Source organism: Mus musculus, chromosome 8 (genome assembly GCF_000001635.26).
Source record: "Mus musculus strain C57BL/6J chromosome 8, GRCm38.p6 C57BL/6J".
Lineage (NCBI taxonomy): Eukaryota > Metazoa > Chordata > Mammalia > Rodentia > Muridae > Mus > Mus musculus.
Window position 1 is genome coordinate 126,126,967 of NC_000074.6, and position 576,716 is coordinate 126,703,682.

Genomic DNA, 576,716 nt, shown 5'->3' on the forward strand with positions numbered 1-576,716 from the left:
CAATCCTCCAGGTGCTCCCACTGAGATCATCCTAGACATGAGCAAACCGCCAGGTGCTCCCAGTGTGATCATCCCAGACATGAGCAATCCACCAGGTGCTCCCAGTGTGATCATCCCAAACATGAGCAATCTGCCAGGTGCTCCCTCCACCTTGCCTTTCCGTTCATAACAGACTGCACCCACACTTCATGAGCTCAGATAAATGTTCCTTCCTTACATTTTTCCAGTTATTTGGTCAGAGCAATGGAAAAATAAACACCACATACACATGTAGACATACGTGTCACACATGTGCATTGACCAGGACACACATATGCACACATATACACATGACCTATATCATGCATGCCTTCAGTAGACCAGAGCTGCAGAGGGATAAAGCACAGGCAGAAGGTGCCAGAATAACACTCATCCCAGTGGACAAGAGGCAGCAAGACCCCAGGCAGGCGCCTGAGGCTCCATCCCAGTCCTCTCAGATGGGGCACTGGATCTTTCTGTGAGGGTATGAATAACTGTCAAATAATGTGGAAAATGTGTCCAAGTGCTGCCTAGAGTATACCTGCTTCCCCTTCCACCAACAACCGGGAATGTCTAGACCAACACTCCAAAGAGAGACAAAGAGCCTTGTCACGGGGAACTGTGTCAGACGTGGGAACAGGAATAGATAGGGCTTGGTGTGCCGTTTGCCTCAGTTCACCCAGCACTGGAGAATCTAAACTTATGACAATTGCCCCAAACTTCCTCAGAGTTTCTGTAACTATAATTAGTGATGATATGTGAGGGAGTAGGGAGTGGGAGGGTTGAGTAAGGGAGGCAGGCTGGTGGGACACTGTCTCTGTCTCTCTGTCTCTCTCTCTCTTTCTCTGTGTCTCTGTCTGTATCTCTCTCTGTCTCTGTCTCTGTCTGTCTCTCTGTCTGTCTCTCTCTCTCTGTGTATGTGTGTGTCTCTCTCTCTCTCTCTGTGTGTCTCTGTCTGTATCTCTCTCTGTCTCTGTCTGTATCTCTCTCTGTCTCTGTCTGTATCTCTCTCTGTCTCTGTCTCTGTCTGTCTCTCTGTCTGTCTCTCTGTCTCTGTCTCTGTCTCTCTCTCTCTCCCTCTCTCTTTCTCTGCAAGAGCCTCCCACCATGCCTGCAGGATACACAGCAGCTGCACCAGCCTGCTTGGCTTTCTAGCAGTTAATGGATTGAGGAAAGACACCATCTCCTACTCATTTGCCCCTACAGTGATGTGACATCTCCAGAGAAAGCAGGAAAACATCCCCGAATGACTCTTATGTACCAAGAGACTTTGAGGAGAGAAGTGGAAAACTGTATAAAGTCATGGAAGAAGAATCAGAGTTGATCTTAGAGACTGGCTGTCACAACCATCTCTTAAGAGGACAGAGAAGGGGTTGGAGTTGATGGACAGTTGAGTGAGTCACCACCAGTACCTCCAGGTTTACTGTCCCTGTGTGGAGAATGCACACCATGATGACACAACACTTGCCATGCACAGCAATGGTCATAGAGACCAACAGGTCACAATAGAGTCTCTCATCTTGGCTTACTATCAGGGACCTCAGGCAACAGACTATCCTGTTCACAATAAATCTATTTTCTTTCCAGGAAGTAAGCTCACAGGTGAGGCTCTGTTTGATGAATAGTTGAAGTCATGGCTGAATGGAGTCCATGCTTGAGAAATTTCTGGAATTTAACTGGATTAAAAATAGGTTTGCAGTGAGGGTCTCAGGTGTGATGGTCAGTTTTCAGTTGCTGTGGGGAAAGCACTCAAGGTCATCAACTTGTAAGAAAAGATTTACTTTGTCTCACGGTTGGTCGGTCTCTGGTTCTAGTCCATGGTCACTTGGTCTTGCTGCCTTGGGGCTTTGGTAACCCTGCACTGTCAAAGCTGGAAATTTGGGACAGTGAAGCTGTGTTGGGGTAGCCAGGAAGGAGGGAGGGAAAGAAAATGGTGATGATGAAGAGAAGAGGGGACAGGAGGAGGAAGGAGAGGTGCCAGGGCCCCAGACCCCATTCAATGACACTCTCTTAGGAACCTTCCTTCCTTCCTTCCTCTCTTCCTCCATTCCTTTCCTCACTCTCTCTTCTTCCTCCCTTCCTCCCACCCTTCTCTCCTTGCTAGTTTCCTCCCTCCCTCTACACCTCCCTCCCTTTCCCCTCTCTCCTTCCCCCTCTATCCCTCCTTTCTTCCACTATGCTTCATCTCCTAAAGAGTAAACCCTTCCAACAGCACTGCAGACAGGCAACCAAGCCTTTAACACTTACACTTGGGGGAAGACATACAATCCAAACTGTGGGATTATGGAGATGGATCAGCCAATAAAGCATTAGCCATGCACACATGAGGACATGGGTTTCCATCCCTGGCCCAAACCTAAAAGCTAGGTGTGGCAGTACACACCTTAACCTCAGGGGTGGGGAGGCAGAGGAAGGGGACTCCCCAGGGTTTGCTGGCCTGCAAGTCTAGCCTAACCCAGGCTGAATGAGAAACCTGTCTCAAAAATGAGGGGGTGGGGCAGGATTGAGGAAGACACTTGATGTTGGCCTGTGGCCCCCCATGTGTCCTCTAGTTCCTGTGGGCACATGCACACAGACAAACATAAAAACAATTTCCTCAACTGGGATGGAGAGATGGCTTAGGAGTTAAGAACAGATACTGATTTTAGATGAGCTAAGCTCAGCTCCCAGCACTAATGACAAGAGACACAGAACTGCCAAATCTGATGTCCTCTTTTGGCCTCTGAAGACACCACACTCATGTGTACATACCACACCAGTACTGGGGTTACAGGTCTGTGAGTGACCACACCTGGTATTTGTGTGGATGCTAGGGATTTGAACTTGGGTCCTCATGGTTAGACAACAACTCCTTTAATCTATTGAGCCATTTCTCTAGCCAAGAACTTGTATTTTTAAACCAGAATCATGGTTCTTTTATTTGTATTTAACTTGCAGCACAGGTGCACACAAACACGTAATTAAAAAATAAAATAACTTTAAAAATATTTCAAACCATAACTCTCACAGGCCTCTGATGTCCACAGTGTTCAAAGTCATATTGGTGTGTTTGTGCTCTCACACATGCCAGCTCCCATTGCTAGACATTTCTGTTCCTACCAGCAGCATTTCAGAAGAGTTAAGGGGAAGGTTGTGATCCATCAGACCCACCAACATCCCCTGCAGCCAGTGGGTCCTGAAGAACACACAGCCTGAGCAGGCAGGGCCTGGAAATACTCCACTCCCAAAGCTCACAGGACCTGACCTCAGAGAGTGAAACTGTTCAAACAGCCCATGATGGAGGAGGTTGTTGCTCCCCAGAACTTGCCAGATTAAAAACAAAAGACCAAGCATAAATCCCCAGCAGGCCCTGGGGTAGAAGGCAGGGGTGGGATATTCAACTGTCCCTTAGAGGCTGTGGAACAGCTTAGCTTCCACTTTCGTTCCTGCTGATTCTCCGCTGCACACTGTAACATTCTCCCTCGATGAATCGGTGGGAGAAGCATTGGAAGGAAGAAACAAAGGTTCAGGAGGAAAGGGATTTGCCTGCCTTGAGGGAGACACAGAGAGCTGCAGTTTTGAATCATCCATCAACAGCAAAGGCTTCTGGGAGACAATCACTCCCAGACCCTCTTGGCTATTTAAACAGTTTTCTCAGAGAGTTTACTGTAGAGGCTGCTCACCAGAGAAGGCAGGGCTGACTGGCTGATGATGCAAATCTATGTGGAAAAAAATTGAATTTAATTTTTAGGAATTTTAAATGGGCTCCTAGGCACGCAGAAGGTGAAGAGGTTAGGTGCAAAGACAGCCTGCAGTGGCTGATGGGTTTTGTGTTTGAAATTGGTTTCTTACCTCCAGCTGACTGCTTCAGGGGAAAACTGACATTGATTGACAAGAGTCAGCAATTTTGATATATTCTGGGTGGCAGTCGGAGACCCCCTGGGATGGATGGGCAGTTGGAAGTGGAAAATTCGCAAGTCAGACACAGTGCATGCTTGGGTAGTATGGCAGGAAGGTCAGGTGTGTGCCGTGGGTGTGAGCACACGTGTGGAAGGGGGTACTCGCATTTCTGGTCTGTGGAAGCTAGAGAAGCCCATCAGCTCCTCTCACTTTCCTCCTTATTCTCTTGAGATAGAGTCTCTTCTGGACACTAAGCTGGAAGCCAGTAAGCACCAACAATCCTCCTGTCTCTGTCTCCCTCACCCTCACCCCTCCACCCCAGTGCTGGGGTTACAGGTCTGTGAGTGGCCATACCTGGTATTTGTGTGGATGCTGGGGATTTGAACTTGGGTCTTCATGGTAGCATAGCAACTCTTCTAATCTACTGAGCCATCTCTCAAGGCAAGGACCAGGACCATGGCTTTTATTTGTATTTAATTTGCATTTTCTTTTAATCTTTTATTGATGTATTGTCTTAGTTAGGGTTTTACTGCTCTGAACAGACACCATGACCAAGGCAACTCTTATAAAGACAACCTTTCGTTGGGGCTGGCTTACAGGTTCAGTCCATTACCATCAAGGTGGGAACATGGCAGTATCCAGACAGACTTGGGGCTGGAGGAACTGAGAGTTCTACATCTTCATCCAAAGGCAGACAGGAGAAGACTGGCTTCCAGGAAGCTAGGCTGAGGGTCTTAAAGCCCATATCTAAAGTGACACACTTCCTCCAACAAAGCCACACCTCCAAATAATGCCACTCCCTGGCCCAACCATACTCAAACCATTACATGTATATTCATATACATAAAGTTGAGTTTTGTAAAGGCAATTTTTTCGAGTATATCGTGTGGTTAGACTGTGCTCATTAACCTCCCTCTTGAAATCAATTGGCCTTACTATTAAGGGGATCCAGAAATGCAGTGTTTATGCCTAGGTTAGGGCATACAAGAAAGATTTGATAGCTTTTGACAAATAGGTCTGTGACATCCCTGCTGCCTAGTGAAGAAACACATTTTATCACCAGAATATGCTGGCCTCTTCCTCGAAGCAAAAAAGCTCCAAGTCCAGACTCTCCCAGGGACTTGTCAGTTTTCAGCGTTCTGATCTCTTAAATTCAGACGTGACTGCCTAGAGCAATCTTCAGCAGAAAGGACAGGTTACCTAGTTCCTCACACACACTCAAACTGCAACATTACAGTTGCATTGGGGGCCAAATCACAGCAACAGATTAGCCAGTAATAAGCAGACATTGCTGGTCCCCAGCAGTGCTGAAAGCCTGTGGGGTTGCCTTTGGAATGGTTCACTATTCTTTAGCCAAGTTCCGACTTCACTCTACAGGGAGAAACTGTTGTTCAGGGTTCCCTAGGGCCCTTGGCGCTGTCCTTTGCAAGGTCAACCTTTTCCACTGCCCTCCTTGGCTATGGATGGGGTCACTGTTGCAGGCTCCCCAAGGCCTATAAAACGTCTCCAGCTGCTTCCTGCTCTCAAACAAGCTCCAGCGGTGTCTTGCCAAGAGATTTCTTAGTTAGGCTCTTTTGGATATGTCTCTTTTGGAACTTCATCAGATGGCTGCCAGTGGGTTCTATGTGCCATTAACTATGCAGCAAAATCTTTCATAGGTGTGACTTCATGTCTTCCCCAACTCCTTGTTTGTTTCCTTGTCCACAAATCCCCCCCTCACCATTTAAAGGCAGCTGCTGTGAGGCTGGTGGAGCCAAAGGCCCATGTCCAGAGAAAGCTGGCTGTTTGTTTTCTTGCCATTCCATCCCTTAGTCTTTAGATCTAGGAGCAATCCCACAAGATGTAGGCTGCATCAATTTCTTGTTTTTGATCTTCTTTTGGGTTCATTCTGTGCTTATAATAGGATAAAGTCATATAATAAAGTATTATGTATTTCCTTCTTTTTCTCCATTTGTGTGTGTATTTGCATGTGCGTGTGTGTGCATGTGTGTGTATGTGTGTGTATGTGTGTGTATGTGTGTGTATGTGTGCATGTGTGTATATGTGCGTGCATGCATGTGTGTGTGCATGTGTGTATATGTGTGTGCATGCATGTATGTGTGAGTGTGTGTGCATGTATGTGTATATGTGTGTATATGTGCATGCATGCATGTGTGTATGCATGTGTGTGTATGTGTGTATATGTGTGTGCATGCATGTATGTGTGAGTGTGTGTTCATGTGTATGTGTGTGTGTATGTGTGTGTGCGTGTATGTGTGCATGTGTGTATATGTGCGTGCATGCATTTGTGTATGCATCTGTGTGTATGCATGTGTGTGTGTATGTGTGTGTATGTGTGCATGTGTGTATATGTGCGTGCATGCATGTGTGTATGCATGTGTGTGTATGTGTGTGTATGTGTGTGTGCATGTGTGTATATGTGCGTGCATGCATGTGTATATGTGTGTGTATGTGTGTGTATGTGTGTGTATGTGTGTATGTGTGTGTGCATGTGTGTATATGTGCGTGCATGCATGTGTATATGTGTGTGTGTATGTGTGTGCATGCATGTATGTGTGAGTGTGTGTGCATGTGTATGTGTGTGCGTGTGTGTTGTGCATGCCCATAGACCAGAGAACAACATCCTCAAGCATCTTTCCTAACATGCCTCCACTGTCTTTTTCAGGCAGGATCTCTCTCCATCCTGCAGCTTGTCAAGGAAGCTGGACTGGCTGACTGTTATATACCTGGGATCTATCTGTCTCCACTTTCCCAGGGCTGGGCTTACACTCATGAACCACCATGTCTAGCTTTTCTTTCTTTTTAAATGGGTTCTGTTCATTGAACTCAGGGCAAATGTTTTTAGAGACTGGGATGCTGCTCCAGCCACCATGTGGCATTCCTGTTGCTAGAGTCATGGTCTGATCACAGCTGAAGATACTGGTTGCAACTGGTCTAACCAAATACTGGCACAGTCTGAATAAGTCCTTCTTCCCCAGTGCACATTGTTCAGTGTTAGAAACTCACAGAATTCTCCAGGATTACTGGTTAATCCACCAACACAGCACCCTAGTGCTTGAGTGCTACATGAATTAGTTGAAAAGGAAACAAAAGACCTGGTCCCTGAAGGACGCTATCACTCAGTGGAAGAGGAACAGAATGCATTACATGTGAGCATTCATCCATCCTTCCATCCACCCCTCTGCCATCCACCTACACATCCAGCTGTATCAATTTGTCAACCATCAGCCCATTCAACGATCCATTAAACCCACAGAACTCCCTTCAGGGTATCAGAGACACATCACACCAGGGGTGCTTTTGCTTCAGAATTGAAACGCAGTATCTGACATTGAGGGTGTCCTTTTTGGGAACAATAGAAAACAACATTTGAGGTCATGACTGATGGAGGAACATAGGGAGTGCATAAACAGAGGAAGGCTGAAGTGAAAGTCCCCCAATGAGATGAGCTGCCAGGAAGTTAGAAGTCTGTCCCTGCCAACTTTTAAAGGTGAATCCAGTGTGAGCCTAGAAATGGGAATGAATAGGAACAACAACAACAACAACAACAACAAGAAGTCTAACTGGTTCTGTAGGACGAGTCCCTTCCACCTCCCACAGCTCTTTGTTCAAATGGGTTCATTCTCTTTGTTTTTCCCTTTTCTCATTTATTGAAGAAATGTTTTTTTCTGAACAGTGCCTACACAGGCATTATGATAGATATGAGGGTCATGAAGAAGGCAAAGCAATCTTGGCCTCTTAGAATTTTTAGCTGAGCGGAGGAGACGGACATTAATCAAATAAGCCTGTAAATTAACATGTCATAAAACCCCAACAAGGGATGTAAAGGCCACTGTAGAGTATTAAAGCATTGTGTTGGAAGGAACTAGTCCACTCTATCAGGGTCAGAAAAAGCTTCTGGGAGGGAGAGACAGAGGGAGGGAGGGATGGGGGGAGAGAGAGAGAGAAAGAGAGAGAGAGAGAGAGAGAGAGAGAGAGAGAGAGAGAGAGAGAGAGAGAGAGAGAATAAGGATCAGAGTAGGTGTGAGGTGGGTGAGGGTAACACAGGCCATAAAGGTCAGCTGTGCACAGGCTTTCCAGGCAAAGATGGCAGGGCATCGCGCATTCTGTTCTGGAGGCTGTGGACTCTGAAAGGCAGGGGTGATGGAGGAGGGATGGGGACAGCTACAGCATGCGAGGTGGAGGGCAGGTGTGTGAGACAAGAAGGAGGTAAGAGGAGACCTGCAAGGACTCTTAGAAGTGAGGATGTTGGCTGAGTCACCTCCGCCTCTGCCGCGTTCCACTGTAACTCCAAACCCTCATACTTTGTTCACTTTCCAGCTGTTGTGAGAAAATACTCTGACAAAGTCAACTTAAGAAGAACTGGCTCGTGTTCAAGTGTGTAAGCCCACTGGTGGATGCAAGGTCGAGGAGGCAGGGTTTTGAAGCATCTGGTCACGTGACATCCAGCCTCCGGAAGCAGAGTGCAATGAACTGACGTTGTTTAGCTTCTGGTCTCCATCTCTGCAGCTCAGAGTCCCAGCTAGAGGATATCGTCACTCTCGGGCAGGTCTAATCCAGACAACCCCCCACCCCACACACACACACAGGCATGTCTAGGGTGACTGGATTTTGTGAAGTTGACAATGAACTCTCTAAACACGTTCCTGGTCACACTTTTCAACCGCTGCTCTTTCTTCTCTAATGACTGCCACACTGCCCCCCTCTGCCTCCTCCTCCATGGCTCGCCCCCACCCTCCACATTCTCTCTGTATGCCCTAAATTCCTAGTTTTCAACATTAGTTTGGTTCCTAACCTAAGAAGCATCTCTGACACCCTTTGATGCTGGGCTCCTTGCCTTCCCAGGCAAGGGTGATTGTGGAGGTGTGGTCTGTTGCTATGTACTGTAGCGCTAAACTCTGTATCCCAGGGTCTAGTGGCCTCAAGAAGAGCAAACTCTCACACATGCCAGCTTCTGTTGTGTAAACATTGCTCCTTAATTTAGAACTATTGGTTGAATAAAGGAACCTACCAGCCTGTAGCTGGGCAAAAAAGAGGTAGGCAAGGCTTTGGTTCCCAGGCATAGGGTCTGAGGAGAGACTACGGGAGAGAAAGAGGAAGAAGGAAGAAGTCACCATGGGGTAGGTGGATCATGAGCACACATCCATGAGGGCTGGCCTGTTGGAGTAGGAGTGGCCTGGAGAGACATGGCAAGTGATATCTCTGGGTTATTGATAGGGAAGTAAACAAAATAGCACAGAGAACTGATATCTGCCCAGCTCTAGTGCTTTAAGGCTTATGATAAAGATAAAGGCTTTGCGTCTTTTATTTGGAAACCAAAGGGTCTAAGGTGGGGTAGAAACCCCCAAGTATTATTTACTGTAACAGGTAGTGACTTGGAAACAACTGCTGGGCTTCTAGAGACTCTGTGCCAGGATCAAGGCAGTGCAAGGGTCATTGGTCAGTGACAAGCCTTCAGTGGTCATTGGTCAGTGACAAGCCTTCAGTGGTCATTGGTCAGTGACAAGCCTTCACTTACATGTTTATTGTTCAGCAGGCTTAGCAAGGAGAGAAAACATTTGCTTCATTAGTGTTTCTGGTCTCCTTCCCAGAGCCCATCACAGGCCCTGCCCTCAGTAAATGTTTACTTAGTTCAATTTTAAAATGGACATGTATCTAAATATTCTGAACATTTCAGGGGCACCTGGACATTTCCAGAAAAAAAATAGTCATTCTCATGCTGAAAAAGATCATATCCCAATAAAGTCATGTTTTAAAGCTTATGAGTTAAAGTTCTATTAACTGGTATGAAGAATAGCTATAGAGTATTAAAGTGATGGCTTCAATGGCCAGTGGTTTGCTGCTCTTATGGATGGCCTGGGTTATATACCCAGGGCCCACATGGCAACTGACAAGTGTCTGTCACTCCAACCACAAAGGATCTGAGGCCTTCTTCTGACATCCATGGGCCCTGCATGCATGTTGTGCATTTACACGCATGTAGGCAAACACACATATAAAATTACAATAAATAATCTTTGTTTTTAAAAGGCTGTAGAAATCTATAATATATGCAGATTATCTTCCCTGTTAGGCAATGGCATTGATTAGTCTGACTCACAAAACTGTGTTCACGCAGATGAGTGTAATCATTGAGATTTATTATGAATAGAAAATGTTAAACTCCTGACCTCCTTCAGGTAATGACTATAATTGTTTCTGACACCGGATGCTCCTGGAATGTCTGGCTGTCACTGTCTTGGTCCCAACCCTGAAGTCACTAAAAGATGAACAAAGTGCCAAGGAACCCAGATGGAGCTGCCACCTGGTCCTTTCCATCACTGACCCAGAAACCCAAGGCAGAGTCTTGAGACAAGAATATGTATACATTGAGGTTCAAAGATACCTTGGTTACTAACAATGCGTTCAATTTGAATTTCATTTCTTTCACTTGATTTTGTAATTAGCCACACTTTTAGGATCCTGTAAACAGTACTGTGTTTTTGTTTTTGTTTCAAATTCCAGTTGTCCATTGTAGACAGATAGGAAAGTGGTTAAGTTTTGTACATTATCCTTGAATCTTTCAGCCTTTTAAAACACCAGTTATTGTGTTACTTCATGTAACTATGGCAAAATACGAGACAAAAGCAACTCAAGGAAGAAGGATTTATTTTGGATCACAGTTTAAAAATACACTCAGTCCATTGTGGTAAAAAAAAAAAAAAAAAAAAAAAAAAAAAAAAAAAAAAAGACCTGGTGGAGGGAGCCTGAGGCAGCTGGTCACGAGGTAGCCACAGGGCATCGGGCACATAGTGTCAACAGACAGAAGCAGCTGGTCACATGGTATCCACAGACAAAAGCAGCTGGTCACGAGGTATCCACAGACAGGAAGCAGAGAAAGATGAACACAAATGCTCAGCTCATTTTCTCCTTTTTAATCAGGCCAGGACCCAGCCCATGGAATGATGCTGCCCATATCTGAAAACTCCCTCATAGACATGCCCAAAGGTTTGTTTCCATGGTAATTCTAACATCAAATCGACAGACAATCAAGATTGACATCACAGTTATTAATTCCGAAGTTTTTTTGTTTTTTGTTTTGGTCAGCTCTGAGACTTTCCAGATCTGCTTGGCTGTCATCTAGGAAGACAACTTCATTTTTTCTTTCACTTCTTCCTATGTAGCAGCCATCGTCTTCCCTTTCTTGTGTAATTTAATTGTCTAGGACTGCCGGTAAGATGTTGTAGAGGCACAGCAAAGGTAGGAAGCCCTAGGTTGTCTCCCAGCAGGAAAACTGGAGTTTCTTACCTGTTTGCAGCAGGTTTCAGCAAGTTCAGCAAGTTGAGGAAGTGAGTTCTATTCTATTCCCAGTTCTCGGAGGAACAATATATCTTTTCCTAAAGTAATACATAAAGTAGCGCAGGCGGTTTGATCTCTTGGGGGAAATGTATCTCACACTCAGAAAAATGTTGGAATAGAATCTAGCTATAATTCATAGTAACCTTTCGGGACGTGATAAGGCTATTTTTCTTCTCTTATATATCTGCGTATTTTCTGACTTTGCGCTCAGTGCAGAAGAGCAGTATGGAGGGTGATTTGGAGGTCTAGAATGGCTTAGGAACAAGACACAAAAACTGATCGGAAGCTAGGTAGGACGACAGTCTCTGTAGAGGGCACTGAAGCAGTTAGTGCCCTTTTCCTTGAGCTGTGTGAGCTGAGGACTGGGCTTGATCCAGCAAATCAATTGCCACCTATTCTAAATAAGCCACTTAGTGTGCACTGTGAAATGCCAGGTTAGTTTGCTGTTTGCTTTCGTAGTAGCAGCGCTCTTTGGGGTGGCGCGCGCGCGTTTGTGTTTGGGGTGGGTGTTGGGGGGAAAGACCGAGAGACTCACGTGTCGAAACCAGAACGCCAGGACCGTGACAGGTCCCGCGCCCTAAGGTTGCAGAGCTTGCGGAGCCTGGCACACTCCGGGCTGCGAGGATCTGAACGCGCGTCCCCGCCAGGTCCACGCGCGCCGAGGCCGCCACAGCCTCGCGTCCCGGTGGCTCCGGAGCGCACTACCGGGCGCGCTCTCCGGAGCCTGGGCGTCCGTGACCGCGAGTACTAGGGCGCCGGCGGTGGCAGGCAAGGGGCGCGGCGCTGTTCTGCCACCGGCTCCGGGCAGCGGGCGCGGGCGACCTACGGGCGTCCAGACCTTTGTGGCGGCTGCCGGGAGCTCCGGCCGCGGCTCCCCTCGGCTCCAGCCTGGGCGCCCCGGGCCACTCGCTGCCGCCGCCCATGGGGATCCGAGAGTTTCCCGGCGGCGCTTCCAGGACCAAGAGCATTGCTGTGTGAGTAGAGCTGCAGGCGCGGGAGGGCAGCAGGCAGGTAGCCCCCGGGCATCCGCGACCCTGCCTAACCCGCACTGCTGCTCTCCTGGTGGGAGGGAGGGACAGAGGGACGGTCGTGTGTGGCGGAGCTTGGGAAGTTTCAGCAGCATCTCCGGGCCACTCGCCCTAGCTCACGTTGCCAGAGGCGCCCAGAGTAGGGCGCGGGACCCGACGCCGAGGTTCCTGGGAGCAGGGCACATGGCAAGCAACGCGAGGGGAGTAGCCGTGGGTCCTCACCAGTCCTCACTGACATCTCCTCCTCTCTGCCCTTGACTCATCCCGCCTTCCCGCGGCCTCAGTGGCATGAGGAGGTCACCGGACGTCAGCCCGCGGAGACTGTCCGACATCAGTCCTCAGCTCCGGCAGCTCAAGTACTTGGTGGTGGATGAGGCGATCAAGGAGGATCTGAAATGGTCTCGCTCTGTGGAGGATCTCACCAGTGGACCGGTGGGACTCACATCCATCGAGGAGCGGATCCTGCGCATCACAGGCTACTATGGCTACCAGCCCTGGGCGACCAGCTACAAAAGTAAGACCCCCCCTCCCCCGTAATTCCCTTGCCCACTAGTGGTCTCCCTGCCAGAGACACAGCTACCAGGGAAGCGCACAGGGATGGTTCACTGAACCCTCTCTTCTACATGCAGATAGGCAACTTTGATGAAGAGGCCTGGAGGCGTTTCTCAAGTCCTGAAAGCAGAGGTGGAGGTGGGAGGGAGAGAGGGGGAGGGGGCTTTGTGTTACATTTTCTCTGACACCTCCCTGACCTGTGTCCACTTCTGAGTGATTCTGAGGGTAAGCCTGTTGTGTCTATCAGTGAGAGCTGCTTCAGAGAACTGGTCTGTGTGGGTTTCTCATTGGATCCTGGTGCAGTTAGCTCAGGAGAACTCAGCCCTTGGGCCTGGAATTTAATTAATCTCTCAGGAGAAGTGATAAAGATTCATTGGATCTAGCTCCGTCTCTTTGGTTTAGGATTGTATGGGTCCTAAGCGAGAGGATTTTGTTCAGATCTTTCTAGGTATTTGAGTTTCCGGAAGATGAGTTCTTGGGGCCAGGTTGGGGTACCTCAGACTTCACCCTGAGCCTCAGCTGATGACCTTGGCTGCAATGGTGAGGCATGAAGAAACTACCTGTGCAGGCAGGACTGACTTGCTGACATCTATTTTGTTTTCTTTGGAAGGTAGAGATTTGCCAATACAAACTCAAGATATTGTTTGAGATATTACCAGGGTCCCGAGTTATGCCTCTGTAGTTAGACACTGGGAAAAGATTGCAGCTCACTCCTTCGGTGGGTCTGAGAAGGAAGCATGACTCATTCATTTGTAAGAAAGTCTAGACCAACAGCTTGATAATTCTGAAAGATATTTTTTAACCTTTTGTTGCTTGGAATTACAACACAATGTATTGGTTTTCCCTTAAGGGGAAACACTAGACATTTGTTTTATAATTTGATGATATTTACCAGTAAGAGCTTGTCTTTACATGAATTATTCTTAACACCTTCAAGTCCAAGCAGTTGGCTTTGGTCTTGTGTTGCTATTTGTAATAAAGGGCATGGTATTTGAGTGTTTGATTTCAATGGCCCGATTTGAGATTAAAGGTCTGTGGTGATTGTATGTAACCTAGTACAAAGCTTTCTGATATGCCCATATCCCCCCTGAACACCCCGCATCTTTGATTCTGCCACACGGTTTGACTTTTCATTGCAAAAGGAAGCTGTCTGTCACTGAAAGCCACTGAGCAAAGGGTAGCAAGAATCGGAACCTTTCAGAACCTAGCTTTCCTGAGGGTGTGGAGGGGATCCCCCAGATTTCCTGCTTTGCAAACTTCAGTTAGAAAATAAATATTCTGTGATCTGTGTCTCAGTTCTCTGCATTTATAATGAAGACGACGCTGTAAATTACAGGCTTCGGGAAGTCATCTCTCGGCTCCGAAGTCAGGATAAGGTTTATTTTTATGATTCCCTTCGTGGCTGGCTCTGTGCTCTTGTGCTGAGGCTTGTGATTTGTGGGGGAGCTGGTGAGCAGCTTTTGGGCAAGGAGACTCTATTATAAAGACTCCAACATACTTTGTAGTAAGACCTAGGAAGGGCCACATGGAACACAAGTCACTTGTGACACCAGCAATATTATAAACACCATCTTTCAGAGGCTTCTCTGAAGGAATAACTAGGAGAAACCAAGGCTCCAGTGTTTGCTGCCCTGTGAACAAAATCCTCACTCCATTTATCCTCTCCTTGTGAGGATTCTTTCTTCTTCCAAGGTATTTCCTCGCTACTAAAATGCTTTAGGTGACAAGTGACATTCTGATGAATTAATTGGCTTTAAGTTTAAATTTAGAGGCTCTGATGTTTTATTCATGCAGCAGGAGAGGGGTTAGGCCAGAGCGCTGATGTTTGCCATTTCTACCCAGATCCAAAAATAATAACAGAGGTATATCCATCTGGGCCACCAGGCCATTGCTTAGTTTGTTGCCTAATTCATGAACTCAACCAACTAGACGAGACAGTGATTACAAGGTAAAGTGTGTGTGTGTGTGTGTGTGTGTGTGTGTGTGTGTGTGCATGCATGTGTGTGTATGTGCGTGTGTGTGTGTGTGTGTGTATATACCTGTGTGCACAGGCCAGAGGGCAACCTTGAGTGTCATTCTTCAAGTCACACAAACCTGGAATTTGCTGAGTCGTCTGGGCCGACTAGCCAGCAAGTCTCCGCCAAGCCCCTGTTTCCACCTCTCCAGTGCTGGGATTTCAGACAGGTGACATCACACCCTGCTTTTTTATGCAGGTTCTGGGGATTGGACTCAGGCTTCAGTGCTTCCAAGAGAAACACTTCACCAGAGGAGCTCCAGAACTCTGGATGCCGAGCTTTCCTTTAACCCTAAACCGTTGGATCTTGGCACTGTTGATGTTTTTCTAGGTCGTTCTTTGTTGTGTGGGGTCTGCGCAGCATTGAGCAGTATCCCTGGCCTCTGCTCATTGGATGGCAGTAGATTGCCACTCCTCCCCCAGTTGACAACCAGAACATTTTTAGGCACCGCCAGATGTCCTCTGCAGGGCGAGCCTTTGGTTCTGAAGTACTTAGTTACTCAAGCCCTAAGGTTTGCACACCAAGCAGGCCATGATCAAGGAGTACCTATGCCTTCTGAGTTCCCTTCTCCTCCCCTGTCCTCTAGGACCATCCTTTGGGGTTTTGTGTTGGGTCACATCATAATAATCAGTCTTCTAAAGTCTCCATGGAGCAGATGCTCCTGCTGTACTCATGATTCATCTACTTGCCCTAAGTTGATGATAGTTTGTAGCGAGTACTTCGCCTCTTAACAACATCCTTGCCTCCCTTCCTCAGGCCAGAGCTGAGGAAGATGAGGAACTGGCACGCCTTCACCCAGTTCACTTTGCTTCCTTCCCTGAGGTAGACATGGATTGGGAGAGAGTTTAGATAGGAAGAAGGGACCCACAGGTTGGAAGTCCCCATGTGTATGTGGACAGACGGCTTGCAGCACAGCATGGTTGCAAACCAGTGGCCTCTCTGCCCAGGGAAACAGCACATCTTGAGATATTTCCTGGTGCTTCTTCACTTAGTAGGTACTTTGGGGAGACTCGTCCCATGACAGAACACAGAGCCAGGCAGTGGGAGATGGAGCTCCAGCGTGGGTGGCCCTTTATCCAAAGCAGCAACGACATGGCCTGCCTTACAGCAGCTACAGTCAGGCCAGTGCAGGCCAGTGCAGGAGGAGCTAAGAGCTAGCACTTACTCTGAGCAGGAACGTTCCACTTTGTCATGGGTTCCCCTAATGGCTTCTGAATGGCTTGTGCACTCTCAAACACTTTCCTAATAGAAACACTTTTTAGGAATAGCTTTGTGCAGAATGAGCTCATGCCTCACTGTGCAGAAGTCTCTTCTGGGTCTCCTCACAAAGTGCCTGCTCTGAAACGCTCCAAAGAGGGTTGATCTCGCTTTTATATACATTCATTAATACTGCACGGTGCTTGCATGTTGAGATAAAAATGATTTAATTTTAGAATATGCTGATGGGTTTAGTTTTGAGTCATTCACAGGGTGGAAGGCAAACTAGTCCCCAGAGGCTACCCTTCTCTAGCTTGCTCCCTCCAGCCATGAGCAGTGTGAACATAGACCAGGAGCATAGAAGGGAAGAGGGTAGAGATTTTCTGTTTGAGCCTCATGATATGTAGGGCATCTGATTAAAAGGACACTGTTGTTTCTGGGTTCTTTAGGCTCAAGCATTGTGGTGGCTTTGTATGTGAGTAGAGGGCATATGGGAAGAAGGTCTTTTTGATTGCTCTCATGCTATTTCTGGTAAAACATAAATGTTTATTCACCCCAGATATGGAGCCAGTGACAGGCTAAAGTAGCCATATTGCCGAAGCCCAACTTGGCAAACCAGTAGCTTTATTGACATTTCTCAAAGGAGTGTGGCAAGGGGAAACTTCCTGGACCAAGGGTAACTCAAAGCCGCTCTAGTGTGCTGATGACCTGTGGAAGCTGCATCTCTAGAGCTCTCTGCAGGATTTGCAGGAAGGTCAACAAGTCAGAGAGTCTTTTCCATGCCCTGGGTCAGCCCAAGTCTCCCCAGCCGCCCCCCTCTATTTCTATAAGCTTGGGGAAGACAGGCTTTGTGTATCTGCTCAATTTGAGGGACTTCCTGAGACCTATGAGTTTCTTATTTCTTGGGTCTTAAGAAACTTCCTTCCAGGTTTCCTGCATTCTGTAAGCTTCCTTTCAGAACTTCTCTAGTCTTCAAGGAACTTCCCTCCAGGATGGAATACTTCAGGTCAAGAAGTAGCTACTTGATACCATTGCAGACTGATGTGTGTGTACAGGCTGCTGGCAGAGCTCCCTGCAGAATGAGGTATACAGTGTGGTTGAGGTCACAAGAGCACAGCTTCTGTGTAACCTAATCCTTTAGAATACCACCAATCGGATCGGCAACTCAAAACTGACACACTCTGAGAGACCGATGGTTGGCTTATCACATTTATTCTAGAACAGAACTGATAATGTGGGATAGAGAGATGGAAGTCCTACAGTTGGTGGCAAGTCCGGGATTGTTAGAAGACAGAATTTTCTGTTAGGACAGTGTCTTGGTCAGTGTTCTATTGCTGGGAAGAGACAACTCTTATAAAGGAAAGCATTGAACTGGGGCTTGCTCACAGGTTTATAGGTTTAGTCCATTATCATCATGGCAGGAAGCATGGTGGTGCACAGGCAGACATGGTGTTGGAGAAGGAGCTGAGAGTTCTACATCCAGATCCACAGGCAGCAGGAAGAGAACACTGTGCCTGACAGGATCATTTGAAACCCCAAAGTCCACCCCCTAGTGACACTCTTCCTCCAACAGTGCCCCCTGTCAAGTAGCACCCACCAGTCCCTAATGACCAAGCAGTCAAATCTGTGAGCCTCTGTGGGCCTCTCTTGTCAAACCACCAGAGTCAGGGAGTAAATTTGGTTCTCTAATGTGAACACGTGCTAACAACCATTTGCTGAGGTGTTCTGAGTTTTGAAAATTAAAACATAGAACCGGAGGCTAGGAAGATGACTCAGGCAGCTCAGTGCTTGGCCGAGCAAGCATGAGGGCCTCACTTGTATCTCCAGCACCCATGTAAAAAGCCAGTCATGACAGCACATGTCTGTAATCTCAGCATTGATGAGGCAGAGTCAGGAGGATCTCTGGGGTGCACTGGCCACTTACTCCAGATCAGTGAGAGGCTTTGTCTCTAAAAATAAGGTAGAGGGTGTGTATTAGTCAGAATTCTCTAGAAGAACAGAACTTACAGTATGAATTTACATATCTAGAGAAAGGGGACTTATCAGAATGGCTTATAGGCTGTGGTCCAGCTAGTCCAACAGTGGCTGCCTACCAAGGGAAGGTCTAAGAATCCTGTAGTTGTTCAGTCTATGAGGCTGGATATCTCAGCTGGTCTTCAGTATATGCCAGAATCCTGAAACAATAAACTCTAGTACCAGCGGAGGAATGGATTTGCCATCCAGAGCAAGCAGGCAGAGAGAGCAAGCTTCCTTCCTCCATACCCTTCATATAGGCTGCCAGCAGAAAGCATGATCCACATGAAAGGTGTATCATTCCCATGTCAAGTATCCAGACTGAAGTGGGTCTTCCCACTTCAAATGATTTAATTAAGAAAAAAAATTCCCTCATAGGTGTACCCAGCCGGTTGGGTTTTAGTTAATTCTAGACAGATGACAACCAAGAATAGGCATCACAGGATGATTACAGAAGACAGCCAAGTGAAGCACTGGCCTCCACCCATGTATGCATGTGGGCACGGGTGGACAGACAGACACACACACACATGCACACACATGATTCTTTCCAGTAAGTTCCATGCTTCCCAGATCCTTCAGTTGGTAGGCAACCAGACATCACCAAGTCTTCCAATGTGGTGAGGGGCTGGCTTACTCTCATCTCTAGGGACATAACATTCCCCCAGCTTTCCCACGGTCTCCCTTTTTGGAAATCTCTCCCAGGGTCTCATACAAAGCATGGGTTGATCCTTTCTCTGTGCTGCTGGAAACATCCAGGATGAGTTTTATTAAAAAAATATATCTATCTGTGTACAAGTCATTGAACTTGGCTGAGTCCTATCTTTGGTATATAATGATGCCCTGCAGCAGAGGGGACACCTATAGGTCCTTCAGCATGATTAGAGAGGAGCAAGAGAGTTGAGAGCCCAGCTGTGAGCCTTTGTAGATATATACAAGTCACTCGCTCTCTACTCTAACTCTCTGGTGTTTCATCTCTAAAGTGGGACAGGGAAACAAGCTTACGTCTGACTTCATGAGGACCGCCAGACCAGTTGTTCTTGAAGATCTTGCCAGCTCACAAAAAGACTTAACTGCCCCTCGCCATGTCTGCATACTAGACAGGCAGATTAGCAGAGTCAACTTTGGCCCCACTTCAACCATGCCTCTCTCCTTGAATTTGAGATTGAAGTTAAAAGTTATATTGTTAGGCTTGGCGGCCCTCCTATAGTCCCAGATACTTGGGAGCCCGGCATAGGATTATTACTAGAACCCAATAGTTTGAGGCCAGCCTGGACACCATAGAGAAGAACCATTAAGATAATAAGCCAGGCAGTAGTCAAGTCTGGAGTGTTTTCAGGAATGAAGGAGATGTCTGTCTGTGTGAGTGGGTAGCAGAGGAGTCTGGACCACACATAGAGATATCAGCAGATATGTGGAGCTGCAAGAGAACCATGCTGCTTTCCAGGTCTGTCTCATTTTTTCTTTCTCTCCATTGTTAACAGCCCTCCCTTCTTGTTCCCATGATCTGTGAGCAAAAAGCAGATTTTACTTTGTACGGTTGCAGGCTTCTCTCTGGAGAAGATGCCTGAGCTGGTCTCCCCGCAGGTCCATGTAGGAGCAGACTGATTGTACTAGTTATGTTGGATTCACTGCTGCGGTGTGGAAAAAAAACAAAACAAAACAAAACAAAACAAAACAAAAAAAACAAAACAAAACAAAACAAAACAAAACAAAAAAAACAAAACAAAACAAAACAAAACAAAACAAAACAAACCAAGGATGGGGTATATTTCAGATCTTGGACTTGGAAGCCTCACTCCATCATGGCAGAGTGTTTGGCAGAGCAAAGCAGCTCACATCACGGTCCAGGAAGCAGAGAGAGTGGGGTGTCGGCACTGTGCTGGTCGACACAGATCCCCATGGGATGGTTCTCCCTTACCTTCAGTACCCTCTCCTTATTCTTCTCTGGAAATGTTCTTCCTCAGTCTTTTGGGTAATTCCTAAGATAAGCTGACAGTGACAATCGGGATCACATGTACCAAAGAGTGTTTAACTGGAAGGAAGAAGTTACTGCTGGCTGCTGAAGTAACTTAGACATGGAGCCCCGGGCACTATTGGTGACACTTGGACATCACAGGTGCATTAAGTATTTGCTTGTCCCGTGTCAAGGCATAAATAGATTGTGTGTGTGTGTGTGTGTGTGTGTGTGTGTGTGTGTGTGTGTATACATGTGCACATGTGGGCACTTGCATGTGGAGGCCAGAGGTTAATCTCAAGTGTCATTCCTCAGGTACTGTCCCCCCTTTGTTTTTGAGGCGGTGCTTCTTACTGGCCTAGAACTCATCAAGTAGGTTAGGTTGACTGAGCAGTGAGGCCCAGAGATCCATCCTCCTGTCTCTGTGTATGTCCTCAGCGCTGGGATTGCAAGCAAACTTCAATACACCCTGCTTATTTACAAGGTCATGGGGATGGAAGGCAGATCTTTGTGCTTGGCACGGCAAACTCTTCAATGACTTATATGTACTTTACTGACTTTCCAGAATCATATGTATTTTTTTCCCACGATGCTTTGGTCCACTTCAACGGTCAGTCTGCATCCATCTGTAGAATAAGGGAGTGACTTCAGAACACAAAAGGACCCTGGTACATTGGAATTCACGTGGATGGTGGTGCAAAACCCTGAACAGTGCCAGGGCGTGGCCACACTCCTTTCTTATTTGCAGTGTGAGGCAGCTTTGATGTTCGGTGTTTGAAACTGTATGGGGTGCGGAGCTTCTCTCAGATAGTTCGTAGCCCAGAAGGCGCAGGCTGTATGGGACTCCTGGGATGCTGAACTATTTATTCAGTGTAACTTCTCAGATCGTTTTCCTGTGACATTCAAATTTTCTCCTAGTCAGTGCGCTATGCGTCGTCTCTGACGCTGGACTAGATAGGAATCTGTTAGGAAATTATTTTTTTATCTGCCTCGCTATCTACTGGCAATAATGGAGTCTATAAAAATCTGGTATGTCCTAAACGTTTTATTCAAGTCGGGGAGGAAAATGCTTCCTGGTGTCTGCCGGCTTCGGTTTCATGTTTTAGAGACTGAGCTAGCTCATTTTTAATGAATATATAAAATGGCATCTTCTTTCAAATAGTGGACATAGTTAAATTTGTAGATTTAAGTGAATTGTGTTTGGGCAGTATTCTGCCCATGTGCAGATGTAGGAGCTTAGTAAACATTTTTCACCATGGGTGTGCATTGTGTTGGTATTCAATACCAAGGAATGACTCCTCCGTTTCTTTCCTCTCTTCCTTCCTCTCTCTGTCATTCTCAAAATTCCCCTAAGAGGGTTGGGGAGAAGGCTCAGTTGATAAACTGTTGCACACACATGAAGAAACATCCAATGTCAACATGAGTGCATACAAGCACACACACATACATGCACGCACACGGAGGTAGGGTCACACATGTACATGTGGGCCTACATACACATCCCCCACACATAATTGCCTAAAGAGTGTTTTGAAGGTTGTGCAAATACTGTAACCCAGAACAGCACACTTCAAGAGCTTATCCAAACTGTTTCACTCTGTCAGCAGCTTATCAAATATTGAATAGGAAATATTTCAGATGTTATCTGATTTTATGCAGTAGATATGTTTTCAAAGTCAGTAGTTGGGTGCATATAAAATATTCACATCATTGGAGTTAATTCTTTTTTATGATTTATTTTATGTGTGTGGATGTTTTGTTTTAATGTATTTCTGTGCACCATGTATGCATGTAGTATCCTCAGAGGCCAGGAACAGGAATTATAGATGGTTAAGAGCTGCAGTTTGGGTGCTGGGAACCACACCCAGGTCCTCTGCAAGAGCAACAAGTGCTCTTAATCACTGAGCCACCTCTCCAGGACCTATAATTCATCCTTCACACCCAGGGAAAGATGGTGCTGTGGATGGATAAATACCTTTGTCCTAGACAATGTTTTATCTGGTGCTTATCAGAAGACATTTGCAGAGTTTCAGTGTGGCACCAAGAAGTAGAAGCAAGGGGCATTTTCTGCTGTGCTAGGTCTAAAATGTCCCCTCAAAGTCTCGTGTGTTCAAAACTTGTTCCTCAGCTCAAGGGGCCTTTAGAAAGCTCTGATGCAGTCGGTGGTTGGACTAGTCTACGAATAGATTTATGATTTGATGGCGCCATTGGCAGGTGCAGGAGGCCAGGAGGTAGAGCCTGATTGGAGGAAGGGAAAAGGGAGAACTGCCCTGGAAGGTCAAGTTCTAACTGAGGACCCTTCCTTCTCTCTTCCTCCTGCCTGTCGGGAAGAGAGAAACCTCTCTCCTTGCCTCTCTGCAATGGCGTTTCTGCCTTACCAGCAGTCTAAGGACAATGGGGCCAGCCACGCATGGACCTCAGACCTGCCAAACTGTGAGCCAGGGTAAACCTTTCCTCCCTTAAAACACTCTTTTCTGGGGTGCTTGTTACTGCAGCAGAAAGCTAACACGCACACTTCCTGCCCAGCCCCAGCATCACCATTTCCTGGTGAGCCGTGCAGAACACTGACTGCATGGAATTCCAGATTCATCTCCTGGGGTGGCTCTTCTGTGAGTCCCCTCAAAGCAGGTGATATAATAATGGCATATACGCATCCTTCACTTGCAAATGCGCATCCATTTACTCACAGATCTACTCACCATTTATCATTGTTCGTTTCTTCGGTCATTAGAACACCCGACACACACCGCTTCAACAGGATAATAATTACACCCATTCCTAAAGTCGAGGTGTGCTGTATGTGAGGTACAGTCACTCTTCTCAATCTACAAATCTGATTGGCTCCTGTGCCTTCTCCTCTTGCCTTGAGTCACCTCACAACTGTACTACATGCCTATTGGTATGTTTTAAAAAAATATTTCCCTAAGTATCTTGGGGTTAATTTAGATCAACAATGACAAACCACAGACTAATCTCTATAGCCTATAAGTAATACTACGTGATGCTCTCTTATAGGGTCCATCGTAACTAGTTAGAGCCAGTATGAAAAAAGGGTTAGAGGGACATAGGTAGGTAGGGGTTCTGTGAGATGGCAACTTCTTGTTCACAGAAAACATTGTAAGGACAGATGACGGAAAGGCATGGGTGTGAGTATCTGTCTTAGTCAGGGTTTCTTTTCTTTTCTTTTCTTTTCTTTTCTTTTCTTTTCTTTTCTTTTCTTTTCTTTTTTCTTTTTTGTTTTTTGTTTTTTTCGAGACAGGGTTTCTCTGTATAGCCCTGGCTGTCCTGGAACTCACTTTGTAGACCAGGCTGGCTTCAAACTCAGAAATCCACCTGCCTCTGCCTCCCAAGTGTTCGGAATAATCCACCCACCCGGCTCTTAGTCAGGGTTTCTAATCCTGCACAAAACATCATGACCAAGAAACAAGTTTGGAAGGAAAGGGTTTAGTTCACTTACACTTCCATGTTGCTGTTCATCACCAATGGAAGTCAGGATAGGAACTCACACAGGCAAGAGCTTGGAGGCAGGAGCTGATGCAGAGGCCATGCAGAGGTGCTGCTTACTGGCTTGCTTCCCCTGGCTTGCTCAGCCTGCTTTCTTATAGAACCCAGGACTAGCAGCCCAGGGATGGCACCACCCACAGTGGTTCCTCCCATCCTTGATCACTAATTGAGAAAATGCCTTACAGCTGGATCTCATGGAGGCATTTCCTCAAGGGAGGCTCCTTTCTCTGTGATAACTCCAGCTTGTGTCAAGTTGACACACAGAACCAGCCAGTGCAGTGTCTAACAGACAAACAGGGGAAGGAGAGAGCCAGAGGCTCTATATAATGAACCCAAGCCAGGGTCCAGTTAGCAGACTTCCAGATTTAGGGCCCTTCCCATCACTTCCTTCTGCTTAGTCTTTCTCTAAGGTTCAGTTCTCCATCCATCCCATGGATCAAGCTCTAGGGTCCCATAGCCCGGCCAGCACTCCAATTACAAATGGAGGTTTATACGTCAGTGAACACTCTTTCTTTCTTCTTATGTAAACTTTTCTTATGCTGGGACCAGAATTCTCATCTGTTAAAGGAGCCAAAAAATCAGGCATATTTCTCTTTCTCGTGAAATTATGTAACAATGAAGACAGCCAAAAGACTGGGTCAATGGGATTCAGCTCCACTTTTCTTCCTGGCATTTTATGTTGCAAGCATTCTAGCCTTTTGGCAAAGCCTGAGAAAGCTAACCTGAGACCTGTTAACAAGAACACCAACAATAACTCAAGCAGGTTGAGATGCACTCTCGGAATCGCTGCTCTGGGCTGGGCACCTGAGCATCCTCTCTTTGTGCTTTCTGCAGTTCCTTTAGGTGAAACCTCCAAGTCCACAGTTGTGACCATCTGAAGGGATTCTCAATGTTGAGCCTAAGAACGGCAGCACTTCTCCAATTCCTGAGACTTGATAGGAGTAATGTTTCTAGTGCATGTCTGTGTTCATTTGTCTTTGAAACCCAAGCATCTTGGATCAGCAGCTCCTTTCTTTGGCTAATCTTGGAATCACTTCTCCACAGGTGCGAGTGTCTGGGACCAACAGACTTAGCTGTGCTGGCCAGCACAGGATGCAATTGGGCTTCTCGAGTTGCCCATTATTGGGCTTCCATCTTCCTGATTGCTTACCTCTTTTTCTTTTCTTTATCCTGAGCACATGGAAATCTAGCTGGTCACAGGGCATCCACAGGCAGGAAGCAGCTAGTCACAGGGCAACCACAGGCAGGAAGTAGCTGGTCACAGGGCAACCACAGGCAGGAAGCAGAGAGATGAAGGCTGGTGCTCAGCTCCCCATCTCATCTCTATTCAGTCCAGGATCCCAGCTCATGAATGGTGCTGCCCACATTCAGGCATGCTTTCCCCTCCTGACCTAGAGGTGCGTCTTCTAGGCTCTTATAAATCTCATCAACCTGTCGGTGAAGATGAATACAACCGTGCCTACAGAACCCCCTGCCTCTACTCCCTCTAGACCCTGACAAGTCACTGTCCCTTAAACAGTTCAGAGACACATGCAGATTGCCTTGTTCTTTTAGTGGAGGAAATCTACTTTTCTGGCAATTTAGACTTCTAGCCCATCTCACCAGCTGGTTTAGCTTTTCGTGCCCTGAAACACAAGAGCATGTCCAGACAGGACCTCACACCAGTCCCCACTGCCCGATCACACTCTCCTTCACCCCGTGTCTGTCTGTCCTTCCCCTGAATAGCTCCCTTTGCTTCCGTGTCACACACACATTGTGTTGCCTTTTCTTTTTCTTTTTCTTTTTTTCAGGATTTGTTGATTTTTATGTGCACTGGTGTTCTGTCTTTGTGTCTGTGAGAGGGTGCCAGAGTCTCTGAAACTGAAGTTAGTTACAGACAGTTTAGCTGCCATGTGGTTGCTGAGAATTGAACTCCGGTCCTCTGGAAGAGCAGCCAGTGCTCCTAACTGCTGAGCCTCCTCTCTAGCCCTGAAATTCCTTTCTTGGTCTCTCCCTTTAGATCTCTCCCTCTGCTTTCACAGTGTGATTTCTGCTGTCATGCTCTACCCCCCCCCCACACACACACACTAGGTCTTCTGCTATCATGCCGCACCCCCACCCTCACCCCAACCCCCACATACTAGGTCTGGCTTATTTCATCTAACACAATGGTCTCCAGCTCCACCCATTTCCCTGCAAATGACAGAATTTTATTCTCCTGAATAAAACTCCACCAGTTGTACGCAGATGTGTACACTGAACGTGTACTGCATTTTTTTTTTATGCATTCATCTAACCTGGCTCCATTTCTAGGCTGCTGTGACTAGAGAATCAGTAAGCAAACGTGTGTTTATTTCTGTGTTAACTTGTGGGTTTGTCTTGAGTTTTATCTGTGAGATAGTTTCTTAGACGTGTAATTCGTGAGTCGGAGGATAGGCAAGTTCATGTTACCAGTGTGCAACTCGGACTTTACAGTTCACACTACCCCAGCCCCTCATCCACTGGGCACAAATCGATCTTCATTCCTTCTCTCCTCCAGCTTCTACCACCAGGAACACCAGCCTGCCATGCTTCCATTTAGCGTAGGCAGCTGAAAGAGTCAGGGAGGCAAATTGTTCTCTTTCCACACACCTTATATGGAGGTAACTAAGGCACAGAGTCCCTGAGAGATTGCCTCTCCCCAGTTTCTGTAACTATGGTATTTCTGCCCCTCAGTGACTGTGGGCTGATATTGTCATCGTGCTTCGAGGTACATTAGGACCCTTTGCAAGAAACCTGCTTCACCAGGGTTGGTGTCGTCTCACGCTAACTTAGCTGCTGGTTCAAGCACGCAGGCTTGTAATCACAACTGTGGCTAAATAAATAATCACCAATTTCACGAGAGGCCATTCCGCTACAGCAAGATAAGTTAGGGAACACTCCAGAAAGACTGGCTCGCCTTGGAGTGCCTCTGGCATCTAGAACAGCGGCTGATGGGTTTGTGGAAACAGTCAGTTACATTTTTATGAGACTTTAAAAAAAATCAGTTAGTGTTTGAGTTGAATTTTTAATCACGGTCAAAAATTCACAGTTTTAGCCCAGGATCGATCCTGATAAAGCCAGCTCTGCCTCGTTCCCGACACTGTTAAAATGCCTGTTGGGGAATCACCTTTACACACTACCCCAAGAGAATACTTTCATCTACCATTATCTTTGAAGCTGCTGGTAGGTGACCTGTGGGGCTAATTGCTTCTTGTTTCTTATGCAAAGGTGTTGAAATGCATGTAGCCTAGTCTGTCCTCACATTCAGAGTGCTCCTAAAACTGCATTTTAAAAAAATTATTTCATTGAATCATAGAAAACCCAGCACTCTGTTAATACATGCAATTGGGTGAATTTGAGCAGGCACATCTGTGGGACTGTTACCACCCTGAAAAAAAGAAACAATGTCCAATCCCTCCGATTGTTTCCATCTCCCGTGGGTGTCCTGTAAACTCTTTTAACAAGAATTCTATCCTCTCTGGGCTCGTTTGGTTTGGTTTTGCATTTTTGAGCTATTCTGTAGCCCAGGCTGGCCTGGAACTTGAAACAGTCTTCCTGCAAAAGATTCTCCCTGTGGTAAAAGACTGAATTGTGCAGAGTGGCAGAGGAGAGGTCAAAGTCTATATGCATATGTGAAGTGCCTCTCATTCCAGAAGCAAATACAAATTATGTCAGGGGCAGGAAGCTCATAGAAACAGCTGTCTGGTTAATGGTGAACCACACTGTTAGCACTGTGCTAGGGTTAGATGTTGCTACTGGAACATGCCTCTATCTGTGGCAATGGAAGATTAATGACTGCCCATTCTACGTCCTACAAGGCATTTGGCTTTGTGCTTGGAGATTATAAAATATGTAATAGGCAAAAGATGGTATGTTGGCTATTCTTATGTCAGCTCGACACAACCTAAAGTTACCTGAAAGGACGGAAGCTTAATTAAGAAACTGCCTCCATAAGATCTGGCTGAAAGACATTTTCTTAGTTAGTTATTGATAGGGGATGGTCACTGTGGGTGGTACCATGCCTGGCCTGGTGGTCCTAGGTTTCATAGGCAAGCAGGATGAACAAGCCACTTGTGCTCACCCTGCAGTGCCAGCCGCTCAAGCCGCTCTCTTCCAAAGCAGAGTCTCTTGGTCAGATTCCTTTTGTTGCTCCACAAAAAAACAGGGTCTGTGCTCACTTTAAGCTCGGGGAATTCTGACTGAATCAGAAGACATCAACGACTGACTTTCCTAATGGCCTAAATCTTTGTTTGACCTTTTTAATAGAGTATGTTTTAAATTGATTTTAATTAATTTTAATTGATTTTTTTGTGCATTTTACATCATGCACTTGAATCCCACTCACCCCCCCTTCCTCCATATCCACCCTCCACCCCTGCTGCCTCCCCTGCCCACACAAAGAAAACAAAACCCAAAAAGAACAAAACAAACACAAAAATCTCACCGTGGAAACCGCAGTGTGGCACACAGTATATACCCTTTTGTCCAAACAGTTTTACTTTTGGACGCAAATAATCATTACGACGAGTCTGTTTGAGGCCCTGGCTTCTGCTACACTATCATTCCTGGGTCCTCACTGGGACTCCTCTCAGATATTCTGATGTTGCCCTATGTCACGGAGATTCTGCATCTTTGGTTCTGCAGGGCTGGGCCCTCCACAAGCTCCAGTTCATACATGGGGTAGATGCTGGGGTGGGCCGACTTATGGCCCTGGATCTAGGCCTGGGTGGCATCTGAGTTGGTCAGTTCTGCAGCTCTCTGTGACAGTGCCACCAGGGCCAGCTCTCCTACTTTGCCCAGGCAAGGGGTGGGGCCAACTCTCCAGAGTGCTACATCCAGCAGAGTTCAGACCCTTGGGGCCCGTGGTGTCTGCACCCATGCCACCAGGGCCAGCTCTCCAGCCCTGCCCCAGCTGTCTCATCCACTCCCCTACCACTGCATGGCTGATGAGGGGCAGGGCTGGCTCTCCCTCTCTCATGCCTTCAGCCACTTCAGAGCAGCCCCTGCCACCAGAGCCAGCTCCACTGGCTGTTCAGGCAAGGTGCAGAGCCCACTCTCCCAAGTGCTGCCCCTGGCATGTGGTGAGGGCACTATAGAGCATAAGCTTTATAAAAATTAAATATATTATCTGAGAGTAGGCTGGAATTCATGGAGAAACCTTGTTAGGAAGGAAGGAAGGAAGGAAGGAAGGAAGGAAGGAAGGAAGGGAGGGAGGGAGGGAGGGAGGGAGGGAGGGAGGGAGGGGAGAAAAACACGGGAGGAGAAAATGCCATGTTTAGTGAAACTTAAGGGTTAGAAACCCCAAATTCTCAAACAAGTGGACAGAGCCTGAGCCACCAGTGTAAATAAACATTGTCCCTTTGAGAAGGGTAGGAGGCCCAAGGAGGACCACACAGCTACTCGAGCATGCCAGAGTCAAGTGTAAATCTTGATCCCTCTTCACACCAACAAGGGCTCAGCAGCCAGAGTTGGCATAAGGGTTCACCCCAGAGATCCTCTTTCCCCCCTCTCTTTTCCATTCTCTTTCCCTTCTTCACTCTTCCTCCATCCCTAACTCCCCTTCCCTCCCTCCCTCTCCCTTCCTTCTTTTCCTCCCTCTCTCCTGCCCCTTCCCTTCCTCTTCTTCCCTCCCTCCCTTCCTTCTTCCCTTCCTTTTTGCTCCTTTTGGTCCAAGGGAAGGGAAGGCAATTGGCTTTATGCAGCCATCTTGAAAATTGAAGAGTTGGACTCAAATGGAAGACTTTGTCCTTTAGACTGTAAATGATATGTTGTCACCAAAATGTCTTCAATGCTGGGGTAATATGAAGAATCTCAGAGTTAGTACTATGAAGGTCTTGTGAAAAGCAAGATAAAAACTAGAGTGTGATCAGAGCCTGAAAGATAAGCTAGGAACCCAGGGAGAAAAGTGGACATGATGACTGACCCAAACTAAGGCGCCGGTTGTGGGCCTGCAGAGGCTAGAGCAGCCGTGCTTCTCACGAGGAAGGTAACAGCATCACCGTTTGACTCCATGTGGATCTGATGAGGGGAAGAAGAGGGAGGGATTGCTTAACGAGTAAAGGGGAGTTAGGTAAGGAATAGGCAGGGCAGAGGGACAGGAGCTGCGAGCTTACAGGGTCTCAGAACTGGGAAAAAAATAACCCTGCTGAGAGAGAACCCAAGAGGGTGAGTGACAGGCTGGAGAGACAAGGCTTTTCTCTGACTTTAACTCACACTAGGGCATCTCAGTGTGACGATCTAGCCATAGCTCTGATTGCTCGCCCACCCCTGGGGGGAGAGGAGAGCATCGTGCTGCCCTGACTGAGAGTATCTGACAGACAGCTGACTCCAAGGGGATGAGATGGAGGAGGGAGGCCCCCTGCACCATGCGGGGGGGGGGGGGGGCAGGCATTTGAATCTTCAGGTGACAAAAAGCAGTGAGAGATGTCAGAGACCGAGAGTTAGTCCTTGAAGAGTGGTGAAATTGCAGAGCAGAAGAAGAAAGATCAGGTTAGAGCCAAGCCCAAGAGGAAGTTCTGGGGAGGCACCCCAAGAAGAAACGTGTGTGTCCTGTGTTCATGTGTGTTTAGGTGCCTGCATGCCTGTGTTTGCACAGGCATGTGGAGGTCAGAGGACAACCTCAGGTGTTGGTTCTCAGGAACCCTCTACTTTTATTTGTGATAAGATCTCGCACTGGCTGGGAACTTCACCAGGTAGGCTAAGCCAGTTGGCCAGTGAGCTCCAGGGATCCACGTGTCTCTGCCTTTTGTCTTGATTCCATGCGTGGGCCACCACATCCAGCTTCTAATATAGATTCTAGGAATCCAACGCAGGTCCTTGTACTTTCAAGGCAAGCACTTTACTGACTGTTGTGCTTTATAAAAATAAAGAGAAACCAGGGATATGTTTGGTGGAAGGGGCGGTGTGGTGTGGGGGAAGGAGGTGCCTCTGCGGGCCCATGCTGAGGCATCCCTTCCCCTGTGGTATAATATAGAATAGAGTTTATTCAGGGCATGGGGAGGGGAGTTGAGAGAAAGGCAGAGGGGGCGGGGAGGAGAAGGGGGGAGAGGCTGGCCATAAGCACATGGAGAGAAAGGGGGAGGGGAATGGAAGAGAAGGGGAGCAGGAGCAAGGGCAAGCTAGCAAGAGAGAGGAGGGGAGAGCAGCCCCTTCTATAGTGAGTCTGACACACCAGGCTGTTGCCAGGTAACTGTGGGGCGGAGCCTAGACGAAATGCCAACACGGACTGAGCCAACTCCCCAGTTCAGAAAAGATAACTTTGAAAGTGTAGTTCAACAGCAAAATGTAGCCCAGGCTGAAAAGTCTACTTCAATTCAGTCCACAAGGTCACACCCAATCCCTGTGCAGGGATGACTCTGAGCGCACAAAACTCACAGAGACGTTGACATTTCAACCAAATGGGACTGGGTAAGAGCAAGACCAAGATGGCCAGACATGCTCAGTGTCCTGCAGGGGAGGAACATAGCCAGCAGGGGGCGCTATGTAGAGTCTCAAGAAAAGGAAGGACCTTTGTGGCTGACCCGATTTCCTGTGACTCCACTACTGGAAAGCAATCTCCAAGTATTCTTTCTGGCAGGGATCACCACATGGCCTGATTCCAGACAATGAGAACCATGTGTCAGGAGGACCTTTCTAGAGACACAAATGGAGCTCTGCCCCAAAGAGAAAGGGCAGTGTTTTCTGTGCCAGCTTCCTCCCAGCTGAGACCCTGACTGTGCAGCACTTCCCATCCCCTATCTGAAAAAGAAGCCCCTACCCCCCAAGGGGTAGCAGACCTGGAAGGCAGAAGCATGCAGTGCCCTTGCTGACATCCCTAAACAACCTTGCTAACCCAGGACCTGCATCGGTGTGCATTTCGGCTAGGTTGAGAAGGGCTGTCTACAACGGAATTTATTTTGATTTGAGTCAGCCTCAGTATTCAGAGTAGTGGGAAGGAAGATTAAAATCCCTTCACAGCCTTTCTCATGATTCCAGTTTAGTCATAGACCAGACTCCTGTTACTGTCTCTGAACCTTCTCTCCCTCCCTGCCACTCCTCCCCAGGGCTGGGGATGTGGCTCCCTTAGTAGAATTCTTGCCTGGTATGCAGGCAGCCCTGGGTTCAGTCTCCAGCACCACAAACAGGCTGTGATCCCAGTACTGAGGAAGCGCTGGTGACAGGATTAGTTTCAGGTCATCCTGGATACATAATAGGTTTGAGAACAGCATGGGATATTGGTGACAGGGAAGGGAATGGGGGAGGAGAAAGGAGGAAGATTCAACCCCTCCAAGTGCCTGGTCACTTAGGCCAGAGGAGGGGGAGCAGGAAACACCTACTGCCCACCATCAGCCACTACCAAGTTTTACAAGGGTGTTTGTGGAATCCACTCCCTTAGGTTCATCTAAGTGATACTTGATGTCCATTCCAACGTCAAGACCTGAAGAAACTTGATAAAGAGAGAGGAGTGTCCAGGAAGAGTATGCTCCTGTGCTGTGATGGTCTGACGGTCATGAGAAAGTATTATAGTTTAACTCTGTAATTACTTCACGGGCTCATGCTTTGAACACAGGGTCTCCAGCTGGTAGATGTGCTTTTGGGGGTTGTGAACTTGTAGAGTAGAAGATAGAGCTAACAGAGAGGTAGCTGGGAGCAGGCCTTAGAGGGAGATAGCCCAACCCCACTTCTGGCATGTACAGTCTGCTTCCTGTTTTAGTAAGATATGAGGAGTCCCCAGCACATGTTTCCATGGCTGTGAGCCCCTTCACTATTGAATGTACCCTCCCAGACTGTGAGCCAAGGTAGATGCTTTCTTCCTTAAGTTGCTCCCGTCGGGCATCCGTCACAGGGATTGACTAACACAGAATGTAGTTTTTACAATTATGTATTATCAAGGTCCAGGGAGATGGGTTGGTGAGTAAGAGCATTGGTTGTAGTAGCCTGAGAAACTTGACTTGGACCCTGGACTCTGAAGTTGAAGGAGAGAACCAACTACCAAAAGTTGTCCTTTGAACTCCACACATGCACCATAGCAAGTGTGTGCTCACACTCACACATACGTGCACACATGCACCATAGCAAGTTTGAGATCATACTCTCACACACACACACATGTGCATGCACACATGCACGCATGTACCATAGCAAGTATGTGCTCACACTCACACACACATGATACATACTCACACACACACATGCGCGCACACACCATAGCAAGTATGAGATCATACTCTCTCTCACACACACATGTACACACATACATGCACACTCACAAACACATGCACACATGTCCATAGCAAGTATGTGATCACACTCAAACACACATGTACCATAGCAAGTATGTGCTCATACTCACACACATACATTCACACACACACACACACACACACACACATGTACACATGCACCAGCAAGTATGTGATCACATTCAACAGCCACAGATATCCTTTTCTCTCTCCCTTCCTCTGACATACACAAACCAATAATAACTAGTGATATCTTAAGATAATATAAAATGTGGCTAAACTATCCTTTGCCACATAGCACTCACTGGCTACATCACATGACCTGGATGATGTCCAGGTGTGTGTGTGTGTATGTGTGTGTGTGATCACATACTTGCTGTGGTGCATGTGAGCATGTGTTTGTGAGTGTGCATGTATGTGTGCACATGTGTGTGTGTTTGAGAGAGTATCTTTTCCTACAGCTCTCTTAGGCTGTAGGAAAAGTTCAAGGCTTATTCTAAGTCACAGAGGACGAAATAAGGAAAGCAGGACCGAGTTCCTCTGACCTTGCTGAAGCTGTGCGTGACCTTTGAGTACTAAACAAACTGCTGCCTCCAAACTTACCCTCTTTTCCATGGTCAAAATTACAAAAACATTTCAAACTACTATTTATACTATTATTATGATTTGCCTTTTGAACTGTGGAAAGGATCATGAAAGGAAGAAATATGAAAAAGCTCTCCCTGTTGGGGAGAAGGGCTGACTTTCCATTCCATGCGCCTGTTGTCTCCAGGGTCTATCCGGAGACAAAAGACACATTTCCATGGCGTTTGCATATGTGTCTAACTTGATGGCACACTCTTATATTCTAGTCACTTAGCTTACCCACAGATACTGAGCTGTGCCTGGTCATTGCACATTGAAGCCACTTATCATTGACTCTGGTATCTCTCTTTTTTCCTTTTTTAAAGGCGGTAGCTTAGTCTTATCTGAAGTTCCAGAAACGAATACTTTGACAGCCAGATAGTTCAAAATACTTAATGACTTTTTACCCTGAGCCACAGCTGCTACAGAAATGGGGGAGGGGAGTAATAAGTATGCAAAATGGAAATCTCTCCCAATGGCCTTTTCATTTCCTCCAAGCCCAGGGGATGAAGGAGTGGGGAGGGTTGGCAGCCCACAGCATTCAAGAGGGAGAGGAGAAATGTTACAGTTTTAAATAACAGGTCACACCAAGACGCTGATGGGATTCTGTGTTTGCATCCACGTTCAGCAATGCGGACATCAGTCAGAGTTACCGACTGAATGGGCAGAAAGAAGTGAGAACAAGTTTCGAAGCTTCAGGAACTATAGAACAGTTGTGGAGGATGGGGGTAGCCTTGGCACCGTACGGGTATCACATGGAGTCACTTTGTTTCCCAGGAGATTGAGGGACCTGACCAAGATTGCTTAGCTAGGGTGATGGCTTGGTCACTAAAGTGCTTGCCCTCTGTCTTAGTCAGGGTTTCTATTTCTGCACAAACATCATGACTAAGAAGCAAGTTGGGGAGGAAAGGGTTTATTCAGCTTACACTTCCATACTGCTGTTCATCACCAAAGGAAGTCAGGACAGGAACTCAAGCCGGTCAGAAAGCAGGAGCTGATGCAGAAGTCATGGAGGGATGTTCCTTACTGGCTCGCTTCCCCTGGCTTGCTCAGCCTGCTCTCTTATAGAACCCAAGATTACCAGCCCAGAGATGGTCCCACCCACAAGGGGCCTTTCCCCCTTGATCACTAATTGAGGAAATGCCTTACAGCTGGATCTCGTGGAAGCATTTCCTCAACTGAAGCTCCTTTCTCTGTGATAACTCCAGCTGTGTCAAGTTGACACCCAAAACCAGCCAGTACACCCTCCAAGCAGGAAGACCCAAGTTTGAGTGCCAGAGCCCACAGGAGAAAGGCAGCATGGTGGCAACCATGTGTAATCACAGCACTAGGGAGGCAGAGACAGAACAAGGATCCTGGGGATCAGTAACCAGCAAGCCTGCCCTACTGAGTGATCCCAAAGATAGCTAAAGACCGTGCCACCAAAACAAGGTGGCTCATGCCTGAGGAGTGGCACCTGAAGTTGATCTTTGGCCTCTACATGCACACATACACACACACACACACACACACACACACACACTCACACACTCACACAGTCAAACACACACTCACACATACATACACACACGCATATTCTCATACACACATGCATTTACACACATGCATGCACAGTCAAACACACTCTCAAATGCATGCACACATGCACTCTCACAGCCAAACACACACTCACATATGCATACACACACACACTCACACACACTCTCACAGCCAAATACACACTCTAAATGCATGCATACACATACATCCACATACTCACACATGCACACACCCACATACACAGCCAAACACACACACATACAAGCACACACACAGTCAAACACATACATGCACATACATACTCATACATGCACACATTCACACATACACACACACATAGTCAAACACACACTCACGCATGCACACACACTCACACATGCACACACACTCACAGCCAAACACATACTCATACACACACACTCACAGCTAAACACATACTCATACACACACACTCACACATGCACACACACACACACACTCACAGCCAAACACACAGACTCTTTCTCTCTCTGTCTCTGTCTCTCTCATACACACACACACACACACACACACACACTCACAGCCAAACACACAGACTCTTTCTCTCTCTGTCTCTGTCTCTGTCTCTCTCATACACACACACACACACACACACACACACACACACACACACACACACATGACTGCTTAGTTGTTGGCATAGCTGAGACTAGTTCCTTGTTCTTTCTCAACTCTGGATATTATCTGGGAGTCATCAGGGAATTTTAAAAGTAATGACCTACTCTGCCCTGAATCTTCTGAGTTTACTGGTCAGCTGAGACCTGGATTGATGTTCCCGTCCTGCTGTGTGCTGTGTCCCATTTTCTGAGTAGCGTCTTACTGGGGACAGAATCCAGTCTGTCTCCTCTGTGTGTTTCCATATTCTTCCTCCTGAAGAGTCATCTCTGGGGCTGATGACTGAACAGACTCATCCAGTTCCAGGTTGTAGCTGTGACCCTCAGTGCTGACACCCTTCCAGACAGGGCTGCAGTTTTGTCTGTATGCAATTCACACGTGGCCCACACAGCCTCCTTGTCCCAGTGCCCTCAGCCCTCTTCCCTTCATAAATGAACAGCTGCACTGTGTCTGCCTCCCGAAGGAGCAAATGAGTCGCTGCTCCACCACCTTGCCAGGAGATGACAGAAGGAGACAGCTCCCTGTGGCCCTCAGGTGAGGCAATTAGATTGCTGTCTCTGTTGTCTGCGTTTCCATCACACCCACCCCACCCATGCCGCAGCTAACTCCCGTGTTGCTTTCAAGAGTTCACACTTGGAAAAGACCTCACCAATCATCTGTTCCCGTGTCCCGCTGGGCAGACATCCTCTGAAGCTCGCTGGCAGATGGCTCTCTGCTCTGCCAGAGCTGGCAGAGGAGCTCTTTTCATCCCACCGTGTTTGCTGTGCAGAGATGCTGGCTTTCAGCCTTTCGTGCTAGATTAGATCTTCCTTACTTCCCCCTTTACAAACCCCACCACTGAGGACTCAGAAAGGCTGTTCCCTCAGGGAGGCCAGATTGATTCGGAGGTCAGTGACTTGGGTTTGAACCTATGACCTCCAGCTAATGGCACTGTTGGTGGAGGCTGTGGAGCCTTTGGGAGGCAGGGCCTAGATGGAGGAAGTAGTTCTCTAAAGGCTGGGCCTTGAAGCTTGTATGTAGCCCAGGCCTGCTTCCTTTCCCACTTTGAATCCTGACCCACTAGCTTATGAATCAGTAACCACATATTTCTGCTACCACATATTTCTGCACACACAGTCATGAGTGACTCCACTGTCATCGTGTGGGAAATTATCTACTTACCCCAGATAGGGCACCAAGAACAGGCCAATGAGACAATTCCATCAAGTGTAGCTTGGTGGACCAGTGAGGTCCACCAAGTGGCAAGTTACTAAGTCATGGCTGCAGGAGTCAGTGATGGGGGCTTGGATGTCAATTGCATCCCTGAAGGCCTGCCCCATCATGATGCCTCAGGAAAGCTGCATCCCTGGACCTATCCCCCACCCCCACCCCCAGTGCACAGCACTAAACAGCTTAAACATCTAGAGAGTCTCCGCCACCTAACACCATCACTTCCTCTGCAACCCCAGGGAGCAGACCTGGGGACTTGTAACTTCCTCAAGTCCCCAAGCCCTTGGAGAGTCCCGAGCTTCCTCTCCCCTGCTGAAGGGAGTGTTCCAATTAGGAGAACGTGGTCACACAACTCTACCTTCCAGACCATAATGAATTCCACCCTCAAACTCTGAACCCGAAATAAATCCTTCCTCTTTTAAGTAGCTTCCTGTCATGTATTCTGTCACAGCAGTAAGAAAAGTAACAAAGCCAGACCAGTGAAGAGCCTCACTCAGTGTCCCTCAGGAGAAGTGGCAAATGATGTGCCTCTGAGGCAGGCTGTGCCGCGCATTCTAAGCATCACCTTCTGTTTCCAAGCAAGGATCCCTTGACTAGAGAGACCACCAAGTCTCTCTGTCACCAACCAGGTAGATGTGTGCGCTGAGCCCGGTAAAGCTTAAGGAGGTGAGTGAGCCTGCTGGTCCACAGTGGTGCTGGGTCTGACAGGGGATTCAAAATTTAGCTTTCTGAAAACCATCGGCTCCCCAGTGCTGCTTCTGAAGTGAAGATGCTGCCTAGACCTCCAGAGGCTGCCTTCAAGGTGTCTGATGCCGCCTCAGCTCTGGGTGAGGCTGCAGAGAGAAAACGAAGGCTGCCCACAGGGACCCCTCAAATGCTTGCACGAGTGTGAGAACGTGAGGGAAAGAGCGCTCGGCTCCTCAAACCCTTTCCTTCCATTTGCCAGACTCCACACTGGGCTGGATGGTGGGCGGCTGCCATACTGATGGACTTTGTTCTCGAGCCCTTTACACTAGAGTTTCCCCATATCCACATCATTCTGAGATCCAGCATCCTGGACGTCGCTGGGAAGACTGTATCTCTCACTGAGACCTACCACACATCAGTCCTCATCCTAACAGACTCTCAGGGAACTCTGTCAAAGGTGCCTCTGAAGATGCTACAAAGCCCTGCCCCAACACATCCCACATCAGATTGCCCTGTCCCGTCTCTGTGTGACAGAACTGTGTGACAGTTTCTCCATCTTGCTGTGCATTGTGGGATTATATCGCTGAGTTACAGAACATAGTCCAGTGAGCAAAACAGCATCCCTCTACCAGCTTGTAAGCATCCGCCATGGTGGGACTTGGTGACTGTCGATGCTCTCGCAAAGAAGAAGTAATGTGGAGGGTTACTGGACCCTCCCTTGAGAGTCCAGCTACAAGTGGCCTCAGGGACCTAAGGAAGGTGCTAAACCACATAGGCAGAGAAGGTTAATGGTGGGGGGGGGGGGGGCTCCATCTATGTGGCCAAGGGGGAGCCATCATTTGTGCTGGGTGTAGACCTTCCAAGGCAAAGGCTTTAAGGCCAACTATCCTCCAGTCAGAGCTCCTTCTCTCTCTCTCTCTCTCCCTCTCTCTCTCTCTCTCTCTCTCTCTCTCTCTCTCAAAAAGCCAAATAAACTCACTCATTCCCCAAGGTGAATTGCAGTGGAATTGAACCTCAGATTGTCATTTAGGCCTTCTAAGGAAAGATAAACAGGAAACGTAGTGCATTTATCTGTAGATCAACTCCTTTAAGTAATACCGTGATGAACATTAGTGTCTGTGAACATCTGTGTACAGACTTCCTGTGTCTTGAGCTCATCTGCTAGGCTGCAACATTCATTCTGATGAAACCATGGTGAGGGGCTCCCGTGCAGAGAGATCATGGTGGATCTTCTACAGAAGCTCAGAACTGGTGTCTTGGCATCTTGCCCTGTGCATTTCCCTGTGTATTTTCTACCACCCAAGTCATGACTGCCTTCATGACACCGATCTCAATTGCTACCGATGAGACTGATGGCGTTGGTCTGTGAGCACGAGGGTCCGCCACCTCAGAACACAAACAGTGTGGTTTTAAAATGTGTCCTACCCTCTCTAGAGCATCATTCTCATATCTGAGCCTTGTGCCAAACAGGACCATAAAAGGAACATTGCCTCTGGGCACAGCACTGATAAATTAATCCCTGCTCCTTGCACAGGGCTCATAGCAAAGCAGCTGTGACTTATGTGGCAGCATAATGGCTTAGCATTTTGGGAGAGCCACAGTAGATTTTGTGCCTGGCTGAAATCTCTCCTATGCTGATGGGGATATGGTACAAGATGCTCAGACTCGGAGCCTTGCCTGAGTACTGAGGTGAATGTCTACTAAGAGTCTCCCTCTGGCCAGAGCCTGCCTGCCTGACTCTGCCTGTCTGTCTGTTTCTCTTTGTGTGTGTGTGTGTGTGTGTGTGTGTGTGTGTGTGTGTGTGTGTGGTGTCTTTGTCTCTCTCTCTCTCTCTCTCTCTCTCTCTCTCTTTCAGCTGAAGCAAGACTTTTATTAGGGGTAAGGAAGCACACACACATACAACAGGCATACAAGCAAAAAGACCATCTGCAAAGCTGACAGGGGACTTGGAGCAGAAGCCTCATCTCTTTCTCTTATAGCACATTACTGACACCACCAAGAATGACTCCGTGTCTTAAGTGGTGTGTCACCCCTTGATGGCGAGGACTGCTGTCCACACACTCAAATCCCTCTGCGCTGTAGAGAACGTCAGGGAAGGGAGGGGCTCTCAGCAGACCATTTTCTAGGAGAGAAAGCCAGGAGCAGAAGAGCACTCCAGAGTTGAACACAGGAGCTTTTGAGTTATTCAGCCAGTCGGCAGGCTGGGCAGAGAAGGCCATGGTTTACTCCATGCTGAGGAGCAGCGACAGCTGGTCAGCAGACCTCAGCATAGCCTAGCTCTGCCAGAGGGCCAGGGGGATGGTTTTGCTAGGAAATTCTTGGTGATGGTGCCACTGAAGAACCCTAAAGAAGGGAAGTACCAAGACAGTGACGGAGGAGAAAGCAAGGAGGGATGGAGATGGCCAAGGCTTTCCTTAAGAAAACGTGGATCCCCAGCTCTGCCTTAGGACTTACGTGCTGTTAACAGTAGCTAGGGAATAGGAGCTCATGAAGCCTACCCCTCCCTCTGGGTCTATAGGTAGTTTATGGTGGCTGGCAGAGTCATTTTCTTCATGTGTTTGTGAATAACCCTGATGAAATTCATTGGGTAACCAGAGAAGGCATGGGAGTAGAAGAAGGCAGAGGTGGGAAGAGGAAGTAGGAAGAGGAAGAAGGAAGAGGAAGTGGGAAGAGGAAGTAGAAAAGCAGGAATAGGTGATGCATGGGAGGTAAAGGTCAAAGTACATTACCTATATGCCCAAAGATATCACAGTAAAACTCATCGGTACATATGATGTCTATGCACTAATAAACAATCTTTAATAAAAGGAAGAGACACATCTCTTGGCCAATCTGTATAAAGTCCCTAAGCAGACCCAAGAGAGACCAGGGGCAGTCACCCACTGCCATTGCCTAGCCACTAACTATTCTCAAGTGCGCTTTCCCCAAGAATGTCTAAGCATTGTTTTAAAAAGTCTAATCAGGAGAGTGGTGTCTGTGTCCTATAGAAGAGAAGCCACTGGCAGCCACTCAAGAGCATCCCACGTCACACACAACCTTCCCTTCCTAGGAACTCACCTCCTGGAGCATTGACCAGAGTTAGATGGGAGTCTGAGTCTTTTGTCCTATGGCTATAATAAAATACCCTGGTAAAGGAACTTAAAGGAAAAATGAGTTGTTTAGGCTCCCAGTCCAAGTGAGTCCATCCTGGTGGAAAAGCCCCAGTGGTGGGAGCCTGAAGCAGCTGGCCACATGTGGCCCCCAGTCAGGAAGAGAGAGCTATGGATGCTCACGAATGCTCAGCTCCCCTCCTCCATGGTGTATCCCAGCATCCAATCCAGGCAAGGGAACCCGCACACAGTGGGCAAGTCTTCCCACCTCCATTGACATAACCAAGAAAACCCCCACCCACATACTCAGAGATTCACTTCCTAAGTGATTCTAGGTTTCACCTAATTGACAATATCAACCATCAAGTGGAATTATAAACAACTTGCCTCAGCACGCTGACAAGTTCTCCCTGGGGAGAAGGCATCAGACCGGTCCCCAAGAGCATCAAAGCCACCTCCCCGTTCCAGGTGAAGTCTGAGGATGTCAGTTTCTTCCCTGTGTCTGTGAAGCTTCTGGCAGCACGGCTTGGCTTCCCGCCTGTGCATTTTCATTCAGTTACTTTAAAGGAAGTATCTCACACAGCCCAGCCTGGCCTCAAATTCATTCCCTACATAGCTGAGGCTGGCTTTGAACTCCTGATCTGCCTGCCTTTATTCTCTAAATGCTGGGATAACAGGTATGCACTGCTGTGGCTTCAGCCACTGCTGCTTTTGCAGAAGGGCTGTGTGTTAAATGTTTTAGACCAACAGTGAACAATGTCTTAGTATAATTGCATGCCAAATATTTATTGTTGACCCAAAAATCACCATTTTTTTGCATTTTTCCTTTTTATTAAAAATAGATTTTTTTCTCATGAAATATATCCTAATTATAGTCTCCCTTCCCTCCCAGCTCTTCCCCACCCCACTCCCTTCTGGATCCACTCTCTTTCTGTCTCTCATTACAAAAGAAGGCTTCTAAGAAGAGATTTTAAAAAACCAAAATATAATATCATAAGATAAAACAGAAATTATCACACTGAAATTAGATAAAGTAAACCAACAGAAGGAAAAGGGTCCTGAGCGAAGGCACAAGAGTCAGAGACCCACTTGTTCACACACTTAGGAGTTCCTCTAAGATACCAAACTGAAAGCTATTAGATAATACTCAGAAGACACATGTAGGCCCTGTGCTTGCAAGATGGAACTCATATCCAAAAAAACCCGAGACTAGATAGTCCACAGGCCCATGGTAAAACAAACACAATGGCCCCCAGTGATATTCTGCTATATTCATAGATGAGTACCTTGCTCAGCCTTTATTTGAGAAGCTTCCTTCTTCAGCTGATGGGAACAAACACAGAGACCACAGCCAGAAAGTGCAGAGAGTAAGAAACCTTGGAACACTCACCCCTAAGTGGAATGTCTCCATCAAATCCCCCAGCTCAGAGCTCAGGAAGCCCATGGAAGAGGAGGTGTGAAGAGTGTAGGAGGCAGGGAGGACGGGGGACACCAGGAGAACAAGGCCCTCTGAATCAACTATGCAAGGTGCCTGTGAGCTCAGAGGCTGAAGCAAAAGTCGTATCTTATTAGGGACCCTAATAACTCACAGACTCATCTGTCTTGGCATGTCTCCGTGGAAAATTGAGTACCTAACCTGGACATGTATTTTTCTCTTTGGATGATGGGTCAGCTTATAAAGTCCTTGTCACAAACATGGGGATCTGAGGTTGACTCCCAGAACCTAAGTATAAAAGTCAGATGTACTGATGTGAATGTGCAATCCCAATGCCTGGAAGGTGGAGACAGCAGATTCTTGGGACTCACTGGACATCTAGCCTATCCTACTGGGTGACCTCCAGGCCAGTGAGAGACCCTGTCTCAAAAGCAAAGTAGAGAGATGGCCCAGAAATTCAAAGCTCAAGTTGTTCTTTCAGAGGGCCAGCGTTCAATTCTCAGCATGTGCATCAGGCAACTCACGACTGCCTGTAACTCCAACTCCTCTTCTGACCATGGGCACCAACACGTGTACAAATATGCACCCATACAGAGTCACAAACTGGTACACACAAGCACAAAACAACAAAACACAAGGTGGAGAGCATCTGAGAAATGTCACCCAAGGTTGACCTCTGGCCTTCACGTGTAGGTACACACACACACACATACACACACACACACACACACACACACACACACACACATGAGCACTCATGCACACATACAGTTGTCTTCAAAAGACAATTCAGAATCAGTGGTAAGGAGTCTGCGTGTGCTTTTGTAATGTTTGTCTTACTTCATTGGAAAGAGATTAATAATTGTAGGCTTTTGGACTCCACCAGCCCCAACTACCATTTCAGGGATGTACCCCTTTCTTATTAAGCTGTCACTATTTCTAAAAAATAAAAATAATTTTTTTAGATATTTGTAAATCAATTAACTGATCAAAGAACTATCAAGAATATAAAGCTAGGGCCTCGTGAGTCATTGTGTAGTGAGAAGGATATAACCTTTAACATTGAGAGTCTGTGTTTCATGCTGCCTTCTCCTGAAGATGCCTATGGGAGTTGGTTAGCCTAGCAATGTATGGCTTGAGACAGAGACAGAACCCCAGAGAAGACATGTGATACTGTACGCACCGGCTTCTCATGTGTAGACTCTCTTATAAGCAGGTTTAATTTATTCTGAGAAACAGCAATCCTTGTAAGTTTTCCTCCTCCTCAGGGAGGAGAGTTACATGTTTATTCAGGGGCCTAAGTCAAATTTAATTGCTTTGGGCGGGGGGAACCCACAAGCTCCTTCATGTTTTCATTATAAATTGTATTTTCATTTTTGGCCCGAAAGAAGGTAAGATACATTTAGATGCAAATTGTAGTTTTACCACTGAGTGGGACATTTTAGGGATATAAAATATACTACTAAGGCTTCTGTAAACAAAATTTTATAAACTGACTATATTAGAATGATACATTTATGTCATACATACATGAGGAAGGGGAAAACCTAAGGTCAGGTTGTCATGGGGCTGGTTCCTCTGTGACTGTGAAAACATGCTAAAGTTTGATTCTAGAGTGTTCTCCCACAGGCTCAGGGTCTGAGCACTTGCTCCCCGGTTGGTGGTACTATTTTGATGCCTTTAAATGAGGCATGGCTGGCAGAAGTGGGCCAATCACTAGGTGTGCACTTTTGAAAGTGACACCCAGCCCTTGTTCAGGCCTGTGTTTTCTGGTTCTTGGTTAGCCATGATATGACCATTCCACCTTACGGAGCCATTTTCTGCCACCGTGATGGGAGGGGGAAGTATCCCTGGAGCCTTGAGCTTTGAAATAATCCTTCCCTTTCTTAAATAGCATCTGTCCGGCATTTTGTCACAACAGTGAGAAAGTGAGCTGATATGGGGTAGGGGTTGTCCCAAGCCTCAGTTTTGATGACCGTTTTGGACAGGCTCATGACCATCCTTGACCACCCACCTTGCAGGTTTGTGTTCTAGTTCACATCTCATTCCCCAGTCTCTGTTAATGGGCACATTCGATGGCTCCCTACTTTAGTGCAACCTTGTCTTAGTTACACCTACACCAACCTTATTGCTGGAGATTACAGCATTTGGGTACCAAAAGTTAGGATGTCAGAGTATTTTTGGATGCAATGGATTTAATCAGAAAGGGATACATCCCTATGCAACTTGATCCAGATCATAAAGTGTACATGTTGCAGCTAAATGCAATATACAGTGTTGTTTCTTTCCTCTTGCGTTCCTCTACTGGTTTTCAGATGACCAGTGTGTGTGGCTCCCAAGGGCTGTGGAATGTTTACTCTTTCATGAATTGTTTGCAGATGGGCTGAGGGAATGACTGGCTCAGTGGGTCTCTGTCACACACAAGGGCAGAGGGTTCCACACAGTGGCCGCATATACTGTCATAGCACCATCTGGAGCAAGTGGCTCCTGGGTCTGCCAGCCAGGGTGCCTCTGAATCCTAGTGCCAGTTTACTGCTTGGCCTTTTGGTTTCCTGTCTTCTCCCCAGGCCCTTCCTGCCTGCCCTTGGCCACCTTCTGCCTCTTCCTAGGTACCCTGTAGCCATTTGACAGCAAAAGGAAGATTATCTGCTTGAAGTCTTTCTGAGTAACTCCTGACTCTTCAAAGAGAACCAGACACTTAAAGGCCACCAGTAATTAATCAGTGGATATAGATAGACTGCATACAATATAGACTGCACACATATAGACTCCACACAATATACACTGCACACAATGTAGATTACACACAATACAGAATGCACACAATACAGACTGCACACAATATAGATTGCACACAATACAGACTGCATGCACACAGTATACACTGTATACAATATACACTGCACAAAGTATGCACTGCACGCAATACAGGCTGCATACAATATACACTGCATACCATACAGACTACACACAATATTCACTGCACAAAATATGCAGTGCACAAAATACAGAATGCACACAATATACACTGCACACAATACAGACTGAATACAATAGAAACTACACACAATATACACTGCACATAATATATACTGGGCACAATATACACTTCACACAAAGGAATTAAGCAGTGGATTATGTAGAATGCATGCAAAGGATTCTGGCTGTCCTCACCAGCTCTAACACAAGCCTGGAAAAGCAATATCAAAGGACACATAAATCTATTTCTCCCTTACTTAAAGTGTTGCTCAGGTATGGGCAGTTTAGGGTGGGGAAGTAAGATGCCATACCTATTGGAGGCAGGCTACTTCCTTCTATGTCTCAAGACCAGATGCCCACTCTAATACCTGCTCATACACATCCCTTCTTGTGAGAACTGTCACGCTATGTCATTTTCAAATCCACATGTGGAGAGTCCTGACACGTGGTGGTGCAGATGAGCTGGTCAAGGCGGGCTCCATTGAGTCCAGTTGGAAAGGATTTGGATACAGAAGCAGGGAGAGGATGGGATGAAAGCTGGGTTAGAGGGCTGAACCTTAGATCATGGGGAGGAGCCAGGGTCTCTGATTCTGCTTCGGAAAAAGGTACAGATTTGGACAGTGTTAGCATCCTAAGCACACAGCATCAGCCTGCCTCAGCTTGCTTGATGGCTGTTCATATTCTCTCTCTCTCTGACTCTCTGTCTCTGTGTCTGTCTGTCTGTCCGTCTGTTTGTCTGTCTCTGTCTCTCTCTGAAGATGAGTCTTCAGGACTCCATGAGTCACATGGAGGCTGAAGATCAGTCACAAATCTCCTTCCTTGGACAGCATGCACCACCTGGAGTTTTGAGAAAAGCTCTTACAGGCCTGCAGCTCACTGGCTAGGCTAGGCTGGCTGGCCAATGAACCCCAGGGATTCACCTATCTCTACCTCCCCAGTCCTGGGATTTCAAGTGTATATCACCACATCAGGCTTGTGTGTGTGTGTGTGTGTGTGTGTGTGTGTGTGTGTGTGTGTGTCCTGGGGATTGAACTCAGATCCTCATGCTAGCAAGGCAAGCACTTTCCTGACTTAGCCATCTCCCCAGGCCTGCTCTGGATTTATCTTATGCATGCATAGCCTCTTCGTCACATGTGGATGCTGTTCCAGGGGCAGGATGCTATTAGCCAGTGCCCAGTCCTGACACCGGGGAGTTTGACATGGACTGGAGACTGGAGTAACACCATTTCCTCACGCAGTCTCAAGTTCAGTCTCACCAGCTGGGTGAAGGAAGGGAAGGACATCTCGAGAGAGGCAGTACCCTCCCCCAAAGTTCCTAGAGTAAATCTGGATAGCTTTACAGAAGAAAACAAGAACCAGCCTGGTGGCGGACAGGAGGCCCCTGGCGATGTATAAGGAGGTTCAATAAGTGGGGAGAAGCATCCACCATCCACCGTCACACAGCGCAAAGCCTGTAATAATGAAAGCAGGTGTCGAAAGCTATCCAGCTTGTTCTGTCAGCCCACTGCAAACAGGATCAAGCTTGCTCAGTGTGGCAATGGCAGTCACCAGGCCAATAGATGGACTGGATATCCACCTACCTCTGATGGCCCAGCTGCTCCAGCCCTAGAGAAAGAGACTCTGCCACTGACTGAGAACTTGCCCTTGGGCCTCAGGAATACTCACGTGTCCCTCTCTGCCAGTCACAGGCATGTGGCAGTGCCCTTCAGGATAACGGGTCCCTGCTGCTAGCCACACTATCTCTGCACCCCCAGCTCTGAGACCTCATAAAGCTTATAAAGAAACTAGTTGGCGATAGCCCAGTGTGGAGTTCAGAATGTGACTCCTGCCAGCAATGGAGACCGCACAGTGGAGAACTAGCTTGTGAGTGACTGTGCTATGGTGCCATGCTACAAATCCTACCTCAGTCTCCCCCAGGGTCTAAGTGGGTTATAGAAAGGTTTAGGTCAATAATATTTGATCATTAAGCAGTGTGATAATAAAGCTTGTTATCGACTGGAGACAGAGGATCAGCAGGGAGAGTTTGGTAGTGTTTCCCGGTGGGGGTGGGAGGAAAGATTTGCTGCAGGGGTGTGGTCAGGACTGAGTCCCAGGTGTCCCCGCACACAGCTCGGACACCCTCCTCCTGTGTTTCCATTCCTCTCTGTCCATCTCCCCTGAAGATACAGACAAAGCTGGAAACAACCTTGTTGTGATCCTTTGGAGGAGCAAATGGGCCGAGCCCTGCACAGCCTTTAGGGCAGAGCCTGGCACACGTGAAGCCCATCGAGGGTGGTTATTATCATTATCATAATTACAACAGGCTCACCAGAGAGGTCAGCATAGACAACAGAGGCGTTTTTCCTGCTTCTCCATTTGAACATATTACTGGGGTGAGTGGCTGACTGAAGGAGGCCTTGTGGTGAATATACATATTACATAAGTCTACTGTCAGTCAAACCTGCTGGCTGGTTGTGACTGCCTTACTTTAGAGAGGATGAAAGTAAGATCTGGGCAGCAGGGATACTGAGCCGTGTTTCCCTGTGACAGAGCTGCCATGGCCTGTGGATGAGCCCTGAGTGAAAGTCACCAGAGTCAATAGCTCCTGGCTCCCTCCCCTGTCACCCTGGTCCTCCTTAGACTACAGGATGACCAGGACAGCTGTGTCTCTGTGCCCTCACCCTGTCACCTTTCATTGTCCCTAGCAATCAGTGCTCCTCAAGACAAGGAGATGCCGCTGATGGTAACTCAGAGGGCCACATCCGCAGCCACATTAGTCATCAGAGGCAGGCGACTCCCGTGCCTCCTGCAGAGCCTAGAGCAATCTGGCTTGGTTGTGTAATTTATAGTCCCTGAGAGTCATGGCTTATAAATCAGAGCCTGGGACTTGAGGTTACACTGAGATCTCTTGTTAAGGACAGACGCCGTGGAGAAACGAGGGATGAGAAGGAGGGGAGGTAGCAAGCCACCTGGGAGGTTCAGAGCCAGCGTCCCTAGAAGATGAGGCCTGTGCCTGTAAGCCGAGTTGTCCTGAGCTTTGCTGCATCAAGCCTGTGTTCCAGCAAGGAATCTGTCAACATTCTCCCTGAAGACACCCAAGCATTTACGTTTCCTCAAATGGCTTTAATCTCCTTTTGGGACAGGGTCTCGTATATTCCAGGCCAGCCATGAACTTGCTTTGTAACTAAGATGAACTAGAACCTCTGACCTTCCTGTCTCTAGGATTGCAGTCACGTGTTACCACTCCCAGTTTTATTTGGGGCTGGGATGGAACTGAAGGCTTTGTGACAGCTGGGCATATGCTTGCACGCTTCCAACTGGGCTGCATCCTGAGCCTCCAACATCAGCATTAGTATATATTAAATAGTCCACCAAACCATCTGAGTTTTCTCAGAGGTCATGCTTCCATTCGTCCTGAGCCAGATAAATTTACAACATGGATTCAGGTGCTTATTTTGTACAAGATTTTACCTTTGTTATTCTGAGATTATCATGCCAGATGGAGACATACCATACAAAGATGTATTAGGTATATATAAAGTAAGGTATTCTTACTTTACATAGCAAGGCTCGAAGCCCAGAAAGCCTAGAGAACCAAAAATACCATGGAAGGCTAGAGTGGTTGAGAAGGCTGGTTGCCTACAAGGTGAGCCAAGCCTCAACGCGGCTTACAGTACAGGCCTCTATGTGTGTGCGGAGAGTAGGAGGCATGTGGCTGTCCAGGCCCATTCCCAGAGAGTCAGCACCGTGAAGTTGGGAATAGCCCGGTGAATTTGCATCTAACCCCGTGCCTTGACTGTAGGGGTGTCTTGAAACCTAATGGCTGTGAAGGAACCTAGAGTGTCCACATAGGTGTCTTAGAGGTCTTTTGTTGTCCCAGACACCTAGCAGTGGCTGGAGGCAGCTGTCCTTGCCATTTCGAAGTTAGCAGCACTATGTCCCTAGGTTTCTATGCCTGCACTGTGATGTATTAGGTATGGATTGGTCACATTGCTGTGACCAAATACATGACAAGAAATGACTTAAGGAAAGAAAGAGGGTTTTGGCTCACAGTTGGAGGGAACGGTCTATCATGGAGTGGGGAAGGAAGGACAGTAGGGGCTTTCGGCATCTGGTCACATGACATCCACAATCAGGAAAGATGAGCAGTGGTGCTCAGGGTGCTTTCTTCATTGTATTCAGACCAGGAGTCCATTCCATGGCTGAACTTAGGGTGAGTCTTCCCTCCGCCATTCACACAATCCGGAAACGCCCTCACAGACGTTTTCCGAGGTTGTTAGGTGAGTCTAGAACCTATCACATGGGTAATAAATATTAACCATCACATGACCATCATGTGAACTAGTTTTAGCGAGTAACCACGGTGGCATATTTGTCTCTGAGAAGCCGAAGTCACAGTTGCCATCTGGAATATCAGCACTTGGCAGGCAGAGAGGCAGGGGGATAACCAGTCTGAAGGCAGCCTGGGCTGTACAGTGAGACCGCCATGTCGGAACACTGACTAAGCATTTGGTCCTCCTGAAATGTGGCCTGCTGTGCATCTATTTTTATCCCCACTTACTTCAGTGTACTTGGAAACACCCTCCAGAATGCTCAGTGCTGTTGTAAAAGAGACGTTATCACCCAGATGTGAAAAGCTGGCATTTTGGCAGTGGATCTGACACAGGTCTATAGCCAACACAGTCGCCAGCATCAGGAGACCTTTCTGGAGGCATCCTTGTCAAGGGTAAAGAGGCAGAAGTGTTTCGTGTCACTGGGCGAGAGGAACCCTGGCATGTTTCTCCGGTCTGTCCCACACTGTCCAGGCCACCTGCCTGCAGGGACCCAGAAAGGTGGAATGCTGCTTAGCATCCTGGTAATTTTCCTCTCTAGGTTTGTGCTCTGCAGCACACATGCCATGATGTCAAGGACTCATTTTGCTTCTTACAAGTAACTCCGTTGAAGGGTTGAGCCAGTTCCCCACCGCCATGTGACTGTGGGGTTACCATGTAGAGCTTTGTTCTTGGAGAGGAAGAGCCACGGGGGAAGGTTGGCTTTGACTGTCTCAGCTTGCTAGCTGGCCCAACTTCCAGAGCTCGAGCACATGCTCTGGCCTCAGCTGGTAGAGGAGGGGTGGGAATCTCTGCTGCTGATTCTTTTTTTCCAAGTCTGCAGTAGGGAAATGCCCGAGGTCCTACTGTATACAGAGAGCTACACTAAACATGTATTCCAAGTGCTATTGTACTCTGAGACCTGACGCAAGTTTTCTTAGCATCCTGTTGCTTCATTTCCTTGTCAGTTTGGTTGGGTATAGAATCACCGTGGATCGTCTCTGGGTGTGTCTAATGTTTCCAGAAAGGTTTAACTGAAGAGGGAAGATTCCAAACGTGGAAGGTGCCATGCCATAGGTTGGCATCCTAAACCAAATACAAAGGACAAAGCAAGCTTAATACCAGTTTATCTCTCTCTTTCCTGACTGGAGATGTGATGTTAGCAGAAGCTCAAGCTGCGGACCCCATGCCTTATCTGCCAGGACAGCCTGCACCTCCTGAAGTGAGACGAAAGAAACCCTCTTTGTTAAGTCATTTCTTGTCAGATATTTGGGCCACAGCAACTAGGACAGGTTTTGATACAGCTTCCATGAAACGCTTGACTGCTCTTGGTATAGGTCCAGCCTGAAGTCTGTCCTGGGACCGCAGCCCTCCACAGTGGGTCAGCTCCCCGCTGTTAAATCACCCACTGCTTTGAAGGCTCTGATGAGGTCGTATGTAGATACAGGTTTTTTGAAACTGAAAACCAAGAGTTCTGAGGGAAAAGTGCAAATGTCAAGCCAGGGTGATTGAGATGGGTCCATGGACAAGTTTTATCTGACATTGGTAGCCTAAAACAGGAAGTTGGCAAGCGGAACCTTCCACGGTTGCTGGCTACTATCCATCAGTGTGCTTTCTGTTCAATAGAAGTCAACAGAAACTCTGCCTTTCGGGATTGGTGCACTGATTGCTGATGCTTTAAGGATGAGCTTTTGTAGCGGTTTCTTAGGTCATCGTCTGAAGGGATTCTGTAGCCAGCGGAGTTGTCTCTCAGAGAACTCAGTTGTTTCCTAATGCTGATTCAGGAGTTGAGGCAACACACAGATGTTGACTATGTAAACAACAGCTTCCTAGACCTCTATGGTGCCTCGGCTGCAGCTGTCTGGGGCGCCTGTCGGGAGCAAACTTCATGGGTACCTTTGCGTCACAGAGCTTAGCCCTATGGACTTGCCCCTGCGTCACTCAGGGTGTTTATCAACTGTCATTTCTGTTTGCTTTGTCCAGGAAGTAGGAAAAGACTGTTTTGTATGGCTATAAAGAAACAAATGGGGGGAGGGGCGCGTATAATCAGGGTAAAGAGTATGGAAAATGGTCTCTAGAAATTTAATGTCAATCTTGTCTGGCCTTCTGTGTTCTTCCACCAAATTCCTAGCCTCTCAGACTCAGATTCCCCACCTACAGAAGAGAATCAATTCTGGCTGGGGAGAGAGAGGGAGGGAGGAGAGAGAGAGAGAGAGAGAGAGAGAGAGAGAGAGAGAGAGAGAGAGAGAGAGAGAGAGAGAGAGGATGAAGAAGAAGAAGAAGAAGAAGAAGAAGATGATGATGATGATGATGATGATGATGATGATATGACCTACCATGTGTAGGTCAGAGGACAACCTTCAGATACCCATCCTTGTCATTCTGCTTTGTCTGAGACAGGATGTCTTTGAAAATGCATAAGCCAGTGTGTCTGTCCCTCCAGCTTCCTGTGACTCTGTCTCTGCCTCCCATTCCTCCATAGGGATCTTCTGGGATTCCAGATGCTTGTCATGGGTTCTGGGGACCCAAATTCAGTTCCTCAGATTTGCAAAACATTTCCTTTACCCTCAAAGTCACCTCCACAGCCCAACATTTGCAAACCTTTAATGACCACTGCGAAGGCCAGTAGTCTTGGTTGTCAACTTGACCAGGTTCTTCCAGCATCCAACATGAACTAGAGACCAGAAGCTTTCTGTGAATCCTCCAGGCTTTCAGTACAGACTGAAACTGCTCCAGCCTTGGGGACTGAAGGACCACCAGATCCTTAGTCTTCCACTGTGAGACAACCATTGCCAAACTACCCAGAACACATCCTGTCAGCCAGTGTAGTAATTCCCTTTTAATGTATATGTTCATTTTACTGGTCATGTCCCTGTAAAAAACCCTGACTAATATATCTCACCATCGTACATGATTCTTAAAAAGCAATTTTGAGTTTCAAAGCCCACAAGAATGGTAAAAAGCAAGCCCAGCGTGATTTATTCAGACCATACAGTCCTGTAGGGCAGGACAAGCTGAAGCTAAAGGACACTTCATCCTCACAGTTGGCAGCCTTTCTTGGTTTCTTGACCTAGACAAAGGACAGCAGAGCAATGACAGAGCCTCCCTGTTCATCTTGTGGAGACGTGACCAAGGTGGACAGATGTTACACAGCTGTACTCCTGGACGTCCTGCTGTGGGGAGTGGATAGTGATAGAGTTTAATAATTTCATCCATCTGATATGGAGAGATGAGGTGTAACCATGGCGCTGTCTCTTATACAATGGTGGCCTGATCTAGTGTGTGGCAGGCGAGGGGTCTGGGGATTTTCTGATCACCATGAACTTCAGGTGATCTGTTGAGGCAGAGGTGATTCTGGGCTGTGATCATCCTGGCTGCAGGAATGGTGGGACTGGTGTGTTTGAGCTCTGGCTACATTTCATCACACAGGAAGACGGGAGCAAACTGGGAGTGGGTGGAGGCTATAAGTCCTCAAAGTCCTTTACTGCTGCCATGCTTTCTCCAGGGATGCTCAGCATCCTATAACTTCCCCAGCCTTCACAAACAGCTCCACAAACTGAAGGTCAGGTGTTCAAATACCCGAGTCTATGGAGCACATTTCTTATTCATCAGGATATAAATACTTCTCCACTGGAAATACTTAAAGTATCAATAGTTTGAAATTTCATGACATGCAAAGAGATATTCTAAAGTTAAAATTATGTTTTGTGCACTTGAAACTTTTACAAGCACGTCCCTTAAAATTTTCAAAATGGCTAATAGTTCTTGCTAACAGAGTGCCCTTGGTTTGGAGTGTATTCCTTCCTGAGTTTTGCTGTGAATTTGTGAGTGTCTTGCTGTTGTAGGTGGTAGCAGGTGCTTTGGATGAATGGCATGGAAATGGAATAATGGGGAACATGTATGGATCCCCAACATTTTGGAGAACTTTGGTTTGTGAAACTAAACCCATAGGTCTTGAGCACCCAGACCAGGAGATGGAGCCAAGAATTCAGCAACTGACCTAGTTTCACTTCAGTTCCTGTGATCAAATACCCCAATACAAATTAATTTAGGGAAGAAAAGCCTAATTTTAGCCCATAATTCCAGAGTATAGTCCATTATAGCTGGTAGGTCAAGGCAGCAGGAAGTTAAAACATCTAGTCACATCACATCCCAGTCAAAAGCAGAAATTAATGTATGCACAGCTGTGCTCAGGGCCCCCTCTCCACACTTACATAGCTCAGGACCCTTTCCTAGGGAATGGTGTTGCCCACAGTGGGCTGCCTCTTCCCATATTAATTAATGCCGGCTCCTTGCTGGCAGGTCCAGGCAAGAGGAGAGAGGACCTGGTCCTGCCAGGGTCTCTTCATGGCTGACGGATGGTGAGTGTCGACAGTCCAAAAGAAACACGTCCAGGCTGGGAGTCTCTCAAAGTAGGAACTCGATTTGATGGCATCAGCCTCTTGCTTATATAAGTTCATAACATGGGGAGGGGGTTTTTTGGTGGGGTAAGATGAAATAGGAGGTAGGGAGGGTGTGGAGTGACTGATAGGGCCAATGGCAAAGCTCTACATCAGCAACAACGAGGCAAAGGCAGGGCCAAACAGTTCTTGCTGAGTCACCCCAATACAGAAGTGACTGAGACAGGTCTCAAAACTCCAGCCAGGCTTGGGTTTGTTCTCAAGGCCCAAACTAGGGCCAAAATGGGGCACAACAAATTAATGTCAAGACAACCCTTCACAGACATGCTCACTGGACACCTTGAGTTAGTCATGCTCTCATGGAGACTCTCTTCAAATGATTCTAAGTTGTGTTCAGTGAACCATTATAATCAACTGCCATATTAGCCAGAATAGAAATTAATGCCAGTTCTTGCTATACAGGTAGGCAAACCATATAAAGATGACACAAATGTGAAATTAGTCAATATGGCATCACTGCCCCTATGAGGAACTCAGGTTAGGTCCTTGAGAACATCTGTGGCAGCATTCTTGGAAATCCATCATTATGTAACCTTGTTTTATGTCAACCTCTGTTCAAAGGCCTTATATCATAGACATTGCTGACTGACACATTGAAGTCCACACGAATCCACTTGTCCTCAGTGTTTTAAAAGCTGGTATGTTCAGGTGGCTGGGTGAGCAGAATTGCTCTGTTCTCTAGAAGAGATTCCCAGGCGTGTGCCACTGAGTCTCACACAATAAGTGTATGTTTAGTTTTATGAGTTGGTTAGTCAACCATTCAGCATGCTGCTAGGGCTCCTCACACACCAGGCAAGCACTCAATCACCAAGCAATGTCACCTGATCAATATTTTTTTAACAGTGCCCCTGCCCTTCAGTTCTACTTTCAAATGTGAAATATTAGTCAGTGTACCACAGCTGTGACCCAATACCTTGATAAACAACCCAGGAAGAGGGAAGGTTTATGCGGGCTCATAGTTCCATGGTTTCAGTTCATAGTCACTTGATCCTGTGATGGTGAGCCTGCAGGAACACAGTGGATCACAGACCTGCTCACTTCACAACCGTTAGGAGAGGTGGGGGGGAAGAGCCAACAGGACAGTATCCCACTCAAGGCACACCCAATAACCTGACACCCTGTCACTGGGCTTGTGTTAGGGTTCTCCAGAGAAAGTGGACCAATGGGGTGAATACATATTATCAAGGGGATTTGTTAGAATGGCTTACACATTACAGTGTGGACAGTTCAATAATGGCTCAAAAATAATAGCCACCAGAGAGGCTGAAAACACAATAAATACTCAGTCCACGAAGCTAGACCAATCTGGTGCTAAAGGCCTGGAGAATCCCTGGAGAAGCAACGCTCTTCAGTCATGTATGTGCTGTAAATCGAACCTTGATCCTCTGCAATAGCAGCCAATGCTTTTCACCATTGAGCCATCTCTAGACCTCTGGTCTTTAGCTTTTATTTTTACCTTTACTGACAAGGTTCTTCTGATGGCCCTTTCTTATCTGAATCTTCATTTACATGATGATCACGGGTGTCTTACACGCCTTGCTAGCAGAAGCAGTCATAGATTCCTCTAGAAGCTGCTTTGTCTGCACTGGGCTTGTAGTAGAAAGAATGCTAGTCTAACATTTATGAAGCTCTGGATCCTGTCTCCAACACAACACACCTGTCCCCCAACACACCTGTCCCCAGCACACCTGTCCCCAGCACACCTAGTAGTAAGGGGGCGTTAGGAGGAGGACTTACAGCTCAAGGTCACCTTCTACTACATAGCAAGTTCAAAGCTGACCAGGGGATACACAAGATCCTGTAAAATACACACACACACACACACACACACACACACACACACACATTCACACATGCACACATGCATATACATACACAAACACACCCACACTCATGCACACATGCATGTACTCACTCAGCCACAATTTAAATATGGATTCCTCATACAGGTCAAAACAAGAAGAAATGATGCCATGTCCTCAGACATGGCGCCTCACTCTCTGAAGAAACGATTCTGACTAAACCTTCACAGGAGAATTTAAGGAGAGGCCACCACACTGTAGGAGGCTCAAGTGGCTCTGGGTGGATCCTTTTGTAGTCTTGAGTTAAATGTTACATAAACTGTATACTCATTTCTGCCTCCTCTTTGTCTTGCTTCCCTTGGCTGTGAATTTAGAGATACAGAGGAAAGGATCAAATCTTCATTCTTTTAAATATGTAGTATAGGGATGTAGTGCATTTATAGCCGTTGAACGTAATCCATCTTTGGGTCTGGGACCCTTGTGAGTCCATTCATTTTTTTCCTCCCTCCTGTTCTGATTACTGCCCCTGATACAACATAGCAGCTAACAGGAGAACTCTTCCAGGGCTGCAGTCAGCAAGCAGCCTCCTTCAGATATTCCAGGGGTGCATTATTGAGACTAATGCCCATGTTGGATGAGTCAGTCATTAGGCTAAAATTATGTATCAAGGCAGAGAACACTGGGGCCCAGCTGCCTTCCCACCCAGTGGGATTCAGGCTCAGAGCTGCTCCCTGGGGAAGTCCTGTACTCGCCTTCAGAAGGACACAGGGGTCGCACCATCATACTCAAGGCTTTAGTAGAACAGAGAGGTTGAGACCAAAGGCTCTGGAGGCAGGGGGTGGTGAGGTCTCTGTGCTGGCTTCCCACAGCCACCTTAGGCAGCTCACAGAAGTCTAAAGGCCGGGGACAACGAAGGCACTGCCTTCGCAGGATTATTAGAGGTGAAAACGATCTAATACTCCAAAGTGCCTCAAATAATGTAACTCTTGCTCTTTCATCTTGCTCTTAATAAAATGGTTTTCTCTTTATCACAATAATACATGGGTCTTTAAACATACTCATAGTGTTCTTTTCTCCCCTCCCTCTCAGCCACTCTCTCCCTCCCTTCCTCTCCCTGTCTCTCTGTCATCCTCCCTCCCTCTCTCTGTCCTTTTCTGCCTCTGTCTCTCTGTCTCACCTTCTCTCTCTCTGTCTCTCTGTCATCCTCCCTCCCTCCCTCCCTCTGTCTCTCCTTCTCTCTCCCTGTCTCTCTGTCATCCTCCCTCCCTCTCTCTGTCTCTTTCTGTCTCTGTCTCTCTTTCTCTCTCTCTCTGTCTTGCCCCCCCAACACACACATACACTGTCCACCTTCCTTTCTCTCATAAAGATTTAATCTGAATATTTTCCAGTATTTGAAACGTTTTAATCTGTTCTTTGGAAGTTTTATACGTGTATACAGCGTGCTTTGGTCATATTTGCTCCCCCCTGGACTCCCCTCACAGTTTTTCCTCCCAAATTCACGTCCACATTTTTATAACCTGTGAAGTCCCAATTTGTAATGCTCATATATTAATGGGTGTTGGACCATTCATCCACTGGATCCCGAGGCGGCAGAAGAGAAGTAAATGCTGAGAGATGACCTCTGACCTGCAGGTGTGTGCCATATCATGTGTGCCTACATACAAATAGATAGAAGATAGATAGATAGATAGATAGATAGATAGATAGATAGATAGATAGATAGATAATAGATAGATCTCGGTGTCACACACATAGATGATAGATGATAGGTGATAATAGATAGATAGATCCAAATCTATACCTATACCTATAGATACCTAGATTACTAGTCAATTAACTAAATAAATAAATTATCTCCTTTGGGCTGGCAATATGGCTCAGAGGATAAGGATGATGGCTGCCAAGACTGTGGTCCTGAGTTCTAATCCAAACCTACATGGTGGAAGAGAAGTAACTCCCACCAATTGCCTTCTGACTTCCCCATGATTGCTGTGGAACATGCATGTGCATCTGTACACACCCCACACACACAATAAAGAGGCAGATAAATAAACATCATTTCTAAAATTACAAAAGAGCAAACAAAACACCCACCACTTTTGACCACTCTTCATCTGAATCGGAACAAAACAGAGCCTCGCCAGCTCATTCGTCACAGAAACCTTCTGCTGACTGGGGGTGTGGGGGCAAAACCAAAAAGTGAATTTCATTATTTATTAGGAGTGAAGATGCGCTGCCTGCCCACCTGTGTGTATAATACAACACGGGGCTGGGTCACAGCTAACGTGACCTTCTACCAGGTGACAGCAAGCGTGACCTACAGCCAGGTCTGTGTATCACGTCTCAGTTGAACAAACCAAGAAATGATGATGGTGGCGATGCTTTGCTCTAACATCAGTGACAGCAAAAGATCGTAGCAGTGTAAAAGGACAGTCTGTGGATGTGATGATGACATTTCACACAGCTATATACTTATGCAGAAAATGTATGGGTTCATTAACTTGTATAGACTTCGGGGCTGGTTAGTATTGCGTGTGTGATCTTTTTACTTATTTGCAAGTCTTTATAATCAAGTTTATAAAAAACAAATTTTAAAAGTAAATTGAAAAAGTAAGTACTGCTTGTTCTTTATGTAACTCTTGTTCTTTAAAATACTTGTGGCTTGACAGTTTTGGAATGGGCACGATATCCCTTCATCACATAAGAGACCCACCGGCGTGTGTACTCAAATTTTACCTTTACTGTTAGAGGTTGTGAATTTAGAAGACAACAACAGCAACGCCCGTGGATTTAAAACCAAGGATTTGATCTAACTTCTCACCTGTGTGCAAATCTAGGCTGTATTCCTTCTGGAGATAGAACATGGAAACATTGACATTTTGGGTTGTGGGGCAGGGTCTCTTACGTAGTCTAGGTTGGCTAGTAATTTCCAATCCTCTTGCCTCCACCTCCCAGGCACTGGAATCATGGATGTATGACACCACACCTTACTCTGCATTGCATTTCCTGTTTGCTTAACCTGTTCCATCTAAATCAAACTCCGGAGCTGGCATAATGTGGAGACACTGGTCAAGGATCCAAACTTGAATTATAAGATGAGCAAGTTTGGGATTATCATAGTCCATAGTCAGTGACAATGTGCTGCACACCACACGTGCACACACACATACAAATGTACACAAACACACACACATGTACACTCATGAATACCATACACACAAGTATACTCACGCACCACACATGCACACACACACACACACACGTATACTACATACACACACAAATATACACTCACACATACCACACACACATACTACATACACTACATATACTACACACACCACACACATGTGCATACATAGATGCACACATGCACACACTCAAATGTATACTCACACATACCATATACACACTAGTACACATATACTCACACCACATACACATATACTACATACACACATACACGAATATACACTCACACATACCATACACACTACACACACACGAACAAATGTATAATCACACATACCACACACATACACACTCATGCCACACAAGCATACATACACATACATACTACACACATAACACACACATGTATGCATGCACACACACACACCCCATAAGCAACTATGACAGGTGGCAGATGTTCTGATGAGTGGGGTTGGAGTTCTTTGTGTATATGCACCAAAACATTGTGTTGTGCACCTTCCATACACACAATTTGTGGTAATTACGCTCCAGCAAAGCTGAAATAAGAAACTATACAGTCACCAAAAAATACTCACAAAATATGAACTGGATTTAATCAAACGCCTGGAGGAACAGCAACTGTTTAATTACAGCATCCATGACTAAGTGTGGAGGATGGGAAGGAGAGGAAACTGGAGGTAGAGATTAGTGTGGGGGTGGGGACACGGATGGGAGAGGGGATAAGGGTAGGGACAGGAATGGGGGATAGGGATGAAGGTGGGAGTGGGAAAAGGAATGGGGGTAGAGATGAGGGGGGTGGGGACAGGAATGGGGGTGGGGATGAGGAGGTGGGTGGGGACAGGAATGGGGGTGGGGTGAGGGTGAAGGAGAGTGGGGATGAAGATGGGGATGACGATGGAGATTGGGAGACAGGTTGGTCATGGATATGAAGGTGGAGAGGGGATGGGGCTGGAAACAGGGATGGCAGCCTCTCCCTAGTGATGTCTATTCTAGTGGTTTGCAAAACAAGATTCTAGAATGTTCCAGTGCCCTCCTTCTTCCACAGCTTCTGATGGACCTTCCGAGACAGCTGCCTGACTTGGGTGATGAGTCTTTACTGGCTCAGTCAGCAAAAGGTCCCTTCTATCTGAAGAACGGAAGTGGAGGGCACACCTGTGATCCAGATCTTGAGGCTAGAAGACACAGGCTTCTGATCCGAATCTTGAGGAACAGTAGCCGTGAAAAGCTTAGGCCCAGGCAAGGTGACCTGTGACAAATGCCTTTAATCCAAGGAGACAGAGGCAAGCAGATCTCCAAGTTCAAGGCCAGCCTGGTACAGAGCAAGTGCTAGGAAAAGAGAAGCTTAGGTTCAGATGCAGTGGTACACACATTTAATCTGGGCCATATCTTCTGCTGGAGGCCCAGATAAGGACAATGGAAAAAGGAAGGCTTTGATTTTTCTTCTCCTGCTTGCCCTTACTTGTCAGCATATCTGTTGGGACCTACTTCTTCAGAATTGCATCTTATACAGAAGACCAGCTGAAACAGCCCTGTGGGACTGAACAACTGCTAGATTCTTGGACTTCCCATTCATAGCTGCCCATTGTTGGGTTAGTTGGACTGCAGACTGTAAGTCATTCCAATAAATTCTCTTAATATAGAAACACCCCGTGACTCTGTGGCTCTCAACAACCCTGACTAATACACCATTTATCAGTCTGTACATGCCACAGTTCCCACAGGCCTTCATCTCTCTGGGTGCTGTAGCAGGTGTGCGATTCAGAGATGTCTTGGAAGCAGAGCCCATGGAGTGGTACCTGGGAGACAAGACAGGAGTTCGAGGGCTCAGTCCAGCTCCTGAGAATCACCTGACACACTTTGCCCTACAGCTCACCAACACGCTGTTGTTTTCTTGTATTCTCTTGACTAGCCTGGAGCTTGCCTGATGTTTCATTCACTGTTCATCCCAAGAGCTCATACTTCTCGAAGCCTGCACCCAGCTTCAAATGAGAGAAGAGACCGTCCAAAGGTAGTAGCTGTTCATGTCACTAAGCTCACCACAGAGACTGAGAATCAATATGGAAACCAACTACTGGGCAGTAAATCTCTAACCCAAATAAACCCAGGGCAAAGACAACACAACTCAATTGACATGAACACAAGCTGCAAGCCTAGATTGGGCAGATCTACCACTACACTACCATCTTCCCCATCTATGAGACCTCTTAGAACTTGAGGTTTCTCCGGGCTATGTGCTGCTGCTCTGCTTTCCTTCCACCTCCTCCTTCGTCATCCTCTCTTCTTCTCCCTCCTCCTTCTCTCCACCTTCCCTTCTCCTGCCCAATCACCAGCTCTAGCCTTTATTTTACAAATTAAGGTGGGGGAGAAGGTTCACAGGCAGTCACCTGAGTGACTTCCTAGAGGGATTTGTAGATTCTCTTTTAAGGCCCATCTTGAAAGAGAGCATCACTATTTGTTCCATGGACTGGGGTCCTGGACTGAAGAGTAGAGCGGAGTATCAGCGTTCATCTCTCTGACTGTGGGTGCAACATGACCAGATGCCTAAGACTCCTGCCTCCGTGCCTTCCCGCAATAATGGGCCGTACCCCAAAACTATGAGCAGAGACAAATCCTGCCTGCCTTAAGTTACTTATGTCAGGTATTGGTCACCGCAACACAAAAAATAACCAAGACAGTCACTGAATGCAGCACGGACAACCAGCAAGCCCAGCTCAGTCCATTTTCCGACTCGGTGGCTTACTTCACTCCCCCTTGGAAGATGAGCAGCAAGTTACAACCAACCCTCTTCCCTCCTTAACTTTGCGAGAAGCTTGCTTGGAAGGTTTGATGCCCTCATTAGGAACCGCAGATCTCCTCATAAAAAATAAATCAAAATTCTCTTTAAAATCTGAAAGAGATCATGCAATGAGTCTTCCTGTGGCCAGCACAGGAAAACCTTCTTAGGTTGCCACGGAGGGTTTTTTTTGAGTGGCTCTCACCACTCCCGTCCTCATTTTACACACGAGGAACCCGTGGGGAACTGAGTCAGTCAGTGATGCATCAAAGAGATGCACAGTCATGGGGCAGAATGACGGACCATCCTCTGGCAGTGCACAGCCGTCTCTGTCCTCAGCCCCAGAAACTTTAAAAGTTTGAGACTGTACATCTGTTCCCAACTCAGTCGATACCTGGGGGATGGTTAATGTTCTAGAAGCCATGGCTCCTAATTGTCCCTCTCAGGAAGTGCCTATGAGTCAGCCCTCGACCTGCGTGCATGCAGAAATGAATCAGAGTTAGGCATTAGGAGTGTTTTCATTGTATGAAAAGGCTGTCAGTTGCTTGGTTACCAGAGTGGAAAAAATATAAAGTAATTGTACTTCTGCATGGCCGTAAAGGAAGGGGACTTAATTGTCCCCAGGAAGTCTGAGAAGTGGGGTCAAGGGCCAAGTTCCTGACAGATGTCTTGCTCTATTAGTGGCACCTGTGTACACACTAGAGAGACAGGACAGTGAGAAAGACTGCAGCCATAGAATTAGACTTCTGATGAGCCTTTGCTACAGACTAGGCCTGCTGTGAAATGCATGATCTTTGAAACCCAACAGGAACCCTTTGGAGTATACATAAGATTGTGTGTGTGTGTGTGTGTGTGTGTGTGTGTGTGTACATGTTCATGCCAGTGCTTGTGGGAGTGTGCAGGCATGTGTGTGTGCCTGTGTGGAGTGTGTGTGTGCATGCTAGTGTATGCGAGTGTGCATACATCCCTGTGCATGCTTGTGTTTGTGTGCTTGTGCCAGTGCTTGTCCGAGTGTGTGGGCATGTGTGTGTGCCTGTGGGTGAGTGTATGTGTGTATGTATACACATACATGTGGAAGCCAGAGGTTGACCTCAGATGTTTTCCTCTTTGCTTTACACTTTATTGTCTAAGACAGGGTCTCCCACTGAGCCTGGAAATGAGAGGTCAAGCAAGGCTGAGTGGTCAGGAATTTTTCTGTCTCTCCCTCCCCTGAACTGAGATTTCAGGTGTGTACCACACCCAGCCTCTTACCTGGGAGCTAGGGATCCTCACGCTTGTGTGGCAAGCACTTTGCTGACTGAGCGAATTCCTCAGCCCCAGAGATGGAGCTCTTTACAGAAGTCATTGAGGCTGAGAAAAAAATACCCAAGGTAACAGCGGCTACAAGGGAGCCCAGAGTGAGGATTTATGCAGAGCTGGGAGAACAACGGAGTGCAAGCTGTGAACATGCCCCTGTCAGCTTCTCCCCCATGTATGTCTGTGTCACTGCAGCCTCTTGTACACACAGTAGTCGGTGTTCCAAATGCCAGGGCACCGGTGGTGGTCCAGCATGATGTGTTGTGTACTTTCTCATGACAAGCCACTGTCCTGGTGAGGGATAGAGCTCCCTTGCCTTTGTCCTGTGTCCACAGCACAGTCAATACCCTGCCTGGGGAACCTGTTTGTTTGTTTGTTTGTTTGTTTGTTTGTTGTTTGTTTGTCTGATTGTTTAGAAACAAGAACACTATTGCTCAGGCTGGTCTTGAATGCCTGATCCTCCTCCAAAGTTCTGGGCTTACAGGTTTATGCCACCACCACATCACGCTGGTGTAAATAAAGTGGTATTTAATGGAAATTGAGCAAATGAGTCCATGGCAAAAGGGAAGAGTAAGGTGATTTCGTGCCTCAGTCCCCTCACCTTGAGACGGAAAGGCTTTAGTTTTGGTGGTGGTTGTAGGTGGTCAGATGCAGCCCCCCCCCCCCGCCCCGTGGTCCCTTGTTTGTGCCAGGCATGTGCTTGTCCCTGAGCCACACCCATGTAAATGGAAGGTTTGCTTTACGAGCTTACACAACCAGTGTGCATGCATTCTCCACGAACAGTGCAGGGTCATACAGTAGGTAATGACTCCGACTGTGTCCATCTGTATCCTTCCCCCGTCCCCGTTTCATCCCCCCATGGCTTTCTACGTTCCTCTTTCCAAGCATTGAAAAAAAAAGTCACTGGAAAAAGAAAAGCCTTTCAGAATTTAAAATTTCAGTTTAACCTAATACGTTGAAAACAGACTTCATAGACAGCCTCCTTGGTTTGGGTCCCCACTTCCTGTGTATATTTCAACGAGTTAATCTCTATGGACTTCAGTGTCCTGTGTGTGGAGGCAGGAAGATTTGCCTCTAGAGTCTAGTGTATGTGAGTGACAATACCACACAAGCTCACAGCTCGTTACAACTGGTACTGTCATCCCACTAACAGCTGTCATCATTGTTAATGGGAGACAGGGGTAAGAACATTCTAGAACAATGAATACAGACGGTGAGTGCCGCAGATCTTCTAGGTCCCTGGTCTGTGAGGAACGGGATTTCTTAGGCAGATGGGCAAAGGAGTCGGATGAAAATGACAATCAGCCACACACAAGAGAGGTGTTGAATCTGAATGTAATGTTCCAGTCGAGCATCAGACTTTTATAATACAGAATAAATTGCAGAACAAGGCACATTAAATTTTTCCAGGTGTAAAAGGAGTGACTTCAAAAGGAACTAGATAAATGTATAACACTAGAGATTAGCACAGATGCAAGGGGAGTGACTACAAAGGGAATTTGTAGGGACCAGATAAATGTTTACATTAGAGATTAGCACTTTCTGCCAGGCAAGAGTTTTACACTTAGAGTTAATAGCCCCAGGGTAGTTAACTCTTGACACGCCTCAAGAATAATGTAGTGTCACTGACCCCAAAATTCTCTAGGCCTCGTTAATTCTTATCTATATCTGAAGACTATCCATTTTCAGTATAATATACAAATTTGCTCTTGGCATGGAATGTAGTCTATAATACAAATTTCTATCTCAGTGAGAATTTTAGTCTCTTTCTGTAAACAGCTGAGTAAAATGGCAAGTGCTTTATTAGTTACTGAATGGATTAAGCTCCTTGCTACTATCTAGAGTCTAAGAACACTGGGAAAAGGCTTTAGCTATGTTAGAATACAATCTTAAAAGGCATTTACTATAAGGTAAAGCTATATAGAGTGCACGTGGATCCATACACTAGACTAATGTGGATTTGGAAAATTAATTTTATGGGTTAGGGAAATAGCCAAAGATCCGGGAGTAAGTTTCCTTGAAACTCTTTCCTCATGAGAAAGCTTTCAGACTTTCTTTCATCTGTCAAGGTGACTCCACCGGAGTCCCTGGCAGGTGAGGTAGCTCACTCTTGTGATCTTAGAACTCGGATCAGATGTTCAGGCTATCCTCTGCTACCTTGTGAGACTGAGGCTAGCCTGGGATACCTGAGACTGACTGAACATTACACAGACAGACAGACAAACAGACAGCAGACAGACACCCCCCCCCCAAATGCTAGCACATGTATTTTCCCCTGGGACACACAGTAGAACTCAGACACCTGGAGACTCCTGGAAGGTTTACTTCCATGTTTCTGACAGACAGAGGAGAATGGCCAGGCGTTTGGCAAGAGCTGAGACCTTCTGACAGAGTGATGATCTAGCTGAGGAAGACCCCATGGAGAATGGGATCCTGTGAGTGGAGGCACAAATACCTGCACAGAAGGAGAGAGCCTGTTGTTTTAAAATGAATTGCAGAGCTTGACAACCCCAAGATTGATAAGCTAATTGTCATCTTTGATAGGAGAACTGTGATGAGCCCAGAGGTCAAGATGTCACCATCTGAGCCACCTTTAGTCACCTTTGGTACTTTCTCATGCAGACAGAACTGGGGCTTTTCTTGAACAAACCTCCAAGTTCCAATGACAAAAGGAAAGAGGAATGTGAATGTCTCTGCTCATCCCAGCAGGCCCCCCTCTGCTCATCACCGGTCCAGGGGTCTCAGAACATCCCTGGACACATACAACATCCTCCCCAGCAAGGAGGCATGGCCATGTGGACCCATAAGACACCTGCTGACTCCCAGTACACCTCCATCCCAGTTCATTGCCTTGTATTGGTCTCTGGCGCTCCAGGGATTGCCCAGCCTGGGCAACGAGGAAAAAGAGGAGAGCTAGTCAAGTTATTCCTACCTGCATTCTCTTCTGAATGCCTGGCAGTTATCAGTGGCACTTAATGAAACTGTCCTGACCTGACCCGAGGGCATGCTAGGGTCACCTTTGACCAGATATCTCATAAGTGAGTATGCCTATGTATGTGTATGTCTACATAGATGCATGTACACTCAGATAGATAGATAGATAGATAGATAGATAGATAGATAGATAGATAGATAGATGGATATAGATGTGTGTATGTGTGTGTGAGAGAGAGAAAGACAGAGAGAGAGAGAGACAGTGAGGGAGGGAGATTCATAGTTCCTAACTCTAGCCCAGTGAATAAACTTTTATAAATTCAAATCAGAAAGACTGAGCTGGGAGATATACTCAGAGGCCAAAGAACATGGGGGGAAAACTGTGGGCCCAGGTAGCCCCTGCTGGAGGGGAGAGCTGTTGTCTGCAGTGGGCCACCAAGAGTGGTTTTATTTTTTCCATTTTCCTTTGCAGCACTAGAGGAAATGCACAGCCCCACTCATGCAGGAAAGCGTTTTACCACTGCTCTGCGTCTCCAGCTCTATTTTCCTTTTTCCTTTGAGACAGGGTCTCCAAAAGTAGCCCAAGCTGTCCTGGAACTCACTCTGTAACCCAGGCAGGCCTTGGACTTGCCATCCTCCTGCCTCAGCTTCCTGAGTAACTGGGATGACAGGCCTGGGCCACCGCATATCATATCCTGTAACTCGGCACGTGTGCACACACACACACACTGTTCGTGGTTCCTTTGTTCTTGGTTAAGCCCTCTCAGCCCAGACGATGCTAGACGAATGCAGGGTTGATCCCAACAGCAGCTAACTTCACTCAGTGTTTACTGAAGCGCCTGACTGCAGACCTGCAGAGGAGGGAAAACAGTGACAGAGATGAAGAGAGCCCTGACATCTCACGTCTCGAGCCGTGGCTGATCGCCTGGCCAGCTGGACAACACTGAGCTGACTGACTCTGCCTTCTTCCCGTGCAATTGGCTGCCTTGAGAGATGACGAAGATCTTTAGGGTGTTTGTACTGGCTAGTTTTGTGTCAACTTGACACAGCTGGAGTTATCACAGAGAAAGGAGCTTCAGTTGAGGAAATGCCTCCATGAGATCCAACTGTAAGGCATTTTCTCAATTAGTGATCAAGGGGAAAAGGCCCCTGTGGGTGAGACCATCTCTGGGCTGGTAGTCTTGGCTCTTAAGAGAGCAAGCTGAGCAAGCCAGTAAAGAACATCCCTCCATGGCTTCTGCATCAGCTCCTGCTTTCTGACCTGCTTGAGTTCCAATCCTGACTTCCTTGGTGATGAACAGCAGTATGGAAGTGTAAGCTGAATAAACCCTTTCCTCCGCAACTTGCTTCTTGGTCATGATGGTTGTGCAGGAATAGAAACCCTGACTAAGACAGTGTTCTTCATCTGTCTTCCCCGATTTACAGCTCTCTGAATGAAAAAGCCATTTTAAAACGCCAGTGCCTGGCTTTGTTCATTAGGTTGTCAGTGAGCTGCGATAGCACGTTGTGTTCTGTCCTGATTACTGAGGTGGAGACCTCCTCACTAACCAGCTGCCCAGTTCTATGTTTTCTTGAACTCGGCGTTTATTCAGATCCAACTTCCTGCCTGACTTGATTCTCATACCCTCACCATGAACCAAGTTGGCCCCGTTTACTTTTGTGTCATAACCTGGCCCCTTCATCTCTCCCCCACACCCTCTGTGCTTCATTTCCTTCTTTGATTTTAAGAAACAGAATTCTCTGAACGGTGATGGGAAACCGCTAACGTGTTCATGTTTGCTTCTGGCGTGCTTTACTTACAGCCTCATGCATAGGTAGCCATGGCCACTAATACCCTTGCTTTTATTTTTTACAGGTCCACAGCTTCTACCACAAACACTTGCAGAAGTTATTTTGTACCTTGGTACTTTGATTTCCTCTCTGAGTCACACAGTTTTGCACTCACTGCGTAGCGTATAGCCCTGCTTCAGCATTCCTGTAGACAGTCCGTATTCATTCACTGCTCAGACCGTTCTCCATGCCTGTGTATTTGAGGGCACAGTGCTCCCTCACATATGCTACAGATAAAATACCACCTAATTACAGCTACTGTATCCTCTTCCTCTTCTGTGGAGAGAAGTCACGCTTGACTTTCTCCTGGGATTTGACACTTAATGAGTGACAGGCCTGACACACAGATCAGACACATGACAGTCATTTGTTGAGGTGGGTGTGGCTGACTCTTCTGAAGCTCTGCCTGACCAGGGCAGTGATTTTCTACTTAGGAAAGGATAGTCCCAAGACAATCAATCAGACCTGACTGTAGGGCAGCCAGGTCAGAAGGACTTTGTGTGTTGGTGACACTGTCAGTCTGCGCAGGGCTAGCTTGGTGGACGTCGCCTGCTTGCTTGTTGCTTAAGCCTGGCTCGGTTTACAAGGTTACAAATTACACATTATATTTCATTTTAACAAATTTAAAGAGCCCATGTGTGGCCTGGGGCTGGCAGGCAGTTGCAGAGAAAAAATTCGCATCTGATGTCTAGAGATGGTGGGAGGTGGTGATGCGTCCATATTAAATAAGGGATTTCAGTGTGATAGTTTCACACATGTGAGCTGTAGACTTTATTCAGATTTACTCTAAATTTTCCTCCCTTGCCTCACTCTTGGCTCTTTTTTGCTCCTTCCTACTTTCATGTCTTTTCCTTTTTTTTTTTTTCTTTAAAAAGAAATAACAAGAGATTCTACCTAGAGAGAAAAATCATAGTGTTTGTCTTTCATTGTCTGGCTTTATGTCTCTTAACACGGTGCTCTCTAGTTCATTCTATCTGCCTGCACATGGTGTTATCCCATTCTTTGAGGCTAGATAGAGTGCCATTGTGAGTACATATCACATTTCCTTTATCAATCAGTCTGAGAGGCATAATCAGGCTGACTCCACTGTCGAAGTGTCTTGCCATTTTGATCCCCACGAATGGTGTTGGAGTCACCCAGCAGGTGACTCAGGCACAGAAAGGACAATGGGCATGCCTTCACAACTCTGTCCTTGAGTTAGACTGGGTGACATCACAGCTTCTGCTCTCATTCCTGTCCATCAGATGGCTGAAAGTGAGCCCCAAATGACAGCTGCCTGTGACAGCGAGTCCCAAATGACAGCTGTCCATGACAGGCATTCTAGCTGACAGTGAGCCCCAGGATGTCAGCAGTTTGTGGCAGGCATTCTGAGCTTGCTTACAGACCAGTTCCCTATGTCCAGATCCTATGTCCTCTTACCTGCCCCTCTGGCCAGAGAGCAGACAAGACTAGTTTCTACAAAGCATAGCAAAATGGTGTTCCTCTGTGGCCCTGCACCTTCTATGGCATGTGTGTGTGTGTGTGTGTGTGTGTGTGTGTGTGTGTGTGTGTGTGTGTGTGTTCATGCTTTGTGTGTCTTGTATGAGTGTTTGTTTATTTGCATACATGCCCGTGACCATGTATGGACTAATCATCTACTTAGTTTATTCAGAAAAGTGTCTCCCCCACCTGGGCCTCACCAGTTCAGCAGCCAGCAAGTGGCAGGGGTCTACCTGTCCCCATTTCCCCAGCACTGAATTATAAGCACATATCAGGGTGCCTGTTCTTTTTTTCATAGATGCTGGGTGTCAGGCTCACACTGTTGTACTTATGTAGCAAACACTGCACCCACTGAGCCATCTCCTCAAGGCGAGTATCTCAGAAGTCAAAGCCTCACTTTACCTCACTCCTGTCTTCCGTAAGGTGTCTCCAGGTTTGCCCTTTCTCTCCCCCAGGGATCTTCTTCTCTGGTTCTCTCTGCTCCCTCATCAGCATGCCCTCAGCTCCCTTGCCCTGCCTCCTGTTTGCCACACCTCTACTTCTGGCTGTGGAAGCCACCTCTCCCATCTCTCCTGCCTTCAGAGTCCACCCAACCCATAGAAGGCTGCTCTGCCGTGCAAGTGGCTGAGCTCCTGTGCTCCTGACTGTGTGAGAATCTGCCTTCACTGTTTCATTCTGACCTCACAGAAGCAACTTAAAGGAGGAAGAGTTCCTTTCAGCTCATGGTTCTGGGGATACAGCTCATCATGATAGGAAGGCACAGAAGAGGGGACTGGAGGGTAGCCAGGACTCATGATCGGGATGGACAGAACAGAACAGAACAGAGCTGGAAGCCCAAGGTCTTCCCTCTGGTAACCCACTTCCTCCAGTTGGCCCCACCTCCTGGAGGCTCCACAAAACAGCGCCACCTGCTGGAGATCATGTGTTCAAATACATGAGCCTGTGAAGGACATTTTATATTCAAACCATGGTGCTATCCATATCTATCTGTGTGGACTCTTAGTTTTGTTTTGTTTTTGTAGGCAATCCCCATCTACACCTTAAAGCCTAAGAAGTCAATGATAGGTTCTTCCCATGCCTGCTTTCACCAAAACAAACACCAGAGATTTGAAAGATTTGCCAAATCAAGTGAAGATATTCACCAAAACATTTCAACACCAGGGATATGAGCTTCATTTTAGAGCAGATGAGCCCCCTTTAGAGAAAAGGGGGCCCCCTTTAGAGCAGCTATGAGCCTCTGTTAGAGTGGATGTGAACCCTCCTTCAATAGAATGAGCCCCCTCTCAGAGCAGAGTGCTTTCCTAATGAAAATGATCCATAAACTCTCACAAAGCCTCAATTTTCCCAGCGAAGCCCTGTGTCTCTAATGATACTAAATGCTCCAGCATAATCACACGCACTGTATATTTAAATATTTGCCAGTGACAGGCTCAAGGTGAGCCCTGGGGGTTCTGCTCAGGTAACTCGGAGAGTGTTTGCTGGCTGTTGGAGACAGTGGCTCCCTTTCACACTCGTGGTGAAGAGCAGTTTACTGTTCCTAGTTCAGTATCCTCAGTTTGCTGGGGTTGTGCCCAGTGCAGAAGCTAAGGGTGATATCTGACATCGTCATTTACTTGGATGTTGCTTTAGATTTGGGTAGTGTTGATGCGGCTGGAAAACTGATTTTTTTGTTTGTTTGTTTGTTTGTTTGCTCACTATTGTTCTTTTGCATTTGTTGTTTTTAAGACAGTTTCACTAAGTGGTTGAAGTCAAAACTCATTGTGCATTATAGACTAGCCTCAAACTTCCAGTGATCCCCTGCCTCTCAGGTGCTAGGACTGAAGACCTGTTAGTTCCCAAATGTAGAACAATGACAAGAGGTGGTTTGCCTATCCACACAAGCTCTCTAAAGTGTGTGCGTGTGTGTGTGTACATGTATGTACATGGGTGTGTACTTTTGTGTGTGTTTACCTGTGTATGTGGATGTGTCATTGTGTATATGTGTACATGTGTATGTAGGTGTGTAGTTGTGTGTGTGTGTATATATATGTGTGTGTGTGTGTGTGTGTGTGTGTGTGTGTGTGTGCCTGTGTGCATACTTGTGTATGTGGATGTGTACTTTTGTATGTGTATGCATGTGTATATGGCTGTGTGGTTATGTGTGTATACATATGTGTGTGTGTGCCTGTGTGTGTACATGTGTATATGGGTGTGTAGTTTTGTGTGTGTACATGTGTATGTGTGTGTGTAGTTGTGTCTGTATACATGTGAATGTGGGTGTGTACTTTTATGTGTTTGTACATGTGTATATGTGTTTATAGTTGTGTGTGTATACCTGTGTATGTGGGTGTATACTTTTGTGTGTATACATGTGTATATGGGTATGTACTTTTGTGTGTATGTGGGTGTGTAGTTCAGTGTGTACATGTGTGGGTATATACTTTTGTGTGTGTACATGCATTTGAGGATGTTTACTTTTGTGTGTATACATGTGTATGTGTGTGTACTTTTGTATGTGTATATGGGTGTGCAGTTGTGTGTGTGAATATGTGTATGTGGTTGTGTAGTTGTGTGTGCACAAATAGGTACTTGTGCATGGAGGCCAGAGGTGAACCTCAGGTGTCTTCTTAGGACTCTGTCCACCTAGTTTTTGGAGACAGTCTCTTACTCTTATGCAGAGCACACTGATCCAGCTAGGCTGGACATCAGGATAGCTCCAGTGGCACATCTGTCCCCACCTTCTGGGTGGTAGGATGACAAGTATGGATGATCATGGCCAGACTTCTGTCTTGGTTCTAGAGCTCCGTTCCAGGTCCTTGTGTGCACAGCAAGTGCTTTGCTGACTGAGCCATGTCTTTATTGGACATGCTGATGAGTGTGCCCTGTGGCAGGTGACACAGAATTATTGGGAAAAGCATGCTGACATCCCTGGCATCTGTGCCATCACTGTCTAAGCCATCACTGTGAGCTATTGATTTCTGGATTAAAGTACAAAAGCAACTGTGGAGTGTGACCAAAGATGGTAATGGAACAGAAGGCAAGCAAGATCTGACTTTGCTGCAAACGCAAATGTTAAAACCCAGCTGCTTTGGGTTTTTCTAGTGGAAACGTGAGTTAGCACATTATCAAGCTTGTTAGGCTGGGATGTTTGACCTTTGCCAGAGCTCCTGGGGACAGGCCTGTGTGGGTGTGGTGTTGTCAAGCTAATAGCATTAGTCATACAATTTCTGATTTCTTTGGCTACTGTTGCCTTAATGGTGTCAAGGAGCCATGGCTTCTATACTTGACTGAGACGGTGACATTCCCATGGAGAGTCAGACTTTAATTTATGAAGTATAAGGGCTGAGGAAGATACTCGATCAGAAGGACCTGATTTCAGTCCCCAGTACCCACATAAAAAGACTGGTGTGGTACACACACTGGTCATCCCAGCTCTGGAGACACTGAGACAGGAGGATGCTTGGGACTCACTGGCCAATCAAAAGATCGTACTTGGCCTGTCCTAGATCCAGTGAGAGAGCCTGCCTCAAAATATAGCTGTCTCTTGTGAGGCTAGGCCCCAGCATATGCCAGGGCCTAGCAAACACAGAAATGAATGCTCACAGTCAACTATTGGATGGATCACAGGGCCCCCAATGGAGGAGCTAGAGAAAGTACCCAAGGAGCTAAAGGGATCTGCAACCCTATAGGGGGAACAACAATATGAACTAAGCAGTACCCGCCGGAGCTCGTGTCTCTAACTGCATATGTATCAGAAGATGGCCTAGTCAGCCATCAGTGGAAATAGAGGCCCATTGGTCGTGCAAACTTTATATGCCTCAGTACAGGAGTAGGCCAGGGCGAAGAAGTGGGAGTGAGTGGGTAGGGGAGTTGGGGGGAGGGTATGGGGGACTTTTGGCATAGCATTGGAAATGTAAATGAAGAAAATACCTAATAAAAAAAGAAAAGATGGCTCATTCATGAGGAAGTGCACACAAGGGTGGACACCCATGCACACAAGTGTTAGGGTTTAGATCAGAGCTTTTCCTCAGAAGGTCCTGTGGGGAAGGCTTGGTCGAGCAGGTGACATGACCCGGAGGCAGTGGAAACATTTGGAGATGGCATCTAGGTGTAGTAGATCAATGAGATGTGCCCTTGAACTATTGGAATGCCACAGCTTCATCTCTCTGCCCCCCTCCGCCTTCTCCCCTTCCTGTCACGATGTGAGCAGCTGTCCTTTAGTAAAGCCTTTTCACCACAACGTTCTGCCTTACGTGGGCTTCAAAACCAAGTGATCCAAGCAACTGTAGGCTGAATACTGTGACCCAAATCAAACCCATTAAGTTGCTCGCATCAAGCCTTTTATCACAGTAACAGGAAGTGACTAACACAGAAAGAGATCCTAGACCAAAGGTGTGAGATCTGTGATCTCTGTGGTTACGTGACAAGCCTTGCAACTCTTCTGATGGGCAGTAACTGCAAGGAGAGTGTGAAAAGCCCTAACATATTCAGTGACTTTGTCATGCCTTGTGACATGTGAAGGCCTTAAGTTAGAGCATGAGCATTCCTCTTGATCTTGTACGGACAACTAGTAATGCACGGTGTCCTTCTCTGTAAGATACCAAACAAGCAGTATGTACTGACCACACTCTGGAGCATGTGACTATGGTGTAGTGTTTGCTGTTCATCTGCTCCTGTGACAAATACTGTGGTTGGGTTTTCAGTGTTGAGCAGGTGATACTATGAATGACCATCATAACTGGCCAGGCACGGAGATGATAATTTTCATTTGTTCTGCAATCTGCAAGACACTACATGCTTTGCCTCAGTTTCTCTCTGGACATCAATACAACCCTGCTGGGTAGATGGAGGGTTGCTGGAAGTGCTGTTCTCATTTCTCAACTGAAAAAAAAAAAAAAGAAAGCTACTTCTAGATGTTCTCAGGGGTGTTACCAATATTTCTGCTGTTGGGATCACGCTGTTGCTGTGTCCTCATGCTTGGGAATTCTTTCCCATCCAATGGAAAAGAGTTTTAAAAGAAAGAAGAAGTGCACAGTGATTGTATACTCTACATACTGTTATGTGCCCTTCAGCTCTCCAGAGCTGGCCTCCTGGTCCACCATCTTAGGAGTAGTAAGTGGCCTCATCACCAAACTATCCTTTCCGAAGGCTTGGTGGCAGTGTTGAAGGACTTGTCAACTTAAATAACCAACATGTTTACACTCACTAAATCTCCCTGGGGCTGAGCTGTGTTCCTGGCTTATAGGACTTGCAGCCTGGCACGTGGTGATAGATAGTGTCCTTATTCCCTTTCTGTTGTTCAGATAAAACACTGACCAGCCAGGCAGTGGTGGCACATGCCTTTAATCCCAGCACTTGGGAGGCAGAGGCAGGTGGATTTCTGAGTTCGAGGCCAGCCTGGTCTACAGAGTGAGTTCCAGGACAACCAGGGCTACACAGAGAAACCCTGTCTCAAAAACAAAAACAAACAAACAAACAAACAAACACTGACCAAAAGCAAGTCAATGGGTCGGGGGGGGGGGGGAGTTACTTCAGCTCATACTTCCAGGTCATTAAGGGAAGTCAGGGCAGAAACGAGGAAGGAACCTAAAGTCAAGAACCATGGAGGGATGCTGCTTGCTGGCTTGCTCATTGGCTCACTTCCAGGCTCACTCTTAGCTAACTTCCTTACACAGCCCAGGACCACCTCCCCAGAGAAGGTGCCACCCACAGTGGGCTGATCACCCTTCATCGATCAATCAAGACAACCCCTACAACTCCACTCACAGGCCAACCTGATCTAAGTAATTTTTCCACTGAAATTCTCTTCTTGGATTACTTCTGGTGTGTCAAGTTGACAATTATAGCTAAACACTGCTAAATACAACGAAATCAAAAGCTGCCATTTCTTTAAGGCAAGTGGTAACATGAGATAAGCCCAATGCTAGGAGGATGTACAGATAATGCTTAGATAATAATTAAAAGACCATTATAAGAATGAAAAATAAAAAGAGAGATGTTGACTTAGTTAGGGTTTTACTGCTGTGAACAGACACCATGACCAAGGCAAGTCTTATAAAGGACAACATTCAATTGAGGCTGGCTTACAGCTTCAGAGGTTCAATCCATTATCATCAAGGCAGGAAGCATGGCAGCATCCAGGCAGACATGGTGCAGGAAGAGCTGAGAGTTTTATATCTTCATCTGAAGGCTGCTAGCAGAATACTGGCTTCCAGACAGCTAGGACTAGGGTATTAAAGCCCACGCCCACAGTGACACACCTACATCAACAAGGCCATGCTTCCAAATAGTACCACTCCCTGGGCTGAGCATATACAAACATATTCCTCATAGGTGAGGGCACTGAAGGATTGAAGTGACAGGGTTTGGGGGACCGTGTCAGAAGACAGAGCCTGAGAACACAGGGGTAGCACTTGCCCTGTGGCTTTGCTTCTGAAGTCTGTCAACAGGCAGTTGAAGATTCACATGGCCACGACAAGCAGGAGTTTTCTGTGACAGCAAAGACACAGAGACAACTGAATCCCATCGTGGAAAGACAAACAAGAAAGAAGTGAAGGATGCTCGTGGTGAACGACTAAGCCGCCCTCCAAGGGAACTGGCAAAATCTGTTCCTTAACTGTTTTCTGTCTGCCTTACAAAACAAACACATCACAAAAATGCTTCCATTAAAAATCCTCCCTTTACAGTCTGTTAGTGGCTGGTCTGTAGTAGGAAATAGTAAAAAAGATTATTCACTACCTACCCTTAACACCACCTTCAAGTAATGTGATAATACCATTTCTTTGTGTGCTTTGAAAAAAAGTGTCAGCTCGCTGTCTCCTTTAGTGTTATGAAAGGTATTATTAAAAACATTGTTTGCAAAAATACAGGAAGAAGATGGATGTCCACATTAATTTGGGATTCTTTGTGAACTTTAATCCAAGTTATTGGCTCATTCCAACAAAAATTGGATTGTTGAAGCACCTTGCTTAGGAATTTTTAAATATTCATGTCTGCAACACTTGTCTCAAAATAGTAAACTGTGCAATTCTTGTCAAAAACAAAAATAATAGAAAACAAAGACAGATCTGAACTCTCCCTAATGTGACTTGTTAGTTTCTGTATTTCCTGCCAGTGTAAATGTGAAAAGCTTTGCTTGCATTGCATTTTAGAAATGCGTTTCGCACACTCAGCTTGGCTGAAGCTCTGTGAAAAGGTTAGGTTTAAGTAGATGAAATAAAGCTAAGCACATGTTTTGAAAGTTTAAAAAAAATCAAGTTGTGAGAGCTGGAGAGATGGAACAGTGGACAAAAATGGTTGCTGCATTCAAGTGAGGACCTGTGTTTTCGTCTCTAGCTCCCACCTGAGAAGCCAGGGAGATTCACGCACCTATAACTACAGGGCTGTGGGAAGTGGAGACAGGAGGAATACTAGGATCTGCTGGCTGCCAGCCTGGCTTCATGTTTAGGAGGAGACCTTGTCTTGGGGGAACCAAGAGGGTGGGTGATACAGCAGGCATCCTCCTCTGGCCTCAAATCACTTACATACATACATACATACATACATACATACATACATACATACACGGGTCACGTATACCACACACTCCATACAAATAAAATAAATCAAGTTTTACAGTGAGACTCAATACTATGGATTGCTATTGTGTGTGTAAAACACCCAAGGCAGTGCAACACGTGCCATGTGCTTCCTCATATGTATATAAGGTTATGTGTTCGAGGTGGGGAAGAACAGCCAAGTCCTCATCATGTAATTAAGGATGACAGATGGCAGAAGAGTTGCAAATGTAGAAGGACATACATTGTGATGCTCTAAACTTTGATAATGATACGCTCTGATTTTCATGACTGTGGTACCTGAACTTGTCCAGTTGATCCCTCTGAGGAGGAAACCTCAAAGGAGGAATTCCCTCCATTCGATTGACCCGTGGTTCTATCACTGAGGCATTTTCTTGATTACTAATTGCTATGGGGGTGCCCAGCCCACCATGAGCAGTGCTGAGCAAGCCATGGGGAGTGCACTGGCTGGTTTTGTGTATCAACTTGACACAAGCTGGAGTTATCACAGAGAAAGGAGCTGCCTGCCTTGAGGAAATGCGTCTATGAGATTCAGCTGTAAGGCATTTTCTCAACTAGTGATGGGAGGGTGGAAGAGCCAATTGTGGGTGGTGCCATCCCTGGGCTGGTAGTCCTGGGTTCTATTGGGCCGGGCGGTGGTGGCGCAGGCCTTTAATCCCAGCACTTGGGAGGCAGAGGCAGGAGGATTTCTGAGTTCGAGGCCAGCCTGGTCTACAGAGTGAGTTCCAGGTCAGCCAGGGCTATACAGAGAAACCCTGTCTTGAAAAACAAAAACAAGAAAGAGAGGAAGAAAGAGAGAGAGAGAGAAAGAGAGAGAGAGAAAGAGAGAGAGAGAAAGAGAGAGAGAGAAAGAGAGAGAGAGAAAGAGAGAGAGAGAAAGAGAGAGAGAGAAAGAGAGAGAGAGAAAGAGAGAGAGAGAGAGAGAGAGAGAAAGAGAGAGAGAGAGAGAAAGAGAGAGAGAGAGAGAAAGAGAGAGAGAGAAAGAGAGAGAGAGAGAAAGAGAGAGAGAGAGAGAGAGAGAGAGAGAGAGAGAGAGAGAGAAAGAAAGAGAGAGAAAGAGAGAGGGAGAAAGAGAGAGGGAGAGAAAGCAAGCTGAGCAAGCCAGGGGAAACAAGCCAGTAAGTAACATCCCTCCATGGCCTCTGCATTAGTTCCTGCTTCCTGACCTGCTTGAGTTCCAGTCCTGACTTCCTTTGGTGATGAACAGCAGTGTGTAAGTGTAAGCTGAATAAACCCTTTCCTTCCCGACTGGCATCTTGGTCATGATGTTTGTGCAGGAATAGAAATCCTGATTAGGACAGGGAGCAAGCTAGTAAGTAGCATTTCTCTGTGGTCTCTGCTTCAACTCTTGTCTCCAAATGCTTTGAGTTCCCTCAGTGATAGATTGTGGCCCTTAAGATGTAAGACAAGAAAAAAAAAAACAAAAAACAAAAACAAAAAACAAAAAACAGAAACAAAGAACCCCCCCCCAAAAAAAACCAAAAAAAAAAAAAAAACCAAAACAACAAAAACAAACACCCCTTTCCTCCCCAAGTTTCTTTTCTCAAGAGAGAGGAAAACTAGGACCATGGCAAAACAAAAATTATTTTTGAAATTAAAAAGAAATCTAGAGGAATCACAGCAAAGTAAAAGGAGAGGGAGAGAAGGACATCTTCATAAATAAGGTAAAATGCCTTCCTAAGCACTTTTGCCAAAATTCCAAGAGCTTCCATTTCTTGGTTCAAAGGGCGGGGCTTCTCAGAAGCTGGCACTGCTCTGGGAAGCTCACGTTTCCTGCCCTGGCTCATGAGTCAGTCATGAGAAGTCAAGATAACTCCATCTCCTGCCTATTTTCAAATGGCTTTTCTCCCCCCTAAAGTTCCCGAGGCACCCTTTCTCAGCAAATTCACAGCCTCTTCAGCACACATCAGGATGGAAATTCATTAATCATAGTAGCAATAATCCTTAGATTAAAAGGACTATTTAAGAGCACTCCAAGGGAAAAGTCCTAAGCAAGAAATTAAGTATTTTCTTAGCTTCGATTCAAAGAATTGAAGGAGAAAAGTGAAACAAAACAAAACAAAAAAACCCTCCAAGGTCTTTAAACAACATTTTTTTTTTTAATGATGGGGTCTTTTTTTTTTCTTTTTATTGGATATTTTCCTTATTTGCATTTCAAATGTTATCCCCTTTCCTGGTTTCCCTCCCTCCCGGAAACACCCTATCACATCCTCCCTCCCCCTGCTTCTATGAGGGTGCTCCCCCACCCACTCCCACCTCCCCTTTAAACAACGTTTTAAAGATCACTTTATGCTACCTGTTGATTCCTTGACACAACTAACCTCTTGGTCTCCCAGGAACCAGGTCAGTGATGGAGCATTTGCCTGGCTAAATCTCTAGCACTTAGAAATTTCATTCAGTGTCTGTTTTTCCTTCTGTAATACACGTTCCTTGGTGGGGTGCACAGATTGCACCCAGCCCTCTCTAGATAGGAGTCCACCACCACTTGTTTTGGTTAGGCTTGAAGCCTGGGGAGATGGCTCAGTGGGCAAAGTGTTTACCACATAGGTATGAAGGGTGCCATTTCCCCAGAACTCACAGGAAAAGCCACCTATGACAGCTTGTGCTTTGAGTCCTGGGCAGAGCCAGCCAACCAGCCTACTCTGTGAGCTCCAGGCCAATGAGAAACCTGTCTCAAAAATCAAGATAAACAGTTGGCTTTTGGGTAATGATTCCCAAGGTTAATGTACGCAAACATACACACACCTATATGCATATGTATACCCACAGAAACACCCACATACAGCTAGAGAAAGAAATAACAGCTTAACGTTTGAACATTTTTCAGAGGGTAAAACTACCTTTTGTCTATCTTACTATCCCAACCTGATCACCCACCTGTACACATCCTTGATGGATCAAGCTCTACCTAGCCCAGAGAACACTCGAGTCTGCCAGAACCAAATCCATAAGCAAAAGATCTACTGCAGCCAGGTCTAATAGAAACCTTTCTGGCAGGAGAGCCCCTGCTGTCTTTGAGGGTGCTTAGCTCCTAGCTTACTACCCTGTACTGTCTCCTATGCCTTCAGATCATGAGATGAAGCTCGTCCACATTAAAGAGGACAGTCTGCTTCACTCCGGTGTGAATCACATCTACAGCCTCTGAACTGTCTGAGCAAGTGCTTGGGCCCCAGAGCCCAGCCAGGTCATCAGACAAAATCGACCATCCCAATCCCTCCCTCCCCTCCCCAGACAGTTTCAGACCCAGAATCTATGGTGGTCAGCATGTAATTAGAAAACGAAATGAGGCTGGAGAATGGCTTACTCGGGAAAGTGTTTGCCTTGTAAAAACAAATACCTGATTTCAATTCTTAGAACTCTTGTTAAAAAGCCAGGTATGGTGGCATGGACATAGAAGCCCATCACTAGGGAGGCAGAAGCAGGAGGACCCTTGCGGTTTGCTGGCCCACAGACTGCTCTACTTGGCCAAGCTGTCGAGAGACAAATGATGTTTGAGAAACACCTGAGGCCTAGGGTTATCCTCTGTCTTCTACACCCATGGACATACATATACACACACCTCTTCACACACATGTACCCCGACCCACCCATAGACACACTCACTCAAAAGTCAAGCCTCAGAAAATGTGTGTTCCCTATATGCTCAGCATCGAGTCACCTGTGGGCTGACTGTTCCCCTCCAGAGCCTGTGGACTTATCACATAGTCCACAGTTTATTGCCCCCAAAATGTCCAGCCGTAATTTACACACTCAGTATGACAATCCTGAGCCAGGACTCCAGGGCTGAGGACACAATGTAGCAGTGGCCACCATGAAGCCACACACAAACACTCTTATGCATCATCTTACCTGTGTGGTCCCCCAGTTCAGGAGGTGCCCCCATCCTCATCACCTCAGGGATTTCAAACTCTGCTGGAGTTGTGGTCGTGGCTCACTCCTAGTGTTTTGGCTTCTCCTTTGTCATCTGTTGACCTCCAGAGATTTCTTGTTCCTCTGAGGTTCTTACACATTGATCCTTGGGTGGCTTCCCTAGCAGGCCGTGTTCCTATCTCCAGCGTAACAGAACGGCTGTCCATATTGAGAAATCTAACTCAGCTGCGGTGCAGGCTGGCAATTGTAAAGTCCTAATGCTTCTTGAAAGCAAAGCTGAATGAGAGACGGCTCAGCAGCTAAGAGTACCTTGTGCTCTTGCTGAGGACTGGGGTTTGGAGTTCAGTCCCTAGCACCCATACCAGGAGGCGCACAACTGCTTATAACTCCAACTCCAGGGGATCAGATGCCCTCTTCTGGCTTCCTTAGACAGTGCACATGCATGCTCACACAGACATAACACGGGGATAAAAATAGAAATAAAATAGTCTCAAGTATGGATTCTCAACTGAGAGAGAATGCTGCCTTCCTTTCTTTCCCTCTCCTCTCCTCTCCTCTCCTCTCCTCTCCTCTCCTCTCCTCTCCTCTCCTCTCCTCTCCTCTCCTCTCCTCTCCTCTCCTCTCCCCTCCCCTCCCCTCCCCTCCCCTCCCCTCCCCTCCCCTCCCCTCCCCTCCCCTCCCCTCCCCTCCCCTCCTCTCCTCTCTTTCCCTCTCCTCTCCTTTCCTGTCCATTGCTGCTATCTTTTCACCCTTCTTTGTCTTATCCTCCTCTCCCTCCTTGTCCTTCCTTTCTCCCCGGGGAGCTAAGATCTCCCGGTTTCTAACTGGGTTAGCAAGAGCCTGCCTGTGTTCTTTTTCCATCACTCTCAGGCACTCGGTGGAGAAGATCATAATTAGCAGCAATTCTCTCCATGCTGTAGAACTTTCTTGTGAATTGTTCTCCTGCTTCTAACAAGAATCAGAGCCCAGGATCGCAGGCTGAGAAATGGCTTCAGAAACTGAACGTGGGTCCCCAGCAGTCCTTGCTCGGCAGCTGTCAAACTCAACCTCCCTGCACTGATCCTTGGCTTGCCCTTGCACTGAACAAAGGCATTTCAACCTTCATTCTTTAAAGATCCATTTCATTCTTTAAAGAGCCCTGAACAGTTGCCGAAGGATCCCAGAGACTAGAGACTGATATGGCGAAATGAGTTCTCTGGAGGCATGCGGAGGCGTAACCATGGAGACATTGGATTTTGGAAAGAACTTCCGTCCAGTGTCTTTTTGCAGGAAGCTGATTGAGAACAGGTGTCCTTCTCTGCAAGTGTGTCCTGAAAGGCAGAATGTTCTTACAAATAGGGTTCCAACAAGGAGACAGAGCTGATGACCTTAGGAGACATTGCTCCACGCAGAGCACATCAGAACAGACTTAATGAAGTCCTCACTGATGCTGGAAATCACAAGAGCTTGTGACATCCAAAGGATGGGTATATGAGCAGGGAGGTTCAGAAGGAGGCTGACAGCTGGGGCAAAGGAAGATTCAGCTGTTGGAGTTTGAACAGAGTCCTTAGCCTCCAGATACACGCACCCAGTTTTGCTGGCACTGGCTGGTTCCACATTCACCTTCTGCAAGACAAAATTATGCAAGAGTTTTCCCAAGGCCTGATCAACTGGCTTTCTTAAGTGGCTAGTGACTACTAACCTTATATTTTCCATTCATCAAAGACAGGCACCGTGTATATAACCATTAATCATGGCAATCACCAGCCAGGCCACCAGGAGGAATACTCGCCACCCAGTCAATATAGGTATGGGAGGTTGGCTTTAGCTTCTGGCATCCACAAGGTTATTGAAATTATGGTGCAACACTGTAGGGCTTTATGACAGGAGGAATCTCCATGAGGTTGTCCTTCCACATATCCTATGTAAACTTTTTATGCTTAATTAAAGCTGTACCACCTTGAGATTACTTACAATCTTCATTTTTGTAAGCTTTCCATTTACCGAGGGAAAGAATCATTTTGAAGACGGGATCTAGTGGTATGTACTGTGATATCCTTGCGTTCATACAATCCTCCGAGTATACAGTGCTCAGTTTCCTCTGCGCAGATCACTGGTGGCTGCAGGCTGTTTTGGTCAGCTTCCATGGCTGACAAAATGCCTGGTGTACACATCAAAGTGGGGAGGGGTACCTATCTCACAATTGGGATGGTTTTGCTGGATAGCAGGTAGAGACAGTGGGATTCGGGTTCATCCATTTGTGCATGACAAGGCATTTGGCTACTTTAGGAGGGCCATAGTTATTTCTGCCATTTACCCAAGCTTCATTGAATTTCTACACTTTGATGTTCATAGCACTGGGCAGAAATCACATCCTGCCAACACACTCAGCAGACCTTCATGATACTCTGTTTTAATTAAACAGTCAGTTTCCACTGGTCAGCACAAGTTCTAAGATGGCTGCTAGGTAAGGCACCATGCAGAAAACCATGGCCTGGGGACCAGATCTGGTAGGGGAAGACCAGTGTGGACCCAGACATACCCTGTTGCCCACATAATGGCAGAGAAGAGAGTGGGGTTGTATAGGAAGGGGTGATGCCTTCCCATGCACCCTCTGATCCCCCACCCACCCATGCCTGCCACCAGAGTACACACCCTCCTTTGTAGGAGTCGGGGACGGTGGACTCTGTACGCAGAGAGGAGTGTGACAGGGCAGAAACAGAGGAGGTGGAGGTGGTGAGGGCTTCCTCCTTTCCATCCTCCCCACAGCCTGTTGGCTGCTGTGCCCGCAGTCAGGGCAGGTCCTCTCTTCCCGTGAGTCTGCCCTAGAAGCACCTCACAAACACGTCAATGGGGGAACTTTATCTTCTTGCTGCTTGCGGTCTCTCAAGCTGAGGATCAGAACCAGCCACGGCGGTGGTTTTTTGTCAGAAAAAATATGCCCCACCCCATGCCTGCCTCAGAGCCCAGGCTCCTGCACTCAGCCCAAGTGTAGAAGAGGCTAGGACCAGGGAGAAAAAATAGAATTTGAGCTCATACTAAAATCTCTGTCTCAACCCTGGCTGTCTGCTTCTCGCTCAGACAACTTCTATCTTCTTATCATTTATTATATCTGTCAGCTATTTACAGATAATTTATATGAATATTTATCTATGCATAAATATTTATTATTTCTTCACATACCTTAGTTTGTTTCTAGTTCTGTGATAAAGACCATGACCAACTTGATGCTTTATTTGGCTTACATATCCTGATCACAGTTCATCACGGAGGGGAACCAAGGCAGAACCTAGAGGCAGGAACTGAGGCAGAGGCCGTGGGGGAACGCTCCTTACTGTCTTGCCTCTCCGTGGCTTGCTCAGCCTGCTTTCTTATGCAACACAGGACCACCAGCCCCAGGGACTGCGGTGCCCACAGTAGACTGGGACTTCCAACATCAATCGTTAATCAAGAAAACACCTCCACAGACATGCCTATCGGCCAATTGGATGGAGGCGTTTTCTCAGTTGAGGTCCCTGATGACTCTAGCTTGTATCAAGTTGACAAAACACTAGCCAGCTCAGAATTCATCCATATGATCAGATTGTAAAGAGAATGGCATGGCTATTTATAATCTATATTTACAAATGCTGTATTTACAATTACACGTGCAAATACTCCCCTAACCCCAAGTCTGTTTGGGTTTTTTTTTGTTTTGTTTTGTTTTGTTTTGTTTTGTTTAATAAAACTCTTCGTTTTCAGATGGAAGCTGTGTTGTTGCAGCTCACTTGGGAAAAGATTATGATAATGTCTGCTGTTCTAGATGAGTCCTGTGAATCTCAGGTCCTGCTCTGTGTGTGTGTGTGTGTGTGTGTGTGTGTGTGTGTGTGTGCGCGCGCGCACTGTTCTAGATAATGCCTATGAGCCTCAGGTCTCATTGTGTGTATAATATACAGACACAGTGTGAATACCCATGGGATTTCTGTCAGTTGTAGCAATGGGTGCATCCTTAGGTAGATGGATCACAAGTGGACAGGCTTAAAAGGAAGACAAATGAACAGTGTTCTCTGAGGCCACTGCTCTTGCTGTAGGGCCCCTCAGAAGACCTGTCTTTAACACAATCCCTTCCTGACTTGCAGTTAGACTTGGAGAACAGGAGCCTAGTGTGACTTATTTTACCTTGGCCTTCATAGTGAGATGATCATGTGTTCCCAAGTTCTTATTCACCTTGAACTATAGGATGTGTCTTCATGGATCCCACTCATTAAAGACTTGGAGTGAATTATCCCAGGTTAAGGTTACACCCCAGATCCAATGGTGAGTGTCTGTGTAAGAAGAGAGAAGGGCACAAGGAGATTAAGAAGATCTGTAAGACAATGGTACAAACCAAAGGGTTGCCAGCTCAAGCCAGGGACACTAGGGGCTGTCCACAAAAGCAGAACCTAGAAGGGGTATGGGGCAGATCCCCACCCCCAGCCTCTGGTAGAATCTTCTTTGCAGATACTTAGGTTGCCTCTTGAACCAAGAAAAATAAATGCCTGTTGCCCTAAGCAGAGCAGCTGTGGTTGTTTGTCTTAGCAGCCACAGGAGGGTCATGCTACCCATGATGGCTTGCTGGAATGCTCCTTCTCCACATTGCCACTCAGTCCCTCCCTACATTTGATTCCCAACTTCCCCACATCCACCGCACAGCAATACCATTCAAGTTTTATCCAAACAGAGCCACAGACTTCTGGGAAACTACCGGCTGGTATCATTTCCTGGAAGCCATTCCTGACAGGATTCACACCAAAACAAAGCAAATCAGAAACTGTCTGGAAGCATCCTTGTCTCCTCACAACCCAGGAGAGGGAGACCAACCAACATTCTGATGGGCGACCTGGGCGACTCTGGCTGTGGCTGCCACAGAACTGGGTCAGCTGCACCATGAAGTGACTTCTTGCTTCCTGGACTCCTGGGTTCATGTTCCTCTAAACAAAGAGCTGTCACCGATGATCTGAGGCAACAAACTATAAATTGTCAGTGTATCATTGTTGAATCTTTTGACTCAATTAGTATTTGATTTAGAGAGTTTGCCAGAGAATCTCAGGAGAAACTTTGGCATGGTTCCACAGTCTGGCAGTACGTGGTACCCATTTCATAGGAATCAGTGAGGTTCACTGGGTCTCGAAAGACAAACTTTATGTTTACAAGATTTTAAAAGGATCTGTTTCCAATCATAGTGGCCAGCATACAAAAGATTGGCACTTGCCAACATTAAAAAAAAAAACAAAAAACAAAAAACAAAAAACAACAACAACAAAAAACAAACAAAAAACAAAAACCTCTACTGCTTACAACTCTAAACAATGTCTTCTCCTGAGAAAAAGAATAATTATGTCTTTTTGATTCATTACTAATTAAGAAATAATTTTGTTTTATAACCATACAAACCCAGTACTGAATGCTTGAAAATGAACCCTCTAAACACAATCGCTTTTAAATTTTACATTCTTCCAGACTTCACCCTCATTTGTGAGCTTTGTATAGCTTGTGGGGTTTTTTTTCTCTCTCCTTTTGCTGTTTACTTTCCTTAAAGACTATTTCTGTGAAAGCGTGGTGGGTGTGCCTAGTAACAGATGAAACGGTGCCGACTAACTGGCTATGAAGAGCCATCACCATCCATGCTGTCTCGCCCACCTCTTGTCTCCTGGCTATTTTGGTTGACAGTGTTTCTTGTAATTACTTCCTTAACTCTAAACAGCATACTTATAGCTATTTATTTTTATTACAATTTATTGTTAACACACCAAAATTACAAAACTACACTGTAGCAACCACAAAGTCCTATCATTCACTAATATTCTGCTGTGCTGTGCGTGCACATGTACGTGTGTGTGCAAGCGTGTGTGTGTGTGTGTGTGTGTGTGTGTGTGTGTGTTGATGCACACAAACTCACCTGTGCATGTGCAGCTGGGAAGGTCAGAGGTCAACTTCATATATCTTCCTCCATCAGTTTAAAATGTATTTTTGGAGACACGGTCTCTCATTGAACCCAGAGCTTGTTGCTTTGACTAGACTGGCTTGCCAGAGACTCTCCATGATCCATCTGTCTCTGCCCCTCAGCACTGGAATTACAGGCAGTGTGTCTTCCACCACACCCAGATTTTGTTGAGGGTGCTAGGAATCTAAACTCAGGTCTTCACTTTACCCACTGAGTCATCTTCCCAGCTCTCTCTTACTTTAGTAATGTTGCTGTCCCTTTTGAGGTCCCAAGCCCCTCCCCCACCCAGGGACCTCACACTCATATTTGTCTTCCTGTGGGTGCACTTGGAAAAGCAGTTCACAAACATTTCTTGTCTAAGAACCCTTTTTGTTTCCTTAAAAAATATTGAGGACCTCAAAATCATCACACGTATATTTTGGCTATCAATATTTACAGTACAGACTGGGATACTTTGGATGGTTGTCAGCATGCTTTCCACAGTAAAAGAAGGTCAGCATTGTGTAACATGTGGGAAATGTCTCCCATCTCTGTCTTGCTTGAAGACAGCTGGGTTCTCTTCTCTGTGTGTCTCTCCTGCAGTTGTGATGTTACCTGTCATATAGCCATTTCATACCATCATGGGAAAGAGAAAGAAACAAAGAAACAAAGACAGAAACAAAGTAACAAAGACAGAAACAAAGAAACAAAGAAAGGAAAAGAGAGAAACCCTTGGTACTACTACTATAGCAGTTACTTTTCCATTTCAGGAACGCCTTAGGGGAAAAGAAAGGTGAGATCTAGAGAAAGCTATGATAGAGAACCCCAGTTTTCATAAGTGGGATCATAGGGCAGAGGGTGTTCAAAAGGTCCAGCAAGAAACACTCAGTGAGGCTAGCACCAGGCTAGCTAGCACCAGGTCAGGGGGAGAACCTTCAGTCTCATCCTTTAAGGACCCACCTCTTCCATCTAGGCCCCCAGTGTTTGAAAATAGTGCCACCAGCCAGGGAACAAGCACTCAAAACAGGACCCTGTGTGGGAGGTTTCACATTCAAACCATTCCATTATAAAAATCCCTCTGGCCTCACAAAACATTCAAAAAGTCTCAGGGGAGTATTAGTTACTGTCTTGTTGCTACAACAAAACACCTGACAAGAAGGAAGAAGGTTTTATTGTGGCTCACAGTTTGGGGGCACGATCAGTCAGTCCATCATGGTGGGGAGGGCATGGTGGCAGGAGGGTGAGGCAGCTGGCTGCATCACACTCACTGTCAGGAAGCAGGGAGAGATGAATCCTGCTCACCTCAGTTTCTCCTTTCTATTCAGTCCAGGACCCCAGCCCATGGGATGGTGCTGCCTGCATTCTTGGTGACTCTTCCCATCTCAGTTAACTCAGTAGGAAACCCTCATAGACATGCTCGGAAAGTTGTTTCCATGGTGACACTAAAGCCTGTCAAGTTGACAATCACAATTAACCATCACTGAGACCCACTGAGATTTATGTGCCTACTAATGCAAGCAATTCTTCAGTACACAGGCACAATTTTAAGTGATTTTAAATTAGCTTACTGGTTTTCAAAGCACATTATGTAGCTGAGTTATTCTGTGCATGTCACCAAGATTATCTTCTCAGGGTTGTTTTTATTTCTTGTGAACTTTTAACATTTCAGGTTATTTTTACTCTTATCCACCAGTTAATTATACGACTACACCATGACTTTCCTAATCTTCTTAAATAAATATTTAGATTTTTGTTTAGGTTTTTTTACTCTTCCTAAGAAAATTGGAAAGAATAATTTTCTTCTTGTGAGGTTCTATTGTGAGAGTGAGTAGGATACTGGCCTTTGAGAGGAATGGCCCAGCTTTAACTGTCCGCACAATGGACAATCACCTAGAGTCTCAAAGAAGGATTGTCTAGATCAGATTTCTCTAGATATGAAACAGAGAACAACTAGAGGCCTCTGTTAGAGTCTAGACAAGAAAAAGGGAGGAGAGTGAGAGGTAAAGACAATATTAAAGGGTCATAATAGGAAGGTTGAGAACCACTGGCCTAGACTAACAACAGAGAAGACCAAAGCAAGGCTCAGCAAACACAGGAACAGCTCCCAAAGCGGCACCAAACCCTGCATGCCATGTCACCTCAAACTCTAAAGAGTTAGGGCAGCATGGACAAGGCAAGGGACCCCTAATTCCAGAGACAATCGCTATGGCAAAGTGAGTGTCCTTTCCACCTAGGTCTTCATTTTCTACTACGTATCTGTTGTTCAGTGATGCCACAGTTGATGTCTCACAGTCCACACAAGAGCCACAAAAATTACACCAACAGTAACATTCTGCTCAATAGAAAGTATTCTTCATAACATTGATCCATAGATATGCTGGTGGGTGTGTTTGTAGGTTTGTTATTTCTTTATTTGAGGCAGGGCTTAGGCTGTCCTGGAACTCACTGTGTAGCCCAGGCTGGCCTCAAACCCCAAGGCTTACACCCATAAGCTACCATACCCTGAAGTTCTTATTATACATACATTTGTAACTGCTCAGTGGTATTCTTCTCTGGGATGGTTTAAATAGGTATGGACCCCATAGACTCATGTGTCTGAATGGTTGGCCCATAGGGAACGACACTATTAGGAGGTGTTGTCGTGTTGGAGTGGATGTGGCATTGTTGGAGGAAGTATGTCACTGTGGGGGCAGGCCTTGAGGTTTCCTACATGTTCAAGCTACATCCAGTGGCACAGTCTCCTTATGCTGCCTTTGGGTCAGGATGTAGAACTCTTGGCTCCTTGAGCACAATGTCTGCCTGGACACTGCCATGCTTCCTGCCATGATAATAATGGACTGAACCTCTGAACCTGTAAGTGAGTCCCAAATTAATTGTTGTCCTTATAAGAGTTGTTGTGGTCATGGTGCCTCATCACAGCAGTAAAATCCTAAGGAAGACACGTTCCACTGCAGATGAAGTAGATGACTTTGTGGATCATTTTTATATTGATGGACATTTAGTTTATTTCCAGCCTTTGACTACTTTAAAGTTTCCTGCTAGAAACTTTTTTGGTAGTTCTCATGCTTGGTTAACCATTTGCTTAGGATATACAGGGCAAGGCAGAGTTACAAGCAGATTTGGGGCTGAAGAGAGATTGCAGATGGCACACCAACGCATACAAATCAAATTTATGCTAAAAATATGAGTAGTATGTAAAAGATCCTAGATCCCTAACAGCTGGTATTGGGAACATTAAATATGTTTTCCAGACTGATGCTTGGAAATAGATGTCATCTTCTATGGCTTTAATGGGCAATCTCCCTGCTCGCTAGGGAGGGAGGCCATGTTTCCATATGCTTATTGGTCTCTCAACTGAGCTCTGCTCCTCTGCTCGGCGAGCTGATGAGCACCCTGCTTGCCTCCTTTCCAGCTGGATGTTCACTGGAGGTTGATCCTCAGATGTCACCTTCCCGTTACTCCAACAAATGCCTGAGATGATTCAACTTAGGTTCATTTAGAGGTTACGGTGCATGCTTCATTGAATCCTTTCCTTTTGGGGCTGCAACAAAAGCCCATGATAGATCACACACTCACCACACACACACACACACACACACACACACACACAAAAGACAGAAGAGAGGAGGGGAGAGGAGGGTCCTGTTATCTCTTTCAAGGGTATAGTCCCCAATAACCAGAAGACTTCTTCCCACTAGAACCCACCACTTTAAGGCCCCACCACCTCCACATGATACAAAGCTGTGGATGAGCCTTTGCCATACATCAAAAAGGCGTCCCAGCCTAGCAAACACATAAGTGGATGCTCACAGTCAGCTTTTGGATGGATCACAGGGCCCCCAATGGAGGAGCTAGAGAAAGTACCCAAGGAGCTAAAGGGATCTGCAACCCTATAGGTGGAACAACATTATGAACTAACCAGTACCCCGGAGCTCTTGACTCTAGCTGCATATGTATCAAAAGATGGCCTAGTCGGCCATCACTGGAAAAAGAGGCCCATTGGACACGCAAACTTTATATGCCCCAGTACAGGGGAATGCCAGGGCCAAAAAGTGGGAGTGGGTGGGTAGGGAAGTGGGGGGGGGGAGGGTATGGGGGACTTTTGGGATAGCATTGGAAATGTAAATGAGGAAAATACCTAATTAAAAAAAAATATATATATGTATATATGAAGGTGTCCCAGGTCTAACTGTTGCACTCCAATGCCATTCATCACAACGTATTTAACTTTTTTTTTTAATGTGGCACGGTAGTCTTCAGGAAATGACTCTCGTATCTCATCTAATGTAGTCTGTCTTAGTTAGGATTACTATTGCTGTGATCAAACACCATGACATAAAGCAACTTGAAGAAGAGTCACAGTCCACAGAAGGAAGCCAAGGCAGAAACTCAAGCAGGGCAGGAACCTAGAGGCAGCAACTGATGCAGAGGCCATGGAAGGGTGGGTTTTGTTTACTGGCTTGCCCATCATGGCTTGCTCAACCTGCCTTCTTACAGAACCTGGGACCACCAGCTCAGGGATGATCTCACCCACAATGGGCTAAGCCCTCCCCCCATCATCATTGATTAAGAAAATGCCCCACAGACTTGCCTACAGCTGAATCTTGTGGAAGCATTTTTCTCAATTGAGACTCCCTTCTTTCTAATGAGTCTAGCTTGCATCAACCTGTCATAGAACTACTTAGGAAACACTCCAAAATATTTTGTTGCAGGGGGGAGGATTTCACACCAATTGTAAATAGTTTGTTTTCTTTCTTTCTCCTTCCTGTCCTTATTCTTCTCTACCTTCTTCTTCTACTTCCTCTTCCACTTCTCTTCCTTCTTTATATTTTTCAATCAGGGGTGTTACTATTTAACCTCAGCTAGTCTGGCACCCGTTATATGATCCATGCAGGCCTTGGATTCTAAAGCAATCCCCTGCCTCTGCTTCTGCTCCCTGAGTTCTGGAACTGCATACTACCAGCATGGCTAGCTATAGGCATCTTTTCCACTTTTAATTACATGCATCTGTGTGCTGTGTGTGCACATGTCATAGTGTGCATGAGGAGACCAGAGGACAATGTTCACAAGGGGATTCCCATCTCCTGCCATGTGGGTCTCGGAGAAGGAACTCCGACCAGGGTGGTGGGTGGTACCTTTACCCGCTGAGCTATTTTGCTGCCCCTAGAACTGTTTGCTAAACTTCATTTTCAGATGGTTCCTTGCAAGTATATAGAAATGCATGTTATATAAATAAATGTATGGACAAGCATTTATACATACATATTATAGATAACATACACACACAGAGAGACACAGACACACATACACACACACATGTGGGCTTCAAACTTGATAAACTCAATTGTTAGTTCTAATAGCTTTTAATGGACTGCCTGGGATTTTGCACACACAAGGTCATGTGCCTGTACATGCAGGTCCATTCACTTCATCTAATCTGCCTGCCTCGCCGCCCTTCAGTGCTTCAAACCCGTCCAACAGTGACAGCAAAAACGGGCACCTGTTCTTCCACCCGGCCCAGGTGGACAGTCCACTAAACATGACGCTTGTGTGGGCTTCTGGGAATGCTTTTTAGGGCAGTGAAATCCGAATCCCTTCCTAGTTTGTTGAGTGCTTGGTGCTAAAAGTCTGATGAATGTTTTGTTTTGTTTTGTTTTATGCATCTATGGAGGTGATTCTAGGATCTTCATCTTTTTATACACCCTTGTACTCTAGTCACTTAATGTTTGAGGTTAAACCAACCTGCGTCCCTAGAGTGAATACACCTGACGACGTTATAGAGTTACTTGCACATGCGTTCCTAGATTCGGTTTGCTAGTGTTTTATTGAAGAAATCTCAATTCATTTTTTCAAAAGAAGGTTTAAGTCTGTGGTGTCCTAAGGATATCCTTGTCTAGTTTGGGTTTTAGGATAAATGTCCGTTTAATACAATGGGTGAGGAAGCGTTCTTCCATTTGGGAGGAAGGTTTGCATAAAGCAGTTAATTCTTTCAATGGTTGCTAGACTCAATAGTGAAGGCATCTGGGCCTGGGTTGACTAGGTGAGCAAGATGTGGATAGATAGATAGATAGATAGATAGATAGATAGATAGATAGATAGATTTGCTTTAATTACTAAATCTTTTAGTCCATATAGATCTATATAAAAGGTCCATTTCTTCTTGAGTGGTCGGTTGCCAGGAGCTTGTGCCTTTTGAGCTGGGATGCAAACAGTGGTATGCCTTTGTCTGAGCTCCATGTCCACTTTCATATTCAAGCATTAGGTAAAGAGGAGGGACGATGGCTGTGTGTGGTTTTGTGTTATCTTCTTGGCACAGAACTTTACTGCCTGTAGGTCAGGGAAAGGACAGTCAGGACTAGTATTTTCAAGATGGCCATGCCATGCCCAAAGTAGAATTCCACCCAACACTGGAGGTTGGACAGAAGACAGTCTCTGGTCCCAGGACAGGCAGAATTGAGTATGTCACGAGCAGGTGACTTTGAGCAGCATAAGAACCCATTGTGTCAGTTTCTTTTACTGTGAAGACAAAATGCCAGAGAGAGGGCACTGTCCCATGGTGGAGGTCACAGCTGCAGATACACACAGCTGAGAGCTTGGGCCGGAGCTGGAGTCAGGTTTAATACATAAGGACTTACCTCAATTCTACCTCACAGCACACTCTTCACCCCAGATAGAAAGCCCATCGCAGATCCAATTATGGATACCAGGAGAGTGCAACTTGGTGAGCCAATGAGTTTTATTGAGGTTACTTACAGGAGCAGAAATGACTCACAGACCGCTGTATCACCGAAGCCCACCCCAGCATAGGTGACAGCTCAGAGAAGCTGGGAACCTGTAGCACACTGCACGGTCTGCAGGCAGCTAAGAAGGATGGAAGTGTCCTTTCTAAGTTCTGTTAGTTTCTTTAAAGCCCACTGCCTGCATTGGGCAGAAGATCTATTGAGAAGTTTTTGTTAAGTTACCATTGTATGTGAGTAAAACTGGGCCCTTGGATGATTAAACGTTCGTGCAATAATTCTTGCTAAAGCACATGCTTTCCTGCTCAGAGGTCTCACTCCAATCTGTTGTCCTTCCTTGTGATAGTGTTTGCTCTGCCACCCTTTAAAAAGGGCATGAGGTCTCTGCAGGGTCCACTGTGCTTCCACTGCCTATGGGCCCAACAGATATGGGCCTTCGGGTCTTTGAAACTCTTTATAAATGCCTCGTGTTTTCCTGGCTCTGCAGCCATCTCCCGGCTGCCACCGCTACACATATACATCCCCTGATAACAGTTGCAGCTTGCTATCACACACTATACCCCCATGGACTCAAAAGTCAAATGAAACTTTATTTTTTGGTTGAGATGAGGGTCTCATGTATAGCCTAAGCTGCCTTCTGGCTCTCTATGTGGCCAACGATAACCCTGAACTGCTGATTCTCTTGCCCCTACCTCCAAAGTGCTGGAATTACCAACATGCAGCACCAGTTCTAGTTTTTGTGATTCCGGGCATTCAAGAAGGGATTTAAAGCACTTTATCCACCGAGCTACATCCCCAGCACAAGTACAGCTTTCACTGGAACTCTGTAAACACTGGCCAGTACTCTCTGACCAGTGGTCTGGTGTACTCTTGGAACATGGCCTCTACTGATCCCATTTCTCTTTATGTACCCTAAGGATTCTTTCTCATCATGCCTTTGGACATGTTCAGAAGTCTTGCTTAAACTGATACACTAGAAGTGACTTGGGGCAAGATTTGAACCAAGACTTCAGAGAGTTCCTGCTCTCCCTCTCACAGCCCCTAAAACCTTGAGCAGAATCTTGGGGCATCTTTCTGAGGGGTGAGAGATCTTGTGGGGGAGAGAAGTAAGCTAACAGCCAGCACTCAATTACCACATAGTGATGGAGAAGGGCTTGTATTAGGCACGCCCAACTAGTGTGCCTCGTGTAGCCCAGGATAGCTGTGAATGAGGCCCAACACAAAATAGCAAACCTACTTAAACATTTTGACTTTTTGGTAACTTCATCGTGTGATTCTTGGGACATGAACTTGGAGGATTGTCTAAGCGTCATACATAATAAACACATGTATGCTTTGTTTGAGTCGCTGGGCAAAGGATAAACATCTCTGCTTTAGGACATCCTGTCCCTGAGCTTCTGGACAGCTAGAGCAACATGTGCCTACCCAGGTGAGACCTTCAGAGGAACCACCCAACAGAGTCCTGCCCATATTGCTCCCCATTAGGTGATGGGCCACAAAGCATTGCATCTCAGTCTGTAACCCTGACGGGGTCATTACCCATCAACCATGCTGTATCATCTCTGTATTGCATATGGACTATACAACCACCACAACCCTATGAGAGCAACTCACAGGAGAGAAGATTTGCTTTGGCTCATGGTTTCAGAGGGTTTGGTCCAGGGCTGATTGGACAGAATATTGTGGTGGTGGGAGGGTGTGGTGGAGGAAATCCTTTATGTTGTGGAGCAAGGATAGAGGAAGGGGCTGGGACCAGGCATGACCTTCATTCACCAGCAGAGGGCTCCAGAGAACTACTCCCCCTATCAAGGCCTCCTTTCAGCATTCCCGAAACCCCCCAAACATCAACACCAGCTGGATAGGCAAGAGTTTAACACATGAGTTTATGAGGAAGTTTTTATTTTCAAAGCATAAGAGAGGCCTATAATGAAGCCTCAACAACCTGGCACAAAGGAGCCTGCAGTAACTTTGAAATGTCTCTGTGGCAGTACATTTTGTTTATTCCCCCCAATCCTTGGTTTTGTTCTGGGTCACTGAGAGGATTCTAATTAAGTGACAGTTACTCTCATTACCAAATCTTCGGGCTCTCCTAGAGAAGCCACATACTTAAGGATAATTAACAACCTAGGAGCCTGGTAGGGAGGCTGATGAGTTACCCATTGTCAGGAGACTCTGCCTGCTGAGAATTTCCAGAATTGGCAGGGGATCCCTGAATGCACAAGGGGATCCCTGCAAAGAGAGGACCCAGCATGGCACACTACAAAAACACAGAACATCCAGAAGCCACGAACATCCTCCTGTCTATGCCTATACTACAGAGCTGCCTCCTGAAACCTGGGTACCAAAATAATTCAAAAGCCTCAAGGAGCAGATGCAGCCCAAGATGTGGAAAGTATAAGTTTGGCTGGAGTAGCCGCACTCCTCCTCATGCCTGGTCTGCCAAAGCAAAGGCTATCTTTAGCCTTAATAGAAGCCCCATTACAGTCATGACAGCTCTCTTAATATCAAAGTGTGCACAAGCAGGAATCTCAAGGAACTGGGGTTAAAGTGCTGTAGAAACACACGGTCCAGCAGTCTGCTCCCCTGGAAGGTCAGTGGAGGATCCCAGGCTGCCTTTCATTCACTGTACTCCTGCTTTTCACTCTCTAAACTGCAGCTTCAGCAGCTCTGATGACAAGGTCTCTTCGTGGCCAAGACAGTGTCAAGCTGGATTCTTGGTAGTCAAGGAGAGTACCAGAGGAGGCACCAACTCCCCAGCCCAGTTCACACAGCCAGGCTGGAATGAGCATAGTCTAGAGATTTCCCCAGACCAAAGAGGTGAGGTGATACCTCAGAGGTGAAGGCTAGGGCAGGAAAATTTCAGAGAGGAGACTGCATGGACCTTGCAAGGTTCTTGAATCCTTGGTTCATACTGAGATGGAAATAAAGACAGGTCAACCAGAGCTGTGGCAGGCAGCCTGTGGTATTCAGAATAATCTCTGCCCCATCCTGAGCCAGCATTCTGGACCAAGCAGACAGAATTAAAAATAGGATCTTGCCAACAGGCTTCCAGTGGCCAAGTTACCCCCCAAGATAAGTCTCAACACCTCTCAGGCATGCCCCTAGTCCCCACTAGCACTGGGAGCACAGTCTCTAGCACTGGGAGCACGGCCTCATCTTTCCCTTCAGTTTCTGCCTCTCTTGCTCAGGGTGGAGGATCAGCCCCACCATTTCCAATGACTCCTTGACTCTTGACTCAGACTTCCTTGACTCTTTGCAGAGCAGTCCAGGGCTGCCAGGCAATGCTGCATCCTGACTGTGGGCCCTGCACCCTGAGAGGACACCTGCCTTCTCAATCCCATAAGATAGAGGCCACACTGCCTCATTCTTAGACCTTCCAGACCCAGCTTTTCCTCTGTCACCTTTAGTAGGACCAGGCTCAGGTGCTGGAAGACCATATGGAGCACACCACTTGGGAGCACCACCCAGCTGTTAGACTCAAGTCTTCCTGTAGTCTGACATTGACTGTTCATCCTTGGATGCTGAGCCAAGGTTGGTGGCATCCTAAGGACAAGGTGGCTTCTTCATCTCTCAAAAGGCTCTTTATGCAACTGTACTATGGCCCCATTGGCCCCGTGGGCTGCCTGCCAGTGACTCTAGCAATGGAAGTAGGAAGCATCCTATTTATGACTTTATTTATAAATAAAGTCTTGGTGTGATTCATGTTTTTTTTTAATTTATTTTTATTAGGTATTTTCCTCATTTACATTTTCAATGCTATCCCAAAAGTCCCCCATACCCACCCCCCTAATCCCCTACTCACCCACTCCCCCTTTTTGGCCCTGGGGTTCCCCTGTACTGGGGCATATAAAGTTTGCAAGTCCAATGGGCCTCTCTTTCCATGGATGGCAGACTAGGCCATCTTTTGAAACATATGCAGCTAGAGACAAGAGCTCCGGGGTACTGGTTAGTTCATATTGTTGTTCCACCTATAGGGTTGCAGTTCCCTTTAGCTCCTTGGGTAATTTCTCTAGGTCCTCCATTGGGGGCCGTGTGATCCATTCAATAGCTGACTGTGATCATCCACTTCTGTGTTTGCTAGGCCCCGGCATAGTCTCACAAAAGACAGCTATATATGGGTCCTTTCAGCAAAATCTTGCTAGTGTATGCAATGGTGTCAGCGTTTGGAAGCTGATTATGGGATAGATCCCTGCATATGGCAATCACTAGATGGTCCATCCTTTCGTCACAGCTCCAAATTTTGTCTCTGTAACTCCTCCCATGGGTGTTTTGTTCCCATTTCTAAGAAGGGGCAAAGTGTCCACACTTTGGTCTTCGTTCTTCTTGAATTTCATGCGTTTAGCAAATTGTATCTTATATCTTGGGTATCCTAAGTTTCTGGGCTAATATCCACTTATCAGTGAGTACATATTGTGTGAGTTCCTTTGTGATTGGGTTACCTCACTAAGAATGATGCCCTCCAGGTCCATCCATTTGCCTAGAAATTTCATAAATTCATTTTTTTAATAGCTGAGTAGTACTCCATTGTGTAAATGTACCACATTTTCTGTATCCATTCCTCTGTTGAGGGGCATCTGGGTTCTTTCCAGCTTCTGGCTATTATAAATAAGGCTGCTATGAACATAGTGGAGCATGTGTCCTTCTTACCGGTTGGGGCATCTTCTGGATATATGCCCAGGAGAGGTATTGCTGGATCCTCCGGTAGTACTATGTACAATTTTCTGAGGAACCGCCAGACGGATTTCCAGAGTGGTTGTACAAGCTTGCAATCCCACCAACAATGGAGGAGTGTTCCTCTTTCTCCACATCCTCGCCAGCATCTGCTGTCACCTGAATTTTTGATCTTGCCATTCTGACTGGAGTGAAGTGGAATCTCAGGGTTGTTTTGATTTGCATTTCCCTGTTGATTAAGGATGTTGAACATTTTTTCAGGTGCTTCTCAGCCATTCGGTATTCCTCAGGTGAGAATTCTTTGCTCAGCTCTGAGCCCCATTTTTTAATGGGGTTATTTGATTTTCTAAAGTCCACCTTCTTGAGTTCTTTATATATATTGGATATTAGTCCCCTATCCGATTTGGGATAGGTAAAGATCCTTTCCCAATCTGTTGGAGGCCTTTTTGTCTTATTGATGGTGTCCTTTGCCTTGCAGAAACTTTGCAGAAGCTTTGCAATTTTATGAGGTCCCATTTATCGATTCTCTATCTTACAGCACAAGCCATTGCTGTTCTATTCAGGAATTTTTCCCCTGTACCCATATCTTCGAGGCTTTTCCCTACTTTTTCCTCTATAAGTTTCAGTGTCTCTGGTTTTATGTGGAGTTCCTTAATCCACTTAGATTTGACCTTAGTACAAGGAGATAGAAATGGATCAATTCGCATTTTTCTACATGATAACTGCCAGTTGTGCCAGCACCAATTGTTGAAAATGCTGTCTTTTTTCCACTGGATGGTTTTAGCTCCCTTGTCAAAGATCAAGTGACCATAGGTGTGTGGGTTCATCTCTGGGTCTTCAATTCTGTTCCATTGGTCTACTTGTCTGTCACTATACCAGTACCATGCAGTTTTTAATCACAATTGCTCTGTAGTACAGCTTTAGGTCAGGCATGGTGATTCCACCAGAGGTTCTTTTATCCTTGAGAAGAGTTTTTGCTATCCTAGGTTTTTTTGTTATTCCAGATGAATCTGCTGATTGCCCTTTCTAATTCGTTGAAGAATTGAGTTGGAATTTTGATGGGGATTGCATTGAATCTGTAGATTGCTTTTGGCAAGATAGCCATTTTTACAATGTTGATCCTGCCAATCCATGAGCATGGGAGATCTTTCCATCTTCTGAGATCTTCTTTAATTTCTTTCTTCAGAGACTTGAAGTTCTTATCATACAGATCTTTCACTTCCTTAGTTAGAGTCACGCCAAGGTATTTTATATTATTTGTGACTATTGAGAAGGGTGTTGTTTCCCTAATTTCTTTCTCAGCCTGTTTATCCTTTGTGTACAGAAAGGCCATTGACTTGTTTGAGTTAATTTTATATCCAGCTACTTCATTGAAGCTGTTTATCAGGCTTAGGAGTTCTCTGGTGGAATTTTTAGGGTCACTTATATATACTATCATATCATCTGCAAAAAGTGATATTTTGACTTCTTCCTTTCCAATTTGTATCCCCTTGATCTCCTTTTGTTGTCTAATTGCTCTGGCTAGGACTTCAAGTACAATGTTGAATAGGTAGGGCGAGAGTGGACAGCCTTGTCTAGTCCCTGATTTTAGTGGGATTGCTTCCAGCTTCTCACCATTTACTTTGATGTTGGCTACTGGTTTGCTGTAGATTGCTTTTATCATGTTTAGGTATGGGCCTTGAATTCCTCATCTTTCCAAGACTTTTATCATGAATGGGTGTTGGATTTTGTCAAATGCTTTCTCAGCATCTAACGAGATGATCATGTGGTTTTTGTCTGAGTTTGTTTATGTACTGGATTACATTGATGGATTTCCGTATATTAAACCATCCCTGCATCCCTGGGATGAAACCTACTTGGTCAGGATGGATGATTGTTTTGATGTGTTCTTGGATTCGGTTAGCAAGAACTTTATTGAGGATTTTTGCATCGATATTCATAAGGGAAATTGGTCTGAAGTTCTCTATCTTTGTGGGGTCTTTTTGTGGTTTAGGTATCAGAGTAATTGTGGCTTCATAGAATGAGTTGGGTAGAGTACCTTCCGTTTCTATTTTGTGGAATAGTTTGTGAAGAATTGGAATTAGGTCATCTTTGAAGGTCTGATAGAACTCTGCACTAAACCCATCTGGTCCTGGGCTTTTTTTTGGTTGGGAGACGATTAATGACTCCTTCTATTTCTTTAGGGGATATAGGACTGTTTAGATCATTAACCTGATCTTGATTTAGCTTTGGTACCTGGTATCTGTCTAGAAACTTGTCCATTTCATCCAGGTTTTCCAGTTTTGTTGAGTATAGCCTTTTGTAGAAGGATCTGATGGTGTTTTGGATTTCTTCAGGATCTGTTGTTATGTTTCCCTTTTCATTTCTGATTTTGTTAATTAGGATGCTTTCCCTGTGCCCTCTAGTGAGTCTGGCTAAGGGTTTATCTATCTTGTTGATTTGCCCAAAGAACCAGCTCCTTGATTGGTTGATTCTTTGAATAGTTCTTCTTGTTTCCACTTGGTTGATTTCACCCCTGAGTTTGATTATTTCCTGCCTTCTACTCCTCTTGGGTGAATTTGCTTCCTTTTGTTCTAGAGCTTTTAGGTGTGTTGTCAAACTGCTAATGTGTGCTCTCTCTAGTTTCTTTTTGGAGGCACTCAGAGCTATGAGTTTTCTTCTTAGGAATGCTTTCAATGTGTCCCATAAGTTTGGGTATGTTGTGGCTTCATTTTCATTAAACTCCAAAAAGTCCTTAATTTCTTTCTTTATTCCTTCCTTGACCAAGTTATCATTGAGAAGAGTGTTGTTCAGTTTCCACGTGAATGTTGGCTTTCTATTAGTTATTTTGTTATTGAAGATCAGCCTTAGTCCATGGTGATCTGATAGGATGCATGGGACAATTTCAATATTTTTGTATATGTTGAGGCTTGTTTTGTGGCCAATTATGTGGTCAATTTTGGAGAAGGTACCATGGGGTGCTGAGAAGAAGGTATGTCCTTTTGTTTTAGGATAAAATGTTCTGTAGATATCTGTTAAGTCCATTTGTTTCATCACTTCTGTTAGTTTCACTGTGTCCCTGTTTAGTTTCTGTTTCCATGATCTGTCCATTGGTGAAAGTGGTGTGTTGAAGTCTCCCACTATTATTGTGTGAGGTGCAATGTGTGCTTTGAGCTTTACTAAAGTTTCTTTAATGAATGTGGCTGCCCTTGTATTTGGAGCATATATATTCAGAATTGAGAGTTCCTCTTGGAGGATTTTACCTTTGATGAGTATGAAGGGCCCCTCCTTGTCTTTTTTGATTATTTTGGGTTGGAAGTCGATTTTGTTTGATATTTGAATGGCTACTCCAGCTTGTTTCTTCAGACCATTTGCTTGGAAAATTGTTTTCCAGCCTTTCATTCTGAGGTAGTGTCTATCTTTTTCTTTGAGATGAGTTTCCTGTAAGCAGCAAAATGTTGGGTCTTGTTTGTGTAGCCAGTTTGTTAGTCTATGTCTTTTTATTGGGGAGTTGAGTCCATTGATATTAAGAGATATTAAGGAAAAGTAATTGTTGCTTCCTGTTATTTTTGTTGTTAAAGTTGGCATTCTGTTCTTGTGGCTGTCTTCTTTTAGGTTTGTTGAGGGATTACCTTCTTGTTTTTTCTAGGACGTGGTTCCCGTCCTTGTATTTTTTTTTTGTTATTATCCTTTGAAGGGCTGGATTCGTGGAGAGATAATGGGTGAATTTGGTTTTGTCGTGGAATACTTTGGTTTCTCCATCTATGGTAATTGAGAGTTTGGCTGGGTATAGTAGTCTGGGCTGGAATTTGTGTTCTCTTAGTGTCTGTATAACATCTGTCCAGGCTCTTCTGGCTTTCATAGTCTCTGGTGAAAAATCTGGTGTAATTCTGATAGGCTTGCCTTTATATGTTACTTGACCTTTTTCCCTTACTGCTTTTAGTATTCTATTCTATTTAGTGCATTTGTTGTTCTGATTATTATGTGTCGGGAGGAATTTCTTTTCTGGTCCAGTCTATTTGGAGTTCTGTAGGCTTCTTGTATGTTCATGGGCATCTCTTTCTTTAGATTTGGGAAGTTTTCTTCAATAATTTTGTTGAAGATGTTTGCTGGTCCTTTGAGTTGAAAATCTTCATTCTCATCCACTCCTATTATCCGTAGGTTTGGTCTTCTCATTGTGTCCTGGATTTCCTGGATGTTTTGAGTTAGGATCTTTTTGCATTTTCCATTTTCTTTGATTGTTGTGTCGATGTTCTCTATGGAATCTTCTGCACCTGAGATTCTCTCTTCCATCTCTTGTATTCTGTTGCTGATGCTCGAATCTATGGTTCCAGATTTCTTTCCTAGGGTTTCTATCTCCAGTGTTGCCTCACTTTGGGTTTTCTTTATTGTGTCTACTTCCCATTTTAGGTCTTGGATGGTTTTATTCAATTCCATCACCTTTTTGGTTGTGTTTTCCTGCAATTCTTTAAGGGATTTTTGTGTTTCCTCTTTAATGTCTTCTACTTGTTTAGCAGTGTTCTCCTGTATTTCTTTAAGTGAGTTATTTAAGTCCTTCTTGATGTCCTCTACCATCATCATGAGATATGCTTTTAAATCCAGGTCTAGCTTTTCAGGTGTGTTGGGGTGCCCTGGACTGGGCAAAGTGGGAGTGCTGGGTTCTGATGATGGTGAGTGGTCCTGGTTTCTGTTAGTAAGATTCTTATGTTTACCTTTCGCCATCTGGTAATCTCTGGAGTTAGTTGTTATAGTTGTCTCTTTAGAGATTGTTCCTCTGGTGACTTTGTTACCCTCTATCAGCAGACCTGGGAGACTAGATCTCTCCTCTGAGTTTCAGTGGTCAGAGCAGTCTCTGCAGGCAAGGTCTCCTCTTTCAGGGAAGGTGCACAGTTATCTGGTGTTTGGACCTCCTCCTGGCCGAAGATGAAGGCCCAAAACAGGATTTTTCCCAGAAGCTGTGTTGCATTGGCCTGTCACAGAAGACGTTGTTTCAGTAGTCCACACTCTCACCTGCCGACTGCCCTCCGCGGAGTCCCAGAACCAAGCTGGCTCCCACGGAACCTGAGGCAGAAGCCTCTTGGGCCGGGTGGACCCCTGTGCTCTCACCAGGAAGGTGGCCAGTTGTCTGGAGCAGAAAATGGCGCCGCCTCAGAGGCTCTGTGGCTCTCGCCTGTCCCAGAAACTGCTGGCCTCTGTGTTCCACACTCTCATCTGCAGACTGCCCTCCTCGGAGTCCCAGAACCAAGCTGGCTCCCGCAGAACCTGAGGCAGAAGCCTCTCGGGCCGGGCGGACACCTGTGCTCTGACCAGGAAGGTGACCGGTTGTCTGGAGCCGAAAATGGCGCCGCCTCAGAGGCTCTGTGGCTCTCGCCTGTCCCAGAGACTGCTGGCCTGATTCCTGTTTTCTATTCCCTGAGACATTCGTGTGTGTGTGTGTGTGTGTGTGTGTGTGTGTGTGTGTGTGTGTGTTATCCACATAGTGAGTATTCTAGTTTGTAGTTGTGTGACGTTTCCTGGGGAAATGTATAGAAATATCAACTCACCCCAGGCAGGAAAAGCACAGGTAGACCTCTGAAAGGATTTTATCTAGGTCCAGCTTGATGAAGCAATGACCTTATCTATCTGTCTGCCTATCTCGATGTCTTAGTTAGGGTTTTACTGCTGTAAACAGACACCATGACCAAGGCAACTCTTAGAAGGACAACATTTAATTGGCACTGGCTTACAGGTTCAGAGGTTCAGTCCATTACCATCAAGGCAGGAACATGGCAAAGTTGAGGTAGATATGGGGCTGGAGGAGCTGTGAGTTCCACCTCTTGTTCCAAAGGCAGCTAGGGGCAGCTAGAAAAAGAGTCTCAAAGTCCAAGCCTACAGTGATACACCTCAACAAGGCCAAACCTCCAAAGAGTTCCACTCCCTGGGCCAACCATACTCAAACCTATCTATCTGTCTGTCTGTCTGTCTGTGGTGTGTGTGTGTGTGTTTATGTATGTGTTTTGTGTTTGTGCATGTGCAGGTATGTATGTGTGTGCATGCAGAGACCGGAAGTCAATACCAGGTGTCTTTCCTTGCCACCCACCTTGTTTAATGAGACAGGATTTCACACTGGCCCATGAGCTCCATATATCTGCTTGTCTCTGCCTCCTTAGCACCAGGAGTCCAAGTATGATCCATTACACGTAATTTTTTTTTAAAGACATGGATTCTGGGGAGAAAATTCATGTCCTTATCATTCTTGCAAGGCAAATACTTTACCAACTGTGGTGGTTTGAATAGGAATGGCTCTCATAGACTTGGGTGTTTGAATGCTTGGCCCATAGAGTGGCACTATTAGGAGTTTAGGCATTGTAGGGGTAGGTGTGGTCTTTAGGAGGAAGTATGTCACTGTGGGGCAGGCTTTGATGTATGTCTCCATCATGGGCAAATATAACTGAATGCTGGGAGTGTCCTCAATGGTTTTTCCATTTACTTTCTAAATCATTTCCATTTGGTCAGCCTCATCTTTAGCATTATCCAGCCCATAGAATTATTCCAAAGATTGATGTTTATAAGCATCTATCTCTGCCTCTCATGTGTATAGAACATATCTGTTTTCATGTGGAAACAGGCACATGTACATGCATGCATACATATCCACACACAGAGGCATATGTGCATGCATGCATATACACAGGCACACGTGCATGCGTGCATGCATACACATAGGTGCATACATGCATATACACACAGGCACATATGCATGCATGCTCACACAAGCACATATGCATGCATGCATACACAACACACACACACAAACAAACAGGCACATGTCCATAAATGCATACACAAACACACAGGCACATGTGCATGCATGCATACAAGCAGACACATGTGCATGCATGCGCACACACACACAAACACATGGGCACATGTGCATGCATGCACACGCACACACACTCACACATGTTTCTTTTTTTTTCCTATGTTGCTGTGCAATCCATTGGTTCACTTCTGTAACTTCATGTCATGGCTCCCTAAAATGAATGAATTAGCATTTCTCTCAGAGTCTAGATTGGTGTGGTTACCCTGGAGACCCCAAGGGTTAGAGTACCCTAGAGCATCCCACTCCATATCTTGCTTGTGAGGATATGAAGCAGGTGCAATGGAGTTTCTGGCTTCAGAGACCTGGCAGATTCTTGTGACCACAGAATGAGAGTTAGACACTAAGGGATTCTCAGAACAATTGTTACACCCAACCCTGCATTGGACAGCACCTGATGAGTCACCGTCTGTCCCTGCTGCTTCAGCCCCTGAGTGCAGGTGCTCTGTCCTTTTGTAGAGTGACCTGGAACTTGCAGTTCTCTGTCCTCCACATCCTCTGTTCTGAGTTGCATGTGTGCACCAACTAACTGTCTTTCCTCCATTAAATCCAGACCCTTCCCTGCCTTGCCAACTCTGTTGCCATTAATGGGATAGAGTGGGCCAGTTTGCCAGGTTCCCACCCTGGGGGTGGCAATAGATAGTATTTGGGAACTACTTAATTAACATTTTGCATTATATAATTCTATTAGCACAGTCTTTGACTGAATAGGTGAAGTTTTGAGAGTGGGTGGTAGAATTCTTTAAACCAGGGAAGTCTAACCAGAATGGTTGCTGTAGCCTGGCCCAGCTCAAATGGAAGGGTAGTTACAGTATGGCCAGACACTAAATCATAAATGACTTAAAACGATATTTTTGAAATTTTTAAAACTTTATTGCACAGCTGATGGACTCTTTATAAAATACATCCATTGCTTCTCCTGAACTCTGCCCGTCCTGCTGCTAATCTGAGCAGTAGCTGTGGACCACTTCAAAAGTTATTAGCTAGCTCCTAAGTTATGGGAGTCAGAGGGCCCATCCATAATCTATAAAATGTTATTCCATTTCACAGGACACAATTTATAGTCCTGGACTACAAGCAAACAAATTGCACGAGGGCACAGCCATTTAAATCTCAGTGAAAGCGTTTGCTCCCTGGAGGGACTGACCTTAGGGTCAGATTTACGCACAGGATGGTAACAGAAGCTCAGCCGCAGTGGATCAGCACAGCCAGCTGCTTCATGGGTTGTCAGTATTCTACCGGTCTCTAGACAAATCCGATTGTCTTAATAGCAATCAATTATTTTGAATTTTTCCTGTGTGGTGCCTGCATTTATCACTGAAGAAGGTCGCCATTAATAGAAGGATTTTGCTGTGGCTGCATGCCGCCTTCTTTCTTCAGAGACAAGCCATGACTCTGCTGGTATTGCAGTGCTGAAGTCACTCAAGAAACATTTTCTGACCACCCACCAGACACAGTTGTTATTAGGAGGGTGAGGGGCAGCCAGCAAGCACGTGAGGAACGAGGAACATACAGTATGCTAGGCAACACTGGGTAAGACAGAGAAAGGGGAGCTAGGCTACATTGTGGCTAAACAGCACAAGACTGGATACTTTATAAAGAGCAGGTTATTTGTTTACCTGAATGTTTTTGAGATAGGAGATAGAGAAGGAAAGAAAAAGAGGGAAAAGAAAGGGAGAAGAGAAACGGAGGAGAGAGGTGGGAGGAGGAAAGGGAGGAGGAGGAGGAGGAGAAGGGGGGGGAGGAGGAGGAGGAGGAGGAAGGAGTTAGGAGTTTCAGATCTCAGACAGGAGCCAGTGAAACTGGAAGGACAGTGGTGGACAAGTGTGTGGAGCTTGCCTAATCATGTGGTCCTGGTCCAGCTGCCACTCCTTGATTGGTTGCCTGGGTAAGGTACTGCAAGGTGGTTCAAAACCGATATTACTATAGGCACCTTTCAGGTCTCATCTTCTCAAAGGGAAGAATTCAGTGAGAAACACAGACAATTTAAACAGACATTTATTTAGAAAAACAAACAAACAAAATGTTCAAAGAGAGATTAGAGTCATGGCCCCAGAGGCAAGGAGCAGCCCAGTGGATTCTACGCTGTGAACTTAAAAAAAAAAAAAAAAAGTACAAATATTTGTGAAGTATGTGGTATATTCATGGGTTAAGGATAACCTTCCTTCCCTCACAATCATGGTGGTACAGAAATTCTCTTGAAGGTATTTCTTCTCATGATCCTTTAGAAAAATCCCACATGAGGTAGGGAACAGAACAAAGCAAGCAACATTCCAGTGACATCAGGGCTTCAAGGACACGGATACTGTTAGTGCACGTATGTGGGCAAGTCCCTTCCTGGTGCCTTGGTTTCTGGTCTAATGGGAATCACCAAACTGCAGCACAGAAGATGCAAATCTGCCTGCAGAAGACACGGAACCCAGATGCATCTGCAGGGTTCCTCCCTCACCTCCCACTCTTTCACTGCCTGCTATCATTATTATTTGAGGGAAGAATCTGATTTCAAACTTAATTACCCTTACTGGGGGACGGAGAAAATTGGCAGCTCGCTGTGGCTTTGTTCCCCACAGCCAGACCATTTTGTAAATCTTCTCCATTTTGGTTGAAGTTGTAACAATTACCAAAATTAGAGTAATGCTAGACAACACTGGGTAACACAGAAAAAGGGGAGCTAGGCTACATTGTAGCTAAACAGCACACGACTGGATACTTTATCAAGAGCAGGTTGTTTGTTTACCTGAATATTTTTGAGGTAGGCGAAACTAAAGTGGTTTCTCTAGATTCTCTAGATTCCTGCTCAGCTCATCCCACTGACCCCCAGTAACAGCCAATCCACTAGAGGTGTTTGTCCATCACTCACCTCAGCATTCCAAGGTCACTCCTACAAGCAGCCCATTCCCTAAAGGGAGCTGTTCAGCCCCTCCCCTTGTAACCATCTTGGCCTGTAAGGAGCCAGGGCTCTCTGAGATCTCCCTTCTGCACATTTTCCCCTGACTTGTGCTTTCCCCAAACCTGTGCTATTTGTCAAAGAGCTCATGTCCTCAGCTGTCCTTTCTTCTCACAAACCTTGCAGTAAAAATGTCTGCCCCAATAGTCCTCTTGTCCTTGGGACCCAAGGCTCGTGCAGGTTCCTGATGACTGGGAACCAGCTTGGTGTCCTGATTTTAGTCACCTTGTGGTCCCAACTGAGAAGAGTCAGTGCCTTCTTGACAAAGGTGACTTTTAAGCACCCACTTGGCCCTGTTAGTCCAAAGCTGCTCTCACAAGTACCACAGAGACGGCTCCCTTGATAAGATGGACACACAATGAATGGTCTTCGTCTCCTTTGTCCTCAGGTTCGCTCACCCACTGAACTTCCCTCTGCTCTGCTGCAGCTGATCCACTGGCTTCTCACCCTCATGCTTCCCTCATTTCTGCTCACCTTAACAACGCTGTCTCCCACCCCTGAAGAGTCCAACCCTTGGGAGGGAAAGGATTTAAGAACTCCTCCATTATTCAGCTGTTAGGTGAGAGAAGAAACAGCTATGGAGATCCACACTCCTCTTCCTCCTCCTCCTCCTCCTCCTCCTCCTCCTCCTCCTCCTCCTCCTCCTCCTTTCATCCTAGGTGAACACAGGCAGGTGATATCAGGCTGAGACACACACACTGTCATCTCTGAGGTACCCATGCTTGCTGTTCATTGGAGCTCTGGCTTAAGCAAAATAAGACTGCCCATTCCCAGAGTCCTTTTTGCAGGGAGGCTCAGACTGTAGAGTCTCCTATGATTTTCTTATTTAGGTTTTGAGGTCATATCAGTCATTTTTCTCAGAACTGTGGCAAAAATGTCTGGCAAGAGCAATTGGAGGAAGGAAAAGTTTGTGTTGGCTCACAATTCTAAAGGATAGAGTCCACTACGGAGGCAGGAGCATGAGGCGGCTGATCACATTGCATGTGTAGCCGGGAAGCAAAGAAAGATGGGTGTGATACGCAGCTTGTTCGAGATCCCAGCCCACAGAGTGGCTGCCCGCACTTAGTGCACACTGGACACTGCACAGACCCCAACACAGAGCTACACGCACAGGGTTCCAACAGCATCCACATGCCTTCTGCGACCTCACTGTCTCTGCTCCCAACTGCTTCTGAGATTGCCAGTCATTTCTTGTGAATGGATGAATAAGCTCTGGACTTCTTCCTAGAAGTTTTTGTTTGCGTTCGAGCTTGTTCTGAGCCCTGTGTTCTTGCAATTGTGAGCTGCCTGTAGATCGACCAGCTTGAGTGGGAACAGCACCACGAGGCAATGAGAGGTTAAGTAGCTTCCGGGTACAAACAACTTTGAAAATAAATGATGGTTACTCTATTGAGGCTTTTTCTATAACTGTTGATCATAGGTGGCAATGAAGAACAGATTTTTAAAAAACATGTGGGAGGTAGAGAGAACAGGCGGTTCACAAATAGCTTCTGTCTTGGTGACATTTTATGGACCTATGTGGGAGGGCTGACTACTGCATCCCATTCAAATGTTTGTGAGTTGCAAAATAAATAAGAGGCATAAAATACCATCCATAATCAATGTTTCCCAAGGCAGCCCCCACTCTACAAAGCAACATATTTCCCACGCTAGAATCTAACCAATGCTTTCAGCCTACGGTATAAGTTCTACCCAGAGTATTTAATGCCTAGGCTTTATTTAGTGTGCACCTCCTTTAGAGATCTGCTCTTCTTTCAAGGACATAAAAGTCATAAACCTTAAACCCCTGTCAAAGGCATCTCATGCACTTGGGAAAGTCTGTGGTTTATGTTATTAAGAAGTGTCATGTTGGTGGTAACAGAACATCTTGGTCCTGAAAGAGAGAGTACATGTGATGTTTACCCTTGATTGTCAACTTGATGGGATTCAAGATCACTGTGGAAAATAGTCAATGGCCGTGTCATGGTGGATTTTCTAGATTAGGTTAATTGATGTGTAATGCTCTACACTGAATGTAGATGGTACTATTCTATGTGCTAGTATCCTGGACTGCATAAAACAAAGCAAGCAAGCTGAGCACAAGTAACTCTCTCGTTCATTGCTCTCTGCTTCCTGACAGTGGATACAAAGTGACCAGCTGCCGCTTGCTCCTGTCATCCTGTGTTCCCTGCTATGGCGAACTATATCCCCTCAAACTGTAAGCCAAATAAACCCTTCCTTTAGTTGCTTTTCTCAGTCATTTTGTAACAGCAATGAGATAATAACTAACACAGTGTACATATGTGCTGTGGGGCTCCTGTAGGTTCAATTTGCTTCTCGATATTGCTCTGAGGAATTTAGAACATTGTGTAATTCTGAGCAAGGATGAGCACAAATTCTGCTCCTCAACTGAGTAGTTATTTGGGTGTTATTGGCATTTGACATAGCTATTAAGGCTGCCAAATTGGAACAATAGATTCATCAATCCCAAATAGTTACTCATTCACAATTCTGGGTATCCTCACCAAAAACAGTATAGACCCTTGTGGTCAGGAGGTATTTGTTTTGTTTTTAATCATTCTTCCATCTCACCACTCTCACACAGCACTTGATAGAGTTATTGGGGAAATCGATGGATGGATAGATGACTGGATGGATGGATGGATGGATGGATGGATGGATGGAATGATGGATGATGGATGGATGATGGATAGATGGATGATGGATGGATGATGGTGTATGGATGGAGGGATAATGAATAGATGGATGGTGGATGGATGGATGAATTATGGATGAATGGATTATGAATGGGTGACTGGATGGATGGATGGATGGATGGATGGGTGGGAGATTGATGGATGATGCATGATAGGTTATGGATGATTTATGGATGGATGGACATGCTTCTTGCAAGTAGACCGTGCATGTGTAATTCAGGACTTGGTTCCCTCCCCTGCCATCCATGTCTTCTTAATGTCAGGTGCTGACCTAGCATTTCTGGTTATAGTTTGGCTATGAAGGGCCCCTTGCACTAGACTCATGCTGAAGACTTTGTCTCTGGCTGATGATGCCATTGAGAGGGGAGTGAACCATGAGGGCTGTGTCTTCATCCATAGATTGGTCTGTTAGAAAGCTGAATGAGCCCTGAGAGTGGGAACTGGTGGGAGGGGACAGTAAGTTGCTGAGGATGGAACTCATAGGGGTTTATCTTTATCTTCAAACTCCTCCTTTCTCTTTCTTTCATTTTTCCCCTCCCTTCCTCTTTTTATCTGCCTGCCTTTCTTTCTCTTTCTTTCTTTCTTTCTTTCTTTCTTTCTTTCTTTCTTTCTTTCTCTCTCTCTCTCTCTCTCTCTCTCTCTCTCTCTTTCTTTCTTTCTTTCTTTCTTTCTTATTCCTCCCCCTTTCCCTTCCTCCCTTTCCTTCCTTTTTACCTTCTCTTCTTCTCCCCCAACCCTTTCCTGGCTGCCCTGAGGTCAGCTGTTGCCTACCAAAGGCACCCCACTGATGTTCAGCTTCGCCATAACCTAAAAGTGATGGAACCAAGTGCCCACGGGCTAGAACCTCTAAACTAGGAACTGACACAGACTTTTCCTGCCTGTCCATAAGTGATTTTCCCAGACACTTCATCACAATGGCAAACGGTAACTAACCCAACTACAGGTGCACCATGCTCTGAAAGCAGCAAGCTTTCCTTTTCGTTTGAACACATGGTGCTTCCTGACAACTGGGGACAAACAAAAGGCTGCATGTGTGAGTCAGCAGTCAGGGCTTCGAGTGTCAATCCTGGGCATCGGGGTCTTACTCCACAGCCAGCTAGGGGTTCGTGGTGGGTTATAAAGCAGACACTCAGCTCTGCTTGGATTAGTTCAGCATGGCTGGATCCTAGAAAACACAACTGCATTTATTCCTCCCTCAAATGACAGAATGCTAACATTAAAGAGAGGTGTGTTTACCGCAAGGAAACAGGTAATTATGTGCACTCAGTCCTACAGAATCATCCAGGTATCACAGTGGAAGCTTGATTGCCATGATTAGTAATTGCAGATGGTTGTGATGTATCTACCGATAATAAGAAATCCATGCCGCTGCAGATGCCTTTCCCAGATGAAGCGTGGTTTGTGGTCACTACTGCAGAGCCTCCATATGTGCTGTGACAGCCAGAGTTAGGAAAAGTCCACACAGACTCACTAGAGAATAAAAGGGCTGTATAGAGGGCATGGAGGAGCTATGCCAAGGCCAGGTGCTGCCGGCTCAGCAGCCTTCACCTGGCAGCAAGAGTGTCTGATATATTGTCACTGTCAGACTAGGAAACAGATGCCCGGATGCTGCTGTCACTCATATCTCCCCAGGTGTAATGACTTGCCTGTCACTTGGCTCATTCCATGCCCTGGCAGAGTCCTCTTCGAGGCTGGCCTGTGAACCTGCCATGATACATTTGAACTTCTGACAGGTAGTTGACATGGGCATAAACAGAAAGAACATTCTCTCCTTTTCTGTGTGCCTTTCTGGTCACCAGCTTCACCCTAAGATACCATTCTCATTACTTCTTCCCAGTGTGGATGTGTCATGCCCATCCAAGTTGGAAGGAGGAGATCCCCCTCCCAGCCGTCAGAGCTTCCAGGAGTCCATCCTATCGTGTCCCAGCCCAGCCCTCTGTGAATAAGGACCGAGAGTCTTCTCCAGCTGGTGGTGTGTTTGTGAGTTGCAAGTTGTAACTTGCTCCATGTCCCAATTCTATATTCTGTAGTGGGTGCCTGGCAGGCAGTGATTCGGGGGGTCCTTCTTAGGACTCCCTCGTATCAAGTGCTTCCAACCCACGACTCTGAGCTTGTAGAGATATCCCTGAGACCCCTGAACTTTACCCCTGAACTTAGTCCATGGGCCTTCCATGCTTTCATTCCCATGATTCCATGGAAAACAGTTTGGAGATCCTTTCAAAGTATTAATGAACTCATACAACTTCTCTTTCAGAGACCTGTAATGGTTTCCCAGTTGTCTGCAAGGTTCCACATACCTGCTCTTTTTCTTCTGTTCTCTCCCACCCAGCCCCACAGTCCAGGACTTCCTTGGTGATGGAACGCAGAGTCCTTCCTGTCACTAGGCCTTTGCATGCATGTCTTTCTGCACAGATGTGACAGGCATATGGATCTGCCTCCTCTGGAAGAAGGAAGTCTATAGGGAATGTGAGAAGATTGGATCTCTGTGGCAGAAGATAATTAAGTGGAACTTCCTGACTATGGGAAAAAGAGACCCCCTGCTAGGAACAGCAGCATAGAACACACCTGTGTGATAGGCAGGGTCATGTTGGCCTGCCCAGCAGCTGGACAGTGGACAATAAATGCTGATGGTAAAGGGGATAAAGAGAGGCCCTTGTTGGCTGTGCAGCCCTCTGGTGGTTTCAGGAGGCAGTGGCCATAGTAGCATGTTAAGGTCTCTCTGGCATGGGCAGGAAGGGAACAGGGAGGGAGGGAGGGAGGGCAGGGTATGGTCTGGGGTAGTCAAATCTTGTTGAAAGGACATAAGAGGAGCAACAGAAAGCATATCTAGTAGCAGGAAAGATATCATTTGTCACTTGACAAGGTGGCCTGAGTCTCTGAGCCCCCCAGAAATCAATATATGTGTATCCCTGCCACCCCCATAGCAGACAGGAGGTGGTGAAACACAGTATGATGGGAAGGGAAGGAGAGGGGATGCATTGTTTCGCCGGAAGTGTGTCAGTCTGACCTTCACACTCAGGTCCCCGAAACCAGGAGCGACTCCTAAAGACAGTCTTCCTTTGAAGATGGTATGCATTTTTAAGTACAAGGAAAGGCAGAGAGTGCTATGAAGTCTGGCTCAAGGAGCCTGGGCACAAAGCAGCTGATGTATTATAGAGAAGACTCAGGCTGCCAGAGTGGCTGTGTGCTTCCAGTCACAGAAGGACTGCTGAGGCTATGGCCTCTGAACACCCAATCCCCTGTGTGACAGAGCATGTCAGCACTCCTTCATGTCAGGCACCCATACAATGTCAGCATCACTGCCAAGCCCTGTGCCCTGTGCTGGAGACAAGGGACAAGTCAGCTGATGCATGCCCACTACTCTGTCATGGCTCAGTGGAGGCCCGAGTTGTGTATGCACCCACTCTGGAAAAGAGGCCTGCAGTGATGGTGCTGTAGAGGGTGGACACACGTTGCGGAAGTATTAAAAAATGAACCCACCAACTCTCTGCCGGGCCAGGCTACACTCATGTGCTCTTGCCATCATCACCAACTCTCTGGAGCTAGCCCCTCCCACCACCACCACCACCACCACCACCACCACCACCACCACCCCACCCCCCCGCAGCATCTGGCTCGCTTGTCCCACGAGCCACTAGTTCCCTCTCTGCTATAATCTCCTGTAACTGGTGGTCTCACACTCTAGTAACTAAATAGATCTGCCATCCTCCAGGTTTGATAGTACAATACCCAGTAACCAGTAAAATCAAGACTTTTAAGCTTATAGTTAACCAATTAGATTTATGTATCAATAAAATCACAATTTTCAAGATACCAATACAATAATTTCAGAGCCAATTGTTAATGATAAAAGCTTTATCCCAATATTTCTAACCTTGTGAAATCATAGCTACTTGTGGCTGGTAATCGCCACACGGGTTCATGTCCACACCCATGATTCTTCTTCCCCTACTCTGAGACTCTGACTCTCTCTGACTCTCTCTCTCTCTCTCTCTCTCTCTCTCTCTCTCTCTTTCTTTCTGCAACGCTAGCCCCGCCTTCCTTCTCCCTGACCAATCACAGGCCTCTCACTGCCCTAATGTGATTGGACAGGGAAAATCCTGCAAAAGGCACATGGTGCTGTTAAATCACCCAAAGGAGATTCGCTACAAATGTTTCTGACTACACTGAATCCTAAGGTCAGATGTAGTACCAACCTCTCCTTGGCTTTGTTTATTTCTATTGTTTTTATTTTTGCAGTATCCAGGGCAGAATTCAAGGCCTTAGGTGTGCTGGACAAGCACTCTACTGCTGAACTACAATGCATTCCCGTTTCATCTTGTTTCATAATTGCATAAGTACTATAAGATGTGTTTACATAAGAAACGTATCAAGGGAGGGGGAGGGGGTTTTCAGAGGGGAAACCTGGAAAGGGGATAACATTTGAAATGTAAATAAAGAAAATATCTAATAATAAAAAAGAAAGAAAAGTATCAAATACAGGCAATGTATCTATATGCAAATGTCCCCTTCGAATCCATTGCCCAAAACATGAATCTTTCTAAAAAGAATGAGTCCTATTGGCTAACCTTTACAGCCCACACCTTTCAACTCCGCTACTCAAGAGACAGAGGCAGGAGAGTTATGGGGGCTAGTCTTATATCAACTTGAACCAAGCCAGAGCTATCTGAAAAGAGAGATCTTTAGCTGAGAAAATGTCTCCATAAGATCTGGCTATATGGCATTTTCTTAATTAGTGATTGATGGGGGAGGGTCTAGCCCATTATGGGTGGTGCCATCCCTGGGCTGGTGGTCCTGGGTTCTATGAGAAAGCAGGCTGAGCAAACCATGGGAAGCAAGCCAGTAAGCAGAACTCCTCTACAGCCTCTGCATCAGCTCCTGCCTCCAGGTTTCTGCCCTGCTTGACTTCCTGTTCTGACTTTCTTCAGAAATGAAGAGCAACATGGAAGTGTCAGCTGGATAAACCCTTTCGCTCCCAACTGGCCTTTGGTCATGAGGTTTCATCTCAGGAATTATAACCCTGATTAAGACAAGGATCAAACCTTCAAGGGCTTCCTGGGGCATAAAGCAAGTTCAAGGTTAGCCTGGATGACTTAACAAAGCCCTGCCTCAAACTAAGAAGGTAATGTGGGTATGAGACACAGCTCAGTGGAAGAGCACTTGCTTAGTGAGCCTGATACCCTGGGCTCAGCCCCTCGTGCTGCACAAAGACAAAGCAAAACAAACACACTGCTCTGTTAACACCTTGGCTAATGGTTTCCCGAACCCTTTCTCAATACATTTACTACACACTGGTGTGTCCAAAACTATGTGCATTTTTTTGGTGTTTAACATTTCAGTGAGATTCTGAATTGTAATCATACTCCCTTATTTCACCCCTGTCTGGGGTGCCTCCGTCTATCTGAAGCTGGTATCTACATGCCATGGGCTGACAGGTCATGTGCTCTTAAGGCTGCTTCCATAGCTGTTGCTTAATTGCATTTCCCAGACAATAGAAATCTCCATCTTGACCTTCACAGGGACAAAGTCTGCACTGAGCTTGCCCCAGGGTAGAGCATCCTTCTATTCCTGATAAAAATGAGACCCCTGCCCCAGGAATGCCAAGCACAGCTCTCATACCAGCTCCCAGTACCTTCCCTGCTGGGCTGAGGACAGGAACTCACACAGGACAGAAACCTGGAGGCAGGAGCTGGTGTAGAGAGAGGCTACAGAGGGGTGCCAGCTCAAACCTGGGCCAGACAAAACCTGGTGCTCTCTGATCCTTGTTCTGACATGGTAATGGCAGACATGGTAATGGAATACGGCTATGGAGAATTAAAAAGTATGTCCCAAGCATCCCCATGTCTTAATTATGTAAGCATTATGTGAACATATTTACATCATAACAAACTCAGGTTTACACCTCTCAGGAGTATGGAGGTGATAGAGAAGTGCTGAGAAGTTTAACACCTACCTCAGGCTAAAGAGATGCAACCAGTGGGGTGCTCCTGGAGACTTCTATTCTAGAATAGTCTCTTAGCGCCCAGAATTGCCCTCCTGTGAGCCCTTCTTACCTTGTCTCATTGCCATTTCCTTTGCAGAAATGTTAGCATAAAGAGGAGGAAATGGAAAGTTACGTTATGCACATTCACATGCACACAAACACACTGGAACACTTGCACATGTGTGCACACATGCTCATTCACACACACATGTGGAGACAGAGAGACAGAGAGACAGAGACAGACAGAGACACAGAGAGAAAGAGAACAAGAAGGAAACGCTGTCCCCTTACCCCGTGTAGTGGCTATTCCTGGTTGTCAACTTGACTATATTTGGAATGAACTACAATCCAGAATTGGAAGGCTCACCAGTGATCCTAATCTGGAGGCTGGGGGATTGAAGTTTCTGATCTGGATCTTGGTATAGAGATCTTGAGGCATAGTGGCTATGGATTCCAGAAGATTAAGACAGGGAGATCTCTGAGTTCAAGGTCATCTGGGATTAAAGGTGTGGTGGAACACACCTTTAATCTGGGCTACACCTTCTGCTAGAGACCATATAAGGACACTGGAAGAAGGGAGTCTTGTTCTTGCTCCCTTGCCTGCTTGCCATGTGGGACTGAGTAACTGCTAGATCCTTGGACTTCCATTCACAGCTACTACTGAACCATTGTTGGGAATTGGACTGCAGACTGTAAGTCATCAATAAATTTCTTTACTATATAGAGACTATCCATAAGTTCTGTGACTCTAGAGAACCCCAATACACCTAGTGTGAACAGAAGCAGAAGCAGAGATGGGTCATCCAACATCTTGCTGTGTCCCCTGTGCACATGGTGACAGATTGATCAAAATGGACTAGGACATGCAAGAGACACTACAACTGTGCCTGAGAGGGCTTCTGCAGCTGTTGGATTATATTTGGGGGGAGGCAGATGTAGAGATGCTGGCCAAGAACAGACTACCCAGTAAGCCAGCTGGCCAGCAGAGCTTCTGGAAGCTACCAGGTACAATCGCTGTGCACACAGGTGTCAGATTGACTTCCTGAAGACCCAGCACAAACCACTCTCCCTAGGATCTAACTTCATGGAAGAGAGAATTCACCTTCACACTCCAGGGCAGTGGGCTACTGCCCAGATCTCTACCCTGCCTGTCTTTACTGTGACTTCGATTTGGAGAGACACTCAGAATCTTGTCATTCTGGGGAGCTGTGTGGCTCTTCTCTGCCCCAGGACTGGAGGGAGACCAGCTAATGACAGTCAGCTTCCCAGCCAGCCCAGCTGCAAACGGAAGAAACATTTGCTTTTCAAATCCCCTGGCTTTCTGAACTGGCAAGGGACCGAGGTGGGGCTTCAGCTGTGGAGCTCACTCTGTGCTGGCTGATGTTCCTCTGACAGATCTGTGTGGGTAGAGCCAGACATTATCAGAGAGGCCATCTTGGGGGCTACAGGCAATTCCACTTGTTTCTATAAATGTTTTAGTTAGTGGTTTCCAAGGAAACGGTGTGTGATTGATGGTTCATTCCCTGATTGGAGGGTTATCTGTCAGTGGAAAAATGAGCTGACCCTGAGCCTCAGGTCGGAAGGCCTTCATTTCCAAACCCCCATCATTTGTTAGAACTGTGAGTGGTGCAGAGAGCAGCCAGGAGAGATGGTCTTCAAAGAGGAAGGGCCAGAATATTCTGTCTTTCATTGCTGTGACCAGTTACCTGCCAAGAGGCAACTTAAGAGAGAAGGGCTTATTTTGACTGAGTCACAAGGGGCTCCAGCCCATAATGACAGAAAAGCCATGGCGGCGGGAGCCCGAAGCTGCTGGTCACGTTGCACACGCAGTCAGAAAGCATAGAAATGGGTGCTGGAGCTCAGCTCCTTTTCTCCTTTGTTGCTCCTCTCTCAGCATCTTCTGTAGGCCCCAGAGTGGTCCATGGCTGCTTTCCTTCAGCCTTGCCCACAGTCCCTCGCATGATGTATATATAGCTCCCTTCCTCTCCCTCAGCATTCTTCCACAGCTCTGGTCAGATGATGCAGGCACGTTGTCTGCTTCCCTCATCCCCACAGTCACCGCTGCCAACCCTCACTGACCTCCCTGGACACCTCTCTGCCTGCAGAGGAAGGGCCAGCTGTGAAGCTCTGCTCTGGAAGGGATGAGGCTAGAAAGTTGCAGTTGCTCACTATGGCTGCTTCATTGATGACGTCTCAACACTTGCTCTCATTAATCGCATAGTCTGTCTTCATGTAACCAGACTTTGTGTGTGTGTTTGTGTAGCTAGAGATTTACTTATATATCTGTCTTTCAAACAAAGAAAGGGTGCTCTGTATGGCTAGTCAATGGTCAGGAAAAAGAGTTCATGGGTTAGTGAGAGCCAAGTCTGTGCTCTGAAAACAGGCATCGGAAAAACTCTTTTGCACAGAGGCAAGGTCGATGATGAAAGTTCATGTAATTACAAACGGCGGCAGGCTGACCAACCACAAAGCTGCCGTAGTGATTCAACAGTGCCGTGATAGACAGAGGGTCTCCTGTTTGTAGAGCATCTCGTCTGCACATAGCATTTTTATGCACAATTTTATCTCAGTGAATCTTAACCACCAAGAGCCCTGGCTACCACTGAACCCCGTCTTTTGAAGAAGCACATGGGCTCTGGGAAGTTAGAGGACTGGAGAGCATTAGAGCTGGGGTTTACACTAAAGCTTGTACATCATACCTTTGTCCCCTTGCAAAGCAAGACTGGCTACAGTGAGCCTCCCTGATCTGAAAGAGAAGCTATGGGATCTGCAGGAAGATCACCCCTGTAGGAATGGAGATGAGTTGGAATACGTCACAGAGTCTGCCCATGGGACTGAGGAGCACTGATGTATTTAGCAGCTACAGTCTACCAGGGAGACACATGTCTGGTGGATGTGATCACTTTGTATCATTTAAAGATACAAAGAGACTAGTCGGTGTCTTGTATATCCAAAGCTCTTTTCAAGAGAAATAGTAGCAATAGTAATTTTTTTTTTTTGAGACAGGGTTTCTCTGTATAGCCCTGGCTATCCTGGAACTCACTCTGTAGCAGTAGTGATTTGAAGACATGTTGGAGTGTCAGTGGGGTAATAGCAGGAGCAATGGAGAAGTCATGGCATGGTGATGGAGGCGGTGGTGGTCAGAGTGAGGTTGGAGTGATGCTGAAGGTGGGGATGGGAAATTATGGAGGTGGGGTTGTGATGCTGGTAGTGGTAGAGGTAGTGATGAAGGTGGTCATCATGATAAAGTCATGGGCTGGTTGCCATGGTAGTAAGATAGTTGATATCAGTGGTGATGGAGGTTGATAATGTAGGTAGCTTTTCATGATAGAGGTGTTGATGGTGGCAGAGGTCATGATAGAGATGGATGTCAGCTACATAGCAACAGCAATGGTCATAGAAGTAAGTTACTGCTACAGTACAGCCCTTCACCTATGCCACATTTGCTGAAAGACGAGAAAGTCATTTTGATGTGGAGGGCAGAAGTCATATCACACCCTCAATGGTTGAGTCTGAGCCTGTGGTTAGCATGCAGACAGAGTCCACCCAGGATGGATAGTATCCCAGGGTTCTGAGTAGCAACAAGAATCTGGCAAAGTCATATTCAGGCTGGCTCTCCTCTTTGAAAAAGAATGCCTGGAGGGAAATCTCACTAAAATATGTGGTGCCTTCATCAGAGCACAGAGTTGGATTGTTCTTCACAATCGTCCTTAACCCCAAGTATGGACAGAACTAATGTCCAATAGCTACTGGACAACCGAACGAACAAGCAAGGAATGGGGACTATTCTATATGGCCATAGAAAGTATAACAGAAACACTATAGCCCTTCATGCTGATGTAAATCTGTCCCTGCTAGCTGGCTTCAGACACTCTTGCTTTGATCCCAGCAGAGAGTATAATGTTAACAGTAGCAGAGAGAGCTTGGAGCATCGACAAGCTTAAATAACAGTAACTCCAGGTTAACAACACCAGATATATTCTTAATAAGTGCCAGGCCCCCAATCCCCCAATGGAGGAGCTAGAGAAAGCACCCAAGGAGCTGAAGGGGTCTGCAGCTCTATAGGTGGAACAACAATATGAACTAACCAGTACCCCCCCCCCCGAGCTCGTGTCTCTAGCTGCATATGTAGCAGAAGATGGCCTAGTCGGCCATCATTGGCCCCTTGCTCTTGCACACTTTATATGCTCCAGTACAGGGGAACGCCAGGGCCAAGAACTGGGAGTGGGTAGGTAGGGGAGCAGGGCGGGGAGAGGGTATTGGGAACTTTCGGGATAGCATTTGAAATGTAAATAAAGAAAACACCTAATAAAAAATTGGAAAAAATAAGTGCCAGAAACCTTAACTTCTTTCTGTAAACTTACATTTTGTTATGTGGGGATGGGGCATGGCACTGCACACATGCAGATGTCTGAAGACAACATCCGGAAGTTGGCTCTCTACTTCTCTACTTTCCACTGAGGCAGAATCTCTCATTTCCGCTGCCGTCTGCACTCCTGGGTAGCTAGTTCACATGCTTCCAGAGACCCCCATCTCTACTTTGAATCTGACTGCAGGAGTTCTGGGATTGCAGATAATGAGCCACTACACATCTGTCTTTCTGTTCCAGGGACTGAGCTTGGATTGTCAGGCTTATGTGGATAGTTCTTCTGCTGGCTGAGCTATCTCACTGGCCTCAAATGCTTAATTCACGGCGTTTTTAACATTGTAGCAAAATCAACAACTCTAGAGGTGAGAAAGAAAGACAATGAAGCAACAAGTCCGCTGACCTATGCTTTCCTTAAACAGCTGTCCTGGGTAGAATGGAACCTTCATGCAAGGAATCGAACCTTATTGGTCTTTTGATTTCTTTCTCCAGCATCTCCAGGAAAATGACTGGGACTCTGCTATCTTCTCTATAATCACAGTGCTTGTGAGAACAAAGGTGTGTCCCACCTGTGAAGCCTCTCAGTGTCTGACTTTTATTCTTCAGGTAGCATCTTTGTGCAAAACTCACTGTAAAAGAGCTGAGGGGTAGCAGCAAGAAGGCTTCTCTTGTGGACATGCAGTCAAGCGAGTTTGAGCTGGACCTGCAGTGCAGCTGTTGTAGTGCTTCCTACTGTGCACAAAGCCCTGGCTTTGACTCCCAGCACTGCATAAAATGGGCACGATGGCACGCACTTGTAATCCTAGCTCTTGAGTAACCCGGGCAAAGGTCATCCTCTTCTACATAGTGAGTTCCAGACCAGCCTGGTCTACATGGGATACTGTCTCAAAAAGCAAAATAAAATCAGAAGAGTTTAGCAAGTGGCATCCTATAGAATCCCACAGAGACTTGGGTCAATTCTTCTGTTTTCAGAGGGGATGTACAGAATTGCCCCTAAACCTGTTTGTTGTTATTATGGCTCTAAACAATCCCAAAAAGGCTTAGCCATCTACGTTTGGAATAAACAGATTCAAAGAGTGCACACAGATGCCCATGTGTTGTGGATTGCCCTGGTGCTGTTTGTATTTTGATGCTGATTCTGCATCCTCAAGAGAGGCTGCCTGGATGAGGAGTGGATCACGTACTCAGGTGATTCCATGTGAACCTTCTCCCCATTTTAACTGGTCAATTAGGATGGTAGAAGCCAAAGGACAAAGTGGGATTTCTAGGTCCCAAGAGGAAGAGGAGGAGAGGGGGAGGGATGTGGACCAGGCGGTGGAGTGGAGAGGAAGTAGCAGACATGTAGGTCTTGGGGAGCGATGGTTTGTAGCTTCTGCAGGCAACAGAGGCTAAGGAGGATGGGACAAGAAATTCTATGCCCAGCAGTTGTGTTATCTGGCTGGTTTTAAAATATTAAGGATGTCCTGTGTTTTCTATCCGAGGTGACTCAGGTGGGCAGGAGAAAGGGCACAGCCGCGGGGCAGTTGTTAGAGGTTTGGCGAAGCTAGCTAACGGAGCTGGGTGAGACTGCGCTGTTGCCGGCGCCAGGCAAGGAACAAGCGTGCTTTTAAAATTACACCCAACACCCATGGCTATTCAGAGGGAGGTGGACAGAGAGGAAGAGGGAGCAGTAGGGTGCCCTTGAATCCATACCTAAGCCAGTGAGTGAGTTCACATCCGACCTCTCCTGGGAGCCAAGCACCAGTCACCTGCACAGGGCTTGGAATGTACCTGCCTTTCTTACAGAACATAAAACTTATGGCCCTGACATGATGAAGCAGGCAGCCCAACAAAGCCACTGTGTGGCCTGTGACTTTCTGTGGTCATCTCCTTGGTGTTCTCTAAAGCTGTGCTGAGATGGCCTGCATCTCCTCAGACCACTTGATCACATACGTCATCATGCAGGTCTCCCAGTCTCTGGAGCACCAGCTCCTTCGCCTTCCCGCCATGCCCCTTGCCCTTGCCTTTTAAAGCAGGCCAGTTCCTGTGGGGGTCTCAGCACTCACTGTAATGCTCACCACTAAGGAGGTGGATTTGCCTTCCATTAGGTCTCATGAAAGCAGTGTGAGAGCTTCCCTCCCCTCCTCGCCTCTAGGCACACATCCTCTTACTCAATGAGTCTGTATTATTGAGTAAATGTATATCAAGGAAATCCAAAAGAATCAAAAGAATCCAAACCTGGTGGTATAGGCTTCTCATCTCCACTACTTAGACAGCTGCCAAAGGAAGATTGTGAGTTCAAGAGCAGCCTGGGACAAGATAGTGAGACCCTGGCTCAGAACAAAAAGTAAAAAAATATAAAAATAAAAAATAAAAAAGGAGGGGGAACTGGAGGGCCTGAAGAGATGGCTCAGCAGTTAAGAGCACTTGCTGTTCTTCCCCAGTTCAGTGGGTTCAATGCCCAGTGACCTCATGGCAGCTTACAGCCATCCTTGACGCCAGAGGGTAAAATGACTTCTTCTTCAGGACTCTGTGCATACCAGTCATGTGTACCATGCACTGATGTACATGCAGCCAAAGCACTCATATACAAAGAGTAAAAATTAAATATTTTTTTAGAGAAAGAAGCACGCATTTTTAGTCATTGCTCTGAGTTCATACAACTTGTATCTGATTGGGTAGGTATGGACTTACACTGGATCTCGGTACAGAGCAAGGGCTCCTTCGAGAGCTGAGTATTTCCTGAGCTCAGGAAGGCACTCGCCTCTGTTGGGTCTTTCCATAAACAAAAGTTCTTGCACATCAAAGCTTGGGTTGAAAACAGTGTAAAACCTTACAAGACTGAGTCTTAGCACATCATCTGCCCACATCATTGGAACAGAAAGTGCCAGGGGGTTCACAGGCCAATCAGGAGCTAGGAGGGAAATTGATGCTTCAAGAATTCACCAGCCATGGGTAAGACATTTGATTCTTGCTGTATCGATATACAGATAAACTTGAAATGAGCCATGTCGGTTTTCTGCCTCAGATTCAATAGCCTGCAGCTGATGGGAGAGGACTTATTCTGCATCACTGGGAGGAAAGACGTTGAGCCGTGTGTCCTTAGCAGAAACAGATGGTGGCTGCTACACCCTTGGCAACCCTGTGGGAGATCCTGGAGGCAGAAGGTGGCATTATCAGTGGTCACATAGGACAAATTTATTCTCCACCTGTCTGTGTGGGAGGAAAGGCAGAACCTTCCATTCAAGTCCCTGGGAGCTCTTCAGGAAATAGATATTTTGCCTTGATGAATGCTGTATTCAGAGACTGACAGTTTTATAGTTGCTACTGGGTAACTCTGACCCCAGTCAGATTTGGTTGGAAGGAAGTCTACAGTATGCATGTGCATGAGTGTGTGTGTGTGTGTGTGTGTGTGTGTGTGTGTGAGTGAGTGTGTACATGAGTTTATGTGCATGATTGAAAATGTGTGTGTATACATGAGTTTTTGTGCATGAGTGTATACATGAATGTTTGTGTAAGTATGTGTATGCATTTGTATGTGCATGAGTATGTGTGTGTGTCCATGACTGTGTGAATGTGTATGTGTGCATGAGTATATATGAGAGATTGTGTATGTGAGAGATAGTGTATTATGTGTGCATGAGCATATGTGTGTGTGTGTGTGTGCATTTGTGTGTTCATGAGTGTGTATGAGTATGTGTACATGAGTGTATTGCATGAGTTTGTGTGAATGAGTGTGTATCCATGAGTGTATGTGAGTGTGTAAGTGTGTGCATGAGTGTGTGTGAGATTGTGTATGTGAGAGTTTGTGTACTCTGTGTGCATGAGTGTGTGCATGAGTGTATGTGTGTGCATTTGTGTTTCCGTGAGTATACATGAGTGTGAGAGTGTATGTGTAAAAGAGTATGTGTGTATGCATTTGGGTATCCATTTTGTTCATATATGGATGGGAGTATGTGTGTATGTCTTTGTGTGTGTTTTGTGTTTGTGTACATGAATGTGTATGAGATGTGTGTGAATTTTTGTGTGCATGTGTGTTTGTGTGTTGCATGACCTTTGGTTTGAAAACAACAGATAAACAAGATGAGGGAACACTCACTGAAACATCTAGATAAGGAAGGAGATGGAAAGAAGTTTTCTCAAAAGCCCAGCCTTGTGCAAGTCCCAGGCCAGCAATTTCTGCATGGCTTGGTCTATAAACTGTGGACATTGTTTCCTCCCCAAATCAGGCGCTGAGTGGGCAGACTTGAGGTGAGACTCTAGCTGCAATGAAAACCATATTTCCACGTGTCACCCAAGCCGTGCCTGCTGCCTACCACGTCACCCTTTCAGCCTCTCAGTACACCCTCTTTGTCCTTCTACAGGGACAGACCCTGATCCAGCACCAGTCCAGCTGTCAAACAGCTGTGGGCACTCCACAGGGAGATGCCAAACCACACACAGCAGCCCAGGTTAGAACCTCAAAAAATGCATTTGGCCCCAAACTCACACAGATGGCCAGACAAGTTTATGTCTGCACTTGTAGCTGAAACAGAAGCCAAGTAAGCTAGCAGGGTAAACGTGAGCCAGAAGAGCACGTGAAAGCATTCTGGCGTCAGCTTTATCTACTCGACCATCATAGAAACATTATGTGAAGTTCAGTGTCGCTGTGCACAGACAGACAAGTGCCTTAGGGGAAAAGCCATAAAGTACACATACAAGAATCAACTCACTATAAAAAGATGGAAGTTGGTGGGGATGGTAAACATTTTGGATAAAGAGCCATGGGAAAGCGTGGATGGCAGCCTTTCAGTCAACACGTGAAGGAAAGAGAGGTGTGTGTCAGGATCAGACCCTGTTCCTAGAGAGGTGACTAACAAAGGTATACACTTTGTCACTGGCCGAGCCCCATCCCAGCTTCCTCCGATGCCTCCCTGATGTTATCTTGTCTTTAGCATTCATCAGAAAAATCGGAACATCTGCCTCCAATCCTAGCTACACTTGGTTCCTGTGCTATACTCTGAGGCTCAGGGTCCCAAAGTGGACCCTGGTCTGTAGACATGAACAAGAGTCGTCAAGGTCTAGGCTGGGAAGATGGCTCAGTTAGTAATGTCCTTGTCGTACAAGCCCTAGGGACTCCAGTCTGATTCCCCAGGGCCCACGTGTATTGGTTATTTAACATGGTGCCTGATCAGATTCTTGATCAATGCATCCCAAGGATGGCAGCTCATAGTCCAAGGGTACTGTCCATCATGGTGAGGAAATCCTGGTGGCAAGATCACAAGGCAGCTGGTTAGACTGCGTGTGTGGTCAGGAAGCATAGACCAACGATGCTTGCAAATGCCCAGCTCCCGTTCTCTAGGATCTGAGCCAGGGAATGGCACTGCCCACAGTGGGCAGGTTTTCCCACTTCAATTAATGTAATCAAGATAACCCTCACAGGCATGCTCATCTTCCAGGTGATTTGAGATTCTGTCACGTTGACCATAAACAGTAACCATTACATGGTGGTGCCCTTATTAACCAATCGCTTGCTGGCCAGCCAGTCTAGTCATTTGACAAGCTCTGGGCCAGTGAGAGACCTGCCTTAAAAAGAAAACAAAGTAGTTGCCTCCTAAGGGATGACACTCAGGATGTCCTCTGCCCTACCTCCTCCCAATACACACACACACACACACACACACACACACACACACACAGAGAGAGAGAGAGAGAGAGAGAGAGAGAGAGAGAGAGAGAGAGAGAGAGGGAGGCCCTCCTGGAAGGTGGGGATCCTACAAAACAGCAGCATCAGTCTGGACAGGGCCACAGATGGGTGTGACAAGGACAAGACAAATGTCACCTCACATCATATTTAGGGATTCCAAAATAGTCCCACAATAACTCAAACCCAGGATGTGATATGAGCCTCAGACCTCTAAGAAAGATGCTCTTTCCCTGACAGCCCTCCGGGTTGTCTGTGGACAGACACACCCTGCCCAAGGGAGGTGGCAGGATCCTTTCTGAGTAACCTTGTCTGTTTCAGAAAGGAGTTTCAGAAAAGAGACCTCCTGTCTCATTGACTTCACCTTGGCTGGTGTGTTTGGGAAATCTGTCTTACATATTTGAGTACCTGCCTGGAAAGACCATTTGCTGCCATTCCTTCTGGATTGGAATGACTGAGGTGACAAGCATAAACTGTCCAAGGACAAGGACAATTAAAGGCTAGTGTTTGGTGAAACGAGCTACTAAAAAGTACGCAGTTTTTAATGCTTAGTTTAAAACAGAGATGCCAGAGCTGGAGAGATGGTCCAGTCAGTGAAATCCTGAGTTTGGATCCCCAGCAACTGCACAAAAGCTGGGTACTGCAGCTTGCTCTGTGATGCCACTATGAAGGAGGCAAGGACAAAAGAACCCTGGGGCTCACAGGCCAGCCAGCCTAGCCAATCACTGAGAGCCCTGTCTGAAAATAAGCTAGGGAGCTATTAAGGAAGACGTTTGATGTCAACCCCTGGCCAGGAATCGAACTCAAGTTGTCAGCCTTGGCAGCAGACACTTTTACCCATACAGCCAGCCCTTCATTGATTTTTTTTTTTTTTTTTTGTAAGCTAATGAGGTTCCTGGAGGTTCTTGTAATGGCCTTGTTTGATTTCTCTAAATCTGTCTTCCCCAGCCCAGGCATAAATCTCTACAAGAAATTTCTGACATGGTTCCTGACTGTGGAGACACAATCATTCTGATCATTAACGGTTGGTACTACAGGTGGCAGGGGGGCTGGCAGAGCCTCTTACCCAAAATTGGCCTGGAGTGCCTATTAGAATCCTCAGAAGTAATAGTCTACCTGTGAAAGCCATTCTACACTGGCTGCCCTACTGGGAAGCCTCCCTTCCCCTCTGACCCCGCATCCCTCACCACGGCAAGGCCACATGCCTGGCAGAGGGGGCTGTTGGGAACAATTCTCCTCCTGCAAACACAATTAGTTTTGAGATTGAGCCAAAACTCTCACTGGGGCCCAGCTCAAAGACTTCCTTCATTACCTTAGGCTGGTGAAGACTGTAAGGAGGGCTCATTTCCAAGTCTTATGCTAGGAGCAGAGTAAAGAGGTTCGTGTAGCAGGTTTGCTTTTGAACCCTGAAGCCAGCTATCATTTCTAGGAGGTCATTGCCAACAATTGCTTTAAAAAACAAAACAAATCAAAACAACAGCCACAAAGTACGAACATCCTTCCACCTACTGTCTAAGTGGCCAGTGGGGTGGCCTCAGGGACCCCTGGAAGTTCAAACACAGTCTCCTCTCTGTTTTATTCTCCATTTCTCCCTGCAGCTGCTATACTTCTTACAGATAGACTTCTCAAAGGGGCTGCCGGTACTTGTTTGTGAGCCTCATCTTTTGCCCTTCTGCAAGATTTGGGGAGAGGCTATTATGTGCTAGAATGGTTTTAAGCAGCAGGGTGGAAGCTGAGAGCCCTAGGATGAGTGGTTTGCTCTGGATGCTCTGTAGGTCAGTCAGGGGATGCCGCCTGGGCCCGGAGGTTGGGAGCATCTGCTACACAAGACCAGGAATCGCCTCTCAGAAGGAGGTGTTTAAGCTGGTCAGTGAGGATGAACCCAGGGACTTCAGGGAGGCTGGGGACAGAAATGCTGACAGACAAGTATACTGGTAGGAAAGTGTGGCACCCATTCAAAAGAACATCTAGCTAAGTGAGCAGCCAGGTAGCTTGCCTTGACCATGAAAGACGTAAACTAAAATAGGAGATGGCTACGGAGCTTGAAGCCTTGGAGCACAGTGTTGTGACAAAGTGGAGAGGAAAGACCAGTTTTCCAAAGGGAAGATAGATTGCTCCCAAATCCAGAAGTGGGTAATTAGTAGGACAATCCCTTGGATCTCATAACCCAACTGATAGGGAATGGGAGAGACATATAGGAACACTTTCATATTCTGTATTTTAAATACACACTTGTTCTCCATATTGGCATAAAGAACCAGTTCACACACATTATTCCTAGCTCAGCACTCACACGCTACTAATGATGTTAGTTTCCAGTTAACCCCTTCCACCCCAAGTGCCCCTGGAGGACCTGCTGCAAGTGTCCACAGCAGAAACTGGTGAGTCAGCCTTTAAAGAAGTCACTGAGCCCAGACAGCTGCAGAGCAGAGAGTGAGAGAGATAGTAAGGACATCACAAGGCAGGGATGGTGGCGTTTTGGTTTCAGCAGAATGTCACGCACACAGGGCTGCAGACTTTAAAGTCAGGGTTTGCCCTAGCAAGCCAGGCTCAGCCACCTGCCTTGAATAAGCCAATTTTAAAAGCTAAATTAGTAAAGTGAAGCAGAAAAGATTTAGTCAATGTGATCACACTGGAAGTAGCATCAGTCCTGCTTAAGGTGTGGCCCCCAACATTGTTGCCTGGGCTCTAGTTCTTCCTGTAAGACAGTCTGTTGTCTATCTCTTTCCAGGTCCCCGTGGTACTTTAACAGTCCAGACAGCCAGAGTCAAGGACACGAGTCTCTTCAGAACATGCTCTTTCCTCCCAAGCAAGCCAGCTACAATAACAGGATGCCCAGTGAACATTTACTATTGTTAAGAATTGGATGAGTTTGCCTTTTAAAGACAAATAAATCGATGGCAACAGAAAATGAATGGTAACATTCTTTTATACCTTCCTTAGGATCAAAATGCCGGACAAAATTTGTGACCCTTGGTCTCACCCCCAGCTGACAGAACTGTGACCCAGAAGTGCCTTTCACCACATATGCCTAATACCCCAGACGCAATACTCTGCTTCTAGCTACTTGGCCTGAGCACAAAATACTAACAAGATCTAGAATCTCAGCACAAAGTTGAGCCACCTTATAGAATGTTCCTCTGGTCCACTGTAGTCAGTTCCTATAACAGAGCAGCACAGCTCCTTAACGTGGGAAGGCTCTTGAATTACGTGGAGAATTTAGTTTAAGCTCACTTATATAATAGGTAGGGTTAGCCCTGTGGGTGATGGTGGTGGGGTTTCAGAACACTCACTGGCAACCTACACAGAAAGCTTAAAGGCATAGATGATCTACTGTTGTGTGTTATTAACAGAGAAAAGAAAAAAAAAATCCTGGATTTTTTTCCAGAGGCAGGGCTAGATGTGACTTTGGGAATTTAGCTCTCGTTTGGTGTTTATGTGGACTTGTTTGTGCACAATAGAAAGGGTCTTTTGCACCTGGATATAATAGCCAGGGATGCAGAGGTACCAACATGAGCCCTGTGCGCCCTTTGCTGGTTTTACAAAGTAATGACAAGCCAACCCTCGGGAGACCAGGATTTAAAAGCTGCGAGCAGGAACTGATAGGAATAGCTTCTCCAGGACTCTTATTTTGCTAACTGAAGAAATGCATAATGGGGTTTGTCACCCGTGACAACTGTAGGGCATGTAGGAAGAGGCTGACAACGCCCCTCCTTTTAAGCCCCTGTAGAGATCAATGTGTATGGGGAGGGGATTTGGGGGTGAGGAGCTTGGAGTGGCAAGGCCGCATTTTCATAGCACTTAAGACCATTCAAGGTCCTTGCCATGGCTTTTGTGGATTAATCTGTGTCTAGTGCTATGTGTCTTTGTAATAAGAAACAAGACCCAAGCATGCTCCTTTCTCTCCCATGTTAATCAAGTCAGAATTCATCCTTAAGCCAGAGAATCCCAAAGGAACCTCAAACCCAGTTCCCCTCGATTACACTTGAGGGTTGCAGCCAATGTTTAACTATGACTGAGGAGTTTATAATTGGCATTCTGTGGCTGTCTGTATGGTGCTCCCAGTCCCTCAGAGGTCCCATGAACTTAGGATAATTACCATGTGTAAACCCCTCAGCCCAATGACAGAACGGTGACCCCATCATCAAACTAAAGCTCTTGCATTGGGGCTGGGACGTGGAGGGATTGGATAGAGCCGGTCCATCTGGAGAGGCGGCCTGCCTGCCTGCCTTTCCAGGAAATTTCCTCTGTGGGCGAAGCTCTGCAGACACTCCCAGCTGGCAGCGAGGAGCCCAAGGTCTGTGAGGTATTTTAAGAACCTTGGAAAGTGTCACCAAGGGACACGGGGTTTCTTTTGTGCATTGTCCTCTCATGGAAAAAGAATTTTAAGAACTGATACAGAAGGGAACTCGAGGACAGCAATTTTGAACGGGGGAAAAAAAAGAGAACACAGGTGGAGGCTGGGAGGAGGGAGGGGGGAAGTTACACTTTCTGAGTTCCAGCTCCTGAACGTGGCAGGTTCAGAACAGGGCATCTGTGCTGAGAGTCTCTAGGGCAGGCGAGGTTCACTCACGAAGGGAGCCGAGAGGGGCAGATGAGGTGCACTCGGGAAGGGGGCATTGCTCCGCCTGCTTCCGGTCCTGTTTCTCATCACCTCTCAGCCCTAGGTTGGTCTTGTCAGGTGTCTTAGTTTGCTTGCTGAGAAAAGACCCAATAAGAGCAAGTTAAGGAAGGAGGGTTTCTCTAGGCTCACTCTTGGAGGGATACCATCCATTGTGACAGAAGGATGTGGCAGCAGAGGTGACAGACAGCAGTCAGGAAGCAGAGAGACATGAAGGCCTCCGCTCAGCTCACCTCCTCCTCCCAGACCCTCCGCCCATGGAATGGCACCCCGACATCTAAAGGCAGTAGAGTAGCCTCTCCTCAGATTCGTGCACGTTCATCCCTGGAGGTGATGTCCTATGCAGAGAGAGCTACTGCTATTTTCAGAAGCAAAACCGAACTACCAGTGCGGAACAAGAGACTTAACTAAGGTTTGGGTCTGAGTGTGGAGTTGGCAAGAGGAAGTTTCATCACTCCTGTTCACAGGCACCAGGTGGCGCTGACTGCACGTCTTCGCAGCCCGGCTTCCTCGGGTTGCTAAGCAGCGGTCGGGAGGGGCGTGGTCCTTTGGAGCCCCCGACGCGCATTTGGGGCTTTTGTTTGTTGCTGTTTATAAAGGGAAACTTTAAAGGGCAATCCTGTCATGTTGGTATAAAAGCGGAGCTGAGATGTGAGTGGCTAAAGTGCCCCACAAGGATGAGGACGTGAGCTCCAATCCCCAATTCCCTCAACTCAAGTAGTAGTGTCTGCAATACCTGGCCTTGCCTCTTCCTTGAATCATGAACCAGAATAAATCTTTCTTCCCTTAAGCTCCTTGTCATATACTGGGTCACAGAGATAAGAAAAGTAGCTGATAGAACAGTCATAATGATATTATCATTGGTAAATGGGAGTTGGGATCCATTGTGCATGATATAAAAGTAAGGTTTAACCTCTGCTCATAAAGTCTTCAAAGTCAGGGGGGTGTGCTACCAGGAAGCCATGGCTGTTCATGTCCTTCTGGGAATAACAGTAACAAGTCAGCTGCCATGTGTAGGGCATCTGCTGAGACCTAGGAATGTGTATGATATGTTTGCCCAGAACTTTGTGCGTGGTGCACATGCACTGTGCCCCTCCCTTGCCAAGGACCACGGCACACTTACATTCCAGAAGATGAAAAGCTGTGCTCAGAGCAGTCAGGTCATCCTGCACAGCTGCAGCCACATTCACGAAGCAGTGCAAGAGACCACACCTGGCTAGGCAGGTGTCCTGGGTCTCAGTTTGCCAATGCAGGAGGAGCTTGAAGCCTGGTCCCCCGGCCCCCCCACCCCACCCCACCCCCGTCTCCTTCCCCTCTGCCAGAGTCACGGCTGTGTGTGAGTGAACCCCACACCCAGCTGTAAACTCAGTCTTGCTTACATTCTCTACATTGATCCTCCTTAAGATCCATAATCAGGAATCGGTTACTTAAGCATTTACTTGGAGCTTACTAAATCCAATCAGTTTGCATATCTGAAAATCTTGTTTTTACATTGCTTAAGGTAGTCTCAAGCAACTTCCTGGGATTCTTTCTACCTGCCAAGCAGGAAATGCTGAATTTTTAAAAAAACATTAATTATTTAAACTTTTTTAGTTAATTTCTATGATTTTGAGACAGAATCTCACTCTGTAGCCTGAGCTGGCCTTGAACTCATAGCAAAACCTCCTGTGTTAGCCTTCCAAGCACTGGGATTGCAATGAGTCTCCGTGCCAGGCTAAAGATGGAAACTACTGAGTTTGGACCATTATTCCTTAGTGGGGGGAAAATAATTTTTTATCTTGATATCCCCATCAAGTGTGAGGATTTAAGACGACTTTCTTGGTGAAGGACAAGTGACAGTATATTGCTGGAGAGATCCGAATCTACCAGCTGCTTAGTAGAGCTTAGCGATGATGAGACATATTAACTATGGGAGCCTAATGCGACTTTCCTCCAAAAGTAATTAGCCTGGTGCATGTTGACTAAAGCATTCTTGTGTTCCAGTGGCTACCCAGGGACCTGTGCATACACGAGATGTCCTCTTTGTCCTCCATAAGCCTGCATGTCCCATGTCATGCTCAGTAGAATGAAGATAGTCTTAGATATTAAGATAAATGGCTGTGTCAATAATAAAGTAATAACTTGGAGATTTTGGCTTTGGTACCATCGATCCTGCTGGAAGGACTGGATCTTTGCTGTGTCATGGACCCTATGTTTCATTTCCGGCTTCTCTACTCAGCTTGCACCGCCCTAGTCAAGACCTCCTCCTCCCACCCATTCTCCTCTGGCTCCACCCACACCAGGGGTAGGGGTAGAGGTAGGGGTGGGGGTGGAGGTAGGTAGGAATAGGGGTAGGGAGGGGTAGGGTTGGGTAGGGTAGGGATAGGGTTCTACATGTGGTGGGTTAGGGTTAGGAAGCTCATCTTCACCTGAAGTCCTACTCACAGCTAGATGGGAAGCATGCATCTAATCCCATCATTCAGGAGGCTGAGGATCAGAAGTTCAAGGTCATCCTGGCCTGTATAGGGGGAATCTTGCAGAACCATAGTCTGATGTCACAACTAAGACAGAGCATGGAACATATCACCCAGGTCTACTTGTCTCTTGTGTGTGTGTGTGTGTGTGTGTGTGTGTGTGTGTGTGTATGCCTGTGTATGTATTGTGTGTGTGCCTGTGTGTGTATGTGTGTGTGTGCCTGTGTGTGTATATGTGTGTGTATGTGTGCATGCTTATATGGTGTGCCTGTGTGTGTGTGTCTGTGTGTGTGTGTGTGTGTATATGTGTGTGCCTCTGTGTGTGTGTGTGCGTGCATGCCTGTGCTTATACGGTATGTGTGTGCATGCTTATATGGTATATGTGTGCCTGTGTGCCTCTGTGTGTGTGTGTGTGCGCGCATGCCTGTGCTTATACAGTATGTGTGTACATGCGTGCCTGTGCTTCCTGTATGTGTATGTGTTTGGCTCTATATAGTTTCACCACATGTAGGATGGCCACCACCACAGGCAGATGCAGAAGCAGTCCCTGGCCTTTCTAAAAGTACAGCTACCTCCCGCTACCACTCCAGCCTTTCCTTATCCCTGGTAACCTCTACTCCAGTCTTTATTTCTATAATTTTATCATTTCAAAACTGTCACTTAAATGAGAAATTACAGTGTGCAGCTTCCGGGACTGGCCTTTGTCACTCTGCACGCTCCCCAGAGCCTCATTCTGCCTGTGTGCATTAACTATTACTTTCAGTGCTGCCTACCATCTTTGTGAAGTGTCTCTAACACCTGCTCAGATGCCCCAGCTGTAATGAATCTCATTTTCTGTGCTCACCTATGAATCTTTAATTACTCTCTACTTGTTGAATAGACGGGTTTGCATTGCTCTTGGGGGCTTTACAAGACAACTTTGCATATATTACTTCATCTAATATCATGTAAATGCCCCTCTCTTGTCTTTGCACATCCTGATTAAAGGGACAGGTGTGCCTGTCTTGTTTCTGAAACCTTGCTTCTCTCCCAGTGCGCGCCAGTAGCTGTGGAAGACGTGATATCCTTGCAGACACATTTTGTGAAGAAAGGGAAGGCTAGGCAACCGAATGAGGCAAAGCTATACATTGCATGCTGTAGTTCAAGGGGCAGAATATCTGACTCTCCTGAAGAACAATAAGACTGTGTGTATACGTGTGTGTGTGTGTGTGTGTGTGTGTGTGCTCCCTTGTTTGCATGCACTATGCAGGTGCATGTCTGTGCATGTGTAGAGATTTTCTCATGTAAGCGACATTTTAAAAATGATAAAATTATAGAAGTGAAAACCGGATTAGAGGTTACCAGGGGTAAGGAAAGGGTAGAGGGGTAGACAGGAGTAGTGGGAGGCAGCCGTACTTTTGAAAAGCCACTCACTGCTTCTGCCTCTGCCTGTGGTGGTGGCCATCCTACATGTGGTGAAATTTTATAGACCCAAATGCATACGCATATGGGAAGTATAAACTGCATTTCTTTTTTTTTTCTTTTTTCTTTTCTTTTTTCAAGACAGGGTTTCTCTGTATAGCCCTGGCTGTCCTGAAACTCACTTTGTAGACCAGGCTGGACTCGAACTCAGAAATCCGCCTGCCTCTGCCTCCCGAGTGCTGGGATCAAAGGCGTGCGCCACCACACCCGGCTTCAATTGCATTTCTACCTTATTACTTTACACAGGGTCTCTCACTGAGCCTGAAGCTCACAGACTTGACTACATTAAATGTCATCGTCCCCTGGGATAACAGGCATACACCCCCATTTGGGGGTGGGGGTGGTGTTTCTAGAACCCTGGGAGACTTCTTTTAGGCCTCCTTTGGGGATAATAACCAGGGTATTATGAGAACTAAGGTTTGACATGATAAAAATCAATATGTTAAAAATACAATGCCTTAGATTTTCATGGAAAAGGAATGACTTGAACTGAGGTTTGCATCCAAACCGAAACATACGCACAGACACTGTTCCGTTTTAGCATGACTCTGGAAGGCTCTGTATTGCCTAGGAATGCAATAGAAATAAAGCAAATACTCTTTGAATGCTGCCATGGATGCTGCCTGTGCCCCGGACTACTTCATACCTGACCCTACCTGCCCTGGGGGGTTAGAGGTGAGGGAGGTGGCGCAGAGTCAATGACACAGACTCCAAGGGCAAGTGAGAAACACCGCAGCAAGCTCATCTGAACACTGCTGCAAGCTCCTTTGATACCCTCCCCCATTGGTCCCAAGAAAGCATCTCCTCTAAACAGCAGTTCCCAATTGGCTGGCATTGTCTGCACCAGCAATCCTTGGTCTCTCAGACAGTCCTCAATTAGGTCCTCCTGTAGGAGATGTTTTTACAGCTGCACAGCCCCCAGCATTTACATAAAGGCAGCCCTGCCATTCCTATCATACTCAAACACACAGGAACACAACACACACACACACACCTCTACCTGATAGCCAAAATCATGACAGGAATCGGCCATGCTCAACCATCTTCAATATGTATTCAAGATCACCCATCCATTACTCCCTTCGTGGGCCTGACTTCGGGCTGGGATATTAGGACAACTCAGGGAAAAGATGATTCCCAGGAGAGATGTGCAAGAGGTGTTGGACATCTGAGTCTTCAAACTGCCTAAATCTCAAGTGTCTGTAAAACAGAGATGTCCCTTTATGTCCCTTTCACCCAATCACTCTGGGCACTCAGCACACATTGAAGAAGGTGGAAGCTGGTCTGGTCAAAGCTGCTCCTGAAAACGTGTTTAAAATGTTAGCAGTGAACAGACACCCTGTCTTTCAGCCAGCCACATGGGACTTGCTATCCTCTGGCATTTCAGGGGACTCCAGTCTCTGTAGGTAAGCATGGATGGCAGGCAGTCTTATGTTTGTGTGTATGCCCATGGGCATACCTTCAAGAGAGAGAAGCCAGGCTAAGCATGCACTATAATCACGGCACTGGGGCAACTGTGGAGGATCACAAGTTCAAGGCCAGCCAGGGCTACAGAGCAAGACTCTGTCTCAAATATATATATATATATATATATATATATATATATATATATATATATATATATATATCTCCCAACAATCACTACTAGGGACGGTCACAGTTCAACCCCTTCCGGCTTGCTCACAACCACCCAAACTAATTGGTAAGTTAGGCCTGAAAGAGACCCTGACTCAGAGAACATAAATATGTGAAGGTCCCCTAGAGTCCACCAACTATGAACTGACAGTGCCATGCTGGTGTTATTCTAGATAAGTATGTGCCCCAAGGTGGGGGGGGGGGAGACTTCATGACTACCTTAGCACCCAGTCACTGGATTTCTGCTAAGTGCTGAGACAATGTCACATGATCCTGAAGTCACTATATAATGAGTCAGGGAAGAACCTTGACCATCACTGTATGCAGAGGTATGTCCTAGATGGGCCTGGAACAACCTGGAGAAATCTCACAAATGATAATGTTCTATACAAGTTCATGATTGTGAAAAATCAAACCAAAAAAAAAAAAAAAGAAGGTAGTTTATGGTGTTAGAAGCAGGATTCGTTTAACTGGAAAGTGGGGTGAAGGGGTTCACGTCTAGGTCTTCACCATATCCTGCATCTGTTATTTCTTGATCTGCAATATTATGCTGGAATTAACAGTTTACTACATCACACTGGCACTTTCTTCTTAAGAAAAGCTGGGCAGTTGTGGTGCACGCCTTTAATCCCAGCACTCGGGAGGCAGAGGCAGGTGGATTTCTGAGTTCAAGGCCAGCCTGGTCTACAGAGTGAGTTCCAGGACAGCCAAGGCTATACAGAGAAACCCTGTCTCGGGAAAAAAAAAAAGAAAAGAAAAAAAGAAATGTTTAAGGTTTCTGAGCTGTCGAGATGGCTTAGCAGGTGCAGACGCCCACTGCCAAATGTGAAAACTTGAGTTCAGTTCCTGGGACTGACTCCTGCAAATTGTCCTCTGATGCCCTCGCACACACTGTACCAAATGTGCACTGACACACCCACATGCCTGTATGTATACTAAATAAATAAATAAAAGCATAATATTGTTAGATGCTTACATTTTTACACAAGGTAAAAACAACTAGATAGTTGTATGTTTCTGGCTCTGTACCTTGAAAGGAACTTGACCTTGAACTTACAAGACTAGAGGTCATGGCAAAGTTGTGGAAGCTCTCTTCTGAAACCCCAACACTGTCTGGCAATAGTTGACCTCTTGCCTGACACATTCACAGAACATATGCACAGAACCAGTGTACAATGCATAGCCAAGGTCAAAGGTAGACCAGTAGGCTGGGGAGGTAGCTCAGTTGGCAGAGAGCTTGTAAGAATCCTTAGGTTTGATCCCCAGTACTGTGTGAACTGAGAGTGGTGATTCTTGCTTGTAATTGAAGCTCTAGGGAGGTAAAGGCAGGGGGATCAGGAGTTCAAGGTCATCTTCCGCTTTTATACATAGCTTGAAGCCAATTGGGGCTCTTTCTGTCAAAAATAAAGCCATACAAACAAAACATACACACACACACACACACATTACACAACAGTAGATCAGACAGGCAAGGAGAATTAAAGTCAAGGTCAATGCTAAGCTATGGGAAGGTGGAAGGTGAAGACAGTGCATGAGATGACCCAGTGTCTGGGTCTAAGCCCAGAGTGGTAGAGAAGATAAGACTGCATACCCTTTAGTATCAATGTCAGGGCAGCTCAGACACCAGCCAGAACTGAGCAAGTTCAGTGGTCTCTTCACCCAATATCATCTTTGTCTTGACTGAGGTGAGAAGACTGGAGGGGGCAGCTTTGAATAGACCCCCAAACCAGAAAGCTGTTGACAGACTCCATGTTCTCAGATTCCAGGCATCTAGCAAGGCAGTCCAAGTTAGGCTAAATCACCAGTTCCATTCTATAAAGCAAATCGAGGATGAGAATACAGTTCCCTGGTGCAAACATGGCTTCTGTGTAGTCTAGACTATGTATAAACTGGAGGGGTTGGGTGGAGGGCAGCCTGAGTCTTCCTTTCCCCCAGAAGCAGCTGAGATGGGAGGCAGCAAAGATCTGCCTTAAACACTGAGAACAGGAGGGAGTGAGAGCTGTTGAGTGGGCTGTGGAGGTGCCTCTTCTAGCAAGGCAGAAGTTGCCTGCCCCCTTTCCCCCCCTCCTCTTTCTCCTCCCCTCCCCTTTCATCTTGTTCTTCACCTCCTTCCCCTCTTGCCTCATTTCTCTTTTCCCTTTCTCCCCTCTCTCTCCTCCACACCCCCTTCCTCTGTCTAACTATCTGCTTATCAAAATGAATTGCTGATGAAGGGAATTTGAATGAGATGCATAAGCAGAATGAAAACTCTCTCTCTCTCTCTCTCTCTCTCTCTCTCTCTCTCTCTCTCTCTCTTCAGAGAAAGATATTATTTTTACAAGATTCCTTTTTGTAAAAGCTGCTTATCGCATCTTTCTTATAATTGGCTTCTTTGCTGAAAAAGATGCTTTCGACTTTTTCCTCTCTTATATCCATACCTGGAGAGGGGGTGGGGGGAGGAGGAGGAAGAGGAGGAGAAGAGAGGGGGAAACAGAGACAGAGAAAGGAGGAGAAGGAGGAGGAAGTCCCAGAAGAGAGCTCCTTCTCCCAGGGCTCTGGGGAAGTCTTCAGTAGCACACAACTTATGCTTGCTTCAGTGAAAGCCCTGGTACCAACCCATGCCACACACAAGCTTCATACCACCAGTAGGCCCAGTTAGTCCTCACCCCAGGCTTTTGGCTTTTATTAGCAAGCAAAACCACCCTCTTGTGTAGTCCTTTGCTCACCAACCTTAATATTTGAGAGTTCAGAGGAATCTGATTTACCTCAAAGGGGCAGATGTCTGCCTTCAAATGCTGCTCAAACATGAGACAGAGTATCTGTACTTCTACCATCAGGGCGTGGTCTCATGTAAACACACTATACCAAAGCAACTGTCAGCTCACCCATGAGAGTAACGATGGCAAAGTCCCCAGCTCTGTGGCACTCCCCTATAAAAATTACAGGAGTTTAGAGGAGACAGCAAGTCCTCCCAACCAGTAGAGGAAAGGAGAATGATTGACAGGGAAATAAAAGTCAACTGTTGTCAAGTATTTGATAACCGTTCAACAAGAATATGAATGGCCTTTATAATCTACCCAAATGCAGGAAATATCACCCAGGGATTTCACATCAAAATAGAAAAGACACAAATCACATAATCCTCATGGGAAAGCATGGTGGTGAGAGAGGTGGGGTAAGTGCTTCCATGAGCCTTCCCAAAGAACCTTCTAGAAAATAAGCTTCAGGCAAACAAATGACCAGAAGGACACTGACACTGCTGTTGAGGATCATGGTGGCTTGAAGGGAAGACTTTGCAACCCTTTTCCCTAACAGCGCTAACACAATCCCACTACCTCACCCCAGTCAAAACTGCGATGGTCAAGCAAGCAAAACCAACAGTTGCTAGAAAGGGTGCATGGAAGGAGACCCCCATACCTCCTTGTGGGATATAAACTAATCCAGTCACCAAGGAAAGCTCTAAAAACCCTGGAATAGAATTACAAGATCCAGTCAAGTCATTCCTGGGGCTATATCTATCTCCAAAGGCATCAAAGCTGGCGGACCACAGAGATTTCTGCATACTCACATTTATTACAGTGACGTTTACCATATTGAAGTCATGGAATCAGCCTAGATACCCATCAATGGTAGGAGGGATAAAGAATGAGGTGCACGCACACACATAATATACATAATGGAATACTATTACGTCATAAAGATCAAAATCTTGTTTCCCAGAAAATAGATGGTACTGGAGATCATCCTATTAAATTAAACAGACATGTGGGGTTTGATGGGGGTGGTAAAGGGCTCCAAACAGGACTGTTGGGGCTGAGAGTGCAGAGGCGGCTAGGAAAAGACAATGGGTCTTGATCAAGGTTAAAGTTAAGAGAATACAGCATGATGCCTGACTATTTCCCAGAATCCTAATCGCCAGGATTAAATGACGGAGGAAATCCACTAGGGGGCGAAATAAGCAAGCGGCCACCAAAGCGTGGACTCAAGGTTTCCCAGTTTCCTCTGTTTCACTTGTGGCAGCCTTATCTGACCGAGAAAAGACTTTCTGCTTATTCTATGATTAAGGGTCTTCTCTAGACACATCTTTCTCTAAATGTTCCCGTCCTTCTAAGTAAGAAGTAGCACTCAACACCTGCAACCACAGCGCTTCCGTGGAGGCTGAGTCAGGACAACGAGTGTAAGGCCAGTCTGAGCTTCTAATGAAAACTTGTCTCAAAACCGAAACAAAATAAACAGTAGCAAACAGTATCTATCTTCATTTTGTATCTTAAGTAAGTGTTCCTGGGGCTGGCGGGATGGTCCAGTGGGTGAAAACATGTACTGCCGAGCCTGGAACCTGAGTTCCTTTATACGCACACTTTGTAAGAAGAGAACACCCGAAAGCTGTCCTCTAACTGCTAAGTGTGCCTCCATGTGTACACACACGTAAATAAAGAAGTGTAGTTTTTAAAAAATTAGGTTTATTAAACATCAGTTTCCTTTCTTCTCATTGCTGGGGACCTGGGATGCCAAACCCACAAGATAGCCCAGATGCTCACTCCAGGAGCTTATGATGAAGCAGCTTGAACAGTATCAGGTGGGCAAGGTCTCTTTGCCAGATGCTCAGAGACCTAGCCTGACCCTGATAACATGGAGCCAAACTGTGAAAGAAAAAAGAAAGACATACATACACGTTGTAAGTGATAGTCCAGCCAGTCACACCCAGATCTATTAAAAGCACAATGTACAGAGGATCATGAATCTAGGTGCACAGGGGTTGTTTGCTATTAGCAAATCTGTTCACCCGTTAACAAACCCACAGCTCTCCTGGTTATCTTAGATAGGCTGAGGGGCAGAGGCTTTGCCTGGTGTGCTCCAGGCCCTGGGTTTGAGCCACTGCTCCCAATCATTACAAGATCAAAACTTTACTGACATGCTGGAGATATATCTGTTTTGGTTAGTGTTTTACTGCTGTGAACAGACACCATGACCAAGGTAAGTCTTATAAAAAACAACATTTAATTGGGGCTGGCTTACAGGTTCAGAGGTTCAGTCCATTATCATCAAGGTGGGAGCATGGCAGTATCCAGGCAGGCATGGCACAGGAGGAGCTGAGAGTTCTATGTCTTCATCCAAAGGCTGCTAGTGGAAGATTGACTTCCAGGCAACTAGGGTGAGGATCTTATACCCACACCCACAGTAACACACCCATTCCAACCAGGTCACACCTATTCCAACAAGGCCACACCTTCAGATGGTGCCACTCCCTGGTCCAAGGATATACAAACCATCACAGTATCTCAGGGAGAGTGCCTGCTTCCAATGTGCAGTGACCTGATCCAATATCCACACTACCAAAAATAAGTAAATGAAATGCTTTCAGCCTGGCATGGTGGGACATACCTATAATCCAGCACTCAGAGAGTTGGCCTGGGGTATATAGCAAGATCCTATTCTAAAAAACAATTAAAAAGAAGGAGGAGGAGGAGGAGAAGGAAAAGAAGGGGAAGAAGGAGAAGGAGAAATAAGGAGAAGGAGGAGGAGGGGGGAGAAGAAGGAGGAGGAGGAGGAAGAAGAAGAGGAGAAGGAGGAGAGAAGGAGGAGGAGGAGGAGAGAAGGAGAAGGAGAAGGAGAAGGAGAAGAAGAAGAAGAAGAAGAAGAAGAAGAAGAAGAAGAAGAAGAAGAAGAAGAAGAGAAGAAGAAGAGAAGAAGAAGAAGAAGAAGAAGAAGAAGAAGAAGAAGAAGAAGAAGAAGAAGAAGAAGAAGAAGAAGAAGAAGAAGAAAAGAAGAGGAAGAGGAAGAGGAAGAGGAAGAGGAAGAGGAAGAGGAGGAAGAAGAAGAGAAGAAGAGAAGAAGAGGGCATGCCCCAGCAGATACATCACTGGGCCTCTACATGACCTTGGCATTAAACCCATCATCTGGATTCAGTGAGAGCCACCCAAGCTCTTCAGAGCCATGTGCTATCCATGCTGGGCTGAAACCTTTGGAAGATGGTGCCTAGCTACTAGAAATGAATCTCAGTGGGAAGGGGCCTTGAAGTTTATAGTCCCTTCTTCCTGTCCCCTCCATGCTTCCTGATCCACTGAGACATGGGCAAGCAGCTGCTCTATGCTCCCCTGCCATGGACCCACACTACCTTCTCCTAAGGGCTCCTCTGCTGCCTCAGTCTCTAGCAATCTTTTTCTTTTCTCTGCTCAGTGCCCTGGGGCAGGGGAGGAGGAGGCAGGGGGAGGGGTGGGGGCAGAGTGGAGTTGGGGTGGGAATGGGGTGGGGGTTGGAGTGGGGATTTCGGGGGTGTGTGATTACTGAGAAGCTATGCCAGCTTTCTCCTCCCCCCCCCCCCATTACAAGAGTAGAAGCAAATATGTCTCGTAAAACCGTGTACTAATGCAAGCATAGTAGGGGCTGCAGAGGATCTGCACGCCACAGACATTTATAGGAGTCTTTCCTGTTCTGCCTCCTCCCCTTGTTCTAAGAAGCAGCTGAAAAGGACCCGCTCTTCCTTGTAGCTTTTCTGAGCTTAGTAACCACAGTGGTGGCCTCTCTGCCCACGGGTTTTAAGTGATACTTTGAAACGTTACATTTCAAGGCTTCTTGGTTGCTGTTGAACAGCTGGCAGGATGAACTATGATCCCCTCGTCTGAATAAGCTCTGGATAGGGAGGTTTGTGTAGAAGCAAGCATCACAGGAGTGTGACTGATGCTTTTCTCAAGGGCAGCTCTCTTTAGCCTTCATGGAGAAACTAAGAAAAATATCTTCCTGGCACTCAGCAAATAGATGCTATGACTTGGGGGCAAGGGGGGGGGGCTGCTATTCTGTTTTGCAATAATAAATAAAAAGTAATGATGTATTTCTGAAAAGTATCCTGATAAATAAAAACAATGAAAAGTTCCACATCCACCACGTCACCTGTAAACACAAATTTCCAAGCTCCTAACCAATGTGCCAAGCATCACAGTGGTGGTGTCGTAGCGCAAAACTCAGGCTTTCTCCATCACAGTGTGAGTGTGAGTTTCTGCTCAGCTTATCTCTGTGATCCCCCCCCATCAGCTGTTATGATTTGGGTATAAATGACCCCTACATATTCATCCCCAGATGGTGTTGTGCCATTGGGGAGTTGTAGAACCTTTAGGACATGAGGCCCAGTGAGATAAGAGCTGGAAAGATGGCTCAGTCAGTAAAGTTCTTACGTGGCAATAATGAGGATCTGAGTTTGATCACCAGAGACCACATTTAAAAGTATATATACATATATATGTCTGTATGTCTGTATATATGTGTGTGTATATGCATACATGTATATATTTATAAATATACACTTATAAACATGTTTATATTTATATGATTTATATATACTATATAAAATTTATGCATATAAATATGTTATATTATATATTCTATATTATTTTATATATTATATATAATTTATATGAGTATACTTTACATATGTGTATATGTGTACTCATATACATACATATATGTGTACATATGGCAGCTGGTCAATGGTGGCCCACACCTTTAATCCCAGCATTCAAGAAGCAGAGGCAGGCAGATCTTTGTGATCGAGGCCAGCCTAGTCTATAGAGTGAGTTCCAGGGTAGTCAGAGCTATGCAGAGAAACCCTGCCTCAAAAAAAACAAAAAAACAAAAAAACAAAACAAAGCAAAACAAAAGCACAGCTGGGTGTCCTGCGTGCATTCTAATCCCAGCACTGAGGATGCAGAGGCAGACAGTCCCTACAAGGGTTGTCACTGGCCAGCAAGACTAAACTACTTAGTGAGTCCCAGAACCAGTGAGAGACCCTGTCTCAAAACAAACAAACAAACAAACAAACAAACAAGGTAGGCAGAGCCTGAAGAATGATAGCTAGGGCTGTCCTCTGAGTCTATGGGCATGCACACATGCGCTTGCATACTGGTATGCATTCACACAACAGACACACACATGCACACACAGACACACGTAAAACAGTTACAGAATAGCCACCTTTGTAGTATACAGGGAAGCCATCTCAAGTCCTACCCCAGCAAGAAGAAGGTTTAATATGAAAAGGTCAGGCATATGAAAAAGTTGTTACTTCCTGCCCACTGCAGTTTGAGAAGGACACACGGACACTGTCACACAGATGGAAAAGCTGAGGCATGATGAAGATGATCTGCGTACGGTTCTCCAAAGTGGCTGTCCTGCTGTCCAGCCCAAGTCTGCCTCTTCTTCATCTGAGCATCTGGCATAGATAGGACTCTGTCCATTGGACCCAACAGAGGCTAGGCTTGGTCTAGATCATTGCTTGCCAGCTCTTTCTCTGGACTTTGCTTCTTGGAGGTCAAGAGCCTCTGAAGTGTCTTGCTGTGCTCCCCCATAGCAGTATGATGTCATGGTGCTGGGATGCTCTCTGAATTTAGGATCAGAGTGTGACCTTTAGACAACCTCCAAAGGTCTATGATGGTCTGGGATGCTCCCCCAAAGGTTCATGTCCCTGGAAGCATCTAGATCCCTGCTGAACAGTTATGTCACCCACCAGAGTCCTGCAGCTGCAGTTCCCTCTTGACCACAGAGCTGTTCTTCTTCGGCATCAATAATGATCAGGAGGAAGAGGAGGTGCAGAGCCGTGTTCAGATCACCCGCCACGTGACCTTGCCACTCTGGCATCACACGGCAGCAAACCTCTCTGAGGAGCCATCCCAAGCTGGGAAGGACAAGATGGCTTGCCAGAGAGTCACCATTATTTACAACAGTGACCATTAATGGGTCTTGGCATAAAGACCTCAGTGTCTGTGACTCTGCTGACCATCTGCCAGAAAACTGAAGGCTCTGTTCACCATACCCTACCGTCCCAGTGGCAGGAGGGACTCCAGTCTAGGAAGAGGCATGTGGGTCTCAAGAGATAACCATGAAGCATGAAGTCACCCCCAGGGTATCTCTGAAGCTAGAGAGAAAGGTGACTGAGACTCTTAGCTCTGCATGCTGCAGTGACTTGAGAAACTAACTTTCTTCTCCTCTAAGCCAATGGGCTTGTCACACATGAGAAGTATGTCTCTCACCTCCCTTGTGGCTCAGGAGGAAGGGTTTGTGGATAGCACATGTGGTATCCAGGACCTGATATCTGATACCCTGAGTACATGGAATTGTACTGTGAAGACATTGGGACTTGCATGGAATCTGTTCATGGAATTTTTAGCAACCAGTCCAGGGAGAAAAGAGGCAGGGCCAGGGACTGTAGACAGCCAACAGCATGAGCTAAGACTCCTCCACAGAGCTGGCACCAAAGACCTAGACTCTGCACCTCATCTCTGGGCTCCAGATCTGAGCATCTGGCAGCAGTCTGGCTAGGGTGGGAAAGATGTCTGTTCCAGACTGTCCTCCTCAGCTAGAACTGGTGTAGACTAAGGACCGATCCCTGGGTGGGAAGCCTCCTCTATCAAGCAAGGCTGAGCCATGTAGTTCCTTACCATGTCTATAGCTTAGAGCGCACTAGTCAGGGGTCTGCAGAGAGACATGCCCAATAGGCTGTTTTGAGGAATGCGTGGTGGGACTGCTTTATGTGATGACAGAGGCCAAGAGCTCCCCACCTCTGCTGTCTGTTAGCAGGGGAACCAGGAAAGCTAACTGTGTAGTTTCTAGTCCAAGTCCAAAGACACCAGAACCAGGAGAAGATTGGTGTCACAACTTAGAGTAACTTCCCCCTCCTCTACCTGTCCTGTCCAGGGTCCTTAAAATCTGAATGGTCACCATCCACACTGGACTGTGTTCAGCTTTAAATGCTGATCTTTCCAGAAACACCCTCACAGACACACTGGAAAACGAGGTGTCACCAGCAATCTGTGTGACCCTGAGCTCGGGTAAGCTTATGCAAATCAACCTCCACAGTGTGGGAGCTACAGTGGCAAAGTCAGAAATGTGTGTCTTCATTCCAGGGACTCCTTCTGGTCTGGAACAATGTGAGTTGGCGGAGAGCCCTAACAGCCTGGTATAGACAGTGATCCAACTGTGACCTCAGCTTCTATGCCACAGCCCCTGGGCTCTTGTATGCGATGTATCACAGCAAGGGACATTGCTGTCTGCCTAGGAACTTTTCTGTGTCTCTGGGGTTCTTGTCTGTGGCTCCCTAGATGAATGTTCTGCTGAGGAACGCCTTGCCTGTCATAGGGGCATCCTGAACCACATGACACACAGCCCTGTGCCCATCCCATGGGGAGCTGAGACTCAACAGCTGATGAATTTTCCCTGGGTGGATGGATACCAAAAAGGGGAATTATGTTGTTCCCAGCTGGACACATTAAACCTTTGTAGATCTATTCCAGTCCCACTCCCCAAGCTTCCTACCCCATGGCAGATGGAAAGACCTTAAAGGACAGTCATCCAAGGAGCCACTTGCACTAGGTACATTCTGGGGGTCTTATGTGAGTTACTATTCATTTAATCTTTGTTGTAGACTTAGGACAAAGCATGTGGCCTGTCCCCATCACAGAGGGACTGCTGGGTACCTGAGAGACTCAGCCAGCCACTTGCTAATAGGGTGAGGAACCTGGCCCTGAGCTTAATAGAGAAGATGCCCAAAGCAAAGTTGCTCTACTGCACCTTATAACCTCCAGTAAGTAGCTGGCGCAAAGGAGGGATTCCCTGACCTCAATACATGCTTTGCCTTATGTTCTTAGAGGCTACTTGGTGGCCATGCTACCTGCTGACAGAGGCAGCCTGAGAGATGGCGTGCCACTCCAACCTAAGACAAATTCCCAGGATTCACTGCTTCTAGACACAGAAATGCATTCTCTCTCTCCCTCCCCCTCTCTCTCCCCCTCCCCTTTCTTTCTTTGTGTGTGTGTGTGTGTGTGTGTGTGTGTCCTCCTCCTGCTATACACTGCAACTCTGACCTTGTCCTAGCTCCTAATTTCCCCCAAATTCAAATTCATAGGTTCAAGATCTGTAGCTGCTTGTGGTGTTAATAATGACAATCAACCTCACAGGATCTAGAATCACCTAAGAGGCAAACTTCTGGGCATGCCTGTGAGAACATTTCCAGATTAGGCTAGCAGAGATAGGAAGACCTACCTGAATGTGTGTGTGTGTGGGGGGGGGGTGCCATTTTGTGGACTGAGGTTCCAAACTGAATAAATAACAGAGGGTGAGCTGAGCACCAGAATCCATCTCTCTCTGCTTCCTGATGGAGGATGCCATGTGACCAGCTGCCTCCCACTCCTGTCACCATGTCTTCCTGCCACAATGAACTCAACACTTAAACCATGAGCCCAAATCAGCCCTTTCTCCCCTAAGTTGCTTTCATTGTGCATTCTCTCTCTCTCTCTCTCTCTCTCTCTCTCTCTCCCTCACACACACACACACACACACACACACACACACACACACACAAAGAGAAGCAGGCAGGCAGGAAGACACACACACACAGAGGCAGATACCATACACACACACACACAAGCAGATAACATACACACACACATACACACAGAGGCAGATACCATACACACACACACAAGCAGATAACATACACACACACATACACACACTCACTCACACATGGGCAGACATGTACATATATGGAGTGAGAAACACTTCACTCTCGAAACAATGGAAGAGAGGACCAAGCCACCTAACCCAGCCTTCAGGCATGGTCACAGACAGCGCACACACATATAGCCCAGTGAGAAAATGGCTCTCCTCCTGAGTCACCCTGGCACAGTCCTCCTGTGGGCAGTCAGCCTCTCAGGACCTTGGCAAGCCAAGTGGCCTTGCTGGGGGAAGCCAAGAGTACAATTAAGAAATTTAATTTGCAAACTCAGTTAGCTCACTTAGAAGATTCTGCACATCTTGTAACAAACAAACCTGAGACTGGGCCCCTCACTCCACCTTTCTTTCCAGTCGACCTTAGCCAAGAGTCTCAAGAGCCTGGAGAAGTCCCTGAGAGGTGTTTCTGGACGTAGTCAGACCATGCTGCAACAGAGGTAATAGTGTGAACTGGGTCAGCCCTTCAGGGAACCCAAAGGACATTCTAGAGGCACAAGGCTCCAGCACTGGCTTCTTTCCTCTGAGAAGAGCCTAGACCAGAGAGGTTTTCTCAGCTGCCTTGGGGACTCCAGAAGGAAGGCGTTTTGAGAATTATATGAAGACAAGACATGTGTTACGATATGTTGATCTGAGAGGAGGCTACCCATCTTTAATGTATGTGTGTGAGTGTGTGTGTGTGTATGGTGTATGTGTCTGCCCTTGTGTATATGTGTATGTGTTATATGTGTATGTCTGCCCCCATGTGTGTGTGTGTGTGTATGGTGTATGTATGTGTCTGCCTGTGTGTGAGTATGTGTGTGTGTGTGTGTGTGTGTGTGTGTGTGTGTGGTATATGTGTATGTCTGCTGTATGTGAGTGTGTGTGTATGTGTGTGTATGTATGGTGTATTGTATGTCTGCCTCTGTGTGTATGTGTGTGTATGGTATATGTGTATGTCTGTGCATGTGTGAATGTGTGTGTGTGTATGGTGTATGTGTGTGTCTGCCTCCTTGTGTATGTGTGTGTCTGTGTGTGTGTGTGTGTGTGTGTGTGTGTGTATGGTGAGGAGAGGTTCTGTGTAATTTGATTGCACAGTTCTCAACTGTGAACTTGGCAGATGGCAGTGTCTATTGCAATGTTGAAAGGTTAGACGTGTTTGGGTGAGGATTACGGCCTCTGCTTTGTCCTAACATGCTGGAGGACACAATGCTTTGCAGCCACCAAGGTCTTGGGTGCCAAGAACACGGGCATTTAGCAATCTGTGTCTTTAATATCACAACCCAGTATCTCATGAGATTGGCTGCTCTTCTCCAAACACCAAGCCAGAGGGCAGTTAGTAAACCTGAGTGTTGGTATCTATGGAAGCTGGGTTCAGCCCCCTTCGACACTCCTCTCAGATGGCAGCATGCATATATGTCACCTTCAGAGTCCACCATGAATGGACATTTCAGGGCTAGACCTTCAGGGATGCTGGCTGGCAGCAGGGCTGGCCGAGAAAGCTGAGCTTTGATTACACTCTGATTTGTTTTCTGGACGGGGTAAAGTAGCTGGTGCATCAAACTCACCGTGAGAAACCAAACCTGACGTCAGAGGGGTCATCAACACTGAGATCAAGCCCACTTTTATTCATAGAATGCACAGCATGGATGTTTCTGTTTCCCAGGGGCACAGGAACCAATTGCTATTCACCGCATTGCTTAAAACAATACAAGCCGTGGCTGGCGAGCTGGCTCAGCGGGTAAAGGTGTTTGCTGATAGAACTGACTACCTGAGTTCACTCCTGGGACCCACATGGTATAAAGAACCAACTCCCACAAGTTGTCCTCAGACCTCCACACATGCAGCACAGTACGATGTATATAACAAGGTGGTGGCTGTAACTAAAATTCCCCATGAGAGGGGCCTCTTGCTTCTTCCTGCTTCCCGTGACTCCTAGTTTTCCTTGGCATGACACAGCATGAAACCCAGGAAGATAGCACCTAAGTAAAAGCCTTGCCTGCTTCCGCCTGAGGCCAAGCTTTTGTCCAATGGAGGGATGAATGAAAGAATGCACACAGGCTCTGAAAAGACTCACATGGTTTTCCTCTTGCAAATCCTACAGTGGCTAACATCATGAATGGCAGATTCCTGCTGCCTCTAGCTGCTGTGTTCCTGTTGGGTTTGTTTGTTTATTGTTGTTGTTGTTTTTTAAAGCTTCCCTGCAGTGTTCAGTGTAGACCACAGCAAAGATCCCAGCCCTGCCCTAGACACTTGTTCTCAGGGGGATTTGGAGGCCAGTGTGTGCTGCCCTTCCTTGCCCCAGCCTTGACATCACTCAAGGGTATCCTGGAAGGTCTAGGCAGGGTCCTTGCAAATGGGCCAGCTTCTCTTCTCTGTCTTACTCCATCACTAAGATGTTAGATCTCCACTGAATGAAAGCTCTGCATAGATAATGACCAAAGAGTGTGCTCCATGGTCTGTTCAAGCTGCCTTGTGAAGAGTTTTCTCTGAAAGGCCTTGAGATTGGGCAACCTTGTTGGAGAACAGACAACAGGGCTACACATCTAGGGGGCAATGGCTCTCCTGCATCAGAACCTGCTAGAAGGTACATGGTGGCACAGACTGCTGTGTGTGCCGCTCTCCCAGAGGACCTCTGTGAATACCAGGTAGGTCCTAAAGTTGTCATTCTGCTGAATTCCTACTGTCTGGAAAAGTGTTACTCTCCGTCCCTGTTCCCCAGCTCTCTGTAGCATTGGGAACCACCTGGATAGCACAGGCCCTGCTTCCCAACAACTCAAACATTCACAGAAGGATGCTTACTGTTTTCATAGGTATCTCAGACAGGTGATACAGTGATAATCACAGTCAGAGAGTTGGGACATGGCTCTCCAACAGAGATGGGGAAACAGCCACTCCAGGGGACATTTAAGGACAATATTTAAGGACAATTTTGGTTGTCAGAACTTAGCAGAAAATGTGACTGGAGGCCATTGTATGTTTGCATGGATGGATGCATATGCATGTGCACATGTGTATATGCATGTACATGTATGTATGCAATATGTGAGAATGTGTGTATATATGTCTGTATTTATGCATATGTGTGTATGTAGGTGTGTTTGTGTGTGTGTGCATGTGTGTGTATGAACACATGGAAGGAACACCCTCTATAAAGCAGAAGAATGTGTGCATATGTTTGTGTTTGTGCATGTGTTATATATGTAGGTGTGTGTATGTATGTATGTGTCTGTCTGTGTGCATGAACACATAAAGGGAACACCCTCTATGAAACAGAAGAATGTGGATATATACATATATATATACATATATATCTGTGTTTATGTATATGTGTATATATGTAGATGTGTGTGTGTCTGTGTGTATGAACACATGAAGGGAACATCCTTTATGAAGCAAAAGAATGTTTGCATGTATGTCTGTGTTTATGCATGTATGTAGGTGTGTATGTATGAACACATGGAGAGAACACCCTGTATAAAGCAGAAGAATGTGTGCATATATATCTGTGTTTATGGGTGTGTGTGAGTGTGTGTGTGCGTATGTGTACGAGTGTGTGTGTGTTTATGGACACAGGGAGGGAACACCCTCTATGAAGCAGAGATCTGTGACAGCAGAACTCTGGCTTGGGTATCTCCTGCCTGGCACCACTAAAGATGCTGTTGAGGAAAGAGGGAAGAGGGCTGAGACCCACATCCCACCAAGAGTCCAAAACTGATGAACACCATCCAGAGATTGGTCAGCACATAGTATCTGAGACAGCAGAGCCATGGTGGGTCCATGTACCCACCCTCCATGAAGTCCTACATTTCCATAAACCCCAGTGGGACTGTCACCATGGTTACCTGCTTAATAACTTTCTCATCTGAACTCTCTCACTCAACACAACATCGTATCCCCATCTCCAGCTAATCAAGGGTATGTTCATAGAACCCACTTCAGTAATGTTCTCTTTGTGTGATCAAAGGCAGAGGCAGGTGGATCTGTTTAAAGTCAACCTGTTCTACATAGTGAGGTACAGGTCACTCAGGGATATATAGAGAGTTCCTGACTCAAAGAAAAAAAAAGGTAAATGTGATAGTTTGTATATGTTCATCCCAGGGAGTGGCACTATTAGAAGGTGTGGCCCTTTTGGAGTAGGTGTGTCACTGTGGGAGTGGGCTTTAAGACCCTCATCATAGATGCCTGGAAGTCAGTATTTTGCTAGCAGCCTTCAGATGATGATGTAGAACTCTCAGCTCCTCCTGCACCATGCCAGCCTGGATGCTGCCACACTCCCACCTTAATAATAATGGACTAAACCTCTGAACCTATAAGCTAGCTCCAATTAAATATTGTCTACCAGTTGCCTTGGTCATGATGTCTGTTTACAGCAGCAACCCTAACTAAGACAAGCAAGGTACACAAACATAAGGAGCAAGCCAATAAGGAGCATCCCTCGATGACCTCTGCATCAGCTCCTGCCTCCCACTTCTTGCCCTTCTTGAGTTCCTGCCTTGGCTTCCCTCAATAGCCTGGGACTCAGGGTATGTAAGTCAAGAAACCCTTTCCTCCCTAAGTTGCTTTTGGTCATGGTGTTTCATCACAGCAATAGTAACCATAACTAAGACAACATTGGTCTATTAATAATTCTATAAAATACAGAAGCTTCTAAAATAGAGTGTGTCCCTAGTATACACAGACTCTAAGACAAAATGTGAGGGTGTTTCATTCTATCTTATTGATGTCTTTTGATAAAAGAGGCACACACGTGAGGTGGCTCCAGGAATTCCTTCAGTGAAGTTATAAGCTGATCAAGTGAACCTAGAGGTTTAGCACACATCCTGTCCCTGTACTGTTTTTTCTGGTGAGATTCCTAGAAAATTGCTGGTTCGTGCTGTGAAGAAACAAATGCCCAGAGCGGCAGTAACTGTGTTGGAATTCTTGCTTCAGTGCTGGCAAAGGCTTCAACAGGGTAAGGGTTCTCCTTTCTCTCCTCTTCTCCCCCCACCCCACACTCCTGTGGCCTTTCCATTCTGTCTCACAATGACTATAGCATTTATTGCTGGTGGAGGAAATGCAGAGAAACAATTTCCTACCAAGCAGGAGATTTGATCTCTCCAGCCTATAAGGCCTAGTTAGCGCTGTCTCCACATTATCCCACAGTACCTGCTGCCACCAGTGTAGCTCTCTGATGCCACCAAAAGCTAGAGCAGATGAGGCCTGGGAACCTGAGGACACCCTGGTTCTGGAGCTAATCCGATGCCAGGGTACAACGTCCAAAGCCTGTGACCGTTTGTTTCTTGGAAGGGGCAGAGCATTGCAGCCTTGCAAGCCACTCTGAAGAATAAGCACAGCCACATATGATGAAGGACTTACTGAAGTTGTTCGGATCAGAGCCTGGACTAGTAGGCGAGGCTTGGCCACCCTTCATTGATAAGCCATTGGGAAGAGGAATAGAGGTCCAGAGACTCTCTACAACATCTTTGGGAATCTACCAGGAGGTTCACATTTAAATAGAGGGCAAGTGGTGTGTGTAGCTAAGCAGTCTGGCCATGATGTGGTCCTGCCTATCACTAATCTGTCATTGTCTCCAGTCTGTCCTGAAAGACAGTCTAACACAGTGTCAGCACTGGGCGAATTCTCTCCCAAGTAGGTAAGTGTCCCCTCTGGCTGATAGCAAGCTCTAACCTTTCCTTAAGACTCCTGGGAAAATCCAATACCTTTGTACACTCCTTAGGGTTTCTGTTGCTGTGACAAACATCATGGTCAAGGCAGCTTGAGGAGAAAAAGGTTTATTTCGTTGTTACAACATCCCGGTCACTGTACATCACTGAGGGAAGTCAGAGCAGGAACCTGGAAACAGGAGTTGAAGCAGAAGCCATGGAGGAGTGTGCTTACTGGCTTGCTCTTCATGGCTTGCTTGGCCAGTTTTCTTATATCATCCAAGATCACCTGCTCCGGAATGGCACCACCCACAGTGGGCTTGATCCTCTATTGATGGCTATTCTTGGTTGTCAACTTCAGTACATCTGAAATTAACTAAAACTCAAATGACTGGGCACACTTATGAGGGATTATTTTTTCCTTGATTAAATTGTTTGAAGTAGGATCCACTTCTAATCTAGATCTTTGAAGTGGGAAGATCCACCTTTAATCTGGGCTGTGAGCAGCTTATATAAAGAACACAGAAGAAGGAAGCTCTCTCTCTCTCTCTCTCTCTCTCTCTCTCTCCCTCTCTCTCTCTCTCTCTGCCTGTTTGCTCTTACCCTTGCAAGCAAGTCCATTCCTTCATTGGCCTTAGAGTCTATTTTTAAGGACTCGACGGCACACTGAAGACCAGCTGAACCATCCAGCCTCATGGACTTGAATGATGACTGGATTCTTGGAGTTTCCATTCATAGGTAGCCATTGTTGGATTAGCTGAACCATAGCCCATAAGTCACTCTGATAAATCCCCGTGTGTGTGTGTGTGTGTGTGTGTGTGTGTGTGTGTGTGTGTAAGAGAGAGAGAGAGAGAGAGATTCATTCTCCAAGTTGATACTCTAGAGAACCTTGACTAATACAATACTAATACAACCCATCACACATTATCAATCACTAATGAAGAAAATGTCCTACATGCCAATCTAACGGAGGCATTCCCTCAGTTGGGGGGTTCCCTCTTTCCAGATGACTCTAGCTTATGATAAGCTGAGAATAACTTAACCAGCACACTTTGGTGAGATTGCTCAGTGATCTCATATCCAAAGGAGAAGGTATGCAAGCTTCTCTTCAGCATACCTTCACTCCTGCCAGGGTGATTTACATACCTTCTCACTGAGAATTCGCCATGTTCAAGGTGCTGCCTTGAACATCGACCCCTTTCACTCCACGTGGTCCTCTGACAGCTTTAACACTGCCTAAGAACTTGGAAGAAATGCAGTTCCAGGCATGTCACACACACACCAAGAACCTGGTGCTGCTCCCACACAGCGACAGGATGCTGTAGAAACACAACAGGACCCCTATTGGCCATGATAGAAGCAACCCTACAGGAGGCAGGCTGCAGGATCATGTTTAATCTTGACTGTGCACCAGGGAGGGACAGGAAGCCCACGAGAGTGGCAGTGTGTGGAGCTCTGCAGGCACAGAGGGTTTTCTGGTGGTCCTGGAAAGCTGGAGGTGTCTTCTAACTGGAGGGCACATTAGAGCATCTCAAGAGGCCAAACCCTTGCCAGAGGTAAGAAGGAAAGCCTAGGGGTATCACATGGCTGTGAGTTGGCAATGTATCCTCAAGCTCTTTGCTCAGAGTGGACTGCAGCACCTCTGCTGAGCAGTATTTGGGGCTGGTAGAACATCACATCCTGTAGACTGAATTTAGAACATCCTGAGACTTTGCATGAGTCCAGGCATGTATGGCTTCCATTGATCCTGGAGCATTCAACCCTCCTGACTCTTGACCAGGACCCACCCCAGGGACACACATCGCAATGGCTTTTGTCCTAGGGGCTGAGTACTTCTCCCCTGGGACTACCCTTTTAGATTCAGCGAATGGAGCCATTGAGACGAGGCCACCTCCTCAGTATGCTAACTAAAGAAATTAGTCCTAGTGAAAAGCAAAGAAAGTCTCTTTCTCTAGACCCAGGAGGCTACACCAGTAGGATCTAGAGAGCACCTCGGAAGCAAGAGAGGGTCAAAGAATCAATCCTGGAGTTCACAGAGCCTGGGTAGAGCCACAGGGACAGGCTTTGTTTTGGGAAGAGTGGCCTTACCCCACATGTGCAGAACTGGTGAACATTTTGAAGGGAAAGAAGAGTTGACCTGAGTTGTATCCCCAGAGCACACATGGGGAAGGAAATCTGAACAGGATGGCATTCAATTCCAGTCCCAGGACTGGGAAGACAGAGACAGAGGACCCTGGGGATTGCTGGCCAACCAGCCTAGCCTACTAAGCTTGGGGAGGTTCAGGCCAGTGAGAGATGAGGTGGATGGCACCCAAGGAAATACACCTGAGGCTGTCTTGCGCCCACCTGTGTATGCACACAGTCAGCCCACACAAAGGTACCTAGGCACTGATAGGTATCTATCAGAGTCCTGCACCACACAGAGGCTGGGAGGCAGATATCCAACTTCAGTGTGGGTTTGTTCCTGCTGCAAACATTCAGGAGCCAGGTCACCCTGAGCTGAGAAACACTGCTGGTGTTTGCTCATGACTTTGTACGTTGAAGATGAGGCCCAGTAGAAACCAGGGCTCCCAAGGGCTCACCCAGGGCTTACTCAGCCTCCAGCTCAGCACCTGACCAAGAGTGAACACTTCTGAAGGAAGCTCTCAGCAGAGCAGGGAGCACTGGTAAAAGGAGAGTGAAGTCCCCTGTAGCCACCAGGCCTGGTGTGGGGGCTTCAGGGACAGGGGTGGGGTGGGGGTGGTGAGGATGGAGGCGTTGAGGCTGAAGGTGCAACAAGGAAGGGGGGGGGCTCTCACAGTCAGAAAGTCCTGGATGGACTGGCCTGCTGGCATAAGCTTGCCATCACAGCTCCTTAGAGGGATGAGGCAAAAGGGTTGAAAGTTCAAGTCCTTTGTGGACTACAGAGTATGTTTAAGGCCAGCATAGTGAGACCTGTCTCAGAAAGAAAGACAGAAAGAAAATAAGAAAGAAAGAAAGAAAGAAAGAAAGAAAGAAAGAAAGAAAGAAAAGTAGGGAGGGAGGGAGAGAGAGGGTTGTGCTATAACTGATAGAATTTATATAAATGATAGACACATGCCAGCTCTCGGCATGTGTGAGGCTTGGGTTCAGAATGTAGTCACACACACACACACACACACATAGGCACTCATACACTCACATACACTCACACAATCATACACACACTCGAATGTACTCAAACACACTCATATTCACACTCATGAGCTCACAATCACACACAAGTATGCACACTCACACACACTCAAACACACTCACATGATCATACATGCATTCACACACATGCACATACACACTTATATACACATACATATACCTGACACGTTCACACAATCATACACTCACATGCACTCAAACACACTCATATACACTCACGTACACATTCACACAATCACACAATCATAAATACAACACACAGTGCCCAAGCCAAGTGTGGCAGCTCAGAGATCCACACCCAGTTGCCCCAGCCACCACAGTCCTGAACAGCGGAGCGCCCCACAGTTGCTCAGACCCTCCTCTGACCTTGATTTGTAATCACTGACCTGAGGGGTGCAGAACTTTCCAAAGCAACAGCCTCAGCCACAGTCCATTGTTTGCAGCAATAACACATCTGCACTGTTGTGAGACCAGCCGGGCAAACAAGCAGCTGGAGACACCCACACATTTTATTCCCCAGGAGAGATCAAATGGCTCGCTCCTCTCACAGACACACACCCTGTGGTCCTGATGGAACTTGATCACTAGTATCCCCCAGGGCCCCCCTCACCTGCTGTAAATATAAACACAAGAAGATGTTTCACCTACAGGCTCACAGCCCCAACAACTAAGAAATGGCAGGAGGAAGAAGGGAAGATCTAGAACAGCCGTCCGCAGGGGTCAACACAAGCTGTCCTGACACCTGGGTGAGCACCTGTGGCTCTAGGGAGAAATGATCCCTGCAAAGCCTTTGGGTCTTGACATGTGAGTTACCTGCTTAGGAGTTTCTTGTAACAGCTGAGAATATGTCTGGGAGCTCGATGGATAGAAGAACAAAACACGAATGGCAGCTGCTATGCTGCATAGCCGTGAGCTAACTTTCACTTTTCCCTTCCAGAGCTTTTTTAAGTGCTGGAATCACACATGCTAGGTGAATGCTGCACACACACACACACACACACACACACACACATACACACATACACACACACACATACACACACATACACACACACACACATACACACTTACCCATGCACACACACACACACATACACACTTACCCATGCACACACACACACATACACACTTACCCATGCACACACACACACACACACACACACGTGCGCACTCGCGCACACATACATACACACTTATCCATGCACACACACTCACCCATACAACTCACCTATGCACACACACCCCATGCATACACATACATTTACACACCCATACCCATGCACACACACTCGCACACTCATGCATGCACACACACCTGCACACACAAAATGAGTCACTGTCTCCCAAAAGAAAATATAAAATACATATGAAAAAGGTGATATATAATGTTCAAAGAAATGCAAACTAAGATCCCAAGAGCTACAAGCCCATGCCGACTGGAATTGTTACTCTGAGCAACGGGGACGGATGCTAACACATGGAGAGGGTGTGGAGAAAAGGAAACCCTGTGTGGCTACTTTGGAAACTGAGGCACTTCCCCAAAAGTCCCAAGAGTCACCATGTTATCAGTTCTGCTTCTGGATACCACCAAGGCATATTTGCAATCTTGATTGCTAACTCAACACATTTTTAGAATTTCCTCCATCAGATTGGCCTGTATGTAGGTCTGTGGGGTATATCGCCGCCACCATCATCCTCATCAATTGACATAGGAGGGCTCTGTAGATGGAGTTTCCTCTGAGCAGGTGATCTTGTGTTGTATAAGAAAGCGAGGTGAGCATGAGCCACAAAGAGCACCTGGCTGCTTTAGGTCATGGCGTTTATCACAGCAACAGAGAGCAAGCTAGAATAGTCTGTCTGTGTGTTGGTACCCTCTGCACCCCATGTTCATCCTTGGTTTGATTGGCGTTAGCACCCTGGTAGCTTATGAAGTGGTGTTTATCACAAATCTTTTGGCCTTTGGTGTGCCTACTTTTGAAAATGGTGTTTTGAGCTTGTTTGTCCATTTCTCTGTTGGATTACCATCTGATTGGTTTGTAAGTACTCTTTACGTATTTTAAAGACAGATTCCTTACAACACACATGGTTTGTTTATGTGTTCCTCTTCCTAGGATGGCTTCTTGCTTTGGTGATAAGATGCCTAGCTTGCATAGGTCTTCTGTCCACCTTTCTAGGGAACTACTTCAGAACTACCCCAGCACCACCCTTGAACACTGGTTCCAAATCTTTGGAAAGCTCCCATTCTGCTCTAAGAGGAGCTTGGTGCAGTTGTTTCTTTGTTTGGCGTTTTGGTTTTGAGACAGTCTTTCTCTGTGTACTGGAGGCTAGACTCAAACTCAGGATCTTCCTGACTCAGCTTTGAGAATCAGCTTTTACTTGCTTTCTGCTTGTCCTTTTCTTGAGAGTTTTCCTGTTCAGCCCTAGCTGTCTTACAACTCTCTACGTAGACCATGCTGGCCTAAAATTTAGTGATCTTCCTGCTTCTGCCTCCTGGGTGTTGGGATTAGAGTTATGTGTCACTACACCCAGCCTCTCTGAATTCTTAAGACCAAGTAATTTTATTTTTCCTAGAGAGGGGATTTCCAGTTTTGAAAATACATCACTTGAAAGACATGAATGTCCTGGCTGGATCTTGCCCAAAGTTTAAACTGAATGCTAAGGAGATGCCTCTTTCATTCACCCCCAGAAGATGCTTAAGATGCAGCAGGCCCTGACTCCATCGATCTGTGCTGCTCTGGGTCTGGGGTGGCTGCAGCTGCGAAGCGGCCCAGCCATTCAGGCTGCTCCTGCGCTTGCTTCTGGGGGTATATTTAGGCTGTTCCTATTTAGCGCTCCCAGAATAGCCACCGTTTTTTGTTTCTCAATCGTCCTCTAAGTTTTTGCTCCTTCCTGCTTCAAACTGAGAGTGACATATGACATAATTGATGATTTCCAAACCCTCCCCCATTCCAGGAGTCTGCCCTTTCAAATGGCATCTAAGCCCTCGGGGATGTGATTCTCAGTGGTGTCCCAGACCTCCTCTGGGTAGAGGGTGCCATGGCTAAGAGAGAGTGGGAGTCCCAGCATCCACCCCCAGCATGCTTTGATCACCTCTGCTGCTTAAGTTCAGAATGAAGTTTGCTGTGAATGACAATATCCTGGGATGAGAACCGACCGGCATTGTTTCTGGGGATTCAGATGTCTTTGTAATCCAAGTGCTTCCTGACCCAAGGATGCTCACAGTGTAGGTTTCATCTATTTCTGGGTGCCAACCAGCCCCAGGGATAGTTGAATTGAGTCCCTTCGGCCCACTTTGTCCGCTCCCTGTGTGAAACACATAGAGCTTTGAAGCTCCTGGGTGAGCTGGGTCTGCAAGTCTTTCCAGCGGTGGCTTCTGACCTCCTTGCTTTACATACAGCTAATCCCAAATTAGACTCCTGCCGTCAGTAGAGTATCTGATATCTGCTCCCTCTAAATAAGAGATCAAGGTTAAACCAAAACTCTTCTGTGTGGCACTGAAGTTAAATTGAGCACAGCACAGGAGCCCCCAAGGTCAGTTCTCAGCCTTAAGAGGGACCTGGAGACCTGAGTGGTGGGTGCCCTGGCTTGCTTTCTATTGCTGTGTAAAACACTGACCCAAAGCAACTTATAGAGAGAAGGGGTTCATTTGCCTTGCACTTCCAAGGTCACAGTCCACCTCCCAAGGAAATCATAGCAGGAAGCTGGAGGCAGAGACTCAAGAGTCCTGCTTCCCAGCTTGTTTCCCCTCTGGACCACCCCTCTGTGTGCTAACCCTGAGGAAATACTTCCCAAAAGATTTCACCTCAGTGATGCTGGTGTGGTGTCTTACCGACCACAGCTGGTCTGTCCCAGGTAGCCAGCACCGGGTCTCCCAGCAAAACAAAGGTTTCACTTGAGTGAAATAAGGGGCTTTTTCATTAGCAACAGCCGGTTCTACAGCCCCAGCACCAGAAACATCAAGACAGTGGGTGCATGCTGGTTTCTTTACCAGTTGGAAGCTTTAGGAAGGAAAAGTTGTGAATGCAGAGAGCTGTGCTTTCAATGCTGGCAAAAAACAAACAAACAAACAAACAAACAAATGGTTGAAGGGAAGGGTGGTGATGTACAGTTCTTTGCTTGTTTGGTGTACAGTTGTTTTCCTACCTCCATAGTCAAGTAGAGAGGGTCAGAAAAGTAGAGAGGGTATTCAGCTCGCTTTCTCCTTTTTATGCAGCTAGAAGCTTCAGTCCCTGGAATGGTGCTGCCCAGAGCTAGAGGGAATCCTTCACTTCAGTTTAACATAATCTAGAAACTCCCTCAAAGACATAGCCAGAGGCTTGCCTGTCAAGGTGACAGTATTAACTACCACAGTTGAGGACTGAGCTACACCGCACTGGTGGTGATGCCCGTTTGGGCTTTTATATATCAAGCCAAATAAATCCATTCCGGTAAGTGTTGATAAATGAATAGCTTAAAGGGTTCACAAAAAACCTACGTGTGCGAGGGTTCTCTAAAAGTGTTTCTAGCAGTGTAGTGAAGCCGAGGCTACGGTGTGATATGCGGAAAGGAACAAAATGGTGTGGCTAGGGCTGAGCCCTCCCTGGCCCACTGTGCTCCCCACAGTCCTGAAGCCATACTGGACATATAGGTGTCAAGTTCTCTACTAACCTGAGAAGCCAGGGCACATGAACTCAGGACATAGAACACAGTCCACTCCTGTTTAAGGGGCCAGGGCACCTGTGCTCAGGACACAGGACACGGCCCACATGCCTGTCAGAAGCTGCCACAGTGGTTTGTTTGCTCATACACAAACATTCCAAGGCCAAATCCAAATGACAGCTCAGCAGGAATGAGAAGACAGGAAAGAGAAGAGAAAGACAGCAGTGAGGCAGAGACAGGAGAAGCTTCTAGAAGGCCAGGCTATTTCTCTGTGCAAACCCTGGTAGAAAGTGGTGCTATCCTAGTGGCCATAATAACAGCCTTCCGGAGAAAGCCCTCCATGCAGAGCTCTGGGTGGAAGCTCCTTCATTCTGCAGGAGGCAGCCAGCTCTCAGCAGCACCTTGTCCGTTATCCTGTTTTGTTACTGACATGCTCTGAAATGCCTGCACCAAGAACCGGGGCCTGGAAAGATGGCTTAGTCAGTAGCGTGCTTGCCTCACAAGGATGAGGACCCAAGTTCGAATCCCCGGCACCCACATAAAAAGCCAGCTGTAACAGCATATCCCTGACATCCTAGCATTAGGGAGGCAGAGATAGGAGAATCCCTGGGACTTGCTGGTCAGCCAGTCTTGACGCATCAGCTAGCTCTGGGCTTAGAGAGAGACTCTGTCTCAGAAAAATAAGGTGGAGAGCAATTAAAAGCACTCAAAGTCAACCTCCGCCTCCACGCACAGGAGCACACCTGCATGTGCACCTGCACATGTGTATGCGCATGTGGGCGTGCTTGCACACACACACGCACACACAATAAATGTGGAAAACAAGAATAGACACTGACTGTCGGTGTAATAAACATATATTTCTAAGGAGACGGGAGGGCAACGTCTTTAAAAGCCTAACCTGAAAAGGTTTTATATAACGATAGAAATCATCTCCTTTAAAAAAGGAAAGCCGTCCCAGGCTTGCTTCATACTCCCTCCCAAGGACGCCGCTAACTCTTGTTAGCCTTACATCGTTCGTAAAGAGCAGGGTTTTAGAACTTTTACGCTGTCATGAGCAGAAAGACTGCCACCACCCATTCCAGGGAACTGAACTTCTAAACGGAGATGACCTTCCCATGCATCTTGCTCCCAAGGAGAAAGCGGGTGAATCACTCACGTCTCTGCTTGTGGTAGTCAGAAAACTCAACAGTTAGTTAGAAGGTACAAATGGTCGCTGCCTTGGATTTTTCTGGTTGAACGAGATAAATAGACAAAGACAGTATTTAGCATATACATGTTGAATGATGCCAATGCCATGTGATCTACGCATGGTGGGCTCTGCGTTGAATATGAAACGCGTTCTGTTTTCCCTCTGTTATCCTTGAATGTTAGCTAATTCATCTCACCATTGGCATCCCATTCTTGCCTATGAATCCTCCTCTCATTCTTTCCCGTTTCCCTGTCGGCCGACATTCCCACCTCACTGATACAAAAAGAACCTGAGTATGCATCTTTGCCAATTATCTTTATGTCAGATTGTTTGTTGGTTCATATTTTTTTCAAGATGGTATAATGGTCAACGTACTTTTAGATTTATCCTAGGATTTATTTGTATTGTGCAGGTCTCCCTCTCCCTCTCTCCTCTTTCCCTCTCCCCATTCACTCTCCCCTCTCTCCCTTTCCCCTTCCCCTCTCCTCTCTCCCCCTCTCCCCCTCTCCCCCTCTCCTTTCTCCCTTCTCCCCTCTCCCTCTCCTCCCCCTCCCATGCTGGTGTCTAAAGAATCTAGAAGAGGGCACTGGGTACCCTGGAGCTGGAGTTACAGGCAGTCGTTAACTGCTAGACATAGGTGCTGGGAACCTAGCTCAGGTCCTCTGGAAGCACAGTAAGAGCCTAACCGCACAGCCATTCCTTAAGGCCTGTGATAGTTAAAGGTCAACTTGACACAACCTTGGATCAAACGGAAGAGAGTCTCAATGAGGGACTGTCCACATGGAGTTGGCCTGTGGACATGTCTGAGAGAGGCTGCCTTGATTGCCCTAGTAGAATGGGCAGTATCATTCCTTCCTCTGGGGCCTTGGACTGTATAAGAGACCAAGTTGAGCACAAGCAAGCATACAAGCAAGCATCTATACATTCATTTCTCTCTGCTCCTGGCTGTGGATATGATGTGACTAGCTGTTTGCACTTCCTATCACCTTGACTTTCCCATGTGAATTGTGAGCTAAAACAAAAATGTTCAATGGGATGGGAGGGGGTGGAATACCACACCCACATGAATGAAGGGTCTCCGGTTATTTAGAGCAGGGGGGTGGGCTTGTATTTTGTCTCTGCTCTCTCCCTCTTGCTTGCTCTATCTCCTCTCCTTTCTCTCCCCTCTCTCCTCTTTACCCACCTCCTCTCTTTCTTTTCTCTCCCCTCTGCTCTCTCTCTCTCCCCCCCCTCCTCTCTCCTCTCCCATATATCCTCCCTCCTCTCTCTCCCCTCTTTCTTCTCTCTCTCCTCTCTGAGGGCTCTGCCACGGATGGGAAACAGTGCCCAATGCCCGTGATCCTAAAGTCATCTGTGTAGTATGATTTATTTTGTGTCCCTGGCCCTTTAAAGGACCCTATGTCCTTCAGTGTCAGTTGCCTCTTGGAGTTCTGGGATCAGGAGAGGATATAAAAAGCCAGCAGAGGCTGAGAACTAGGAGTAGGATTCAGGTGTAGGATTTGAGGAGGTTCCAGGAGACAGAATAATGTCAGAGGGTAGGGTTAGAGGAGACAGGTGGTGACAGCTGAAATTCAGAGAAGCTGAGCTGAGCCAGGGGAGATACTGTTAGGAGCCAGGAGAAGAATCCGTGAAGAACCACAAACAGCATCGCAGAAAGAAAGAAAGAAAGAAAGAAAGAAAGAAAGAAAGAAAGAAAGAAAGAAAGAAAGAAAGAAGGAAGGAAGGAAGGAAGGAAGGAAGGAAGGAAGGAAAGAAAGAAAGAAAGAAAGAAAGAAAGAAAGAAAGAAAGAAAGAAAGAAAGAAAGAAAGAAAGACGGAGGGAGGGAGGGAGGGAGGGAGGGAGGGAGGGAGGGAGGGAGGGAAAGATGAAAGAAAGGGTACATTTGGAGCTCATCTGCCATTCCTAGGATAACTAGTGTGGCAGAGCTGGCTCGAGCATTAAGTGGGTTTGGTCCTTTCCTTGGCTTACTAACCTAAGCACAGAGTCATGGAGGGAGCCATGACCCAAGGCTGGAAAGAACACAACTGGGCTGTGAGTGACCACGTACAGAGCGTGGTGACCACTTCACTTAAACTAACTGGGCTCCTAGTCTGCAGAGCTCCAGGAAAACATCCTGGGTTTCTCTAGGGGCCGTCTGGAGTGTTCGGTTAACCCTCACTGCGCATGTCTCTGCAGATGCGCCGTACACAGCCCCTCTTGAGTTGTGCTTTCACCTTCCTGGGACGCTGCACGGACTTCTCTGTTCTAAGATGGTTGTTCCTTGGTTGGAGTGAGGTTCCCACTTTAGACTGACAGCCCAGAGGTAGCTGAGCAAGTACACAGGGAGCTCAGGAAGGCGGCGTCAGCCTTTAGAGGGTCGACATCAGTGGCGGGCCTCAGAGACACTATGTGTCTGACATTGAGCCCCCAGAGTCCTTGTGGAAGGCGACACTACTAGAAGGTTCTACCCAGCTCCTCACTTGAGAAACACAGATGCAGCAGAAGCGCTGTCTTTGCGGGTCCAGATCTCTTCCTCCTGCTTAAGCTGAGGCAAATCCAAGTTTGGTCCCCTTGACTCGCCCTTGGAAGCAAACAATGGCGGAGGGGTGGGCTCTGGGTGGCCAAGGATCGGATGTAGGTCAGTAGTCTACAGCCTGCACAGAGGCGGCAGCCGAGGAATCTGAGTACAGGCCAGCTGTGGTCGATGAGTCACCCGGACACTGGCATCAGCTATTTCTGAACTAAACAGCCTCATCTCTCCCTCCTCACCTTGAGGGGGCCTTGGTCTTCAAACACACTTCCCAAAGATCAAGGAGGAAAGAGGCTAAGACTAAAGTGGAAGAAAGTCCTCCTGTGAGCTTCCTCTACCGTGCACCATGGAGGCAGGAAAGAGACGATCAAAAAGAAGAGCAGATGATTCCAGAAAATTCTGGAATTTAGAGTTGTAAGGATACCATCCATTGCTCCCTCTCTTCCTCTCTCCTTCCCTCCCTTCCTCCCTCTTTCTCTCCCTTTGTCTGCCTTCTCTCCTTCTTTCCCCTCCGTCTTCCTCCTCTTCCCCCCTCCCCTCCCCCTCCCTCCCTAACTTTCTGTTTCTGCAGGATATGTGCTCTAGAAACCACATATGCCCGTCCCCACCCCCATACCTGGGGCGCCCAACAGGGAAAGAATGAAAACAAATGCCCTCCGGTGCTGGGTCTGACTGTTGTGTGTGGGCTATATCCATGACCAAGCCCCTGTAATTTCTCAGCTGCACCGGAAGGGTTTTCTTAAAGATGAGAGGGTTAAGCACAGAGCAGGGGTTTGGGCCCAAGATTCTGATAAGAATATATTTTTAAAAAGATTTATTTATTTATTTTGTGTATATGAGTACACTATAGCTGTACAGATGGTTGTGAGCCTTCATGTGGTTGTTGGGAATTGAATTTAGGACCACTGCTCACTCCGGTCAACCCTGCTGGTTCTGGCCCAAAGATTTATTTATTATTATAAATAAGTACACTGTTACATTGTAGCTGTCTTCAGATGCACCATAAGAGGACGTCAGATATCATTATGGGTGGTTGTGAGCCACCATGTGGTTGCTGGGATTTGAACTCAGGACCTTCAGAAGAGCAGCCACTTACCCACTGAGCCATCTCTCCAGCCCTGATAAGAGTACTCTTTTCTGAGCTGAAGCCCACTGCTGGAAGGACTTTGTGGAACATCGTGTTTCATATCTCCAGGACCTGCTGTATATAAGCTAATGTGTCAGTCTGTACATCCACTCCTCATGATGGCCACCAGCTAGATTTCTCACCGGTTCTGGGGGAGGTAGTCCTGTCCCAGGGAACAGCATCTCCTTGTGAGAAGCATTGTTGGTCAGCGCTGAGGACTGACTCTGGAAGTCCCTGCAGGCTAAGCAAGTGCTCCCCCACTCTTCTGTGCCTTACATCTCTGACACTATCACTCTCAGCCGAGCCCGAGTCTTTGGTCATCACTCTATCCTCCTGAGGAGCAGAGAGTTACAGACCTGTGTGTGCCCCAGGCCAGGCTTCCAGGCGGCCCCCTCTGCTCACCTGGCTCTGCCCCCTAGAAGGCACCACCTGGAGTCACCCCTGCGCATGTGAAACTGGGTCCTGACAAGCAAGCAGACACCCTTGCTCCAACCTTTCTCTGCTTATGTTCAGTGTGGCCCCAGCTCAAGGCTTTAGCTCAACACTAGGGTGAGGTGTTATCTCTTCACTGTTGGGTGGTGGGTGGTTTGGGAGACAGAGGGACATAGATGGATGTCCGGCTGTGACATCCAGTGATCGAGCTCTACGTACCCTCAGCCTGGAGAGAGGAGAGTCAGTTTGTTGGTCCTGAGAGAGGAAAGGATGTGGGGTAATGGGGAGGGTCATTGAGCACCCACCTGGCTCTTTTTCTTGTCCTTGACCAGACTGGAAGGGACATCCTCACCCCTGGACATCCTTGCCTGCTGGTACTGCCCCAAGTTTCTCAGCCAGACTCAGGGCCCCTTTCTTACTGGGGGATGATACAGGCTCCACTCTGAACCCTCCCGGGCTCTGTCCGCCGGTTCATCTGCTTCCTGGCGCCTCTTTAAGTGATTCTTTTTAAGTACCAGTAACCACAAAAATAATTTGTTATTCTTAACTATTTAATTCTGTGAAGGACAGTGTTGCTATTTCACAGTGAATTAATTGAAATAGTCTGCCTACCTTCCCACTCCTGAAAACCCTCCTGCATTTATTTTTTTTTTTTTAAATTTCTAGCACACTAAGTAAAAGGCTTCACAGCACCTACCATGGGCAATAAGTAGGCAACAAGAAAGACAAACTCACAATGGGAGGGTGGCTCAATGGGTAAAGCATTTGCTGTGCAAGGATGAGGAACTGAGTTCAAACCCCCAGAAGTCGCATAAAAGCTTGAATGCCTGAAGTCCCGGCCCTACTACAGGGAGATGGGTGGCAGAGTCAGGAGAACACTGGGAAGCTCTCTGGCCAGCTAGCCTGATATACAGAGCCGGAAAACAACAGAGAGACAGTGCCCCAGCCAGGTGAGATGTGAAGGTTGGTACTGAAAACAGTCCTTAGAATGTCAGCACACAAACACCATGACATGTGTGTGCAGTGTTCACACATACACACTCACACACACACACATACACACACACACACACTGCATATACACACAAAACAAAATAAAGATAATTGCTCGTAATCAGCATTCATTTTTGTAAAGGGCAGACAGAAGAGAAGAGAGTGGTCATCCTATGGCAGAACATTCCCGTGTTGTAACGATAATACTTTAAGTAATACAGCATTTATGCACACATATACATACTGTATATACACCTAGGTGTGCATCTCTGTGCACCTCATTTACATGCACACAGGTGATGATATCTAAGATATCTCCCCAATTTTCAGTATAATGTCTGGCTCACAGAGATCCAAAGTCATCCTTTTTAGTATATAATTATTTTCTGTGGTGTGGGCGTTGAACCCAGAGTCTCAAACATGCTAGGCAGGTACCCTATCCCTGGGCGTTGTCCACTGCTCTCCTTTTAGTTTCATTTGGGGACAGAGTCTCACCAAGTTGCCCAAGCTGACCTTGACATCCCTCTGTCACTCAGGCAGGACTTGATCTTGTGGTTATCCTGCCTTGATTTCTGTCTGCCGCCATGCCTGGATAGAATAGTTTCATTTGGTTTTATCTTTATGTGTATGGGTGTTTTGCACACACATATGTCTGTGCCCAATTGTATGTCTAGGGCCTTCAAAAGCTAGAAGAGGGAGTCTGATTCCCTGGAACTGGAGTTACAGATGGTGGTGAGCCACCATGTCGATGTTGGGAATAAAACCTGGGTCCTCTGCAAGAGCAGCTGGTGCTGTTCATCGCTGGGCCGTCTCGCCAGCCCCTAGTGTAGGTTTTTGCTAGGTGCAAAATTCAGTTTTGTCTATGAAAAAACAAAAACAGTGAAACAGCTCCTAGGAGTAAGAGTCTGCTCTCAGCCGGGCATGGTGGCACATGCCTTTAATCCCAGCACTTGGGAGGCAAGAGGCAGGCGAATTTCTGAGTTCGAGGCCAGCCTGGTCTATAGAGTGAGTTCCAGGACAACCAGGGCTACACAGAGAAACCATGTCTCAAAACAAACAAACAAACAAACAAACAAAACCCAAAACAAAAACAAAAACAGAAATTCTGCTCTCACTGGACATACAGCAAAAAGCAGCATTCTGAGATATGGGGAGGCTGTGACAATTCCTACCTAGAGAGGTGATTCCATACAACCCAAATTTTAGCAGAGATTATCACGTTTATAGTTTTAGAAACTTTCTTTCAGCTCTGCTACCTTTTAATAAGGAGGCAGAGGCAGGCAGATTTCTGAGTTTGAGGCCAGCCTGGTCTACAAAGTGAGTTCCAGGACAGCCAGGGCTACACAGAGAAACCCTGTCTCGAAACAAACAAACAAACAAAACAACAACAACAACAAAAACAACAAAAGAGTTTGTTTTAGCTGGGCAGTGGTGGCACATGCCTTTAATCCCAGCACTCAGGAGGCAGAGGCAGGTGGATTTTCTGAGTTCGAGGCTAGCCTGGTCTACAAAGTGAGTTCCAGGACAGCCAAGGCTACACAGAGAAACCCTGTCTCGAAACAAAACAAAACAAAACAGCCAGAGTTGCTGCCAGGACAGGTCAGCAGTAGAATGCTTGCTTAGCACACACACGACCCTATTCCCACCCAGAACCGGGAAACCTGGGTTGATCTTCAGAGAGGACGCATTACAGTTGAGATTATAGAGATGACGCAGTCTATAAAGTACTCGATTTGCAAGCCCAATGACCAGAGTTTAATCCCTAGAACCCACATTTTAGAAGTTGGAAGTGCTGACCTGTGTGGGGCCAGCCTACCCTACTAGTCCGGTTCCAGGCCAGTGGGAGACCTGTCTCAAACAAACATGATAGGCAGCCTTTGGGGGCCAACAGGTGAGTCTTCTAACCTTAGTCTCAATTGTGTGCACACACATGCAAAAAACCTGCGCATACAGACAAGCGGGGGAGGGGTGGAACCTTGCGATAGAGTCTGAGCTGCTTGTTCTCCGGGTAGAACCTGCACTGAGGTGACTGACTGGGGGGCTCCAGGTGACCACTTCCATCGGCAAAGCTGCAACTCAGGAGATTGGCTCTCTTTAAGACGTGTCCCCATGCTTTGGTAGTCTTTAGGAAGTCTAAGCCTCACTTCAGCCCTATGGATGGACTATGACAGGGGGGACTTAAAACACATGCCTGTAACTGCATTTAATCAAGATTAGACCTCAGTTCTGAGGCTCTCAGAACTGTAACTTTGTGCTGAAGATTCCCCCCACAAAGATCCTTCAGACAACATGGGCCTGAGGATCACTGAGCAGAGCCTAGGTTAAGGACATGTTTGGCCTTCACCTCATACGGTGCATCTTGATGGATATCATGACTGTATAACCTAGCCATACTGGCTGCTTTTGTGTATCAACTTGACACAAGCTGGAGTTATCACACAGAAAGGAGCCTCCCTTGAGGAAATGCCTCCATGAGATCCATCTGTAAGACATTTTCTCAATTAGTGATCAAAGGTGGGAGAGCCCATTGTGGGTGGTGCCATTCCGGGGCTGGTAGTCCTGGGTTCTATAAGAAAGCAGGCTGAGCAAGCCAGGGGAAGCAAGCCAGTAAGTAACATCCCTCCATGGTCTCTACATCAGCTCCTGCTTCCTGACCTGCTTGAGTTCCAATCCTGACTTCCTTTGATTATGAACAGCAATGTGGAAGTGTAAGCTGAATAAGTCCTTTCCTTCCCAACTTGCTTCTTGGTCATGATGTTTGTCCAAAAATACAAACCCTAAGACACTAGCACATTTAATTTAACCTCTAAGCTTGTATCTAAAGAAGGGAATGGCTTTATACCATCATCAGTAGTGAGTGGTCTTGGGTGAGACAAGTTCCCAGGAAGAGTAATTCAGAGACTGCCACTAGAGGGCTCTGCAGTGACCTGGGAACCTCTTCCCTGCAGAGATGGGAGAGCAACCTTGAGGAGCCCTGGCCCTGTGTAGATTGTATCCCTGTGTTTATCTTTGCCATTCAGGAAGATGAATCAAGAGTAGCTACTTCTAGGAGCTTCCTCTGGAGACCTGGGCATATGCAAGTGGACAGCACCAGAAACAGCTGGTTGGAACTGCACTCAGGGAATTTTGTCATGGTGGTACCTTTCTCCACCTGTGTCTGAGCACCTGCTGCCCTTATGGAGATTATAATGATGTCATACAGTGCAATAGCGATTCTGAGACAGACTCTGAAACTCCCTGTAGTCTTTAGGGGTGGGCACAGTGATACCAGTGTAGTAGTTTCTAGAACTTTCTTTTTGTCCCCCCAGGAGTTTGGCCTCTCAAGTCTTTTTTTAATTTATGTATATATGTATTGCCTGGCTGTACGTGCACAGTGTGTGTGTGCAGGTGCCGGCTGAGGCCAGAGGAGGGCGTCAGGTCCCCTGAAACTGGAGTTACAGGGGGTTGTGAGCCATCCTCTATGAAGGTGAGGGGTGGGAACCGAACCCAAATCTTCTGTACCAGCAGCAAGTGTTCCTCTCAGCTAGCTGGTCACTCTAGCTCTTAAGCCTTTGTTTTCTTCTAAGGACTTTGTATTTTCTTCCCCGAATGGGGCTGTCCTGGGGGATAGGGTGGGGTAGCGGGGGTGGGGGGGTGGGGGGGGTGGGCAAAGAAAATAATCTTCTAGCCCTCCAGAAGGGAATGCAAGTTGTGGGGGTCTCCATCCCACCTCCACCTTCACTCTCTGTAAAACAATTCAGGGCCCCGGCAGAGCCAACCACCTGCGTAGATAAACTGGTGCAACACTGTCTTTACTGCCAAGGGTCTCGCTAAGATTCGCTGGCCTCATGGAAGGGCTCATGGAGAAGGAGGGGGCCTGGGGCCGCAGTCAGGACGCGCCTGGGAGCTAGGGCGCGACCGTGGGCTGCAGGGCGGGCGTCCCGGGCGGGGGCGGAGCAGGTGAGCCGGCCGGGTGGGCGTGGGGAGTGCACTTGTACGTGACGTTGGAGTTTGCAGCGAGCCGGGAGTAGGAGGCTGTGCGCGCGTGTGTGGAGCGCTGCGCGGCCAGGAGGATGTGCGCGGCGGGGCGGCCACCGCAGTGAGTCGCGGCGACAGGAGCGGGCTGCAGCCCGGGGGGGAGCCTGAGGCGAGGGCCAGCAGGAGGCCGCGGGCCCGGAGAGGCGCGCTGCCCGGCCCCAGGATGTAGGCGATCGGCGGCGGCGCTCCTGCTGGCGGCCGGCTCACCATGAAGAAGCACTCGGCCAGGGTGGCCCCGCTCAGCGCCTGCAACAGTCCGGTCCTGACCCTCACCAAAGTGGAAGGTAAACGGGCGGCCGCATGGTGTTGGGGTGCCCGGGCCTGAGGCGTCTGTCCCTGACCCAGAGGGACACCTGGCTGCTAGCGGGGCGGGGGCGGCAGCTTCGGGACGCTGTCCGCAGTGCAGCCTCGCTGCTGGTGGGGACCTGGAGGCTCCAGCCGCTTGGAGCTCCTGCCGGGGTGGGGTGACGCGCCATCTGCACCCAGGGCACATACAGTGTGATGCACCTGGTAGTTCTGCACCCCTGGGTGCCTTTTCTCACTGTCCTCAGGCTTGTGCCCGCAGGGCAGAAGAAAGCCAAGTGCTAACCATTGAGCCTCTCTCTCTCTCTCTCTCTCTCTCTCTCTCTCTCTCTCTCTCTCTCACACACACACACACACACACACACACACGCATGCACACACAGAGGAGTGGGTGGCCTGGGTTAGGAGAATATCTCTGGCACCCCACCCCAGGAGCCCAGAGGTGAGGCCCATCTCTACTGGAAGGTAGAGGAGACCAGTCTGGCTGATTGCAGGTGGAGAAAGATTGGCAGGTGAGGGGAATCCCGGCACCAGTCTGTAAACACGGTCTTACTCAGGCCTGATAGGCAAGAGAGGGGCTCCGAGAGGCCCACCAGAAAGTGTTCCTGCACTGCCAGTCCTTTCTTCAGCACAGAACCGCCCCCAGTCGGGGGATGTGAGAGAGAAGGGGCCACGGAGGAGGGTTGTGAGTTACTCAGACACAGCTGTCATTCTGCTGGCCTGAAAGAGGACCTTGCTTTCCAAGGGAAAGGGTCCTCTTAGCTCTCAGCTCCTCCTGCAGGAGGCAGCTGCAGAAGGAGGAACTCTCCTCTCTGTAGCTAACCGAGCTGGCCAGGGGTAGAAAGGAGTACCTGTCTAGGGGGTCCAAGAGCCTCCATCCAAGTCTTTGCTGACTGGAGGAGGCATGACTCCAAAGACTCTGGTTTATGCCCACGACCTGAGTCGGGCCCTCTATGGGTCTGTGAGGTCCCTGTACCCACTTGTGTGTGTTCCATGTTGGAATAAGCCCGAGGACCAATTGCTATTAGACCAGTGGTTCTCAGCTTGTGGGTTGTGAACCTTTTGGGGGGTCACATATAAGATGTCCTCATATCAGATACTTACATTATGATTCACAACAATAGGGAAATTAGAGTTATGAAGTAGCAATGACATAATCTCATGGTTGGGGGCACAACACGAAGAACTGTATTAAAGGGTCACAGCATTAGGAAGGCTGAGAACTACTACACTAGACAAGAGGTTGGTAGGTGTGTGTCCCCAGCTCCACGCTGGATCCATCCTGCTACCTGCAGATGAGGACCAGGAGCCCAGAAGGGTGGTAGACTGGTGCAAAGCCTACAGCTGCTGTGTGGTGACACAAGAAGTCATAAGCTGTGGGACCTCAAAGTCATACCTTTTTATCAGAATGGCATCTTGCAGTAGCATGCAGATACCCATTTCTCTTTACTTTTTTTTTTCCCTCTGTGATTGTCTCCACCCTCAGCATCCTATTCTCAAGAAAGGCTTGGGGCTGATTAGCAGCATCAGAAATTAGCAAAAGAACTTGCTCTCCTAGGGACGGTAGTGCTATGAGCCTCCTTCTGTACACATGTGAGTGAAGAGGGGACCCGGAGCTGGAGTATCCACTCGGAAGCATCTCCACGGAAGCTAAGCACTTCCATCTGCTAGATAGGCAGGTTGAGGTTGGTTCTCTGAGGCAGCAACAGAGAATAGGCTCCCCCTAGCCAGCTTCAGGGAGGCATGCCTGAGCTGACCCTCAGTGGTGAGGCCTTTCTGTTATGATTTATAACAGTAGCAGAATTACAGTTATGAAGTAGCAATGAAATAATTTTATGGCTGCGGGTGGGTACAACATGAGGAGCTGTATTAAAGGGACACAGCATTAGGAAGGTTGAGAACCACTGCCCTAGACAAAGGTTGGTAGGGATGTGTGTGTGTGTGTGTGTGTGTGTGTGTGTGTGTGTGTGTGTGAGAGAGAGAGAGAGAGAGAGAGACTCAGAAATGCATTCAAAAAACACAGCAGACATGGGGGAGGGTCCTGGAGGTCGCCTGGTGGGAGAGGAGGAAACTGACAGCCCTCCCCCATTACCTTAGTGAACACAAGTCTTCCTTTCACACTCCCATGGCATCTACTTTATCATGGTCATTTCCATATGCATGTCTGTGGCTCATGGCAAAGGTGGAGAATTAAGATCTGGATGGATGGAGGACTGAGTCTGCCCCTTGTAGAGTATGGCTTCAGTGTATCACAAACCCTGAGCCTCAGCTTTCTCAACTGTAAAGGAGGTGAGGTACAGCCTGCCTCAACAGATCTCGAAGCCAGGAATTACAATAAAGGCAATACCTAACATGTGCCCATCACACACAGTAGGTGCTTTGTGTGTGTCTGTATCTGTGTGTGTGTGTGCGCGCGCGCGCGCATGTGAGCACGCATGTGTATGGTTAGTTCTCCAGTCGCAGGTCCTCTCGTTCCACAAACATCTTACCTCTCTGCATGTACAAGACAAGTCAACAAGCCAGCAGGCCAGCTGACAGGCCTACTCCTTGTTTGTAGGTTCACACACAATACTTTCCCTCTACCTGACTGTTTTCCCTTAACACTTTTGCTCAGTCTGACTTGGGGGCATATTTTCTAAACGATTTACATATCGTGTGTCTCTTTGGAGTTGTTGAACTATTTTGTTTTGCCTTGAATGCACAGGACAGGGTGGTCTCCATTCTGGAGCTGTTTGTGTGTGAGTGGTTGATTAGGCTACAGGGGTGGAATGCAGCGAGCGAGCGAGCGAGGGATATTTATTAGCTTGTGCAGTGTGTCATCTGAGGGAAGGCAAGAAGGCACCAGCATGTGGTACACATAAAACCAAAATAGAAAATGCAATGCTTGGTTGAGCTCAGAGGCAGGAAGACGGACAGAGTGACTTCAACCTTTACTTCAGCTCTCTGTACTTTGCGCCCTGTAGCTGCTGAGCAGGACCCTGAAAATGAAAAAACTGAACAATGTCAGCTTCATTAGCTTGAAGGAGGTAGAGGAGTAGATAAAATATCAGAAACAAGGTAAAAAAAAATCTAGCACAGAAGTCAAAACAAAAACAGAAAAGCTGGAAATTGAAGAGGTGTCCCTGGGGAGGAAGCCTTCTGAGGAGGAGATCTTTCTGGAAGGAAGAGCTTCTATGGGGCAGACTTCTGAGATCAGGCTTGTCTGAGAAGTCCTGATGAGAAGGCCTGGCTGAGAGGAAGCCTTCCTGATGAGATGTTCTTCTGAGGAGGAGGCTGAGGAGGAGGTAGCTTTCTCTGAGGAGAGGGCATAGAGAAGAGGCCTTTCTGACGAGGTCTTCTGAGGAGGAGGTGGCCTTTCTAAGGAGGGGGTGACCTTCTCGAGGAGAAGTCCTAAGGAGGTGGCTTCTCTGAGGGGAAGGCAGGGGGAGGCAGGCTTTTTTTAAAAAAAGACCCTCTAAGGAGGCCTTTCGTGTGAGATGCTTCTGTAAGAGGAGGCCTTCTTGAAGAAACTTCTTTCTTTAGAGGCTTTTCCAAGGAGGAAGGTTTCCTGAGGAGAACAGCCTTCTGAAGGGAGGCTTTCTGACAAACAACCTTCCTAGTGGAGGCCTTTCTGAAGATGTAGCCTTCCTGAAGAGGAAGTCCTGTAAGGTAGAAGTATTATCACGGAGACGGGGGTGGGGGGTATGAGAAACTCTGTTAGGCACAGAGGGAATGAGAAGCTACTTCAGGCAGAGGAAACAGTGTGTAGACTTGGCCTGGCTGGGAAGAATGAAGAGAGGTGGGGCTAGCTCTCTGGTTGAGAGTGGGGTGGAGGTTTAAAAATGTTTTCTGTCCAGGTGAAGGCTCTCTTCAGGTCTCTCAGGGTACCTGGTGTTCATACTCCGTTTCCTGACTTTCCTGACAGGAGAAGATGCTGAGTATTGATGAACAGCATGTTTCTAGTAGAGCAGCAATTACTTCAATCATCTATATACACAATCAGCTAATTCATGGTCAATAGAATTACATTTAATGGGAATTAATAGTTGAGAACAATACAGTGAAGTCCCCTAGGAGGACCAACTGTCAGCACTGCAGACACAGGAAAGGCTTTGATGTAGGATGGATGGAGTTTGAGGCCCAACAGTCTCAGCTGAATGAGTCAAGCTCTTGGGAATAATTTCTCTTGTGTAAATTGGGGTGATATGTTTCCCTTAATATTGACAATAATAGCTTTATGCTGTGGTGGTGAGATTTTCAGTTTGGTTTTGGTATTTTTGCTGTTTAACTGTTTGAGTTTGAGTTTTTTGTTTTGTTGGTTGTAGTTTTTATGTGTAGTAGTTTCATGTGGGGGTCAGCATGTTAGGGTAGGTTCATGGGCATGTGTGAGTGAGCATGTGTGAGAGAGTATGTGGGTGTGGGTATGTGTGTGTGTGTGTATACATGTGTGTGCATGAGTGTATGTGTGTGACTGTGAGTGTATGTGTGTCACACATGTATGTACACATGTGTCCGTGTATGTGAGCACATGTGTATGTGCATACATGTGTACACACGTGTGTGCATGAGTGTGTATGCATGTGTAAATGTGTGTAGGTGTGAGTGTATGTATGTATGTGCATGTCACAAATGCATGCATACATGTGTGTGTTGTATGGGTGCATGTGTGAATGTGTAAGCATGTGTGTGCATGTATGTGCATGAGTGTGTATATGTATGAATGTGTATGTGTGTGCACATGTGTATAAATGTGTGCATTGTGTGCATGAGTGTGTGTGAATGTATATGTGTATGCCTTGTGTGTGTGTGTGTGTGTGTAGAACACGAAGGCCAACCTTAAGCTTATTTCCTCAGGTGCTCCTTGTTTGCTGTGTTTGTGCCCCTTGTTTTTTGTTTTTGTTTTTGTTTTTGTTTTGAGTCAGAGTCTCTCATTTGCCTGGATCTCACTGATTGGCTAATCTGGCTGGCCAGAGGACCCTAGGATCTCACTGATTGGCTGGTCTGACTGGCCAGAGGCCCCCAGGATCCTCCCCATCTGAGATTACAGATGAGTCACCACTGTGCTCAGATTTGTTGTTTATTTTAACCTGGGTTCTGGACAATTGGATTCAGTCCTCAAGCTTTCATGGTGAGCTCTTTGCTTTCTGGGCTTCTCCCAGCTGAGTGGTTGTTTTTGTTTTGTTTTGTTTGTTTGGATTTGGTTTTGAGATACAGTCCTGCTGTGTAGCTCAGGCTGGCCTGGAATTCCTAACCATCCTGTCTCAGCTTAGTGCTGAGATTGTAGACACCCACTGCTATCTCAGGCTAACAGTGATGAATGGCGGCTCACCATATTACAGACTGTGGCCTATGGAAGCTTGTGCTATTAGCCCAGCTCCTCCTATAAAAGCCCTGTAACACCATTCTACAAACAAGGAGTCTGAGGCTCCCAGGACCATTAGAAGCAAGAAGGCTTGGATACAGATGTCAAAGACTTGAAATATCTGAGTTCCGTTTAAGGAGCAAGAATTGCATGAGCTTGAGGCACTTGGTAGGTGCTCAGTGAATTGCATGCCCTGAGGCTCCCACTGTGGTGTGTGTGACTCAGTGATCTAGATCCCCATCCAGGCTCTGGGGATTGATGCCTACTGCTGATGACACTATTGGTGCCTCTGCCCCAGGGGTGTGAGACCATCTTAGCTGCCCCTCACAGCAGGTAGAAAGCAGAGATGGAGTCAGGGTGTAACAAGAGATAAAATGCTCCCAGGTCCACCCCACAAAGATCTGCTTCTTCCATTGAGGTCCTACCTTCCAGAGTTCCCAGAAGCTTCCAAAATAATGCTACCAGCTGGGGGCAGGGTTAAGCTTTCAAAAATGGACCTGTGTGGATGCTTCCTATTCTAATCATAATCCTGAACAACAAACAAACAAATACTCGTACTAAAGTACTCAATGATACCTCTGCAGGGCCAATGTTTCTGAGTCAGGATGAGTAGGTTCTTGGCAAAAAGTCTCTGAAGCCAAAGATCATCATCTGCTTGGTCAGGCCTAGGCTGGAAATATACAGGATAAGGACAGTTATATGCTAATTAAATCTATCATCTATAAAGCCATAGAGTTTCTGAACAAATGGGAAATGTCAGGTTTGTACATGTGTGAATAGATTATCTGTTGCCGGGCTGGGAGATGGCTCAGAAAGACTGCTTGTCATTTAAACACAGCGATGTGAGTTCAAACCCCCAGAACCCATGTAAAACACCATGCGTGCATGTTTGCATGCCTGTACCCCCAGAGCTTCATGGAGCAATGGCAGGGGGACTCTTGGGGCCTTTGGCCTTGCTCCTAACTCAATGAGAGACCCTGTGTCCAGGGATAATGTAGCAAGTGTCAGAGCTGGACATCCAGCATCTTCCTCTGATCTCTGCATTCACACCTGCATGAACTCATGAGCAGCTACCACCACACCTACACTGCATAACAGACAGACACATAAACAAGTAAATATTACCCACTGACATCTTTGTGGTTTCCATGGGAGAAGTGTAAAACAAACGGACATTTCAGTGAGTGTGAGCTCACTTCTGCCCGAGACTGACGTGGCCCAGGGTTCACTCCTGACAATATTCCCTCTTCTTTGGGAAAAAGACATAAGCCAACAGGTCCATTTCCTACAAAACCCAAGCCTGACCTCCAAATCCTGCTTAGGATTCGTCTTCTCAGCAGGCTTAGAATGGTGGGTAATCACGCATTCACTTGCCTCTCCCGGGAGTATGGTTGGGGTGATGTGGACAGGGATGCGGCCTTTGTTCCTGGCTGCCACCAGGGTACATAATAAGATAGCGTGGCTGACGGAGGGAACCTCAAAGACCAGGAGAAAAGGGGTTGGTGGCCAGTGCTTAGGTTTACTAAAGAGTCAAGAGAGGGAGCAGAGAGGACAAGGCAGACACAGGTACACTGGGCTCCATGGGAAGACAGTATTGGAGCAGGAGTCAGGGATGCAGAAAGGGACAGTGTGAGGGTTTGGAAAAATAAGACAGAGATGCTCAGCCTGCATCCCAAACCTGTATCATCCGCCACACCACAGTGAGTGATTCTTAAGAGAGAGTTAGGGCAGACTGTCTGTGTGTGTGCCTGTATATTTGTGTAATTGTATGATTGTGTTTTGATCTGTGTGTGTGTCTCTTTGTGTGTCTGTGTGCCTCTGTCTGTGTCTGTCTGTGTGTGTTCGTGTGTGTGTTTGTGTATTTGTGTGTTTGTGTGTCTGTGTGTGTGAGACTGTGTTTGTCTGTGTGTGTGTGTGACTGTATGTGTGCCTGTGTATTTGTGTGTGAGAGAGACTGTGTGTCTGTGTGTGTGTGTGTCTGTGTATGTGTCTATGTGTGTGTGTCTGTGGGTATGTGTGTGTCAGTGTGTGTGTGTCTGTGTGTGTGTGTCTGTGTGTGTGTGCGCGTGTGCACATGTGCGTGCGTGCAGATGATTGAAGCTATGGTGGGGAAGCTTTGAGAGCTCCTGATGGATGAGCTTGGAAAATGACTTACTTGGTCAACTGGTCATCACCAAGCATGAGGAACTGAGTTTGTCCATGTAGAAAGTGGGGCATGGAGGTATGTACCTACATTTCCAGATCCAGAGAGGTGCGAACGAGCAGATTCTGGGGCTCACCAGCCCTCAAGTAGTAAACCTGTGAACTCCAGGTTCAGTGGAAAATGAATCTCAAGTAACAACAACAACAACACAGAGAGTGGTTAAAGTAAACGCCCGACCTTGACCTATGGCCTCTACATGTACCATACACACACATGCATGCACGCACACCCCTTACACACATATACACAATCAAAAGAGAATGCCCACTGGAGAGGAGCTAGTAGAGATGAGGATACACTGAGAAGCTGCTGTGTGAGTGAGTGTGTGTGTGTGTGTGTGTGTGTGTGTGCTAGCAAGTGAGAGAGAAACAATGTATGGTGCATTAAGTGACATACTGAGACTGTTGCCATGTACATCCACATCCTAACCACTGTACCCTCATAGCAGTATGAGGACAGGACAGAGGACCAATCAACAAATCAAGGTGCCTGAGCTGAGCAGAGCGATAGGAAATATCGCTCCAAAATGTCAGGAAATAGGCACCAAAGAAGCCAGGAAGACTGGGCCTGAATGCATCAGAGGATGGAAAGACTTCTGGCAATAAGAGCAAATAAAGGAGGGGGTCACCTTTCTTTGAGACCAAGAAAGGGGTCGAGTTTGAGCAACTTTGGGATCTCGGCAGTGCCTACAGGGGCAGCTGGTGGGAGAGAGGTGGCAAGGTTAGAGGGAGAATCAGGTCTCAGGTAATAAACGGGCAAGGGCACAGTTCTGACAGGCACCTTATGTACGCAGTACTGCGGAGAGAAGAGAGCTAAATAGTCGCACCGAGGACTGGAGAATGGGGCAGCATGGAGTCCGTAGGAAGAGAGCCAAGGGAAAGGGCCAGGGTGAGTGATACATCAGCCACAGCCGAGAGAGGGTGTTTTGCAGAAACAGTCTTAAGTGGGTGCTGGTCTACCAGCCAGATGGTGAGGGGTGAGTCTCCTGGCTTAGAATGGGGAAGCGGCTGCCAACTGGGCTTTGTAAGAGCCTTAGCCTGAGCAATTTGGGGAGTTGTAATGTCTTGAAGGTAAGAATAGAGCTGATTCCTTAGTAGGTGCTCAGGACACGGAGGAGGAGAAGAGCCACAGTAGGAAATCACAGGTAGAGAGGAAGTGGGGCTGTGAGCCCCTGAGAGGGAGCTGGGAAGAGATGGTGGGCCAAGAGGCAGCACAATGCAGAGGTGGGAAGCCTCAAGACCCACTCCCGGTACTTTGATCTTTGCAACATAGGAAGTGGAGTTTTCATCTGCCTCAGATGATGGATACAGACCAAAAGCTCCAAGAGGTGGGAACAGGTTCAGAATAGCTCTGCAGAGAGAGAGCCAAAGAGGGATTTAATTCTTAAAAGCCTTTCTGGCGAGTGAGGCTTTCTCACTGGGTAAGACATCTTGTACCTTGGGGGAAGGGTCTCAAAGGAAGACCGCCAAATGAGGTGTCAGAACACCAACCTTCTTTTTCTACCCCTGCTGCACTCACTAATTAATATCTCAGACATGTCACCTTGGCCTCTGGGGACTGGCTGTCTCTTTCCTCAGGACTAGATCTTCCATCAGTTCTTTGAGCAGGAACATTCCATGAATCCAGCAAGTGTCTGACTCATTAAGAGATTGGTGTATCAGATTAAAGCTCTTTGCCAACATAACCCGAGGTAAAGAGTAGAGCTCTGGGTGACCCAGACGGGACAAACAGGGACTGGAGTGTGTGGGCATGGGCAAGCATGTGCCCGTGTGAACTTGCCGATTTACACTTTGGGGGGCAATTTTGATCAGTGGGGGTTGTAAGGCTTGCTCTGTAGTCAGCATCAGGAAGTTAAGAGATGGAACTCTAGATAGTAGGGTTACAAAAAGTGAATTACAAACAAACCCAAAGAGAAGCTGAAGCTGGGCAATGGGAGAGATGTTATGGCTACCCAGGCCACAGGGGTGTGTGTGTGTGTGTGTGTGTGTGTGTGTGTATGTGTATGTGTATGTATCTGTGTGTCTATCAGTGTATGTTTGTGTGCCTATGTCTCCATGTGCCTTTCTGTGTGTCTGTGCCTGTATGAGTGTATCTGTGCCTATCTCTCTGCATGTGTCTGTGTTTCTTGTGTGTCTCTGTGTGGTTCTTTGCATGTGTGTGTGTATGTGTGTTCCCGTGTGTGTGTGTATCTGTGTGTGTCTGTGTATGTGTGTCTGCATATCTGTGTGTGTCTATGTGTGTGTGTCTGTGTGTGTGTCTGTGTCTGTGTGTGTGTCTGTGTCTGTGTGTGTGTGTATGTGTATCTGCATTAACTGTGTGTATCTGTGTGTGTGTATATGTGTCTGTATATGTGTGTCTGTGTCTGTATGTCTTTATGTGTGTTTGTGTCTATGTGTGTGTGTCTGTGTGTGTGTATATGTGTCTGTATGTCTGTGTCTATGTGTTTGTGGGTGGGTGTGTGTGTTTGTGTGTGTGTGTTTGTGTGTGTGTGTAACCTCCAAGCTCTGGGTCCTATGCCACTTCCAAGGTGTACAAGGCCCATCCTGAGCAGAAAGGCCATGTTCAGTATCCTAAGGCCAGCCCCTGCATCCCTCACCAACAAGTTTACTCTTGCCTCCTTGATACCACTGCTGCTTTTCTGTGAACACAGGAAGCTCAGAAAACAGTTTTCAATTCAAGATAAAATGCTCAGTGGCCTGTGCCTTCAGCTGTAAGTCTGCTCTGTCCTTTTGTTTGTTTCCATCAGAAAGTCCAGCCAATCAAAACTAGAGGACTAGAGGAGTCACCCGACCTGGCAAGTAGCCCACAGTCATGTGGAGTAAAGTTGGCCAGATGCCCCTTCCTGAAGGGTCCAAAGGCTTTGAGGGGAAAGCTGCTTCCTAGGGGGCAGTCCTGCATATAATCCACCTACTTGTTAACTCACATTTGCCCTGAGAGGTCCTAGAGCCTGAAGTCTCAGGTTCTAGACACATCATCTTCAACAGGGAAAAAAACACCAGAAACTAAAAGGAGTGAGTTCATCTGGGTGCATGTGAAGGTCGGAGGCCACTGGGGCCTCAGCAGCTCTGAGGTGCCTGTTGCACGTGTTCAGAGACTCAGGAGCACCCTGAGTTTGCTGGACAGGCTGTGACTAGCAGGGCACGAGGATTAAGACTGATCCGAGGGAACTCACATTGTTTGGGGCAAGAACAGATACGCACTCCTCCTCAGAGCAGATACACACTCCTCCTCAGAGCAGATACACACTCCTCCTCAGAGCAGATACGCACTCCTCCTCAGAGCAGATACGCACTCCTCCTCAGAGCAGATACGCACTCCTCCTCAGAGCAGATACACACTCCTCCTCAGAACAGATACGCACTCCTCCTCAGAGCAGATACGCACTCCTCCTCAGAGCAGATACGCACTCCTCCTCAGAGCAGATACGCACTCCTCCTCAGAGCAGATACACACTCCTCCTCAGAACAGATACCAAGGCTTCTTCCAAGGCACGTACAGTCTGACTTGGAGCTGTTGCTGGCCAGCCAACTCCTTGCGGGACAGAACTGGCCACGGGCTATGTGATTGCAGGCCTATCTTAAGTCTGTGAGGCAATGCCGTGGAGCCGTGTGGGAATTTTCTGGAGATGTACGAGGAAAGGAGGGGGAGGGGGTACTCCAACAAGGGCTCTGCTCCCTGGGTGGTGGTCTTGTTATCTTTCCGGTTGTTGGCAACTCGGAGTAGGAAGGATTTATTTCAGTTCACGATTCTGGAGGTTTCGGTGCATAGTCTTTGGCCTCCCTGATGCTGGGCCTGAGTGAAGCAGAGCATCATGGGAGTGGAGCAATATGGAGAAGACACTGTTCAGCGCCTGGTAGACAGGAAACAGGAGATGCAAGCATAGATAAAACCCCAGGGCGTGTCCCAATTTTCTACTTCCTCCAACCAAACCCTGCCTTCCACAGCTCCACACCCTCCCAAGAGATAATCCACTCAAAAGTTGAATCTCTCAGCGAATCATGCTGCTGACTGGTCAGAGTCCTCATGTTGTTATCATCTCTAGAAACGCCCTCACAGGAACACCCAGAAGTGTCCTGGGTGTCTCTCAATCCCTTCACATTGACAATCGAAATTAACCGTCACAGGATTATGACAGGGATGTGGGCTAGAAGAACGGGACTGAACCCAGCTCTCAGCTGACTCAGGCAGCCCTTCAGAGACACCTATGTCATCTCCTCTCTGCCCTTTCCCCCACCTCACACCCCAGAGTCACCTCCTGTGATAGTTTGAGTATGGCCCCCATAGGTTCATATATTTGAATACTTGGTGTCTTAGTCAGGGTTTCTATTCCTGCACAAAACATCACAACCAAGAAGCAAGTTGGGAAGGAAAACTTATTCAGCTTACACTTCCACATTGCTGCTTATCACCAAAGGAAGTAAGGACTGGGACTCAAGCAAGTCAGAAAGCAGGAGCTGATGCAGAGGCCGTGGAGGGATGTTACTGGCTTGCTTCCTCTGCCTTGTTCAGCTTGCTTTCTTATAGAACCCAAGACTACCAAGCCAGGGATGACACCACCCACAATGGGCCCTCCCACCTTGGTCACCAGTTGAGAAAATGCCTTACAGCTGGATCTCATGGAGGCATTTCCTCAAGGGAGGCTCCTTTCTGTGTGATAACTCCAGCTTGTGTCAGGTTGACACACAAAACCAGCCAGTACACTTGGTCACCAGTTTAGTGGAACTGTTTGGGAAGAATTAGAGGGTGTGGCCTTGTTGGAGAAGGTGTGTCACTGGGGGAAGGCTTTGAGGTTTCAGAAGCCCACACTAGTCCCAGTCTCTGCCTGTTTCCTGCAGGTCAGGGTGAATTCTCAGCTATGGCTCCAACACCACCCCTGCCTGCTGCCATGCTCCCTACCATGATGGTCATGGACTTACCCTCTGACACTGTAAGCAAGCCCCCAGTTAAATGCTTTCTTTTCAATGTTACCCCAGTCATGGTGTCTTCTCATAGCAATTGAGCAGTAACTAAGATACTTCCACAAGTCTTTATATTGACCGTAAAGATCAGTTCCTAACATAAAACACCAATTCCATTTATATAAAGATGTCTTCCCAGAGCCCATAGTTTCTCCCATCTCTATGCATTGCCTCCACTGGGGATTTCACTTCACAGCTAAAGTTGAAGTAATTCCCAAAGGGAAGAGCTGTTGAGGGGAACACACTCCTTTTGACCCTGTGTGGTTCCCTCTCCTCCTAGAAGGGTACCAAAATAAAGCCTCTGCCACCTATGCTGGTCATCAAGTCCTGCAGAGTGACAGATCTGGGTCCTCATGAGCACAGCATGCACATGTATCCCACACACCATAGACTACAGAGCAAATTGCCTTTGTCCCCTCACACTTCTCAAGGAGAGAAGGTGTTGGCATGCTGACCTGTGATGGGGCTCTCCTCCCAGCTTGCAGCTGGCTGTCTTCTTGTTGGGTTCTCACCTGGCCTTTTTCTATATATGTGCAGGCGAAGTGAAGAGCTCTCTGGTAAGAAGAGAAATACCTGGGACTGGGAAGATGGCTTAGCTGGTCAATGGCTTGCCTTGCAAGCATGGGGACCTAGGTTCCATTACATAAAAAGCCAGGTGTGCAGATGTGCCTGCACACAGTTATGATCTCAGCACTGGGGAAGTAGAGACAGATGGGCCATTGGAGCTGGCTAGCCAAGCCAGCCTAGCTGATTGGATGCACTCTAGTTACCTTGGAGACCCGGTCTCAAAGGCAAGATCAATGATTCTACCCGTAGCTGGTCACCCAAGTCCTGCCAAGTGGCAGGTCTAGGTCTGTGCCAGGTCCTCGTGAGCACAGCATACATTCTGCCTTGTGCCCCTGGGATTAGTGATCCCAGCATGGACAAACTGCAGAATCCAGGCACATCTTTTGTCCTCACACTTATGGAGGTCTGAAGGTCACTAGGAATGACACCCCAGGTTAACCTCTGACCTCTACATATATGTGCCCACATACAAAAAAGAACACTCATCGCATCAAGCTAGAGCCTCATTCCAACTTCACTTACCTCCCTTAATCTCTTCTTCCCCAAGGTCCTCCCTCCTAGCACAGCCACAACTTCAACCTATGATTCTTAAAAGCATGTCATCTCCCTAGCACACCGAAATCCCTAAATATCAAATCCTAGCCCAGAACCCCACAGACTGTCAGGTTCTTCTGTCCTTACGGAGACCTAAAGTGTCCAACGTCACAGCTGTTGCCATGTTCTCTGTGGTCACAGACGCTATGATGTTGGACGTGTGTCTAGAGGGACTGAATCTCAGCTCCTCGTTGACCCATGTTGTTGAGACAGTGGCTCTCACAGCCTTCTTGGTCCTGGCTATAAAAGAGAACACTTATGGTCACAATTATAATGGAGAAAGGAAGACAAGGGCATGTCCGGCAGAGTCTGGTGTAGACGCGGGGTTGTCCCACCATCTTTTCTCTTACTTCCTCTTCTTCACTGCCCAGGGTCAGCATCTAACTTCAGTGGTCCCTGGTTCCCATTTTCTTCCTGAAGTCAGAAGCATGGCGGAGTCTCTGTCATGGAGGAACAGCTGGAGTTTGCTCTGATGTAGAGTCCAGAAATTCACACGGGGGGTGTTGCTATGTGGTGTGATACTAAATTCTATACCTGAAGGTCTAGGCCTATGGGCAACTTCTAGTGTTTACAAGTTTTTGGTGTGCAAACTTCCTCAGTTTAAAACTGTTGGTTAAATAAAATTGGCAACTGTCAATTAGTAGAGGGATTAGAGGTAGGCAAATTAGGAGTGGCCTGGTTGGAGAAGGGACTGAGGGAAAGAGAAAGAAGGTGAGGGAGGAGAAAGCTACCATGGAATAGAAGAAAAATGTGCAGGAGAAGAGAAAGAAGAGCCACCAAGGGTTAGCTGAGCCATAGAAACGTGGTCATGTGAGCTGGCCAATTGGAGTTTAGAGCAGCACAAATGAAACAGTAATAATTTGAGTTATTGATAGGAAGGTAGATTCTAACAGCATTGAGGGTAGGCAGCTGCCCAGTTGTTGTGCTGCCTATGGCATAGTGTAAATATAAAGACTGTGAGTGCCATTCATCCAGGACATGAATGGTCTAAGGGGGTTGGGGGGAAGAAGCCCTGCGCCTATGAGACAGTTCGTTGGAAACCTGATCCAAGCTGTGTCTCTATCAGGGAGATTCATCTTCAGATTCTGTCTTTCCCTGGGAAGTCTGAGAGGAAAGTAAAAGCTGGCCTGGATCCCTGAACAGCTTCCCATTGTGTCCTGGTTGAACAGAATGAGAGAAACTTTAGCCTTTAAGATACAGACTCAGTAAATACTGCCCACATGCATGAAGCCTATGCTCTTTCCTGGTGATGTGTCTGCCTTATTATACCTCAAGGTTGATGGCCAGTAAAGGTTCATAGATGTGCAGCCCCACGCTTAAGTTACCTGAGAGAAATACCAAGACATATGCACACAAGGCTAGATGTGAATTTCACAACAGTGTTATCCATGGCAGAGCCAAACTAGAAGCCATCCCTGTGTTTATCAATAGATTAATTGATAAGCAGGATTCGACGTGTTCATACAATAAAATACTATTCAGCCATAAAACCTGCTGGCCTACAGAAACCATGAAGGAACCCCCACACTGATTCAAATCTGTAAACCTATATGTTTACATTATATGTCCAAAGTGGGCAGATTGTGGAGACAGAAAACAGATTCATGGTTACCTAGGACTGAGGGTGAGGACAGCGATGTGATTGCAAATGGGGTTTAGGACTAGATTGGACATAGCGATTACGGATACTTTAAATCTGAGAGGTCATGATGGTGTCTTAATTTTATAAACCCCTTAAAAGTGACTAGTGTGCACCTCAGGATGTACCTGTGGTGATGAAGCAGTGGCGTGAAGGGAAGGCAAGGAGGAGACTTGTGGATCAGGCCCAGGCCCTGTATGTCCCAATTTATGCTATGGAATTAGACTTCCACAAACCTGAGAAGCTAAGTGCACAGCCTACATAGCCAGAGCTGAGAGCCATTGCTTCTTATCTGGTGTGGCGGCATCTTGCGCAAGCCTGACTGGCCAGCAGTAACGACGCTGCAACAGGATCCTTCTGCACACGTTTATTGGGAGAGCTTGATTGCAGAGGCGAAGAGACCCTGAGCCCAGAACTGGTGCTGCTTATATAGGCCTAGGAGAGGCGTGTCTCACACCCGGATTGGTTATGCACTAAGCCTCATTTGCATGTTCCTCATCTGATTGGCTACTCTCTCACTCTGTACCTCACAGAGCCTCATTATCATACCTCATTTGCATGTCTCACATCTGATTGGTTATACTCCCAAAGCCTCATTATCATGCCCGGGCCAGGCAGTGTCTTTGCAAAAAACTTTACTGCATATGTACACATTGGTTGTTTGTCCAAACTTATGCGTGGTGGCCAGCAGTAGTCAGTGCCACTCTGCAACGGCACATGTGGCTTCCCACAGCGGCATCTGTTTTCTTTGTAGCAGACAGGAACCACGCCAGCCCTGAGCATCTATGACTTGAGCCTTGACTCCCTTCCCCTCAGGGCTGGGCCCTATCTGGAGAGTTTGCCAGAGAAGTATCTGTGTTCTCGGACATTCACAGAGATTCATCTGATGAGAACGTTTAGAAGACACCAAATGACTTTCCCATCTCACTTGCTCATCCTAGAAGTGATTTCCACTGGAGAGACACAAACATCACCCGACTCATCATCTTGTCCAGGGAAAGTCACAGATATCTCCCAACATGAAAGGTCTTCCTTGGTACCCAAGTGGGCTGGTGGCTGAGACAAACCCTCAACTCATCCCTCATGGCCCAGGCTCCAGGTATTGCCTCCAGAATGATTACAATGAGGGATTCCTCAGAAGAGACAGCACAGGACGTATGTGTGTGGGAGGAGCCCTCAGCCACTGTCAGCTTACGGTGACTCTTGAGTACAGGTGTGATTATCCCTGTCATGCATGGAGAGAGAAGGGCACACTCCCTTGTACAAACACACACACACACACACACCATACACACATACCACACATACTACATACACACACCATACATACATACTACATCCACATACTATACACACACACAATACACACATACAACACATATCACATACACATACCACACATATCACACACATACACACACACACACACACACACACACACACACACACACCATACACACTGACACCGAAATGGGGGAAGGGTGCAGATGCTAACCACGTTCACACTCTGCTCTGCACTCAGTCTTCAGCTAAGTTGGTTCCTTTTCCTGCTCTTCCATTGTTAAACGGGGTCGTCTGACATTATCCCACTGCATGACAGAACATCATCACAAGCTATAAGTGACAGTGGATTTCAGAGTTCATCATCTTGCCCATTGTCCTGGGGCAAAACACAGTTATCCTTGATCTCCTATAGTCTTCCATGTTGCCAATCTTGTGTGAGGCTTCAGGTTCCCTACCGTACCCTGCTGTGTTACTTCAGAAGTGCCATTTTGCACATACATGTTATTAATCCATTGTGCACATGTGTGTTTTGCAATCCATTGTGCACATGTGTATCCTGCAATCCATTGTGCACATGTGTGTTCTATAATCCATTGTGCACATGTATGTTCTGTAATCCATTGTGCACATGTGTGTTCTGCAATCCATTGTGCACATGTGTATCCTGCAATCCATTGTGCACATGTGTGTTCTATAATCCATTGTGCACATGTGTGTTCTATAATCTATTGTGCACATGTGTGTTCTGTAATCCACTGTACACATGTGTGTTCTGTAATCCATTGTGCACATGTGTGTTCTGTAATTGTCACTCTGAGTTCCTTGGATACAGGGATGGTGCTTTGTACCTGGTCACAGACCCCCCAGTGCTCTGGACTGAGCCTCAGTGCTTCTCACTGGCTCCCTGATGATTGATTGACCTGCTCATAGGGATGTGAGACATAACCCTGTGAACAGGGAGAAAGTCCATGCTGTGGTATGTTTGCTTAAGTACAGGATAGAAACATGATGCAGTCTCATGTCTGCCTGTGGATGTGTCCGTGGGCAGTAGAGGCACAGGCCTCAAGAGACCCCAGTGTACTGCTCAGACAAAGTCTGCAGGAAATGCAGCCATGTGTGGGCAGTGGCAGTTCTGGTGCTGTGGTGACCACAGATTGCTTTCCCTTCCACTTCTTGGCATTTTGACACATAATAATAGACAATTTATTTTTTATTCACTGTGGTAGAAAGTGTTAGGAGTAAGTTGTGTAGGAGCTGGGAAGACATATCAGTTGGCAAGGCACTTGTCACACAAGCATGAGGACCTGAGTTTAATCCCTGTGTTTAAAAAAGTGGGGCCTGGGGAGATGGTTCAGTGGGTGAAGTACTTGCCATGCAAATATATGGACCAGAGTTTAGATCCCCAGGACCCACATAAAAGTTGGGTGGGTATGGCATTCCCTTAACAGGAAACAGAGACAGGAAATTGTCAGAGCAAGCTGGCTAGACAGACCAGCAGAATGAGTGAGCTCCAGGCTCAGTGAGAGATCCCACCCAATATACCAGGTGGAGTACAGTCAAGAAAGACACACAGAGCCATTGTTGAGCCTCTGCACACATGCTCACATGCTCACATGCACACATACATACACACACACAAAACTCTCATACACACATGTGCACAGAGCATGCACACATACACACATATACATACAAACATACATATACACATGCACATACACAGGAGAACTCTCATATACACATGTGCACATAGCACACTCAAATATGTATGTAAAAAACTAAAATGAGAATAAGTAAATAGGCATGATAACACACACTTGTAATGCCAACAGTCAGAGTCACGCAGATCCCTGGGCCTCACTGACCAGTCAGCCTAACATAATTGGTGAGCTCCAGGCCACTGAGAGACTCTGTCTCAGAAACAAGATAAGTCACGTCTGAGAAATGTCACTCAAAGTTGACTTCCAGCCTCAATACACAGGAGCACACAGGCACACACACACAGAACTCTCATACACACATGTGCACATAGCATACACACATACACACATACACATGCAAAGTGAGGGAATTAACATAATCAGGATATCAAGGCTCAAGCCAATGAGATGAGGTGCTACCTTGTCTATCGCTCTTTATGGGTGTAGGTCTGTATTGCCCAAAGTGTATTCCAGGGCACCCTGGTCCTCAACACAATTGTCACATCTCTGACCAGCATGGTGACTCACATTGCCCATGAACCTTGAATATCCCCACAACGTGTCTCTTCAGCATCCTCTAGACTTGCTCAGCGGCAGAGCCATTTAGCTAGCATGCCGATGCCTATGTTACCTTTGGGAGAACACATTCCTAACTTAGTGTTATTGTTTTTAGAGTATTTCGCACTAGGTTGTTGTTGAGTGTCTTCATTTCATTTGTTATTGGTAATGCTCCCTTGGTGAGCAGGATTTGGAGAGATTGCAGAGCTAGAGAATAGTTCCGTCCAGAGTTAGCAGCATAGAACATGGGGGGTGGCACCAGGTGGAAGGATGAGGAGCTAAAACAAAGGCAGACACAGTCTCCTATACCTGCCAGCCCAGTGTTGAAGAGACAGAGACAGGAGGATTCCTAGGCCTTGCATGTCAGCCAGCCTCACTGAGTCAGTGAGCTCCAAGTTCAGTAAGAGACTCGGTCTGAAAACTAAGGTGGAGAATAATTGAGGAAGATACTGATGTCAACCTCTGGCTTCTGCACACATGTTCACACACATACACACAGGTATGCGCACACACACACACATACCATATGCACTCATATACACATATGCACTCACACACACATGCTCACACACACACATGTACACACACACACATACACATATGCATACACGTACACATACACATATGCGTTCACACACATGCACATCCACAGTGCTCACACATGTGCATATGCACATGTACACACATGCTCACACACACACACACAAAGTCGTGTGATTTGGTGTCATTCTGTCTGTTCACAGAGCTTCTCAGTGTCACTGTCTAGTCCCCTTGGCAAGCTCACCATACCATATTGACTACCTTTCTCATTGTTGCTGGACACTGTCAGGAAGCAACTTAAGGAAGGAGGATCTATTTTAGCTCTCAGTTTGGGGACACAGGCCACCACAGTAGGAAAGGTATGGTGGCAGAGGTATGACACAGCTTGCAACCAGCTTTCCTTTGTTACCTCTTTCACTCAGCCCAAGACCCTAACCTATGAAGCGGTGCCACCCACTCAGGGTGGGTTTCCTTCTTCACTTAACCCTCCATGAAAACTTCCTCACAGAGGACACCCATGGTGTGCCTCTGCTGTGCCCTGGGTTTATCCGGATCCAATCAAACATGACCTCTGCACTTTCATTAATAAAAAAACCCTAGCTGAAGAAGGACCCTAGGATCCTCAGTGAATCCCCAGAGTCTCACCGTGAACCTGTGTTTTATTCCTAAACAGGTGTTGTTTTTATTTCTATTACTTTTTAAAATATGAGCTCATAGCAGAGATAGAGATACTCTGAGCACCCAGACAGCGCAGGGCTGCAGAGGCTGGGCAAGTCTGACAGGTAGGTAGCCGGTGGAAATTAAATCTGTCACACTCCTGCTGGAAGTGAATTCACTCTGAGTTTTGAAAATTCACTGTAATTCAAGTCAGGAAACACTGGTAGGAGGGCCTAAAGCAAGAAGCCAGGCCTGTTCTTCTTGTCTCTCTCTAGACCCTAGAGCACTTGCAGGGCCACATGGAAGCTTGACTAGGGAGTCATGGCTGTGGTTTCCCGGGGGTCTTCTCACTTGGAAATGGACATGTCAGAAACCTGAGGATATATATCCATTCCGGATTGGTTTCAGATTCACTGTGCAGCCAAGAATGAGCTTCTGCTCCTCCTGCCTCCCAAGTGCTCCCAAGTGCTCCCAAGTGCTCCCAAGTGCCCCCAAGTGCTGGTATCAGAGGTGTGCGCCACCACGGTTCAGTTTATGCAGTGTTGAAGATGGTACCCAGAGCCTTGTGCATGCCTGTATTCCAACTGAGCTGCATCCCAGTCCAAGCTGTGTATCATTACAACACAAGAGAGATTGGCTTTGGCTAGCCATGGTCTCACTTAGTTACCACCTTGAGTTGGGATTTGCCCCATAGAAGTATGTTTCAGGAAGCATGCAAACTTTCATTCAGTTTAAACTGTTTAAATGACTGTTCGGGGTTTATCAAAATACAGAGAGTATGTTAAGCCCAGTATGTTTGGTGCCCATATCCTGCATCCCTGTTGTGACAAGGGCCTCCAGGCAAATATGTTTCTCCATTCAGCCAAGTACTGGGGAGACACTATGAAAGGAAAGCTCTACATGTCGCTCACACAGGACAGCAGCTCTCTTGCCTTCTCAGGGTCTTGGAGGACATGGGCTGGTGCTGCCCAGTTGTGGGCTACAGCCTGACATCTTCAAGTGACATGGCTTGCTGTGTCTATGGCCTCTGACACAGTAGCTGTCCAGAGCTTGGGGCTTTGAGGGAAAGCTTGAAGGTGAGGCTGGAGGCCATCTGCAGGAAGCTGGGTAGAGGGGATGGAAGGAGAAAGAATGGCTCTTTGGGTGTGATATGCAGATAAGAGGAGAATCATCTGCTTTTCAGAGCCAGGCAGAAAGGAACATCCAACAAGGACCATCTAGACATCAAAGTTCTTTACCCCCTCCATGATGAATCCCTAGGCCCTATAGTAACCCAGTAACATATAAACACATGTGAGCTGACAAAGGTGAAGTGAAAAGCCAGACCTGGTGGTTGGCACATGTTATCCTAATACTGAGAAAGCTGAGGCAGGAGGATCTTGAGGTCAAGACCAGCCTGAGCTATGGTAAATCCATGGCCAGCCTGGATAAGTTAGTGAGAGGCTGCTTCAACATTCAAAGTGGTGGCAAGTGCTGGGGTTATGGCTAAGGATTAGGAACTTGCCTAGCATTACAAGGCCTTGGGTTTGCATTCCTGACACCACAAATAAATATGTCAGGCTGGGGATGTAGCTCAGTTAGTGAGCACTTGCCTAGCATGCGTGAAGCCCTGGGTTCTACCCCTGCTATTTCATAAACTGGATGTGGTGGCACACAGCTGTCATCCTAGACCCAGGGAGGAACAAGTAGAGACATCAGAAGTTCAAGGTCATCTTCAACTTCATAGCAAGTTTGGTGGCATCCTGGGACATATGAGACCTGTTGTTTCTGCTTCTCCATCTGTTATGGAAATATGTTCCTCAAACTCTCCATGCGGATCAGGTGCAGTCCAAGGATCTGAATCTGGAGCCCAAAAGTTTGCCATTCATAAAGTTCCCCAGGGCAGTGTTAAAGGATACAGACAGAGCCTGACCTGGAGAATCACTCCTTGTGGTCCAGTGGCCTTCGGTTAGGAAACCTAGCACACATCTTCCAGCTGTAGTCCAGAGCATTACCCAGCATCCCACCTGCCTGCCCCCGAATGGTTGCCAGGGATCCAACTGTGGAAGACCCAGCTAACACCCCTTCTCTTCTTCAGGGGAGGAGCGCCCCCGGGAGCCCCCGGGCCCTGCAGAGGCCCAGGCGCCAGCTGGGACAGAGGCTGGTGGGAGGACAAGCCGGCACAACTGGACATGTTCTCAGGAGCGGCTCAAGAAGGTCTTCTGGGGTGTGGCTGTCGTGTTCTGCGTGTGCGCCTCCTGGGCCGGCTCCACGCAGCTCGCCAGGCTGACTTTCAAGACCTTCGACGCACCGTTCACCCTGACGTGGTTTGCCACCAACTGGAACTTTCTGTTCTTCCCATTGTACTACGCAGGACATGTGTGCAAATCCACAGAGAAGCAGTCTATGAAACAGAGATACAGGTAGGGACTCCTAGACCGCCGATCACTCACCTGGGGGCCGTTCCCCAAGTGCCAGGCAGCTGAGTTGACCCTGGAGGTCAGCGCTGGTGGGCTGTGGGAGGGATCAAGGGTGAGACACCACAATATGCACAAAAATGCACCTGCTCTGTCCTGAAGTCAAGGTCAGAATTCTCTCTGCCTTTGATGATAAAGCCTCCAGTCTTCACCTCCACCCCTCCCCACAGCAGCCCATTTCTATGCAATAGGGAACAGGCAACATCTTCTAGAAATGGCCACTGTAGGTCTCAGAGGCATAGAAATGGAAGCAGAACCCTCACTCTGGCAAGGGGAGTGGAGTCATGCTGAGGTCAAGGGCAGAAGTGCTGGGAACCAGGTGTTCACGGTGTCCTCCCTTGTGTGAATGACAGAATGACAACAAGGCAGGGTGCATACTTAATGAATCATATCATCTCCCACGAAATGATGACCCAAACCTCACCGTGCAGCACCTTCCCTGAGACCTTCCCGAGAGCCACTGGTGTGACCCACAGGGTTTCATAATATCACGTCCTTAGTTGCTCTGTGTCCAACATAGGCTGTGTCCAAGGACCGAGTTAATCTGTCTTGCCTGAAACACCCAAGAAAGACTGTTGGCTGGGATGACACCATTGACCACAGAAAACTGCTTGTCATCAGTCCCTGAGGTTGAACAAAAGCTACACGTCATAGCTATTCCTTTGCGTTCTCACCACCTTCCTCCAACCATACCCACCCATCCATTACACATCCCCCTTAAGGTTGTTGTCCTAGGTGGTGCCTCTGTTGCTGTGATAAAACACTGACCGAAAACAACCTAGCGAGAGAAAGGAAACAATGTATTTGTCTTAAGTGTCTTTAGCACACTCCGTTCTTGCTAAAATCCGGGCAGAAGCTCAAGGCAGGAACCTGGAGGCAGGAGCTGTTGCAGAGGCCATGGAGGGTGCTGCTTACTGGCTTGCTCTTCATGGCTTGCTCAGCTTGCTTTCTTACAGCACCCAGGACCACCAGCCCATGGGATAGCACAGCCTACTGTCTGAAGTTGCCACAGATAAAGAACATCACTGGGACCAGGGAGAAAAGAAGTTGGACAATGATGGCAGCCTTACAGGAACCAGATTTTATCTGAGGAATATGCCTTTGTGTCCTCACACAGTTAGAGCTGGGATCCTTTAAAAATCTACCTGTAACACAGGACACAAATTTGAGAGGAGGGGGATCTGATGGTATTTGCACAGAGCTCCATGGCCAGCCTCCTGTAGGGACAAGAACCCAGAGGCCATAGAGTCTTCTTCCATGCTGACTTAAGGCAACAGCTCCTGAGCCAGCCAGAAATGGCTGGGGAGATACTTAATGCAGCAAGTACTTCTGAACAGCAGCCAAGACAGGAAGCAAATAGATTTAGGAACTGTGAGTGGGGCCCAAGAAATCCCCACAGGCAAGAAGGAAATAATGTCCTGAGTCATGGAGAAAAGCAGACACCCAGGAAAGGATGCATTTGATAGTTAAGTGGTCCTGAGTGTATCAGCCTGTAATTAGGAGACAAGACAAATGTTCCCTCCGGTTCCCATCAACCATGCACACACACAGAGAGTCCCTGAGCCTCAAAGGTAGCACAGCACTGTCCTAAACACAGGCAGTGGGGACAGTCCACCTGGGGACAAGGATGACTGCTGACAGGGACAGCCTAGCACACCTTAAACTGTTGGGCTGAAAAACACACACGTGGTGTCCAACTTAAGGTGGTGGCAAGGTCAGAGTAAGCAAGATGAAAGACTACATGGAAAGATTAGTCATATAGAGAAAAGCACCAATGCCTGGGTTCCAGTCTACTGGCTTCCTGTACAAACATCCAGGGAAGGTCTAGAAGGGCTGGAGAGATGGCTCAGCAGGCAAAGGCATTTATTTGCCCTAAGCCTGACAACCAGAGTTCTATTTCCAGGACTCATGTGGTGGAGAGAGGCACTGACCCCCTAGGAGTTGTCCTCTGATCTCCACCTGTATGGCATGATATGCACGCACAAGCCCCACCTCACCCTATGCGGCCTTCACACACAATAAAGAAAATGGAGACATGGGTGTCTTTGTTAGGGTTTTACTGCTGTGAACAGACACCATGACCAAAGCAAGTCTTATAAAGGACAACATTTAATTGGGACTGGCTTACAGGTTCAGAGGTTCAGTCCATTATCATCAGGTGGGAGCATGGCAGCATCCAGGCAGGCATGGTGCAGGAGGAGCTGAGAGTTCTATGCCTTCATTTGAAGGCTGCTAGCAGAATACTGCCTTCCAGGCAGCTAGGGGTAGGGTCACAGTGACAGGCCTACTCCAACAAGGCCATACCCCCTAATAGTGCCACTCCCTGGGCCAATCATATGCAAACCACCACAGTGGGTAAGTGGCTAAAGGTGCTTGCTGCTCTTACAGAGGACTGGAGTTTGGTTCCCAGCCCCTGCTCTGGGCAGCTCACAACTGCCTGTAACTTCAGATCCAGTGAATGCAGAGAGTCCTCTTTTGACCTCTGTGGGTACCAGCACACACATGTGCACACAAACACACACACATAGATACAAACATATATATATATATATATATATATATAACTTAAAAGTTATTTAAAAAAAAAAGAATTCAGCTCACTGCCAAGTTGTCTGAGAACAATGGGGAAGAGGGGGAGACTGGAAGACAAAGCCAATTTATGCCTTGCCCAATTTCTAGTTTGAAGATTATCCCTACTTCTAAATGTGGTCTTTTCTTAGCATGGGTTGTAGAAGTTCTGTGGCTAGATGGAGATGCTCAAGGCATCCAGAGAAGCATGAACGCACTGCAGGGGTGAAGAAGGGCTCTCCCTCCATAGCCAGAAGAGTCTGAGGAAGTCACCGCTGTCACGCACAGATGGGGGAGGATTTTAAACAGTCTAGGATGCACAAAGTGGAAAAGAACTAAAGTCACATCTTTCATCTTTGTGCTTTAATCAAAATTGATGCTAGAGGAAGCTTTAGCTGACACCGAGATGGGTGTCTTGGCAGAGAGCATTAGCAGAGAACCAAGGGAACAGTAGCCAAGCAGAGACCTGTGGCCTCGAGAAAAAAGCTGGATAGTGAAGCAGCTCCTCTGGGGATTCCAGGGAACACAAAACTGCTCACTCCTGAGCAAAAGCTGGGGGGATGGGGAGCCACTAAAGAGAAGCAGGTATGTAGCACCTAGCGTTGAGCAGAGAGCTAAGTCACTGGGTCCTTGTGACAGTGGGTCTGGGTGGACTGAAAGTTGCTGTCCTAAGCCGTGTTTAGGAAGCCATCTGCTGCTAGCCTGTGGCTGCATGGTGAGTGTCAAAGCCCTGGGGTTGCCTAGTCTCAGCTTCCAGCTTTCTAAAATGCTCCTGATCCAGGGCTGGGAGGTGGCTCAGCCGGTAACTGGGCCCATGTAAAAGCAAGGTAGCTATGGAAACCCACATGCAACCCCAGTATTCTAGAGGCAGACATGGGGAATCCCTAGAGCAAGTTGGCAAGCACGGGCCTCAGTGAGAGACCATGCCTGAGCATGTGAAATTATAAGACAGAGGAAGACACCCCAGTGTTTACCTCTGGTTTCCATATACACACTCAGACTCATGTATACCCCCATGTAAATGCTACTGGGCCTGACTTAAATAGAGGGTTCAGGAGTTACTTGGCCACATGGAACAGATGAGTACTTCAATATCTGAGCTCTGATTCTGCTCCACGTGCAAGGGAAGGCTCCCTGGATGTGTTACACTCTCAGAGCTTGGCTGTTAATAAACGGATGCTTACACATGCCAGAGCCCTGCTGTCTGCAGCTCAGTGCATGGACTTAAGGAAAGAGATTCTACTGAGGGCTCCAGCAAATGAGGTAGCCTGTGCCTTGTGTACTATGGGAGAGCAGGACACCATAGCACCATGAGGGTGTTCATTTTGGAGAAATGAGTTCCCAGCCCTAGAGGTTTCAGACATTATTATGCTAGAGCATTGGCCAGGTATCTCACACTCAGCGATAGGCATCAGGAAATAGAAGTGGGCAAGTCTCAGCCCCACTGACTTGGGATTTCTGCTCTTGCCTTGGGTTTCCCAGTGAACCCTCTCTATCCCCAGGTGACATGTGCTCCAGCTGAGGGTTCTCTGCTTCTCACTGACAGCTGGGATGTCCCAACAGATAGTCACAGGCTGCATGGAGGAAGCAGCATGGCCAGAACTCAGGGAAGACTTTGTAGCCATACCCAATTAAATACTCAGATTGATCCTGGCACTGGCAGTGTTTCTTGCTACCCATGCCCCCAGTGTTCTGGGTTCCTAAATGAAACACACACACACACAGGGGCAGGAGACTTTATATTTTGACGTGCCTAAAATAGCTCAATGATTGGGCCACTTCCTAACCTCCACCTGGCTAATCCACCTCTCTCCAATATCCCTGAGTTATTACTTATTAAATTCTATATATCATCATTGCTGCCCTGAACCTGGTCAGGCAGCCCTCTTCAGGACCACTCTCTGTCCTAAATGGTGGCTCTCCTCTCCTCCCAGCATGGCGGATCTTTGTCCTCTCCTTTCTCTCTGTCCCCAGCCCAGGAATCCTAAAAGTCCTGGCTCTGTCTGCCCTGCCCAGCCGTTGGCTGTGGGCATCTTAATTTGCCAATCAGAGCCAACTGGGGGCAGGGTCTCTCAATGTTGTAAAACATGCAGACATGCAAACAGTTTTGGGGTCCCAAATTACCATAATATAAGCAGCATTAGACCAAACCCACTACAAGTCTTCAGTCAATGGGCAACTGAAAGGTGCTGGTGACCACAATCCCAGGCAGCTGTGCCCTGGGTAGGTGCCACTGTGGGATGGAAGGCTGAGACATTGCTGAGGGGAATGTGAGGAGATGCCCTACCAGCCCCTCTGACCCTGGAACAGGAAGATGGTATCTCAGACCCAGGAGTATCAGCAGAATCCAAAATGGAACAGATGGAGCCTTTGCAGCCCTGTCAGGGGGTGTTCCAGAAACTCCTAGCCATAGTGACCTGCTTTCAAAAGCAAACACAGCCAAGGCCTCCTTATGGGGAAAGAGGGAAGAGATAGAGAGGTGGTAGCAGCTCCCCTTAGCTTTTGTAGTCCTGGATTTCCAAATGCTGACTGTTTGTCTTCCTCGGGCATAGAACAGCACTCAGAGACAAGGGCCATCTCAGATCCTGTGTCTTCAACCTGCAAGGGCTGAGATTCACCTCCCTACACAGATTGTTGTAGGAGTGTTGTCAAACTTGCAGAGGCAAATTTCCGGTCTGCAACTAGATATTAGGTGGTCCAGTCTGGAAATGGTTCTTGTGTATCAAGGAGAGACACTGAGAAGCTGTGATCAGAGAGACTCTCTTCTCAGAGCTCAAAGTCTATGGAGGGAGCAAGAGAGGAGGTGCATGGGGGTGGGGAGCAGGAAGAAGAGGCTCAGGGGTGCATGGCCCGGCGCACAGGGGAGAAGCCAAGAGGCAGTGAGGCTGGACAGATGGTTTCTGGATGCTGAGGGAGGTATGGAACGTTGTAAACAGATGGAGAGCCCGGATCCTGGGAAGCAGAGGTGTGTGGGTGAGAGCAGATCCCAGGGAGCCCCTGCTCTGTGCAGAAGAGGTTCAGAGCTGGCGTGACTCCCAGAGCTACCGCAGTGACAACCAGGTTGCAGGTTTTAAAACCACTCCTGGAGAGTGTGATGGAGGCGGGCTGCAGGCCAGGTTAGCTCAGCAAACACCTCCTTAATGTCTGCCTCTCCGGGACATGTGGGCAGATGTGGATGAAACAGATGTTTCCCTCCCTCTAAAGACCTCATAGAGGGGGAACAAAGCCCACAGAGAACCAGAATGGAGCATGAGGGGGGTGGGGGCAGATGTCACCTGAGGCAGACAAGGGCTTGTATTGTGGCTGCTAGGACAGGCAGAGTGGGTCTTAGAGCAAGGGCAGACTGGGGCTCTGTCCTTTGCATGTATGCATGAGCGTGTCTGTGTGTGTGAGGGTGCATGTGGACACATGTGTGGAGGCTAGAGGTCAACCTCAGGCCTCAGGCCTCAGATGCATCAACTTTGCCTTTGCGCTTTGGGATGGAGTTCTTCATGGGCCTGGGACTCATTGATTAGGTTAGGCTGCTATCCAGAAGCCCCAGGGAATCTGTCTGTCTCTACTATCATTCTTGTGGGTTCTTGTAGGTCCCCATGCTTAAGCACTTACTTATTTGTTTTATATATACAAACACACTGTTGCTGTCTTCAGACACACCAGAAGAGCACATCAAATCCCATTACAGGTGGTTGTGAGCCACCATGTGATTGTTGGGAATTGAACTCAGGACCTCTGGAAGAGCAGTCAGTGCTCTTAACCACTGAGCCATCTCCCCAGCACACTCCCCCACCCCCACCCCCACCTCACACCCTGCCCCAGGGCTTAAGTCTTCAGAACAGGAACTTCAAGGTTTTGAGAAGAAGACTGATAGCATCGGAGCCATTGTTGGAAGGAGGATTCCTGGAGCCACTTATGTAACCATTAGCTGCATATGCTGGAGTTTCACACTGGAGGTGGGATGAGTGTCCGGTGTCTCTCTGGTGGGGGAGGGGCGTGTGCTCAATTCCTGAATGACAGCAAATGAGAGGGATGTAAACCTAGAGCCAGGGCTCCTGCTGGGAATGTTGGAATGCTCAGCTTCCTTTTCAGACTCAGAAGGAAAAAAAAAAATCCCTTGTGTTGGTGAAAATCATTTCTATATCCGGGTTTGCTGATGCTGAGCTGCAGCGTGGTGAAGATAAGTGTTCTTCCCAGGTAGTCTCAGAGCAGGGTTTCCAGGCACTGTGGTGAATACTAAGGTGTAGCAGGACAGCAGGAGTCAGCACTGCCCTTCACCTCCTGTGTCCTGTGCTGTACCCATGCTGAGCGATGGCTTCCCTCCCCTCCCCTTGCTCACTCTGAGCCCCAGGCCCACACAGTCCATCATTCCCAAAAGCAGTTCATTATCAACTGCTCCTAGAAACAGAGGAGCAAGGCACTCCATACCAGGAGGATCTGCAAGCTCCCAGTCTGAGGGGAGCACACACCTGAGGGGAGCTCCCACCTCCTCCTGGCTCCATCTTTCTCTGTAGCACTAGGCGCCAAGTGAGGGAGTGAGAGAGTGCTTCCCTTACTCTTTTGTTGTAGAAATTACTTAAAGCCAGGCCTGAGGTTTCTACCCCACCTTAGCTATTTAAGTTCCCAGATGAAAGACACACACAACCTTTATATTTATAATAAGCCTTAAACAGTACAAAAGCTAGTCAGCTACCGACCCTCTATGCTGTTAGAATCTACTTCTTATTGATAACCCCGAGCTATTACTTACTGTGTTTTAACTGTGCTGCTCTTAACTCCAATCGAGCAAACCTCAGGGCCATGTTCTCTTGACTCCCAACCCATGGAGGCGTCTCCTTCCCCCTCTCCTCACCTTCTTCCTCTTCATGGTTCCTCTCCAACCCACCCTACCTATGTCCCTTCTGCCTAGCTATTGGCTGTTGGCATCTTTATTTACCAATCAGAAATAACTTGGGGGCAGGGTCACTTAGCATGCTACATGTGGACTCTGTCTGTGAGATAACCAGATAACACACTTAGCATTACAATAGATAGCAATAGACCAAATCTCAATGCTCATTTATTTCCTTCAGGAAGGCAAACTCCACGAGAGTGTAAGGGTTGAAAATTGCTGAAGGAAACCCCAGACTCAGATATCATGCCAAAACAAACAGTATTTATTCTGCAGAAACATATAGCATGCTAAGGTCACCATCTTTTCAGAATGGCAATGAAGACAAAGACATTCGAGCCCCTTTGTAACAGAACTACTTAATTGCTTCTGAGATAGCAAAAGACTTCTAAAACTTAGGGCGCATTCCAAGAGGTTACAAAAACCATTAACCAAAGGTCATAACCACAGGTGCAAAAACAGGAGATAGATATTGACTGGGTTTATCTATAAAAAACTTCAAGAAGAGGTCTTTAACTTTCCATGAACCTGTAAGCTAGTAACAAATGATGAATGTTTAACCAGATAATTACTCCTAGTGGATATGCATGTAGACGCTCTCTGTGATAAAACTCTTATTCAATGTATAACCTGAATTTAGGTGCAAACTCATAGTGAGCTTTTTACCCTGTGAATACACACTCTGAAAGTGCTGGGAACAAAGGGCAGAGGCAGGCTTCCCTCCCCTTTTCCTCCCCAAGACTTTAACCCAGAGCCACACAAATCTTGCAGAAGCAGAACAAAAGACTTCTTTACCTCGACTCCTACTGTTCTCACCATAAGGTGCTAAACCAGAGAATGCAGCCTCCTGCTCCAGAGCAACTCAGCAGCAGATCAGCTGCAGAAGCAGAGTACTTTATACCAGGATAGATAGCAAACAGTCAATGGCCTAGTACCTGAGTGGAGACAAAATGAACTCTTCAAGGTTTGGTGAATCAAGTCACAAACTTCAGTGTGTTGGTGTTGCTTGTTTTCATAACTGGTTTGGACACGATTTGGAAACCGCAATTTGTGATCTGGGTCCTTTCTGTAGCCTTGTAGTTGACAATGAAAATTACAAAGGAGCATTCTCAAATCCAGAGACCATTTTAACCGAAGCAAAATGCCACTCCTATTAATGTATACACACATGTGCACATAGCCAACTGAGGATCAGTGGCTCTGTGTCTGGAAACAAAGCTGTGCAGCGGGTTCCCTGTGTCAGAAAAGAAGGAAGTGACCCAGAGTGGCTGCATGGGTATCTGTTTTAGGGTGGTGCTTAAACTGTTCAAGGATTTATTTTATAAAAACAAGACAGAAGGACTGGAGAGATGGCTCAGAGGTCAAGAACACTGATTTTCCAGAAGACCTGGGTCCAGTTCCAAGCACCCTCATGTCAGCTAACAACTATCTGTAACTCTTGTTTCAAGGAATCCAATGCCCTCTTCTGGCCTCTGTGGACACTCCACACACCTAGTATGCAGACATAAATATAAGAAGGACACTTACACACATAAAATAAAAATAGAAAACCTTCAAAACAAAAGGTGAGAGATGGTCCACATGCCCTGTCAACCCCCAGGCAGATACAACATCACACTACTGTTTTAGCACCCTGAGTGCCGTCCAGCATCTGCCCCCATCCACACCTCTCTGTAAACAGCTCTGAGTTCACACTGCAATATGGCATAGGGAAGTACTCCAGACAGTTTCTGGCTGTGAGTTCCTGAAGCATTTCTTAGCTTCACTGGGACAAATCAGAGCTGAGGAACCAGCTCCTGGTCTCTCCTGCTCTCCCTCAACCAGCTGATCTGTTTTCTAGCATCTCAGTTAATCCTTGAACAGGTAACAGGGATTGGCTTATACTTCAACAGTTTTTAACATTGTGCTTTCAAATCCTATATGTATTGTCCACTGAGCTGTTGCCTCAGTTGCTTGAGTTTTGTCAAAAGGTCAGCCCCAGGTCAGCCCTAGAACCTCTGTCTGTGTGAAGGTGTGTGCTTGGAAGAATGAAAGTGTTTATGTGACTGCTATGCTGCACTAGAGGAGTTACATCTGGAGGCAGGGAGTATGCCAAGATATCCCTGGCTAAAGTAGAGCCTTATTAATGTTTTAGCATAAGTATTAAGATCTCTGAACATTTTCAAGGTCAGTCTAGCAGGTTTGAAGCAAGGAAAACTAGCTTTGGGGGATGGGAGTAAAATCCCCAGCATGCATGTAGAAAGCTGAGTGTTGTGGGCACTCTCAATCCCAGTGCTGGGAAGGCAGAGACAGGCAGCAGGTACCTGGGGCACTAACCAGCCAGCCTAGCTTTCCTGTTGAGTTGGTCCAGGTCAGTGAGGAAGTCTGTCACAGAACAAAACACACCACAGGCACACGTACACACTCTCACTCTCTCTCTCTCTCTCTCTCTCTCACACACACACACACACACACACACACACACACATATATATATATATATGTATATATATATATATATATATATATATGTCACAAACATACATACACACACCATACTTACACACATGGGCACATACACACACATATATACACCATAAGCGCACATACACACACACACCACAAATGTACATACACACACAGCACACCACACACCTACATGTACACACACACAGCTAGGTCCCAAGAGGAGGGAACCCTTACTCCCATGGGTTTTGATGACTTATCAGCACCATATACCAAATAATGAGGAAGATTCCTGTGTATGGCATATAAAAGATACAAAGACTCATAGTCCATAACCGAGAGGCCGAGGTCCTGCCCAACGTTACCTGCTAATGTTGAAGAATTTTTCAACATTCTGTTATGTTTAGTCAAGATGGTGAACCAACTGATAGGCAAACTGAAACTTAAAGTCTCAATTTAGCATAAAAGAGTCTACCCAGAGACTTAGAACAATCAGAAAGGGACTTGCAGAAACCTCTGATCCAGTTTGTTCCTGTTATCAAAAATATCATCAATGTGTTCAAAGAGAAAGTGCCAGGGCCCCTTGTTCCCCAACAGCCCTAGTCTTCTCCATAAATACATCTAAGAAAGAGGTGGTCAAAAGCAGTCTTTCCTCATAGGCAGGAACCTGGGGACAGTGCCTGGGCAGTGCAGAACAACACACATGGGGCATGTTCTGAACACTGTGTATTAAGGAGCAAGAACATAGGCTTGCCATAGGATAGGTCAGAATGGAAATCAGCTGCTTTCATTTGCTATGGAAGCACAGTTGTGATGGTTTGTATGTGCTTGGCCCAGGGAGTGGCTCTATTAGGAGGTGTGGCCTTGTCGAAGTAGGTGTGTCACTGTGGGCATGAGCTTTTATACCCTCATCCTAGCTGACTGGAAGTCAGTCTTCTCTCCTGCCTGCCTTCAGAACAAGAAGTAGAACTCTCAGTTCCTCCATGCCTAGATGCTACCATGCTCCCATCTTGATGATAAAAGACTGAACCTCAGACCCTGTAAGTCAGCCCCAATTAAATGTTGTCCTTATAAGAGTTGCCTTGGTCATCATGTCTGTTCACAACAGTAAAACCCTAAGACAACAGTCAAATCAACTCTGAGACAAATGCTTAGTCCAGTAGCTTCAGCTTGTTCCCTGACTAGCTCATAATTTAATTACCACTTATTTTACTCTGTGTCCTGACATGTGGCTGGTTACCTCTCCTCAGCTTTATATTACTGTCTGCTCCAGAGTGCATGCGAATCTCTCCATTTATTCTATGAGTTCCACATGGCTGGTTACCTTCTTCTCAGGTTCATGGGTCCATCTCCTCCAGCGTTCAGGACAAATCTCCCATGTGCCTGACTCTTTCCCAGAATTCCTTGCCCTCCCCCAACCCACTGTAGGAACTCCCACCTCCTACTTCCTGCCTCAGCTGATTGGCCATAGGCTGTTTTATTGACAGGTGAATGCTTTTACACGGTGCACAAGAGAGTCTCTCTACACTCCACACCTCAACTCTTTCCTGAAATACAGAGCCTCTTACTGCCCACTATGAAGGGTTGCTCTTGGCATTGCCTGCTCCCTAGGTGCCACAGTTCTTGTGCACCACGTGCTAGAACTGAAAAGTATACATGTGTAAAACCTGAACTGTGCTTGATCTAGGGGTTTCTTACTCCTCTCCAGGACATGATATATCAATCCCAAAAGTCAAGCAAATTAATCCTTGTTCTTTCCAGGTAGTAAAATGATGGTGATGGTGGAGATGATGATGGTGGTAGTGTTGATGTTTATGTGAAACTCAGTCATTCGGTTCAGAAAAGCCATGCTACTGGTGTGTAGTACATGGCAGGGTCCATGCTGCTGGCGTGGAGCACCCGGCAGGAAGACCCATATTGTATGGTGTCATTTCATACTACTATCATGGGAAAGCATTCGTAACAGAAATGAGCTTTGGGATGGACAAGCTCTGATGTGGAAGAAGCATTGTGTCCATCCCCTGTCAAGTCATCCAAGAACATCACTGAGAGACAGATGAAAGCGTGAGGTGATCCATTTGTCTAGAAAACAAGGTCCTGTCAAGCTCTTGACATGCCTAAAACAGTCAAGACAAAATGGGCTGTTGCCGCGCATAGTGCCAGAGTGGATATGACCCTCGTCATATTGTCCTTCAGTATGGCCACTGCCTCAGCCTGCCTTTATGCTATGCAGCCCTGGCTAGGCTGGTGGCATTGGCTAACCTAGGCCTCTTGGGAGAAGACATTACAGGGGTGTCACACGAGGTGTCCCTCTTGCTACCTCACTCAGCATTTGAGCATTACCTGTGACTCACCTGCCCCTTGGATACAGAAGGTCATGGAGGTCTTGCTTGGAAAGAAGTGACCACAAGCATGGCACAAGACTGGTTCAGGTTTTCAGCCTGCAACTCACGTATTGTGTATGGGTAGGATGGCCGTGAGCATTCCTGAAACTGAATGAGCACATATCAAAAATGGCATGAATGCAGATTCCAGGTTTAGGGTGTGAATCACCTCCCCGAGAGCCTGAGCTTTGATGGTGGCTACTGTTGCTGGACAGTGGGTCCTTTGGTGGGGGATATAATCAGTGCCAGTATTGCACGTTAAGGTGTGTGTGTGTGTGGGTGTGTGGGTGTGTGTGTGTACGCGTGTGCGCGCATGCGTGTTTGAATGCATGTGTGAATGTATGAGTGTGTATGCATGTGCACACGTGTGCACATGGGAGTGTAGGAGTGTTTATGCATGTGTGCATGTGAGTGTGTGTGTGCACATGTGCTTGAATGCATGTGTGAATATGTATGTATGTGCATGCATGTGTGTACACACATGCTTGAATGTATGTGTGCTTGTGTGTATACATGTGCATTGTGTGCATGTGCAAGTATGTGTGTGTGTGTGTGTGTGTGTGTGTGTGTGTGTGTGTGTCAATGGAGGCTAGAGATTGGCATCAGGTATTTCTTCAGTTGCTCTCCACACTATGTTTTGTATCAGGGTCTCTCACCACTGTAGCACTTGTAAAGCAGACTGAGTGGCCCCTGAGACACAGGGATTCATGTGTCTGTGCCTCGCAGCACTGGGTTAAAGCTTATGTCACATGACTAGGTTTTGTTCTGTTTTCTTGGCACGGTTCTGCAGAATCTAACTAAGGCTCCCATGCTTGCAAGCTTTACTGTGTGAGCCATCACCTCTGCCCACATGGTGTATTTACTTGGGTTATTGAGCCACAGGGCAAGAGCACTTGTCTCTTTTTGCTGGCTGCTTTATTATATCACTTTCCATATAGCAAAGGAACTGGGAGTCTATGGAAAAGACTCCTTGAATTACTACAAATTACTATGCCTGCCTGATCTTCTAAGCAAAATCAAAGCAATTCCCTCTATGTAGACTGTGCCTTGGCTAGGTACTCAGTAATTGACCTCTTGACCAAAACACATTGTAAATATATTGTATCTTCCTCGAGCATCACCCAGAGCAGGTGAGGCACATGTGTCTTGACTAGGTACTCAGTGATTGACCCCTTGCCCCAAACACATTGTATCTTCCTCAAGCATGAGCCACAGCAGGCTAGGCACATGCCTAGCTCTCTTGAGATAGCCCTCTTTCGAGCTGCTTTCCCACCTAGTCCTAAAGGGAGGGGTATGAGCCTCCTGCTCTCTCTATATCCTTCTTATCATAAAGCATTTCCCGTTGTGTTCTACGAGACCCTCTCTGAACAGTTCCCAAGTCAGAGCTGCGCACCCTTCTGGTGCACATTGCCTTTGTGGCCCTGCCCCCACACTGTCTAGTTGAATCGTCATGGAACGTAAGCACTGTGACCAGCCAGTGCAGACTGCCTTTGCTGATGCCTGTGTACAATCTATTCTTGGGCTTCCTGGACCTTTTAAAATAGACTTTCAGTAATTACATTTACCTCCTCAGCTGCTTCCTACTGAACCCTGAGACAGCAAAGGCAACTTATGGGCTTAATGCAACATTGTGGAGCGGGGTTGTTAGTTTTGTGTATTTCTTTCCTGCCTGATTTTATGATGCTTACATTTAATGAGTTACTCTCGATCGTGCATGCATTATTAATTTATAACATAAAGGAAATTAAAAGAACTAGAAAAAGTAAAGATCCCTTGTTTCAGGGATGTATTGTTAGACCCTTTATGTACCAGCCTTTCTTTCACCACTCATTTCTCCAGGGGAGGACAGAAGAAGAGAATTTTTAAAATGGTTTAAGTATTTCACCAACAAAATGGAAATTCTGGATGAGCACAAGAGGTCTGTCAAATGCTGGCTAACTGTTCTGACCAGTGTGTGTGTGTGTGTGTGTGTGTGTGTGTGTGTGTGTGTGTGTGTGTGTGTATAGCTACACACATGCTCATGCCTCAGTCTGCCAGAGGTTGACACTGGATGTCTTCTTGGGTTGCTTTCCATATTACTTATTGAGGCAGGATCCCTCACTGAACCTAGGGCTTATGGAGTAAGTTGGGCCATCTGGCTGTTGAACTTCAGAGACTCCCCTCGTGTGTGGGATTATAGGCACACGTGGCCATGCCTGACTTTTTCTGTCTGGAATTTGGAACCAAATCTTCATGCCTGGGAAGCCAGAGCTTTACCCATTGAGCCATCTCCCCAGACTGACCAGACATTGTTTAGGCATTTAGGCACTGTAGGTGTTTAAATCACTGTAGGACTGTGATGTGGTGAATGTGTTTCCTGGAACATGGAATGTTTAACTCCACTTTCGGGCTATGTGTTGTGGTGAGTGTTTCCTGGCATGTCTTGAGCAAAGGGAATTGTTGAGGTAAACTGAAGAAGCCATACCCACATGCATCATAAACACTCCTTTTTGGTGGTGTGCAGTGCATGATAATATTACCTTCCCTAATGAGGAGAAAGGGCTAGCCCCATCTAGGTTTCCTGGTCAAACCCTGGGAATCCTAAGCAAGATAGCACTGTCATTTGAAGCAAACCCTCCTGAGGTTGGGGGATGGAGTGGATTAGGAGAGTCAGCTGCCAAGATCCCTGAGCCCCAGCTATCCCGAGAGCTTGCTCCAGGGAGGGGTTGCATAGCTATCCCGAGAGCTTGCTCCAGGGAGGGGTTGCATAGCTATCCCGAGAGCTTGCTCCAGGGAGGGGTTGCATAGCTATCCCGAGAGCTTGCTCCAGGGAGGGGTTGCATACCCTGGGACTCCATCCTTCCTCTGGATCTAACTTAGACCAAGCAATTCTTCCCAGGATGACTTGTGTCAAAGGCCATAGTTTGAATGTTAAATCCCATTGGCTATTGTGTTGGACACTTGGTCTCCAGGTGGTGACGCTGTTCTTGACATCTGTGGATCCTTTGGGAGAGTGGGACCTGGCTGGAGGAAGGGGATCACTAAGGTTGTGGGCTTGTAGATTATACAGGTTTCAGGTTCTTTTCTGAGTACCATGCTCCCTGAACTCTAAAGATGTGTGAGCCTCTGCATGGTAAACTTCTCCCTGATAGACCAAAGTCCTTCTGAAACCACAACCCTATCGATCTTCTCTGTTAAGTTGTATCTGTCAGTGATGAGAAAGTTGCCGATCCCCCCCAGCAGGGTAGATAAGAAGTATCCCCACTGCACCAGCTGCTCACTCAGGATCTGGGGCTTCCAGGAGCAGTGACAGAAGAATTGGCAGAGTTATAATGTATCTGTTGATCGGCAGCCTGAGTCAGAAGTAAAGTTCTGAATGAGGGAATCTGACAGGCAGCCAGCATCACACTCGGGAACATGATCTCTGTGCCTGGAACTGAAGTCAACCTGGAAACCCTCACCCTCAAGTATGCAGTCAGACATCCTTGAGATCCTGGGTAGGGATAAAATGGTTTGCCTTGTAATGGTGCGGGCCTGAGGAGTTCACATCCTCAGAACTTATGTAAAAAATGGGGCACAGTGGTGAGCACCTGTGATCCCAGCCGTGTGAGTTGGGAAGTAGAGACATGTGACCCTGGAAGCTGCTGGCCTGGCCTTGTTGGTGAAGTTCCAGGCCAGTAAGAGACTGACTCCATCTCAAACAAAAGATGGAAGGATGACACCTGGCCTCCATGTGCACTGTTTGTTCACACATACACACAAGCACATATGCACATACACTCATGCACACATACATGCACACACATACACTCATGCACACACACACATACACTGTGCTACAGCTGCCATAAGGCCTTATTCTGAATACATATAATATTTTAAGAGCATCTCGACAGAAAATGGCTACCTTTAAGTATCATGAAGCTAGGGACATGGCATTTCTCACCCTCCCTTGCACCTAGCACCACGCTCAGCCTGTGGGCTAGACAGTTTTGCAGTTGCCACACCACAGTTGGAGAGGACACACTTAGAGTGTGCTGATGGGCACTCTCCAGGGCAGTGTGCAGCAAGCTTGTGTCCTTTGTAGTCCAGCAGGGTTCAGTTCGGTCCACTGAGGCAACACCTACAGCTCCTCCAGGATAAAGCGGTTTAGATGTTTTTGATTGCTACATACCTTTTAGGAATTTGTGTGGTCTGAAATTAGTAGAGTCCAGGACAGAAACGTCCCTCTGTGCCCTGTGAGAACTAGGATCAGTCATTAGAAAGTTTCATTTCCATAACACCATGTTCAGAGCATGACATAGCCATTGCAAATATTGATCGCACAGGATCAAACTTATCAGCATCCTGTCAGGACGAGAGACCTGTAGGTAAATGGTATGGAGGAGGGGCTCACACAGCTGCAGCCCTTCCTAAGCATTTGTAGGCAAGTGGGGTTGCTGAAAAGGGAGGGACTTTTACTCCCCAGTGATTGTAACTATGGGTAAGAAGCCCATGCTTCCAAAAGCAACCCTAATGAGAGAGAAAGAGAGAGGCAGAGGCAGAGGCAGAGAGGCAGAGAGGCAGAGAGGCAGAGAGGCAGAGAGGCAGAGAGGCAGAGAGGCAGAGAGGCAGAGAGGCAGAGAGGCAGAGAGGCAGAGAGGCAGAGAGGCAGAGAGGCAGAGAGGCAGAGAGGCAGAGAGGCAGAGAGGCAGAGAGGCAGAGAGGCAGAGGCAGAGGCGACAGAATGGAGGGAGAAAGGAAGGGAGAGGGAAGGAAAGACCAACTAAGCCAGAAGAGGAACATCAGGTGCAGGACAGGGTGGTGGGATGAATGAGATAAAAATGTATGTAAATACAAAACACTACAATCAAACCCATTACTAAGAATATTTAACATATGTTAATGAAATAAATCTTAAAAAAGGAAAGTTTCAACTTTACATTTACAGCAGCTAGATTTTCATGGTTTCTCAAACTACACCTTCACAAAGACCAGTGTGTGTGTGCTGAGGTTTTTGTCCATTTGTGGTCTTAAAATCTTGCTCAAATTTCCACCTGCTGTGAGGTCTGAGACCGAATACTGGCTTGTGTCACTATTGCTGTTTAACAAGCTACCTGGAACCCCACAGAATACATAGCCCTTTTGACTGTGTGGGGAGTGAGTGGGTAATGGCTCTAGTCTGGCTCGGGCTGGCAGGTTAGGATGACGGACAGACAGGGACGAGAGTCTGTCATCAGGGGATGCTCTTTCAGTGTCTGCCTCTCTGCCTCTCTCTCTCTCTCTCTCTCTCTCTCTCTCTCTCTCTCTCTCTCTCTCTCTCCCTCCCTCCCTCCCTCCCTCCCCCCGCCCCTCTCTCTGAACTATCCACTGAATACTTGCATATGACTGGCCTAGCGGCATACTTCTGCTCTGTGTGGTGGCCCAGCCAGTCAGACTATGACCATGGTTCACTACACACATGGGTCCCAGTGGGGTCAGCAAAGGCTCTGTTACTGCTTGAGGTCATTTCTCCCCTGCTCTGTGTCAGGACAGACAGGAGTTTGCCTGGATTGAAAGAGAAGACATGAATCTCACCTATCACTGGAAGGACAGCGTGAGGAGCTGTGGAGTGAGGACATTGTTGCTGTTGTCTTGGAACAAGCCATCTATTGTGGTTTGCATAAGTTTGGTGTAAGAAGTGACACTATTAGGAGGTGTTGCCTTGTTAGAGTCAGTGTGGCCTTGTTGGAGGAAGCCTGTCACCGTGGACGTGGGCTTGGAGACCTTCCTCTTAGCCACTTGGGAGCCAGTCTTCTGTTTGCCTCTCAGCTCCTTCTGCACTCTGCCTGCCTGGATGCTGCCATGCTCCTGCCTTGATAATGGACTGAACCTCTGAACCTGTAAGCCAGACCCAGTTAAATATTATCCTTTATAAGAGTAGCCTTGGGCATGATGTCTGTTCACAGCAGTAAACCCAAACTAAAACACCAGCTGCCATGATATATCTGGAGCATGCCTGAGTGTGGGCAGGGTGGGCCTACCTCTGTCAGAATTGCTGCAAGGTAGACTCTACTGGGGAGGCATGGTTCCCCCGGGGATCTTCTTAGAGGCTGACCAGCTTGGAGTTATCATACACATACTCATGCATGTGCATGCATTCATGCATGCAATGCACACACACACTTCTTGGAGGCCAGCAGATAAAAGGGTTGATAAATTATTATTCAGAGGATGGAGACACATTACAACTGGTGGATGACAGACAGGAGAGAGCAGGTGTGCTTGCCCCATGCTGATTTGCCCCCCCACCCCCCCACCCCCGCTTCCAGGTGACTCCTTATGTATGCAGTGCATGAGAACCACAGGATTAAAGGCCACTGAGCTGCAGCCCGTTATAACCTGACTCAGGCCAAATGCACACTGAGCTGCCAGGCCACCAGGCATTGATAAAATGTTCACGGAAGACACAACAGCCCGCAGATGAACGTCAGAATGAACAGGAAGTCACTACAGGTGGCAAGACTCATAGAGCACAGCACTCTGGGCTCCATGGGTGACTGGGGGCCTCTGCCTGGAGGTTCAGAGCCACGTGAAGGCCAGGCTGCAGCTCGAGCATAGGTCACAAAGGAGACCACATCCATCATAGCAGCTAAAATACAGCCAGGGCCTGACCTACTGAGGTCCCAGGGCTGGAAGTCCAGGTATGAAACAACAGGGCTACTGGCAATAGCTTCTATAAAGGTTCAGGGCAAGAGGAAATAGGTAGACTGTGTACTAAAGGCATAAAACAAAGCAGGAAAGAAAGAACAAAAGGGGGATTAGAGAGGGGAAGGGAGGGGAAGAAAAGGGAGGAAAAAGAGAGCAAAACTTGTATAACAGGTAAATGGGTGCCAGGTTTTCTCCACCCTCTGCCACTTCTCTTCAGAAGGTCTCACTTCACCTTGCTCCGACTGTCTTGGGTCCATCGCCACCACCCAATGACCCATGCCCCTCCTCCCGATGCGCCTACCTTTTTCTTGGTTCTTCCTCTCTCCCATTGTCACTCTTTCACATGAGAAGTGGAAGTCCCTTCATCCCTCACTCTGTAGAGACCCCAGTGCGAGCGAGCGTGAGCCCACAGTGCTGGAGAGAGCTGCAACAGCTTGCCGATTGCTTGCTGAACGCCTCGGCCCACTAAGCTTTGGCTCTGCGATAAATCTCTGACCTTCTTGAGGATGGTTTCACTGTTCTCAGATGAATGGAGCGATGAGAAGTGATGTTGTTTGGATGAGGAAAACTGTGACTGGGTCCGACGTGACAAATGTGGAGGCCGGAAGCACGTGGCAGGAAGTGCATGGTCAGCGGACTTGGAAGACTTTAAGGCACTCACTGTGTTCATTATTTTCTTTTATTTGGCTTGTGGTCTCAGGAAACACTGTCCACCACTGCAGGGAAGGTTCACTCACATCTGGATGGTTCAGACAAGCAGAGACTAGCGAGGAAGCCAGGCTGGTTTATTGCCTTCAGACCTCCCAAACCCTGCACAGAGACCCACTTCCTTTGATTAGAAGCCACCTCCCAGAATTTACACATCTTCCCCAAACTTACCACTGGCCAGGAACACGGTGTTCCAGCACTAATAGAGACATGTCAGTCAGATCCTTCCTGGGGCCCTCTGGCATCTGTAGATGAGACTGGGGCCCCAGAGAGGTGGGAAATATGTGTGGGAGAAAGAACACATTTATAAGCTCAAGGAAACACTTTAAATCCCCATGCAAGCATGGTCCAAGTTTATAGAACTGTCTGAAAGAAAGCTGTAAAGCTCCTAAGATTTAGCTATGTAAAAGCATGACTCCTCCCTGGGTTCACTTATAAATGTAACTCTGTCCAAATTAAAATACCAAAAGGTCTGTTTTGAGACACAGGCAGCAACAGGAAAATACCAGAGGGAAAAGTTAATGTTAGCCATACCTCCTGCCTAGGGAAGCCTAGAAAAATTCCAAGTAGAATGTAAATGTTATACCTGAATACTAGAGAAAAATATGAGAGTGATTATGTCATTACCTTCCTATGTGGAACAAACCTAGACATCCTCATAGAAAAGGCTAGATGGAAATTAGAGTCTGTGTGAAGTCTCTATGGGTAAAGTGCTCGGGAGGGAAACCAGTTCCCGAAAATTGTCTGACCTCCGCCACAGACATGATATAGTACACATGTGCCCAAACTCACATAGACACAGACATACACTCACATAGACACACACACTCACACTGATATACTCACAGACACACACTCAGACACACACACTCACACTGAAAAACCCACAGACACACATAGACATATATACTCACATAGACACACATAGAAATACACACACACATAGATACACACAGAAACAGGCACACAGACACATAGACATACACACTCACATAGACATACATACACACTCATGTAGACATACACACTCAAACACATAGACACACATATAATATTAACTAAAATTAATTGATTTTTAAAAATAAATTAGAGTTAAATTTTTTATACTTCTTTAAGTAGGCTGCAGAAATGGCTCAGTGGTTAAGCACACTGCCGATGTGGAGGGAAGCATGCAGCTCTGCCGACGCAGAGGGCAGCATCCATCCTTCACCACTGAGCTTGTCCTTTGACTCCGCCCTGTCCCCTTCCATGAGTAACTTAGACGCGCAGACAGCGTATCCTAGAATGTCATTACTAATTTAAAAACGTCTGCTCCGTGGAAGACCTGGGGAAGAGAATGAAAACCAATCTCAGAAAATAGGATAGATGTCTGACATTCAGAATGCACAAAGAATACATAAAGGTCAAGTTCAAGCAAGCCTGATGTATGGGGGTGAGGGATCTGAAAAGTGGCCTCCCCGTAGAGGTGACATGGCCACTGAGAGGATACATACCATCCAGCGGCGTCAGGGAGATGTAAGTTAAAGGGCAAAAAGCCAACAAAAAGTCAAAGCACAAACATGCTGTGAAGATGCTAAGTAGTGTCTCCTTCATTGCCATGGAAGACAAGGGCATAGACACTAATGGAGGAGAGATGATGCAAGCACTCCTAACCACTTGCTAAATACAGAGGACCCCAGCACCCATATCAGCCTGCTTACAGAGGCTGGTAACTCCAGCTCCAGGGTCCCTGAACCCCCTTCTGGTCTCCAAGGGTACCTTCACTCACATGCACATACCCACACATGGATACACATACATATGCGTAAAAAATAAACCTTTTAAAACTTGGGGTAACTTGTGGTTGTAAGAGGTTATAACTATGGGGTGGTGTCACGTTGATACCAAGATTATGCTTTCCATACTTCATTATCTTTCATTCCATATTTAATGTCTACTTCATGATCACAAAGAAAAATTACAAGTTGTATTAGTCAGGATTCTCCAAAGGAACAGAACTTACAGGATATACACATGGAGACTTTACAGTGGCTCACAGGTTCTGGTCCAAGAAGACAGTCCTTTGGCTGTCTCCCAAAGGAAAGGACAAGGATCCAGTAGTTTCTCAGGCTGCAAGACTGGACATCTCCGCAGCCCCAGCCTGGCTCCTGGAGTCCCAGAGATGTCTTAGAGAGCCGCAAGCTGTCAGTTTACATTGGAATCATGAAGAAGTGGGTTTCTGTACCAGTGAAGGAGAATTTATCAGGATAGATGAGCTTTCCAGTGAGGGTGGGGGCAAGCCAGCAGAAAGCACAGGCTTCATGCTTCCATGTTATTTTATGTGGGGTGCCAGTAGAAGCTAGGACCTAGTTTTAGGGTTGGTATTTCCCACCTCAAATGATCCAATTAAGAAAATCACATATCTGCCCAGCTACTTGGGTTTTAGTTAATTATAGATATAGTCATGTTGACAACCAAGATTAGCCAAGTTTTTTTTTTTAACATCCAAAGAATTCCCTTCAATACAAATTTTAAGACTTACTTTTATTATTTTTAGTTGTGGATATATATGGGGAGGGTATGTGCATGTGAGTGCAGTAACCACAGTGGCCAGAAGGGGGCGTGAGAGCCTGTGGAGATGTGGTTGTAAGAGGTTATAAGCTGCCCTATGTGGGCGCTTGAAACTGACCTGTCTTCCGCAAGAGTAGTAAGCTCTCTTAACCACTGAGCCATGTCTCTAACTACCGAGGATGCATTTTAAAGGTAAAAACTGTTAGGCTGGTCACGGTGAGGTAACTCAGCAGATAAAGGTGCTTGCTGCCAAGTCTTACAACCTGGGTTCAATTCCCATACTTCACATGTTGGAAGGAGAGAACCATTTCCCACCAGCTGAACTCTTGCCCTCCATATGTGAGCTGTGGCATGCACACATAAGCAATACATAAATAAATGTAAATTGTAGAGGAAGCCAACGGGTGCTGATAGTAAAGATTTTAAAAGGCTTTCTTCAAAAGGTCTGTATTAGGGGAGGAAGCTTTAGCAAGCCTTTCGTTCACAGGCTATTGGGCAGAACTGGCATATGCAGTGTCTGCTTAAGCTTACAGTGTCAGTCATTGATGCACAGGGCAGCTTAGCCTCTGGCTCATCTTTGGGGCAGAGAGAAGCCTGGGACTTAGTAGGTGTCTGGATCAAGATGAGGGAGCCAAATTATCCAGCCGGCTAAGACAGGGGAGTGACTGTTGACTGGATTAATTAAGGGACACCGTACTGATCAGTGAAACCTGTTCCACCTTGCTGGATTGTGTGGAATAAGAGGCCCTGTCAGAACTCTCACTGGGTTAACCATGTGTCCAGAGGAAGGTGTGTGGAACAGTCAGGGAGACAGAGAGTCAAAGCTACTATGTAGCCTGTGTGTTGACAATGGTATGAAGCCTTGGAGCTGTCAGTCACGGTGGAAGCAAGACTCCAGAAGAGCAGGCAATGTGGCTCAGTTATAAGCTTGACTGCCTAGCACACAGGAGATCCTGGGTTCAGTCCCCCAGGACTGAGCATTGAGGTATGGTGTTGTGCAGCTGTAATTAAGCACCAATGAGGCAGATAGACAAGAAGAAGGACAGGAGGGTCAGTTCAAAGTTGTCCTTGACTACATAGTAAGTTCAAAGCCAGCCCAGGCTACATGAGACCTCGTCTTACAATATAACAAAGCAAAGAAGATTCTAAAGAAGCTTGTATTGCTGCTTTTCCTGTAACTGACTAAACCTCTGACAAGGAACAACTGAGAGAGGAGGGACTTATTTCTGCTCACATTCAGAGAATGCATTGTGGCAGGGGTAGGGGCGGCTGCAGTTGCCTGGGTGTTTGCTCACATCTCAGAGCAGGAAAGAGAGAATTCAGAGTGCTGGTCCTCACCTTTCTCTTTCTAGAGCAAGACCCTCTCCCACATTCAGGAAGGTCTTCCCCCTCATTTAATCGCCTCTGAAAATGCCCTCAACCCCTCACCCAAAAGGTGTGGCTTCCTAATGCCCCGGATGTTCTTAAACCAGACAAGTCTGACACCCGCTTTTCAAGTCTTCAACTCCAAAAGGGAAATTCTAACTTTTCCTACTAGACAAGATGACCTTCTAAGTGCCCTTCCCCTGAAGACTTCACTTCCTGTTCTGTTAAATCTCCACTTCAAAAGGCATTCGAGACAGAGCTTTCTGCTTCTACTGAGATAGATACCTCCTGAGACTTCAACAAAGCCTACTGCTGACTTTCAGCCCGCAGTGTAATGGCTTCCCACATCCCATTAGTTAATTGAAACCCACAATAAGAAGTAAGAGTGAAGCTGGCTTTTATGCAATCCAATCTGTAACATAGTAACTGAGCTACAGAGCGATCCAGGAAACCCCTGCGGGTGTGGGCTGGCCAAGCTGGGGGTCTGGGAGCTACACAGTGAAGTAGCTGGGATGCCATTGTCTAGGACAGGCTGGGAACTCATCCCTGTTAGAGTGTTATAGTAGTTAATCTCTTTGTTTGGATACTGACGAGTCTAAAGACAGAGTCACAGATCTGGTACCGCAGCATCCGCTTTGTTCAGGCTTCTTGTGTTCAGAGTTGGTTTTTGACATTGATTTGCAGTTTCCCTGAGCTACTCCTGAAGGAAACAGTGACTAAAGAAATGGATAGTGTGCTTCTTCTTCTTCGGGAAAACACCAAATGGCAGATAACGCCGGTGCAGCGGGAGGACCCGGAAGACCCCGGGGGTCCAGGATTAGGAGGCCTTGGCGGCTTCCGCTGAGGATTCGGCAGCGGTCTTAGGGGCCGAGGGGCTCATGGAAGTAAAGCTGAAGACAAGGAGTGGTTCCCTGTCACCAAGCTGGGACGCCTGGTTAAGGACATGAAGATCAAGTCCTTGGAGGAGATCTACCTGTTCTCCCTGCCCATTAAGGAGTCTGAGATCATTGACTTCTTCCTGGGTGCGTCCCTAAAAGATGAGGTTCTGAAAATCATGCCAGTGCAGAAGCAGACCAGCTGGCCAGCGGACCAGGTTCAAGGCTTTTGTCGCTATTGGGGACTACAATGGTCACGTTGGTCTTGGTGTTAAGTGCTCCAAGGAGGTTGCCACTGCCATCCGAGGGGCCATCATCTTGGCCAAGCTTTCCATCGTCCCTGTGCGGAGAGGCTACTGGGGGAACAAGACTGGCAAGCCCCACACTGTTCCATGCAAGGTGACAGGCCGCTGTGGCTCTGTGCTGGTGCGTCTCATCCCTGCCCCCAGAGGCACTGGCATTGTCTCTGCTCCTGTGCCCAAGAAACTCCTGATGATGGCCGGTATAGATGGCTGCTACACTTCAGCCAGAGGCTGCACTGCCACCCTGGGCAACTTTGCTAAGGCCACCTTTGATGCGATCTCCAAGACTTACAACTACCTGACCCCCGACCTCTGGAAAGAGACTGTCTTCACCAAGTCTCCTTATCAGGAATTCACTGATCATTTTGTGAAAACCCACACCAGAGTCTCTGTTCAGAGAACCCAGGCTCCAGCTGTGGCTACTACATAAGGATTTTGTACAAGAAAAATAAAAGAATTAAGTCTTCTAAAAAAAGAAAAAAGAAAAGAAAGAAACAGTGTGAGAAAGGTTTGTAGTGGGTGTTTAACTTCTATTTAAAAAAAAAAAAGTTCAAATCATTTGGAAGCATTCACCCAGCAGAAATTAGTTGGTATTTTAATAGAACATTGTTTTCTAACAACCGCTGGGGTCCTTAGCACAGGTTCTGGGGATCAGAACAACTCTTAGAGTTGAATGTGGGGTGACTCCTCTACAGACCTGGCTGAAGCCTGATTCCAAGGCTCCATCTGCCCCTAAAGCTTGATTCCTTCTGCCCTGGGGTAGCCTTGATTCCTCTACACTTAGATTTCCTGCTCCATGGGCATTCCGACACTGTGAAATACTACAGTGAATTGAGAAAGGAACCCATTAGGTCTCACTGAGGGAAAATAAAGAGTGTAGACTAAAGAGGTGGGATTTTACACTGAAGTTCAAGAAAGAATTTTGTTGTAGCCCAAAGGTACTCAGAGCAATTGTGACTTACCCTGTATGCGGATTCCAGAGCCTGCCTGCTGGGAAGAGGTTAAACCCTCTCCTGTCCTGCTCAGCTTTAGTGTCATTTTAACAAAGTAGTCTTTAAAGAGAAGTCCATTGAGGAATTACTTAGATCAGGTTGCCTATCTTCATGAATTGATGTGCAAGGTCTTTGTCCACTATGGGCAGCACAATTCCCTCTGCAGGCAATACTTGGATGTATGAGAGAGCTAGTCAACCTTATGGCCTCTGAGCAAGCCATCAGGCAGCTTTCTCATAGTTGTGAGGATACTTTCTCAGCTGTGAGTGAGTTCCTTCATTAAAGAGGCAGCCTTGCTTCCAAATTCCTAACTGAGTTCCTGCTTGACTCCCCTCTGCCAGATCCAAAGGAAAACACATACTCTCAAACCATAGCAGTTGGGCAAAAGCCAGCATTCCTCAGGAGCCTGTGATGCTGGCTTCCTTCTTTAAAAGGAGCCATGCCCTTTATCACTGGCAGAAGGGACACACATCGATCCATGGTGCCTTTCAGGATATCAGAGCATGTGCTGGCTCCTCAGCATCACAGTACCTGTTGCACACATTTCAGAGCCTATGCTGACATCCTGGCTATTCCTCCAGCTCAGGAGTCCCCTCCCTGGCTTCCTTATAATTCTGCTATTCCTGTAGTCTTCCTTTTTGCTCTTTCTGGGTCTTCTCTTTTGCTCACATTTTGTCTTCATCTCTCGCTCTCCCTTGCCCCTCTTCCCTTCTCTCTTTCTACTCTGCTCTTGCTTGTCTCTTGTCCAGGTCCAGTCTGCTCTGAGTCCTTCCCTGCTCTGGACTCTTCCAGGTACCTCTGGCTGCTCTCCCCCTCATATCTACAACAAAACCCTTCCCCTTAACCAGACCGTCGAACAGACATGTCTCCAGTTTATTCACCCTTGAGGTAGATGGTGACCTGTACAAGTGAATAGCGTTTCCTTTGGTTTAATTGACTTTAACGAGAGAGCTTTGTCACAGCAACAGACATTAGACTAGAGTACCAGCGTTCCCCATTTATTGAGTTTTGGAAGATTAGACTAAACTCTAGCTGAGGGATAAGGTGTCCAAGTATGGGAGCTGAGAATCAAGAGTGATTTGCTTGAATTTTTAGAGCTTCATTCTTTTCACTCTATGACAGAAGTCTTCTCAAAAAAAAAATATTTTTAAGCTGCAGAGAGAGGGGCATAGCTCAGTCAGTAAAGTGCTTGTCGTATACACTTCAGAACCCTCCCACTCCTGCTCAGTCCCTAAAACCCTCCTTAAAAAGTCAGGCATGGTGATACACACATATAACCCCAGTGCTGGGGAGGAGACAGGTTCCCTGGACAGACAGCTTCACGGAGTCTGAGGGCTAGAGACCGGTGAGAAGCCCTGTCTCAAGAAAACAAAATGGCGGTCAAGAACACTGTGGCGTCTGCTCACCCTTCATAAAGATGGCTGACAGGTCTGCCTCTGGCCTAACTCAGCTTCCATCAGTGGGTAAGAGCACACCTTGTCCTGCCTAGTTTTCTCCAGAAACTTTCAGATAGAAACAAAAGAGGAAAGTTGAAAGGTCGGTTGATGTAGGAGTTTGCCCCCCAAATCTACCTGCCTTGCTCAGCACTGGCAATCAGAACCCATTTCCTTTCTCCAGTGTGAGGACATCCAGTTTCCCAGCATCATTTATTGAAGAGGTTGTCCTTTCTCCATTGGGCATTCTTGGAACCGTTGTTGTTGTTGTTTTCAAGACAGGATTTCTCTGTGTAGCTCTGGCTGGCCTGGAACTCACTCTGCAGACCAGTCTGGCCTCGAACTCAGAAATCTGCCTGCCTCTGCCTCCCAAGTGCTGGGATTAAAGGCATGTACCACCACCACCCGGCTGTTGTTGGTGGTGGTTTTTTTTTTTTAAACCTTCAGGTGGCTGTAAATGCGTGTGGTTCCTTTCCAATCTCTCCGCTCTGTTGGCTTGAATGTCTGTTTTTAAGCCAGAAATATGAGGTTTTAGCTGCTATACGGCTTTATAATGATTACAAACTCAAGTACTGCGGTGCCTCCAGCTTGGCTCATGTGCTCAAGGTTGCTTTGGCTACTGAGCATCTGCTGTGGTTCCATATAAATATTAAAAGAGTTTTTTTCCTCCAGTTCTGTAAAGATTTACAAATAAGCAGTATAGAAACTAGACTAGCCATTTTGTGAGTGAGCACATAGCTCACTGGGGAAGCCAGGCTTGAGTCCCCAGTGCCTCTGGAACAATACTCGGGCTTTCCACTCTGGCTTTCCTCACTCCTATCCTTCAAATCCACACAACAAGATGCATGCTTGAGGGGAATGGTTGAAAATAGAGCATCAGTATGGGTGCTCTAGGATCCCTCCTGTAAGATACCCTGACAAAAGCCAGCTTAGGTGACAAAAGAGCTTATTTGCCTTAAATGTCACCTTGCACTGTTGAGAGAAGTCAGGGCAGGAACTTCAAGGCAGCATTACCTCTAACCTTGAAAGCCCCTCACAGCCAAGGGCAGGCCTGGGGAAAAGATGCGTAATGATCATCTAGCTTTCTTCTACAGCCCAGGACCACCTGCTCACGAAATGTTGCCACCCACAGTGGTCTGGATGCTCCTACATCAATTAACAATCAAGACAATCCACCAGAGATGTGTCCACAGGCCACCCTGATCTGGGTTCAACTGAGATTCCCTTCTCAGGCAACTCTAGCCTGTGTTGAGCCAACAGAGCTAACCAGCACAATTTTTTTTAACTGAAATTATCTAGCCTTAAAACTAAAAATTATTTTAAGTACCATCTTAGCTAACACAGTTCCAAAGGGTATCTACTGCCATCAAGCTCTGCAGGTCACTTGCTTGGTGCTCTTCTGAGCCAGGGAAAGGGACGTGGCCAGTCTTGGCATTCTGGTAGTGATCCTGCCTCACCAAGCAGCTAGAAATGGGAGTTTGGCTAGCTGCTTCATTCTCATGTATGTGGGCATCCAGTTTTCCCAGCATCTGAGGAAGATAGGATATGTGAGGTGCCCTCACATCCCTGTGTATTAGCATAGATAAGGACACTGGAAAGAACAAAGGGACTTAACCAGTGTCAGGTGGCCATGGGCAAGGACTTAAGCCTGTGTTTCAGACAAGAAACCTCTTCCTATCCATCTGTCTGCACAAGATTGGCATCTCTGAAGCCTCTGTGGTTCGACCAAGACTGCTACCCAGCTGGGTAAAGAGAAGGCTTTCGGTGTTCGTTTCGATCAATATTGACTTTGCACTTCCTGTCTGTCAAGCTCCTGGTTAAATGGTGGCAATGCATGCGGTCCATTTCCAAGGCATTCATTCCGTCATGGCCTGGAACAGGTGAAGGTTGTTTAGAAACAAGAGGGGTAAGAGGGTGAGGGAGGACGAGGGAGAGAGAACTATATCATGAGAGGTGTGGTTGTGGGATAGGAAAGGCTAGTCCTGTTGGACACTGATTTGCTGGCTCTGCACCTGGGCAAGACGTTGAGCCATCTGGCCTCTGGTTTTCTCACCCATTAACAAATTGCCCTTGCAGGTTTGTTTGACAGGAGTATAAGAAACGTTGGGAATAAATGCATAAATAAAGAAAAAGTGTAAAAGTTCCAGCCAGTTCCTGGCACATGTTGGCACATGGGATGGCTGTCCTGGAAGAGTTGGTTGCACTGAATCCTCAGGCAAGGCCTGGTCCTTCTAGAAAGAAAAGACAATCTGTCATTATTCTGCCTCTTCACCCTTGGGAGGGCCTTGGCCTTTGATTTTGATGAAAGTCACACCTAAATGTGCAGTGAGGTCTCTCTGTGCCTCACCCATCAGTCCTTGCCACAGCTTTCAGTGTGGCCTCCAGAAGCCATTTCTGTTATGACCTCTTGGTATGTCTGCACTGCTGAGCTACCAGCCCCTCCTCCTTAAGTTCCCCATCTCACTCCCCAGCCCTAAGGTGGGAGGTTGGAACTTCCTCTGCAGTAAGGAGCCAGGGACAGTGTCTCCTAACAGGCAGCTGGGTTTGTAGTGAGCTAACAACCCTTTACCTAAGGACTTTTGCCTTGAGGCAGGAACTTACTCTGAACTAGCCTAGGCTGCCATAGTTCTGAACCACACTGTATACAGAGCAAGTGCAGCAGGAATCGTGAAGCTTTGCATTTGAGTAGTACACATGCATGCACATGAACACACATGCATGCACACATTTACACACATGCACACATATACATGCATGCACACAAATGCATGCATGCACACATGCACACAAACACACACATTCATGCACACATACACACGCATGCACATGAACACATGAATGCACACATATACATGCATGCACACATATACACACATTCACACAAACACACACATGCACGCACACACAATGATTTCTGTCCAAGAGAGAATTCTGTATGGCCTCCAACCAGGAAAATCAGTGGTCCCTGAGGCTCCTGGGTGCTGACTGGGTCTCTGATCACAGGAGAAGGAGCTTGGATCTAGACGTTCAACAAATTAATGTTTTGCTGAAGATGGGGAATGTAAAAAGAGCAGAATTTCAGGCTGGACAGAGAGCTCCGCCTGTGAAGTGTTTTCTGAGCAAGCGTGAGGACTTCACTGAAGTCCCCCAGAGTCCACATAAAAAGTTCATCATGGTAGAAAATGCTTATAATCACAGCACTGGTAAGAGAAGACAGGAAGAGCTGACTGAGCTCCAGGCCAGTGAGAATCCCTGTCTCAAAAGACAAGGTGGGTAAAGACTGAGGCAGGACACCTGAGGTTGACCTTTGGCCTCTATAAACAAAGCCCCCCCACCTCCAACACACACACACACACACACACACACACACACAATTTCAAAAAGAAAAAAAAGTTTTTCAGAGAGAAATGAAAGAACTCTAAAGGACAAAAATGTCTAATGAACCTTTTAAGTCTTTTTAAAATTGTTGTCTAGTGCAGAGTGACCTTAACATCAACTGGTCCCATTCTCTAGGAGATCAAGGATAAGGCAGGATTCTGGACTCCGAGCAACAGTGAGGTGAATGGAGCTGCGGCTTCTTCCTCAGAGGAGGCACATCACGATTCACAGTGCACAGGACTGAATCCATAGTGAGGGCACTTGCCAGCTATCGCTAACATTTGGGAACTTGAGGTGGGGTGAGTAAGACTGGAGAATCCAGGTGGATCCAGCTTAATTATCTTTAAAATAGAAGGAGGTAGTCAAGGAAAGATCCAGAAGAGAAAAAAGCAGAGAAGGATGGCAGGAGAGACCACCCGTGAGAAAGGGTGCACTTTCTCAAGCGTCTGTAAGGCAGAGAGGATGGAGAAAGGAACACATTCAAGGGTGCATACCATCTTTGAAATCTGGGAGCAGACCCAGGAAGAATGTGGGGACCTCAGTCCTACAAACACCAAAGATTTGCGTTCTGCCAAGAGCCTGAATGAGTGGAAAATACATTGCTCCTCAGAGCATCCTCAAACGGGAGGAGCCTGCCCACATCCTGATGATGGTGCACACGGATCTGTGTGGGACTCCAGAACCAACCACAGAACCAAAGAAGAAATGTGTGCCGATTTCCAGGCAGCACTGATGCTCAGATGTTACAGCAGCAACAGACAACTAACAAGATATCTAAAGAGACAGACTTGGACTGGTACCAACCAAACCTATAAATGGAAATTACAATGATTGACACCTAAGATCCACTGAGCACATTCATATGTAAATTTAGTATTAAAAAAAAAACTGTACTTACCTGGAAAGAAAGTTCATAAATTCTAGGGGATGCTGAAAGATTTGCCTAAATGCAGCTCAGAAAGGCAGTATGAAACAAGACACATTGAGCAAACAAACTGGCCAAGATCCTTCATTGCGGAAGAATGAACAAGAGGGTCAGATCTGGTTCAGCAGATAAAGACACTTGCCACCAAGCCTGATAACCTGGGTTCAGTCCCTGAGATCCACAGCGTTGAAGGACAGAATCAAGTCCCCCGAGGTGTCCTCTGACTTTGTTGTGCACACCTACACACAGGTCCATGTGAACATGTATGTACATGTATGTATATAAAAATAAATAGTGGAAGGTTGTCTTAGTTCCTGTTCTATTGCTGTGAGGAAACATCATGACTAATGCAACTTTTAAAAGAAAACATGTAATCAGGGGCTTGCTTACAGTTTCAGAGTGTTACTCCATAGCCACCATGACAGAGAGTGTGGCAGGCAGACAGGTAGGCATGGCCTAGAGCTGAAGCTAAAGAACTCACTTCTGATCAGTAAGTTGTAGCTAGAAAGGGGTGGGGGCTGGGGCTGGCAAGGGCTTATGAAACCTCAAAGGCTACCCCCAGTGACACACCTCCTCCAACAAGGCCACACCTCCTCCCACTAGGCCACACCTCCTCCCACTAGGCCACACCTCCTCCCACTAGGCCACACCTCCTCCAACAAGGCCATAACCTCTTCAAAAAAGGCAACAGTCTAACGGTACCCACCACCCAATGCCTTCCAAACAGTTCCACTAACTGGCCACCAAAAATTCAAATATGTGAGTCTGTAAGGGCCATTCTCATTCACACCACCACAGGGGTGGGAAATACAGTGGAACCAATGTGAAGAGTTTACCCAAAAGCCAAAAGTTGAGATTTCAGGGGAAAATTAAATGCTCTGTTTTTGTTTTGCTGTTCTAAAGTAAGTCATAGGATCTGGAGAAATGCTTAGTGTTTTAAGAGTGTGTCCTACTAAGAACCTGAATTAATCAGCCCCCGGATCCAGGCAGCACAATTCCAACCAATTCCAACTCCACGTCTACCTCTTCTGGCCTTTGCAGACATTGCACTCATGTAGGCATATGCACACATCCTCATGATTAGAAATAAAAATCTTTTTAAAAAGATAAAGAGTGTGACTATCCCACTTGGGATCCATCCCATATACAGTTACCAAACTCAGACACTATTGTGGATGCCAACAAGAGCTTGCTGACCGGAGCCTGATATAGCTGTCTCCTGAGAGGCTCTGCCAATGCCTGACAAATACAGAAGTGGATGCTCACAGCCATCCATTGGACTGAGCACAGGGACCCCAATGGAGGAGCTGGAGAAAGGATCCAAGGAGCTGAAGGGGTTTGCAGCCCCATAGGAGGAACAACAATATGAACAACCAGTACTCCCAGCATTCCCAGGGATTAAACCACCAACCAAAGAGTACACATGGAGGGACTCATGGCTCCAGCTGCATATGTAGCAGAGGATGGCCTTATGGGACATCAATGAGAGGAGAGGCCCTTGGTCCTCTGAAGGATGGATGCCCCAGTGTAGGGGAATGCCAGGACAGGGAAGCAGGAGTAGGTGGGTTAATGAGCAAGGGGAGGAGGGATGGGATAGGGAGGTTTTCGGGGGGTAAATGAGGAAAGGGGATAACATTTGAAATGTAAATAAAGAAAATATCTAATAAATTAATTAATTAAAAAAAGATAAAGAGTATAAGTCAGCAGTACCAGTCAGATCTAGGCTTAAGAAAAACATAAGGAAAAAATTGTTTAAATGTTAAAGATAGCTGCTTTAAAAAAATATAAATACATAAAGGAAGGCAGCCAGTCCGTAAAAGTGTAGACACAGAGACAGAAGGACCATCAGAGCATATTAAAGTCACAAAGTCAGACAGAAGCCTGATGCAGCTACAACAAATGACAACATGTTCTGTTAAATCTGTCTGTCAGACACAGACACTTAAATGCTCTTATTTTAATTGTCACATGCTGTTTTCAAAAGTCAAGTAAGATACTAAGGATTTGTAGAAACTATAATCCTATAGGCCTAGAGTCTCTCGGCTAAAAGCTACGATCCAGCAAGCCATTTACAAGGTAGGTATGCTACAAGTTATAGGTACAGTGGGGCAAAGAAAGGACTAGTGTGTGACAAGTGGTCTGCTCCACTGGGGTTCTATGTGGCAGCATGATACACTCTAGACAGAGCGACTGCTGTCCAGTTTCCCCTTTACACCCCTCTTCTGGGTGCTTACAGAAGCCATTGCTTGCCCATATGGCTCATGGCCCACTCAGGACCCCCGTGCTGGCCAGCCCCGCCCATCTAGATTCTGAGCAAAGGTCAAATGGCTTCTGAAGGATAGCAAAGGAGAAGTAACCCTCTGTCTCACCCTTGGAGAGCGTTCCACGTGGTACCTCTCCATTCCAAGTGGAGACGATGCTCGCCTGCTGGAACTTTTGAGGTGGGAGTCAGGTGTCACACAGCCCATGAAAACAGGACTGAGACACTGACCTAACGCAGAACTCAGCTGACTGGTGCCAGGTCCCTGTGGCACGTGACTTCTCCCATAGGAAGAAGAGACACCTCAGCCACATAGTCCCTGAGCACAAGAGTTCCTGTGGCAACAGCCTGAGCCAGCCAGCCTTGGAATTTTGTTGCAGACTTAAAAATTGGATGGAGTTCAAATTATAGACTTCCTAAAATAGTTGCTGGCGGCTAGCTGTAAATTTCAAGGTGTGGGGAGAACAGAGTTCCCTTAGGACATCCAGTGGCCCCTCCTGTGGGGGGACTCTCTGTGGAAGCCATGTCTGCTCTGAGGAAGGGTGTCTTGTCAGATGCAGGAAGCAAAAGGAGAGGCTGTCAGCATGTCAGCATTTCTTCAGACCCATGGGCCCTTATTATTTGCAGATAGTTAGAATGTCTCTAAAGTACTTTTTACTGAGATCCTGAAGAGGATGCTAATAATTCAGTCATGGTTGCATTGGAGGTGACATTAGTGAACATCTGATCTTCTGCAGCTCAAGCTTGCTTCGTTTTGCAAAATAAATGGAAGGGTTTCCCTGGGTGTCTGCTAGTATTGAGGTGTCTTCTTCTCTACCTGTGTATGTCTGTGCTGTGCATGAGTGTGTTTATGTGTACCCGTGTGTGATGACACGCGTGTAACCAATTGTGCATGGGTGTGGAGGCCTAAACTTGACATTAACTTCAGGATCCTTCCCTGACCACTCTTCCATCTTAATCTTTGAAGCAGCGTCTTCCATTCAAACTCAGAGCTCCCCCAACAAAGCTAGCTTGCTCTGGAGACTCTCCAGATTCTCAAGTCTCTACCTTCTGAGGCCAGAAATACAGGGAAGTGGTCACACCCACCAACCAACATTCACAGGGGTCCCCGGGATCTACACTGAACGATGTCCTCTTGCTTCCAAAGGAAGCTCCGTTGTCCAGCTATTCGGAGACCCATAATGGAAATAGAAAATGTGATGTACATTGAAAGTGATCCTGACCATGGTCATATTTAACAATAAAAAAAAGCTACGCTAAACCCAATGCCTCATTCATCCAGGATGTAGGCCTCAGGTTCCATAAGTATCTGACTCTATAACCAAGGCAACCCATACCAAAAAAAAAAAAAAAAAAAAAAAAAAGCATTTAATTGGAGGCTCGCTTACAGTTTCAGAAGGTTAGCCTGTTATCATCATGGTGGAAGCATGAAGCAAGGCACTGTCACAGTGTCACAGTAGCTGAGAGCTTTACATCCTGACCCAAAGTCAGCAGGCAGAGAGACACTGGGTCTGGTGTAGATTTCTGGAACCTCATTGTCCACTCCCAATAACATCCCTCCTCCATCAAGGCCACACTTTGTAAACCTTCCAAACAGTGCTTCAGCTGGGGAGCCAACCATGCAAGTCTGTGAGCCAACGGGGAGGCAGCATTCTCCTTCAAACCACCACAGTGTTATTAAAAACTTACACACACACACACACACACACACACACACACACACAAATCTAAAATATTGTCCCTGTATCAACCCATTACCGTATTCCAGTGAGTAGTGAGAATTCCTTGACTTTTAAATAACCCAGTGATGCACCCATTAATTAATGTAGGTAGGGATGGGTGGTGGAGATCAGGAGCCAGCCCAGTGGGTAAAGTGCCTGCTGAACAAGCATGAAGGCCCAAGTTCAATTCCCAGAGTCCACATAAAAAGCCAGGTATGGTGGCTTGCACTAGTAATCCCAGATCCAGAGAAGCAGAGACAGGTGGATCCCTGGATCTTGGGAACATCTATGCTTGCCAATCAGTGAGCTTCAAGTTCAGAGCAAACCTCATCCCCCCAAAATAAATAAGACTGAGGAAGGCACCCAGCATTGACCTCTGGCCTCCACACACACGTTTACCCCATACCTGAATGTGTGAATATATTTTTTAAAATGTGTGGAGGTAGCACATAGAAGTTGATTGAAAAAAATCTGTTCATGTTTAAAATTTATTGGCTGTTCATCCTAATAGAATATTCTAGAGTTGTATGTACTGCCAGAATACAAAGGGAAAAAAAAGCAAAAGTGAGTTTACCTCTGTGATGGTTTGTATATGCTTGGGCCAGCGAGTGGCACTATTAGGTTTAGTCTTGTTGCAATAGGTGTGTCATTGTGGGTGTGGACTTTAAGACCCTCATCCTAACTGCCTGGAAGTCAGTCTTCCACTAGCAGCCTTCAGATGAAGAGGTAGAACTCACAGCTCCTCCTGCGTCATGCCTGCCTGGATATTGCCGTGTTCCCACCTTGATGATAAGAGACTGAACCTCTGAACCTATAAACCAGCCCTGATTAAATGTTGTCCTTCGAAGAGTTGTGTTGGTCATGGTATCTGCTCACAGCAGTAAATCCTCCAATGAAGCTTTATACTGAAGGGGGGGGAAACAGAAAGAACACAAGGACTCCTGTATCCTAGAGTGGAGAGACTTCAACCGCTATAGTCAGATAGGCTGAGAAGCTTCTAGAACATCTTTGAAGGCTCAACAGGAGTCAGAGAAGCCGGTGGGGAACAGGATGGGCACTGTGCGGTTTCCTAACACCAACATCCTTTGATGTTAACTCATCTGTCAGGTGAGAATCCTGTTTGCAGTATCCCAGCAGAATACTTGTCAGCACCTACCTGTGATGGGAGGGACAAGGCAGGGCTAGACTCCAGCATTCCATTCCTAAGTCTGCTTCACTCATCACTAAAGGAGTCTCCTCCTGCTGCCCTCTCTGGCTTCAGCCACAGAAGGGCCCATTAAGGTGCTGTTCTCAGCCTACAGGTTTTCTCCAAGTCAGGAAGCACATTAGCAAAACAAAGGAAGCTCAGAGACTGGGGTGGCTGGTGGTTTAGCCGTCCTACTGGGAATCCCTCCCTGAATATGGCTTTGGCGGTCTATTGGAGAGCAAGGAAGAGAGACTAGCAGGGTTACCCTGGTGAGCTGCTGGAGGCTACCGGTATTAACTGAGCTCTACAGCTTTCTGAGGGGTGCATGGAGTAAGATGGTCAGATCGAGGCTGTTCACAGGGAAGTCATTTTGATCTGTTGGTTGTGATCTATTGTCTCTGCTCTCCCACAACTCCAGAATTGATTCCTCTCAATTCTATTTTTAAATTATTTAAAAATTAATGTATTTATCGTGTGTGTGTGTGTATGTGAGTATGTACGGGCATATGTGTAACACACACACTACAGCACATATGTAGAGGACAGAAAACAACATTTAGGAGCTGGTTTTGGGGTTCCACTCTGGGTTCCAAGGATAGAACTTGGATCATCAGACTTGTTCAGCAAGGATTTTAACTGACCAGGACAACTGGGATATTACTCCTATGTGTCTAGTGGGATACTCCATTGGAAGGCAGGGATTTAGGGAGGTGCTGATATTGAGTTCATAAAGTAGTGGGAGCTAAGTAGATTTCTCAGTAAAGTGTTTTCTATACAGGAACAAGGACCTGAGTATAATTTCCAGCTGCTCAGATCTGTACTCCCAGTAGTGGGGAAGTATAGACATGCAGATTGCTGCCCTTCACTGGTCAACAAGCCTAGCCAATTGGTTAGCTCCAAGTTCAATGAGAGACCATACCTCAAAGATAAGGTGGAGACTGAGCAAGAAAAACAGCCAGCATCAATTCTGGCCTCTACACACACACACACACGCACGCACGCACGCATATATGCACACACATGCATACACACAAACATACTCATGCACACAGGCTCACACACATTCCTGTACACACCACGCACATGCACACACGCACACACTCATGCACACACTTGCTCATACACACACTTGCTCATACACACACTCGCTCATGCACACACATGAGTGCTCACACACATATACAGAGTCTCTCTCTCTCTCTCACACACACACACACACACACACACACACAGACCACATGAAGTTTAAGAAGCACTAGGACAGTTGCTGGCCCTGTAAGACATCTATACACCTGCGTTATGGGATGTGCACATTCAAAGTCAGCCACTCAGGCTTTTCTCTTGAACTGGGATGCAGTCCAAGTGGCAAATATCTCAGGACAATGGGGATGACCTTCAGACAGACAGTGCCACTTGCTGGGAAAGAGCCTATGTTGTCAGATCCCATGAATCAACCCTGTGGAGCTTTGGGTGTGAAGACGCCTGTGGACTTTGTCTCAGGATTACAGTGCATTGTGCAGAACCAGCCAACCCCTGGCTCATCTGCCATGCATCAGAGCTCCAGCCCCAGCCAGGGTGCGGGAAGCGGGCCTTGACAGTGCCGCTGAAGCTCAGCCTTTGCTTACTGTTGTTTTTATTATTCCCAAAGCCCACGGAGTAGGATCTGCTTCACAGCCCTGTGGAGCAGGCTGCCTGGCAGAGTAAAGGCTTTGGGGTACCCCTTGGATGCCCTGGTGCCCAGATGCACATTCTCCTATCAGTCGCTGTGCATCAGAGGAAGAGCCCTGCGTGTTTCCCCAGACAACTCTTCCCGTGCTGTGAGGAAGAGCATCAGGAAAAATTCCTCCAAGCCAGCAGATGGAGAACAGTCTCAGCCACTGCCTCAGCCTCTGCTGCTTCCGCCACCGCTGCTGCCAGAAAATAACCTATCCCTGTGGTCTCCCACTCTGCCCTTGACCTCTACCACTTCAAACTGTGGATGCATCTCACAGCACAGAGCAGGGATGGCCATTCCATCTGCTTCCCAGCCTGCTTTTCCAGAGCCCAAATGTTCACCCACACGCCTTGGTGGGCAGGGCCCTCTGTACACAGGGATCTCCTAGAACCTTGCGTGTCTCCTGCAACCAGCTCTGGAGGAAATGAGAGTGGGCAGATTTAATTCCAAAATTGAGCTACTTGAATCATTTACAAACCTTTGTGACTCTGGAAGTCCCATTCGCGCCTTTGGCCTGGTGCACGCTGTCCTCCTTGGGCCTGAGTAGCTTGGGCTGTCTTCGGTTTAAACCATGTAAATCATTATCTACTGTCATTTCTAATGCACAGCCTCAATGCTGAAAACCAGATGTGGGGGAGGGGAGCTCTGAGGGACGGTTCTACAGACCACGTGGAAGGTTCTTTGGAGCACTGCTCAATGCAGAGACAGAAAGAGATTTGTGACTTCCTGGGCAAATCGTGGCGCCGGGAGTAAAACTCAGCGTCTCACACATTTGGGGTAAACACTACCACAGAGCTACCTCCCCAGCCCTCTTTTGACTTTTCATTTTGAGACAAGGTCTCACTAAGCTGCCCAGGCTGGCCTTGAACTCTTTCTTTAGCTCAGAAAGGCCCTGAGCTTGCAATCTCCTCTCTCGGTCTCTTCCAAATCCTGTTGCTCTTTTGTTAATATAAAAGGGATTCCTGCTGCCTAGATTGGGACTTTGAATGTTCATGGGGCCGTTAGCCTGTGAATGCCAAAAATACCCCACCTCAGTCAGCAGATGAGGACAGCTCGACTGTGTCCCTCTAGGGCACTTAGGGATAAACAGTTCTGTGACCAGTAGCCTCAGGCTGGATTGAGACAGAGCATGGGTTGGAACGGGAGCCACACTCTTGATTTTGCAAGAACTGTGGATATTCACTCCCCTTAAGCAAACACTCTCAATACAAAATAGATCTATACTTCATGTTGCTGCTCTACAAATTACATAGCATTGTGTAAGCCACTGCTGACTAAGAGCTGTGGGTTTAAGTGGTCTTGATGCTCTGTGGAAGGTGCTGTGTATGAGTGCAAATAGCGCCACAAAACTAAAGAGCACTGGGCGGGATTTCTCATTTCAGTGAGATGTGTGGATTCTGCAATGTTGGTGCTACCCATGAAAGACAGCTGACTTCCAGAGACCTATAAAGGACAAAAAAGAAAAAAAAAAACTTTTTAAAAAAGCAGGTTCAAGCCTGCTTAAGACTGCAGGCCTGGGTGCCCAGGCCTCAAAGCTGCTGTTCACAGCTGGCTTGAGTTAGGTGTTCTGCAATAGAAAATGCTGTCTGTGATAAACACTGTGATGGCTGGGTCTGCCTCAGCACCAAGGACTTCTTCATAGCTATCAAAGCAGGATTTGTAGTCTCAGCAGCTACAAATCCTGCTTTGAGCTAATTCACTGCATATCAGGAACCTTGGTAATGATGTCTAAGTGAACACTGAGGATAGTGTGTGGTGTATGCGTAGATGTGTATGTGTGTGCAAACACAGAGGCCAAAGAGGACATTAATGCCCTATTTGATCACTCTCTGCCTTACTCTCTTAAGACAAGTCTCTCTCACTAAACCTGAAACAAAGCTGATAGTCAGCAAGGCAGCTATACCCCTGTCTCCACTCTTCCCTCTTAGGGCTGGGCTTATAGCTGTGTAGCCATGATCAATGTTTTACCTGGGTGCTGAGATCGAAACTCAGGTTCTCATGCTAGCAGTGAACTCTTACTCCCCTGCCGTCTCCTCAACCACAATAATAACTTTTTAAAGTAGTTTTAGGATTTCTGTTTTAAAGATGACAAAATGGAGGTCCATACAAGAAAATTCATTTTCCCAAGATCACACAATTAGGAAATGAGAAGCGGAGAATTCACACACACACACACACACACACACACACACACACACACACATATATACACACATACAAACACACACATTCCAGCACACATGCACACACACACACACACACACATGCACAGTTCAGAACACACACACAGTCCAGCACACACACAGAGTGAGTGAGAGAGAGTCCAGCACACGTGCATACACACACTTACACACACATACATAGTCCAGCACACACACAGAGTCCAGCACATATACCACATATGCACAGTCCAGCACACACATACACACACACCCCCAAAGGCCTTGCATTTGAGTCTACGCACAAGAGCACACAGTCTGTTGCAGAGAACAGCTAGGGCTCATCTGCCTCAGGCACACCCTGCTCATCCTCTCAGACTCTTCCTTCTCCATGGGAGCCTTAGTCGGATATCAGCAGAAGCCAGTGGATTTCTCATCGTGTGCCCAGTTTTGTTTCCCTGGCTTAAAGAAGGTTGGAAGATCCCAGAAAGATGGCAGAATGTGTTTTATTGTCATTCATCTCCAATGAAAATTTGAAAGAAGGGGGAGAACTCAGGGCCATAAATTCTAGCCAGGAAAGCTCGCCCTGAAGCAGGATCCATAGCATGTGCATCCCTTCCTTGTTTGTTCGTTCTTCTCTTCCCTTCCTCTTTTCAAGTGCAGCAGAGCAATCAATCCCAGGGCCCCGTGCGTGCTTGGCAAGCTCTCTACCTCTGAGGGATATCTACAACCCTTTGTCTCTTTGAGGAATCACTCTTGGTAGCCCAAGCTGGCCTTAAACTCTCTTCCTCCCTCTGCCTTCTGAGTGCTGGGGTTCCAACCTACAGCACAGGGGCTGCAGAGACAGCTCAGTGGGTAAAGCATTTGCCATGCAAGCATGAGGACTTGAATTCAGATCCCTGGAACTCATGTAGAGCCAGATACAAGAGCCTGTGTTTGGAATTTCATTATTCCAATATGACAGAGAGGAAAATTACCAGAGGGTCACTGGCTGGCTATTGTGTTTCACTCAACAAAGAACAAGTGGTCCTGTGTCAAACTAGGTGGAAGAAAGGGTAGACACTACAGCACACACACAGGCACACAGTAACAACACACAGACAAGGTAGACACTGTTGCACACACACAGAGGCACAGCACAAAGAGGAGGTAGACACTGTTGCACACACACAGAGGCACAACACCCAGAGGAGGTGGACACTGTTACACACACACAGGCACAATACACAGAGGAGATGGACACTGTTACACACACACACACACAGAGGCACAGCACACACAGGAGGTGGACACTGTTGCACACACACAGAGGCACAGCACACACAGGAGGTAGACACTGTTGCACACACACAGGCACACAATCACAGCATATAAAAAGATGGACACTATTGCACACAGAGGCATAGCACACAGAAGAGGTGGGCACTGTTTTACACATACACACACAGAAGTAGACACTGTCGCACACATATACAGTCACAGCACACAGAGAAAAGTGGGCACTGTGGCACACACATACATGTGCGCACACAGGTACACAGTCAAAGCACACAGATGCACATCTGTCTTTCAGGGTCGACCTTGGAGAGTTACAGTTCAACCACTTCTATTCCAAAGGTCACTTCATAGGACCTTCCATTCCATAGGCACTTCTCTCCTTGAGGACGGCAGTATTTCCTTCAGATGCTACAAACTCTCTCTGGGGGACTGGTGAGATGGATCTGTATGCCTCTAACCCTCAAGCCCAGAGAGAAGCTTCCTGGCCTCTGTAGTCCACAGGGCTCTTCAATAACACTTTACTACATAGCAGAGGAGCCTACTGCTAACTATCTCAAAGATCCTGGGCAGAGCATGACTATTGTGAGCCTGATCTTTTCTGCAGCCAGATCAGTGGTTCTCAGCCTGGGGGGTCACATATCAGATATTCTGCATATTATATATTTACACTGCAATTCATAAAAGTAGCAAAATGACAGTCATGAGGTGGCAACGATAATTATTTTATGGTTGGGGGGGGCACCACAACATGGGGAACATTTATTGAAGGGTCACAGCTTTAGGAAGGTTGAGAACTACTAATCCAGGAAATGAAACCAGATCTTCAACGTCCCTGTCTACACCAGTGTTCCAGTTTAGGATATGTGTGTACAAACCTTTACACCAATGCCAGCGCTCCCAGCAGAGTAAAACCAGCCTCACATCAGCCCTGGGCTCGGCTCCTCCACTTGGTTCCGTTTACTAGTCTTGCACGTGCTCAACTGGCCAGGAAGAATGACGCTGCAACAGGATCCTTCTGCACACGTTTATTGGGAGAGCATTGATTGCGAAAGAAGAACAACGAACAAGGAAAATGATGCTGCTTATATACCCCTCCATGTGACATGTCAGCTCCTGATTAGCTGCTCACTCATCACCCCACTACTACGCCCCGGGATGGGTAGTGACTTGGCACGAATTTACTCTTGCACCTGCGCACATTACTTGTTTACCAGTTAGGCACAGCGGAGGCTCATGATGGCAATTGCTCACAGCTCCCCACATACTAGAGACCTGAGTCAAGTGCTTTCCTGGATGCTCGGTGGGCCAGGATATAAGACCCTGCTTCTAAGAAAGATTAGATCATTAGGAAGGGGTAACCACGTAAATCACTATCAAGCTTCAGGGAGGTGTGGGGAATTAGGCACGGGATGTTAAAAATTAAGGGAGAGCAGCATCAGTCGGTCCAGGAGGCTGACCGCAGTCCCCTTCAGAAGATACAGTGTATCGGGAGAAAGAGTCTGAAGGCCTTGATGGGGCCTCGGGTGGGAGGGTGGGTATTAGATGGAAACAATACAATAAATACTTGGCGACCTAAAGATACCAAGGTGTCAGAAGGAGGAGCTTCCACTTAGAATATGGAGATGGACTTTGTTAAGAGTCAGAATATGAGGGTGTAGGAGAGATTGCCAACATGAGAGGGATGGTACAGGGAGACGAGGAGCCTCTTCTAAGAGCTCCCTTCAGGGAACACCCCCCCCCCATCCCCCATCCCCAAGCAAAATGCCCTGAGGGACATCCTCTGGGCCAATCTCTACAAGGAAGATTGTAAGTTTGGGGGAGAGGAACAGTAGTGGAAAGTTTTGATGCTGTGATTTGGTTCAGTACAGCATCTGTGTGACAAAGAACATGGGAGAGAGAGCTGAGTTATGAATTGAGAGCTGTCAAGCACAACACAGACTGCTCCTTAACTTGTCCCTGAAGGAGCCTCAGGAAGATGCAGCTGCTTGGGATTGTGGGATGTGGCCCTTGTTCTGTCAGAGTGCCAAAGGGAAAATCTACAAGTGCTTGGGAGCAGCCTGGGTCTATGAGCCCTGCAGGAGACAGCTGGCAGCTTCATGAAGTGGGCAGGAAAGGAAGGTTGCCCCTTCACCCCTGATGCCCACAGATGCACAGCTTCAGCAAACTGGGCTCAGTGCTGAGAAACACCTCGACTCCTAATGAGACAGGGTGCCCTTTTCCATGTCTTACTGTCCCAGCCGGCCCCAGCACTGTCATACTGGGCTCCTGTAGCCGGTCGTAACAGACAGATCACAAGGACAAGATATTGCACAGGCTCCACTGAGAAAAGCCAGACAGCAAGAAATAGTCACCTGAGTAACAAAATAATTAAAGTCAGACTAAGCCTGGGGGACTTGTCTTAGTTACTTCTGTCACTGTGATGAAATACTCTGCCGAAAGCAGCTTAAGGGAGAAAGGGCTTGTCTTGGCTCACAGTTCAAGGCTATAGTCCTTCATGATGGGAAAGCCACAGTGGCGGGAGCTTGAGTTACATCCATGGCCTAGAAGAAGAAGGAGGAGGAGGAGGACGAGGAGGAGGAGGAAAAGGAGAAAGAAAGAGAGAGAGAGAGAGAGAGAGAGAGTGTGTGTGTGTGTGTGTGTGTGTGTGTGTGTGTGTGTGTAAGTGAGTAAGTGAAGTGTTTGCCTGGCCTACTTTGCTTTCTCCTGTTCATACAGCCCAGGGAATGGTGCCACTCACCTAAGTTAACTGATTCAATACAATTCCCACGAGCAAACCCCTCCCAGGTGTGCTGGGACACCTGTCTTTTAAGCTTTTCTAGATCTTGTCAAGCTGACAATGACACTAACCATCAGAGAACTCATAATGGGTAAGTCCAGCGCGCCGCTGCTCAGTTCATCAGTGGCTGTGGGGAGGATCCATGACACCTCATTGGGCAAAGCTCCCCTTTGAGCCCTGGGCTTTAGAGAATGCCACAGCCTTCCACTGAGACACATCCAGTGAGTGCACTGCCCAGGTCTCCCTCAAGCATCAGCCTACCCATTGCTAGGAGACAAGCTGCTGGGGGGGAGGGGAATCTCACACAGCTTCTTCAGTGCTCTCCTGCTGGTATTATCCCTGGTGTCTGAAAAGTAGCCTTGGGAAAAGGACACACTCAGCTTTGAAATCAAAGATAGCCTCCAGTTGCAGAATTATCGGGAAAGCATTTTCTCTAATGAGCTAAATGAACTCTGGTCCTAGTCTGCTTCCTGTTGCTGTGATAAACACAATGACCCAAAACAGCTTGGGGAAGAAAGTGTTTATTTGGTTTATACTTTCAGCTCAGAGTCCATCATACAAGGAAGACTGGGCAGGTATTCAAGCAAGAAGGAGCGAACTGAAGCTAAAGCCATAGAGGAATGCTGCTTACTGGCTTGTTCCCCATGGCTTGCTCAGCTGGCTTATCTTGTACAACCTAGGACCACCTGACCACGTGTGGCACCACACACAGTGGCCTGGACATTCACACATCAATTGTTAATCAATAAAATACTCCATAAATGCACCTGCAAGCCAGTCTGATGTAGGCATGTTCTCAATATTGGGATCCTTTTCCCAGATGACCCTGGCTTGTGTCAGGTCAACAGAATCTAAGCAGCACAGCCTCTTTCTGCCACAGTCTCCTAGCTTGTTCTCTGCTGCTCTGATAAACACTACAGCCAAAAGCAACTTGGGTAGGAAAGGGCTTAATTAGATCTCACACATTCAGGGCGATCTCCAAGGAAGCCAAGACAAGAACACAAAGCAGGACCCTAAGACAGAAACTGGGAAGGAAATCTTACCGGCTTGTTTAGCTTGCTCTTTATATAGCCTGAGCCCACCTATCTGGGGATGGCTCTGCCCATAGTGAACTGAGCCCTTTTTTTACCAAGTAGCAATTAAGAAAATGTCTTGCCGGACTGCTGTGACACACCTCCCCACACACTATTTGCAGATGACCAGTGTCCTATGCTGTTCTTACAAATAAACTCAGGCAAGATCTGTTAAAAAAAAAAAAAAAAAGAAAATGTCTTGCAGATAGCTCTAGCCACAGGCCAATGTGCTGAAGGAAGTTCTTCAGCTGTGGTTTTCTCCTCCCAGGTGACTCTAGGTTTGTATTGAGAGCTGGAGGTAACTATGACACACAGCAAAGCTTTCCCGTAACACTCCCGTGAATAAATTTCTACGCACACCACACAGGGCTGTGTTGGCAGACCGAAGTAGCAGATTTAGTGGACTGACTTACACAGTGAGAATGAGAGGGTTACAGGTGCGTGAGAGACCCCAAAATGCCGTGCCCCCACCACATTGTGGATTGTGCATGGCAATCTCATGGAAGCTGCATTATAAAACCTCCTTCTTAATCTTCCACTGCCTGGTGTCTCCCAAGGGCTTTTGCAGTTGGTGGGGGGCAAGGTAGAGTAAGTGTTGGATGCCCAGATGAGGGTAACAGGTCTGTCGCCATTACTACAACCTGGCCAACATGACCTCTACTCTGACCTCTGGATGAAGTAAACATTTAATACACAATGGAGAAGATGCCATTTGAACTACAGCAAAAGCTATAAACAGCCACCTGCCAATGAACATAGGTGGCGACCAAGCAGGAGCGTCCGACTTCTGCATACCACAGTAGATCCTGGCTCACCTGTTATTGCACTTAGGGGCCACTGCCTATGCCCCAAGTCAAGTCTGGCCGCCCATCCTCAACGAGCCAGTAAGAATGAGCCAAATTAATAATGGAAAGCAGAAAATAGTTTGATTCAACACGGCCACATTGAGAAGACAACAGAGAGCCAGCAGACCCAAGTCTGTCTTTGGAGTTCTGAAGTGAGATCAAGGTTTAAATAGAGAGCCAAGGACCTGCACATCTAAGCAGTGTCAGTTGAGGTTGGCCCCGCCCACCATTGACCTACTTCGTAGGCTTCAATCTCCTCCTGGGAGGTGGTCTGACAAGTTGCTAGACCTGTGTGAAATGTATTTCTTGAGAGATAAGTTTCCTTCTGGCTGGCACTGTTTCTTTCTTCAGCATGATATCCCTGGGGAAATTCTCATGTCTTCGGGTCTGTTGCTTCAAGAGTCTCTTCAGAATATCTTCATCTCTGCCAGTCTAGTTACAAGCCCACTATTCCTATGAAGTCCAAGCTCCAACATCTTCCAGAGGAGCCAAGTCTGGGATGAAGATGCTGTGGCTGGTGTGCTATGAGACTGCATCAGCCCTTGCCAGCTCCAGAGACTACAGTGAATTCAGAGGTGGAAAAGGCAGCAAAATACAGTGACAACCCAGTGGCTCCCATCCCGTGCGATCGAGACTAGGGTGAGTGTCACTCTGTGTGGCAGAGATGGGCTTTGTGAAAGCAGATGGGGACGCTCTCCCAAGCCACCTGTTTTGTATCAGAACTAACAGCTGTCACTACGGCTCACCGCCAGCCTCAGCAGGAGACAAAACCCGCCTTGCAGGAAAGGCTCTGATGGTCTTTCTGATTTATAAGGGCCCCTGTGCCTGATATCACTGGATCAGAGGGGCTATCACAGGCAAGGCTCCTTGGAAGGAGTCTATCCCAGATGCTGGTATTGGTCCCCAGAATGGACAAAGTGACACCAGGCATGGAGAGGCTGGTTCTCCACCATAGCGCAGCTCCTTCTGGTCAGGCTCTGAAGGTTTGGCTGCCAGAAATCATGTGCAGGTTCAATTAGTTCATGGGAAAGGAAGCCAAGAGCAATCACCCTTCAGAAAGGAGCTTTAATGGAAGCTAGCTAGCTACTGCCTTGCAGCTGTGGGAATCCATGACTCGGCCTTGATGTAAGAGAACGCTGTGGGGGATGGAATGAATGTCATCATGTCAGAGACACAGTGGGGCATGAAATGATAGACCTCCTGTTAAAGTCGGCGGTGGGGGGGGATTCAAGTGAAAGAATAAGAGAGATCAATTCCAGATGCAATAAGGTGCGGAGCCTGAAGTGGGGAGGGGACAAGCATACATGTCAGCTAGAGGGTCTGTGGTCTAACACTGCATGTGGACCCCTTCAGATACCACATGGGTGACCATATTTATGCAAATGGAAGTTTTATGGGCAACTTTTATATTTGATGCATTAGTCTTCTCTCCTGATGTAGAACATCATTCCACCTAGACCTAGAAAAATAACCTAAAGCCTGTGCCAATGATGCTCAAGAGCAGGGCATCCCCGGGCCCTCCCAGACTCTCTTGCTGTCTGGTTGAGTCTCCCACCGTTCATCTCAACAGCCTTAGAGTTAAGGCTAGAACAACCTCAGTTTTATTAGAATGGACTCCTTGTGGGCTGCAAATGTCCTGAGCTTGTGCCTTTATTTGTTAAAGTGTTTGCTTGCTTGTGTTTCAGTGGGCTAGCAGACTATAAACAGAATGTATTTGGAAGGAACTTGAACAGACCTTCTTTAAAGAAAACATACAGAAAATCAGTAGATCCATGAAAGGGTTTCCACTTGTGATAGCTTCTCTCCTCCACCTTTTTTCCATGCTTGTGGGTGTGTACTTTGTGTGTGTGTGTGTGTGTGTGTGTGTGTTCACGTATATGTGGGTACACCAGTATGTTCATGCACGTGGAGGTCCTGGGTTGATGTTAGTAATGGGTCTTCCACCTTATTCACTGAGGCAGGGTCTTTCAATCAAGTCCAGGGCTCACGCATATGGCTAGTCTTGCTAGCCAGCTCTCTCTGGGGAATCCTCTGTCCCCACAGGTGGGCAACAATATACACCTGACATTTCACATGAGCACTGGGGATTTGAACATGTGCTTTAACCACTGAGCTACCTTCCCAGCCACAGTTGCTCTTGACTGACAACCTGACAGGATCTGGGATCAACTAAGAGGAATGCCTCTGGACTAGACTGCAGGGTCCTAGAAGGATTAACTGGAGAGAGGCCCCTTGCAGAGTGAGTGATGGCTCCAGGTGTGTGAGGTGAAAAGCAGGTGTTTCTCTTGCCTGTCAGCATTTGCCCCTGTGAGAGCATCTGTCCTGTTGCTGTGGCCTCCTTTGCTGGCATTGGAACCCAGTTCTCCCATCTTTCAGCATGGTTGGAAGACCTATAGCTCTCTGGGAACCCACTGGGTCTCAAGTTCCAAATCTGAGTTTTGAGGCATCCAGCCTTGTGTGTTGAGCCATACCAGTTTCTTAGCCTTCAGCATGAGACAGCCGTTGTTGAACTCCTAGCCTATATCATGCAAGCCAGTCTATTAAATCCCTTTGTAATATACCCTCACCCTATCTATCAGCTCTGCTCCACTACCGAACCTTAACTGGGGCAAGATATGACTAATCATCACAGAGTTACAAACTAAAACCACAAAGAGGGGATTGGCAGGATGGCTCAGAGTTAAGAGCACTTGTTGCTCTTGCAGAGGACCTGGGATCCGTTCCCAGCACTCGGCAGCTCACAACCACCTGTAACTCCCATGCCAGATCCAATGCCTTCTTCTGACCTCCAAGGGCACTGTGAGCACATGGTGCACAGACATACAGGCATATGAACACGAACACACATAAAATAAAATGTTTAAGTAGCTTATGCTAGGGGTAGTGTTGCACACTTTAATCCCAGGGGATCTCTGTGAGTTTGGAGCCTGTTCTACAAAGTGAGTTCCAGGCCAGCCAGGGCTACACAGGGAGACCCTGTAAAGAAATAAACAAACGAAAAATCAAAAAATAAAACAAAACAAAACAAAAAACCAGCAATAACAAGGATCTATAATTTTATACCCATCAGGACAGCTATTGAAAGAAAGCACAAGACAATAAACGTTGGTGTTAGTTCACATTGTTGGTGGGTATACAAATTCATACAGCCACTGTGGAAAGCAGTAAGGAGGTTTCTCAAAGACATAAAAATAGAAACCACTCTATGGTCCAGCAACCCCACTCCTGAGGGTAGGAATTGAATTGAAATCCATATGTTGAAGATGCAGCTGCATTCCTGTGTTCCTGCAATGTTCTCCTCACCGGGCCAGAAACAGAAGCAGCTCATATCCTAGAAGGGCATTGTGCTCAGTGAAATAAGCTCACCCCAGGAGGACACATACTACACAGTCCTAATTATATAGAGACACTAAAATGGACAAATACACGCAAACTATAGGAATGGTGGTTTGCAAGAACTGGCAGTTGTGGGAGCTAAGGACAGAAGGAGAAAAGTTAGTCAAAAAGTACAAGGCCTCTAGTCCATCCAATGCACAGTACAGTATAGTCTGCAGTACTGTTTTGTTAAGAAATTACATCCTCTTATGTTGTGTGTATACTAGATAGCTACATGGGAATATGTCTATCTACATATGTATCTACATGAGAGTGTGTATATATGTGTGTATTCTAGGTAGGAACCCACACTCTTCCTACTATTCCAACTGTAAGTTTTCTCCTACCCAGACTATGCCACTACCTCCTCAGAATCCTGAAATATTAGCTGCTTAAACAGAAGGGGCAGGTCTGTGGCAGTCAAATGAACACCCCTCTGAGAAGAATTACATACATTGGAAAGCAAATGTTTACACGAAAGTTATTTTAGGGCACCAGAGAAAAAAATCCAACAGGGACTTGAACACCAAGACCCCAGAGTGGAGGGAAGCACGGAGCGGGTCTCACATCTGCCGCTGCTCTTTCCTCTTGCAGACTTTCCCTGTTCACAGAGTGGATCTGCTGAGCCAAACAGAACGCATTAGCCAAGACCATGTGACACACATTGAGACCAGAAGACAAATCCAGAAACTTATTGATGTCCGCATGACCGTGGGTCCAGACCCATTAAAGATCCCAGCAGGAAAGAGCCCACCTGAACCCAGCTTCTTCTTGAAGTTACCCCACAGGCAGTCACTGCCTAATGCCTGAGTCACGGAGAGCTGGGGTCAGACCAAGCAGAAAGGCTCTGCCAAGTCTTTACTTTGGTAGTTTCATGCTCCTGGGGAAAAAACTGGACTTCAGACCCATCCAGCAGGAGAGATATTGGTAAGAAACTGTTGCTTTCAGTAGCAACTGTTCACTGATAGAGCTGTGAGCTAAGAGTAAAATATATCAGAAAGGAAGAGATGCACATAAGCTAGCTGAAGTGGCACCTTCATGCCAAAATAATAAATAAAGGAATCAGTCAATCTGAAATCTAAGAAAGTAACATCAGCTACATACAGCTGTATGATTTTCATAATTAGCTTTCATCAGGTTTTTTTTAGGCATAAATCTTGAAACACTGGACCTGATGATCAAATAATAAGCCAAGATAAAATAGGACTTAGAAGCAGAGCCAGAGATGCCTTCAGTTTTGGAGTTGTTACATGAAGACTGGGGAGTGACTTTAACTAATTTACTCATGTGAACACACACAAACATGAAGACTTTCACCAGAGAACTGGCACCTTTGGAAAGTGTTAAGCGCTAGAAATGAAAAAGCACAATGACACAGATTTAAGGTCTGTAGGTGGGCTTAACAGCAGGTTAGACACAGCAAAACTGACGATTCATAAGCTGGAAAGTCATTAGAAGTATTCAGGCTGAGCCATAGATGAGGGTGGAAATGCTAAAGAGAAGCAGACACCAGAATCCCAGGAGTAACGAGGAGAGAGAATATGCTGGCTGAGAAGTGCCCAGAGCTGATGGAAGACACCAGACCTTGGGTTCACAGATCCCCACTGGGCGGGTAAAGAGCATATTGTAGCAATGTACCAAAGCAAAGGACATACAAAATGTTAACGATAAGCCAAGGAAAACACAACACAGTCATCAAAAAGGGCAACAAATGAGAATTTGTAACAGACTTTCAACAGTGAGACTGGAAACTAGAAGAAGATACAATGTTAAGTCTGAAGGGCAAGAAAGCATATGTGAGCCTGGAATTCTATGTGAATTCCCAGTGGAGTTGGCCTTTAAGAAAAGAAGACAAGATGGAGAGATGGCTCAGTGATCAAGAGCACTTGCTGCTCTTCCAGGGCCAGAGTTGAGTTCCCAGCACCCATGTCTGTAGCTCCAGAGGATTCAACACCCTCTTTTGGCCTCCACAGGCACCTGTATTTACATGCACACACAAACACACAAACTAAAAAATAAATAAAATAAAATAAATGTTCAAATAAGGAGAAGACAAAACAATGATGCTTTCAGGAAGATTGGTCCACACTAGTTAGGGTTTTATTGCTGTTAGCAGACACCATGACCAAGGCAACTCTTATAAGGACAACATTTAATTGGGGCTGGCATACAGGTTCAGAGAGGGAGCATGGCAGCATCCAGGCAGGCATGGTGTAGGAGGAGCTAAGAGTTTTACATCTTCATCTGAAGGCTACTTACTAGTGGGAGGCTGACTTCCAGGCAGTTAGAATGGGGCTCTTAAAGCCCACACCCACAACGACACACCCACTCCAGTAGGGCCACACCTTCTAATAGTGCCACTCCCTGGGCTGAGCATATTCAAACCATAACAAGGAGGGATGCTTAAAGAGACTCTCCTGGAAGAAAGTATGGTCCCAGATAATGTGTCAATATCTCAGGAACACATGGCTAAATGTAGATATTGGTACTGATACCAATGATGGTGTGTCTCAAGCTTAAGAATGTATAGAATAAACATCTGTACCGTGAATGGACCAAAATTTAAAAAGGAAGCATCCGATGGAGTAGGGGTGCTATGAGGTGCTTAGTTGCCCAAGTGATAAAATCATCATATAAGATGTTCTACAGCAGACTACAGCTCAGCTTTAAAAAGCAGGGACATTCCAGCACTGTCTGTTGCTTGGCTGAACCTTGAAGATGTATGTGACAAACGTGTTCCATTTCTATAAGGTCCTAAGGTTGTTGAATTCAGGTATAGCACAGCAGCCTCTTGGCAAGGAGAGAGAGCAAGAACATTCTTGTTTCACGAGTTCAGAGTTCAGGGCCACAAATGAAAAGGTTCTATGAGTCAGTTACACGGCCATATGAACACACTTGACACTATTAAGCTATATCATACAGGATTGAGTCAGAGGGTAAAATTCACACTATATTATACCAAAATAAAAAATTTTTAAGAAAGGAGGGGAGAGAGGTAGAGAGTCCATCTGATTACAAACATATGAGAACTGCATAGAAAAACTAAATATCCTACAGTTGTATACACGTTTAGTAAGTTGAATAACCTACTGTTGTATATTTACAGTTTCATACACATTTAGTAAATTGGATATCCTATAGTTGTACACACGTTTAATAACTGTGACTCATATTTCATATTTTGGATAAAGTTTCCAATGATCTTACTCTTCAGGATCTCAAAAGTTAAGTAGAATCACTTTATAGGTCCTGGGACTGATGAGTGCCAGGTGGTGCCTGATAGGTTGTTTCTCTGCCAGTGAAATGAGCCAATTCAGGACAGATTAGATTATATTAAAGAGAGGTTTATTGGGAAGCTGCTCTCTGGCCCAAAGGATGAGGCCAGGAGAGTTACCATGGAGGGGAGGGGGCAGGGGGAAGAGAGAAAAAGGGGCTCAGAGGAAAGAGGAAGAGGAGGAGGAGAAGGAGGAGGAGGAGGAGGAGGAGGAGGAGGAGGAGGAGGAGGTGGTGGTGGTGAACGAGAGCACCATGTCTGGATTATATAGAGAGGAACCTCTAGAGGAGGACCTGTGCTGGAAAGTTCAAGGTTTGGTTGTGCTAGGTAGGGACAGAGGGATCCTGAGAGGAGCCGGAAGCCAGGTCTGCTTTGATAGGTAAAATATGCACCTCAGTCCCTTGCCCCAGGTCTGAAACCAAACAGTGCCATTCACTTGTGGTGGTAACAGAGACACAGTGCTGCTGTTAGAAACCAGTCATGTTTCCTTGTAAATCACACTGTGGGAATCCTGTCCCTCTCAGACCTGGTGATGTGCCTGGAATTTTTGCAGAAAGTGATGGAACCCTCAATCTGTTTTGAAGTACTTTAGTCTGTCTGGACTGCAGGGTGCTTGGTTGCAGATGGTAGACTAGATTAGGCTCCGGTGGTGGCCCAAGTGAGAAGGACAGTGGTGTGGACCCAAACCGTGGCCTCGGGCATAAATTATTTAAGGACAATAGTCATCAGGACTTAGTGATAACTTTGATGTGAGGAAGGAAAAGGAGGAGCTAAGAGAGAATCCAAGGTCAGAACATGATCCATGCTTCCACCATCTAAGCGAGGCTTGTGGGAGGGAGTGTTGGGCTCTCCAGAAAGCTGGATTTAAGGTACTGGGGTATCCAAACACTCCAAACTGGCTGAAGAAACCAGCTGGACTCTGGCCCCTACAGAATAAGCAAAACTGTACTGTTTATTCAGAGAGTAAACTGAGGCTATAGAGAGAAGCCTGGAGAAATACTTCCAGGTGGAGGGACATAGGAGGCCATGTAGATGACGGAATACATGAAGCTAGAACTGGAAATGCAGGGGGAGTCTTGGGAAGTGAGCTGAGTTGGAAGCCAGCAGGGCACCCTGGGAGGAACAGCCCACGGTATCAGAGGCTTCCAACTGCCCCCTTGGAATAGGCAATGTGGAGGTTAGGAGTGGATGCTTTCAAGGTCTGGTGAGAAGAGGGGGATGTGCTTGGTCAGGGCTGCCAGAGAATGACAGAGGAGAGATCGGATGCATGAGTAGAGAGGGGAGAGCAGACTAAAGCTGATGGCTCCTTTTCTGTGGGTGTCCGAGGTAGAGATGTGGATGCACTGAGGTGGGAAAGCTAAGAAGGAGAGGATGAAGGGAAATCACTGAAGGGCAGCACAGGCTGTGGGGCTCCACATTCCATATCTCTTACATCAGAACAGGTCCTTCATTCTCCCTGGGTCACAGTATCCGATCAGGCTCTCCCTCTCTTCCTCCCTCCCTCCCCGCTGCCCCCCTGACTTCAACCATACTCCTTAGAGCTACCTAAGAGTACTCTGTCAGCTTCTACCACAGAGACCTGACCACCCCCCTTATGTGGTTTTAAATAATTTTTATTTTCAATGAGCACACTGACATATTTTATAAACTGAAAGAGTGGTGAAGGAGGTGCTTAAGTAGACAGGACCTCCTGCCTGGTGCCTCTCCCTGCTTCAGAGGCCTAACCCTAACTCTCCCCTGGTGCTTGGTTAAATTAGCTCAATGAAGTTCTTCTTTGAGCCTTCCTTAAATATTCTGGCTTCTGTGCTGCCACACCCTGCTTCCCCCAATTCCATTCCCTCCAAAATAATGATATCCCAAGATGGGGTTGAAGGTGTCTTCATTATCTTGAGCATGCTGAGGTTGTCTGCTGACTGCTTCCGTTCACAGACAACCCCGCATTTCTCCTGCAGAAATGTTTGTCTTTTTAAAAAAAAATTGTAATTTGTCTTGCTATTTTTCCAACAGCATCTCAGAAACATATGGTTATTTCCCCATCTCGATTAGCAAGACTGCCCTGAGCTCTGCCCTTGAAGCAGAGTCTCCCCAGACACAAGCTAGCCACTCTTCTGTCTGCATTGCTGGCCCTGCTTGCTGCTGCTGCTGCTACCCCTGCCTAATGCTGCTGCTGCCTCTGCCTGATACTGATGCCCCTGCCTGATGCTGATGCCCCTGCCTGATGCTGCCCCAGCCTGATGCTGCCCCTGCCTGATGCTTCTGCTGCTGCCCCTACCAGATACTGCCCCTGCCTGATGCTGATGCCCCTGCCTGATGCTGATGCCCCTGCCTGATGCTGATGCCCCTGCCTGATGCTGATGCCCCTGCCTGATGCTGATGCCCCTGTCTGATGCTGATGCCCCTGCCTGATGCTGATGCCCCTGCCTAATGCTGATGCCCCAGCCTGCTGCTGCTGCTGCTGCTGCCCCTGCCTGCTGCTTCTGCTGCTGCCCCTGCCAGATACTGCTCCTGCCTGATGCTGATGCTGCTATCCCTGCCTGATACTGCTTTTCCTGCCTCTGCCTGATGCTGATGCTGCCCCTACCTGATGCTGCTGCACCTGACTGCTGCTGATGTTGCCCCTGCCTGATGCTGCTACCCCTGCCTGATGCTGTACCTGCCTGCCCTGTTGCTGCACCTGCCTACTGCTGCCCCTGCCTGCTGCTGCAATGTCTCCTCAATGTTGAAGGCATCCGTGGCTGTCTAGCTTCTGTTTTTGTTGTTAAGATGCCTGGTCCTATTATGGTTTCCTATCCCATGATGTATTTTGTTCCTTTCCTTTGTTTTCTTGGGGTGGGTTCTCACTTTGTAGCCCACACAGACCTCACATTTATGGCCCTCCAGTGCTATCACCCAGGTGTGCCCTGCCATGTCTAACTTCCCCTTATAGGCTTAAAAATCACATCTTTATGATTTCAGAAATGTGTATCTTGTGTAGTTCTCCATTGTTGCTCCATGCCCTGAGGGCCACCATGCTGTGGAGCTCTGTCTCCTCCAGTTCTTGGGGCTCTCACCCCACTTCCTTGTTATTTCCTTTACTTCATTTCACTGTTTCTTCTTCTAGCTGCATCTCTGGCTTAACACCGGGCTTCCTGCTTTATGTCCCGATTTTCATTCCTTTCTCTCATTTTGTGGAAGATCATTTATATTCCAGTTCTGTTGGTTTTTAAATGTGTTTGTCTCACACTTGGTTTCCAAGACTACTTTCTCTTTCACAACCCCTTCTTCGTGTTTCATAAATACAGTGTATTTCCTTATCTGCTCACCTACCTGGGTGAACCATTCAAGTTTCAGTTAAGAATCTGCATCTTTTGTGGCACCTCTACCCTGGGCATGATTCCCATGGCATCTTTATATTCTGTTCATGGGCTGTCTGAGATGTCACATGTAGACTTGTTCTGCTTCCCGATAGAGGGATCAGTCTTACCCTCCCAACTGTACTATACGAGGGATCTGGGACTACTCTTGAAAATTAAATATGCAATAACACATTTTAAATCTTTGATAGAAAAGTTGGAACTCAAGATAATCGCTCATAAAATAAAACCAAGATGAAGAGGAAAAGGACAGAAGACAAAACAGATCAAGTAGCTCCAATCTGTAATCCCAGTGTTAAATTAAAAGGAGCCCCTGAAAGTGGCAGGGGAACTAAGAAGGAAAAAAATTATAAAAGAAATGAAGAGAGTGTTTTCTTAATTTAAAACAAATGTTTGTTTAATTTGAGGGGTTTTACTTTGGGGGCTGGTGGGGGAGGGGGTTGGAGAGATGGGGCAATGATTAGAAGCACTTGCTGCTCTTGCACAGGGCCTGAGTTCAGCTCCCACTACCCACATGAGGTGTCTCCAGCTCTAGAGGATCCAATGCCTTCTTCTGACCTCTGTGTGCATCCACCTGTGCACACACACACACACACACACACACACACACACACACACACACACACACACACACTTCTTGTATTGCTTATATTTCATTGACTCATGAGACATTGAACTGAATTCAGTAGTTGACATACCCAGAACAGTTGGCCACAGCCAGAGCCATAAACAAACACATCTTGCCGTTGGCCATCCTCTGACTTGGATGGTAGGATCTGAAGGGACCTGGGTGCACTGGAGAGTCACCCTTCCGCCTGTCTCTGGTCCGGAGCATCAATGAGAGATGGGATGAAGGATGTTCTACACAGTTATGTGGATGGCCATCAGGAGAGCACTCAGTATGAACCAAGAGGAGTCTGTGACTGAAGTGGATCTCTGCCCCCTCCCCCAGCTCATCTGGGTCCCCCTGCAGTCAGAGGCATACACAGGTGAGCATGCCAGCGGGCATGGATTAGTGCTCAGTTCTTGCTCTTAAACCAGCACAAGGCTCGCTAGCCATCTCGGTCTCATTAGAACCAAGGTCAGCCAAGCTGAACTGTCCCTTTCTGGACATGAATCCTGAGTCCATGATGACTCTGCCAGGACCACGGATCCATAACCCTTGTATTTCTACTTCCTGTCAGGGGCCCACTCAGCTCCACCTTTTTAGCAGCTTGGGAAGTCAGTCTATGTCTCCCCTTCCTCCACTTTTCCACCACTGTCAGGATTTGGAGAAGTCAAATAGATTTGCAGAGAGGATGTAAGCTGTCTAGCTGCCTTTGGATGGCCATGACACAGCACAAATCGTGCTTTATAACACAAACACAAACACACACACACACACACACACACACACACACCGATCTTGACCAGTGGGTTGTGGACTTCTAGCACTCTGTCCTAGTTACTTTCACATGTTGTGTTTAGCACAGTCTCTGATAGGCACAGCTCAGTTCACTGTTGCAGAAGGCTTCAATACATCATGGTGGAGCAGGCATGGCAGAACCTGAGCTTAAGGTGATTCATGTCTTGATGGATCAGGAAGCAGAGAATGTGTGGCAGGAACAACCTAGGGGCTGGGTATGGCTTTCAGGGCCCACCCTTGTGACCTGTTCACACCAGCCAGTCCTACCTCCTCAAGGTTTCTCAGCCTCCCAAATAGTACCACTGGCTAAGGAACGAAGAGTGAGGACCTTCGAGGGACCTTTGAGATTTGCCATAACAGATGGTGATCCCTTATGAAGTACAGAAAGTGAGTTTGTATTCACACCAGGACAGAACCTGTGACCCTGCTGGTGTAGTCATGGAAGTGTGTAACAGCTATCAAGACATGAAGGAAGTTGTTCTCCTTCCTGCAGGGACCCACAGGGGCTTGAGCAACACCACAGAGCGTGAAGTGGGAACACTATAACATCTCACAGCAGACACCAGCCTTTGAGGAAGGAGGAACTAGAATAGCAGCAACACCACCAATCAGTTCGTAGCCTGTTTAGGAACCGGGACATTCTACTCAGTACTGGCTTGTTGAGAAGCCACACGGGACTCCTAGGATCAGCATAGGTGGCAAAACGCTGTCATGTTCTTTGAACCGGAAATGCAATTCTACCTGTTCCCTCCTCACAGGACTTCAGGTCCCTCCCAAATAATTTTTCTGTTTCTTCCATGCCTACATCATAGTTTACCAGTAAACAACACAACCTGCATTTTAGATTGCTTATTAGAAAAATTAAATTAAATTCAAAGTACTATCAAATCTCCTTTGGCTCCTGATTTTAATTTTCTTCCATTGCTGGATTTTAATATTATGTGACTCTAAGAAGACTACTCCCCACTCTAGTGTACTTGGTATTTGGCTAGTGATGTCTTTTCTTAAACTCTGTAAGGATTAGTAAGGCCTGAATCCACTTCTAAGTCACAGGCCAGCTGCTTTCCTTTCTGGACAGCTGCCATGGAGCTACACCATGTCTGTGAGTCTGGACCAGGGACCTCTGGGGACAGCACTTGCCGAGTCTGGATCCTCCTCACCAGGGTCTTCATTCCCAGAAAGCCATGGCTCAGCACCTCTCTCCACGGGCTCTCCATGTTTATCATCCCTTAGGCCTCCCCTGCTCTGCCTCTTTCACTGACTGTGAAAGAAAGGCAGGCTTTGCTTTGCTTAAACATTTTTAAAATACCAGTGAACTCTCCTTGGAAAATCTGGAATTGTCTGAAAGGTTTCTTCTGAAGTGTGTTCTGCCTGGTGCCATCTTGTAAGAACCTGATCTCCTGGATGCACTAGCTGCTTCTCTTCTGGGCAGGCTTAGGGAAGGGGAGACATGAATGTTCACATGATAGTGTAAAGAAGGGAGAGTGAGGCGGTGATGGCGCACACCTTTAATCCCAGCACTTGGGAGGCAGAGGCAGGCAGATTGCTGAGTTCAAGGCCAACCTGGTCTACAAAGTGAGTTCCAGGAGAGCCAGGGCTACACAGAGAAACCCTGTCTTGAAAAAAAACAAACAAATGAAGGGAGAAGATTTGCAGGTAGTTCAAACTATTTGTATTATAGCCAGAATGTATTCGTGTGCTCAAAAACTGCTCATCCAATGGCTGGAAAGATGGCTCTGTAGTCATAAACATTTGCTGCATTTGCAAAAGACCCATGCTCAGTTCCCAGCATCCATATAAAGCAGCTTGCAACTGCCTATAATTCTAGCTTCTGGGGAATCTGACACCCTTTTCTGGCCTCCATGGGCACTTGCACAAAATCCACACAGGCATGCATAAGCACGCGCACATGCACACACAGAGTCAAATAAGTCTTTCTACAGTGCTTATCTCTGCCTAACCACGAAGGAAAACTACCCATTCTTATTCACCACCTTCCCCATCAGAAAAGACAAATAAAAAATGCTCTAGCCCACACAGGGGTGCTCCAGCCTCTACACATTGTGACTTGATATCCTCACCCACAATGCTCGCCTTTGAAAACCACACCGTCAAGCTGCAGGATGGATCTCAGTGTCAAAGTAAGTTTACAACCCTCTTGTTGAGCCTTCGACCCATGAGTCATGGGTCAGATGCTCCAGCCAGTGACTTTCATCTTCCACTTGAAAGTTACTGAACCCCACAGTCAGCTCCTATGGACTTGAGTCTTCCGGTCAGATAATCCTGGCACACCTGCCATGAAAGCTGCCACTCCATGGAGTAAGCAGAAGGAACAACAGCCGGTGACATCATGCCACAGTGTGGGGCTGCTCACCGTCACCTCTCACTGCAGCTCCTGGGGACCAACCATCCCCTCTGGCCTCTGCGGGCCCAATAACACAAATATGCATCGATAGATAATAAAAATAATAGCAACTAAGAGACCTAGTCCTTTTTTGTTTTGTTTCCCCCACTTTGAGGCAGGAGCTCACGTATACCAAGTTGGCTTCAAACTTGCTGTATGTTAAGGATGATTTTGAATCTCCAATCCCTCCCTCCACCTCCCAAATGCTGGAATTACAGGGTTGTGCCTGCAGGGCTGGGGATGGAAACGAGGACTTCTTGCATGCTAGGCAAAAACGTTCCACCAAATGAACCACATTCCCCTCCCTGTTAATTTTTCTTTTGCTTATTAGCTGAGTAGAAGGTAAGTCATGGTTTGTATGAACCCAAGATGATAACTAACTAACTCTCTCTCTCTCTCTCTCTCTCCCCTCCCCTCTGCTCCCCTCCCCCTCCCCCTCCCCTCCCCTCATTTTAGGGAATGCTGTCGGTTCTTTGGAGACAATGGCTTGACTCTGAAAGTGTTCTTTACCAAGGCAGCACCTTTTGGTGTTCTTTGGACTCTCACAAACTACCTGTACTTACACGCAATAAAGAAGATAAACGCCACAGACGTCTCCGTCCTGTTCTGCTGCAACAAATCATTTGTTTTCTTGCTGTCGTGGATTGTTCTCAGGGACAGATTCATGGGAGTGAGGGTAAGTTCTCCATTAACTGTCTTGCCCCTCTCTGTCGTGCCCAAACCCCGCCCTGCAAGCAGCAGCTGCTGACCGAGGTCCTGATCCTCAGAAGGGTGCGGTTCTTGCTATGGCTTTCAGGCCTCCTTGCTTGCTACCCACGCTAGAGAAGCATTTGTGAGAGCAACTTTCATCCCCGACATTTCCACGAGCATCCCCTAAAGCTCGTACCAAGCAGGGAATCAACCTGGTTTATGTGTCTGGGAGAGGCTCGGGGCCTTGCCTGAACCATGTAGCCAGAAATGCCAGTGCTAAATTAGAGCTGAGAGCTGGGGCAGGGCAGTGGGGTGGGGATTTCACTTCAAACTGTTGATCAAGGGCAAATGCGATGGCATTCCATGAATGGCCAGAATTTTGCCAGAGAAAATTGCATAGTTGATTGAGAGCTAGCCAGATTTCATGACAGCTGTGTGCAGCATGGTAAGTGCAATGCAAAGTCCCAGCAGGAACATGGAAATGCCTAACCCAAGGAGAGGAAATGGGTGCCATTGGTCAAGGACAGAATCTTGGTGGCTCTCTACCTGCTCCCTCTGGTGGTGAGGGGCTGCCTCTGCTGTTCTTCTCCTTGCCACAGAGTAGGCCAGAACACTGGTCACTTAGAGCACAGCTGATCATCTCCTCCTTCCTTCCTGAAGCTCAGGGCCCGGTGCTGGGTAGCCTCACTCGAGCTAACCTTGCTGGCAACCATCAAGAGGCAGACTCCGGGTCCTCTGCTTCTGTCCTTGCTTCACTGTCCTGAGACGAATGACATCACCTTTAGGGTGGGCTTACGCCCACCTGAGTTATACAAACAGCAGTGGGGACGTGAGTCAACTGCTGGTTCATATTTTTAGCTTACAGCAGGGGGAGAGTTTGTTTTGAGGCTCAGTGTTAATTTTGGAATAAAAACTCACGCCCCAGGCTGCCACCCAGAAAAGCCTTCAGTAAATCAATGATCTAATATGTGTCTGGAGGGGCTGCAGGTGCTTCACACAGACTCAGAGCTAAAGACTTGGGTGTGCCGGGGTCACTAATCCATGGTTATGCCTTTGCAGGCTTTACTTAGGGGTCAAAGAATCAAGAGACTCCATAGAGCTTTGGGGCATGATGCAGATGTCCCGAGCAATTTTTTTTGTTATGGGAAAGAGATGCTTCAAGGTCAATGGCACAGAAACAGAAAGAGATGTGGGTGAGAGTAAACTTGAGCTATTCAGCCGACTTGCAGAACACAGTGTGGTTGAGATCTGTGCTCGTTTGTTGTTTGTGGGTAGGAGACTTTCCTATACCCTTCTACTGGGATATAGCCTGGCAATGCTAGCCTCTGTTTAACGTGCTCTCTACTGACCCCTGCACACTACAGGTTTGTGTTAGGCTTTCGGTACTCAGTGGGTGCTGTAGGGAGAAGCTACAGGGCCGCATGGATGACAGGATGTTGTAATATGCATACACTGTGCAGGCAGGCATGCTCTCCTTTTAGAAGTGCATGGCCGGTCACTGAAGAACTTCCCACTGTAGGCTACAGGATCAATACAAAGCTCAGAAAGCTCATGGAATCCATGAGGCAAAATGAGAGACAGCTGGCGGCCACTCAAGTCCTTGTCAGGGATGGGCAGTTCCTGCTTCTAGGGAATTATCAAAGTCTTACTAGTTACTGTAGCTTCCAGCCTGGGGGTTGGGTGATCAATGCCAGCTTCATAGACGTGAAGGATAGGACCAAGGCTCCTCCTTGTGGAGGAGAAGACTTGCAAGAAGCGGGGTTATGGGGCAGCAGGGGCAGCAAATAAGACTTGTGTGGTTAAAATAATTGCTTCAGTCACCCAGTTACAGCTTATTGAAGATGGGAAGGGGCATCCGCAGTTCTAGTGACCTAGGTGGTGGACAGGTCCAAAATGTAAGGAAACATATCTTCTAATACTCTGGAGACCCTGGTCACTTCTGGTGTCACCAGGTGGTTGCTGCTGAGGTGTCTGTTTAAACATAGCTCTGCCGGTCCCCAACTCTGCTTACAATTAATTCTGTGAGTCCTGGGACAAAGGTTCTCACATGGTAGCCAAATGCTCAGACTGGGAGCCAGTGACAAGGCTGTGCATCCATGAGCAGAACCAATGTTGGAACTGTAGCTTGCCTAGACTTTAAAGTGGCCAGAGAAGAGAGGCTATCATCTGGTGCCCTGGATTGGGACGTTGTATCAAGAACCTGTGAATCCACAGGACAAACTTGACAGATGTGAGGAGAATCCAGTGTCGCACAGAAAATAGGCAGGGGATGCTTTCACACGGAATCCAGAACCCTCCAGTGTCTCAGTGTATGGAACATAAAGCCAGCGGATATCTTCCATACCACACTTGGCCTCCTTGAACTCTCAGGCTAGATGAGGACCCGGGCTCTGATCTTCTGACTGAAGGATCTTGAAAGCAAGATGGGAAAGCATCCACACACTTTGGAAGGCAACCTCACCTTCCAAAGGGCCTCCTACTAAAGCCTCAGAGAGCAGGGATCACACAGATCCACAGACCTCAAGACCAGTGCTAGGACCCCAGGAAGTCACTGTCTCTGGTACTTCCTGCCTGAGTGAACACACAGGGCTGAGCTGTCTGTCTCCACAGCTGAGGGCAGCCTCGCCTGCTCTTGTCTGGCTCCTCTAGTCTATCCCTGAATCTCTGCACAGCCCAGTTGAGATGGAAGCTCTTAACTGTTGATTGTTAACTGGTAATGAAGAACATGGGAGAGGCTGGAATCTGCCTTGCAAGTCTTCAGGAAAAAATAACCCAGTCTCCTTTGTTACTTCAGATGTCAGTCCACATACTTTCAGAATTATCATAAATCTGTCTCTTCTTCTCTTCTCTTCTCTTCTCTTCTCTTCTCTTCTCTTCTCTTCTCTTCTCTTCTCTTCTCTCCTCTCCTCTCCTCTCCTCTCCTCTCCTCTCCTCTCCTCTCCTCTCCTCTCCTCTCCTCTCCTCTCCTCTCCTCTCCTCTCCTCTCTCTCTCTCTCTCTCTCTTCTCTCCCTCTCCCTTTCTCCCTCCCTCCCTCTCCATTTCTCCCTCTCCATCCCTCTCCCTCCCTCTCTTTCTCCCTCTCTCTCCCTCTCCCCCCCCACCTTCCTTCTCTCCCTTCCTCTGGGTTTCCTTCATACCAGGATGCCATCAAATTCACAGGGTAACCCAGGATGACCCAGACATACCTCTATCCACACCTAAGAGCACGGCAGGCCCTAGATCACTCTGTGTTTTAGTTGCTTCTCTTGTTGCTGACAAAGGCAGTTTAAGGAAGGGAGAGTTGGCTGTGGTTCTCAGAGGGTTGGAGGGACACAGTACATCATGGTAGTGGAAGACAGAATGACAAGGCAGCTGTCCACACTACACCTGTAGTCAGGAAGCTGGTGCTCAGCTCACCTTCTCCTCACTCCATGGGGTGGTGCCACCCACTCACCTTACCTTCACTAACCCTGTACAAAGTCCCTCACAGACAGGTCTAGTGTTCCCAGGGTGAGAGTCTAAATCCCCTCAAGCTGGCAATGATGATTAGCCACACACCCTGGTGATGTTACCCATCTAAATGTTAAACCAGATTTGCTATCCAATAGCCTCTGTTTAGACTCTTCCGCCTCCAGCTGTGGGCCCTGGGGCAGATTCCTTAACCTCTCTGGGTCTTGCTTCTATAAAAGAGGGTGAGTGTCACTAACCCCCTGGTTTGAGCTTAAGCATAGGACATGCTCAATGTTGGCTCCTGAAGCTTAGTCGTCAGATGCTGCCACTAAGGTCAATATTGAAGGGTCTCCCCCTCTCCTAGCTCCCTGGGGGCTCTGTGAGCACTGCAGCTGCCTCTGCTTGGACTCTGCATGTGTTCTGGATGCCAGAACTCTTTCCCTTAGAGATTGCACCCCACAACCTGCAAGTGCTAAGAACAGCATAGAGGAGAGACCCAGGGAAGAAATGGCTAAGGAGAAGGGAGAGGGACCACACTTCTGGGTCAAGGTGTGATCTACAGTCCTCAAAGGACAGTGGTGTTGCCAGCCCCTAGGGCTAGTGTGTCAAAGTGAGGACAACTTCTGCTCCCACCACCGTGTGATCCCTGTTGTGAATTAAAAACACCAAGTCTGGGCCCTGTAAGGTACCTGTGGAAGATGGGAAGAGAACTCAGTAGTTCCCAGGTGCTGACTAGGTACTTAACCTCAGGCCTTGTCATGACTGAAGAACCTGTCCTCAGAATATAATCACCAACCTGTCAAGGCTCAGTGGCCAGCCCTGGATGCAGCCTGAGACAAAGCCAAACCACCACCCTGGCTACCCGTGCCTCAGCAGTTTGGTTCTGCTCGGATAGGTGTCCTGTAAGCTCCAGCCCTTCTCGCTCCATGAGTCTATCTGGAAGAACCCATGAATGGAACATTCTACCTCTTAAAGCACTTACACCTCCTTCCAAGTCCTTATAATGTCTCCTCCCTCCATGACCTGACAATGTTTTTCTCCCTCTCATAGATCGTGGCCGCCATCCTTGCCATCGCTGGCATTGTCATGATGACCTATGCCGATGGCTTCCACAGTCACTCAGTCATTGGCATAGCCCTGGTGGTGGGCTCTGCTTCCATGTCAGCCCTTTACAAGGTAGGCACAATGAATGCACCTTCCCCGCAGGTTTGGGCATAGCAGAGCTCTGGGACTCACAGCCTGTCACTTCAGACATTCAGGATGGTGTGTGAGCTTCTAAAAAGAGTATATATTTCCAGTATGCATGAAGAGACAGACAGCACCAGAGCAGGGTCCAAGCAGGCAGCTGAGAAAGACGGGACCCCTGGACCCATCCATGCTTGTGCCTGATGGGACATGGAGACTGGATTATGTGTATGTCTTTGTCATATAACTCCGTGGCTGTGTGATTTGGGGAGCACCAAGCACTATGAGTCCATGACGGTTCAAACACTACTTGTGAAATAAACACGCAAAAGTATCTTTGGCAAGCGCTCGGCAGAGTGGCTTATGTCTTCCATGCCATCACTCACGGAGGCAGGAGCATTGCCACAAGCTTGTCTTGAGCCTTTGCCTCAGAAAAGAAAAAACAAAGTTTTGACAAATATTAGACGTCGTTGGAAAGTACTCCCTAAGTGCCAGTCTAAAGACAACAAATGACTGTTGCATAGCAGGGTGCCCTGCCCTTACACCAATTCTGTCAGGCTCCATGCCATCATTTCCTAGCTACTGTCTCTCCCTCTCCTCTCTTTTCCTCTTCTCTAGGTCCTCTCTCTCCTCCTTAGATAGAGAATAGAAGATGGAGACATTTCCAGGGCTACAAAATGTCCACACACACACACACACACACACACACACACACACACACACACACACAGCCAATGATCACTTCCTCTAGCTAGGCTCCACCCACCCCCAGGGATCACTTCCTCTAACTAGGCTCCACCCCTGGGTAGCACTTCCTCCAGCTAGGCCCCACCCATTCCCAGGGATCTCTGCCTCTAACTAGGCTCCTCCTCGTAAAGCTTCCAGCTGGGGACCACAAGTTTAAACACACAAGCCTGCGGGGGACACGTCACCTTTAAACCACAGCACCTGTCTAGAGGGACTACCTAGACAGTCATTTTCCCGATTGCCTGCATATATGTGGGGAGCATACCAGGCAAAGGAACCAGGAAGACTAGACGGACAGCCACTTGACTGGGCTCCTTATTCACAAAACAAGTTGGATAGGGCCCACTGTGATGCCTGAGTCCAGCTTCTGGCCACACAGTCACATCTGTCCTCTGTCTCCAGCCCTTTGAATATCAAAAATGATGTGCAAACAAGACTACTGCAGGAGGATTGAGTCTAGTGCAGTTCATTAAGGCCTGTGCCATTTCTACAAAGGGAGGTAAGATGGAGCAGAGACTAGCAAAGTCCCTCAATTTTGTTTCAGAGAAAACATCTTTGCAGATAAAGGCCTCTTTTTTTTTTTTGGGTGGGGGGAGGAGGGGATGGCTGTTTGATGTGCTGCTCACAGGTAAAACTGCTTGCCCTGCAAGCATGGGGTCCGGAGTTCAGAATCCCAGTCCTCTTTAAGTGCTAACTGGGCATAGCAACCCATCTATGATCCCAGTACATGGAAGACAGCGATGAGAGACCCTACAAAGAAGCTGTCTAACTAAACCACCCAGATAGACAAGCTCTGGGTTCAAATAGAGACCCTGTCCCAATATATAAATCCAGGAAATTAATCCAGGAAGACACCAGAGGTCAATCTCTAAGCCTCAGACCCTCAGGGACACACACACACACACACACACACACACACACACACACAGAGAGAGAGAGAGAGAGAGAGAGAGAGAGAGAGAGAGAGAGAGTGAGAGAGTGTAAGAGTATTGTCCTGGGTCAGGATCCATTTGGAGGCTCCAGAGAGGCTGTGCAATTGTGGCTGGCAGACAGTTCTCTGCATTCTAAGCATGGTGCGCATAACATATAACAGCCGCGTGCAGTATGCAGGTCTATGACTCCTGAAGACAAGGTTTGTGAGGACAGACATAGTTCAGCCTGAACTGCTGCTACATAGCATGTGGACTGTGAAACTCCATCAAGCCTCATCAGGCTTCACTGACAGACGAGGCAGGTAAAACCCGGTGGAACGATGGTGCCCACCGTGCTGGCAGCCCCCAGATTTCCACATAGATGGATCTGGGTTTATCCTCACGGCCTTCTCTCTCTCTCTCTCTCTCTCTCTCTCTCTCTCTCTCTCTCTCTCTCTCAGGTTCTGTTCAAGCTGCTGCTGGGCAGCGCCAAGTTCGGAGAAGCGGCCTTATTCCTGTCCATCTTGGGTGTGTTCAACATCCTCTTCATCACCTGCATCCCCGTCATCCTCTATTTCACCAGGGTGGAGTACTGGAACTCCTTCGACGACATTCCATGGGGAAACCTCTGTGGGTTTTCCATTCTCTTATTGAGTAAGTAGCAGCTTCCTGGGCAGAAGCCCCAGCAGATAACAACAGACACAGAAGGAAAAGCCTGTGCTCCCTTGCTGTCCTGCAGTTCTCCCTCTTTTTCAAAGTCCTTGCGACTTCTTAAAAGAACAATATTTAAGGGGTTTTTTAAATATATATTTTCTTGGGGGGTGGCCTTAGAAGGTAGGGCATGTAAAAAGATGTATGCATTTCATTGTAAGCGTGTGAGTGTATACTTACACTTACGAGTTTTGCCTGCATGGATGCGCACCATGTGATGCCTGTGGAGGTCTGAAGAAAGATCTCAGATCCCCTAGGACTGGAGTGACAGATGGTTGTGAGCCACAGTGTGGGTGCTGGAAACCAGACCTGGTGTCCTCTGTGAGAACAGCAAGTGCTCTTAAGCCCCGAGCCATCTCTCTATCCCTTATTTTTATTTTTGTTTACATGTGCATGTGGGTGAGGGAGTGAGTACACGCAGGTGTCCACAGAGGCCAGAACAGGGTGTCTGTCAGATGTCCTGGAGCTGGAGTTACTAAGCAGACTGTGAGCTGTCTGATGTAGGTGCTGGGAATTGAACCCTGGTCCTCTGAGAGAACAACTGGTACTCTTAACTGCTGAGCCATCTCCTTGGACTTTAGGAGGGGCTTTGCAGAACTGTGGTCATTGTCGTGGCAGTTGTCATATCAGCTGTCACTGCTGCTCTGAATAGCATAGTGGCAGCTGGGGATAGGTAATGTCTCTGTTCTTCCACAGTAATTAATTACCATTCTCATTAGCATTTCACTGCTAGGTAAAGGCTGCTGCTGGGGAGAAAAGTGACAGAGACCCTCAGGAGTTCATTCTAGTTTCATTTTGCTGCTGTGACAGACGGCCGGACAGACGGCCGTGGCAGCCAAAAGCACCTTAGAGGAGGAAAGGGATTCATCTGGCTACACTTCCAGGTCACAGTCTAACACTAAGGGGAATCAGAGCAGAAACTCACACAGGAGCTTGAAGCAGAAACCGTGGAGGAACACAGCTTGCTGGCTTTATAGCTCAGTCGCTGGGTCACACTTAGCTAGCTTCTGAAGCCCAGGACCACCTGCTTAAGGATTGATGCCACCCACAGTGGACTGAGTCTTCTTAACATCAACTAACAGTCGAAACAACCCCCCAGACCCCCACTGACACGTCCACGGGTCACTCTGATCTTGGCAATTCTTTAACTGAGACCTGAGAATAGGCTGTCAGGTTGACAATTAAAGCTAAGGACACCTCACGTCCCTTATTCAGCCACCCAGGAACAGAACCAACAATGAAGAACAGCAGAAGCTCTTTGGTTACTTTTTTTCAGACCCATTCCCTCAGGTTCTGAAACTTGTTTTCTCGGTTTTTTTTTTAAGGTTTATTTTTATTTTCTTATTTATTTATTTTATGTATGCGAGTACACTGTAGCTGTCTTCAGACAAACCAGAAGAGGGCATCTGATCCCATTACAGATGGTTGTGAGCCACCATGTGGTTGCTGGGAATTGAACTCAGAACCTCTGGAAGAGCAATCAGTGCTCTTAAGCGTTGAGCCATTTCCCTAGCCCCCTGAGACTTGATAAAATGCTCCTCCTAATTCCAGTCCTGCGCCTTCAAGAAAAAAGCTCAAGTTCATGGAATGACAGGACTCCTTGTAATGCCTACCTCCTGACTGTCTGAGAACTGAGGCCAAATGAGCCAGCCCAGAAGTCAAGGATAGGACAGTTATGGGTAACTCCAGTCTTCAAAATTCTCTATTTCAGCATTCAATATTGTATTAAATTTTGGAATTGCTGTCACGTATCCCACGCTGATGTCTCTTGGAATTGTCCTCAGTGTACCTGTAAATGCAGGTAAGCATTGTTTCATGGATCTCTGCCTCTCTGTGTGTCATACACACACCATCTCTTTGGCTTACACACACGTACACGCACACACACACACTTTCACATAGCCACTTATATCTGTTATTACTGTGGCTGCTGCATAATGCATGTTCAACCTCTGCAAAGAAAGAAGATGCACTTAGCATACTTAGTATATAGCCCTTTGTTGCATACACAGTCTTTTTCCATGCCAGGTTTGTGCTGTTGTTGTGCTAGCTATCTTGCTGTACTTGGGATGGAACTAAGAGCCTCATGCATACTAGGCAGGCTCCCTACCACTGAACTATTTTCAACATTCTATTTTGAGACAGGGTATGGCTAGCTTTGAACTCACTTCATAGCCCAGACAGTCTTTGAATCTGCAGTCCTCCTGCCCAGTCTCTAGGATTACAGTGTGTGCCATCAGGCCTGATTCAGCAGAGAAACTTCAATGCCCAGTTGAGCCCAGCAGGTCCAAGGCTTTCTCCATCCTAACAAAGAACAAGCCTAGGGCAGCCTAGAGCAGGAAATGAGTGAATTTTTGCAAGTGACTTTCATGAGGAGAACTTGCCACATCGGGCAGTCATGTGGAAACAGGTTGGCACTCCAGTGAGACAGGAATGTTATTTCCTTCTGCCTCCTGGACGAGAGCCAGAACCCTTTGGGTATGGAAACCCACTTTGTCCTGGGGCCTTGTGGTTGGCTCCTCTCCCTGGCTGCTTTATGCTGGCTTGAGCTTGCAATTTCCTCCCCAGAATCCTCTGCCTCATACCCTGGCTCCTTGTAACATTGCCTCTGGACCCCTGACTCCATTAGAGAACTGGCTTCCATGGACCCAGCCCCATATCCTATCCACAGTAGAGTTTTCGGAAACAAAGCCACTCTTGATTTTAGAGACTCTCCTGAAGTATGGCTCCCCTCCCCGATTCCCCATCCTGTCCCACAGTTCTTTATGCCTTACCTTGATCAGACTCTCCCAGGTGCCTCGTGGCCACAGTGTGAAGAGACCTCAGAACACTAGGCACAGGCCAGCACTGCCCACCCCATCCTAGATGTCTGAGGTCCCCATTCACCAGCCCTTTGGTCAATGTATCTCCTCACAATTGAAGGCTGTGCCTGCCCCTTTAGCTTCCTATTCAGAAGGAGAGAAAACAATCCATAAGACGGTACTTCAGAGCAAGGGGGATGGCTGGCATGGTGGCACACCCCTGTAATAGTATTGTAATAGCAATACTGAGGAAACACAGACAGGAGACTCCCTGAGCTCATGAACCAGCTAGCCTACTTAATGGGCTCTAAACAAGAGAGAAACCCTATTTAAAAAAAAAGAAAAGAGATGGTACCCAAGAAACAGTAGCTGAAGTGGCCCCTCATCTTTGTAAACAGCACACATGTACACATATGCATGATTACACACACACACACACACACACACACACACAGAGAGAGAGAGAGAGAGAGAGAGAGAGAGAGAGAGAGAGAGAGAGAGAGACTGACTACGAGGTGCAGAAGGCACCTGAGCTCCTACACAGCTGTCAAAAAGCAGTCTAAACATGATAGGCTCCTGGAAGGCACTTCTCACACAGCACCCTTACAGCCTTGTCTTTTTAATTTGGTGTTACATGGGGATATGGTAAAAGGCATGTCCCACACTAGTTTGGCACTGAGAGTTACTTTGGCCACATCCTGCAGCCGAAGATTAGTAAGGAACATTATGCATGGCTTAACTGCAGAACAGAGGGTTAATCCCATGTCAAAGGCAGGAATCCAATTCCCACCAAGAGGAAGAAGGTGAGGACCAGTGTTCTGGAACTTGGCAGAGCAGAGCAGTCACCAGCCTGCAGGGCTCATCCTGGTGTCTGCTCAGAGGACCCTGGGTGAACCATCCCCAGCCAATGAATAAACAGTTGCCAGTGTCAAACACTGAAATGTTTCTGAGAGTCCACAGGAAGACTCTGGGAGAAACTGGTTTGGGGGTGCACTGTTACCCTCTCATTCCTTCTCTGCCTCCCTGCTAGACAAAGTGGGGAGTTGGGGAGAGAATTAGGAGGAGGCAGGAAGTTAGGGGAAAAACAGAGCCTAGCCATGACAGAGAGGAAGAGCAACCCCCACCAGGGTGAGCGGTGGGCAGTTGCAGGGTTAGTCAGTAGTTTGCAACCTCCAATAGAAGAGAGAAGAGACCCATCTCCCCACCCCTGACCCCCTACAGCAATACTGTCTCCTGAGTCAGGCAGGCTTCAAATGAGCTCAGTCTGGCTTAGCCAAGGAGAGAAGGGAGGTGTCCCCAAATAGAAAAGAAGGTGCCTTCAACAGTGGGGTTGCTCCGAGAACCGTTGTGGCTGTTAGAAGGATTAGATTTTTACAGATGGATCTCAATCCATCTCCCAGTTACTCCTGTGACCTGACTGACTGTTCATCAGGACAGGTCAAGTGTCTTTAGTGAAGCCCTTGGGAAAGGGGCATCACCTGAGGCTTAGAGCCTCACCGCAATCGATGGGCATGGATAACAAGAACTCTCCATTACAGCTGAGTATGCTGGCACACACGGGTAACCTCAGCTCTTGGGAGGCAATGGCTTCAAAGCCATCCGCAGCTACTTAGTGAGTTCAAGGATAGCCAGGGCTACGCTACGTGAGACTCAAGAAGCAAAAACAAAGTGGGGGGAGAGATGGCTGGGTAAAGACTCTTGCCACCATGCCTGGTAACCCAGGTTAAATTACTGGGATCTGCAAGGTGGAAGGAGAGAAATGACTCCCAAAAGTTGTCCTTTGACCACACTGTGCCCCTGATACTCACAAGATCATATGCATACACGCTAAGCAAGCAAACAAACAAATTAAAATACATAAACGAAGCTTTTAAAAAGAAAACTCACAAATAGTATCCTAAAAGAACTGGGTCAGGTTTGTTTATCAAAACACATACACATGTAGTGAGATTAAATTATAAAATAAATGTCATGTATGACATCACAGATACTGTGAAAAGTACCTAAAATATAAATAAAAATAGTATTTTCTTCATCCTGAAGCCCAAATCACCCAGAATTAAACCCCCACCATGTCTAATTTTATGTGTGTGCTCCCAGTTACCCTTGATTTATTTTTCTCACACTCAAGTCACCAACTTACTTAGTGCTGGATTAGATTCAGATGGCGACACCCAAGCCCAAGGCCTCAGAGGAGACAGGTGTTGAGAGGTTCAGGTGGCCCTGGCCTGCCCTGTCGGATGCTCAGACGTATCTCCACGTCCACAGACTGAGTAACCGGTGCTCTGTCTCCCACAGTGGTCGATCACTACACCAGTCAGATAGTCTTCAACGGGGTCCGGGTCATCGCCATCATCATTATCGGCCTGGGCTTCCTCCTCCTGCTCCTTCCAGAAGAGTGGGATGTCTGGTTGATCAAGTTGCTCACCCGCCTCAAAGTGAGGAAGAAGGAGGAGACAGCAGAGAGCAGCGGGGACTTGGGCACGGGTCCCCAGAGCAGGAGCAGAAGAGCCCGCCCATCCTTCGCTCGCTGAGAAAACTCCTCTAGAACTCTGGGATGCACCCATGGTAATGTTTTTGAGGTCTATTCCTGATGGAGGAACCTCAGTTGGGTGAGGTGTACATACATGTACAGTTTTGGTAACTGCAGTAAGTTCTACGGTATTTATTGGCATGTCCAATTTGCTTGCACTTTTCCACGTCAGACCTTCCACTAAGGGTACCGATTCAAAACAGATGAGAAAAGAACCTCTCAGCGCTTCTTAAATGAATGTAAAGCGAGGTAAAATGAGCCTTGTGTCGGTCTCTTCAGAGGACAGGCAAGCTGGACAAGCCAGGGCAAAGGCTCTGCCTCTTAGCAATTGAAAGTGACATTGTGCACTGTGATTATTTTTCAGCTATAGTAGGTCATATTTTGTTTTATACCAGAACTGTATACTTAATTTTAAGGAATCTCAATGAACCAAAAGATAATTGTCAGTTAATTTGGATGGGTAGATGGATAGATGGATAAATGGATGGATGGGTGGGTGGATGGATGGATGGATGGATGGATGGATCGATCGATGGATAGATAAACATATAGGTGGATAGACGGTTGATGGACAGATGGGTGGATGGGAAAGGAAAGGAAGAGAGGCAAAGCAGAAAAGGATAATGACATGAAGATAAACGGAGGACAGGCCTGTGCTGGGTCACATGATAGAAAACAGAACTCCGACCTAGCTGGTCTGGTCTCACAAGACCATGAGGAGAACTCAGTGCCTTCTACAGCATCTCTGTCCTATGTGAAGCGAGGTGACATTATATGTCACTGGCGCCGTCTTATAATTTAGATGTAGAAATCTTTAAAAAAAAAAAACAAACACAAACTATATGTGTATATGTGTGTTTAAACGTGACAAAGCCAGTGGCCAGTGTATTTGGAGGGTGGTTGGCGGTGTGTGACATGCACAGCAGGTGCACTGTGTGGGAGGGACGGCTGGTGGCTTTCACTTCCAGACCAAGACTGAAACATTATTTACTGAGTCTGTAAGCCTTTTAAAGAAACTTTTAAGCGCCGGGCTGTTTACTTACACAATTTAGGTCTGCCGGAGACTTCTATCTGTGATAGATCTGTACAGAGGGACTGGGCTTAGAGTTTACTATTTTTGAAGTTTACATTGTTACATATAAATGGGAACCTGATTTTGAAATGGTATCATATCCTAAAGGTGCATTCTGGAACCATGGAGTCTTTCGTTTCCTGGGGGGAAGGGGTACTCATGACCTGAACTTTTTAGCCAATTATTCTCAGTTTCCATAACTTGTTTGGCCAAACAGATTAATAAAACATTTGAAACAAACAAAAAAAAAAGCATTGAGTGTACTTTTGGTGCCTCCCGGTGACCTCCCACTAAGGGTCCTTGTGCAGCCTGCCTAGCTGCCAGAGGGAAGATGGTTGTTGCTATGGCAACAGACATAGAAACTAAGTCTGTGGGGCTGAAGGGATGGTGCAGCAGGAGATGAGTCAGTGGTAAAACACCTGCTGTACAAGCATCTGCACTCGTGTAAACAGCTGAGCATGGCTAAATGCACACGCGTGCACATACACACACACACACACCCCTGTAACAGTAAGGGGAAGAGGCAGGAGGGTCGTGAAGCTGTGTCTAGGCAGCTGTGGCCACAAGCTGTAAGACCCAAGTGTCTTGGGCAGAGCTTTGGAAGGCAGGGTTCCTAAAGATGGGGTCACATCACCCATGTCTCTGTTCCAGAAAGTCCAAAAGGCAACACAGGTGGCAAGGTTGTGTCCTGCCACCTCCACCACTGAATACTTCATAAAACTCAGCCCGGCAAACATTTCCCTCTATAAAGTTAGCCCTATACCTGCCCTATAGCAAATGTATCTTGTCCTATCAGCTCACTGATTTAAAACAACAACAACAACAAAAACCAAACAACAACAACTAGAGAGAGAGGTGGCTCAGCTGTGAGAGCACTGGCTGTTCGTTCAAAGAACTCAAGTTTGGTTCCCAGCATCCACAGGACAGCCCACGACTGTCTGTAACTCCAGTTCCAGGGGATCTGATGCCCTTTTCTGGCTTCCACAGTTACCAAGCACTTGAGGTACACATATATGCATACAGACAAGATAGCCACAAACACATTTTTTTAAAAAAGATAACAAAAGATTGGGAGCTCTTTCCTCCTGACCCTCTCAGACCTCCCTTCTAGCCCAGGGATCTCCAGTGGCCACCCCAGGCCACCATCAGAGAAGCTTCTTTGTGCAGTAGAGGGGAACTGACATAGACCTACATCTGGCCGATGCAGAGGAGAGACGCTGGAGCACTCTGTCCTAAATCAAAGCCTTCCCCTCATGACTCAAGGATCTGTAAGGGAGACGAAAAGATTCTAAGAGCCAGGAATGATGGATGTCTCCAAAGAAACTGGACTGACAGACATGTGAACCCAGAGACCTGCAGCGTGTACAAGGCCTGCCCAAGTTAAAGTCAGACCGGGTCCTAGTGTTGAGAGGGGAACATAGACAAAGGCTCTCAACCCCACTAAGATGCTATCTGATACCCTTGAGCCTCAGGGCAGGCACCATGCTCACCAGTAACTGGCCAACACAAAGACCGTGGTAATTTTGTAAACTTTTTGTCTCATTTTGCTTTTGTTTAGAAACCTTTTTTTGTCTAGTTGATCAGTCTTCATTTTGTGTGTGTGTGTTTTCCTGGGGTGTTTTATTTTGTGTTCTTCTGGGGGTGGAGGGGTTGATTGCTTTTTTTTAAAGAGTCAGAGGACATGAAGTTGGGTGAGGAGAGGATCTGGAAGCAGTTGGGGAGGGGGAAAGCATAACCAAAATATATTGTATGAAAAAATTTTCAATTACAAAAAAAAAAAAAAAAAAGAGTTGGAAGCAAACACCCCACAAGGTGTCTGCACACCTATACTCAGAGCATCATTATTCATGATAACCAAAGGGTAGAAGGGAACGGGTGGGTGGCTCACAGGCAGAAGTTTGAATGAGTGGATTTAGGTATGTATGCATAAACAAAATCCAGTGTGCTCATACTGTGGCGGAGAACTATTCAGCCTTAGAACTCCATAAGGAAGCGCTCACGCCTGCTGCAATACCTCTGTAGCGGGAGGCATTTGAGTGGTATGAAGCAAACCCGACACAAACAGACAGGTGCCATGTGACTCTACTTTTGAGATCCTCGGGATGGCCAGATTCAACCAGAACGGAAGCAGGTGTGTGGCTCACCTATAATCCCAAATGTTAGGAGGCAGAGGCAGGAGGATCACTGCAAATTGGAGGCCAGCCTGCTCTATGTAGTGAGCTCTGGGCCAGCTAGAGTATCTTAGAGACACTCTCAAAAAACAAAGCAGTAGCCCCCCCGCCCCCCCCCCCCCCCGCCCCGTGATGGTTTCAATATGCTTGGCTGTCCTGAAACTTGCTCTTTAGATCGGCCAGAGGTCTGCATGGCTCTGTCTTCTGCCAGAAAGTGGAAAGAAGAGTGTCTGCTAAGGACTGGGGAGGACTGGCGGTTGATGGTGCAGGGCTTCACTTTGAAGGTGAAAAGGTTCTGGAGGCAGATGGTGGTGACAGCTTCGAGGCTTAACACTCGTGACTTCACGCATTAGGATGGTTATATAGATATATGTTCTGAATTTTTAAAGACGACTACAAAATACAGGAGGTATGGCGTGAAGAGGTTAAAACTCTGCTCTTTTTGGAATACCGGAGTCCTGAGCTGAAGTGTGAGGGTAGGGTGGGAGATTTAATTTTGGAAAGGAGATAACCACATGGTTTTAGCCACTGGGGATACTGGGGAAAGACTATAATAGAAAAATAGTATACCTGGAAAATATTTAAGGAAGCTGATGGTACAGAGGCCACCCCACTGGGGAAGGGCCTGCCCTCTATAGGCTAGCAGAGGTAGTACCAGCAGACCAGCTCTGTTTTGGCTTCATGTGGGTCTTTGGTGTCCTCCATCATTCTGATCTTGTATATTTGAAACAGGGTCTTTCGCTGGCTGGGCCTCACTGATTAGACTGCCTGGCGAGCTCCAGTTCTTGCAGGAATCCCTACCTACCTGTAAGAATGGAATATTAGAATCTAGCTTTTCTGCAGGAACCTCCTCCTCCTTTCACACATGGGGCAAGCACCTTACAAAGACAAAGGCTATGAGTGAGACTAGGGCGAAGAGATAATCCCTGGGCCGGGATCTGTTGCCTGGGGAATGAGTTAGTAACAAAGAGGGTGTTGGCATTGATTTAGTGTTTCTATTGCTGGGCTGAAACACCATGACCAAAGCAACTTAAGGAGAAAGTGACTTGTTTTAAGCTTACAACTCAGAGAGAATCACAAGGCAGGAGCTTGGAGAGAGGATGATTAAGGATAGAATAATTTCATAGATAAATGATTGATAGGTGGACAGATAATTATTGATTGTTAAATAACTGACACAGTCAATAGATAAATGATCATGAGGGATGAGAGATAATGGACAGATTGACAAACAAACAGATATGAGCACTGTACCACAGAGCCATGTCCCTGGCCCAATTTCTTTCTCGTTTTTGATTTGCTATTCCAAAACAAATCCCTAGCATTGCTGTGGGATCAAGCTTTGCTTGCTAACTTACCCCTTTGGGAAAACCCTGTTTGTACTGGCTAGTTTTGTGTCAACTTGACACAGCTGGAGTTATCACAGAGAAAGGAGCTTCAGTTGAGGAAATGCCTCCATGAGATGCAATTGTAAGGCATTTTCTCAATTAGTGATCAAGGGGGAAAGGCCCCTTGTGGGTGGGACCATCTCAGGGCTGGTAGTCTTGGTTCTATAAGAAAGCAGGCTGAGCAAGCCAGGTGAGGCAAGCCAGTAAAGAACATCCCTCCATGGCCTCTGCATCAGCTCCTGCTTCCTGACCTGCTTGAGTTCCAGTCCTGCATCCTTTGGTGATCAACAGCAGTATGGAAATGTAAGCCGAATAAACCCTTTCTTCCCCAACTTGCTTCTTGGTCATGATGTTTGTGCAGGAATAGAAACCCTGACTAAGACAAATTGGTACCAGCAGAGTGGGGTATTCCTGTGACAACCTGACCATGTTTTGGGGAGGACTGTGGAAGGACTTTGGAACTTAGGCTTGAAGATCCATCCATTGTTAAGAGCTCTGTTGGAGGTTGTGCAGGAGCTTGGAAGATAATGTTGAGAACACTGTAGAAGATGGAGGTCTGGTTTGTGAAATTTCAGAGGGAAAATTAAAGACTCTTTTCAGGGCCATTGCTGTTTTGATTGTGAAGATTCTGTAGTTCTGGTTAGCTGGGGCTGAAGAATCAGCTGTGATTAACAAGATACCAGAACTACTAAAGCAAAAACTTTGCATTACTGGGACTATTGATGCTGGTTAGCTGGAGCTAAGAAATTAGCGGTGATTAAGAAGAGACCAGCATCATTGAGGTGACATCTTCTGGGAAGTGTTTTCTGAAAGCACAAAGAGGCTGTGTTCCAGAGATAGCCAAGGTTGCACTCCTGCTGCAGCGGGACTTGGTAATATGTAAGGGTCACCCAGGTGGTACTGGTTTTGAAGGCATGAAGGAGTTGAGCAGAGCAGCTGAGGCTTGGCACTGTGAGAGGCCATGGAAGGCCATTGGTGAAAGTCCAGCCTCATTTGCAATTGATGGCCCAGGACTGAAGGGGTCATGCAGTGTTTTGGAGATGCCAGTACCATGAGATGACCACCAAGAACAGCAGCAGCAGTGGAGTACAGGCATCTGGAGCCTAGAGGATGACGCGTGTGCTACAAAGGGCCTGGCTGGAGAAGTGACCCAAGCCCTTGGAGGAGCCCAGAAGATTGTGAGTTGGATCCCAGACATTGGACAGTTGGAGATTGACTTTTGCTTTTGATTGTGACTGTGCCCTGATATTTTCCCTCTTGAAGGAAGAAACTGTTTTAGTGGAGCCCACAGTTAAGAGACTTTTAATTGTAAAAAGACTTTGAATTTTAAAAGAGATGGATATTTTAAAGAGATTGAAAATTTAAGAATATGTAAAGACTGTGGGACTTTTAAAGTTATTTAGAATGGGGATGAATAAGATTGTAAGGGTTGAGGCTTACTAGTGATGTTTTTGTGTGTCAAGTTGACAAGGGGTCAATTGTACTGGCTAGTTTTGTGTCAACTTGACACAGCTGGAGTTATCACAGAGAAAGGAGCTTCAGTTGAGGAAATGCCTCCATGAGATGCAATTGTAAGGCATTTTCTCAATTAGTGATCAAGGGGGAAAGGCCCCTTGTGGGTGGGACCATCTCAGGGCTGGTAGTCTTGGTTCTATAAGAAAGCAGGCTGAGCAAGCCAGGTGAGGCAAGCCAGTAAAGAACATCCCTCCATGGCCTCTGCATCAGCTCCTGCTTCCTGACCTGCTTGAGTTCCAGTCCTGCATCCTTTGGTGATCAACAGCAGTATGGAAATGTAAGCCGAATAAACCCTTTCTTCCCCAACTTGCTTCTTGGTCATGATGTTTGTGCAGGAATAGAAACCCTGACTAAGACACTGTTAGAGTCATCCGTTTGAGGCAACCTCTAGAAAGCCCTTCTTGGCATTCAAATTTGGTATCAGGGAAGGGCCATGTATCAAGCTAGTCTAACTCATCAATGCACTGAACCAGAGCTAGACTAAATAACTGCCATCTAGTCAGCTCCAGAAAGATGGGATGCAGGCAATTAGGCTTATTCTTGTAGTCATTTGCCTTGAACAGTCCAGGCTATTAGGGAAAACAGCTATGTGCAGCACCTTACAAATAACAGTCTCAAATAGCCTGGGCTTCAGAGGATTTGTAGCAGTGGAGAACTCTGAAGTCCTAAATCTCCCATTCCCATCTCCCGAATGTTGGAATTATAGGTGCCTGCAACCTTGCTAGTTTAGTTTATATAATGCTGGAAATTGAACCCAGGGCTTCATACACACCAGGCAAGCACTCTACCAACTGGGCCACGTATGAAGCTCCCAACACATTTTATTTTAAAGGCCGTTTTGGTGGAGTGGAGATTCTCAGGGGCACATCTTAAGCTTTTACCTCTTCTAAATTCCCGAGTCACATATTAAATGCCCTAGCATCCCCAATAAGTGTATCACACTAATATGTGCAACGTTGTTCTCGATTTCCTTCAAATCTCTTATCCCTGTATCTTCCACGTCTTAGAGAACATAAATCTATCTTTCCAGCCCAAAAGCTTTAACAGTAGTAAAAATATTTTCAGAAATTTTAGTTTCTTGAAAATCAAGGTAGTGAGCATGGCCAGACATTCCTGGGCACAACCTGAGTGAGGCAGGCAGGCTTCCCTCTTAATGGAGACTTCTTAATGAAGAAGAGGAGGCTGGAGGAGGGAAGGATTGCGGCAGAGAATTCGCACTTGGACCAGGTAGAGGCAAGTCGAAATGGAAAAGGAACCACAGACACACAGGCATCCTTCAGTGTGCCACAGCCTTTGGCATGGATGGGAAGTGGATGGGCAGAAAAATGCTGGGTCCAGACTGGTCTCCTCAAACCCTGGTTCAGGACCCTGATACTACCATGTGAACCCTTCCTTACGGGGTTCCTGTTGGGGACACAGGACAAGAAGCATGCTTCATAGGGAGAATGAAACTAACAAACCATCTAAACCTCAGGCAATTAAGCTTGTATTTCTGGAACTTTTATCAATTAAGCCAGGTCCTAAGTGCCTGCATAGCCGTTAAGTAGGAGTTCTGACTGCATGTCCCAACTTCATTTTGGAAATGGTCATATGACCTAGTCTTCCATGTCCTTTTTGTCTCAGGCCTGAGCAGAGATGAGAACATTTTTCTACAGGACTAGATTAGCAAAAAAATGTCTAATGCCTGGGCAACATACCCTGTTAGTAAGCCACTATGTAATAATAGCACTTAGGGACCAGGCAGAGGAGGAGGATGCTTGTGGTCTATTCAGACTCTATGGATACTTTGTTTCCAGTTTCCAGAGAACATTTCCCCTCAGCTGACCATATTAGTCCATACTACAGTCTTGCAGGACACTAGCTTCATTCTGGCTGCTTCATTCTGGCTTTAAAGACAGGTTCCAGAGAGATTGATCCGTGACTCAAAGTCACCAGAATGGAACCCAACAGAGCCAAGAGGCAAAGTATGGTGGACTGGCTCTCAACATGTTCCCCACAAATGGGGATGTCTGACCAGGTCGCTTTAGTTAAAGGAAGCCCAGTGTCATCCTTCTTCACTTGAAGCAAATCAGGAAAGTCCTTACTGGTAAGCAGCTCTGGATGCTTTCTGGAACTTGAGAATGGAGAGGAGTGGAGGGTGCCCAGTGAACAGGGAATCCTAGCTCCCACCATCAGGGGAAGCAGGGCCCGAGGATGAATTGGAAACACGGCAGAAAAGGCTGCTCTGGGGAGCGGGTTTACTGGGAAGCAAAGGGATTGCGAAGCCCCAGGAACACAAGGTCACTGGCCTCACTGAGTCTTCACAGCAGGAGATGGGATTGCCGAGAGAAAGGAGCTTCTGGGTTGTTTTTTTAATTTGTATTTTGAAATTAGTTTAAGTATTAGGTTTCCATGGGCTTTTTCACACTTTGGTAACCACCCACTAATCCCTTCCTTGCCACACCCTGCACCCATCCCTGCTTAACCCTTTCGTCCTCGGTATCCCCTCTTCTTTCTGTTCACAGATCTTACATTCCCTTGCTTATTTTTAAGGTTTGTTTATTTTATATGTGTGCGTGTGTTTTGCCTGTGTGTATATATGTGTAGCACCTGCACGCCTGGTGCCCATGGAGGTAGAGATAGTTATGAACTATAACTATAGTTCATAGTTATAGTGCTGGGAACTGAGCTTAGGTCCTCTGTAAGAACAGCAAGTATTCTTAACTGCTGAGCCAACCCTCCAGCCCTTCCACTTTGTCATTGTTGTTGTTGTTGTTGTTGTTGTTGTTGTTGTGAGTCAGCATGAAAAGCTTCTCAGACCCCTTTCCTTTGAATTAGCTCTCTCCTTTAACCCAATCGCTCCCATACCAGATGAAGGGACTCTGGGCAGCCTGAATGTGGCAAGCATGGCTCTGGTCGGCTTTGCCATTCTCCCTTATTCCCTCTGCCTTGCTAAAAACTATTAGATTATATTCCTAAAGCTAGTTACCAATAGGTATTCCCTATTTGGCCACCTCCTCATCTGGAGGCTGACTGCCAAAATCTTGCTATCAAAGTATTGAAGTCCAGCAATCAAAAGCCCCCTTTGGATCACATAATTAACATGCCCAATTACAATTAAACACCTCATCCTAACACAGGGTTTCCCCTTTACCTTTATAAACTGCCATTTGTCAGTGGGTCAAGTCTGTCTCCTCTCTTTCCAAAGGCAGTCCTTTGTGTCCTACCCTCTACAGGACAAATGTCCCTTTCCCCGTCCAAGACAAATGCTCCTTTTCTCTCATCTTCTATCTTCTGTCTTTGTCTTTTATTCTCTGTCCTTTGTCCCTCTGGGGCAAATCAATCAATTTCCTTTGTGCTGAGAACTTGGCTTTGGGTGTCCTGAGCTGACACTGATCACTTCAAAGGTTATTGATCACTTATGAGTGTCAAATGAGTTATGTAGGACCATAGATGAAGCTTTGGGCTGGAGATACGGTCGGGGAAGATGGTGGAATTCCATCCACCAGGTGATGCTGAGTCCCACACCCTTCCCAGCACATACTGTTCTATCCTCATTCAGATTCCACCACTGCAGGCTGTGCTGTCCCTCTAAACAGAAGACACTGTCCCTGATACCTGTTCTTTTAGCTCCTCTGAGATTCATCACAAAGATTTCTCCCATCTACAAAATGGCATTCTCTATCACTCTCCACAAACCCATCCTACGTAATTCTTTAATTAGTACCATGCGGTTTAAATTATGTGAACTTCATTAGTTAGGATGCAGTGTGTGTGTGTGTGTGTGTGTGTGTGTGTGTGTGTGTGTGTGTGTGTGTGTGTGTGTGTGAGAGAGAGAGGGAGAGAGAGAGAGAGAGAGAGAGAGAGAGAGAGAGAGAGATGCTTCCCACAAAAGAATCTAAGGTTCAGCACCTTGGACAGCACTGGGCAGGCCATTGTCCATGGGTTTGAAATGAGTTAAAGTGTGAATTCACTTGAAGGAGCTGGACCTAGGATATTGACTTGTTGCCTTAGTCAAAGACTGGATGGTACCAAGTGGGGTTCCATGAACATCTGCCTGTCTGCTTCCTGCTTTCCCCCATCCCATTCTTCAGCTCTGGGTCTATGAAGCTAGCATCAGTCACATATCCCCTCCCTGCTTCTGTGTCTCAGGCAAGATAGTGGAAGATGATGATGCAGAGAATCTTGGGCCTTGGAAGAAGATGTACACTAACATGTGGGACCCCCTTAAAAACTAGCTGCCCTTTGGTTGCTGCACAGTAAAAGTTAACTAGGAAATATGCATCTTTCATTCACAGCTATGAGCTTGATGACCAGGGGAGACTAAGCAGCCCGCAGTGAGTTTAGGTAATTCTTAGATGAAGCTCATTCCTACCATTAAAAATCAAGGTATTTCTTTGATACAAACTCATGTGTTTCCATGGAAACCTGTTCTATTGCCTAGGCGACTAAGGGCCCATGCTGGCACGCTTAGATGATTATTTTAAAATTTCCAGAACACTCAGGTCTGCTTAGACAAAAAAATTCATACTTCTTAGACACATTGAAACGGTTTCATTATTTCCCTATGCCACATTAGAAACTTTTTATTTTTACTCCAATAAATTAAAGCAAACACATCTCTGATCTTGTAAATTTTCCAGGTCTTATAGCAACAGCAGTGCCACTAAAAGGGTTACATTTATCCATGTCAATGCAAAAAGAAAAAGAGAGAGAGAGAGAGAGCAAGGGAGCTCTTGCCTCAAAGGAGATAAGAGATACTTTATTCTGGAGCCAATTATGAGTGACCATGGCCCAGGAACAGGGATTCAATTTATCCTAAATTCCATGTTCCAGTGTATTAATATTTTCATGAAGTTTTGATCATAACAGAATAAAGAAAGCCATAAATCAAGACACTTTTCAAAGCCACTGGTGGGACCATCAAGTAGGTCACTTGCATCAGGGAAACTGCAGCTATTTGCCTCAGATTCTACCTGATGACGGTCTTTCTGGTTGCTGGAATCTGGGGATCTGTCTGTACTTTCCAAAGGACTTACAGAACATTCATAAGAATGTTAGGTCAGACACAGAGGTGGGCAGTAAGTAGCTATCAAGGAGTCTAAAGATAGCCCTAGATGAATTTTGGTTAGGCTCTGGATTTGTAACATTCCAACCTCTCTGGCACCCTTGGAGCCTGGGTGCAGATTCAGTAATGTGTGGGGGGAGAAATACAGCTTCGGAGGGCATGGCCTAAGCAGTCACTCATCTGAGTTCTAACATTTGAGCTTTGAGAACTGTGAAATAAATTATATTTATAAGCTGTCATTTATGGTAGTTTTATTATTGCAGTCCAAGAAGACTAAATGCCACTGTTGCATTGATTTAAAAAAAAAAAAAGGTATTATAAAGCATTACTGTTACAGCTTCATTAGACAACTTGGCATATGCCTAGAAAAGGTAACTGCACTGAAGAGCTGCTCAGATCGTCACATCTGTGGGCAATTTGATTGCTAGTTGACATAGGAGGGCTCAGGTCACTGTGGGCAGTGTCCTCTAGCTAGGTGGACTGGAGATACTAAGAAATGTAGCTGAGCAAACCAGAGACAACCAGCCCTCCCCGGCTTCCCTCTGTGGTATCTGCTTCAGTCCCCACCCCCACCCCCCCCCCCGTCCCTGCCCCCGCCCCCTTGAGCTCCCTCCTGAACTTCCCTCAACAATGGATGGTGTTTACCACAGCAGCAGAAAGCTGACAAGAACAGTTAGTTAAGGCACTTTTGTGCAAGTGCAAAGTATCTTTGAGCCTATCTCCACCCTGCCTCCCCTCAGCCCCTTTGCCCCCTGATTTCACATCTACTTGCATGCTATCCATCAGTACATATGATTTTATGTCTCTGTCAAGTCTAGAGCACAAATGAGGGCATGTGAAGAATGGACCTTCCTGAGACTGATGCGATTCACTTAGTAGGACTGTCTCCAGTTTCATCCATTCACCTACAAACCGTGTAACCTCCTTCTCCGTGGATAAAAGTGATTCTGTCGTGTGCACACACTGTCCTTATCCATTCCTGGGTGGTTGGATACATGGGTTGGCCCATACTTGGCTCTTGTGAGTAGTGTAAATAGTGTTCAGTGAACACGGATGTGCAAGATCTCTATGGTATGTTGACTTGAGAGTCTTGGGGTGAATACTGGGTAGATTTGGTCATCCGAAAGCTCCATTTTTAGCTTCTTTAAGTCCTGCCATACTGGTTTCCGTTGTGTCTGCAAAAGCTCCCTCCAGTCTGCATCCTCACCAGCACGTTATTTTTCTGATTATTGCTATTCTGATCAGGATGAGATGGGAATCTCCTTTTTACCTCAACTGCTTTGTCTTTTGTCTTTTCTGAAAACTCTATTCATCTTCTAAGGCTCAACACAAACGCTATTATTATTTTTTTTTCATAAAATAGTTACCGATCTCTCAAGTCTATCTGGCTGAACTGTCTGTGATGGTTTGCATATGCTTGGCCCAGGGAGTGGCAGGATTAGAAGGTGTGGCCTTGTTAGAGTGGGTGTGTCACTGTGGGCATGGGCTTAAGACCCTCACCATAGCTGCCTGGAAGCCACTCTTCCACTAGCAGCCTTCAGATGAAGATGTAGAACTCTCAGCTTCTCCTGTACCTGGATGCTGCCCTGCTTCTACCTGGATGATAATGGACTGAATCTTTGAACCTGTAAACCAGCCCCAACTAAATGTTATTTTTTATAAGACTTGCTTTGGTCATGGTGTCTGTTCACAGCAGTAAAACCCTAACTAAGACAGAAGTTGGTACCAGGGACTGGGGTATTGCTGTGATAGGCCTGACCATGTTTTTGTTTGGAAGAATGTAGATTTGGGGAGTTTGGACTTAGAAAGCAGTTGAATGCTTTAAATGGGTCTTGATGGGCTATCCTAGTAGGAATATGGAAGACTTCTTTACTCAGAGTGATTTGAATTGTGCAGACCTGGCCCAAGAGGTTTCAGTGGAGAATTTCAGTATGTGGCTTAGAGACTGTTTTTGTAATATTTTGGTGAAGAATGTGGCTACTTTTTGTCCTTGTCCGAAGAGTCTGCCTGAGGCTAAGGTAAAGAGTCTCAGATTAATTGTCAATGCCCATCATAGACTTTGTTCTCTGGTTAAGTCTTATGAAGAACATTTTAAACAAGCATAGCAAGATAAAAAGGGAAAAATATAAAATATATGGTATTAAAGGGGCACCACGGAGTAAAATGGAGCCCAAACCTGTGTTCTAGGAGATAGCAGATTAAGGGAGTGGGACTTTGAGGCAAGATCCTACCCAGCTAAATTTAGATCCAGGCATGGTGGTATTCACCTTTAATCCCACGAGACATGCTGATCTCCAAGTTCAAAGTCAGTCTACAGAGCAAGTTCCAGAACAGCCAAGCTTAGGCAGTGAGGGAGTTGGAACAGGAAGCTAGTGATAATGTAATAGAAAAAGGGAGCCAAGTTCCAGCTCCTGCTAGCAGTAGAACTTAGCAGCTTTGGTCATTTGGCTCTGGCTTTAGAATCCAGAATAAAAGGAACTACTGGGACCGCTGATGCTAGTTAGATGGAGCTAAGAAATTAGTGGTGATTAAAAAAGACCAGCGTCTCTGGGGTGAAACCTGGGAAGTGTTTTCTGAGAGCACAGAGAAACTGTGTTTCAGAGATAGCCAAGGTTGTACCTCCTGCTACAGCTGTACTTGGTAATGTGTGAATCACCCAGGTGGTACTGGTTTTGAAGGCATGAAGGAGTCACGAAGAGCAGCTGAGGCTTGGCACTGTGAGAGGCCATGGAAGGCCATTGGTGAAGGTGCAGTCTCAGTTGTAGTTGATGACCCAGGACTGAAGGGGTCATGCAAAGGAGTTGAGGCTTGGCACCATCAAGAGAGCCTATGAGAGGCTAATGGTGAAGCCTAGTTGCAACGGAAGACCCCAGTGTATTGGATATACCAAGTGCCAGGGATGATCACCAAGAACAACAGCAGTGGAGTGAATCAACCTGAGCTGAGAGTGCTACAGAGGACAGAGCTGGAGAAGTGATGCCAGCCCTTTGAAGGATCCCAGACATTGGAACAAGAAACTGTAACATTGAAGTTGCCTTGGAGACCCCAAGATATTCGAGATGCCAGAACTATGGGCTATCTGCTAAGGAAAGCTGCTAACAGGGAGTAGAACCAGCCCAGGAGAAAGAAGTTTGTTGCAATCAACAAAGATGAAAAAGGAGTTGGAGATCTGAAGACCACTTTGAATCAGCCTTGGAGATGCAGAGTTTGGAGTTTGCCCACATGGTTTCCTGTCTTACTTTGAGAATTACAGGTAAGTGACTTGGTGAATCTCAGAAGATACTTTGAACTTTGGACTTTTAACATTGTTGAGACTGCTATAAACTATAGGGACTTTGGAAGTGGGACTAAATGTATTTTTTCATTTTGCTATGCTTAGGTATGGTCCCCACAGACACATGTTTGAACAAGCCTATGGGGGCCAGGGAGTGAAATGTGATGGTTTGTATATGCTTGGCCCAGGGAGTGGCAGGATTAGAAGGTGTGGCTTTGTTGGAGTAGGTGTGTCACTGTGGGCATGGGCTTAAGACCTTCACCATAGCTGCCTGCAAGCCAGTCTTCCACTAGCAGCCTTCAGGTGAAGATGTAGAACTCTCAGCTTCTCCTGCACCATGCCTGCCTGGATGCTGCCCTGCTTCTACCTTGATGATAATGGACTGAATCTTTGAACCTGTGAGCCAGTCCCAACTAAATGTTGTTTTTATAGGAGTTGCCTTGGTCATGGTGTTTGTTCACAGCAGTAAAACCTAACTAAGACACTGTCTTTGTTGCCTGTGTTCGTGATCTTGGCACCTTGGCCCTGTAGTGCCAGGGAAATGTTAGTGATCCCCAAGAAAACAGACAGGAGCTGATCTGATGCAACTCACAGCAGGGTCTTTATTCTGTTCGAGCTAGCTCAGCAACCCCCACCCCCAAATGCACAGCTGTCATGCAGGACAGTTTTGGTGGTTGTGGTTGGGGGGAGCCCTGAATTTCTATCAGGGCAAGGCTTTATAGTAAGCAGCAAGCAGGGAGTACCTGTGTAAGCATCTAATTGGAAAGCTACTGTGGCCTTTCACAAAATTGGCTGGTGCTGGGAATTATATCATAAACTTCAATTCTGCTCCCCTCTGCTTTAGTGGTCATTAAGCAGGGTGTGGGCTTATAACCTGGAGACACACTGGTCTTGTTGAAGGTGTAACCTGGAAACACTGGTTTTGTTGGGGATTAGCTTAGAGACCAGGGCTAGGTTTGGGTTTTGTTGGGGGGCAACTTAGAAACTAATGCTAGGTACCAGTCTGTGGTTTACCTGAGTTCAAACTTAGGTCAGGTTCTCTAAAATGGAGTCTGAACTTAAAAGATTTGGCATCTCAGGTGTACTTTGATTAACTTCCAAATGTAAGGCAGGCGCTATTTCAATTAGTCAGTTTCTTGAAGCAGTTATAGATCAAATAAATAAATACTTAAATCCTCTCTGTCCAAAACAATTTGAGAAAAATGAAATGGGATGAAAACTCCAAGTCTTGGGTTTGTGGTTGACTAAAAATAGAATAAGCACAAATACAATGAGCGTCTAGAGCTGACTGGACGTGGGCTTCACCACCCAAAAAGGACAGTGCTCTAGCTTCTAGCCATGAGGCCACTGCTAAGGGAGTTTCTCTAATGTGGGCTGACAGGACCGGGGCTTCACATGTACTGTTTTAATTGTCATTCACTGTCCTCATTTTGGAACCAAGTAATTGCCACACATGTGAAGAAGCTCACATTAACTGTGTGTTTTGTGGCTAGAAAGGAGTCAGGTGGACGATAAAGGAATGGGCCCATTTTATTTACAGTTGGAAGAAATAGCATGCTGGGTACTGGAGGCAGAGAGGTAGTGGCAAGCATGGAGCCACAGTGGGGAGACCCTGAGAGAAGGGGCGGAGTGGGCAGCCTGAGCCTGTGGAGGGTCGCTGGCTGGTTCACCTGTTCACCATGTTCAGCCCTAATGCTGGGCAGCTGTGTTTCCTGTCACCATCCCTACGGTGTTTTGGAAAGAGATTAACTGGAGATGACAGCCTAAGTACTTATTTTCTCTCCCACCTAAGGTTCTGAAATTCCAAAGGTCAGAAATGCTGAAGGGTTCCAGAGGGTGGAAAAGAAATGGAAGAGATAGAAACTACAGGGTTAAGTGTCTACTAAGTGAGTGTGGGCAAGATTGGCATCATACCCTGCGTGACTCCAGACAAACTTGATGCTCTAGAACAGAACAGTGCTGAGGCTGTGGACTCCCTCCTGACAGAGCTGTTCTGCTCAGAGCTGGGGCAATGGAAGGACAGCAGCCAGGGCCTGTGTCCCAGGTTTAAACCCTAGGGGGTTTGCAATGCAAACAGGTTAACCTGGGAGGAGCCATGTCTGTTTAAGATGAAGGCAAAACAGGGCAGATGTGAGCTAGCATTCCCAGCCAGGAATCTGCAGGTCTGTGGTACTGTGATGTCCACAACAGGTGCCCTGGGAGGGAGGCACTGCAAGAGCAAACACATCATAACATTTTATAAAAATATCTAATATTTAACTAAATTTCATAAAATTCTACATAAAACTCTATTATTCTCTCCCATTTCATAAACTGATTTTATTGTCCACTTTGCCTTTTATGTTTTGATGATTTGTTTGAATATTTTATCACTATAGTGTAAAAACATGTATCAAACTTTAGCTTTTTCAGTTTACATATACTTCAATTTATATTTCTCTGAATGTATGAGTTTTAAATACTTTGAACACATTATTTTATTATTGGATATATTATTATTTTAGATTTGTGTGAAACTTTCTTTTAGCGATATGAATTTTTTTCTAAAATGAAGGAAAACATATTTTGAAGAATAAACATGTCTCTCTAGATAAATTATCACATTATTAAATATTGGTGACCCAATGACAAGACTCTTAGATATGGCAATATTAATTTAACTCAGATAAACAATTTTGATATTTGGCAATTTTTAGTTATTAAACACTAATGCTTTTACACGTTTTTAATGTTGCCCTGTGAACATCCATTTGTCAAAACAGAAGACAGAACACACTGTCTCAGCATGACTCCCAACTTCCTTTTTTTCATTTATTTATTTTTAATTAGATATTTTCTTTATATACATTTCAAATGCTATCCTGAAAGTTCCCTATACCCTCCCTCCACCCTGCTCCCCTACCCACCCACTCTCGCTTCTTGGCCCTGGCATTCCCCTGTATTGGGGCATATAAAGTTTGCACGACCAAGGGGCCTCTCTTCCCAGTGATGTCCAACTAGGCCATCTTCTGCTACATATGCAGCTAGAGATACAAGCTCTGGGGGTACTGGTCAGTTCATATTGTTGTTCTACCTATAGGGTTGCAGAGCCCTTCAGCTCCTTGGGTGCTTTCGCTAGCTTCTCCATTGGGGGCTCTGTGTTCCATCTTATAGATGACTGTGAGCATCTGCTTCTGTACTTGTCAGGCACTGGCATAGCCTTATATGAGACAGCTATAACAGGGTCCCTTCAGCAAAATCTTGCTTGCATATGCAATAGTGTCTGGGTTTGGTGGCTGATTATGGGATGGATCCCCGGGTGGGGTAGTCTCTGGATAGTCCATCCTTACGTCTTAGCTCCAAACTTTGTCTCTGTAACTCCTTTCGTGGGTATTTTGTTCCCCATTCTAAGGAGGACTCCCAACTTCTACATACAGGCTGTAAGCAACATGAACCCTTCAAACTCCTGCCTGAAACCTACCAAAACCCAGCTAAATGCTGGGATAATTCCAAACATTTCCAGAGTCAGTGAAGATGAGATAGGTTACGGTCACCACCAAGAGCAGAGACCCAGGCTGAATGTGGTACACAGGCACGTCTGTGATCCCCACACTTAGAAGGTGGAGGCAGGAGAATCAGGAGTTCAAGGCCAGCCTGCTCCACAGGCCAGTATGGGCTGTACACAGATTCTGTCAAAAAATAAGAAAAAACAAAAACAGTCAGGGACCCTCACATAAGAGTTTCAAAGGCACTGAACTCTATGTTTAAGAGCTAAAACTAAAACCAAGTGACACAAAATGAGGAAAATCAAGGACTGGGGAGAAAGGCAGCAAGGAAACACTCCAGAAGGTGGGTGTGTGGATGCCAAGAGCTGCCAAGTTAGTGAAATTCAAGCCCAGGAATACTAATGAAGAAGGAAGCTACACGTTGAAAATCAACACTGTTTATATGCCCAAAGAGCCAGCTGTGAGCTGTTAGGACTGCACCTGTCTATTTTCCATTGTTGTAACAAAATACAATGTAATTCATAAAGAAAGTCTTTTATTTAGCTGACAGTATGGGAGAATGAAAGTCCTGTGTGTGAGATGTGTGCTCTGCACCATGGCAGATAGAATGGAAAGATCACAGGTGAGAGATGGTGCCAGGACAGGGAGGGGTGGGTCTGTCTCTCTCTCTTACAATAGTTCACATGTGAGAACTGCCCAGGGACTCACGAGAGCTACCTTCATCCCTCAAGAGGACAGTGTACCTATCAAGTGGCCTGATGGCATTCTGCTGTGTCCATCAAGGATCCAGGGAGTTGGACCTGACTGGGCAGTAAGGGAATGAAGAAATGACAGACAGCTTCACATACACACAGACAGGGTGCTGGACTGGGTTCTCAGATGGAGAAAACTCGGTGTGTTTATTATTGTAGCTTACAGACAGGCAGGGTCATTGCTCAGATCAACTGGGAGGAAAGCATACAGCTGGATCAAAGGGACAGGTTTAGAGAGAAGAGTCTCTGTAGGGTCGCAGTCTTTCAAGCTGTAAATACCTGGGTTGTTGGGAGCCGCCCCCACATTCGCCGTTACAAGATGGCGCTGACATCCTGTGTTCTAAGTGGTAAACAAATAATCTGCGCATGTGCCAAGGGTATCTTATGACTACTTGTGCTCTGCCTTCCCCGTGACGTCAACTCGGCCGATGGGCTGCAGCCAATCAAGGAGGGACACGTCCGAGGCGAAGGAGAATGCTCCTTAAGAGGGACGGGGTTTTCGTTTTCTCTCTCTCTTGCTTCTTGCTCTCTTTTCCTGAAGATGTAAGAATAAAGCTTTGCCGCAGAAGATTCTGGTCTGTGGTGTTCTTCCTGGCCGGTCGTGAGAACGCGTCTAATAACAATTGGTGCCGAATTCCGGGACGAGAAAAAAACTCGGGACTGGCGCAAGGAGGATCCCTCATTCCGGAACCAGAACTGCGGATCACGTTTATAAAGGTTCCCGTAAAGCAGACTGTTGAGAAGGATTCAACTGCCGAATTCAGAACTCATCAGCTGGGGAACGACGGTGATAAAGGTTCCCGTAAAGCAGACTGTTGAGAAGGATTCAACTGCCGAATTCAGAACTCATCAGCTGGGGAACGGAAGTGAGAAATGGCTTTACCAGGTATGTTTGGCCTTGAACTTTTTCTAGTGTTAGGAGCCCTTTTGTTCCTTTTCACATGTTATATAGTGGTTAAGGCAGGGCTGAAAATTCTGGATGAAATTCAGGGCAGTCTATCAGAAGTAAAGCGGGGAGAGAGAGTAGGAGCAAGGAGAAACGGTAAGTATACAGGCCTTTCCAAGGGTCTTGAACCCGAGGAAAAGTTAAGGTTAGGTAGGAATACCTGGAGAGAGATTAGAAGAAAAAGAGGAAAAAGGGAGAAGAAAAAAGATCGATTAGCGGAGGTCTCTAGGAGATACTCGTCACTAGATGAGCTCAGGAAGCCAGCTCTTAGTAGCTCTGAAGCAAGTGAAGAATCCTCCTCTGAGGAAACAGACTGGGAGGAAGAAGCAGCCCATTACCAGCCAGCTAATCGGTCAAGAAAAAAGCCAAAAGCGGCTGGCGAAGGCCAGTTTGCTAATTGGCCTCAGGGCAATCGGCTACCAGGTGCACTCCCGCCCTATGCGGAGTCCCCGCCCTGCGTAGTGCGTCAGCCCGTAGTGCGTCAGCAATGCGCAGAGAGGCAGTGCGCAGAAAGGCAGTGCGCAGACTCATTCATTCCCCGAGAGGAACAAAGGAAAATACAACAGGCATTTCCAGTCTTTGAAGGAGCCGAGGGTGGGCGTGTCCACGCTCCGGTAGAATATGTGCAGATTAAATATGGAATCAATGCTAATTTTACCTTGGTGCAGTTAGACAGGCTTGCCAGCATGGCACTAACTCCTGCCGACTGGCAAATGATTGCAAAAGCCGCTCTCCCTAGTATGGCCAAATATGTGGAATGGCGAGCTCTGTGGCAGGAGGCGGCACAGGCGCAGGCCCGAGCAAACGCTGCTGCTTTAACTCCAGAGCAGAGAGATTGGACTTTTGACTTGTTAACGGGTCAGAGAGCTTATTCTGCTAAACCTGATAAGAGGTATCAATGGAAGGTCTTACCACAGGGGATGTCCAATAGTCCTACAATGTGCCAGCTTTATATACAAAAAGCTCTTTTGCCAGTGAGGGAACAATTCCCCTCTTTAATTTTGCTCCTTTACATGGATGACATCCTCCTGTGCCATAAAGACCTTACCATGCTACAAAAGGCATATCCTTTTCTACTTAAAACTTTAAGTCAGTGGGGTTTACAGATAGCCACAGAAAAGGTCCAAATTTCTGATACAGGACAATTCTTGGGCTCTGTGGTGTCCCCAGATAAGATTGTGCCCCAAAAGGTAGAGATAAGAAGAGATCACCTCCATACCTTAAATGATTTTCAAAAGCTGTTGGGAGATATTAATTGGCTCAGACCCTTTTTAAAGATTCCTTCTGCTGAATTAAGGCCTTTGTTTAGTATTTTAGAAGGAGATCCTCATATCTCCTCCCCTAGGACTCTTACTCTAGCTGCTAACCAGGCCTTACAAAAAGTGGAAAAGGCCTTACAGAATGCACAATTACAACGTATTGAGGATTCGCAGCCTTTCAGTTTGTGTGTCTTTAAGACAGCACAATTGCCAACTGCAGTTTTGTGGCAAAATGGGCCATTGTTGTGGATCCATCCAAACGTATCCCCAGCTAAAATAATAGATTGGTATCCTGATGCAATTGCACAGCTTGCCCTTAAAGGCCTAAAAGCAGCAATCACCCACTTTGGGCAAAGTCCATATCTTTTAATTGTACCTTATACCGCTGCACAGGTTCAAACCTTGGCAGCCGCATCTAATGATTGGGCAGTTTTAGTTACCTCCTTTTCAGGAAAAATAGATAACCATTATCCAAAACATCCAATCTTACAGTTTGCCCAAAATCAATCTGTTGTGTTTCCACAAATAACAGTAAGAAACCCACTTAAAAATGGGATTGTGGTATATACTGATGGATCAAAAACTGGCATAGGTGCCTATGTGGCTAATGGTAAAGTGGTATCCAAACAATATAATGAAAATTCACCTCAAGTGGTAGAATGTTTAGTGGTCTTAGAAGTTTTAAAAACCTTTTTAGAACCCCTTAATATTGTGTCAGATTCCTGTTATGTGGTAAATGCAGTAAATCTTTTAGAAGTGGCTGGAGTGATTAAGCCTTCCAGTAGAGTTGCCAATATTTTTCAGCAGATACAATTAGTTTTGTTATCTAGAAGATCTCCTGTTTATATTACTCATGTTAGAGCCCATTCAGGCCTACCTGGCCCCATGGCTCTGGGAAATGATTTGGCAGATAAGGCCACTAAAGTGATGGCTGCTGCCCTATCATCCCCGGTAGAGGCTGCAAGAAATTTTCATAACAATTTTCATGTGACGGCTGAAACATTACGCAGTCGTTTCTCCTTGACAAGAAAAGAAGCCCGTGACATTGTTACTCAATGTCAAAGCTGCTGTGAGTTCTTGCCAGTTCCTCATGTGGGAATTAACCCACGCGGTATTCGACCTCTACAGGTCTGGCAAATGGATGTTACACATGTTTCTTCCTTTGGAAAACTTCAATATCTCCATGTGTCCATTGACACATGTTCTGGCATCATGTTTGCTTCTCCGTTAACTGGAGAAAAAGCCTCACATGTGATTCAACATTGTCTTGAGGCATGGAGTGCTTGGGGGAAACCCAGACTCCTTAAGACTGATAATGGACCAGCTTATACGTCTCAAAAATTCCAACAGTTCTGCCGTCAGATGGACGTAACCCACCTGACTGGACTTCCATACAACCCTCAAGGACAGGGTATTGTTGAGCGTGCGCATCGCACCCTCAAAGCCTATCTTATAAAACAGAAGAGGGGAACTTTTGAGGAGACTGTACCCCGAGCACCAAGAGTGTCGGTGTCTTTGGCACTCTTTACACTCAATTTTTTAAATATTGATGCTCATGGCCATACTGCGGCTGAACGTCATTGTTCAGAGCCAGATAGGCCCAATGAGATGGTTAAATGGAAAAATGTCCTTGATAATAAATGGTATGGCCCGGATCCTATCTTGATAAGATCCAGGGGAGCTATCTGTGTTTTCCCACAGAATGAAGACAACCCATTTTGGGTACCAGAAAGACTCACCCGAAAAATCCAGACTGACCAAGGGAATACTAATGTCCCTCGTCTTGGTGATGTCCAGGGCGTCAATAATAAAGAGAGAGCAGCGTTGGGGGATAATGTCGACATTTCCACTCCCAATGACGGTGATGTATAATGCTCAAGTATTCTCCTGCTTTTTTACCACTAACTAGGAACTGGGTTTGGCCTTAATTCAGACAGCCTTGGCTCTGTCTGGACAGGTCCAGATGACTGACACCATTAACACTTTGTCAGCCTCAGTGACTACAGTCATAGATGAACAGGCCTCAGCTAATGTCAAGATACAGAGAGGTCTCATGCTGGTTAATCAACTCATAGATCTTGTCCAGATACAACTAGATGTATTATGACAAATAACTCAGCAGGGATGTGAACAAAAGTTTCCGGGATTGTGTGTTATTTCCATTCAGTATGTTAAATTTACTAGGGCAGCTAATTTGTCAAAAAGTCTTTTTCAGTATATGTTACAGAATTGGATGGCTGAATTTGAACAGACCCTTCGAGGCTTGCCATCATTCAGGTCAACTCCACGCGCTTGGACCTGTCCCTGACCAAAAGATTACCCAATTGGATCTCCTCAGCATTTTCTTTCTTTAAAAAATGGGTGGGATTAATATTATTTGGAGATACACTTTGCTGTGGATTAGTGTTGCTTCTTTGATTGGTCTGTAAGCTTAAGGCCTAAACTAGGAGAGACAAGGTGGTTATTGCCCAGGCGCTTGCAGGACTAGAACATGGAGCTCCCCCTGATATATGGTTATCTATGCTTAGGCAATAGGTCGCTGGCCACTCAGCTCTTATATCCCATGAGGCTAGACTCATTGCACGGGGTAGAGTGAGTGTGCTTCAGCAGCCCGAGAGAGTTGCAAGGCTAAGCACTGCAATGGAAAGGCTCTGCGGCATATATGAGCCTATTCTAGGGAGACATGTCATCTTTCATGAAGGTTCAGTGTCCTAGTTCCCTTCCCCCAGGCAAAACGACACGGGAGCAGGTCAGGGTTGCTCTGGGTAAAAGCCTGTAAGCCTAAGAGCTAATCCTGTACATGGCTCCTTTACCTACACACTGGGGATTTGACCTCTATCTCCACTCTCATTAATATGGGTGGCCTATTTGCTCTTATTAAAAGAAAAAGGGGGAGATGTTGGGAGCCGCCCCCACATTCGCCGTTACAAGATGGCGCTGACATCCTGTGTTCTAAGTGGTAAACAAATAATCTGCGCATGTGCCAAGGGTATCTTATGACTACTTGTGCTCTGCCTTCCCCGTGACGTCAACTCGGCCGATGGGCTGCAGCCAATCAAGGAGGGACACGTCCGAGGCGAAGGAGAATGCTCCTTAAGAGGGACGGGGTTTTCGTTTTCTCTCTCTCTTGCTTCTTGCTCTCTTTTCCTGAAGATGTAAGAATAAAGCTTTGCCGCAGAAGATTCTGGTCTGTGGTGTTCTTCCTGGCCGGTCGTGAGAACGCGTCTAATAACACTGGGTGTGGAGCTATGGTGGACATTTCTTGCACACACTGTCCACACTCGCACATAGATCAGGAGGGAACACACTTTGACATTCCTTCATGGGTGGGAGGCTCTGTGGTCCTTGACTTGGCCACACCCCCAACAGCATTCCACCAGGCCCCACATCTTAAATATCACACCACTTCTTAACACCACTGTACAAGAGATCGATCATTCAATACATGAACCTAAGCCCTCTAAGCACATTCACACCATATCCAAACCATAGCAACAAGTGCTAGAAATAAATCAGAAAAGTAGTAGTAGAGCCCACAGTCAGGTGGTATGCTGTAATCGGCTGCTTTCAGTAGCAACAGATAATGTCAGGCTGGCAACATCTGTGAATTTGAGTAAACAGCACAAGGCAAGCTATGCATATGACTGGATGAATGAATGGGTAAAAACATACACATAATAAAATGTACATGCTTGCATAATTAATAGCCGGCTAGATACACAGAGACAAAAGTAGAAACAGAGCAACAACAGATGCTAGATACGCACAAATAATAGGGATAGAGAGAGTCAATGGATGATTTAATAATAGGGGGTAAATGATAGATGAAAGACAGGAGATGAATAGACAGACCCAGTGCAGACGTTTCAAAAACAAATTAGTGGAGCTGTCCACTGGGGACCTGAAAAAGGAATATTTATTTTAAGGCCCAAACCTGGTCTTGCTTTTCTGACAGAAATAGTAACTGAAGCTGTGAGGTTAGATCAACTCGACAAGGAAAATAAGGGCTGGGGGGGGGGGGGGGAGGAAACAAAGAGAAGGAGGGGAGGAGAGGGGAGGATAGAGGAGGAGAGGGGAGGGGAGGCGAAACCTTGCAGCACATCTCTAGTTAACAGGAGGAGAACACCAGGACAGATGGACCTGGTGTTCAGAAGGGTGTGTAGCAACACTGAAGTCAAAGGAATCGGCCCCATTTGTGTTCCTGAGTAGGTGTCTCTGATAACTGCTTTGAAAAGCAGAGTATAAATAAAAGTCTGTGGGCAGCAACAGAAAAACAACACCCTACAACGGAGTCTGTCCTGCCCTGCCACCAGGAGTTTGGGGATCCACTCGGTTCAGACTGGGTGACTCGCACAATTTCTTGTGGCTGGAGCTGCCAGCACCGCCTGCCTTCCACCCTTGTCCCTGACCTCTCTTCACTGGCTCTCCATTTTACACCCGGGCTGGGCGACCGCACACCTGCCACCTTCTTGTGGCACTTACATTCTTTTACTGGCCCTGTTGTCTGCAATATTTTGATAATGTGCACGTGGACTTTGCTGTTGTCCATTCAAACCTCTAGATTCCTTTTTGGTGGTTGAATCTCCTGAGGGGATAAGTCAGGAACCCGACTACAGTACACTCATTTTGGCAGTATGTCTCCTCTCTGCCTCAGTCTCATCACAGACAAGGAAGAACTGTGGCTGCATGAGTGGTATATAGCACTAAACACTGCCCAAGAACAGATATAGTAAACACATTAAAGTCAATAATCATATTTTATATGGTGGTCATAATTATCTTCTTGTAGATCAGCCCCAACAATGATAACCCTTCTTGGGCCTATACTTTTGGCCAGGACTCTCCTGGGCTGACTTTTGGCCAGAAAGAACATATAAGATGGTAAACACATTAAAATTTAGTAATCAAGCTCTCTATAATGGCTGCTATTATCTTTCTGTAGATCAATTACAACAATGATCAACTCTCTTGGGCCAATTACTTATTCTATTAAAACCTGGGCACACACATTCATGCAGAAAAACATAAACAAAACATGTGCATGGCTAAAAAAGTGCTTAGAAAGCAAACGCCCAGGTCTAGGAGCAGAACCCAAAGGCTTCACATTCAGTCTCTGTGTGCCCTTCCTGATCAAATCTCTCCTAGCCCTAGAGACAGTTGTGATAATCTTTGCTGCCCTTTATGGTTTTACTATTTATGTATTTATCCTTAATACTGTAGTGGATATGAGTATCTGCATTTATTGCTGTGGTTACCAGTGAGAATATCGTGAGTATCTGCATATATTGCTGTGGTTACCAGTGAAGATGTCTGTCAATATCTGCATATATTACTGTGGTTACCAGTGAGAATATCAGTATCTGCATATATTGCTATGATTACCAATGAGGAAGTCAGCATCTGCATATATTGCTGTGGTTACCAGTGAGGATGTCTGTCAGTATCTCCATAGATTGCTGTGCTAACCAATGAGGACGTCAGTATTTGCATATACTGCTGTGGTAACCAATGAGGATTCAGTATCTGCATAGACTGCTCATTTTCTCAGCAGTGTTGCATCTGTCTTGTGCACCTTTAGAGAAGGAAAGGGTTTCTATGTCTTACGGTTTGTAGGTATAGTGAATGCCTGCACTGCAACTTGTCTTTTCTGTCCATTTCATGATGCTGTTTGGGTTTGTGTAGATGAGTGGGGCTAAAAAAAAACCTTTTCAAGGCTGCATGCATGTAGTACCCCCATGCATACAAAATAATAAATTTTTAAAAATTAATTTTCAACCCCTAAATCATATTTTCTCATACAGGTCCACCAGAGTTTTGAATAGGACTTTTTTTTTTTTTTAATATATTGGCAAGACACTGGGGAACATACAATGCATAATGTCTAACACCTTCAACAAAGTCTTGGATGGCTCCCATAATCATGTACATTAATCCTTCTACAGCAAACCCTCTTAGTTAAGTGAGACATATAAAGCATTATCACACCATTTTATCCCTCTCCCTCCTCTTCCTCTCTCTTATAAATCAATGAGTTCCAAGGAGTTTGTTATTTCAGAGTTGGGGAGGTTCTGTAACTAGTACAAGTTAACAGTAGCAAGAATACAGGTAGAATTTAATTAGTAAAAGTCGAGAGGAACCTCCTGGAGGAACTATCTGGAATTTGTCTGTAGAAGGATTTTCAGTGCAAATTTAAATTTCTACTAGCACCATCTCTCTAGAAACTGTACACTTTGCTAAACTTCATTTGTTTATAAGAGCCTCACTTTCTTGTCATCTACAGAGCTAAACTTCACTACTGAAATTGCTACTGTTATTTCAGTTTCCAATGAATTCTTGATTATGACGGTCGGGAAGAGATATACAGACAGCTGTGGCTGGCTGCGAACATCACTGCTTTTATTTCCCATTTCATTCATGTCTGCTCTTGATGTACCATTATGCACAGTCATAATTGCAGCCATATCGATAAAATGAGATAAATATACGAGACAGGGTTTCTCTGTGTAGCCCTGGCTGTCCTGGAACTCACTTTGTAGACCAGGCTGGCCTCGAACTCAGAAATCTGCCTGCCTCTGCCCCGCAAGTGCTGGGATTAAAGGCGTGTGCCACCACGCCCGGATACCTTTTTATAACCTGACATTGATAAAAGGCACAGGGAACCTCTAGCATGGCCAACCTCAGCTTCACCCTCACCCAGAGTCGGCGCTCTCCGGCGAGCTATCCCCTTCTCACCACACTCTGAGAACGGAGCTTGGTGCCGGCTCGGCCGCCTCCGCCAATTCCGGGTCCCTCTTCAGCCAATCAGGGCAGCCGCAGCTACAGAGGGCGGTACCAATCAGATATTAGTTTCCGCCCATAGGCCACGCCCCTGGTGCCGGAAATTATCCGCCGGAGAAACGGACTCGGCCGGAAGTCCCGCCCTTCTATTTGCAAACGGAGGCCGGGGCAGGTCAATCGGCGGCGGGTACTTTCGCAGTGAGTTTCCCTGTGCAGTCGGTGGACCTGCGGGGCGACACCGCCGTGCGGGAACCACAGTCCACACCGCTCTCCCACGTAGGCTGAGCCCCGGTCGCATGTTGCGTGGCTTCCCGCGTGACCACTGCAGGCAGGAATGGCAGCCCCTTCCATGAAGGAAAGGCAGGCATGCTGGGGTGCGCGCGACCTGTACTGGCGCTGCCTGGACGACAACGCGGAGGACGCGGCCCGGTGCCAGAAGCTGAGGAGCTCGTTCGAGGCCAGCTGCCCCCAGCAGTGGGTAAGTCCCGCGGGGTGCAACACATCCCTGCGCGCACCCTCACCTTAGGGTGGGTTTTGAGGAGCAAGGTCACGCGTTGGAAGTCACCAGTTAGTTGGTATTACTGGAGAAAATGACAGCGCTACCAGACTCTGGAGAAGGGACCTGGTGGTACAGCGCTGTGACTTCTGCAGGCGTCCATAGCCTTTCTCACAGCTCCTCCCCTAGAGCCTGGTCATATTAAGCAGTCTGGCTCACTCAGTATTAGTTCTTCCCTCTCTTCGCCTTGTCCCAGCCTCTGTCGACTCCTATAAAGACTGAGAGGTGTGTCCAAAGACACTCGTGCATGAGAGGGTGGGGAGGAGATGGAGGATCATGGGAATGTGTTCTGAGAGAGACACTTGGATTCATTCGCTGGGATTTTAAATTCAGCCTTGGGAGGTCTTGCATCCAGATTTATGCCGCGGGAGTCATGCATCAGAGGAGAAACATTTCTCCAGGATGAAGCAGCCTCTGTAGTGGAGGATTCGAACTAAGATCCTGAAGTGTACGTGTACTCTGCTCTACAGCGGTCCTATGAGAAAGATGTGGGCATGTGCTATGCAGGGACAAGAGAACCACAGCTCAGGGTGGCTGGTGCACCCACAGGTTCGGGAGGAGAAACACCCTAAGAGGTGCTGAGTTCTGGACAAGCTGTTGTCAACACCAAAATACTGCTCTCGCTTCAAGGGCTAGTCTGTTTTGTAGCCAAATATGAGTGACTGGCTCAGGAACAGAGTATGAGGTTTTCCCCAGATACCATTTGGCAGAAGTTTTATGCAGTCTTATGGAACAGAACAAACGGTGGAAACAAAAGGTAAGTTTGTTACAGCAAAGGAAGCCTTCTGGTTGGTGGAAGCCAGTGGTCTGTTAAAACATTACAGAAGGTTTCACCTGTCACCAGGGTGTTATGTCAGTCACAGAAGAGGGCAAGGGATTAAGAGAGCTTAAGAGTAGAGAGAGCTAAAGACAGACCTGGCAGCAATCAAACCTCTCCGTAGTCACTCCCGTTCTGATCAATCAGTCCTGTAGAAGGTATGGCTTGTCCCACCCCATTTAAGTTGGGATGGAATGCCTAAATTACCTTTAAATGTAATTGTCTCTTGGGGCATTGATCCTGACAGATGTTACAATAATTTGCCACAAAATGTGAGGGATATCATATGCTTTTTAATCTTATATCCTTTATGCAACACCCATTCTAGTGCAGTTAGTTCAAGATTGACAGACAGACTGAACAGATTTATGAATACCATGTCAAATACAACAGAGGGACAGAGGCCATCAAACCAAAGGGACTTAAGGGGAGGGATGAGGCTTCAGAGGAAGCAGTGTTGTGACAGGCTTAGTGGAGCTGTATACAAACAGTTCCTTACCCACTCTGAACTGGGGTCCTGTTTCCCATGAAGTTAAAGATTGAACATCGTGTTCAGAAACTGTTTGAAACCTACACCTGGGTTGGCAGTCAGGGCTACCTTTGATACTCTGGGCCAGAGGGTGCGCCATTCAAATCTGCCTGTTATGCAAGAGAACACGATTTCTCAGTGAACAAGGCGGGGGGGGGGGGGGGTCCATTAGGGCATACACTGAAGGCTTTTAACAAGAGCAGCATTTTCTAGTCTCACAGTGCACATGTTGGGGGGGAGGGGGTGTCCTGCATTTGTCCTGTCTACAGGTGCTGGGTCAGTATCACACCCCATGAAGAGAGAGGAAGCTGTGAATAAAAACCCCAAATCTTCATAATGTGACTAGTTAGTCATTTGTCTGCCTCCCCAGATGTGTGTGCTTCTAGATAAAACAGAGTTGAGAAAAATGCCAGGGGCAATAACTTATTCGACACACTGAACCTATAGCCAGCAATCATCTGTAAAACTGAAAGTTTCCTGACCTACTAGGCCCCAGTGTGCATAAAACTGTTTCATAAGTTCCCAGGTCGTTTGGACACTAAACAGAAACACTAGTCATGAAGGATAGACTCCTGGTTCTTCAGGCTTCTTAGAAGCTGACTAGACTCCTGACTCAGGATTCCAGAATACAAACTACCATCCTGCTTCAGTATCATTGATAATGAGTAACATGCTACGTTTAAATCTGTGCTTTTGATTCCCTAAGCTGTGTAACTTGCTCTAATGTCAGGCCTTTTTATCTCCATAGATAAAATATTTTGACAAAAGAAGAGACTACTTAAAATTCAAGGAAAAATTTGAAGCAGGAGGATTCCAGTCTTCACAGTCGACTGAAAATTCCTAGGCTCTTTCTGGACTTTCACACAAGTGGAATTTACTCCTCTGGACTTGCAGAAATGATTCCAGGACAAAAGCAGCTTGAGTCACAGTGTGTATCAGCACTTGTTCTCTGTAAACAAGAGTTACTAAATTGTTGGAATAGCAAAAGATCTCATCATCCAAACTATGAAGGACTGCCTTAATTAAAGTGAGGGATCTATTCTAAGAAAAAGCATAAAATCATTATATAAAAAGTTTATTATAAAAATACATTGTTTATTTTCCTTTCCCCCTTTGGAATAAGAGCTGCATATTAGGCAAATATAGTTGCACATAAAATAAATAAAAACTAAGATAGGTTATTCTGCGTGCTTCTGGCAGTTAGCACTTTAATACAAAAACTACACAATGAAGTTGGATGAAGTTAACTAATCAATGGGTTAACATTTGTTCAAATGTCCTCAGTGATCAGACAATACCTGGGTTGCTACCTACTTCAGTAAGACAAAGAAGAAATAACTATGTAGATTGGGAAGGGAAAACTGGGTCTATTCAAAGATGATTAAGAAAATGCCTAAGGATGCGCTCACAAATATGGAGATAATACTCACAAGTCACATATTTCTTTAAGAACTTGAATCCAGAATTAAAAAACAAAAAAATACCTCATGATTCTTGATAAGATAACTGATCCCATTTAAAAAGTGGGCAAAAGGAGCCTCCTTATCATTAAATATTAGAATAATGGAAATTAATGCCATACTGCTGTGTCACTAGATACCAGTTAGAATGGCTTCGATTAAAGTCTGACAATACCAAGTGATGACAGGGATGCAGAACAAGACACTCTTGGTGATACTGTAAACTAGGAAAGCCCTCTACAGAGGTTTTCAGTCAAACATGCTGACCTTTAAACCCACAAGCCCCACTCCTAGCTACCTCAGCAAATGAACTGAAAGCAAAGCCTGCAGCATCACTCAAGTCATTTAAAACCAGATGCCTATGGCAGGAGGAGTACTCTATCCCATTGATGGATGGAATACCAACAACACAAGCAAAGACCTGGATGAGCTGGGAATGCACTCGGCTACCTGAAAGAAGCCAGACTGATAATGTAGGTTATGTCAGACCACAGGAGTGGCATCTGGAGGAAGTGGGGGTGTGGAGATGTGGTGGTCTATGTTTGAAACACTGTTGCAGATCAAAACTTCGGGAGATATTTAAGTATTACTCAAAGGATTCCAGGGTTAGCAAGTTCCTTGCTGGACAATGATAATGATTACCATTGAATAATGCACTTATCTGAACAGAAAGCATTGATGGATTTTGTTCTTGCTTTCAGTAGGGATTCACGGGAGTGGCTCAGCGGCACAGGGGTGATGATGTGAGGACACAACCATGTAAAGAAAATCTCATTGAACCCTAGCTCAAACAACCAGGGCTCAATCCTTGGCTTTGGAAATGAAGCTCAGGACCTGAGGATAAAGAACATCATTGGCGCTGACTCACGTCTTGTCACATGTGCTCCCTCTCTCAGCAGGAATACACAGGTGCATAGCAGCAGGGAGAGGAGGCAGCCTCTCAAAACAGAAGGGCACAGGTGCCCATAAATAACAACTTTAGTTCTGCCAGTCTGACAATACCGGTTTCTAGGAAGACCATAACTTAAAAATTCCTTTTTAAAAATCCCATAAATGCTTAAAATATTTAAAAAGGTTAGCTAAAAAGGGGACAATATATATAATGATATATACTTTAAGGCACATGAAAAGGTTTTGGCATTGAGGTGCAAGGTTAGAGACACGAAGAAAATCCCAGGACATCTCAGAATATTTCGTTAGTCCAGAAGGTTATAAGTCACCATAGCACCATGAGAGATCGCAGGTGAGGCCCAGCCTTCAGGATGGTGGCTCCGCACACCCGAGCAGCTGCTGTCTGGTGTACTCCCAAATCAGCAGAGCCCCGCTCACATGCACATTTAGTGAGCGGATGATGCCCTGCTGAGGAATCTCCACACACACATCCAGCTGCTGGATCAGGTTGGCTGGGATTCCTTCCCGCTCGTTTCTGCAGAAGAAAATTGAACAAGACATGTTAGTTTCCCTGTATTACAGGAAGAACCTTTTACTGTTATGTTCTTTAGGAGCTCTGAATGTTACTATTGGAGAAGGATAAATTAAGTCAACCTGGGTTCCAGTAAGTAAGGGCATTACAAGAACAGCCAGGTGAGAAAAGGAAAACCAGCAGGTCCCCTTAAAAGCTATAAGCTCATAGGAAATTGTGTGGCAGGAACCTGGGTAAATCATAAAACATCCTAGAGAAGTGACATGGACCAGAGAATCAGCTCACCCCAACAGCAGCAGCGACTTCTCAGGGAAGCGGTACTGGGCCAGATCTGAGCTTTGCGCTGTCTGCTCCACGCCAATGACAGTGTAGCCTTCTGCCTTTTTCTGCTGCAGATAATTCATCAGCTGGGATGGTCTCACCTTAGTGGCAATGAGCCGACAAAGCATTAAAACTCAATGGGGCTTTAAAGCGAATGCAGAACACCAGACAGCATCAGGAAGGTTCCCTCCACATCACAGCCTGCTGAGTGGTGGCTAAGGGGACTGCCACACGACCGCAGGTCACAGACTAAACCTGGAACTCAGTACTGAAGGATTACACTGAGAAACTGGCACAAAGACACTACATGCCAAAACACCTTCACAAATACAGAATGCAATAAGCGACTTCACACTCACCTCCACCAGAGGAAGCCACTGCTCTGCAGACACACTGAGGTGCTGGAACTGTCTATCGCTGACACACTGAAGGCTGCCGACAACAAGTACTGCAGCCCCGAACACCTCACAGGTCCTGCACAGCCCTGTACAGAATGGCCCATTACCAAGACTGTCTCCAGCATGTCACAAGGTTCACACCACCCCGGCCTTTCCTCTGAAGCCTGCCTAGAGGACTGTGTATGGAACAGACAGCCACAAAGGGTAGATGACTTTACCTCCCAGGTTGGTCGGCTTGTCGATGAGTGAGGCCACAACGATCAGTCTGCTAATGGACTTTCCGAGCTTGGCAGCCCGATCCTGAAACTCGAGCTCCAGGTCTGATTCCAGAGCGCTTTGTCCCCATGGGATGATTTTTTTCTGGACATCAGCCCATTCTGACTGGCTGTCTGCTTCACCCAAAGTAGAACCTGAGAAGAAATAATAGTGCCTACATGTAACTTAGCCAGAGTCAATCCTCTTTGCATCTTCAGATGTACTTTTTAAATATCCTTTCTTCTTGTTAACACTTGTATACAGCCCAATTGTATGTATATGTAACACATACATGCAGGTGCCCACAGGGGGTCAAACTGAGGGAAGAGCCAGCAGAATGAGGCTGCCCTGGACACACTGAGCCACTGGCTTTACAGGGAAGCCTGATTGTCACTGGAAGAGGGAAGGCTGTGGGGAAAGTGCAGAATGCTTGCCTAACCAGACCCAGAAGGACCAGGATCCAGAGATCTGCTCTGTTGTAAGCAGACAATAACCTGACATCATGTTTAGCCTTATGGAAAGCTTACCTTTCTAAAACAAACCACAGACAATGAATTCTACTTAAAAAGGAAGCCACCATCGTTATATAAAGATGAGCTCTCTGGAAAGCGAGCATTCAGCTGAAAGTCCTGGTCAGAGCCAAGCCACACGTGTGCCTGACTTCTCTAAGTAGAGGCAGAGACCCAGGTCAGTGAAACAAAGTCATCAAGACCTGCTCTAGAGCAGCAGCCAGGAGCCAATGAACCAGGGTGAAAGGAAGCTCCCTTACCTTGGTCCTGCTGGGACCAGTCTCCTGGACTCAGCTCACCGAGTGCAGTCCCAGACAGGTACCACTGGGACCCTGCATTGGAAGGGATGTCTGTGAAGTTGGCAAATTTATCCAAGGCGATCCACTCCTCTCCAGTGACACCCGAGAGCCGTGGGAGCGTGTAAAATATGGTCTGAAAAGAGAGTTGTAAAATCTATTATTTTCCTTAAAAAATAGAGGGGGAAAAACAAAGAAGACAAAACAAACAAAAAAACCCAGGTTTTATTAATGCTAGTGCTTCTCTCAAGCCATCCTCAACTTGCAGGCTCTCAGGCCTGTGTACCTCTGTAGTTATGCTTCACTCTGCCCTGGGACATTCAGAGATTCACTTAGAGACCCCCAAGGGCATGTAGGGCCTCTCCAGCACTAACGACATGTGACTACTATGTTCTTATCAAGAGCACACCATGCTTCAAAGGGTGTTGTAACTAAAGAGAAGCATATACCTAAAGGCAGTGTCCTGGCCACCAGACACTCATCCCATGCCCAGTTACACTGCAGACATCCCAAACCTGTAACTCACTGTGTGACATGGAGTGAGCTGTGAAGGCTTTGTCAGCTTTGGTTCATCATGTGTATGAAGGTGGGTAAAATGGAGCCTATAAAGCCACCTTCTGTTCCTCCCTCTTGAAGAACTCTCAACCATGGAAAGGCATGTGAGAGAAAAAACCCCAAGTAACAGGCAACTTAAAAGCAAAATGACACCCACTGCACATGCAAGGGTGGTTTTAAGGCAGATATGGTTTGTTTCATGCTAGCCATATTTGTGCAAATTTAAACTGGTGTCATGATGAACAGTAATGGTTATCAGCTGGGCCTCCTAAGTCCAGCTGCAAACACTAAGGCTTGGTGACAGAGTCTGATGGCCCATGAGCTCCCGGCCTGGCAGTCTACACACATAGCTCCCACTGCTGCTCGCCCACTCTGCCTGGTATTGCTGAGGACAAGAACAGCAGAAAGCAAGGCTGGCAGTGGGGAGAGGAAGAAGAAAGGACTCAGAGCTTGGGGTCAGCCTTGGAAAAGGTGGATGGGGTGCTAGAGAGCCCTTAGGAAGGTAGCAGCAGAGTGGGCTGTGGAGCCGAGGAGCACCGACAAAGTGTTCGATGGTGAAAAATCCTACTAGGTCTCATCTTGAGAAGAATGATATTGGTAGTGTGACAGAAAGCACTTGTTCACGTGTGTGTGTGTATGTATTTGTATGTGTGTATATATGTCTATGTGTGTAAATGTGTGTATATATGTGTGTTTGTGTGTGTATGTAGCTAGGCTCCCAATATAAACCCCCACAGAGGAAAAGTCACTCGGGTCAGGTACTCTCCCTTCAGATCTAGGTAGGCAGCACAGTGCTGTAACTGGAGCTGAAAAGGGTTTAAGAATGCCTGGTGTTCTAAATTTTAGGAATTTACATTCTGATGTCATGTATTTTAACTGCAATGTGTATGTTGGCAATTTTTAAAAATTTTTAAAATTACATAAGCACTCTGCTACTTTCAGCAAAGCGAAGCACCATTTGCCATACATTTCATTACCCATAACCTAAAAGGATCAACTGCCATTAACAAGAGATCTTTTGTTCTTGCATTGGTAACGGGCTTCAGTACAAAAGAGCCTCACCTGCACACATGTTCTCTCACTCACTTCCTTTCAGAAATCTGTTCTGATTTTTGCTTAGAGTTAAATATTCCCTTCCAAGGTTTACAAGCCAGACACTGCCAGAGAGACAGAAAGTGAGAAATGACTAGCCAGTTGTCACTGCTGAGGGATGAACCGCAAGCACGTTCACAACGTCACAGGGTCAAGGGGACAGAGGATGAACCTCATCGTAGCGTTCAACAGCTGGGGCAGGAAAGAGCATCAGGACTGCAGACAGCAGACAGACTACATGCTGCGCTCTCAGCTTACCTCCAGACAGTAGTCCTTAAGGGGGTGGAAGGTGGAGAAGAAGAAATGGTCCTGGATGCGCTGCCAGTTCTTCCTGGCATTCCTGAGGGGGAGGACAGGGAGGAAACAGCTCTGGAGGGGAAGTCTGTACAGTACCTTAGAGAATTCTCTATCCCGGACTCATAGTCCATACTCTCCAACATTAAGGTATGTATGTTCTAGTTCTGCCTCTGCCTGCCTGCCTCTGAGGTTGTGGTTTAATGAGAAACGTCCCCACAGGTTATATATTTGAACCCCTGGTCCTCAGTAGGTGGCGTTTGGGGAAGTTTAGGTTTATGGCCTCGCTGGAGGAAGAACGTCACTGAGGGCAGGCTTTGAGAGTTCACAACTCCACCCTATTTCCAGTTCTGTTCCCTGTTGGGATCTCTCAGCTTCCTCCTCCTGCTGCTTGCTGTCAGGCGTCCTCAGCATGGTGAACACATCACCCTAGAACCATAAGCCAAGACAAACTCTTCCTTCTGTAACTTGCATATGGCTGTTTATCAGTCACTAACAAGGGGCTACTGGGGATTAATCCCTGGGGCCTCGTGTATGCCAGGTGAACACATTGCCCCTGAGCTCTGTCCCCAGCATGCAATGTGTATTTTAAACTGCCACATAGATAAACTGCCACATAGAAATGTTCTCACGTTGGTTGTGGTTTTTGAGATAGAGTCTCAGGTTCATGAGGATAGCCTTGAACTCAGATATCTGAAGACAATCTTGAATGTCTCTACCTCCAAGTGCTGGGATTACAAATACATTCGACCGTGTCCAGTTTTTTTGTTTGTTTGCTTCTCCTCCTCCTCCCTTTAAACTAGGCACTGTGGTGCTCACCCACAATTCCAACACTCAGTAAACAGGCAAGAGGATTGCCAGGAGAATAAAACCAGCCTCAACTACATAGCCAAGACACTGTATCAAAAATCAAAGAACAAAACACAGTTTTGCTTTGTTGTTCTTTGCAGAACTGGGGCTTGAACCCCGGCCTCATGCCCTTCAGAATGTGTTCTACCACTCAGCTACCCACAGAGTTTTATATTTTGAAATGGAACTCAAGGATGAACAGAGAAACTACGTAATGCTTTCAAAATCATACAAAAACAAACCCAAAAACCAAACAACAAAACAACGAAAGGAATAAAACCCAGGTCTCTGAGGGTCAAACGCAGGCATTGTTCATGAACATGAAGGAGGAGGAGAACACACTCCCACTGTGTAGCCCAGGCTAGCCTCAAACTCAATCACATAGCACAGACTCAAAACAACCATCACCTCTGGGGTTGGGGTCCCTGCGTTTCTGGCAGTGGACCCTTCTCTCCTAGAATCTGATGTAGGCTGTGGTTTTCACTCTGAAGACAGCACAGCTAAACAGTATCCACCCACAAAATCTAAATGCACCAGCTATGAGCAAGGCAAACCCAGCCACCAGGTGTGAAAGGCAAAAGTCACGTGACAGGACAAGCCATTTAGAGCTGGGACCACCAGCAGGAACTGGGCAGCACTTTCAGGCTACGAGACTTCCTATACTTTGCCCTTTAAAGAATTTTCTACATAAGTTCCTTGTACCTCACCTTCCTCACTGCCCATGTTTTCGAAAAAATGAATGACAAGAAGTACTTTAAACATTCCAAGCATCTAAACACAAACATAATAAACCCCAGACAACCACCTGCAGAGAGGTCACAGGTGTCTGCCACTTGTGTGCTATACCCATTGCTGTCCAGGTTCCATTCCCATCCACACTGCTGTACTCAGTGCATTGCTCTGCAAGTTCCATCCCTGCTCATACTGCTGGTGCAGTCCCCAGCTGTGTTGTTACACTGAGCCTGTCTTCTCTCACACTCTCCTCGCTCCTGTCCATTTATCCCCTCACCAGCATCAGGTCTGAGTGAGCAGCTTTCCTCTCACTATGCAGGCTACCCTGGACATGCTCCTCACCCAAAGCCAAGGCCTACAGGTACTGGTCACTGTCATCCTAACTCTTTTCAGTTCTCTGAATACCTAGATACTTGCCCCATGTCCCCAGAACTGGCCAGGGACCCACCTGCTACCAATCTCTAATTCCTAAAGCTGCTTCTCTTACCCAGAAATCTCTTTTCACTCACCAATTCCTGCTTTTTTGGAAGTCACAGATGATGTTGGTAAAAGGACTTCTCTAAGCCACATGTATTCACCATGGTGCCCTCTGTTCTTATCACCTACTGAAAGGCACTGGGATGACTACTTGACAGTCCTCTTTACCTGACTGAGCCACATAAAGACAGGACCTCTGTCTACCTGGCCTGCTGAGGTATGTGCCTGCCACAGAGGTCTCAAAGAGGGGTGTGCACTTAGAGAACAGAGAAAGCATAAAGCTCAGAATGCCTGATTCTCACTGACTGTGTCCCTATTTGGGACCAGGAGTTTTATTAATAATAATAATAATAATAATAATAATAATAATAATAATAATAATATATGAGATCGGAGCCAAATATTTTTAGGGACCAGGGACATTAATCTAGGATCCACAGGCAGAGAAAACAGCTCAGTGCTCACCAGGCAGCCATGACCTCACCACAGAAAGCAATGCTCAACTGGAAGTGGGCAGCAGAGGGGTGAGGGGCCACTCTGAAGTCAGTCTGGCTTCCTCCAGGCTGCCTGCCTGCTATGCAGGAGCCATGAGTATAAATCCCCAATCTGGCCAAGTGTTGGTGGCTCATATCTTTAATTCCAGCACTTGGGAGACAGAGGCAGGCATATTGAAGCCAGCCTGATCTACAGAACAAATTTCAGGACAGCCAAGACTACACAGAGAAACCCTGTCTCAGAAAACAAAACAACAGCAACAGCAGAAACCCAAAACCCCCGATCTGGACTCATCAATCTATCTATCTTAGCATCATCTGTTGCATGGGACTGACCCAAGCCCTCTGTGCTCTATCACAGTGGGACAGTGACAGAGAAAAGGGTAACAAGGCTCCTCTAAGGCTCTGCTGGAAAGAACAACCATGAAGCGTCCTTACCCTGCTCCGTGCATGCTTTCTGCTTGGCTGAGGCTGCACTCGATGACTGCGGTCCAGGCGCCACACTCCTCAAACTGCAGTGTTTTACACAGATGCCAGGCCTTCTTGAGGGCTACCAGAGCATAGAGCCGAACACTGAAATTGTGACTCAGACACCACTGGAGGGCAACGGTGAGAGCTTGCTTCAGAACCAGCTTCTGCAAAGATAGAAGAAGCAGCTTGAGGGGGAGGTGTGACAGCATGAGGAAGGCTGTAAAGAATGGAGGACTGACAGCTCTTGCCAGCCTTTCACTAGCCTGGCTGTGGGGTTGTTTCTTCCTCCCAGGCAAATGAGCTCAGAAGCACTCACAACTGTCTCAAGGAAAACAGCATTAAGTGTCCCCATTCTTCTAATGGCTACAATATGTCCCCCACTCTTACAACCTAAGTTGACATCAATCTTCATGCTGGTGTGACAGGGTCATTATGTTCTAGAAATGTGACCCCCACCTTATTACTTGACCTAGGCTGAAAGGTAAGGAAGTGTCCTATAGGAGTCCCACTCCCGGAGAACCTGAGGTACCCACCTTCCTCCATCAAGTGCTGAGCTCTTAACTCCCTAGCAGCCACCTCGAGCCACTCAGAGACAGAATTAAGAAGCAGGCATGGGATACTTGGGAAGTGGCAGCAGGACAACCAGAAGTTCAGGGTTAGCCTGGGCTAAACCCATAAGGACACTTGACAGGTTAAGGTCAGTTAGAGAAGAGGGTGGTTTGGGAAGATTGGGGGAGGGGTGGATATGATCAAATGGCATTGTAAGAAATTCTTTAATATCTAATAAAATAAGGAAGGAACACATCCTAAAGACAACTAACCGTGAAACAAACAACAACAAAACTGTACAAACACATTCTTTTTTATATTAGAATGCCAAGTTCATGAATTCTTCTCCCAAACAATTCAAAACTTACCTTTTCTGGAATATTCTGAACAATGATGTCCAAATGTGATAAAACAGATAAAAATGTACAAATGCTTGCCTTAATTTTTTCTTCACCCTGACAGAAGATGAGATAGAAAAATCGTTATTTGGGGCTTAACTGTGAGCAGAGGCTCCTGGATGCTGGACCGGCAGAGGTAGGAGGCAGCCTCTGCTCTCTTCTTCCCTGAAGCAGCTTGAGTTCGCCTTGTGTCGGGGCCACTCCCTGCAGCCCAAGGTAATGCAGGCAACGCTGAGAGAACAGTCAAGACAGCACTGAATGGCCTCACTGTACCAAGCCCCTGGGCCAGGCCTACCGGACAGGAGTGGGGACTGGGGTGAGGACATAGAGGAAGCTGGTAAAAAGAACAAGATAAATAAAGACACAGGGCAGCGGAGGTGAGAGTCACACTGACCCTTGGGACTGTGTCCTGCTGTTGCATACACGGTGACAGCCATGGGGAAGAAATGCCATCTGGAGCCCTAGCCCTTGCAGACACATATGGCTATCAAGACTCTCAGGACGTAGAACCACCAAGAACAGATGCTGTGTACATGACTAGGTAGGTGTTGAGTATCCTAGCAACCCAAACCTGGGTGACCTGGGTGTTTATGCTCAATCATAGTAACTGGGATGGGGTCCAGGAGGGCAAAGAGCCTACTACGGCCACCAACACTCATATCAAATGTGATTTTCACACAGCATGAGAACAAGGTGAGGTTAGCTGTTTAGACCTAGAGTCACAGAAGGGACAAGACTTCGGGCACACAGGTGAGGAATGATCTAGGTTAGGTTAACTGAGTTGGGGGAGAAAATGAACTGAGCATCACCATTCATCCCTTCCTGCTTCCTGACTACAGATGTAACGTGACCTCACACTCCTGCCGCCATGCCTTACCCGCCATGACGGTCTGCACCCTCAAACTGTGAGCCAGAGTGAACCCCTTTTTCCTCAGGTTGCTTTGGTCAGGAATTTTATCAGAGCTATAAGGAGTGATGTGGGGAGGGGTGAGGTGAGAGTTGGTGCCAGCTCACATGAGACAGAACAGTCATGAGCTGATGGTTGGCCTTGGCTAGGTGTCAAGTGTTTCCTTCTGTACCCTCTGTGGTGATTGGAATATGCTTGGCCCAGAGAGTGGCACTACCCGGAGGTGTGGCCTTTTTGGTGTCACTATGGGTATGAGCTTTAAGACCCTTGTCCTATCTGCCAGGAAGTCAGTCTTCTCCTAGCGGCCTTCAGATTAAGATTAGAACACTCAGCTTATCCTGCACCATGCCTACCTGGAAACTGCCATGTTTCTGCCTTGGTAATTGACTGAACCTCTGAACCTGTAAGCCAGTCCCCATTTTGTCCTTGGTCATGGTGTCTGTTCATAGCAGTAAAACCCTCAGAGACCCTCTATTTTGGTTGTTTGAAGTTTCCCTTCTACAGCTCTTTTCAAAGGGAAAGAAGCAATTCATTCCTCACCTTCCTTATTTCTAGCATCAAGCCAGGACATGGCTTGGTATTACACAGCGTCCATTTGCCTTGCTTCTTTGTTTTGTCTCAGACAGTGCCTCACTGCACAGCCCAGGCTGGTCTGGAAATTCTGATGTCCATGCCTCAGACTCCCGAGTGCTGGGGTAACAGGTGTGCAACACCATACCCAGCCTCCCTTACATCTTAATAGCAAAAGCCTTTCCCACCTTTATTTTGTCAAAATTAGAACAAATCCCAACACACTCAAGACAGACTTGGGGAATTTCTGTTGCCCAGTTGCACTCAGGATGCACATTTAGAAACTACAGTGTCAACATGACGGTCGCTGAGGGACAGAAACAGGCACTGAAGTGAGGTGCACCTCCACAGCCACAACCTTTCCTAGTTCAGAACAGCGCAAGAAAATCTTTACTTACGTAAGAAAAACACGCCCAGAACTTTGGAAGAAACTCAGGGAATTTATGAAGAATCAATATAATAAGCCACTCAATAAAATATTTTATGGACGCTTGATTGTTGGTGAAGCCAGCGTGAAAGACCTTATCAATAATTCCATGTAAGAAGTTCTAAAGGAGAAAGCATACATTAAATTGTTAACACACTATTAACTTTTCAATTAAAAAAAAAAAAAAAAAAAAAAAAAAACCTCCTCAGCTGAGGCCGGAGAGATGGCTCAGCAGTTAAAAGGCTGAAGACCTGGGTGCACTCCCAGAGCGCAGACTTGTCACGCCAGTTCCAGGAGATCTGACACCTCTCCTGTGGACACTGTACACAGACAGTACACAGACACATGCCAAAAAACCACTCACTCACATAAAATAGAAGACTGACTTCGTGCTAGAGCATTTCTAGTGAACACCTCAATTCTATGATGAAGGCTTTGATCATCTAGGTTTTGACAGAGATAGATACAGAAGTCTAATAATTTTCCTAAGTTATATAACTCACCTCATTTCTGTGGGTGGTGCATTGTATGTAAATGTTCACATGTGCATGGACTCGTGTGCAGGTGTGAGTATGGACACATACATATGGAAGGAGGCCAGAGGTCATCAGTGTCAGGTGTTTTCCTCAGTCACTCTCCACCTTATTTTCTGTGGCAGAGTCTCTCCAATTTGGATAGACTGGCTGATCAGCAAGAGGTAGGGCTTCTCCCATCTCCACTTCCTAAGCAATGGGATGACAGTGTGCTACCAAGCTTGGATCTTCATGTGGGTAGTGGGGAGTGACCTCAAGTCCTCCCACTGAGCCATCATCACCCCAGGGCTCAGCCTTGTGTTTAAGTGGCAGCACTCATGTGCAGCTTATTTCACGCTTGGACCCAGCAGCTCAGAAACACCCGGATAAGGAGCAAAGCTCCAGCCAGTGAATGCATCCATCAACCTGTGCTCTGGTCTCTCAGCTCCATGTCCACCCCCACCCCAACTCCCAGTTGTTCTTTGGACTAGACCTTGAGCTCCAACTTCACCTCTCCCTCACCTGTCCTCTTCACATGATGCACATGTAAACATTGGGAGAAAGCACTTATTTGCATAAATACTTTATATAACATTTAATAGGCTTACTTAAAAATAATGCCTGTTATACTTTTTTATCTTTTTTTTTTTTTCTTTTTTGGGGGGTTTTTCGAGACAGGGTTTCTCTGTATAGCCCTGGCTGTCCTGGAACTCACTTTGTAGACCAGGCTGTCCTTGAACTCAAAAATCCACCTGCCTCTGCCTCCCAAGTGCTGGGATTAAAGGTGTGCACCACCAAGCCCGGCTATATTTTTTTATCTTAAAGAAGATTTTTGTAGAGTCTTTTAGTAAGAATTTTTTTTGGGTAAATTTGGTAAGAAAATTTTGGTAGAAAAATGTCAAAAATAAGATTTTTAAACTACATTTAGTTAGTGAGTGTGTGTATGTGTATGGGTGAATGGGTGTGTGTGTACATATGGAGAGGTCAGGACAACTTTTGGGACTCAGTTCTCTTCTTCCATGATGTAGGCCCCAAGGACTGAACTCAGACTGTCTGTCAGGCTCTCCATGTGTCTGTCTCTTTCTCACATTCCCCTTCATTCTCCCTCTCTCTTTGTCTCTGCCTCACTCATACACAGATTTTTTTTTTTAAATGAAAGGGATTTTACATCTTGACACAAGCTAGAGTCATAAGAGAGAAAGGAGCCTCAGTTGAGGAAATGCCTCCATGAGATCCAGCTGTAAGCCATTTTCTTAATTAGTGATCAATAGGGGAGGGCCCAGCCCACTGTGGGCAGTGCCATCCCTAGGCTGGTGGTCCTGGCTCTTTAAGAAACCAGGCTGAGCAAAACAGGGGAAGCAAGCCAGTAAGCAGCACTCATCTATGACCTCTGCCTCAGCTCCTTCCTCCTGGTCTGCTGTGTTTGAGCTTCTGTCCTGACTTCCTTTGGTGACAAACAGTCCAATAAACCCTTTCCTTCCCAACTTGCTTTTGGTCATGGTATTTCTTTGCAGCAGCAGAAACACTAACTAAGACACAGAACATGAGAACTATCACACCTGATCAAATGCAGGGAAGAGGACAAGCAGAGTCTGCCACACACGGTTCTTCACCCGGTGCTGGAGGGAGTTCTCATGGTATCGAGTTCTGGACCTGGATGCTGACTCATCCTGAAGAGACAGGGTGGGAATCGGTCAGGGTAAGCCTCCTACCACATCTGTGACTAAGAACAGTATCAGAGACAACTGCAAACCTGAAAAGTGTTACAAAGCAGCATTCTATACACCTCTGTTTCTGCCCCTTTATCCTATTTGGGTTTGAATCTGCAGTTCAATTCCAATGTCACTAAGGGGGCAATCATTCAATGCCACCTCTAGGCACAGGGTGGCAGCACCGTGTCCTCCTGCATCCCAGAGCTTTTCTTTCTGGCTTTCAACAAAATCAGCCAAGCAGCCCACCTTCCCAGGGTCTGAACCCAGGGGCTCCTTTTCTACTACCAAGCTACAGCTTCAGCTCCTCGAGGGAGACCTTTGTCACCAAGTCACTGCTGACCCAAGAAGCCACTGAAGAATGTTATACATATTGTCCCTTTCCTTTAAGATGAAAAGCCAGTCAAGCATCTCTGGGGCCATTTTCATCAAAGGTGGGTATGTCTTCACTTCTCAGAGACCTTTCTAGATAATGTTCAGCTCCTCTACTTTCAGGTCTAACCAGCTTCGAGGTAGCCAATGAAACACTGCTTCCTCCGAGAGAGCCCCCACATCCAGCTCCCACAAGGAAGGACAGGACATTTTTGTTCTCCATGAAAAATCCTTCCTAGGTTTTCTATACCAAAGCTGGCCTTCTCCATTCAGAAAACAAAGTTTGTGAACAGTCCTGTTTTAAGTAAGACCCGTGACTAAGGTTCTATATTAGCTCAAGCACCCACGAGGTCAGACAGCAGGATAGAACTCTGTCCACTTGAGGAATAAAAGAACCAGGACACAGCTCTTTGGTAGAGCAATCGCCTGGTACATACAAGGCCCCAGGTTCCACTTTCATACTGACTACACTCAATGCCATCCTTTCTGATTTCTCCCAGATTTCTGGAACCCATCCTTCAGAACCTGTAAGGGTCATAGGTGACTTGGCAGATGATCTGGCAGACACAGAAAAGCTGGTCATTTTTACCTCCATGAGTAAGAAATTTTCATCAATTCCACAGAAACATCAGGAACCTGATCTGAGCCTGACAGCGATGAGTCTTAAGACAGGTAACTGTGTTGGTTAACACTGTACAGCAATGAGTCTTAAGACAGGTAACTGTGTTAGTTAACACTGCAGCTGGACACCATGTAGAGTCACTGAAGAGAGAAGATGCTGAGTACGTCTGTGAGAGAGGCTTTAGGTTAGGTTGAGGTGGGAAGACCCACTCTAAATGTGGGCTGTGTGATTTGATGAGCTGGGTCCTAGACTAACCAGAGGAGGCAGTGAGCTGAACACAGACGTTCACCTCTCTCTGCTTCCTTGATCATGGGCTCATAGTGGCTACCTCAGCCTTCCTGGTCATGGTGGACTGCACTTTGCAAAACAGTAGCCAACATAAACCCATCCTTCCTTAAGGTGTGTTTGTCCTGTCTTTTTTCATGACAAAAAAAAAGTAATGAACACAGCAGTGTTTGAGGGATTCTCAGATCCCCTCAGGTTGCCCCTTCCTGGATGTCTACATAATCTCATACATAGTGTGTGCATGTAACATGGGAAATGCAACATGTCTGGAATGGCAACCAAAGATACACAGGTGAAGGCTACCGGGGCAAGGGAACCAAACCTGGGAGGCTTAGGTAGATAGGTACTAACTAACGAAGCCTTAATCAAAACCACAGAGCATCACCATCAGGCTTTCTGTGGTAAAAGGTGTTTAGAAATACTCCATGTCTCCACATGTTCGGGTCAAATAAAGGGCAAGTTCTAGACCATGGCCTGCTGAGAGCAGAATTAATTCGAAGCAGGATAAAGGCTCCTCCTTACCTTATCCAAGAGCTTGATGGCAAGAGCTTCTAAGAACAACTTGTGGGACACATCGGAGCCATCTAGCAGACACAAGAATTTGATGGCACAGATTCTCACGTAATAATCTTCTCTCTTAGCACTTAAAATACAAAGTGATAAACTATGTTAATATGTTTTAGAAGTAAAAAAATGTGTCCACATTTTGTACCAAAAGCCATTGCAAGTACCAAGCCCTCCTCTGAAACACGTTGAGATTACATAGGTCGAGATTTAATGAACGTCTTATTGAATTGGGAGACAGCAGACAACAACAGAGTACTCCACAGAAAAAGCACAGAATGGGCACAGATCCACCTAGACCTCAAGGATCTACGCGTGCACACACACACAGACACAGACACACACACACAGACACACACACACACCTATCCCCAGACCCTAGTGTGAGAAAGAGGAACAAAAACAAGAGTATGGGCTCACAACTCCATGGCCTGTCTCTGCCTCCCACTATACGGTATTTCTCATGTGCTCTGAATGTCTGCCCATCTGCATCAAAGTGAAACTGTTGGCATTTTCCATACCTCAGGTGAACTCTTCCAATGTTAATAGATATCACTTTAATGTAACAATAAGCACTTAGCAAGACCCACTTGAAAGTGACGCTCTACTATGTTAAACCAGCCGAGCAAATGAAAAAATGAAAAACCTTAACTGGGCTGGAGAGATGTACTAGCTGCCTGCAGGACCTGAGTTCAGTTTCCAGCACCCACATCAAGACGCTCACAACCTCCTGGAACTCCAACTCCAGGGATCTAACACCCTCACACCCTCCTCTGGGTTCTGTAGGTGTCTGTACGCACATGCACATGTACAAATGCACATAGAGACACATAAGTAAAAGTCTTTGAAGCAATTATAACTGCTCACATTTAGGGAAGCATGGCAGATGATTTAAAGTACAGCTAGCCCTGGAGTGAACACTTGCTATAAACACTCACATCAATCACCTGTTGGCTTTAACTCTAAAATCACAATAAAATGATTTCATAATCTTTTCATATTTCAAACAGACATGTGGGTTTATGAGAGAAGATGAGAAAATAAGACTTGAATAAAAAGTCTTTTGAATAAGCTCCAAAAAATTCAATTTAGGGCTGGTAAGATGGCTCATGGGAAGAATGCTTTTGACAAGCAAGCCTGGCTACCCAAAGTTCCACACTCAAAACCCACATAGAGGTGGAGGGACAGAACTGTACAGAGTCGTCCTCTGACATCTATAAATGTGCCATGGCACAAGCCCCACCCCCCCAACACATAATAATAAATGTATTTAAGCTCAATTAGATAAGAACCATCTTTCTAGAAATACACCCTCATGGCTATCCCACGCTCACCAGCTACACACACTGACTAGGTATGAACTTTTCTATGTTAATTATTCAATGAAAAGGCTTCAAAACAACCCAAAACAAAGAAACTCAGGGCCTTTCATTTACTCTATTTTTCTATATAACATTTACTTGTTAAAATGGTAACACTGAATTCTATAAATTTTACAACCCACTAAAGGTTTAAAGAATAAAGTATACATGTTGTTCCACCTCTCCTCCCAAAGCCCAACCCCTAAGGAGGAGGAGGGGCCTATATTATTTGAAGGCATGTCTTTACATGAACTAGGCTACATTACATCTTTGAAAGCGTAGCAACTTAGCAAATAGTGAAACTATAAATAAAATATATGAGCAAGAGGCTGGAAAGATGGCTGGGGCTAGAGAGATGACTCAGAGGTTAAGAGCACTGGCTGTTCTTCCAAAGGTCCTGAGTTCTATTCCTAGCAACCACATGGTGGCTCACAACCATCTGTAATGGAATTTGATGCCCTCTTCTCTTGTGTCTGACGAGAGTAACAGCATACTCATATACACTAATAATATATTTTTTAAAATATATGAACAAAGGATATTATTTTTAACTCATTTTTAATTTTTATTTCATGTGCATTGTTATTTTTGCCTGCATTTAGGTCTGTGTGAGGGTGTTGGTTCCTCTGGAACTAGAGTTACAGATAGTTGTGAGCTGCTATGTGGGTGCTGGGAATTTAAACCTGAGTCCTCTGGAAGAATGACCAGTGCTCTTAACCACTGAGCCATCTCTCCAGCACCAAAATTTTATTTTATATTTTAAATTTTTATTTATTTTCTGTATAAAAGTACTCTATCTGCATGTATAGCTGGATGCCAGAAAAGGGCATCAGATCCCATTGTGGATGGTTGTGAGCTACCAACTGAACTCAGGACCTCTGGAAGAGCTGCCAGTGCTATTAACTGCGGAGCCATCTCTCTAGCATCCTTTAAACACAGTTTTGAAGGTCTGTGCTATGGTTTGGATGGGAAATTCCCTCTCAGGTTCATATGTTGAAGCTATGTTTGCAAGGGGTGGCTCCATTATGGAGTTCATGGAACCTTGGGAGGTGGGGTCTAGCTGAAGGAAGTGAGTCACTGGGGGAGGGCCTTAAGGTCCTGCTTCCCTTCCCATTTCTGTTTGCTATCCAGCTCTGGATGCCACAGCCATAAGCCAATCCTGAAGTCACTATGGGCTGTATTTCCCCAGACTTCTCTTAAGTTGCTTGTCAAACAGTTAGTCGTAGTAGTAGTAGTAGCAATAGTAGTAATACAGATAATTCATTAAGCTAGATATAATGAGAAAACTTTCATTTATGAATAACAGAGCTAGAATGATAGATAGCTCAGCAGTTAAGAGAACTAGCTACACTTTCAGAGGACCCAGGTTCAATTCCCAGGACCCACATGGTGGGCCACAACCTTCTTTAACTCCATTTCCAGGGAATCCTGACGCTCACTTCCAAGCTCTAAGGGCATCAGGTAAACATGCACTGATATCCATGTAGGCAAAAAACTCACACACATAAAATAAAAATAAAAATAAATGAATCTTTTTTTTTCCATTTTTTATTAGGTATTTAGCTCATTTACATTTCCAATGCTATACCAAAAGTCCCCCATACCCACCCACCCCCACTCCCCTACCCACCCACTCCCCCTTTTTGGCCCTGGCGTTCCCCTGTACTGGGGCATATGAATCTTTTAAAAATGTTATGAATCAAGACCGTCACAGAGGTTAAATCAAGTGGAATGTCTCACCTGCATCAAGACACAAAAACAGGCTGCACTTACTTCTCAATGATGACGTTTGCTGCACAGCCTTGTCCAAGGTTTTCTATGAAGGTTTGGACATCCTGAATAAGTCTTTAAAATGTGAGGAGAAAAAGAAAACAGGCTCAACAAATTAAATCCCCAAAGTTAATGCTACAGCCTGGTTGAATGCTCAACACACATGTAACCTCACCCATGCATGGCAAGCAGACTGTGGCATTTTTACCTCTGATCGCGCCTAAACACTGTTCCAAACACGCAAGCCTCCAGGACAAGTTCACTGTAATCCTTAGCACTGGAGAATGACCCCTGGGACACGCCGGAAGCAGCCACTAGCCATGACTGGCAGCAGTGACGTATCAGAATATTGAAGACACCTGATTTTATGGAGGACATTTCAATCATCTTGCACATAATCTGAAACGAGACACAACACTCAGGTTAACCTTTGACCAGGTCAGTTATAAAGAACTTAACAGCATAATGATAATTAAAATCAGCAGTAAATGACTAAAATTAGTGCCAGGCAGTGGTGGCGCACACCTTTAATCCCAGCACTTGGGAGGCAGAGGCAGGCAGATTTATGAGTTTGAGGCCAGCCTGGTCTACAAAGTGAGTTCCAGGACAGCCAGGGCTACACAGAGAAACCCTGTCTCGAAAAACAAAACAAAACAAACAAACAAACAAACAAAAAGACTAAAATTAACAGCATAATAGTTTTGCTACAAAGTAGCGCTTTCAGATGATGGATCCTGGATCCTAAAGATTCCCAGCCTGGGATGATTGATCTTGACAGATTTTTGAATCAATGAGGAGACAGGTGTCTCTAAGTGCCTACGGGGGTGTTTCCAGATATCCATTCTGAATGTGATGGCGCATTCTGCAGCCTGGGGCCTGCACTGAATAGAAAGAAGACAGTGAGCTGAGCACCAGCATCCATCTTCGTTTCCTGACTGTAGATGCACTGTGACAGATGCCCCGTGCTCCTGCTGCCCCCGATAGACTGTGTCCCCAAACCAAAAACCCTCTCCTTCCTTCTCATAGGACTGAGAGGAGTAACTCACAGCCTGCCCCCAAACCCTGTGCATCAAATGCAAAATACATCAGCTCTCCATGTCAGTCTACAAAAGGTCCAGCATTCCTGGCTGATTCATTCATCCAGAACTCTCCAGGAGAGACATCTGCCAGAGACTCAGGAGGAGGAGGCAGCCCCTCCCTGCAAAACTAGGACTTCAGTGCTCCAGGAGTGGACAGAAGGGCGGGAGGGGCATCAAGGACCACAAACAGGAACCAGAAGCAAGCAGAAACTCCAGCAGGACAGAATTCCATTGGGGCATCCTCCCTTCTGAAGGAATGGCTACAAATATAAGTTCAGCATCTCTCATAGCCCTGGGGACCCTGGGGACATCTCTAGAATGTCCCTGGAGAGCAAAATCTACAGAGGCTTCAAGCCCTGTTCATATAAAACAACGTAGAGCCTCCACGTAGGAACATCATAGCTACTTTAGATAAGACTGCAACCCAGGCTCATGGCTGCAGCTGACCTAGGACAGCTACCCATATCTCAACATGTCTACAGACAATGATGTCATGTTGTAGTAACCAAAGGCTGTCAGTCTGCTCCTAGTAATTTCTGGATTGCTGACAACATCTAATACAGTAGAAATAGTTGTTATATTTTTATAAATAGCAAAAAGTCTGTATTTGTTCAGTACTGATGCAAATTTTTTTTCAAATATTCTTTTTTAAAATGTTATCTAAAAAATCCTCACATCCATTTATTTTGGGAGGAGCATACAAACGGCACAGCGCACATATGGGGAGCAGAGGATAACATTTGGGAGCTGCTCTCGACTTTGACCACAGGAGGGGAATCCAACTCTGGTTTTTACGCTCAGTGGCAACTGTCTTTACACACTCAGCCATCTCTCTGGCCATCTGGCCTTCAAATATCCCTAATTATTGGCTGAATCTGTAAATGGTAAAGTGTGAAGCCTCAAATTCAGTGGGCTGTCCATACGCCCAGAAAAGAGTTTAAAATCCTATATTTCTCTACATAAGAATTTTAAAAATGATAGTTCAAGGATAAAAGGTGCCAGCCATGTGCCTGCTGTCTCTGTCAGTGTCAAAGCATTCCCTCAGCTCAGCACCAAGCTCATGCCACCCTGCAGGAGGGACAGTGTTTCCAGGCCACCCAATTCTTAGAGATGGAGAGCTAGGCCTCCTGAGTCCCACCCCACACCCCTTTTTAAAGATTTATTTGTTATATCTAAGTACACCGTAGCTGTCTTCAGACACACCAGAAGAGGGTGTCAGATCTTATTATGGGTGGTTGTGAGCCACAATGTGGTGGCTGGGATTTGAACTCAGGACCTTTGGGAGAACAGTCAGTGCTCTTAACCGCTGAGCCATCTCTCTAGTCCCCAAGTTCCCAAACAACTCGCCAAATGAGTCGGGTTTTTTTGTTGTTGTTGTTGTTTTGTTTTGTTTTGTTGTTTATTGTTTTGAGATGAGGTCTCACTATGTGTAGCTCTGGCCTAGAACTCACTATGTAGAAGACAAGACTGGCCTGGAACTCAGAGATCCACAGCCTCTGCCTCCTGAGTGTTAAAATTAAAGGCATGTGCCTCCACACCTGTTTGTGACTAAAGATCTTAAATACTGTTTGAAAATGATGGAAAGCCGAGATCTGGGTGTTCAGTGTCCCCACAGCTCAGATGTTCTGACTCCTTTGCCCATCTGGTGGTGATATTTTGAGAGGTGGCACCTCTGACGAGTACAAAGTGGTCCTGCTTTGGTCTGCTCTCTTCCTCCTGATGCACCAGCGTGTCAGGAGCCACTGCTTCCCTCTCCGTCCACTACAGATGGGGCAGCCACACTGCTTCCCTGTCATGATAGACTCTAAACTCTAAAACTGTGAGCCAAAGCCAATCTCTACTCTGGTCCTATTGGCCTTCTTGTCACAGCAGCAGGGGAGGTGGCCCCATCTGAGCCTCCTGTCCCTATCACCAGAGTTCCTCACCTCATGCAAACACACGTCTGGGAACAAAGGCAGCAGCCCTAGTACTTGGTTACAGACGCACTTCTTCTTTTGTCCTACTGACCACACAAACCTCAAAGAGAAAAGTTACCTCTTTTATTTTGAAGTACACCTGGCCCTTGAGTTTTGCAGCAATGGTAAGAATCTCATGGTCGAAAACAAAGTGAACAAAAGCCTTTAAATTAGGCCAGAACGTCAGCTGTGTGTTGCTCAAGGAAGATATAATTTTCCAAGCCACGTCAAAGGACTCTATGCAGAGGGTCTCCTCGGAGGTCAGGAGCTGGTAGCAGGGGGTAGAAACACAGTGTCAATCTCCACCGCAACACTGTTGCCTTATCGTTGCCCATCTCACCCTTCCTTCCTCCATCTCACCTTGGGAACTAGCACCTCCATGCAGCGGAACACAGGCAAGATGCGGCCAGCAGGGAGGACGGTGAGGACGTCCAGCGCTGCCTGCAGGGCCTGCACAGGTGTCTCAGCAGTAGGGAGAAAGCCCTCCAGCACGTCACTTTCCGTGCTTGGAATGAGGTGGTGGTGCTTTCTCAGCAGGAAGGAGAGGCAGACCCACTGATCATGTAGATACTGTGCAACTACTTTCCCCCATCCTTTGGAAGACAATGATTCTTCAAAGACACTGAAAAGATCAAAACACAAGATACTAAGGCTCAGTTTCCCAACTTGACTTCACTTCTTTGGCATATGGGGCTGGTTCTTTATGAGCAAATGGACGGGTGGTTTGAAAGAGGTCAGGCTCTTGCAAATCCACGGACAGAGGCTGGGAGGTGGGCGGGGGGTGGGGGGGTCTTCCAGCTTTTCAGTCAGGAGTAAAGCACCGCAGAGCCTCTCCAGGACCAGGGTAGATGCTGGTACCACATTCATCAGCTTTTCAGTCTCCAAAACCGTTAAGTGTCTCTTTATAAGCTGCTTGGCCTCAGATAAACTGTTACAACAGAGAACTGATTGAGACAAGGCATACACCCATCACCATCAAGCGGCGCAGCCACTAAATTCTGAAGCAATCCCACAGAATTAATTTTTGCAAGGTAGTTCCACAACCTTGAGAGACTGGCTGAAAATTAAGTCAGAAAGGTCGGCAGGTTTCTGACAAGGGAGACGGACAGCCTTAATGGTGCCCTTTCCTCCAAAACGGGGCCTCATCTCCCCACCTCCACTGCACCACAAGCACCATCAGGCATCTCCAACAACCACGATGCAGCAAACACTGGATTGTTGTTAACCCTTAACAAAGACATTCCTCATTCACCTGCCATTCTCCAGGGGACACACACCGATGCTCTGCTCCTCTGATCGGGGCTTCTGCAGCACGTGATTGAGTGGAAGAGCTGACAGGAACCTGTCCACAGGCTCAGCATTGGGGGAGTCAGGCTGCAGCACTGGGTACTGGTCCACAGCCTCACACAGAGCTGCCAGGGCGGCCATGCTGACCACTCTCTGTACCTGATGACTCAAGGTCGGCTCCTGCAGAGGACAAAATGACCCTGAACCAAGGCAATCTAGTCTCAGTCTGAGGTGACCAAGGCTGCAAGGCTATGACACCTCAGCGACACCCCACGTCCTGCCTCCCTTCCCGTTGCAGCCGAACATCAGTGGGATAAAAGAAGTTCAAGTGTGTGCTCTCTGCGGAGTTTAAAATGACAGCAGGTACTCAGCACGTAAGAGGAAACTTTGACCTCTACAGTGAGAGCTGCCTAGACTTTCTTATAGGACAGATCAGCCACTTGTGAATAACAATGTCCCGGCTTTGTCAAAATGCAGGGACCAGCCTCTAAAGTTGGGCTTTTAACTACTCTGCTTTTCTGCTATGTTTAAGAAATGCCTACAGGTGAAAATCCAGTGCAGACATATCTGCATAAACAACTCCATAAACAATAAAGAAGGAAATAAACACCACTATGTAGGCACAAGAGGCAGTAGGGAAATGAAGGAGGGAGAAGGACCCTGATCCAACAGAGTCTGCTGCCATTCACTCTCCTGGAAGGGCCAGGTCAGAATCACCCAGGCACATATGAGCACAAGTCGCCAGCTGGTTGTACTGTTTGGGGGGTTGTGGAATCCTAGTGAACAGGTCACTAGCGGGTAGACCGTGAAGGGAGTTCTGGTATGAGCTCTTCCTGGTTTGCTGCGATGTCAAGCGCTCCACTCATACCCCAGTGACACCGAGGCACGGCACCACTCCCTCACCATAACACTGGTCCCTCTTACACCCTAAGCAAGAGGTGACTTCCCTTAAGTCATCTCTGCCAGGTAAGTAAAGAGCACATGCTCCTGACAGAGAAGCTCAAGGAGGTTACCTGGGCCAGCTGCAGCACAGGACACAATGGGAACAGAGGGGAAGAGTGGACCAACTAGCCTGGAAGTCAAGGCAGGAAGCCAACCATGGAGCTGTGATTTAAGGCAGATGAAAGGGTTCTATACTGGGCCAGGGTGAGCAAAAGACCTAGGTGTCTCCCATATCCGCACCAGGGTGATTTTGAGACTGAAGAATTGCTGGGTACAAAGTCACAGGGCTATAAATCCAGCTGCTCAGGAGGCCCAAGAAAGGATCGTGAGTTCAAGGTCAGCCTAGGTAAACTAGGAAGAATCTATCTCCTAGTTTAAGTAGGATGAGGTGGGAGCCCTGATGCAGTTCGGTGATAAAGCACCGGCTGAGCACAAAAGCACTCTAAACTACAGGTCGGGACCCAACGAGTGTTAGATAACTAAAGGTGGGATCATGAAAAAAAATCTGACCACAGTCAGGTTTTTAATACACGGTGACCCCAAATTACCTGAAAAACCAAACATGTGATGAGTCTAAGGTGTTGTGGCTCTGTTTGTCCACATTCATTGCGGGACTTCATGGTGGCCTTGGTTCTGAACATAAACACTGTCACTTTGACTTCACACCACAGAGAGCCACCGAACGTACCAGACACGCCTGGACGCAGGCTGAGACTACTGCATCTTATAGGCAGTGTTATGTGTACAGTTCAGCTTTTACGGAAATATAGGCTCAAATACAGAAAACAGATACTTTAGTGTGTCCCTACAATGGCTCCTCAACATGTGAGCACAAATTAGTATATCTTTGGAATATACTGTTAGACAATCATATTGACCTCATTAGTGTATACAATTTGCTTTCTTCTTTAAAAAGAACTAAACTATATGCATACCAAAAAACTGTTTTAAAATAAATTTCTTTATGACTTATTATCTGTGAATGCTTAATTTGTGTTCCCATTTTTATAGGCCTATATACCCAAGTTTATGAAAAATTTTCAGTGAAAAGGGGTCATGAGTGAAAAAACATTTAGACCTGGCTTAGGGTGAGTGAGGTCCTGGGTTCAATCCCCAGGAGAAGGGAAGAAAGGAAGGGAAGGGAGGGAGGGAAGGAAGGAGGGAGGAAAGAAAGAGGGAAGCAAAGGAGAGGGGAGGAGTAGGGAAGGGGAGAGGGAGAGATGGAAGTAAGGAGAGGAAGGGGAGAAGGAGGGAGGGAGGGGAGGGGAGAGGAAGAAAAGATCAGCTAGCTGCCCATCACACATTCAAAGCTCGGATGTGTCCCAGCTATACTCTCACACACAGTATTAGCACATACAGGCAGAATCTCAACAATCAGATTTAGGAAATCCTTATAATTACAAAATATTACGGAGCAATCAAATAGGTATTCCTTCCTGGACATAACTGCACACCTCCAGCCCAGGAGGATTACCTGTCTGTCCTCAGCCTCCTGCAGATGGCGAACACATGCGTTTTTCAAAGGAGAAAGGACCCGGCTGATGGGGTTGCCTGCTTTCCAGCCCAGCTTAACCTGGAGACTCATGAGCTCAGACAACACCGTCAGGTAGAGCTGACATCGGTCCAGATCCGCCACCTACAACAAATATCAGGACACGGTAAGGACGTTGGGATCTGTGATTTCTCACAAGCAGAATTCAGGCAGGAAGCAATCCCTGTACTAAGGGGACACTGAAGAGAAAAAGCCATCCCATCATGCAGTGCCCAGGATGTCTGTGTGTAAGCCAAGATGCCCTTCTTTACAGTCTCCCAGCATGACACTTTCACAGCACAGCATCTGAAACTACATCGATGAGGAAGCCTTGGGAAGCAGACACTATTCAGTGAATTCTTTTTTTAAAGTAAGTATCAATATACGTTTCAATGGGTATCTTTGTATTTTCATTCCTCTGTAATGCATTTTGTGTAGTGACCGGAATCTCCCTTTCCAGTCTTCTGGCTACTCCCAATGGCCCTCCTCTTTCCAATGACCTCTCCTTCTCAAGGTCTCAAGAGCATGGCTGATGGATTGCTTATGGGGAACAGGCACCTTCCCAGCGGCTATTCCCCTGAAGGAAATATCTCCGTCTCCCAGCAACTGCTGAGCACAGAGAAATCCCCAGGAAAAGGGTGGGACCATGAGAGCCCTTCCTGCCTCCGTAGCAGGCAGGGTCCAAGCTGGCAAAGGTCTTATGCCAATACCCAGTTTCTCCAGCTCTTTCAGCCTGGTCCTTCAGAAACAATAACAGCAGTTCAGCCTATGAGCGCGCGCATGCACGCACACACACACACACACACACACACACACAGCCCTGATCCTACCCTTAATCTGACATTCAGAATACCTGGGTCCAGGTCCCAGTCAAGGACCTCAAATCCATGGTAGTCAAACTTTCTGAACACGGTAAGTGGACAGACATATCATCTGGGGAAACTGAGGCCTGCTCAGGTCACAGTCACTAACACAGATGGAATGGAAACTAGGCGCAGTGGTTTGAGAAGGGAACACTTTGGGAGGCTCCTGAGTTTAAACACTTGTCTCCAGGTGGTGGCGCTGTTTGGGGGCTGTGAGACCTTGGGAGTTGCCACCTGACTGGGAGACGTGGATTGCTGGGGGGGGGGGGGGGCCTTAGGGTTGGAATCTAACTGCTTCCTGTTTACCACAGGATGTAGCCAGTTACCCCTCTCTCCTGCTATCCTCATTGCAGCTCACTCCCACCCATTCCCATCAACCATCTCTTCCTGCCATGACAGATCCAAGTCTATCAAACTGTGAGCCAAAATAAACCATCCTCCCTTAAGCTACTGCTGCTTCTGGGCATTTTACCACACGACACTGGGCTGTTAGGAAGTTTATGGTCGCTCTGCTTTCCTGAGTGGCTTCTGGAGAAACCGTCACACCAAAGAAATGTCCCTTTCCTGGCTGATCTGGTGAGTGTGGACAAGGGAAAGCCACAGCTGTGACGGGCTGCAGGAGAAGTTCCTGAAGCCCGAAGTTACTCACATCCTGCAGCTCGTTCATGGTGAGTCTCCTGAGCACAAACTGAGACACGCTCTCTGAAGCAGACATGATGGAGCCCTGGAGGGCAGTGGATACCTCATCTGTGGGAGAAAAGGTGCTTTATTAACACAATAGTGGTGTTATCACAAAACATACCAGGAGCTCTTGAACAACTGTTCGAAAGATAATCACTAGAGTCCAGAACTCCATACCACAGGCCCAGCATGGAACGCGCCCCTGGATGGATGTTACATGGAAAAGACACACAGACTTCTCACAGACACCATTTCTGTGGAGCCCCCAAACAAGAAAACATCATGTTTCGAGGCCCATGTCCTCAGCCAACTAATCTTCAACCACTGTGCCAAGACAATGTGGGCAAAAGTGAGTCTTCCCTAGATGGAAGCCAGGGGTTCCTGCAGAATGAACAGGAGCCTTTAAAAATAACAATAACAATAATAATAATAATAATACCAACAAAGTTGCTTAAACTTAAGTCCTCTCACTCTGAACACCAGCAACACCCCCAGCAAGTGATTGCAGAGCCCACTCGTCCTCACCATCCTGGGCACCGGGACGTCTTGGCACACAAGAATGCAGCAACCTCACCAGCAGCTGGAGGCACCGGTCAGTCCTCAGCAAGGGCATGTAGGCATTGGTGCCGAGCTTCCCTAGGGCATCCAGCAAGGGGTCTAGGAAGATCCTCAACACGTTCTGAGTCCTCTGCTTTTCCCTAGATGGTAAAAGGACACCCACATCAGCCATCTCAAAAGCATGGTGATGCCCCACCTAGCACTTATGGAGCAAGTCAGCTCGGGGATCATACAGGTTACTTCATGCACAGGGCACACGCCCAGAACCTGTCTGGGCCTTGCAACCCTCACAGGGTTGGGACACAAAGCCTGGGCCCACTGAGCTCTATGATAAACTGCTGAGGTCCTGACCAATGGTTTTGCAGCAAAGCAAACAAGAAGAGAAGAGAAGGAAATGGGATGAAAACAACCCAAATCCGTGCTCACATATGACTGTCAATGAATAAATTTAAAAAAGAAAAGGATAAACTAGTAAAAGATGTGTCACGTCAACTGTTTTTAAAAATGCAAAATGAAAAACGCTACAAAGGATGCCTTTGGCACTACAACTGTCTAGAAGGGATGTGGTTTGTCAAGGTCGAGGTACACAAGGCCAAAGTCCCACTTAACCCTGGCACTTCTGCCCTGTACCCAGAGGCTAGCCCATCCTAACTGCCACTTTTACTGCCATCAGGGCACTTTACAGTTTACACTGGGATCTTATCATCTATTTTTCTGGTGCCAGTATAAAACGATACATTGTTTAACATTTAATTGTAAATCTGACATTCAGTTTACCAACCTGCAAGCACTGACCGACCCTACACCCATTAATGGGCTGGTAAATTAAACATTTCTTTAGTGTGTGGCTAGTGTCCTGGTTCTGGCCTGTCAGTGACTCCACCAATCTCTGAAAAGTCTAAATGCCCCTGAAAAACCTAACTAGCCTCTTTCTCCCCCATGCACCCACCACTCCTAGCACTGAAGAAACCCTGACCTGAACTTGGTCTTCAGTCCTTCCACGTCCACAGCCAGCAGGACCATCAGCGCTGTCAGCCTGGCGTCCAGCCAGTCTGGCATGAAGCTGCTTTCTTCTGTAAGACAACAAAAGGTAGGGCTTAAGATGTGTTCTCAGGGCCTGAGAAATGGTTCAAAGGATAAAGGTGCTTGCAATTAAGCCTGATGACCTAGTTTGATCCTCAGAATCTACATAGTAGAGAAAAAGGGACTTACTCCCATAAGTTGTCTTCTAACCTTCTGGCACATACACACACACACATACACACACACACACGATTTTTAACTTTTCTTTCAAAAAAGCATTAACTCCTTCAAAAATGATGCATTGAAACGAAAACAGCTCCATAATTATTCCTGATCCATGTTCCATCAGTAGAGAAACATTATGTCCCACGTTTAAAGACAATAAAGTCAAATCCTTATCCCTGCTTCATGCAGCAAGCCTGCTTGGACGTTACAGTTACAGGGTTCCTTGGACCACAGAAGGCGGTCAGTCAAGAATACCAGAAGCGCAGTTACAGGGAGGACCACACTGGAGTATACACTGGGGGAAGTTCCTTGATGGGGGGAACAACTGAGCTGACAGGGACAGCTGAGAAGACCTGGGAGAAGGGAGACAAGAACCTTCTACATACAAGAATATGTGGGCTGTCCAAGTAAGACAGGGATAACACTAGTCAACAGAAGATGCACACACAGGAGAGAGAGAGAATGGCAGGAAATGAGGTGACCAACCCAACCACTTGGCAGAACATTCAGGGAGTTTTGCTTTGTCCTAGCGGCAACTGGAAGCCTCTGAGGATAGATGCACATGGGGAGAGGGAGTTCCAAATGGAAACTGTCTGGAAGGAGGAGGAGGAACAAAGGAAACAGGCAGAATAAGCCCCCCTGGGCAGAGACTTCCAGAAGACACCTGACCCTGCACTGGAGGGGTGAGGCACCAAGGCTGGGCCAGACCCACGGGAGCCACTGAACCTGATGTTGTAGCAGCAATGGAGGCTCTACTTTTGCCGCAGGCCTAACCCAAGAAGCTCTGAAGCAACAGCACAGAGAGAGACACTCAGGAAAGGATGCTGACATAGTTGAACTCTACAACCGACAATTACCTGGTCAGTTAAGACTTACTCCTGGGTCAGAAAACAGATGAAACATGGTGAACCGAGACAAAGGCAGGGAGTCTCAGGTGTGTCAGATTCAAAGGCACATACCCTGCCCCCACGCACAAATTATTATTGCTAATGTCCTTAATGAAGAGGAAGCATTAGAAGCGTAAAAGGGATCCTGATGACGGAGTCTCTATGCATTCTTCCCTCCAGCAGGCTGACACGGTTCTTGCAAGTCTTCGCCTAGTCTCGGCCAGGAGTGGGACTCGGTGAGAGAGCATATCCCAAGCTTGCCCACGGCCGGGGCTTTAAATCTCAGAACCACAGAAAGAGCAAAAGGATAAAGGAAAGGAGAAGAAAGGTCTTTACAAGTGAGTGATGGAAATAATAAGTACGCTATCTAAAACTGGTTGGTGGAGACTGGAAAGATGGCTCAGGCGTTTAAGCCCCAGCTGTAAAAGGATGAGGAGTTTGAAGTTCAGATTCCCAACAGCTGTGTAAAAGCTGGCAGAGGTGGTGGTCCACCTGCAATCTCAGTGCTTGCAGGCAGACAGGAGATCAGATCAACTGCATATCCCCAGGAGAAACCTGCCAGCTAGACTAGCCAACCAGACCCCGCCTCAGCCACACTAGCCAACCAATCAGACCCTGCCTCAAGCTGCTAGCCTAGCCAGCCAATCAGAGCCAGCCTCAAAAAAAAAAAAAAAAAAAAAAAAAAAGAGGGCAAATGACAAGCCCCAGCCTCCGCATGCACCAGTGCTCAGCCAGACATATGCAAACATATACATGCACACTCGTACGCACGTATCAAGCGGATAAACATGTTCATCAGTTCACAATTAACGTGGTGCTTCTAAATCATGAAAATAAACCTATTGGCATTATTTGCACTCAGCACGAGTTTCCATACTAGAAACCCACACACACCTGCCCTGTGGGTCCTCTTCCCGCTCCAGCCCCTGACACCTACACTGACACCGGTTCAACAAATCCCCAAGTCTCCCAACCCACAGGGCCAGGAGAGAGCGGCTCTGATCCTGTGGCTGAGGTTCAGACTCACACAGCACAATGGCTTATGCCTACACGTCAATCTGCACGTGACTTCAGAGCACATTCTGTCTTTCCCTGAAGAGTTCACACTTACTTTCCCAACCAGGAGACTTCACGAACTCCTGAACTAGGTTCTTCACGTAAGCATTTAATGACGCCTCCTGTCCATCAGAGCCACCAAGTGAGGATTGCTTAAAGTATCTTTCATTGACACGTAGCCAGTCACAGAGCTACACAGGAAAACCATGGCAAGGTTATTTTATTCTTAAAATGTAACAGAACAAAGCATTTCTAATTTCCCCGATCCAATCTTCTGACTTCCACATAAACTGAATTTAAATCAGAGCTTGATACAATCTCATGGGGCCGCCATTCATTGAAGTATGAGGGGCACTGAGGAATATAATTTTGAAAGCAACTGTTGCATTTCATAGTGGTTAGTGATAGCTCCATGGGAAGAGGGGGCTTTTATAGAGCTTTCAAACCGCTGCTTGCAGCTTACCTCTGTCCACAGCACCGTCCCACGTCCGAGGGACTCCTCTTGTCTCAGAGACAAGAGAAAAGCTGAGATGTCAGAAAGAGATACTTTCTCCTAGGTAGAAAAAGCTTAGTTTAAACTTTTGAAGTCACATCATAGCTCTGTTGAAACATCAAGTCAACTAAAGCAGGATGTCTTCAGTTAAGATACAAGAAGTTACATTGTTTCAAAAGAAGTACAGGAGCTGGGAAGACCCGTTCAGTGTACACATATGTATTTCTTTACTCTTTTTGGTGGGGGTGGGAGGGTGTTTGAAACAGAGTCTCACTTTGTAGTCTTGACTGACTGGGCTGAATAATCTATCCCCAGGTTGTATCAAACTCAGGGCAATCCTTCTGCCTATAGAGTGGGTAACATTTTTTTAAACGCACATTTTCTTTTAAATTGGCTATTATCTTTGAGGAAAAAAATGAGAATCTTTTAAAAAAACATACTGTCGATAAAAATTAATTACTACTAATAAAAAAAAAACCCCGATTCTCTGGAAGCAACAAAAAGAACCTCCAACTGAAGAAAAAGCTGTGCTTCTTAGCCCAAAGATCACAGATTCTGAAATAAGACCCTGCACCTGGCACACACACAGCCCTGGGGTGTAGGGTGGGGTGGGGTTTAAGTGAAGTCTATTTGCAACATGGCATGTGCATTTGTACCATCTGATGTGATGAGACTGCTCTAACAAAGCATCCCAAGGTTAAACAGGGGCCACATTAGCCTGTAAAGACGCCCCATGTTCACCGCTCTGTCCTATGCAGCCATGTGCTGACTCTGGCTCCAGACCTTAGGTCCCAGACCCTCTACCAGGCTGTGAGATTGTTTGTGAAAGACTCCAGAAAACTAGACTAGGGCCCTGAGGCCAGGTTTGTCCTGGCACCTGGTTCTCCATCAGCCCAGGCCTCACAAATGCTGGCATTCCCAAGCCCCAGACAGCAAACCACTGTTCAACACAACCCAACCATGTCACAAGTACCAACACAACCTGCACACACCACACCACTTCAGCCACCTGGGGTGGTGCCAGTCATCCCCAAGTCCAAGTTCCATCTGGACACCAAGGGCCAACACGGTCAGGAGGCCTTTTGACAAGCACCGCCACAGGCTGGATGACTCGTGTGCACAGGCAGCTGTAAGTCTGTACACACAGGCACACTCACCACGTCCACCAGACGCATGGCTGTCTGAAGAAGGTAGCACTGAGCTGCTCCTCTCAGGAGGACCTGGTGTGTGATCATGGTGCGCTGGAGAACATCCCTGGTTCAAAACAAGGACACCAGTAGGTGCCGGGAGAAGTCTGATCACTCACTACCACTGACTTACACAGCCTGCAACTTACTACACACAAAGTGACCATCACCAGGAGTGGCCGTCATCAGAAGTGGCTAGCACCAAGTGGCTGTCACCAGGAGTTGCTATCACCAGGAGTAGCAGTCAACAGGAAACACCAGGAGTGGAAGACACCAAGGAGTGGCTGTCACCAGGAGTGACCTCACTAGGGGTGGCCAACACCAGGAGTGGTCAGCACCAGAAGAGCTGCAGAGCCAGTTACCCACCGTGGTCTTATGCAGAACACAACTTTTGTTTTTCTTTTTAACTTGAGACAAAATCTCACTATGTGAGACAGACCGATCCTAACTTCTAGATCAGACCCGCCCCAGGCTTGTGTTTCCTCTCCATTATTTTCTTAAATCCTGGATTACAAGTGTTACCCACCACACCCAGATACTATTCAATTCTAATATGAACTTTCTTTTAAAAATAAGGATAGAGTGGATATGATACCTCATGCCTGTAATCTCTCAGCACATGTGAAAGTGAGACTGGAGAATTTGTGTGAATCAAAAGCCAGCCTGGGCTACACAGTGAGAATCTCAGCCTGGGCTACACAGTAAGAATATGTCTCAAAGGAAGGAAGGAAGGAAGGAAGGAAGGAAGGAAGGAAGGAAGGGAGGGAGGGAGGGAGGGAGGGAGGGAGGGAGGGAGGGAGGGAGGAAGGGAGGGGAGGGAGGAAGGGGAAGGGGGGGATCAACCAAACCAAACAAACAAAAGAACATAAAGTAAAGTACTTACTTTAAAATGTTTTTAAAGTAAAAATTTCATGTATATTTAAATACTTTAGCCAGGCGTGGTGGCGCACACCTTTAATCCCAGTACTTGGGAGGCAGAGGCAGGCAGATTTCTGAGTTCAAGGCCAGCCTGGTCTACAAAGTGAGTTCCAGGATAGCCAGGGCTACACAGAGAAACCCTGTCCCGAAAAAGCAAACAAACAAAAAAACAAAAACAAAAAAAATCCACTTTCTAATCAATATCATGATTTGATATTTGCCCTTAAATTTAAAACAAGAAACAAACAAACAACAACAACAACAAACCCTAGCCTTAAGTTGTCAAAACCTAAGTCCATATGTTATGGAATATATTTAAATGAGAAATTCCTCAAACAAATACATTCAATTAAACAAATAAAAAGTATCAACTTTTCTCACACACACTACATAGCAAACAAATGGACACACCAGGAGGAAATTACCTGAGGGCAAGAAGACCTTCTCCACCCAGGGCCTTACAGCTGGGTATGCTTGCCAAAGCCCTGGACAGGAACAAAACCGGCACTGCACACCAGTGTCTGTCCGCCATTCTCTGAATGAGCTTTAACAGGAAACAACCTGGAAGAAACGGTTTGGAACCGTTATCGTCGCCATAAGCACACAGAAGACGTCCTTGGCTTCCTTAGTCAATAAGGAAACAAAGAAACCTCAGACCCACCAGGATGGCTAAAAAAGAATATCGACATGTTGGGAGGATCTGGGAAAAGTGAACTCCTCACACTACTGGTGGGGATGTGGATGGGTGCAGCAGGGTGAGGAGGGACTGTGACCCTGAAAGTCCCCTTCTAGCTGTGTGACTGGGAGGACTCAACACAGGTTCCTGCACTGAGAACACAGATGCCTGCTGAGCAATGGATTTAAAATCAAACAAACAAAAACACACACACACACACACACAAAACAGGAAGAGGTCACCATGAGGTGAGGATGGAGTTTGATTCAGCCACAGAAACAAAGCTCGATGAAGAGGCCAGCAAGTGCTCAGTTCCCTGCACGAGACCACGGCACGCATACAGCAGGGAGACAGACACACCGCAGGGAGACAGACATGCAGCAGAGGCTGTGAGAAAGCTGGTGTGTGAGGACCAGCTCAGGGCATGGGGTCCCCTCTGGCAATGAGGGAAGTATTTTGGAAACAGACAGTGGGTTAAGTTGTCTAATTTTAAATATAACAAACACCAATGATCTGCCTGGATCTCCCTTGTACTGGGATTGCAGGCATGAACAACCACGAGATAAAGCTTTAGCTTATGGGAACCACTTTTCTGAGCTGCTCAAGACAAGGCCAAAACCACTGCCAGGGCAGCCCCCAGCTCCTGGGCACACTGGAAGGCCATTCCATGCCTCTCTTGGGTCTCATTCCATGGCTGACGTCCTTTTTTGAGACACAAGGGGTTGGTGCTTTCTCCGTCTCCTCTGGCATCTGTTCATTGCACTGTTTTCTCTCATTAAGAAATCCTAGAAGCAGCCAGACATGGTGAAGTACACCTTTGATCCCTGCTTTCAGGAGGAGGCAGAGGCAGGTGGATTGGAGTTGGAGGACAGCCTGGTCTATATAGGAGTTCCAGGACAGCCGGAGCTACTTAGTTACATCGTCTTGGGAGGGTGGGGGATGATTCCAGAGGCTTCTTGAAACATAATCTGTCTTGTTTCTTCCAAAGCAAGCAGCATAAAGTTAGACATGATATTCTCTAGGAAGTGGTGAGTGGAGGAGCCACAAGGAACTGTGGGTAAGCATTCTGTTTTCTTCTGGCTGCACTAATCAGACCCAATAAACCCTGTCTCAGGCTTTCCTTCACACTGACCCCACACACTTCCTGGCCCCTACCACCAACACCAGGCAGGCAGCCACCAGAGGGCGCCCTGCTGGGCATGCCATTCATACTGCCAATATGCAGACCCAGGAGGCTGGAACCCAGGTACCCAAAGCTGGCAATTCCACTGTCCTCTCGAGAGACTACTTTATAAAGAGTCATTGACATGATCCACTTTGGGGCTGGAGAGATAGCACAGCGGTTAAGAGCACCCACTACTCTTCTGAAGGTCCTGAGTTCAAATCCCAGCGACCACACGGTGGCTCACAACCATCCGTAATGAGATCTGACGCCCTCTTCTGAGTGTCTGAAGACAGCAACAATGTACTTAGATATAATAAATAAAAAAAAGACGATCCACCTTAATGTCATGATACTGCAGACTATATTTACCTCATTTGCATAGATGACACCACTGGTCATCTTGTGAAGCAATTTGTAGAGTAAATATAAGAGAAAAAAATCCATACCTAAGGTCAGTAAGTCACAAAGGCCAGGATGACAATACAACTCCAAGAGGAATAAGTCCTCTGCCAACCGGCACCAAGAGGCTCAGTGCTTTATGTCCACTTCCAAACTTGGCTCAAAGAAAAGTGAGCCCCAACCCAGGAAAGTTCACTGACTCTAGGTCACAGGGGTATACAAATGTGCGCTCCTTAGCTACATAGCTACATCTTTCTGCTGAAAAGGAGAACCCAGCGTGGGCTGGGCACTGTCCAGTACTTTTTCTAGAGCCCAGTTATTTGTTCAACCTTGTTTGATGATGCTTGAGGAGAAGACAGTATACAGACCACAAGACCAGTGCTCAGACACCTGCATGGCGCTGATCCTAACTGTTACATGGCACTTGGCACCCGTACCAAAACATGCTAAAAGTTAAAACGAAAATTCAAATCTCTACTGACTTACTCTTTGTTTCTTCTGGAAGAAGGGAAGTATAAGTGACTAGAAACTTCTGCAGCTTTAATCCCAGGGGAGAGTCACTTCCCAACGGCTGCCCTGGGGACCTGCAGACAAAGAGAGAGGAAGAAAACATGAACTTAAAATCCATTCACAAACACGCATTTGGGTGTTAGTCTAAATGCAACATGACCCTGGTTCTCAGCAATAAAGTAACTGGACAGCTCTTTTCTCCCTGGATCTGCGTTTTATTTTCCAGTAATATTTGGAGATTCTTAAAACATGGAAACATCTGGATGTTCTCATAGAAGGAGCAGGACTCCAGACCGTTAGATTGAAGGGCTGTGGCGGCCTTTGATGATAACGATTCTCTCCTTCCTTTATCACACACATCAGTCTGGGGTCATTAAAAAAAAACAAAAGCAGTCAACTTAAACTGCACTTTATCGCTCCCAACAGGTAATTCAGTGACTTCCCATCTTCGGGTCTAAAGTAACAGAGCATTCACAGTGAAGACAATATTAGGGGTGACACACAGCTGTAGTGTTTAATCATGAACACAGACTTGGCCATGGTGGGGTTTGGCTGTGTGTTATCTGCTAACTGAACCCAACAGAGAACCAGGAGGTATCGTGATTAATGTATGCACCGACTCTCCCAAAGCTCAGAGGTCGTGTGCTGACTCCACACTGCCTCACATATGTGGAACACCAGCCGACATGACTCACCGGAGACTCAAAACTCCATCACAGCAATCCATTTTATGCTTTCAATACTTAATCACCAGACATTGGGAATCAATATATTCCTGTAACTTGGGCAGATGCTAGCATTTTTAAAGAAAAGGGTGGGGAATGGGATGGTTTTCTTTTTAGGGGCATCCTAAGTGAAATTTACTTAGAATTATGAATTAAGTGATCAGAATCAGAAAGCCAACATAACTCTAAAAGCAGGGGAGACCTGAAAGGGCAATTTGCGGGGATAGATAACTCCCCAAACAAGGCTAAGGTACAAAACGAACGAGATTCTGCCAGCTAACCTTTTCCGAGGTGAATGAGCAAACCTCTAAGAGCCATGGTGGCCACTGTCACATACTGAAAGGAAAATGGGCTGTGGGGAGTGGGTCTGACAGCAGGCACACTGGGTGAACTCCGGTTCTTAATACAGAGGGAGGGAGGGACTGAGAGGAGGGAAGGAGGGAGGGAAGGAGGCGGAGGGAGGGAATGAGGGAGGAAGGGAGGGACAAAGAAGAGAAGGAGGAGGAAAGAGTGGGAGGGAGGAAAGGAGGGAGAAGGAATGAGGGAGGAGGGAGGGAATGAGGGGGAGGGGGAGGTAAGGAAGGAAAGGAGAAAGGGAGGGAGGAAGGAAGAAAGAGAGGGACAGAGAAGAGGAAGAAAGGGAAGAGAGGGAGGAGCGAACCAGGGAGGGAAGGAAGGAGGGAAGGAGAAAGGGAAAGAATGAGGGATGAAGGGAAGGTGGGAGAGAGGAAGGAAGAGAAGGAGGGAAGAAGGGAGGAAAGGAGGGAGGCAGGTATGGACAGACAGACAGACAAATGAAACATACAGGAGGGTAAGTCATTTTAGCAGACACACAAACACACACACATGAGGAGATATCTAAGAACATTCCATTGGACATTAGCATGTGCTGATTATTCAGCAGTAGCCCCCAAACTCTTCTAGAAAACTGTAAACTAAGTCAAAATAAAAAAGCTTGGTTCACAGCACCAAGTGTGTGCTGAGATGCACAGCACTGCCGCTAGGGAAGAGAACGGGTGTGCCAATGGCCTAGCGTGCACAAAGCACTGGGCTTGATCCCGAGCCCCACGACAACAACACATAGCATGGCACTTACCTGCTGTACAGACAGCTCTCTGAGAGGGCATCCATCAGCGGGCCAGTAATAAACTACAAGGGAAAAGTCAGGGAGCTGTCGTAAATTTCCAGCTGCAGCAAGGGGGCAGGACCTGCATTTGCTCTACACAGGGATTCAGGAGATCTGAGGAGCAGAGCAGGTTAATGCGAGGGGGGACCTGTGGGCACAGACAGAATGCAGCTACCTGGTAACAACCTCCAGGGCCTTGGGGGGTGGGCCAGGGACAAAGAAGCTCGATGAGGAGCTAGGTAGGGAATGCAGAGAGTGACAAGGAAACAAAGATTCCTCAAGAGAAGACTGGACAGACTGCTGAGAGCTGGAGGGATTAACACTCCCCAAAACGCTCCTAGACACCGGTCAAAATGGCTTACCTGAAGTGCAGGGCCCAGAATGCATCTCAGGTACTGTACTATGGAGTTCAGACAGAAAAAGCAGGTTGGCGAAGAGGACCCTGATGCAAGTCTAGCTATCAGCTCTAAGGGGAGGGAGCCACAGGGCCCAGTTGTGTGAGGCTGCTGGGGTGCAGAGGCAGAGACAGAGCTCAGATGGCAAAGGACACACAGACAGTGTGGGTCTCCCCGCCCTCTTACTATCCACCTCGAACAGGGGGTTCGGAAGTCCTGTGAGTGTGTAAAGTGAATGACCACACCAGGACCAGCTATCAGGAGGCAGATCAACTTTACTTAGGGTGACTGAAGGCTCATAACGTTTTGGGGGGCTGAAGGCAGGCACATCCAGGAAGGGCAAGGTCAGTACCTAGAGTGCCTCACTAGCATGGGGAAGCATTTCAGGAATCTCAGGTGCTGGCTGCACAGGTTTTGTCAGGAGAAATAAATAGATCCTATAAACTCACTGAGGCTGCCTGACATTCCTTGGGTACAGGCAAGTGTGAGGGACTTAAAGTTCCCCAGACGAGGTCAGAAAAGGAGAAGCACCTCTCATGAAGGGAGTCTCCCATATTGCAGCGAGTTCAGAGGAACATGGTGGACTTCGACCTTAGTTAGCAGGACTTTCCCAACACGTAGCTCCAGGGGAGCATCACCGAGAGCTCCCCTGCCAGACTGTAAACTCTGTGAGACAGCAGCTGAGAAATGACTCAGACGAGCCCACTGTGACGGCAACCACTGTGAGTCTGTTGGGATCAAAACTCAGCCATGTGGCAACTCTCTGGCACACCTGGGAGGCAGTTCTGACTGGATTACCTGAAGCAGAGGTCCCTCCCTGGATGTGGACAGCACCTTTTCAGCAACCACCCAGGTACAGAGAGGACACCAAGTTTGCCTTTGCCTGCCTGTCTTCACCTCTCACTTGTGAGTTCATCAACCCTGTAGCTGCTACTGTGGCTGTCCCTGTCACCACCATTCTTTCCTCCATCACAGCCCAGCTTCTCTGGGCTTCCAACACAGAGTGACATGCTCAGTGGCTCTTCGAGAAGCATCTGGGCCTCCCATACCAGATTAGACTTCTGAGGTACACACCCTCGCGCCTCCCCAGCTAGCGGACAGCCACTAACGTAAGCCAATCTAATGAATTTCCCTTCAGTATTTATTCATGCTATCATTCTGTCCTTCTGAAGAACCCTGACTAATGTGACCACCGTTCAGCTTTCCCCAAACAGAAAAGGAGACAGGAAGACAGAGCCTGGGGACACGGCTCAGCCACCACAGCATTCACCTAGCTGGAAGCTGTGGATCAGTCCCTAGCACCACATAAGCTGGGTGTGCTGATGTGCACACAATCCCAGCACTCAGGAGGTGGAGGCAAAAGGAACCAAGTTCAGAGCCATCCTCGACCACACAGAGAGCTTTAAAGGACAGATGACACATGAGACACCGTCTCAGAGAGCTGAACTTGATACGTGCTCCCCTCGACGCACCTGCTCCCAGAGGCTTGGCCCTTTTCTGAGTCCTAACTCAGAAAAGCATAGCATTCCTTCTTCCTTCTTTTGCATCTCCTTTTCACTGACCAAGTCCTGGCATGCTTTCCCTGCCTGTATCACAGGCTCTCTGAAGCTTCCCCACCACATTCCACCACAGCGCTGCCTCCCAACCTCCATGCAAGGGACTCTGCTTTCTTCCTCCCTTTCCTCCAGCTCCTATTCCGGCATGTTCTGACATGTGTGTCAGAGGCATGCCTCTACCTCCTGTGTTCTGACACTTGTGATAGAGACATGTGTTTACCATGTTCTGATGCATGTGACAGAGGCATGCCTTTACCTCCTGTGTTCTGACACTTGTGATAGAGACATGTGTTTACCATGTTCTGATGCATAGTGACAGAGGCATGCCTTTACCTCATATGTTCTGACACTTGTGATAGAGACATGTTTACCATGTTCTGATGCATGTGACAGAGGCATGCCTTTACCTCCTGTGTTCTGACACTTGTGATAGAGACATGTATTTACCATGTTCTGATGCATAGTGACAAAGGCATGCCTTTACCTCATATGTTCTGACACATGTGATAGAGGCATGTGTTTACCATGTTCTGATGCATAGTGACAGAGGCATGCTTTTACCTCCCCTGATCTGATGCATGTGACAGAGGCATGCCTTTTACCTCATATGTTCTGGCACATGATAGAGGCATGTGTTTACCATGTTCTGACATTTGTGTCAGAGGCATGCCTTTACCTCCTGTGTTCTGATACTTGTGATAGAGACATGTGTTTACCATGTTCTGATGCATAGTGACAGAGGCATGCCTTTATCTTCCCTGTTCTGATGCATGTGACAGAGACATGTGTTTACCATGTTCTGATGCATGTGACAGAGGCATGCCTTTACCTCATATGTTCTGACACATGTGATAGAGGCATGTGTTTACCATGTTCTGACATGTGTGTCAGAGGCATGCCTTTACCTCCTGTGTTCTGACACTTGTGATAGAGACATGTGTTTACCATGTTCTGATGCATGTGACAGAGGCATGCCTTTACCTCCTGTGTTCTGACACTTGTGATAGAGACATGTATTTACCATGTTCTGATGCATAGTGACAAAGGCATGCCTTTACCTCATATGTTCTGACACATGTGATAGAGGCATGTGTTTACCATGTTCTGATGCATAGTGACAGAGGCATGCTTTTACCTCCCCTGATCTGATGCATGTGACAGAGGCATGCCTTTTACCTCATATGTTCTGGCACATGATAGAGGCATGTGTTTACCATGTTCTGACATTTGTGTCAGAGGCATGCCTTTACCTCCTGTGTTCTGATACTTGTGATAGAGACATGTGTTTACCATGTTCTGATGCATAGTGACAGAGGCATGCCTTTACCTCCCCTGTTCTGATGCATGTGACAGAGACATGTGTTTACCATGTTCTGATGCATGTGACAGAGGCATGCCTTTACCTCATATGTTCTGGCACATGTGATAGAGACATGTGTTTACCATGTTCTGACATGTGTGTCAGAGGCATGCCTTTACCTCCTGTGTTCTGACACATATGATAGAGACATGTGTTTACCATGTTCTGGTGCATGTGACAGAGGCATGCCTTTACCTCCCCTGTTCTGACACATGTGTTAGAGGCATGCCTTTACCTCCTGTGTTCTGACACATATGATAAAGACATGTGTTTACTATGTTCTGATGCATATGGCAGAGGCATGCCTTTACCTCCCCTGTTCTTATGCATGTGACAGAGGCATGTGTTTACCATGTACTGATGCATGTGACAGAGGCATGTGTTTACCATGTACTGATGCATGTGACAGAGGCATGTGTTTACCATGTACTGATGCATGTGACAGAGGCATACCTTTACCCTCTATGTTCTGATGAAGGTAAGGATTGGAAGAAGATGAGAAGCCATTACCTCTGAGAGTTCCGGGGAATAAGGAAGCGATTTCACGTCATACAGCTCCAAGAAGTGGATCACGCCTTCTTTGGCCAGAATTTTATTCTCGCTTTCAAACATTCTTTTGTAGATGCACGTGTGCCAGGAGGGATGGAAGAGCCAGCAGCCTGTGGGAACAAGGACCCAATGCTGACATATGATTCTGCTTTAGATCTCTGCACGGAGACTGTAGGCTGCTGATAAGCAGATGTGTGTGCGAGACAGCCGCACTAAGAACATGAGAGCACCGTGGCAGTGAGCTTGTTAATGACACACACAGAGCTTGCAGAACTCAGTCACCTGGGTGTTCAGCAGTCTGGATGCAGCCAGCACAGTACTCATGAAAGCACTTCCCTGTGTGTACAGATGGGACTTTACATCGGAGTGGCTCAGTGCATCCTCCCCCCACCCCACTTGAGGCCATTGCATACATGAATCTAAATCTGTCACACTCCCCCCTACTTAAAACCCTTGAATAGCTGCTTCCCACCATGCTGAAACTCTGAACAAGGCACAGGTGGACACTGGCCACACTGGCCTTCCTGCCTCTGTAGACCTGCTTTTCTCAGTATCCCCACTGTCCTCACAGAGCTCCCAGCACAGGGCTGGCCAGCTCCTAGCTCTGAGGTCATGTGTCACCCCCATGTCAGGCCTAACCTTCCCTTCACATGAACTCATTTTGATCCCTTCTCTTTTCTCTTTATAGGACCTGGAGCCAAAACTGTTTCATGAAAAAAAAAATATGTGTGTGTGGGTATACACACACACACACACACACACACACACACACACACACACGGTGGAAAATACTATTTCGTGCTGGAGAGATGGCTCAGTGGTTAAGAGCACTGACTGCTCTTGCAGAAGTGAGTTCAAATCCCAGCAACCACATGGTGGCTCACAACCCTCTGTAATGAGACCTGATGCCCTCTTCTGGTGTGTCTGAAGACAGCAACCGTGTACTCACATACATAAAAATAAATAAATAGTTTTAAAAAGAAAGAAAATATTGTTTCCCTCTCCCACCTCACTCCCATGCTTGCACACAGTCACTGACTGTTAAACGAATATAATTGAGTCCACAACAAAAGGCAGAATGAGGAGCTGGAGAGATGGCTCAGTAGTTAGGAGTGCACGCCACTCTTCCAGAGCACTAGGGCTCGATTCTCAGCTCCCACGTCAGGCGGCTCACACCCACTTGTAACTCCAGCACCAGCAAAGCTAATACCTTCTTCTGGCCTCCGAAGACACTTGCAAACATGTGGTGTATCACCCAGGAATACACACACATTCACATCAATAAAAATGAATCTAAAGGAAAAAGAGGAACGGAATAAATGTGTACCTCTATAAGGTGTCTCTGATTCTTAAAATAACCTGTATTTACCCATGTTAGAAAGACCATCATTTTTTTAATCTCCTGGTCTTCTGTAACTACATTGGCCTATTGCTTGTTGGTAATCTACCCCAACATGCCTTTTCACTCTCTGGCAACGGTAAATTCCAAAACCAGCCAATGCTACTTGGTCTGGTTTGCCAAGAGCTATGGGCAAAGCACAGAATGAGAGCATCACTTTAACAGCAAGCATTCAAAGGAAAAAAAAAAAAAAATGGTGGGGCTCCGTTCAAGAGAGGCTTTCGGTCTGTGAAAACTGAGTCAGAAAACAGCCACGGCCTTTGTCCTCGTGCATAAACACATGACACAGCACCTTCCTGCTCCTACAGATACAAAGACCCTGGCCTACATTTAGCTGTATCATTGGCCTCAGCTTAAGCTCACAGAGCCGCCACTTTAGGAGGCTCCAGGTTTGCTGTGCATCTTCTCAAACATCCCCCACCCCCACCCCCCGACTCAGGGGTGAAAAGGGTTCAAGACACATTTAAAGTCCTAGCCTTGAATGTCTTCTTCCTAGGAACTTCAAGATACTTATCAAAAACTAACCCCATCAGTCTAATAAACAAAAGATAGATGTGTGTCTATATATTTAAAAGGTATATTAAGACAATAAGGTTGAGGAGCAGTTAAAAGCATGCATTCATGTCTAAAGGCTATTATTAAAAAAAAAAAAACCACAAAAGCATTAGTGACTTCTTATTTGTGTGTGTGTGTGTGTGTGTGTGTGTGTGTGTGTAGGGGTACGTGTACATGTGTATAGGCACCATGTGTGTAGAGGCCAGAGGTTGACATCAAGTGTCTTTCTTGATCCCTCCCCATCTTATATATGGAGGCAAGGTCTTTTGATGAGCCCAGAGATTGCAGATTTGGCTCATCTACCCAGTCAGCTCACCCAGGGCTCCCTGTGTCTGCCTCAGGAATGCTAGGATTACAGGTGGGTAATCAGACCCACAAAGTCTTTACACTGGCACTGATGATCTAAACTCTGGTCCTCATGCTTGCACCACAAGCCCTATACCTATTGGGCCACTAAGGACAAACACTGAGATTTACAGATGAAATGAAAGAAAGCTGAGCTACTGGAGAGGTATCAGCAGAGGATGCACATGGCCCAGGAGCCAAGGCTGCCCACTATGTGCATCTGCTTTGACAGAGGTAGGCCACCTACTGTGTGCTTCTGCTTTGACCATTGCAGGCCACCCACTGTGTGTTCCTGCTTTGACAGAGGCAGGCTCCTGGTTCATCATCCATATTCTTTCCTTTCTCTAAAGGAAGGAAATCTTTCGAAATTTTATAATAAACTGCTTTTAAAAAAAAACTAATTGTATTTAAATAACTGAAGCCACTTAAAGCTATGTTCTAAAGAGACAGGTTGAGGGTGCCGCAGAGCGAACCCTCAACACCAAAGGCCAATACTATTTGCTGGTGCTATGACAACATGATCCTGTTCCCTCCTCTCTGTTCAGTGGTTTTCCCAAATCCTCTATGATAAATAATGGTTAGTTATAAGATCAGGAAGCTATCGATGTTATTAAAGCAAATAAACAGAACCAAAAAGTAATCGTTACCATTCTCCTCTGACACTGCGCATTCAAACAGCCTGTTTAGCTTTGGTAAGGCTGGCTTTATGACATGTATCTAAAAACAAAAGCAAAGACTCTCGTGAAAAATCACACATTACGCCTTTAAAACCTCAGGGAACGCTTCCCGTTCACATCACTGTAGTCCTCCTCTTGTAACCACGTCAAAAACAGGTGTCAGGAGCCTGCTTCTCCCAGGTCTGAATTAAAGCAGGATCCACGTCTGTGAGACTGAGCGGGCAAAGCTGGGGAACACAGTATAGCCCCCCCAGTTACGGTGCCGTGAAGATTTCCACGGGGAATATCCTAACTCAGACCCTGTGATCCTCGACTGACCCAGGAGACGGGCAAGGCTGGAACACTAAAGCCAGAAAAGGCACAGAAACTTGCCCCGAGCTCCTGCTGTTGTCCGGGGTCACACACGGGGAGCAGATTGGATTCAGAGCTCGGTGCTCCTGTGCCTCTTAGACCATGCCATGACAACTCAGCTAGAGTTTGACTTCACATATTTCAAAATAACTTTAAATCTAAGTTTCTAAAATAAATAAGTCTCATGGGTCAACCTACTGAAGCAACCCTAGAAGTCTATTTGAATTTAGAAAGAATTCCATTTCCCCAGCCTGTGTCTCTGTATGCTTAGCACAGACAGGGGTGTGGTGCTGTGGACATACACCTCACACTGACTCCATGGCTAGCTAACCCATGGTCTGCAGCTTACTGACGGAGAACCACACACAGAAGCCCTTACACACAGGAGCCTTACAGATGGAGACTCTTGCATCTGAGGAACCTTACACAATGGGATTCTTTTAGACGGGAACCTCTAAGAACCCTATAGCCAGGGGCCTTTACATATTGACACTCTTACCGAGAGGGACCTTTACAGACTACGGCTTTCTACACCAGGGCAGCTGCAAGGTTGTCCCCTAGAAACTCATCCAAAGTTCACTCTCTCAGGCCTTCCTCCAGATGAACTAAATCCAAAAGCCTGGGGATGGGCCCAGTAGTCTACACTTGGTAACAGAATGGGCCACCCCACAACAAAACAGTTGGAGAATACCAATGGAAGTTAAGTGAGACTAAATTTTGAGCAATCACATGAATCCACTGAAAGCATTCTTTCATTTCCTGAAATAACTTACATGCTATCTTAAATTGTATTTATGCCAGAAAACAAAGGAATTGGCTACGCTTACATAAGCCAGCCTTCCTGTGAACGCCTGGGAAAGACCCATGGGCTATAAAATCCACTAAGACAGGAGAGCACTCACCTGGTTTCCTTCCAAAATTTCCATGATCAAGATATAGTTTTCCCAAAACTTTAGGAGCTCATCTTTTCTCTTCTCAGACCACCAGAATAGGCTCGGACCTAAGAGAATTTTAAAAGAGGGGGGAAAAAATCAGTTCTTTTAGCTACTTGGTTACATCCTTCATAACAACAGTTCTTAACTTAATTCTAATGTTACCAAATAGTGCGATCACCAATCATGAAGGGAACAGACTTTTCTCCTCCTCCTCCTCCTCCTCCTCCTCCTCCTCCTCCTCCTCCTCCTCTTCTTCTTTTACAATGTATTTTGGTTTTGGTTTTGGTTTTTAAAGATATATTTATTTATTTTATGTATGTGAGTACACTGTCGCTCTCTTCAGACACACCAGAAGAAGGCATTGGATCCCATTACAGATGGTTGTGAGCCACCATGTGGTCACTGGGAATTGAACTCAGGACCTCTGAAAGAACAGTCAGTGCTCTTAACCACTGAGTCATCTCTCCAGCCCTGGGAACAGACTTTAAAAGCTTGGGAAACTCAGAAAGAAATTTTAAATTTAATTTTGGTTTGGTTTTTTGTTGTTTGCTTTTTTGGCTACTCTGAGTTTAAAATTTTGTTTCTGTTTATTTGGGCTGAGAGTTTTTAAAGACAAAAATCTCCCAGGATAGCCTAGAAATTACTATATAGTCAAGGATGGCTTTGAACTCCAGAACGTCCTGCCTCCCCTGGGATGACAAGCACGTACCACCATGCCTATCTAACCGTGCTTTGTTTCCTTAAGATTACTGTTGTGGATGCCCAAACTCTACTTTCTTCCCCAAGACTCTACAGTAAAGGACTTCACAGAGGCTAATCCCAACAAAACTGAAACAACAAAAACAAAAATAATGTAGGAACAAACAAAGGAATAAAACTTAAAATTTGAAATTTTAAGCTGACTCTGGGGGAAAAAGAAAGTTTAGTTGACAGGGAAAGCCAAGAAATAATTTGATTTACCTTGAAACACCCCCCTAAAAGGAAAAAATAAACAACCTGAAATCCTAGGCAGCAAGTCTCTGCTTATGACTGGAGGTTATAAGCTGGGCTGAGCCATGGAGGGGTCTGCTCACACACATCAGAACAGGATGCTATGTAAAATGAAAGGGGTTATCCCAAAACAGTCTGAAAACTAAAATCTAAAACTAAAATCTGGTCATAGAAACAAGAAACGCAGAGAAAAGACTGGAAACCAAAGAAATTAACCAGTGAGTGAAGGAAACATCAAAATTCTAGAAAATCTATTGAAGAAGTTTCAATGCTGGCTGGGCTTTGTCGACTCGATACTAGCCAGAGTCACCCAGGAAGAGGAAGCCTCAACTGAGAACGGCCTCTATCTGACTGGCCTGTAGGCAAGCCTCTGGGGGAAATCTCTGACTCATGATTGATGATGGATGGTCCAGCTCTCTGTGGGTGGTGCCAAACCTGGGCAGGTGGTCCTAGATTGTCTAAGAAAGTAGGCTGAGCAAGCCAATAAGCAGCACCCCTCTATCATCTCTGCATCAGTTCCTGTCTCCAGGTTCCTGCTAACTTCTCTCAGTGATGGAGTGTGACCTGAGAGAAGTGTTCTGAAATAAATCCTTTCCTCAACAAGTTTCTTTTGGCCATAGTCTCTATTCCAGCAACAGAAAAAATAACTAAGACAAACAGACAAATGGTAAGTCCCAGAGGTTCCAAGTCAAGAAGAGAGAAGGAAAAAGGAAGCAAGGGAAGAAATAACCACCTGATTACTCAAGAAAACTTCCCCAAATCAAAGCTCATTGACTTCCAGACTGTGTAGGTGCACATGGATAAAAAGGAGGTTCCAGGATGCCAGGGCCCTAAACCCCTGGTACCCTATAGAGAAGTCACAGACTGCCCTTGAGCAGGATCCAGAATTATCTCAACTTCAAAACAACAAGAGTAGCATCTCCAGCTTCTAGATGGATGGATGGAAGCCTTTAAAATGTGGATGGAAATGTCTCCCCCATAGAAGTTGGACCTGAGCAAACTATCACTCAAGCCCTAAAGACAAAACCAAGCTGTTTACAGTCCCAGCTCTGCTTTGAATGCAGGAGGCCCCAAGAGAGCATTCCTGCAGAGACAGGAAAGATGGATCACCCACAAAACCACAAATGTGCAGAGACCATGAGGAAACACAATTCCAAACTTCAGAAAGAAAGCGTCTGAATCCTGAGTTCCAGATTCAGAGAGAGCAAGCGAGAGAGACCCTGGCCCAAAAATAAAATGGAGAATAATCAAGGACAACACCTGTTGACTTTAGGCCTGGGCGCAAGCACACACGATGACTTAAGGGTTATGTTTAGAAAGCACTAACTAACCCTGCTCCTAATATTCCTAAAGGGAATGTCAAGGGATTAATATTTGATTCCGTACCTCGAGTTTCAAACATTAACTTGGGTTACACAGCACCCTTCTTTCAGTTTGATACGGATGTCAACTTTTTTTCTATCAGGATGTAAAGGCGTGGAGCAGGCTTGGTTTTACACAGAGCATGCTACCGCGTGTGCGATATCTTAACCTTCACTGGGTCCACTTTTCCCAAAGTGCAGGAGGAGGCCGGTGTAGGGTACCACATGCAAGTGTCAAATCCGCTCAGGATGAGGTGGACGCCCCTTGAAGGCTGGTTTGAGGTAGCAGAGTGTGGCTGGGGCAAAGAGATAAGTAGGTGCCAGTCTGGAGAGATGGTTCAGGGGTTAAGAGCACTTGATGTTCTTCTAGAGGACTGGAGTTTGACTCCCAACACACACATCAGGTAGTTCACAATTGCCTTTAACTCCAGCTCAAGGGGATTTGATGCCCTCCCAAGCATACGCACGTGATGCACATAAACTTACACAGGCACGCGCGCGCGCGCGCACACACACACACACACACACACACACACACAATTTTGTTTTTTAGAGAGACAAGTGGGTACCTTTTGTGTCCTGGGGGCTGCAGGAGCAGTCCACCGCCAGCTCTGCAGACACCTGTACAGCCCTCTGCAGCAGGTAGCGCGCGCGCTTTCGCGTGAGCCCGTCCTGCGCGCGGCCCAGCCCCGCCTGGACGGTTCTCCAGAAGCGGCCGCAGAGACGGGCGTCGAGATCCCCGTGGCGCTCATGGTTGGTCAGCAGCTTCTCGGCCAGTGCGCTCAGCACCAGCAGTTCTGGCCCAGTGCTGCCCTCAGCTCCCGGTCCCGCGGAGCTCAGCGCGTCCCACGCCGCACGCAGAGCCGGTTCTGCGCTCTGTGCCAGCGCGGGCAGCAGGCGCGCTCCCACGGCCGGCGGCGCGTCCCCGGCCAGCGCCAGCTCCACAGACGCGCGCCCCAGGCGACGCAGCAGCGGGGCATCCTCCGGCGCGCGTAAACACGGCGCCACGGCGGCCAGCAGCTCCACGGCTGGCGCGCTCGGCAGCTCGCGCAGCGCTTCTTCGGCCAGAGTGACTGCCAGCTCCGGTCCTGCCAGGCGCGCGCACGAGCGCAGCGCCGCACTCGCCGCTCGGAGCACGCGGGGCCTCGCAGGCCCTCCGCCCTGGGACGCGTGCAGTAAGGGCACCAGGTGGTCCCTGGCCACCTCGTGTGCCGCCTTGGCCAGCGCGCCGGCGCCCGCGCCGCGCTCCTCCAGCCGCTGCAGCACCAGGCGCAGGGTCTCCGCCCGCTCCGCACTCGCCTCCCCGCCGCACAGCGCGCCCAGCAACTCGCCGGGCTCCCGACTCTGCGTTAGAAGCGCGTCCGCCAACACCCGCTCCATTTCGCGGGGAGTAGACCTGTGCGCGTGCGCCGGCCACCCTAAGCGCGAGTGCGCGTGCGCGGCGAGAGGTTCCCACCCACACATACCCTGCCCGGCATAGGACCGCATAAGGTTCCTTCAACTTTGTTGGGAGTGTGATGCCTCCTGCCACTCACAGTTTTTAGTAAAAAGAGTTGCTGCAGACATAGTATTACACCAGTTCCGAAGTTCCCGATTGGAAATAGGCCTAGGGCCTAAATTTTCTAGCTGGCCCTAAATTCACATAGATATCCTGCAATCCCCCCAGATGGCTGCTTTTTAAAAGGGTGCATGTTAAGAGTTACCACAAAGTCTCTAAAACAATGGATCACAAATGAAATCTGGATTTATGTTTTGAAAATAAGTTATGAGAGCTGAGAAGATTGGTCAGTAGGAAAAGGGCATGTTATGAAAGCATGAACATCTGAGTTAGGATCCCATGGAGAGGTAACTACCATCCTGCGTGGTGGAGACACATCTCCCCGCCGCCCCCCCCCTCCCCGACTCCCCCGAGTCGCTGATGAGCCAGTATGGCTGAGATCAGTTCCAGGTCCAGTGAGAGAGCCTGACTCTTTTTTTTTTTTCATTAGTAGTAAACTTTAATATTGTTCACTTTGCACAAGAAAAGTGGCTCACTAAGAGCTGGGGTTCTGAGGAGAGAATGTTTAGGCATAAATGGGGGAGCTGTGAGAGGCCTGGAGCCTTGGTGAGGGTGGGGCTCTGAGACTGAAACCCAGCCACCAACAAGGAAGAAACTAGCCCCACCAGTGTCACAATGGTGGACAGCTCTGTCCTCACCTTTGGCTGAACGCGGGACCCCTAGCCACCAGGCAGGGTCTGGGCTCCAGCCTGCATTGAGGCATCTTGGCAATCAAGAAGGGAACTGAAAACGGCTTCAGCGAGTGGACGATGGATGAGCCCGTTCAAGGCACAGTGTCCATTAGGAATGATAGGCCCGCGCTCCCCCTGCTCTCTGAGAGTCCAACCTGGGTAGGAGCTGGCAGGCCCCAGGTCCCCTCAGTTGGCAGAGTTGTATTGTAGGACTTGCTGAGAGGCAAAGAGCTTCTTGACAGCCAAGGCCTCTCCCGGCTGCCCCAGCACCAGACAGTTCTCTTTGTTGTCTGACCCAGCAGCCTGGGCTGAAGACTTCTTAAAGTAGCACAGGCGGCACACGGAGTGATACTTGTCGGCTCCGCCAATCACCTCCACCTCTTTCTCCAGACCCAGCCTCTTCGTGTAGGCAGCTTCTCGGAAGCACTCCATGCACACAGCGGTGAGCTTCACCACACTCTCCGCCAGGGGCACCAGGTTCAAGATGCTGCCGAAAGCCTTCCTCTGGAAGGTCCCATCCAGTGCTGCCACAATTACTGTCTTGCCCTCGTTGGCCATCATTTCACAGAAATCCACAATGTCAGGAAAAAACTGCCCCTCATCGATGCCAATGACGGCCACACTCAAGGACTCCTGGGTCACATCGCGGAGCATGCAGGCTGGCAATGCGTCAATGGTGTTCCGATCATGTGTGGAGAAGCTGTTGCTATAGCGCGTGTCTTTGGCATACTTGATGACCAGGCACTTGTACTGGGCGATCTGGAAGCGCCGGACTCTTCTCATCAGCTCCGTGCTTTTCCCTGAGAACATGGGCCCGAAAATCACCTGAATCTGCCCCCGGGTCTTGCTGGGGGAGCTGGGCAGCACGGTGGGTAGATTGATGTAGCTCATGGCAGCTGTGCAAACTTTAGCACCGAGAGTCCGTGGGTGGGGATATTTCGCCGCACTGCACGCAGCCTGGAACATTTGCCCGCCAACAACTCAAAAAGCGAGAGCCTGACTCTTAAGAACAAGGTGGAAATCAGGGTATGGGTGACACAAACCTTTAATCCCAGCCCTGGAGAAGCTGAGGCAGGAGGATCACTGGGAATTCAAGGCCAGCCTGGTCTACAGTGTGAGTTCCAAGACAGCCAGGACTACAAAGGATGCCTTGTCTCAAACAAACAAACAAACAAACAAACACAAGGCAGAGGGCGGGGCAGGGGTGGAGTACGCCTTTAATCCCAGCACTTGGGAGGCAGAGACAGGCAAATCTCTGACTTCAAGGACAGTCTGGTCTACAGAGTGAGTTCTGGGACAGCCAGGGCTACACAGAGAAACCCTGTCTGGAAAACAAAACAAAACAAAACAACAACAACAAAAAAAAAAAAACCACGCAAGATAGAGGGTGATAGAGGAAGACACCATACATCAACCCCAAGCACACGCGCGCGCATGCACACACACGGTGAGCAGCCCCAACCTCACAGGCCAATACAAGCCTATACTCCACTACTCCACACACTGATAAGTCATGAAGTCAGGTGTACATGATTGTCACTATAAGCAAATATCAGAAGTCTGAGGCAGGAGGGTCACCTGCCTGGGCTACAACTCAAGATCAGTCTGGGTTGGGGAAACAGGTGGGAGAGATGTTTCCTGGCATGCTTGAGGTTCTGAGTTCAAACTGGGAGGTAGGAGAGCAATGTAATAAATTAAGTATGACTTGGGGTGGGGGGCATCAGAGGCCACACACACTTAGCAGAACAGGCTGCAGCTGAAAGCAAGCTCTCCTCAGAACCCTGAACCCAGGGCCCTAGTTCAAGAATATAGGTTGATCGCCCCACACAGTGCTGCCTTCTAGTTCCCAGGAGCAAATTCAAAATCAGGCTTCCCTGTGGGTCTATATTTCTGATCGTATCCACTGCCAGATTCAGAAGTAGACAAAGAAGACTCTATCTTGGCATGCACTCTGCTGGTCTCACTCCTCATGGAATTCCAGGTTTAAGTGAATGAGTGATGTGAATTTTCTTTGTCTTTCTAAACGTGAATTCTGCCCTTATTCAATGAGGGAAACACAAGCCCCATCTTTAAATACTTTGACATAAAATTACATGGATATGGTTTTAAAGTTAAATGGTATTTCACATGAAAGATTTGGTCCTCTTCCCCTCCCTGTGTTCAGTCATTCTATTTCCCTTTGGCAAAACACATAAAAGATTCCATTTTAAACCTGCTTAGAATGTTAGTAAACATCTATTGCTTAGTTCATGAAAGGTGCTTATAAATATCATTTCTCTCAACATAAAAAGATATCGAGCATGAACAGCTAAATGTTTTGAGCAGACACTGAAAAAGAAATGAAGACAAAAAAATGATATGCACTTGCAAAGGTGTCTGACAGTCTTAGTCATGTGAGAAATGCACATTAAACCCAGGAGGACACACACTTTCCTGCTCTTAAGAAAGATTCAAAACAAGTGAAGGCTGGCAAGATGGCGCAGGTGGTGGAGGTGCCTGGTGCTAACCCAGACAACCTGAGTTGGATCTCAGATGAAGAAGAGAACCAATTCCTGAAAGTTGTTTTCCGACCTCTATGCTGGACCTCTATGCACCCACCCCTGTGTACATACACTCAGATAAATAAGTGCAATAAACTTATAAATAGTATTTTAAAACACCAAATGACAAGGGCCAAGAATGTAGAACTAGGAGACTTGCATACTGGAGGGCAGGGAAATGATTGCTTTGAAATACTGTTCCAGTAAAGATACCTTATAATGTAGCAAGCACACTCCCCATCCCCCACCCTCTCCACCTCTCCACCCCAGGTATTTGATCTAAATCATCTCTAGACTAGTAAATCTTTGTAGGAAGCTGCTTTTAACAAGATTAGTCTTTGTAGCTAAAACTTTGTAACAAGTTAAACATTTATCAGTAGGCGTGGGATACATAAATAGCCTGAGATAAGGCAATCAGAGGCGCTGAGAGCTGATTGCTTATCTCTGCCACAATGTTTTACATCCCCCAGTGATTGCTCATCTCTGCAACAATGTTTCACACCCCAGTGATTGTTCATCTCTGCAACAATGTTTTATATCTCGGGTGAATGCTTATCTTTGCAACAATGTTTTATGTCCCAGGGCTCCACTTGTTGACTTAGGGGTCAGCATAGGGAGCTTGTTGTGGTAGAGATGAGGAAGGCAGTCTAGGGAATGCAGATGGTCTAGAAGCAGGCCGCAGGGGAGCTTCTAGGGCAGTATTTTAACTGGATGTAGGTATTGATTACACAGCTTAATCCTTGTCAAAATGCCTTGAAAACTGTGCACTTTGTTCTTTGTAAAATTTACCTTTCTTTTGGCCCATGTTTTCAGAGTGGCATCCACAGATCTTTGATTTTTTTTTTTTCATTCTGTAAATATTTTCTGAGTATCTTTGTTAAACTGTAGTCTTGGAACTCAGTAGCTCAGTTGGTAGAGTGCTTGTCTAGAATGCATGAATTCCTGGGTTCCATCCCCAGCATCACATAAACAAGAGCAGTGTGGCCTGTGAACCCTGAATTTGGGAGGGGCGTGTTAGGTAGAGGCAGGAGAATCATGAGTTCCAGGTTGTCCTCGGCTCAATACTGAATTTGAGGCCAGACTGCTTCAAAAATTGACTGATAGATTGACCATTTACATGGTATAGATGTACCATTGACATGGTAATGATGAACAGTGTGTCTCCCAAGCACTTCTTCTCAGAGCACTTTAGAGTGTCCATCCAGCCGCCCACAAGACAACAACACTGTAGTACACTTGGGATGCCATTTTCTCCCCTCTGTCACATCCTACTCCCAGTGTTGTCTGTCCCAACTCACTCTTCCATCATTACTACAGCACACCTGTTTGGACATGAAGTTTCCCTGCAAAGCCTCATATGTTGAAGGCTTATTTCCAGGTGCCTAGGTCAAGAGGATTCTGGTCTAGTCAAAAGATGAAGCTATTGGTGGATTCACAGTCGGATGTCATTTTTGTGAGATGGTGAAAACTCCATCAGACTGGAGAAAGAGGATCACTGGAGATGTGTCTTGGAAGGCTTGTCCCTGTCCCTTCTTCTGGTGTCTCTCTCTCTCTCTCTCTCTCTCTCTCTCTCTCTCTCCCTCTCTCTCTCCCTCTCCCTCCCTCTCCCTCCCTCTCCCTCCCTCCCACAAAACAAATGAGCACTATTGCTCCATCATACCCTTCCACCATGATCCCTCACTACAGACCCAGAAACAAGAGTCAACTAAGCATAGAGCCAAACCTCTGAAACTAAATAAGCCCTTCTCTTCTCCCTCTCTCCCTCCCTCTTCCCCCTCCCCCTCCCCCTCCTAAATCCCTTAAAGGATTTACATGGACAACTCAGTTACATTGTAACTTTGTTACATCAAAGTAAAGGCCATTAAGATGCCATCACTCAAGTTGAAAGTCTGAGAGCTATACAGACTTCTCACTCTCCATCATGTCTTCAATCCATCAATGCAACCTTCCAAATGTCTATCCTCCATTGAAACCTTAGTTACCTTCAACCTCTCTGTGGCGGTTTCAATAGGTATGGGCCCCATATATTCATGTGTTTGAATGCTTGGCTTGGCCATAGGCAGTGGCACAATGAGGAGGTGTGGCCTCATTGGAGGAGGTGTGGCCTTGTTAGGGGAAGTGTGTCATGGGGGGGGGGGGGGCTTTGAGGTCTTAAATGCCTTTCCTTTGAAGTGACAAAATGTTTGAGTTATCAACATGAAGGAGGAGGAAGAGAAAGAGGGGGAGGGGAGGGGGAAAGAGGGGAAGGGCTTATTTAGTTTCAGAGGTTTAGCTCCAGGTTTAGCGTGAAACAAATCTGGTCTCCTCCTGGTTGCCTTTGGATCAAGATGTAGAACTCTCAGCTCCTTCAGCACCAAGTCTACCTGCAAGCTGTCATGTTTCCCACCATGATGATAATGGCATACTAAACCTTTGAAACTATAAGCCAGCTCCAATTAAATATTAGCCTTTATAAGAGTTGCCATGGTCATGGTATCTCTTCACAGCAATGGAAACCCTACCTAAGACGCTCTCCTTTCTTAGTGAGATATCAGTAATAGCTGTCTACCTGGCTTGCACCCTACTGCTCAATCTGTACTGCTGCCAGGTAGGGAGGAAGCCTTTGAAATGACAAACATGGGATACCTGGTGTATTGTAGGGACTTTAAAGTACAATATATGGGTCTTCTCAGAAGAGTGAGGCTGGGAAATTACCCAGGGGTTCCAACAGCTGGCATTTTGACTATCAGCCCCCAAATTCAAACATCATAGGAAGTGATTGTTAGATTTTTAGGAATATCAATATGCCCGAGTGCCTGTATGTATGGTCTCTGTGACCCAGATGTCTATCATCTAGCACATGATAATTATTTTCTTGCATGAAGGAATGAAAAATGTATGGTTGAGACACAGCTTATGTGTTTTTTTAAGAGTTGGGTCTGTGGGCCGGTGAGACGGCTCAGCAGGTAAAAGCTGTAGCCTCATAAACTTGAGGAGCTGTGTTCATCCTTAGAACTCACTGGCAGCTGGGCCAGATTTACCTATAGCTGTCAGGGAGGGGAAGGTGGAGTGGTAGAGTCAAATGAGGAAGGGAGTTACGGGGTGTTATGGGCCTTTCTGTCCTCATCATTCCATGGGGGAGGTCTGGGTCTGATCTTGTGGATCACTGTCGAGTCGGCCTCAGCTGCTTCTGATGAAGATGATGATGTCGAAGCACAGCACGGACTAAGTTGGTCTGAGAGGCGCATGGAACTGAAGGGGCACTGGAAAATATTTTTTTTAATGTGTACATCTGGGGTGCATGTGTGTTCAGGAATGCAGGGCACTTGTACAATCTAAAACAAGATCAGAAGGAAAGAAAAATCTGTTTAGAAGCTAGAGTTTCACTGGACAGAAGGTGGCGCTGTTGACAATGGAGTCCTGTCCCAAGCTTTCCACCTAAATGCTCAGTCACAGTTGGAAAGATTGACAGTAGCAATCACACCAGACGTCTGCAGCTGGAGGCTGCAACTGCTTCCTTCTAGATTCTAAGAAGGGTAGGGGAGCTTAGAAATCTTCTGGGATTGGTTTCTCCAGGCCTCCCTCCCTAGAAGTCACAAGGGCAACATATACTGGGATGTGCCCACACACAATACACACACACCTCACACACCACACACACATGCACACACTCACACACTACACAATACACACCACACACATACACATACCACACCACACACACACTCACACACCCCCACACCCTACATACTACTCTCTTCCCATATCACCACACCCCCACATGCTCACACACACTGCACACACACACTCACCCCCCACACACCACACACACACACACACATACCACACACACACTCACACACACACACACACATGCACACTCATACACACCACACACACACCACATACACACACTCAGCATCTATCTCTGTGGAGAACCCTGGTAAATAACAATAGTTCCAAGAGTCTTCAGTGCTGAAAAGTCCATTCACTAGATGCCATGAAGTAAAAAGAGAAAACCATCTTTGGCAAAAATGTCATGAAGTTCAGTTTAAAAATACCGGGTTTTTCAATTAGTCATCTGTGGTCCTTCTAACCATGGTCAGTTTTCTCTTATCAGCTAATAACTGCTTCCTTTTCCCCTCCCTTCCCCTCCCCTTCTATTCCCTCCCTTCTCCTCTCCTCTCCTCTCCTCTCCTCTCCTCTCCTCTCTCCTCTCCCCTATTTCTCCTTCTCTTCCTCCTCTTCTTCCCCTATCCTGCCACCTTCTGCGACAGTGTTCCATGCGGCCCAGGCTGTCCTGAAACTCTGTAACTGAGCATGACCTTGAACCTCCGATCACCATTCCTCCAGCTCCTGAGTGCTGGCTGGGGTCACAGGTGTTCACCACCAGGAGCCACATTGGAGATGGTGCTTCTGAAGAAGCGGGGGAAACCCATTTTGCAAGCCTATTTTGTTAGCTAAATGGACCAGTTCAATAGTTAACTTTTCTATATGAAGCAGTTGATCAAGGCAAATTTACTCTGCATGGCCCTGTTTCTGTGCACCTAAATTGTGATAGACAGGCAGTTCCACCTACAACCCCTTCCCTTCCCTTACCCTGTGCCAGCACCTTCCTAGCCTTGGGGAAAAGATGGGCACCTTTGGAATGGGAGAGAGGTACGTGGCCCTTAACTCAAGCCCAGGGTGCCCTAGTTGCATATCTTTTCAGTGCAAAGATGTGATTGAGCAGCACCACCTAGAGGCTGCCTTGGAAATGACCGCTTCCCCACGAGCCTGCTCTATGAAGACCACAGGACTGGAGAAAGGACAGACTCGATGGATATGAGAACCGGAGTTTCAATAGTAGCACAAACATAACAAAATTAGATATGGCATTGTCCACTTGTAACCCTGTTCCTCTGTGGGTGGAGACAGGAGGATCACTGGGGCTTGCTGGCTGCCAGACTAACAACTCCAGCTTCAGCAAGAGACTGTCTCAGTAGTGTCAGAGCAAGACATCTGCCTCCCTCCTGTGACCTCTGTGCATGTGCACACACATATACCTACACACACACACACAATCCACACAAATATATATGCACACAGAAACATTGAAGACCACTCTCCCTCGAGTCCCCCCTCCCCCAGTGCACACAAAGCTCTACCTCCTGACCAGTTCTGATAGCACCCAAAAAGTTCTGAGCATCTCATCCATTGAGAGACCCCGTCACAGCAGGGGTCTCTAGAAGTGTGTGGAATTGGAAGGAGGTGGTCTGAATGAAAGCTTTAAAGGGCAGTGGGTAGGAAGAGAATCTTAAGAACCCATTCAAGTCTTTTTGCAAGGAAGAGCCTAGTGCCTGGAGGGAAATGTGGAGGTACACGCATGCTTGATCTTGTTTGCTCTCAGTGAAAATCCATAATCAGCATGAGTACTCTCTGGGCAATTTATTTTTATGCCTTGAAGCAGACCGCGTGGGAAATATTAACATCCTGGTGAATGAGCAGGGCCAGGCTGTTCAGCACCTACACACAGCTCTCTAATGAGAGGGGTTCATCAGGAGGCCCTGGGGTTGTTTTTTGTAGGACTAACTGATGGTTTCAGCTGGACCACCTTCCAGCAGCACGGTGTGGGGTCTTAGCACTTCTCAGACTCACAGGTTGGGAATGGTATGGATGTCAGGAAAGATGAAGTAATGTGAGCCTTGGTGCCCTAGAGGGGTGGTTTGAGAAAGAATGGCTCTCATAGGCTCATGTTTGACTGCTTAAGGAATGGCACTATTGGGAGGCGTGGTCTTGTTGGAGAAAGTATGTTTTGGGGTTTCATATGCCCAAGCTAAGTCCATTGCTGTTGCTCTTCCTGCTTTCTGCAGATCCAGCTGTAGAATGCTTGGCTCCTTCTCCAGCACCATGTCTGCCTACATACTACCATGCTTCCCTCAATGATGACAATGGACTAAACCTGTGAACCTGTAAGGCAGCCCCAATGACATGTTTTCCTTTGTAAGAGTAGCTGTGGTCATGGTGTCTCTTCACAGCCATAGACACCCTCACTAGGACACCTAGCAAGTGCCTGGGGACCTGTGACATGCTAGGCACTGTGTTGGAGCAGTTGCTGTCCCAGACACTGTTCTCTCTCTCTGCAAGTCTACCATGCAAGCCTACAGACTACAAAAGCCTGTGTTAACCTACAGACAATGACAGAAGCCTATCCCTCATCAGTCTAGAGTCCTGAGTCAAAGCAGAAACAAACTATATGGAGATTGGAGAGATGGCTCAGTCAGTGAAGCCAGCCTTGCATACCTAGTAGTCTACAGGCCAGTGAAAGAACCTGTCTTCAAAAAACAAATCAAATGTGTATGTGTGTGCACACGGGTGTGTGTGCATGTGCATGTGTGTGTGTGTGTGTGTGTATCTAAATGTATATATACTATATTTGGAATATATAGTATATATAGTGTTATATAGTACACATATATAGTATATATTACACATATACATATATAGTATTATATATTACATATATAGCATTATATATTACACATACACATACACATGTACATATACTGTAGTGGCTATTCCTGGTTGTCAAATCGACTATATCTGGAATGAACTACAATCCAGAATTGGAAGGCTCGCCAGTGATCCTAATCTGGAGGCTGGGAGATACAAGTTTCTGACCTGGATCTCAGCATGGAGATCTTGAGGCACAGTGGCTATGAATCCCAGAAGATTAAGAAAGGGAGATCTCTGAGTTCAAGTTCATCTGGGAGAAAGCAAGTCCCAGGTCCAGGCATGGTGGCACACAACTTTAATTTGGTCCACACCTTCTGCTGGAGACCTACATAAGGACATTGGAAGAAGAAAGATTCACTCTTTCTTTTTTGCCTGCTTGCCTTGTGGGACTGAGCAACTGCTAGATCCTTTGACTTCCATTCACACTGCTGCTGACCATTGTTGGGGAGCTAGATTACAGACTGTAAGTCATCAACAAATTCCCTTACTATAGAGAGACTACTCATAAGTTCTGTGATTCTAGAGTACCCTGACTAATACATACACATATACATATACATAATCTGGAGTATATAATATATATTCTCTATATATGGAGTTTGTATGTATATAGAATGGAGTATATGTATATATACATATATTTAATATATATGGAGTATTATAGATCCATTAACAATGGAATTGTGCCGTTTACCAGGAAATGGGGGTGGGAGGGGGCTAGAGGTCATGTTGTGATATGAAATAGGTCAGACTCAGAAAGCCTTATTTCCTTCCTCACATGGGAGAATCTAGAAAGATAGACAGAGAAATGAAAGGCAGGAATAGCTCACTAGAAGCTGGGCTATTGGAGGAAAGGAAGGAGATTCGGGGGAACAGAATAAATAAGGGTCTTAGTGGGTTGAATAGGACCAAACCACATCACACACATGCACAGAGATGTCACAGCCAAACCTAGCTCATCTCTGCTGTGTGTCTTCACCACTGCCTACTGATGTGACAAGACCCCACCCACCACTACAATAGCTCTTATAAAGGAAAAAGCACTTACCTGGGGCTTGCTTACAGTTTATAGGTTTAGTTCATTGTCATGTCTTACACGCGTTCTCGCGACCGGCCAGGAAAGACGCAACAAACCGGAATCTTCTGCGGCAAAACTTTATTGCTTACATCTTCAGGAGCCAGAGAGCAAGAGAGAGCAAGAGAGAGCAAGAAAGCAAGAAAAAGAACAAGAACAAGAAAGCAAGAGAGAGAAAAAGAACAAGAACAAGAAAGCAAGAGAGAGAAAAAGAACAAGAAAGCAAGAAAAAGAATGGCAAAACCCCGTCCATTTTAAGGAGAATTATCCTCCGCCTAGGACGTATTACTCCCTGATTGGCTGCAGCCCATCGGCCCAGTTGTCATCACGAGAAAGGCAGAACACATGGCGGTAAAACTGCCCCTGCACGTGTGCAGATTATGTTTACTACTTAGAACACAGCTGTCAGCGCCATCTTGTAATGGCAAATGTGAGGGCGGCTTCCCACAGTCATGGTGGACAGCATGGCAGCACACTGGCAGACAGTGCTGGAGAAGGAACTGAAATTTCTACAGGCAGCTGGGAGAGACGTGGGCCTGGCTTGAGCCTTTGAAGCCCCAAAGCCCACTTCCAGAGAAACACTTGCTCCAATGAGGCTACACTTCCTGATCCTTTCAAGTAATGACACTCACCCAAATAACCAAGCATTCAAATCTCTGAGCCTGTGAAAGCCACTCTTATTCAAACTACCACAGGATACTAGTAAAAATTTAAATTAAATAAAGCTGGGCAAAGTAGCATTATGCCCAGGATCCCAGAATTTCGGAGAATAGGACAGGAGGATCTTGAGTGTAAGACACAGCAAGAGCCTGCTGACAAAAATAAATAAATATTGAGAAAAGCAACTTTTGTTTTTGAGACAGGGTTTCTCTGTGTAGCCCTGGCTGTCCTGCAACTCACTCTGTAGACCAGGCTAGCCTCAAACTCAGAGATCCACCTGCCTCTGCCTCCTGAGTTCTGGGATTAAAGGCATGCAGGGCCACCACCAGGCTTTGGAAAACAGCTTTTTAAAAAAGTCTTAAGGCATCACTTTAAAACAGATAAAACAGTAGAAATGGGCAAAAACATTTTTTTCAAGTTGAAGATAACATAAAATTTTTGCATCTTGGCTGTTTGTAAGGGAAGTTTGATGGCATTGTTCACATTGTCTGAACTGGTCTTTCATTGCTGTGACAATGACAGTTGAGAAAACAGTTTAAGTGAGGAAAGGTTTATTTGGGCTCAGGATTTGGTCCATGGTCAGTTTGCTCCTTTGTATAGACTATGGTCAGGCAGAATGCCATGGTGGCTGCAAAGCTGCTCACTTTACAGTATCCAGGAGGCACAGGCACAGAGAGAAGAGAGAGGGAAAGAAGAACAAAGAGAGGGAGAGAGAGAGAGGGGGAGAGAGAGAGAGAGAGAGGGAGAGAGAGAGAGAGAAAGAGAGAGAGAGAGAGAGAGAGAGAGAGAGAGAGAGAGAGAGAGAAGGGTCAGGGGACAAAGCATACCTTTCAATGGCTTACCTTTGGTGACCTACTTCCCCTGGGCAAGCTGTAGGCCATTCCTCCTAAGAACCCTATGTCGATGATTCACTGACTAATCAACTATGAATTCACTGATATATGAACCCATTGACTAAGAGCTATGAACTTATCAATAGATTCATACATTGTTTAGGCTACCGTGTAATCACAGAGGCATGAGTTCATCATCCCTCAACTCAACTGAGTTACTATACTCACCAATGGATTCATCCATCATCTAACACCCCCTTCCATGGTCTAGCACTCCCCCATGGCCTAACACCCCCTTCCATGGCTTAACATCCCCCCATGGTCTAACATCCCCTCCCATGGTCCAACACCCCCTCCATGGTCTAACACCCCCACCATGGTCTAACATCCCCTTCATTGTCTAACAGTCCCTTCATTGTCTACCACCCCTTCCATGGTCTAACACCCACTTCATTGTCTAACAGCCCCCCTTCCATGGTCTAACACCCCCTCCATAATCTAACCCCACCTCCACGGTCTAACACACCCCCATGATCTAACACTTCCTCCATGGTCTAACACCTACTCTATGGTCTGACACCCCCCCACCAAGATCTAACACTCTTCCCATGGTCTAACACCTCCCTCCATGATCTAACACCCCCTCCATGACATGATCACCTCTCAAGAGTGCTCCCAGCTGGGACCAACCTTTCAAAACATGGACCCTCTTGGGGGACATTTCCAATGCAATTCATAATAGCAGCCATTTGCAGACCAAACCCCTCCATTCACTGACATCACCCCATTCCCCACCCCTGCCCTGACAGCAACTCTGTGTGACTTTAGTGTGATCACAACATCATTTATCCTTTTGTGATTGACATATCTCAAGTAGCATTGTGTCCTTAAAGCTCATGCAGGCTGTAGAATGGGTTAGTTCCTTCCTTTCAAGGCTAAATACTGGTGCCAAACACCACACGTTATCTACCATCTTCTCTCAGGACACTTGTATTGTGCATGATATTGCTCTACACATAGACATAAAGACAGCTCTTGGAGTTTCTGCCTTTGTGATGGTTTGTATATGCTCAGCCCAGGGAGTAGCACTATTAGAAAGTGTGGCCTTGTTGGAGTAGGTGTGTCACTGTGGGTGTGGGCTTTAAGATCCTCATCCTAGCTGCCTGGAAGCCAGTATTTTGCTAGCAGCCTTCAGATGAAGATGTAGAACTCTCAGCTCCTCCTGAATCATGCCTGCCTGGATACTGCCATGCTCCCACCTTGATGAGAGTAGACTGAATCTCTGATCCTGTAAGCCAGCCTCAATTAAATGTTGTCCTTATAAGACTTGTCTTGGTCATGGTGTCTGTTCACAGCAGTAAAACCCTAACTGAGACAGCTTTAACTCATCTGTGTGTATATTCTCAAAGCTGTTTATTATTTGTTTGTTTGTTTGTTTATTTATTTATTTATTTATTTATTTTAGGGAGGGGACACTGTGCCATTCCACAGCTCACACTGTGGTGAACGGACAATAACTTTGGGTATCAGTTCTTGCCTTCTTACCTTGTTTTGAGGCAGGGTCTCTCTTGCTGTTTCTGCTTTGTGGCATGCTCTACACAAGCTGGCCTAGAAGCTTCTGGCTTGCTCTCATGTTTCTATCACTTCACTGTAGGAGTGCTGAGATTAGATTCATACTGCCACATCTAGTTTTAAACCTAGTTTCTGGGGGATTGAATTCAGGTTGTCGGGCTTACTCAGTAAACATTTTTGCTTGCTGAAACATCTCCCAAGCCTTTAAAGATGTGTTTAAGATTGGCCCTTGACTAAATATAATGGAGGTTTAGAAACACAGATTTGGCACTTTTTTTTTCTGTTTTCATGAGATGGGATGACAAGCCCTGCCCTTCCTCTCTCAAGATGGTCATGGACCAATGAATGGCAAGGATTTTCATGGATCAAATGAATTAGGAAAGAGGGAGAGATAGGGAGGGAAGAAGGGAGACAGGGAGATAGGGGGGCTAAGAAAATTTAAGAAATATGGAACATCTGAAGGATTTGCATGCTTGCTTACTGGGTGCATTAATGTTTTAGGTTCCTATTTACCGTGATAAAGAACATTACCGAAAGCAAGTTGTAGGGGAAAGAATTTATTTGGCATACACATACTGATTGATCCAACACAGGAGCTCAATGCACAGACCTAGAGGTAGAAACTGAAGTAGAAGCCATGGAGAAATGTTGCTCACCAGCTTGCTCTTCATGGCTTGCTTTGCCTGTTTCATACTCAACTCAAGACCACCTGCCGGGGCAGCACTACCTACAGTGGGTCTCACCTTTCCCCGTGAATCATTGATCAGGAAAATGCCCCACTGGCTTGCCAACAGACCTGTCTGACAGAAGCATTTCTCATTTGAGATCTCCTCTTCCTGGGTGACTCTAGAAGTTGACAAACACTAACAGAATACTTTTATGTGTGTGGCACTGGGAGCCAGCAGTCTGTCTGCAACAGCAAACATGCCACTGTTAGCCAAGGAAGGAAGCAGGCAGGAAATGAAGGAGCTTTGAGCAAATTGATTAAGAGTAGTGACCAAGGAGGCAACAGCCTGACCGATGGACTGTCCCTGAAAGGAACCCCACCCAGGGTGGGGAGGCAGTGGGGCTCTGAGTCCATGCAGAGTGAGCACACACTAGAAACCTCTCTCTCCTTGAAAAGACATGAAGTTCATCTTTTTCTGCCTGCTGGGTTACCCCCCCCCCCAAGCTGCTTTTCTGTAAGAAGTATTCAATTCCCTTCACTTCAAAGTGGGCTTGTGTTTGAGTTCTATCCTTCAGAAGACCTAGCCAGTGACACTTGGTTATCTAATTTGTAAAAGTGTATTAAAAATGGAGTGAGCTGAACTTCACTGGGATATGGGAAAATTAGACTGGAGTCCAAACGGACAATGAATTTGAGGGAGATCAGGGGCTTGGCAGGTGCTGTGAGAACAGCCGAGGTGAGCAGAATCCCGTCTCCCATTCACTTCCCATCCCGGACACTGCTGGGGAACGTAGAAGGATGCTTTTCTCCTTTCCTCTGCTCTTCCTCTTCTCTTCCTCACTCCCTCCTTTCCTTCTTCTTTCCTTCCTTCTTTTGTGTGAGTATGTGTTTATGGGTGCATGGGTAATACATGCATATGGATGCAAGTGTGTGTGTGTGTGTGTGTGTGTGTGTGTGTGTGTGTGTATGTGAGAGAGAGAGAGAGAGAGAGAGAGAGAGAGAGAGGGGGGGGGTAGTTTATGGGTACATGTGTAACAGATATATCTGGGTGCAAGTTTGTATGTGAAAGAGAAAGAGGAGGAGAGGGAGAGAAAGAGAGCTTATGGGTGCATGTGTAACAAATATATGTGGGTGCAAATGTGTGTGTGTGTAAGAGAGAGGGGGGAGAGGGAGAGAAGAAAGAGAGAGAAAGAGTGTGTTTATGGGTACATGTGTAACAGATATATCTGGGTACAAGTGTGTGTATGAAAGAGAGAGGAGGAGAGGGAGAGAGAGAGAGAGAGAGAGAGAGAGAGAGAGAGAGAGAGAGAGAGAGAATAAATCTTTTTTAAAAAAGTTTAGAGAGAGAGAGAGAGAGTAGTCCAGAGGAAAAACTTAGTGTCATTCCTTAAGAGTGCTATCCACTCTGATTTTTGGGACATGGTTTTTTGGGACACGGTTTTTGGGACATGGCCTCTCCTTGTTCTGGAGCCTGACAGTCAGGCTGAGTTGGCTGTCCAGAGAGCTCCAGGGACATCTTGGCTCCCTCCACCTTCCCGGCACTGGGATCGCGGGTGCAGACAGACACGCCTAGCTTTGGGGGTGGTGCATGAGTATTTTGGCAAGAGTGTAGAGGTCAGAGGTCAACCTTCAGGAGCCGGTTCTCTTCTTCCAACTCCACTAGGGTTGAAGGGATTGAACTCAGGTAACCAGGCTTGGTGACAGGAGCCTGTAGATGCTGGGCCATCTCTCCCACCCAAAGCCCAGCCATTTTGGGGATTAAACTCTGGTTTAATCCTGCTTGCATGGCCTTAGTCCCCGCCCCCTCACCCTTTATCTGAGACAAGAGCTCATGTAGTCCAGGCTGGCCCTATCTGAGCATGGTCTTGATTCCAGATCCTCCCGCCTTCACCTCCCAAATGTTGGGATGACAGGTACCTACCATGTCCAGCGGGACATGTGATGTAGAGCCAGTGGCTGTTGTGACTAAAGATTTTGCTTTTTCTGACTCCAACTTAAGGATGGTCTGATCACCGAGAGAATACTAAATCCTGCCTCCAGGATGCTCAGCCTCTATGGCATGTCTCCTCCTCTGTGGGAATTTTTGGGGACATACTACCCTGTTCCAGACCTGCCTCCTTTGGAGCAATGGAGGGCTCTATATAACCCCTGAGGTTCAAGCTATGACAGTAGTCTCTTGGACTGACAGATTCTCCACTCAGCAACTTCCATGGGGCAACCCAGGAGTCCTACAACGGTCCCTTCTGTTATTTTTAGCGTTCTTTTAGATATAACAAGCAGCTTCCTACAAAACCTCATTTTTTCCCCCTGTTTGCCTCAGGCAGGAAGTTTCCTGTCTTTGACTTTTGTGTTAGATGGCACCAAGCTCACTTTCCTCCCGGGTTGCCTGTCGCACTGCTGAGCTCACGGGTGCAGCAGGAGCAGATCCCACAGCCACGGCAATCACACTGAAACTCATAGGGGGACCTGACTCTGGAAGCCTGACATGTCCAGCCAGAGGAAGGGCAAGTGTGGTAACCCCAGGATCTAACCCCAGCTCCCCGCTTGTGTGAGCACAAATGGGAGTGGGTGATAAGTTGGTCTCAGGTTTATATTTTTTTTAAAAAATATGCTCCTAAAAAAAAAAAAAATCCAGGGCTGGAGATATAGCTCAGTGGTTAAGAGCACTGACTGCTCTTCCAAAGGTCCTGAGTTCAAATCCCAGCAACCACATGGTGGCTCACAACCTCTGTAATGAGATCTGATTCTCTCTTCTGGTGCATCTGAAGACAGATACAGTGTACTTAGATATAATAATAAATAAAGCTTTAGGCTGGAGTGAGCAGGGTGGGAGCAAGTGGGGTCGACCGAAGCAAGAGGTCCTGAATTCAAATTCCCAACAACCACATGAAGGCTCACAACCATCAGTACAGCTACAGTGTACTCATATATATATAATAAATAAATAAATATTTTAAAAAAGACTCATCTTGTCTTGTGTCTGTGTAGGGGTTTATACAATTTGTGAAGGGGTTTGTACCATAAGTTTTAGGTGCCCACAGAGGCCAGATCAGGCTGCCTCATGTGGGGTTCTGGGATGCAAACTCAAGTCCTTTATAAGAACAGTAGGAACCCTGAGCTACCCCACCAGCTCCAAGGCTTACTTCTCTTAAGAGACCTTCTAGGAGAGGCTGGAGAGATGGCTGTGTGGTTTAGAGCATACAGTGCTCTTACATAGGCCCTGAGTTCAATTCCTAGCACCCACATTAAGTGGCTCATATGCCTTACAATTACAGCATTAGAGCGTCTTGCACCTTTTCTCTGGCCTTTGCAGGCACCTACACATGAGTGTGGCATTTACCTACATAGACACCTCCATGGACATACACACACAATCATAAATAAAGACAAACAGCCAAAAAAGCATCCTGTAGGATGGTGGTATGTCTAGCTTGAAGATGCTCCACTTCAATATCTTGATCAGTCAACATCATTAAGAACTCTAGAATAGTTCAGCAGGCATGGCTCAGTTGGTGGATGCTTACCTCACATGCATGAAGCCCTGGGTTTGATCCCGAACATCAAATAAACCATACCTTGGGAGGGGGAGGGAAGAGGATCATAAGTTCATGGCCAGCCTTAGGTGCTTAGTGAGTCAGAGGCTAACCTGGGATAAATGAGACTCTGTCTCAAATTTAAAAAAAGAAAAAAAGAAAAAGAAATCTAAAAGGGAGGCTCGGAATGTAGGTCAGTGTAGTCTCTCTCTAGCATGCAAGAGTGCAAGAGGCCCAGAACTGTAAAACACACACACACACACACACACACACACACACACACACACACACACACACAACTAATAGAAATGGGGTCGATTGGCAATGGAGACATTAACACTTAATTTGCAGCACACACTATAAAAGTCAGACAGCCGAAAAACCCCATGGAGGCACCTGACTGCTTATCTCAGAGTATATAAAAAAAACATACCCCCCCCCCTTTTATTCTGAAAATTGTCAAAGCTACAGTGCTACTAAGTGAACAATCCGGCATTCAAGGACACCCCGTGACCTTTAGCTGGACTCACCAGCCACTCATATTCTCTTTCTCCTCCACGTGGTCCACGCACAGACAGGCAGACAGACACACAGATTCACAGAACTTGAGCCATCTTAGGCCTCATAACTCTAAGTGTTTTGGGACGTATTTTCTAAGAACGAAAACATCGTCCCCCTAATCCCAATGCCACGATCTTGTCCAGGAAAATAAACATTGATACCTTAAAGGGTAAAAAGATGATGTTTGCTTAACATGCGAAATGAAGTTTCATCACCGGTGAAAGAACAGCAAGGTAGCGTTGTCCTTGCGGAATAGAAGTCAAGAGAACTTCACCAGTGGGAAACATGGCTCCTTTCTATCTCCCCCTTTCTCTCCCTCACTCCCTCTCTGTCTCCCTTCCCTTCTTAGCTCCCCTGTTCCCTCCCATTCTCTTCCTTTCTCCCTTTCTTCCCTGTAACAGGAACAGCGGAGCCACCTCTGCGCAGCCCAGCCATAAAAGCATCTCCTGCAAGAGGACCTAGTTGAGGACTGCCTGAGATTGAGCGCACAGACACTACTAGCCAATCAGGAGCTGCTGTTTGGAAGAGATGCTTTCTTGGAACCAATGGGGCACGGGTGGAGGGTTTTAAAAGGAGCGTGCAGCAGTGTTCAGATGAGCTTGCTGCAGAGGAGTTTCTCACCTGCTCTTGGAGTCTGGGTCATTGACTCTGTGCCACCTCACCTCTGACCCCCGAGGACACGAGGACACATAGGGTCAGGCGGTGAGTAGTCCACGTCACAAGCAGCACTTCCCCTTTCAGTGCTGGGATGAAGCCTAGGACAAGTGCGTCACCACTGAACTGCACCCCAGCCTCAGATTGGCTTCTTGTTGATGGGTGAAGGTTCCTGTGCCATTGCTATCTATTGGTACAGAGCCAATAAACTACGCAGAGTCCCTAGGGGATCAAAAGTAGCTGACCCCAAGAGTGTGTTGTAGAGCAGAAGTCGACCGTTTCTCCATAAAGAACTAATATGTAAATATGCCAGGCTTTCCAAACCACATGACTATTGTTACTGCAGCCTCCCCACTGTGCCATTGAACATAAAAGTCACCATAGACAATATAGGAAGGAAGAAGTAAGATTGTGTGCTAATAAAGTTTTATTTATAAACACAGATGGTGGCAACCCTGACTGTTGGTTGTAATTTGCCCTTTCCTGTGTGATGTGTACTATTCCATCAAAGCACGAAATTTCACTGAGGGGCTAGAGATGGGGTCTGGTTAGACTGGTTGCCTAGTATATGTGAAGCCAAAGGTTCAAACCTCAGAACTGTATAAACCAGACGTGGTACATGCCTATAATCCTAGCACTTGGGAGGCAGAAGCTGGAGGGTCAGAATTCAAGGTCATCCGAGGTTACATGGTGATACAGGCTGCATCCTAGGTTGGCAGCCAGCCTGAACCACGGGAGTCTTTATTCACACCCCCCCCAACCCCTGCAAAAACACCTACCTAAAATAGCACACGGCTTTGTTCCCCTAAATTCATACGAAGTATTTTAAATGTATTTTAATCAATCTCTTGAGATTTTCATACACGTTTACGATACATTTTGATTATATTCACCCCATCGTTCTGCCCCAACCCCTCCCAGATCCACCTGTATTCTGCCCTCCCCCAAGTTTATGCACTTGATTTTGTTGTTTATTTCCTTTCCTCTTTTTTTTTTTTTCAACAGATGAATTTGCACTGCCCATTTACTCCTGAGTGTAGGGCTAGCCACTGGAGCATGATTAACCAACCAGGGGCTGTACACTTAACAAAAACTGATAATTCCTCTCCTAGAAGATATCAACTGTCAGTAGTTCCTAAGCCCTACCCCGTTCATGCCCCTCCCCTTCCCTTCCACGTCCCTCCCCTTCCACGCCCCTCCCCTTCCACACCACGCCCCTTCCATTCTACAATATAGACAACTTGATCTTGCGCAGGTAACCACAATGGCCATGCGTTCAGGGGTGCCGCAGTCCAGTCGTGTCCGGAAGACATTTCCCTTGGCCCCTTCCCGATCTCTGGGTGTTATAGTCTTTTCATCTCTCTTCCACGACGGTTGCCAAGCCTTGGGCAGGGAGAATTATATAGATGCTTCATTTGTTGAGCCCTCCAACATTTACTCTCTGACCTCTGATTGGTTGTGAGTTTCTGTGTTAACCGCCATCTACTGCACAAAGGCACTTTTCTGATGGGGGCTGGGAACTACACCAATCCATGGTATACAGTTATAAATTTAAAGGGCAATTTGAGGGCTGGGGAGATGGCTCAGCGGTTAAGAGCACCCACTACCCTTCTGAAAGTCCTGAGTTCAATTCCCACCAACTGCATGGTGGTTCACAACCATCTGTAATGGGATCCGATGCCCTCTTCTGGTGTGTCTAAAGACAGCGACGATGTACACATACAAAGTAAGTAAATAAATCTTAAAGGGCAATTTGATTATTTAGTATAATAATAAGCAGTATGTTCTCTCTGGGATCTTTGGGGCTCCCTGACCACAGCACATGGACAGATTTGTGGTACCAGACATCTGTCTCCTCCTGTGGAGTTGGCCCCAAGTCCAACTGGAAACAATAGCATAACAATTACTGCTATTCACAGGGCTCTCAGCTTGAAAAGATAATTGGTGACATGTTAGCCCTGACTGCCTTTCAGTACTGAGAGCTGGCCACAGGGTTGAAGCTTCCTGGTCCCTACTAACTTGATTTCTCTATTTCCAGTAGCCTATGTGTGTGATGTCTTCAGCAATAGGATCCCCCCATCGAGTCTACTGGGTAACCAGGGGCAGAGGCAACACAATGCTCAAGTCTTAATCCCCAGAAGATCATTTCCTCAGAAGATGGATGCATTTGGGGACAAGGCCTTCAAAGAGATGACTAAGATAAAAAGCAGTCAGGAGGATACGTCCTATTTCAACATGATTGATGTCCTTATAAGAAGTAGATTAGGGTACAGGCAGTCATAGAGTAAAGACCACTGAGGACACGGAGAGATAACGGTTGTACCGTGCCCTTGGGAGGCCTCCAAAGACACCAACTCTAAGAAGGCCTTAACCTCAGACTTCTAGCCCCAGAACAAAGAAAATGTTAACTGAATCACTCATCGTGTGGGACACGACTACCGAAGCCAGAGCCATCTTCACAGCTACTTGGTCACATGTCAGGCCTCCTCCAGGTATCAGAGGCTCTTGATATGGTCTGTGATCTGGTCTATCAGCATGAACACCCATGAGGCTGGTGTTCTGAGGGTGTCAACATGTCCACAGGTGGAGTTTGAAAAGTGTGGGGTTCAGCAGACTAGAGAAGAATGTACATATGTTTCAGGCAGGGGTGAGACAGGGACTCCTGTGCTCAAGTGTTAGTGGAGTCGTGACAGGGAGAACATGGTCTGGGAGGGTGTAAGGCAAGGCAGACTTCTCAGAGCTGTAAGCTCGTGTCAAGTGCTGGCCCTGGGGCTGGGGTGCAGCTGAGTTGCTGGAATGCTTACCTATCAGCCGTGAAGTCCTGGGTTTGATCCCCAGCACGATGGTGTGATGATGTGCCTCTATAATTCAAGCACTCAGGAGGTGGAAACAGGAGAACCAAAACCTCAAGGTCTTTCTTGAACACATAGCAAGTTTGAGACCCTGTCTCTAAAAACTAAACAAAACTGGCCTTGAAGCCATTGAAGTCGTTGTCTGGTTCAAGAAGGATGTGAGGCAGTGAGTATCCGGAGGTATAATGATGAGTAGGAGCGGGCACATCTGACCTCCTTGTCTTCCGTTGGTGTTTTGAAACAGATCTTTAAAAAGCCCAAATGAGTTCCCTCTGAGTTCTCCATTAATGAGAAAAAGGCCCGGATGGTACCTGCAATGCTAGCCAGTGACCACCAGATGGCACTCTGTCCCCGCTGTGCAGGCTCACAGCCCAGGGCCTCAGGAAATGTGTCACTGTGCCTCCTTTGCCCGACACTCCCCCTCCTCCCGCAGCAGTCCCGTGTCTACACCACAGGAAGCTCGTCTTTGGGGACATGTGTGAAACTCCACACCGCCTGGCTTAGCTCTGCCTCCTGTTCCTCCTGGGGACATAGCAAGCAAGATCTCACCTACCCTGAAGAGGCCCGAAGAGTCCTCCAGGCGCTCCCGAGCCTGCGTTCTGGCTAGGCACTGAGCTTCCATTTTGAAATCTGCTGCCCAGGAGAAGCACACCCGATGGAAGAGAAGCATATTTCAGAACTATGTATTGATAGATCTGCACCCCTGGCACGAATGCAGCCCTGCAAACACGGCTACCCTGGCATTTAGACCACTTACAGTGGGGTGTAAGACTGACGTAATCCCCAACCTCGGCCCTGGAGAATTAATGAGTTGTTCATGCCATGAGCCGTGAAAGAAAGACTTGCACTGGGGTGGGCGGTTACTGCTTGCCCAGAGTGGCGGAATGAGCCATGGGGCTGGAGGCCAAAGGACTCGGGCCACCCATGCAGGGAATTAACTCCCAGAGATCCATCGCAGGCACGGAGGGCACGGAGCAATCGCTCCATTTGAAGTTTGCATGCCTCTCGGCCCTGCACATCTGAGACTTGGGGTCCATCCCATAGGAACCAGTCCATGACCAAAATCTGGCCGTTGAAAATCTACTGTTGTCAAGCTCTGGCTTTTAGGCAGAGAGCCCTGTCCTTGCTTTCAACTCCAAAAGCAATGAATAATTAATCATCACATTCTTGAATAGAAAGGACGTTTCAATGGATGAGTGACACTTTCAATAGGGTTCTCTGATATTTGCTGTTGCTTCCTTCTGTCTGAAGCAGGACCCCAGGAGTGAAAGGAAGCGAAGACAGAGGCAACATTGTGTTTATTACCGGCTGTGCTTTTGACCCATCAGAAACTGGAGTGGATAGAGAGCAGCTGGATCGGATATTTACCTTGGCACCTGCCCCGCACCAGGCTCTCTCTCTCTCCCATATGTTATATAAGCAGTTTCATGCTCCATACTCGGGGCAATGCTTGGCAGTTGGCTTTGAACCTTTTGTGTGAGTGTATGTGTGCACATATGCCTATGGGTGCCTGTGTGTATGTGTTGCTTGTATGTGTATACATGTGTGTGAAAGGCCAGAAGGCAATCCCAGGTGTCCTTTCTTCATACTATCTGTATTATTTTTTTGAGACTCTTTGATCTGACCTCACCAAGCAGACTAGACTGACTGGCCAGTGAGGCCAAGGGATCTATCTACCTGAGTCCTTGTCTTAGTTAGGGTTTTACTGCTGTGAACAGACACCATGACCAAGGCAACTCTTGTAAGGACAGCGTTTCATTGGGGCTGGCTTACAGGTTCAGAGGTTTAGCCCATTATCATCAAGGCAAGAAGCATTGGCAGCATTCATGCAAGCATGTTGCAGGAGGAGCTGAGAGTTCTAAGTCTTCATCCAAAGGCAGACAGGAGACTAGCTTCCAGGCATCTAGAATGAGGGTCTCCAAGCCTACCCCCACAGTGACATACTTCCTCCAACAAGGCCACACTTCCTAATAGTGCCACTCCCTGGGGCAAGCATATTGAAATCACCAAAGTCCAAGTCCCAAGTACTAGAACTACAAGTGTAAGCCAACACTTCTAGGTTTTTTTGTGTATGTGTTTGTTTTGTTTTTCTCTTTAGTGTGGATTCTGGGCATTAAACTCAAGTCCTCATGGTTGCAGGGCAAGCACTTTACCAGCTAAGTCATCTCCCAGATCCACACCTGGGCTCTCACATGAAGAACCAATGTTTAGAGAGGCGAGGCAGCTTGGCTTGCCCAATGTCACACGTGCTTTAGTAGTTGGCATAAGTCTGACTTCAAAGTCTGGGTTTATCTCTCAGCACCAAAGTTTCATAGACTCATGAACTTCATAGTCAAGATGGACCTGGTGTCTGTGTGTGTGTGTGTGTGTGTGTTGTTACACATATGTGTTAGTTGCTTTGTACACCTGTGCACATGTAGAGGTCAGAGGAGGAAGGCAGGTGTCCTGCTTTGTCACTCTCTGCCTTGTCCCCTACAGGATGACCTCTCAGCGAATCCAGAGCTAGGTTGGCAGTAGACAAGCCCGGGTAATCCTCCTGTCTCCATCTTGCACATCACTGGGGTTACCTGTAAGTGTGACTATGCCCAGCTTCTTACACGCATACTAGAGATTTGAACCGTAGTCTTCAAGCTTGGTCATCAGATGTTCTTGCCTGCCTAGTCATTTCCCCAAGCCCTCCAGAATTTCCCTACGATGAAAGCTAAATAAATGTGACCATATATGAAGTCAAAGGCTGAAGCTGGAAGACTGAGACTTCAGGATTCAGAGAGCCTGGAACTGGAGAGACAACACAGCAGTTACAAACACTTGTTACTCTTTCAGAGGACTCTTCTGCCCTAACATGCCCCGCCCCCATACATCCCAGAAAGATGAGTGTGGTGCAGTAGGGTCTCCACAGTGGGGAGAGCTGTGGTCAGAGGAGTTCCCTCAACCTTTCAGGGGCCTTTCAAGGATACTGATCCTTGACTTCAATGCAGGAAGAAGTTCAAGAGAAACCACTGGAATCAGAGATGGAGTTTGTTAAAAGTAGAAAGAAAGCTTTTTGGGGGAATGGATAGGCAGCCCACGAACACAGATGTGGGCTTCCAGGAGAGTCTGTCTGTCCTAGAAGTCTGTCCTAGCAGCAGGAATGTACTGTTTTGATGAGAGTAATCTTTCAAGTTATACCTCAACGGGTTGACACAAAATATTTTTCCTCTTTTTCCAGTGAGATATTTAGGGTGGCTCTGGAGGTGACTTGGATGGGATATAATCTGATAAATAAAACCAGGAACCACCAGGATTGCACAAGAGGAGGTTAGGGCCTGTTCTTTCCCATGTACAGGACTTCCGGTGAGATTCCTAGAAGAGTGTACTGACAGCCGGAAGGAAGAGGAGCCTTAAGCTGTTGCCGACTGGGAATTCATGCTTCTTAGCTGGGGAGAGACACCCACTAGACTCTAGAATAGAGGGCTCCTTTTCATTACCGCACCCTTTCACTTTCCTTGTCTTGCGAGGTGAGGATAAGCATCAGGCCTCGGCCACAGAATGTCGGGGAGATACAGGACCAACTGAGGACCCACTGTCTCTCGGGTGCTCTGTTCTGCTTGTTCTCGCTGTTTCCGGGGACTCCTGTCAGTCTGGTGAGGAAACCCAAGAGCACCTTCCTTCAGGTTTACCTGGCTTCGGAACCTCGCGAGCTTCATTGGTTCTTGAAAAGGTGGCAAACCAGCCACGTTTCTGTCCTGTATCCGCTCAAGCAACTTTTGGGCAATGCTAAGCTGGGAGAGCTCCGGGTGTCTGTCATCTCCGGGTGCACATGCTCCAAGCCAGGGAATTGCCAGGAAGAGAGCAAAGGGAGAGCGGACCAGCTGGGGAGGTGAGTGTGTTTCATTGCGTTCATTTCGGACGTGGCTTTTGGAGTTTGCGCAGGTAATACGTGGGTAATGGTTACGTTGTGGAAAGCCCCTTCAGTCGAAGCTCCTGTGAAATGCTGGAGGGACCAGGGCCTCTGAGCAACATCTCATTGCTTAGTTTTCAGAGCCCACTTAGGTTTCAAGTCCGACTTCTATCCTCTGGCCCAGAACTCTTCAGAGTGCCTGAGGCAGGTTGTGGGGCGCACATATTTTGTGTATTCACTAAAGACTGTTCTTTTACATTCAGAGCACACATAGTCATGCAAACACACACACACACACACACACTAATGCATGCACACATGCAGGCAAAACACATACACATAAAAATTTAAATTAATAAAATAAAACCATCTCTTCCCTTGCTGGATGGCAGTGTAGCTACAATATCCCTGGGGCTGAGAAAATAAATAAAGGAGAGGAGTCCAGGCCTGGCCCAGATTAGATGAGCAAACTGTGATTCAGAAGGAACCTTTCTCTATATATGTTAGAGAGGGACAGGGAAAGGGGCGAGAAAGGGACAGAGATGGGAGAGAGAGAGAGAGAGAGAGAGAGAGAGAGAGAGAGAGAGAGAGAGGAGGGGGAGAGGGAGAGGGGGAGAGGGAAGGAGAGAGGGAGGGGGAGGGAGGGGGAGAGGGGGAGAGGGAGGGCGAGGGGAGAGGGAGAGACCCACTTACCTCTGCCTCACGCTGCTAGGAATTGCAGTCCTAGAAGAAGCATCGCCAGGGTGATCTTCATTTCCTCTTTCCTCCGTGGCAGAAGGCTGGATGCACTGGGACTAAGAGTGTCAGAAATGAGCCTGACACCAGAGTGCACCACATTGGGCAGCGGTGGAACCATGTGCTTACCGGAAGTCATCATGAACCCTCTTCCATTCCTACACACCCCTTCTGCAGATCTAAAGACACATTTGGACAGGAAAGGATATCTGAGCGTTTGTGCTCCACAGAATAATTACACACTACAACCAGGTTGAGTGACATCCATAGATGCACTCATGGACATGGGCACCTACAGACACATGCACACACATGCATACACACATGCTTGCGCACACACACACACACACACACACACACAAACACATACAAACATAAACACATGCATGCACATAAACACATACACACATGCATATACACACATGCATGCACCCACATGCATACACACACATGCGTACACACATGCATGCATACATACATACACACACATACACACACACACAAAGAGGCTACACTTTAAGTAATACATCCTAAAAATCAGCACATAATCCAGAATGTCATACACATATGTGTGTATTTGTGTGTGTGTGTGTGTGTGTGTGTGTATGTATGTATGTATGTATGTACATCATGGTGCAAGCATGGAGTCTCCATGCTCCACTACAGCTCTCATTGTTGCTTTGTTTGAGACAGTCTCTGGTTTCCTGAGGCACAGGCCAAGGTAGCTAGCCTATGAGCTTAGAGGGAATCTCCTGTCTCCACCTTTCATGTCCCCGGGGGTAGTGCTGGGGGTACAGACAGGCATGCTGCTGTTTGGGTTATGTGGAATCTGAGGACTGGAGCTCAGGTCCTAACACTTGTGGGCATGGGCTTTTCCACACCACTTGCACACACATCTCTTCATCATGCTTGAGAAAAGTCAAGGATACACTAACTCAGAGAGGTGGGGTCATGCAAATGTCCTACTCAGAGAGGTGGGGCCATGCAAATGTCCTTCTCAGAGAGGTGGGGTCATGCAAATGTCCTATAAAGGGTTGGGGAGACACATGACTCACACCTTTCAGGCTCTTTCCTCCCCTCACCCCTACTCCCCATTCTTAGAGTGATTTGCATCTCATATTAGGCTGCCTCTACTTCTATTTATATCCCGTGTCTCTGAAACAATCTTTTCATAGGACACAGAGCCTGGAATCAGGTTCCTTTGACCACACATCTGTGGCTCGGCACCCCTGAGATGCCTTACCTGCCGCTCTGGACATTCCCACTGTTTCTCTAACTTCCATGCCTGACTGAAAACTCACTCTCTGCCTCTCCCCTCCTCTGGCCGCTGCTGGGATTGGACGTTTTCTGCCCTGTTGTTTTCCCCCAAAACTTTAATAAACTTGATCTTTTTTTTTTTTTTTTTTTTTTTTTCCAGAGCTGAGGACCGAACCCAGGGCCTTGCGCTTGCTAGGCAAGCGCTCTACCACTGAGCTAAATCCCCAACCCCTAAACTTGATCTTAACCCTCCTTCTGAGTCCATCTTTAAATTCTTTTGTTAATGAGACCAAGAACCCCAAACAGTACCTTTGTTTCCCAGTAACAATACTGCATTTGACCTCCTTAGCCACAGACTGACACCCCTTCCTCTTCCATTGCTTAGTGACATCTGCTTCTGCCCCAAGGATGTTAGTTTTAAAAGATTTACTGCAGATGTCCAAGATGAAGGTGCAGGCCGGATGTCTTAGCTCTTGGCCCTCGTACATCGGTCCAGTAAGCAAACTTACCTTTTCATGCAAACTCACCCAAAGACACAGACCAGAAGTCAGGAGGAAACACGTGGAGCAGGCTCGAATGCAAACATTTATCAAGGTGCACAGCAGCTGATGGTTCCTGGGTGAGCTTGCTGGGCTGTGCTCGCCTGGTGACAGATGAGCAAAGCACCATTGGCACTCATCTGGGTCGATTGCTGGCTTCTCTTTTCCCTCCATTCCTTGTTTCCTCCAATGTGAGGGGCTGCTCGTCAAAGATTTAACTATCTGGGTCTGGAGATGCAGTTTAGTTGGTGGAATACTTGTCTAACATGCATGAAGTCCAGGGTTCAATCCCTGTATGTTGGTACATCCCTGTAACCCAGGCATGTTGGTACATCCCTGTAACCCAGCCCTCAAGAGGTGGCATTGGGTGTTGGGGAGGACAGAAGACCAAGGTCAATCTAAGCTACATAGTGAGTCTGAGGCTAACCTGGTTTACCCAAGACCCTGCTATAATACGAACAAAATGTAAATATCTGGATTGATAACCCTTCTTAATTTAACATTCTGTTCTGTGACTGTCTTGCCCATCACAACCCAGTATACAAAAGAAGAAAGCAGGGGAGAGGAGAGAAACCAGTCGGTCGGTCGAGTGTTGCTTACCTTCCTGGCTTACCCTGTCTTGATTCTCTCCCTCCCTTGGGTTTTGTTCTCTGAAGAGACACTACTATGCTGTGGCTTGAGTTGCTTCCCCTTGGGAAATGGTCATGAACTATTCCAAGTCTTGTGAACTTGGCTTTGTGTGGAAGGAGGGCTTTTTTTTTTTTTTTTTTTTTTTTTTTTTTGCCTATATAAGCAAGAGGACAGGTGGTAGGGAGGGGTCCAACCTACTGAGGCTGTGTCCTTATGAGAAGAGAAGAGACCAGGGCAGGGACACCGTGGTTCGGAGGGCTGAAAAGCCATAGCACTGAGGTGCAGGTGGCTAGTGTCACTGGGAGGGGCTGATCCGTGTAGGTTTCTGAAGCAGGTGGCCCTGGAGACCTCTTGATCTCAGCTTCCTGCCTGCAGAACCATAAGACAATCGGGTTCTGTCATTCAAAGCTACACGGTTTCTGTCACCTTTGTTACTGGCACCCTGGGAAAGTGCACCCCGGGTACCACTGGAGAGACGCCTGAGACCCCGGGCTTTGAAATCAGATCCGAGCTTGAACCAAGGTACACGGATTCATGACTTGATTTGCGGCAACTTTCTCACCAAGCCTCATTCCTTCTCTGAAACCTAAGTGGCCCGTGAAAGGCTAGTAATGAGGCTCCTCTTGCAGGGATGAAACGGAAGAGGGTATGTACACCAGTTAGGAATGTTTGCACTAGGGGAACGGAGACTCTACAGGACTCCGTGGAAACGGGTTTGGGTGTGAGAACAGTGGGAAGTGGCATAGCATGCAGGGAAATGCTTGGCCCCAGATCTGAGCACCAGCCAGCTGGCCAGCACCCTTCACCTCCCAACTCTGCCTCACAAAACAGTCTAGCCTGGTTCCTGTCTGGTTCCCTCCTGTCACGTAAGCTCTCCCCACCTTCACTTCCAAAGGGTCACAGTTTCAGTACCCAGAAGGGAATCAACCTGAAGGTTTCATGTGGAGGTGGCTCCCTGTCTCAGACTCTTTCGCAGTTCCCCTCTGCACCCTCCTTCCCAGGCCGCTCACATCCCATCTGGGTTTCGAGTTCATATTCGAGTCTCTTTACACACCGTGTTCATATATGCCCCCTTTCTACATCTTGTGATGTCTTCGTATACATTTATGTAGTATTTTGGCCGGAGTACTTAACATGGACAACTGAAGGCAGGAAGGGTCTATTTAGGCTCACTGTCTCAGAGGTGTTAGCGCATGTGGTGGGGAGTATGGTGAAGCAGAGAAGCTCAAATCATGGCTCCCAGGAAGCAGAGAAAAATAACACACCAGGGGAACTGAGTGCAATGTAGCCCCACAGACAAGCCCCTGGGATGCTCCCTGCTGCTAGAGTCTCCTAGGAGGGTCTCAAACTAATCACATTGATCATTAGGACTCCGCCTTTCCTCAGACGTCTCCTGATTGGTCCTTGGCCTTGATCCTAAGCCAATCACATTGATCGTTAGGACTCAACACCTCTCCTCAGACGTCTCCTGATAGGTTCTTGGCCTTCTAAGCATCTGAGGGCTAGGAGTGTGCCTTACTGTGCTATTCAGTTACATAGATCATTAATATACCGGTTCCACGCCTCAGATTGAAGAGAACATTCCAGAAGCAGCTTTAAAAAATGCGTTTTGGATTCTAAGAGTATCCACAGCTGGTGGAGAAGTTCCATGCACTTCCCCTGGGCTTTGGTCTCATCTGGTTTCCTAGTTTGTTTGTCTTTAAAAAAAAAAAAAAACAAACAGTATTTGAATAACAAAACAAATCAATAACCTATGGGTGGGATGCAAGTTTTTTTTTTGCTGTTAACTTTTAAAAGATGAAATTTAAACTTTCAAAGATATGTTTAGAAAGGTATTCACATCTGTGGTCTTGGAGCTTCTGAGGTCAGAAGTCAGGAAGAGTTGATTTCAAGGAGAATCTGGAGCAGTAAGTGATGGGTCCAGACTCCCCAACAGGAAGGTTGGCTGAATATGAGGGTCCTGCCCATGTGGCCTATAGGCCTATGAAAAGTTGGAACAGGAGGTAGATCCTAGACAAAGAAAGAGGAGAAAGGGGAGCCAAAAGAAACAGGTTTTGCCCCCAGAGGTCTAGGAAGAAGCCTTCAGTTCCTTCAGCACTGTATCTGCTGACACACATGTTTCAGAACCGAAACACACAGGCATAGAAAGCTAGAAATAGCCTTGCCCAACCCCTCTCATTTTGAAGCTGGGAGAATGGAAGCTCAAAGAACTTAAGAGGCTTGCAGTCATGTTACAGGTAGACCATGCCAGACAGAGATTTGTTGTCGATATTCACAGTAGGGTTGGGATTGCAAAACAAACTTGCAATGGCCTTCAAAAATGATGTTAGAACACAGTGTCTTAGTTAGGGTTTTACTGCTGTGAACAGACACCGTGACCAAGGCAACTCTTAAAGGACAACATTTAACTGGGGCTAGCTTACAGGTCCAGAGGTTCAGTCCATTATCATCAAGGCAGGAGCATGGCAGCATCCAGACAGGCATGGTGCAGGAGCTCAGAGTTCTACATCTTCATCTGAAGACCACTAGCAGAATACTGGCTTCCAGGCAGTTAGGATGAGGGTCTTAAAGCCCACAGTGACACAATTTCTCCAACAGGATCACACCCACTCCAATAGGGCCACACCCACTCCAACAGGCCTACACCTTCTAATAGTGCCACTCCCTGGGCCTAGCATATGGAAATCATCGAACATACAGGATTGCCATTCTGCTGAAATAAAACACTGGACAGTAACTCCTGGAAAGGAAAGGACTGGGTTGTCAATTGCTTTCTTTGTTGCTCTGGCAGAATGCTTGACAGCGAGAACATACAACAGGAAGGATTTGCTTTGCCCTTTGTCTGAGCCATCAGAATGGAGATGTCACAGCAGGCAGATACATGGCAGTAGGAGCCAGAGACAGCTTGCTCACATCTCAGAGATCATGAAACTGATGGGGTTGGGGTGGAGATGAGGAATAGGGAGACTAGAAGGGGATGGGGCTGTAACCCCTAAGACCGCCTCACAGCCACCCCCTTTCTCCACATAGGTCCCCTTCCTAAAGTTTCCACAACATTCCCAAAATAGCACCACAAGCTGGCAACCAAGTGTTTAAACTCATGAGCCTGTGGGGAGGTGGGGAACATATTTTATTTGAACCATAATGGAGACAAATAGTAAAACCACAATAAAGGTTAGGGGGATGGGTCGGTGTTTGTTGTATACAAACAGGGACATGGGTTTGAATCCCCAACACTCACCTAAAAACTGAGTGTGGCACCACAGTGCTGGAGAGATAGAGAAAGGCCTTGAATTTCATTGGTTGTCCAGCCAAGCGAAGCTGGTGAGATCAAGTGCTAGTTGGGGAGAGAGTAGGGGTGGAAAGAGCTGGATGTAATTGTTTATGCCTTTAATCTCAGCACTTGAGAGGCAGAGGCAAGTAGATCTCTGTGAGTTCAAGAACAGACTGTTCTACATAGTGAGTTCTAGGACAGCTAGAGCTATATGAAGTGAGACCCTGACTCAAAGCAAATAAAAAAGATGGGGAGAAATTGAGAAAGACACCTGATATTGGTGCCTGCCTTCCATATGCACACACATGTGCACACACACGTGAACACACACATGCCCCCAAATACAATGAGCAAAGTGGGATGAGGGGCCGGTCAAGTCTGTATTGATCCAGTGAGCACTGAGTCTATTTCCCCAAGATTGTTTTTCAGCTTCCAAGGTCATTAGATATAGTGTGAGCTTCAAGTGTTTTCTGATTTAACAAGATTTAGGGCTCTTAGGAAAGTCCATGGGAACATCTCACTGTTTTCTGAGAACAAACCAAGACAAGAAAAGCAATGGACTTGGGATCCAACCATATACATTTGCATTTGTGGTGCCTGGTTTATTTGCAGAGAGAGTGGAAAGGTCACCCCATCTGAGATACAAGCAGAGCTCTGTGTTCCAACCTAGAGTGCCAAGCAACTGTTTCTGGAGAGGGGCTCTCAGCAGTGGGGACTCTACTGGGAGGTCACAGGCAGATGACACATTTGTTGGGGAGAGCCAACAGTTGTCACTACACAATGTGTTCTGGCAAGGATCAGCTTGCAGTTTCTCTGAGGCACCCATGCCTCTTGTCAAAATGCAGGGGTGGTTCAGTTGGCTGAATACCTGCCATGCAAATATGGGGTTCTCGTGTAGAAGTCGGGATGTGGTGGCATGCACTTGTAATCCCTGGGGATGTGGAGACAAGGAAATCCTTGGGATCCTGCCTCAAAAAACAAGATGGGCAGCTACTAAGGAACAACACTTGAGGTTGATCTGTGGCCCACACATACACATGCACATGCAAGTGCACACTAACACACACACATATATATGCACACACACGTGTGTGTGTATATATATACACATACATACATATACACATATATATGTGTATATATATACATATATATACATACACACACACACACAAACACCACAGGAATACATACACATAGAATACACAAATAAAGACATTAAAAATAAAATCTTTCCATAGCCGGGATTAACTGAGGGAGCGAAATCTCAGTGTTCCCACTCTAGACCTCCTGCTAACTACCCCAGGAGTCTTCTTTCTGTCAGTCTTTCATTAATTGTCAAGAGGAGATGCCTCTTCTGTGGGGCAACATTTGGAATGAGTCACTGACATAATTTCCTTCATTTTCTGTCCAACTGGAAAAGCTCCAGGAGGATGGAGTAGCCATGGAGTAGCTCCCGACATCCCACACAGCCGAGAGGTTGAGGTGAAGCTGTGTGCTTTCCTGTCCCCCCACCCCCACCCCCCGCCCAGATGTGAATGATGTTTGGTGAACTATGAGAACAGATCCTGATGACTGAGTCTATTTCATAACTAATACTTGAAAGGGTGAGTCAGGGGCTGGAGAGACGGATCAATGGTTAAGTGCTCTTCAGAGGACCTGAGTTCAATTCCTAGTACCAACTCGGTGACTCACAACCTCAACTCCTGTTCCAAGAGATCTGATGCCCTCTTCTGGACCCCTCAGGCACTGCACATATGCAGGGCACAGACCCTTGGGTAGACAAAACATCCAGACACCGGGCATGATGGCACACACCTTTAATCCCCATATTAGGTATTCAGAGGAAGACAGGTCTTGAGTTCAGCCAGGGATATATAGTGAGACTTTCTCAAAACAAACAAGTAAACAAACAAACAAAAAACCAAAGCAAAACAAAGCAAATTAAAATCCATCCATCCACACAAAATAAAATATAAAAGCCAGAGAAAGAATGGCTCCGAGCACTGCAGAATCTTGTGCACATTCATATGCACTTATAGATGTTTCAGTGATGAATCTAAAAATATTGTGCAACAAACTTTAGAAAATGCACAAAACTCCTGTGCTTTATTTTCCTCTGATGGATGGTTACACTTCACAGTCAACTTGGCTGGATTTAGAATCACCATGGAAACACTGTTAGATACGTCTATGAGAGAGTTCAGCTGAACCGGGAAGAAGACGGTGGGTGGCACCCCTCCAGGATGAGGTTCTGAACTGAATTAAAGGGAAGTGAATCGGAAGGTGGTGTATGCTTTTTAGGGAGACAGAAGCAGGTGGATCTCTGTTGGTTCGAGGCCAGCCTAGTCTATAGAGTGAGTTCCAGGACAGTGAGACCCTGTCTTAAAAACAAAAGAAACAAAACAAAGCAAGGAAGGAAAGAAGGAAGGAAGGAAGGAAGGAAGTGAGCTGCGTACCAGCATTTATTTCTCTCTGCTTCCTGGCTATAGATGGATGACACATGACTAGATACTTCCTCACTGTGGATGCCATGTGACCAGCTGTTTCCTGGCTGTGGATGCCATGTGACCAGCTGCCTCATGCTCTGCCAGGAAGACGCCCCCACCAGACCGTCTGGTCTTAAACTGTGAGACAAAGTCAACCTTCCCTACTTCCTTAAATTACCTTGATCAGGTATTTTGTCACAGCAACGAGAAAAATGACTAAGACAGTTGCTAATCTAGAAATTTTAAAGTTTCAGAGGCCTAATGAGATGGATCAGTGGGTGAAGGTGTTTGCCAGTCCTGAGAATCTGAGTTCAATCCCTGGAACCCACATAGTGAAAGTTAAAGAACTGACTCCACAATATTATGCTCTGACCTCCATGTACACAACACACATACATGCATATGCACACACAGAGCACACCTGTGTGGAGGTCAGGAGGCAATTTGTAGGTCAGGAGCCATTTCTTTCCTTCTACCTTGGAGGCTCAAACTCAGGCCATCAGGTGTGGTGACAGTCTACTGAGAAGCCTTCCTGCTGGACCTTAGTGTTTATAATACTTTGGACCTTTAAAAGGATTTCTCTCTGTCTCTTTGCTTAAGTTGCATGGACACATTAATTCTCCTTTCTTTCTCTGATTTATTTCAACCAAATGAATGACTAACTTTGAGGCAGAGATAATGGGAAGCAAAAATCTTCTTTCAAATGCACAGGGTACATTCTTGGGGAGGCATTGAGGGGACAAGTGGGTAGCCACACCCACCACACAGCACCCCTTACTCATGTGTGTGCTGGGTTCCAGAAGCCTTTAGCCAAGATTTCATCATGCATTCAAAGGCATGGATTTTAAATGCAATTACCACGTATAATTAGCTGTTTCATCTCCGGTGTCAGTGAATTTGAAACTTAATCCCTGATTGCACAAAAGAGCATAATAAGCAGCAGGCCCCATGGTTGGGTTGGTGCCAGTGTACATCCGTCAGTTGAATGAAATGGTTGAACTTAAAGCCACAGGGGTCAAAGGATGGAGACCAAATGCTGGTGATCACCTGAGGTGTCTTCAAACTTGCAGACCCAGGTCACAGGCCTCCCCTTCCCCAGAAAAGCCTCTTACCCTCACCTGTGGCAGATGGAGTTGCTCACCTACCTCACCTACCTCAAGTCACATGTCTAATGGCATCCACCAAGTTTTTCCCTGGGCCCTTCCTGCGGGATCCTGTTGGGTTAATATTAGTGCTTCCATACAGAGCAAAACAGCAGTGAGCAATCCATGGGTGGGTGGGTGGGTGGATGGATAAATGGGAGGGTGAATGGATAAATGGTGGATGGATGGGTGAATGGATGGATAGGTGGGTAGGTAGATGGGTGATGGATAAATGGTAGATGGATGGATGGATGGATGGATGGATGGATGAATAGGTAGGTGGGTGGATGGGTGGATAGGTGGGTGAGTGGATGGGTGGATGGATGAGTGGATAGTTGGGTAGGTGGATAGGTGGGTGGGAGGGTAGATAGATGGATGGATGACTGGTGGATGGATGGGTAGGTGAATGGGTGGATGGATAAATGGAAGGATGGATAATAGGTGGATAGATGGATGAATTAATGGATGGGTGGATGGACGGATAGGTGGGTAGATGGATGGATGAGTAGATGAGTGAATGGATGAATAGGTGTGTGGATGGATAGATAATAGGTGGGTGGGTGGGTGGATGGTAGATGGATGGATTGGTAGGTGGTTGGATGGATGGATGGATGAGTGGATTGATAGATAGATGGATAGATGGGTGGGTAGATGGATAGATGGGTGGGTAGATGGATGGATGGATAGATAGGTGGATAGATGGGTGGGTGGATGAGTGAATGGATGGATAGATAGATGGATGGATGAGTAGATGAGTGGATGGATGGATGGGTGAATGGATGGATGGATGAATGGATGGATGAGTGGATGGATGGATGGATGGATGGATGGATGGGTGGATGGATAGATGAGTGAATGAGTGGATGGATGGATGGATGGATGGATGATGGATGGATAGATGAGTGGATGAGTGGATGGATGGATGGATAGATAGATGGGCAGGTGGATGGATGGATGGATGGATGGATGGATAGATAGATGGGCAGATGGATGGTTGGAGGATGCTTGGATGGGTGAATGCATGGATGGGTGAATGTAGGATGGGTGAACACATGGGTAGGTGAGTGAATGAATCAAGCACCAGTTAAAATCAGCTATAGAGCCTGGGAAATGATGGCTCAGTCTGTAAAATGCTCACTACAGAAGCATGAGGTCCTGAGTTTTATCCCCAGAACAACGTAAGAAAATAGAAAAGCCAGGCATTGTGGTGCATGCTTGTGATCTCAGTCTGGGCAGGCAGAGGCAGGAGGATTCCTGGAGTAGAATTGGAAATCCCCAGGTCTCAGGGGTCCCAGACCCTTTCAGCACCTCTGCCTCCCAGAAATGGTAGACTGGCCTGAGATATTATACCTGAGGATGCTCTCTAGCCTCTATTTTTAAAATTCTCCCCTCTGTGAGAGAAATAAAGAGAGTATATGTGTGTCTGTGTAAATGTTTGTCTATTTGTATGTGTCTGTATGTGTGTATGTGTCTATGTGCATGTGTGTCTATGTGTATATATGAGTGTCTATGTGTGTGTATGTATATATGTGTCTGTGTGTCTGTGTATGTGTGTATGTATGCGTGTGTGTGTGTCTGTGTGTATGTGTGTGTGTGTGTGTGTGTGTATGTATATGTGTATTATGTATGTGTACTTGCACATGTGTTATGGTTTCCATGCCTGGAAGGAACAGAGTGGCAGCACACAGGCACCACACATGGTTCCTCAACTATGAGGTTCCCATTAGTGACACAAAGAGTTTGTCATTTTCACAAGAAGCTCTTGGTCAAATGATGCGCCTCTCCAGTCACCCTCAATCAGTGGTTGTGGTGGCAAAGGAGATACTGAGAAGCTCAAGGGATACATTCCAGTTTTTCCTGTGCCCCATACTCTTCCCTAGTCCCTCCGTGGAAATAAGAGCTCTAGGCACTGTTGGTCACCTGATCCTCAGTACCTGCCAGACCTGTGCTTGCCAGACCTGTGCTCAGCAGCCAAAGGCCACCAAGAAAGAGCTGAAGCAAGAGGGACAAACCCTACACCTGTTATCATACATGCCTCATGCTTACTTGCTATTTCCTCTGCATATGATATGTGTGTGCACAGGTGTGAGCCTCATATGGGTGTGCATGCTTACACTTGTATATAACAGTGTTCTTTTTTAGAGTGTATCTTATGTATACCCATACATGTGTATACATAAATGCATTTGGTTTTATATATAAGGGTTATATAGCCAGGGGTGTGTACTGTTGCTATGTGCATGTCTATGTGCATACATGTATCATTATTTATCCACGAGTGTGTACATATATGTGTGCACCCAAATTATATGCATGGGTAAATGTAAACATGCATCATTTTTCATATACACAGCACATACGTGTGTACTCACAGCAATGCACACCAGGTACATGCCTGTGTGAGTGTGAACATGCATTGTTATCCATACACATGTGTGCATACATATCGGCACACAGCTGTGTGTACACAAGTACATGCTTGAGTGATAGTGAGCATGCCCAGTTGTGCAGCATTTGATGAAGGAAGATGACTTAGCTGGAGGCATCAGTTGGTCAATGTGGAGAAATGGCAGGAGGCAGAGTGTTCCAGCTCATCCCTAGGGTTCTTTACCATGCTCTCGTGTGCCCTTGGCTGTGAACTTGCTGGCCATTGTTGTTTGTGTTTCTTCTTATCACAGTTGTGTGCGGTGGTGGTTAGTGCCTTGGCTCATGCTACACAGAGTGGGTCTTCACGAGGAAGGTTGTGACGATTCAAAGTGGCCTTCTGGGCTCTGTGGCCAGCCAGGTTCTTGTAGCTCAGCAGAGGAAGCTAAATAAAGGGCACACAGTCGATAGTGTGTGTGTGTCTCAGGCTGTACCTTCTTACATTCTCACTGACACCACCCCAGCCTGCTCCCTGAATATAAGTGCTTATGAGTCTCCTAGCAACGGTCTCCAAACATTGGCCTTGAGTGGAGGTCACGGTGCTGTCTGGAGTGCTGTCTGTCACTGCTGGGCTGGCTGCTTTGCCTCACACCCACACATAGTAGTACTTCATCTTTCTCCCATTCCTTAAAGTAAATAATATTGTCTCTGATTTACCAGTGAGGTAACTGAGGCTCAGGAGGGCCAGTTCTCCTAGTTCATATAGTTTATACGCCGAGTCTCACCTCAAGTCCTTGGCCTGTACTTCAGCAGCTGTCTCCCATCCCACACATCAAAGACTCGATGATTTGGGGAAGGGAGAGGTAAAGGCTGAAGAAGGCTAACCCTGGGTGGGTGAGCAAGATCTTTGTGGGAGGGAAAGGCCTCCTGTGCCAGCTTGCTCTCAGGTCCCTGCTGACCTGCCTGCCTGACTCTAGGGTCTGTCAGGGGGCAGGTGCCAGCTTGCTACACAGAACACAGAGTAGAATGCTCTCTGGGGACTACCAAGGGCACCTGTCTCTGTCACTTGCTCTGTTCTTTACAAGGCTGGGACAATGCCACTGTCATCTCTGGCTGAGAGCAGGCCACCACCCAGAGAAGGACAAAGGCCACTGTAGAAACATGTGTCCTAGCTGATCTCTGACGTCAATGTACCCTTCTCGCCCATGAAGTCACTGGACTTCTCCAGGTTTGGAATTTATCAGGCTTATGGTGAAATGTAAAAATTGGGCTTTCCTCCTACTTAAATACTCCTTTCTACCAGGCATGCTAGATCACACTTGCCATGGAGAGATAGGAGCTGAGGCAGGGGGATCACAAGTTTGAGCCATCCTGGGCTACATAAGAAGACCCTGCCTGAAAATAACTCAAGAAGCACACACAGCTCTGAGCTCCTTCTATTTCTTAGCCTCTCTGTTTTCAATCTCTCAGCCTCACAGAGACAAGATACCATCTCTGGTGTGTTAGCTGCAGAGCTCCCATGAATGGTACAACGGGCATCATAGGAGACAGATTGAACTGAAGCTAAGATAACTTCAGCATCTGAAAGGGGAAAAAAAATAAGCACTTTCTGGAGCCCCTTGCCCAGAGGCAGGTCCACAGTCACAAAACCTCCAGAGACAGAAGACTCACAGCCTGCCTCCATTGCCAGGCTCACTGAAAGGACAGCGACTCCTTCTGCAATCCCTTGTCTTAGTCACTCACAGAACTCATGATGTTTCAAAGAAGTTCACAGAGCTGGGGAGGTAGCTCAGTTGGCAGAGTGCTGACCAAGCATTCACAAAGCTCTGGGTTCAATCCTCATGATGGTGGGTGGCACAGGCCCATAATCTGAGCATTCAGGAGTTGGAGGTCAGAGGATAAGGAGCTTAAGGTTCCTTTTTGGCCTAGGTGGTGAGTTTGAGGTCAGTCCAGGATGCATAAGACCTTGTGTGAAAGAAAGAAAGAAAGAAAGAAAGAAAGAAAGAAAGAAAGAAAGAAAGAGAGAGAGAGAGAGAGGGAGAAAGGAAGAAAGGAAGAAAGAGAGGGAGGGAGAAAGGAAGAAAGAAAGGTAGAGGAAGAGAAAAAGAGAGAAAAAAGCAAAAGAGAAAGAGAAAAGAGAAAGAGAGAAAGAGAGAAAGAAAGAAAGAAAGAAAGAGAAAGGAAGAAAGAAAAAGAAAGAAAGACAGAAAAAGAAAGAAATAAAGAAAGGAAGGAAGAAAGAAAGGTAGAGGAAGAGAGAAAGAGAGAAAAAGCAAAAGAGAAAGAGAAAGAAAAAGAGAGAGAAAGGAAGAAAGAAAATGAAAGCGAGAAAGACAAAAAAGAAAGAAAGAAAGAGAGGGAGAAAGGAAGAAAGAAAGGTAGAGGAAGAAAGAAAGAGAAAAAGCAAAAGAGAAAGAGAGAAAAGAGAAAGAAAGAGAGAGAAAGAGAGAGAGAAAAAGGAAGAAAGAAAATGAAAGAAAGAAAGAAAGAAAGAAAGAAAGAAAGAGAAAGGGATAGAGAAAGAGAGAAAGGAAGAGAAAGAAAGAGAAGAAGAGAAAGGAAGAAAAAGAGAAAAGAAAAAGAGAAAGAAAAAAGAGAAAGAATGGAAGAAAGGAAGAAAGAGAGAGAGAGAGAGAGAGAGAGAGAGAGAGAGAGAGAGAGAGAGAAGGAAAAAGAGAAAGAAAGGCAGGGAGCGTGGAGACCTTAAAAGCACTGGCTGCTCTTACATAGGACCCAGGTTTAGCTCCCAGCACCCACATGATAGCTCACTAACATCTGTAACTCCACTTCTAGTGACTCAATGCTCTCTTCTGACCTGCAAGGGCACTGAACAAGCACACTGAATACAGACATGCTCGCAGGCAAAATGCCCCCAAACATAAAAATTTTAATAATAATAATAAAGCTTTCAAAAAACCCTCCCCTAATCACCACAAAAGAAAGACCTGCTCTCCACATTAAGACGTCTAAAGACTGTGATTAATTGGGTAGCGACTGTCTAATGACCTGGAGGTTCCTGTAGGGCAAAGGACTCAGCTAGCTTGAGAACAGGGCTCTTTTAGTGCCCCATGAGGTAGGGATTAGGGGGCGTGGTTCCCTCCATTGCTTCTCCAAAGAAAACACGCCTGACTAGCAGCAGAGATCAATAAAAAGACATCACACCGAAAACAAGAAATCTCACGGGAGGGGAGGCTGACGTCCTTTCTTATTTATGGCTCACGATGAACAGCGGACAGATGTGCTGAGGGAGATCAGAAAGCCGCTCTTAGTTGGGGCTGATTCTGGGGGTCTTTGGAGCAACCGCTTCTCCCAACACTTGACACTGTGACGATGTAATTGGTTTTGGGAGAGCTGGGAGTGGGATAAGGGATTTTCCGGAGGAAGATGAACGCAGGAATGCAGCTCTGGACTGAAGCTGCTGACCCGATTCCTCCAAAATAGATCCCACATCACAGAGCAGCGGGAATCTAAGCCTTCCCAGAGCGCCCACCCGCACTGCTACAAACACCTAATTCATGAAAGAAATGAGCTTTAAAGATGGCAGCCATGCCACCCGTTAGCTGTTTGGTCATCGAAGTGCTTCTAGAAATGGAAAAGAGCTATTCAGCACTAAAGATTTAGGAACGTCTGTTGACATTAAGGAAGCAGCCTCATGGGAGAGCTGACAAGGCTCCCAGAAACATCACCAAGGGAACGGTGACGCAAATGCGTTTGGTTTTCACAGACTGGCGTGCTGCCAGACTCCCTGCCTGACGGCTGATGTAACTCCAGTTCCTATCTAGGTTAGCTTGCTTAGATAGTGCCAGCAGAACACGCAGCCGCAGTCAACAGCAAGCTTCTTTTGGAGACCAGAGTAAAAGGATAAACATATGTTTTCTTCTTTAGATCCTGATGTGTATTGTATTTTAAAGGGGGTACAAGGCTGGAGAGATGGGTCCACGGGTTACAAGGACGGGCTACACTTCTGGAGGATCAGAGTTCGAGTCCCAGCACCCACATGGTAGTTTGCAATCATCCATATTCCAGTCTCAGAGTATTGCGCCCCTCTTCTGACCTCTGTGGGCACCAGGCATGAATACGGCACACAGACATACATGCAAACAAAACTTCTATACACATATACATTTTTTAAAAAAGAATTATTTATTTTATGTATGTGAGTACACCATCACTCTCTTCAGACACACCAGAAGAGGGTATCAAATCCCATTACAGATGTTTGTGAGACACCATGTGGTTGCTGGGAATTGAACTCAGGACCTCTGGAAGGATGAGCAGTCAGTGCTCTAAACCGCTGAGCCATCTCTCCAGCCTATATATATATAACGTTTACAAAGGAAAAGAAAGGAATCTCATGTCAGCCTAAATTCTACCTCAACACAGACCAGAGGCAAGCCTGTCACCCACAAAAGGCATCACTATTTCACAAATATCAGCTCTCAATACTGTTTAGCCTATTAGGGAATAAGAAGGAGACTGTTCCCAGCTGAGCCAAATAATGACAGGAGAAAGCAGAGGACATTAGTTGTGAATGCAAAGATAATGATCCTTTTCATTATTGACTAAATGGGCTGAGGCCTCTGAAACCTGCGCTAAAAGATCACTATTCTAAAACATTTTTCTTAGAGACTGCCGATTTCCGGGTTTGTTTGTTTGTTTACAATCAATAAAGGAGAATTGTTAATTGGAAACATTCCCCCCAGACTCGGGTCAGATGTTGATGCGTTGTCTTCCGCAGGGTGTAAAGGGACAGAAAGCCAAGAAACAAACAAACAAACAAAGACTAGCTTTTAAAGCTTACTAGGTTATCCCAGGACAGAGGAACCTGTGCTGTCTTTAAAGGCCAGAAGCTGATATATAATTGGTTCCCTGGCCTTTAGAGGCAGGTAATTAAATCAGCAAGAGAGGGAGGGGCGAACAGTAATGGAGACAAAAGAGCCAGGCTAAAAATACAAGGGAAGGACCAGAGCTGACCGGATACCAGTCCTTGAAGGCACAGTATTGATCATGCCCAGGTTTACAGCACACCCCTCCCACTCTGCTCTGTTTTCCCTCCTCCACCCCTCTCCTCTACCCACCCATTTCCTTTTCTTCTTTCCTTTATTTATTTGTTTGCTTACTTATGTGGGTTTTTGTTTGTTTGTTTGTTTTGTTTTGTTTTTTGAGACAGGGTCTTTCTGCGTAATTCAGGCCTTAAACTCACACCATCCTTTCTACCTCAACCTCCCAGGTGTTGGATTGCAGGTATATGCCACCACTCCTAGGTTAACCCATTCTTTGTTTGTTCTCTGTGTGTGTATGTGTGTGTGTGTGTGTGTGTGTGTGTGTATGCGTGCGTGTGTGTGTGTGTGTGTGTATGCGTGCGTGTGTGTGTGTGCGTGTGTATGCGTGTGTGTGTGTGTGTGTGTGTGTGTGTGTGTGTGTGTGTGTGTGTTGATGTACATGTGAAGGCATATGGAGGTGAGAGTCAACCCCAGGTATTTTTCCTCAAATGCTATTATCTACCTCAAATGCTATGCGTTTTTGAGGCAAGATCTCTCCCTGGCCTGGGTCTCACTACTAGGCTGACTGGCCAGTGAGCCCCAGGAATCTTCTGTCTCTGCTTCCCCTGCTCTGGGATCACTTTTGCTTGCCGCCACACTAGGTTTTTTGCATCATTTCTGGTGTCTGGCTCAGGCCCCTCTACTTGCAGCTAAGCTGTCTCCCCAGCCCTCAGCTCATTTCTTTCAGGTAACTTTTGGGGTTGTGTTGTTTTCCGCCTAGGAGATGTTTAAGGGCAAACCTCTGAATTTACTAGAAAAATTGACATGTGTATACACATTTATTCTGAAAGGATTCCTAGATTTGGTTCGTTTCTCTAACGAGATCCAAGAGGCTCCACCCCAAGGAAGACCGCTGGAACCAAAAAAAAAAAAAAAAAAATCATCATATTAAAAGAAATAAGTCAGACTCAAAAAAATTCAAGGGTGGTGTGTTCCATATGAAAACAAAACAAACACAAACACAAAAAATCAAAGTGAGAATCTGGAAGTAGGAGAACCAGAGTTCAGTGCTGAGCACCTCTGGCAGGTAACTCAAAACCACTGCAACTCCAGCTCCAGGGGATCTGGCGCCCTCTTGTGGTCTCCAGGGGCCCTGTACTCATAAGCACAGACACACTGGTACACATAAAAAAGTAGTTAAAAAAAATTAAAATAAACATGCATTCTAGATCTAGGGCAATCTGAGGGAACACCATGCTTTCTGGGGTCCCAGCTGTAATCCTTGGAATATAGGCCAGCTGTAATCCTTGGAAATCCCTCTCCTGTGGTCTTACCAGGCCCCACATCCAGAAGGGTCTACAACTTCCTAAACAGCGCCCCCAGCTGGAGAACAAGTGTTCAAACACATGCACCTGGATGGTGGGATGGGGATAGAGGGGACCTGCACATTCAAACTGTAATAGTTATCTTGATTCAGGAAGATAAGTGGATGAATCAAGGTTGTCTCAAAAGTCTGGGTTGTTTCCTACCCAGCAACAATGTCTGGATGACGTGGTGCCATAGGGAGCCGAAGGCTTTAAGGCATCAGTCTGAGAGACAAGCTGGCTCTCTTGTTCAAAAGACTTATTTGCTTTTCTTGGAAACAACACAGCCCTAGACTGACATGGCACCTGTTTAGAACTTGTGTGGCCTCTTGTTCCTATATGAGCACTGTTGGGAAGAAGGGAGAGACTGGGGTTAACGTGGCAGAGAGATGTGGGCAGGAGAATCTAAATATCTTTTTTTTTTTTCTTTTTAAGGCTACTTGTTCTTTCTAAGTCAAATAAGGGAAAGACTGAATAAAGAAAACCAGCCAGCGCTCTTTAATTCTTCCAACTTTAAAGTATCTTCATTTTTATAGAGCACATCTGTCAGGTTCTTTTAAGGGCAAAATTATCCTAAGTGGTCTGCTGCATAGGCCTCATATTTTCAGGAATAAACATTGCCTTGACGGATGACCTTCTAACCAGTGAACATGGAGAAGTTCAGGTGCTGTCCTTGGGGAACTCCTCATCCTCCCATCCCTCTCTCCCTCCCTCCTGAGTGATGGGTTACACCAACACGCCCCATTTGGGCAGCTTAGTCTGTGAGAGCTTGTTACTGTTCAACTATTTTAAAATTTTATTTATTTTTATTTTATGTGCCCGGGTGCCTTACCTGCATGTATGTCTGTATAAGGATGTTACATCCTCTGGAACTGGAGTCAAAGACAGTTGTGAGCTGCCATGTGGGTGCTGGGAATCGAACCCAGGTCCTCTGGAAGATCAGCCAGTGCTCTCAACCACTGTGTGATCTCTCAGCCTCTACTTGGCCTACTTTAAAAAGCAACTGTCAGACACGGCAGACCAGCAAAAGGCACTGGCTACTAAGCCCGATGACCTGAGTTCAGGACTCCCAGGGGGTAGAACACTGTCAATTCTCCTGACTTCAGTCTTCCTTCGGTTGCACAACAAAGGCAAAGGAGCTGAAGGAAGGGAAACAGAGAGTGTGTGTCTAATACAAGTCAAGAATGGGGCAGACCATGGCACAAACAGAGACCAGGCCAGAAGTGCTTTCTGGGGCCCTGGCAGCAGCAGCAGCTGCTGCTGCTTCTTCTTCTTCTTCTTCTTCTTCTTCTTCTTCTTCTTCTTCTTCTTCTTCTTCTTCTTCTTCTTCCTCTTGCTCCTCCTCCCCCCCCTCCCCTTCCTCCTCCCCTTCTCTTCAAATGTACACACCTATTAATTGTTTCTGGTGAACTCTAGCTCTGGGAGACAGTTTGGGAAGAGAAGGGGGTTTCATTGTTGCCAGGACACCCAGCTCCACTCTTATACCAGTCTGGTCAAATCACCAGCAATTGCAACTTCTGGTTCTTGAAGGAAAGATGAAGGAGGGCAGAGAGGATGGGACAGTGTAAACAGACAAAGGAAGGGAGGACGGAAACAGGAAGGGGGGGAAACAAGTTAAAGGTCATGCAGAGAGGTTGCGCTTGAGAGAGCAGCAACTACAGAAAATAAAACTAAGACACAATGTGATAGTTTGTGCATGCTTGGCCCAAGGAGTGGCACTGTTGGGATGTGTGGCCTTGTTGGAGTAGGTGTGGCCTTGGAGTAGGTGTGACACTGTGAGTGAGGGCTTTAAGACCCTCATCCTAGCTGCCTGGAAGCCAGTCTTCTCCTAGCAGCCTTCAGATGAACATGTAGAGCTTTCAAGCTCCTCCTGTACCATGCCTGCCTGTACTCTGCCATGCTTCCTTTCCTGATGATAATGGGACTGAACCTGTAAGCCAGCTCCAATTAAATGTTGTCCTTATAAGAGTTGCCTTGGTCATGGTGTCTGTTCACAGCAGTAAAACCCTAACTAAGACACACATCATCCCTCCAATAAGTCCCCACTTTCTCTGGTGTGGTAGTAAATGTTTATAATACCAATCTGTGGGAGAGCTAAGGCAAGACAGGATGATCAGGAGTTCAAGATCACCCATGGATGCTTAGTGAGTTCCAGATCAGAGAAACAGCCAATCACTCACTCAGTCAATCAATCAATAGAGTTCCAGGGCATGCTGGATGTATGTCCACAGCTTTCCCACATACTCTTGAGCCATGTTCACTATCCTTCCCATGCTGAAATTTCCACAGTGAGGTCTCCTTGGAGGATGATCCCAGCCCACATCAGAACAATATGTCATGGCTTACAGAGATGTCACATAATTCTATATAACGAACTTTTTGTGGCCGTGCTGTGAGGGAAGGGATTTTGTCCTCATTGCAGAAGTCAGGGCCTAGGTTACGACATGGTGTCAAGTTCAGTGTCCCTTTCTAAGTTCTGGGCTTCTTTGCACTCTTCTAGCTTTTCTCTCCAGGGAGGAGGGAAACTGAGTCACAGCCTGGAATACTGACTTGGTAGAATCTCATACTTTGCCTTATCCGCTCTTAGATCATCTCAGAGTTCCGATTTAACAAATTGTAAAAGTGTGTGTGTGTGTGTGTGTATTCACATGTGCACGAAAGAGAGAGAGGGGAGGAGGGAGAAGAGGAGGAAGAGAGAGAGTAAGCATGCACATATCAATGCATGCACACATGGAGGTCAGAAGCCAACAGTGGGGGTCTTCCTCTATCACTGTCTATTGTATTTTTGAGGCAGGGTCTCTCAGTGAACCTAGAGCTCAGTGATCAAGCCAAGTGGATGGTCAACATGCTCCCCGGACCCTCCTCTTCCTGCTCTCCCAGCCCCAGGACTACAGATGTGTACCACCATGCCCAGCTTTTAATGTGGGGCTGTGTAACTGAACCCAGTTCTCATACTAGCTCAGCAAGTTCCCTACCAACTAAGCCATCTCCCTAGCTCCAGGGCGCATGATCTCTCAAGTCAACCAAACCCTCCAGAAAGCAAAGAGACGGAGTAACTGTGGAGAGCTAGGGAGAGTTGTTATTGGAAGACGGTGCAGACGCCTGCTGGAAGCTGAAAGGACCACACTGTACTGTCTCATCATGTGCTAATACAATTATCTCATGTTGGCTATGAATAATGCGGTTCCTGGGCTTCTGAAGAAGAGGCGTGGGGCTGCCAGCCCTTGAGAATGGCCCTGGGCAGAGTCTGAGTAATGTAAGCCCGTCTGAATCACAGGAGAGGACCTGCCGGTCTCAATTCGGGATCAGAAAACACATGATGCAAACATTGCCTCGCTGAGCCCTGGAGGGAGGCACGCAGAGGCAGACCCTTGACGAGAGGCCTGGAAGCTTCTCTCTTGCCTGCTCTCCCTTTAACCAGCTTGGCACCCCTTTCCAGGACCATCTTCCACTTGAAAATCTGCCTGTGTGGCAGGCACTTTCACACTCTCTGGGGCTTTGAGCCAGACCTCAAGGATCTGTGGTATGTATGCCTGCAAGCTGGGGCTGTCATCTCAGGCCCATGGAGGCTGGAGCTGAGCGAAGAGGTGTGTGCCTGTAGTGCCTCAGGAGGCAGAGGCAGTTGGATTTCTGTGAATTTGAGGCCAGCTTGATCTGCATAGTGAGTTTTAGGACACTTAGAGCTACATAGTGAGACCTACAAAAATAAATAAATAAATAAAACAAGAAACAAACAAACAAAGCCAGGATGACTGAGCCAGTCTCAGATCCTGATGGCTGGCATTAGTGAGCATAAACCGAGCCATTGTGTCTCAGCCCTCTTCCCTCCTCCCTCTTCCCTCCCTTCTCCTCCCTCCTCTCTCCTTCTTCCTCCCTCCTTTCTCTTCCCTCCTTCCTCCTCCTTTATCCTTCCTCCCTCCTTTTTCCCTCTTCCCTCTTTTCTCTTCCCTCCTTCCTCCTTTCTCTTCCCTCCTCCCTCCTCTCTCTTCCCTCCTCCCTCCTCTCTCTTTTGTCCTCCCTCCTTTCTCTTCCCTCCTCCCTCCTCTCTCTTCCCTCCTCCCTCCTCTCTCTTCCCTCCTCCCTCCTCTCTCTTTTGTCCTCCCTCCTTTCTCTTCCCTCCTCCCTCCTCCTTCCTCCCTCCTTTCTCTTCCCTCCTCCCTCCTCTCTCCTTCTTCCTCCTCCTTTCTCTTCCTTCCTCCCACCTTTCTCTTCCCTCCTCCCTCTACCCTCCACCATATTCTCATATCACATGTAACTGCTTTTCTGCTCTCACTATTAGGCAGTCTCCATGATTCAAGCCATCCTTCCTTTCTAGAAGTTCCAGGAAACACAGCCGCCTACCGCACATTGCACTTATGTGATTCCAACTCAAGTTAGAAGCCATTTCTCCCAGTTCAAGGAAAGTTATGAACTTGGCAGCCTCAGTGGAAACACACATGCACGTGCACGCGCGTGCGCTCGAGCACACACACACACAGAGTTACCCTCAGTCGAGTCACACACACAGAGTCACATACACACACCACATACACACACACACACACACACACACACACACACACACACACGGTAGTGAATTATGGATTTGCAGGGAGTGTTTCTCATTTGAGTTGTATGTATTTCACAAAACCCAAAGAAGAATTAAGCCCAAAAAGCAACTGCTCAGAGAGAGAGAGAAACTTGCTTGTAATTCATGTTATGCATAATGGATTTGGCAGGCCTGAGCACAGAAATTTCCAGAAGTGTTTGCGTGGCAGTGGTTCTTAGCCAATGCACATTTTTTAGCTGTCCTGGCCAGCTGCCCAGCCTGCAGAAAAAGGCTTGTATCTCCACAAGCTTGGCTGGCCCCGCTGTCGAGTTTCCAAACGGCATGGCGGCGTCCGATGAGCTTATTCTTAAATGCCAAAAAAACTTCTGCTACTTATATTGTTACTGAATACGAGATGCACTTCCTAAGAAGCTGACAGAGCCAAACCTTAGAGTAATCAAATAGCCTGTCATTAACGTTTCCTACAAACAACAGAAAAATGCAGCGTGGCACCAGATCACTGTTTCTCTTTGTTAGCTTTACACCCTATTCCCGGAACCCCACAAGTGATAGGAGCAGGAGGGGCAAGGAGGCAGATCTCAGCAGGATGCTTACACCCCAACTTTGGAAATACATGTGAGAAATTCACACCCCACATACATACCACATGCACACATACATCTGTACACACATACCACATATACATATCACACATACATATTACACACACCTCACATACATACACACCACACATACATATTATACCACATACATACCACACATACACATACCTCATATACGTATATCACACACACAAACCACCCATACATATCACACGCACATCATACATACATACCACACACATACACACCACACATACATATCACACACATCATACATACATATATAACACACACCACACATATATACTACACACAAACACACACACCACACATACATACCACACACAAACGCACATATACCACATACATACTATATGCAGACATACACATGTACACACACACATACACCACACATACATATCTCACACACACACACACACACCATACCACACCACACCACACCACACCACACCACATACACGCCATACACTCACTCTCAAGGGACCCTAAGCCATGCAGGGGTATTGAGTTTGAAGTGTGCTGGAATTTGACCTTGAAAGAGAAAAGGAGGCAGGAGGGCAGCTTGGGACTTGGCAAATTACAGAGTATCCTAGAGCTGCCAGGAGACTGGATACTTGGAGCCTCATCAGAGGCCACAGCTGGGATTCAATTGTCCAGCATGGTAGTTCCTCCTCCCCTTCCTTTCTCCCTCCTCCCCATCCTTTCTCTCTGGGGTTGTAACCCAGAGCTCCATCTGCTCAGTATCCCCAACCCTCTTTTAAAAATTATTATCAATTTAATTTTACCCTTTGAGATGGGAGCTGACTAAGTTGCCTAGATTGGCTTTGGATTCACTCTGTGGTCCAAGGCTGCTTGAACTTTGAGCCTCTTACTTCAAGCGCCAGAATTTCTGGGATGATAGTCTACACTACTGGACCTGCCTTCAGTGTGGACATTTTAAGGTCTTTCTTCACACAAAACCTTCAGTTTCATGTGTCTCCTTTTATTGCTAGTCTTCAGGGGGAAATCCCTTTGCTGGTTTCAGGACCCTTCCTTTTGAACCCTACCCACCACCATCCAGTGCCCTAGGACCAGATATCCCCAAAGTTCTGAGTGCCTGTCTTTCCAGTCTTCTCTTCAACCTCACAACTCTGACAGATGAAAAGAAACACTCTCTTTACCCCCAGGTTGGTGGGTGACCCAAATAGATAGCGCATGGGATGCTAGGGACGATTCCAGAGAGAAATGGGATAAAGCCAAGCTGATGAGCAGAGATGGGATCTTACAGTAAGAGACTCTGAAGTTAATGACGCTCCTGAAAATAGCTCTTCTGCCTTAAGACAGCCACGTAAACAGAGGCGCAAAAGAGGATGTCCTGGGACGGTTTTTCACCCGATGCTGCTGAGCCTCAGGTTAGGCCTCAGGAGTGCCAAGACGCATGTCTACCCAGTTGGAAGCCATCAGGGCTAAGCCAGGCGCTGGTCTACCCAGCTATATAAGGCTTGAGCACTGTTGGGTTGAATGGGGCAACAGGGGTGCATTTTCATGGAGCTGAGGTCTACCACCATCCTTTCAATTAGAAAAGAAAAGAAAAGAAAAGGAAAGAAAAGAAAAGAAAAGAAAGGAAAAGAAAAGAAAAGAAAAACTGTGTGAATGCTTGCGCATGCACGCTGTGCGTGCGTGGGTACGTACGTACGTATGTGGGTGTGTGTATACGTGCGCGGGTACATGTATGCTCGCCTGTGTGTTTGAGTATGTAATTACTTCTCACAAGAGGCTACAGAAAGGGCTGATATCCACCCACCATCTCAGGTCTGGACAAACTCTTGAAGAGATCACAGATAGCTTTGGTGTCCTTCGGTTTCTTTGCCCCTGCATGGGCAGTGGAGAGGAAAGGCCCCAGAGAAGGTCAAGGCAGGGCTGTTTTGTTCTCAGAACAGAGCAGAGACGGCCAGCAACACCACCCAGGCAATGCTCTGTGGAGACAAGAGGAAAAACAAAAGCCGGGAAGCCCATCTCCTTGGAGCTGTTTATGTTACATAACTCAAATAGACCCGGCAGCAGCAGAACTCCTCAGTGAAGCCAGACGAGGGCGAGGGCGGCTCCCTCAGCCATGAGTCGGGTCGAGATGGCTGCCTCAAAACAACAATAATCTAATTCTCAAGGACACACCATCGCAACTCAACAGGACATCCTGACTGAGCTGCAGAGCAGGCTCAGAGAGGACTTGGCAGGTCCTTATCTTCTCTGGCTAAGGAAATGAGCCCTGACCATAAGGAGGGGCATGGTCTCCAGCAGGGAGGCGTCCCTTCATAAAGAGGGAAGTGTTTGATGCTGGTCCCTGAAAGGCAGTGAAAGTGACCCGGAGCTCTCACAAGTCCAGCCCTTTTCAGCCTTGAGCAAAGAGGTAGAGACTGGCTTTCTGGCAGCTGACAAGGAGTCAGTGTGGAAAAGGTGTAAGCTGCCAGGCGGTGGTGGCATGCGCCTTTGATCCCAGAACTCAGGAGTCAGAGGCAGGTGGATCGCTGTGAGTTCAAGGCCAGCCTGTTCTACAGAGTGAATTCTAGGACAGCCAAGGCTACACACACACACACACACACACACACACACACACACACACACGTATAAGCAAGTCAGGCCTAGTGGATCAGAAGTTCAAGGCCTGGGCTAGAGAGATGGCTCAGATGCTCTGACAGGGGAATGCTTGCAATGCAGGCATGAGGGTCTGAGTTCAATAACCATACTGAGCCAGTGTGAGGGAGGGGGGGTTGGGGAAGCCAGCCATGGTGGTACATGCATGTTATCTGAGCATTAGGAACCCTGAGATAGGAGGATTCCTGGGGCTTGTTGTCTAGACAGCCTCACCTACTTGATAGTTTCAAGCCAATGAGAAACTCTGCCTCAAAAAAACAAGGCGGATAGCTCCAGGAAAACATCTGAAGTTGTCCTCTGGCCTCAGTATGCATGTGCACACGTACACGTGTACATACATACATACATACTGTACACCCTCATACACGTGAACACACTTAAAACATACAAGTTCTACAGAAAAAGTTGCAGGCCAGCCAGGACAACTTAGCAAGATAAGTTGAGTTGTCTCAAAATAAAAAGTCAAAAGAGGCTAGAAATGTCAGGAGTAAAAGTTTATCTAGCACGCAGGGAGCATTAAGTGCAGGGAGCACTACAGAAAAGAATGCAACAACAACAACAACAACAAAACCCAAAACCAAAATAACCCACCACTAACGGCTAAGTGAGGGCAGCCCCCAGGCCTGAAGCTGCACAGAGTGAGTCCTCAGACAGAACAAATGAGAACCCAGGAGACCTCTTTCATCAACACACCATTGTCTCTGAGGATGGTGGTTCCACCATAGGCTGGGGACAAGAATAGAAAGGCAATTGAGAACACAACCCTCAGAATAGTCAGATGGAACCGGCTGCCAACGCTTGCCCCGTTAGTAGGCTATGGGGACATGCAGAGAGCGTTTTTCTCTCGAAGGCTTGTGTTTAAAAATACATCTTTCTTCAAAGCTGACTGGGGAGCAGATGAGAAACGTGAAGCCTCCTGTGTCTGTGCGGAGGGGTGTGAACTCACTCTGATCTGATGAGGCTTGCTCAGTGCCTCTGCCCTCCCTATGCCTGCTTGGGTTCCCTTGTGCCTCAGCGAGTTCATGGCTCAAGTTTAATGGCAGCCAGAGAAATAAACATGGCTCCTTTAAAATGTGGGTCAAAGGTTGGGAGTGCAGCTTAGTGGTAGGGAGGGCCCTCACCTAACCTGTGCAAGGAAGGCCCTGGACTCCGTTCCCAGCATTGCCATACTCCAGAAACATTGTCCCCTAGGGGAGCTGGCTGGCTGCCCACAGAGGGCAAGTGTTGAGGTATCCTTGTATCCTCTTGGCTTGGACCCTTCCTTTACAAATGTGTCCTGGATACCTTCTCTCGTCCAGTTTCCTAATTTTCAAAAGTAGTATAATTTCTTCCCACTCCTTATGAGTAACTAGGAACTACACCAGCAAAAGTTACCTTACAAAGCTGGCATTGAGTTCCACATTCAGGTTCAAGTGATGAGCGATCCCCTCTCTCAGCCCGGCAGGCCCAGTGTGGGACTCTCCTTTAAATATCACACTGACAGACAACGCTGCAGGCTGTGGAGCTGCTCTGCCCGGAAGACAGTCGAGAGCACCTCCAGAGAAGCTGGTTTGGAGGAACCTCTGAAGTTCCTACAAGTCCAAACGTATGTTCTCAGTAGAAACCAACAGGTGGTGAGCTGTCAGGCAGTGTAGATGCCAGAATCTACCCATGTACAGATTTGGCACCCTTTTCCCAGGGGAGCTTCGAGTGAGCAGATCACCATGGTGGGGTCAATTTCAAGTCTGCCTCAATGAAACTCTGGGGATGTTCCTTGAACAACAACTGGGGCAGTGTGACAGCTGTTTAAGGACACCTAAGAGAAGGGTCCCCAGGGAGTGGAGATGGAGCTTCCCCTGGGACTGCTCTGCTTGCTGTGTGTGTGAAGTGAAAGACTGAAAGTAGGGGAGGGGGCAGGGTCAGCTGAAAGGGTGAGCATACTAATTAGCCAGTGGGCAGAGACGCAGTTGAAAGATGTGGACTCTGGAAAGAGCAACATCGTTTTAACACCTGTGATTGTTTTTACTGTAGGCAGTGGGGCCCCAGGAGAAGACCTTCGGGCAGAGACCTCCAGTCAGAACCTTTATCATAAAAAGAAAGCCACCAACTTGCAGCCCTGGAGGTCTCTCCCGTTGTTTCATTTGCAGTGTTTATGAGCAGAACAAAAAATCAAATTTAATGGTAGCCAGATAGATAAGCACAGCGCCTGGAGAGATGGTTCATGGGTAGACATGGTGATTGCCAAACCCTGAGTTCACTCATTGGAGCCTACGTGGTAAAAGGAGAGAGACAAAAATTGTCCTCAGACATCCACTCATGCATCACTGCTTTCAGATGCCCCACAAAATGAATGAATGAATGAATGAATGAATGAAAAGTATTTGAAACTTTAAATAAAATCTGGTTCGTGGGCTAGGGAGATGGCTCAAAAGGTAAGACAGCTCTTGCTATGCAAGCAAGAGAATCTGAGTTTAAATCCAGCAGCCATGCAAAAATGCTGGGTCTGCCCATTTGTGACTTGATTCTCAGTGTTGGGGACAGACTAGTCCTAGGAAGTTACTAGGCAGGCGGCCTGGCCAAAATGGCAGAGCTTCTGGTCCAATGAAACTCTGTCTCAAAAAATAAGGCGAGATGGTATCACCTGACATCATCCTGTTCAACTGAGCATATCACACACACACACACACACACACACACACACACACATGCATTCACACAGCACACACACTAATTAAGAAAATAAGACCTAGCTCATGGAGCTAGGGACATAGCTTAGGGGTAGGCCTCAGGCTTCACTCCTAGCACTGGGGGTGGGAGGAGGAATCCAGTCTATAACATAAGTTGTCGTCCTTATGACAAGTGGGTGAAGGGACAATAACAGGGAAGATTGGGACCTTAATATCCACTTGGGAATTTGAACACAGCTTGCAATTACCCAAAGCCACTGCCTCTGGGGCAGGCTGGGAAATTTCTATTTCTTTCATGAGTGACACTGGACTAAGACCCAAGATCCCACTATGTCTCCCATCAGGAACACTTCCTAGCAGGGTCACTGTTTTACCCACAAACTGGAACTCAGGATACCCACATGTCAAGGAGGCTCACTACCAAGACCTCCATGCACTTCAGATGGAACACTATGCACTGTAATTGGAGCACCATGTACTGTAGTTGGAGCATAATGTATTGTAGTTGGAGCACCATGCACTGTGGTTGGAGCACCATGCACTGCAGTTGGAGCACCATGTACTGCAGCTGGAGCACCATGTACTGCAATTGGAGTGCTATTCACTGCAGCTAAAGCACCATACAAGTAGTTGGAGCACCATGCCCTGCAGCTGGAGCACCATGCGCTGCAGCTGGAGCACCATGCACTGCAGTTGGAGTGCCATTCATCACATCAAGGGCTGAAGTTGCATTCAGATGTGACCTCACTACTTCCCATTTGTGAAGAACTAAGAAGCCATCCTGCCTTTTGCCTCCTGAGAGATGGCTCCAGACATGACCAGGAACATGACCCTTTAATTCACAGCACCTACCACCAGGGTCTAGGGTCTCCCAGAATGGACAGAGTGGCCTCTGTCTTCACCTGGGCTTGAGAGGCTCTGGCTTTCTCTTTCCTGCCCCCAGAGTTCTGTCCAAAGAAGGAAGCAGATAGTGAAGACCTAGAAAGAGAGCAAGGAAGGACTGACATGGGCTCCAGAAAGAAGTGAGTACATTCCTTGTATTCTTTGTAGATGACTCTCCAGCCTGCATCAGCCTCGGGCGAGTCCCAGGCCTGCAGCAAACCCTGTCTGCCCACAGGGCTGTCTCAACACGCTGTTTGCAAAGTCAAGTTTGCAGTGTAAATTCTGTTCTCCCTTGCTTTCTTCAGGGATTCACAGATGGGCTCTCAGCGGCTCTTCCTCTCCAAGCCTCTTTGGTGCTGAAAAGTGAGGTCACTGCTCTGGAACATGCCATCCCTGTCAGAACAGGTCCTCCAGGCAGCCATGCGGCCGCAGGGCCAGCAGGGTGGGCCGTGCTGGCTCCCAGTCCTGCCCTGACTTAGATCTCTCTTGGGCACTATTTTGGGCAGATTTTTTTCTCCCCATCTTGCTCTTTATCATAAGCCCATTGGGCAAATGACAGCGGTATTGCAAGCTTGAATGGGCTTGTTTGACAAGCCAACTTTCACCCTGTGAGCTGCCACCGGCTCCTGCAACTCTGTGAGAAGGACAAGCAAGCAACTCCAGCTACTTCCTTGATGTAACTGACTTTTGAGTTTAAGATGTCTTGTTGTCATCTCCCTGGTTGCGAGGACAAGAGGGAGAAGACGGGACTCATCCTCCTGTGCATCTGTAGTTGGCACTTGTCAAAGCCCTTTTTGCTCTGAAGCCCCACCCCTCAGAGCACAGACAGGCACTTGGAGGGGACCTCTCCCAAGTACAAATGATTACACTCAAAGACACTGCTGATAAATGTCATGGGCCAGTGGCTCAGTGGGTAAAGTGCTTACTGTGTAAATATGAGGACCTGAGTTCCTATCACCAGAGCCCATGTTAGAGCCTGATGTGGTACCCAGGACGTTCTGAACAGGTCCAGCCAAGAAGAGAGTTGGTTTGCAGAGGGCAGAGGGATAAGGAAGCTCAGATTCCCTGCTGGAGGTAGTGGGTGTGGCCATGCTACAATACTCTGGTTGGGCGGGTAGGCTAAAATCAGAGAGGCTAGGGCAAGCAGCCACGAACTGTGCCGCAGCAGGGAGCAGTGATTCATAAATCTGCCTGGGGAGAGCCCTAATCCCAGCCCTTCATCACTTCCCCCCTTGCCTCCTACCATGCCACCCTGCATGACCGATAATTCTCCTCCCTGGGAATGAGATGCCGTTGATGTTTCAAAGACTTCTTCCTGATTCTCACATGGACTAGAAATCCTTTGAAGGGCTGGGATGGATGGCCTAGCAGTCAGAGTGTCTGCTGAGTAAATCTGAATCTCCAGAACATATATATAAAAAGCCAGACATGATGACATTCCCCTGTAATCCTAGTCCTGGGGAGATGAAGACAGGATCTCCTGGAGGTTCACTGGGCTAGTCAGTTCAGCCTAATGGATGAGTTCTAGGCTCATTAAGAGAACTTGTCTCAAAACAGTAAAATACGGAAGGCACCCACAGACCCCTGACCTTCACACACATTCACACACATGTATGTATGTGCATATGAACATGTATAATGCATTAGCACACACACATACACACACTCACACACACACATACCTGAAATCTCTGTATTGAACAAAGAACCAGCCTTAGGTCCTGTTTGGAACATCTTAAAGACCCTGACTCATGGTCAACTGTTTTCAGAGGTCCGACAAGATCTCCAGAACTACAGAGGTTTTATTCAGGGGGCCATGTACTCATTGGCAGGGCACCGGGAACCATATCTGCTCCAACCCCTGTCCTCTCAGGCCTTTGTAGGCATAGCTCTTTCCAGATGGCTGCCCTCACCCCATTCTTTTGTCTGTTCAGGTTGGGGTCCTTGATTTCTTATCCACAGAGCTGTAGGCTGTGACCTCAGTAGGTGCTGAGTCAGCTTGGAATCTAAAGTGCTACCTAGAGGCTGGGGTAAGGAGGAAAGGCCAGTGCAGAACAGCAGGCTGGATCTGTCTGTAAATGAGTGGGTGGGGGTTAGATCTCAAGCCTGGACCCTTGCATGTGGGAGCTGCACTCCCAGCTCTATGAACCAGGCTTCAAGAGATGGGGGCAGAATCCACCTTCTTCTCCATCTCAGTTCCTGTCCCCTGAGTTGCACCTGGCCTGGTGCTCAGTCGAGGGTGTCTTTTCCAATATGGAAGGTCCTGGAGAAAGCATCATCAAGATCAAGAGATAGGGACAGAATCTAAAGGGATCTCCTTGAGTCAAGATGGACATTCCTGGGGGCAGCAGACTCAGAGTTTCCTGGCAAGCTAGGATATGGTACCTTGAGGAGTGATTTTGATCTCAGGGACCGAGCCTCATTCCGGAAACTCTGCCCATGTTGAGAATTTCTGTTTTCCATTTTTCCATGTTTACAGCAGTGTCTCCTTGGATGATGGTCAGTTTGTAGCTTTGGACCAAGGGGTGCCACTGAGCTAGTGCGCCTGGGTCAAGCTGGAGGTAAGAGATAGATGGATACCAAGACCTCCAGCGACCATCAAGGTGATATATACAGTGCTCCTCAGTTTTCCTGACTTTTAATGGGTGGTGGCTTCCTCACTGACATATTTAGAAAATCAGATAAACCAGACATATTAAGCTCATAAAGTGGGCTTGGCACATGCATCATGCATAGATTAGCCCTTGGCATCCAGATCCTGTAATGGCATCCACTCTGGCCTTCCCCACTCACAGGTCATGTGACCTGGGGCAAGTCACTCCAGTCCTCTGCTTATTTTTTATTTTTTAATTTCAGACCTGAGGGTCCAGATATATTCTTACAGGCTGCTTTGAGAACTGACAAAATGGTGGACATGTGTGTGTGTGTGTGTGTGTGTGTGTGTGTGTGTGTGTGTGAATTGACATGATGGTAGACATGCTCATGGCTCACCATTTGAGAGTACAGCTCACGACACACAGTTTGAAGTTACAGCTCATGGCTCACGGTTTGAGGGCACAGCTCATGGCTCATGATTTAAGGGTATAGATCATGGCTCACTGTTTGAGGGTACCTCATGTGTTGAGAGAACAGCTTATAGCTCACGGTTTGAGGGTACAGCTCATCACAGCAAGGGAGACATGGTGGGGTTGGGGAGCCTGCGGCACCTGGCCACATTGTGTCCACAGTTAGGAAGTAGAAAAAGATGACCACGGGTGTTCAGCTCACTTTCTCCTTCTTATGAAGTCGGGGACCCCGGCCCATGGCTTAGTTCCATCCACAGTTGCGGTGGGTCTTCCCACCTCAGTTAACCTAATCTAGATAACTCCCTACAGGCGTCCTCTGAGGCTTGGCTCCTAGGCGACTCCAGATCCTGTCAAGTCAATAAGCCAACTGCAACTTAGCCAGTTGTGGTTGATTGTATGATAACTTGACTGGGCCATAGTACGGTCACTCATTGTCCTAGGTGTTTCTGTAAGGGTGTTTATAAAAGTAACTTTTATTTTCCTATTCTAGTTGCTGTCTGGGAGGTTTACTGCCTCTGTCTGCTAACCTAGGTCTAGTCCTTCTAGCTTCTGTACAATCTAATAAGCCCAGAATGTTTTCAGCCTCAGGGACTTGCTGCTGAATGCGCTCACCTTTTCTAGTTCTGAACACTCACTGGCTAAGCTCAACTTAACCTCGTCTCCCAACTGACTATTCAACCTGGTCTTTCTCTTGGCCTCTGAATTACTCTGCTTGGCCTCATACTAGTTTTAGTAATATGTTCTAATCTTCTGGCTCCTTTTCATTCTCTTGCTCATTCTGTCTTTATCTGTCTCTGTAAACCTCTCCCAGGAAAACTGTCTCTGTCTCCTTCTCTGGGCTGCTCTACTCTCCCTCTCAACTCTACTGTATGGTCTCCACGAGCTCTACTGTATCCTGGACTCTCTTCCTTGTCTTTCTCTCCCTTAACTAGTTTCCATGTCCTCTTTCTTCTCATGGGTTGGGCATATCCTATTCTGTCAAATCTCTCTGATTCATCACTTTGTCTGCCACTCAATTAGACATCACTTTCAAACATGGCTGCTTCCTCCTACAAACTAACCTTACCTTCATTGTTTGGGATTAAAGTTGTGTACTAAGGGTGTGTCTATATTCTAGCCAGAGGAATTAAAGGTGTGTGATAAGGGCTGAGCCACACCACAACTAGAAACAGGTTCAAATATCCTAAACAGGTGTTTTGGATAAGAGTAGCAGCTAAGTTGATGAGCTTTAACTAAATAAAAGAGGTTGTCCATCATGATGGGCTTGGTCTTGTTCAGTTTGGTGAAGGTCAGTTGGAGACACTGCTTTCTACACAAATCCGAACCATGGCAACGGGACCCTAGCTTTACAGAGAGCCTCACCAAGCATGTTGTCAGGAGGATGAGCATCGGTCCAAAGGATGAGTATTCTTGCTTTCTCCAGAGTCCTTTGCACTCCTAGGCCCTTACATGGGGATTCCGCCTAGCAGAACTCACACACTCACGCTCACACACGCTCACACACATCACCCGAGGGACAGGAGAGCAATGAACTTCCCAAATGGCTTATAAACTCACAGAATCATATGATCAGAGAGCCATAGAGTTTCAGGGGCTAGGAGAGACCTAGTTGGTCATTTGGTCATATGGGTCCACAATCCCTAATTTAAAATAAAATAATAAACAGCCCTAGTTAAACTTTTCACTTGTCTGCAGTTCCTATTACGGAGTCACTGACCCATCTATCCATTAACCCCTCCCTCCATCATCCATTCATCTATCACTCATCCCAATATGGACTTGTTCTCTCTGCTCCTCCTTTATTGCCTCTGTCTTCCTCATCTGGGATAAAGCTGAGCATTGTCACGGGGCTGCTGTGTGGCTGAGGAAGAAAGACCGCTTACTTCAAAGTCATGGTGACATCATAGGGACTCTCTAGCCCCACCCCCTGGGCTAGGGTTGGTGTCATTCATACCAGGTTGCAGAGCCCCGGCACTGCACCGCGTTATAGGGAAACAGGAAGATGTCTAGGTTAATTCAGAGGAGAACATAGCTCTTCCCTCCTCTCCGTAATCTGCCAGTGCCAGAACAGGGTGGGGGGACTAGGTGAAGCTGAGGACAAATTAAACAAACCACCCTTGGGAGCTGGTGCCTCCATTTCTTGGGACCTGTTGCAGGTCACTGAGTAAATCATTACCTCTGACTGGCAGAGGGATGGGCCCAGTATGTCATTGACAGTGAAGCCAGGTTTTATACAGGCTAAGTTAAGGATAATTAAATCCTGTGCCCCAGGCAGATACACGGATCCCCACAGGAGGGCAATAACTAAATTAATTCCACACACGAACCCTACCCACTTTCCCCAGCAGCTCTGTATAATGGACTGGGTGCACGGCAGAGAGACAGGGGGAGCAGAAACTTGTGATGCAAATACTAGGTATTAGCCGCCACCACACGTATCAGAAGCTTGAATTTCAGGGGCCTCAAGGTTGATCTGGTATGGCAGACACAAGCTTCTCTCTCTGCATTTTGGTTTATTGCACACAATCTGTACAAGGGCTGTTTTCACCATTAATGGCAATCCTGAATCACTGCCTGTTTCTTGTCTCTGCCTGCAGAGCAGCTACCTAGAGCAAAGGCTGTGCCATAAATACTGGGCCCCATAAAGCCACCGTGGTATAGATTTGCCTCTCTCTTCTCTCTCTCTCTCTCTCTCTCTCTCTCTCTCTCTCTCTCTCTCTCTCTCTCTGTGTGTGTGTGTGTGTGTGTGTGTGTGTGTCTGATTCAGGGCCACACTGGCAGCCTTCCAGTCTGGAGGAGAGGGAGAGAGCATCCAGGCAGCCTCGTTCTCATCTGTAACACGGAGAGACTCATTTCCACTTCACAGGCTCAGCCGAGCTGTGTGCCTTGGAAAGACAAATCCCAGAGTGGCAGGCAGGCAGGAGGAGGTGGGAGGGGAGGTGAGAAGATGGAAGTGGAGAGGGGCTGCACTTATTAAGCTGTTTTTCTTTGGGTGAAAAGAAGTATTTATCTGTGATTTCATATATCATGTGAGAGGTGGCTTCCAGCCAATTTCCAAGACACCAAACAACCCGCTGACATCATATGCTAAATATAGCCCAGCCTTCTCTGGGGGTGAATAAATGAGGGCTTATGGAAAGAAACAGGATCTCCTCTGCTGTGTTGATTGTAGTCAGGCTGTTGACAGCGTAGTGTCTAGGTTCAAGGAAGGATGGGCATCCTCAAACAATTCTGAATGTGGTCTTCTTATTGCTTCCCCAGGTTACTAGCTTAACCTGGCCATGGCAGGGATAGTAGGCACTTATGTAGTTGTATGTCTTTGATACCTTGGTGTGTGTGTGTGTGTGTGCACATGCGCATGTGCGAGTGTGCTCATATGCACATGTGTATATGTATATATGGTGTGTATGTACACATACGTGCATGTGGATGCATGTTTGCATGTGTGTACATGTGGGTATGTGCACATATAAGTATTATACATGTGTGTACATGTGCTCATATGTGCGTGTGTGCAAGTATATGTATGTATACATGTGTGCACAAATGTATGCACATGTGTGCATGTGTGTATGCGTGTACATGTGTGTGTTTATGTATACACGTGAATGTATATATGTGTGCATGTGTATATGCATGTGTGTACATATGTGTATGTGTGCATGTGTATGTGTGTACATGTGTGCAAATATATGCATGTATACACATGTTTACATATGTGTTCATGTGTATGTATGTGTGCTTGTGTGTATGTGTGTGCACAGACTTATGAGGACTTGTAATCCCTGCCCTGTCCTCTAACCAGCATGACTAACCTCCCTAAAGGAAAAGGAAGAGAATAAGGGCAAACATGGGAGTCCCCTTATGACCATGAGATTTGCAGAGGCTGGGGTTTGGGAGAGAAAGGACGGGGTTCGACATAAAGGCAGCCAAGGCTGTCTGTGTTCATTGCTTGTTTTTAAGTAAGGTCACTGTGGATGGGGACTGGTGAACCAGTCCAGCTAGATCTCAGGTACCTTTGATTCTCTTCCCCAGGGCTCCTGTGGATAGCCTGTCATGTCCGGGGCCTGTCCCTGTGTGAAGCTCCCTGAAGGATAGACTGCATCTTTTGCTGGCAAGATTCTTAGCACCTACCCTGCAGTCTGGCATTGCAGAAAACTATCCTGGTGTGTGTGTGTGTGTGTGTGTGTGTGTGTGTGTGTGTGTGTGTTTCTAGCACTCAATGGAGGGCAGCTGCAGGGAGGGAATTGGGGTGAGGAAGACAAGCCAAAGAAAATCCACTCAGGGAGATAAGGAGAACGCTTCCAAACAGCTCCTAGAAGGCGTAGGGTCCCTCGGAAGGCTTTCTCTTCACAGTCAGGGATATAATAGAAGTGGTTGCTATGGAAACCGGTGTAAAAGCAGAGAGGAGAAAGGAGAGGGCTGACTAGGGGGAGGCAAGAGTGAGGCGGCAACATCAAAGGGTGTGTGTGTGTGTGTGTGTGTGTGTGTGTGTGTATGCTGCAGCACCTCTACATCTGATGAGAGAAAACAAGTCAGGCGGCGGCAGCTTGTTACCATTCCTGAACAGGTCAGGGATTACCACACACAGTGATCCTTCCTCTGGAAACCTGTGTGCTAAGCCTGCTCTCCCACAATAGAGCTCATCAGCTGGGCCCCGGGGAGGGGGGGGGGGGACGGGGTCGTGTAGGTGGAGTGAACTCTTTGGCTGTCCATGCCATTTGTTTTGCACACAATTTTGGGGGACAGTCTTAGAGAGCAGGCCATTTGTCTGTGTCTTGATTTTATCACGTGCCTTCTTCCGAGGCATGGAAGCACCCTTGCTTAAGAAAGTCACCACAGACAGAATAGCTTAAAGAAAAGACATGACAGTGTTGGGTGCTGTGTGGACCAGGAAAAAAGAAAGAAAGAAAGAAAAATGTGAGCTACACCATCAGAGCCCTGAGCACACATGCCCTAGGGGCAGGTGCTGTAGGGAAACAGAAACCAAAGCCCAGGTCACACACTGGGTTCTAGTGTGGTCATCTGAGTGAGGGGAAGGGTGATTGCATCCCCTCAGGCTAGGGACAGCTCCCCACCCCCACCCCCAGTCCTGACAGAATGCCCTTTCCTGCTGACTCATGCACACAGCTCTGCCAAAGATGGTCCAATGGAAGCACACCAGCTACTCAGATGATTTTAAGTGCTCCAGTAGCCACAGCCAAAAGGGGTGGGGGTGGGGGTGGGACCAGACTGACTAGTTTCCTAAAATTCTCGTAAGCCTATAAACCCCCAAAGTGGCCACCTCAAGGAAATCAATTAGAAATCACTGCTTTTTGTTTTCGTAGTGTCGGGGGTTGGACCCAAGGCAAAACAAACACTGGACCATGTAGTTATGGCGTGGCCTACGGCGTAGAGATTATTAATGAGGTATGTCAGATTCTTTCACACTGTATCTTTGAACCCTGGTGTGTGGGCTCTGCAAGTCAGATATCCGGTGAGTCACTCCTTAGGCTCTTCATAGCCAGGCGGGGCTGCTTGTGTTGGGCAGCAACACAGCCCTAGAATTTTCCATCACACTGATGGAAGCCGGGCGTGTGCTCATTGTAGCCAACAGCCATGGGTGACTGGGCTGGGTGTCTTCTGAGTCAGGAAAGCCTCCATCTTTCAGCTCAGAGTGAGTCTGTGCAGAGAGTCAGCTTCAGTCCTCGAGGCTCCGGTGGTTTGGTGACCATTTGAAGACATGGATAGTCCTGGTAATGCGGGACTGGGTTAAGGGATAGAAAGGAACAGCACGTGTCCCTTCTAGACTCAGAGGGGAGTAGCCGGTGTCCCGTGCAATAGAATAGCACCTCTACCTCATAGCCTAGCAATACTCAGACATTAAGACACCCAGAATCACGCCTGGTGATTACATGTCTATAATCACAGAGGCTTGGGAGACTGAGGCAGGAGGGTCACAAAATCAGAAGCTGGACCCTGACTTTTCCTGTCTAGACATATGTTAAATTAAAGATTGTTTCTTAAAGGTCTACACACCTTCCTGGAAAAGCTTCCTCTGCAGGGTGAGGGTGGACAGTCGCCGGAACAGCCCGTAGTTTCCCACGAGGAGTAGGATGAATCACATCAGCTGCTTTCAGCAGACCTTGGCATGCTATAATTGCCTGTAAATATTAGCATGACCATGAATGCCTTGCTATTACCAACTGTAAAGGCGGGACAGGGTCACACTGAGAGCTGGAGGTGCCCTCTACTAATCCACAACCTTCTTGAGACAGGTGGTCCCTTGAGCTGAGAGTAAGGACCCTTCCCCTCATTCCAAGCACCTGCTGGGCACTTATCTGTTGTTTATTCTATGCAAAGTATTGCTGGGTAGATGAAGAGGTGAAGGGCCAAAGGGCATTACTTCCATCTAAAAGCCTATGCCAAGAAAGGAAGAACAGGCTGAAGAACGGGCTGAAGCAATGCCCAGGAGTTAGGAGCACATATTGCTATTGCGGAGGACCTGAGTTTGGTTCTAAGCACCCATGTGGGGAGTCTCAAAACTCCTTGTAACTCCATCTCTAGAGGACCAGGTGCCTTTTCTGGCCTCCAAGGCCACTGCACTCAGATGCACAAACTCCTCCCCTCTTCCTCCCCCTCCTTCTCATCCTTCTCCCCCCCCCTCCTCCTCTGCTCTCCCCCCCACACACATACAATTAAAATTAAATATTTCTAAAAAGAGTGATAGAGACTATGTTGCCACGAGTGGGGACTGTGATAGACTCATTCATGCTAAGGGTTTGGGAAGCCTAGAGAAGGAGACTGACCCCAGGGGGACCTCCTCAATGAAGAGCCATGGGAAATGGCAGTCAGCAGGACTGAGGTTTCTTAGAAGTGATCAAGTGACTTAGTGGTGTCTGGAGCATCAATCACATCTCAGTTTCAATGCACACGCACTCTCAATTAGCCTCTTGATGGTTCACAAGAGGGGACTCCAGCCCCATGGCAGAGCCACTCTAGGGTAAGAGCAGCATTCAGGTTTATCACTGGACCAATAGCACTGGTACAACATGGTGGTGTGCACCTTAAATCCCAGCACTCAGAAGCAGAGGCAGGAGGATCTCTGTGAGTACCAGGCCAGCCAGGGCTACACGTGAGGCCCTGTCTCAAAAACAACAACACAAGAACTACTGGCCTAGTGGGATGCCTGGTTCCTGCAGCTCATAGACCTACAAGAAACCTTTGGGGTTTGGGGGGCTGCTGGAGAGATGGCCTGGCAGTTAAGAGCACTGACTGCTCTTCTAGAGGTCCTAAGTTCAATTCCAGCAACCACATGGTGACTCACAACCATCTGTAATGGGATCTGATTCCCTCTTTTTGGTGTGTCTGAAGACAGTGACAGTGTAATCATATATATATATATATATATATATATATATATATATATATATATATATATATAAATCTTTTTTTTAAGAGAAATCTTTAGGATGCTTGTAGGGTAGGGGTAGGGGAGTGGGTGTGTGGAGGAGTCACTGGGGAGTGAGATTGGGGGTGGGGGAAAACGGCTCCCCTCAGGGACAATCTGGTTGGGCAGACTTTCCACATTGTAACTCTGGTCACTGCTCTCACAAAGTCAAAATGTTAGCATCTTCCATGGTGGCTCACTTCAGAATCCTGAAGGGCCTGTCAGTCTTTGGTGGAGACACTTAGGTGGCAGCTCTCTGCTCCCAAGGCCAGATCTGAATGCACTGCAAGCAGCAGCACTGAGTGGGAAAGGAGAGCCAGGCAGTCAGCTCCTGGTGCTAGGGCAGCTGAGAGGACACACTGCCGCATGCTGATCATCCTCCAGCAGGCATGAGCCACAGCCCTCAAGACTCACGCACTAGATAGCAAGCAGAAGACCGAGTCCTACACTTCTGTGGAAAACAGGAACACAGCCTCTCCTTGGGCTTCTGGTTTCATTCATAGCTTTTGCCTCCCTTCCTGCTGTTGCTGAGAAAGGAAGATGCTTTTCTTGGACAGAGTTCTGTTTGAATTTTTAAAAATAAGATCTCACGTAGCCAAGGTTGCCCTCAGATTAGCTATGCCGTGGAGGGACGACCTTGCACTTCCTCTGACAGAGCAGCAGGCAGGCGCTCTCAACCCCAGAGCCATCTTTCCAATGCTCGCCTTGAACGTCTGAACCTGGGGTTACAGGCATGAACTACCATGCCTGGTTTACATGGGTCAAACCCAGGGTTCTGCGCATGCTGAGCAAACACCCAATAAACTGAGCCACACTCCCCATTCTGCTTTGCCTTCTGAGGCAGAATTCCATGCAGCCTTGGCTGGCCTGGCACTTGGTATGTATGCAGCCTGTTGAATTCTTAGTCCTCCTGTCTCCGTCTACCAGGTTCTGTGAGTGCAGACATGGGCCCCCGGGCACAGTGAGGCAGGGCTCTGTTGTATTAGCTCCCTCTTGCAGTCTCGTCTGGTGCTTTTGCAAAGCCTCATAGCACAGAGGCTCTGTGAAGGTCATCAGTTTCACAGGTTCTAGCACGGAGTCCCAGAAAGACCCTGGGCTCTGGACCAACTGGGTCTGCTAAGTCACCTGACCTATCCAGCTCTCTTCAGTGGCTCCACAGTCAGGCTGAGGTCCTGCCTGAGCAGTGGCCACACTGAGAGTCACCCTCCTTTCCCAGCAAAGAGTATGGTGGGGTTTGAGAAAACAAAAGACAAGGCTAGAACGTTTAACCTGTGTCCTCTGATGTTTGATCAGCGAATAGAAGCTGGTCCAGAGACAGAGATGCCTGTTCATTGCTGTATCTGTCATTTTCCCACTGAGCTTGGGGTTACCAGGGGCCTGGGGAGTCAAGGAGTACAGAAAGAAATGGTGGAAGAGAAGGTGTCTGTGGGGAACATTGTGACTGATGAATGTACGGATGTGCTGTTCTGCAAATATACCACTGGCTTTCTGGGACAGAGGCAGGACAGGTCCTGAATGTAGTATGGGTCACTTCCCTTGGTGTAAATACTTCTGGCTTTAGCAACCTTTGTGCCCCTGGGACCAACTACCTAGTAGAACGGATTTAAAGGAGGATGGGTTATTTTGGCTGACAGTTTCCATCCATGTTGTGGAGTTCAGAGGCATGGTGGTACCAGCTGGGGACCAAGAGTTTAAGCCCATGGAGGATGTATCTCGTCCAAATGAGAACAGCTTTCACGGTTTATTTCAGACATTATGACATCATGGGTGCCGTTGGGAGGGGGGACTGCAGATGGCCCGCTCCTTGGAGCCATGTGTCCAGTGCATTTGTGCTGAGTGTGGGCCCGGCTGTATGAGCAGAGTCCCTGAGATCGTGTGCTAAGGTGAAGCCTAGAGACTAAAAGTTGTTCTTAGAAGATACCCAGTAACTCTAGGATCCCCACCTTCCCTCCCGAATCCTGGACACATTAAATCTCGAGATCTCCTCCAAAATAGGAATCCTAAGTGACAAGTTGTGATTCAGTTGTGGGGAAAAGAGCAGGTTGTTTTTAGAATGTTGCAGGACACCTTCCACAGAAGCCAAAAGGCACAAGGAGATCCAACACACAAGAAAGGTCTGGGGGTGCAGCACAGTTGGTACAGCCCCACCATGAGGCTCGGGGTTCAACTCCCCGCAAAAACCAGCTGTGGTCGAGCATGCCCATAATAATCTCAGTTTTGGGGGAAACTGAGATTTGGCCAGAGGATCAGAAGTTCAAAGTCATACTGAAGTAGGTAGTCAATCTAGAGGTAGCTTTGGCTACATGAGGTCCTATCTCAAAAAAGAAAAAAAAAAACAAAAATAAGTTTACTAAAAGGAATGAAACTGAGAAGTATGGACAGAAAGACAGATTCTTTTTCACCACTGGAAAACTTTATGTGGTGAAGGGCGTAAGTTGTCCAACAGCAGATAGAATGTGACAGTCAGCAGCACCAAGGCCCTCCCTCGTCACGTGACAGTGGATCAAGAGGGGGTGACTGATTGGTGAAGACCGTAAGTCACAGCAAGAGCCTGGCATTTGATAGAACCCGAACCACAAACCCCATTAAGGATCATTTCACATTTAAAATATGTGAAATGCAAACAAAATTTAGTAGCAAAAAGCAAAATTAAATATTTAATGATATAATTAAGTCATATTAATGGTATGTTCTTTATTTTGCTGATTAAATATTCAGGAGGGTTATCATCTCTTTCATCTTTATTACTTAAGCGGCGTGTTTTTCATAATTATTTGTTAGGTATTTTCATTAACATTTGATGAATATTAATAGTTAAAATAAAAAAAAAAAACAGTTTTTATTTCCGTGATAATGACTTCACGGCGGTAACAGTATATAACTAGGTGTTTAGAATGTGTTCCACTTGCAAGCGTGTCAGTGGGTGGTGGTGTCACCAAACAGTGGGAACCTGGGTTTTTATATTGATAAACAGCGATAGGCAAGCTCTTCCATTATTCTTTATTTATTTATTTAATCTACTCCTCTCATAAAGCTTCATTGTAGGAGAAATATGAGCTGCGAAGTTACAGCCCAAACTAATAAGTTGGGGCTGGCTGATGGCTCGGTGGGTAAAGGGCCTGCTGTGTAAGCATGAGGGCCTGAGTTCAGATCCCCAGCACTCGGGTAATGGCCGGGCACGGCAGTGTGCCCTTTAACCCCAGCCCAGGGGACACAGACAGGCGAATCCTGGGAGCTTGCTGGCCAGACAGTGTGGCTGAAATAGCAAGACCTGGGCTCAATGAAGAAACCCAGTCTCAAAAGCGAAGGTGAAGGAAGACATCTGATAATAACCACATAATAACATCCACATGTGACCACGTGGTCAAAGGTGTGCATGAGCGTGCGCATGCACACACACACCAAACACATACAAACACATGTACACACACCAAATACACCAAACACACATACCAAACACGTCAAACACAGACACAAACATACACATCAAACACACACACCAAACACACATACACACACATACGCACTATGTACACACACAAAAGCCTGTACACACTCCACTAAGTCACATATTTTTCAAGACTTATTCTTAAAATGGTGGGAATTTGTATGCATAGGGGTGGTTGTAAATTTGATGCCCTAGGGAGTGCAGATGCCCTAAGGGCCAGAGAAGGCATTGGAACTCCAACAACTGCAGTTTCAGACTACCATAAGCTTCCCATCAAGGGTGCTAGGACTCTCCGCCCTTTCTAAGAGCAATAGATGCTCTTAACCACAGAACCAGTTCCCCAGTTTAAGTTGTGTCTTAAACTGGATGGCAGTCTTACATTACTGGTGATCTGCACATCTTTTTATCATTCTTATTGGGGTCTCATAGTTTGGGCCCACCAGGATTATACTACCCATTACATTAGCCCTCCATACTTAGGCCAGTGGCTACACCTGTATTTATTTCTCTTCTGAGGGTTTCTATCCTGGATAATAGGACCAGAATGCATACAGCCCCCTGTCTTGTTTACTTAGTAACCAAAGAGAGCAAACTGGGAAGAGTCCAATAATGTGCTCTAAGGGTGGGAGAGCATGTGGCGGCCATACTCCCTGCACACCCAATATGGCTACCACTTTGCCTTCAGAAACCCCATGAAGAGCTGGAAACTTCCAAAGAAACGCCAGCTCCGCACATTGGCATAGTCACAGGCTGCTGGCACTGCAGAGACTGATGGAGGGTGAGCGTAGTAGTGAAACTTCGCCGTCCAGTTTATACGCACACTCTGAAGCAGCCATTTTTTTGTATGGCAGCCGCTGGGGCTCTTGGAGCCTCTGTGCCCTGGAGTCCAGGCTGAGTTGGCCTAATCAGAACAGCATTGCCCTCTGACTTCCTGGGAAAGCTTTTCTTCTTCTGCAGGCATGATTTGCATTTTTAAAGCCACAGCTTATTGGAAAGGGCCTTGAACCATGAAATGTTTGGGGCAGGGGCAGTGGTGAGGGCAGTCAGGGGGTGGGGGAACCAAGGCAAATTTCAAAGCACATAGCTTACATTGTAACATTGATTGTAACATTCAGAGGTAGCCATGTTTGCTTTTAAGGCTAGTTACAATTTATTGAAGGACCTCCATGGGCAATTTCTGATTCTCAAAGCCCTTGCTAAGCCGTTGGGGTCACTCCTTACTCATACTCAGTATATATGGTTACATGTTCATTGTGTCTGCTCTCCAACTAAGCCAGCATCTCTTGGCTGGTGCAGGGTGCCACTAGGTACCACTAGGATTAGAAACCCAGTCCTGTGGGTCTCACTCCTCTCCAGGGTCTGGCACCTCCTTCTCCTATGATAATTTTTAATGTGGTAATATAGAACAAGGGCTCTAATCTCATTGTTAAGAAAAGTCCCATACTGGGTGTGGTGGCACAGGCTGTTATCCTGGGTACTTGAGAGACTGGGACAAGAGGATCAAAAGATAAAGGCTTGTCTGAGCAGCAGAGTGAGTTCAAAGGTAGCCTGGGCTACAAAATGAGTTCAAGGGCAGCCTGGGCTTCAAAGTGGCAAGGTAGTCTGGGCTATAAAATGAGTTCAAAGCCAGCTGGGTCAATTTAGCAAGATTTTGTCTGAAATTTTAAAAGGGGGGTGGGGGTGGTAAGAGAAGATTAATTAGCCTAGCATATATAAGGTTTTGGATTCAATCTTCAACTCCACCCCTTAAAGAATAAATAAACAAGTAGATAGATTATAGACAGACAGCTAGATGGATAGACAGATAGCTACATAGATACATAGATAGATGATAGATAATAGACAGACAGACAGATAAATGATAGATAGATGATAGGAAGTCCCAGTTAACAAATGGAAATAAAAAGACAAAAGTCCCCTTTGTCCATGGGGTCAGTGCTCAGTGCTGGTGTGCAGGAGGGTACCACCACCTATTCCTATCCCTGTTGCCCTTGCTGGCTACACCTTCTCTCTGGCTGTGCATTAGAGAACATTACGTCCCCTCTCTGACTTTTCTGTGTGTCGCCTGTCTTGCCAAGCTGTCCTTGACAAGGAGTTAGCCTTAAGGACCTTCTCTAAGCTGCTACCACCTCTAGCCCAGGATGACTAAACCCCAGCTTTTAATAATATTTACTTTGACCACTTGTACAAAACCCAGACCTGACCATATCCCATGATGGTAGTTGTTCTCAGGGCCACCAAGAGGGGAACGACATGTGAGAGAAGCTGGGAGGGTCAGGAAAAGCCAGTAACGTGGGATCACTTCATGCCAGACCCAGGTAAGCCGCCTGGGCTGCGGCCAGATGGTAAACAGGGACATGGGCCTCAGTTTCCCCTTTGTGTTTTGAGCATATCAAGGAGAAAGTACACATGGGCTCAGTAAGGACAGAGGTGGACTGGGGTACTTTGGGGTGAGATGGCCTTTCTAGGGGATAGTGCTGTGGAGGAAGGCAGTGAAGACCACACGGATTGACACCAGGCTATCCCAACATTCATCTGCAAGGTCTCTTCTGGTCAAGCCACAATGAGGCCATTGTTTATCACCTGCGGGGCCCTAGCACCATATTTGGCTCCCTGTAGAAGACTGATAGATTATTTTGTCACCAGCTCTGGCTAGTGGCAGCCCTCCAGGACTCTCCACATTCCTTCACCCACCCTTCCTCCCTCCACTGTCCACTAAACAGGGCTCTGAAGACCTTTCCCTACCGCTTCCCTAGTAGCTGCAGACTCATTTGAGGAAGCTGCCTCTACATTCAGGAACTATCAGCACCCCGTGAATCATCTCCACCAGGGGAGCCACTGGCAGTAGCTGAGAGCATTTCTAGCCAAGCCACCCCCCTTCCCTTCCCTGCTGGGCTCCTTGAGTCTTCAGAGAACAGAAGCATTGGAACTCACAGGCTTGGGAAGAAAGATTCTCAGATGTTGGGGCCAATTACACTGCCTTGTGGGGTAGAAATCCTACTTGGGATTGAAAATGGGGCAAGGCCTAGCTGGAAACTGGCTTCCTGGTGTGTCCTGAACCAAGCGGCTGGTGGTCTGAGCTTGCGCTGGTTTAATAGGGACATTGTACCTGGATCTGGGAACATGGCTCAGTCAATGAGGTGCTTGCCTAAGTCCCTTATCATGTTTGTGCACATACCACACACACACACACACACACACACACACACACACACACACACACACCTCATACATACATACACACCACATACCCCACACATACACACACACACCACACAGATACACCATACTATACACACAAACACATACATACACAAACACACACAAGCAAACACACATTCATACACACCACATATCACACATATACCACACACACATACATACATATACACCACACCACATACACAAAAATGCACACAGAAAAAAACACACACACCACACAAACACACACACACATACGTACACACAAACACATACTCACAAACCACACACACACACACACACACACACATATATATGTATGTATACACACACACAAAAGCACGCACACACCCACACATTGGAACCTTAGTTAGGAGGAAGTCTGCCTCTCATATTTTCATAACAGTGTAAGCTTGTCCCTGATTGCTGCCTGCTGGAGGGGACAGGCATCTTGCTGGACTCGCATGCTCTATAGTCTTGACTTTGGTGCCTAGCCTGGGGCAAACTGACCACAGCTAAGCTGCTGCCCCACACTTTGGCCTGACATGAACCAAAGCCAGTCTCATGAGCTTGTTTCCTGATGTTACTGCTCAAAGAAAGAACAAGAGGATGACAGAAAAGAAGCTGTGTTATCTTGAGGCCTTGTGACCCTGCTTGAGGTCTGCTGGAGCTTCACATTTTCGGAGACAGCTCAGCTCCCCTCCTGGACTGCTTCAGGGAACTGCATGCTTGAAAGCTCCCTTTGGGGTTCAGAGAAATAGAAGTCAAAGGTGCATCACACCCCAGCTGTCGGCCCCATTTAGAAAGTCCCAGTCCCGTTTAAATATGTATTTATAAAGTTTTTTTGAGACAGTGCCTTGAGTTTCCCAGGCTGGTCTTAAACTTTTGAGTCTCCTGCCTCAGCTTCCTGAGTCTTGGGGATCGTAGGTCTGTGCTACCTGGCCCAGCTCATAATTAGTAGATGTATGAAAGATACCAGATTATATCTTTAAAATCCTAAATTGAGCTAAAGAATATATAAATGCATTGATAATTTCCCAATGATTAATACTGAATTCCCTCTGTATGGAGACTCTTGTGCACTGTTTAAAAGCATTCACCTGGGCTGGTGAGATGGCTCAGTGGCTAAGAACACCCGACTGCTTTTCCAAAGGTCTGGAGTTCAAATCCCAGCAACCACATGGTGGCTCACAACCATCTGTAACAAGATCTAACGCCCTCTTCTGGAGTGTCTGAAGACAGCTACAGTGTACTTACATATAATAAATAAATCTTAAAAAAAAAAAAAAAGCATTCACCTGTCAGAAAAAAAAAAAAAAAAGCCCTTAGCCAATGAGCTGTGGCCGGAAATGGGAGGTGGGAGTTCCAGGAGAGAGGAGGGTAGAGAATTATGGGACAGAGTCAGAGGCAAGAGATTCATTCTCTTAGACAGAGAGGAAGACAATGAACCTGCAGAGTAGTAGGTAACCAGTAGAAGAACATAGAATAAACTGGATTATTGAGATATGAGCTGGTCATGGGGCAGAGCCGAGGCTATGGCTAATCATTTATTAATAAATAATTAGTCTCAGAGTTGTTATTTCTGGGAACAAAGCAGTCAGGAGGCAAAGCCCAGCATAACAAATGGCACCCCACACTGGTCACTATGTGTAACTCAGAGCTTCCTCCCCTCCGCCACCACCACCTTGCTCCCCATAATAATGACTCTGGGACTTCTTTTACATGAATAAATTCCTAGGCCAATATAACCCTGGCTCTGTTTCCTATGTGTGTGTGTGTTCACACTTGCATAGAAACCAGAGACTGATGCTGTGCATCTCTTCACAGCTTTCCACCTTCTTCTTCTTCTTCTTCTTCTTCTTCTTCTTCTTCTTCTTCTTCTTCTTCTTCTTCTTCTTCTTCTTCTTCTTTGTCCTCCTCCTCCTCCTCCTCCTCCTCCTCCTCCTCTTCTTCCTCTTCTTCTTCCTCTTCTTCTTCTTCTTCTTCTTATTATTATTATTATTATTACAACTATTGTTATTGACATTATTATTATATATTTTGGGGATAGGGTCTCTCACTGAATCTGGAGCTCATAATTCAGCTGGACAGGCTGGTCAGTTAGCCCCAATGATCTCCTATTTCCATCTTCCCAGAGCTGGGCTTATAGGACGTACTGCCTCATGGGGTCCTAAATATATCACCTCAGTCCTTATGCTAGCACTTTACCAACTTAACTGTCCTCCCAGCCCCTAAAAAGAGCTGTCTTGTCCTCCCAACTCCAGATCAGGAAAGTAGGGCTCAAAAATCCAGCCCCTAAAACCTTCACTGTCTCCATGACAATGGGTTGAGCAGGGACCACCCAGCCGCTATGTGGTCAGAGTCTTAATGTGCAACGCAGACTCTCAACAGCAGCAAGTCAAACTCCGTGGACACAAATGTTCCACTTTAACCATGTTGAGGCCCTGCAACGACCCCATTCAAGGTCTAGTAGGTAAAAATAGATCTGTAGTTCTGCCCTCTTTCCTTGAGGGCTGAGGTGAGGGAAGGGATGGGGCTGAAAATGAATAAAACAGTTTCAATCCTCTGAGGATTGTGCAAGGTGTAAGGGTGAGTGTGGCATGTTCCGGCTAGGCTGGCAGAACTCCCGCTCTGACTCAGAAACAGAGAATTCACTCTAGTTTCCTTCTCTGGCTGCCTCGTTGATCAGCCACAGGGCAGGATGCATGCTGAGGCATTGAAATTTGGGTGACATGTCACACTGGGGGAAAGGCGGCCACTCATATGCTGAGTCATGGCTCTGGTACAGGCACTGAATGACACACACTCCAAAAAAAAAAAAAAAAAGACACAGAGCTGTCTGCCAGATTGGGGCTGGAGCCACGGGAGAACTGGGTGTCCGGGTGACTTGACACTCCCTGGAGATTTGGAAATCTCTCCGTGTGCAAAAGGAGAATGGAGACCTAACCTCAGACCCAGTCGTAATAAGAATCAACCCTGATTTGATTGATTACACCTGTAACCCCAGCACTAGGAAGGTGGAGGCAGGAGGATCGGAAATTCAAGTTATTTCCCAGTGTGAGGCTAGCCTGAGCTACGTGAGATCTTGTCTCAGTGAAATAAAAGAAAAATATAGCAATAAGTGTAAAGCGTTCCTGAGGCTAGCGGGATGACTCTGCTGTGTAAACTCGAGGGCTAGAGTTCAACCTCTGGAACGCACAGTTCAAGGAGAGCTGACCTCCACAGGCACACATCGTAAATGCATACACATATGCTAATAAATCACTTAAAAAACAGGTTAGTAAACTGTAAAAACATCAGCAGAGACCTTGGCGGAATCCCGGGACTATATGCTTCTGATTTCTCCTTCAGCAGTTGCCCTTGATGATGTCTGTAAGTTATTCCTTGAAAAAAGATGAGCTGTCAATCACCAGGCTGGTGACCCGCGCCCTTGGGCATGTGAAAAGTCAAGTGGAGATGACACAGTCACCCTATCACCCTGCTTATTCTATTGACACATTGGCAAAGTCCCCTCAACACCGCCTTCCTCCCAGGCTAACTGGTCGACCCCAGCAACAAGGTATCACCCTTTGTTGTCCAGTGAAATAGGACCAGTGATTGGCACTTTTGCAATAACAGAACAGAGGGGCCCTTGATCAGTGTCCATGTCTCCAGCACCAGTGTCCTGCCTCACCTTTCAGCTCCCAGAGCTTGGCTGCCTTAAGCTCTGTGGAGTTAGGGAGAATCTGGGGATGGGCAGTGAGAGTTATTGACCTGCTTCATGATCTATACACTGATGGAAGCAATGCCAGGCACAGCAAGCTCCTGTAACTGTAGTGCTGTGCTTATAATTTTATCCCAAGGTGGCCTTCACACTAACTTACTCATGTATGCTACAGGAATCTTTTATAAGTGAGGATTCCGGATATGGTGTGGTGTGTGTGTGTGTGTGTGTGTGTGTGTGTGTGTGTTCATGAACTGGGTGTGAACGTGAGTTCACCTGTGAGTGTGTGTTCATGCCTGTAAGTGAGCAGACCAGAGGACTGGTGCTGGCTTTTGTTCCTCCTCAAGTACTACTTACCAGACATTTTTGTTGTTGTTGTTTTGGTTTTGTGATTTTTTTTTTTCCCCACACTGTATTCCCGGCAGGTCCAGAACTCACTATGTAGACCAGGCTTGCCGTGAATTCACAGAGATCTGCTTGCCTCTGCTTCCCTAGTGTTAGGGTTAAGGGTGTGTGCCACCATGCCTAGCCACCATTGCATTTTGAGACAGTGTCTTTCACTAGAACCCAGGTCTCCCCAATAGTCTGGCAGCCCAGGAAGTCCCAAGGATCGGTCCGTTTCTGTTTCCCAGTGCTGGAATTACATGTGCACCTTGCTACAACCAAGTTTTTCACGTGGTTCTGAGAATCGAATCCATGATCTCAAGCTCACAAGGCAAACATTTACTGACTGAGCCTCTTCCCCAGTCATGTTTTGTGGTTCTCTGGCAGAATTGCCCTTTGCCTTCTACTGGGTTTGTGAATTAAAGGGCCCTAGCCCATACTCATCTGACCCTTTGCAATGGTTGAAGAGAACAGTCCATTAGAACTCCTCCTGGGTGAAGGCACTTCCCCCATGGAGTTGCTTAGCAGGGTCTTCTACCCTTTGCAATGGTTGAAGAGAACAGTCCATTAGAACTCCTCCTGGGTGACAGGCACTTCCCCCACGGAGTTGCTTAGCAGGGTCTTCTAGGACTGTGTTCCCATCAAGCACATGGGGCCTCTCTGCAGTGGAGGAGGGTGGGATCTGCAGGTGAATAGAGACAAAAACTAGAAAGAAGCCGTGGAAGGTGGGGATAGGTGTGTGTGTGTGTGTGTGTGTGTGTGTGTGTGTGTGTGATATTTGGCTCTTGGGAATCCTAGTCCCAGTACAAAGGTCCGATTAGATTCTTTGTTTCCACTTTGACTAAGTGGCCATCCCAGTACTTCCAGAGATGAGGACACACACACACACACACACACACAATCCTGAAATGAAGTTATACCACTTGGGTTCGAAGTTCTTTCCCCAAGAGCCATAAACCATCTAAGGAAAAACACAGTGTGACTCTCTTTTGCATGGGAAACCCTTTGCCGCAGAGGTGAGATGACATTGGTTAAAACACAGAGCAACGGCTCACAGCTGTGAAGCCCAGATGCATACATTTCTTGAACCCAAGGCTCAAAAAGTATCTCAGAGGAGGAGACAGAAAGATTTTAAGATGCAGAGAAGGACCTACCGGGAAGTCTGCTGTGAGATCCTGTCTCCTAGAAAAAGACAGTCAAGTTCCATTTGCAACATTGTAACAATCTGGCTGCTGAGACCTGGGCAGTAATAACATCAATAGACATGCTAATATGGAAGGGGAAGTCTCACTGGGTTCTGTCCCTAAACAAAGAACTACAGGCAGCTAATGATCCGTTGTGGAGAAAATTAATCTTCCCCAGGGATGAGTCCTTTAATCGGTTATACAATACCCAGTGGTCAGCCCTGAAATCATGTACATACAAGCAATAGTAAATGGACTCAGCAGGTTGCATTTATATATTTATGCATATATTGCAAAAATAATTATTAGACAAAAGGAGGCCTTGTACTGGAGGAATAAGGGGGCATGGAGAAAGAGAACACAGTGGGGTTGGAAGGAGGGAAGAAAGGAGGGAAATGATGTAATCATGTCTTAACTAAAATATCAAAAATAGAAAGAAGCTATGGGAATCGGGGACTCTCTTACCACAGATCTGCTTTCCTCTCACACCTATGGAATGTTGAATTTTTTTCCTGGTTCTGTTGTCTTGTTATTGTTCTCGCCAGCTTGTGTTTGTTCTATAGACAAGGACTCAATATGTAGCCCAGACTTTCCTGGAACTCACAATCCTCCTGCCTCAGCCTCCAGAGTGGCAGCTTCAGGTAAGCTCCACCACAACGGGCCACTCTTGGGAGACAGAGGACAGTTTATGGGAATCACCTTTCTCCTTTCACCATGGGTATCCTGAGGGTCTGACATCGGGTATCTACTAAGCCCTGTTCCTGACCCCACTCTCAGTTTTTTAGAGATTTGTTTTTCATTATTTTTAATTACATGTTCTATGTATATCTGTGTGGATGTCCTCAGACACCTGAAGCTGGATATACAGGCAAGAGCGGCAAGTTCTCTACTCTGGGCCATCTCTAGCGCCAAGCTCTTGGGTTTATTAACAGCCCACTTATGCCCAATCCAACCATCAAGCAGGGTCAAGCGGGTATTAGTCTCTGTCTGGGACATTTGGTAAGACTTCCACCTATCTTCCCCTTGCTTCTAGGTTTGCTCTGATGTCCACACCCTTAGATCTTAAGGATTAGAGCTTGGATTCCCCATTCCTATCTGAGGCTGCTCTCCAAGCTAACAGCCACCCACGGGGAACCTTGCTTAAATATGTACCTTTGGTTACTTTCACAACACTTCTATGAGGTAAGCTCTAATTTTGTGCCTCCTTGACAAATGAAGGAGCTGAGGGAAATAAGTCATTTCCCTGCTGGCAAGTGGCAGACTAAAGGCCCAGCTGCCTAACCATGAGTAGACCTTACCGTAGCAGGAACGGTGGGGCCACAAAAGAATCTCCAGCAGGAGGACCTGACTGAGGACTGCCCGAGAGACCAAGGATTGCTGGGGCAGACAATACCAGCCAATCTGGAACTGCTGTTTAGAAGAGATTTCTTGGGAGCAATGGGGGTGCAGGTGGAGGGTATTAAAGGAGCTTGCAGCAGTGCTCAGAGGAGCTTGCTGCGGCATTTCTCACCTGCTCCTGGAGTCTGGGTCATTGACTCCATGCCACCTCCCTCACCTCCAACCCCCAAAGGCAGGTAGGGTCAGGCAGTGAGCAGTCCAGGGCACAGGCAGCAACTTACTTTTAGTAAGACTCTCTGGCTGATGCCTTGGACTCTCAGGCCTCCTGGTTCTCAGCTATGGGCTTTTTTTTTTGCACCTGCAGTGATGAACTCAGATTCCCAGGTAAGAACATTCCCCGTTGGCCTTTCTCCACAGTCTCAGAACCTCAGAAACTAGATGAACTCACAGGCCCTGTGGCACCCTCAGAACTCTCTTCAGAGGGGGCCCTCACTTCTCCAGCTGCCAGGTTGGTCACCCTTGAGTGGGTCACAGTAGACATCCTCTCAAGGTTGTCCTGACAATGAATCATCCGGCTAAGGTCAGGCTCCTCCTCTCCAGGGAGAAACCCATACCTCAAAACCATTCAATCAAAGGTCTCCATGGGGTTCTCTTTGGGAGATGGACTCCCATGGGACTGGGTTAGGCTCCTCTCTCCATCTACCCATCCTCTTCTCTCACCATTGACATATCCATGCACACCCCAATATACGTGCACACTGTGGCCACCAAACCCTCATTCCAAAGGTCCAGAAGTCAGGTAAGAGCCCTGAGTTGGCCTTGTAGAACAGGGAGACCCAGGCAGGGTGCAGGCTCTAGGTTTTCCAGAATCTCTATTTTCCTAGCCACCTGGTATTTTGACTCTTCTGTCTTTGGTGTTGCTGTGCTAAAGGGGTCTCGCTTGTAACTTCAGGCCTCCACCTACCTTGCCCATCTTACTAGCCCCAGGATACCTACAGGTGGCCCATCTGGGACCAACTCCTGTTATCAGATTCCCGTGGCCCTCAAAGTATGTCAGGTGTTGGGACCACCGCAAATGCAGGTTCATGAGGCACATAACAGACCCAGGAGGACTCTTGACTGTGTGGATCTTCTAAGGAATGCCCAGGGGCTGGGCTTGGGGTCAGATCCTTGTGCCTTCCATGCCGAGGTGCCAGAAGCTTTCTGACAGCCTCTGGCCTCTCCCCAACCCCCACTTGTATCTGGGTAGCTCCCTTCCTATAGGAAGCTGGCACCAAAGCCTTCCTGTTCTTTGCCTCACACTTCTCACTGTCTCCATGACTCACCTGGCTGCACCCTGCACACCCATCCCTGCCCCAAGTGTCTATAATGGAGGAGAGAGCATCCTTGGCCAATGAGGTAGCACTTGCTGTCCTCGGAAGAAGGCTCATTCTCTTCCCTCAGGCATCTTGTCCAGGAAGTTCTCCATTCAAACAAAGATCTATAAAGAATGAGGTCTATGAAGGCCATGCCACCTAGGCCTCACTCCTATAAAGGCCATCTGCTGATAGACAGCTGGGAGAAGACATCCCACCTCAGCCCACATACCTTATAGCTCTCCTAGCTCGGACCACCCAGCTCAGGCCACCCACCTCAGCCCAAACACACTGCGGGTCTCTCTCATCTGGTGACAGTGGTTCCAGATTTGTGGGGACCTAGACTGACCTAAGACTTTCTTTATCAGAGCCCTGATAAAAGGACAAAGGGAACTTTTGGTTCTATGTTCTTGTTCAGGGGTAGACTTGGCAAGGCCAGTCTAGGGCTGGAGCCAGTAGCTCAAAGGAGTCACGGATGTGGCTTCTGGTGACCCAGCTCTTTTCCCTGGGCTGCAGTCCTAAGACAGCTCTGCCTGGGATATCCTGCGTTCTCTTTGCCAGCCATTGTCTGACTTAGCTTTCTGCTGAACGTGGCCATTTTCTCTTTGCAAATAGTATATAGGATGATTTATGTATGTGTGTATGTATGTATTATTTATATTTTGTGTGCACTGGTGTTTTGCCTGTGAGTATGCCTGTGTGAGGGTGTCAGATTCTGGAGTTACAGACAGTTTAGAGGCTGCCATTTGGGTGCTGGGAATTAAACCTGGGTCCTGTGGAAGCACAGTCAGTGCTCTTAACAGCTGAGTCACCGCTCCAGCCCCGGCGCTGTACTTCTTAATAAAGTTGCTTAGCACAAGTCATCAGCTTTTGTGAGACCTCCTGGTCTCGGCTATTGCTTTTGTCTTTATTTCTTCATCCCTAGTCCTTCCACTATGGCCCTCCCACTGAACATCTCCCGGTCTGGACCCATTTTCCTGTGGCTTTGGGCTCGGAATCCTTCTACTCTCTTCTCCATGACTTCCTACTAGTCTTTATGTTCATGAAGTAAGAGTGGCTGGTGCCCTGGGCCACCATTGGTTTGCCATAGAACAAAGCAAACACTGATGTGCGAGACGTGGGGGATGGGGAGACTGAGAGGGGAACGTCTGGGCTGGGGGAATGACTCAGCGGGTAACGCATTTGCCCTTTGTGCTTGAGGGCCCGAGTTCAGCTCCCAGAATCCACATAAATGCCAGATGTTGTAGTGTGCATCTGGAACGCCTGCTCACCTACAATGAGAGGAGCCAATGAGAGGCTGCATCTACCCTGTGTGCACAGGGGCAAACAGCAAAGAAACCCAAGCTTGCAAGGAGCAGGAAGGGAAGTACGTGTATGTCCACAAAGAGGCCACGGCATGAGCATCTCTGAGTTTCAACTCGAGAACACCTCTCCCCCCCCCCGAAACTGAACTGAAGGTTGACCTTTCTACCACCATCGACTGTCAATTTAAAAGTAAAAGGGGGAAGAGAGCTAAGCTAAACCTCAAGTAAAAACGAGGTCACTGCCTTCACCCAATAAGAAGAAAAAATGGTGATTTTGAAGTGTTGATATCCAAAGAGTGGCTGGACCCAGAATAGAGAGTGGCCCCATAAAACCTGTAAATCAGGCTGGAGAGATGGCTTGGGGGTTGAAAGTACTGACTGCTCTTCCAGAGGTCCTGAGTTCAAATCCCAGCAACCACATGGGGGCTCACAACCATCAGTAATGAGATCTGATGCCCTCTTCTGGTGTTGTGTCTGAAGACAGCTACAGTGTACTTACATATAATCAATCAATCAATCAATCAATCAATCTTTGGGCTGGAGCGAGCGGGTGTGGGGCCAGAGTGAGTGGGGGCGGGGGGTGGGTTGGGGGTGGCAGAGCGAGAAAAAAAGCAAACAAAAAAAAGCAAAAAAACCTGTGAATCAAATACAAGAAATGACAAATACTTAGACAGAGTCTAATCTAGAGAAAGGACCACAATGTTCCTGAAGGAACTGGAGCTTGGGGTGTTAACTAAGGCCTTGCTGCTCTCCAGGACTGTCCTAGACTCTGTGGGTGCTGGCCACCTCAGCCAGGCGGCGGGTCACTGCCCAGAGGCTCAGCTCTGCAGACAGTGATATCATTATGTCACTGCCCAGGCTGGGGATAAAGGACTGCCTTGCATTCAGACTTATTTTTCACTTATTTCCTTGTTCCTCGAGGAGTCACTGGAAGCTTCTGGAAGGTGGCAAGGCTTGGCCGAGCGGGAGGCGATAAGGAAAGAGTACAGCGGGTTCTGATTCACACCAGACCTATGCCTCCTTCTCTACCTACACCTCCTTCTCTGGGCGTTAGCGCTCCATTCAGTGTCGAGGCAGCTCTCCAGGGAATCGGCCCTATTTTAGGGCTAGCCAGGACATTTCAGAAATTCCCTGGTGGCAAGGAAGGGGGACCCTGTCTGTTGGCATTTAACCTAGGCTCCATTTCCGACTTGGGCGGGTTCACACCTCCTTAGGCAACCTGGTGGTCCCCGGCTCCGGGGAGGTCACCATATTGATTGCTGAACTCAGTGCACCACAGCCCAGGACTCCCGGACCCAAGCAATCCTCCTGTCTCAGCCTCCCGAGTAGCTGGACTACAGGCGTGTGCCACCGCACTTAGACTAAATGTCAACACTGTCTCTTTCACTTTCTGTAACAAATTGACTGATAAGGGAGTTGGAGAGATGGTTCGGTTGGCAAAGTATGTGTTTCAAAAGCAGGAAGACCTGAGTTCCACCCTCGAAATACGCATTAAAAGTAGCGATACATTCTTGTAATTCCAGGACTTGGGGAACAGGGAGAGGTGGATACTTGAGGTCTGATAGCCAGTCAGTATAGCCTAATAGGCAGGACTCAGGTTCCTGTGAGAGATCATGAAAGATAAGGTGGATGTCTCCTGAGGAATGACCTACCTCCATACACATATGCCTGCATTCCCACCCCCACCCTCATGCACACATATGCAAATAAATATAATAAAAAACGAACTTCACACTTTCAAAGGCTGTATACATACACACTTATTAAAGCACACAAGAGAATGGAGAGATGGTTTATTGTATAAGAGTGCTTGCTGTTCAAGTATGAGGACCTAAGTTTAAAACCTATTACTTATATTAAAAACCAGGCACAGCTGCACATGCCAGTACCCCAAAAACTCCCAGTGTTGTGGGATGGAAACGGGCAGAACCCCTTAGCTCACTGGCCAGCCAGTCTCATAGAAACAGCCACTTTCTGATTTAATGAGACTCTGTGTCAAGGAAATAAGACAGAAAGTGATAGAGGAAGGCACTGGACATTTTCCTCTGGTCTCTGGTGTGAAACATACTCTCCTGCAGGCAAAGCATGTGTGTGCACACAGGCATGCACTTGAGCACACACACACACACAAAATATAAAGTCCACATAGGCACCTTGACCCTTCATTCCAGTCCTCATTGCAGGCCCAGCACCTGTGTTGCTAAATGTCTGCCCATGCAGCCAGCATGCCCGGGCTCCAGGGTTCCTTCCTCACATGTCCTGTCCTGGCTTCTTGTGCTGACTCAGAAGGCGACAGCACAGGTACCACACATTCCTGTTGACTTCCCAAAAGAACACAGCATTATGGTGTGTGTATGCAGGGGGAGGGGGGGGATGATGAACATGCAGAATTGCTGGGATGGTAGGAAATCCAAGGTCATCACCACGTAGGCTCCTCCTCTCACAAAGCATCGTCACAGTGGAAGCTCACATAAGGGAGAATTGCTGGTGGTCCTGTCCTTCTCTCCCGTTACTTTCCAATGCAGGTCTCCTAGAGGACTAAGTTATCCATCAGCACACTTCCCAGCAGCAGGGGCACTGTGCGACAAATGGTACAGCACTCACTCACATCCGTGCTCCCTCTCACACCCGATGTGCTCCTTCTGTACATACCGTTCACAGAGAACAAACAGACCTTAGCCTGCTGGTGTTGATGCACCTCTATGTTCCCAGCACTCAGGAGGCAGAGGCAGGGGGATCTCAGAGTTCCAGGCTAGCCTGGTCTACAAAGCAAGTTCCAGGACAGCAAGGATTACACAGAGAAACCCTGTCTTGAAAAACCCAAGTAAACAAACAAATAAATAGCTAGATAAATAAGTAAATAATTAGCCAGAACATTCCAGTAGAAACTAATTGAACACTTACTGGAGTTGTTAACAGCTTTATTAGAAAAAAATTATTTTTATTTTCAGTCAGGGTCTCACTATGTAATTCTCGTTGGTTTGGAACTCTGTGTGTAGTCCAGGCTGGCCTCAAACTCACAAGAAATCTACCTGCTTCTGCCTCCTGAAGTACTGGGATTAAGGGTGTGCTCCAAAACAAACAACAATAATTAAATATTACAAAATGAAGAATAACTTCAGGTATACGTTGATAATTTTAATCATCTATTTATTAGTTATTTTGTGTCTTGGTTGTAGTTAACATTTATTTATTTATAACTTTAGGTATACGTTGATAATTTTAATAATCTATTTATTAGTTATTTTGTGTCTTGGTTGTAGTGAACATTTATTTATTTATTTATTTATTTATTTATTTATTTATTTATTTATTTATTATACAGCATTCTGCCTGCATATATGCCTGTAGGCCAGAAGAGGGCACCACACCTCATTACAGATGGTTGTGAACCACCATGTGGTTGCTGTGAATTGAACTCAGGACTTCTGGAAAAGTAGGCTATGTTCTTCATCACTTAGCCATCTCTCCAGCTCTATAGTGAAGAGTTTTGAAGACAAATAGCTCTTTTGAGAATACATCTAAAATTAATATTTTGGTCTATTATCCTAACATTGACTTACATATCAATGAAGAATATTTTTATATAATCACATTTATTTTGTTTAGTTTATTATGTTGTTGTTAATAAAACATAGAAAATATTTTAGATTTTATTTTATTTAAAAGAGTGTGTGTGTGTGTGTGTGTGTGTGTGTGTGTGTGTAAGTTAGTGCAGTACCTACAGAGGGCAGGAGAGGGCAGACAGAGCCCTTGGGACTGGAGTTCTAGGCAGTTGTAAGTTTCCTGGAATGTTTGCTGGGAACTGAACCTTGGTCTTCTACAAGAGCTGTAAGCATTCATAACTGCTGGACGATGTCTCCAGAAGACCTGTGTTTGTTCTTTCTGATCACTGGAACACTGTCAGCCGTGTGATTCACCACGTGACTCACAGAGCTGACACCCTGTTCTCCAGGAGTCTGCCGCTCAATTTCTTCTCTGCCAGCATACTCTTCAGTTCAATGTGTTCCCTTTGTGGTGGTGGTATTGTGGCAGGATATTTGTTAGGATGGAAGGATAATTTTACAATGTGTTTTCCAAGTGTGTGTGTGTGTGTGTGTGTGTGTGTGTGTGTGTGTGTGTGTGTGTGTACACGTGCTCAAGTGCTCGAAGGTGTGCCTGACCACCCCTGTGCACTCCTGTGGAGGCCAGATGTCATGGTCAGGAGTTATTCTGGGTCTCTTGCTAAACCCAGCTCACCATTTCAGCTACACTGGTCGGTCAGTGAGTTCCATACCCAATTCTCACCTGTCCCTCCCTGCAGGTGCTGGATTTACAGTACACACTGCTACTTCTGGATTTATGTGGGTGCTTGGGATACCAGCTGTGGTCCCTGTGCTTGTATGGCAAGGACTTGAGCCAGCTCCCAGCCCACAAGGTGTCTTCTTCCTTCCTTCCTTCCTTCCTTCCTTCCTTCCTTCCTTCCTTCCTTCCTCCCTCCCTCCCTCCCTCCCTCCCTCCCTCCCTCCCTCCCTCCCTCCCTCTCTCTCTCTCTCTCTCTCTCTCTCTCTCTCTCTTTCTGTATCTATTTATTTATTTTGGTTTTTCAAGACAGGGTTTCTCTGTGTAGCCCTGGCTGTCCTGGAACTCACTTTGTAGACCAGGCTGGCCTCGAACTCAGAAATTCACCTGCCTCTGCCTCCCAAGTGCTGGGATTAAAGGCGTGCGCCACCAATGCCTGGCTACAAGGTGTCTTCTTGACTTAAAGTTTTTATAGATGTATGTTATTATTCATTGTGTGTACATGTGTTCGTATCTGAAAGTATGTGTGAGGCCAACGAAAGACCATCTGACCCCCTTGAGCTGGACTTACAAGCAGTTGTGAGATGTTCCACACAGGCGCTGGTATCTGAACATAGATTCTCTGGAGGAGCAAGTGTTTGTAAACACTAAGCCATCTCTCCAGTCCTGACACAACTTTCTGACACATACAGCTTTTGGAGGGAGCTATTTTCCTGACTGCCACAAAGCAGTCTCGCTGGTGTTTTCTGACTTGTTCTGAGAGTCCCTGCCAGGATTTGCCTTCTTTGGGCATTTTGCACACTCCTCTCACACACACTCCTCACACCCACACCCACACACTCCTTCTACACAGCCATCACATACTCCTCATACACAGTTCTCACACACAGCATACACACTCCTCACACACACAGCCCTCACTCACAAGCCTCACACACTCCTCACATACATATTTCTTATGCACACACTATGCACACACACACACACTCTTCTCCCTCAGAAGTTTCCATGCAGAGACAGGGACACAGGTGGAGTTACAAGTAAAAAAAAAAAAAAAAAAAAACAGTCAGCAGCAGGATGAATAAGCAAATTCCCACAAACACCTTCCAATTCCCTCCCCAGCCAATCCCTCCCTGTTCTTCTTCCTCCTGTCCCTGGTAGAGACTACTGGGTCTGGGTCCAGTCTCATTCCAGATTGCTTTCCGTAGATAATTCCTTCACGCTTTTATGTTGCCTGATCACTAGTTCCTAAAAATCACCTGGAATAATACATGTCTTATGGATCGAACCTGATCTGACATTTCTATATGTACAGAAAATACACACCTCCTATGCTACATTGTAGCAGGACTGTATTTTAAAAGCTTCAGAACAACTTGCATGCCTAATAGTTAACTGCAGTGCATGTTGGTACAGCCACTGTGTGGAGCACCATGTGTATGGAGCAGCATGTGTGTGGAGCACCAAGTGTGCAGAGCATCATGTGTGTGCATGTTTGTGGAGCACCAAGTGTGTGGAGCACCAAGTGTGCAGAGCATCATGTGTGTGCATGTGTGTGGAGCACCAAGTGTGTGTGTGTGTGGGAGCACCAAGAAGATGGTGACTACAAGGTAAACACTTATGACATAGCAAGATTAAACTTTAAATTACCAGATAAAATTACATATATCACTTGCCCAAACTATTAGAATTTTGTCAAGAAAGACACATTATCTTAGGACTTGTACCATGCTTTCCCTCATGGCAAGCTATACCTGCACTCTGTGAGCCCAGTTAAGCCTTCTCTCCCTTAAATTGCTTGTGTCAGGTGTTTGTTGCAACAACAAAATAACAAGGAACATAGAAAATGCTAAGTAATAATGTATTACTTCCCTTTGGGTTTTCCCCCATTTTAAAAATTATTAGAGATTTATATATTTCATAATGAAAATTTTTACTTATTTAGAATTCTTTTTTTTCTCTCTCTGAAGGCAGGAAAGATAAATTTCAGCATAGTTTAATTTGTAAGAGAATATCCCACCCAATCTTTTGAGGGGCACTGCTTCTGGCCCCTTCTTTTCAGCTCTGTGCAGTTGCAGATGAAAGCAAGCAGCCTGTGGGTGCAGCCACAGATAGAGCATCAGACATTGTCTTATCAAGCAGGGGGACGAAGTGATGAGAAGATTCCCCTGTCTTTTGAGGCTTTCTTACCAAGGGCACACCCAGGATTCTGTAGGAAAAGCATCCATCATAGGTTCCCAAGCCCCTGGCCAGCAGAATAAGATGAAAGCCGCTCCCTCAGTGCCTAGTGTCTGTAGACAGAGCCTATGAAGAGTTCTGCTTTGCCTAAAGGACTGAAGGGTGTTAGGGGAGTGGACCAGCCTGGCTTCACAATCTCTTCAACTGTGTCCTTTGGCGTGTGTATGTGCACGCGTATCTTGTTATCAGGGACTCACAATTTGTTTGTTTGTATTGAGGATTTCTGTATGGGTTCTGGGGAATCCAGCTCAAACATGCTTGGGAGGCAACATTTTACTGAATGAACGATTCCTCACCACCCAACCTACACACCACCTCCTGCCTCGGGTTTGGTTAAGCAGTCAATGTGGATAACAGGAAATGTCCCCACAGGCACGCGTGTTTGAATACTTGGTCCCCAGCTGGTAGCACTCTCTTGAGGGGTTATAGAACCCTTGGGGCAGGTGGCATGGTTGTTGGAAGTCTCTGGAGGCCAGTCTCGGAGCAGGACAGCCTAGCCCCACTTCCAGGTGGAGTTTTCTGTGTTCAGCAAGATGCGAACAAGCTGAGCAGGATCTTCCTGCAACGCAGACGTTAGCAGCCATGTCATCCCCACTGAGATGTTTGGTGTTCCAACCAAAACAAATGTCCCTCCTTTGGGATGCTTCCCTCAGGAATGTTGTCAGTAGGGACTGGAAGTGTAAATGATGCCCTAGGGGGAGGGGTGCTGAGCACAAAGGGATCAAGGTCAAATCAGGCACAGTCTAGGTCCTCAAGGACATAGGGTTCCACCGTTTCCCACAGAAACATTGGCCCTCTACAGTAGCAGCAGGGTCCACTCCATGCTTATCAGAAATGCTTGGGCCTTGGGTTCACTCTGGATTTTAACAGGTTTCCCAGTGGGCACACAGAGGGGTGAAGTGGACTGTCTACAGGGTAGGCACTGTCTACACGGGACACACCTAATTTCTGCAGAGTGTAATTATGATCAGGTTTTGGGTTGGTATTATTATTTAGCTTTCATGGACAGTCTCAGCTTATTACAAATCCAACCAGGAGCATATGTGACTGCCACAGGATTCATGGGCACAGTCATGAAGACAGTGAGTGCCTGAGGAAGTGGAAAGTCCCTGCAGCTGCCCAGCTCCAGCCTGGGAGGCTTAATGGAGGGAGCCAGCAGGGCAGCATAGGAGCAGAAGAGGAAGTGGACATCTGTTTCTTCAGAGGACACTCGAAAGGACAGTAGCTTCACCGGAGCCCGAGAAAGCAGGTTTGGGAGGAGAACCTTCCTTGTGGCCTCATCTATGACGTACACCACCCTCTTGGGCTCTGAACATCAAGTGGCTCTCCATAAACCACCTCCTGGCCCTGTATGATGTCTGCACATGGTCACTGAGTGGAGGACGTTCTCAGGGCACCAAATGTGCCAGCAGCTCAGAGGCAATGACTTCCATTTGTCCCGTGTACTCTACAGAAGGAAGGGTTCTTGGGACTGATGTGGGATTTTATTATTTATTCCTCAGTGTGTGTTATGTAAATGTGTGTGTGCATTGTGTTTGTTATGTAAATGTGTGTTTGTGTCTGGTATGGTCTGTCCAAGCAGGATGACCAGGCATGGAGATTGGGGAGACAGAGTGAGTGAGTTGTATTCCCAGACAAGAGCCTCAGTTGTGACCTGGACACAGCTCTGCTGGGCTCGAGGAGAGAGACGCATCATCAGTGACATCTTAAACCAGGGTTCCCTTTCATCTTAAACCAGGGTTCCCTTTCACCCAGTGCAGGTGGAGCATAAAAATACCCACTGTGGGCATATTTCCTACAGAGGGGAGGGAGCTCTCGGTCATGGGGAAAGCTGTCTAAATAAAGACACTCCAGGGGAGGGACAGCTAGGCTTCACCAAGTTTCTTCACCCAGAGTCATCTGAGTGGACACTGTGCCAAGCTGCCTCTGGGGAAACTAGAGGGAAGTGTCACCACCCTAAAGCCCACATGGGGGGTGAGGGGCAGGGGTGGGGGAGGTGAACCCAGTGAGAGTGTAGCTCCTCAGCTTCTCCTCAGAGGAGCCCAACAGGCCGAGCCAGCGGGGCAATTGTGCCCATAGTGACATGACCCTCTCTCTGCAGAGCTTCTACCCGCTCCTGCTTCCTGCAGCAGCCACTGGGGCACCTTGCCCATCCCACAACCAGCGTTATTTTCAAGCTACCCAAAAATAACAACATTTGATACGAGGCCTCTGAGGCTTTGGCTGTGGTCATGTTTCTAAATTCTTGACTCAAGGGCAGTAAATGAGAGCACTCCTCTCTCTCTCCTCTCTCCCTCTTTCTCTCTCTCCCTGCCTTCCTGTCTCCCTCCCTCCCCCTAGCCGGACTACTTTTCTCATCTTGAGATGTTGGGAGAACCCCAGCCAAGGGATCAGGGCTCAATGGGCCACAGGATATTAATAGTGGTGTTGAGATCATAACACAAGGCTCTTTGTACCACCATGCTCTGAGCCCCAGGGGGAAAAAAAAGCTTCCAAACAGCTCAGAGAGCGTGCCAGCGTGGGGCTGTGTGTGGGGTGAGTCCCGCCTTGCTGAGCTCGGCCACATTCTCCGTTCCTTCGTTTGTCCATTCCACATTCCACATTCCACGGTGAGGATCTATTTCCAGCGTTGCAGAGTACACAAGCCACCCTATTCATGAAATGCATGCTGGGAAGCATTCTTCCCTGCGGATGTTTGTGTGCTCCTGGGAGCTTGCAGACATGGAGCAAATGCGAGCAGCTTGCAAGCCAGGACCCGGGGGCTCTGGGCCTTTGTCTTCCTCGCTGCTTGCTCCTCATTTCCACGTGCAGTAAATTCCCTCTTCTTGTTCCTAAAATGAGAGTGAGTATGCCGTTCACTGAAGGTTGGCTCTGAGTGGTAGGCGACACTGGTTTGGAAATGAAGAGACCTGGGATGACAAGATGATTCTGTGGGTGAAAATGTTTGCCGCCAAGTCTGACATCTGAAGTCAGCCCTCTGGACCCACCTGGTAGGAGGTGGAAGAGGCTGTTGTAAGTTCTGTGACTTCCTCACACAGACACACAGAGACAGTAAAGAGCTGGAGAGATGGCTCTGGAGTTACAAATGCTTGCTCCCATCCAGAGGATGCAGGTTTGGTACTCAGCACCTGCCTCAGGCTCACAACCACCTGTAATGTTAGCTCCAGAGGGTTTGATGCCTCTGGTCTCCGAGACTCCCTGAATTCACATGCAGGTATCCACACATATCCACATAGTTAAAAATAAGACTTTATTTTTTAAAAAAGGAAGTAAGGAGACTCAACTCTTGCTTTGAGGCTCTCTTTAAACGGGAGCGATTATCTTAATTAAACTACATTTTCATCAGGGGGCCAGTCCCTTGATGTGTTAAACGGAAGGAGCAGAACGCTCCATTAATTTTCTTCCAGTGGTATTTGGAGACCCAGGGGCATCAGGACACTGATTCACTGTGACGGGACTGAGCTGTACTTCTGGGTGACTGTGGTGAGCCTTGGGTGGCATTATAAGGGGTGTCAAACCTCTCTATGACAGTAACATTCATCTGCTCCAACAGAAGTTCTGTCACCCTCTGGAAGGGGCCAGGCTGAAGGCCATGTGACTTAGCAGCTGACACATGCAATCATTCTCAGAAGTGTGTGGCCCAAAGTGAGTGCTGCCTCCTGGGAAATGGGGTTTCAGAAATAGAAAGTTCAGGTTGTAAGCCTACTGGGCGGGATCTGGAGCTCCAGGTGCTGGCAGGGCCCTCTGGGGCAGCCCAGAGGCAGGCCATTCAGTGTGTAAATTCTAAACCTGTAAGGGGAAAAAAATGGAAGGATTCTCTTAGCATTTGGAAGTTGTAAAATAAAATCCCTGTTGGCAGGAGCATTTTTGTTCTGCAGGCCTGTACTTCTGAGCAGCTGTTCTGAGCTTACCCAGTCATTGTGCATGTGATGTGATGTGATGTGATATAATGTGATGTGTGTGTGTGTGTGTATACATGTGAGCATGTGGTATGTGTGTGTGGTGGGCTAGCCTGTGTATGTGTGTGATATATCTGTATACATGTGTGGGAGTAGAATAGGAGGGTATAAAATCTGTATGTGTGGTGTGGGTACTGTGTGTGTGCGTGCATGTGGCATGTGTTTTTATGTATGGTATGGTCTGTGGTAGGGTGGATGTGTGGTGTGTATGTTGTATGTGTGCATGTGGAATGTAGGTACATGGGACATGGGGGTATGAAATGTGTATGTGTGGTATATGGAAGGTATGTATTATAAGTTATGTGTGTAGCATGTGTATGTGTGTAAAGTATGTGTGTTATAGACATGGTGTGTGGAGGGTATAAAAGGAGTGAGTTTTTTGTGTGTCTTATGTGTGTATGTGTGTGCAGTGTGGGGGGAGGATGTGATGTGTGTAATGTGTGAAGTGTGTGTGCGTGTTGTATGTTGTGTGTATATATGTTTGGGGTGGAGAGAGTGTGAGATGTGTGTATGTAGTTGTGTATGTGTTATGTGTGTATTTAGAGAGTATGAGATGTGTGTATGCATGTTTTATATGTGTGCTGGGAAGTGTGAGGTATGTGTATGCACGTCGTATACCTGTGTGGGGGATATAGGGGTTTAAGGTGTATATAGTGGTGTGTGTGTGTGTGTGTGTGTGTGTGTGTGTGTGTGTGTGTGTGTAAGTGTTAGGGGTAGAAAGGGTGTGAAGTATGTATGCTCTATATGCATGTTGTATATGCATATTATATGTTGGCATATGTGCGCTATATGTCATATATGTATGTTGTGCTGCAGAAGGTGTGTCTGGGGAGTTTATCTTGCACACGTTATTGGACTAATGAGGAAAAGATGAGGGGACAGAGGCTTTCTCGGACGTAGATGCCTCCCAGGTGGCCCCACTCCTACAGCTCCTGCTCTCTGAGGGTTTTGTCCAAGAGTTCTTGGCAGCACAAATGGACAGAATAAAACTTCATACGTATGTATGTGTGAATGTTTGTTTGTCTGTGTATATGTACACATTTGTCTGGCTTGCATGTGGAGGCCAGAAGGTGTTGTTTCTCGGGCTCTGCCCACCTTGTTTACTTTCAGACTGGGTCTCTCACCAAATGGCCTGGGCTGGCTTGCCAGAGAGACCCAGGGACATGACTGTCTTGGCCTCCCCAGTGCTCAGACTACAAGTGTGGACTGCCTACTCTGCCTTTTTTTGGTTTGTTTGTTTACATGGGTTTTAGGAAGTGAATCCAGGTCTTCATGCTTGTGTACCAAGCACTTTACCACCAAATGGGCATCCTCCCCAGCCTGGGTTGTGGATTCTTTTTTGATGGTGGACAGGAAGCAAAGAGGAAGAGGTCAGGGACCAGATATGGCCTTTCAAAGACATACTCCATTACACCTTGAAGTAATGCTATCAACTGGGGACATTTCACATTTGAACTGATATAGGAGCAAAATGTTACAGATCCAGAAGTTGCCCACCACCTGATTCCTTGTGAGGCTGCTGGAGAGACAGGGGGCATCTGAGCAGGCAATGTGGCAAGGGCAGGTCTCTTTGCTGGCTTTACTTGCCCTCTGCCACCATGCACCAAATGCCAGGTGCAGGAGACTGAGCTGTTGGAAGCATGGTTTCCAGCTCTGGGCAAGGCATGTGGTTTGGAGTCCATGCCCTCTAAGAAAAGCCCTGTGCTTACCCTCTGGTTTGCCATCTGTCTAGGCCACAGGATCGTGAAAGAAAGGCTAACCTTTACCATATTACAACAGGCTCACTGTGTCAGCCACTGCTGACTTTTTTTTTTTTTTTTTGGCTCCTTAGGAAGGCTCTATTTTGTCTCACAGTTTGGGCACAACATGGGGGGCAGGAGCAGGAGGTGGTTGGTCACATCACACTCACCGTCAGCAAGCAGAGGCAGATGGAGGCTGGTGCTCAACTCGCTTTCTCCTGTATCTTGCCACCTCAATTGTCCCAACAGGGAAATCCTCTCACAGACAGATGCCCAGAGTTTGTTTCCATGGTGATTCTAAAGTCAATGGAGATGAAATAGTAGTCCCCTCCCGGGGGATGGTATTCATCCTGAAGCAGGAATGTAAGACTGAGCCCATTCTCTTCTGCCCCATTTCCTACAAGTTTCTCTGAGGGTTAGGCTAAGGCTGCCTCATGAACTGTCAGAGTCTCTCACACACAGACCTCTGATAGGCATCTCTACTTTTGATGATTCCTCCCTTTGTTTGGGCTGTTCCATATCAGAGCTTGGACACCCCCCCCCCCCACACACACACACACACACACTACCTTCTTGAGCACTAGTTCGATACAACTGTCCTTCCATTCATTTCATAAGCCAGACAGATACTTGGGTCAGTTCCCATCCATGGATCCATGTTTTCCTCATGTGGGGTGGGAACTCTCTGAGGGTCTGGCCCTGGCCTTACTCCCTCTGCTCTGGCACACCGCGCAGCACCTGAGATACATGACTAGTTATGCCATGTATGTTATGCAACTGAGCCAGTGGAGGAGGGAACTGGCAAATCTCATCTGTAGGCACATACATGAGAGCAGCCCCCCCGCCCCCTGTGCCCTCGAGGCTGAAGGACTGATGGTCCCTCTGCACGTGTAACCAGAGCAGAGACTGTTGTTTGGTTCCTGACCGTTAACTCTGTGCTTGCTTTGTCCCTATGGCACCTTTTAATCTGTTCCTCCTGGTCTTCTGGACCCAGAGCTCCTGGCTCCATTCCCTCCTGGCTCGTTTTCTCTCGGATGCTATTTGATGTAACCCACCCCATCTCTGCTGAGCCTAGGGGTGGGGGCAAGAAGAAGCTCTCCTTTCTGTCCAAGGCATGTCTCAGCTTAGCATCACAGCATTCTTGCTCACTTACTCCGCATGTGTCATCTTCACTCTCATAACCCTAGAGTCATCCTCGCTGAACTGCACCATCCTGTTCACAACCCTCTGCGTAGAGACACGCTCTCCCCTGTCCAAGTCCCTGTGTAGGAAACTTCCCCCTCCTGTCCATGTCCGTGAGTGGGGAACCGCCCCTTCCTGTCCACGTCCTGTCATAGAGAACTGCACCTTCCTGTCTGCATCCCTTCATAGAGAACTGCACCTTCCTATCTGTATCCCTGCGCAGGGACCCCCCCTCCTTCTTGTCCACGTCCCTGCATGGGAACTGCCCCCTTTGGTCCATGTTCCTGACTAGGGAACCGCCCCTTCTTGTCCATGTCCCTGAGTAGGAAACAGCCCCTTCCTGTCCACGTCCTGTCATAGAGAACTGCACCTTCTTCTCTACATCCCTGTGTAGGGACCCGGCTCTTCCTGTCCACGTCTCTGCGTGGGACCCGCCCCTTTCTGTCCATGTCCATGAGTAGGTAGGACTCTAATGCTAATGAGCCCTTTCTTGCAAAGGTGTCACTTGCTCGTTGCTTCTCTGCCACCCCCTGAGGGTACACCCTGAAGACAGGGCTAGTTGGCTCCTTGCATAACCTTTACCTGTGTGTCTGCCATAATGGGCTCCCTCACATGCCACCATTATTTTGGACACACTTGAGTCCTGTGTCCCGCTGGTACACCAGTCTTGGTTTACCCTGCACTTCACACTTGATCTCCAATCAGCTCTCATTGACTTTGAACTCTGCATGTAGCTGATTCTTCCTTCATCGTCCCCCAAATACGTCATACTATTTTCTTTTTTTTTTCTTTTTCTTTTTCTTTTTTTTTTTGGTTTTTCGTGACAGGGTTTCTCTGTAGAGCCCTGGCTGTCCTGGAATTCACTTTGTAGACCAGGCTGGCCTCGAACTCAGAAATCCACCTGCCTCTGCCTCCCGAGTGCTGGGATTAAAGGCGTGCGCCATCACACCCGGCCACATCGTACTATTTTCTTTGTGTATGTGCTGTACGTTCATGTTGCATGGTGTGTGTGCACTTGCTACTGCAGATGTGTATTCATGGGTATGTGAGGTCATTGTCTGATATCTCCCTTTAATAGTCTCCTTATTTTTTGAAAGGTCCCTCACCAAACCTTAAATTCTGATTGCTCAATGAAGTCAGTGCACCCCTCTTCCCAGGGCTGTGGTTATAGACACACATACACCACTGTGCCTGGCTTTTTACATAGGTGCCAAGGACTTAAACCCAGGTCTTCTTGCTCACACTGCTTGAGTCAGACCCTTGATACTAACTTCTGTTTTACATGATTGTTTCCCTCGCCAATTTGGTTCCGTCCTTTTCGGGAAGTCATCTTTTACAACGTCCGTTTTACTTCAACACACCATTTCTGAACTGGGGTACCCCCCCACCTACTCTTGTGTGTCATAGGTTAGATCCGCAACGTGGCATTCATGGAATTTTCAAAGTAGATTCTGAGTTCTGATCTTTATCTTGTGTTTCTCCCAGTGCCTGCCAGGAGGAAGAACTACAGAAATGATGCAGTGTGGAGTACTTGTGTGACCGAGCTGCGCAGGTGGGGATTGTTGTAAGCACCAGTTCAGAACTAACATAAGTATCTTACTTATGAGAAATTGGGGGTTGTAGTGGATATTTTAGTTTGTGGTGGTAACAGGCTCTCGTTGTTTTTTGTTGTTGTGGGTTTTTTGTTTGTTCATTTGTTGTTTGTTTTGAAATAGTTTTTAAATGTAGTCCACACTCTCCTGGAACTTACTGTGTAGACCCGGCTGGCCTTAGACTCACAGATCTGTCTGCCTCTGCTTCCTGAGGCCTGGGATTAAAGGTATGCTCCACCATGCTTGGCTGTACTATGATTGGCTCCACCATGCTTGGCATGCAGGGTTCCCTTTGTTTCTGCTTTTCCTTCCTTGCTCTTGCTTCTTCTGTGACCAGATAATCTGTCCAAAAGCCTACAGGACTGCCGGGTCTTACAAACTCATATCTAAAGTCTTTGGTGCCTCACATACAGAATGCACATGACAAACTTTGGTCAAATGAGACGTCTGGTGTTTAGAATCCTTTGCATCAAAGACCTGCCTTTTTGTTCTTGTGTAACTTGTGCCTGCGCATATGGAAGCCAGAAGTTGACACAGACAACTTCCTCTATTGCTCCCCACCTTTCTTTTTTTTTTTTTTTTTTTTGAGGCAGCGTCTCTCTTTGGACCTGGTTGGCTCACTGATTGGCTAGACTAGCTGAGCAGAAAACCCCTGGGATCATCCTGTCTCCAACCCCACACCAGAGCTGGGGTTACAGACATAGACCACCATGTCTCTCTTTTTATGTGTGTGCTTGGGTTCTCAACTCAGGTCCTCAGGACTGAGTCACAGCTCCAGCCCCTACTTCCTCATCCTCAACTCCTAGTTGGGGACCTGTCAGTGTTCCCTCTTCCAAGCAGCATATCCATCCCATGTCTTTCCTCCCTCCCTCATCTCTATGGCGTCTCATCCAGTCTCTTCATATCCCCTTCAAAATGATTATTTCACAGAACGTCTTCCTGGGAAAGAAAGTCCTAGGATCATTCATTGCAGTCATTGGCATTATCCTATTTGCTATAGATCAGGAGACAATCCGTGGAGAATAACCAGTGATGTGTAACTTATGAAATGACCTCTGCCTGCGCTAAGGAAAAAAACAAAACAAAACACTAACACATAAATGAGAGATGAGATCACAGCTCCATTTATTATTAGGATCTCAAAGGTGTCTGCACTCACCTATGAAACTCCTCTTACCTTCTGGCAGTTTCTGAGTCCATGTGTGTGGCCCCTGGCGTTGGCCTGAGAGCACACTGAATGGACTTTGAACCCCAATCAACACCTGTTCGCAGAGCTGCTAATGGAAAGTAAGCAGTACTGTCACCTGACCGGACATTGTGGACTATGGACTGAGTCTTCTGAATGCTCAGCAGGGGCTGGGAAGCCTCTGAGAAAGTCTAAATTCAGGACTGGGAAGGTCACTCAGTCACTAAAGTATGAGGAACTGGACTTGGATCCCCGAAACCCATATGAAAATGCTAGGCCTGGTGGCATACTCTTGCCATCTCAGTACAAGGGTGGGGTCAGGGTCAGGTGCATTCTGGGAGCTCACAAACCAGCGAGTCCGTAACAGATCATCTTAAAAATTAGAGTGGAGAGTGACAGAGAGGAAGCTATCTGATGACCAGCTCTGGCTGGTACACACGTGTGCATACATACAGAGGCAATGAAAGGTGAGAAAGGGGGTGAGGGGGGAAGAAAGGGAAGGAGGAGGAGAAAATGAAAAAGAACCCAAACACACGCCAGGAAGAGGAGGTAGACCTGCTCTATCAAATACTTAGGTCCGTGCACAGGTCGCACGTTTTAAAGCTCATAATCCTTGGCTCTCTACGACAGCAATAATCACACCTTACTCAGCACAGCCATCACCACAACTGATTCATAAAAGCAGAATTGCCTAACCAATGGGTCAGAAATATCATTGCTGTAAGCGTAATTCCTTTCTCCATCTAGGGATCCCAGGCTAAGCTAATCGCGTTGGCTCTTCTGTCTTGTTTTCCTCACAAAACCGGGAGGACAAAGACAACAGAAGCCCGTGATTCCCATATTTGTGCACCCCAAAGGAAGAATGGGGGTGGGGCCAAAGAATGGGGGTGGGGCCAATCCATAAGCCAAAGGGTCAGGGATTTAGAGACTCTGCCTCATAGCACGTCAGAACTAATACTTCTGAACTTTTCACTCTACACACGAGATGAGGGACGGAAAATAAATCACTCTCAAGCGTTCAAAAGAAGAGAGAGGGTTGGTTTCAAATCAGGAGACAAGCCTGCACACCACACATGGACGCCACACCAACCCCTGTGCGCCTTGGATGAGAGAGATGTGTGCACAAGGAATCACGTCGTTTCCGGTGAAGGCGCCCAACCTCCTCCCCCTGGCATCCCCGAGGCAGGTGTGTGCCAGAGTCTGCCCTGACAGGGCAGGCAAACGGAAGATGTGTAGACAGGGAAGGGCAGAGTAGCAATCTCCAGCTTGCTGAGATCTGAATCCTGTCACCTCTGATGTTGGTTTTGGTGGTGGTTTTTTCTTTTTGTTTGTTTTTTGTTTTTGTTTTTCTTACGAAAACAATTTATAGATTAGAATCTCTGAGGCAGCCCTCTTCGCTGGGCTGCCCCAACATGTTCCCCATGGCACATCCCTCCTTCGTTCTTTATCCCTGCCAAGCCACCCTAATCAGGCCGTGATGAGTCACGTCCCTGTTTCCAGTAGCTCCCACTGGCATCCTTGGTCCCTTGAGTTTGGCCAGCACAGCACCTCTGCTTCAACATTTGTATGACTGGGCAAGTGTCACAGTTATCACACTGTCCAACCCCCTATCCCCCTATTTCCTCCCTTCAGCAGCACAGCAGATGATTCCAGCAGTAATAATGTTCCCTATGCCCCAGGACAGACCATTAGCTAGAGGCTGGTGAGTGAAATCCCATCTCTGTGTTCTAGGGTTGTTAGAACATGGGCACACCAAAGTCAAACACAGCAGGTATCCTCTTGGTCACAGGGTAGATATCAGGAACCGGCCAATGAGAAAGAAGATAAGGTCTCTCTCTCTCTCTCTCTCTCTCTCTCTCTCTCTCTCTCTCTCTCTTGCCCTGTTCTGGAAGGATGTTCTGGAATCTAAGTACCACAAGTATTTTATCCCCTCCTTATGTGACATGACCATGACCATCCCCAGGAAGCCAAGTTGCTATGGTACCCTTCAGAAAAACTTGAATCCCAATCATGGCAGTGAGATATGGAACAACATGAGCTAGCTGGGTCTGTGGTAATGTGGTTTCTAAAACTCCCTGGAGAAAGAGGCCTCACTCATTTCACCTCATTTCAGTCACCGAGCCCTCCTGGTGTAGCTGCATCTGTTTTGGGGGTGCTAGATTATATAAGAGGTGAAATGTTGGCTCAGGTGAGAACACTTCAGTGGTGTAGCTGCCCAGAATCACCATGGTCCTGAAGTCACTCACTGCTTCCCCAAGCTGGACTTGGGGTGGAAAACTTCATTTGGCCCATTGGTGTCCTGAACCTGAGAAAAGTCATAGAAAACAAGGGAGGGTGGCATGAAGCCAGTAGACCTGAAGCCTGGATGTCTGTGGACTTTGCAGCTGCACTGACCAACTGTCTTTCTACTATTCACTCTACTGAGCCACTGTTCTTGGAATTTACACATGAAAGCACCAGAAATGTTAAGAGGGATCATTGGGCTGGAGAGATGGCTCAATGGTTAAGAACATTGACTGCTCTTCCAGAGGTCCTGAGTTCAAATCCCAGCAACCACGTGGTGGCTCACAACCATCTGCAATATGATATGATGTCCTCTTCTGATGTGTCTGAAGAGAGTAGCAGTGTACTCACATATATAAAATAAACAAAAAAAATTTTAAAGAGGGCTCATGGTATGAGAAAGCAGGAGCAAGAGAGAAGAAAGTCAGAAAAGTGGCCATGGTGACCAATTTTAGGTCATTTTCATTGGGCTAATGTGCCCAATTGTTTGGTCAAATCTAGAAATGTCTGGAGGCACTTAAATTTATTATTATTATTATTATTATTATTATTTATTATTATTATTTCACCAGAATGAATTGTAAATATTGATATTTAAAACAGTGGGTGCTGAGTAAACCAGGCTTCATCCAATCAGCTGAAAGCTGTCAAGGGCAGAACAAGATTTTCCTCAGAAGGACAGGGCCTCAGGCTGACAGCACAGAAACTCGCCTGAGTCTGTGACCTGAACACACTCAGCTCCTTGGGGAAACACCAGTGTATCACTCAGTGTATAGGTTGTGGACTCCTCCTCCCCACTTCCCCCTTGTATGTGTGTAAGGGCTTCTCCATGTGCACATACGGAGGGCAGAGAAGCACGTTAAGTGTCTCATTCTCTCACCCACTAGTCCCTTGAGACCGCCTCTCTCTAAACTTGGACTTGAGCTGGCAGCCAGCAAGCCCCACCAATTCCCCATGTATGCCCTCATAGCCTTGTGGTTACAAATGGACATGCAGCCATCCATGCCTGACTTTATACATACGCGTCTCGGGTTTGAATTCAGGGCCTCCTGCTTAGGCAGCAAGCACTCTTACCTGCCGATCCATCTTCCCATCCCTGTGCAAGTTGGGACTTTAAGATATATCGCTCACCAGGTGCAGGTCCTTGCCTGTAGTTAGAGCACTTACACTAGGAAGTCCTGTGTCCAAGGCCAGTTTGAGCTGCAAAACCTTGACTTGAAAATCCCCCAAACATTTCAAAATAAAAAATGGAAGATCCTGGAGCTGAAGAGATGACTCGGCAATTGAGGACTGGTTTCCTTCGAGAGTTTGGTTCCCAGCACCCACATCTGGTAACTCCAGGGGATTCAGTTCCCACCTCTGGCCTCCTTGGGACACACACACACACACACACACACACACACACACACTTAAATATTTAAAAATATAAAAGGGCCCATGAGATGTGTCATGGATGAAGGCCCCTGAGGCCAGTCCTTGGAACACACGTGGCATAAGGAGAGAACCGGTTCCTGCAAACTGTCCTTTAACTTCCACATACACACGTGCTGAGAGCACCCTCATTCTCCCAGGTGGGGGTGCAGGCAGGGGGAGGAGATCCAGGCAAGGTGGCTCACGCCTATTATCCAAGCACTTGTGGGACTAAGGCAGTAGAATTGCCCTGAGTGTAAAGCCAGCCTGGATTAAATAGTGAGTTGGGCTCCATACTGAGACGCTGTCTCAGAAAACTGTAATAAGGGCTGGAGAGATAGCTCAGCAGTTAGAATGTTAGCCGCTCCTCCAGGGGACTTGAGTTCAATTCCCAGCACAGACTCATCATCGGCACAGCACCCGTACACATAAAAGAAAAATAAACTTTTTAAAACAATAATGAATGATAACTCCCTATGCAGACATGTTACTTCCCTTTAACTTGAGAATGCCAGTTGACACTGTAATGCCATATTTGTTCACTAGGATGGGAACGGGCACTGGGACAGTGATTTCAGAGGTGATACTGAGGTAAGAGAATGTGTCCTTTGGACAGGGAGTCTAGGGCAGGCAGAAGAGCCCTCACCTCAGGACCAGTGATTAGGATAAGAATCTCCAATTCTAAAGGAGGCCTGAAGGTGGCGGGGAAACCGGATGGGATTCTGGCAAGCTGAGGCAGAGCCTGTTGTCTTGCAACAGGCTACCAGAGAGCCTTCTAGAAACTTTTCAAGAGCAATGATCCTTCCTGGGTAGAGAGGGAGACTTAAGTCACAGGGGAACTCAGTGGCACAGGGTGACCCTGGGTGTCCGGCAGCACGAGTCCTTTTTCATGCCTGGACTGGTCTGGGGACCGATGAGTGGGAGCCTCCATAGGGCGGAGAGAGTTTAGTGTGTCCTCCTCTAGCTACTCATGCCTTTCATGTTCTCTCCTGATGGGGGGTAGACCATCTCCCTAGTGTCTCTATGACATCTGACAAAGATATTTATAAGGGACCACACAGCAGCTGGAGAGCCCTGTGAAAGCCCCGAGCACAGCTGAATTAGGGCACCACTATTCACTGCCAGGCCTTCTCTTCCTTCTCATTACTTTGTTGTGCTTGGACTTCCCATAGGCCCAAGAGTGAAGGACACTAGGTCACTGTGGCAGGTCTTCTGCAGCCTCTCCTTTGACCTTTGAGCTCCTGGCTCCTGCTGTGGATCTCATGGCAGAGATCCTGCAGGGTGCTAAAGACACAGGACCCAATGACTTCCATGAGCTGAACCATGAGGACCAGATCCCAGAAAACTCTGTGTCTTCTGGGTCCCATTAGCGTTTGGAAGCACCATCAGGTCAGAGGAGAACTACTCAAGGATGTCGTCCTGATACTGGTCTCTGTGTTATAACTTACATATAATGAGGAGTCCCAATTTAATCCCTGAAACAAAGCCTGGAAGGGTAACACCAAGTTAAATAACAATAAAATAGCGTGTTTTCCTTACTTTGTGGCTCACGGTTCATGTTCACGATTGCTGCTATACTGGGCTGCCATCACTAGTCCCTCTATACCTGAGGCACAAAGAGGCCAAACTGGCGAGGCTGCCCGTCTTGGCTTTTCATCCCTTCAGAACCAGGTGTTTCTTGGTTGACAGAATGCTGTCTATGATGTGTGAGGCTCTGGGTTCCACCCTCGGTACTCCATAATCTGGGTGTGGTGGTACATGTTTCTCATCCCAGCACGGGAAGAGAAGACAGGAGGATCAAAGTTTAAGGTCATCCTTGGCTACATAGGGAGCTCAGGGCCAGCCTGGAATATGTGAGAGCCTATCTCAAACTAATTTAAAAAACAACTATGAACTAAACAGAAACAAGTATTCCGAGGAGAGATCACACACAGAGATCCTGAGGTAGGAGCATGCTTGGAAATCTGAGGAACAAGGAAGCCACGTTGCCAAAATAGAATGAGCAAGGACACCAACTGTGCCTGGGACGTAGCAGAACCTTGCAAACCTTTGCATTTGACACTAAAGGAGTTTTGTTTTTTGTTTTTTGCTTTTTTAAAAGGACACCAGAGGGATTTTAGTAAGGGAGAAAGAAGATCAGAGAGCAGACTTATGTTAAGAGAAAATTAAAGGCTTTTTGTTGTTTTTTTCTTTTTTTTAAAATTGGGTATTTATTTCATTTACATTTCCAATGCTATCCCAAAAGTCCCCCACACGCTCCCCCACCCACTCCCCCACCCACCCACTCCCACTTCTTGGCCCTGTCATTCCCCTGTACTGAGGCATATAAAGTTTGCACGACCAATGGGCCTCTCTTTCCACTGATGGCCGACTAGGCCATTTTCTGATTCATATGCAGCTAGAGACACGAGCTCCAGGGGGGTACTGGTTAGTTCATATTGTTGTTCCCCCTATAGCTCCTTGGGTACTTTCTCTAGCTCCTCCATTGAGGGCCCTGTGATCCATCCAATAGCTGACTGTGAGCATCCACTTCTGTGTTTGCTAGGCCCCAGCATAGTCTCACAAGAGACAGCTCTATCTGGTTTTGTTGTTTTTTTTTTTTAAATGTGTGGGTGTTTTGCTTGGATGTCTGTGTATCACCTGTGTGCAATGCCCATAGAGATCAGAAGAGGGCACCAGAGCACCCAGGAACTGGAGTTACAGGTGGTTGTGAGCCCCGAGTTGGGCACTGAAAATCAAACCCTAGTCTTCTGAAAGGGCAGCCTCTTTGCTGTTGTGCCTTCACTCCATTCCCCAGACCCACACTTTAGAGGGTCATCCATCTGCCAAGTTTGAGACTAAGCTTCAGAGGACATGGGCAGAACCTGGAAGAAGGACCCTGAAGCATCTGAGATATTCTACACGAGGCACGGTAGTGGCTCCACCAGGTAAGTCTCCAACATGTTGTCTTCTTCCTACTTATTTGAGACAGGGTCTCATGTAGCCCAGGCTGGTCTGGAACTAGCCATATTGCTGAGGGTGACCTTGAACTTCTGATCCTCCCAAGAACCAGGATTACAGGTGCGTGCCACCATGCCTAGTTGTTGAATATGTGTCCCTCCCGAACAAGGATGTGCTGACTGATTGGATAATTATGATAAAACCCTGATCAGGTCACTTCCAGGCTTATGGCCCAAGCAATGGGAAGGCGACCTCGACTTGCATGAAGATTGGGAAAACAGAGGTAATGAGACAGGCATGAGAACAGGAGCTTGATTTTGGATCTATCTAGCACAATGGGTTTAAAAAAAACCAACTGGACAGCTCACTGAATTTGGTGAGCAAGCCGCTTGGCACAGCCTGGCTGGTACCTAAAGGGGAAGTTGAATCTAGAGATGTTTTGTAGGAAGTCTGTATGCAAATATGGTTCGAACACTTGATACTGGATGAAACAACCAGAGAGAAATGTGGGCAGAAAGGAGTGAAACCAGGATGGGAAGGCAGCCAGATAGGTAGCAGGGTAGCAGTCATTTCTGCAAACAAACCGAAGACACTTTCTCTTTGCACCTACCTGATCTAGTCATAAGGGACATATCTCAAGTCACTAAGCGTTAAGCATCATGGAATGTGTACTACTTAACTTTGTCTGTTAATCCCTCTATAAGACCAAGAGGTAAGCCATCCCATCCCTAACCAGTTTCTCAGAAGACTAAACACAAAAGTTTAGAGAGGGAGGTACCATTTAAGTTTAAGCCATCAGACCCTAGCCCATATTCTTTGTGTGTGTGTGTGTGTAAAACATGGGTACGCATATATGTGTGCATATGTATATGTGTGTATATGTATATGTGTGTATAGGTATATGTGTGCATAAGTATATGTGTGTGCGTATGTATATGTGTGCATATGTGTGCATAGGTATATGTGTGCATATGTATACGAAAGTTCACTTGTCCCTGTCTATGTGTGTGGAATCAAAAGGTCAATGTTCTGTGCCCTCTATTGCTCTCCACATTACTTTTGAGTCAAGATCTCTCCCCGAACATGAAGTGCAATGATTAGCTAGGATGGTTGGCCAATGAGCCTGCCTCTCAGTACAGAGTTTCAAGCCTTTTTGCAGAGGTTACACTGCGTACCCAGCTCTTTGCATGGGCACTCTTGAGATCCAAACCTGGGTCTTCATACTTTCACGGCAAACACTTTAACAACTGAGTCACGCCTCCCAGTCCCCGTTCCTTACCAGGAGGCACATGCATACAGGGAAACCCAGGGAAACCAATCAGTGAAGACACGAATCACAGTGGGCAGGTGGGGGTCTGGTGGAAGCTTTCTCTCCAGTCACCATTCTTACACGTGCCATCTCTTTCCTACTGCAATGTCTGGGATTCCTCTGGGCCTTGGAGAGTCCCAACCTCACCCCAATGGTCCACAACCTCAGCAGACACCACAAGAGAAACCCCCTGGGGCTAACTGGATGGCTTGGTTTGCTGCTCACCCCTTGACTAAGTTCCTTCTCAAGCTACAAAGTTGTGGTTGACCAACTCTTCATGGCTTCCATGGCTTTTACTTTTTATTTATTATTTATTTATTTTTATTTTTTTGGATCCACTGGCTCTAGGGCACAGATATATGGTTCATCAGAAAATAAAATGAAATTTTACACATAGAACATCTCCATTGAAGTTAACCTAATGAAGGAGTTCTTTAATTCCTGCCCCCTCCATTTATTTTTTTTTGTTAATGCTTTTAGAAAATATATTTAAAATCCTCCACCCCCCACAACCACACAAATGCAGTCCTTGCTTCCAAAGTCACAGGTGGGTCAATGTCAAGCTGCTTTGTGGGCCTAATGATATGCTCAAGAGACTGTCCATGAATACCTCTGAACGGATTATTTTTAGAAAGTATTCACCTCTTCTATTTGCAGATCGTATTTTTATTTTATTTCCAATGGCGCCATTTATTCTCTAAGGTCACTGATGAAATAAGAAAGCCTGCACAGGGTAGAGTATTGATACCCAATGAAAATCAGCCTTTGGTCCCCAGCAGGAGGTGCCCTGTAGAACCCTGCTCTCCAGGAGTGAGCACAGCAGGGGGCGCCCTGCTCTCCAGTGTTTCAGAGGGACTCCTTGTTACCCACGTTCACATAATAACGGAAAATATTTATTTGGTGTAACCCAGCAAGCACCCTGTTGCCACACACCTAGTGCCTTTTCAGATCAGAACCCTGTCACAGAGACTGCCTGATTCTTAGCTCCTCTATGGGGTGAATACTCGTTGTTTTGTTGTTTTAATCATTAAGACAACTAAGTGTACATGATGCCATGAGATGCTCATAGTCTAGGAAGATTCCCCAGCCCTGTGTGTGGCAACTGCTGTGTGAAGCATAGGCAGAGAGGTGCGTTCCTAATGGAACTTAAAACTTCAGGTCTCAGCACAGAACTCTCTTGTGTCTCCATGAGAACAGCCTCTGGCTGTAGACACACAGCCACAGGGAAAGAACAGGAACTTTCTCTCAGAAGTTTGAACCAGGAAGCCTTGTGTGCTCAGTGTGCCTTTGATTTCCATCACAATTGCCTCTCAAGGTGCGAGCCAAGTCTCCAGGCAGGTTGTGAGTAGGATTCTAGACACACAAACCTCTTCAGTGTCCCATCCATGTGCTGCAATCGCTGTTGAAGCAATGGCAAGCTGTCACTAAGGCCTGAATGAGGGAGGTCCCTATCTCCCCAGGATAGGCACAATCTGCTCCAAGACTGCTGAGAGAGAAATGTCATCACACACACACACACACACACACACACACACACACACACACACAAACACACACACACACACACACTGTATTCCTTCTGAGACAGGAATGCGCTATGTAGGGCAGGTTGGTCTTGAACTTAAGACCCTTCTGCCTCCACAGTGCTGGGATTCCAGGCATTAGCCACCACACTCGACAGAGAATTAAAAAAAAATAAATAAATAAAATAACACGGAGCTTATTTTTGTTTCTCTCTCCCCCCAACCCCCACCCCAGTACTGCAGAGCGTTAAACTGAATAATTCAGAAAAATGTGAAGTTAACTGGGTAGCACCTTAAACGCGCTCTCTGGCCTTAAATTGTTTCTACATTATTTATGCCCGACTGGACAGCCAGCTGATCGAGCGCCTGATCAGACTTGGGAGCTCCCGCGTGGACTGTGTCCTGAGGATTGCTTCCCAATTGCACTTTGAACATGGTCCAGCATGGGTATGCTCTCTGCTCACACGGACGTCCTTTTGACACGTATGTTTACAGCATCAGCATGAAACATTTGGCTTATTATAGCTACAGCCCTAACCCCCCTCGCCCCCCACCCCCACCCTCACCCCCGGAATGATGGTTTCCAAAAACGGAGTGACATTTGGGCAGCTTTTGTCCGGAGGCTTCTGTAAACTTCACAAATCCCCCTCCTTCCCCCAACCTCCCCCCCTCCCCCAGCACACGCTGGCGACTAAAGCAGCCGCGTGTGACCCTCGGGGCCCCAGGCGCCAGCGCCCCCCCCTCGCCAGACAAGCCTTTGACTTTATTTGGTGCAGCACGCGCAGCTCCAGCCTGCGCGCGCATTCCTGCGGGCGCCAACTCACGCGCGGGACGCTAATTTTAGCGCCGCAGCTGGCGCGGGGCGCCGCCCGTGCAGTGGGGCGGGACGCACGGGACGGAGAGGGGACTGCCTAGTGGGGAAGCGGTCCGTGGATTGGGGCGAGGACCGCGGAGTGGGGCGGGGCGTGGGGGTACAGAGTGGAGCTGAGAGCGCGTGGGACGTGGTGGAGGCTCGTGGAGCAGGAACAGAGTAGGACAGGGTAGGGCGCGCGCGCAGTGGGCACACCGGAGCCTCCACGTGCCTATCTGCGGTCATGTATGAGAGGGAGTGGAAGCCCCCTCCACGAGGCGAGTTCAATTCCATGTGTTCCTCGTGGGCCTGACTCACTTCTTTCTGTAAAAGCGACTGGGGTTGGCTGGACCGGAGGCTTCTTTTTAAAACACTCCTTGCTCCCAAACTGCCACGCAAAGTTAAAAGGGGAAAAGGAAGAGCCCCAGCCTGACCCCGCCCGATGCAACCCGGGCTCCGCGATTGTGCGCAGATGCAACAGGACGCAGCCGCTTTGATGCTCAGCCAAAGCATGGCCCTTGTGTGCGCTGCACAATGCATGCATTGTGCGCATGCCCGTCTTGAGTTCCTGGGTCAGAAGGCTGCTGTGGCTCGGTTTATAAATTCTAGGACACTCCATTCTCTCGTGTGTGGAGTTAGCCTCTACTCTTATTTCCCACACTCATGGTAGGTAGGGGAGCCTCTGTGGACCAACCTGTCCACTGTGCCCTTGGCCAAGAAAAGGGTTCTACCCAGTGGCTTTGACCCTAACCTCACAAGTGGCTGTAGCTTGAGGTGCCTGCTTGGGGTTGTTAAAAGAATGGTACAGACACCCATATGGTGCTTATTAGAACAGTCCCTAACGACTGTGACCTGCCTGTGAAATTCTGATTTCAGTTGTATATGGGGTACAATAAATCTTTATCTTTTATCGCCCAAAACGGCTAATTGAATTGCTGTTGGCAGCACAAATAACAAAATGGGGTAACAGCCTGGGTGGAACGCTCCCTCAACCCCCAGCAACTCCCAGCAACCTTTTCCCAGTAGCAACTCAATCCAAGATGGATGGCTATAAGGTTATAACTCAGGTGGATCCCAATAGCCCTTCCTGTGTTCTGCAGATCTCTTGATAGCATACTTAAAAATTATAAGAGAACATAACTTGTGTCTCATTTAAAAAAGAAACAACAAAAGCTGGGAGGTGGTCGTGCACACCTTTAATCCCAGCACGTGGGAGGCACAGGCTGGATCTCCAGGAGTTCGAGGACAGTCTTTCCTACAATAGAGTTCCAGGGCAGCAAGGGCTACAGAAAACAAAACCAACCAACATTAAAATAAATGGAGGCCCTTAGCTGTGCTGAAAATGCTGTTTCTGTTTTGTTTTCCTGGAGACACCGCCACCACACACACACACACACACACACAGTTCGGAAGACGCTGTGCTGCGGCAGGAAAGATGTTTACTAAGTGGCAGAGAAATCTGCAGTGACCTAAATATCTGTCTTGCCTCCACGCTCATCCAGCAAAGCTTGACTCATCTGTGCCCCGTCCCCGTTCCCCTGGTGAGCATCTGAACTGCTAATGATACTGATGACTTCCTTAGAATCACTAATTGCTAAGTAAGAGTGGTTAAGATCTCCAGATTATGTAACAAGTTATTCTGCACAAAATGTACACTATATTTAGAAATATTCAAATGTGGTGGTGTCACCCTACACAGGATGTGTTAGCTCACCGTGCAGGGTGCACTGCGTATTTTACCAGCCCAGTTCTACAGCCCCATTCAAAGGCCAGCCAGTACCTGATGCTCTCTGAATTCTCACTGGGAATCCTGTCATCTTGGTCTCTGGATCTAACCTATCTTAGAGGAGTTTCTAATGTTTTGGGGGTAAATCAAAGGATGTTTTTTGATTTTTGAGCCAGTGTACATTATAGAGGGCCAGCCTCTTACTTTCCCCCAGACACATTTAAGGTGTTGTCATAGAAAAAACTTACACCATGCCAACAGTCATTCTACTGGCTTTTTCATTAAAAATAAAAGGTCACTTTTTTTTTTTTTTTTTTTTTTTAAACCAGGTGTGGTATCAAGTGCCTTTAGTCCCAGAATTCAGGAAGCTGGAGGCAGCAGACCACTTCTGAGTTGAGGCCAGCCTGGTCTACAAAGCAGGTTCCAGGCTATGTGCAATGAGACTGTCTCACAAACAAACAACAAAAAAACCCAAATAGTCGTTATGATACCATGTCCAAATAATTAAAAAGTTACGTCTCTATGGTACTTTCCCCCTAAAATACCTTTCTCGTTGCATGGAATGTTTTATATTGAAGTCCAACCAAGAGGGTACCATGTTGTGATTTAAACACACCAGACATACAAACCCTACAAACACAATTTTGTAATTTTTTAAAAAGAGCTGTAATACTTTTGAAATAAATCAAAGGTAAGTGGTGTCAAATACACCTGGCATGGGGGCAGGTGACACTGCTGAGTTAGACCGGCTGAGGTGTTTCAGTCCTGGGAACTGAACCCAAGGCCTCATGCATGTTAGGCAAGCATTCCGCCTCGGATGTACTACTGTGCAGTCGTAATAATGATCACCAGGGGTAGTGTGATACCCCTGGTCAGTACTTAGCTGGGAACTCAGACATATCCAGCGCTAATCCATACACCCAATCATCTCCAACTTCCAGTCTCTTCTTACATAATCTATAAGCTACACAGTTGTGTGTTGTGTGTGTGTGTGTGCCTTCACCAGAAGGGCATTCTGGTGAAGACGCAGGCTGCCCCCAGAAAACAGGAAGGAGGGACCAGCATGACTGATAGTCTGGGAACTTTGCATTTCTGTGTCTACAGCCTACTTAATTCTGGTAGTACGGGTCTAAGCAGAAGCCCTCAAGGAGTTAAAACTCAGGCTGCATCTAGAACCCTAGGAGATGAAATAAGTATGATTGCATTCACTGTCTGTGACCAAAGAGAAACATGTCTTCTAGCCTCCTATGAACAGAAGGCAGGCAGATGAGGGTGACCCCAGACCAATGGTAGCCTGCCCAAACATTCTGCTAGAAGATTCCATACGTAATCAGGAAGGTGGGCATTTCACTCATCAAACAAGATGATCTATAAGTCACGTGGAGCAGTGGAAGACTTGTCTCAAAACTAGGATTCCCCAATTTTTTTAACCCTTTCCTCCCCACAACAAGAACCTAGTCTACTTAACTTTATCTTTGCAAGGCACTTAAAGATTTTTTTTTAAAGCGACTTCTGGAAGAGTTATTGTGTCACCAAAATTAAATAAATAAATAAATAAATCTAGCATTTCCAAGAAACCCAAAGCTAAGTTTAGCCTATTTCTTGTTATTAAATGAAAAAGTCATTTATTGCTGATGAAAAAACTAAATATATATGGGATAGCCTCCCCATACAAGTCACAGGACCACCCCTCCTCCCAAAGATGCTGTTGATGTCATCTTAATACATACTGTATATTTCTAGCCTTGAACTCTTCCAAAATTTCACAGCTCACTATCCCAGGAGCCTTCCCTACCACAGGCCAAGAGATCAAGAAAAAAGTGTACCCTGCAGGAATCCCCTGCTATGTGGTGACAACTGCCAGTTAGACAGTGGGGATTCACACCTAAGTAAGCCCCCTCCGGTGGCTCTACTACACCTCACTCCACAGCTTTCCCAAATGTAGACCCCACTCCCACCAAGAGAGTACTTGTCTATGGCCCAAGATGTCGACTATCACAAAACTTTTCAAAGAGCAGATTCAGGACAGGACAGGCACCTCAGTGTCCCGGCGGCCATCTGCTCTTTCCAACCCAATTCTTGCAGAGTGGCTCTGCTACCAGCTTGCAAAGCAAACAAGTACTTCCCAGATGACCTCTGCTCTGATCCTATCTGTGCCCCTCCCCATCTGCCCTTCCCCCCTTGACTACAAGTCTCCTATCTCACTTGTCCTGAAAACCCCAACCCCATACATACACCCTTCAGTCTAGCGATCGCCACAACAGCCGCCCTGAGTTTGATTTTTTAAAAAAAATTTTTTTTTAAAAAAAAGGTCTTGGAAAACATTCAGTGCTCCCAATTTTATTTTTATTTAATGCTAAAAGAAAAAAAAAGTACTGTAAATCTGACAAATGACAGAATGCAGGTGATATCTCCATAGCGTGGGTTTAAAATATACCGTTGATAGCTCAGATTACACTTATTTCAGTAGACATTGAGTTTCATCAGATATAGAAAAATTATCACCTTCGACTTAAAAAAAAAATAAAGCAAAGTTTGAAAGGTGGCACACTTTCAAAACACCTGGTGGCCAGGGAAAGGTATATAGAAAAGCTGTAAACCACGTGTATGTTCTCATTAACTCCAGAGTGAGGCCACATGAAAGACACTAACTCTATCTGTTAAATTCTATAAACTGTTAAAAGAAAAAAAAACAAAAACCTGACCGACCACCCCATCCCCCCCCACTATTCTGAGCATATCAAAGTCACAGCAGAAGCAGTGTTGGGAACCTGACATCTCTACCCAGCTGTGGACTACATCCACAGTGTCATCAAGGACAAGAAAAGATCAACCGAGGGCCCCGTGTGACCGGTTTCAGAGTAGGCCAGAGAAAGACTCCCCCGACCCTGCCCCGCCCCACTCCAGGACAACACTTTAGCTTCAAGCCTTCTGAAGTCCACCCTTAATCTCAAACTACGGCCCCTTTTAAACAGGTCAGATCTGGCCTTGCTACTAGTAGAGAGAGAAAAACCACAGGTGGCCGTTTCTGCTGCTGGACAGACTTCTGTTCAGCAGGATGGTTCTTTATTCTTGGTTTTTTTGGAGACCTTATCTGTGCTGAGATTACAGACAGCCACAGCAAATTAGGTCAAATGACTAATCTAGTTGTAACATCTATGAGGCCAAATTCCAGTTTATAATAAAGTGCTTAGAAACACATTTATAGTACAGACCATAATAGTTGAGCCCTTCACAAATGTCTTTATGGGCAGGTGAAACTGACTCTGCTTTGTGTGTGTGTGTGTGTGTGTGTGTGTGTGTACATCTGCCTCAGAGAGAGACCTGTCGGACCTGAGTCACAGTTAGGATCAACTGGTCTAATCATGCAAGCCCGGCTGTAACACCACAACTGGTAACAAGATAACAGAGGCCGAGGTGCACTCAAGAAAAACCAGACAAGAAATACTGTATTTGCTTCAGTGTCAAGTGTTAGTAACTTGACTACTAAAGAAAAAAAAAAAAGGTTAAAAACAAAAACTAAAAACAAAACAAAAAACAAAACCAAGAACTAAGTAACTAGAAATGATGTCAAGCTGGTGATAATCTCTATTTTCAAATTAAAATAGAAGCCAGGCTGTGAACAACACACAAACCATAGTAGACTTAGAAGCCATGATTGAGCCGACAAGGCCAAGTTACAAACACCTCAAGTCAGGGTTGAGAGGGTAGTGTTCCTGTTGACATTAAACCAAAAAAAAGCACAAAGAAGAAGAAAAAAAAAAAACCCACAAAACCAGCATCACTAAGGGCACCACTACTGGTAGCTAATGACCTGATGTTGTTTACATTAAAAACAATCACTTCACTAAGGCAAAATAGTGACCAAAAGAAATTAGTTTACAAGAGGCTTCTAAAAATAGTTAGAGGTGGGGCTTGCTTATGTAAAAACCCTTCATGTAAGTATTCTCACTAGGTTCTCTCTCATTTTTTTTTCAGAACAGTATTATTCTCTTAGTATTTCAGACACACCTAAGGAAAAACTGCAGGCTTCCTCTACCCACACTGGGCCCACCACTGACAGTGCCCACAGGTCCTCCTGGCAGCATCCAAGGCTGTGACTATCAACGTGCACACTGCAGTAAGCACTCGTCACAAGGGGGACAGCACGCAGGCAAGAACTGAACACGTAGACCAAACACACCAGAACAGAAGAAAACACGAATCCCACAAGTTCACCCGGGGCCTGCAACACTTAAGGAGCACCTCAGAGCCAGGCTGGTCAGCAGGAAAGCCACCTGATTTCCACACCACCCTGACAACTACTTCTACAGCTGGAACCACCGGTGGGGCCACCGAGGAGGAGGAGCACGCAGCACTGAAAGCTTACAACCGGTCACGTGGGCAGAGCAAACATCAGCTAGCTTGCCTTCCATTAAAAAACAAAACAAAACAAACCCTGAACACACAATGTTGCAAATAACCTTTCAGCAGCACCTCTGACGACCAGTATTGCAAGAGCTGAACCGTTGACAAGATTCAAACCCCATTTTCCCTCCCTCGGAAAGGTGGGTGACATTTCCTGGGGGACGGGGAATGCCCTTGTGACAGGTGTCCCCCTTCCACTCACTTCCTTTCTCCTCCACCAACTGGCCTCCAGCCTGAGAGAGGCCAGCGAGGAGAAATGACAGACAGTAAGGCAATCTTACAATGTCAGAAAAAAATGTATTTGGCTTTTTTTCTTTTTTAAAATAAGTGCATACAAATACAGCTAGAAGCATTTGTTTGCCAAGTGCTCTTTAAAAACAAACAAACAAAAAAAAAACAAAAAACAAAATAAAACAAAAAAAAACAAAAGCAGCCAAGTCGCAGCCTACAAAGAACAGCAACTGTCACCCAAAGAGTCAAACACAGACAGCCTAACAACGTTAACAAAAGAAGAAAATGCCTTAAAGTACATACCTTTTGTCGTCAAAAAAAATATAGAAACACAATGTATTCAAAAAAAATCAAAATTATACAGCCATGTTATGAAGTCTACATTTCCCTTGTCTTGGATATATATATTTATATTTATATATATATATATATGTATGGAGATCTATATACAGTTCAACAAGTTTGAGTTAAGGGTAACCATGGGCTTTTCTGAACGCAGAAAGTCACGAGTCTCTCTCCTTCTTCACTTTCACATCTCCGGCGAGGATGGTAGCAATCTCTCCTTGCATGAAGGCCCAGGGGACATTGGAGCCCACCAGAGGACACTTCTCTCCACTTGGGCAATAGACCTCTCCGCTAGCGCCCTGCTGTTTAATGCTTTGTCTGGAGCAAGGGAAACAGAACTTGTGCGAAGGGACAGACGGGCACTGCACAAAGTGAGTATCCTCCAGCCGCTCGTGGCAGAGGGTGCAGCACAGGGGGGCGCTGGCTGCCAGAGAGGAGTCTGGGAGGCTGGCAGGGTGCACCGGCTCCAGTCCTCCGGTGCTGCCGGTGGCCTGGCCCCCCACCTCTCTGGGGCCAAGCCTTCTTTGGTTCATAGAGGAGGGAGAGGGCGGGCTGCTGCTGTTCCTCCTGGTGGTGGAGTGAACCTGGGTGGCATCTTTTGAGGCGTGACTGCCCCCGGCATTGTCTGCTACTAAAATCAGGGCTGCCATTGGGGACTGGCCATTCTGGGCCGCTTCAGGCGGTGTGGTCCGGTTGGAATGAGGAGAGGCAGTAGGGGGTGGTGGAGACACAAAAGAGGATGTAGGGGTGATGGGGATCTTGAGCCCTTCTGTGGAAGTGGACAGCCAAGGCTGTGTCTCACCATTGATCTTAGGGGGCCCGACTTCCCCTTCCGGTTCTGGGGAAGGCTTCCTTTTCCTTGCTGTCCTTGCAACTGGAAAGAGACAGGTATGGAAGAAAAGGAAGATTAACTTTAACGTACCCCCAAAGAGACAGCTCTCATCTTCAAAAACACACATAGTTCTGCACGCAGCTTCAAACATTTCCCCTAATAAAGGGCTCTGAGCCTGCACACCACCTCCAAGGTAAGCCAAGTCATGGGATCCTGCCTGAAAGGCTCCAACCCCAGACCAGCTCATGTGACTGCATTTAGCAGACAGGTTAAAGGGTGACTGCTGCCCTCACGCTTCCATCCAAGAATGTGCTGGGAAAGGAAAACCCCGTGTCGCTGCCTATCAACCCGTTCTGACTCATCCCTGTTGTGCTGGTTCAGCAGAGGGACCACGTTGCCACTAAGCTCTGGTTCAGCCCCGGGCCGACCAGGAAGTTGGCTGTTTGTTGTTTCTGGATTAAGGCAAAACTGTGCATGGAAGAATGGATCCCTACCACCCACCCACCCACCCACCCACCCACGCGCACACACGCACGCGCGCGCGCGCACACACACACACACACACACACACACACGGGTGGGCGGGCGCTCAAACGCTGCCTCTAACCCCACGCCCTCCATCCCTTCTCCCCTCGCCCCGCAGTCGCCCCTACCTGCTTTAGACCCGTTGGCCCCGTTGGCCTCGAAACCCAACAACCTGCCTGCTGCAGTCAGAGCCGGCTCCTTCTTGAACTTGCTCTCGAAGGGCCCCGAGTGGCCGTGCTGGTGCAGCGCCAGGAGCGTGTCCCGCACCGTCTTAGGCCTGCTGGCCCAGTCCTGCTCCCCGGGCGCGCGGCCTTTGCCTGCACCCTCGGCGCTCAGCTCGCTGGCCCCGGCCGCGCTGGATAAGCTGTCGGCCGGACTCCGGTGCGCGGGCTGCGCCTTCTCCTTGCTCGGCTCGCGCGCCTCGTGCTCCGCCGCCGCGCTCGACACAGACGCCGGGCGTTTGTGGGTGCCCAACTCGGCGGGCTGAGCTCCCAGGCCCGGTGTTCCGCTCACCGCGGCCAGTGTGGCCGCAGCACGGCCGCTCAACCCCAGCGCGGCAGAACCGTTGACCAGAGGCACCAGAGTGGGCGGAACGGCGTGTGCACGCCGAGGGTTCGGGCTCTGGCGATTCAGCTCCGGCGGCTCCTCCAGTTTGGAGAACCCGTTGGGCACCAGGATGCCGTTCGCCGGCGCGGACTGCTGCGCGGCCGACTGTGGGAGGCCTGCACCCGCACGCGTGCTGAAGTCGGAGGCCAGGCGCGGGGCACGATCCGGCGCCAGCGGGTAGCGCTCCATAGCCTGAGCGCGCGCGGCCTCGGCGCCCGCGTGGCCCAGCTGCGGCGGCGGCTGCAGCAGTAGGTCCTTGGCCGACAGTGGCGGTGGCTTGGCGGCTGCGGGCTGTGCACCGGTCGGGGAGCGGCCCTCCGGGAAGCAGCCGTGAGCACGCTTCAGCTGGCGGGCCGTCTCGATGACGAACTCCACGCGGTCGGCTCCCTCGTAGTTGACGCAGCCGCGGCACACGGGCTCCGTGAAGTCCCAGATCATGGCCCAGGGCATGCGGGGCAGGTCACACAGATAGCACGACTGGCGCCGAGAGGCGGCCGCCACCGCCACCGCCGCGGCCATGTCCGCACAGCCCGCCGCGCCGCAGGAGGAGCCGGGTGAGGGGACGCCGCCGCCCCCCGTGGATCCCGCGCGCGCGCGCCGGCCGGCCCAAGCCCGCGTCTGCGCGACTAGCGGCGGCGGCGGCCGCAGGCGAGGAGGCGGCGGCGGCAGAGCCCGGGCCGGCGCGGCGCCCGCGCGGCGCCCCCGGGGCACGAGGGGCGGCGGGCGCGCGGCGGGGCGCGCCTGCAGGTCCCCACGGGCGGCGGGGCGGCGCGGCGCGCGCGGGGGCGGCGGCTCGGCCGGGGCCGCGGGCTGGGGCCTCCAGACCGGGGCAAAGACGGGCCGCGAGCGCAGCAGGTCGCGCTGGCGCCCGGGGCGCAGAGCCGCGCGAGGTACGGGGGACGCGGGGCAGCCGCCGGGGCAGCTCAGCCCGAGCGGCGGGGCATGCCGCGCGCGGCGGCGTGCAGCTCGGTCCCGGGCCCCGGCGCGGCCGCTGCACAGCACCCACTGCGCCTCAGCTCCTGCGCCGCCGCTGTTGCTGCTGCTACCGCCGCGGCCGCTCCACTTCTACAGACTTGATTCTTCGACAGCTCTGCACGGCGCCTGCGCGGCCCCCTCCCTCCCTGGCGCGCGCGGCCCCGTGCGCCCGCCCTCCTTCCCTCCCTCCCTCCCTCTGCGCTCTCTCGCGCGCCACCCTGGATTCTTCCGTTTCTCGATCGCGTGCGCGCCGGGACTGAGGCGCAGACCAGTTCACGCGGCCCTAGCGCCGCAGGTGTGCAGCTCGCGTCCCCAAGAGTCCCGTGTCACCCCGCCTACCCAGCCAGGATGCTCCAACCCATGGCCCTGTTCTTTCGATTAAATCGTGCAAACTGTTTTATTTTACATGCAATGCCACTTTATCACTTGGTTACTGGCAGCCTCCTGAGCATGGAATTTGGAGCATAGCGAGGCGCACTTTGGACTTTTCCTTGTTAGCGTCTCACTTGGCTTCAGCTGGGCGCGCGCACGCTATCAACACTCTGCCCTGTTTTGGTCGAGGAAGCAACTACACACTGCCGCTGCCCCTTTAAGTTTTACAAAAACTTAGTGCTCAGGCAGGCCCGGCCTCTTTTGCGCGTGCACTGAAAGGAGGACGCACAGGCCCGAGGCTCCTCAGGCGCCGCCGCCCAGCGTCTTATGTAGGTCTGTGCAGCGAGCGCGTGACGTGGGCAAGGGACGCTGCCACTGCGCAAACTCCACATAAGACGTGCCCAGCGCCGCGGGCCCTGGGGCCGCGCCGAGCTAGTGCACATTCCAGGGATCTGGGCTCTGCAGCGCACCGCGTCACGGCTCAGGACCCGCCCCCGGTCTCTGGCTAGTAGGCCCTGCCCCACCGCCTCCGCGGGGCCGAACTTCGAGTGGCCAACTCTGGGCGCGCGCTGTCCCCTTTGCGCCTAGGGCGTGCGCTGGCGGGTGGACTTGGCTGTCTGTTGTACCATCCGGCTTAGCCCAGTGGGCACAGACGCGCCTGGCAGCATCGCTTCGTTGTTCCCTTCCACGCTGGGCAGTGAGGGCTGCCCAGAGTGGACGGAACACCGAATTGTACACTTTGGTAGGGAGCAGGGACTGGTGTGTGCTGTCAGTGGTCGGTCAGTCAGGCTCTGATTTGAGACCTACTACTCTGAGTAAGAGCCGCTTTTGCTTTTGTGGTGAACAACGCAGGTCCACCTCTCTCCCCAAGATTGGAATGGGCTGGTTAAGTGTGGGAAGAGCAGGGTACTAAGTACATTAGCTTTCCTACAACTGGATTGGAAGGTGGAAAGGGAGGGGGGAAAAATCTGCTGACCTTTTTTTCTCCGGTGGCTGCTATTGAAAAATGCCAGGTTGCTTCAAAGAATAGCCACAAGAGGAAACACGCCCCACAGAGAAGCAGCCCAGAGAGCTGTTTAGAGCACAAGAATAAACCTGTTGGAGGTGGCACAGAAAGCTTAGCGCCAGATGCCAAGGGCGTCCACAGGCTAACCTTGAACGTCTCTCTCGGGGCTTTCCAGAGAAGGTACATCTGTGTCAAGGGCCTCCCCAGCTCCCCTTCCAGTCACAAGCCTGCCTCACCCTCTCCAAGCCTGGAATGGGGCCTACCCGGATCCATTCCCAGAAGCAGCTGGTGCCAGCTGGTTTGGGCACCTGCTCCAGGACCTGTCAGTCTGGTCACTCTCTTCCAAGACCCTGTGTCACTCATCTGAGCACGTGATTTTGACCGTGCAGAACCTGAGTGGAGGAGATGAAGCTGCCCTGACTGCAGAGTCATCTCAGTGCCCTGAGAGATGGCCCACTAGGCAGACACAGAAACATTAAAACAAAGCAGAACCTCCCTTGAAAGCCTGGCCTGATTGTACTCGGTCCACCTGCCAGCAGCCCACAATGCCCTCTCCAGGGAAAGCCGCCACTACAACCCAAAATAGAATTGCCGAGGTACATACAATGTCTGCCTTGAGAAATGCGAAGTGGAGCTTCTCCAAAAGACCGGCATTTCCTTTGTATTTCACACTGGCTTCATGTTGAAACTGAGCTGTTAGAGCTGTGCGCAGGGGGGGCGGGGGGGGGGAGCCTCCCTCCACCCCCTCCAGATGCCTGCCTGCTGGAAAATGGAAAGGCTATTTTAGATCTGGGCTGTCCTTCATAAAAAGCAACCCGGCTCCAGGGGGTTAAGGTAGGTCCTGGATCCAGGGCAGCAAACCCTTATACTGTATCAACAGCCTTTCATGATGCCTGGCCTTTCATGTAACTCCGGAGCCGGTTTTTTTTTTTTTTTTTTTTTTTTTTAATCGATGTATGCTAAGTAAACATAGCTTTGTTTCTGTCTTCCACCCACTACCCTCCCTCCCGCTGCAGACTGGAGCTGGATCCTGTCCAAAGCGGCTGCTGCTGGAGTTACAGCCTGCCTCCTCCACACACAGGAGCGGGGTTTCTAGGGTGAGGCAATGCGTCTGCAATTCGCACAGACAAGGCAGGAATTGTAATTGTAGCTCACCATGTGACGACTTATGAAAGAGGAAGTTGGTATGTTTTAGTCACGTAGACTGCCCTCTTGCTTAAGGCTCCGGGTCCTCCCAGAAGAGAGTGAGGATGAGCTTGGCTGTCCAAGAGTCAAGGTTACAGGATTGGCTGCAGCATCTGTGTGTGCATTCCTTAGTGGACAGGCAGGCAGATGCTGTGGGTTGAGGCTGGCGCTTATTCAGGACACGGGAAACTTGTGATTTGTCTTAAGAACTGAAGGAAATACTCTACAGGGAGGGGGTCTGTGGAGACTAGACGAGCAACAGTTTTCCTGACTTTAATTCCAAAGATCTCTCCTTTTAAATACAAATCTGTGTAGGGGGATGGGAAGGGATTCTAATGCTTAAGTCTGTGGGCCAAAACAGATCTCAGTCTATAACCACAACATTGGACATGAACATCAGATCTGTGACTCTCCTCCCCAGGCCTCACTGCAGCGGAGGTGAGCCCCAGGCATGCAGGAAGCCCTGTGCCCACAGACTATAGGATAGGGTGCTACAAGATCACCCATGTGGAGTTCTGCCTTCAGGACCCCAGCGGAATTATGGATGCTTTATACCATGGCATCCTAAATTTGTGAACTCCATGGATTAATGGCTCCCCCTCCGTACGGGGCAGCCTTAAGTGACAGTCATCCTGAGGACGAGGGGAACAGGCACAGTGGCTAAGCACTTGCTCCACAAGCCTGAGGGGTTGAACTAGAATCACCAGAATCCATGTAAGCCAACTACTGTGTGGCCATAATTTCAGTGTTCAGAGATAGAACTCCCCAGACGCGCAAGGACCAGCTACCTGAGGTACTAAACAAGAAAGGACAAAAGACCCCATCTCAAACAAGATGGAAGGCAAGGGTGGATAACTGAGGTTTGACTCTTACCTCCTAAAATGTGCCTGCACTCAAGTTTGCATTCTCTCTGTCTGTCTGTCTGTCTGTCTCTCTCTGTCTGTCTCTCGTCTCTCTCTCTCTGTCTCTCTGTCTGTCTCTCTCTGTCTAACGAAAATGATGTTTAAAAAAAAAAGCCATAGTAAGGTCTTCTCACCTCTGACCTCAGCTTCCATGAAGGAGAAAATAATTCCTCACATGTCATTTGCATTTCTGTGGGTGGCACTGCCCACCTTGCTGACTGGCAAGAAAGTGAGCAATGGGGAGGCGGGGATTGGGGGGAGAGGGCATATAAAACCAGACAAGCTTGTTAATATGAATACATTTCCACAAACTGTAACTACGACAACAGAGACGAACCTTCTAGAACGGGTTCAAGGGCCTTTCTTCTAAACAATGACATTTGTTGGGGGTGATCTCACAGATTTTTCAAGTGCTTCCCCTCTGATGAACCTCCTCGAAGCTACCCTCCATTGTCCACGGGGATTTTTAGTATTAGGAAAGCAGTTGAGTGTGGAGCATCTAAGAACCAGGCCAGATCAGAGCACGGAGGTTTTAGAAGCTGAGCTGCTGCCATCAGCATGTGTCTCTATCCATACAGGTCCCCATCTAGAGCAAAACTGGGGTCTGGATGTATGTTAACTAGAGGCATGTTGGAATTTCAAGATTCAAGCAAAAAGTGGTTGTGTGTGTATGTGTGTGTGTGTGTGTGTGTGTGTGTGTGTGTGTGTGTGTAGGGAAAGCAGATAAAGGAGAGACTGAGGCCATACCCTTATTCTATCTGCAAGGAAAAATTCAGGAGACCTGGAAGAGATTCAGTAGCCTTGGAGCCAGGGCCCCCCTCTACTGGCTTTTAGAAAGGGAACTGGAAGGAGTGTTCTTAGCTGGCTATGGTTTTTGTGTATAGTTAACACACTGGCTGGAGTCCTTTGAAAGATAAGCCGTAGGAAGACGGGTGGACAACGTTTGAATGTATTAAAAGCCCAGTATCCTCTCATTAGCTTTCCGGCTTAAAAAAAAAAAGATGAACGTTTGCCACAGCCACATTCAGTCCTACAAAGGGAACTGAGATAACCAAACGCCACTGAAGGCCACAGATAGTAAGTGATGACGTGATATTTCTTGCATCTGTCATAGAGACATTCTAGGAAGATATTTCAAGCACACGTTCTGTCCTGTGGGCTGACTCGGCTGACACGGCGACGCCTCAGTGGGGAAGGGTGCTTTGTTATGGAGCCTGCAGACTTGGAGTTTGATTCCCCAGAGCCACAAGGTAGAAGGAGACATCTGACTCACCACAGTGGTCCTCTAACTTCCACACATGCACTATGGCATGTGTGTGCCCACATACACAATACCCATGTGCTTATATAACAACTAAAGAAATAGCATATGTTTTGCAGCCCAGGCTTGGTAGAGCAATCCTTTAATCCCAGCACTTGGAGGCAGATATAGGGGAAACTCGTGAGTTTGTGACCAGCCTGGTCTACATAGTAAGAGCCTATCACAGAAAGGAAAGCAAAGGAGGGTTGCAAATTCAAGCCATTGGGCTGTGTATTCCTGTCTCAAAACAAACAAACCAAAATACGAAAAAAAAATTACAGCTGCCAATAAAGTTTTACAGTCTGGAACATGCTTTTGTTTTTTGTTGTTTTTTTTTTTTCCACAGTTTTGGGGCCGTTACAAAAGAGGGTTCACATTTCTAAATATAAGCAAAAATAGAAGCCAGGTGTGGGGGTATATGCTATAAATCCAGAATACAGGAGGCTGAGGCAGGAGGATCATGCGTTTGAGACTATCCTCAAACTACCTAGAGCATCACAATCAAAAAAGAAAAAAAAAGAAAGAAAGAAAGGAAGGAAGGAAGGAAGGAAGGAAGGAAGGAAGGAAGGAAGGAAGAAAGAGAAAGAAAGAAAGAGAGAGAGAGAAAATGAGTACTGCTTGTATCTGTATTATGAAAAGGGGAGATTCCAGTACAATTCACAAAACCCTCAAACCAAGAAAAATTACATTCACAACAAATGAAGATGGTGGACAAATAGCAGTTGCTTCAACTCTAGATCTGGTTGTCTGACCATGTCCTGGCCTTTTATCTGCCTTAGACAAAAAAATTGCTATTGCCATTAGGATGAAAGATTCTGGGTTATTTAGGTGGTAAAATGTTTATCGCATTCACCAAGCCGGAAAGTTACTCTCCAAGTCTGGTGACACGTTTCTTCCAATGCAGAGAGAAAGCTCACTAAGTTATCTGCTCTCTCTGTGAGATCCCAGTGCTGGCCCCTGGGCACTGGGACAGTGGGCTACCAGTTACAGAAAGAGGAAATATGCGAGACCACCTGGAAGTTCCTGGTTAGGAAGGTGTTGTGGGATCTACCTTGATGACAACTCATACAAATAAGCTTTCCTTGCAATCGTCGGGACTTCTCTTGAGATAGAAGCTAGCCGATAGAATAATCTAGACTGACTTTTAGCTTGGCAAGATTAAAAAAAAAATGTATTTTTGCAAATGAATGCCCATTTGCAGCAGCGTCTGGGCTATATTAAGGGAGTTCTGCTGACTTGTTTACCTTATGTCCTTAGCCAAAACAAAAACAAACAAACAAACAAAAAACCCTAGCAGGATGCTTTTTAAAAACAACCATTTTGGGGCTAGAGAGACAGCTCAGTTGGTAAGCAGCACTCTGCAACCCCAGCACCATAGAGAGAGACAGGGAGCCCTGAGGCTCTGTGGCCAGGAAGCCTATTGTAATTGGCAAGCTCCAGGCCAGTGAGAGACCCTGTCTGGGGGGAAAAAAAAGACAACACCGAGGGAGATGATGCCTGAGAAACAACATTAGAGGTTAACTTGTGGCTTTCATGTGCACACACATTCACACACACACCTACATTCATATGAACAATATAAATACATATATAATACACACATATATGTACATATATACATATATATACATACATACACACAAATATGTAGGACATATATTTAAATGGCATCTCCCATATCAAAGTGCAGAAAAACAAACAGTACAATCATTTCTCCAGTCCTTGTTGGAGAAGAAGGACAATAGTCAGTTTTAAAGTGGTGGCACACGCCCTGGGAGGCAGGGACAGGCGGATTTCTGAGTTCGAGGCCAGCCTGATCTACAGAGTGAGTTCCAGGACAGCCAAGGCTATACAGAGAAACCCTGTCTCGAAAAAAAAAAAAAAAAAAAAAAAAAAAGGTACAGAGACACCAGGAAGTGATGGCGCATATCTTTAATCCCAGCACTCAGGTGGCAGAGGCAGGCAAACTTCTGAGTTCGAGATTGGACTGCAGAGCAAGCTCCAGGATAGCCAGAGCTATGCAGAGAAACCTGTCTTGAAAAACAAAAACAAACAAAACAAAACAAAAACAAAAAGAGAAAGTACAGAGAACTCCATGCCAAAGAAAGAAAAATTAAAAGAGTAATTTTTTACTTCTTTAACTTCAGTGACTAATGAACAGTCACCTCTCCTTGCATGCTCTCAAGAAAAGTGCAAGCCACACAAAGCATGGACATCAGAATCCAGCTGAAGTTCACACACGGAGAGAGAAAGCCTGCAGGGGTAGCTCTCCCAGTCCTGAACTCAGCAAGCAGACACTGCCGGAGAGAACGGTGAAGTACCCTCCCCTAGAGAGACAGCCTAGGAGAGCCTGTTTACTAAAAAGCATGTCACACATGGTGAAAATGCAAATCGAAGTGAACTTTGATGGACTTGCTGGCAAGCCTCCCAGCCCTTCCAGCAAATTCCGACGCCAGGAAGTTGGTTTTGAAGCATGCCTGGGAACTACACACACGTGGACTGTTGTCTTGCACCTCACAGGGAGGCAGATTTCCACTGCTTTGATTGTGTCTCCTCTGTCTCCATCTATCCTCTGTCTTATTATCAGAGCAAGGTATTGTCCTCAATGGCTGTGACCAATCCTGGCCATTGCTTTTATGAAGCTGGCAACTGAGGCACCAGAGCAAAGAGGGTTTTGTCTGGAAGCAAAGAAAAAATGCTAATCAGCCATGGCTAAAATTCAGGTGCTCGAGCTGGAGTTCTCTTGTTAGCCTACTGGTGGCTTACCTCTGATTTGTATTTTCTTCCTGGGTTCTTTATTTACATATATGTAAATATCTCGGCAGGAGATTGCCGGGAGGTGTGTGGTGGAGGGGGGAGGACAAAGGCTCTGCTTATACCACAGCTGTGAGACACAGTGCAGGACAGGTGGATGTGCCTGCCCAGCATTTTCTTGAGCAGAGGACAGCCAGCCTGGGTGTCATTTCTGCCCTGGCCTCTCAGACTGTGGGTAGAGACGACCGGAGTTCAGAGCTTGAGAAACCCAAAGCAGACATTCTTTCCTCAGGGGATCTCAGAGCAAGGCAAAGATCCCACTAAATGCCTACTCTTCGCTTGCCCTTTACAGCAACATTGTGACAGCGCCAAGCTCTTTATGTCTGCTGGCTTGGGCTCAGAGACCTGCTGAAGAGATGCAGGACTCCCTTCTATACTGAGTTTCAACCAAACAGGAGAAGCATCTGTGTCAGCATCATCCATTCCCAGCTTATGGAAAGTGCCCGAACCTTTGCATGTATGTATGCTTGTATGTACTTACAAGTACACATGTATATGATGCTTGTGTGTGCACATGTGTGCATGCCTGTTTATGTGCATATACGAGGAGAAGGCTTGAGTTGACTTCAGTTCTCCATCCTATATTTTTGAGACAAGTTCTCTCACTGAACTTGAAGCAATCTCATTTGACTAACCAGTGAGCCCCAGGAGTCCTCCTGTCAGTGTCTTCCAGGCACTGAAATTACTGACGGGCACTGCCATGGCCAACATTGTCTGTCATATGGGATCTGGGGATCTGAACTCAGGTCCTCGTACTTGCAGAGCACACGTTTTACTGACTGAGCTCGATCTCCAGCCTCTCAAACCTTTCTTTCCACAAGAAACAGCATTATTTACATCATGTATGCATGTGTACACATGCATGTACATGCATATAAATGTGAAGTCTAGCATACATATCTATACACACAACTAAAGTTTTTAAATTGATTCTGTGACAATCTCACACATGTGCATATGTTTTGATCCTATTCACCCCCAATTACCCTTTCTTATCTCCCTTATGTATTATACATTTACTATAATTCACATTTATTTATTTGTGTGTGTATGCACATGCGTACTCACTGGCTTTGATGCACATGTGGAGGTCAGACCACAGCTTTCAGGAATTGGCTCTCTCTTTCCTACTCCATTCATGTCCGGGAAATGAAGCTCTGGTTCCCAGGCTTGGTGGTAAAAGACTTTGTGTACTGAGCTACTTAACCAGCCCATAATATATGCACTATACATATATGCATATCTAATGAGCAAAGTGGCATAAGCATGCTATGTCAGAAACGCAGATGAGCATAGATTAGGAAAGAGACGCTTAGCTGTGGGTAGGGTATACTGGCTCAGCGCTAGAGCGCTGGTCTAGGGCGTACACTGCTGAAGGATGATCCATGACCCTGCAAAACAGAACAAAAAGGGGCCTTTTAGTTGCACAAACAACAAACAAAAGCGGGTTCTGTACACCGCCAGGCGTTCCACTGACTAGGTCAGCAGGATGTGGAAATTTATTGTGAGGTTTTCATGGGCATTCCCACCCAGGATTTTGCTGCTTAATGTCTGTGTGGCCTTTTCCTGCATTCCTAAAGGACTTCCTGAGGGTAGGAATTCAGGTGTTTTTAAAGCCTGCACCTTGCTTTGTTCAATCGGGCGAAATGTTACATTTGTTACTATCCTAGATGGCTTTCATTTATTTCCGTGTGCCTGTGGGTAGACAATATACTTTTTGTTTTTCTAATTCTGTTTTTCAAACACTTGGAGTGGGGACACACTTCTGGGTACGGTTTGCTGCATTTCAACTGTTCTTTAGAAATCAGAAAGAGACATCTCTGTGGCTTCTGCGGTAAAGGTCATTTCATGTACTTTCACAGACTCGCTCCAGAACCAGGGCTCCCGGATTCCTGGAATTCACAGGGTGGAAAGAGGCTCAGCAGCCCACAGCTGTAACAGGAGACATTTCTTTTAAAAGCCTGGAATGCTGAAGCCCGCTCAGCCTGCAAACATGTCAGGACAAGCCTTTCTGGGACACTGTCAAGTGGTTTTGGGCTCCAAGTTCTACATTCTGTACTTTTGAGGTTGTTTTCTGCTGGCAAGCAGCCTCTGGATGATTTTCATGTGGTGGGTGTTCGGGCCAACCTTCTTGTTCCAAGAAATAAGACCATGCTCTGTGTGTAGTGTCTGTATTTTAGCAAAGATCAGGCAATGGTTGACCCTTTTAAAAAAAAAAACTGAGAGAGAGAGAGAGTGCAGGAGCCTGCTGAGTCTGGAAGAGAGAGTGTGAGTTCCCCTGGAGTTGGGGTTTCAGTCTGTTGTAAGCCAATGATGTGGAACCACCATATATGGGTGCTGGGAAGCAAACTAAGATCCTCTGAAAGAACAGCGAGCTCTGTTAACTTCTGAGCCATCTTTCCAAACACCCACATTTTTGAGGCAGGATCTCCCGTAACCTGGGCTGGCCTTGAAGTCACAGTGCAAATAAGGATGACTTTGAACTCCTGACTCTCCTGCTCCCATCTCTCAAGTGCTAGATTGCAGATGTGTGTTACTACATCAGGGAGCTTTGGTTTGGTTTGGTTTGGTTTGGTTTGGCACTGCAAAATGAGGGTGGAACCCAGGGCCTTGCGCATGTTTCCCTAGTCTCTCAAATGGAGTGTTAGTTCCAACTTTAGCCCTAGGGTTATGATAGTCAGTTTGTGAGCTTTGCTGAAGAAGGGAAAGAAGGAGGAACAGAGGGAAAGGAAAGGGGGGAAGGGAGGAGGGAAAAAGGAAGGAGGAAAGGAAGGAGAGAAGGAAGGAAGGAAGGAAGGAAGGAAGGAAGGAAGGAAGGAAGGAAGGAAGGAAGGGAGGGAGGGAGGGAGGGAGGAAGGAAGGAAGAAGGAAGGAAGGAGGGAGGGAAGGAAGGAAGGAAAGAGGGAGGGAGGAAAGAGAAGGGGGAAGAAAAGAAGGAGGGAGGGGGGAGGGAGGGTGGGAGAGAGGGAAGGAAGGAAGGATGGATAATAGGTGTTCCTCAAGAAAGAGACATAACCTAGATGCATACCACTCCCCCCACCTGGCAGAGCCTTCAGTTTGTTGAGGCGCTGATTCGTGGACTGGAGGACTGCACTAACAATCAGTAGACAGTGTAGTCCAGACCTGCCTAAATTAAACACTAGCTCTCTGCCCCTTCTACCCTCCCTCACTGTGACTGCAAGGAGTTCATTTTAGAGGCGCCACTCTCTGCAAGATCCAAACAAAGGTAGCTAACTCTAAGCCCTGTCCTCATTTCATGATTATAGACCAGGTATGAGTGGGTAATGCTGTGCACCCGGGCCAGATTCTCAGCCTAAACCTAGAGCTCATGAGATAGCTAGAAAGGAAAGTCTTGTCTTGTTTAACTTCTGACTATTATCACTAGCTTTCGTGCTTATTTTGGACAGGGTTCACTATGTATCCCAGGCTAGCCCTGAAATCATCATGTGGCTTAAGATAGTCTCAAATTTGCAGCAATCCTCCCGCCTCAGCCTTTAGAGTATTGGAATTACAAGCATGTACCTCCATGCCAAATGAAAATTATTTTCTGATTATTGGGCGATTTCTCAGAGATTAAACCAGCAAGAAGCTAGTCTGAACGAAGAACAGCTGGAGTGTCCAACACAGGGTTTCTCTGAAACATTCCATTTTGCAGACTAGAAATATAATACGTTAATCTTTTTTTAATCACAGTACATAAATTATGATACTTTAGTGAAAGCCAATACAGCCAGGGATGGATGAAAAGTCACCTGTCCCCTCAAACCTTTCTGAAGGTTGTATAATTTAAACAGTACCATGATGCTGTTTCAATACCGGGGATTGAGCACTTTTGTTTATGAAGTAAGATCAGAGCTCCTCCAGTAAGAAGTCGCTTGCCACCCCCACGCTGCTGCTGCTGCTGCTGCTGGTGGTGGTGGTAAAAAAACACTGGCAAAATCCAAGGTCATAAGGAACCAACACTCAAGCGGAAATGCAATCTGTCAGAGATGCTTAGGGGGTAACCTACCAGATACACAGAGCCACCTCCAGTTGGGAGGTGTCTATCACAGATCCGGTGCAGTCTCAAGATTTGTAGAAATACTATGATTATCTTCTTGCTTAAACATTTAGTGAAACCAGTCAGCCAAAAAGAGAGTGTAAATTGGTTGATTTCTTCACACTACTGCCTTTTGTTTGTCTGCTTTGGAAAATGCTTTATTGATCCAGGTGGAACGTTTTCGTAGCTAGCCCCTGACTGCGGACGGGTCTCTTCCAATGACAACTGCCAACATTTTGAATTCTCTGCTAAGAGTTTGAAAGGCTTTAAGATTGATTCGATTGGCTGTGGACATCAGTGTTGCCTTTGGAGAGTTGGTAATGTGACAGGCTTGAGAAAGGGTTTAAGCACATGAGAGTGCAATCCGGCTGTGGAGGAGGCAACGGAGAAACCTTAGTGGGGACCATGGCGGTGCTTGGCGGCACTGAGTGGGGAACAGAGCAGCGGGGCGGGCGGGACAGGGCATGCATGGCCGCACTGCCGCAGGAGGGATGGTGTACCCGTTGGAAAGTGGAAATGGGTCTGGGGAGGCAGATCCGTGGGTAAAGAGCATGAGGACCTGAATTCCATCCCGAGTCCATGTGGAAGATGGATGGCAATTCCAGTGTGGAAGAGGCAGAGAGGCAGATACCTGGGACTCCCTGGCCATCCACACCTCACCTACTTGGCAAGTTTCAGGCCAGCAAGAGACCCAGTTTCAGAAACAAGGTGGACTACCCAAAGTTGAATGCTCCTTCTATGTATACACACACACATACACACACACACACACACACACACACACACACACACACACACACATAGACACGGAAGCACACACACACCACATGCACACACACCCCACAATACACCACCATCTTATTGCGTCCCACTCGACCGGCAAGAAAGACGCAACAAACCGGAATCTTCTGCGGCAAAAGCTTTATTGCTTACTTCTTCAGGAAGACCCCGAAGTGGGAAAATGGCGCCGCTTATATGGCCCGCAGCGTGACGTTTCAGCACCTGATATGGCGTGACAGCTCCTGATTCGTTGCTCGCCCATCACCCCACTATTACGCCCCGAGAATGGGAGTGACTAGGAGCGAGTTCACTCTCGCACCTGCATACAAGGCTTGTTTACTAGTTAGGCACGGGGGAGGCCAGCGCCATCTTATAATGGTGATTGCTCGTGGCACGGCTCTCCACACCATCTGTCCCTAGGGCTAGAAGACTCCTTCACTCATGTGCCATTACTCTTCTCTTTGTTCCATCAGAGATACCCTTTGACAGAGTAACAGAGAGTATTCTGGAAAGCTGAAGACTGGTAGAAAACATGACAGCATAGACACAAAGAATGCTCCATGACCAGGGGTCTTAAGAAAAACATCTTCAGTTCACAGCATCAGTACCACGCTGCCCAGGTCCCTCTAGGCAAGGTGGGTGCTCTGGCTTCTAAGATGCTCTCCAAGGTCTTTGGACCACAGTGAAAAACATTCTCAGGTATTGAGGGGATGTGGGCACAGAACAGCATCACACCACATTCCAAGCCCAAGATCTGATCCCTCTCCCACTGTCCGGATGATGAGGGGAATTAATTACTCTCAGAATCCATGAGAAGGCAACTTACTTCATGTCCTAAAATAAGGAAAGAGAACAATTGGAATGTGAAAATCACTGTAGACAGGGTATTTTATACTACATCACTTGAATGAGAAATGAATGTGGCGAATCCCTGTCTTAAGCACACAAGAATGAACTCGGGTGTGAGTAAGTGTGCTTTGTGCACATATGTGCACACTTGTGTCTGAGGGGGATGAGGGGGGATGTCTGGTGTTCTGTTCTATCACATTCTATCTTATTCTCCTGAGATAGAGTCTCTCATTAAACCTGGAGCTAGGCTGCCAGTCAGAAAGCCCCACTGATCTTCCTACCTCTGCTCCCTGCAGCCTTGGGGGTTATATGGATACCACACCCACATTTTTATGTAGGTTCTGGGGATTCAAACTGAGACTCCCACGATGCATAGCAAGTGCTCTTACCCTCTAAAACATTCCCCTCAGGCCCAGATGACATTGTCTTGAGCTTTACCATGGAGAACTGAAGCTGTGAAGGCAGTCTGCCTGAGTGTCACACACAGGTCCCACAGGAAGGACATCTACAGAAAACACAGCCTCAAGGTTTTCATCAGTACCTCGCTGCCAAGGTCATTTCCAAAGCAACGGAAGGGGGTGCCTAATCTTTCCCCTGTGTTAATTCTTTATAATCATTCCCGTGGCAAAGAACTGTTTGGATCTGTTACCGAGAGAAGGTATATAATTGACTTTCAGAATATTCCTTTAGGAATACTCTATCCTTTGGGAACCAGATACTCTAACACGTAGCCATTCAGCCTTTCAAATAAATACCTCATATGTTTGAGATTTCTCTCGGGCTTAACAGAGTAGTATCTTAATAGTCTCTCTCTCTCTCTCTCTCTCTCTCTCTCTCTCTCTCTCTCTCTCTCTCTGTGTGTGTGTGTGTGTGTGTGTGTGTGTGTAGGTCAGGCCAGGTGTAATTCCTTGGTTGCCATCCACCTTAAAAACATCTTTCCTTTGAGACTCTCTTCCTAGCAGGACTCCCCATTCATGCTTGTTAGCTGGCCAGAGAGCCCTGGGGATCTGTCTCTGCTTCCTTGGTGCTGGCTTCCTGAGCTCAGACTCCCACTCCAGGCATTTTTTCACATGGGTCCTGTGGGTTAGACTTAAGCCTGTAGGCTTATGTGGCAAGCACTTGATCAACTGAGCCATTTCCAGTAACCCCTCTAAATAGCATTTGATTTGTAAAAATATAAGTGTCCAGGCAGTATAAAAATGCACAACATGGTTGTGTCGTAGAGACTGCTGAGGGCTCTTGTCCTCACCCTCAGCCACCGTGAAACACCTACCTTTGATCCAGCTCTCTAGCAGACAATTCTGTCTCTTTCAGTGTCATTTGACCGTCATTTTCCTGAAGCTGTGTTAACAGCTGGAAAAAGCAATTACTGTAGTCCCAGGATTCAGGGCCTAAAGACGGCACCCATTTATTACAACAGCCAATCCTCCAGCCTTGTCTTGTCTGGGCACAAGAGTTTCCACAGTACACACACTCACTACCAGGGAGGAGGTCTGTAGATCCACTGTGTGTGCTTCAGGCTGAGACGTTAGCTGTTAGCTTTTGTTGAGGAAGCAGGGTGACACAGCCCTTCTGCTGGCTGGAGGCTTCCCTCTTAGGCATTCAAAGCAAAAGCCAATAGGTAGCTTTATTTCTCCAGGTGGGCTAAAGCAGGCATCTCTAAGACCAACCAGCTTTTCTGCAGCTCATGGCCAGGCTTTGAGATTGTTAACCCTCCATGCCCTCTCCATGGAAGAGTTTAACATGGAAAGGGGCCTGTGTGGTTTGCAGACAATCTCCAGGAGTCTGACTGAGAATTCTTTCAGCCATCTGCCACTTGGATCATCCTTGGATTCTTTTTTATCTCAGTTTGAATGTTTCTGTTTTCTCTTTCTTTCTTTCTTTCTTTCTTTCTTTCTTTCTTTCTTTCTTTCTCTCTCTCTCTCTCTTTTTCTCTTTCTCTCTTTCTTTCTCTCTCTTTCTCCTCCTCCTCCTCCTCCTCCTCTTCTTCGTCTTCTTCTTCTTCTTCTTCTTCTTCTTCTTCTTCTTCTTCTTCTTCTTCTTCTTCTTCTTCTTCTTCTCCTTCTCCTTCTCCTCCTCCTCCTCCTCCTCCTCCTCCTCCTCTTCCTCCTCCTCCTCTTCTTCTTCCTCCTCCTCCTTTTCCTTCTCCTTCTTCCTCTCTCTCTCCCTCCCTCTCTTTCTGAAATAGCACTTCGCTATGTAACACAGTCTGACTTTAAATTCTTGATGCTCCTGCCTCAGCCTCCCAAGGGCTTGGATTCATGGCATGCATCACCACACCTAGCCCTAATGTTCAATTCTGTGCCTGCAGAATGTCTTTCCTGTTGTATTCGCTTTCTGTGAATGGTAGTTTTAGTGCCATGAAATTTTTTAAATTGTTTTTTGGATTGAGCTGACACGAGAGATATCGTTTAGCTCCTTCAGTGAGTTTTATGTTCATAAAAATGTCCCCACTGTATGAGGGGAATGTCTGATGTCAGAGAAATCACTTCTAAAGTGAAACTTGAGGCTCTGTCCCTGCTGGTGACCACCCTCTGTCCCCAGTTGGGTTATAGGGCTCATTTTCCACGGCTGGCTATTTCTGTTCAGGAGTCTATTGGTCACCCTGACCTCTGAGTGGTTGCCAGGCCTTGCAGGCTTCTCGGACAGCATGGGACGGAAGATGGAAAGTCAGGGTTGAGAGTCCTCAGCCACCAGCACCCTCACCACACCACTTTCCCAATTCGCTTCAGTCCTGTTTACTCCAGGGCCTTGGGACAGGCAGAAGCTGGGAACCTAAGCAGATTGCAGCTTGTCCCTGGGACCTGAGACAGCCCCCATCCTGTTGACATTAGCTATCAGGGAGAGAACAATCTTAAGGTACACTCTGCAGTCAGCAAGCTTACTTTGTGTTAAATTTTTACCAGTGGAAACCGAGTCATGTTTACCCCCAGCTCTGTGGCAAGTTCTGTACAAACAGGACCTGTGACACTCTTTAGCTCACGTGCCGACTTCCGTCACACTTCTCTTGGCAGTGAGCACTGAAGGGAAAGCTGGAGTGTCAATCGTTTGCTATGATGAAATGACCGAGGGGATCAGCTTACAAAGAGGAAAGGTTTTTTACTGAGCGTGTTCTTTCCTTCTCTTGCTGCTGTGACAAAATGTCTGGGCAGAGCAATTTTAAAAGGAAGGAAGGGTCCCCGTTTCTCCCCTCCCTCCCCCCTTCGCCCCAGTCTCTCATGGAGAGGAAGGCGCTATGTTCGGAGCACAAGGCGGCTGGTCACAGCGAGTCGTGGTTCATGAGTATGGTTGCTCACAGAGAGGCACAGAGGTTTGCCTCCTAGATGACTCTAGGGCTTTTCCTTTTCAAGAACACATCACCAGTGTCCTGCAAGGTCCGGCCCCCCCTCCCGACAGCACCTCCACGGACCTTTCTAAGTTCTCCAGACCAGCCTTGGACTCATGTCTTCCTGCCTCGGGGGGGCAACCAGCATTACCTTCACTGTTTTCAATGGGCTGGTCCAGGTTCCCTGAGCACGGTTGTTTTAACCTTTGACCTAGACAGAGACTAATGGTTTCCCTACCAAAGATACTGCTATTAGTGACTCTGCAGGCCCAGGATTTTCATCAGCTCTGTGGGGTGCCTCAGCAGCCCAACCTGGAGATGCAGGAACTGGTAGCCAGCCCAGGCACTCAGACTCTAAAGCCCTTCTTCCTTCATCCACACCCTGCAGCAACTGGCAACCTGGGAGAGCCAGGGTAGGGATGGGAGCTCTCCCAGCCTCCTGCTGAGATGGCCATTGTAGTCGTGGCTGGAACAGCCTTCCAGGCTCAATCCCAGAAGGTCCAGGGACAAGGGAGGGGTTGTGCTTGGACAGATAAAATCTCAGCCACGTGGGCCCTGCAGGAGGCCTAAGGCCTCTACCTCCACAGATAAGAAACCAGCCACAGCCACCTCAATTCGAGAGCAATTTAAGATACCATGCTAATTAAAGGGTCGGTAGGCACAAGACTCAAGTAGATTTAGATCCAAAAGTTAACGAAGATCAGATGGTGAAGAGTGGGGGTTCCAAGTAAACAGAACTTGACCCCACACCCTGCAGCCGAGCAGTTGTGAGGGATTTTTTTCTTCTTTAAATTATTATTTTTTAAGGCATGGGATAACTTTTACCATCAGATAGAGGTACATGGTGCCTAATAGAGGGAAGTGATTGCAGTAGAGGCTAATGACTTCTCATTCACCTAAAATCCCTATAATTTGCTGCAGAGGGCTGAATGACGCCTATGTTTCTTGATTAAAAAAAAAAGTCCCCAAATGCATGGCTTTCATTTAATCAAATCTCGGAGCAGCAAACACCAGCAAGACCACCCAGGCCCCGGCAGCAGCTCTTCCTGCAGTCTGGCCTCCTGTCATTCTTTGAAGGCAGGGTTTCATCTCTTAATTAGAGGGTTCCTTTGTTTCTTTAATGTTGAATGGTACTCAGCTCAGGGTGTCATGGGGAAATCACCTTGTGGATCCTGCTTGCTGCCAACACCCAAGGGCCTTAAGTGAAGGGGACCACAAGGAATCTGGGGGTCTCCACCTGCCCTGCCAAGGGGGTAGGGAAGAGGAGAGGTGCCTAGACAGGTACAGATGTGTTTGTGTGCATGTGTGAATGAGTGTGCATGTGTTCAAGTGAATGTGTATGTGTGTGTGTATGTGTGTATACGCACATGTGTATGTGTGTGTAGGTGTGAATGTGCATGTACATATATGTGTATATGTGCATGTGTGTACCCATGTGCATGTGTGTACGAGTATGCATATGTGTACAAGTGTGAATGTGTATGTGCACATTCTTGTGTGTGTGTGTGTGTGTTGGGTTGGGAGGGGTGTCACCAGCTGTTCCTACTGAGGTTCACATAAACCGTTTCCAACTTTCAGCAACAAAGGTTCTGCAAGAAAGAATTGTGACTTCTGCATCAACTTAGTGTCCCTTCCCCAGGCGGCTGTTAGGGCTTGAGGCTGGCGCCAGTGGGAAGCACCAGGAGCCACTCGGTCCCTTAGGTACCTTGTGGAATTTCTCAATCTAATTTTGTTTAGTTTGGGGGAACTTTTTTCTTTTAGATATTTGGTCCTAGGGAAAAAAAAATTTCCTGTGGTTTCTCTCCTATTCACCCTTAGTAATCGCTGCTTTTGAGAAAGACTTTCTCCATTTTCCCATAAAACCAAAACATGGCAGACATCCCTTGTATCTGGATTCCACTCCCACCGCCTGCTGTCCCCCCAAGCCCTTTCTTCACCCAGGGCTTGTCCTCTTGTCCTTGATGAAGATCCTTCCTGCAGAATCCGGCTGGATGAATAGAAACTCAGGGTTGCATGTGGCCTGAGTCCTACCCACAAGGTTCCAGGAATACCCTCTGCCTCAAGGACCTCAGGCTTCATAGCAGGGTGTGTGGGAGAGTCCAGTTCCCTCTGATGTAACCCTGGTTGTCCTGTGTCCCTTTTCCCTGTGGGCACTTGTAACTCATCACCCTTCACCGGCTGCTCCTTAACTGTCACCTGGGTCAACTGTCCTGTACAGTGCCACGTGTTCTTCTTCAACCAGGGCTTCATCGCTCCATCTTCCCATGACTTCTGTTGTGACAGTTTTATAAAGAGACCCTTGTAGCCTATTCTTTGGCTGTCAGACTACTGGGGACTCCAAGAAACTGGAATTTCTCTGGGAATCTCAAGCTGTCAGATGGAGAAGGCCTTGTGCCAGCCAGAATCCCCCAGGAAGGGTCACACAGGTCTGACCATGTGTCACACCACCTCACAGGAGACTGGAGCCCAGGTGGTGGTGGTGGTGGTGGTAGTGGTGGCAGTGGCAGCGGCAGCAGCTCAGTGATGGGCGGGGCCACACCTTGGCCAGATCTGCTTCTCTGCGCATTCACTTGCTTTCTACTTAACCCTAAACCTCATGCCAGGATCTCAGAGATGGACTTGAGGGTTGCTAGACCCCTTTGTTCTTCCCACTGTGGCCACAAAAAATAAATCTCTTTTCTCTGCTTTTATTGCTACTTCTTTAACTGGGGAGGGGTAGCCCTGGCTAACTTTTTTTTATAGCTACCAGGACTCAGGCTTTGACCCCAGCAACCCCATAACATTCTCCCTGACGTTTGTCTCACACAGCCACCCACCTGCTGTTTGCTAACCATCCTTTCTTTCTTCAGCTGGGAGGAGTCAGGAGCAAGCAGCCTGTGAGTCACGTTCCCTTAAGGGTTCCCACTGATATGCTGTGATCATGGACAGGTCCCCTGACAACCAGAACTTCTGCCACAGCGGCTCTCGGTACCCCACAGGTGAAGTCCTAGGTATTTACTGACTACATTTCACTCTCAAGAGGGACAGGGGCATTTCCACAATTCCCCTGTGGGTGGGGGTAGGGACTTAGATAGGCCGAGTCCCCAGCAAGCCCAGAATGTGTGATTCTTGCCAGCATCTGAGACCCCAGACAGAGGTGAGAATAGGAGTGGGTAGCCCCCAGCTTCCTAGCTCACAAAGCACAAATCATCACTAGATACAGGCTCCGTGAGGAGTAAGAAATCGGTACCATCGTGCAGCTGTAACCTGCATGCTGAAAGAGTCGGACATGACTGTCAGCAACATGACAGCCTGGGAAATGGGTACAAGGTGGGGCAAAGCCTTCCCGGTGGTTAACAAGGTTCTCCTGTTATCCCAAGCCCTGATCTCAAGCATCCTGCCATGTCCTGCCTTCAAAGGTGAAGGTGAACCTGAGTCTCAAGAACATGCCTGTTTCTACTACCTAAAGAAACATCCGGCCAGCTTATTAAAATTAGGCTAGAGGAAAGCCCAGCAAGGCCCCAGTCCGACTCCAAGAAAGCCGAGTGTCTTCTGAAAATAGGGTTGGGGTGACTGCAAGTAAGACCTTTCTCTGGGAGGACTAGCCAGCCACACTTAGATAACAGAGTACAAAGTACAACTAGGATCAAGGATGAGTCCCAAGCAAGCATAGAAAACCAGTGTATACTGTGCAACCAGGATCAGGGATCAGTATCCAGGCAAACAGCCAGCCAGTGTGCAGTGTGCATGCAGAATCAGCCAAGGTAGGTGACTAATGTTTAGAGTGTGACCAGGATTGAGGATCAATATCCGGACAAACCTAGAGGCCCATGTGCAGCGTGCAACCAGGACCAAGGGTCAGTGTCCAGGCAAACAGACAAGCTATGTCCAATGTGTAATCCAAACTGTGAGTCAGCGGAATCAGAGACAGAGCCAGAGCCACCCATGCTTGGCTGAGAAACCAGATACCAGCTCTGGGCAGGAACTCACCCTGGGGAAGCTGTTGCCTCATTCTCTAGGCCCTTACCTCTTGCCTTCCTACAAAAACCAGGCCAAACAGGATTTGGGGTGTGGCCAGGCTGATCAGCCTACGTCACCATCCCGGTCACAGTCTGTCTGGGCAGAACCCAAGGGGTCTGTGGGTTCTCGCAGCCTTCTGCATCCTACTGTAATATGGGTAGATTTCCTGGAGGCCACCGAGCATACTCCTTCAGTAGAGGCTTTACCTCAGACCAGCAGGTGTTCAAGAGGAAGTGGGGGCGGTTCCATGTCTCTCTGGGACTTGCACCCCAGTTGACAGGGTCACAGGGACAATCTGAGGCATACCCCTGGGATCTGTGGCCTTTGGCCCCCAGGCAGCCCACCCATAGCTCAGAAGGTATGAAGTGGGAGGTGAAGGAGAAGCACCGGAAACCTGGTGGGAAACAGACATGGGAACACGTGAGCACTTGTCCATCTCACTGGCTGGGTTCCATGTGTCACCTCTGACTGCCCTGCTCTGTGCGTTGTCAGCATTGAACACTTGATGTGACCACACCCCCTGGTCTCCAGGCTGCAGCCCTTTGGAAGGATGTGCCTGTGTTGGCTACATTTCTTCTTGCCTTGACAAAATCTTGGACAAAAGCAATTTGGAGCGAGAGAACGTCCATCCTTCACAGTGGGGACTGTACAGGAGAGTTCAGGGTGGCTGGAGGCTGTGCTAGAGCTCCTGACCTGACCATCAGACTAGGAAGTGGAAAGGACACCATAGCTCCTCATGGAAGCAGAAACTGGTTAAGACCCTGTTCTCCAGTGACTTACTTTCTCTAGCTAAGCCCCGGCTCTTAAAGGGTCCATGTTTCCCCCAAGCATCATTCCTACTGCATAAACCTGAGAGGGACATTTTGCATTTAAAGTCACAGTCAAGTAGATCAACCTTGGCCAGAAACAATTTCTCTTTCCCCAGCAACTAAATACAGTACTGCAGATCTTGGGGAACCTGGAGAGGAGGGTGACAAGAGTCAGGGGTGAGGAGAGACAAGAGCTGGCCTGTCATCCCTATATGAGGGGTGTCCCTGGTGGCTGGAGATCCTGGAGTGCCTTTGTTTTCCTAGGGACAGCAACTGCCTCAACCCGTGGTGTGAATGCAACAGTTGGCCCATTTATCACTTTGATTTTTAACTCCCACCTTCTCAGTCCCATCCCCCACCCTGTCCCATATCAGCAGTTCAGTGGATGCTCTGCTCCCAGGGGTGTGACTTTTTAAAAAGGTAAAAACTGTTGGCTGGTGGATGAGGGGGAGCCAGCCTGGAGGAGCCAGCATCTGGTTTTACAAGTCTGGGATCTCCTTTCAACCCTCTCAGTTCGCTGCTCTCCAGATGGACAGGGAGGCTCGGAATGCATGTGGGAGACCGGAGGTTGGGGCTGGCGGTGAGGCATTGCAGAACCTCCATGAGTAAGAATGAGTAACCAGCTCAGAGCTCCTCCTAGCTGGGCAGAGGCACTGACCCAGTTCTGTATCAGCTGAAGGTGGAGCTGGTGGGGCTGGTGCCTGGTGTGGGCTGAGAAACCACCCAGATCTGCATACAATGGGCCACTGCAAGCCCAGAGACCCGGAAGTCCTCCCAGAGCTCACGCCCCTGCTTCCCGTCCTGCATAGCTGTGTGTGGGAGGGGCCCCAACCACCCACTCATGTCCCCGCTTCAGGCTTCCAAACACTGCTATTGACATCGGTCTCAAACAAGGAACAAAACCAAGAAGTTACTCTTGGGGTTGCCCAGTCTCCTGAAGACAAAAGAGGGTTGGTCTTTCCTCAGAAGCATTCCTGGAGGAGAGACTGCTCATGAAACCCACAAGAGAGTTACAAGAACTCAAATGAAAACAAAGATAATGGTGGCCCTGCCTGGGGATTAAGTAAGCAGTCAATGCTAAGGGGGACTCTTCTGTGGAACTGCCTGCTAGCTGTGCAGAGAGCTCCAGTGCTGTACATTGCATGAACTGGGGACTAGCTGTATTGCGAAGCAGCTATCACATCATTAAACTCACCCTGTTCACCAAACTAGACGAGGGTAGAACAGTTTCTTCCCTGTGTCATCAGTGAGCTATCTGGAGTGAATACAAGTTCATGTCTCCCTGGAGAAGTTTCTCTCTCTCTCTCTCTCTCTCTCTCTCTCTCTCTCTCTCCTCCCCCTTCCTCTCTTCCCCCTCACTCCCCCCTCCTTCCCTCCCCTCTGCCCCCTCTCTCCCCCCTTTTTTGAGACAGGGTTTCTCTGTGTAGCCCTGGCTGTCCTAGAACTCGCTCTGTAGACCAGGCTGGCCTCAAACTCAGAGATCTGCTTGCTGGGATTAAAGCCATGCAGCACCACTGCTAAGCCTACTCTAGATTCTTTATTTGCTGGCTGGAGCCAGGGCCCCAGAAAGCACAAACCAGATCCACAGGAAGTCACTCTGAGATGCCTGTGACACTAAATCAAGGGGAAAACGAAACGCAAAATATAATGTAAAAGCCATTGCTGTTGAAGTCATTCACTCGGAGGAATTTTCCACATCTTTCTGATGACCTCAGATAGTGTTTGATTAACTAATGGAAGACAGATCTGGATAGAAATGTGTGCGGTTCTGAATTCCAAGCTGTGCTCTGTCTTGGACAGAACTCAGAAGAGGCCATTGGGATTTATCAACAAGAGGGAAAACAAACCCGACTTTTTTTGTGGGTAGCAGCAGTTTGTTTATAGATACAGCAGACCCTGCTGTTCTCTTACAACTGCCCTGAGATCGTTTTGCAGACTGGAGACTATTGTAGGGTACAGGATGTTGTCTGTGGGGACCTGTCCTGGTCCTCCATGAGCATTGGTGGCTCTCTGGTCTTTCTACCTGTATCCTGATGTGAAATCAGAACAGGGCCAGGTGATAGAACTTCTTGGCTTTGGCACGGGGCTCTCCCTTCCTCCAAGTGTATTCTGTGAAGGCAATGGATCAACAGCTTAGTAACTAACCAGCATCCAGACTGACCATCCAGACTGACCATCTCCACACCAGCAAGTGACTTACACCAACTGGAGCATCTTACACAGCCAATGGCATAGGATACCAACCTCAGGCTAACCAGCCAAGGGTATTGGCACACAGGGCCAGTAAAGGGACAAGCTTGAAGCAGTGGTAGGTCTTTAGGGAGAGAGGAGAGTGAGGAGAGATAGGACTGGAGTGGCCTAGAAGGACAACTGTGGCTCGCCACATTGGGAAGCGGAGGGCTGAGGGCATGCTGGGAGCAAGGGGTCTTCAGACACAAGACAATTGCTTAGGGTAGAGAAGTAAGCTCAGAAGGAATAATTAAGCCAGTATGTCTAGGAGTCAGGTGAGGGTTCAAACTGCATTCAAATACTATCTCTCAAGTATCTGGTGAGTCGGTTAGATGGTACTCAGAACACCCCCTGTTCTAGTTAGCCTTTAACTGCCAAATCGGCAGAGCCTCAAGTCATCTGAGAGGAAAATCTCCTTCACAGCATTCCCTAGATCATATCAGCCTGTTCAAATGCCTGTGGGGTATTATCGTGAATTAATAATTGATACAGGAGGTCCTGGCCCACTGTAGGACACGCCATTGCCTGGACAGGAAGGTGGTCATGGGATGTATAATGAAATGAGCGGGCAAACGAAAGAGTGAAAGAGCAGGCAGCACTCCTCCATGGTTCCTGTCTCCGGGTTCCTGCCCTGACTTCCATCAATGATGAATGGTGACCTGAAAATGTAAGATAAAATAAACCGTTCCCTCTCCTGAGTTGCTCTTTGTCAGGATGTTTTAATACAGCAGCAGAAGCAAGCCAGAACACCCAACGCATGATCTAAGGGAAGGAAGGTTGCACCATGCCTATGGCATGCCCTTGGAGAGGTCCTGACTTGGGGCCAAGTTGGAACTGCAGTAAAGGATATGGGTAGAGGGTTCACAGGGTGTTGTCATTGTTATAACGGGAGACATGAGAGGTCTGCCTTTGAAGCACAAGATGGAGGTAGGGGGAGCTATGTGTGCATGGCAGAGGCCAGAGGTTGATGTCAGACACCCTCTTCTCTCTCTTCACCTTATTGCTATTTTTAAAAAAGACTTTATTTTCATTTGTACATCTGTGTGTACGTATGCCTGGAGCTGGAGTTACAGGTAGTTGTAAGCCACCTGACATGGCTGCTGGGAACCGACCTGGTGTCTTCTGGAAGCACAGCAAGTGCTTTTAACCTCTGAGACGTCTCTCCAGCCTCTCAGCTTATATTTCAAGACAGCCTTTGACTGAACCTGGATCTCACCAATTCTGCTAGACTGGCAATCCAGGAGGCCCTCTGCGTGCCCTGGGTATCTCTTTAACATCGGCAGACAAGAACCCAGAATTCCTTGGGCCAGTGCTGAGGCAGAGGAAAGGTTTCTGGTGGTTGGTCTCCCTAGAGGCCTGGGCTACTGCTGATTAACTGACCCCACATCAAAGCAAAGGAGATGCGGATGAGAATAAGCCAGATTGGGCAGAACTTCCTGCAGTTCCCCAAGCCATTGTGCTTCAGAAAGAGGGAAAGAAAAGACATTCTCTTTAGAGGATGATAATGATTGATGATGATGATGGTGATGGTGGTGTGTAATCTGTGGAGCAAGGCCCAGTCACACAGAAAAAGAGAGTGTTTTGGCATTATAGATTGTTGAGTAGCACTCCAGGAAGCCCAAGTACATTTCCCAAGCTTGATGTCATTAACAAAGAGGTGTATACAATGTCTGTCTGTCTGTTTGTCTGTCTGTCCTCTTCTTCCCTTCTTCCTTCCCTCAACAACTCAGTGAAAATTCCAAAGGAGTCTTTGTTCACTGGATGCTGGACAAGCCTCCTTTGTCCCATATCCTGCACTGCTCTTGGCCCACGTTGGTAGATTCCTCCTGGCACCTCCCCCCCAGGAGGTAGCTGCTATCATCCTATACAGAGTGGATGCCTTGCCTGTTCAACATCAGGTGTGGCACCTGTGCTGTAGTTGGGCAGGCAGACCGGAAGCGCCATTTCCCAACCAGCATTCCTGTCTCTCTCTGGCCCGTTCTGTTTGTCACATGATATCGAGGGAGGGGGTGTTTACTGCTGAGACATACACAATGTTCACAGCTCTTTGAGCTTGAGTGTAGATGATGCCTGGAGGACTCTGAACTTTTTGTGGGTTGGTTTTGAGGACAGACATAAAGCTCCGCCTCCAGGAACTCTTCTGGCTCTTGCGAGCCGCACCCAGAACTTTGGGCCTTTACTCCACAACTCAGCCAAGCCTTAATGACATCAGAGGGTTCCTTTGACTCCTCAGGACTCAGGGCCTCTCAGGAATGACAGTGCATTCTGCTGACCTCATCTAACTAGAACCATTGCCCGTGCTGGGGACATAGCTCATTGAGTAACTACTTACTGCCCAAGCGTGAGGATCCAAGTGTGGTGGCACAAATGTGCAATCCCAGCTCTGGGGAGGCAGAGACAGGCAGAGTCCTGGGGGCCCCTGGACAGCTGGCCTTACCTACTTGGCAACTGAGAGATACCCTGTCTCAAGAAACCCCAAAATGTGTAATGTGCTACAGTGTCTGAAGAAGAGTGTCCAAGGTTGTCCTCTGGCCTCCACATACATGTGCATATTCACACACTCACATGCACACACCACACATATGCATACAGGACACACAAAGACCTCCCACACACTACACATGCACACACACATACACACACACACATACACACATAGACCTCCCACATGATATATACACACACAGGCACACACATACACCAACTACACACACACACACACACACACACACACACACACACACACACATATAGATCTCTCACATAGTATATACATACACAGGCATACACATACGCAGACCCCTCCACTATACACACATACACACTACACATACATACATATCACATGTATACATACAGAAACACACAGACACACACACTACACATGAATGCATACACACAGACACACAGGCACACATACAGACACACACTATACATGTACATACACAGACATATACACAGGCACACACAGAGACACATATATACACAAGGATACACACACACATATGATATGCACGCACACATACATACCACATGCACATATACACATATACACAGGCACACACATAGACACATGCCACATGCACAGACATACACACAGAGACACACATATATACTGCATGCACACACACACAGGCACACACAGACACACATACACACACCATATTCACAAACACACAGAGACACACACATACCACATGTACACAAACACACACACACCCCACAACACACCATCAGTTGTCCCCAGGCCTAGAAGACTCCTCCTTCCCTCATTCGATGTTACTCCTCTCTTTGCCCCACCAGCAGCCAAGGAAGTGGGAGGCAGGGAGCTTCAGGGAGGAAGGGGCCATCAAAGCCTGGCATGAGAACCTGCTTTTTTATAGTTGGCTGGAGACTGCTGAGTGACTTTGCCTTAGGTCAGCAGGCAGACCGAGCATCCACCCACCCCACCAGCCACATGCTTCCTGCCCAAATGCCAAGGTTTTCATTTGACCATGACATAATGAGCTTCATAAAGTTAAAAAACATCTAAATACCACCTTATTTACAGTAATTTCTACTTTCTGAAGCCATCTCCAAATGTTGCCTTCACAATGGCGACCTCTAAATCATAGTATGAAGCCGCTACGACACCACTCACCACAAAGCAACCAAGGAGGACCCAAGGCCGACTCATCACCACCTGGCACTAGCAGACTCCCATCCTGTAGGTGACGGGGGAGGGGATAGGGGGAGGGACAGGAGGGGGAAGGGAATTCTCACGTCCCTTCCCTAAAACTGGGTATATAAAAAATATCTCCATGAATGGGGCAATAACTAGGTTATTAAGACGTCTGCCTGCCAAGCACGAGGACCCAAGTTAGATCCCAGAACCCTTCTTTGTAAGAGGCGGACATAGCTGTGCACTCCTGTAACCCCAAAACATAGGGGACAGGGCGAAGGTGAAGACAGACAGGTCCCTGGAGTTCATTGGCCTGCCATAGCCAAACTGGGTTTGCTCCTGTTTGAGCATCCAGTAAACAAAATAGAGAATAATACAGGAAGATATTCAGTGGCAACCTCTGGCCTACATGTCCTTGCTTACACACACACACACACACACACACACACACACACACACACACACACACACACCTTTAAGCAAGCAGAGGCACATCCACACGGGCGGGAAGCTGGACTTGACCACAGAGTCTCGTTTGCGGATGACACTTGTACTTCCTTCTAGGACAATCATGTTAGCCTTGGAATTTCCTAAGACCATCTTCTATTAGCTGAATTGTTTCCCCTGACAATACCCAATTCATTTGTTGAAGTCCTAACCTCAAGACACCTCAGAGTGAGATCCTATTTGTCAGTAGAGATTGTACTAGGTCACTGAGGTTAACAGAGTTAATACAGTTGACCTGTGCTTACCCTACAGTGTTCTTTTGTTTTTATGTGCATGTGCTTGTACATGTGTGTACATGTGTGTGGAGGTGGGAGGTTGACATCATGTGTCTTCCTCAATCTCTTTTCACCTTATTTTCTGAGATAGTGTCTGTCACTGAGTCAGTGAGTCTGTCTGGACAAAGAGCCCCAAGGATCTTCCAACCTCTGTCTTCCTGGTGCTGGGACTACAGATGCCTGCTGCCACATGGAGCTGTTTATGTGGGTGCTAGTGATGGGCTCAGGTCCTTGTGCTTGTGTAGCATACACTTCACTAAGTGAGCCATCTCCCCAGTCCCAGAACCATGTTCCTGTGAGAGGACAGAACTTGGGGGACTGTGCACTTCACAGGCTCACAGAGAAAAAGATCAGATGAGGCCACGGTGGGAGACGTTGAGTCAAGGGGCCTCAGGGGACACAAAACTTTCTGACACCTGTGTTAGAGGCTGCCTGTCTTAACTGTGAGAAATAAATTTATATTGTTCCATCAAACCAGACTGCTGCATCTTGCTAGAGCGGCTCTGGCTGACTAGAGCACTGTCTAGTTCTAGTTTTCGTGGTAAAATATTCCGACTAAAAGCAGTTTAATGGAAGATGAGCATTATTTTCGCTTACTGTGTTTGGGTCGCAGTCTGTTGGAGCAGGGGAGTCAAGACAGGAACTTAAAACATGTAGGCTGGGCTCGGGTCACATCACACCTGCAGTGAGGAGCCAAGAGAACTCGCTGTGAGCATGCTGGCTCCCTTGTATTCAGCTTGATTTCTCTACTGATACATAGTTCAGGACCCACAGTGGACTCAGTTTTCCCACATTATTAACTTAATTAAGATAGTCCTCACAGAAATGCCCACAGGCTAGTGTAGACAGCTCATTGAGACTCTTTTCAGCTGATTCTACCATGTGTCATGTTGACAGTTAAAGCTGACCAGCACATCTTCCATGTAATTTCTTCTCATGTGATAGGGACTTAAGGTGAGCTATTAATAAGCATCTACTTGGAAAGTGCCTAAGTACATAGTAACTAGCTAGCTAAGTAACTAAGTAACTAAGTACCCCTTAGTTACCATGGGAATTAGTTCTCTGCATCTGGATTTTAGTGGCCTGTATTTATTTGGGTTTTGTTGTTGTTTGTTTGTGTTTTTAAAATATACTTTAAATTTTTTAATGATTTTATTTATTTTTACTTTACGTGCACCAGTGTTTTTCCAGCATGTGTGTCTATGCAAAGGTGTCAGATTTCCCAGAACTGGGGTTAGAGACAGCCATGTGTTGTCATGTGGGTGCTGGGATTTGAATCCTGGTCCTCTGACAGAACAGCCAGTGCTCTTAGCTGCTGAGCCACTGTCTCTACATCTCTATTCATTCATTCATTCATTCATTCATTCATTCATTCATTTCTAAAAGTTGCCTGTCATCCATCATAAGACATGTTTCCCAAATGCCAAATATCAGATCCTGTGAAACATCTCCTACTTAAGGTTCTCTAGACCCAGCAGCCAAGGCTGACTGCCACCCAATGCCAGCTAACCTTATCTTCCATTCCCTCTTCTAATCACCATTGTCCATATTCTCCCTTTCCTTATACATCTTTCCAAGTTTGCAAATGATGTCTACACCCCTTTCATCAACCTCAATCCTGATTAATATTTTTACATCAGTGACATCAGGCTTCCAGGACTCTACCATTCACTAGTTTAAACAGCTTAAAACCGCTTAGACACTGTGTGCAAAAATCTCTGGCACACTTTCCAAAGCTTTGCCTACTCTGAAGATCTTTTCCCCATGATGCCTTGCTGGTGGTTCTCAATCCCGTTTTGCTTTGTTTTTTGTTTGAGGCAGGCTTATCTAATGCTGACTGACCTCTGCCCTTAACCGTGTTACTCAGACAAGGGTGACCTTGAACTGTTTCCTCTACTTCCTGGATTTATAAGCATATTCTGCCACACTGGGAACTGAACCCGGGTCTTTGTGCACGCTAGGGGAGAAGTCTATCAATGGAGCCACATCCTCGGCCCCTCGGTATATATTTCTTATTGATAGATTCGCTTCTTAACAGCTCTCACTGAATCTGGACATCACAGACTTGATTAGGCTGGTTGACCCTGTAACTGGCCTTAAACAAGTTATTTAGCTGAGGATGACCTAAACAACTCTATCCTCCTGTATCTATCTCCTGAGTATCATGGAAGCAGAGAGTAGCCAGCAATGGATAACCAAACCTACCTGCACCTTGATCCTGGATTTGGTAGCCTCTAGAACTGTGATAAGTTAACTTCCGTTCTTTATAATTGAGCCAGTCTTGGGTATTGTGTTACAGCAGTGAAGACCAAGATGTACGCATGTGTGCACTTGTGTGCACATACCCACACATGCGGGGGGGTTGGAGGGGAAGGAGGGGGAGAGGGAGAGGGAGAGGGAGAGGGAGAGGAGGAGGGAGAGGGAGAGGGAGAGGGAGAGGAGGAGGGAGAGGGAGAGGAGGAGGGAGAGGGAGAGGGAGAGGGAGAGGGAGAGGGAGAAGGAGAGGGAGAGAAAGAGAGAGCTATTTTCTTTCATTTTTTCTTTTCCCCAGTTGGTTATCACTTCAGTAACATTTTTTTATTCCATTTCTGAGGTGCAAGGGCTATCTATGAGCTGAGCTGACATGCAGAGGGATGGTAGAGTCAGTGCCACCATCTCTCAAGATTTGGTAAGTGATTACCCACATTAATAAAGGCCATGTGCTGGTTTTTCCTTGAATTCAGCACTGTGTGTTTACACTGAAGTTCCTAGTCATTAGTCAACATCCAGTTATTGATACCTAAGTTATATCTAATGAGTGAAGGATAAAAATCCCACATTGTAAAATTTAAATTTGACAAAACTAGAACAAAGCTTACTGGTCACAAACTCTCTTTGGAATGATCACAAGTTATTTATCAATCCCTTAAGCTGGAACTAAACCTGCTTTAACTCTATTTTCAAAATTACTTTATTCTTACTAGTGTGACTATAAAAAGATTGCTCAACTCTACTGCTTGCCAATGCAGAATAAATACATGGTGATTATAAGACTTTTCTTTTATAAGCCAAGAAGTTGATCTTTATCTGTTTACAAGATGATGCTCATGAGAAAGATGGATCCCAGGACCTCTAACAGGACTGATCCACTGCTTTCTGAACATATGACTAATTTCATAATTTAGCTTTGCTTCTAAAGTTCACAACCTAGCCTCACATTTCAGAATAGACGCTGAGACCTAAACTTCAGATGAGCTTCCTGACACATCTGGATCAGGCAGCTTTTTGCCATGCATGCAACTGTTCTTTTGTACTTGTTGAATACAAATCTAATTATTGTCACCCACGGTGAGTCCTTGCCTTTTATCAAGTTTCATTCCTGGAAACCTTCTGACGTAGTGAATTGATTTGAAGTAGATTGAGGCTTAACTTTAGAGTGACACAAAGTGAGAGTTCTGTTCTTGCTTTTACATAAACCGTGTGTGCATGTGTGCTCTTGAGTGTGTATGTGCTCACATATGTGTGTGTGTGTGTGTGTGTGTGTGATAGCCTCCCTGTCTTCCTGCCTCTTTTCCAGCAGTCCTTCTACATACCCCCATCTGCATCCGTTTTCCTAGTAGACACCCAAGTCTGCACACTTCATTCTATGATCCAATAGAACCCTGAGTGTAGAGATGCCCTCCATGTCTCTTCAGCTTCTTCCCAGCCCCTTATGCTTAGTAAACTGCTTGGCAGCTTATGATTAAAGAGCTGTCTTTCCCTGCCTTGGAGCCTTTGTTCATTACCTGCTATGTAGTTAGTTAGCCATCCCTCCACCCAGGCAAACCCCACTTCCCCTCCTAGGCCCTGCCCAGGTGCCTCCTCTCTCATAACCTACACTCTACCCTTTCAAGCCAGGGAGCTTGCCAGTCCCTGGGAACACGGGACCATCTCATGTATTCCCCACGCTGGTCAACAGGACCTATCTGCTCTTGTGCTTCAGTAGAATGACCAGGCTCCATACCTGCCGTGGGTCCTTGGGACAGTCTCACGGGACAGGCATCAGCAATTCCATTTTAACAGCTGAGCACACAGAGGTCAGGAGCACAGGAAGAAGAGGTAGCTAGGAGGTCACCTATCTTTCTGGACCTCACTGTTTGGTTCTGAAGAAAGCTTAAAACAGCTTAAACCCGCTTGGACACTGTGTGCAAAAATCTCTGGCACACTTTCCAAAGCTTTGCCTACTCTGAAGATCTTTTCCCCATGATGCCTTGCTGGTGGTTCTCAATCCCGTTTTGCTTTGTTTTTTGTTTGAGGCAGGCTTATCTAATGCTGACTGACCTCTGCCCTTAACCGTGTTACTCAGACAAGGATGACCTTAAACTGTTTCCTCTACTTCCTGGATTTATAAGCATATTCTGCCACACTGGGAACTGAACCCGGGTCTTTGTGCACGCTAGGGGAGAAGTCTATCAATGGAGCCACACCCTCGGCCCCTCGGTATATATTTCTTATTGATAGATTCCCTTCTTAACAGCTGAGGTATCTGTGGGCTGTGCGTGAATACCTCCTCGTTTTTAACCAGTCACGATAATACCCATTCCCAACCTTAGCAGAGAAAACCATTTCCCAGACCTGCGTGATCGTCGGCATGGAGGTCTGTAATCATGGCTATGCTTGCCCTCCGAAGGGCTCACTTAAATGATCTGTGAACCTTTGATAGGGGTGGTATCGGTCTTTCCTACCCAGGCTGAGCCACCTAGGGAGAAAGTATTGGTCTCTGGCCAAGGCATCTGGTTTTGTGGCCTGAAAATGGTAACCGTCTAGTTTCTGGCTTCACTTCCCGTGTCTGACTCTCTGCATAATGGATTGGATGTCTTTGTGGTGGGGCATTCTGCAGCTTGCTGGGCCGTTAGGTCCTTCTTTCCTTAACTCCTAGGAAGCAGGTCTTCTGTTTGTTCTCCTAGCAATGTGACCTTGACTCTCAGCCCATCCAGACTTTCAGAACCCTCCAAGTCCAACAGGCTCCTCTAGCCCAGGTGTTCTTAGAGTTCCCATGACTGGCTTTTGTGATCAGCTTACCCTCATCTGTAACTGACTCCTGCACACGAACGTCCTTTTATCTACCTGCTGAAACCATTGACTCTCGTTAGGTTTTAATTGTAGTTTTATCAGCTTGGCTGGTGTTGGTTGGGGGCTTTCTAAAACTCTCTGTAGTTTTTTCTACCACAACTGCATGTACAAAACCAAAGTGCTTTCTGAGCTGGGATGATCTAGAAAAAAAACAAAAAACAAAAAAACCAGACAACCGCAGTGTTTTGCATGTGAAGGCAATGTCTCCTAGATACAGATTTCACAGATACGTGTTCTTGCTCTGCCCGATTACCAGGGATCAAAACAGAGCTAGATCCAAACCCATCCACTTGTGGGCAGGAGCCCCTGCCTGGTTTATTTAGTACCCTTTCCCAGTCTCCTTAGCTGAACTCTTAGTAGACAATTATGGGTCCCACTGATTTGCTTGTCCATTTTGCATCTATTAACAGATATTTCTCTGAATGGCAGTACTTTAGTAACTTTAGCTAGACCATTGGTTCTGCTCTTGGACAAGTGTCTGTTCTAGAGAAGTAAGCCTGTGCTTTCTCCCAGGCTCGCCCCCTGTTTCTGAGAGGACAAGAGGAAGTCTAACCTCAAGCCTTGCCTTTCTCTGCCCTCACGCATAGTGTCTTCTTCTTTGGCTCAGGATGGCTGTGTGCCACCAACACCTCCTGAGGTAGATAGAATGTGGAGGCCAACCTTCTCTTTATGTTTTACTTTAAGACAAGGGTGTTGCTGAGATGTTAAAGATGCCCTTGAACCTGGGAGTAGTGAAGGGTATCCTGGGAACGCCACCCTGTCCAGGGGTGGGTGATTTCGTAGGAGCAGAGCAAGCGGTTCTATGAAGAGTCTGGTATGTTCATGGACACTCAGTGAAGACACAGTTTAAAGACATGTGGGCTTAGCCTCTGGGAGTTCAGGTTTATAGTTGGCTTGACACTGTCCCCAGACTCCCATGCAGATATTGGAGCTGTACCCCAGAGTGGCCTTGACTGGTGCCATCATGTTTGCACTGGTTGTAGGCAGATCACCAGTGCGCCGGGCATGGTCTACACATCTGCCTCATCTTCTGTCAACAGTGTGCACTATGGTTTTTCTAATTAAGGGAGTCCAGCAGCCACACTTACCATAGGGGTGATGCATACCTGCATGTGAGGGTCAGACATCAGGAAGGACAAAGCCTCCTGGCCCTGCAGTGTACATTTGCTTATCCTCAATTCTCCCCAGCATCCCCAGAAGTCCATCCTTTCAACAGGAGGACATCTTATTAGAAATAAAGGGAACAAAGGCTTACATGGGGCCCACACCTGTCACCAGCGTTCAGGAGCCTGAGGCAGGAGGATTGGCAGTTTGAAGCCAGCTTGGGGAGTGTACCCAGACCCTGTTATAAACAAGCAGAGCAAAGTAAGAGGAATGGGGTTGGAAGAGAGAGCCCTTCATTCTCTGCGGTGGAGCCAGGCGACTTCCTGAAGAGCTGGAAGGAAGATCCTTAACCTTCCCAAATGTCTGGCTCAGAGACCTAAAGGCCACGCTGGTCAAAATCCACGTTTCAAGCACCATAAGAGCAGGTTTGGTTTTTCTGCCAATACTTTCAATCAACCTTCTTATTTCCTTTCCTAATCTTTAAAGATTAGAATTCTCCGGGGGATTGGCTAGGTGTTATTTTGGAGAAAGGGGGTGTCTGGTACTAAGAAAGAAGTCCTTTCTTAGGCTGGGGAGGAAGTTTCCTGGCAGCAGTGTATGCTGTGAACCACAGTGCTTACTCACAGTACCTAGCTATCAGTCAAGGAAACAGGGAAGGCAGTCATGCCAGTGTGTGTCTGAGTGACATCAAATGAGTGGCACTGAACCCAGGGTACACCAGGCTGAGGAAGTCAAGTACTTCCTCATTCATGCTTCAGCACTTTGTCTATTCAGAAATTAATTGGGCGCTTTACAGTTTCCTGATTGGGGCTGGTGGTCCTGGCTGTACAGGAGGCCAAAGCAGAAGGATCACAAGCTTCGGGTCTTCCTGAGCTTCAGAGTGAGCTCAAGATAACCCTGGGCAACTTAGTAAGACCCTGTCTCAAAACAAAAAGTGCAAAGGGAGCTGAATGTGGCTCAGTGACAGAGGGCTCGCCTCACACTTGCGAGGCCCCAGGTATGATCCCTAGCGTAGCAAATAAGAACAGTAAAACTTCCTATCATCTGATTCCTGTCAGTCAGTTCCGTGTGTGGAATAGGTTTTATTTGATATCCCAAGACGTCACTCCTAGGGCTCAGACTTCATCTCTCACTTCTTTATCTTCTTAAAGATCATATCTGTCATCAACAAAACAGGACGTCTTGTTGCTTACTAGTCCCCAGCTCTGAAGTTTTGTTTGAACAGATTACAGTTTTTGTAATACTTTATTTCTTTCTTGGTTTGTATTTACTTGGTAAACTGAAAATTTACCTAAATTGTTTTTAAAGATTTATTTTCATTTCATTTATATGTGTGTGTGTGTGTGGTATAGGTTGTGCACGCGTGTGCAAGAGCCCTTGGAGGCCAGAAGAGGGCATCGGATCGTCCTTGTCTTTTGCAAGAGCAGCAAATGCTTTCACCCTCTCAGTCATCTCTCCTGCTCCACTTTAAATTTGTATTGGGTAGTGTGCCCTTTAGAGTTAGGACACAGATGCCCTTTCTAGAAAAATGTAAATTAAGCAAGAAGCAGATAACCTACTGAGTCAACAGCTGTAGATCATGGTAACAAGTCTCCTGGCAGTAATCAGGAGTCAAGAGGCCCAGGTGGGCATGTGGATGGGCGTGCTGGTGGGTGTGCAAGTGGACATGCAGGTGGGCGTACAAGTGGGCGTGCAGGTGGGTGTGCGGGTGTTTGTGAGCAGATACTCTCATACCTTCAACAAAAGATGACTCACCGTGCTAAATAAACCACCGTGGAACACAGCAAAATTGATGAAGCTTTTCAATTCAACTTAAAAGCCACTGTAATGTTGTAACCAAGCTGATGAACCTTAAGCAATAGGGGAAACTGCACTCCTGCCTGATATGTAAGTCCAGAGAAAAGACTTCTTCATGAAACAAATCTAATGATGCATTAGAATACAGCTGTGCCCTGCTAGATGATGGCAACATCCTCCAACCATGCTGTTAGGGGAGCTTGTTACCCGGCAAGCATCCAGAGGGTGTAGGTTAATCATCACAGTCAGTCAAAAGACAATGAAATTGCTGCTAGTGTAGCACCACATTCCATTTTATAACAAACCTTGTTCTGTATAAGTCGGGGCATTGCTAAGATAGCAATGAAAGCTAGGTGTGGTGGCAAACACCTGCAAGTCCATCCCTAGGTGGGTCAGAATAGCAAGGCCAGTCTGAACTACATAGTGATACCTTGTTTCAGGAAAAAGAAAAGAAGAACAAGAAACTTACAGTAAATACATAAGTCAGAAACATTGTAATTTCCATTGTTAATATTGTATATCATTGGCACATGATACTTGTCGCTTCTGTCTCTGACCAGCAGAAAAGAGCAACGACACAGCATTCTTCTCAAAGCAGTTTACTCAGGAATTTTTCAACATGCAAGCAGGAATCCTCATCTCCAGCTCCCAATCGCAATCCCTTATATAACCCCTCAACCATGTTCCATCAGCCCAGTCTGCATAATCTCAGTTCATTGTCCTTCATCAAATGGCCTGATCTTGCGTCATGGTGCACCTGCGCAGCTCTCACGATGGCGTGGCTTATTTTCAGGTGTATGAGGAAGTCAGGTGCAAGTCATAAGACTTGGCTGCAGTCCCGGGCGCCATGTTGGGACTACCACCACACCTGCTTCCCACATCTCCCCCCCCCTTTTTTCTTTTGTGGCAGAAAGAATGCCTGTCTTAGGTTGCCCCCTGCGGCAATGCCCCTTACCGTCATTGGGAGTCAAACAGCTTTGGTTTGATCCCTGTCTTAGGTTGGTGACATGCCCAGGGAATCTTACCCGTCATTGACTACTTCTCTAGCATGCCAAGCCACACTTGAGGAGACTGTCTTGTCTCCACCGCTGCAAAAGCCTGTATCATCGAGGCTTGGGTTCTGCACTGATGAAACTGTATACGGCAAATGCACCAAAAGGCCAGGATGCTGATTAATATCAGACACAGGGCAAGTCCACCAATTCTGGCCCACTCTTTCAAGCGGAAGAAAGCGGTAGATCCAGCTGGCCAGTCCTTAAGGTACTGAGATATCTGCAACACCCGCAGATAAATTACTCACAGCCACGGCAGTACCACAGAGGTAAGGGATATTGCCACAGCCGTGGCTGAGGTGGCAGAAATTGCTATAGCAGTGACAATGGCCACAGTTATGCCAAAAATCCCTCTTAGGTCTAAACAAAGTCATAGCAGAAGGAGCTTGAACAGGCCAAGGTACAAAGAGAGGCATCCTAGTCACAACAGCTAAATGATATTCAGATGCATTCCAGCACATACTATAATAACAAATATCACTACTACAATTAACAATATTATTCTCATAACTACCATTATAAACAATAAACACAAAAGGAGGTCACAAACAAACAGGCGTAGCCTTAAAGGAAGCATTGCACCCTCCAGCAAGTTGAGATACAGAGGTTTCAAACACACTAGACCCATTCCAATAAAAACTTGCATTACCCCATTCCCCTTCCACTAGCATACTCAGAGGAGAAAGATCTGTGCAACTACTATTCACACCACACAACAACCACACATTTCTGAGAAATATTTTGAATCATTTGAAAGCACAGCAATTCCCTCAACTGAAGCTGCATCGGTTCCTGTACAGGCACTATTTCCCCATCCCATGGTAAAAAGGGTAACTGCAGCGAAGCATTAGATGTGAAAAATTGAGGGAACACTTGTGCCGAATGTGTCAACAGCATGGGTTTGGGAACACAGATAAGATTCCCCAACGTGTATCTTCAGTCACCACCACGGGAAGTATCCTCAACACCAGGAACATCCACGCCGTCCCCACTCTGCTCATTTTGGACTGCTCTGGTCAACCACTCCGGGACCCACAGCGGCTGTCGATGATCCTGAGGAAACACACAAACAGACCCTCTCACCCAAACTAATTGAGAGCGCTCCTCTCTTACCTGATTCAGCGCCTCATTACCTCTCTGGAGTTCTGCGCCACATCTTTCTCTATCTTCTATGCAATTTCTCACTAACTTCCAGACCGGCAAAACCCCTTTTGGTAAAACCCCCTGTTCCTCTGCAAACCTCAAGTACCCATGGTGCTTGGTGCAACTTGTCCCAAAACTGGGAACCTTATAGTCTCAATCTGAGAACTTAACTTGTCCCAAAACCGGGAACCTTATAGTCTCAATCAGAGAATTTAACTCGTCCCAAAACTGGGAACCTTACCAGCTAGCTGCCCTGACTGCAATGAATTCTGAATGAAGAGAAGGTTCCCCATACGGTCCACCACTTGTCGCTTCTGTCTCCAACCAGCAGAAAAGAGCGACGACACAGTGTTCTTCTCAAAGCAGTTTATTCAGGAATTTTTCAACATGCAAGCAGAAATCCTCATCTCCAGCTCCCAATCGCAATCCCTTATATAACCCCTCAACCATGCCCCATCAGCCCAGTTCGTGTAAATCTCAGTTCACTGGCCTTCGTCAAATGGCCTGATCTTGCGTCATGGTGCGCCTGTGCAGCTCTCACGATGGACGTGGCTTATTTTCAGGTGTATGAGGAAGTCAGGTGCAAGTCATAAGACTTGGCTGTAGTCCCGGGCGCCATCTTGGGACTACTGCCACACCCGCTCCCCACAGATACTTTTTTTTAATGACTAGCAACAGAATGGATTTATCTATACCATCCTCATCACAAGTACAGGGCTAATTCCTTACAATGATGTCATCAGCAGAAGGTAAGAAACCTGAGTTCCATTAGAGCCATAAAGAAATACCATCATGACTCTAACCTTTCATTGACTAAATATTTTATTTTATTTTTATTTAGATTTTTATTTGTGTGTGTGTGTACTCACACACATGTACACAAATGGAATCTTTCACCACATAAGGGTGTGCTAGAGGTGGTCAGGGGTTCACCTTGGCCCAGAGCGTCACCAAGTCTGCCCAGCTTTGAAGGTTGGGTCATCTATAGAGCAAGAGAGAAGACTCAAGGGTGTCTTCAAGGTTTGTGGCCTGCTCATGGGGCAGAATCTGTGGGCATCCATCCATGCTGGAGGAAGAGGAAGCAGAGCTGGAGGTCTGGAGAGCAAGCTGGAAAGACTGCTTAGCACTGAGACCCATGAGGAGAGGCAAAGCCTGGGAATGGCAATATGAAGCCGAGTCTTGGGAGCAGACTTCTGTGCTTGATGAGCCAGTGCAGGCTAGAAACTGTCACTAGAGAGGAGGTCTAGGCACTGGGAGGCCCCCCCATTGCAGGAATAATGGTGTGGGTAGTGACTATAACCCGAGTCACGTGGGAGAGAGAAGGCTCAGCCATAGGCTGAGACATTCCATAAATGAGGTGACTCTGGGAGAGGTGAGTGATGAAACCAGGAGAGGGAGGTGGCCTGCGCTGTGCAACATGAATTTCAAAGTCAGGGTCATTTGGAGAAAGGGAGAGAGAATGATCTGGAAGCATTAGTGGGGAGGGCACAGCATGCATTCATTTCTTTGGATCCAACACTTTAGGACACACAGACACACATACACAGAGGCATTCATACACACACACACACACACACACACACACACACACATACACACACACACACACCGACATTCATACACACACATACACAGAGGCATTCATACACACACACACACATACACACACACACAGACATTCATACACACACATACACAGAGGCATTCATACATACACACACAGACATTCATGCACACACACACAGACACAGAGACATTCATACACACAGACACACACAGACATTCATATACACACAGATATTCATAATACACACAGAGAGAAACACACAGAGAAACATTCATACACACACATACACAGAAACACATACACACAGAGAGACATTCATACACACACAGACACATACAGAGAGGCATTCACACACACACAGAGAGAGAAAGATATACACACACCCAGATATTCATACACACAGAGACACACACTGACACACACACACAGGCACACACAGGCACATACACAGAGACATACATACACACACAGATACACACAGACACGCACACACACAGAAAGCCATACATACACAGACACACACAAAGACACACAGGAACACACACACACACACACACACACACACACACCAGGGTAGGAACAAACATATAATTACTCACTTAGGAATTTTTTTCTTCTTAATAGTTTTTGATTTTTTTTTTTTTTTTGTCTTTGGAGAACTTTCCCATGATTAAAGTACAGATTTTATTGATGCTCTGACTAGGAATTGTTCAAATAAGTGCACTACTCAAAATGGAGTTGAAGAGGTCTGCTTCCTCTGACTCACTCCTGTATCCAAAGAAGACAATTTCCCTTCCACCCAATACTTTGATTATCAAACTGTAATCTCCTTCAGAGGAACCGAGAGCGGGAGAGAATAACAACAGTGAATTACAAGATAAACAGCCCAAACCATTTGCAAGTCAGAGGCCAGAATTCCTTTCCAAGGCTGTCTACTTTGGGAGGTGTGCCCAGAGTCTCAGGAAAAGCCAAAATTTGGAGGCCTGCCCTCACCCCCCCGCCCCCGCCCCCCAGTTTCTACTCTAAAGACATTTCTTCCCAAAAAAAGAATAAAGAATACTCAGTGGAAAGTATTAACTGCTTGGCAAAACTACACAGATGCAGACAGACAGAGGCCACTGAAGTATAAATATTTCATACCAGAACTGTCTTTTGACCCAGCCAGTAATATCTATCCCAGCCGCAGATCTAAATGTTTGGATGAAAATGATAGACCAGGCCAAGGCTGGGCAGCCAGCTGCAGAGGGGGGACCAGGAAGCCCAGCCCTGAAGAACGTGCGGACAGATGCCTTCCTAAAGCAAGGAACCCAGACATCTGACCTTGTCCCTGATCCCTGAACCTGGAGCAGTGATGGCATTTTCCTTGAAGGATTATTCTTATCATATCGCATCTCTCTGTCTCTCTGTGTATCTCTCCCTCTCTCCCGCTTTTTCTCCCTCCCTCTAGCCCTCCACCTCCAAATCACAGTGTTTATTTATTTGGATTTTAAAGTCATCAGTATGCTTCTCTCCATATTTCATCTCCATTTTCTCCTCCGTGTCCTCTTCTTTTTCTTCTCTCTCTCCTTTTGTTCTGTCTCCTTTTTCTATTCCTTCTTCTTTCTTCCTGCCTTCCACTTCTACCTTCTTCCTCCTCCTTTCGTCTTCCCCTCCCTCTCTCCTTCTCCCTTCCTCCTCCCCGCCACCACTTCAGTTTAGTTTGTTTCCATTTTGAACATGGCTACCCTAATGACCATTATGAAAAGACAGTTTCAGTTGAGGAGGACTAAACATGGTTATGTTCCTCTCCCAGTTGCAGTCACGACCACCTCCATTTGCCTAGACTTACTAGATTGTGCAGTTTCAATTCATTCCATCTTGATAAACTGGTTACGAGAAAAGATGCTGAAGAAAGAGAGAGTTAAGGAAGCGTCTCTCACTTCAGTTCTCAGCAACTGTGCAAGCTGCTGGACCCAGCGTTTCTGTCCTCATCTGATGGACACAGATCTGTGTCTTGAGGTTGCTTAACTGATCCTTCTCTGGTTTTTAGACGACACTATGTCCCTCATACTCATATCTCCTAAGGTGGCTTGCAGCTTCGTATCTATCCTCCGTTTCTACTAGATCTTCCTCCTATCTTTTTCTTTCTTCAGAAACCCCACCTGTCCCAAGGTTCATGCAATCCAGACTCAGCCTGCATCAGGAGCTGCCCTTCATACGAGGCTTCTCACCCACAGATGTAACCCCTGACATGTTCGGCTCCAGCCCCTCACAACAGTCCCATTGTTGCTTGGTGATACTGTGTGAGGCGTGAAGGACATAGGGAGAAGTCCCTGGAGGAATACCTTTGTAAAAGCAGAAGCCAGGCAAAGTATGGAGCTGGCTAACCAAAGGAAGGGGACAGAGTGAGCCAGGAACCTACAGCAACCAGGGTACAACTGTTGGGGACTACATGGACACAGTCTGTTCTGAGAAACCAGAACACATGCAGCAAACTCATTTATGAAAGTAATGGGAGGAGGCTGGAGAGATGGCTCAGTGGTTAAGACTTCCAGAAGTCCTGAGTTAAATTCCCAGCAACCACATAGGGGTTCACAACCATCCTTAATGGGATCTGATACACTCTTCTGATGTGTGTCTGAAGACAGCTACAGTGTACTCATATAAATAAAATGAATAAGTCTTTAAAAAAAGAAAGAAACTAATGAGAGACAGTGACATGGTTGCCTTTTTGATAGCATGGTATCCTGAGTTCAATTTCAGCAGGAAGAGCAAGAGTGGAGACAGAAGACTATGTACTGAAGCTCCAGAAATCATGAGCCAAGATAAACCCTCATTCCTCTGAATTGACTTTCTCAGATGTTTTATCACAGTGAAAGAAAGCTAGCACACAACCTTTGTTTCTAGAAGAGAGCTATGCTCATAGCTCAGCCCTGGGAAATCAAGTCAGTGTGCTGATGAGGTGATTAAATAGAGTGAGTAACCAAAGTCACACATTCAGTATCTTTTCCTGGTCCCTGGCATTGTAGATTCATACTTGGTCAGCCAGGCACATTGATTTGGCATTTTGGAATGATTCACTCAACCCAGGGCAATGAAACTTTGCAGATATGCAAGAAAGGGCACATTGGAGGGTAAAAAAGGGAGTTAAGATCAAGCTGGGGAGATAGATTATACAAGATACAGATATACAACATACAGGTATACAGTACACACTGACACACTAACACACATAGACACACTGATCCATGTAAACAAAGACACTGATAGACACACACATAGACACTGACAGACACATAGATACACTAACACACAGAGACACTGACAGACATGCTGACCCACAGATACAGACATCTACACATCCAGATACACTTACACACAAGGAGACCCTGACACACAAAGATACATTGACATATACAGATACACTACTACACAGAGATACACTGACAGACACTGAAACACACTGACAAAAACAGATACATGAGATATACATAGTAACTAACACAGTTGACAGACATAGTTATTTAACAATATAGCACATACACAAGATATACATAGTAACACATAGACCCTGACAATTAAGTAACTGAGACACAGAGACACACTGACATATACACACACGTACACTGACAGACACAGACACACAAATACTCAATACATTGACACATGGACACATACAGATATATATCACACACTGACACACACAAACACTGACACACATACAGACACAGAGACACATACATAAACTCACATGCATATACAGACATACAAAGTCACACATATCTACACATACAAACAGGCACACATCCATACGCAGACACTCATATATGTATACACACTCTTAATTCATGTTTCAGCTACAACATTCTATTTCTTTCCAGCATTGGGGGGTTGAACCTAGGACCTCACACACAGTAGGCAAGAACTCTACTGCTTTTCAGCCCCATTCTTTTTTTACTTTTTATTTTGAGACAAGTTTTCATTTAAATCAACAGAGTCGATCACGAGCTCACTCTGTAGTTGGTTTGGCCTTGTGATCTGGCTTCAACATCCTGAGTAGTGGGCAGGTATATGCCTTGCATGGAGGCCACAGGTCAACCTTAGACAGCTCCCTCAGTTACCCCCTGGAGGTGTTACAGTTCTGACAGGAAAGGTATCCTGGCAGTTGGGAACCAAGGAGTACCACAAAGTCACACCGTACCACAAACCTCATACAGGAGGTTTATGGGAAGACACACAAGAAGGTGGCTGTCTCTGCTGGGTGAGAAGCTGGGGTTGCTTTTACACAGGCGCTGACTATTTGAGCTCAGGTCCCCATGCTTATGCAAGCACTCCCCAGCCCCAATCCACAACCCTGGCATAAAGATTTGGTGGGGAAGAGACATAGGAATTTTGGCTCTGAATGTTCACATTCTGGTTATTCACATCAACCTTTATCTCTCGTTGCTACCGACAAATAAAACATCAGCTCAGAGTTCGACTTGGCAAGTGGGAGAAATCAAAGAATGGATCTTTGAGGCAAAATGTGGGCGGTATCTATTTGTAGCTCACGTAGGCTTAGAAAAGCCATGCAGGCAGAATGCACAGAGCTAAGCAGCAAAGACAACGGGAGAGTGAGCATCCCTAACACACTGCTCTGTGGCCGACAGACCTTCTGAACTTGCTGCTCAGAGGCTGCAGGGAGAGAAAGCAGATGAGGACCAGTCTGTGCATGGATGTCACCGAGGCTGCTGTCCTCAGGCACTTTGCAGTAGTTCCTTGGGAATATTATACTCGTGTGGAAGCCACCAGGCTCCAGGTCTTATGTCTGGTTTTTGTCTCTAGCTAGACCTGCCCTAAACCCAGGTCTCAAACTTCTGAATTCTCAGCTAAAACCCCACACTTCTATTAAGATCTGCCTTGCCTCGAGTTTGTGTGGGTATGTGTGTGTTGTGTGTGTGTGTGTGTCTGTGTGTCTGTGTGTGTGTGTTTGTGTGTGGTGTGTAGACCTGAGCATAACCTTTTGTATTGCCCCTAAGGTGCCATCCAATGGCCTGGAGCTCACTAAGTAGACCACCTGGCTGACCAGTGAGCCCCAGGGACCAGTCTGTTTCTGTCTCCCCAGTGCTGAGATTATAAATGTGTACCATGACACCTGCCTTTTTTAACCTGGGTTCTGGGGATCCAACTCAGGTTCTCCTGTTTGTGCAGCAGTGACTTTACCCATTGAGCCCTTTCTCCTTACGCCTGTGCTGCCTCGTGGACACTATTAGCAGCCGGTCTAGAACATGGTGGGGCGGGGGGAGAGCTTCAACATCGGGGGAGCAATTAATTGAGAGCAAGTGGCCAAAGAGAACATGGGGCTGGAGACAGGGATTCAAGGAGCCAGGCTGCCATACATAAGCAGGGCAGACAAGAAGCAGGACCTGACTCCATCCTAAGGACTGTGCTTTTCCTTCAGTGGGAGCTAGAGCTGAGCAATGCCATTCAGAGCAGCGATTATGGGAGGCCAAATGCACACAGTTTGTGCACACAGCTTGTGCACATATCCAGCAGCTTCCACGGGGTCTTAGGAAAAACCCACATCCAGGCTGATGCCTGAGGACTGGCTGCTGAACAGTCATCCAAGAGTGCTGGCTGGGGACAAGCAAGCGGAACTTGAGCTCATAGCACCAAAGGGACCAAGCCTTAAGAACAGCTGTGTTCTGATCACACCACAGCAGGATGGGGAAAACAACAAAGAGGAAAACCAATGAGAAGCCTGGACCCGTCTGTGGAAAATCCCAGCAAGGCTCTTGAGAACCAGCCAGGCTCATTCAATGGCTGTTCACACTTGGTAGAGAGAAACCTCTGGGGAGAACTTCAGACCAAACAGCTCCTGGGTGTGCTCCTAAGGATGGGAGCAACCCTGGGCCAAGCTCTTTAGTAGTTAGATTTCTGGGAGCTATCATGGCAGGAGTTTGCGGCACCAAAGTTGCATCTACAGCCGGGAGAGACAGTGATGGTGCCCAGTTCTCTTGTTATCCAGATCAGGGCCCTTGGGATGCTGCCACTCACAGTTTGGCTAGGTCTTCTAATCTCCTTTAACATGATGTAGAACCTATCACAGACCTGCCCAGAAGTTTGTCTCCTAGGTCATTCTAGACCCCATCAAGACTGACCACCACAGTCTCTTTGATCTAAGTAAACAAAAGAGCCCCTCCAAAACGTTGGCCGTAGTAGGTAGACATCTTGGCTGCTGACTTCGTGTTAGCTAGACTTGGAGATTCCTGGTGCTGTTTTGAGTGGGCTCTTCTTGGCGTTACAGGCATAAGACATCCTAATCAGGCAGAGAAATGGTGGCAAGTGGAAAATCCACGACGCTGGAAGAAGGGAAAAATATATGAGGCTGACTTAGAATAATAGCATCTACCTGTCTTTAGGATAAATGACCGCAGCAGTTTCAACCTTTCTAATGCTGGGGTCCTTTAATACAGACCATTGTGTTGTGGTGGCCCCCAAACATAACATTATTTTTGATGTTAGATTTTGGCACTCTTATAAACTATATGCAGGATATGCATCCACTGTAGAAGGGTCATTCAATCCCCAAAGAGGCTGAGACCCACAGGTTGATAACCCCTGCTGTAGATGTAGCTTGTAGCATGGGCTTGGTCCTTGGCAGCCCTGCCTCTCTCTGCATGTGTGCAGCCATGCATTGTTCTGACTCACACCCATGAATTCCCTGAATGCATCCTACTTTCTCCACTTTGCTGTTTCTAGTCTACCCAATCATTTTATTGTTTCTAGTCTAACCTGTCATTTTGCTGTTTCTAGTCTATCTAGTCTGCTGAGCCTACTGTGTGCTGTGTTAGGTCTCAGAGACAAGTAAATGAGAGAGTGAATCTTTATACCCAAGGAAATTATATCCAGTGAGAGAAATAGGTGCCTGAATGAAATTCTCATGCGCTGGTTTTTAACTGTCAGCTTGCCATAAGTTGGACTCACCTGAGAAGAGAGGACAACCTCAGAGACTGTCTAGATCAGTGTCGCTAGTCCGTGTGTGTGTTGTGTAACAGTTCCCTTCCAATCCTAAACCTTCCATCCTGAAGGTAAGCTCCTTAAACAGGAAGGTAAACAACTCAAAATGGCTTCAGGAAGTTCCTGAAACTGAGCAGATATCCAGGCCCCTCCCTTCCAGAGTAAGCTATAAAAGCCAAGATTCTCCCTCAGTTGGAAGGACACTGAGCTACGAGGAAGACTCTGAGGCTAGACCAGCTGCCTGGAGGAGAGTTAGGACAACTGAGGCACCTGGAAAGGACACTCTCCATGCTGGGGTGGCCCTTGGTGATACAGCTGTCCTTGAGTCATTTCTGCTCCTGTAGGAAACCCCTCACCCATATTCCTGTAAGTAACCCTAGTAAAACCCATTGATTCACCAGGTTGGACTTTGGTGGTGCCTGTACTTTTATCTATCATGGGTTTCCTATCTGGGGTGAGTAGACATGTGTGTTGTGTCTTTCCAGGAACATTTGTCATGCAAAATTGTCTTGATAGTTAACTGATGGTGGGTGCCCATTATAAGTGGCTCCATTCCCTAGTTGAGGGGTGGTCGTGGTGTCCTGAAGAGCAGGCATTCGAGTATCCATTCATTTCTCTCTGATTGCCGCCACAGATAGAACACTTTAAGTCCCTATCTTGACTTCTCCACTGAGATGGACATGCAATGAGGAACTGTAAGCCAAATAAAACCTTTCTTCCCTAATTTATGCTTTTATCAGGGTAATTTATCAGGATATTTTATGCAGTAACAGAAAGGAAACCAGAACTTTACGGAAACACAGAGGTTGGAGCCTGGAGCTGGAATGGACAGTGGAGGGGTCAGGAGTTACAGGTAGAGATGGACTATGATAATCCTTACTAGAGAGTGGGCAGTGCTCACTATGTAAAATCAGAAGTAGAAGGCAGATGGAGAATCATCATGGGAAATCTTAAGCTATTGGCACAGCAAGCAAAGTAGAGGCCAAAGGTGGGAATTAGGAAACAGGGAGCTGAGAACAATAAATGAGGCCCAGGGTGGAGCTTCTGCCTATAATAGCTGCAGTTCACAGCACTGGGGGCCACCTGGACAAAGCCCAGGGTTCAGCTGGCCTTAAAGGATCAGGGTAGAGTGACAAAGGGAAACAGGTTTAAGATGTGATTAAGAAGCTACTAGATATGGGATGTGAAACAGAAGGAGGCCCCTGAGCTAATCCTGAAACTTCCTGATAGGCACTGGTGGTGATTAACTGCCATGCAGATTAGGGGAGAAGCAGCTTTGAGGAGAGAGGGTGAGTCCACTGACCAATGACGGGTTTGCAGTTTTTAAGGGACAGCCAGGCAGACTCAGCTTTCTGTAGACATTTGGAAAGGCAGACCATACCCCACCCTCACCCTTGAGTGGATGGGTCCTGGAGTCCTGCATATGTGAGTCACCAGCCTGGGACAAAGGATCGGAGAGAAAGTGGATGCTGGCCCAGACTGAACCTGGGAGACTGTCACACCCTCAAAGCAGGAAAACAGGCTTTCACGTGAAATTCAATCTGGATTCTCAGTGGTGGCAAAGGCATGTCTGCAAGGTGGAGGAATCAGAGAGAGGGAGGGAAGTGGGGTGGGGATACCCACTGAGAGGGATACATGAGTGGGAGCTGTGGTTTGGGAAGCAGACAGAGCGGCAGGTGAGGTTTCTGGAGTAACGGAGCTGTTGACACGCTTGGCAGACACAGGAAGGAGCCAGAGAAAGGCAGGGTTGATGGCTAAGATGAGGTACTCACCGAGAACTGACCTCAAAAGAGGGAGCAAGAGTGTTGGGTGCCAGGGTGGCCTTCACAGAGCCAGGGCTTCTTCCTCTGAGGTTGAAAAAAAAAGCAGGAAGGATGAAGGAGGAGCGGGGAAAGGGATGGAGATGTTGAGCAACAAAACCATTCATACTCTCAGGGCATTTGTGTGATGTGTGTATATACGAGTGTATTTATGTGCTCATCTGCATTGGTTGCTTTCTTCATCACTGGAATAAAATACCCAACAAAAGCAATTCAAGGAAATAAGAGTTTATTTGGCTCACAGTTTGAGGGATACAGTCCATCATTGTGGGAGAGCATGCTGTTGGGAGTCTGGGGCAGCTGGTTACATTACAATATCAGTCAAGGAGAAGGATGCTGTGTTCCACTCACTTCCTCTTTTTATTCAGTCCATGGGATGATACCGCCCACATTTAGGTATGGCCTTCCTGCCTCAGTGAACCAATCATCTAGAGACACCCTCACAGACACACTCAGAAGTTTATCTCCTAGGTGATTTTAGACCCTGTCAATTTGACAGTGGAGCTTGACATCATAGTGTGCGTACATGCTCCCGTGTGTGTGGTTCAGGTGTGCACGTGCAGGTGTACATGCACAGTTGAGCATGTGCAGGTATATACAGGTGTGTATGTCCAGGTGAGCATGTGCAGGTGTACATGTACAAGTGAGTATGTGCAGGTGTGCAGGTATAGGTGTGCATGTATAGGTGAACATGTGCAGTGATCATGTGTAAGTGAGTATGAGCAGTTGAGCATATTCCTGTGTGCATGAGCAGGTGAGCATGTTGCTGTGTGCATGAGCAGGTGAGCATGTTCCTGTGTGCATGTGCAGGTGAGCATGTTCCTGTGTGCATGAGCAGGTGAGCATGTTCCTGTGTGCATGTGCAGGTGAGCATGGTCAGGTGAGCATGTTTCTGTGTGCATGTGCTGGTGATCATGCTCAGGTGAGCATGTGTGTGGAGGCTAGAAGACATACTTAGGTATTGTTCTTCAGGAGCCACCCATCTTGTCTGTGGAAACTATCACCAGTTAGGTGAGGCTGACTGGCCAAGGTGCTACGGATCCTCTTGTCTGCTTTCCCAGTACTGAGAATACAGGAACTGTCATTGCACTTAGCTTTTTACATGCAGATTCTGGGGTCTGAACCCAGAATCTCCCTCTCAAAGGGCAAGTGCTTTACAGACTAAGCTCTCTTTCCAGCCTAGGAGCTAGTGTTTGCTTTTTTGTTTTGTTTTGTTTTGTTTTGTTTTGTTTTGTTTTGTTTTGTTTTGTTTTGTTTTTCTCTGCCTCAACCAAAGGTTTCTCTTCCTTATGCAAGACCAGAGCAATGGCGTTGACTTCTCCTTCCACTAGCCTTGAGTGAATGGGTCATGAGTGGTTGTGGCTCTGCAGGCCACTTGTCCTTTGTCTCCTGAATTGTTCACCAAGTTCAAGAAGCACAGAGTGTCCCAAGCTCAGCATCTCCAGAAAGCCAAACTTTTTTACTAAAGGTAATCTGTGTTGGCGTGACACATTTTGCAAGCAACACTATGAAGAAGGTAGGAAGAAAAATCAAAACTACAGCTAGAAAAATAATTACTTTGTGGGAATAAATGAATTTTGTATCTAAAATGTTTATTTATTATTTATTTATCTGAGTCAGGGTTTTCCAGTTTTCCTATGAAGCCCAGACTCTCCACAGTTCTGCCTCAGCTTCTCAGTGCTGTGGTTACAGGCTGAGAGAGGATCAAAGAGAAGGTGGGACCAAGAGAGTTTTCTTCCCTGTTTTGAGTGCTGTCTTCTTCAGAGTCAAAGTGAGCTATAAGGTCCCAGGGTGGACATTTGGTACATCTGGACTCATCGCAGTCTCTGCTAGTCACAGCAGGGCATAGAGAACACTGCTAAATGTGGTTCGCATTAAGGCATCACTCACAGAGTAAGGGGGGAGGGCGCTGGAGTCACAGCTTGGACTAGACGTTTGACATGAATTTACTAGAAAATCTCTTTCATGCCGGCAGAAGTTCCTTTGTTGACACAGGATTCACAGCTCATGTCTCCATTCTTAAGGTGTGCTTCCAGCCTGTTCAGCATGTGATGGGCACTAGCTCTCTGTTATGCAGAGACTTGTGATGCTCTTCCAAACTCTGAATTTTGGAGAGGACTTGGCACACTTGCTGGGCCAGTGTGCGGAACTGAATCCGGACCTGCAGCACCCATTTAAAAATAATGGAAGGTCATTTGTAAACTTGGCCCTGGGTGGGCTGGAGACAGGTAGGTCCTTCAGACTCACTGGCTAATCATCTGGTCCAGTCTGGTCTATTCCAGTTGATCATCTCCCTATCTCAAAATAATAAGGTGGAGGGGCTGGAGACACAGCTCAGAGGCTAAGAGCACTTGTTGATCTTACAGAGGACCTGGGTTTGGTTCCTAACACCTATATGGTGACTCACAACCATTCTTATCTCCCATTCTGACGCCCTTTCCTGACCTCTGCTGGCACCAGGCACACACGTGGTTCACAGATGTCTAAGCAGGCAAAACATAATAATTAAAAAACCAAATTGAGGTGATAGAGGCGACATCATCACACGCACGTGCGTGCATACAAACCTGAATGCAACTGTGCAACATGAATGCGTGTGCCCCGTACACACAAGCAAACCTTCAGTTCTTGAGAAGTAGGACTGATTGACCTCTGTCTTCCTACGTCATCAGACAGGTTATACACTGAGCGGATATTTGTTCTTCAGTAAAATCGCTGGTGATCATGTGAGTTGCTGAACCTCTCCGAGCTTCAGCTTTCTGTCTGTGATATGAGGAAGCCCAGTTGGGGTCCTTAAGATCCTCTCAGCTCACTCTCTGAATATTTCAGGATTCTATTTCCTGTGGTGACTCCATATACCCTAGGGTCTGATTCCCTGGAGGTTAGTTACCAAAGTCTTTCTTTAACCCCGTGTTTGGACAGAATAGATTTATAATTGGAAATCTAAACAGAGATGCAAAAATAACACATATGAGAAGAGCTGAGAGGGATAAGCTGCACACAGTGACTTGGTAATCATTGGCAAGAGCTAGGTATTTGAGGAGAAGCAGGAGCAGGGCTGTGGTACCCTCTTGGGCCTCATGCTACCGGGACTCTTCCATCTTTCAGGATGCTCTGGGAAGGTCAGCAGTGTGAGCTGTGTGACCTTACTTAATGGCTACTGGGGTGAAGGTGGATTCTGTGGCTAGGCTTCTCCTTCCACGGGGAATGGAATGGGGTCTGGAGCCATTATGCTGATACTGGGGAGACTGGAAAGAGCTGGTCTAGGGAGAGCCAGGAACGGAGTTGGGTGTCAGGGAAGATGTGATCAGTGTTGACTGCAGGCCAGAGCTCCATGTCTGTCTGTCTGTCAGGAAGGAACACAAAAGTGGTGGGGTGTGATGATCAGGAAAATGGGTTGCATTTAAGAGCAAACCCCTCATGTGCTTTGCAAGGTGTGTGTGTTTGTGTGTATGTTTGTATGTGTGCCTGTGTATGTGTCTGTGTATATGTTTGCGTGCCTGTGAATGTCTGTATGTGTGTTTGTATGCATGTGTGTGTTTGTATATATGTCTGTATGTGAATGCGTGTGTGTTTGCCTCTGTGTGTGTGTATACATACATACATACATATATATATATATGTTTGTATGTGTGTGTGTGTTTATGTTTGTGCCTGTGTATATGTCTGTGTATGTTTATCTCTGTGTGTGTGCCTGTGAATGTCTGTATGTGTGTTTGTATATATGTGTGTCTGAATATGTCTGTATGTGTATGTTTGTGTGTGTACCTGTGTATGTGTCTGTGTATGTTTGTCTGTGTGTGAATTTGAATGTCTATATGTTTGTTTGTATGTATGTGTGCGCTTGTCTATGTCTGTATGTGTCTGTGTGTATGTTTGTGTATGTGCCTGTGTATGCATCTGTGTGTCTGTGTATGTTTGTGTGTGCCTGTGAGTATCTGTATGTGTGTTTGTATGTCTGTGTATGTGCCTGTGTATGTGTCTGTGGGTATATCTGTGTATGCTTGTGTGTGTCTGTGTGTATGTTTGAGTGTGTGCCCGCATTTGTGTATGTATGTCTGTTTGTGTGTGTATGTGTGTATACATGTCTGTGTGTCTGTCTGTGTGTGTATGTGCCATGGCCAATGCTGGAAAGGGAATGAGATGTTCTCTTTATAGCATGTAAGAGCTCCCAGAGTGTTGGTCCAGGGAGTGAGCAAATGGCTGCAGAGGAGTCGTTGTTCTCAGCACCAGTAGATGAAGAGTGTGTGGGTACCGCCTTTCCACAAACACCGCCCAAGAGCACACTGAAGTAAACCCTCAGAAGGCGTTTGGGTTGGGCTGGGGCTGACCTCTGGGCTGTAGGCCGGAATGATCTTATAATTATTCACTTTCACCACAGCCTGGAGGCCCAGGAGGGTGACAGTGGGGACTTCTGAGTGTGGAGACAAGAGGTCAGAGATATCTCGGTCAGCATGGATCTTATCCTTGTGACTCCCGCTCTCCATTGTCAAGAAGAGCAATGTTCAACTTTCCCAAACCTTTAAGAATTTTTGCTCCAAAGAACAAGTATAAGTTTGTTCTTTGGGCTTTGTGGAATGCGACCTCAATGCTGACAGTCTCTGACAGTGTGAACAGTTCAGCCAGGGCCCAGCTGTCAGCATATGAAACCACTTCAGAGCCCACAGTCCTTGCTCCCAGGCTCCAGTTTCTTTGTGGGATGTACTTCTGGTGGATACTCATTTGATTCCATGAGTACTTGCATGCATAGCTGCATTAGTGTGTGCCTGTATGCACACATAACTGTGTACATGTGTACTTGCATGTATACCTGCCTGGATGAATGCATGTCTGTATTCTGTACATATGCATATATCTGTATGTATGCATTTTTAGTACATACACATTTTAGTACATGTGTACTTTCATGTATGAATTCACATGTGAACTTGTATACATATGTGTCTGGCCTGTGTGCATATGTGGGTGTGTGTACACTCTGGTTCATGGGGTCCTGAGTACAGAAAGAAACACTGATAACTGTTATCTTATTCCCAACAGTCCCTCCTACCCAGTGCTGTTGAGGAGTCACCAAAATCAGCCCAAGAAGGAAGAGTGGAAGCCCAGAAGCCAGTTTCTTCTCCAGGACCCAGCTACAGGTTTGTGGGAGGCCTAAAGCCATGCTCCAGCCCTGTTGCCAGGAAGAACGAACCTCAGAGATGAGAACCCAGCTGCAAACCAGGAAGAGACTTTCTCTAGCTCTCTGAACTCCCCCATCCTGCCTGGGGCAGAGTGCCTTAATCCCTCACAACATCAAGGAAGCTTGCTCATTGGCCTGGGGCTTGCCTTGGGCTCAGTTCTTCTCCTGAGGCTCTGTTGGAAGCACTTAATACCGAAGGCATATTCTCTCCAGCTTATTCCAGCTGTGCAAGTTCTCTACATTTCTGAAAACATTTGCATTCAAGGCCAGGTCAGAATAGACAGACTGAAATTATGAAGACCACTGACCGAGACCCGGGTTCTAGCAACTTAAAATCGGCACGCAAATAACGTCGTGCATACACGATGCTAGGGGTTTCACCTTCATGCATGCACTCTACCAACTGAGCCACAGCTCCCTCCTTAACAATAGTGCTGCGATTGCTACTTCATTTATTTATTGAGTATTCTTCTCTGGTAGAGACGGGTCTGCCCTTATGTTGTTCAGCAAGGAGGAGGTCATGACCGTGTGGAAGACAAAAGTGAAAGGACCGATGAATTGCGGTGGCTTGAACATGCTCTCAGCCATCCCTCTCCCTCACATTGAGCCTCTAGCCTCCAGGTGTGGGAATTATAAGGCAAGCCTTTGGAAGTGATTAAGTCATGAGTGTGGAGCCCTTTGGAAGTGATTAAATCATGAGTATGGAAGTCCTTACCAAATGACCCATATGGAAAAATTCCCCACAGATGTTCTGTGTGATGTCACAATGAGAAGATGCTGTCTTTGCACTGGGAAGAAGGCCTTTGCCAAACTCTGAACTTCCTGGACTTATGGCCTTCAGAACTATGAGAACAAATATGTTGTCTATAAACTGCCTACTCTATAGTATTTTGTTATAGCAGCCTGGCTGGAATAACGCTAACTATGCTGACACAGTGGAGAGGCGCTTTCTACCTCCCTTCTGGGGAGGTGAAAGTGAGAATTTCAGGGAAAGGGAAGGAGAGCTTACACACAAGACCCGAGGCTATAAGGAAGGCCAAGGCAGTTCCAGAGATATCTAGGAAGTCAGTGGTGCTAGGAAGTAGAGGAGTAGAGGTAAGAGGTCAGGTCAGAGGTCAAGGTGTGTGTGAAGCTCAGGTCCGAGGTCTTATGGGAAGTATAGAGTGAACCCCCCCTCACCCCTCAGTCATGAGACAATGGCTCTTCCTGTATGGGAGATGGAGGAAGCTTGAAGTGGAAGAGGAGCCCTGGGGAGAAGAAGTGGGGATGATGGTAACAGGATGGCAAATTGGTAGCAGCCTGAGTGATGACTTGTACCAGAAACAGAGTGGGCACCTCTATATAAATGCCAGGGGCTGATCAGCCACCAAAGTATCTCCTGCAGGAGGACTTAATTGAGGACTGCCTGAGAGACCAAGGATTGCTGGCACAAACAGTGCCAGCCAATTAGGAACTGCTGTTTAGAAGAGATGCTTTGGGGTGGGGGGGCAATGGGGGCGCGGCTGGAGGGTATTAATGGAGCTTGCTGATCACCTGCTTCCAAAGTCTGTGTCATTGACTCCGTGCCATCTCACCTCTGACCCCCAAGGACAGGTAGGGTCAGGCGGTGAGTAGTCCATGGCACAGGCAGCAATGGAGAAGTGTGACTGATTTGGTCAGGGTCTGCAAAGACCTCCAGCTGTTTCTGTGCAACCCACTGCATCCTGGACAGGATGCCAGTGAGGTCCCAGTGATGATAGCATTGCTGGTTAACAGCCCAGTTGTGAGTGAGAGTCAGTCAGTTCAAGCCAAGAGACTAAGCAAGAGGCTGATGTGAATGTACTTCTAACCACCTGAGTCAAGAGTCACATGCCCCAGGGGGCTTGTGTGGTTATCTGGGAGGCTCTGCTTTGGAGCTCTAGGCTTGCACTAATCCAGCAACTATCCAGGTCAGTGAGACAGGTCTGTCTCTGCAACCATTAGCTCTGCCTCATTTATCTATTGCTGATGCATACAGCACAGTGTCTTACCAGTGCCGAGTACACATGGCTTGAGCAATACCGGTGATCAACAAAGGATGAGGTGGTGGTGCTAGCTGGAGACCCACTCAACAGAGGCCAGTCTCTGGACCAGGTTTCAGAAGCCAGACCCCCAACAGGTCAGTACATTTTGGCAGAAAGCACAAACTCAGCTTCATAGATTTTTTTTTCATTTTCAATTTCCATGACTGACTTAAAGACTAACTCTAATGAACCGTGGTCATGTCGAACGCCTGGGGAAAGAATGAGGTAAGCAGAGTCCATTTTTTAGCCGTCATTGTCAACGTTTTATTCCTTTGGCTGGATCTGGCTTAATATGTAATTAGGATGTTGGCTGACTACTGATGAATGATTTATAAATTCTTATAGAAAACATCATTTGAAAAAAATTTAAACAAAAAGAGTAAATATGGAAGACTGAGGCCAATAAAGGAGCTAACCAAAATCTTCTTCAAGATCCCCCATTTCAGTAATGGAGAACCCATCTAGTTTGAGGCAGAATCTGTGGGCCATCATCCTCTTCCCATGTTATCCCCTTGGGCCTTCCCATCATGTTCTATGGGCTCTGCGTAATGTCTCCCATCCTTTTTGTAAGCCAAGAAGATCATGGTACCCAGACCACAGGACTAAAATGCCATCAGAGACTGAAGCACACACTGAGTAAGAGACAGGATCTATCCCTTAGGACAGCCTGATGTCTATCCTTGGGCAGTGGAAGATGAGGCTCTTCCAGCTCCACAAAACATAAACTCCCAAGCTCTGAGAACATCTAGAAGATCCAGAGCCATGTTCTTCCAGAGCCCGAGAGCCCCCAGTGTAGTCACACTGAAAGATGGTTGAAGTGGAAACTTAAGGGTTCTCTGGAAAGTTGGTTGGGTGGTGTTTTGCTGTGGCAAACACAAACTTTTTGCTAAAGTGGACACAGGTAAGAGGCTAAGGCAGACTCATGAAGCAGACAGAGGAGAAAGGATGCTCTGCTAAAGCAAGCACATAAAAGGACACAGGATGAAGGATTGATTGGTTGCTAGCAACACACATATATTGGTCCACCTTACATGCATAGTTGAACTCCATTTGTTGGGACTCCATTTGTTGGGACTCCATAGAGAGAAATACACCAAAAAACTCCTGGTGATATGCTGCAGTTTCTTGCCACTACTGTAGACTCAGATTGGTTGACAGAGTCATGTCAGCTGAGACAGACACAAGTGTGCTAAGGCAAGACCGTGGAGAATAAGTGATGTTTGGAGGGAATATAAGAAGAATTTGACTGACAGTCATGGCGGCTGAGCTTGGCTTGCTTACATAACTAAACACTTGTTGATCTCAAGCCTTTGCTGATCTTTGCTTCACTAAGAGGGGCACAGCCAAGAACTTTTCCTGGTATTCCTCTTGGCCCTGGTCCCTCTTGCTGACTCAAGCCGAGGCTGAGGCCTGGCTGTTCCTGCTAGGTCGTGCCACTGCTGCTGATTCGTGTTTGCTATTCTGATTCTACTGAACTGGACTGCTGGCGTATCCAAGAAGTGTTTGTGAGTGGATCGAGCTGCCACTGCTGACCTGTAAACTGAACTGCTGATTTCCTGACAACGCAGATGGGATTTGCTCCAAAGAACCATTTCTAAACAGGTCCACCTCCCCGGATCCTTTCTTTTCCACTACCTCTGGTGGGTGGTGGGCTAGAAGGGAGGTTAACACGTTTAGGAACCATCATTAAAAATAGTCTTTGAAGCAAAATTAAAATTACAGATGGTGAAAACTTTAGAGGATAGAACTTCCTGGGAGGTGACTGGGAAACTGGGATTGTTAGCTTCAGAAGGAATTAATGTAGGTCTTAAAGAATTCTAGTTAGTCCTTGACAAAGAGTTGTCCAAAAGAACAAGATCAGGCCCTTCTCGCTATCTGTCTGTCTGCCTTACATTTGATCATTCCCTTTGAAATGCATGCCTGCCATGATGTGACATATCCATGAAGGAAGGGGGGCACCTGACATTGGACTTTCAGTTTACGAAACTGTAAGCTATATAAACTTCTTTATGTAATAAAGTACTCAGCTTCTGGTATTTGTTACGACAATGGAAAAAAATGGATTATAGAGCCAGTAGGATCCAATGGGAAAAATATCAGGGAGGGACTTTGTGTGTGTGTGTGTGTGTGTGTGTGTGTGTGTGTGTGTGTGTGTGTGAGAGAGAGAGAGAGAGAGAGAGAGCGAGAAAGAGAGAGAGAGAGAGAATTTGTTTGTCTGGAAAAAGCCACAATAGGGGTCAGGCCTAGAGGATGGTAATAGACCTGAGGATTCAATGGCTCTGAGGGTTCTGGGTTCATGGAGCTCTGTGGCAAGATTTGAAGAGACAGGAGGAGCCATCTAATTGGGATTTCCCTCTGCAGCCAGGATGTGCCCAGGCCAGACTACATGAGACCTGTGAGTCTTTTCAGTTCCCAACTGGACATTTGGTTGATGAACCCGCCTTTATCAGAAAGCTCAGAGCTGTCCTGGCTTACTTAAATATGACAGACAAGATGGGTGTTCTTTTTTTAAAAAAATGTTTATTTTTATTATGCTTAATTACATGTATGGATAGGTGCACATAAGCACGGTGTCTCTAGAGGCCAGAGGCATCAGATCTCTTGATGCGGAAGGGAAGTGGTGAATCACCTGACCTGGTAACTGAGACTGGGTTCTTCGTAAGAGCAGGAAGTACTCTTTACCACTGAATTATCTCTCTATCCATTAGGGAGACAGTCTTTCAGTGACTGGTAACGACCCCTCAGGAAAGTGTACACTGAGTTGTGTGGAGGAGGACTGCTCAGTGTCTCAAAAGCTTGCTCAAACATTGGGGTTTCCTCCTCTTCCTCCCCCTCTTCTTCTCTTTCTTCTTGAAATTATGACAGTTGACCTGGAGGTTCTCAACTTAGGCTGAATGTTAAAATCATCTGGGAGGGCTTAAGAAGATGTACTGGATAGAGTATTTGCCTTGGAAGACCCGAGTTTGAACTCCAGCAGTCATTTAAAAGGCCGGGCATTGGTGTATGCTTTGCACTTCCAATTGCTGTGGAGTGGGTGCTAGGTAGCTCACTAGGACTTGCTGGCCAGCCAACCTGGTCTACTCCATTAGCCCCAGATATTAATGAGAGACCCTGTCTTAAAAATAAAGTGGATATCTCCTAAAGGACATCACCTAAAGTTGACCTCTGGCCACCATATGCATTTTCAGACACATTCACTGTATGCATATGACCCCAATACATGTGCGCGCATACACACACACACACACACACACACCTGACCAGCTGAATTTTTAAAGGATTTATTTATTTTTAGTTTTAATTATATTTATTTATATTCTTTAATTATATTTATGCATCTGTCTGTGTGTGGGCATGTGCACATCCACAGAGGTCAGAAGAGAATTTTGGATATCCCTGAAGCTGGAGTTCCAGGCAGTTGTGAGCCTCCCTAGTTTGGGTGCTGGGAAACAAACCCAGGTCCTCTGAAAGAACAGTATGAGCTCTTAACCACAGAGCCTTCTCTCTGGTCCATGTAGTGAGCTTTGTAAAGCTACCATTGCAGGTCTGCTCTCCAGAGAACTTGATCTGATGGGAGTGGGGTAGATCAGGCCCCGTGGAATTCTCTCTGTGTGATTCTACTGCGGTCAGAGTTGAGAATGGTTGTAATGTAGCATCGAAGCCAGAGGACTGACTGCACAGAACTCCTGTGTCTCAGAGGACTGTGGAGTCTGGAAAGGAGTTCTCAGACTTAGTGGAGCTCATAAGAGTTTCAGCATGGCAAGGGCCGTGGAGCAGATTCTCATTGTGTTGCTCAGGGGCCACCATATGCCACATGCCACAGTCTAGCTTACCAGAGACCAAATCAAGGCCTCAGAAGTAACCAGGATGGGCTGTTCCCACAGTTAGGAGGTAAAATATGTGTGAAGTGATCTGTGTTCACCATCTCAGCTCTAGAGAGGTGGAGCTAAGCGTAGCCTTGGAGGTTTGCTAGCTAGCCAGGTTACACACACCCCAGTGAGAGAGCCGATCCCCAAAGAGATGATTCCTGAGGAAAAACACCAGATGTTGACCTCTGACCTTCCCGTGCATGCACACGCGTGATGCACACGCACTTCAAAATCCACTTAAGGATTTTTTACGCTCCTGTTATTTGATCTGCCGTAAATGCTGTAAGTCCATCTTAATTCTGTGTCCTATTGAATAGCAAATAGCGGTTCATAATCTTCAACACAACATTTGATGTGCTTGCAGTCCAATTTCTCTGTCAGCCTTCATAGCTTCAGACTAAACAATACAATTCTGATTTGCATACGTTCCCTCCGGGATTATTGAGAAAGGGGTGGCGGGGGCCCATTTCCGTGCATTTGAAGTATGGGGAACGTGATCCCTCTAAATCACAGTCAATTGGCCAGATTTTCACTTGAATAAAATTCAGGTACCATTTAGTTCACAAAGATAATTTGACTTCAGGATTTACAGCTACACCTCTCGTCGACAGCAATCTTCCTTGCCGTCCCCCTCCCCACGCAGCCCCCTCCGACCCTCGTTTCTTACGACTCTCAAGATCCACAATGCTGCACTTAAAAATGACGAACCAAGGGTAAAATATGATGGAAATCACGGCTGCATTAAAAATGCATGGGGAAGTCTTTGCAAACTAGGGAGAATATATCAGACATTTCTCTTAGAATATCGGGAAAGGGTAGACCGAGCCATGGAGGGAGGGAGGTGGCCACGGTGTCCCATTTAGAAAGTGTCTCTGTGGGGCCATGTGTCTCAGGTTCAAACGCACATCAATATGCAGAGCAGGAAGACCAGTGCTGGGCTGCGCCTGAGAACAAGAGATATTGGAGACACTGCTGCAGTACGCACAGGTGCTCCCATGGTCTGACAGTGCAATGTGTTCCCCGAGCTCATTTGAACACTCCATCTGCAGCTGGTGGTGCTGCCAGGGAGGGAGGCTGTGAAGTCTTTGGGGCATGGCATTATTAAGGAAAGGCCTTGAGGATTAGAGCCATGCTCTGGTTCCTACACTTGTGTTCTTTGCTTTCATTTCTGCCTGCGTGTGAGAGGCTGCACCACAAGCCCCAACACCAGGCACCACGTCTCCTTATTATTACACCTCAGCCATGATGGGCGAGACCCCTGAGGCTCTGAGACCCACACACCCTTCTCGGTTGCTTCTGTAGGATCTTTTGCCCCAGAAATGAGAAAAGCAAGGGATATTGAGTCCTTATTTACTATGGCCACACAGAACAGCACAATTGAATGACACAAAAGCTCAGATTTTAGAAATAAGCTGTGACCTGCGTGCAACCTGTCAGTCTGTGATGGAGACAGCTCAGTGGTATAGCATTTTACTAGCACCCATGACACACTAAATTCAATCCCCAGTATCATACTCATACACACTCACACACATGCACACAAGTGTACACACACACACACACATGTGTGTGTGTGCAAATGGCTGGAAGACCATAGAGAAAGCATAAACTGAGTACTGGAAGTCTTCTGACGAGGAATAGGGAGTAAGCTAGCAACAACAACCCCACCATGACGGAGTGCCACAGCAAGCATGCAGGGAGAGATGTGTATCTGGCTGAACATGGGCCCCTAAAATACAGAGTAGAGTGCTGGGGAGAGAGGTCTGTGTGTAAGTCATCATCCTACACATCTGAGGCCCTAAGTTTGAATCTCTACCACTGAAGTAAAACGTCAGGCTTCGTGGGGCGTGCTTGCAACCCCAGCTCTGTGGAGAACAAAGACAGGAGGATCAGGGGCAGTCAAGGCTCTCAGTTCAGTAGGAGACTGTGTGTCTTGGAAACAGTGGAGAGTAAAGAGCAGTAAATCTGATATCTTCCTCTTGTCTTCTGTGTGTGCACACGGGCATGGGGCAGTGTGTGCATACACACAAACACACACACACACAGAAACACACACACAGACACACACACACCCAGAGGAACACACAAAGACTAGATGTTCTGTAAAGAATATGTACACTGAAGACTTTAGAAGGAATTTTTTCCCTCGGGGTTTTGGTTTCTTGCCTCCAGTCTACTCTGAAGGAAGGAAGGAGTGGCTGCCAGGTTGCTAAATGAGAGTCAGCACCAGAGTTTCTTTTAAATCACATTCACATGGAGGGCTATGTTTCTCTTCTCAAAGCTTCATCTCTCAGCCAACTTCAGAAGCAACAGCAAAAAAGTCATTGATGAATTCAGCTGAGTCAGTCTGTTCTTGATCCAGGAGGCCACAGCACAACAGGACACAAAGAGCAGCACCCCAGGACACTAGACCCTTGCCTGTCACCTGCTCTCATGTCAACTCGCATGCAGAATCACTGGGAAGAGATGAGTGACAGACCATGCCTCCTAAAACGAGATATCAGGTGACTCTGTACCTCAGAGGAGTTCACAGTCTGGTTGAGAACAGAGATAGGAGACCAAAGCAATGGGATGAGCAGAAAGGGAGTGGGAGAGAATAAAAGCTGTAGCCAGGCAATGGTGGCATGTGCCTTTAATCCCAGCACTTGGGAGGCAGAGGCTGATGGATCCCTGAGTTCGAGGTCAGCCTGGTCTACAGAGCAAGTTCTGCAACAGCCAGCAAGCGCTACACAGAGAAACCCTGTCTGGAAAAACCAAGCTGAGCCAAATCAAACCGAGCCAAACCTAACCAACAACAACGGCAACAACAAACCCACAACTGGGTCAGTGATGTTTAGGAGGTTGGTGAGGGCCATGGTCCTCTGACCAGTTATGATGAAAGAGAGAAAGCCAGACTTCCTGGGGCTCAGCATGAGCAAGAAGTGGGTGAGTGGGGACAGTGAAGCCAGGGGTGGCAGGGCTCACCTGTCATTTAGGATTCCAGAGGCTGAGGCAGGAAGACTGTCATGAGCTCAAGGCTAGCCTAGGCTGTGTAGCAATGATGAGGACTATACACCAAAACTCTGTCTTGAAAGCCAAACACAAAGAAAGTACGTGGAGGGTAAAAGAGTGCCTGTCAGAAAGTGCTGGGCAGGTGACCTGACCCCTGTCCTCTGCCCATGGGCATCTGAGGTAACAGACAAACATTCACTGTAAGGAGTGTAAAAATAAACAAGAAAATTCCATGTGCTCAGGGATCTTTCTCTCTTGGCAGAGGCACCAGAATACAAAATAAACTATTGCAGGTGGGACAGCCTCGACGTCGATCTTCACTGATGTCCAGCAGGGTCCCTGACAGTGTGATTGGTACATCAGAGGAGATGAAGCTGAGCAGACACCCTAGTCCTGACAGAGTGATGTGAAACCCATCTTATTCGGGCCTGGGAGGTCTCCATTAGATGGTTACTTTGGACCCAGAGCTGGCCACAGGTGCTTGAGGCTAATCAGTGACAAGGCTGACAGGTCATTTCAGGCAAAGGACCGAGTGTTTTCAGGAGACTGGGACTTAAAGGGCAGTGTCTGAAGACTTGTTTTCTGGTGATGGGGACCAAATCCGTGGCCATGTGTTTGCTAGGTAAACACTCAACGTCAGAGCGCAATTCCCAAACTCTAGCATGATCTTCACATACAGACGCCAGTAAGGGAGCACAAGAGCTAATGTGGCCAGGACTGTTAGCCCAGAACAGGAAAGAAATCTCACTTACATGGGAGATCAAGGTAAGAGGATTGTGATTTCAAGACTTGCTAGGAACAAGGAGTGAGTTCAAGACTAACCTGGGCCACTAAGTGGGATCTTGTCCCTAAATAAACAGTAAAAAAGATGGAAGGAGATGTAACCCAATACCAGATTGCTTATCCAGAATTCCATCTCTAATGTGAATAATTAATGATTATTAATAATAACGATGACAATAATAATAATAGATGAAAAAGTGAGTCTGAATACGCATCCTAGCTTCTCAGAAGTGCCTCTTACCCAGAATCCCTTGCACCTCTAGTCATCAGACCCTATCACTCCAGCTGCAGCCGGCCTTGGCTTGGAGGACCACAGCAACAATGTCAGTGGGAGATCGCTAGCCTGCATCACATCAAAGAGAAACCAGGAGGTCACAAGGGCTGAAGGAAAAGGATTTATGTTTGGCATGGCTGAAGAGAGGAAACTTCTCATTTTACTAAAGCCCGTCCCTGAGCTCCGTGACCGGGGCATTATGACAAACCTGCCCCATGCTTACACACTTGCCCTGCATGTGAGGTCTCTGTGTCTCTCCTCCCCAGCAGCAATGGCATCCACAGGCCTCCAGGGCAATGGAGCAAGGACTATGGCCCAAGAGGAAAGTGTTGTCCTGCAAGTAGATTTATGCCTTAGGCCCTGTTTAAGATTCTGCTGTGGAGATCAGATAGACTCCTACTACACAAGCTACAGGCAACTGCAAAATGCTGAGAGTGAGAGAAAGTCTTCTCCAGGAAAGAAGACACCAGTTGGTTATCCAATACCCAATGATCAGCCTTAAAACATACATACAAATGACAGACAGACTGAGGACACACACACATATATGTGTGTATATATATACATACATACATATAGATGACATGATATGATATATAATATATAATGTATACATAATATAATAGTTAACATAATTTACTATATATATCATATATGCAATAATAATTAATGCAAAAAGAGGCCATAAATATGAAAGAATGCAAGGAGAAGTATATGGGAGGGTTTGTGGGGAGAAAAGGGAAGGAGGAAATAATATAATTATATTATATCTTAAAAAATAAAATGAAAAATAGACCAGGCATTACTGGTGCACACCTTTAATCCCAGCACTTAGGTGGGTCTCTATGAGTTCAAAGTCAGCCAGGACAGCCAGGGCTACACAAAAACAAACCCTGTCTTGAAAAACAAACAAAACAAAAATCCCATGCTTTGATTTCTGTTGGCATTTGCAAGAATACCCTAACACACCGAACATACCATTTAAAGATGGGGTAGAAAAATATCATTTAGAGCCTAGGAGATGGCTTACTGGTTTAAGTGTTTACTATGGTGTTCAAGCATGAAAACTTCACTTTGAATTCTGACATACATGTACAGAGCCCCCAGCACTGGGGAGGAGACAGGAGAATCCTAGAGCTTGCTAGTCAGCCAGTTGAGCTGAAATGGTGAACTTCAGCATTAGTCACACACATACACATATGCATACACATACGCAAACACATACACATATAGACACACACATAGTCACAGACACACACAGAGACACACACACAGTCACAGACACATATAGAGGCAAACACACACACAGACACACACACACACACAGTCACAGACATACACAGAAAGACAAACACAAAGATACACACAGACATAGAAAGACACAGGCACACACACAGTCACAGACACATATAGAGGCAAACACACACACAGTCACAGACATACACAGAAAGACAAACACAAAGATACACACAGACATAGAAAGACACAGGCACACACACAGAGACACACAGGCACACACACACAGAGACACGGTCATAGATACACACAGAGACAAACACACAGACACATACACACACAGACACACAGTCACACACAGAGAGACAAAAACACAGATACACACAGACACACAGAGAGATATACACACAGAGACACTAAGTTAAAATAAAGGTGGGGTACAAATAGAAGAACATGAAATCTCTCTTTGAACGAACTTAAAAAAAAATCACACCGCAGTTTTTAATTAAGGCCAAAGAATCTGATGCAAAGAAATAAATGATCAGACATAGCTATTAAAACACAGACAAGGTGGGGATTTTTACACCGCATCACAAGTCTTTCCTCTTTGAGACACTACCTTGCTCTGGTCTCCAGACAGTCCTTCTGGAAGGAAGGGGCCCAGCAAACCCTTTGGTTTGGACCTGTTTTCCCAACCTCTGTCTTGGCACACTATCGACAGAGTACAGAGCAGTCTAATGGGACCCAGTATTGGCCCACAACAGCAACCTGGCCTGGACCTGATGGTGTGTTTTCAGCCACATAGGAACTTGGTCTTTATTCTTCAGGGTTGTGAATCTGGCACCGGAGACTGGTAAAGGAGCTTGGTGGAAAGCCCAAACAAACTATAAGGAAATCCTGCATTCTGCAACAAAAGGCGTGAAAGTGGAGTCAAGGCCTCCCTGCCTTTGTCTCCTCTGCCAGGATAGGAGCTGTTGCCTTGGGAGGAAGATAACATGAAAGAGGCTGTAATTGCAGGGCAAGACTCCAGGGTCTGAGAAAACAGGACAAGAAATATCAAGGAAAGAGGGTTCTATGTGCTTTCAGCCGAGCCAGGGAGGGGAAAATTAAAAGAGCAACCCTTTTTTGAACTTGAACTTTGTGGGTGGGGTGGGGGTGGGGGTGAGAACACATACCAGCAAGAAGAGAACATTTTCAGGAAAAACATGAGGGCGGAGAGAAAAAAGACAGGATGATGTCATGTCAGCCAAAGGAACCAGGGAGGAGCGTGTGTTTTTATAAACATACTTTACGCAACAGAGGAGGGCATGAGCTTGAACCAAGGGAAAGTACACCAGTGGGGAACAGAAAAGGAGCTGGAAGCCAAAGGGCTTTACCTTATCTGAGCTCTCAAAACACTTTAAAAAAGAAGAAGAAGAAAAAAAGAAAATCCCATTCCAGGAGGAAGAAAGACAGGAGCGAGGGAATGCAGGCGTGAGAGGGGTGGCGAGGAATGTCTTCCGAGGTACTTAAAATCTGCAAATGAGAGAGCCAGACAGCCGTGTCCCACCTATTTGTGGGAAATGTCGAAGAAGATGCAGCCTTAAGAACAGAACTCTTCACAGCCACCCAGTCAGTTCAGGAAGGGCAGGGACCAGTCTCCTGTGCTCTTGCTGGGTCTCAGCAGCCCTGTGCTTGTTAAGTGCCTGTGAGCCCTTGTCACCTCTTCCTGCTGGTCTGGCTCTGCACTGGCTGGCAAATCCATACCCTGCAGTTTAGGAGGAGGTGGTGGAGGAAGAGGAGGAGGAGGAGGAGGAGATGGAGGGGGAGGAGGAAGACAGGCAGATGTGTTGGGAAATCCAAGGGATTATTAATGACCAGGTATCAAGTCAGTGACTAGATCATATCACATTTTTTTTTCAGAAATTCAGGCATCTGAGAGAGAGAGAGCGAGAGAGAGAGCGAGAGCGAGAGCGAGAGAGAGAGAGAGAGAGAGAGAGAGAGAGAGAGAGAGAGAGAGAGAACACAGAGGTCTCAAGTGTCGCCGAGCTTTGTGTGTTTTGTCTGGAGTTGCTTTTGCTGGAAGTCATCCAGGAAGCCGATCTTAGCTGTGCTGGTCATGTGACCACTCCTATAGCCGGTGGTTTTGTTGTTGTTTTGTTTTTAAGCCATTTTCCCACTCAGCCGATAATAGCACAGCTAGAAATCTAAACACCAAATCATTATTCATCTAACCCCCAATTCAGACAAAGTTTGAGAGGAAGGCCACTGTCCTTTGACATTGCAACAAGAGTCGGCTCCTTCCCTTTACTCTGCTAGGGCTGTGTGGTCCCTGGGCAAGTCCAGGACCAAGGAGGAGGGGCACAGCTCACTGCAGGGGAGGCCGACCCAGGGGGAGATGAGGATCTGCATCAAGGAGAGATCGAGGGTTTAGCAATGTCCCCATGCTTGTCCTCAAATTGTGAACGAGGCTCTTTTATCCACTGTTCCCTTCAGCTCTTGCTCCTGCACACCAGGCAGGGCATCAAGGTGTGCCCCCTGGCATCTGTCACTCACTGGAGCCCCTGACCTGCAGCATGGTTAGGGCGGGTATATTTGTTCCTTTCTCTCTCTCTCTCTCTCTCTCTCTCTCTCTCTCTCTCTCTCTCTCTCTCTCTGCTGAGCCATTGGATCAATGGCAGGCAGGAAAGAGCAAATTGTGCCAGGAAGAACGATCTCTCCCCGGCTGACTCAGCCCAGGATGGGAAGGCAGGGGGCCATCTGGCAATTGAACGCAGCCCTTGATTTTTCCCTTATGAAACAGTAACTACAGAGGTATAGTGCTGGCCTGGTTCTGAGAAGGTCACCCGGGTTGGCTTTGAAAGGCGAAGGCTCTGTGTCAACAGAGCAGTGTGATAAGCAGCAGCCATTTCTCCAGATAATGTGTCTGATCGTGTACCTCTGGGATCAGCTTTATATCTCTCTACAGATCGGTGTGTTTTTTATGACAACTGTCTCCATAGCAACCAGGTGTCCAGCTACTAAATGGATCTGAAAGCTATTCAGTCCCAGCCTGGGGGCAGGGCAGGGAGCCCCTCTCACTGCGGGTTCCTTGGAGAACCTCAGTGAGGCCGTCATGCGAGGCAAAAGACCTGGGGTTTCCTTCCCAGGCCTGGCCGGACAGAAGAATGGAATGATCGAAGTGGCTTTTGTTTATCATTTGAACCATATCCCAGCCGGTAGGGTAAACAGCCGGTCAATTAAAATGGCATGTAGCTATATGGAAGGTGTTGCAGACAGCTTGGAGATTGGAGACATAACAGCTAGCACAGGCTGAAGTAACCGAATGGCAATTATCCTGCAAAGTCCGGGGTCAGTGATTTGGGGATTAATATGTCACAACGAGAAGGAAGAGGTTCGTGAAACATTCATTCTGGTTGATCCAGGCTGAAAGACAATTGCATATGAGAAGTCATACAGGGTCACTGAAGGCTGGACAGGCAAGGGCAGAGCAGTCAACATTCCCATCTCTGTCAAGGAAAGAAAGGCTCTCTGTCCTTGGGTATCCCTGTGGCCCAGACAGAGGCTCAGGGAGGAGGAGGGGGACTGCAGAGGTGTGGCTGCAGAGGGAGCCACGGAGCTCAGTCTTCTCAAGGTGTCTTGCAGATACAGGTTCCATGGCTCTTCCCAAGGTCAGCCTTGTTAGCCTGAAACCTCTCACCTGCCTCCATCAAGTGCACCAAAACTCTGTGAGATCCCCACTTCATTGTGAGTGACAGAGGCTTCCACTGTTGTGAAGTGACGCCCTGGGGGTCATCTGCACAAGGACACCAACAGTGTGTGTGTGTGTGTGTGTGTGTGTGTGTGTGTGTGTGTCTATCTGTCTGTCTGTCTGTCTGTCAGGACAGGGAAGGGAGACACAGCTGTACCAGCAGAGACAGTGTGATACAATGGAATCCAGGAGGAAGAAACTTCAAGAAGGGCTCCTAAACAGGCTGCAAATGGTATTTGGGAGGATACACCCTTCCCAGTCATAATCTAAACCAGGGCCGGATGTGGCGGGTACAGGGCTTATAAGGGTAGCTGCAGCCTCTCTTCTGTCTCTGCTCTCTCTCCATCATCCGCTATGCCCAAGTGCAGTTCAATCATGCAGTTGGTGGGGCCCAGATCTAAGGTGTTTCTTACAGGAAGCTGCTCTCCTCAAAGGAGAGTCGGGGGTTAAGTCTGCAACTGTCAGTGTCTGGCAATAAATAAAAGGAAACCGCACTCCCCATGAATGGGGAGGAGGCAGCAGGAAGGTAATTTTTTTCTTTTTCTGTTTCTAAAGCATGAGTAAGATGCTCAATGTGTTTGAGATTATTTGGCAAATTCTTGGAGAAGGTCCCTTGTTCACTAACCAGCAGACTGTAGACCACAGTCTTCCTATCTTCCTCTTTATCCTGATCCTCCAGAGACAGGCAGGTGGGGCACATCTCTGTTTAACTATTAATGATTCATAAAACTCCCGCCCCCCCTACAAGAAGCCCTGGGCTTGTCATGTTAGTAGAAAATCCTATTTTGAGTGTGTTATGAAACAGAGGTTTTGATATGTTGCCAGATTTATGGAAGATGCTGGAATCAAGGCTCTGAGACGCTGGGGCTGGCCGAGTGGGTGTTACATAAAACTGTTCTAGGGACTCGGGTTGATCACAGGAGTTGGGGGATGTCCTGGAGGGTGAAATCAAAGACAACAATACAAAACATGAGCCAGCTGCCAAGCCCGGTGTGCTCTAAGGCTAAGCAGCAAGTCTGGGTGCAGTTTTAACCGGAGACCTGGAGACCTGCAGGCCTTTGCTGTGGCTGATCACACTCAGCCAGCCCAAGGAGTCGGGATGAAAGGCACCTTCACGGGGCCCTCAGGAGGGCAAGAGGCTCCTTGGACTGACTGCTGATTGAAATTCATACTCGCCTGCTTTCCTTCCCTGTCTCCCAGGCCTCCTCTGGGCAATGTGTAATAAAAAGGAGGAAGGTGACCTCCTCCAAGCTTCGACTCTTGTGAAATGCATCTCAGGGCTAAGGTGCATCTCAAGTCCAGGGCTGGAAGCTGATTTCTCCACACTTGGATCCAAAATTCCTTACTGGAAGCCACAGTCCTTTTCTCTTTCAGATGTCAGCTTTTGTGCAGTTTCTAAAAGGCCTGTGTCTGGCCAAGTGTCTTGTTTGTTTGTTTGTTTGTTTATTATCTTTCTCTCTCTCTCTGTGTGTGTGTGTGTGTGTGTGTGTGTCTGCAGGTGCAGATTTGTGGGAGCATATATGTATGTGTGTGCTCGTGTGTGTGCCTCTCTCTGTGTGTGCAGGTACAGATATGTATATGCCTCCCTGTGTATGTGGGTACAGATGTGTGTGTGGATATGCCTCTGTGTGTGTGTGCAGCTGCAGCTGCTTGAGGTATATGTGTCTGTGTATGTGTATACCTCTCTCTCTCTCTCTCTTTCTCTCTCTCTCTCGTGTGTGTGTGTGTGTGTGTGTGCAGGTGCAGATGTGAGGGGTATGTGTGTTAGGTATTTCACCTAATGTATGTGTGTAATAGGTATTTATTTTTGGATCAGGGGCTCCTCATGTACCTCAGGCTGGGTTTGAACTCACTACATCACTACATAGTCCATTGCTGTCAAAACCACAGCGAGCCTTCTGTCTCAGTCTCCTAAGGATTAGTATCACAGGTGAGTACCAGTGTGCCTAACCCAGCCAGCTGTCTTAATTTCCCAGAGACTGGATGGAGTAAGGGTAGGTGTGGAGACTAGCCAACAAAGGTGCTGGTCAGGGTGCTACCAACTAGCCAAAGAAAGTGCTGGTCAGAATACTACCAGCTGGACGAAGAGGTACTTCACAAGGCATGCACCAAGTGGTAGCTCACGGATGGAGGAAGGAGGTGGGGAGGGCGTCTTTCCATCTGCCTTTGGCCTCAGGCTCAATTTCTGCTTCTTGGACTACCAAGGACAAAGCCTTCATTTCTTTTTGGAAGGAAAGACAGACTTTATCCAATCTCAGTCTCTCTCCCTTGCCATCCTCCCCCAGCCCCCCCCCCCCCCATTCATAGAGTTGAACAGTCAGCCATGGCCAACTTGCCCTTACATAAGACAGAGCATTACCTAGAATCCTTCCTAGCTGAAGAGGCTGTAGGGAGGGGGTGGAAAGCCATTTGTTTACTGGTTCAGAACAGGACTTTCTACTTCAGAAGTCTCCAGGCTTGTTATCCCAGCTACGCAGAGGCAGAATTGCACGTTTTCAAAGCCTGCCTGGGAAACAGAATGAGGTGAAAGCCTGTCTAGACAGCCCAATGAGACTTTATCTCCAAATAAAAAGTAAGGAGTCTGCCGAGGCTATAGCTCTGTGATGGAATGCTTCCGAGAGTGCACAAAGCCCTGTAGCATCCCCAGCACAAGAGTAACAATAAACTTCACCGGAATTCAGAAAAGACATTAAAATAAGATGATGCTCGAAAGAGGTGCCAAATGGATCGGGCTAGCCTGGGCTACAAACCACGTGCCCCTCTCCCATCTCAAAAGAAATAAATTAAGACCAACAATAGACATTGACAGATTTCCCAACAAGGGAACAACCAGGACAGTGGCTTTCCACTGACGACCATTGTAGCGGAAGATTATGTTCTATCTCTTTAATAGTGCTATAGGAGGCACCTGCTTACAGACGGAGGAGGAGGCTGGGAGTGAATGTCTGGCCCTGGCCAGCCATCCTCGGCCAGCAATGGGCCTGCTGAGCCCATTTCAACTGAAATGAGATCAATAGGATTCATTTTTTCTCCTGCTGGCTCCCGAGTGATTCATGAATCAGAAAACTAGTTCATGAATCAGAGCGGGGCGGGGAGAAGGGGGGGGGACCATTTGTGCAGTCGGCAAACCTCCATTTCTTTCACGAACCTAGCCGTGAGTTGCATAACACTGCCTGGCACTTGCTAGTTGAAACCAGTCTTTTCGGAAGCTGCTTTACTCGCTCACCTATTCTCCTTCTGGAAAGGGGAGGGACACGGTGTGTACTACTGTGTGTCCAGCAGTCAGTGTGTACTGACTGTGTGTCCGGCGGTCTCGGTAACATTTCCACGACAAGGGAAGCATTCATGAGTCTGCGTGTGTGAGTGTGTCGCAAACAGCCTTTGACCGGCCTTGGGGCCCCTTTAAACCTGAAAAAGAGCCAAGTTCATCTCTCTGTGGAGCTGCTTAAGGAAGCTTTGAGATGGGGCAGTTGGAACATCTCTGCAAGGGCTGATTACAGCCTACTAAGGAAAATGAGATTTTTATCTCACAGGAATTCAGTTATAAAAATAAAATACAGCGTCTGGCTTGATTCAGCTAAATGCACAAGTGCCTGGGTGTTTTTAATTTAGTAGGAAAAAAAAAAAAGCCCCGGACAAGAGGAATGACCTAAAACACTACATTTAAAGGAAAAAAAGGGAGGGAGGGAAGAGGGAGGCTACAGGAAGTGTGTGTGTGTGTGTGTGTGTGTGTGTGTGTGTGTGTGTGTGTAGGGGGAGAGAGAGAGAGGAAGAGGGAAAGGGAGAGAGAGCCATGGAGGACTGGGGTGGAGGGGCGGGACAGAAAGAAGCCACCCTGCTGGCACTTGAATGCAGAGGGTGATGTCACCGGAGCAGTTGGAGCGAAGGGGAGAAAAACAACTTGAAGCAGTGCTAATCCCCGTTTGCTGCCCTGAAGGGAATGGACGGTGGCCAAGGCAGGGAGTTATGGGAAACCATATAAGGGTGCCAAGCAAGCTTTGCCGCCAACATTAGGAACTGACAGCTTTGTTCTCTGTCACTTGGCTGCCAGCCAGAGGCCTCATTTCAGCTCAGCGGCAGCGTGACTACCCTGGCGGGCTGCCAGCCCTGTGCTCAGAGCTTTTTCCTCCCAGGGCTTAGCTTTTTTTCCCTCCTCCGTCCCTTTGCCAAACATGCAGCGGTTACTATGGCAGTGAGAAGGAAAGTTAAACACACACACACACACACACACACACACACACACACACACACCAAAGTAGAGGCACGCCTTTATCCAGATGTGCAGCCGGGAGCAGAGAGAAAAGGCAGTTAACCTACCCAGTGGGGCCTGCAGGAAGGGGGAAGACACCTCGCTGTGAGAGGTGGCCGGCTGCTGCTGCTGCTGTCACTAGAGACAGACAGGCCTCCCTGTGCACCTTGTGGGAGGGAGTGGGGCTGACTTCCAGACCTTGTTTCTCTGTTCTCCATCTCTTCCTGAGGCATGGTGGAGTGCGTAACACCAAATGGGGAAGACTGTCATGCTTTCCACTGGCCCTGTGTCTGTGGTTCTGAGAAAGCTGCAGGGAGCCAGGCCCATGGAGCATGAAAGAGGAGACAGGAGGGCAGGAGGAGGGGTCTGCGTACCCTCTGGACACCAACGCAAACTTAGCACCATGGCTTCCCCTGCCAACACTGGGAGGGTTGTGCTTAGTGCTGTGACTCAACCTAGTGGAGATCAGACCTCCAACCCTGGTAGTTCAGGGTACGCCGGAGCTGAGTAGCCTTTGTCAGGACCGAGGGCCTGCAAGGGCCAGTGTGTTCTTGTTCCCACATGGAACGGCAGCCAGGAGGGACTCTGAAGAAAGAGTACATTGCAATGTTTTTAATTAGGAGCATTTTTCACCTGCTTAGAAAGTGGAACATCTCCTGGGAGATGACAGGTCTCGACCAGAGGCAAGCCTCCAGGCACATGGTTGGCCGTGGGTTTCTAAGGCAGAGGTTGCTTAGAAGTAGAGATCTGGATGCCAGGCTTTCAGACCCTCGGGGTTTTAGCAAAGTTCCCAGAAAGGCCTCTTCGGAATCTAGAAAGTTCTGCCAGGCTGACTCCTGGCCCCACCGCTGGTGACTTAGGAAGGGTGACTTAAGAAGGGGTCGAAGTGTTTGGTGTAACCCTGCAAACCTCTCTGTAAAAACACAGTGGCTGCCACCCTCGGCGGGGCCCTGTGGCACTGAGAACGGCCTCCATAGTCTCTCTCCAGCTGCATCTTGGCAGGGAGCGAAGTAGAGCTGCCAGGAGGGACATGGCCCAAGGTCAGGAGGGAAAAGTTGGCAAGCAGGAAAGTATCCCAGAAGTCCCTGGGCCTGTTCCATGCTGCTTTTATTCCAGGCCTAGTCTGTACTTCTTAGGAGGCATGCCAAGCCAAAATGGGTTGTTCGCTGTGTTCAGCCAAATAGGGGTCCGGTAGGGAAGAGGTGGTGATAGGCTCCTCTGGGAGTATTATGAGCACAGCACGTACCATGGCCACCCCCCTCCACTACTGGAGGGGGGGGGTTGTTACCCTATTTTCATCGCTATCTTTCCCTAGCCTGCATGCCTACTGACTGTCATTCTTTCTAAGGGCCAAGGCCACAGGAGGCCAAGCTAGGAGACACACTCTGTGCATCAGTCCCTATGCCAAGGGGACCTGACAGGCTTGGTCCCCAGAGCATGGCAGAGTCTGCCACCACAGGGAGGGTAGTGGAATGTGGAAATCTGAATGAAATACACTTTGTTTCAACTGGGGCAGACAGAGTAAAGGACAACTCGGCACCAAGCAGCACAGATGCTAGGATAAGCTTAGATGGGAGGGAACAGAGCTCTGAGCTGGTCGCCATTCCAAGCAGAAAGATCCCAGATTGACAACACAGACAGCCTCCCAGGGGAACCTCTTTGCTTTAGGAACGACGCCAGCTCCCGGCTGGTCCAGGCACATCCAAGTGTATCCTGGGCTGACTCTTTGAGGGAAAGACTCCTCTGGTTATTTCTAGAAAGATCACTTGAGTCCGTCAGCATCTTGCACGGCACATTTAGAAGCCTTTGCCGCAACCTGTCTGAGCCTGTGGAGCTCTGTAGCCTCCCATTTGCCTTCCCAGCGTTTCCCTGGGAAGGACCTGAGAATACACTCCAGGGCTGGATGTCTGAGCTTGTTCTTTGGTTGTCTCTAGGAGAGGCTCTGATGTCGTGGGCCTCCCCATGTTCTCTCCAGCAGAACCATGGATGGAGAAGGGCCAGAGGCAGGAGGAGGAAGAGAGTGTGTCACGGGGGAAGCCTTGGCCAGGCTCTCCCCTGGCCCCCTGCCCCACACAGCAAGGCTGCACAAGTACACATTCTGTACCCCAGGGCTGCTCGCTCTTTCTTTCTTTCTTTCTTTCTTTCTTTCTTTCTTTCTTTCTTTCTTTCTTTCTTTCTTTCTTTCAAATCAGCAGAACTCCACTCTTACACTTTCTGTTTTTAATGATTGATTTATTTATATGAGTATACTATAGCTGTCCTCAGACACACCAGAAGAGGCCACTGGATCCCGTTATAGATGGTTGTGAGCCACCATGTGGTTGCTGGGAATTGAACTCAGGACCTCTGGAAGAACAGTCAGTGCTCTTAACCGCCGAGCCATCTCTCCAGCCTCCCCATCCCACCCCCTTACACTTTAAGGTTGGTTTCCTGTTAGGTTTGTCAGGCAGACAGATGGGATGGTCCTGAGGGATTTGCCTTTCCTGAGAAGCTAAGAGAAAAAGCAAAGCCAGATCTGACCCTGTGAAGAGGGCCAGAGGTCAAGCGTCTGTCCAGTCCCAGAGATTTGATCAGAGGGAGAACTGTGCAGACGGGTGATTTGATGGGGTTTTCCTGTCAACTTTCGTCCCTGACACTGAGGCTGCACCTCTCATTAAAAGGCCCAGCTGAATTCCTTGCTTAACTTGCGTAGGAAAAGTCCTTCCACACAGGACATGAAGCCTGCCTCACCAAGCCATGTTCTGACATTTTGCCTCTGCTATTATCGTAGAGGTGCTTTGTGACCCCCAGTAGACAGCCATTACAATTCTTATCTCAGAGGGTGGCCTTTCAATGTGAGGAGAAGACGAAGATCTAAAGGGGACGGGACATTCCAGGGAACGCCACCATAACAGAGCATTTTTCCAGACAGCTGCCCATAACTGCATAGCACAGCCTGTCTTCTTTATTATCTGAAGTTTACACTGAGGGGAGGCTCCAGAGAGCCCCGGTAGGCATCTCATAGAAGAGCTGTCCATGAGCCAGACCCTGGGCGGGAAGAGTTGAGAGGGAAAGAGGGGAGAGGTAGAAGCTGTTTGCATGGGTGTCTCCAAGGCTCCACTCAGGTGGGTGGGGAAGACTCTAAAGACCTGTTTTAACGGTGGGAGGTCTTGGCCATCTCTGTGCCCAAATCAGTGTTTTGGGGTTTGCCAAATTACCGGCCCTCCCTACAGAGTCTACTCCTAGCAGCGGTCTCTCCTTTGTGAAAGCTGTCATTGAGGGGCTGGCTTTGAAGGTTGGCGAGACTCTTGGGGATTGGCACACCTGTGAACGCTCAGGCTCGGACACGCTAAGTCTTGCAGCTTTCTGCTACGGTGGTCAGGAGGTGAGCCATCTGACATACGCATGTATGGGTCTCTGGGACCATCCTGTCTTTATAAACAGGATTTTCACATTTTTAAGGTTTATTTTTTAATGTGTGTGTGTGTATGGGTGTGTGTGTGTGATTGTGCGCTCTCGCACACGAGTGAGTTAGCACATGCAAGTACGTGCATGCTGAAGTCAAAGATTGGCATGTGTGTGTTAGTGCTGAGGTCAAAGATGGATATTCGGTGTCTTCCTCTACCAATTTACACCTTTTTTTTTTTTTTGGAGATAGATAACTTCCTAAATCGTCATGTCAAGTTTTTGTTATGTGCATGTGTGTGTTGAGGGTGGGTTCTAGCTATCAGACCCAAGATGTCAAACTTGTGTGGCAGGCACTTTAATTACTACCAAGCCATTAACCCCAGCCCTTGATTCATCATTTTAATCTGGATAGCTGCTTCATGGTCACCAGGCCCCTGCTGTACCCATGTGTATGAGGCTGTATGCATGGTGGAGACTCAGGAACAATATAAAAGTTCAACTGTCTGACTGATGTCAACAAGCAGGAGAGGTGTTGTTGGCTCTCAAATTTGCATCTCCAGAATACTTTGGCAGGACCTGGGAGCCACCTCTCTTGCACACACCACTCACAACCCTCTGTGTCCTTGATGTTTACAAACCACGATATCAGTGGATGAGTATGCAGTAAACACATTGCTCCTTAAGGTGCCTGGCCCTTGGAGCTTCTCCAAGTGCAGGTGCCTGTGTCACCAAGGAAAACATGATGGTTGTCACATACAGTGCTTCACACAAGCCACTGGGGAAACTGAGGCAACCCAGTTCCCACATGCAATAAGCAACCCGAGGCTTGATTGTCCAGGAGAATCACAAATGGATCTCCACAAGGATGAGGGTCCTAGTGTTGGTATCAGGACCCGGCTGCTCTTACCAGCCAAACACTAGGTTTTGAAGTCCTGGACAAATAGAAACCTGGAGACTGTGAGCAGCCACGCTCACCCCTGGCCACCTCCATTTCCCTATTCTGATCTTTGGTGAATCCACCACCAAAGAAGAGTTGGGAGATGGCTCATTCAGTAAAGCTGTGCTCGTGTGTGGACCTGAGTTTGATTCCCAGCACCCGTGTGAGAATCTGGGCACCATGTCACACGCGAGATTCCAGTTCAGGGGAGGTAGAAGCAGGTGGATTTCTGAGATTGACTGGACACTCAATCTGTCCGCACTGGAGAACTTGAGGTCAGAGAGAGATCTTGTCTCAGCAGGGTCACTTATTGAATGATTTCTGACCTCTACACACATCTATGCACATGCGTCTACATACATAGACGCGGACACACGCCGATCAATCTCCTATGAGGATGCATGACGGTTCTGGATGGATGGTGGATGTGACCGGTGTCGCTGGATCTTCAGGGAAGGAAACGCCTGAGAAGTACAGAGCAGGTAATGGTCTCTCTGGGACATGGTGCTGCTCCTGAGGCCCTCCCCTCACACGCCGCAGAATACAATCCAGCAACACCAAAGCTCTTTCTCTCAAGTGTGTTGCCCAGAATCCACCCAGGGTCTAAGTTGTTCCAGGACAGCAGCTGTGTTGTCCCCGTGGAACCTGGCAGGACACAGTGCCTTTTTGGAGGGACTGAAACTATCCTTCATCGACAAAAGGATGAGAGCCTAAAAAGCAGATGCTTGACTCGTGCTCAGAGCTCAGAGAAAAGGCCTGCTTCGAGCTCCAAGCTGGCTCCTTAGAGAAAGCGAGCCGAGCCTTAGAGATGCTGGAGAAGGCTGTACAAGCATTGAGACCTGAGTTCAGATCCCCAGAACACACGTAAAAGCCAGGTGTGGCAACATGAATCTTTAATTCCGGAGCAGGAGGTGGGGTGGGGAGGATCCAGCACACTTGCTGACCAGCGAGTCTTGTGGAATCATCCATTGAGAAGTTCAGTAGGAACCCTGTGTTGTCTTCACACACATGTGGGCAAGAGCATACACACACACACACACACACACACACACACACACACACACACACAGACACGCATGCATATGCTGTTAAATAAGGTAGTCTCAGAATCACTTGGGCTTTCCTGAGCTGGCTGCTGCTGGAGCTGAAGTCCACCATCCTCAAGGAAAGAGACTTGCAAGCAGATGAAAAAAAAAAAAACAACCCATTTGGTCACACTCTTTGGTTGAAGCTCAAATTGGCAGCTGTCAGGGCTGCTAACTAAGATGCTTAATGCACACACAAGCCAGCCAGTCTCACAGTTTTATGTGCAACATATAATGCAAATGGTTTATCAATTCAAAAATTATTCCTGCGCCTGGCCTACAGACTCTGTTTTGGCCAAATGATACCGTGTATGAACAAGGAAAGGCAAGCATGTATACGCCTATATCCTGTGACTGCACGGTGTCACGTGACACTGCAGGCAGCATCAGGCATGATGGATACAACTCATCAGCTCAGCCTGGCATGCCCTCTCTTCTGCCCTGGGAGTATCTCACCTTACCAGGCAAACTAGGAAGGGCAGGCTGTGTCGTGCTCGCCACACTTGCCTTTGCTTCTCACCAGCCAGTTCAAACTTCAGTGCTAAACTGTGAGCCACCCTGCTGTCTGCTAGCTTTTGGTTCAGGCAGGTGATGTGGCTCCAAAGACAGTCATGGGCTCACTTTTGAGGTAGACACTATCCACTCATGTATGTTTATTGAACATCTCCTATATACAAAGCTGTTCAGAAATGGTCACAACCCAGGACAGTCACAGTCAATGGAGGAAACTCTTGCGCCTTGGGGCTCATTTGGATTTGTAAATATGGTTAGGCTGAGTCTTCAAGTAGGCACTGATTCCTGTCCAGACCAGACATACAGGGTCAGGCAGGAGAACATCATTCATCCTTTTAGATAGAGTTTCTTTATATAGCCTAGGCTAGCCCCCAAATTACTACCTTCCTGCCTCAGACTCCTGTGTGCTGGGCTGACAGGCACGTGTCACCACACCCAGCTGGCGAGTTAACAACTTAAAACACCACGATTTGCAGTTTTCAAAGTGCCAGCCCTCTACTTTCTATCAGTCATGGGATTCACGTTCTTGCCATGTGCACATAATGTTCAAAGCTGAGCCACCAGTAACACAAAGATCAAATGGAAGGAAGCAGCAGAGATAAACAGGGAGCCCCTGTCTACCCTCCAGGCCCTCAAATCAGACTGTGCTCTGGCAATTGGTAATGACACGGACAAGAAGGTGCTGCCGGGAAGGTTCTCTGCTGCCTGCAATCATCTCATCCTCTCCTCATTAAAGAAGAAAGAGAGGGAACAACTGGGGCAGAGGGAGCAGCTGTACCGAGGGAACACTTGTACACACCCGGCCCCCAAAGTGCCTGTGCTGAGTCACGCTTGGACAGTGACCAGCCTTTGGTCCTGATGAATGACAAATAATGAAAATCCAACCATCCCTCTTCTGGCACCCCAGTTGTGAATAAAGAGCTGGTCTATTTGTATACATCTTTATCTTCATGTAGATAATAATTCTTTCATATTTTCATGCCTCTATATATTAATACACAGGCATACGCACACACAACACAATGCATTGCACATAACACACACGCATGCACTCGCGTGCACACACACTCACCCTATTGGGTTTCTTGGTAGAGGTAACAGTGGAGCAAGGACTTCAAGTATGTGAGAGAGTTAGCAGCAGGACATCTGAAGACAAGTCCTTCAGACAGATGATGGCCTAGCCAGTAACTGAGCAGGACAGTTATAGCTCACTGAGGGCGTAGGAGGCCGAAAGCCTACAGGGAGAAGGATTGGTAGAAGTAGAAAAGGCCAGTGGTTTCGTATCTTCATGAGCACAGAGACATTCATGTGAGAGATGAGGGAGACACTGAGTATCGATGGGTGGGACCATCTCTGACTCTGAATTTAGGTGAGCCTCCAGTAGCAAAGTTGAGTGGAAAGGACTGGAAGCAGATGAAAGGCCAGCTCCAGGGAGGGTCATGGCAGTGGTGGCCAAGCTGGTAAGAGAACCTTATTCTAATTGTCTCACATTGTCTCTGAGGACAGATCCTGCCGGCCAATGAAGATTCCTCGGGCCATCTCTGGGCAGCCACATCTCATCCAAAAGGGCTTGTAGACTAATATTTTACTGAAAGCTTTTGCCTTAGTCTAGACTGAGTCATGAGGTCCCGTCTTGGCTCCCTTCTCCAGGTAGACCTGGCCCCAATCCCTCACTAATCTCCATCTTCTGGCTCCTGGTCTCCTCTCTCTTCCTACACAATGGCTGTCGTATAACTTTTTTTCCTATCCGAATGTGACCATAACGTTGGCCATTATGAGGTAGATAAGACCTTGACCCCATAGTCATGGCAACAAGACAAGCGGTCGTGATGTCTAGATCTGTGGTTATGGTAATGGAGCTGTTAAATCTGGTGAGTAGAGGGACAGGCATGATGGAACTCTCCCCTGGAATCCTGGTCATCACTCCACTCTGCCTTCGAGTCACCTTTGATGTTTGGGGGTGCTAGGTTACTTATGAGGCAAAGGGTTAACTGAGGGCCATACTCAGTAATCTAGCTTCTGTGACATTGTTACCTATGCGACCATGGGACCTTTTGGTGATGCTGGTGGCTACCCATACTCCTTTAAATAAGCCAAGAAAACTCCTTGGCTCACCAGTTTGAATATGGACGGAATTGTCCTTTGGTTTGTTGTGGGTACTTTATCTGGGTTCAATAGACCTTCATTGACTTCTCTACAGGGGAAGCAACAGAAGAGTGGTCCAGAGATGGAAGTTGCTAGAACGCCCCTCTTATCCTGATGCTGCCATGTTGGATATGCAGCTGTGTCGGGCTATCACCCAGGGTTACCTGGGCCTGAGGGATACACCAGTCTGTCTTCCCTCTCCAGAGGGGAGGCACAGCAGGCAGCTTGTCTGGGCCTGGTCTCTCCTGCTCATTTATCTTGGTTTATACTAATGGGCTTCAGAGTCTTTTTCCGGAACATGCTTCTCACCTGTCTCCCTCAGCTCTGCAGTTCCACAGGGCGGGATTGAACCATATATGTCTTGCATCCAGTAGCAGAGCTCCAAGCTGCTAGCTCTGTGCCCAGGGAACACTCTGTAGCTGTTATTGACTGGCTGACTCAGACCCTGTCTGCCCACATGAGCCATTCTGGGCAGCTTTGACTGAAATATGGATGGGGTTGGTGAAAGTCAAATTAAGAGGCTGGCTGATTCTCCTCTCTCACCAGGCTCCAGATGCCTCCTCAGCACAGCTGCTCCTTGTCCCCTGCTGTCCTCTTCTTCACTGGGGGCCAGAAGCTTCAGAGTGTCCCTGAGAGCATAGCTAGCACACTCCGAGAGTTTCCTAGGTCTTTTCCCTGTCACCTGAGGGAATGATGGGAGAGAAAGGTGACTTTGTAACAAACAAATAGGAAGGAAGGAAGGAAGGAAGGAAGGAAGGAAGGAAGGAAGGAAGGAAGGAAGGAAAGATTTGGGGCTAGAAAAATGGCTCAGTGGTTAAGAGCACCTGGTGCTCTTCCAGAGGACCCAGGTTCAGTTCCCACATGGCAGTTCACAACTGTCTGTAGCTCTATTCAAGAGGATCCAACACCCTCTCACAGACATTCATGCTGGCAAAACACCAACACATATGAAATATCAATCAATCAATCAATCAATCAATCAATAAGTGGAGGGACCGTGATGCTCTGATTCAGGGCTTTGCTGAACCTGAGTATGGTCATGCCTTCTAAGTACCAAACCTTCCTTTTAGGGATCACTGCTCAAGGGAAGGAAAAAACAATGAAATCACATCTGTAAGGGAAATTATTGGCTCAGAACCCCCAAGACCAAGTTCTTAGCATAGAGGATATTTATTTGCCCCAAAGGGACAGAGGACACAAGGGACAAGAGGAAGGTAACAAGGCACGGAGAAGAGGGGTATTTGTCCCAGGGTGGGGGTGGAGAGACAAAGGCCTGCCCTTGGATCAAGAGAAGACAAACATGACACGTGGGAAAATGGCAGTTTATAAAGGGAAAGGGGAAATCTCATGTTAGATGTGTTTAATTTTAACTGGATATGTTAATTAGGGCAACCAATGTATGTGTGTGTGTGGGGGGTGCTTTTGATGTTGGACTTAGAGACTTTGATATCTGGACCTTGGTGGTCAGCTCAGGAGGAGGAAGTGGCCAAACAAGGGAATAGACATTGGTTGCTAGCTTCAGGAATGTAATCCAATGGTTTTTAGTAAGGCAGAGGAATGGGAGAGAAGAACAAGGTCTGCCAGAGCCATGTTCACCATGCTTAAGATGGCCAGAGTCCCTTCAAGATCCATTCCTGTAAATAGATTAAAAGGCTCTCTCTCTCTCTGTGTGCGTGTGGGGTGTGTGTGTGTGTGTGTGTGTGTGTGTGTGTGTGTGTGTGTTGGTCTGCCTGTCTGTCTCTGTGTGTCTGTCTCTGTCTGCCTGTCTGGTGATCTCTGTGTCTGTCTGTCTGTCTGCCTGTCTGTCTGTGTGTGCCTCTGTCTTTCTGTCTCTCTGTGTCTGTCAGTCTATCTGTTTCTCTGTGTCTGTCTGTCTCTGTGTGTCTGTCTGTCTGTCCATCCTTCTGTTTCTCTGTGCCTATGCATGAGGAGGCAAGAGGTCAACCGCAGATGCCACTCCTCAGATCCTGTCCCACCTTGGCTTTGAGACAGAATTAGTCATTGTGACCTGGGGCCCCTTGATTAGCCCAGGCCAACCAACTGCCCCAGTGAGCCTTCTCTCTCTACCTGTCCATCCCTGGGATATTAGGTGCAAACCATCCTGCCTGGATGATCCCTGTGGATGATGGATATCACGTTCCTGTTCCCATGCTGCTCAGCTTTACTGATGGAGCCACTGTCCTCTGACCCTGAATCAAAATCCTCTAATGAGTGGTGGCACATGCCTTTAATCTCAGCACTTGGGAGGCAGAGGCAGTTGGATTTCTGAGTTCGAGGCCAGCCTGGTCTACAGAATGAGTTCCAGAACAGCCAGGGCAATACAGAGAAACCCTGTCTCAAAGGGAAAAAAATCCTCTAGTGAAAAGGGATAGCTCTTGCTGGCTCTTGGAAGGGAATGGGAGCAGAAAGGATGTTTACAGTAACTATTATATGATATGTAACTGTTATATGATAGTTTAAAATCTTGATACTATGCACTTGCAAATGAAGATATTACATTAAAAAAAGGAAAAAAGAAACGAAACTATAGGACAGGGGATAACCCAAGCTCAGACCATGTTCCTCTAAAACAGGTACTGCAATGACGGGTGTTAGAGAGTTGGAAGTCACTTTTCCTATCAACAGCAAGCCCCAGCAGCTGGCACCTCACCAGTGTGGCACTGGGCACAGGCAGGGATGTAATGATGCTGATCTTGCAAGAAGGGAGAGTGAAAGGAGGAGGTGGGCAGGGTTAGCCCATCACTGTATGTGACTCTGCAGACCTCTGTGAAGGACAGCCAGAGGTGATGCTGACGGGGAACGACCGACCACTCTTGCGTTGCCCTCCAGTTCAGGTGTGCAGCAGCTGGAAGCACAGGGTCACTCCTCTTCTGTGACTTTGCTTGGCTCTCATCACACTTGGCTGACTGACTCTACCTGCAGCAAGGCAGCTTGTGAGAGCCTGTGGGTGAACTTCCATGACTATAAAGAACCTCTGAAACAAAGGTCAGGTGTCATCAGGAGCCCTAGCCCTCTCTAGAGGAGTCGGTAGTTCCTCTGTCTACCTCATCAGTAGTCCTTTCAGGGCTTCTTGTGCTAACCCTGGGTAAGGGTATAGAAAACGAATTTGAGGACAGAGGCCCCATAATGAAATCTCCTCTTCCCTCCTTCTAAGAAACTGTCAGGTAGAGACAGGCTCCACTCACTCAGTAACTGCTTTCCATTTACAGATAAAAAGAGAGGGTAAGGAGAGAGAGAGAGAAGTGAGCACAGATGTGAATTCTGGGTAATGCCAAGTGGCTCCCCTATGGATCCTGTTGCCATGGCAACACGCTTCTGTGATGGACCACTCTGGGAACTGGGTGTAGAGAACTGCAGAGAGGCATCACAAAAAAGCAGCGATGTGACTTTAGGCCCAGGTTCCTTGTATTTGTGGAAACATCCTTTGACAGGTGTGTTCCCCACCCCTGCCTCTGGCTGTGCCCTGCATATTGAGGAGATGCTAAGAGGTCCCCACATAGAAAGACACATTCTTTGTGTTTGCTGCACTTACAACCTTTCATCATGCACAGGGCCTGCTATGCCAGCATCCCTACGTGCCGTATGGGATATTCCCTGTGAGCATGGCTTCATGGTTCACGTGCTTTAATGAACTTTGCATTTTTCACCTAGCTAGATACATCTGCCACCTCAGCCACGTCTGCACTTTGGTCGCAGAGGCCTCCGGGCACACTCTTTGTCTTGAAGAATGTGGATGTGTCGTGGGAAGGCGGAGTCGCTTGCCTCATCCAGATCTGGGTCAAGTTTATAAGATGGTAAGGGAGTCAGGGATGAGGCGAGGAGACAGCCAGCCACCTTATGCACTGGAATCTCAGCACTGAGGTGGCCACAGAGCTTGGCTGTACTCCTGGTTGAGGGGCAGTTCCATAGCTCCTGACGTGCTCGCAGGGACTGCAAGCTCACTGCTTCAGGACAAGCCCATTCTGTGACTTCATTTTTCTGGAAAATCCAAAACTGCGTGTTGTCTTTTGGTTGTGTAATCCTCACAGACTATCATCTGAGCCAAGACACCCTGAGACTGCCCCCAAGGTGGTGCCAGTTTGAGACAGCTGTGAGGAGAATGGGTACAAGAAGGTGGCCTTCATCTGTCATGCAGACCCACTCTGGCTTGTAGGGGCTGTGGAAGTCAGGTTTAGAGTGGCTGGGGTTCTTATTACCTTAGCAGTGACTGAATCACCCACCCCTCACTGTAACTAAAGGCCACTTGCCTGGTCCCCAGTTTATGGTCTGATTGTAGAAGTAGGGATAGAAGACCTCCGGAGGTAACTGCTCTGTTATGGCAGGGTTGGTCAGAGACAGCAGTAATCACCAGGCCACAAACTGCCTTCAGAGGCTCTCCCTAAGTCAGGTACTGTCTTAACTGCTTTATGGCTCTGTTTCATCCACTGGAGTTTGCCTGAGGTTGTGGTGTTGAGCAGACTTCGCTCTCATCACAGAGGTTTAAATCCATGTTCTTCTCAACACCATGCACCAGCCCCTGGAGCCAATGCCCAACTGATGGCCACTAGGAGGACCTACTATGTGATGCCACACAGAATCTAAGTGCTAGTCAGCTGGGTGTTGACTCCATGTCAGGGAAGACAACCAGATCAGAGTAGAGAGGAAAGAGCAAGAATTGAGGGAGTGGGCAAGTGAGGCTCTGAGAGAGGGAGGGTTGAGAAGGCACCTGACACAGGAGATACACTGATCCCTAGCCGGGTAGAAGTTGTTTACAGAAGAGAGTAAGGCAGACTCCGGGGCAGGAAGATGTCTGGCTAGCAGCTGAAACAGGGAGGCCAGTGTGGTTGAGCTGGATTGAAATTGGACAGGCAAGAGGACAGAAGATGGGAGAGATAGTAAATTCTCTGTGACAATTGCCACCTTTCCTGGGTGTGCCAGGAGCATTCAGTGTCAAGAGCAGACATAACATCTGCTTTACATTTGCCCAGGACCTCACTGGCTGGTATGTGGAGGAAGAAACAGATTTACAGGACCAATGTCAGCAAGACAGACAGAGGTGAATCCCTGGGGCTCACCTGCCAGACACTTGAGCCTACTTGGTGAGCTCCAGGTTTACTGAGAGATCTTGTCTTAGAAAACAAGGGAGAACGAAACTCAAGTTTGGCCTCTGGCTTCCATATTATATATACACACACATGCATGTAGGTGCACACACACATACATACACATATGCAAACACATGCACCCACACACACTCATGTGCTCTCTGTGTGTGTGTGTGTGTGTATGTGTGTATCTCTTTGTTTTTTTGTTTATCATGAGGTGAGCAGCCTCACCATGCTTCCAGAATCAACAGAGCCAAGAGACATATCTTGACCCCTTTGGAACAAAATAAACCCCACCCCTTAGGTATCGTGTTGGTTCTTCTGTCACAGTGACGGTGTGTTGGTTTGAGTTGACACTATCACCCACAGACTCACATGTTTGAATGCTTGGCTCACAGAGTTGACAGAACTGTTTGGGAAGGATTAGGAGGTGTGGCCTTGCTGGCGGAGGTATGTCACTGAGAGTGGGTTTTGAGGTTTCTAAACACCATACCATTCCCAATTAGTCCACCCCCCTCTGCCTTATGGTTATTGTCCGCTATGTAAACTCTCAGCAATTACTCCAGCACCATGCTTGTTGCCATGCTCCCCGCCATGATGGTCATGAACTCACCCTATGGAACTATAAGCTTCAAATAAATTCCTTTTTTCTAAGTTGCCTTAGTCAAGATGCCTTATAACAGTAATAAAAAAATAACCAAGACAGCGAGTCTGACCAATCCAGTGATTGATACCTATAGCACATGAGTCCAACCTTTTTACAATGGAACACAATGTTGTCATCTATGAACTTCATGCTTGAGAATCATGTTTTCTAGCTATTAAACACACACACACAAACATCATAATGTGTTAAGTAAGTTCAAGATGTTACATTTGACATATTCACAGCTATCTTTGAAAGTCTGTCAGTCACTGTCCATGGTCAGACAGTTATCTCTTGGTAAGCAGGGCACTCCTCACTATAGGGATGGGGCCCACTCACCATTGTGGTCACAGCAGGAAGCCCTCAGCTGAGCCACCATGGGCATCCAGGTAGATGAAAAACTCAAAGCATGGGTCTTTTTTCTCAGAATCATTATTTGAACAAGTCTAAAAAGCAAAACGCAGTTTTATTTGTAGGACAGTGTTTCTTCAGAGAGACTACAAACAGATTCCCCAAGCTCTTTCTGGCTCATAGAAAATGTTTTCTAAGCTTTCTCTCTCTCTCTCTCTCTCTCTCTCTCTCTCTCTCTCTCTCTCTCTTTCTCTCTCTCTCTCTGTGTATGAGTGTGCATGTGTGTATGTGTATATGTGTATGTATATGTGTGTATGTGGTATGTATGTGTATGCATGTGTGTATGTATGTACGTATAAATGTGGGTATGTGTGTATATGTGTGTGTGTTCACCTTAGTACACGTGCACAAGGAAGCTAGAGGCACCATAGCATCTGGATCTAGAGGTGCACACAGTTCTGAGCTACCTGATATGGAATCTGGGAACCAAACTCTTGTTCTCTGGAAGAACAGAAAGTGTTCTTAACCACTGAGCTACCTCTCAGTCCATCTACGTTGTGGTTTTGAGATAAGGTCTCTCATTGGTCTGTAACTCACCCATTAAGATAATCCTGTTGTCTTAGGGCTTTTACTGCTGTGATGAAACACTATGACCAAAAAGCAAGTTGAGGAGAAAGGAGTTTATTTATTCAGCTTATACTTCCATATCACTGTTCATCATTGAAGGAGGTTAGGGCAGGAACTCAAGCAGGACAGGAACCTGTAGGCAGGAACTGATGCAGAGGCCATGGAGGGGTGCTACTTACTGCCTTTTTCCACATCGCTTGCTCAGCCTGCTTTCTTATAGAACCCAGGACCACTAGCCCAGAGACAGCGCCATCCACAGTGGTCTGGGCCCTCCCCCACTGATCACTAGTTAAGAAAATGCCTTACAGCTAGATCTTATAGAGGCATTTTCTCCATGGAGGTTCCCTCCTCTTAGATGACAATAGTTTGTGTTAAATCAGTGTAAGTCTAGCCAAGACACATGGGTCCTGGGGGGTAAGCTGAGGACTTCATGCTTAAATGCAGGCTCTTTACCAACAGTGCATCTCCCCAGACCTTCCTAGCTCACTCCTAAGAAGAGGCCAGGGAACTTCTCTGAGCTTTCTTGCATCTGCCCAGTGGAAATGTTGCGCTGTACCCAGGCAGACTGCACTCTATGCTTATTCTGCCAAGGGTCATGCTTTGAAAATATCTTGAATTTTGTTTTTGTAGCTTGTTAACCTTTTCCTTCCTGTGACAATGCTAGTGTTTGTGCTGCCTTCTCAGCAGTAGGAGGCCGTTCTGAGTGGACGCATCAAGGCATTTCCCCCTTAATCTCATTACAAGGGTTTCTCAGTCTTTAATTCTTCCCAGGACTCCCTTGTTGTGAAACAATTTCCTCTTGGAACCCTTTCTGCTTTGTGACGCTAGGAGAGCAAGTATGTTTGGTTTTGTTGAGAAACAAGGAAAGAAAGACAACAGCAAAGAACAAAACCAAGCTACGCATACAGCACAGGGAGCTGGGGAGAGAGCTTGTTGTCTGCCTGGCAAATCACCAACCTGACACACTTAAAAAAAGCTCGGAATGGTGGGGTTCTTGTAAGCCAGTACTGGGGAGGGTAGAGACAGAATCCCTGGGACTCACTGATCGGCCCTGCTAGCTTAGTGAGTTCCAGGTCATAAGAGATCCCATCTCAAAAAATAAGAAATTAAGGTGGATGGTATGTCTAAGGCTGTCTTCTGGCCTCCACCTGTATGCACACAAATTGTGATTACAGAATATAAAATGAGGTCCTGGCATGTAGAAGAGCTGAAGTCTGCGGCTTGGACCAGGTGTTCTGATTCCCAGATTGAATGAGGCTGTCTCCAGGAGGCCATCTTGTCTCTGCCTCTCTCCTCCCTACCTGGGGCTTAAGACATGTGAATGAGCCCACGCTTGACAGCTGCTACCACTCACGTGTTTAGAGAGCATCTTATTTCGTCCTCTTGCCCCTCAGATGTTGTCCATCTGCCTGCTTGGCCGCCCTGATGAGAATCTTATGAGCATGTGGCATTTCCAGAGTTTTTCTTAGTCTAAATGCCATGGACAAATCCCTCCTGAAATCTTATCCATATGTGCTGGGTTCATCCTCAGTCCTTGAAGGAACAGAGCCAGCCTCTCGTTAATTTTCCAATCTTTCCCACTAAAATGTTTAGTTCCCCTTCTGAGTCCTTTCATAGATTATTTCTGCCAAGACAATGGGACAGAGGGTTCCTGGAATAAATGATGGAACTGGAGGGAATTAACCAATAAGATCAACGGTGGAGCCAAGCCAACTGTTGGAGCCTCCCCATCCCATGCAACTGGTACAGGGAGGCAGAAGTGCTTCCCCAACTGTCTGTCCCGGTACCATGTGGCTGTACATGTGTTGCACACAAGTGTCATGCAGATGGAGGTCCACGCCTTGCTTCCTGGGTTTGATTGATGGCAACTAGCCAGGGTTATAGCTGCAGCAATAGGCATTATTAGGGAGGTGGCACCCACAGCACTGGGGGCCATCCATATGAGATTCTTACGAGCATATGGGTTTTTCTTATCACGGTTTTTCTTAGTCTAAACTGCATGGACAAATCTCTATTGAAATCTCATCCACTATGCAAAGTTTATCCTCAGTCCTTGAAGGAACCAAGCCAGTCTCTTTGTTATGCCTAACCTGGTTGGCTTTCTGGGACAGAGCTGTGGCCCCTGATCTGCTGGCAACTCACTTCCTCTTTTCAGTAGAATGGTACTAATGATACCATCCACTTCCAAGTCTTGCTTTCTTGTACATTCATGTAAGAATGAGTAGATATGTATACATGCAAATATATGCATATATCACACATGTACATATTTAGATATGTACATGTTAGGAAGACTGGGTGAGATGAATGGAGAGGAGAGGAGACCTATCAGACAAACCTAAAGGAATCCTAAGCTGACACATCCTTTCATTATGTCCTCATGAAATGGCATGTGTGGGTGAGGGAGGGGTTCTAGGAGCTTCAGTAGCTTACCCATCACCATTAATCCTGCAGTTGGCAGCTTGTGTCAGTTGGCTCAAAAGCAGTGACTCACTCTGACTCAAAGGGCTCTGAAGACTTCTCCTTGAATCCGTCACAACACATCTTCCTCTCTGGCAGCTCTTCATGACTCAGAGGCCCCTCAGCCAGGCCACTGGGAGATTGGGGGATGGGGATGTTTCGAGTGATTGAAAAATCGTGTCTGACACCGGGGAGACAGTTCAGTTAGTAAAGCACAGTGAGTCTCACACTTGTGAAGATTGGAGACTCACTGCAAGAACCCATATTTAACAATAATAATAATAATGCAGGCATGGTGGTGTGCTTGGGATCCGAGCCCTAGGGAAGACAGGTACAGGATGATCCCTGGGCACTGGCCAGCTAGCCTAGGCTACTCGGAGAGATCCAGGCCAGAGGAAGAGTGCATCTAGAAGACAAGGTAATGGCTAAGGAAGCATGCCTGAGGAAGGACCGCCTATATACCTTTGACCCTCGCTTGTGCATGTGCTCACGCACATTCAGTTCTTGTTCATGTGTACATCACACTTGAATGTGCATACACGCACATCTAATGCACATGCACACAGAGAGAGAGACACACAAGAAAGTCCATGTTTGCACATAAGATTTCATTTCCTTTGACTTTCAAGCTGAGAAATTACTGGCAAACTTGTTCCAGGAGAAAATATTGAGCAATTGTTATCAGTGAGAATGTCTCTGTCTGTCTAGGGGGTAGAGGGCAAGAATGGTGACCCAAGAACAGCTGGCCCCCTTTTAAAAGTCTTTTATTCCCGACAATGACTAATGGCTGTCACCAGTAGACAAGCACCTGGCCATTGCTGAGCACAGAGAAGTGAATATATATGTATAGGAAATTTTATAGAAGAAATATTTGTTTTATGTTTGTTTTGTTAGTGTGTGTGCATGTGAGCGTGCAAGCACCCATGGGGAGGCCAGAGGACAATGTCTCACACTTGCCTGGGACTTAGAAGTTATGTCAGGCTGGACAGTCAGTGAGCCCTAGGGATCTGCCTGCCTCTCCCTTCCCAGTGCAGAGGACTACGTGAGGATGTCACCACATCTGGCCTTTTACAAACACTATCTGGGAACCAAATCCAGGTCTACGTGCTTGCAATACGAGATCACTTTACCTACTTGGCTTCTTCCCCATCCCAAAAGATATTTCTAGAGCCCTTCACAGCACCTGTGTGTTCAAAGCCACTGGAGGAAGACCACACAGCTCCTTGCCCTGAAGCAGGTCTGAGAGATGGACTGGTGGCTTTACCGAAGGTCGGGTTTCACAGATTGATGTGGAGGTTTGGCCATGGGGAAGAAGCACAAGCAGGTCCATTCATTCAAGTTGTTTAGCAATCTGGCATAAAAGACTGCTCACATGACGCAGAACCAACAAACTCGTGGGGATATTCCAAATTAGACAGTAAGGTGTGTGAAGAGCCTGGGGCGTGGGAGGCCCAGCCTTCCACAGGATTCGGCAGCAGCTCTGTTGTGTGGCCTCCATTTCTTCTGACTGGCCATTGACTCATCCTGCCGGTGCCTGGCTGCATAGAACCCACTTGGAGCAGAGTGATGACAGTGCTCACTCCCTCCAGGCATCTTCTCCTCAACTCCCTTTTGTTCTCAGCTAGGCCCTGGTCTGTCACAGCCTGCTCGGGCCTGTTTAGGACTCAACCAGGCTTAGTGATCCAAGGCAGGCTGGAAAAAAGAAGCTTCAGTGGGTGGGGAGGTGAATCGGTGGGTAAGAATGCTGAACATGCATGAGGACTTGAGTTCAAATCTCCAGCCCCCACTCAGAGAATGTGGTGTGGCTGTGTGAGGCTGTAGCTTACACACAGTGGGAGGGGGAGAGAGGAGGATTGGCATCAGTTGGCTGCCAGCCTAGTCTCAAGAGCAGGAAAAGTCAGGGTCTCAAGAGATTAAGGCAGAGAGTGATAGAACAGGACAACCTTGGCCTGCACAACAAGTACACATGTGGATATATAACACATACATGCACACACACAAAATAACAATAACAAATAAAGAAAACAAGCTTCATCCTGGAGAGGTAAGCAGGGAAGGGGAGGCCAGGGTGTAGAGACAGAGACCGGCCATAGTCCCTTGGGAGCAGAACTGCAAGAGGCACACTATACAGAGGTGACTTTAGGGTGCCTTCTGTGTTCTTAACACATGCAGCTTCCTTTCTGGTGGTAGCCCTGAGAGTCACAAGAGGACAAGTGTCTACACTGGCAGCGAGCTGAAGAATCACAGTCCAAGCCCCTGAACCAGGTTCTAAGCGTGACTTACTTGGAATGCTCTTATTCATCGCCCACCAGGCTGACAATATGTTGGGGATCATTTGAATATGAAACCCACTGGTCAGTAACACAGGTTTCTAGACATGCCCATCTGGTCAACCTTTCTTCTCATTCCCCAGTAGCAAGTGATTGAAAAACATCAGAGAGACATAGGTTTGAATCCTGACTGATCAAGTGCTTTGGGAAGGTTCGACACTTTTGGTCTCAGTTTCTCTCTTGGGGGAAAATCCAGAATAACAGTGGTCTTAGTAAAACAATAAAGTAATAATAATAATAATATGGGTTTGTTGAAGCCTCAGGGTTACACTGAGGGTGTAGCAACACAGTGTATTTGAAGTAACTTAAGAGGAATAATCATCAGAATATCACATAACATTATTGATAATATTTGCACACATTTCAATCACTTACAAGCCAAACTTTATTTCCATAGTGACTTTCAGGGACAACAAGGAGCAAGCAAACAAGGAACCCACCCCTTTCATCTGTCGTTACATCTATTTTGTGCAAAGTCCATGGTGTGTCCAGGGCTGAGTCAGCCCAGGTCCTGGTTGGCTCCTGACTCTGGCATCCCATGTGCTGTGACTTAATGCGATTACTCATCTGATCTTAGTTTCAGATACTCGCCTGCAATGCTGGTAGGATCATCACCACCTTTGAGGCTTGCTTGCAGAGCTGGCTCATCACCGCAGCATCAAAGATGTCATACCAGTGTGTCTGTACTTGCTTGTAGTGTCTTGTGGCTGGTGTTTGAGGCCCTCTGTAGGTGGAGCATGGGCTGTCTTTCTGATGTATGCTGTCCCTCATTCCCAGAGTTCTGAGTTTTTCCTGTGGCTTCATGCACTCACCGTCCTCTCTTCTGCTGTCATGCCTGACCTCTCCGTCCAGTTCCTGCTCTTGCCTGAGTCAGACTCTCTGACTCCCCAAGGCCCTGACTTTGGAGGCTTGGGTATCACCCCTCATGTTTCTCATGAATACCTCAAATAAAGGCAGCACCTTGGTTCAGTCTCCCTGTCTCCTCTACCCTGTGCTACTTTTACATATCCGTGTCTTTTCTCTCCTCTGTTGATACAGCTGTGAGATCTGAAGTTCTTAGAAGGTGGAGAACCATCATATTCCCATGGACAAAGTCCATCAGCCCAGACATGTACAGACAAGCGTGACCTGTCACTAAAGGAACTAGAAGGATGGGTGAGGGTGCTGGAGAGATGGCTCAGCGGTTAAGAGCACTGACTGTTCTTCCACAGTCCTGAGTTCAATTTCCAGCAACCACATGGTGGCTCACAACCATCTATAATGGGATCTGATGCCCTCTTCTGGTGTGTCTGAAGACAGCTATAGTGTACACATATACATAAAATAAATAAATAATTCTTTAGAAAAAAAAAAAGAAGGATGGGTGATAGCCTGTGGGATACAAGCCTGATTTTAGTGAAACACACACACACATACACACACACTCAGGAAAGCATTCTTGCCCCCTAGATACAGGGGAGGTAGTGAGGAAAAAAATAAACCAATTGAAGACACCTGCAGTTGTATCTGGTGTGCAAATTTCAAATTCATGCCAAACCTTCATGACCAGTGGGCAAAGCTGAGGTCAACATGACATCAGGACATGGCTCTGGTATCTCCAAATGTAGACACAAGGCTCAAAGTCTAGATCATCATCATAGATGTGAGATACCAGATCCACAGAGCAGAAAGCTGAGAAAGAGGAAAGCAGATGACATCCAGGGACTTGTGTGCTCTGAGTGTGAGGAGGAGTGTGTCACTTTCGCTGACCAGAAGGGATGGGCTTCTCCATTCCCCTCTCTTCCACCCTGGCTTTCAGTTCCTACCTTCTCCAGACGCAGCTTCCAGCCGGTTCCCTTCTGTCACGGTCGGTGGCTCAAGGCTGGGTCAGTAGCTTCTGAGGCTGAGTGGCAATAAATATTACTTGTATGTGTGTTATCTCAGGCTATCTTGGACATGCTCTCTCTCTCGCTCTCTCTCTCTCTCTCTCTCTCTCTCTCTCTCTCTCTCTCTCTCTCTCTCTCTGTGTGTGTGTATGTGTGTGTGTGTGTTTCCCTTTCGTATCAAAGCAGTCTGCTAGAAAGCACAGATGTGAGCCACTGTCTTTTAAGAAAGCCGGAGATACTTATGAAATATAGGGGCCGCAGAGTTGGCTCAGTGGTCAAGAATGCTTGTTGCTCTTGCATAGGACCCTGGTTCAGTTCCCAGTACCAACATAGGCACTCACAGTCATTAGTAACTCCAGTTCTGGGGGAATACAACGCCCTCTTCTGGCCTCTTTGGGCACTGCACTTGAATTATGCATGAAGGTAAAACATTAAGAAACACAAAACTTAAAAAAAAAATCTTTTTGAAATAAAAAAAATAAACAAAGCAAGTGTAAAATACTGTAGAGACACTGTGAAGAGTCATCCTGTCCTTACCGGCTTGCTAATACCATGTTGCCTCTCCTCCTACTGCATATGTATGAACTTTAAAGGAAAATAGAGATGGAATAATGCTAGTGCACATGTCCCTCTCCCTCCATCTTAGCCTTCTGGACCTTGATGTCTTCAGGTCCTCAGACCACAGAGAGGAGAAAGTCAGCACTGCTCTCAGCCGTGTTCTGCAGGGCTTAATCGTCTCGGCCACAGCTGACTCATCAAACTGCTCATTCCTACTTGGGAAAACTCATGCAGACCTGCCTGTGTTGTTATTAATTAAGAGTTGTGTTTACTGTTGAGTGAAACATCATGACACTTTCTAACTAGATGTATACACACACAGGCACACAAACACACACACAGACAGACAGACACACAGACACAGAGACACACAGACACATAGACACACAGACACACACAGACACACAGACACATAGACACACACATATAGACATACATACACAGACACACACACATAGACACACACACATAGACACAAACAGACACATATACACAGACACACACACAGACACAGATAAACATACATAGAAGATAGACACACACAGAGACACACATAACAGACAGACAGACAACACAGAGACACACATACATATACATACAGACACATAGACACACAGAGACACATATATACACACACACATAGACAGACACACAAACAGACACATACATATATACACACAGATACATATGCATACACACACACACACATCCTATCTCTCACAAGACTCCATCCCTCAGTGTTCACATGTGGGTATCCCAGTCCTCTTCCAAGTCGTTCCGATTAGTCTGTTGTCTTTGTTTGCTTTGCGTTGAATACCACCTCCCCCTGACTCCCAAAGCCTCATCTCAAAGATGAGGGGGTGGAGCCTATAGGAGGTGGCCAGTTTCTGAGAGTATGGTTTTCATGAATACAGTTAGTGCCCTCATGAAACAAGTCCCAGGGAGTATCTTTGCCCTTCCCATCATGCACACACAGACACAACCGTAGGTTGCCCTTATGACACCGAACCCCCAGGACTAGGACCTTGGATGTGCAGCCTCCTGAAAGGTTATCAGTGCATTGCTTTTGTTTACAAACCGCTCCCTTTATGTAGCAGCAGCACAGGTTGACTAAGATTCAGACCACAATCACAGAAATTAACCTATTTTGATAGTTTGTATATTCTGTCTATATACAAGATGTGGCCTCTTCCACAGAACATCGCTCTCCTAGTTTGCTTTCTATTATTGAGACAAAACACTCTGTCAGAAAGCAACTTGAGGGGTAAAGGGTCATGTGTTTACAGGTCCAGGACAGACGATCATTGAGAGCATATAAGGCAAGGGCCTGGACTCAAGAACCGAAGCAGAGGCCACGGGAACATGGCTTTCTAGCTTGCTCTCCTGACTCGTGTTCAGCTACCTTTTAAATACCTCCTAGGACCATCTGTCCAGGAGTAGCATCACCCACAGTGGGCTCGACCCTCCAGCATAAATTATTAACTAGAAAAAAAAAATGTCCAATAGACTTGCTTCTAGGCCAGCATAAAGGAGGCATGTTCTCATGATGTTCCTTCTTCCTAGATGCCCCACACTAATGTCAAGTTGACAACAACTGACTGTCACAACCACCTTTCATCCCCCAGTTACTTGTGAAAAGATTTTTGGATCTATGCTGAATATTGAAATATCAGTTTTAATTTGTAATGTGAAAGGCTTTATTTCATTTTCCTGTGTCTAATATTCTCATATGGAAAAATATACTGCAATACAAAATGTGTTTGCACATTCTTTTTATAGGTGATTGTGTGTGTTGTATTGTGTTCCTGTGTTGCATGTTTATGTGTGTGTGTGCATGCTCATGTGAGACAGTGTATATATGCTCATGTGAGACAGTATGTGCATGCCCAGGCTTAGGGCTCCCATTACTGGAGAAGCTGTGTGTCCACTCTGGCCATTTACTGCCCATGTGGAAAAATCTTTCATCTTTTGTGTTGCTTCTGAGTGGCAAATATATGCTTGTTGCATTATGCTCGAGTAGTCTTACATCAAAACTTGTCCTCTGTGGAGAAAAAAAATATATATTAATTATGTTTTGGATTGACTTCATAGACATCTGGGAGCATAATTTAAATAAAAACTATACCCGAGACTCACAATGTTATTATTCTTATTTGATTTTTAACCCTCAGAATTTTCCAGCCCGACAGCCAAACCAACATTTGGGAAGATTTGTAGTTCTCTGGAGCTGAAGCCAACCCATTGCTCTGCCCAAAGGGAAAGGTTCAGAATCCTGGAACTCAAAAGAAGCCCCACTCTCAGCAACTGTCTCCAACATTGCCCACACCCAGTGACCTCTGTCCACCTGTAGGCTGGCCTTGGAGCTAATGCATGTTTGAGATACTGCTTGCTTCTTGGGCATCCATCTTGCCCTGTGTCCCCCTGACATTGTTCACACAGTTCTGAGAAAACCTCCTATATGCCACTTCCACTGTTACCCAGACCTGAGGCAGAAGAACGTGGGTCATCAGATGACATAACTCTGAATGCCATCACTAGTAAGCCCCACCCCCAGGTTTCTAAAACTAGGCATTTTATGTATGGAAAACCTGCCCATGGATGGGTGGGATGAAAAACTCCCAAATTCTGCAACCTCGGTGATGCCCAAACCATCAAGCTTCCTTTGACTTCTTTATTGTTGTGGAATTAAGTGTATATATCCAGTATAATATACATCAGTACACACACATATAGAGGCAGACACATACACATACCATCATCACCATCATCACTATCACCATCACCATCACCACCACCATCACCACCATCATCATCCTTATCCTACGTCCAATCATCCAAAGAGCACTTTATATGTCCATATCATAGTCAACCACAGACCCCACCTCTCTCCTTGTCTCTCTAAGTCTATTCTCTACATTCCTAATTGCATTTTCTGGGTGACCAGGTAGATTTCTGTAGGAAGAATTAACCAGGCATCAGGGAAAACACAATCTCTTCCTTTCAGTTCAACACCTCTGAGAACTGTCAAAAGTCCATAAAGCAGATGCAGGTGCCCCACAGACATGGTGCATTGCACTTCCTGCTCCCATATCTCCATGGTTCTGGGGCTGGAACCACAGGACACACTTACGCTATTACCTGAGGCCTGGGTCTCCACAGGGCAATGGATCAGCAGGGTGGAATCAGTTGCATTCCTGGAAGTCATCACTCCATCAGAACAGTTATCAGGAAATAGCTCAATATATGCCGAGAAGGCTGTGAAATGCCCCACCAGGTCCAAATTAAATATCTTTCCAATTACATTCTCCCTTGGCCAGCTCCTCCAAGTGCACAAAGCTATCTCAGGGCCCCAAGAAACTAAATGAGGTATTTAGAGACAGCAGTGTGGTGGAAAGAGAGAAAAGGTAGCCATTTGTTCACCTCGGGATGAGGTCATGCTCACACCTCCTTAGGAACAGTGTTGCATACACCCGTGGCCATAGGATTTTACAATATCTGCTAAAGGAGATGATGAAACCAAAGTATTCCAACTCCAAGGAAAGACAGAAGTAAGGAGTCTGGCCAGCAGGGAGAAGTTTGTTCAGTGAAGAGCAGAGGGCTAGAAAAACATTTGAAAGGAAGCCAAGGACAGACAAGGGAGGAACGCCAACTTCAGACGTCAGCTGAAAGCAGGAAGTCTTAATGGTTGGGATGTGCAGGGTCTAATCTGAGAGTATCTGCTGTTAGTGCCATACTTTGAAATATGGTTTGGGAATCCTGGCCAGGTGACAGGGAGGGTGTCTCCAGAATTCTATGAATAGTGCTATGGTCTGAATCTGAAATACCCCACAGTGCTGTTTTGAATGTTGTGGACCTTTAAGAAGTGGGGCCTGGCTGGTGGAAACAGGTTACCAGGAACAAGCCTTTGAAGGTTCTAGCTACTCTCTGCCTCCTGGTCCACCATGATATGAACAGCTCCACTCCCCACTCCTGGATGCAGTGCTTCTCCGTATCTTTTCTGCAATAATGTGAGCCAAGTAAGCCGTTCCTTTGCAACAATGTTTCTGTTGGGCAGTCTGGCACAGTGACATCATGCCTAACACATAAGCCCTTCATCCGCTACAATGTTTCTACTGCATTTTCTGCTACAGTGACCCACAATGCCTAACACAGACAAGAACAATAGGATAATGGCTGAAACACAGATTGTCCTCAATGCAATGCCCACTTTCTTCTCCTTTACTGCCCATGCCTACTCTTGGTCTTGATGTAAGCTTTCTCTCTACAAATTTCCACTCTTTTCTGTGTTCATTTAGACCTGCTTCACAGCCCCTAGACTCCCAGGGAATGTACTGATTCCTCATAGCATGGTTCCATGTTGAACTTCCATTCACTGGTTAAGGTTCCTATATGTCTTCTAAGGGATGGCAGGCATGGCTGCAAGAGAAACTGAAGAATTTCCACCTCTGGGAATACGGGAATAGGGAGGGCCTAACTGGTGGAAAAGCCATCTGGGCAGCTAAGTGCATAGATGAGAGGGGGTACATTCTAAAGAGAATACTGATGTTCCTAGGCAGATGAAATGGGTATGTTGATCAGCAGGAGAAGCAGGAGAACCTGCCTCATGGTCCTCTCTATGTGTCACAGAATGGACACATTCAGCTTGAGAAACGTGAGCATGGCAGATTAGCCACCAGCACCAAGCTTTGCTTAAAAGCATGTTGTTCCCTTTGATACCTGGAAACAGAAGAAAGTCTCCCCTGGTTGATCTCATACCCTGGACTAGTACTCGTTATCCAAGACTACCACTTGCCAGCCACCCTATTATAACAGCACTCTGTGTTCATGGCTAACACTTTAGAAATGGGCAATTGCTCTGTATAGTGTTTGGGCTCCTCACCTATCTGAAATATAAATTGCCCACTTGGGGTATTTCTTTTATAGCACAAATGGACTAAGATACCCAATGGACGTGTGCTGTGGCAGAGTCAAAAGGAGGAAGTGAGTGAGCAATCTGCTTCCATCTCTCTCCACTTCCTGATGTAGATGCTTGTGAGCAGGTGCCTCAAGCTCCTGCTGCCAGGCCTCCCCTCAAACTGTGAGCCAAGACAAACCCTTCCTTCCTTCCTTCCTTCCTTCCTTCCTTCCTTCCTTCCTTCCTTCCTAAGTTGCTTTTGTCAGGGTTTTGATGATAGCAATGAGCAACTAGAGAAGGGGAGAAGGCTCAGTTGAGAAAGTACTTGCTGCTCAAACATGACGACATGAGTTTGGGTCCTCAGAACCCATGTAAAAGCCAGATATGAAGTTACCTATCTGTAAACCATAGCACTGGGAGGTAGTCAGCCAGGCTCAGTGGCCAGACACTATAGCAGAATCAGGAAGCTCTGGGTTCAGTGAGACAAGGTGTCAAAAAAAAAAAAAAAAAAAAAAAAAGAGAGAGAAATTCACCCTAGAAGCCAACTTCTGACCTATATGTACACATGCACACAAACACAGGAATTCACACACATTCACATGTACACACACACATATGAGAGAGAGAGGGAGGATTGAGAATTGGGATAAACGGAATGTCTGGTAAGGATATTGAGGTTGGGGGTGGGACTGGAAGGTGGCTAGGGAGGCAGAGGCAGACACTGCCAGGATGCAGACAGGGTTTCCAAACTGAGGCATGGTTAATTTGGGTTTGAAATGTCTTTGTTCTGCAGGCCAGAACTTTAGTGTAAACCTGGCACTGGGAATCAGCTAGAACGGAAGCAAACAGTCCTAATTCAGCCGCATTTTGAGCTTCTTGGAAAGAAACCACAGCAGTGAGGGGGCGGTTCTCGGCCACATCCCAGGGCCTGGGTGGTTTTCTGCTAGTGCTTCATCCCGGGACTTGAAAATTTCAAGTAGACCTTACCTTAGCTCTTCAAGGGTAATGTATAATGTCTCTATCGTTCAAATAAGGGCATTCAGAGCTGCAGGGTCTTGCCCTGGTAGTAAAGTGTTCTCTGCCACTGACCTATATTTATAGTACCTGATTCTCTGAAACGGAGCCACTGTGTAGCTCAGACTGGGTAGCAAAGTGTTCTAGAACTGAGCTACATTCATACATGGTTCTCTGATACGAAGTAGCCCAGACTGGCCTCAACTCATAACCTAACCTTTTGTCCCAGATTCTTGTGTGCTGGATTACAGGCACACACCACCCCACTTTACCTGGTTTTGGTTTTGTTTTATACAGAGAGTTATGCCTTTTTATGGAATTTTTTTCTGAATGAAATTGTTTTGGTTTCTCTTTCCCTCCCGCATACTCTTCCCACTCTGCGCCCCCCCCCCCACTCCCAGCACCCTTCTTTCTGCTTCCATGACACGTGCCCTTCCCCTTCTTCCCTCCCCCTTTGTGGACCCTTGCCTAATTTCAAAGTTTACTTCCTCGTCTCCTTATTTACACACAGACAGACATTAACAGTTAGGATCCATGTATGAAAGACCAACATGTGACCCTCTGAGTCTGGGTCCCTTAGCCAAATGTAATATTTTTGAGATCTACTCAAGTCCCTGAAAATTCCATAATTTCACTGTTCTTCGTGGCCGAATAAAATTCCATTGTTTATTTACCACTTTTTCACTATCCAGTCCTCAGTTGATGGGCATCTAGGCTGACTTCATTTCTTGGATACTATGAATAGAGCAATCGTGAACACAGATGTACAAGTGTCTCTGTGGTAGATGCAGTGTCCTTTGGTGTGTGGGTAGGAGTGGCATAGCTGGTTTAGTGTATCACACATAGAAGGGAATCTCCCCTGTCCCTCAATCACCATGATTAGTGGTCACCATACTTCCCCTCTGATCCTTCCCCTAGGTCCAGGAAATGGTTTCTCTACAGGGCTGGATTCTCCGTCGTACCACACAAGGAACATAAACAGGCTTATTCACCTTTTCTGTCCTGGCTGCCAGGGTGGAAGGAGTGGGCTGAACAGTTAGTTGTCTTTAAAGAACCTTCCCTGGGTGCCGTGAACACCGTTGAAGAAGAGATTTTGCTACTTGCCAGCAATGAGCCAACCACCTTGTGGGTGAGTCTGTCCTGCTTGCTGATACTCCTAACTGACCTCAGGCCTTTGGCAAAGTTCTCAGCAGAGGTGCCGGCTCCCCTTTACAGACACATCAGCTCACAGACGCCAGGGCAGTCCTGTGTGCCCCAATGCAGCTTCACTAAGATCTAAGAGAGAGAGAGCTGAGATGGTGTGCTAGCACTTACCCAGAATTCCCTGGGAACCTGAGGAGATGGGAAGGTGAGCAGGTGTCAAGACCAGCAGGAACCTGACATAGAGACACACACGTACACACACACACACACACACACACACACACACACACACTCAACTGATTAACAAATCCTTGGGGTGGTAATCATAGAATATGAGAACATACAACATACTTCAAAAAGAAATCTGGGAGAGAGGACTCTTGATATTTTCATCCCAAAGAAATGTCTCCTGATTGAGGACACAAATACCCATATCTGGATGTGAGCAACACACAATATAGACATGTATTGAGGTGCCATGGGCACTCATAAATATGTTAAAGCTTTATGTGCCAACTATCAAATGCCCAATTTTAGCAAACACGGTGGCCTGTGCCTCATTGAAGCCCTCTGGATGCTGAGACCTGAGGACTGTTTCCAATTTGAGCCCAGCCTTGGTCCGCTGTCCATCCCCCATGGCTTACAGGGCAGCTGTTCCCTCTGTGACTTCCTTTAAAATCTTGGAGACCTGAAAATGGGTTATCTCTGTCTGAGGAAGGAAATGGCAGGCCACTCTGCATGACTCTTCCAGTGACACAGTTCTGTCTGTCTGAGCACTAAGCCTGAGCTACAAGCACAGGCCACTGGGGGGAGGGGAAGGAGGAATGGCGGAGGGTGGGGATAAAGACGTCTTGAGTCAATGGCTTGACAAAATTCTGCCCCTCCCTCCTTTTTTCCCCCCTGTGTTCACCTACGCAGTTTGTCCAGTGCCAGATGCTATACTCAGTGCCAGGGTTGGGGAATGGCCAATCTGCTCTTTTCAGCTGAATAGTAGCAGTGTACTTGGAGCAAGACTCAGCCATGTATAATGCACGGAGTCATCCCTTCCCGCTTCTTTCCCCAAAGAAAATTTTCTGTGCATGTGTGAGAGTACATATCTCTGTGTTCATGTGTTTATGGGTGCACATGTATATGTGTACGTGTAGGTCATAGGACAACCTCTGACCTCAGGATGCCCTTCCTTGTGCCCTATCTACCTTTTCTTGAGGCACGGTCTCTCACTGACCAGGCACACACTACTTGACGTATGCTGGATGGTCAGAGAATCTTATGGTCTTCATCTCTTCAGTGCTGGGATCACAAGTGCCTACCACAATGTTTTGTTTTGTTTTGTTTTGTTTTGTTTTCTTTTGTTTTAAACTGGAATTCTGGGTCTTCAATCATTTAATTGGCGCAGCTCTCTACCCAGCCTCAAGCAGGGAATCTGTTGAGGTGTCTCAACTGGAATAAGAAGGGACATAGCTGTCACTGGGTGAGCTGTATGCGTGACCTGTCTAGGTGGTGACTTGGTGATTTTGCTGCCTGGCCATGGTTGAAAGGTTGAAGTCAGCTCTATACTTCTCAGATTGCTCACAGGGGTGGCACTTGCAGTATGCAGGGCTCACAGGAGCACCAACATGTGTCCCCCAGAGAGGATGTCAGGTCTAGAACCAGTTGTCATACATGCTGTGACTGGGGAATAGACAGATGTCATGGCTGACCTTCGCTGTCTAATTCAGTAGACTAGGAAACACCTAGGACATCTGTGCAGTGAACCTCTAGATGAAGAAGATGAGGAAGACCTTACCCTGAGTGTGGGTAGTGCCACCCCATGTCTAGGGTCCAGGATTGAGCAAAGGGAAGAAGAGAAAGCCAGCTGACCACCAGCCTTCCACTGTCCCTCTTCCTTGGCTTGTTGAGATGTGAAGAGCCAGCTGTGTACTCCACAGCTATGGATCTTGTCACACCTGCAGTCTTCTCAGTCCCTGAGCCAACATGGACCCTTCCTCCCATGAGTTGCTTTTGTCACAAAAGTAGCTAATCCAACAGTGCACCCAGACACGAAGCAGGAGCAAAGACTGAACATAGGGCCCTGTGGGTTCATTTAACCAGAGTCTTAGAAAGAGAAGAATTCCCCACTGGGCTTGAGTCTCCTTAGAATCTGCTCACATGCATGCTGTGACAACAGAAACCCAAGAAAGTCTGCCAGATTTCAAAAACAAAAACTCAGGATGCCCAGTTTGAGATACAGTAGGCTTGAGGCAGATCCTAATGGTTAAAGGGTCCCTCTTTCAAACTATGAGACGCAGCATGTATCTGAACTGAAAAAAAAAAAAAAAGACTTGTTTATTAGAACTTCAGATACAGCTGGGAATCTTTCTGTGTTTTACTGTGTGTGTTCACAAGTATGCATGACCTGTGCACATGCCATAGTGTGCATGTGGAGGTTAGAGGATAGTCTCTGGTCTCAGCAATCTCCTACCTTGTTGGAGGTAGGGTTTCTCTTGTTCACCACTGTGTATGCCACCCAGGGAACCCATTGGATTTTGGAGCTTCTCCTGATTCTTCCTCCCTGTAGAAGTGCTGGGATTGCAGAGAGATGAGTTGCTGTATCCAGCTTTGTGTGGGTTCTGAATATCCAAACTGGGTCTACTCTCTCTGACCCCAAACATGATATACAGTATACACCAGTATTTTTTTCCTCTGAGTGTAAGCATTGTTTTATAGGAGCATGGCTTTGGAATCTAAAACATCTCCAGACCTCAAAGGAGTAAGGCTATAATCTCTGACCTAGCAACTAGGACCGTTTTAGAGATCTGAAGGAAAGGCAGGTTTGAGAATGGGAGAATGGAGGGCAAAGGTGAAATCAAAAAGCCCCTCCCTCAGGATGTAGATGAAATTTAGTCCAGAAGAAGAGCCACGCCTGCTAACCCCAGAGCTAGGAGCCAAGACAAACCCCAAAGGAAGGCATGTCCTGGGGCAGCCCAGATACACCTTGAGTGAACCTCTCAGAGGAAACAGGGCACTCTGCACCCCTCAGGAGGAAAAGAGACACCCCACATTTTCCAGGAGGAAAAGACAGCACAGGGAGAGACAGGGAAGAGAGCCAGCACACAGCCTCTAGTCCCCTCTGTCACTCCCTTTTAGATGATGGGTCCAACCGTCTCTGCTCTGGTACCAGTCATCACCCACAATGCCCCTGGCCACAGCCCAGCCTGAGATTTTTAACCCTTCTCTATTCACACAGCTTTCTGCCTTCTCTTTGTTCTGCATCCAATTTCCCACTTCACAGCCCAAGATCTAAAGAGTCACTCTGGGGTGATGGGGGTGGCGCAGGAGCTCTTCAGAGAGGCCAGCCTTCCTGGCTGCTTGGGCCCTCTTGAGTTTCACTTACTGGCTTTTACATAAGGAGCTAATGTCTTTTCAAAGCAGGCAGATCACCCGCCCGTGTTTTGACAGTTTGGCTTTAGTGGAAATATCATTAAACTTTTCGAAAATAAGGGCTTTGAAACTCAATCCCCGTATTGTTTACACTGTTTTTCTCCCTCTTCCGAGTTCTTTTTTTTTCTTTTCTTACTTGCTTAGGCACAGTTAATTCACCCTTCACTTTCAACACTCAAAACAAACACTGGGTCTAAGCAGTCAGTCCCTCTAGAGCTGCATAGCTGAGAGTGGAAAAAATAACACACAGGCCTAACCGGCTTTGACTCCTGGGACGACAGACCCGTTGCAAACCACCTTGGTGAGTCGGCTGCATTCTGTGCACACCCCTGTGAGGAGCAGGAAGTATGGGTATTTTTGACCCAAAGCAAAAAGAATATGCCAGATGTCTGAAGGCTTCCTGGCTGGCACCTCTCCCCTCAACAAGCATGGCCTTCTCAAACGTGGCCTCAGTACATTGGTGCCCCAAAGTGTCTCTCCCACACCAACCTCCACGCTTAATCTCCCTGCTCTCACTCTGCCTTAGCAGGCCCAGTATAGAAAATCCAGGGTAATAAAACTTATAAAAACAGCAGATGTGGTATAGGTGTGTGTGCATGTGTACATGTATATGCATATATATGTGTGTGTGTGTGCGTATGCATGTGTGTGCATATATATATGTGTGTGTGTAATGGATGGATGTACATGTGCATGTGTGTGCATGTTTGTGTATATATGTGTGTATGCATGTGTGTATATATTATATGTGTGTATGTGCATGTGTGGTATGTATTTGAGTATATGTGTGCATGTGTACATGTATGTACATATATATGTGTTTGCATGTATGTTCATGTGTGTGCATGTTTGTGTGTATATATGTGTGTGTATGTGTGGTATGTATTTGAGTATATGTGTGCATGAGTGTGTGTATACATGTATGGTGTATTGTCTATTTGAGTGTATGTGTATATGTGTGCATGTGTGTGTGTGTGTACATGTCTGGTGTGTGTGTAGTTGAGTGTATTTGTGCATGTGTGTGTATATTGTGTGTGTGTACTTGTGGTGTGTGTTTGTGCATGTGTGTGTTTGTGTGTGTGTATGCTTTAAACAGAAGGAAAACATTGGATACAGTTAGTAGAGTGGTTGCCTAGGATGCATAATGCCTGGGTCCAGGGTTCAGTTCCTAGCCCCATATACACTGGTGTGGCAATGCACATCTGTATTTCCAACACAAGAAGGATCAAAAGATCAAGGTTGTCCCCATCACACGATGAGCTACATGAGGTCCTGTCTCAGAAATTAAACAAACAGGGAAAGAAAGAAAGAAAGGAAGGAAGGAAGGAAGGAAGGAAGGAAGAAAGAAAGAAAGAAAGAAAGAAAGAAAGAAAGAAAGAAAGAAAGAAAGAAAGAAAGAAAGAAAGAAAGAAAGAGAAAGAAAGGACAAGAGTCAGAGGTTGGTGAGAGTGGAAATGGCTGGGAAACTTGTAAAATGTCTCTTGTGGATTAGTGGGGACAGAGCCTCAGGGCTCTATTGCCAAGAAGTGAGGTAAGGCAGAGCCAGCTGTTTGGTTCCTTCACACCTCAGCCAAGGCATTTACCGTGGGGAGTAGTCCTTAACCTCTTGCTCTCTATCATGAAGGGCTGAAGGACACACTGGGTGGAGAAAGGGGAGCGATGGACTGGACTGAACTTAAGGAACACACCTTTGAGAACAAGCAAGATGTTAGAAGGTCTTGACTGGTAAAAGGTCTGGGGTTGGGGTTCCTGGCACAGAACTCATGGCTCTCTTGTGTTTGCAGCTTCTGAAGATGGGGATCCCAGAGGACAAAGAAACGGCTATTTCCTATAGCTCAGCTCTCTCCACGTAGAAGAAGAGCTTTCCAGAACATTGATAGGACCAGTAGGTGATAGAGAGGGCTGGGGAGGGCTGGGGAGTCCTGGGCAGTCCTGAGGGTCCTGGGGAGTCTTGGGCAGCCCTGGGCGGGTCCTCTTTGCACTGATGTCCTCTCACCAAGGATCTGCTCACCAGTCTCCTTCATACTAACATAAAGGACATGTGATTAGCTCTTTACCTATGACCCATCCCCAGACCCTCTCTCTTCTACTTTCAACGACCCTGGGATTATACCCTAGTTGGTGGACTTGGTTCTTTTGCAACTCAATTTCCTTTATCATATTCTTTAATGTATTCCCAAGGCTCTGATGAGGAGGCCTGGGGCCTCTTTGGCAGCAGTTATAATGGGAAGGTCTGAGTCTCAACCAAGCCCTGAGATGAGTTCTTGTTTAACTCACCACATATTCACAAGAACAAATGCCCATGCAACGCATGTTGTGTGCAGCAGAGACATAATCACAGTAGTGTCACCAGTGACAACCCCGTGTACCATGTCCTTGGTGATTGTTCTAGGTTTTCCGTTAAAAGACATTCAATTCTCGTGACAGTTCCAAGAGCACTGTTACCGGCACCCCTGTGCAAAAGAAGAGAGAGTACAGAGCTGACAGTTGGCAGAGGGTAGAGCAGAGTTAGAGCCCAGGGTTCTCCCCTTGGATACTACTTTAAGTTTTAGGACTAGGAAAGTGCAGGGAGGTTGCCACTCTACCGAGGGCCAGGGGCCCTCTTGGCCCCTTGATCCATGTCAGCGGGCTTATTGGGAGAAATGGTATGTCCAGGCTTCTGCACAATGGGAAAGAACCCTGTCTGTCTGTCTGTCACTACTTTAGCATCAGCCCAGTCCTGAGCTTGCAGCTAAGGATATGGGGATGCTGTAAACACATCAGCCTTGTTTATTTGCTCAGATGCGCAAATCTTGCCAGTGGTGGCAGAGGCATGGGCTCACAGAAGGCATGTTCTGTAGAGGGCAGAGTCATTCACCAGATTGCTCTTCTTGCACTCAGGGGAATCCCTGGCTTCACTTAAGAGTGAACAAACTCCCACAGTTAGATTGGCTGCTCAGGTCTGTCCCCCTTTGGGTCAAACCCTGTTGATCCAAAACACAGCTGGGGACCACCAGTTATCTTGGTCTTTTTAATCCTCCCCCAACCAGGAGCAGAGGGAAAACAGCCCAAAAGCCCAGTATGGGGGCCATTTCCCTAGATTGTTCTAGAACTCAGTTCATGAGGCAATAGCCAGGCCCTAGTTGACAAGATCAGCTCTCAACAAGAGAGAGTAAAGGGCCAACTCGAATCTCCCTGGGCCCCCCAGAGACAACGGATGGGGGAGAAACCAACCGCCAAGTTCCGCTCATTTCACAAGCTCATGGCAAACCCCAGAGTGTTGCTTTGTTGCTTAAAAAACGATTTAATTTTTGCAATCTTCCAAAGAAAGCGGGTGCTCTTGTGAGCACTGGTGTTTGAAAAGTGATGTCTGTGAGGTAGAAAGCTGACAGCTCTTCTCACAGGAGGGTGGCCAGCAGGCATGGGAGCATGGTCTGGAGTCAAAGCTAACCATGGCCTCCCCTTTCCCACTTCACAGGGCCTGGTTCTCATGAGGAGCCAGCCCCCCACTGTGAGACCAGGACAGCCATCTTCCTGAGATTCATCTAGAGTTCAGCCTCTTCTTCCTCCTCTGGATCTGACTGAACTCAGGCCCCTGTGTAAGCTCTTTTTCCATTGAGCCAGCGCCCCAGGTCCTCAGGCCTAATGGGGTGGCAGGAGAAGAGTGGGCTTAGCCTCAGGCAGCCTAGGCTGAACCAAAACTCAGATCTGTTGTTCAGCTCTGACGATGACTTCATGCCTTTGGATCTGGGCTGTCTTTGCTGGAAAGGGAAAGGAATGGTATTGTTCCCATGTGGTTGTTGGGGCACTACATGAGACAGTCGTTCTGTGAGGACCCTCACATGACAACAGGGCCCACACAGAACTTTGTGAAGAGTTGTTCTCTCAGCTGTGTTTTCTATTACTACCAGCATGAGTAATGCCCTCAAGGTGGGCTCTCTCAAGGGAAGTCGTTTACTGGCCAGGGGCTTTGGAACTTTATTCTATTCTGACAGGGGTGGGGATTGGGCATATCGAGTAGGTAGGGGATACATGGTCTGAATCTGACCCTTTCAACTCTGGAGCTTGTACCCCTCTTCAGAGCCCTCTATTTGGGTCCCATAGAGGAGCCAAGCGTCCAAGACAGCCACCCCTACACGTATGTCCCAGCAAGGCTGAGTCTTGTGGCTGTGTCCCTTATACATCTCTTACAAGGTTTTCACACTGCAATATAAACAAGGTACAGGATCCTGCCACATTTCTCTAAGGCTGCTAGAGGCCAGAACTACCCAGAGGAGATACACTCATTCCTGTATCCAGAACGTTAGGTGTGCATGGAGGACCCAGGTGGCTGGTTGTAGCTGAGAGCAACCTGAGAACACGTGGCAAAGTCCTCCCTGCAGCCTACGTCCGGAC

At 47.1% G+C, this 576,716-nt stretch overlaps 4 protein-coding genes, 5 long non-coding RNA genes and 2 pseudogenes across 17 annotated transcripts, besides 1 other annotated feature; 3 read left to right on the plus strand and 8 right to left on the minus strand.

The window, feature by feature from the left end:
* Positions 1-11,431: 11,431 nt before the first annotated feature.
* Positions 11,432-269,021, plus strand: Slc35f3 (solute carrier family 35, member F3). Of its 8 annotated transcripts, none has more exons than XM_011248334.2 (8): positions 11,432-11,669; positions 12,548-12,777; positions 194,033-194,357; positions 255,149-255,368; positions 259,863-259,988; positions 262,117-262,309; positions 264,078-264,167; positions 267,466-269,021. In XM_011248334.2, the coding sequence occupies exons 2-8, from the start codon at positions 12,552-12,554 to the stop codon at positions 267,699-267,701; spliced, it is 1,416 nt and encodes a 471-aa protein (XP_011246636.1). In that variant the 5' UTR covers positions 11,432-11,669; positions 12,548-12,551; the 3' UTR covers positions 267,702-269,021. The 8 variants fall into 8 exon arrangements, with proteins under 8 accessions (XP_011246636.1, XP_030099243.1, XP_030099242.1 ...); NM_001363500.1 differs by lacking the exon at positions 11,432-11,669 and adding an exon at positions 12,159-12,209 and having other exon boundaries at positions 267,466-268,991; XM_030243381.1 differs by lacking the exons at positions 11,432-11,669; positions 12,548-12,777 and adding exons at positions 171,380-171,895; positions 244,851-245,183.
* On the minus strand, positions 154,682-164,660 carry Gm31165. The gene is made up of 3 exons (XR_388209.4): positions 164,507-164,660; positions 162,501-162,572; positions 154,682-154,848 (listed from the first exon to the last, which is right to left on the minus strand). It is a non-coding gene; the product is annotated as a predicted gene, 31165 (long non-coding RNA).
* Gm9168 (predicted gene 9168) lies at positions 218,701-219,609 on the plus strand (annotated as a pseudogene).
* Positions 269,022-286,512: 17,491 nt separating the features above from the next.
* On the minus strand, positions 286,513-295,404 carry Gm51604. Its single transcript, XR_003947620.1, has 2 exons — positions 295,303-295,404; positions 286,513-287,257 (listed from the first exon to the last, which is right to left on the minus strand). It is a non-coding gene; the product is annotated as a predicted gene, 51604 (long non-coding RNA).
* A 130-nt stretch (positions 295,405-295,534) lies between these two features.
* Positions 295,535-298,469, plus strand: Coa6 (cytochrome c oxidase assembly factor 6). Its single transcript, NM_174987.4, has 2 exons — positions 295,535-295,864; positions 298,037-298,469. The coding sequence occupies exons 1-2, from the start codon at positions 295,721-295,723 to the stop codon at positions 298,130-298,132; spliced, it is 240 nt and encodes a 79-aa protein (NP_778152.1). The 5' UTR covers positions 295,535-295,720; the 3' UTR covers positions 298,133-298,469.
* Tarbp1 (TAR RNA binding protein 1) lies at positions 298,348-348,132 on the minus strand. Of its 2 annotated transcripts, NM_001159907.1 has the most exons (30): positions 347,289-348,099; positions 344,336-344,433; positions 343,053-343,122; positions 340,068-340,216; positions 336,217-336,269; positions 334,372-334,469; positions 332,071-332,206; positions 330,698-330,794; positions 329,511-329,600; positions 329,103-329,238; positions 326,833-326,929; positions 325,824-325,996; positions 325,267-325,364; positions 323,698-323,859; positions 321,247-321,461; positions 320,355-320,616; positions 320,074-320,262; positions 317,169-317,359; positions 316,964-317,035; positions 313,788-313,908; positions 311,837-311,947; positions 309,737-309,886; positions 307,832-307,918; positions 306,882-307,078; positions 303,856-303,937; positions 301,915-302,086; positions 301,109-301,300; positions 300,852-300,976; positions 300,457-300,593; positions 299,686-300,174 (listed from the first exon to the last, which is right to left on the minus strand). In NM_001159907.1, exons 1-30 carry the CDS (start codon positions 348,097-348,099, stop codon positions 300,006-300,008), a joined length of 4,740 nt encoding a protein of 1,579 aa, NP_001153379.1. In that variant the 3' UTR covers positions 299,686-300,005. The 2 variants fall into 2 exon arrangements, 1 of the variants encoding a protein (NP_001153379.1); XR_003947249.1 differs by lacking the exon at positions 303,856-303,937 and having other exon boundaries at positions 298,348-300,174; positions 347,289-348,132.
* Gm6091 (predicted pseudogene 6091) lies at positions 348,698-349,935 on the minus strand (annotated as a pseudogene).
* On the minus strand, positions 367,927-373,723 carry Gm51605. The gene is made up of 2 exons (XR_003947621.1): positions 370,322-373,723; positions 367,927-368,900 (listed from the first exon to the last, which is right to left on the minus strand). It is a non-coding gene; the product is annotated as a predicted gene, 51605 (long non-coding RNA).
* A 66,644-nt stretch (positions 373,724-440,367) lies between these two features.
* Positions 440,368-444,959, minus strand: Gm39286. Its single transcript, XR_879365.3, has 3 exons — positions 444,158-444,959; positions 443,175-443,301; positions 440,368-441,095 (listed from the first exon to the last, which is right to left on the minus strand). It is a non-coding gene; the product is annotated as a predicted gene, 39286 (long non-coding RNA).
* A 16,370-nt stretch (positions 444,960-461,329) lies between these two features.
* On the minus strand, positions 461,330-467,020 carry Irf2bp2 (interferon regulatory factor 2 binding protein 2). Its single transcript, NM_001164598.2, has 2 exons — positions 465,474-467,020; positions 461,330-464,862 (listed from the first exon to the last, which is right to left on the minus strand). The coding sequence occupies exons 1-2, from the start codon at positions 466,468-466,470 to the stop codon at positions 464,147-464,149; spliced, it is 1,713 nt and encodes a 570-aa protein (NP_001158070.1). The 5' UTR covers positions 466,471-467,020; the 3' UTR covers positions 461,330-464,146.
* Positions 467,021-467,298: 278 nt separating this feature from the next.
* On the minus strand, positions 467,299-469,202 carry Gm31546. The gene is made up of 2 exons (XR_388210.1): positions 468,909-469,202; positions 467,299-468,696 (listed from the first exon to the last, which is right to left on the minus strand). It is a non-coding gene; the product is annotated as a predicted gene, 31546 (long non-coding RNA).
* Positions 538,455-540,790: an enhancer, noted in NCBI's record as "VISTA enhancer mm1295". NCBI's record gives its function as "enhancer in: forebrain[6/9]" and the evidence as "EXISTENCE:transgenic organism evidence [ECO:0001131][PMID:17130149]".

Bases quoted from the DNA above. Each gene is read 5' to 3' on its own strand.
- Coa6 (NM_174987.4), top strand. From the start codon at position 295,721: ATGGCAGCCCCTTCCATGAAGGAAAGGCAGGCATGCTGGGGTGCGCGC. The intron at 295,865-298,036 runs GTAAGTCCCGCG...TTATCTCCATAG, and splicing joins CCAGCTGCCCCCAGCAGTGG to ATAAAATATTTTGACAAAAG.
- Tarbp1 (NM_001159907.1), bottom strand. From the start codon at position 348,099: ATGGAGCGGGTGTTGGCGGACGCGCTTCTAACGCAGAGTCGGGAGCCC. The intron at 326,930-329,102 runs GTAAGTGTGAAC...GTTGTCTTACAG, and splicing joins GAAGTCTCCTGGTTGGGAAA to AAGAAAGCAGCTTCATGCCA. The intron at 307,919-309,736 runs GTAAGTAAAGAT...ATCTTCTGTCAG, and splicing joins TCTGGGCGTGTTTTTCTTAC to GGTGAAGAAAAAATTAAGGC.
- Slc35f3 (XM_011248334.2), top strand. From the start codon at position 12,552: ATGAGGAGGTCACCGGACGTCAGCCCGCGGAGACTGTCCGACATCAGT. The intron at 12,778-194,032 runs GTAAGACCCCCC...TCTCTTCTTCAG, and splicing joins CTGGGCGACCAGCTACAAAA to GGGAGGAGCGCCCCCGGGAG. The intron at 255,369-259,862 runs GTAAGTTCTCCA...TCCCTCTCATAG, and splicing joins ACAGATTCATGGGAGTGAGG to ATCGTGGCCGCCATCCTTGC.
- Irf2bp2 (NM_001164598.2), bottom strand. From the start codon at position 466,470: ATGGCCGCGGCGGTGGCGGTGGCGGCCGCCTCTCGGCGCCAGTCGTGC. The intron at 464,863-465,473 runs GTAGGGGCGACT...GTCTCTTTCCAG, and splicing joins GGCCAACGGGTCTAAAGCAG to TTGCAAGGACAGCAAGGAAA.